Below are 520,389 nucleotides of genomic sequence, written 5' to 3' on the forward strand. Positions count from 1 at the left end.
CAGCCACGAGCCCCCCCCCCCCCCCAACTTCCCCACAGCAGCCCCACGCTGAAGCACGGGGAGGTTAAAGCCCCACTTTGCAGCTGCACCTACAGGGAAGCCCTCTGCTGACCCACGTTCTCGCTGGGGTCTGCACATTGCCATGCTGCCAACAGACACACGCTGTGCTTGGGGAAGCTGGTGGCAAGACTGCTCTCCATCCACCACGGACACAGCCTGGCTGGGACCACAGCACCATCTGCAGGGCTCTGCCAAACACCCAGCTGCTACCAACTCCTCCTCGGGGAAGGCCAGCGGGACCCTTCCTAGGAGATACTTGGCAGTGGTTATGCTCCAGAAATACGCACCTGAACACACACAACCACACTGTCCAAGGTCCTGCAGGAAAACAAAGTCCCTCTGAAAGCACCACTTCAGAAACAAATCACTTGCTTGATCCAGTTCCAAAGACCCACTAATGTCCCAGAAAACTGAATGCATTTTGATACTGGATTATGTAAAATGTCAACAGAAGTGTCAGCCTTGGGGGGCTTCAGGGAGCGACCGCACCGCTGCAGAGCGCTCACGTGCACAGGGCACTGCTGGCAGCAGCAGAGCCCCGCGCTCACAGCCAGAGATGACACAGACACGGTCAGTGCAAGGGCACTGGGAGCCCTGTGGTTTCTTAAAACTACCACATCCAGGGCGCTTTGCAGAGCTTCTGTACCAAAATGAGCCTGGGCCAATGCGTGTAAAGCACTGAAGAACACACTGTACTACACCAGCACATTCCCTCAGATGTGAGTCTGACAAATAAATCCCGCCCCTTGGGAGGAAGAACAATTTTTCTCCATTCTTGCCTTTATGAGAAGGTCTGCAGCACCATGTGATTTCCCGCGACATGTAACCACTATGCAGTGCAAACCCACAGAAATGCAAGCATTTTTATTATTGTTTTAGCTATAAATACAGGAATTTAACACTTGTCCTACTGGACTAGACCAAGAGTCCATCTCAGGGAAAGTGTCCTGCTCTGTGCTCTGACAAGTGAGTGCTTCTGAGAAAAGGCAGGCTGCTTTCTGCAGCTCAGCCACCGGCTCTCAGAGGGGCACCTAACTCTGGCCTGCTGCAGGGAAGCAGCCTACGCCTTGACGAATGCAACATGATGTCATTTGATGCTCTCATAAAGCCAGTACATTACCCAGCTTTTAAAAGCACCCTGCAGAAGCGCCCTGTGCTACTTTGCTCTGTTTTTCATAAAGAAACAATATCAATGTCAAGATTAAATCAGTGTACACTGTTTTAAGAATCAAATTGAAAGACCTAAGTCCAACAAACTGAGCTAAAAAATAAGACTAACCCATTATTGTTATTATTTATGAAAAAACACAATACCTCTTTGACTACAATTTGTACTCGCTGCTGCCAGAGGTCAACTGTGCTGAAATTTTATTTCCAAACCAAGGATCAAGTGCACTTTAACTGAACCTTTTCCTTTCTCCCCTTTCCTCCATCTCTTCTACTACGATTCACCAGGGCAGGTAGTGCAGTCCAGTGAGGGCTTATAACTTCAAGTAAAGAGTGTACAGTGTTACAGGCAAACTCCTGGGGTGAGCGGAGTGGTGGGATGGGGTGAAAGGTCAGTCTGTGAGCTGAACGGTAAAAATCCACAGGGCAAGGAGAGGATCTAAGTAGAAACCCAGGCATTGGTACATCAGAAAGATGTACCTGTGAAAAAGCAGGGCGAAGGCTCCAGCGTTCTACAGTGAATGAAAGAGTGGAGACAGTGAGTGCAGCAGAGGTAGGAGGGAAAGGGGCTTGCAAAGCCCTCTGAATCTGCTGCCACCTTCCAAACAGATGCCAAGTTTGTTGATGCAGTACCTACCCTTTCTGGCTATGCACTCCCAGTTCAGCATGCACAGATGGCCTGATAGCACATCCCTGGCACACCCAGACCGCAAAAGTCACTGTCTGGATATTTCTGTCCCCTACCACATGCTCACCTCCACTGGTCCAGCAAGTGCTTCCATTCAGACTGATCCAGGTCTTTTGATTTGGTTTCTTTCCTTCTTTCTCTGGCTAGCTATGGTCAAGAAGGGAACTTGCAACACTAGAAACAATTGCAACAGGCAGCAGCTTGGATTTAATCCTTTCAGCATTTATAATGTCATGATCTTGACTGTTCATTTCAGGGACTTCTCTCAGTGTTGTTGCAGGCAGCCCTACTCTGAGTCATTCTTCCCAGACAAAGAAACAGACCTCAGTTATTCCCATGGCTGTCAAGAGACTGGGTCCTACTCCAAACTTAGCCTGTTGTCAGATTTTGTAAGTCTTTTCACCTCACTTTTTTTTGACTTCATCTCTGAAACTGGAGTAGTGATTCTGGCCTTCTCTGTAGCCTCACATTTAAAAACGTTACATGGAATTTAAGCTTTACTATCAGAAGCAATATGCAGATCCCAGATGTTTATTCAGACCCACTAGCACATTTGAAAGCACGATTGCACAGCATTTCTTGTAAGACTAAGTTTAACGTACATACAGCACTATCTTTAATACCATGGTTTGATTCTTTCTGTCAGCATCCACGAAGTGTCAGGTGCTGTAGATTCAGATGGTTTTAGCCAACACCAACAGAGCTCCTTCCTCTAGAGCCAGTGACCTATGTAGCCACAAATACAGAGTGAAAACATGTATGATAGGAAGAGATGCTTTATCAGCTGTGGTCCACAACTGTCCAAACACAAGGCTTTTCCCTTCTACTCCAAACAAGCATATTCCAAAGGAAGGGGCAGACTGATCCATAGATTCCTGTTTAAACTCTTCACCAAATCCATCACAACCCAGGCATGATCAAAATCACTTTATCTGAGCTGCAGAACTTTGTCTTTCCTAAGCAGTCACGGTGTAATACGTGCACTGATACTTCAAATGACGTATCACTATGTCACTCAGCAGGACTCAGAAATGAAAGCTGCTTTGCTGTTGGAAAGCTACTCCAGAGCATCAGGAACCTGAAAGAGAGCTGAATTTCAAACCTGCAGATTAGTCACGTCCCATTATACCTGCAAATTCATGAGCCACTAAAGCCAGAGTTGGACCGATCAACTAATCTGGTCATATTCTTTCAAAGTTTACCTCAAGGTTAAATAAGGAAAAAAAATCCTTCTAGGTTAAGTGGGTGATCTGACATGTTGAGAAACTGTATTTTTAATGTATTTCTTTGAAATTTGCAACGAAATATCTGGAACTGTGAACTCTTTCATATTGGTTCTGAGATTAGCAAGTCACTTTAGCAGAGTAAACTAAAGAGTCACATGTAGATCCCTGAAGAAGATGAAACACTTAAATGCTCTGTTGAACCTCTGAAATGCAAGATGAAGCCTGTATTAGGAAATGAGGAGTCTGTCACTGCATGGAGAGATCAATGCACTGGAAAACGAAGTGAAGATTCCTTTTGCCATGCTGTTTTCAACAAGCCATTCAGCAGGTCTCATCAGCAAAAAGCACACTGCAAGGAATGTTATCTCCAGCACTGTTGTCATCTGCTTTGTTTTTGGATGTGCAGAAACCTAGGCCTGTGGGGAAAAGAATGAGCAGAACTTTAAGTCTTGCTAGGGAGAATATGGTTACAATTCCATCATATAAAAGCATTCCAACGGTGGTAATTTCACCAGAGCCAGTCACCTTATCAGAAATGTTTACCTGTGTCAGAATTTCTGACTCAAACACTTGCCAGGTTATCTCAGGACATAAAATGGAGATATTTGGAGCCCACCCTCTTTAATATCTTTACTGATGACTTGGATGACGGAATTGGGTGCACCTTCAGTAAGCTTGCAGACAACACCAAACTGGGGGGAAGTGTCGCTCTGCCGCAGCGTAGGAAGGCCCTGCAGAGGGACCTGGACAGGATGGATCGATGGGCAGAGGCCAATGGGTTGAGGTTCAACAAGGCCAAGTGCCGGGTCCTGCACTTTGGCCACAACAACCCCATGCAGTGCTACAGGCTGGGGGCAGAGTGGCTGGAAAGCTGTGCAGAGGAAAAGGATCTGGGGGTGCTGGTTGATGCTCACCTGGACACGAGGCGGCAGTGTGCCCAGGTGGCCAAGAAGGCCAACGGCATCCTGGTTTGTGCCAGGAATAGTGCAGCCAGCAGGGCCAGAGAGGTGATTGTCCCCCTCTGCTCTGCTCTGGTGAGGCCGCACCTCGAGTGCTGTGTTCAGCTTTGGGCCCCTCGCTACAAGAAGGACATCGAGGCCCTGGAGCGTGTCCAGAGAAGGGCTACGAAGCTGGTGAAGGGCCTGGGACACAGATTCTATGGGGAGTGGCTGAGGGCACTGGGAGTGTTTAGTCTGGAGAAGAGGAGGCTCAGGGCAGACCTCATTGCTCTCTACAGCTACCTGAAAGGAAGGTGTGGGGAGCTGTTGGTCGGCCTCTTCTCACAGGTAACTAGTGATAGGACTAGAGGGAATGGCCTCAAGTTGTGCCAGGGGAGGTTCAGGTTGGAAATGAGGAGACATTTCTTCTCAGAAAGAGCGGTCAGGCATTGGGACGGGTTGCCCAGGGAGGTGGTGGAGTCACTGTCCCTGGGGGTGTTTAAGGAAAGATTGGACGTGGTGCGTGGGGACATGGTTTAGTGGGTGACATTGGTAGTAGGGGGATGGTTAGACCAGATGATCTTGGAGGTCTTTTCCAACCTTAATGATTTTGTGATTTTATTAAAGGCTGGCTTCACATGCTTTCTCTTGCTGTGTTCCACTCAACATATCAGGGTACAGGAATCCAATCTACTCAGGACACAGATCAACACTTGAATCAAAACTTTGAAGTTAAAACAAACTCACTTGCCACAGAAGTCCTTGTGAACAGCACGAAGGGTGAGTAGTAAGTCTGGGTGTGCCTGTAGCCAGTTCTCCACCATATCTGGGTGTCTGGGATCAACTTCTAGAAACACGCTTCTGAAAGGACACACGTAGGAGTAGAAAGTGGGGAGATGCACATATTTAGGTTGCTAAGATGATAAAAATTAAGGTCTTCTTTCCTGGAAGACTCATATGAGTGCAGGAAATGAGAAGGTCAAAACACTGCAAATCAACAATCTTAGACCAGATTGAAGCGGTCCATGTAAGGTGCAGATTCCAACTGCCTCCTTCAGGGGGACAAAACGTTGATCTTAAGGGAAACTTTAATGGTACTCCTCTATGTGAGCAGTTCAACCCTGGTACTAAGACCTAAGGATCCCTTTTGAACCCTATGTGGGAACACCACCAGCTCTGTCTTTTTGAGGCCCACAAAGATTTAAAGTGGAGCAGGCTGCTGAGGAAGAGCCAGAACCAAGTTTTATGATGCAAATGCATGAACAGTCAATATTGGACTAGCACCTCGTTGTATAAACGGGGTGACATTAGGTCCCTGTAGTGAGAGCCGAAACACAAGTCAGTATACACATTTTCCCCATAGTAAATATCTCCATAGATCAGTTATGAAACCACCACCAGGATTCAGGCCATACAGCCCTACACACAGGACAGTACAAAGGAGAGTGCAACAGGAATGAGGGAACTTGTCAGACAGCCTCAGATAATGCACCAGGACATGGCTTCACATTGGAGGGCTATTTCCACTTTTGCTGCAGCTGGGCTTTGTGACACTGCCATTTATGAGTCTCTGCTCCCACAACAAGGCAGAATCACCCTAGCTTACAGGCCTGCGGAAATGGGTTCCAGTCTCTGACAGTGCCGCAGGATCCAAGTTTAACAGGCAAAGTACAGAGGCCAAGCCCCAACCAGACACTCTCCCGGGAATTCCTGAAACGTCCCACACTGAACACTCCCTATAAATTCACCAAACTAATTACCACCTGGGTGTGGTTCTCATTCTTGACCTTAAAAAACTTGGACCCCTCGAATAGGAGCTCCACCTTATAAAACAAGCAAAAAGGAAGTAGGAAAAAAATTCTAACAACCATCCCCACAGGAAATGGGGTTCCCGTCTGTTGCTGAGAAGCCCTGGGGAGCATATTCTGCTCTTGTGGTCATAAAAACCATAAGCAATGAATTATTCTCAGTATGCCTCTCGATACTCCTGTTCCTCTTCCCAAACCAGCAGATTTTCAATGTCCTCTCCTATGTTAACCAAAAGGTGAGGAATTTTCAACAGGATATGGGAATGCACCGACACAAGACATTTGGGTATCAGCCTGTCCATGTTAAGGCACAAAATGGATCCCACATAACAAATAGAAACAACCAGTCTTAAGAATTCACAGTGAAGAAATCTAACATTTAAGAAGTTATCTCTGGCTGATTACCATCATTCTCCCAGGATATTCGGCATTGCATCCTGGCACAACATGTAAGTTTCCCCTAAAGAAAGGGTGGGAGGGAAATAGAGATCTACATCCATCCTCACAGAGCTCTGTATTGCTTCTCCCTCCATCAATTTTTCTGCTTAAGTAAGCTTCCTTTTTTGTGCTCCTTCTTACTCCGTTGCTCTTTCATTTTCCTTCTGTTAGTGCTTTAACCTTTAAAGATTCTCACTTCACTAATGACTATGAAACATCATCACTAGTCAAGGAAGGCCCTGTATTAACACGGCTGATTTTAAGCTGATTTTGCTTATGTACCTTTTTTCTTTTTAACTGCTATTACTAGATGGCATTTTCACAACTATTTTCCCTCTGCATCTTCCTGTACGAAACAAAAATGGTAGTTACAGAAATGGACTGAAGACATGAAATTCAAAAAGAGAACTGTACTTACCCAGAATCCTTCAGAAGAGAAGGAGCCAGAGCCAGAATTGTTTTGATAACTCTCATCCCATCAGCTCCTCCATCCAGTGCACCAAGGTCCTCATAGCTAGGGATTGGGAACAAGACAACATTACCAGCAATTCACGTGGCACAAGCCATGCCATTAAGCCACTGCCTGACACCATGGAGAAAGGTGCAACTAATACATCTGAACTCCAGCCTGGCTACAGCAAGTGAGAGCACTTTCATAGCTTTTAGGAGAAATACTGGGAGTAAGAAGGCTGCCACCTCTAGGCTGAGAAACTCCAAATTGAACACAAGCAGAATACATTCCTTGAGCTTTTCCTGAAAATTTTGAGTCAACTGCAGCCAGGGTCACACAGTTCCAACACATGGTATGTTCTCTCTGTGCTAGCTGGACAGGGAAAGAGTGGGTTGTACAGTGATGGAGCACTTGCTTTATTTCAGCTGTGCCAATAGCCAGGTTGGACTGCCATCTAACCTAGCAGAGCAAATTAGGATGCAGAGAACTCTGCCACTTTCAAGGACAGAATCTGCTCCTGTGCACATTTTGCACAGGGGTGTGTATAGGACTCTGTCCTGACATGCATGACCATCAATTCGGAGGAAGACCAGCACACACAAAGCAGTTTCACATTCCAGAAGAGCCTTTTCATGTTTGTGTGGGTTTGTTTGCTTAAAAGACGACTTGTGAAAAGAATGGGCCACAGTATTTCCACCTTTTTTTTTTTTAAATCACAAAAAGCTACCCAGAATAATTATACTTTCTTTCATACACTCACACCACTTATGAAAAAATCTAGCATGAAAAATGTTCTAAAAGAGTTTTGGATTGGAAACTTAGTAATTTCAACATGTGTGCTTCTTCCATTTTCATAAATATTTAAAATACTTTGATATTGGTTCAGACCTGTAAGCATTATCAAAGTAATGCTGTACTGTTGTATACTACATATAAACACACCTACAAGTAAGAATGTATGTGTATACTACATTTCCCTACTTTCTGTGCAAGTGTGTGTGTGTAATGTAAGGACGCAGCCAGAAAACCTTGCAGCAACGAATGGGAGAAGGAAAATCTATTTATCTGATTACCAGAGGATCTCTGCATCCAGGGAAGCCATGTCTTCATGGAAAACATATGGGGGGTTACTGACTATGAAGTCCATGGGGCCCCAGAGTAGCAGCTGTTCGGCAGAACCTAGGAAAGAAAAAGAATCAACCATCTCTCAACCACAGCAACCTTTCCTCTAAGCTCAATACCAAAATCCTATCCAGAAAACTGTCTTTCCAGACAGCTGCATGTGTGTTTGGTTCTGCTTCTCTGGTAGAATTTTATCCCGTATCTTTTTGGGATAGCCTAGCCTGGTCACTCTCCCACCCTGAACACAAGAATGACACAAAGCTAAGAACAGGCAAAGTATTTTTTTTTTTTTTAATATCCAAAGCCCTGCTTAGTGGAATATCTTACTGTACACAGGACCTGGATGCTCCGGAGAGATCTGTGCCCACCTAAACCTAAAGCAACAACTGGAACTTGATAGACCACGCAGACCTAAGCGAGAGCTTGGGCTAGCTGTCAGGATGTATATCCCTCCTCTTATCAAAGCTGCAGAAGGACCTCTAATAAGCAGAAGAGCTAAGCCCTCATCTGTATCAACCTTCTAAAGGGTGGCCTTTCTGCCAACGAGGTTCAGCTTATGCTCGTGCTGCTGTTTGGACTGATCTGTACCAGCTCTGGACCAGACACCACAACCCTGGGAGTGTTGCTCTGTCCTCAGGCCGGGCTCCCAGAACGGAGCTTACCCCTGCAGGTGCCAGGCACAGCCACGCGGCTTTAGGACTGCAGCTAGCTGGCTTACTGCCGGAGTACAGCCAGCACGAGCTCAGATTTGCAGGTAGAAGACTGTGCAGACATATTCCCAAGAGGTAACAGTATCAAAGCCAACAGTGTCAGAGAGGTGCATTAATGAATCTGCAACATTGGAGTTCCTGGCTCTGGAGCTCCTAGCCAAGCACAGCCGAGCGTGTAACTACCTAACTAGATAAACCTCATCAAATGGCAGTTTTAAGAGGTTTCAGCCAAGGCCAGGGTAACAACAGCAGGTATCCTCTGCTTCGGTTCACCTCATTTCAGATGAATAAAGGCTGGACACTTAATGTAAGTTAAATGTCTGGGCTCCCTCTAACATCAGTGGAAGGACAGGCACATACCTGTCCATCCAGAGCACCCATGTCAGCATGGAATGAGTTACTCTCTGTATATATGCCTCTCCCCACTAACAGCAGGCAGTACCTGGACTACCAGCTCAGAATCAACCTTTAGACACCTAAAATCAGGGAAAATTCATCTTCTGATTAAGTCATAGATTTCCCTCAGCTGATAATCTGGCCTGGAAATCTCTAATGGGAAAAGCTTCATGGGCTCACTTCCTACTGACCTTTTCCTCTATTACTTCAACACCCTCCCCACCCGTGTCCCAGTGGGGTGGCCCTCCGATGTCTCTCATGCCCAATAGCAAAGTAAAAAGGGAGAAGGACAAAAAATTATAACATCAAAAAGAATTACTGTATGAAACGTTGTGGTGGAGGATGTGGATCCTGTCCTGGAGTTGCAGCCTGTAGAAAGAATTTCAGATGTGAAATAGAAAGAAGATTACAAAGATCATCTGTGTGGATTCACGAACAGCATATTTAATAAACAGACCACTAAATAATCACACCTTTTATCATATGCGTGTATATACTACCCCACTGAAAAACACAATTAAAAGCATCAAATATATAAACTTGATATTGTAAGTGAAGTCAACAGGCTCATGTTTGTCACATTCTTTCTCCAGCCATTTTTTATTATTTTTTTTTACAGTTGGGATCTTAACAGTGTTCTGTCATCTGAGTGTATTTTTTTAGGCATCTTTATAGAGTCACGTTTCATCCCACATGAGTGTGAGAAGGTGATGAGATTTTACTGCATGCTGCACCAAGAAGCCAGCACATGCAGTGCAGCTGAACCCCTGTGCCAGATGTAGACCAGGAGAAGGGACTCCTTTATAGACTCTATAGAACCATGTAGGCTGGAAAAGTCCTCTAAGATCATCAAGTCCACCCATTAACCTATCACTGCCATATCTACCACTAAACCATGTCCTTAAGCACCACATCTACACGTCTTTGAAATACCTCCAGGGATGTTGACTCAACCACTTCCCTAGGCAGCTTGTTCCAATGCCTCGCAACCCTTTTAGTGAAGAAGAAATTTCTCCTCATATCCAACCTAAACCTCCCCTGGCACAACTTGAGGCCATTCCCTATAGTCCTATCACTTGTCGCTTGGGAAAAGAGACAAACCCTTACCCCACTACAGCCTTCTTTGAGGTAGTTGTAAGGAGGGGAGCTGTCCCCTTTAGGGACATGCACAGACTGTTCAGTAAAATGTATTTAAAGCACACTAGGTTTTCTCAGACGTGACTCTCTAACTCTTGATCCTTCTCATCCCTGACATGTCTGTGCACATTAATCAGGAAATGTTTTGCTCAGTGCCTTTCATCTGTAACCAGACCTCCCCAGGATACCCACCAGCAGAGTCCCCAAAGGTACAAGAATACACAAATACCTCTCCCTTTACCTGTGACAAGTAAGCAGAGTGGTTTGTTATTTTTAAGAAACGTGTCTTTAAACACCTTGGTACTTCTTAGGGAGAAATCTTGGCCAAGATTCTGATCTCTCTTATTTGCTGACTCAATCCCACGTAGAACAGCCTGAGACAGCCAGGCTGCTGTTGCATGATACTCCAGGCTGGCTCAACCTGGCGCAATCCATCCCTACCTCCCAGCTCGCTCCAGATTACACTCCCTGCTAGGGGGAAGTAGGCAGAGATCCCCCTAAACCTCTGGGATCCTAGGAAAAGCTCCCTTGATGCTCCTGGGGCAGTAAAGAGATGCCAGTTTAAAAACTGCCTTGGTACTTGGTTACAGCCTAATATTAGAGGAGAGGGCACAGAAGCAGAGAGCATGAGACAGCAAGGGAGGAACATAAGCCCTAATTCCTCAGCTATATGATCCACCCATCACGATACCTCTTTGCACGAGCTTTGCCTCTGGCTTTTGAGAAGACATCTGAGCAACAACAGAGAAGGTACTTTGCAGAGCCAGAGAGACAAGGTTGGTCAAGAACTGCTGATGGAGAAAGACTCCAAGCCTCCTACAGGAGGTGCCATTCCCTGACCACCAACAGCACACTGTGGCAGACAGGATCTGCCCTGTCCCCTGCCGCAGCAAGTGTCTAGAGAAACCTCCGACAAAACTGGAGCTCTTCCCAGTATGCTCTTTCCTTCCAGGAGAGACCCACCACAAAGGCAGATTCTTATTTCCAGCTCTTTAGTGTAACGCTCTAGGGGCTACCTGATGGGGTTCACAGAGCATGCTGCAGGAAAGCCCTTATACTCAAATAGTGTTTGCCTTTGCTGAGGGCCTATGGTACTGCCTGGTCACCACACACAGGCATCAAGAAAAGGAGAGATTCCTGCATCTATCTGCAGTGTGCACGGATGAGTAATCTGGCACTGCTATTGATTTGGTGCAGCCAAGACTCACCTAGGCATCCTCCCCCCAGGGAACAGAGCTGTGATAAGGGAGCTCTGAAAAGAAGGCAAGAACCAAGCTGGCTTTAGTCAGGCAGTAATACAGCTTATCCTACTGGCTTCTCTCCCAAGAGCTACAGGGCACCACGGACAAGATCCCTTAATGAAAATATCCATGAAGAAACATGAGGTTCTCTGGCAATGCATTTACACTCCCCATAGCCATTCTTGAGCCAACCAGCAAGGATAATACGACAATTTTTCCCACATGCCAGAGTGCTACTCTACCAAGGAGGCAAAGATCTTGCTTGCTTTTATTATGTTTCTGTAAAACTGCAAGAGAACTTGGTTTGATACTCACACATCAGGAGGAAATCTCTACTGCCTGTTCCCCATAGCTGGAATAGGAGGCATAGGCTACTGATGAGGTAAAAGTGCAGGAAGGGTTTGTGTTTCTACCCATCACTTCAGACTCTCATAAGATCTGGGACCGGGTTGCAAGAAGTGGAGAGATGCCACTCAGCGCAGCCAGAAACAGGAGTAGCCTGTCTCTGTAACCCCTGTGCTGGCAGCAGAAAGGGTATGTGGGCCCTGAGAACAGTAATGTCAGTTAACGAGCATCATTTTTACAACTCGCGGCTATAAGAGACCCCACAAGAGGTAGCAACAGGAATCCCTCCCCAGACTGCTCTAACTCATGCCCAGGGCCCAGAGGTTTCAGAGGATATGAATACATACTAGAGCTCTGTGTGCTTCACAGTGTCTACAAAGACTGGGCTCCTAGACTCAAAATCATCCTGAGATTTACCTCTGGTGCTCACTATGCTCATGACAATCCAGAAGAGCCGGGGTCGAGCAGAACCAGCTGAGGAAGCAGAGCTGCTAGGAAGGACAAGGTTTTCCTGAGAGCTGCTCTGCCTTCAGGCACAAGGACTCAGCAGCTCTGTCCTCAGCAAACCCCAGACTGCAAGGAGGACACTGAGGGATACCAAACCAAAACGAAGTGAAGTGTGAAAGCTTATATCCAGAGGGGCAATGAGAGAAGCAAGCACGGCAGTAATGATGTAGGTAGCCAGACAGAGTAAGATTCAGGCTATACCTGTCCTTAACCTGTTAAGTGACATATACATTCTTACTACCTGCTGCCTAAGCTTACGAAGTCTATAGAAAAGAACAAGAGTAGTGACCATGAAACACTTTGAAAACCCTTGGAAGACAGCATTCAGGCTGCTGTCTGTGCAAACCGCATTCACAAGTGAGAGGAAAAAAAATCCTGGTAAATATAAACTTTTTTTTTCCCAAATTCTTACACACTTTGGGAGCTCAAACAATTAAAAATTCCCTAGTTTCTAGTGGTGATAAATACATCCAAATATTGATGACTCCTGGTGTTCCTCAAGCAATGATTTACAAAAAATAGGTAATACGTGCACTCATACCTATGCACATTCTCCTTGGTGAGATCCACAGCAGCCTCCTCTTTATCCACAGCTATCACGCAGCTCTAGGACAGAAAAACAACAACAAACAAAAGTATTACAACATCAGGGTTCCTGAACAGACAAGCTCTGCCAGAAAAGACATGCAAGATAAAACTTGCCAATTGACTCTTCCCTCTCAGCTCCTAAAAGGAACAGCTCATGATGAATGCCTCTCAGGGCACTGATGGAATCACAATTCACTTCTGGTACGGCAACTAACATGACAGAAGGCAATCTGCAACACTGCCAGCATTCTACCAAAACAGACAGGCTTCTGACCAAACCAGCTCAGCTCACAAGAACCGAGTCACACTGACTCACATCTCTTGATAGGTTCATAGCTCCTAAGCAGTGTGAGACTCAACGCTTCAGCGAGCCAAAGGCTGAGGTGGGCACAGGTTAAAGAAGATCACATCCTAGGCTTCTCTTCTCTAGTGTGGATGGAATCCCTCCCAGCATTAACACAACAGCTTGGATAGAGGTTCTGGCATTTTCCATATGTTGGGCAGACACTTTTTGCCTACTTACACCACTGCAGTCCTCACAGTGCTTACACTACATTCACCATACGTATTGACTGCTTGTACTTGACAGCGTGTCAAGTATTTGCGAGTCCTCCGGTGTAACAGCCTGTGATAGGATGGTTAGAGATATGTTTGTCCTTCCATCCCGCCTTAGGAAAAGTGCAGGCAAAGGCCTGACTTGTTTTTGCTTTGCTTTGTTTTTTAAACATAGATGTGGCTAAGTATTTACACAGAGGAAACATGCTCAAAGAAATTACTTTGCATCTGGAGATGACGGAGGTATGTGGTGTGATCAACCATCACTCCTAGGGGGATTCATTTCACAGCCTGAGACCGGCACCCCCACACACAAAGCAGACCCTTAAGGTAAAGGACACACCTGAAACCATAAATGAAAAGCTGCTGGTGTTTTTCCTTGATACCCTACTGCCAAATTCTGCCTCAAGCACTGAAAGAGATCACACACAATATAAACTCGAGTTAGGTGTCAGTGTGGCTACTGTTCACTCTCTTCAGTCAAGGCTCTGTATGTCTCCGGGCACAGCAGTTTGTGTTAGCCAGCAGGAAAGGACTATTATCAGTTACAGGGACAGACTGGCACAGTTGTTTAACTTGACAGGAAAGGAAAAGGGCATGAAGCACAGCTCAGGAAATCAGAGTAACTATACTTGGAAGTCATGAAGCCCAAGTATTAACCTTATCAGGTCAATGGGAGGATGAACACAGGCAATGACCTCCATAACTCTAACACACCATGCCTCACACTCTTCTCTCTGAGAGGAAGAGCTGGCCACAGCGCTTCTTGCTCACAAAAAGGGACTTGCTGAAATCTGTGTGTGATGAGATCTTGGCTTCATTTCTCTTTTTTTTTTTTTTTTTCTCGTTTACCAACAGTATCTCACTAACCTTGACTCATGCCATAATGATCAGGGGCAAGAAGGGCTTTGGTCAGCCAGATCTCAGTTCCCTTCCTGCTCCTTCCATTCTGTCCAAAAGGTGGGGGTTGTTATCACAGAACACAAGGCTTTTAAAAAGTGGTTTGGCAGTTGTGGCAGTGTGACATCTGCTTGTCATATTGATCCTAACTACTGATACTTCCGTGGGAATCCCTCTCCCATATTCATTTGGTCTCTTCGGACTCTTAGAGATGAGGTCTATTGATTCACAGCAAGGTGATTTTAAAGATGACTGTCCCACACGTTTGACTAATAGAGTGTATGCTCACGCCTCAGTCAATCTTGTCCACAACCCAGGATATTAGTTTAACACCACAGCTTCAAGATAAGGTGATTAATAGTGAGCTGTGACAGCTGAAGAATGAGCACATTTGCTTCTTTCATTCTGACTACCTTTGTTACTCCTTCAGACAGTTAAGGAGAGCAATTCCTAAATACCCTCCCTCTACCCAGCATGAACTTACACAGTCTGATTGTCAAAGACCTTAGCTGCTAAAGCAGCAGCTAAGTCCCATCAAGTCAAAGAAGTTTGCCTGGGAAGTCTTAATGAAGTCTGGTGGAGTGGGATTGTCCTGTAATACAGACATCTCTTGTACCATGGGCACTAAAATAAAGCTCACCTGAGGCAGTTTGCACAGGAGACTCAGAGCAATTGCTCCAGAGCCACAGCCAATCTCCAGGATAACAGGATGTGGGACAGCAGCTGGGAAGCAGAGGCCTGAATTCTTCTCCTCATGTTTCCGAGATTCTTCCTCCAGAACTAAGGAGATGAGATCCTACCAAAACAAAAAAAATCACATCAACATTTTTCTAAGCTATTTTGATTCTCAACTTTGTGTTCTGAGGACTTAAAGAATTTAAATTTATTGGGTTTGTAGCCCAGTAAAATGCATTTCTGTTGCTTATTTTTAAAACATAAATGACAGCAATGGAGCTGACACACAAGAAGTCATTTCAGCTCCATCTCCCCCACAGGGTGCTATGACTAGTAACCAAATCCTCAGGATGCAGTTTCCCAGGGATCCTCTGAGGTCTTCTAGCACTGGAAAAAACAATAACCAAACAGCTGGAGCACATTATCTTCTGTAACACCATATTATTTACCCCAAAATTCTAGCCTTTAGCATTTGTGTGCTACAAAACTTAAGAATTCTAAACTTTTAAATAATCTGGAGACGGCCATATGGCTCTGAACAACAACTAAACCAATAATCCAACCTGCAGATGAAAAGCAAAAGCAGTGAATTACTAAATGACCCAAATGTCCCTGCATGGCTTTCAGATTGTGGACTCCTACTGTGTTTTGTTGGTATAAAGTCACATGGGAAAGGCTTTCATCCATGCTTCTTGAGCCGTATGCATCTCTGCTGCCACTGCTTCCTCCCTCCCATCAATCTAGTTTTGAAATCCCTTGGCAATTTCATTTAAAATCCAACACAGCAGGAGAGGTCTTAAAGATACACAGTTCCAAGGTTTGTGAAAATGAGAGATTAGTTGCTACAGAACACACACATATGACTCCCTCAGACTGCAGCATGAACTTCCCTTGCTATTCACCAGAGAAAATCCTTATTACCTTGCTTCAGCAGGTGCTCCCAACTCCCTGAGATCCCTGTTCTTTTCATGGCACAACTGTACAGAAACAAGGCTTTACTGCCCAAGGCGCTCCCACAGCGGCTAGGTTATTTCACTTGAGAGATCTGCTCTTGAATCTCTCCTGCAAATCTAAAAAGCTTAACAAAATTCACAAAGAAGAATTGGCTTGATTTTACCAACAGGTGCAAATGGAAGACATTACCAGGAAAATTACCAGTCTTCCAATTTTTACAAGACATTTTGCATGTTCTTGGCATAAGCAGGAATATCTAAAAGCAATGCAACCTGGCAGGCAGGTCAGGTTCTCTTTAGTAAAGTAATGGCCTTTTCCAGGAGCCTAAACCAGGCATGCTTACACATAAGGGCATAAACCCTTCCTTGGATATATCAACCAAACTGGGGTACAAAGTAATAGATGGTTTGTGCAAAGCTGTGGAGTTTTTATGAAGATCTTTGTCGCTGTTGGTCTTCCTTCATGCTAGGCTGATTTGCATCTGCAGGAAGTAGGAAGAGAGGCTGCAAACAGGTGTAAAAATGAAGAGCTGGGTTAGAGGAGCTTCTGTGGAAACATCCCCAGAGTCCCTGAGAGACATGGGCTGATTTGTCAGATAGCATTTTTGTTGCACACAAGACGTGAATTGCTCTTCAATATAACAAAACCCTGTGCCTCTTCACAGAAGCAAAGCTTGTGCTACTTCAGTCCTAAATGAGGAAACAGGCATATTTCAACGCTGGCCTGCCCTAAGAAAGCCAGGCAGCTTTCAGCTGCTTCATTTTAGTAGAACCCTTTGCCTGTTGATTTCTCCAGCTGAAAGAGCCTGAAAGCACATGCAGAAAGGAAAGATTTGGTTTATTTGAATGTGTAGACACTCCATATTTCTCCTGGTAACATTAATTCTTGTTTAGAGCAGCTTTCCCGAGCCTTTGCTATTTTCAACTCCGCTGCCTTTGGCTTTGTTGCTTTACCAGTAACATGGCTCTGCCATCATGCCAACTTTGGGGAGACACTGGCTCCTTGACCTTCTTTGGGCTCCTTTTCACAGCCACAGCCTTCTGGGGCCTGCAGGGGCTTTTTAGCAACAAGCTCCTTCAGCTGTTTGCACTGCTTTCTCTCAGATCTCCTGCAGTTGTTGAGCTGGAACAAGCCAGAACCACCCAGGTCTTTGCTCACCGGACGCTTAAAAACAGCCTTTGTTCTTCTCCAGCCCATGCCCTCTGCTTCCCATAGCTCTCCATGCTCCTCAGCAACGAGTGCAGCACTCATTGGGCTCCTGCCAAAAGCAAAGGAGAAGCAGCCCACAGGCTGGAGGACACTATTCTCCACTGCGAGGTTCAGTCTGGGGACTGATGCTGGCCTCAGCCAGGTGCGAGGGGCTGCGCTGCAGTGCCCTGCCCTGGGTACCATGCCGTTAGTGGCACGGCACTTGCAAGGGAGTTTTGTTAACAAAAATCGCCTCCTCCGTGCTGCTGCTCCGGGATTGCTTTCCTAGAGAACCATGGAGGAAAACATTCTCATAGGCTCCCAAACAAGACTGTGGGAAACCATTAGAGGACCACCAGCATTCAGATAACAACATGGAAAAATAAACACCGTATCTACCCACTTGCGTGAAAGTGGCTTTTGCATTTCAAATGGATGACTCAGTTTGAAAATACTTCTGCAACAAAGACAGAGAGAAACTGCAACCACAACAGGTGCTGATGATTCCAAGACCACAGGAGAAGAACCACCCAAAAAATTCTGCTTGGACATTAAATTGCTCTCTTAAATGCTGGCCATTTCTGGTCACGTATAAATATTTCCAGGAAATCTCTGTGCTAGCTCAGAAGAACCATCCATCTCCAGGGCTGGTCACAGAGGGACACAAGTTACTGATTACAAACGTCCACATGCGATTTCCTTAAAGCAGAACTACTGTCAGCATTTATTAACTTCATTAACGTTTTTTATCACCAGCAATTTCAAGCTTGGAGTTATTAGAGAAGTTCTACTTTATACGCTCCACAGTGAAAGTGTTTTGAGAGTGCTTGCCAAAGCTCTTGTTTAAGTACGCCTGATTTCAGTTTTTGCCACAGGTATATTAAATAAGAGACGTTGATATTACTTCAGCTTTATATCCTACTTCCTGACTCCCTTGCCACATTGCCTTGGTTACTGCATATACCTCTTTTGGAGACAAAGACTATTTCTCTCATAATAAGCACGTTTATCATAACAGTTCAAAATTAAAAGATAGCATTAAAAATAATGTGATGACCTGGAGAAACTAATTCCTCTTCCAGATGTTAGTATATCTCTACAATCAGAGAGATCTATAATTATGAAACTAAGTTCTTTTTGGAAGTAAATTTCATTGACAAGCAAAATAGAATGTATATCGTAACCAGCAGATTAGGAAAAGAGAAATTACTGGTATAAATCGGACATTTAATTAAATTTGTAACTATGTGTGTATTAAAAACTATAAGAAAACACAAAACAATGCACAGGAATAAGACATTTTATAAATCTGCATTAACTGGCTGTGATATTAGCTGTCCTTTCCTTCATTTACAGCTTTCCCATGAAAACCAAACTTCCCCGACATCTGTAAACGAACCGGGAAACCCCAGCAGCCACAACGCAGAGTGGGTCCCGTAAGCCCACTGCCATGGCCACGAGTTTTCCCTTCCAGAAGTCAGGAGTGACTGAGATACCCAAAGTTGTTTTGAAAGTGTTCTTCAGATAGTCTTGGTATTTTTCCATCTTTTCTGAAGCAATCCAGTGAAAAATTGTGCTTCCCCAGTTCTCTGAAGATGTCACCACTGCAAACTGGCAGATTACAGCACTTTGCAGAACACAGCAGAACCACTTCCAAACCTCATCTTGGGAGATGAAGTATTTCTGGCCATGCATTACAGCGCTCATACACAGAGCACAAAACAGTCTTCCCCTGAAAGACAGGCAGTCCCTACCTCTGTAGAAGAATCTGACCGGCGCCACAGCTAGCAAAGAGCAACAGGGGCAGAAGGTGCTAGAAAGAGATGCCAGTCCCAGACACAGAGAAACTGGGACAACAGCAGATGTCCAAAGGCTGTGGTCTTTATTGTGCAGGACACCCTACCTCATCTCAGACTGATGAGTTTCAGACAGCAAGCATCTGCGAACAGAACGCCATCATTGCTGAAAGCAATCTTAACCCTCAGTTTAGCTACCAGCCCTAAAGATTAAGATGAAATTAAAGAAATTCTAATGGGAAATAAGAGAAAATATTTTGAAAGCCTACATAATTAACCTTTGGAATACCCTGGGTAAATTCTCCACAACGTGTCACCGTAAACTGAAATGGCAGGCCTTTCAAAAGGGCTTACTTTCAGACACCATTTACAGGATTCGATACACCAGAAAGAAATGGCCTTCGCTACAGAAAAATGCTATTTTTGATAAAACAAAGACTTGACGATCACTGAGGCTTTACAGTGTCTAAAAAACAGAAAAATGAGTTGGTTGCTGAGGTGCCTCATCCCTGAAACATGTTGAGCACCTCAGTACCTCTAACATTCATCCTCACCATCCCAAATTCCCAAAGGAGGACTATGGCAGAGTGGAGCAATGAAGCCTCATCTGCACCTTTGCCACTGACACTGCTTTAGATGATGGAAGTGGGTCCCCCAAGCTCCAGATAGGGGCAGACAGATCTATAGTTGGCATGTCTAGTGTGAGGGCAGCTCACCTTCTGCTTAAAAGCAGAAGTCAGAAAAAGAAGTCAGAATCAGATTCCTACGTCACCTAAACAACCAGTGCTTGGCTGCTCTTGAATTGCCTTTTTGTTCTTAATGTTGTATATAAAGACTGTAAAAAATAATTAAAACACCAACAAAGTCCCATTTTGAGGAACAAGTAAAATTATAAAATAAGAAATTATTTCAGAAACGTGACCTGATTTCACGTTTACCCACAGCACGCTAACCACTGGATAGGATGAATGTTCAACTGTGGGGTTATTAAAATTCAGATTGCTGCTTACAGTATGTGTCATTATTGTCAGTAACAACACAGCCCACACTGAAAGTTTTGCTAACCAGTGCTACAGGTACTGGCAGAACTACTTCTGCCCTGGAGCCTGGTGCATACAAACGAGGGTATAAACGTGATACGTGTGTTAGATTGGGGAAATGGAAGATTTTGAAGATCTCCTTCCCTAGTCTGTGCAATAAGCTCCTTCCCCAACTAGCTAGCTTTGGAAGGATTGACGGGACTGAATGCCAGCCAGACAAAACCAGAGAAATTAAAATCATCTCTTTTTACTAGCAATGGCACAAAGGTAGAAGGGAAGGAATGGACTGGACGTGGTTGGGACAGCCCCCAAAAGCCCCAGAGTGTTGGCACCTGCTTGCAGGGGCAGACTGCACATCTCATTCAATAGGTGGCTGCATACAGATGCTCAGGTAGCAGAGAGGAGAAGCCAAAAGTCACGAGGAAAGGTGAGCTCAGGAGCCACTGCTTTCCCTTGCAGCAAAGCTTAGCCATAGCTAGAGCTGCCCCTCAGCTGTCCTCTCCCCTACAGCTTGCAGGGCTGCCACACACCTTTCCAGGGTACACCAGCAAGTCTTGGTGTGCTCCAGGGCCCGTTTGTCATCTGCTACAGGTAGACATCAGGACAGCCTTGAGCAACAGGCTAGGCTCAGGAACGAGGCCAGCTCACAGCTCTGTAGAGACTGGTGTGAATAAAACCCAATCTGCATGCTGCAAATTTCCTCATACAGCAAAAAGAACTTCCCCTTCTCCCCCATTTTATAGGATTTTACACAAATATTCAGGAGGACATCAAGAGCACCAGCTACCTTCAAAACTGGGCATGCACAAGGGTGGTAAGCTAGGTGCAAAGCAAAATATCTGGAAGGGTTTTTACATTGCACTGAGCTGGAGGTGATGCAGACATCAAATGATTTGTTTTTCAGGGACATAAATACTGTTGCTTAGCACTAACAGAGTGGGGACAAGGTGGCAGCTATTTAGGCCTTCTGTACCTTTCCCAGAAGAGTAGTTAAAAATCTATGGGGGGAAGGGGGAAAGGCAGGGCATCCTTGTGAGTGAGAGGGCATTTCTGTTCCTGAAGAGCAGAAGAGGAGCTTGCAAAGGCTAGAAGAGACCCATTACCTGCAGTTCCACTCAGGGGACACAAATATTTGCTTCCCATACTACTTGATTTCCAGCCCTCAGAGATTCTCAAGCTTTTGTCTCTCAGCCAAGCCACTCACAGCCTGCTCTCACCTTGCTATTCCAGGAAGCCTTGCTTCACTGCCAGATTTGCCCTAAGTTCACACCGTCATTTATTTGTTCCCCCCTCCATTTTTTCTGATGAGTGAAATAAATGCAAAACTTTGCAAACACCTCCAGCTTCCCGTGAGCCTCTGCCTCACCCCTCCACCCACAGCTCCTATTCCTGCCCACCCCCCCAGCACACGCTCCTGTTCTGACAGGTTCTTGGTATTGCCTCCCCCTCCCTGCGGCCAGGTCTCTAGCTCGCTGTATTTCTTGGAACCGCAGCTGCACAAAGACAGCGTGAGGACAGCGTCTGCCAGCACCCAAACCACAAGCTCCACAGCTGCACAGCTCCAACCAGCAGACAGCACAGGGTCAGGCAGCTTTCAGCACCGAGGCAGTCAGGAGGAAACAGCAGAGATTCTCACTGCACAGCAGTGGCTACAGAGCTGCGTGGAGGTCCCGAGGCGAGGCAATCACGTGCTGCGGTCCAGCTTCAGCAAATGAGACATCTGATGTTTCTGTGATTAGAAGTACAGGGCTAACAAAAGCAAGAGGATGGGAGGGAGGGGAAAAGGCAAGGATGGAGCTCACAAATTCACACTGTGTTCCCTACCGGCACCCTTTTTTCCTGCCCCGCACACTGGTGAAAGCGGGGAAGACAAGGTCCCATGGGTGGGAGCCTGGGCGGGGTGAGAGGCTCTGACTTGCAAGGTTAGCAGAGGGCACAAGGAAAGCAAGAGACCCATGAAAACCTGGCTAACCTTCTCTCTGCTCTCGCACACTTCCTGGGAATGTTTTCCTTATTTGTGTGCTTTCCAGAAACTTCTGTTCTCAGAATTCAGGACTTTCCATAGAGCCTGATCTGATATTAACCAAATCACCCCTCCCCTCCTGTTTGTCCACTTGGCTGCCAACCAGCACATGACAAAACACCAGGAAGCCAAGCTGAAAACGTACCTCCATGGCAATGGCCACAGAAGATCACTGCCACACGCCCTCTTTCCAAAACCAGGCCACCAAGCCAGCCCAGGGATTCAGGGGCAGGCTTGTGGCTACAGCGTGCATGTCCTGGGCTCTTCTGCCTGGCACTGCAGCAGTAAAAAGAAAACATGGCACAAAACCTGTCAAACTCCCCTCGGGGCACTGCAGAACTCCGCTGAGACAGGTACATGTATAGGAAGTAAAACACTGGAATAACTCGTGAAGAAGTCATCGATCCTGAAAGAAAGGGCGGCTTTAGGCAGAAGCGATGGCAAACAGCTAAACGCACATCTCATACTGAGGAAGGGGGCTGGCTTCTGCCACGCAACAGAAAAAGCTCCTGATGTGCCAGGGCACGTGCCGAGCACTCTTCTGCCTGTTGAAGGAGAGGCCGGGACAGCACCCAGAAACAAGTTCACCGAAAGGCACCAGCCTTTGCAATCCATTTGTGCTAGTACCCAACAGAAATTGCTGCAGCTGCCACATCTAAACTCGGCCATGCCCCACAGGGGCAAGGAGAGGGTCAGGGGCGCTGCCAAACGCTGCTCCTCACGCCTCCACCACAAGCCTCTCTAACCAGGCGCAGTCCTGCAGAACTGAGGTTTTCTTTCCCCGCAGCTACTGGTATTGACTGCCGACAGACGCAGCATCTGGACAGATGCTCAGGTCCAGCTTGCTGTCCCTAGCTTTGAAATCCCATTTATGTGGGTGTCAGAAAGGCATGGCAGGGGCTAGGGGGGAGCGAAACGGATTTTTTTCCTTGTCCATGTGGGAAACCTCTCGAGTCCCAGCCATCCTGTTCCAGCCATCCCAGAGTTTGTTTTCCCAGTTCTAGTCCTAGATCTTGCTCTAACCACTGATGAGCTACTCAGCTGAAACCCTCGGGAACTGAGGCCCTTTTTCAGTCAGAACAGGTAGATCAGAAAGCTGAAGACTTTGTGGAGTTCTTTCAGGGCAATAAAGGCCTTAACAGCACACATCTGTGAGAACGTGGTAGGAAAGCCTATATAAGTTAGCCTGAGGAACAGGTTTGTGCATAAGTTAGAGGGGGAAAAAAAAAAGCCGCTGCTTCTCCCCATGGATTTTAGCATTACATTTACATTTCTGAGTCTGTTGTGGAACTATTGCTTAGAAGCAATACTCTGCACTGTCACAGCCTTTTTTTCTTGCACAGGAACCCAGGAGAAGCTACCACCATAGTCCTTCTTGGCCAGTTAAGCCAGGAACAACTGTTTCTTTCTACACTTCTGTTTGAACGAGAAGAAATCTGCTGTGGCAAAACACCCTGTCCTGATTTTAAAAAAGCCAGCAAGAGAGGCACCAGCTATGCTGTCTTAGGAGTTAATTATACTCTCTGTTAATGACATACACCTTTTATTCTCTTGGCATCTATAGTGCTTATACACTTGTCCGTGAAACCAGTGAGACTTCTGCTAACAAATTTCTGCTCTCTTTGCTAAGTAATTAACCCTTGAGCTTGTCTTTGATGAGCTAAACAGTCTTTCACAACAAGGCAGATTTTTTTCAGTTGCCGATCCACCTTCTGTTTCTTCTCCTGACCTAGTTTTCCATATCTTACTGACTGGTTGAGAAAGAAAACTGGACATATTATTTCACCAACTATTCCTTTATTGCAGTTCACAGAGATTATTTAACCCTGTTACTTGTACATGGCAGCCCCCCAGTAACACACGCGAGGATCACATTAGCCTGCTGGGCAGCCCACTGAGAACGGATGCTTATGGTGAGCCGTTCCCCAGCACCTCCCCACATCTTTCTCCACGCTCTTCTGCCAGATGAAGCCCCTCTGCCGCAAGGCACAGGCTGCATTATTTCTCTCTTTGTATATAAGCTGCTACGATGATAGCTCAAAGGGCAGTTCTGATTACTTTACAACAATAACAGGCTGCCTTTGTAATTCCCATTCCTCGGCCTCTGGGCCACAGTCCACTTTTTCAGAAAATATTGTTTTCCCTCAAACATACTGATAAAATATTACCTGTGGGCAAAATCTGCTCTCCAGGAGGCCACAAGAGAAACGCTACAACTTCAGCACGTTTGTTTATAACTATGTTTTGACAGATGGCATTTAATTTTTGACCCATTAAATAATGCTCTATTGCATTTCTGTTTAATACACCTTATAGGAGTCTAATGATATTTCAGGAAAGGACCCTAAATCATGTGTGAGAGCACTATCATCCTTTTCATTTCCCAAACTGGAAAGCCAGAGATACAGAGAGAAGTGGCTTTCCTTTGAAGAGAACACTAGTCAGAGGCAAAACCATGAAAACAAAAAACCCCCCAAAACTCCCCCCAATCTCCTGACTCCTGATCCATGGCTGTACTCACAAGACCCTGTGACCTTTTGAACTTTCTGAAACAGAACCATCTGTGGCACTGAAATTAGGGAAATGAAAGGTGATTCTGCATCAGAAGCTTCCTTTAGCACTGATTAAGCCAGCTGACGTGCGCACTGCTTTGACACGTAGGACTGGTGGAAGCCCCCCCTTGGGGATCGCTGTATTTGCAGATACATGTCAGGAAGCAAAAATCCTCCCTTCTCTGTATGCTTGACCTTCTTGAAAGGTTAATGATTATGCTTAGCTAGAAGTCAGGTTCAACTTCATGAAAGGTTTCTCTGAGCAAACCTTTGCTTCAAGTGCTTTCACAGACACCCCAGCACAACGCCTGCCATTCAGCTGACCGAGGCAGGTAAACACCAGAGGTTTCAATGCGCTGAGCACGTTGGCATAGAAAGGAAACAATCTATCTTGAGAAGCAAGTTAAAAAATTTAAAAATCGCAGGTGGAAAAAGGATTAAGACATGACAGGACTAAAAATTCCAAGTGTTATGGAGAGCTTGAATGGTCATTGCACGTGTTACGTAGTTCAAAGCTCTTTCCTGTTAAAAGTACAGGCAGCGTCTGAAACAAGGAAAATACTTTTCCCATTTACAGTACAAAATTAGAAAGATTCACTGTCAAACGATGCCATGGAGGCTACAGAGACAGACAGACTCAAAAGAGGATTAAACAAATTAATGGAGGACAGATCCATTAGTGATTATGAAGCAGAATGGCCCCAAATCCAGCTTTGGCTAAGAACAGCCCTTCACTGCTGCCTGTCAAAAGAAGGGGGGATCTTTCTCTGCCTGTTTTTTTTTTTTCCCTTATAATTTTGTTCCTACCATCTGCTACAACCCCCAGTAAGACACTGTATATTCAATTACACAGACCAGTCTAATCTGACCCAGTAAGCCTTTTTTCATGTTTTTAATACGACCTTCCATGATCTCACAGGAGGCCGAAGCCACAGTCTGTTTTGCATGATTAGTAAGAAAAGTGTTCAGCATGGTACAGAGTCGGCGTTTCTGTCCCCAGGACGTCAACCAGGCTAAACACACCTCTTCACCCTACAGTATGCTTTCCCCCTTCCCTTTGCAGGGCAACACGCTGTTCTCACGGCAGTCACCACAACAAAACCTGGACGGAAAAATCTGCGCAGCCTGAGCTCATGCTGAGATCACAACGGGTCAGGGAGGTGTCACCAGGGGACTCCCGGGTGGCCTGAGGGGCAGAAGGGGCGGCGGGGCCGTGACAAGAGCTCTCCTCCCAGCAAATAAAACACCACAACGTTCAAGAACCTGACTCTACCCACACGGTAGCGGCAGGGGATAAAAGGAGACCATTTCTGTTTCCACTGAATGAATAAGCTTTCATTTGCTTTAAAAAACAACATCTGAGAGAGGAGGGGATCAGGAGACACCAGAAATCACACTGCAATAACGCACAGAACCGACAGGAATGCTGTGAGACTGAGCCTGGAGTGCCCTCTAGGGGTAATAAAGCAGATAAGCCGCATAACCCGAACTACTTCCTTGGGAGAAATCCTGGACCAAAATAAACCTTTCCTTAATGAAGTCATGGTGAGGATTGATTTAGCTGTTATTTACTTGGATTTAAAAAAAGGAATTATCTACCCGCGGTTGGCTGAGTTCTCTTCTTTGTCCTATTTTTCTCTGATCCACAAGGCTGCTGTGACGGTAATTTGGCCTGGATTTTAGGTGGTGTTGCTTTGGAAAAAGGGCTTTCTTCCGCATTAATAGTGACTGAACAGCATTGAGGCATGCATCCCTTGACATTACAACAATAAGCACATAACCAAGATAACTCACAAGATGGAGCACAACCAAAAACTTTGTCCTGAACACACGCACACACACAGCAGAAGCCCGGCTCCGGCGACTCTGGGTGCATCACAGAAGTTACCCCAAGAGTCCCCCGCAGCCGTCACTGATGGCCGTGGGAGACGGCACACACTGGGCTCCACACACCCCTGCAAACCCCCAGCGCTTGCAGCAGCGAGCCCAAAGCTCTGCTCACAGAGGGCCGGGTAACTGGAGGAAGGCAAGCCTGGGGACAGTGCAACAACTCTCCTCCAGGGCTGCACAGCTTTGTCATCCCGCTCTTAAACAGACCTGCTAGTTTCGCACCCTGGGCTCCCTGTCCCATCCCCACCCCGATTCCCACGGAACAGAAGAACAGAGCCACATGTGCTGAAAAAGATATCCCCAGAGGGAGCAAATGGCAGAGGGCTCCGCTGCCAGAGCGAGCTAAACAGACTGCAAAGGGGCAAATTCCACACAGGGCAAAACTAAAGCAGACAACCGAGCTTCTCTCTCTGCTTGTGTCTCTTTGTCCTGAGGAACAATGGTGGTGGTTTGTGCCATACTGCGTTTGCCTTCATAGCATTACCCATATGCCTAGGAGCTCATAGCAAGAGCCAGAACCCCTCTGCTGTAACCGCAGAATAAAAAATGCGTGATAAAGATGCCTCCTCATCATTTTAGTCTTTGAATTAGCAGACAGGAGCATTTGTAGAAGCTACAAAAATATAACTAGAAGGCAAATGTTGCAGCTGCTTGTGTACCTGCACTAGAAAAGTCAACGTAGGGAGCTCCATTTACTCAGCCAAGGACAAAATGTGCCATGTGGCTCGTGTGTGCAGTCACGGATAAGCAACTTGAACCTGAGATATCAATGTTGGTAATGAACTGTTTCCTAAAGAACGTGGATTACTTACAGTTACTATTTGATTAAGAGCTTCAGCACTAGTGGCCCTAAGAATGCTGCAAACAGATCTTAAATAGAAAGAAAGCAACAGATGAAACTTTCTCCTCTGCAAAATAATGAAGTTATTTCTATTACAGTTTTAAAGTCCAGGGAAATCTGAAAAAATTACTCTTACTAAACAAAGCACAAGCAAACCCCAACCCAAAGAATCACAAAACGCTCTCAGTCAGAGATGACCAATGCAGCAGAGGGAAAGGATCTGGACACCAGCTCGGTTTTGTGCAACTGGTTATGCACAGTACATGGCTCCTGGAAGCACCACGTGCCTAAAGCAGTGTCCCCCCAGGTGCTGCTGGATAGCTGGATCTTGTCCCCACGCTCCTCCTGTCCAAGAAAATTCCCCAACACCAGATCACACAAACGCTCCCTGTGTGGTGACAACGACTCATCCCAAGCCCCAGGGTTTACTGTGCTGTGGATATTTTTTCCTAAGTAGGATGAAGATCAGTGTAACAACTTTGCGATAGCCAGCTGCAGACATTACCTGCTGTTGCAGACATCACAGGTATGTCCCTAAAGCAAAACACACCCATGAAATATGGAGGAGAGCACAGAATTCTTCACTGTGCCTCCATGATGATTAAGTCCAGAAAAAAGCAAAAGTCTGATCCTTCTTCTACTCCTTTCCCTAGTATGATCATAAGCAGGCATCATCAGCTGCATCCACATCTACTTTCAGATTAAACAACGCAGTGGAAAAAACAAACAAACAACTCTGCAGCCCTCTCTCAAACCAACAACAGAGCTTTCTACATCCCTCACCTCCAGCTCTGACAAAATGCCAGTGACTGCTTGTGCCTTCCACGTAAGTCTGGGAAATTGAGATCAGTTTTTTTGGCACCAGTGCACAACACATCTCTCCACAGAGGAATTCACTGATGTTCGCAGGAAATGCAACAAAAGCTTCAGAAACTTGATGAACTGTGTCAGTAGAAAAGCGGCCCTAGGAAAAGGTTAGGTGGGATGTATTCTTCATCAGTGTAAGAAGGAATGCAGCCAAGTTTGGGCTGCTGAGAAGGCATGTGCCAAAGCATCTGGGGCGCTAGCGGCATATAAAATGTTCTTAATGTTACCTAGAAGTCTGAATTTAACAGTTCTGTTGGAATAAGACTGTGTTCACCTGCATGGTGCTACATCAGGGAATCATCCTGGCTGCGAACTTGCACGGTTAGTTTCCCTAACCCTGATAAAAGCACTAGGAACTGCAGGCAGCCAGTGCGAGAGTGGTCATCTCTTGAATTCACATCTCCATTACTTCACGCCATCCTCTCAGAAAAGTTTGTAGCTTAGTTTAAGAGTGGCTGATTTTAGTTACATCTGTATCACCTGGAAAGTTTAAAACATCCCAGTGGAACCTAAGACCCTGCCCCACTTTTTACACTCCAGCTGACCCATTGCTTTACACATACAAAGGACTGGAGGATCTCCAGAGACTGCTGCCAGCCTCAACCACCTGTGCTTCCATGAAAAGGTCCTCGGACACCAGAAGAAGGGCACAAGTAGCCAAAGCAAAAGCACTTCAGCGACGCAGGAACCCAAGCACATTTAGCCATTTGCTCAAAAGCCCGCTGGAATCCTAATGCAGAATACCTTCTCTACTTCACAGGTCTCAAGACCAGGTGACTCTTCCCTGACGCGCTATATAATCTTAAGGGAAGGCAGGAGCAGGAATTGGCTGAGAGTTCAGCAGAAGAGAAGCCACTAGGTGCAGGACCTGCAGCCATTCTGGCCTGGGCTCCCAGGCCTAGACTGCAGGGCTGCTTGTTCCAGCCCTTCCTAGCCCTCACCCCTTTCATCTCTCTTTTACTCTAGACGAGCTCTTCTTTCACCTGGCTTTTTTTCCCCATTCCTTCTCTCTTGCTACATGGCTAATTTCTTCCTGACCGAGCAGCCCTCCTCTGCTCCCCATGAAAAAGGCCAAGGTGTACTACATCTGCTAACCTCCTGCTTCCAGTGCCTTGCCTGCTGAGAGTGTTTGCTGAGGCAGAACTACTCTGTTTGTCAAGTCAATGGACAGTGAAGCTTCATTCCTGAGCTATCATCATACGCTTCTGGCTTTTCATAATACATGAGCTAAAAATGTGCCTTCATGGTAAGTATCATGACACGTCAAATAAAGTTTTCCCACAAACACAAGGTTTGGGTTAAGCTGTTTACGCTGGATGTTTGCCCCGGGGTACGTTAAGTGGTTTCAAACGCAGCGTGTTGCAGAACTGCATTTCAGTTTGTGCCAGCAGAGATGCTTCTACCAAAATCCCACATGTGGGCACCATTAGCCATGTTCACAGGCATTAGTAACCCTGGCTTCCATGGTACACAATAAGCCTTTGTTTGAAGCCTGGCACTGTGTTGCGAGAATTAGAGCGCAGCACCGAGGGAAGCCTTGTCAGCAGATGGTTTGACTTGCACAACATGCAAGTTCTCTTTGCTTTTAGTGCTCATATTGCATTCAGGAATTAATGGGGAGCTAGAGGTTGGAAACGCACTCTTGAATCAACCGGAGCAGAAATACCATCAGTAAGAACAAAACTAACCATCTTGGGCTCCGACCAGCAAAAAGGTTCCTCAGAGCCCTAGCTCCAAACGTCATCAGCACAGTGACCAAACGCAGCCACAGAGAGCTCACACCTCCTCTGGGCACAAGGTGTCACTACCACGATTCAGGGCCCAGCAGCCTCTCAGTGAGATGCTGCTGATACCCCACACCAAATCAAGACTCAGGTTCTGAATTTCAGTGGTTTTGTCTGGAACCCACTCACAGATTTCAACAGCAACCTCTTCCTCAAAGAGCATAAGAGAAGCACTGGTTTTCTTTGCCTTTTACTTTTATATAACTAGAGGTGCCAGTTGAAGGACCCTGCAGACTGCATCATCTCTTTACTGAGCTGCTCCTTTCTTCAAACTTCCTCAATACCTTTTTTCTGCTTCCCCAGAAAAAGCAGAGTGGGGCCCTCGTGTCTCCAAAGTCCACTCAGTCCTTGGCATCTCCTCTGACATTGTCAGTAGAGGACATTCTGTCTGAACGATCCCTTTACTGTTTTTAATTTAAGAATACAATAGTTCAGTTGGAAGGGACCTACATGGATCATCAAGTCCACGTGTGTGAGCACTTCAGGGCTAACCCAAAGTGAAAGCACATTACTGAGGGCATTATCCAAATGCCTCTTGAGCACTGACAGCCATGGGGCATCCAGCACCTCTCCAGGAAGCCTGTCCCAGTGTTCGGCCACCCTCATGGTAAAGAATTTTTCCTACTGTCCAGTTTGAGCCTCCCCTGCTGCAGCTTTGTGCCACTCACACGCGTCCTGACATCCGTTACTGGGGGGAAGAGACCGGCGCCTGCCTCTGCGTTTCCCCTCCTCAGGGAGCTGCAGAGAGCCATGAGGTCGCCCCCGGCCTCCTTTTCCCCAAACCAGACAACCGGAGTGTCCTCAGCCTCTCCTCACAGGACATGCCCTCCAGCCCTTCTACCAGCTTTGCTGCCTCCTCTGGATGCTTTCATGTACCTTAACATCCCTTTTAGATCACGGAGCCCAGAACCATATGCAAGGTGAGACCGCTCCAACCCTAAATACAGCGGGAGTAAATCACCTCCTTTGACCACCTGGTTGTTCTGTGTTTAACACACCCACCACAGCATTCTTTTTACTGCACTGTCCCCTAAGCAAAAGGCTACCAGTACATTGCAACAGTCACCAAACAGCAGTCAAACGATCAGAGAAATGACAATTAGACTGACACAGCCTTAAGCTTCTGGGACTCCTTATTGGACAGAGTACAGAAATTACTCCATCTCCAAAAGTTAATGTGCACTGCAAAAATAAAACCAATTCTCAGAACAAAACCAAAAAAAAACACCAAACAACAACAACAAAAAACAACAACTCTTGAAGAGTAGTAAACAAAGACTTTGTCACTAGGATGTTCATGAGCTGAAAGCTAGGCTAATATCAGGGAATATGTCACCATGTACTTCCTATGCTTTTCCCTAGCAGCAAGGACACCGGGTAAAACGAAGTTTTAGCTTGAGCATATATGGCTGTCCTTTGTGTTTTTACAATTGACATTCACATTTAACTCCAGCCCAGGTCAGAACTTACCGTGTGCCAGCCTACGGAAGGAAAGTACAGCTCAATGTCCAGTGCTTGTCCAGAAACCACTGGGGAGTCATCAGACAAGCAGCAGGTGCCATTTCCTACCAGCCTGCACCATCTTAATCTGCATGTGGACAAAGAAGCTCTCTGGAGCCCAATATCTTTTTCCAATAGTACCCCTCTACTTCTGCAGGGTTTTGTTAACAAACTTTGGACAACTCTGAGATTCTTGACATCACATCGAAGTACTAAGCCACTGGGATATAGTAGGAAAGTTCTTGAACTTCTAGGAGTCATTCCCATAACAGAAATAAGGAAAGCAAGCCAAGTCCTTCCATCAGTGGATGTAATCAAGGGATATGCTAGCTTGCAACATCTCTTGCTCTGAGCCAGATGGCAAAAGTTCTAGGTCACGAGCTTAGGATGCCCCTGTTTTAGGAGCAACCTGACCTCTTTATCACAATGTAACCCCACCAAGCACATCTGTAGCAACAAGGTGCCCAGATTCAAGTCCCCCCTATGTTGCCTACAGTCATACCTCTGTCTCAGGCCGAGGAATAAATACTGGGGGTCTCATCTTCAGAGTCAGGTCCCGGAAGTCCCACTCACCAAGCACATATTGCACTGGCATTCTGTGGCAGGCAAAAGCAAACAAACACTTTACGACTATGCTCTGTAACACAGAAAAGTTCTCAGTACTGTGCTTACCTCATTAGTAACCCCTGTGAGAGTGGCTATCTAGACAGCCCTGAGGCCCTCAACTGCATGTACAACATGTACATGCCCTCTCTCTAAGGGAGTTGTAGGAGCTCCATTTCCACAGATCAGTTTGCCATGAAGCAGCAGACCTGGGGAACTACAGGCTAGTTAGCCTCACCTCAATGATGGGGAAGCTCATGGAGCAAATAATCCTGGAGATCGTTTCCAAATATATTAAGGACAGCATGGATTTACAAAGGGAAAGTCACTCCTGGCCAACTGGAGCCCTGTCTGTGTCCAGTGCTGGGCTCCCAGCAGAGGATAGACATGGATGCACTGGAGCAAGTCCAGCAAAGAGCCATTAAGATGATTAAGGGATTGGAGCATCTGACATACAAGGAGACTGAGAAATCCATGGTTAAATTCTGTAAGCACAGAAGGGCTTAATGAAAACATACCGGCATCAGCGTCAGTATTGCCAGTTTCCTGCTCCTCTGTAACATCTCTTAAATCCTCTGTGCTCCCACACAGGACAGACAGATGACTTGCTACCTGACAGCAACAGCAAATGCCTATCACTTGAGTTACCATGAGAAACTGATGCAGCACTAGCTGTAACATGACCTGTCCGCTACTGATGGTCTTCAGCCTTCCCTCTGCTACCATTCTTCTGGCTGCATTAAGCCTGAGGGAAACTCTCCAAAGGAATGACTGCAAGAGGATTCCCCTACCTTTCTAGTCGCCTGTGACACAGCTGCTGGATCTGCTCCTGTTGCACTGCTGTAAGCGGAGTATGGAGTTTTTCGGAGTTCAAGCTCTGAAACTGAAGACATCACTTTAAAACCAGCCCATCTGTGCAGCTTAGGCATTATCTACATTGATGCAAGGGCATCTTCCAGGCAGACCCAGCACACTGACAAGCACACACGGCTGGGACTCTTGGAAACCCTGAACAACTAAGGAGAGCCTACCTATATATTTAAAAACAAACCTGTACAACTGTTCTGCTACTTTTTGGGGTCAGAAGTATAGGCAAAATCAAGATTCATTCCACCAAAGAAGTCAGAGCACAGTGCTAGCGTATATGTAATGGGTTACATTTCATTCCCTACAAAGAAAGCATTTAAGAGATCCCAAGTACTTTATTGGCATTAATAAACTATACCCCGCACTGCCATCTGAAGGAGGAAAAAGTTGTTCCACCTCCTATTTGTGAGATAAAAAGAAGGGCAAGGGATTTGATCAAAATAACAAGGCAAGAGCCCACACAGACCTTAACCCTTTTCCATTACTTAACTGTTTTTGCTCCCAGGACAAATGACACGATGTATTCACTGGATTCTCGTGCCTCAGGGATCCCATTTGTCTCAAACACCTTTTGCCAGTAGCCGACCACATCAATGGCAGTCACCAGCCCAGGTCTTGCACTGCAGCTCTGCCTCAAAGATGACTGCTTGGGGCCACGGACAGGACTTTGACTCAATCCCACTGGCACACACTGAGGCAAAAGACCCAAGAACCTCCTGAGCAGTGGCTGAGTGAGGCATCTCATTCTTGCAAAGTCAGCTCCTGACTTCCACCTGGGTTCCTCCTTTCTGTCTGCTGATCTAATCACTGAGGTGACTCACAGGACACCTGGTGTTGCACAAGCCCCCATGGCTAAGCATCAGCTGGTCATAGTCAATGGATTCTCCTCAGGGCACAGCGAAAAGGGCACTGGCTTGCAGATTTGCTTGCCTAGAAAGAGGACATAAAAGAGGACAGGAAAGTCAGGTGGCAGCTGAACAGCTCTGCCACTGGAACCCATTTCCTAGCAGATCTGCCCATCTCCACAGACCAGAGCTACGAGGAGGCCAGTCTGTGCCCATGGCAAGACAACAGCAAGCGTGCCTACAGAAAGCCACAGGCCTGCCTTCCCTCAGCTCCATCCCCAGGACAGGTCACCCTGCACAAAGGCCTCCCGTCTCTCCTAGCTCTTTTCCCCCTCTCCTATTCAAAGCCCCCAAGTCCCAAGCTTCACACAGAAGACTTTGAGCTCACAGGTTGTGTTTTTTCCACGTTGTTTCCATCCAAGGGGGCTACAGAGCAAGGGAAGGAGAAAAGCTCACAAGGTGCAATGAGAGGGAAGAGAAACACTTGAAAGACACGAAGGCAAACCCAGCCTAAGGGCAGTCAGTCTCTCAGAGAAAATAAGCATTGCCAGAGAGGAAAAAACACACGCACACAAAAAGACGACAACCACTGAGACACTGGGAGACCAAACTTTATAAAACAGCTGCTAAACATCACACTTGAAGCTGCCTTTTAACGGAGGACAGCGCAGCCAGCCCATCTTCCCGCTGCGACCCGCGAGGAACGAGGCCCCTCGGCCCCTGACTCACAGCCCCGCGGGCTCCCCTCAGCGCCCGCTCCTGCCTCAGCGAGCCCCCAGCCTCCCCTCCTCCGCTTCCCCCGGCCGAGCACCGCGCCGACCCCGAGACGCCTCCCGGCCACCGCACGCAGCGGTGCTGGGCAGGGTCAGCTCCCAGCCGGGCCGGCACCGAGCTCCACGGGGCGCAGCCCGGGGCCTGCCGTGCCCGTGCTGCGGGGCGGAGCCGCGCTCCTGCGGGAAACCCAAAGGGAGCGGAGCCCGGGGCGGCACCGGGGGGACCCCCGCAGCTCCCCTGGCTTGCTCCCCCCGCACGCCCTCGCACCGCCGGCAGCCCGCGGCTCCCCGCCCCCTTTCTTTGCAGGGCTCCGCCGCGGGAGCAGGCGAGGACGAAGGGCCCGCACCGGGGCAGGCTGCGGCTCGCCGCGCCCCCCCCCCCGCCGTTACCTCAGCGGCCCCTCAGAGGCGAGCGCGGCCTCCCGGGGGGCGGCCGTACGGGAGAGCGGCCGCCTCAGCCGCCGCGCGTCTGATTGACGGAGCGCCGTCCAACCGCGAGCCGAGCCCTGAGGCCGTCGGCCAATCGCGTTGGGACTGGCAGCGGAGGGGCGGGGCTTACCGGGCGCGGCGCGGCCCCCTCCCCTCCTGCGGGCAGCGCGGCCCCGGCCCGGCCCCAGCGGCGGCGCCCCGCGGGCAGCGCTCAGTAAGTGGCGGCCCCGCGGGGGTGGGCCGGGCCGGGCCGGGCCGGGCCGTGAGGGGCGCTGCGAGCCGCGGCCGCCCGCCCGCCCGGGGCCGCTTCAGCCGGGCCGGCAGCGGCGGGGAGGCGCCGCTCGGCGCTGGCCTCCCTCGAGCCGCGGCTCCGCGCCCGCTGCCCGGGGGGACCCCGCCGCGCTCCGGGGCCGGGGCTGCCGGCAGCGCCCGGCGCGGCGGCCTCACGGAGCGGCGGGGAGGCGGCGGTGTGAGGCAGCGACCAGCGCCTTCCGTTCTCCTTCTCCGCAGCCCCGGCGCCGAGGTCGTGGCCGTGCGAGGAGCGGCTGGTGGAGCACCGCCAGCTCGCCGCAGCCGAGCGCCCGGACCCGCTGCGCCTCGCGTCGGACCCGCGGCCGGGCGGCGGCCGTGCCTGGCCCTGGAGCAGCCGTCGGAGACCCGGAGCAGCGCCCAGCCCGCAGGTCGAGGCTCCGGCGCCACGATGACAGCCGGGAAAGGAAGGTGGTGGTGGGAGAGGTCACGCGCCCCCTGCGTAAGCCGTGGGCCCTGGGCGCTCGGCCTCCCAGGCTGGCCCCCTGCAGCGCGGGCCAGGAGGGGCTTGGGAGCAGAAATACTCTCGGCTGGCCCAGGGACTGGGTGTCTGAGCTCTGCTGGGAACCTTTCAGCCAGAGTTGGGCTTGGGAACCCTTCAGCATGGGCAGGATGCTGAGGGCATAACCCCTCTCGCCCCCCCCTCCATCCCCAGTTGGCCAGATTTTCAGCCAGCTGATTTTAACCTAACTTTTCTTCAGAGGAGCAGTGCACAGCAGCACAATATCTGGCCCATATGGAAGGGGGCCTTACCCAAAGGCTTGAAATCAGCTTCAGCATCCAAGTGGTTTTCCAAAACTGACACTGAATTGAGATGGAGGCTAATCCGTTATGCTTCCAAAATTCAGCAGCTCTTTGGCATCTTGAGCTATGCTTTGAGCAGCCCTGAGGCCTGCTTCACTGCTTTCACTGAGGTTCCTTTTCCAATTTTTGTTTCCTTGGTTGTGGCTTTTTATAAAACATCAAGTATCGTCATGGAGGGTTTCTCTGAATAGCAGAAATCGATGGTTCTCTCCGAGCAGCCGCTCTGCCTGCCCTGCCCCATACCTGTGTAACAGTTCCCTCCCTTCCCCTGCTGGGCCATGGCTGCTGCTGTGGCACTCGGCTTTCAAATTTGTCATCTCTGGGCCTGGGCGTCCACCGCCGCTGAGCTCCACTGTAGTCAGTGGTGGAATCCAGGTGCTGTCTGGTTTGGTGGTCAGTGAAGGACGCTTTCCCATTCAGCCACAAAGAACCCGTGTCTCAGTGTGATGGTAGGTGGCACCAGGCCAGAAGTGCTATCTACTTTCACGTTTCTCTAGAAACTCACGGGAGTTTGACATGTTCCACAAGTCTCCCAGGCACTTCGAAATCTCCCGGCAGCTCCTGCTTCACAAAGTTGTTCACTGGGAATTGTGAGACAGGGTCTGCGTGTGTGGTGAGAGGTCTGCATGCTCGGGGAGATGCAGGACAAGTGCTGTGCAAGTCGCGATGGCTAGTCAGGCTGCTGGCAGACCACGCGGAGGCCTGGAGCTGTTTGCCTGGTGTGATTTCTCTGCTTCAGTTGTTAGTGACAGATGTTGATCATGCTGCTTAACGCAGTTACGGACAGCAGTAAGGCATCGCAGTAATGGGAACTGCGCAATAACCTTGCCCAGAATAGAACAGTAGAGCTGAACAATGGCTCATTTCTCTTTGCAAGCACATCTTTTTCTATTCAGAGCTCATTAACCCCTGTGTCCTGGTTGCATTCCAGTTCAGAGATGTAACGTCTGCTAAAGTACAGAGAAATTATCAGAGGACTGCTGCTGTAGTTCTTGGGATCTGTATTACTCTGCTCCAGAGGTAGCTGTGTTTTCACTGAAGCAATTGCTGAACTAAGGCTATATACAGTGATTTTTATAAACAAAGTTGTGCAGATACTTCCCATAGGATCATCCCATGGTGTTTTGCAACTCCTGATCATTTCCACAATAGAAGCATGAAAACAATTAAAGCCTTTCATGTTTTCAGCATGAATAGATCTGTCAAATTTCACAACTGCAATCCAAAATGGGACCCGTTTTAAAATTAATACCAATAATTAGCAGTGCATGACTAAGCCTGAGTGGGTGCTTTCACGGGGGACTTGAGAAATACCGTCTTTAGCAGCAGATGGGGGACCAGTGCAACCCGCTGCTTTAAGGAAGCTGCCTTCCAGAGTGCGTGGGCTGAGGGGCAGTGGGTGGATGGACAGGGCAGTGACTTGCCAGTCAGCAGTGACTGGTTCGGAGGGCAGTCCTGCTTCGGATTCAGTAGAAAAACACCTCGAATTATGGATGCCTCAGAGGTGATTGCTGTTTTACTGGATCTGTTCTCACTGGTAAACTTGAGGGGATCTCTGTAACTTTCTGTAAATTGAAAGCAATTCAGACAGAAGAGAAGCAGGAAGATGCTATTTTTCTGGTATGGATGGAGGCCACCTGGCTCAGCCTGGAGCAGACAAAGGCAGGGGCTCTGAGGCTGGCCCCACACAGATCTGCCAAGTGCCTGCAAGGAGCTGAGCTGAAGTAGTGAGGGGAGAGCAAATCACTGACTTCAGCTGAATCAGGCAGCACTTTGGAGGCTCTTTCAGGGGAAAAATGGTTTGTTTATTTATTTTTTTTCCCTTATTTTGAGTGGGCATCTCTGAGCTGCTCTCAAAAATTGTGCTAGTTAATTGGGAGGCTTTGGGAAAGGTGCCTGTCTCTATTTGCACTATGTGTCTGCTCTCTTCCTTTCCAAGGCAGAAACCAGTGTGGTTCCATGAAGAAAAGCCATCAGCGATGATGCTACAAGATAGGTCTCACATGAGGGTCCTTGAAATGAGGGGCAGCTCTCCACTACTGTAGCTGGAACTCGTCTCTTGAGCGGCTGGAGACAACAGCTTGGTAAAAGAAGCTACCAGGAGCTGGCAGGATGAGTTACAGCTCACCCTCTGTACATGACTTGTATCACAGCCCCACTGCAACGGCCAAGCCAGACCCAGGAACAACTCTGGATGTGACTGTACCAGAAACAGCTACCGTAAGCCCTGAGACTACTAGTTTCAACAGCACCAAAATCCCAGATGTGGCCAGCAGTGGACCCAGCATGAGCACAATGCTGCTGTCCTTTGGGATCATTACTGTGATTGGGTTGGCTGTAGCTATGGTAAGAGACCCTGCTAAATAGTTCTCTGTCTGTCGAGGGTGGGGGGTATCAAAGGGGCTCTAGGACCGATTTGGGTTGAATAACTTCTGTGTGTTATATTAAAGGCTCACCCAGAACTGGTGGGAACTGATAGTTCCCAAGATCCTTTTCTTTTTAAGGCCTTTATCCAGTGCTCCAACACTTCTGCAGTCTCCCTGGGGTCTAGTCTGAGCAGGCTGCTCAGCAGGCCTAGAGGAATCCATATATAGCATCGGTTTTTATTTTTAATAGCAAGAGGAAGTTCAATTAAAAGAACACAAAGCAGCAGCAGACTGACAAACAAGTCAGTCTATTCTGACTTGTTAACTGGAACAGCTGCATTGATTTAAACCTTGTCAACACCAGGGGCCCACAAGAAAGTTCATCCAATTTAACTTTTAAAGCAGACCGTTGAACCATGTTAATCTCCTCTGTGGGCATGGCTTTATAAAGTAAGGCAGCCTAAATTCATTTTACCTTGACTCATTCTAGACTGCATTTCTGAGGTTCTACTTGCTGGGTATCAGCAGAGTCCTCCAGGATTTGCTGCATGTAACTAATGTTGCTATTAATGCTTTAGGTAGAAGCTTTCAGAAACTAGTTCTGGGCCTGACAGAGACAATGCAAGTGCTGCAGTTTTCTTTCAATATATAACCAGATCGTTTACCTGCCAACAGAGAACGAAGGTAGCAGCAAGCTCCCATTCCTCGTATGAGGAAGAGCTTCACTAATACAACCAGCAGAGGAGCCTATGGAAAGGGACTACTGCAAAATTTCATTGCGGGCCCAAGGAGGAGTTTCTCCAAAAGCCCCTAAAGAGAACCTGGAAACATTATCCTGGAAACGGTCTTAAGTTCCCGAGAGCAGCAGCCAGCGTTCGTAGTTCTCAGAACAAGGCTCTGGAGGCCAAAAGCCTCGCTTTCCTCCCAGCCCAACCACTCTTACTGGCTGACATGAGGCAAGTCACTGAGCATGCCCTCTTTGCTTCTTCCCTTTGTACTGGGGAGGGGGTAACGATGCTTCTATGCTGTAGGACTCTGCAGTTGAAAACCACAAATGGAAGGTTCTTCATTCACTCTTAAATTGCAATATATGGCCTGCAGCCACCAGAAATGTGCTAAGCTACACTTAATATACACCTAATACTCTGACTACTACTAACACACCTAATAAAAGGCCACTCGAGCACTCAGTGTCAGACTGGATGTGCTATCAAGCTTACACTGATGTATATGAAATGTCAGTTTCAGTTGTCACTTCTCCCTTCCCTCTGCTTTGGTGCACAGTGACATCAGACTTGCTACGCCTCCTTTCTGTGTGTCCTGTACCGAAATTTTCTCGCCCCAGCTGATCTCCATCCTACTGGGACTGTTGTAATGATGGTTTTCTTTCTCCTTCAGGTTCTGTATATCAGGAAGAGGAAGAGGTGAGTAACATCTCTTGGTAGCTGAAGGAAACTCAAAAAAAACAGGTGTTTCAAAATCCAGGCAGAGCTAGGAAGTAGAGCAGGAGATGGGGAGAGCGTAAGGAACGTTTGTCTGAGAGCAAGCATACGAGCAGCCAGCTGCATGTGAATGAGGCAGGATCAGGGACTCAGCACTCCGTCTTCTAAAACCAGAGCTTCCAAGGCTCCTTTGCAGTTTTGGGAAGGACAACATTGTTGACCAGGAGGAGGTTGGGGATCCTGTGAGCTCTTCATGCTTCATCTGTGAAATGCACTAAAAAAGAGGAAAGGATCAGGAGTGTATAAAGAAGCTGGAAACTCTGATGTGTGAGGCATGGGTCTCACATTTCAACTGTTCCCAGATCTCCGTGCTTCCCAACAGCCCAAGCCAATGACAGTGGCCTTGCAAGTGCCTCTTTAGCTGCAGTCACAGCAATGCCAGCAGCTTAGTGCAGAGATGCAGCTTTCTAGCCTGAGACTTATTGTCTTAATTTCCTTGTTAAGCTCCCATCTGAAAGTGGAGAAGACAGCAGCATGCAGGGAGACGCACTTCTTGATTTTTCCATCTCTGACAGCAGAGGCAGTGAAGATCTGCTAGCTGTGGTAATCCCTGTCTGATTCCTTGTGGCAGGGCCACAGGCCTTCTAGAAGTGCTGCTGCCCACTATGAAATTTCCAAGCCTACCCGTGCAGCCCAGGTCTGGGTACTGCCACAAGAGAAGCTAATGCTTGGCCTGTAAACAGCGCTGCTGGAGATAATGGCTGTGTTGGCAAACCTGTGCAGAGGCAGGGAGGGAATGTGTCATCCTAACACTTGCCAAAACAGGTATTTGTGGTGACACTGCCAATAAGAGCTTGGGTGTTTCCTTTCCCCAACCCCCAAAACTCAGCTACAGCCTAAGTGTTTTCACAGGAGCATGGCCACACATCCATCCTACATCACTGACCTGCCTGCTATTTAGGGAGACCCTTTGCGGTAATGCTTTATAGCTCTGTTACTTGAAGTAATGATATAAGAGTAAGAACAACCTGTCCACATGCATCAGCCTCCCACGAGTCTCTCTTTCCTATTTTCTATTTATTATATTTCTGTTTATTATTTTCTATTTATTATTATATACTTCCAGTCAAGTATATAGTTTGACAAGTATAGTTGAAGTACTGCTCTTAGGCCGCTGGAGCTAAAAGCAGACTTGTGCTGGCAGGCATACTGTGACATGGCAGGACTGGCTGTCATGGCAGAGGGGCAGGGAGAGGAGTTGCAAAATGCCTAGTCAGTATATTCCACCCTCTTGTTTCTTCCATGAAATAAAGCTTTTTCTGAGCTTTATTAGGTCTGCAGATACTTAAAATCCCCATTTGATTCCTCCATGCGTAATGCCTGCCAACATAGATTAGTGAAGGCAATTAATCCCTGGAGCTGCACTTGGGGCATCTTCCAGTTGTGTGTAGTAGGTTCTTATCCTCCTCCCCACAGGACAAGGTTGTGACCATTATCCAGAAAGCAGCAACAAGAGCTGAATCCTCATGCAGAATGAGAAACAGTATGCAGAAGGCTTTATCTGTGGAGCGGGGAAGGCAGCCTGAGCGTCTGTCCTGTCTTTTGGTTTTCTTTTTACCAACCCTTTGCCTTCCCTCCTGCGGCAGGTTGGAGAAGCTACGGCACCAGCTCATGCCAATGTACAACTTTGATCCCACTGAAGAGCAGGATGAACTGGAGCAGGAGCTGCTTGAACATGGGCGAGATGCAGCATCTTCCCAGGCATCACAGAGCAAGGTAGGCGGCAGTGGCCAGCCAGTCTGTTATCACAGCCACTGGCACCTGCACTGCTTTTGTTACAGGGCTAAGGAGTTTTTGTAGGGTTGTACTGTAATTAAACCATACGAGACTCCGCGAGGGCTTTCCCCATCTCAGCCAGCCCTGGAAACAGGCACCTTGAGCATTTTGGAGTGCTTAGGATGATTTGAAGAGTAAGGCAACTAGGACAAAGAGCCTGGGGAGGGTAAGTGCTGTCACTACTCAGCTATGAGAGAGAACAGGGGAATTTCAGCAATTAAGGGTGAGTTTATTACAGTTTACCACCTAGGGCACCACAGGGGAACAGTAGGATCCATGCCATTTTCTGGGAGAAGGGGCTTCAATGCTCACAAGGTGCTGAGGCTCCCTTGTCCTGCCCCTGAAAATAAAAACATTTCCACCCAGTTTTAAGGTATCTCTGTTTTGCCTAATGCTATGAGTGTGAAACAAGGTCTTGTGAAGGGAAAGCCTGTAGTTGTGAACACTGAACTGTGTTGCAAGCCCTGAGGAAGGCAGGCAGAAAGCCTGTGCATTGCTGTGGCTTGGCACATCTGATCTTGTCAGCACCTCCAGGCCAACCCGGCTGGGCACAGAGCAGGCAAGGCTCAAAAAGAGAAAAGGGAGGAGAGTTTTCTATTTGAATTTGGGGAAAATGGAGGAAGGCTTTGCTTTGACCACTTCTGAGTGTTCAAAGGCATGGAGTGTACTGAGAAATGATAAGGTCATCAGAGACCACTGGCTTCCTACATTTGTGAGTTAGGAGAGAGCTTGATGCCAGGTGTTTTTGGTTAATGGTCCAGATGGGTCTTTGTCAAGAGGCTGTCTCCTTCCCCATTGTACCAAGAGGAAGGAGAAATAGGGAAGAAGAGCTTCTCACCATTGCAGCCAGTTTCATAGTGTTCTTTGTTTCCTTTGTCACCACTATCGCACACAAAAAGCCTTTCTGTAATACAGAGCCAGCAAGGATGGTTGGAACAGGTACGTCTCTTAGCCAGTGATGCAACCTCCCCTTAGAGTAGACATCTCTCCTTTCCCGAATTCCTCTCCAGCTGTTCCATATCGCCCTTGCTTTTCCAGTTCTAGGAGCATGAATTCTCCCAAACATGTCTTGGTTTCCACACTCTTTATAGCTTCAGATAACCTGTAGCAAGCTTGGTGTGGGGAGAAAGGAAGAAAGAAGAAAATAAATACAACTGCAATTATAAAATACTTACCTTGAAGGATGCTTCCCAGCCTGACAAAGAGCACACAGCAGATGTGTTGCAATATGGATGATAATCAGCATGTTCTATACACTGGTTTGGGAAAGTAGAGAAATAATGCCGTATAAAAGCAAAGGATCTTGTTCTCTGAGCAGCACAAACATCAGAGCCCTCTATCAGTGCACACAGAGTACTTCCCTTCAGGTAATAAAGAGGGGAAATGACAAGGCCAGAGTTAAACTTAGCACAGTAAAAGTGCATGCTCTCTGTATAGTGACTGGCCAGCAGGATACCTTAGATCCCTCCAGAGCTTGCTAATGCACAGACACCTCTGCTTGGAAAGTACGTGAGTTTAAAGATTTTATGGAACATGAGAGGGAGTCTAAACCAGCAGCCAAGGATCAGTTTGTGGCATGTTTCCAGGCCTTCTTGAGGTTTCAAGTCTTTTTATGCTGCCTTGAGTGTATAAAACAGTGAGTTCATGGCAAATCTGTGGAGTCCTGGATAAGCTACACCCTGTAATCCAATGATGTGGAGATTTTGAATTGGCATGGTTGTGCTGACTTGCTCTGTGGCTTGTTGTATTTTTCTGTTGCAGCCTTGGTAGTATCATGTTAGTCTATCAGCCCCACCTTGAGTAGAATAGAATAGAGCAGAATAGAATAGTTCACTTGGAAGAGACTACAAAGTTCATAAAGTACAATTTCCTGAGCGCTTCAGATCTAACCAAAAATTAAAGCATATTAATGAGGGCATTATCCAAATGCCTCTTGAGCACCGACAGCCATGGGGCATCCAGCACCTCTCCAGGAAGCCTGTCCCAGTGTTTGGCCACCCTCACCATAAAGAAATGTTTCTTAACAACCAGCCTGAGCCTCCCCTGCGGCAGCTTTGTGCCGCTCCCATGCATCCTGACATCCGTTACTGGGGGGAAGAGACTGGTGCCTGCCTCTGCATTTCCCCTCCTCAAGGAGCTGCAGAGAGCCATGAGGTCGCCCCCTGGCCTCTTTTTCCCCAAACCAGACAAGCCAAGTGTCCTCGCAGGACATGCCTTCCAGCCCTTCTACCAGCTTTGCTGCCCTTAGTAAGAGGCTGAATGTAGTTATGATACTGTGCAGTCTGTGCACAGGGTCATGCACACGAGAAAAAGCAGACTTGCTGGGTCTCATCTTTCACTGCTTCAATGCAGATTCTGCTGACGAATCAAGGAGCCCTCCAAAGACCCAGCCGTCTTGTGTTCACAGACGTTGCCAATGCCATCAATGCATGAACAATACCTGCCCCTGCTCTGGGATTGTGCCGAGACTGGGGAGGATGGAGCCAACAAACCATTGACTTCTCACGAGCATGGCTGAGTCCCGGAGCCCAGCTCGTCACTCTGCTGGTTTGTGGTACAGATGGGCACAAGCACTGGGAACAGTCGTGACTTTGGGAAGAAAACCCTTTGTGATGGCAGTAGCATTTTTTGATGCCTCCGTTACTACTAAAGGGTTCTGAGCTGCCTTGCTCTGGGTTCTGGGCTGGTGCTGACAGACACCATCTACCAGGCCGCATGCTTAGGAACAGTGCCCGCTTTGTTGTAGCGTAACTTATCGGAGCACACGTGTGAGCGCTCTGGGTCAGGGAGAGAGGAGAGGTGCATGTTTCACACAGCTTCCCTGTTGGCTTTGTGCCACCAGATCCCCGGGAAAGTGATGAATGAGCCTCCCTGTGCAGCTTTGGCAGACCCTGGAGGGCTGACTGGTGGCAAAGCCTCTTTGAGCTGGGAAAGCTGACTCTCCTAGCTGAGTGGTAATCTGGGGCACACGAGGGAAAACACGTACCATGGGCTTATCCCATTGTGGCATGTGTGATGCTGATAAATGTGAGCCTGGGCTGATGTTGCAGCATGGGGAATTCACTAGCTCTAAGAAGTGAAATGGTGAACGTTTGGCTGATAACTTCTTAACTGAGGAGATGATCTGTGAATATCCCAAATCAGGGCTGCCATATGTAGAGAGGGGATTTCACACAGCTAGAGGCAGGGGCTGTCACATCTAGCTACATGACTCCCTGCCACTGACCTGGGAACGCCAGTGCCTGAGCCAGAGAGAGGAATTGAACACTGAAGAGAACTGGGGCCCTGATACCACGTATCCCCGGGGCTTCAGCTCAGGGAAGTTTTTACAGTGCAGAGAGAAGATTAAGCCTTGATTTTTCTTCTTTTGAATGAGGATTAACAGGTATTGGCTCCACATTACAACTAGTGTGCCTAGAGGTGGCTGAACATCTGGTTGCTTTCTTACCTGCTAGGACCTGCAGTCAGTCTTCTCCCTGCTGAAGGAAACAGAGTTTTGTGTTAGCCTTTGCTCGTGTTACCTGCTAGTGCAGAAGGTGGGTCCAGGCAGGTAAGCCAGCAGTTCCCCTGTAACCCTGAAGCACCCCGCTGCCTGCATGTCCCTCAGGGCTGCAGGAGAGAGAGTGTGAAGGGGTCTCTGGCCACCTTGGCATGCTGCAGTGCAGCATGAGGGCTGTCCTCCTCAGAGCCTCTGGTGGCCACCAGCCTAGAGTGCTGCTGGCCAGCACAGTGGCCAGGGGCTGGCAGCAGGGTCCAGGCTGGGCTCTCACACTGCAAAGAGCATGGCAGAAAGGACAAGAGGAGGGTCCAGTACAACCAGAGCATCAGGCATATGCCCCATCCTCCCTGCCCAGTTCCTTAGTCATGAAACTGCAGGGAAAATCAAAAGAAGGGATGTGCGTCTGTCCACCCTGTTTGGACATCGTGATCCGGGGGAAGGGATGTTCCTTTTTGCTGCCAGAGATCGACCCTCACTCCTGGTTGGGTGGTGGCTTTAGATCCCTGGAGGTGAACGCACAAATCAAACTGTCTCACTGCTGTGTTAGTGGTGCACAAACGTCGGTCCCTGGCCATATACTACTCGCCTACTGATTTTTCTGCAGCACATGCGTTTGTCAGATCCTATTCCATCCGCAGCACCAGTTAAGAGGGAATCAGGGCCAGCCAAAATTTGAATGCAGATCTAAAGGTGAGCTTTCTGCAAGGAGGCGTTTCACTGAGTGGCAATTCAGGTATCACGTGCTTTGTTGCAAGTTTGGGCCTGCTAGCTAGTTTCTGTTCTCCCAGATCCTGTTTTTTTGCTTCCCACTGTGATTTTCCTTTGCTATTCACAGATGCAAACGCTTTCCTGTGCACATGCCACTGACCCCTGCCGCAGCGAACAGTTTCTCACCAGCTCTACCTTCTTCACTACACAGCTTCCCTCATGGCATTTTTGCGGGACAGTGTTGCTTTATTTTTTCAGTATCCCCCTTCCTTTTTAAAACCAGAGAGTTCTGAAAGTGTAGTAAGTCTAGGAGCGTCAGCATGTGTAGAAAATGGCCCATCCTTTATAACTGGTAGATATGGCAGGAGGCATTCCCAGCTTGCCGAGGTTTGCGCGCCAGGGAGACTGCTGGAAGGGGGTGTGGGTACAAATACTTGGTGTAATCTGGTGTAGGTCCTTAGCATTTGGAGGCCACCATCTGTGGGTCTTCCCCGAGGTTATGCTTACATGACCAGCTAAAAAAAGCAACCCCCACCCCACCCCTGCCTCAACTTACCATCTCTTTATCTCCTCCGAGTGCTCCCTGAGGACAGCCAGCCACAGAGATGTCAGATTTTTCCCTTCAGCAGCTGGCACATCATTGCCTGTCACGCTCCTGTGCTTTGCAGCAGGATGGGGACGCAAGCGGTGGCAATGGTGCATGCCCTAACCTGCAAGCGTTCAACCCCTAGAACTCATAGGACTGGAACTTTGTTGTTGTCATTTTACACTCTATAAAAGGCAACCATAAGCTGGCTGTTGCCTCAGACCACTCCATGTATTGCACAGGCAGCTGCCAAGCAGTGCATCTGCCAGCTCGGGTACAAAAACAGGCACCTTGTTCCACGTTAATGCTGAGATATCTCATATAACAAACACACCTGCAGAGGAATTCTCTTTAACCATTCTTCCTGCAATGGTAGGCTTTGTCCTGTGATGACTGCCCTTAGATTAAAGAAGTACAGAAAATAAGACTAAAAGAATATTACGGGTATTTGCTGGGCTTCTACTGGAGTATTCTTTTAGTTCAATAGCGCCTTCACTCACAGTTCTTGGACGTATATGTACAACTTAGCAGAAGCATTATGATGTAATTTAATTCAAGTGTTTCTGTGTCTTAAGCATTTAAATATAATTAAAGTATTTACATGAAATGTTGTGTGATTTTCTTTTTTCCCTACTATTTACATTTTCCAGGGAAAACTGGAGTATACCCTTGGTACCTGTTGGTAACTTTGTACACAGTGAATTCCCCTAATCTTTCAAAGTGTGAAGTAAGCATCAAAAACTTCAAACGACAAGCTCTGCAGAGTTAAAAGTTTAGTATTCCTCTGTGTGGAAACTCAGACCCCTATGGGGAGGCTTAGTGGAGAAGTCAGGAAGGCAGGCGCTTCCAGCCTAGCACATCCCAGGCACCCAGAGTGCAGGAGGACAAATTCCAACTTGTCTGTTGGCCATATTTTCCTTAAACCAGCTGAATTCTGAGACAAACTCTGGATTTATTGGGTTACCTGCAGTTCTGTCCAGGACAGCTTCACCCACATTGGGTGAACATTGTGGGCAGCACCATTGGCAGCTCCATGGTGATATTTTTAGTGTGTTTCAGAGAACAAATTTGCTTTCTACCTCACTTTTTGGCCCACAAACCCGTAACTTGGGACTGGTTAGGAAAGCTGTCAGATGACCTGAAGAGGCTATACAGAGGAACAGAATTAATTGTACAAAAAGCTGTGGCATATACACTATGTGGCATATACAGACTTCGCTGTGGAGACTTCTAGGTATAGACATGAAGCAGAATTAGCCTGTATTGGAGTCAAGCCAGTTCCAAGGTACTGTAAGATACACAAGAGGCTAGAATTAGGTACCAACACTTGGGTTTTTTTCCTCATGATTCCTCATGCTCCTTAATCCTTGTTTTCACATAGGTCTGCAGGTGCTCCTGAGTGACCAAATTGTGTGTTAGAATGTCCAAAACTTTTTTTTTTAAACTCCAGTAAAGAAAGAGGAACATGTTTGCCTAGAGATGTGTGAGAGCTGAGGTTGTTGCACATGGAGGAGGCAAAGCAGAAGCCTGAGGTGCTACGTTTTATACCTTTATTAAAAACAAACTCTGAGGCTAATTTCAAATAGTCAAAACTCTTTATGCCTACACCAAAATGAGAACCATTTATGGGAATCTTCCAAACTTTGCTAGAAAACACACCTTGTCATCTCCACTGTTCCGATCCCACTGCAGTGACCTGTTTTTTGACTCAGACCCACTGTCTAAGCTTAGAAGCATTTGAAATGCATTTGTTTAGAGGTAGGATTTGGCTACACAGGGGAATAAAAAGTGTTTATCTTTCAAATAAGAAAAACTAGCATGAGAGCCAGCCTAGCTCTCTGAAGACAACTGGAATTTTGCCTGCTTTTAGTAGACATTGACTTTCATTCCAAGTCTCTGCATAAAAGTGGAAGCTGAAGTTATGGACTGGGATTTCAACTACATGAAGAGTGGCTCCTAATAGTGTGGAATTCTGGTTGTTCCCAAGCAGTTACATTTTTTAGAGAAATCTGTTTTCTGCTGTGGTTTCTCAATAGAATATTAAGAGGTAGCAAAGACTAGTTTTTTTTTTTTTTTCCCTAAGAGGAGTACTTTGAGTGCATATCCCAGAAGACCACTGCTGACCTGAATCAAATGGATTTACTATTGAACTGAGGCAGTTTCCATCCCTCCTGCATGTTACCAGCTGAGAGAGGACTGACTAGTGTCATAAGAAAAGCTCAAGTCTCTTACAGATGCCATGCCTAATCCATTTAGGAGAAGCTGAAATTCCAGTTTCACATGGTTAGAGCTATTACTCTCAGGCAGTAGGGCTCAATTAAATACATAGTACAGTCTTGAAGGAAAATGTTAAATTTGCCAATCCACTCACAAATCAGGTATAGAAGTTGGTAAAATATCTTAGTGTATCACCGGGGTGCCCTTTGAATGCAGACGTGAACTGCAGATGAAATTTTGCGTCTAAAAAAATGATGCAGAGGAAATCTTGCGTCTTGCCCTAGCCTGAACTTGGAGGAACACCAGTTGGATCTTCTCATGTAACTATTGATAGTTACAGACTTGAATGCATGGTGTCCCACCTGGATTTATCCATGCAGCAGGAGGAGGTCAGACTTCCCACATACAGCAGCATGCCTCACATAAGGTTTAGGTCAGACCCTGTGATCCAATCCATTTAATCCTTGATTTCTCCGACACGTGGTAGAGGAGGCAAGAAAGGTTACCGTGATGCAGTTTTTCTGCTGAGACCACCAAAGTCCATATACAAGAAACTACTGTTAGGGCAAACCTGACAACACAGAATTAACATAATCAGAACCCTGGTCATTACTACACGGCAGACTGGACAAAATGATCTAGAAGAGAAAAAAGCAGTTTTTCTATTTTCTTTCTCCAGTCAGTCCTTCCTCTTAATCCTGCAGACATTTTCTTGTGTTAAATACATACCTGCTAAGGAAACAGACCTCTGATGAAAGGATAATAAATGAGCTCAATATATACTGACATTTCACGGGTTTCTGCTATGCGCTGCCATAAATTTAAAGCCAATTATGTTCTGTTTAAATATTTAACACTGTAAAGCTAGCCAATTTTACATCTTGTCAAAGATAATTGAAATACCCACTTTGTCCCTTTAATAGGCAGGCAGAGCATCCACCAGATGGAAAATAACCACAAGATTTCATTGTTTGTAAGTGGGTAATGGAAATATCCTCATTCCTCAGAATTTAGCGAGATCAGCTCCAACACTGAAAGCAGAGTTGACATACAATGTGCTGCTCTCAGTCCCTTTCCCAGAGCAACAGGATACTGCTGTCTCCCAAAACTAAACTGTATCAGCAAGCTTTTATTTGCATAGCTGCAACACTAGAGGACCCCACAAACGCACATTATGGATGAAGGTACAACAGTGATTTAAGTTGAATCCTGCAGCTCTGCAAGGAAGCAACCTTTGGTTGCTGTGGTTCTTTAGAGACACTCCTTGGAAGTGATGAAATCCAGTGGTTGTGACTAAGCTTGTAAAGATTGTTCACTCAAGAGTTGCTATCAAATTCATGGGGTTTGCCATCAGGCCAAAAGCTAGTTAATGGAAGATGGCCTGAGCTGATAGCGCTAGGATAAAAATTTCAGAGTCAGTCCTCAGGATGCCAGGGCGTGAGCTTTCCTCTGAAGCATCCAAATTACTGACCGCTGGAGCAACATTACGCAAGCTGGAAATGCCATTAAGGTTTTTTTCTTTCCGATACAGGGAGGGAAGGACTCAAAGTGTCTTTCAGATACAGTCCCTATGAGCAAATGAGCAAAATTTAACTCTTGGGACCACTCCGTCATCTACCAGAGGTGGTATGACATAAATTCAGAATTTAACTATGTAAATAGATTTCCTTTCCTGTATCTGTATTACTGAGTCAACACTGTTTTTCTATTGAACTATTGCTATCTGTGGCAGCACGAGGCACCGTGTTATCGAAGGATCATTACAAAAGATAATATCCTTATCAAAAAATCTACTACAAACTGTGAAAGGCATCTCCCTGAGAAAACATTTTTCTTTTTGTCCTTTAAGTCCCTGCTTGGATGGCTGGGGTAAGCCAGCAGACAGCAGGAGAGAAAGATTGGGCAAGATTATCACAAAAGGAGAATTCAAAATATAACAATAAGAATGCTATTTGCTTTCCAGTCCTCTGGCTTCAGCAAGACATGAGCAGGTGGCATACTACTGAGCTGTGGCAGGGATGTTACTCAGAGACTTCCTAAGACCAGTAGTTTTGCTGGGCCTGGAACCGTCTTTTCCAGTGATGCCTAAAGGGAGAGATCATGGGAGACAGAGTTAGAGCTCTGCGTCCAGGAGCCTTGCTGCCCAAATGCCCTGTTACACAGTCAGTGCAAGGTTAAAAGAAGGCATAGGTCCGTTCCCAGACACTCAAAGATCTTCACAGCAACATTCCTGTTGTTCTTGTACTGGCTTCTAGACTAAAGCCAACATGAACGGCTTCCCCTGGCAGTAAGCCTCAGAATGAGGCTATTGAGGGCCCAGAAGCTATAATCTGTGTGAATTTTTCTGGCTTCTGCTAATGCAAACATACATGGGAAAATCAGAGCTGGATTCCCAGCTACAAAGGCCATGGGAAAAATATACAGGTAGCTTTCAAGAAGCTCTCCTCTCTTCTCTGCACCATGGCAGGCTTGCAAGTCTGGCACATTTCTCCTTCAGTTCTTGCTGGTTCTTTATTACCCCCAAAGAGGACTGACAGAAAAGCAAGGAAGCAGTCACTGTCTGTTTCAGCAGTTTTCTTAATGTTGCAGACATGAAGTCCAGTGCAGACGCCTTTCCCACTCAGAGCTGTAGAGGATATAACCTGCAGCAAGAGCAAGCACATGCATCCTCCTATGCCCTCCCACTAGCACAGCATCTCAAAAATCCTCACCTGAAAGGAAAAAGCAAACTAACCAATCCCACAATAATCAAAAGCTCTGGCTGTGCCCATAGCAGAAGATCATTATGTGACTGCGGACTCCTGCTAACAAATCTCAGAGCAGTAGCCTCCTACATGAGTAGCACAAAAGCCATAATATATAAATTAAACCCAGACCCATAGAACGGGTTCATCCACAAACTTCCCGTCTGAAAGCTGCCACAGCTGCCTCTCACTTCCAAACAAGCCACAGGACCTCTTGTTTCCAGGAACTCAGAATAATAGGTTTCCCCTTTTCAGCCAGCAGTTTCTAAGACAAGATCACTACCCAGCCTCAAGCACCTGAGTGAATAACAACTGCTATGAAGTTTTCCAGAGGATTGCCAGGTTTCATACCGTGCTTGCTATCCCTACTGATTTTCAGCTGCTTTTCTCCTTTACAGCAGTACACACCTTCCCCACAGATAAAACTGCCCTCTCTGTCCTGGCACTGCTTGGTGCAGGAGCAGGGCGGTTGATGCCACACTATCGTGTGCCGCACAGCTGTCTCCTGCCAGCCGCAGCATCCGCTGTTCCTGTCACGTCTGGGTCTACCTCATTGCGACACGAGGGAAACATTCCTCATGTCACTGCCCCGGGTCCCACTCAGAGCGAAAGGAAGAAGAAAGTACCCACGTGGGCTGTGGTTTGGGCGATGCTCGTGAGCACTGCTGGAGGCAGCGGGGGGCTGGAGGTGAGCTCGTCACCCGCGGGCCTGCGGCTCTGCTGAGATGATCGCGCAGCTTGGTGGCAGGAAGTGATACGGGAGCAGGGGCCCGAGAGGAAGCTGAATCGAGCAGCTGAGGTTAACTGCTCCGGCGTTTTATCATGTGGCATTTCCAGGGACTTTCTAAGAACCCGAGGTTGGGTTCGGCTGCCCGGCGTCAGTTAGGTCGCTTCGCACACCACGCTCCACAGCGCTAACGGCAGCGGGACGAGGGAGCAGCTGTGCTGACCACACGGCAAAACAAGGCAACATCTGCCTCTCTGGGGCTGCTGGCCCCCTTCTACCTCCCGCTCAGGGGAATCTTTGTAATGAATTGCTTCCTGCAACACTCACTGAAGGTCAGGCTCGACTGCACACAAGTTTGGCTGGCGTCTACCTCAGGAACAGCCCTACGTGGCATAGAACTTGCACTTTCCCACATCTGCAGTGCGACTGGAGCTGTGGGTGGTGCATCTGCATGCTCTCGTGAGTGATAACTGCTATTCGTTATCTCATCTCAGAGAAGCTTAGATAGCTTTGCAGCCCTATATAGAAACTTGCCAGTGTCGTCATTCACTCTGCTAGGGTGCGAGCCGCTAACAAGGAGTGCTGCCGTCGGGTGCCACCAGGGAGGAGACAGCAAGGCTATCACGGGGGCAGGCTGGAATCAGCACTAGCATGTCCCAAATGTTAGGGGCTCTTCACAGTTTTAAGTAAGACCTATACGCAGACAGTGAATATACACTATCATAACACAGCCAGGCAGTTTCGCTCATACTGTATGAGTTTCACTCATACTGTAACAGCAACTATCACCTCCGATAAAAGACATCTTATAAAGATAAATATATAGACTCTTCTCCCATCCCCTCTTTTCTGCCTCTGCTTCTGCTCAAGTAGCCACCACCAAATTAGATGGAAGCAATGTGCTACCCCTCCTTGTGTTTCTGGAAGCCTTCCAAACACTCCTCTATTTGTAGGGTTTACCAGAAAGATTGCAGCCAGTGCTACAGCCTTGGGGGTACGTGCATGGTTTGCTAGGAGCATGGTTCCACAGTTTAGCCCTGTGTAATTACAATTATCTAATTTCAAACCTTGTGTGGCAGGCGCCGAGTTCAAATTCGAGTCACTGCTTCCCTGAGGACTTCCTTCCTCAGACGTTCCTTCTTGGATCGCTAGCTGGGGCTATGAAGAGAAACACCAGAAACAAACAAAATCCCCCACATGGAATCAGTATCAGGAGACAAAATTGCAAATGTGCAAAGTTGATTAAAAGCTTCTGGCTTGGCATCTATGTTATTTACATGAGACCATGCAGTGCTGAAAGCGTGCCGACTTGCCACCACTTCCTGTGTCCAACTGCATTCAAGAGAGCATGTGCCGGTGCATATAGTGCCTATGTGTATTCACAAGAGTCTCTGAATGGCTGTCAGAGAACATAATAAGTCCCCACATTTTCAGTCTTTTATGAGACACGAGCCCCACACTTTGAAAAACCTCCCCATTACGCAGCTACAGAGAATTTTTTCATCCTTGAGAACAGTTTCCTGTCCTGAAAAGCAAAACGTTTTGTCCATTGAAAATTCAAATCCCAGTGTCTGCTCTGTTTCTTCTGTTTTGTCTTTGCCCCCCAGAAACTCTTCAGATGTTAAATGAATTTTGAACTGAAGCATCACAATGCTTCATTAACCAAAGTGAGGACGAAATATTTTGAATCACTAAAACAAAAAAGTCAGTGTGCAAAAAGTTTTAGCTTCAGTAAACTGGCAGTAACAAAGCAGAAAGATTTTTCTTACAAATTGCTACGTATCTCTTTTGTTTATAACAATAAACACCTAAGTTACAGCTCTGGCACACAACTCAATTAATTTAACCACAAAGCCCCTATCCTAGCCTTAGAATGGCAGCTACTGCAATCTGTACCAGCAGAGAATGGCCGGAAGAGTCTTTCCTGACCTCATTTGTACCCTGTCAGCGATGACAGATAGCTGTAAATGATTTCTAGAATGCTATAGATGTTTACAGGCTGGACAAATCCCTGAGCACTCTGATCTAATTAGACCTGCTTTGAGCAGAGGTTTGCACTAAAGGACCTCTGGTGGTCCCTTCCAACCTGAATTATTCTGTGGTTCTAAAAATGGAAAGGAGCATAGGCGCACACAGAACAGAGGAATACTGGACATCCGACACGACTATTAGTATATCCTGAGAAGCATCAGGATGCTCCAATCTGTTGGCTTGCTTCTGTGCATCAAAAAGGTCTCAAGGAAGAATAAACTGCCAACTGAACTTATAAGGAAATGTTTCACTTAGACTATTATTATTGAAAAATAAGAATTTCCATGGAAAAAAAAAAAAAGATTTTTTTTTTAAAAATGAATCTTCTTTCAACAAAAGAAAGGAAGCTTGGAGAGGAAACCTACTCCAGCTAGCTTTATTTCAGGTATTAGCTTCTGACAACGCACACGCGGGTCTTTGTGCCCTGAAGGATGTTGGGCAGCACGTGCATAACACTGCCTGGCTGCTCCTGCTGCCTCCTCCACTGTAAACCCTACAATAACAGCGCTTCACAGCCAAGGCTTCCCTGCCACGGTTCAGACTGCATCACGGTAACAGCAGAAGCTGTGACTGAATTTATTCCTCCCCCAGAACTTCCTTGCCTGCTTTCCCTTACCAGGCTGGCAGCTGAAAGGCACTGTAGCACTCCTGAAGGTTAAACTTGCCTGTTTCAGATTGTACGAAGAATGCATAAATCAATACCAGAAACTCCATGACAGTTGGAGTCCTTTGGCCTCTGCATTTGCATTCACCCACTGGCTAGCTGTGGTACCACCCAGGCGCTAGCTGTAGGCTCCACCAGTTTAAGAAATAATTTATTTAAATTACTCTATCTTGCATCCCCTTGGAAATTCAGAGCCCTGTGTAGTCACATGCATAGATTCACTCTGCCTTCTCCTGGTGACCAGGCACTTTCCACTAAGGCTCAATCCTGGATCAGCTGAGGCCTCCCTCCTCCTCTCTGAGTTTCTGCCTCCCCTCAAGCACCTGGCCAGGTCAAACCATACCTGCAGATGAATATCCCTCATACTAGTCTCAAGTTCAGCAATATCCAGACTGTTTCCAAGCTACTTGCCAAACCCTGACTTTCACTGGTCCCCAGGGACAACTAACACCAGTCTTAGTCTGCTAGCCCGCATGCAACCACCTGGATACCAGTCCCTGACCTTGCTTTTACATGGTGAGTACGCTGCCTGAAGTTGCTCTGTTCTCCTCAGTCCCTCTTTTTAGCACGAATATTCATTTGTTTGCTAGCTATTTCCTTTTAGCTGAGTTGCAACTTTGGAGCACCTACTAATGGTCAGCTTTTGCACTCCCCGAGATCTCCATCTGTTTGCCGAAGGAGTATGAAATTCTGTTGTAAAGCAATTAATAACTTCAGATGTGTTGGAGATTGCTTGAACTCTGATAAGAGTACACTGCCAGTGCCCAGTCCTTCTGTGAAGGAGTAAGAAACCCGCTGATCCAGGACAAATCCTCAGACTGGGGAGAACCCTGCAATCACAAGACTTCCAGGAACACCTTTACTACCTCTTACTTTATTTTTATGAAGAGATTTTCAATCTGTGTTACCTGGGGAGTAAGAGGCATGACTTCGGACTCTACTGGCACTGTCACATGGCTGTACAGCTCCCTCCCTGTCCCTGTCCCTAGTTCAGGCTTGATGGTGTGTCTCCAGCTCTCCCTTGCATTTCCATTTCAGCTCAGCAATGTTCAGCTCTGTTCTCTAGCAGCAGGTAAGACGCCTCCCTTCTCCCAGTCCCTTTTGTCCTGGATGCCCTACTTCAACAGCACCGTGCTCCTCAGCTGGTCCAGTGGGCAATCTATGAGTCTTCAGGCAGGAAAATAACATCTTCCCCACAGAATCTGAGATCCTTTTGACCCACTCTGCCCTTGAAAGAGAACCAAGTCCTGGGACTGGCTGTCCCTCTTCGTCACCACTTTCTGGTATCGCTCCATTGTCCATGGTGAGATATCATTCTAGTACATATCTATCTGAGCTGTATAGCTCTCTGAGCTATATACAGATATTTTTCTTTCTTGTTTGTATCTAATCAATTTATATAAAAGAATCTTCTCTTAATTTGCTGCTGGTTCATATTTTTCCCTCATTTCATTTCCCCCCTCCCTAAAAAACAAAGACAAATGCTGCAAAAAAACAACAACACACTTTTTCTCCTTTTCAGCCCTGAGATATTTCTCCCACCACCCCAAAACTGTTTAGGGAGATTCAGTTCTGCAGAGGGTTTGCAGTTGCCCTCCATTTCCATCCAAGAAACGTTTGTCTGTCAAGGTCATTACCATGTCAGAAAAGTCTTTTCATCTCTCTCACATGCTGGTACTCCCTCCCTAGTGAAGATTTCCTTCCAAGCCTCCTCTGTAGCCCTCACAGACTGCACTATCCCTCTGTTTCTGCTGATCCAGCTCCATCCCAAGTGTTCCTGCAGCACTGCAGCTGTAGAACAAACCTCTACATTCCTGCAGCAAGTGCAAAGCTTAGGTTTGGTCTAGAATTCTGTGTGTCAACAAATACACACTAAATAACAGTTTGTGGTTTGTCTGCTTTGTGTTTTTGTTAGTTTGTTTGTTTTGGTTGTTTGCTTGTTTTTAATCACCCCTAATGATATATAACATGCCATTAATTACTTGCAGGAGTGAATATCCTTATTGATTTAAAACTTTTTTTTTTTTTTTTACGACTGAAATATTCATCTTCTAACTACTGATTCTTACTAATCCTTTGTTTGCTGCATATAAGAGCCTCCTGCTGGCAGGATTCAAAGTTTTGTCATTCACTATTTTTTTTTTTTTTTAACTCTTAAGTTTCTTCTTTTGAGGCAAACTGACATGCTAAGCACTCACTCCAGTTTGTTGGGATTCTTGGGAAGACAACCTCTCTGCTTGAGAATGGATAGGATCTCTGGTCTGACCTCCCAGTCTGGGAAGGAGTGTAGAAGACTAGTATGTCTTAAATTAAGTGTAGCAGCTCTCCCGGGCTCCCAGGAGGTTTCAGGAACTGAATCTTGGGAATGAGGTACTGGAAGGGCAGGCAGAGCTTCCCTAATGTGTTGGATTCCTGGGTCAGCTAGGCTGAATGTCGTTGCTGACAGAGCCTGAGAAGAACAAATGCAAGAGAAGCCTCCCTCCCAGCCTGGGCTCTGTGGCTGGAGGAGAAGAAGAGGACTGAACACTGTACTCACCCACTTGCGGGGCCTCCCTCTTGGCCTTTTTCCAGCAGGAGGTCCTACCTATATTGAAAGCGATACAAAAAAAGTATTTTCAATTCTCATATCTGCTGCGCACTGTGACTAAATACACTGAACCTGCCCAAAGTGACCTCTGCATAAAATTTTTGTGAGCCAAATAGCAGAAGGTGACTAAAGCTGAGGATGGAAGACAGTTGAGGAGGAAACGCCTGCCAGACTGTGTTGGTTGTGATTATGTTGCAATGGCAGAGGAGAAACTCCAGAAGGAAGCTGCTGAACAGGCAACGACAGCACAGGAAGGCCAGAAAGTGAATTAGGACTAAGACCACGATAACTGTGGCAACTAAACAACAGTGGCAACTAACACTGAACTGAATGAGGGGCAAATTTCATTGCCTATCCTTAATCTAAGAGAACCCTCCCTGCTTGTCCCTCTAGTAATGCTTGTAGAAAGGACAGCCAGCTTCTCTCTTCCCCCTCATAAAAGCATGTAAGCCATTTACTCTTACCATTTGTCCAATTACAGTGCTCACTTTCTTGCTTCCTTTTGGCCTTCCTCGTGGTTTCTTCACCAGCAATTGTCCCCCAGCCTCCACCTGAAAAAAAAAGAAGAAAAAAAAAGGAGAAAATTTAGCAGGATGGTCCCTGGAACAACTTATTAGGTTGTCTCTGCTTTTCCAGATGCTGAAACAAACTAGAAGATGGGCAGCACTACCCCTTTATTATGTTTACATTTTGGCCTGGGAAAAATGAGTGAGTTCCCAGAGCTCTGACCATAGTGCCTGGAATGGGGAGAGAAAAGGCCTTGGGCATCTTCCATCTATCCAGCTACTGGTGCAGAAGCAGAGGGCTGTGGCACCTGAAATTCTCCAGACTGCCACAGGTATCTGGGTAGCTCCTCTCATGCCACTTCCCAGCCTGAACAAGTGCAGCATGCCACACTCAAGGCACCTTTGAAGGCAGGGGCTGATATGCCCCGGGGTGCACGTGCTGCTGCTTTCCTGAATAGCTTTAGTATTTACAGATTCACAGATTTCTCTAGGTTGGAAGAGACCTCAAGATCATCGAGTCCAACCTCCGACCTAACACTAAGTACTCCACTAAACCATATCCCTAAGCTCTACATCTAAACGTCTTTTAAAGACCTCCAGGGATGGTGACTCCACCACCTCCCTGGGCAGCCCGTTCCAATGCTTAATAACCCTTTCGGTAAAGAAGTACTTCCTAACATCCAACCTAAAACTCCCCTGTCGCAACTTTAGCCCATTCCCCCTTGTCCTGTCACTAGGCACGTGGGAGAACAGACCAACCCCCACCTCTCTACAGCCTCCTTTCAGGTAACTGTAGAGAGCGATGAGGTCGCCCCTGAGCCTCCTCTTCTCCAGGCTGAACAAGCCCAGCTCCCTCAGCCGCTCTTCGTAAGACTTGTTCTCCAGACCCCTCACAAGCTTGGTCGCCCTTCTCTGGACTCGCTCGAGCACGTCCATGTCCTTCCTGTAGCGAGGGGCCCAAAACTGAACACAGTACTCGAGGTGCGGCCTCACCAGAGCCGAGTACAGGGGCACAATCACTTCCCTCGACCTGCTGGCCACACTGCTTCTTATACAGGCCAGGATGCCGTTGGCCCTCTTGGCCACCTGAGCACACTGCTGGCTCATATTCAGCCGACTATCCACCAATACTCCCAGGTCCTTCTCGGCCAGGCAGCTTTCCAGCCACTCATCTCCCAGCCTGTAGCTCTGCTTGGGGTTGTTGCAGCCCAGGTGCAGGACCCGGCACTTGGCCTTGTTGAACTTCATGCAGTTGACCTCAGCCCATCGCTCCAGCCTATCCAGATCCTCCTGCAGAGCCTTCCTGCCCTCGAGCAGATCGACACACGCACTTAGCTTGGTGTCATCTGCAAACTTACTGAGGGTGCACTGGACGCCCTCATCCAGATCATCAATAAAGATATTAAAGAGGACCGGCCCCAGTACCGAGCCCTGGGGGACTCCACTAGTGACCGGCCTCCAACCAGATTTGACTCCATTCACCACAACTCTCTGGGCCCGGCCATCCAGCCAGTTTCTAACCCAGCAAAGCGTACGCCAGTCCAAGCCCCGAGCAGCCAGTTTCTTGAGGAGAATGTTGTGGGGAACGGTGTCAAAAGCCTTACTGAGGTCAAGGTAGACCACGTCCACAGCCTTTCCCTCATCCACCAAGCGCGTCACTTGGTCATAGAAGGAGATCAGGTTTGTCAAGCAGGACCTGCCTTTCATAAACCCATGCTGACTGGGCCTGATCGCCTGCTTGCCCTGCAAGTGCCGCGTGATGACCCTCAAGATAATCTGCTCCATGAGCTTCCCCGGCACTGAGGTCAAACTGACAGGCCTATAGTTCCCCGGGTCTGCCCTCCGGCCCTTCTTATAGATGGGCGTCACATTGGCTAGCCGCCAGTCAACCGGGACCTCCCCCGATAGCCAGGACTGCCGATACCACAGCATGCCTTCCCTTCCCTTGCTCTTTACTGCCTGCAAATCCCATCAGACTAATATCAGAGCATCCTCAGGCAGACTCTTTGGATGATGCACACTTACCTGTGTCTGCTTCTTTGGTCTTCCTCTCTTTCTCTTCAGGCCTTCAGTCATTGGAGATGAACCAGGGTTCACTGGCCTCTCGTTGCTCATGTTGGCTCTTCCCACAGTTTCCAGATGATAATTCAACACGTTATTTTCCCATGGAATGGAAAAGAAATTTTTTCTCCTCTTTCTTTCCCAATCTTGTTACAGATTCTCTTCCACCTGCAAGGCTGGAATGATGAGAAAGAATCAGGTGTGACAGCTTGCTATTGTTTTTATCAGCTGGGAGAGTCTGGGACCCAGCAGACAGCCAGAAGCATAATTATGTTTTATAAACATTAATGGACCATTCTCTTACACAGCCCATTCCTCAGCTTTCTGAGGTTCTTGGTTGAAGGAGCTGATTGCTCCAGGTGCATAAACATGTTGATATCTGCATCCACCTTCCTCTCATTAGCCAGCTTTATCCAAGCTGACAAAGATGATGTCTTCAGCTCCCTGAAATCCTCTCTTTAGAGGCTTCCCTTGTCTGAGGAGGAAGGAGGTGGGAGACAAAATGGTGGTAGTGAGTTATAAACACCACAGTCAAGGGTAAAGCTTCAGTTAGAGCTCCTGTATCATCAGATACCAAAGCTAATCCTGAGACCCAAATCCACAGCAAAAAGAGAGCCTTATACCAGAATACCTGAGAGTATGTATAGATGAATTTGGCCCTGGAGCTGTCCCTCTAGAGTTTGTTCCCCATCACCAATTGAACAGGCACCGTCTGGACCACAGGACTGATGGCCTGACCCTATTTCAGCACACAGCCTCTGGTCCTGCACAAGACTCACTATTTCCTATAGGGTGGAAGAAGTCACCCAGACATGGATTTTGCTTGCTCCTGAGCACTGGTTTGTCTAACACAAGTTCCGTATCAGCAGGATCACCAGTCCCCATGCTCTATTCAGTGCCTGCTGTGGTTGGAACAAGCCCTGATCTGACTTGTTTGCTATAAGAAATAACCAAGATCATGAGCTGTTGAGGGTACATAGGAAACCAATGGCTTTCCTTGCTTCTGCTTGAGGTTGCAAGTTCCTCTGGTGTTGCTGCCAGAGAAGGTGGCAGTCTGACTGTAAGGCTTTACAGCCTCACATCCCAGAGCAGGAACAGGAGGGAAGAGATCTTGACCAAAAGCTCAGCTGGCACATTACAGGATGTGGGGTCATTTGTCTTCCTTGCATTTGAAGTAAACCCTAGCCAGCAATCTGTGTACAGCTCCCGTTTTGCTGATCTGCTTGGAAAATGCATGTACAACCTCCACCAGACCTTGGGCTTCCCTTCCTTCTTGTACAGAAGGAGGGAGGGCTCAAGAATGTGTGAGGCGCTGAGGGAACTGAGCCTGGCTTGACAGGGCTTGGTAGTGCTGGCTGAATTCTCTTTTGTCTGTAATTCTTACCACAAAACAAGTATCTGAGAACAGTGCGGTTGGGAAAGCAACATCATTGCCTGCTTAGGAAAGCAGGGATATAAGCATGAACAATGCATTTCTACCTTCTGTGTGAAGCACGTGTCTTCTCCTCTCATCTAGAGGTTGCAAGTCTAATCTGACTTGCCTGTAGAAGCTCTTCTACTCCCACCTGAGAACCATTTTTGCAGCTGTTTCTTCCACCTGGTTCATTTCTCCTTCCTCACTTTAACAACATCCTTAAATAGCTCTGTAATGATGCATGGGGCTTTGTCCCATTGGCCTTGAGTACTACTAGGTGCCCAAGTCCCTCCAGCAGACTCCGCCTGAGGCGGTAAAGGCAGCATGGCAAGTACGGGCACAGCAACCCCATGTAGAAGAGTGTGGCTATTTCAAAATTAGTGGTGGAGGGCAGGAGCTGCCTTCAGTTCCAGTTCACACACAAGCTAGTGAACCCCTGGAAGTCCTTTCAGGTATGCTGCTGGGACCCAGCTTATAGAGGCTGCTGCACTCAGCTTTTCTATCAAAACCTCTGATCAGAGGGTGATGGAAAGACCGTAGCTCAGTTCTGAGTTCAGGCTGCATCTGGAGGGTAGACAGTTAGGAAAAAAAACATTTCTTTGTACTTGCAAGCCATGCACAGTTACCATCAAGTCTCTGAGACAAACATGAAACACTTCTGCAGTCTCTTTCAGAGAGGAGCTGTGCTTTTAGAAACCGCTACTGGAGCTTTGTAGTTTGATCAGATGTTCATGTTACAAAGGTACAACAAGCATTCTGCGCTCTGGTCCTACTGTTTTCTGCTTTGCCAGCTTGTGCTAGTCAGACCTAGGCCTCAAACGGCCTTGTGCTGGTGCTGGCACCTGGGAGGGAGTCGCAGCGGTACAGGGACCCCAGACTGCCCGAGGAGCTGAGGACCCTCAGCACCTCCTCCCAAGGGCAGCTCAGAGGTGGCCCTGGCTGGTGCTGCGCACACCTGCTGCTGGAGCAGCCCAGGGTGCTGCATGTGGGTTTGATGCCTCCTGAGCCTGTCTTCCCCTGCTGTCTGCAGAAAGGGAGCAGACACTGCCATGAGAACAGACAAGCATGGAAGTGCCGTCCTCGCCAGTGCTCTGAGAGGGGATTAGGCTGCTCTGACACGGCTTCTACCTCCAGATCATAGTCATTTGAAAGCAGGCTCAGTGCCTCTCTGAATTCAGGTTGTAATGCTAATGTGTGGAAAAGTTATGCAGGAAACAAACACATCCTTGAGAAATTTCATATGTGCATTTTTGCCCCCATTTATTCAGATATTGCCAAAGCATAAAGGGCAGGATGAATGATGGGGTATGGCGGGTATTGTCTAAGATAACACATGGAGTTGCATCTGGATGATCTAACTGCGCTGTGCTGATAGGACACTTAAGTGTTTTGGTTGTTTATTTTTCTGCACTGTCTGCTTGGTCACTTCACGCTGCAGAATCTGGAAACATCACTGGCAGAGGCAGCAAGAAAACTTCCAGCCTTTGTACTATGTTCTAACAAAACATATGTGGTCATGACAGACACTAAAGCCATCGCTCTTAGTGACACAGCCTCTCTCCAGAGTTTGCTCTAACTGAAGCCTGCATTAAATCAAAGTTTTACGTAACAATATTCAAGTGGGAGCAACAACTGTGTACAGAATTATTTGTTCCCCAGGTGCAAAGAAAGTCAGTTCTTGCATGATGATCATTTTCTAAACCACACGAGACTGATGAACTCTGCAATGCTTTTCGTATACCTGGCAAGCCTTCCACAGACTGGACACAAGCATATAGAGGCTGCTGGGAAATATCAGTGTCTTTGCATAGGTCTCCCTTCTATCACCCACCAGGTACACACTTCTTGGAGCCTGGTGCAGAAGGAGAAAAATGCAAGCAAGACTATACTAGTATCAGTCCTTTTAGCTTTTGTATGCTTTACGTGACTCAATGTAGAGGAACGTACAAAGGAAAAGCACTTCTACTGCAGTTCTACTTCAAACTTTTCAACGATAGCTTTACATATATATATATGTGTGTGTAAACAAATCAATATTGACTCCCACTGACCAAAAACCAAGCATGTTTCTAGGGTCACTGTGCTCACTACTAGAGTGCAGCCAGCAAGGCTGAAATCCGTCCTATACACCATCCATGAAGGATGACGTATAAATAAAAAAAAAGAATCTAAAAAAAACTAAAAGGAAGCCATCCAAGTGTCTGTGCACCTTAGGTTTCCTTCATGTCAGCTGTGTATGCATCAGAAAATGATGCAGATATGTGAAAACACGTTGTTGGCAGTATTCAGACCCATAAGCTGTGGAGCCCTCTCCTGAAACGAAGCCTTCATGGCCCAGAAGCATTCCCCGGCACCTGGCAGAGGACTGGGGATTCTGATGGCCTAATGCTTTGCACCTGACTTAAGTGCTAAGTTGTAGGAATCCATTTTTTCTACCATACCCATGTTCTCAGGAGAGAAAAGCTCCTCCTGATGGCAATACAATTGTAGACTAACACAGAGTACTGAGCAATGTTCCCGAGGGTCTTTTCCCTTTCTACAGACTACAGAGGGAGCCTAGGGAGCTGGCCTGCTGACTTCGACAGGAAAATTAAATGGCAGATCCCCTTCCTCTTGATTCCTTGGGGATGATAAACTGTTGGCTATGTCCTTGGGAGAAATGCCATATGACACGGGGATGCTTGGGGGTTTTAGGGCGATGCCTCAAGCTGTGCGCATGATTCACAGCAAATGCTGCCAGCGAATGAGCGTCTAGCTGCTGTGCCCACATACAAAACACAAAGCTTAAAGCCTTTTTCAAAGCATAATGGGAGTGTGATTATGAGACCCTTCATTGTAGCTTAACACTGCTGCTGTCTCTAAAATAATAGGAAAAAACATCCACAAAGCACGGCTCCCACTTAGTGGCACAGTGCTATTGTTCTGCTGTCACATGTGACGAAGCGAAGCCAGGGTAACTTCACTGACAGCAGCGTGGCCACTCTTTGGTCCCTCTGGTGCAGGAGGGAGGGAAGAATTTGGCCTGAGCCCCACATCAAGCAGAGGAGGATAACAGACTGTTAGCAAAGACATCTGAAGAAGGGGACTAAGAAGGCAGGGCGGAGAGAAACCTTTCATTCCCATAACCGTAGCAGTAACGATCTGTACTCGCATTATGAGAAATTACTTTCACCTTCCGAGAAATCAAATGCTCACGTCTTTTCAGATCTCACAGCAGATCAAGAAATACCACAGCTTGTCATGTTTCCCCATGGACTTTTCTACCAGGCAGGCAGGACAGCCAAGTGCTGCAGCATCTCCCTGGGGAAAGGGCAGTGGCAATAACGCGCTGGCAAGCAAACCTTATCTGGCAGATTTTTCTGTGGAAATGAGGAACTTCTGAGCTACTAAATCAAGCTTGTGGCAACAGCAGGTAACTGTCATAGTCGCATAAATCACATCTAAAACACAAATAACCTCTCTAGGTGATTTCCCTAACTGTTTTGAGTGGCTGGTCTAAGCCTTCTTTGGTCTTATGCTTTAAAGCCCCCTATTTTCCATTTTAATGGCCAATTTAGTGTCATTTATTCTTGCATCAACAGTCCTTCAGCAGCAGTATTTCTCTCTCCTCCATTTTTAAGCCCACTCGACCAGATGTATTTTCACAGATGAACCAGATCTCCTCCATCTTGTGAGGCTGAACAAGTAAAATCTTCCAGTTTCTGTGCATGTGATTGTTTCTCCTGATAATTTTGGTTGTCATTTACATCTTTTCCAACCTGAGCTCAACACTTCTGAATATGAAAAGATTTTTACTCAAAAATATTTCCACTGAGGACAGCCTGACTAACTTAACCACTCACCTATCTGAGAAGCATGGGCAGGACAGTTCAGTGGAAGGAAAAGAAAAATCAGTTCCTGTGTAATATTATTAGTATGAATTTCCAAACTGACTTGACCAGCAAGCCATTCCACCACCTCCAGCATATCTTGACTGCTAAAATATCCAGCTCAGAAGACAGAAAGTATTTAAGCTTACAGACGACAACAAATACAGGAACCATACAGGCTTCCATGCTTCACATCAGTGCTAGAGACCAGCTCAAGGCATGAACGGGAACTTGTGTATTTCTGTCTAAAGTTACATTTCCGACTTCATTACAGATTTCTCTGTGCAACCCTAATGAAAGTGCCTTCATGTGTTTCAGTTCCGCACCCACAAAATGGTGCGTAGTTCCCTGCCTGCTAGATATGCTGGCAATGAGGATGAAGGGAAAAACCTGAGCAATGCAGGAAGAGGCCACCCGGTGCCTGTTCTTCTGGGACAGCCAGCAAGCGAGGCAGGTGCTTCCAGCTGGAATAAAAGCTTGTGGGCTTAAGACCTATGTACTATGAGACAATATCAGAAGCTTTTTTCATATTAGAGGCATGCATAGCCACATGAGAAGAGGGTTGTTGATAACCAAGTTTCAAGCAATGATGCAGACATGAACAGTCTCTGTTCCCCATTTCCCAGATCTGAAGTATCCATCCTCAGCACAGTGCCAGCACATTGCAAGAGGGTGTTCGTAAAGAACCTGTGCTTGCTGCAGTGCCTGTCTTCTCTGTCCAGATAACTTGAGCCAGATACTACCCTGAGAGGCACCTCGATTGCCCTAATCCATACCACAACAGATCACAGAAATACCACCAAGCTCTGTCGTAGCTAGCCTAAAAAATCCCATTCCTTCCTCTGAAAAGTGAGGCCTGTGGAATGAGTCAGGCCACATGTGAAACCCAGCTGCACTGCGGGCCTGTCCACTCAGTAGGCGCAGGACTTTCCCTGAGGGTTGCCGCACAGCTCCATAGTGGAGGGCCTGGCGTCAGCCCTGCCTCAGTGCCATCGGCCTCAAAGCCCTGGCAAGAAACAGGCTTCCCATGGGCACGGCAGGCAGAGCTAGGAGGCAGATAAACCGGCCCAGAGAGGACACGGAAAGCACAGCTGGATACCAAGAGCAGACAAGAACGAGTGGCCTGGAACCTAGTCCTGCCTCTGATCCTGGGCGAGTCATGTCATCTTCCCGTACTTCCAGTGTGATTCCATAATCTTACAGACAGAAAACGTGAAGTATTAGTGCTTGCCCTCAGCCTGAGGTGGAAGGACAGAGGACCTTCCCATTTGTAGAACAACACTAAGAACCTCCAGCAGGAGAGAGCAGAGCACGGCACTATTGACTCCCTAATGTCGTGGTGTTCAGGAGCACAAGGGAGAAGGCGTCACAACTGAAGAAATACAGCCCAGGACTAGCCACATCCTGCTGAGCACCAAAACAGACCTCCACCCTCTTCCCCCAGGAAGCTGAAGGCTCGTGGGACTGATCTGGCCCCAAGCTGCAGCTCCCTGCCCCAGGACCCTGGCACAGAGCAGCACCTGAGCGTGAGCTGGGGCTCTGCAGAGGTGCTGCACTCTGCTCTCACCCAGTCCCAAACCAGGCAGATAGGGGTGTACAGGACCCAGCTTGCTGTCTCCATTGAAGGAAACGTACCAAAATCAAGACCCTAAGTCTTGAGGCCAGGCCTAAAGTCTTAAATGCACCTCCAGCACTTCTCCCAAAGCTATCCAGCTACAGTGACTCTTAATGACTCTGCGCTGATTGTAGACCCCCTAACACTACACACTAGGAACGCGTAAAGATGCTGCCTTAGAGAATTTGTCCAAAGCCCCAAATGTTCACTAAAGCACTCTCCTGTCTCTTAAAGTCTCTGTCCAGACCCTAGCACCAAAACAAACAAACAAAAAGCTCCCCAAGAAATTCAGGGTCAAAACAGTGGAGAAAAATAGCAGCATTTACAGGGAAGTAGGAGGGTAAGGAGAAAAGCGTGGTTCCTGAAATAAAAATCAAATCACAGTCATGTCTTATTTGAGATAGCATCAAGCCTCATTACTCTGCAGAATTACTATCATGTTCAGTTCAGCTACTGACAGCCAAAAAACACTGTCCACATGCACAAAACCAGGAAATAGCCCTCTGCGTTTCCTGGCAAGGACAGGCGTTTCGGCAACCCAAAACAGGGATACACGAGGCAAGCAAGTGTCGTGCCTTAACCTACTTTCAAACAAGGTCTCAATTAGCAAGATTATTAATCCCTGTGCCTGAACAAACCCCAGTGTCTTGCAGAGGAGCTCTGCATACACGTTTGAAACACAGGCTTGCTGATGCAGTAGGAAAGGAACGCGATTACCTGGTGAGAAGTTGGGCAGCGCCACTTGACCCGGCCCCAGCAGACCTGGCAATGAAGACAGGAGAGAAAGACAGAGGTATCCAGCAGTGACACCCCTTCTGCACGGGAGAGAAGCAGCTAACCGAAGCCTCTGCACGCATTCATTTCAGGAGCCGTACAACGAGCCGAACGCTATTTATTGCGCTCCCAGTTAGTGATATGGAAAGCAGCGTGAGCACTGCCAGCGCTCTCCTTCTGATGGCAGTCCTGAGTAGTGACAGCAAGTGAAACCCAGCACACTTCAGCCTGCCTGGAATCTCACACTGAACTGGCAAGAACAAAAAGAAAAGTCCCAAACCAGACCACTTACAACAGGCAGGCTGTACCACTGCCCTGCTTACTAAAAATAAAACCGGTTTCCGAATGTGAAATGAATGATCTGAATAAAGGGGACAGATCATTTCACAGCTTTCCCTATTTACAGAGGCTAGCAAGAATCACGCTTGGCTCTGTTTTGTGAAAACAATTGCACGAACAAAACCCACAGAAACAGGTAGCATCAGGAAGGCTTGTGATGACAAAGTGGTTATTAATGTGAGTGCAAAGTATGCTTGGGGCATTTACTATAAGCCACAAATGAAAATGGAAGCTGACTTCAGCTGAGATTAAGCGCATTTAGAAAGGAGATGCTGCATGGCTCCGAGTTAGGTATTCTATACTAATTACACGAACAACCATTAGAGCTGGCAAAAGTCCCCAAAACTATTTTGCAGAGGAGAACACAGACTTTTCATATGACTGACTCAATATCTTTCAGATGCACATATGGGGGGTTTCAGCATATTGTTATTAGCAAAAGCAAAGAATTAAAATATCTCAGTCTCTACCTGTGTAAAATCCATTACAGTATCTTAGAGACAAAAGTTTGAGATTCTTCATGTCAAAGAGTAAATTGCTTATACTGACAGTAAAATTAAATAAACTGAAGAGGTTTTCTTTTTTTTTTTTTTTCTCTCAGAGCCACCCATATTAAAAAAATGCAATGACTTGAGTTCCTAAGTAACTTCTGAAAATGTAAGGCACCTGTATCACTTACCGTAGTCTGGAAAATATCAGTCTCGACCTTACTGACACGGGAATGCTCATGTCCTGGTTAACGACGGACACAGAGGCCATGGAAGTGTGTCCAGTTCTTGGGGCTGCCCCATGCTTCCTACGTGACCTCAGCAAAGTCACCTTCTTTTTGTGTACTCAATTTTCCACACAAAGCAGGGATAATACACAAGCCAGGTAGCATTTTGCTTAATTAGACAACATTTTGTTTGGGAAGAGGTGCAGTTACACAGGTCTTAGGAAAAGTGGCTCAAGACTTCAGTCGTAGTTCCTAGCCACTCATAAAACCAAGTCAACACAGATGTTAAGAAAAGCCTTTGGTCACCCCCTTGCAACAATGTTAAATCCAAAAATCAAACTAGTATACATATTCATGTACCTGAAAATTATTATTTTATATGCTTAAATCTACCAAAAATCTTACTGCATACACACTACTGTATTGTTATTGAAATATACATATTATTTTATTTTTAAATTTTAATATTATTTATTTATTTAAATATATATATCACTAGAGACAAAGTTGTATGCCTACTGCATGAATGTAGTGCAACCACAAGGACTAGGCCAGAACCTGAATTGTTATCCATTGTATGAAATGAAGAAATCTTTATGTGGCAAGGAAATATAGAACTTGATCCTACAGCACTAAACCAGAGACAGTTGACCATCCACTTTTAACAGTGCTAAAGAATGTTATTAATATTGTAGCGATTAAATCTCTAGTTAGAAAGTGTCAGGTAACTAAATTGGCACATGCAGTTCTACTTCATCCTTATTGAGCATATATTGGATGATAGCATCTTTAATTTCATATCCACACTTCATAATTTCATTAGCACTTAAGGCCAAGAGAAACAATTAGATCATTCTGTATATAAATGACTGTCATTTCATCATTACCTTGGCCTGAGTCCAAAACTTTTGTATTTGACTGAAGCATCTCTCCCAGAAAATTATGTCTTCTTGATTTAAAGACAGCATGGGATGAAGAATGTGCCACTACTCTTGGACATGTGTTCCAGTGGTTAATCCCCTTTAAAAAGGATGCCTAATTTACAATTCGATTCCTGTGCTTTCAGATTGCAGGTGCTGGTTCTTATCATACTTTCCTCAGATAAGCACCCAGCCTACCTATTCCCTACCTCCCCTACTCAGCGATACTCCTACACTGTTATCAAGTCCACTCACTATTCTTCCAAAAAAAAAATTAAATAGAATGAGCTTCTCAAGTGTCACGTTGTAAAGCTTTCTTTCTCTCTCTTTTTTTTTTTCTTTCCTAAAATCATTTTTGTGTCCCTTACCTCAACTTCGAATATTAATACCTTTTAAGAAGGGGGACACCAAAGCAGAATGCCCTGCTTCGGTAGCTGTCTTGACCCCCATTAAACCAGAGGTAAAATTAATTTCCCTTTACCACTCCTGTGGTTTAACAGCCAACGATCATACAAGCCCTTTAAGCAACATAAAGCATGATTTTTTTCTGCAGCATTTCCATCCATTTCACAGGTTGTCCCTTCCACCCAGTTAACATTGCTGCTTCTTTCTGCCCTTGTTGGCCAGTTCTTTATTACACTGTGCAACCCTTTTTCAGAAGGCAGAATTATCTGTTTTCACCTGGACTTTTTAGTGGCAATCCTTATCCCACCATTTAACTGCTTTCTAAAAAATTAACTGCTGTGTTCATCGCTGCCATATGATATGATAGTAGACGTATATTTTAGGGGCAGGGGAATTAAGATCAGTATTTTAGGTATCAGTAGCTAAGTAAGAAGTCGCCAGTAAAACAGTTTTACCATGTGCTGATTCCATCCAGCTAGGTGCGTGAGGATCCCATCAAAGCTTCCCCCGAGCAGACTGGCAGATCACGTCCCTGTTCCCTCTACCCCTGCCTATCTTCCCCTGGGCAGCCTCAGTGCCAGGAGGTGAGCTCTGAAACACAAAACTGGCGCTCCCTATCTTCAGTGTACATCAAACAAGCAGCTACAACAGAGACCTGGATCCTGGTCGCCAGACGCAGCACCGAACTGCTGGGGCATTGTCCACCCTGCTTCACCTGGAACTCCTTGTAGGAGCTGCTACAGAGCGGTGCAGCTTCTGGCCGAGGGCTGAGGCACGGTCACAACAGCACCTTCTGAGGAAATTTCTCTTGCAGAGGCCCCGTGAAGGAAGAACAAATGTGAGCTGAACCAATCAGCAGAAAAACAGCAGCTGCCAAATCTAGAGGACAAGAATCCTTCAAATTCCCTCTCCGTAGAGGTAAAATGAAACAAAACAAAATTAGCAAGGTTTCTATTCTTGAGTGACTTGCTAAGAGATGTATGTCCTGAAATGGATTTGTGCATTTGCAGTGACACTTGCCCTAAATGAGGGCTAGCTTGTGTCTGTGAGATAGCTCCCAGTTTCCTCTAGGAGCCATCCAGATTTCACCACAATGCAGTGCAAGTCTCTGCCTGCCTTCCTATTCCTTATCTTCATTCTTCCAGAAACCAGACTGGTCACCACGGTATAGCACGATATACGTAGACTAACACCAGCTGTAGATTCATTTGTGTATAATTCTTTTCTGTTAGACAGGTGTATATAAAGAGTTTCATTCACTGCTGTCCTGATCTTGTCAAAACCTCTCATGTGCACAAACCTGTATCTTATAAACATAATGAAAACTAGTTTCATGGTAATTGTTCTATATATGCTTATTATTCAGGTTGTATTAATGAATATTTTAACTGGAGATTAGGCTGAGCTGTGATTTCCACAAGATAATAAATAGATTTGCTATGCCCTATTTTATCATTGTAATGGAAGTGTGCCTCATAATGCTATATTTCATAATTCTTTTATATTATGTTCAACAGCAATTCCAACTCTCTGGATGATGCAGGGTTGCAAAATCTGACTTTGAGAAAATTGTGGACTTGCTGGAAAGCCTCCAAAAACCAGAGGCCTAGAAATGAGAGGTGAGCATGAGAAGTGAAGAGAGAGCAGCTTTGCTGCAGGCAAGAAAGGTACAGGTGGAATTAGAAAGAGCTCCCACCTTGCTCTGTACAGCCACGTGGAGACATTGTGAAGGATGGCCTGGAGATGGCCTCAAAGGACCTCTGTAAAAATCGACCTTCTACCAGTAGATCCCAGAATCATAGAACATAAATAGCTGAGTATGAATGAAGACCAGACCACAATGAGAAAGTAAAGGCTATATAATTCTCATTTGTGACCAAAGGGAACCAAGAGCATCACCAGAGGGCTCCACAGAAAGCTGTCTGTATCAGAGGACAACCCCCTGGCTAAGAGGTAGAGTAGAAAGGCTATGGCTGAGGAGCAGACTGGCAGGCATAGCAAGCAGTGTCCCAAATACTGGGGGCAGGCGTACATATGGCAGAAGAATGCATGTTTGTGTGGGAGACAGCTCAGGCCCAAGATTATCCCCTTGGTGCCCATCCTAAGGAGCAACACAGAATGTTTGAAAGAAATGAGGAAAGTATCCTCATGAATGGATACCTCTGGCTATCCAGAGGTGCTTTGCTGGCAATGGGATTTTACTAGTTTTCCAGTTTAAAGGGCTGGGTTCCTCTAAGAGAGATGGGGTGTAATATGGACAAGTCCATCTCCTCCATGACTGAATAAGGGCCAGCCAGAAGATTGCAACATGCATCTTAGGAGGACTCCCGGAGTGATTGTGTCCTTCTTCCAATGTTTCTGTAGAAAATTGTCAGGAAGTTCTCTTGCGTGTCCCAGCAAGAGAAGCAGATGTGTGTCCCAGACACTATGTCAAGCACATTCACGCCAAAGGAGAACAGCAGTGTGCACCACGCTCCCTTCCCTTTGCAGCGTGTATCCTGTGTGCTGCTCCAAGACATTTACTGGAATCCTTCTAGGTCTTAAATGACTGAAAGAAGTTAAAGCTCACATACACTTCTGAATGCCACCAACTTTCTTATGATCAGGCTGAAGTGTTCATGAAGTCAGGCTCCTTTGAAAAGATGTCTGCAAAGAACCAATGAGCATACTGATGGATTGGCTGCTGAGCCAGTGCCAGGCGCACAGCACAGGTACAGCCTGCAGGCTATGCCCCTGGCAAGGTCCTTGCTGTTGTTTTTTTTCCATTCAATCTTACGACAAACAACCGAGCTTCAGAAGGAAGCATTCCCTTCCCCAGAACAGAACCAAAGCAAATTTGCTAGCCACGGGTGTAATATGTAAGGACGTAGAGCTAAAAGGCATTGAGAAGCGATCACTAAGGTGTGAGACCTACTGAGTAAAGCCAAATGACCAGATTAAGAGGATGCCAGGGCAGGGGACTAAGACTTTAGTCTCAGTATTACAACTGTTGGGTGCAGAATGCAGTCTGTATTTGAAGGATGATTACAGTGCGGCCCCATCGTCGTAATGGGTGCAAGACAGCACAGCCCTAAGTCCCTGAACAGATGGAGAAAGCAACTTGTGTTGTCCATGGCTGAGACACAGCTTGCAGCAGATTGTTTAGAAAGAATTGCAGGGCACTGCCTATTTTCCACGTATGTCCTGTTTTTACCCGTTATTTCACTCTCCCTCAAGGAAAGGCATGTTAACATATGACAGAAGAACACATTTTGTCTTACCGATGTCAAAAAGCTACTGAGAGAGAGAAGGGGAGGAAAAAGACAGCAAAATGGAAGTGCCTGAAGGGTTGCTCCTGTTCCTTTATGAGGAACAACCCATGTCTTGGGGAGAAATCAGGAACGCTGTTAACCTCAGAGATCTCTTTACACCGAGGAGGGCAGGTGAAATTCTCTGTGTTACCACACAGTGGCACTCTCCCCATACATTTCCCAGAGGTAAACTGCATTTCCCCCCCACCCCATTAACAAGGTATCTGTGAGTGTAAATGCCGCTGAGCAGACGGGTTTCAGAAAGCACTAGTAACAGAAACACATGCAGCTCGGAATCAGCGGAGATGGTCAAACACCTGCATTGACAAAACAAATATTAGCTGATTACAAGCTGTTAGAAACCAAATACTAGGAAAATTGGATTTAAAAATTGCTGGTAAATCTGCTCTTGGGATTTTTTTTTTTTATATATATTTTCTCTCCTCCCACTCTCTTCTCTACACACCCTTCCCTTGCATTTCAATTGTCTGGCTTCACCATTTCAAGATCTCAGGCACTTCATGCCACTTCTGTCCTCTGCAACTGTGGCAGCACCACAATAAACTCTGGCAAATCATTTATTCGCCCTGCTCTCCCCCAAGGAAGAGCCCCAGAGACTCCCAAGCGAATACACACCCATCAAATCAATCACTGCTGCTAGACACACTTCACACGTGGATCTATTCAAGGTGAGAATGGTGCGTGGATAGGACTGTGGCAGAAAATTGCACTGGGCAAGGCAGAGTGAGGGAGAAGCAGGGATGAGTTGGAAAAGTACCCTTCATCCCGGCTTTCCTGATTGGCATTGTTTTTTTCTTCTTAATTGGTGGAAGTCCAGGGACAAACACAGGCTTTGATCTTTATGACCTAACCACTGCACACACTGCACAGAGACAAGGTGTCAAGGCTGGTATTTGTATTGATGCACACGAACGAGATGAGTCCTACATGATGTGAAAAATCTTGTTCTGCCCTCCTGCTTGATCTCAGGACATGTGCTACAGCAGGTGGGAACCTGCCTGCTCATGATGAAATCTGTCTACCCATCACTCTACCCCAACTCTTTAAGTCATAGATCATATTTTTGGGTGGCTGCAGATAGCAACTCAGGTGTATTTATCCTCCAGCAAGGTTGACAACAGCTGAATACCTGTAGCCCAAGCAATGCCTGGAAGTTAGCCTTGAGCCCTGCCCTTTCCCGCTTCCACCCTCACTCCCCCATTTGCCCAGCCCTTATGAAAGACCTTGTGCCCTGATGATAGCAATGCCAAAGGTGAGTCTGTAAGTGACAGTGAATTGTGGCAGTAAAGCATGCAGTATCTTCAAGGTGCAGAGGGAAGAGGGGGTCTTCAGAAAGGGTCCTATCAATTTCCAGCTATTTCTGATCAGTCTCCACCTTTGCAGCTGCCAGTTCAGATGAGCTAGGCTAGCTGCCAGTTACCCAAGCAGAAGAATTCCAGATGCCTACAGAGATCAAAAAGATTATCATGCATATACTCTATAAACACCAGTGACAGCGAGTCAGCTGGGTGAGGAAGCTCTCTCCAGAGCCAAACCTCTGTTTGGAGGCCGGGCTGGAACAGTGACTCCAACAATTGTCACATAGGATTTTACCTCAGGTGACTTTGCCTACCCTTTTCAGGAAAGAAGCTTGGGTAGGAGAGCAACATTCCTTAGGAGAGGCAATTCCATTCTATATGAGAAGAATCACTCCAGAACATATGAGAGAAGCACATTCATGTTAGCTCAGGCTGTGGTTTTCTTTGGAAAACTTTTCATTTTTATTGAGAGACGCAATGGACAGTCAACCCCTACCCATACTCTTCCATCCTTAGTATACTGTCTCAGTCATGTCTCTTCCAAGCTGAAAATAACTTCTCATTCAGTCCTATACAGAAGCCATTCCAGAAACTCAAAGCCCATCACTTTATATGCACAAGGACCGTTTTTCTCTGCATGCCTCACTTCAGTTATTCACATGAAATTTCATCTGCCATTTTATTGCCTGGTCATTCAATCTCAAATTTTTTCAACAGTTTTTCACTGTTGACCATTATCTTTGCAGTCTTGAATAACAATTTTATCAGCAAAATTTGAAGCCCACCATTCATTTCTGAACATGTTCTACAGTACAGATCTGAGCACAGGTGCCTGAAACTCCCCTGGAAACATCCTTCCACTCAGACCTCAGGTAACTTTTCTCGCATTTTCTCCTACCCTCTGCTTCCAGACTCTTTGCCAATTACTTATACATCTTAGAACTGTCTCTCCTAGGCAATGCCTGCTCAAGTTCTTGATTTGTTAAGGTTTCTGGCAAATTGTTCTTATAGAAATCCAATATCATCTGGATTGACCTTATCTACATACTTTTCAAAGAACTCCAAGAGGTTTGCAAGTCAAACCTCTTGCCCCTACAGAAGGGATGTTGACTTTCCCCAAACCGATTTTATTTATCCTTTTGTTGCCTATTTTTTCTATTATACCTTTTACTAGTTTATATACTATATATGACAAGCTTACAAGCCTTCGGTTTCCTGGATCCTCCCCAAACAATTTTTTAAAGATTGATGTTATATTTACCTACCCTGCATGCTTCAGGTGCCAAGAAATTTTAAGAGAAATGTTACACACTGCCTTTGGCAATTCAGCTATTTCATCCTTGAGTTCCTCAGACCTCAGGTGAAACCTTCCAGTCCTGGCAATTCATTAGCGTTCAAGACTGCTTAAATGTTCAATTCTGGATCCAAATCACAAATCTGTTTTGCCAAGATTTTATGTTCTATGACAGAGTAGAGGAGCAAGAAGGAGCTATCAACACCCTCACCAAGCAGCCAGGGGAGAGAGCTCAAGGAAAGGAGGCTTATGAGAGCTGGATATAGAGCCACATGCACATCCTCCCACACCAACCCCTCTCACAAACCTACATGGGAGGGTGGCCTCGTTACAAACATACCAATGATCACTGTACTCAAGAAGTAACAGTGAAGCTGAATTACATTTCTCCAGTACCAATCCATACCAAGAGCTCCTGTTCTGACCATCTTGCACTAGTAACTGCTACATACTCATGAATCAGGAAATGAATGTGTTTTCAAGTAGTTTCATTGTCCATCCATTTGACCAAACAGAGCGTTTTACTAATTGGGTGGTTATCTTGGAACGGATGCATATCACTCAGGTTAACCCATTTAGCCTGATCAAAGACAACTGACCATCGGAGAGCAGAGCCCTGGTGGGGTCTTTGCTAACCACTAAACTGGGGTGCTTGGATGAATGAATAAAGGAGCATGTTCCAAAAAAAGAGAAGATAACAGAGGCTGTGTTTATGAAGCATTCACATTATGAAGGGCTGAAAGAGGAGGAGGTACTTCAATGCAGAAATATGGATGGGAAGACCTTTTCCACTTAGATATCAAGAAGGCTGGGACAGGAGTTGCAATGACTGAGCTCTGCTGGCCTTCCTTACCCCTCCATCACCCCCTGATATGGGTGCTATCAACACAGCTAGCACCACAGTCAAATGGTACAAAATAGTCACCTTTATGCAGATATTTTATTAACAGGAAATGAAAGAAGGTAAAATATAGTCTCACTGTGCTGTGCTCTGCTCCTGACACTGGGACTCCCTGCTGGTACGCCCATGGCAAAATGGCTTGCACCCCCAGTTCTCCTGATCACAATGCTGTAGGTCCAAGCCCTTGTCACACCCCAAGGGCTACAGGATGAGTTTCCTGGGTTGCAGAAAGCAGGGGAAGGGCACACACCCACTGCAGGACACCTGCAGAGGGATGCATAAACTCATGCATACCTCAGAACAGATGTTGCATTTTGCTTGTATCCGGTGTTGCAGATTTGGGTGCCAAAGGAACAGAAAACACTGAGCTTAATGTTAAAGGCTTATAAGATGTGATTAAAATATTTACAGCTTTAGCAAAACCCCAATAATACCTCTGGATTGCATGAGATTTTTTCACCTCTGATTTGTAGGTTAGAAAACTTCAGCAACACACCCGTGGCCTTGAAAACAAACAGATCTGAGAAGCTGCAATGTCAGCTAAGCCCACAGACCTGGGCCTGATGGTTTACTCTGCCATCTGTCCGTGGTATTCGCACAGGCTGCTGGCGTTGCCCACCTGCAGGCCTCCTCTCCTGTGTCTGGTGCTGTGCCACCCCTGAGAGAAGGCAACCTCTCATTCTGCAGGTGGTCTCTGCAATCAGCTACTCTACTCCCACACCCCCATAGGCCTCCTTCATCTCCCATCCCTAGCTGGCTTGTATTTTGCGGATTCTCTGCAAACCTTCCTGTCCCTTTTTCACACCAGGGGCTCTGGGAATTCTTCATTCCCCCAAAGGACTCTGTTTGCTCCATTTCTCTCCTCTCTCAACACATGCACTTCACACTTCACACATATTCCCCTTACTACACTTAGTGCAAGTGCACTTTGTTCTCTGCAGTTTCTCACCTGGGCTTTGAAGTTACCCCCTTGACAAGGAATTGATACGTCCATCTTTTTTTTTTTTTTTTTTTAATCTCAGCGCCTGGATTACATCTGCATCCTATGCTGAGAAGGCTGAACCTCTTTTCCCTCTTCAACAAAATCCGTAGTTTTCCGTCCAGAAACCATTCCTGAGCATTACAGATAATCAGATGCAGCATCCACTGCTGGCTTGTCACAGACAGATAATGCAGAGGCAGGTGCTTCCTTACTCTTTCACCTTGCTTCTTTAATGGCCAGATCAAAAATGTTAACAGTGTTACAGGAATTAAAATAAAGTATTTGGGCTCCCCGAGATGTTTGCATTAACTAAGTGCCAGGCTTCTGAGTGATTTCAGTGCTTGGGGTGATACCGAGGCTCACCTCAACTTTGAATTTTGATACTGGGGTACAGTTTCAATCGAGGTAGAATTCAGGTTCCACATATATCAAAAGTGTTCATTAATAAGAAAAGGGAAGGGGACTAAAAGAACAATCCTGCAGAAAAATCAGTCTATTTTGAAACATCATCTCAGCTAAAGCAGGGAATGGAGTCTTCAGGATGTTAACCAGGTCTGGACCCTGCTGTCTCATGAAGAAAGCAGAGGTCAAGGCATGAAGCACAAGGATGTCTGTAAGCTCCAAGTGCCTATGAATGAGTGAAATTAAGCAATTCTGGCTTTGGAAAGTCCTGCGCTGGTATCAAGACAATAAAAGAAACCTGCTTATCAGACCGCTTGAAAGCCAAAGAAAGCAGGCAAACATATCCCTCAAAGCAATCTGTTTTTCTGATATTTATCTCCTGTTCACGGAGTTTCCTCTGGGTTTATTAGGAAGCCGGTAGCATCTGGCTCTTTGGAACCAAGTCCATCTCTTACTCCTGCAGTACTGACTTGGCTGGTCACCACACCTTCCAGAGCCTGATGCCTCACATCCTGCAGGCTGCCAGGAGATGGGATGGCTTGCTTAACGAAGTAATCTAGCAGGAGAGGCAATCAAAACAGGGAGGGGCAAGCCGACCTGACAGGCTGCAGGTGTGCATGTGGGAGCCCATCTAAAATTTCAAACTCTTCTAAAGGAAATCACATGGAGATTAGGCATGGGATCCATTTGCAGGGGAGCAATTGGCATTCCTTCTCTGGCCCTTCCATACATCCAGCACCCCGGTGATGCGATCTCCTCCTCCTCCTCCGTCTCCCGTTGCCGATCCGAGGCCCCCTCCCTCCCACACAGCACCACGCCATCCCACCTTCTCCCGCCGTTCCCACCTGTGTCCGCCACTGACCCAAGGCGCAGGCGCTCGCTGCGGCTCCTCATTACTGCTCAGAATTTTCCATTGCCCTCTGCAGCCCTCATGGTTATTATACTCTCATCGCCTGGGCAAGTGAACTCAATCTTCGCTTTTCTGATTTTCTATTGTCTGTTTATTAGATGGACCCTTTGTGAACTCAGCAGTTCACACTCTCCTGTGGTGCCAAGTGTAAAATTAATATTGACTAAAAAATCTGGGCATTTCTTTCTGGCCAGAAAGGAGACATTTCAAATTAATGGGAACGTTACAGCGTTTCACACCCACTGTCATCTTTCTGAAACCTCCAACTCGCGCGGCTCATTTCTAATTGCAGGCATTAACTCTTAATGGGCCTTGTCTGTTCCGGGCAGGAGGGTGCTGCCCTCAGCCAGCCCAGAGCCCACACTGGGGACTTGCTGGGCCCACCCATGGGCAGCCAGGGAGGCAGCAGCGTGTCCAGCAGCTGCCTCGCCATCCTCCAGCTCCTGCAGGCGGCTCCTTGCTGCTAGAAAGCAGCCAGGGCAGGGGAGAGGTGCTGGCTGAGAGCTCTGCTGGTGCCAGAAGCTGTGGTAGCAGTACTGCGATGGGGTAAACGGCCTATTTGGCTTGATCTGAGAACACAAACCTTTTTGCTAAATATCACCAAATATTCCCCAAAGAGACAGAATTAACTGCTACTAGCTCAGGCATTACAGAGAGGAATCCTTTACCAGCCAAGAGCAGGCAGTGACTCTTGGTGAGGAAGCCCATGCCAAGAAGTCCGTTGCTTGGGTGTCACTCTCCAGACCTCGCTCCACTTTCACAGAGAAGCGCCAGTGTTTTCTAAGGGGCATCACTGCCCCAGCACCACTGCAGAGCTGTCCCAGAGCACAGCAGGGAGCTGCTTCCCTGCCTGACAGTGAGCCTGATGCCTCCTCTGCGCCGTGAGCACCGCATCCCCATCCCACTGAGCCCCAGCACATACTAACCCACCTCTCAAATCCTGACTGCCCTAAGGTTTTAGAGGTGCTGGCAATCAAGTTTGGGTTTGGTGTATTTCCACAGGCAGTTATGGCTCAGTAATAGATTGGGGGTTTCAACTGATGGATCAAAATCCCCCAAGGAGCTCAAGAAACAGTCCAGGGAGGAAAAGAGGATTAGTGGCATGCTGAACATGCAGCTATGATCTCAGGCTAAAGAAATCTTGCTCTTGCATTCCTTGCACACCCTAACCCTTTACAGCCAAGAGCTCTTTGCCAGCCTCTTAAAACACAACATAAAGTAATTACGCTGGCATAACACTGTTACCACTAGTACCTTTGTGCACTTGCACAGCAAGCGTAAGGGGGGAAAACTTAGAAGTCTATTATCACTTCAGATAGTGTTGGAAACATGAAACATTTGAGAAACACTGAGCTAACAAACACAACCATTTTTTTCCCTGTTGTTTTCCCCACTTTCATACATTGTCCCAGCTCAGACCATCCCTGCTACAGAAGACTCCAGTATCACTGCTTTTACTTTCAAGAGGAAGATAATACCGAGTAAATGCTTGTTCTCCAATGAAACTGGACTGAACAAGTCTCTCCTGCTCACATTAAACACATTGTAGACTTCAAACCATATTTTAAATGGAGGAGTGGGGAGGAGTAGTGCAGGATTACTGCACCTACAAGAGAACTGAGGCACAGCGAAGTGTTTGTCACATCACAGGCCGGTGTGTGACCAGGTACAGAGCTCCCACCTTCAGCCATAGCAGAGAAAACAAAGTTCTTTTTTTTTTTTAAAAAAAATATCATTATTATTTAAAAAGGGACATGTGGTCTCTAATGCTTCACCTGTGAATACTTAAAATAATTGGATCTGGACAGATTAAAGGCAAATGACAGTTGTTCAGATGAATGTAGTGTACTATATGGAGCTACAAAAACTGCCAGAAGTACTTGATTTTCAGATTATACCAGCCGTAAAAAAATATGGATCACAGACTGCTGTCAGGAGAGGACAGCGAAAGCTTTCCAAATGTAATGTCAGATTACGGCAACTCAAAACTGCACCTGATAAGCCGGGCAGTGTGTAATGAACCCCCTTGCCCAGCACAGCTGAGCTGCAGATGTACAAGTCCATCTCAAGCACAGCCAGAAGGGTTTGCTACTATGCATGTCTACACAGAATCCTGCCAATCCCTTCCCAGGAAAGTGGAAAATTTCAAAATACCTGATTGGTTCAACCTTACTGTAGTTTCTGATGTGAGGAAAAGACAAAAGTTACAGCTTTTGAAATCCTCGTCCTATGGCTTACAGGAGGATATATAATGGCAAAGACGCACAAAGAGTTAAAAACCTTCACACAGTATGAAGAATTTTACTTTGCTCAACCAAAAATTGCAAGTGTCCTTTGAGAAAGGCAGCAGATTTTTCATTTTGAAAGATCTTAAAAATGGAAAAAACAAGTACTCCAAGCTCTCCATCACCTTAAGATAAATCAGCCTAAGGAGCAGATTACTTCTCTTTTGTGGTCCCTATGACCTACCAAATCGTGGGGGCAAAATGGTGGAAGACCAGGTGAGGACAGGCTGGTAGCAGTCACCCAGAGCACAGTCCTGCTGGTCAGAGCAAGTCATTTGTGCTGCACGCCTGACAAAGGTCATTCTTTTGCCCCTCATCTTGGTGCTTCAAGATGCAAGGAAACTGAAGCTTTGAGAAGACAGAACCGGCCCTCATGCTAGAAAACCAAATGTCAGTCTGACATGAAATGTGTGAGTAGTCCCCAGGAATATCAAGCTAAGCACCAGAGTGGGTGATTGCAGGACCAGACTGAAACATGCCGTTTGTATGGAAATATGGCTTTGATAAATAGATTTTTCTTCTTCACATGAAGCCAAAAAAGGTAGGGAGGCCCACACCTGTGCTTGGTATGACCCTTGCTATTCAGTAGTCAGCTGAGATCTGACATGGCTTCATTTGCTGATACTTGGCTCAGTCTGTTATGAAATGGCCACAGTGACAATTGTTCTTGTGCTATTTCCCTAGTAAAGATGTAAAAGGTACATTTTACTTAGCAGTTGTTTATGGCTGAAGAAGGTAAACTTCTCCAATAACCATTTAGTAATGATTAAGGCATGTTAGGTTTTAAAGCTCTAGATTACAATAACCTTTAAAAACAAATTGTTTTCCTTTGCATTGCTGCAGGGCAGAGTAAAGGCGGTTAAGGCACCTTAATTGCATTTCCACTCCTAGCATGTTTTTAAATTACGCTTTGACTACAATTCTGAGGTTTCTAATACTTCAGTTGCAGGCATGTACTCTGGGAAGAAAAAAAATAATCAAAATACCTAAAAACCTTGAAACAAAACAAACAAGAAAACAGAAGTGTTTCCTGAAATGAACTGTCAAAAAACTGGGGTAAGGACAAAGGGGTTAACATCCACACAGCACAGCAAAGGACAGCTCCATATATTGGCTTGGTCCAGAAAGTTTTGTGCTTGAGCCCCTCAGATGTAGGATGCTCTGACGTAATTGTCTCCCCTTGGCAATCCTGCTTCCAGGCCTAACGCAAATGGGTCTTTGCCAGCTCAGACACCTCCTCACTGCGCAGCGCTGCCGCTGTGCACCCTCTCGCACCTTTTCCCTGGGAGTAACCTACCAGCCAAAACTGACACCCAAATGTCGCAAGTGAAGGTGACGCATGCAGGGACCCAAACGAGGCAGGTGATGGCAGAGGGCTCCTCTGATTTACCACAGAGCTCTTCACACAGCAGGCTTGGGGCAGATCTATTGAGCACAGCCCTGAGGGGCTCATTGCAAGGTTTTGGTGTGTTAATTCAGGGGGCAGGAATTAATCTGGATTGCATTGGCTGGAGGTAGGTGACAGTATTTTTTGTTCCTTAGATGGCAGTGGTTGCTTCAAGCACAGGGTCGCTGTATTAGCCAGCCTGTTTCTCACCACAGCTTTAATAAGATGTATGAGAGTGCAGCACTCACTCCCAATTTGTGGGAAGTGGTTTGAAAGCTGTTCTCTACCTCCCGGGCTCACGTGTGATGTGGCTGGATTTACAACCTTGGTTAACTTACGTAGGCTTTCCAATTTGCATCTATTTCCTGAAAGATTCAAGCCTAAGGAAAGTGGATGCTAATGTAGAAGCCTGTATTTGGATTGGTGAAGCAGATAATCCAAGATTAATTTCATCTGACAAAAGAAATTTATTATTACAGTGTCAAACTCCGGTGTGTAGCTAGTAGCCCTCAGCAAGACTGGAGATGTGGCTCAGCACCTGTGTTCATGCACACAGGTGCTGTTTGAAAGTGCCTTGGGAGATTGAAGTGATTCTGACAGGGGCAGAAGTCTCTTTGAAAGAGAGGCCAAGAGCATCTTATCTTTTCACCTGGCTTTTGGCTGGCTGGAGCACTGAGCCTGGGCGCGATACTGCAGCAACTATCAAACATAGGACTATGCTGGCCATTGATGGGTTTATGATAGCCACAAAGGAGAAATAATCCATCTCTAGCATGGGCTTGAGATCCTTCACAGAGCAACACACGAGGGTCTGACAGGGAGATCCAGTGCCCTGAATCTCATGCACTCCCTTACCACTCTGGGAAGCAAGGGGTAGAGATAAGCCTCGGCCACTCACGTAAGCTACGTGCCATGCAGGGCAACACCAGATGGGTGCAGCAGTCCTTCAGAAGTCTACAGAGCAGATCTAGTTCCTCAAGACACATACAGAGGACGTTCAAAGTCAGACGCCTCAAATGATGCAGGTCCCTCGCCTGTAACAACGAGTGTCAGTGCCTGACACTCATCTCCATTACATCCGCAGCTTGAGAGGAGACGTTACCCCGACTCGAGCCATTATGGCAACATTAGCTGCTCTCCTGCATTCAGAAGTGGTGGCCAGTAGGATCTCTATCTTATTGAACATGTTTTCTTTTACCCAAACACAGCATATCCATGTGCTTGTGCAAAGCCTAGAGCAATACTGCCATGGCCCTGAGCCCTGCCCCTGCGTGAGGGAACAGTCCTGTCCCCAGAGCTCCTGTGTGAGAGAAACATCTCTGTTTATGCTATCACTGCTAGAGATGGAGAGAAGTAGATAAACTACTTTCTGCACTTCCTATACTCTGTAATAAAAACTGTACCGGAATGATGTGTTACAAAGTACGACTGCAGAGTAAATGGTACAAAATGAAAAATAATAGACCGACTCCAGCCGAATGGAGTACACACACATTGCTTTGCACAAGAGGCTGGCTCTTCCACCAGCAGCAAGACTTACCATTGAGGGCTATTTGGCACTCCCTGTTTTAGCTCTTCAGTTGAGACTGTGATGCCTTCTGAGGTTCTCAAGGGGAATAATGGGTAGCATTCAGGCTACACACTCACTGCAGCATATTATATCTAATTTACAGCAAATCGCTAGCACTTCACTGATCTACAGAGCTGGCCCCACTTGCAGGAGCAAGAGCATTTCCTTGTACCGTTTAAGCCACATCCCAGTGCAACTGCCACAGCCCTTCAGTTCTCTGCAGCCATCCTACTCCTGGCTCCCCAAGGCTTCAGCTTCTCCCTAGATCCTACTTATGGTGGTGACAGCGAGCAAAAGGGGTTTGCACCAACACCTTGTGGGCTGCATGCACTGTGCTGTTCACTTCCGTCCCTTGCTCAACACTAGCACGTAGACAAGCAGAGGCAAAAGCAAACAGCTGGTTGTTATAACAACACATTAGAAAACTTATTAATCATTTCTCCTACATATTAAGGGACTCCTTCATCCTTCATCTACCTGCCAGGACCAGGTTCACTGCTGGTGATAGCTGTTGACATTGCCATGGGCAAGGCAGCAAGACAAGTGCTGTGTTTCTCGACTCTGTCCTGCACAGATGAGGTCACTGTGAGCTCTGCTGCTGACTTCAGTGAAAGCAGAGGCTTGGCATTAGGTAGGTCAAAGAGTTTTCTAAATTCTTCTGATGACCCTAATGCTGCTCCCAACTCCCAGTCCCAGAGTACTTTACCAATGCTCATAGCTTTACTTTACTCAGTATTTTGTTGGACCAGCACTTTGCGAAGAGATGCAGCACATGAAGGAACTTTGCCAGCTCATCCCACTTCACTGCAATACAGCCAGGATGGCCTCCACAAGGCCTCCATGGCTCATGCAGCCCTGGAGAAGGGCTCCAGTTCCTGATGTAACACCCACTTGTTACCGGGCCCCTGGAAATTGGACTGTCATCTGACCCCGCAGTTATCAGGTAATGTTGGTTTTTAGTTATTGCATGTTGGTGACTGGTCACAGAACAACGAGTACAGGGGGAAGACTTCTGGCAGCACACTTCTATGAGTGAGCAGTTTTCCAAGTCACCTTCACCTACCAGAAAACATCTGAGCAGTTGCTTATTGTTAAGGCAAGCTCCACGTACCATTGTGGTTTCTCTGCTATATTCACAGCAGCAGCAAGCCCATTATCCAGAGGACAACCCAGCAGGAAATACCCATTGAAACAAGAAATCCAGTTATTGGATGAATGAACTCACTAGATCTAAACCATGGGATAGGTAAACGTTGTAATGCTGGTTACAGGGTGCTGCCTCCTGGCATCATGCTTGGAAGAGACCTTGAGCACATGCACCCCTCCTTTAGTAAGGGAACTAGGGCAGGCCCAGGGGGAAACCCAGCACAGACCAGTAGGTTCCCCCAGTCTAGGTGATTAATGGAAGAGCATTAATGATATTTATCAGACTCTTAGGGCCCATTAACCTTCAGCACTCTGATTCTTGCAACCTCAAATATTTCATCCTTCAGAAGAATGCAAAGCCCTCATAATACAACATTGTACAGAGGGGAAAAGAGGAATGGGACCTTTCCGACCCGTGCTATGCAAACAGCTTACATACTGGAGCACAGGATTTATTCATATCCATCTCGGCATGAATAAACGCCAGACCTAAAGCAATCTATCTTTCAGACTGTGGCAGAGTGAGCTGGCTCGATGACCTGTTGGGGTAGCAATTGCCCCTTGATGGTTACAGAAAAAAAATCCATCTGATCCATGCCCTGAAGATGATTTGAATTCCCCGTGCTTGCCTCAGAGAAGACAGAGTGATTACAGGCTTACGCCATCTGTGTTGGGGTCCTAACTCCACATAAGTGCCCCCTGGTGCAGAAGAACCATGTCATGAGACACGACACTGTCTTCCTGCTGTCGAACTGCATCAGTTTCCTTGGAAGCAACAACTCGTGGTGACATATCACCACCACATAAAGATGCAACACTACCAATATTGTAATGATCCATAAATCTTAAAACAAATCTCGAGCCTTTGAATTGTGCTGCAAGCTATAAAGACCAACGGGGGGAAAAAAAAGTGTCTTTCACATTGTGGAGAAGGTGACAGCTCAGAAAATAAGTGCTGGGAGGCTAGGAAAGCACTGGGGAAAGGCTTTTTAAAATGACCCACAAAAGAAAAAATCACCAGGGTCTGATAGAGATCCTCATCTTTCCTGCATTTAGCTTATGTGTCACATGAGCTCAACTCCCTGTCAAAACAAGTTCTGTTTTGCTGCTGTCAGCACAGTGGGCTTAACGTAGCTTAAGAAAAACATCTCACAGTATTCTTTATACTTCATATATCACCTCCAACAAGCCAGATAGCAGAAAACAAGCTGCTACTGTGCAGCTGATTATTGGTGATCATGTATGCAGGCAGACCAACACTGGAAGAATACTACTAAGTTCTGCTAAGATCTGTTTTTAGCTACGCAGAGAGGCAACGAACATCGACTCGGGGAGCAATTGGCTCAGGGAAATATCCAGACTGCCTGTTACCTCCAGAAACACAATTCCACATTTTCAGCACTAACAACTGCACCAGGAGAACAGACTAACAAGTCCCTTTTACATGGTACCTGTTTTTAAAGAACAGTGTAGTTGTTGACTATACAAGGCATTTTTACACATAAAGAGAATTTGAAAGAAGAGACAAAAGAGTTGAGATGGAATAGATGCTAAGAAAGAGTACTACAATTATAAACGTTAAAGCAAAAAAATGCCATTTGGTCTTTTCCTTCCTCAAATATTTCGGCTGCTAATCTAGCAGAGGTAGTAAGCTGCTCCATTCCTCCTTGTTATCTTATTTTGGCCAACTCCATTCCTATGGATGCTATCTGTTCTGCACACATGGTAATTTAATACAGCTACTGGCTGCAGTCACAGAATGTTAAACAGTTACCTATCTTTGTTTAATTGCAGAAAATCAGGACATTCTCCTAACAGCATGGTAATAAGAACTTGGGGGATACATCCCTGAAATAACTCGTGTCAATTTTCTAAAACATCAGCCATTTAATTCAGGAGAATCCCAGAAGATATGAAGATGATTTCCTCATTCCAAGGTAGTCCTGCCAGTGTTTCACCGTGAACCATGTGTCTATTTTGTCTTGCATACCCACCCTGTGAAAATATCTCATTTTCCACTGATATTCAAGAGGGATTTTGTACTGCTCTCAGCAGCAAGCATTACAGTCCTCATCCTCTCTGCAGAGATTTGATGGTTCATTTCCTCTGCCCAGACTAACTTCGTATTGTCAATATTGCCCTGCAGTTCTGTATAAAAAAGCACATGCAAAATATTCTTATTTTACTTTGAGCAGGTAGTTCCTCATCTGGTAATTTCCTTACACAGCAAGCTAGTAGCGATAAAACAGGTTTAAACTACAGCTCAGTATTAAACATCTTTCTCCTGAAAGCTTCCATGATAAGTTCTTGGCCATTCCTGGAGATGTGCACTAAGTGGTCTGTGCCAGCTCCTTGCTGAAGAACCGCCTCAGATGCACCAAGACAAAAGCCCAGTTTCCAGATGTTACAGAGAACACAGAATAACTCTGCTCTTAGCCCCCCAAGAAAAGCATTGTTTTAAGCCAGACCATGCCAGCATCCCAGCTTGCAGTGTGGCAATGCGAGACGTGGCCAGGAATAAGGCAGGAACACATAAGCTGACTTCACCACTGCACACCATGTGCTTCTTTCTCCTCCTCAGAGACTGGCCCCGCCATACTCACAGCAGCCACCCCGACAGCACCGGCCCGCCGGCACAGGCAGCACAGCCACACTCGGTGGTCAGGGTGTCCTCGTTAAACTCCTTGTCACCTCACCAGGCAGCAGTGATACGAGCTACGTGTCCCCTTCACACACACTTGCTTCACCTCTTCTGTCATGCAGGCGCTCATCAGGCCGGAGTGGAGAAGCCACTTCTTGTAGGCCTCAGCACCTGCACCCCCCCCGCCCCCGTCAGCCGTGGGTTTTGCACCCCGGGACATCTCGCTGAGAAGAGTTGGCTCCGAGGCTGTTCCGTGCAGCATGCTAAACACTGTCAGCCTGTACAGTCCCACTGGGCAGCTGCTGTACACACTTATCTCTGTGCAGCCAGGCTCTGCCATCTCGTTGGCTTAAAAGAAATGTTAATTTTTCCCCTGTAGAAGAAGGAGCTGGATTCAATCCCTGTTCCTACCCTTTTTCCTCCCGTTCACTCTATCACAGCTTTTCTCCCCCTTCCTTTGTAGCTGTACGCCTCAGGCTACAGCAGCGTCCTGGCGGTCCTTGGGGCCAGGCCAGCTCCCCTGAAGCCACTGCACATTTCACCAGCTTCTGCTGGGGCAGGGCAGGGAGTCAGGGCCCCTGCTGCTGCTTCAGGCTCCCTTAGCGAGCTGCCTCAACCCTAAAACCTGTTTCATGTGGAGATTAGCCCCGTCTCACTGTGGGATGCTCTAGATTAGGAACACAGAAGGATCGTGAGCAGCCAGCAGGGACACAGCCACCGGTGGGGCACCTAGCTTCAGCAGCCCTCTCCTCAAAAGCAGCGTTATCAAGGAGCACCCCATTTTTTACCGACCAGAAAAGTTGTCCCACTGAGCAACACAGAACATATGAGGAATGGAGAAGACAAAGGCTGCAGGATCAAAAAGAATTCAGTATTTCTTAGGCGTAGAGACTGCTGCTGTTTGGATTACTCCTGTTTTCTCAGGGAGTATAAGGCAGCAAACGCATCCAAAGCAACTGCTCACATTAGGCAGTGGTGGTACCTGCACAGACCCTGTAGCTGTAAGAACAGCTTGTTTCATTCTCCCTTATTTCTCCTTTCCCCAAATCATCAATGAAGTGTGCTTGCCTTCTGCTCTTCCTCGTTATACCTTTCTGTCAGAGAGGACCTGAATCAGCAAGACAGACTGTACTGCAAACCTGGACCTGTATTTCAACCCTCCTTTCACTTGTGGGGAGGGAAGGAAAGGGATGTGACCTCCTGTCTCTTTGAAAAAACAGGGCAGTAGCCACACATGCCTAAAGCCACCCATTCTGCACGCAGGAGGAGTCCTGGCATGACACACCTCTGGCTATGGCATGTCCCCAAGCACTTGCAGTCAAGCCCTGACACTTTGTCAGGCTCAGCAGTTCACACTGTGATGGACCCATCCTGAAAAATAAATTTGGTACCAGACAGCAGCAGGGCAATATTTATATGGTCTTGCTGTCACCATGCCATTGAGATTCAGAATACAGCATCAAACTAACAACAACAACAAAAAAACTGCGATTAAGAGCTGGATGATGGGAAGCAGAAAGTTCTCACCTGCCACTGAGCCTTTCAGACCAAACTGAAATTACCCACTTGGATTAAATCTCTTCTTCCTAAAGACAAAAGCACAGCTCGCACATTTCCAGTTCATTGATGAAATATGGGTGACCTTGTCAGAAAGCCAGACTTAAGTACAAACCTCCTGATTTCTGTTCCTAACTCTGCCTCACATTGTCTCAGGCAAGTCACCTCATCTTCATTGCTCAGCTTTCCCCCCTGCTGAGGGGAAGGTTATGCTGCAGCAGGCTCTACTGAGCTTCATTCATGCAATCCAGAATCCATCATTGCTACCTGAGTAACATTTTTTAATTTTATTTTATTTCTTGAACACTGGAAGTGTTCATGCACTGATAATGCATTTACACACATGCACACGCAGACACACAGAGTAAGCCTCTATCTAGGAAACTATCTGAGCATTTCATCCTACTGAAGGAGGCAGGAAAGAACACACATACAGCATGAAAAGAAAACAGTAGTGTCCTGAATGTTTTCATCTGGACAAGAAGCAGGGTGTCACCTTGCCAGGCTTTAGCTCCCCTCTATTTCTGTCAGGAGCTGCAACTCTGCACCCACCACTGACTGGGTCACACTACAGATCTTTTATCGCCATCCCAGTCTTTTCCTCTTCACCTGGATGTCCCTGCACAGCTGTTCTGAGCACACACACTTGACAGTTCTTGCATCCATTCAGGCTGTATCTAAATACATTTTGGTTAGTATCCAAAACCAATGGCATGTTCAGTTCTGCTAAACACAGCCCCGGAATGAGTCTTAGCAAAGCCTGTGTGGCCAAAGAAGTCTCTCAAGAAGAGACTCGAGTTTTCTTGCTAACTGGTGATAAGTGTGTACTGGTTCCTTTAACAACTGCTTTCATATAAAGGAAAAAAATGACGTGAATAATGATAATAAGCCATCAGATGGAATAAACTGTCTTATACTGAGCATCACCACCTTTTCTGGGAAGCCAGGCTGAAATTTTGAATTTCAATTTAGTAAGGGGAAGGAGAGATTGCACACTTTGCAAGAAAAATTGTGTGCATGTATTCTACAAGGAATAGAGGAATATTGTTTCTGCTAGGAGTGGGAAGAGGAGGAAAGTGGTATTTTAAGAAGCATTACTGCACAGAAAAGCAAGATTTATAACGGGGAATTCCTTGTGTCAAAGCCATAAGAGTGCTTGTTCTTTTGCTCCTCTCAGTCAATATGAAATATTCACCCAGAGAAGAGTGATTCTATCACCACTTTTATTTATTTTAATTGTTAAGGTCTGATATATGCAAATAAATACAAGCATCCACATTTTAAAAGCCTTTTTAGACTTGAGTTTTATGCAGCTGTGCTCAAACCACTTTAATTCAAGCAGGGGAGAAGCAGGGCATGGCTGTGTGGTTGCAAACAGTGCCGTTTCCTTGGCTAGCAAGCTAGTGTATGTCCGCTGGGCTGAGGTAACATGTTATACATACTCTTTTAGTTCAACTCTAATGCAGAACAGAACATTTTACCTTCACTCAGTGTGAAGGTAGTTGCTCTTCATTCTGGTGGTTCGAACAACGGCACTTCACTGCTCAGTGAGGATAACTGCCCATGGCCATCCACTGCCTGCAGCTGAGCTCTGGTATCTTGACCACTCGTAGTAATACAGCCTTAGAGTATAAAATAATCCACCCAGCCTATGGACAACCACTCCTATGAAGTGTTTTTTTTGTTTGTTTTTGTTTTTTTCCTGCATACAGTACTGCTTCAAACACCTACGCCTGAATTCATTTCATCCCGTAAAACTGCCAGCCTTTACCAAACCATGGCCACAAGGGCTCTGTGTCCAGCTGCCAGGTGCAAAGAAGAGGCGCAGTAACATGCTCAGCAGCAGGCAGCATTTCAGGTGCATCCAGCTGATGCTGTCGGGTGTCCGAGTGCTGCATCGGAGCCAAGCTATGGCATTTACAGTGCATTAGGACTTTGGCTCGCTTTAGGCTGTTGCAAATGAAGACCACTAACCAGAACAGTTTTGCTCACTTGAAAGCAAAGAAATCCTACATTTATCTCAGTGGTCAATGTGAGTGCTTGGGAGCAATGCCAAAGCAGTATTTCTCAGCCTGGCTGAAGGGCTCATAACTCAGCTGAGTGCGTTCACATCAGGGTGAACACCCTGATACACCAAGCAGCCAGTCTGGGAATACTCAACGTGCTAGTTCGTACACCATTTTGTTTCTATTACTTATTAGATATATTCAAAATAGCTTCAAAAATGAGCTGCTTTGTGACCTAAACATTTAGGGGTGTGCCCATGGCACGCCAACCTAGCAAAGAGAGGAGTCACATAACGCAGATGCCACTAAATGGAGCCAACTAACCAGTGCCTGGCCATTGCTGCGCCAGGGTATTGGTAGCAATGGGTGACAGTATTGCAACTAGAACAGATCTAAAGAAGGCAAAGCTGAACAGAGAGGAGTTAAGCCTCCACCTGATCTTCCTCCCTGAGCACAGCCACACTAGCACACACTGCCAGCTTGGCTGTGCTAGCGTTAAAGACAGCATTGCAGAACAAGGGGTGGAGGGATGGCTTTATGCTTCAGCAGAGCTGCAGCCATACAGGAGAGCCAGCAGGCAGCGGACCCACTCTGTTTTCTCTTGGAGCCCTATAAACCCTGAGTGGCTTCTCCTAGGAAGGAGCATGTGGAGGGAAGGCCCTTCTCCGAAGCAGCTATAATTACTACCTCATGTTTTCATTTTCGTACTCCTTGCAGCTCATCTCTGGGGCTTGGCTGAGGCTTATCAGCTGCCCCACCTCAGCTAGCCCAGCCTGTTTCTTGCACCACACATTGCAAGGGCTGCACTGCAGCACCCTTGTCCTTGGGGCAGCAAAATGCTCTTGCAGCTGTACTGCTAAAAGATCTTCAACCAAACTGCCAAAAAGTTGTATGTGCTCTCCAGACTGCTCAGTTCTAGGGAAGAAAGACAATCTGTTTTAACTCTAATCCCTCTCACCCTGAACTAGTGCTCTGTTAAAGGAAATATAATTACACCCAACAGCTGAACCATAAGACTAACACAGTTGTGGTGGACTCTGCTTCCTCATCTCCCATCTTGGGTATTAAAAGGTGCTTACCTGGGTGCAGCCTTACCAGTGGCTCCAGACAACCAAATTACTACAGTTAGGACATGATTTAGCCAGAAGAGATGGGATCACTCTCATTCCCACATCCTACTAGTTTTACATGGCTGGGGATTAGCTGCCTGAATCCAGCTGTGCAGATAAGGACCTATAGCCTCTTCACCACCCTGCTAATCTCATCCTTGAGTAACAGAAAAAAATACAATTAGAGTTAAAAATGGACAGAATTATACTTAAGTACAGCAGCTGTCATTTTGCCCTCCACAAAAACTGTTTTCAGAACAGGCTCTCACCTGGAAAGTTTAAGAGCTAACGCAAAACTACCAACCCCTTACCTTGGCTCTAGCTCATGCTGTTGACCCTGTATGTTCCCTAGCGTCACTTCACAGCTTAAATTGGAAAAAAAGATCAAGATTAAAAATATACCTTTGAGCCTCTAAATCCCAGAGGCCCAGTTCTTCCTTCTAGTCTTCCCAGAAAAAGCTGCCTGCTCAGGAACATCTCTGCAACAATGGTCACAGTCAGAAAGCAAAGGGCCCTGACCGTGATATCAGTCTCACTTTATAACCCAGCACTGTCCCTGCAGGAACCAATTGCTGCAGCAGGGAGGCTGGAGGCAGCAGATAAGCCTCAGCCAGGTGATAGAGATCAGCTGCCCGGTTATCAAGGGAATACAAAAATCAAATAGATTTTGATTTGGTAGTTACAGCTTTTCATATATCCTGGGAAAAGAAAAGAGAAGGAGCAGAGTAGGGGGAGGGAGGAGAGAGGAGTCTTTTCCAGGGTGTTATGGTGTCAGATCTTTTTAGCAATGGATTTCTAGGTTAAGCAGTTACTGAGACGTGGCTGCAGAGAACTGCAGTCAGAGTAGGCATTTGTAGGAGGGAACTGAAAGTGGTGGAAGAAAGGCAAAACAGACCACATCTAAGGGATGCAAATCCTGCCTGAAGTAAGCAAGATGCAGTATAGCAATTCCCAACAGGCACAGAAGCAGAGGCCAGCAGCGCTGCACCCTCAGAGAACCACTTTGCTAACTTGCAGTGTTACAGCTCATTGCTCCGGTCCGGGGTGATGAACTCACCTCGTCCTTCTCTCAGATGCAACCCACGCTTTGGCCTGCAATGCCATCTGTAACGTCCACTGGCCACAATGCCATGTGTCCAGCTTCATAACTCTTTGGCAAGAGCAGATCATCGCCAGTGGATTAGATCAACAAACATCAGCTGTGTTGCCATTTCAAGTCCAAAGGCAGGCAGATGAAGATAACAGACTGCATTTCAGTGCCAGCAATAGAACAGGCAATGGGTTGCGATAGAGAGCCAGGCAGAGATCAGTAGAAACTATAGCAGAAAGAAGACAATCCTTTGATTACATGAAGTTTGACCCAGTAAGCCTGGAATTCAGATACAATTCTGCTATCAGCAGTGACATGAGCTACGTTTGTAAATCTCAGTGTATTCATCTGAATATTAGCACCTCTGGCATAATTTTCTAGCTTTGGAAGCTGCAGCCATTTCAGTCACAAGGAATCATTCACACAGCATATAAAAATACTATTCTTTAGCACAAAATGGCTTGCAAGTAAGCTTACAGCAAAAAACTTACAGGAATCTGGCTCAGAGTTCACCCTGGCATCAGGAGATCAAGCATGCCAACAAGGCCAGGCCACCGGACCCCTTCTCGTGGTCCCTTGGGAGGTGCCAGCAGACCACTCTCGCCTCTGCTGCTCGGCCCTAGGTGCTCTGTGCTTGCCCACACAGCACCCAGGGACAGTGCCCAGACCCGTGCAGCCTGCACCAAGCACTGTTGGGACCTGGACCCGACACCACACAGTTAGGCACAAAGTGGGAGACAGTATCTCCACAGCTCTGCGAGAGGGACTCATGGAGTGACCCAAACCATTCTTCATCTTCAGTGGGCTACACGCTGTATTTGTACTCCTGTAACCTACTTCCCAGCTGCATCTCCATCCCTGTTAATTACTGTCACAGCAGGAAAGTTCCTGGCATTTCAAAGAATGGCCCTTCTTACTAAGCAGGAAAATAGGAGGAGATGGCAGGCAGCACTACATGAAGAGAAACTGCCAGAGATGTTCTCTTTTCCTGCATGGCACTGTTGGTGATTCTCCCTTGGTCGAAGCAGGAGGGAAGCTGGAAAAGCTGCAGTAGCTGCCTGGGAGCTCCCAGTAACCCAGCCCCTCAGGAGAGGCTGATGGCAGCAGGGCAGGGGTGCTGGCTGTACTAGGAGCATTGTCTGGCACTTTCTGGCAGGGCCCAGGGCAGGGAAGTTAACTGCAAGAAGTTAGTACAGAGCCCAGGGCACCTTCCCCCAGGAGGGCAAACCATAAGGCAGAAGGGCTGGCTCTGGTAGGAGCTTCGAGTTATTCCAGGCTCTCCAGCATCTAGTTGCTTCCGAGTACGTCTCTAGTCCAATTTTAGATATATCTGCTATTGAAGCAAACCTTGATTCTGGTATTGGCTGGTATCTTATATAAATCCGGCTTTTGAAATAACCAGCCCTCCCTAACTCAGCTGAGCAAGGCCATGACATCCTTATGCAGATAAATCTGCTCTTTTCAGTTCGGACTTGGTTCCTGGCAGCCTTTCCAGACTCAGATTTTAAGCACTTCCTATTGAGAAAACCAGGTTATTTAAATGGCAAAAGAAGTAAAAGCAGAGCTCTCTCTCCAGCTGATTGTCTTTGGAAACACAGTACTGGAGGCTGCTGTCCCAGAAGACTAAGCTGCCCTTATCTGAGGCACTCTGTTAAAAGACTTGGAATCGCTTATTAATTTAGTGAAAGCTCCTTAATTTTGATCCTTTGTATGCATTAATTGATTTGCTATCAATAACCTGCATTGATTAGGCCTCCAGACCTGGCAGCTGCTGAAGATGAAGAGACAGAGACTCTCTTTCAGAGCAGGAGTTCAAAGCCTGAAATGATTAAAAAAGACAGTACCGAAATGGCTGATAAAGAAAAGGGTGTCGTTCTTTTTCCACACAAGTATGAAACCATGTACAGTTAACACTTTCATACCAAAAAAAGTGCTCAGATCTAAAGTATATGTATAGCCTAGAGGTATCTATTAGATTTACTCCACTTGGCCACCTTAATTAAAATATTACTGATGCACTGAAATACCTGTCAGAATGAGAGCTGAGGGAAGATCTTATCTGCTTCAGCCACAAAGAGCTCAGGGAAAGCTGCCCGATCCCGAGGTCGGCTAAGGTAGAGCTCCTGGCTCACCGGATCCCTGCCGGCAGATGGCATTGCAAAGAGCTGTTGAGGGCAGATTTAGTTTGAGGCAGATCCAAACCAAATGCAACAGTAAAATTTAACAGTCATCGGTTAAAATTTTGACAGTAGAGTTCTGAGGGCTGAGAATGGCTTGTTAGTCCAAGATGCCAGGAAAGCAATACAAAACCAGCTACCTGTCACAGAGGGTGCTGTCACAGCTCCGAGCTGCTCCCCATGCAGTATCCACCTTGCACAGGCTATGAGAGGGACAGAAAGTGTGGATGTCCACATACGCTGTTCTCCAGCAAGAGAAACAAAGGTATGGGCTGGGGAGAGCTCTAAGGCCATCTAAGAAAGGATGTTTTGGGACATATGCTGTGCACGACAGGTATTTGGGGAGCACCTCAGCCACCCTGCAGGCACCTAGAAAAATCATTAGCAGTGCACACGCAACCAGGGTCTTCGGTGGCTTTGTCTCCTTGAGATTCCAAATCTCCTGTAAGGGCTTGCTAAGCAAGACTGGATATTTTCTCTAGTCCAAAATCTGAATAAATCCAGCTGCCCTTTGTCTACCAGAGACGCTTCTTTGAGACACCAAACTATCATAACAAGAGCAAAGCCGTGCTGTGTTTTTTTTCCATCCAAGCTGTGCCAGTAACTCTCACCACCCCTCAGCTGCGATTGTGAGGGTGCGGTCGCTAGCAGGACACCCTCTTAGGCCCACAGGTTTTCTCTCTGAACTGATTTCACTGAAGAAAAATGTATCATTGCTCTCAGGGTTTGTTCAGTGGCAGCGCAGGGTGCTGATCCGGTGTGGCACAAGGTAAGAGACAGCTCCTGCCCTGCAGAACAAACTATCAGCTGCTGGTCCAGAAGAACCGTGTTGGACCACTTTTTAAGAATCCTACACAAATGTAACATGAATTACAACTCATGGCTGAAACATGCCCTGCATGACAGCTTACCACATCAGCACTTCCAGTCCACGTAGCAGCGCTTCTGCAGAGGAGAACTGACACAGACACAAATTGTACACGAGTGCCTGCATTTTCACTTTGACAACAGCATACAGCTACCAGTACTCTAAGTCTCTTTCTATGTGTCTTTGCCCCTCTCCTTTATGTGAGCATTTTTAATATCCTTCAGACCGTCTCACATATTATTCTATTCCCTCCCCTCTGTTCTTCCTTCCGTCCCTGCATACATCACTGATGGGTGCTAAATATCCCCACAGTTGCTCTTCACATGCTGCTGTCCCACCCTTCTGTAGATCTCATGTTTGTTTACCTACTGCACATGTCCAGAAATCCCAGAAAAAATATGAAATTCTTAAGTACTAATCATACAAAATTTTCTGTAGAACAAGGAATGTGCTGGCAGCCATGCTCCAGTCTCACATCCTAAGGAGAGGTGAGTTCCTGGGTCCTCAGGCTGGAAAGCAGCTCTGGAAATGGCGATTTTGCATCTACCCAAGTTTGGTCACAAAGCACCGTGTGCTGGGAAGGAACCACCTTTCATATCACAGAACCAACCCGTTGAAAGTAAAGATCTGATTTTTTATAAAATTCCCTTTCTTTTAGTACAGAAGCTGTGTCAGCCTTTGTGTCCTACACAAATTAAATGTGAATAATGGTTAGGACAGTTGAGCACTGGAACAGATTGCCTTGGGAAATTGTGAAGTCTCCGTCACTTGAATTTTTCTGAACGGGCTAAACAGTCATCTGTCAAAAATGGTTTGGGTATTAAAGATCCTGCCTTGGGGAGCAGAGGGAAAGGAATAAATGACCTCTTAAACTCTATTTTCTACTTCTGTGATTTAAGGACCTCCTATGTAGGCTCTAGCAATAATGCTTGCCCTCTCGGCTGACCACAGTACACCTTCTCCTAAGCCCTTGTGTTTCATGTCCATGACTTCCAAAAGCTCCATTCCACACTAAGGGTGGCTTTCCTCATGCAGCGGTGCAAGTTTTCGTGTCACACGTTTCCTACGTTTACAACATGCTGGGGAGTGGAAAGCACAGGGCTGTAAATACCTCAGCATCTCCATTTTTAAAGAGGAAACTTTATTCCTACTTCTAACACTTGCCTAGTAGATCAAAGTACCTGAAGGCTTTATCTGCTATCTCCCAGATACTAACACTCGGTGTACATATATCACGGTGATGTGCACAGTATGAGAACTGAGGGAGGTAAGTTTTTTCCACCCACAAAGAACAAAAATAGGCTTTATTCTGAATGACTTATTTTAGACTAAAACCAAGAAAGAACAAAAGCGAAATCTCCAGGAAGTGGAGACTGCACCCGCTTCTTATTTTAACATGCTGCTTCAACTTTTTAGAAATTTAAAGCTGCTGTGCGCAGAAAGCAAAATCAGATCAGTGATGTTACATAGCTGCTATTTCCAAATATCAATCCAGGAACTTAGAAGCAATAAAGATTCAATAACCCTCCACAGTCTGCAGTTCTAGAATCCAAGGGGAAAAAATGTAACAATTAAGGACAGATACAGATATGTAATATACATTGCACAGATGTTTTATTTCCCTGCAATTATATATATGCCTTCCACAAAAAAAAAAAAAAAAATCTTCATTAACTCAGCATTACAGTTGCTTTTCTATATTCTGTATGAAGAAGAACCAGTACAAGTGAAGGAAAGTACTCATCAAGATAGCATCAGCACTCAGACTAATCACATACACATTCCTCCAAATTAATTTCTGACTCGTTCAGATACTGGCCTTCCACAAGTAATTACTACACAAATATTTCCTGCATTGTGTCTTCAGTCTCACAAAATGTATCTGAACTGAATGATTTTGTAGGAAATTGGAAGCACAGTTTTTGCAGCAGCACATGTACATCCTTTGTGGATCCACACATAACGGATCCATAGAGAAAGCACACTAGCAAAACTACTAGGAAAGATAAGTTTATCACCAGTTAATAAGCTAACATCTCTGCTAGAGACATAGCCCCAGATGCAGGCTGTTAGCTCCAGCCTCAGCACCTCAGGATCACTTGCTAACACCCATATGCAGAACACAGTGATAAAGCAGCAGGCTGTGCTCGAGAGGAATGCATCTGAGTGCGACTGTGGGGAGAGGGACTTGGCTGTGATGCTGTCAACGCTGGCAACATATTATATATACATATATATAATCCAATGCTACTGACCTGCTGGTAGGCAGCAATAACTGTGTCAGTGGCAAGCAAACTGAGCCATAGCCCACTCCCATTTTCTGATGAGCAACGGAGAAAAGCATTCAATTTCATTTTTAATCCTTTTAGTTATTGATTGGTTCCCTCGACCTCTATCCCAGAAGTTCTCTCAACTTCAGAAGCTCCTGGATTTTTTTTCCTGTCTTACAGGAAAAATTGGAAGGAAATAATTTCTTTTGGTAACAGTTGGTTTCAATTTCTTTTCATCCCACCTGGTGTTTGGAAAAATCACTCACTCCAAAACCAGCCCGACCCTTAGCAGTCTTCATTCACCTTTAACAGCAATTTAGCTGCAACACTTCTGACCGCTCACAGACTCGCAAGCAGAGCAGCAATGCACATTATCTTTGTTTTTCCCCTCTAGTGGGTGTTTAAGACAGCTCCACAGGTATTTAGGTACTTCAGCATACCTTGAGCCCCAAAATCAGGTAGTCAGTTTAATACCACACATCTCTGAGCCTGAACTTTAGAAAAAAGATATTTTTTTTCTAGTTTTGGCAAACAACAACTCTTCCAGTTCTGATGAGCATCTGGCTTTGAGTTAAAAAGTACCGATGAACTGTAGCTGCCCTCAGCTTCAGCACTAAGGAACAGTCTTACAAAGACTAAAACCTCAACACACAAATTAGCAGGGACCAGCACTAGGTATGCAGCTGATGGATTCCTGCCGCATCACCTTTTGTTTGATTAGTGATTAGAAAGTAATAGCCTCCCTGCCCAAGAAACGAAATCCAGTGGAGTCCTACTGAAATAAACACACCATTTACATATATTCTTGTCTCCAGGCAGTGTAGTCCTAATAGTATTTGTATATAGTTTGATACTATCGCCATGTACAGCTCATTAGGCACTAAATTCTTTGAAATGAGAAACCCCGTTATATCATCAGTACAAAATCTAATACAGATGCCCATCACTTAGCTGATGCAAAATGCTACTGTAATAAGAAGTAATAAATGAACATGAGGGGGTTAATGGATTCACATATGGTGGTGGTGTGGTCCTTGCGACCATTCCCCCTCGGCTTCAGTTTCCTCTCATATCCTTCCAGTGATTGGAGGAATGCTAGCATGGGAGGGAAAATTCAGGTTTGTGAGCAGATCTGACATTTTTGGGATGAAAGTACTATTAATCACTGCCTCTGAGACAAGATCAATAAAAACTTACAGAGATCACATTTTCTAATGTGTACAAATTCCAGGAAACACTGACAGCCACACCAGCACCACGATACAGAAATGAATCCAAGGCTTTTTGCTCCCTTGAGTTTTTACTTTTGTCTCTTCATCTTGCATAACGGAGCATACAATGGAGATGTTGCTGAGTGTCTCTTGTGGCTGTGTGCACTGATGCTTTTCACTGATTCCAGCAGGGTGTTGCTTTACACACCCAGCATTTGGGATACAGAAGGTTTGACAGGATAAACAAAGGAGGAAAGAAAAAAAAAAAGAAAGGAAAAGAAAACAGTGCTTTGCTGTGATCAGTGCTCAGACTTGAGGAAAGTGGGTAGATGAAGTGAGAAGACTACAGATTGCACAGTACTATACATTTCAATATTTGCCTTATTTCTTGACCGCTGTGCTATTAACTCGTGTTCCTGAGTGCTGCAGGTCTCACGTGTGTGGAATGAAAAAGTGTCTCCTTTGCTTGCTGAAAAAGGCACTGTTTCCTGTGTAAAAAAAAAAAAAAACCTCCTTTACAATGGAGTGGAGAGGATACTGCATATGACAGTGGCCTCCAGACTCTTACAGATCTTAGAAAAACACAGCCCCATTAAAATAATACAGCTCATCTGCTGTCCCCCAAAGTCTGCTTCCTCCCTCGGACCAAACAGCCTGCCAGTCGGAATAATACATTTCTACATGGGCTTATTTTTAGGGTACAGCTAAACTAGTGGCATCAGTCTAACAGGCTGTGCACCCATTGCATTGGTTCTTAATTACAAGAAGTTCAGTGGGGAGGAAAGGAGCATACAAAAATAATCCAAGCAAATTTCCCAAAATGGCGCTGTCAATTCTCACCTATTTTATCAGGGACCTAACCATATCTAAGGCTTTCACTAAATGAAAGTGGAGCTAAAGCTCCACTGTCTGAATTACATAATTAAAAGGGAATTTCATTTTAAAATAAATTTTCTAGAATACTTAAACAGGAAAGCATGAAAAACAAAAATGGAATGTGTATGACCATTATGCTCAAACCCCTAATATACATACATCTGTGGTTTCTGTAAATGTGTATACTTATAAATATCAGAGATTTTTAAAGTCAGAGACCCAGCTTAAAGTGTTTTGATGCAAACACCTACTCCAGATTAATATTGCTATGAAACCCTCACTAAATTGTTTTCTGGTTTGAGGGCACATTGCTACCTGAAGTACAGCTTAACCTCTCTTGAGAAAATAGTCCTGAGTCAGGTGAAGGAAACCTGTTCACAGGTATATTAAATAATGAGTGTTTCCAGAGCATTTGGAGAGACAACAGTACTTCTAGGAAGCAAAGGCTCAAGATGGCCTTTGAATGAATGGCTTCGCTGTGCCTCTAAAATGCTAACTATGCACATGCTTATTATTTACACCCCAGCTGTCTGGCATACCTAATATTTCAGGAGATACATTTTGCAGCTCTAACACAACTTGAGGAACACCCTATATTTCATTGTTACGAGGTACCATAATAGCTGAACAATATAGCTCTTTCTATACATCACATTCAAAGCTGGGAAACACTTTTTTGTTGTTTGCCACAAACATGCTTTTTCTTATCTATAAAAATAGCAATAATAATGATGCTTTACACACCTCTGGAACCTCACAGCCCTTTCAAGACACTTAACACCTCTGTCTCATAGCTGAAGTAGTACTGGCATTTCCACTGTAGAGAGAGGGAGCAGAAGATGAAGCGCCTCATTTGTGGCAGAGCTAAGACTCCGGTTTAGAGCTTCTGTCTGCTGGGGTGCCCAACTCTGTGAAACATTTTTGTGTTCTTTTCATTATAGAGGTGCAGTTATCACTGATTAAGAAACTGGGTGATACAAGACAAATATGATGCAACTGTGAAGAACATCATTAATAAAGGGCATTATAAATGTTGCAAGTACTAGGGTTTTAGGGAGTTTTTCCACTTTAAACTGCGTAAGGGGAAGATACATTGCCATAATAACACACGTAACATTAATTAGACCCCTATAAACCCAGGAGACACATTGGGTTAAAGCACACACACTCTTTTCCCCCCTTGTCACTTGTGTCCTGCACATCACCACAAGGCAGGAACCTCTAGGCTGGGGAAATTCAAAGCTCCACTCTGCAACCTATTTTTGTTCTGTTCTATTTCTGATGCAAGCCCAAACCCTCATACAAAACAAAAAGCACCAGAACATGTTGAGGAGAGTGTCAATGCAGCTGAAATCACTTACTGGCAGTGCAGAGGCCACACGGCATGCAGGAGCCAGTGGCTAGATGGCTACCCCAGGCCTCCAGCTCCCTTGCTCAGCCAAATGCCAAGGGGCAGCCCCAGAGGGGTGTACAGGGTAACGCAGCACGCCCGTCCTCGGGAGGGCTCTGCAGAGGGAAGGCAGTCTTCCTAGGGAAGGCACTGCTCACCTGAGTGTGGTGTCCAAGAAGGGCATCACCAAGCTGCAGCACACCCTAGGTCTTACAGCTTGTTTGCAGCACAGGAGCTTCCCTGAGTGCTGCTCACCCAGTACACGAACAGCCTGAACCCACAGTCGTTTTAGTTGATGGGCTGCAGCAGCAGAATGACTCCATGATGAGACTACTCTTTTTAAAGCATTAAATGGCACTGCAAGGAAATATACTAGAGATGGATGCTATTAACAGGTAAATCACACACACTTCCTGTACATATTAAAAGACAGACCCTGGCCCTCTAAGCCAAAGGGGGAATCACCTGTAGCTGGCATTAGCAGGACGTCCTTTCCTGGCACGTGATGGTATCACCTCTCAGTTACATGTGCATCCATTGCATTTCTGTACAGTCATTAGATCTAAGGTCAACAAGTTGCTTAAAGCAGTTAGCACTGAAACCAGTCAGGAAGACAAAAGTGAAAAACTACAGCTCATTCAGCGAGTTGGCCCAGACTCAGCCAGCATCTGGCAAGCCAAAAGGTTAATGCTCATCCCACAAGAGCTTTCTGGTCTGTGGGTTATGCTGCCTTAACCAATACCGTATGCTCCCTAAAAGGCAAATCACTACATCGAAGAGTTCCTATTTTGCCATCGTGTGCAGTGCATCTGAGAAGACTGGTGCTCACAGTAACAACAACAGGACGCTGAGCTCTAAGCTGTAAATAGAGTGGCTGGCAGCAGCAGTGTTTTATCCCTTCCAGAAAACTGACCTCAGTGCATGAAGGGCTTTTGTTATTTCATGTTCCTAGGAAAGAAAACTGATAAGCAACCTGAAACTAGACATGCGGTTGGAATGGTTAGCAGGTAGTGCAGAAAGTGGGGAAGCAAGCAAGATAAATCCCTGTGCCTCTGGTAAGGACAGGGAAATGCAGCAGTAGATTCTCCTGCTGCCACACAGGCAGCATCGCCTTCACATGTTCCACAGCAAGCATGTGCAATGATTTTCTAGTCATTGACAAGTTTTGTGATGACTGACATTAGAAACTGGAATGCCACCTGCAACCTTGGGAGAGCTGCCAGTGCTTTACCATCGGAGGACGTGGAGCCAGCACCTGGACTAACATGGCAGCCTGGTGCCTCCGCTCAACCCCAGCAATCCCACATCAGCCAGCATGAGCACAGAAGCTGATGTAGGTCGTACAGAAGTTTGCCAGGACCACAGAGGAGTCAGGCCCTCTGTTTAGCTAGGGAGCATTTTGGGGCAAAACAGATGACCGCACTTCAGGGGGTTGTCATTCATTGGATTCAGCATGGCTGGTACATTTCAGGCTCAAAGACATAGAAACAGAGAGAGCGCTGTCTGCAGCATCCTTGGGTCTGCTCTTTACTGTTCACGTCCAAACCTCCTTTCTCCTCCAGCTCTACCATGGTTATACTGCCACGTGTGCAGGGCTGCTCTGCGCACGTGGGAAGGTCAGTTGCCCACTTTGCTGGTTTATATTCAGTTGGGTGCCTCTGGCAAATGTGAGCCTCTGACAGCTCTTTTCTGTCTTTGTTAGATGGTTCAGGCCCTTACATGTCCTTCCTTTGCCTTAGCAGGTGAACCCCTCACAGTCTAACGTGTTTCTCCTTGTCATCGCACGGTCCCCGTGAGGGAAGCAGTGCTGTAATCCTCCCCTTACAACTGGAAGTTGGGGCACAGAGACCGAAGGCAAGTTTTTAAAGGTCCTTAGGTAGCCTATGGATGCAGAGTTGACTGATACACTTTTCAAAAACATGAAATGCATAACTGCAATTGAAATCATTGAATTGAAAAGCCCTGAGGAGTCTATTTGCTTTTGATTGATTTTAATGGGAATTAGACACTGTTTCAGAAAATTGTCATCTTTAAGTACCTAAAAGCCTCACTCTCAGCACCTTGTCTATAACAGAGCAGGTAATGGAGCCTGAGTTTCCTGAGCATAAGGCTACCACTTGAGCCACAGACACCTTCTTAATCCTTGCCTTTTTTTAATAGGAATCACCTTGCTCTCTAGCCAGTCTTCAAGGGAGGTAGATGGTGCCACCAGGTTCAAAAGGCACTGGAAAAACTCACGAACAGATTCACAAATGGACACTGAAACCCAGGCAGTGGTGTATCCTCTGGCACCCCCGATCCAACATTAGTGAATGTGGGGTGACAACAGCAGGAAGTGCTCACAGGTTCCCTGTGTTCTTTGGTTGCTGTGGGAGATGGGACACTAGGCCAAATGGACCCCTGGTCTGCTCCAGAAAGGCATCCCTCATGCCCTGATGTTTTTTTTGTCTTAAGCATTCTGTGCAACGTGGCAGTGTAAATGCACCGACAGCCTCCTTTAAGCTCCAGCTTCTATCACTTTTTGCAGTCACTGCTTCTCCTGCTCCTCTCCCAGCTGGACGAGAACTCGTGGACCTTAAATGGTACAGTAGCTATTTTGTTGTGTAGGCTGCTTTCTGTCCTGATCCCATGCATTTTTTTAATTGGCATCTGAGCTCGTTATCTTCTTTTGCGCTATTTCATTGCCACCAACCCAAACCCAAGAATATGCTCTGCTTTCTCTTTCTTTTTCTTTTTCAACCTCTTTTGCATTCTTTTTTTTTTTTTTTTCCTTCACAGCACTGCTATTGTGGCAGTGGCTGGCATGATTATTGCTACTTACTCTCAATCCCCCAATGGCAGTGTAATACCTCTTTAATTGGGTATTTCTCTTGCCCGACACTAATCTCCTAACAAATGCCGATGCTGTGCTAGATGCTGTGTGGGGATCTCTCACCGCTATCTCTTTAAGCAGGCAGTTGTGTGTGGAAGGGATGCACAGTCATTCGGCATGGATGGATTTGTCTGAGTCCCTGTCAGCTCCCTGTTTTTGTCACTGAAATCTTGCATTGCGGATCCGGATTTCTATTGCTTTAACTTTTGGAGGCACATTTATCTCAGTCCCTGTCAGACCAATGGGTATTGTCACAGAAATCTATGTGACTTTGTTCCCTGTGGAGATCTAGCTAGTCAAGTTTGTGGAGGCTGATTTGGAAGTACTGAACCCGAGGCGTTGTTTGGCTATGTCAGGGTCGCAACAATAAAAACAGAAGAGAGCAGAGGCCTAACAATCATGAAGACTAATAGAAAACACAGCAGAAATAGAAAGTTCACATCAGAGGCAGACAACACATACTCCCAGAGAGCACATCCCTTCTAAAATATGTACACATGTATTTTTGTGGGTTCAGGGCTCTCCATCTGCTAGCATGCAAACAACTGTCTGTTCTGGTCCTGGGCTGCAGCCACGTAATGCCGACTGTGATTTTATGAGCATAGGGGCAGGGCAGATCAGCCTTTGCAAGATGGGTTCTGAGTATGGTTGCTCAAAAACCCCTGCAGCTGTGGAGGTGGCAAGTCCGTAGGAGGCACTCTTCCTTTAACACCTCAACAATATATTAGAAAGCGCTGTGCTACCCGAGGTGATCCTTCTTAACGGATAAAAACACAAATTACTTTTTGCCTGTAGCCATTAGACTGCCTGCTTACACTGTGGTGATGTCAACAACAGTCTTCCAGATAATGCTCAGCTTTAGGGAATTGCTATGTGCCCATCTCTGCTTCTTGGCTGATTTTAAAATTTCCAGGAACAGCTTCAGTAAATGGAAGTTTCCTGATGAAAATTACATTTTTCAAACTTTTTTTTTTTTTTGGTGTGTGTGTGTGTGTGGAATGAGGAATAACATTCCTTCATTTGCTTATTATTACTTCACGGTTTTTCTGACAATGATTGACTGTCACAGTTGAATTTGACCATGATCAAGGTCTAAATGAACTTATAGAACAAAGTGGTGGTAGTAATAACAATAACAAGAAAGCAGGTAGCATACGTTAAAGGCAAAGCCTGGTGTTGACTGATAAAGACTCAGACTTGACTGGAACAGCCAACTCAACATGAAAGCTCAACACAGCAGGGATGTAGTCCCTCTTGGTGAAACTGGCCGACTTTTGTATTTGATGCTGAACATTTCAAAAAGAAAAGGTACCCCAGGAAAGAGGGGATTTGGGGAAGGTAGCCATTAGCATCTCAGCGTTAATGAGAAACAGTGCAAATTGCTAGCCATGGGTCACGTCATTGTTCTTTTTGCAGTATTCCAGTCATGGGCTTTCTTTACAGCAGACAATCATTTCTATACCTGCCTTGCAATAATTTCTTCGTCTCTTTTTAATAAAAATCTCCTTTTGTTGTATGCTTTTCTATTTCAATTTTACATCTGGAAATTTTTCATTCTCATTTTTCACCTTCTAATCTTTCTTCATCCATCCTTCTCTCCCTGCCTCATTTAAACATTCATGCTTCTGTTTTGGTTCTTCCTCTATGTGATTATCTATTCTCTTTTAACTGGTACCTCTCTTTAGTTTTTTCTCTTTTCCATCCTTTCATCTCTCCCTCTCTCTCTCTCTGTTACTGCTTGTTCTCTCAATCTCTCAGCTTGCTGTTTAGGAAGCGGTAGTCCTTAGATATTGAAATGACATGTTGAGCTTCTGCTTGCGATTCTGCACTAGATGCTTCTGTTTGTGCACGTTCAGACAGAGTATAAGCCTTGGTAAATACAGGAAACTAAGCTGGAAGCAAAGCTGAGTGAAAGGTTGCTTACTTGTGCTGTGATTTGTAGTTTAATAATGGCCTCCTGATTAACACAGACTGTAATTCCAGAAATGCCACTGTGATAGATACTCAATATACACCTAAATAGAGATACACAATTCCCTTAGCGTTTAAAGACAGAACTAGTGGTACAAACTTTATCTTGTAAGTTGTTCACACCACTGACTCTTGTACGTAGCCCCTAAAACACAACTTTAGTCCTGCCTGGGTCTCTTGGGACTAACAAGGTGTTAAATGATCATTATTACATGCAGATGTCACCATGCCTGCAGTTTCAGCAAACCAAAGGATTTATGTTGTAGTGTCCATGTTTTCACATCAGAACAATGCAAAAAAGTATGTCTTTAATAATACAGCTGAAACTGGCCCTCCATAAGTCATCTTGTCTGCTACAGTAACTGTTTTTCACAGAGGTCCTTGTATTTTATCTGGTTATAGCTAGTTAACAAAGAAGATTGACAAGGCTTGGCTAGACAAAGACAGATGAGATACCCGTAACTGTGGTATCGCTTTAGTCCATCCCCATTTTACATGTACATTTTAACATGCAGCAAGGTCACTCTAATAAGGAGCTCTGAAATGCTTGTTGCTGTTGCTGCTTTCTGACACTTCCAGAAGCACACTATATGCCTTTAGTAAGATTACCTCTCTGTGGTCTCTCTGCAGGTAATGTGTCTGCAGGATGACTTCCCAAGCAGGCAGGAGAAAGCACCAAAGGGCAATAGCAGGTTAGTCACTAGTAAGATAGTTGGAGAACAAAGGCTGCCCTTTCTACGCTAACCCTTCAGTACAGCTATAAACTAGGCTGGTTTCTTCAATCTGCCATTCTGGTTCAATAAACCAAGCTGTTACACACTGTTGCTGTTACACACCTTTTTAGGGTTATAACTGTCTGTTAGGAAAGATCCAGGTCTAGGGATGACAAGGTATGGAGGTGCACTCGCAAGGATGGATACTAACCTGGATTGCTGCTGTGAGAGGGCTGCCACAGCGGGAGCCTGCGAGAACACATCTCAGGTGGTGCTGTTACAGGTCAGTACCTAGAAGGAGCTGTTTGAAAACTGGTTTGATAAAGGGGCTGTAGCACAGTGTGGGAGCCCACATTTGGAAAGAAAAGAAAAGAAAAGAAAAGAAAAGAAAAGAAAAGAAAAGAAAAGAAAAGAAAAGAAAAGAAAAGAAAAGAAAAGAAAAGAAAAGAAAAGAAAAGAAAAGAAAAGAAAAGAAAAGAAAAGAAAAGAAAAGAAAAGAAAAGAAAAGAAAAGAAAAGAAAAGAAAAGAAAAGAAAAGAAAAGAAAAGAAAAGAAAAGAAAAGAAAAGAAAAGAAAAGAAAAGAAAAGAAAAGAAAAGAAAAACCACACACACACACACAAAAAAAAAAAAAAACTAGACTGAGTAACACCAGCAGAGTTGTGGGAGGAAAACTTGCACAATGCCTTGACTGCAGCCATGGCTGTTTTTCCTCACATTTGTGGGCTCTAATTCTACATAAAACAAGAAAAGGGAGAGTGAAAGACAACACTGCATCATCTTGACAGTCCTTTCTAAGTGTATAAAAGATGAGCTGTAAGTTCCTCAGCATTTTGCTACCACTTAAGCAGGCAACAGCAAATTGCCATCTCGAGAGCCATGCAGGACAGAGACAAATTGGTGAAAGCCAGCCTAATTCTGCCAAAAGCAGTGTCCAGCCATGTTTTCCAATAATTGGCTAATTAGTAGAAATACAGATTTCCAAGACAGCAAAAGACGATTAGGGAGCTCTGTAAAAGCCCCAAGGCTGGCTGTGACTGAAGTCTCGGAGGACTGCGATATAAAGTCTTGCATGTCTGTTCCTGATTTTAAGCTGACAGAGTGGTGGACTATGGCTCTGATGGATGTTTATTACTGGAAACTGGCTGATGGTCTCAGTCCACCTCCTACCGGATAGCCACCTACACCACTAAAGAAACAGCTCATTTTTCCAAACCTGTGGGCATTCAGGCCAGTACTTTAAATTGACACGGAAGGCTGAAGTGTCTTGCCCAGACCTCGCTGGTTCAAGACTGAGGCAAACTGGCAATGTATAGAGAAGAGAAGGGGCTTTTTGTAGGTTGGTTATGTTGTGCCTGTCCAAATAAAAAAAAAGGACTCACAGTTCTATGTCTGTCAGTCTGGCATATTTTCCAGGTACTAAAATTTCGTAAAAAAATTTGTAAAAGTTAGAACTCTGGAACAGTTTCTTTAAATAGCCAGGTTAGCAAAAGGTCACTGGGGGAACAGACACAGCAGGTCATATCCTAGATAACAACTTCAGGAACAGAGGGAAGTCAGGTGGATTTACTGGTTGTACTAGCACAAGGTTAGCATTGAAGGGGTTGTTAACTTGGGACAGCATTGTTAACTTGGGACAACAACGTATGGCTGTGACTGCAACTTAAGCAGTTGTGTAGGACTGCACCTTCCCCCTTGAAATGGGTGATAGAAATGAAAGAGATCACCAAATGGTTGTACTCAAAGTAAATCCAAATAAAAGTAAGTTCGTGTGTGAGGAGAGCTGCAAGATAGGAAGTTTCCAGCAATATCACTGATGATCAATCCTTCCAGTTTGGAATAAAACAAGGAATTTTAATAAGTCTCATGTGAGCTACTTGCACAAATACCCAGAGTAGGCCTGGATACTTGTCCAGAACCTCTTAGATCTGGAAACTGGGACAGAAATCAGACTCTCTTGTCACATCATCAATTCCCTGGATACAGAAAAAAATGGGGGATTACTTCTGAGGTTATAAACCATTACTCTGTGACTACAGTCAACTTCTTTCTAGCCCAAACTTCCAATAGCCAATCCCACTGTACTGTATCTTGTTCAGACTCCCCTCTAAGATAAAGCCTACAGCTGGGTAATTGTTAAAACTCAAAATTTCATGGTAAAAGTGAGGAGCAGAATCATAAGGGCACCTGTAAGGTGCTTTGCTAACAGCCTGAAGCAAAGCTGCACAGTCAGCTCTAAGCATCAGGGAAATACATGGCATGAAAGACAGTCTCCAACAGAACATGGTCTCAGGTCAGGTGCTGCTGTTTACACCAAATATGCTGCTTTGAACTGCACTCAAAAGGAAACCAGCAGCTAATACTATCTATGGAGAATTGTAGTACCTGACACTGTTGAGTGGTCTTTTAAGGCAGTCCCATACAGAGCCTCCATTACAACAGATAATAGGAGTAAGAGCTTCTTCAGAGAGAAAACGATTGAGTTCCTTGGCAAGTACTCAGAAAAGAGCATTTCAAGCTATGTGTGCAGGAAAAGATCAAAAAGAAATAATAGATTTTTATCCTTGTTAATAAGGATGGAAACAATGCTACATGTTCCAGTTACTTCTCAAAGAAACTAGCATTAGCTGTCTTGTCTGTGAGCTACAGCCCACTTACACCCCCAGAGCTCCTGCTGGGAGAACAGAGGTGGCTGCTCAGCAAACAACACGGTGCAGCAGCAGAGCTTATGTGGCTACATCACTTTAAGCCCATTTGAAAAATTTTCCCTAGGACTTTGGCCTCAGACACAAAATTAAGTGCAGCGCAACCCATCTTCCCAGACAACGTGACAGCCTCATAAAACGAGGAGGCCTGCTCAGCACTGTGGCAAAATGTGAGAGAGAGCATCGTAGCAAATGCTCTTCCAAAACTGGTGCTTTATGGAAAAAACAGCTAACTAAGAGCACTATGGCACAGCTCCATTCTGAAGCTAAGGTAATTCCCCTCCTGCCCCAAGTGTAAAGTCCTGCAAATCATCTAGGCTAATCCTCAGAGAAAGTGTCAATTATCCAACAGAATCATTACAGGAAATGCAAAATTATGCAGTCCATTTAAGAGTGACTACCATCACTTTTTAGACTGGAAAACTCTTTTTATTTCAATTAATCAAACCGCCTTCGTGTCCAAGTAGAACTGTATCTCCCAGTGATATTTCTGCTTTGATAACCGCATGACCTTCAGGAAAACAGAGCTTAGCAAATTACTGCTTCTAAAATGTATATATTGAGAATTTGGTGGGTCACTGGCGGACATGACTTTTGGGTGTTTTGAAACAATGACACAACTAGGCCAAAGGAAATTTCCTCCCCCTTCCCTCTGTGGTGTTAAGCATAGATTTTGAGTTGTTCGGGAGCTGACAGCACGGGAACAGCTCTTGTCTTTGGTAAAACATCCCTCCCACACTGTACAAGCACATTTGTCACGGACAGATTCCTTTAAGGTTAAACATAGTCAGTCAGGGCCAGCTGCTCTTTGAACCTCTTTTTAGTCTACCTTAACATTTGTGAGATCACCTGTAAGTTATCAGAAAAAAAAAAAAAAGGGGAAAGCAGCAATGCTGGAAGCAGTTCAAGCTGAAAGTCAGACTAAGTGCACACCACTGCAGTCACAGTCTCAGGTGGGAACTCTGATAAAATGACAGTGTAGAATGACAGCTTAAGAGGAACCTGTGGGCGGGCAGGCATTAAACCTGTCCCAGACACACAGACTCGTCACCTAAGTCACACAAGAAGAGGTTGGTGAAACAGCACAAAATTATCTAATTGTATTAGGAAGAAGAACAAGTTATCTAATTCATGTGTTGTGCTGCCAGAAATCCAAATGAGAGCTCACAACATTGGAATTGTGGATATCTTAAGACACAGAGCAAAGTGGCAGATTAAATTCCTCTCATCTTTATTCAGGATCAGAAGTGACTGGATTTTTGTGTGTGCGTGTGTGGCTATGAGAATTTCAATCCAGATGAAGAATAATGTGAGGTTTGATGGTGCCTGTCTCCTAAAACTTTCCATACCATATACACCAGGACAGGAGCACCTGGTGCTGAAACAGTCTCCCAGTTAGCCTCAGAGCTAGGCGAAGCAAAATCAACACCATGACTAAAGCAAAGTGAAGATGAGCTTGCCATGGGGCAGTTTTACATCTCTGTTTTGTGTCTTACTGCACAGTCAAGAAATTGCTGATGTTGTTCGAATTCTTCATTCCCTCCTGTACCATACCAATGCTCACCAACAGAGAAAGAATACTGAGAATATATAGTGTCACTGCTTAACGAAATAGCTGGCAGTCCTTTCACAAGGCAGCTCTTGCCCTAAACTTAATTCCTTTCAGCATCTAAACAGTGCTAAGAAAGCCACTAATTGATTCTTGAGCCTTTTCAAACATCCACCTTCCTGTTGTTAACCTCTTTCTGCAAGAAAATAAATACAAAACTGTCAGGGCTCTGACTCCATGAGGAGTCAGGCATGGTAAGAGCATGATAAAACACTTGAAATAGCTCTGGGCCTTCATCTCATGCAGTGCCCAGGGCAGCTGTTCCCATAACTGTTCCTGAGCATCCAGAGGGATGGTTTTGCCTAAGCCACAATGGTGAAAGACAGTCCTTGCCATCTGTGATTGGAAGGAAAGGTCATCTCCTTTTAGCTTTCAGCCAAACCTGTTTCCTCTTGGCTGATTAGAATCAGGAAGACACCTGCCTCGGAAGAGGCTCACTTGGCATGCAGTGGAACAGGGGATTTACAGGTGGGTTAATAGTTGCATGGCTGCTTTTAAATACCTTGCGAGAGACGTTCTGGAAAGGGCAGGCATTGTCATGGGACTGTCAGAGCTCCCTAGCTCTCAGGCACCAAGGTCTGAATGCACTAGAACAGTGGGAAGGACCTGGGAATGTTGTACTTTCACACTGGTTTGCTAAACGACACTCCGAGTAAAAGCTGTACTCCGATGGTGAATTTGTTTATGCTGTTTGGTTTTCCTTGTGACCTCCCAGCTAACCTCTTCTGAAAACCTTCCAGTGTCCCGCTACTCTTTGTCCAGCACCAGAGCTTCTCTGAACCACCTGTACAGACATCTTTCTCTGTCAATCAGACATCTTTCTCTGACCCTTGCTTTTGCAGGCCTTGGTCTAATATATGCACTTTCCATAGTGCACTTGACATGTACGCCAGAGTACAATTGGTGTCCTCGGTTGCACATGAAAGTCCAACCTTTGTGAGGACAGGACTGCTCTGGACAACAGGAGTTGAGCTGTGTGCAGATGCACAGAAGGATCACTGCTCTCCAGGGAGCCAGTATGAAAAGCAGCTGCCAAAGGAGAACCTCCCAGCTTCCTGCCAGGGGGTGAAAAGGAATGACAACATGACAGACAGAGTGACAAACAAGGAGTGACAGGTGTGGAGTGACAAATGTGGAGTGCCTCACCACAGGAACTGATCTGGTGGTAATGCTCAGAAAACCCCTATCCTCTGCAGTGGGGAGGAAGGACAAACAGCCTCCACCTAAGCCATCACCCACAAAGGATTCAATATCCTTTCCACCAGTCCAATGCACAGCCACAGCCCGGGCTGGCAGGCTGGTAACTCTGGGGTAATGGTGTGCATACAGACATCACCCGAGTTGCTTGGAGTAAATCTCTGCTACAGCTGGGGCCCCTATTGGTGGTTCTCAGTGATAAACTAATTACCTTAATCACGAGGTGGTACTCATTCTTCTCTAGAAAGACATAAAGAACGGTCCACTTACCAGCTGAAGGCTGACAGGTTTCTGTGGTCCCATCCTTGAAACTTCAGTGGAGGTGATCCATGTCTTTCACATCCATGTGACCTAAGATTTCTTTGTCTCTGTGTTTTGTGTTGTAGGGTGGCCATCACTGCTGTACTTTAATGCCAACACTGAAGTCATGCCACCTCCTGCAGTCAATGTGTGCCTGAGGAGACAGAATAAATAGATTTGCTCTAGATTTGCTGTCATGTTGTAACTAGGCACTGGAAATCAAATAAATAGATCATATAAGACGAGCAGTTAAAATGTCTACTGAAAACACAGATTCAGGCAAAATGGCTTAATCTGCAGCATTAATGGGTAGCAGATTGCTCCATCAATAGTATATGAGGAGCAGCATGCAAGAAGGCAAAACTCATGCAAGTTCCAAGGGACTGGTATCCTTATAAAAGACTCAGTTCAGAAGAATACTCGAGAACTAAGGTTAAGAGTATGTTTAAATCCCACTGATTTCAGTGAGACTGAGGTACAAGCTTCAATGCGCTTTTGAATAAAGGTGTATTACTGAACTGAAGATTGTTCTGTGCATAAAGCTCCAAGTCAGAAGCAAGAAGGGCTGGGAGGACAGGGCTGGCCAGCCCTGCACATGCCATCGCCATACTATCCCAGACACTAGGGAGAGGGAGTCATGTCTCTGTGTTTCATCTGTGGCCTGAGAATCCTAAGATGCATCTGCTAAGTTAGCCTTTGTCTACTTGTCTGTGCCACACACTGCTCTTTTTTCTCCTCAGCACACGGAGGAAAATGGAAAGGCATCCTCAGAGCTTCCAAGGACCACGAACACTCCCTGACTTGTTTCGTGCATGGGCACAGCTCGCAGACACATCAGCACACGGCCCCAGTGTGCTCCCTGCTGCGCAGCACATGCACAGTTGGAGGGGATTAGCAGCAGTTCTAGGATCCAAATAGAACCGGGGCCACATTTCACATGCAGAGTGAAAAACTAGCTTCTTTCTCAAAGAGCTTGCTGACTTAATGAATGCTGAGAGAAAGAGAACAGAGGAATAAAGCGGAGAGCTCAAGGCCTTTAAGGACAGAAATGGAGTCTGAGAAAGGGAGATAGTAAAAAACGGACAGATAGTATTTCTCTTGTTGAATACACACACCTAAAACCCAGCAGAAACAATACAGATACGATTTTGTGTGTGCAGCCCTGCTCACCAGAAGGGCCCAAACCCATATTAATTGGGTATGTCTGCAATGCCATTAGCTAGATGCTGCACAGAAAATAATGAAATTGCTTCACAAAAGCAATGAAGACAACTGGCCAGCTCTTGCTATGGCTAATTCAGATTGCCTCTGTGTTGTTTTTAATGTATTATTATTCAGTTTTAAATTATTTATTTTATTTCTTATGTCTGATCAGATGAAGCCGACATAATATTCTCTTTTATACACATGCTATAATCTGTTTCTATTCCCTGAACAACAATTTGTGTCGGTCTGTTAGCAGCAAGGGTCAGTGTGGACAGTGGTTAGGAAAGCAGCAAAAATCAGTGTGACTGGTGCTAGTGAATGGCTGCTCTTTCCATAAACGCTTTGCTGCCTAAAGCTTGTCACACGGGGCGTTTAAAGAGTGAAGAAAATGCCAATTAATTGGCAAAGCTTTTGGAGCCTAGAGCTTGCATCCAGCTGTTACACTGAGGTGAAGCAAAGCCTCCAGGGTGTTTGTAGGGGGATGGAGCCCACGATTTTCCTTCTGTGACAAACAAGTTAGGTAAGCATACACAAACATGGGGAAAGAGAAGGACATCTTTTCAGTGCTCAGTGCAAAAATCCTTAGTTATGCCACCTTGGCAAGACCAACTGTCTTTATGTTTGATCTTTTCATATTGTTTTGTCAGCTCAGTGCTGTCAAATCCAAATCAGCAGAATTTATAGGAGCAGTTCTGCAAAGACATCCACCCCTTAAGTGGTCTTAAGTGGGTCTATTCCTGTCGTAGTCCCTCTTTAAATCCCTTTGCGAAAAGAAGACTGAGTTTGCAGTCTAGAAGCAGAAGATATGGACTTCATCTTGAATGCACCTAGAAGTTGTAGCAGTAACCTTGGATGAGTCAGTGACCTCTCGGTGCCTGTTAGATGGGGAAGAGTAAACCTTACTTGCCTGCATACAGGTTGGAGCCAGGTCCGCTTCTGGTCGAGTGCTTTGAAATTTGGGAGTGAAAGGTTTCAGAACAAACAAAGTCACAATCCTCCTTCATCCACACCACTGTGCAACCAACCCATCCCGTGGGGTGGTGCAATGACATGGCCCATGGGAGCAGAAACTACAGGGCCAAAGGAAGGCTCGCAGCACATCCCCGTCCTTAATTACAGAGGTGTGTGCCTCCTGGCTTCCATTTCTCCACTGAGCATGGTGTACTGGGTATAAGTGCTAGTTAGAGGCTTTCGCAAGTGCCAGAAAGCTGCCTTGGTTTGATGCCATGGAATAGACACGTTCATTCTCTGAGTGCTGGGGCCTGACCAAGGATGGCAGCAAACATTTACGAGCACAGGTGTTACTGGCAGGTGTTTTGTTCCTGAGGAAGCTGCCTTCTGGCTGAGCTGCTGCCAGCCCATCTACCCGCCTCCCCCATCGCCACACAACCTCACCTCCCCCAGGGATTTGCAGGCAGGCCTATTTGCAAACAGCAAGCACAGGCAATGAACACATCAGGTAATTAAATGGCAGATCAATTCGACTTAACTTCTCCTGGGAAAGCAGCCCTTGGGAGACAAGAATAAGACAGAAAGAGACAAAGGCAGAGAAAAAAAATGGGAGGTACAGGAGAGAAGAAGAGCAGAGGAGCAAAGATGGATACACAGCAGGCAGAAAGCGGTGTGCACAACGTTGTGTAGAGCCACAACTGAGGGGGAGGACACACTCAGGGGAGGAAGGGCATGGCAAGCATAGGCAGCATGAGAAAGACAGCTCTGCAGGGAAAAGAGAGTATATCTAAGGGATGGTAAGAACAAGACACAGAGAGAAAAAAAAAAAAAGACTAGAAAGAGTGGGTAATAAATACAGCAACTGTAGAGAATAGCCCCAACTGGCTACCTGGATCTCAACTATAATGGGTCCCATATAAATGTTTTTATACCTGCATAAATGTAAGCTTTATAAAGTTGGAGCCATCAGCAAAAAAATACATTTGTAATATCCTCTTCATTTTATTTAAACTAAGGTGGAGAACCACTGGCTGTTGGCAGAGGACCTCCCTCCCTGAAGTATGTCATGAACCCAGGAGCTTTCTGCTACCAATATGAAGAACAGACAGTGGAACTGACAGGCAGTAGGAAAGGAAATTAAACAGGCTGGTATCGCTCTGACCAGCTGAGTGGAACATTAGGGAAAAAAATCAACATGAACTCCTAATTAGTTTTCAGTTTCTATCTTTATTAATCTGAGATAATGGTAGTACTAGCCCACTTAGTAATGCTAGGCTCAGGACTTCAAGTGTCGTTGATATAGTACCAAAATCCTGAGAGACTTTTCTTTCAAAAAATCAGATTATTCTTATTTTTCCATTTTTTAGAAAGAGAATCTGGGATTTATTTATTTATTTATTATTTATTTATTTTTGTCTGCAACAGAGATACTACAAATGTAATTCCATATTTAAAGGAAAGATGAACTTCACAACTGTCACCTGACTTTGGGAGAGGGAACCTTAAGAACACTATAACCCAGAGAAAGTTTGAAAGGCAGCGACACAAAGGGACCTTTCACTGTGTGACCTTCATCCCATCCAAGTCCCTTTCAAAAAAGTGATCATGCAGTATGCCTCCCTTAGTTGGGTACGGTGAAAACATCTCCCTCCCTGTTTCCAGCCCTGCAGCTGCCTGCTCTGCAGGACTCTGCCCCTACCCTAGGGGTGTGCTTCTCACATTCCTCTTACAGCACTGCAGGAGCCAGCCATGGGAGGGACATCTAAATGTCAGGACTTGAAGCTGCTGTGCCAAAGGACAAATGAATTTATCTCACAGTGACTCTAGGGAAGCCATGTCTCCCCAGTTCTTTGGCTAAGGCTCTGTAGTATCATGCTACGTTCCTATAAATTCCTTTCTTGCATGGCTTCCATCCAAGCAAATCAAGGCTATTTACATACACCCACTGTATTTACAAGAGTGCTGTGAAGAAGCAAAAGACAAAACCATACCAAACCGTGCAATGAGTCAGTGGCAGAAATGCGAAGAAACCCAGACTCCTTGCTGCCTTTTTCTTCTTATTAGGTAGACCACACCGCCTTTCTTCTGATCTCTTCAGCTGGCACTTGACAGACTTTGAAAAGTAAAGCTACAAAGAGCTAATCTTCCAGTTTCTGCTTAGGCAGAGGAGCCAAGAACATTAAATCCAGCACTAGGGTTGACTAGGCAATAGGCAACCAAACTGGGAAGTCCTACACCTGACTGCTGCACACCTTAAGGCCAGCATATTAGAAGTAATTTTTTTCTACCATCTTTGATTTTTCTCTTGCCATGAGAAGAATGAAGCTGCTGAGTCTCAGAATGTCTAGCAAAAGTTTGTCCTACAAGGTGGAATCTGATCATGATATTCATTTAGTTTTCTTTTTCTCTTTCCTAAGTCTTGTTCCCTCTTCCTTTTACAACCCACATCCAAAACTTGCATTGTCTCTTCAGTTGATGACAAATTATTTTAGTCCAACACATTTCTGACAAATGTCGTTCCTCAGCTGTACCAGGCCACAAGGCCCACGCTCTGCACTCTGAAGAGGAGGTAATGGGTGATCTGGGAGCTGAGGGGCATCAGTGACTGGCACTACCAGGGTCCACAGGTAGCTGCCATGGAGGGACAGAGGATGAGAATAGCAGCCAGCAGCCACCTCACGCTCTCTGGCCTCAGGCCAGTGATCTCCATTGCTAAAGCACTGAATGGAGTTAGATATCCTGCAGTACAGTGGGGAGGGTCGTAATCACACAACTGGGAGGCTGAAGAGGGAAGCAGAAAATTTTAAACTAAGTTAACAGGAGCCAGGAGAGTGGTAGAAGATGGAACATCTGGTCAGTTGGCTTGCTCTCTGTGCTGCAGGCACACACGCAGAGGCACATGTGCACACGTACGCACAGTCCTCCTGCACGCTGAATCTGGGCATCTGCACTTCTGCCAGTTTGTATGGCTAACTCTACATCCCTCCTCACTATGGGCTTTTTGGCTACCAGATCCTGCAACAAATTAAGACCTTATGTGGCTGACACAGACCTGAATAACTATCTGAAATCTTCTTCCCAAAGCTTGGCTCTGTAAATAACTCAGCCTTTCGGCCTCTGCTTGTCTGTCCTTCTAAACCTTCCACAGTACTTATACTCTCAGTGTGAAAGGGCACATTGGCAGAAGAAGCTGCAACCTCTCTTCCCGGTTTCTTTGCGAACAGAAACCAAAGATGGATTAAATGCCACATGCTTCATGGAGACCAGGCTGAGCAGTGGTTGTGCTGCCACAGCTCTGCGTCCCAGCCCCGTCCCGAGCACAGCCCTGAAGGGAGCAGCACCACTGCGTCAGCGGCTGTGGTGAAAGAGCAAAGCCTCTCCTAGCACCGGAGTGGAGAATCTGCACCAGCACCCGGAAAACCTCAGCACACCAAATGCTCCCATGTCTTCTGCCCTGCTGCAGCACCGGTTTGATTTGTATTCCTAGTGCATAGCTGGAGACAAACTGTAGCACAGCACTGGAGAAACAAACAGCAATCTTCTGAAGCAAGGCAGAAATACTGGAGCAGGAGATAACCAGAGAAGGGAGGTGAAGTCCTCCTAACTCTCAGTGAATCCGCTTCCACTGTTCTTTGCCACGAACCCACAGGGCTACCTGGCACCTGCAGAGAGGAGGGCTAACAGAGCCATGCCCAGCTATGCTTTAGTTGCCTTGTTCAAAAGCATCAACTCCTCCTGATGTAAGTTCTCCTCTTGTTTCAAATCGTGCATTTTACTATGTCTACACTGCCATCAAGGGTGGCTACAGCACCTGGAAACATATCACAAAGGTTTTGCTTTCACTACTAACAATATCTTGCTACTATTTTTCCCAAAATGTATGATCCAGCTGACTGCATTCCTTCCTTCTGACTTACTAAATTGCTGCTCCTTCTTTCACTTGCGTTATGAAATGAATTATCAAATGGAACCCCAGCCTGGCTTTTTAAATCCAGAATCCTTGACATCATGGTCCTTCTTAGCACTGCGGAGTTGTATCCAGTTTTGAAGGGATTTAATGGATGCTCTCTCCCAGCAATCTGCCACATTAAAAAACAGGCGCAGATAAATGTGATAAATATTAAACATGAAGAATATATTTACATGTAAATAAAAGCTGGCTAAGCTTTGTAGAATTCAATTGTATTAGCTCACTTCTGTGAGCACTTACTACAAATTAAAGGTTGGTCAAGACCACACAACTCACATCAAGATGTACAAATTCTTTAAAGTGTAGTTCACTGAGATACCAGATTTCTAATGGGGCTAGTATGGCTCTGAACATGAGCTGTCACTGTGCCCAGGTGACCCAGAAGGCCAATGGTATCCTGGACAGAAAGAGTGTGGCTAGGACAAGGAAAGTAACTGTGCCCCCGTACTCAGCACTGGTGAGAATGCACCTCGAATACTGTGATCAGTTGTGGGCCCCTCACAAGAAGGATATTGAGTTCCTCGAAAATGTGCAGAGAAGAGCAACAAAGCTGGTGAAGGGACTAGAAAACACAATATATGAGGAGCAGCTAAGGGAACTGGGGCTGTTTAGTCTGCAGAAGGGGAGGCTTGGAGGAGACCTCATCACTCGCGCTAACTACCTGAAAGGAGGTTGCAGCAAGGTGGGTTTTGGTCTCTTTTATCAGGTGACAAGTGATAGGACACAAGGAATGGGTCTTAAGTTTAGGGAGGTTTAGATTAGACATGAGGAAGAATTTGTTTGTGGAGTGGGTGGTCAAGCACTGGAATGGACCAACCAGGGCAGTGGTGGCATCCCCATCCCTGGAGGTATTGAAGAGACGTGTGGACGTGGCACTAAGGGACCTGGTTTAGTGACGGGACTCAGTTGGTCAGGTTGACAGTTGGACTTGATCTTGAAGGTCTTTTCCAACCTAGAAGTTTCTGCGATTCTATGGTAAGAGCTTTATATCTATCTTGGTGCTGGCAGCAAGAAGGCCATTGTGCCCATTGTGTGTATTCTGGCAATTCAAAATTAGGAATCCCAGCTCAAAACATATTTAAAAAAATCAATAATTAGTTGGCTTTGACTACATACATAAATATGTACAGATAAATAAACACATAAATATGTGCTCCCAAGTGTTTTCTCCACAGCTAGACAGGTTTGAAACTGACGTTTTAAAAAATGAAAGCAGAGACTTTCATAATTGCATGACCCAAGAGCTTGGGCTTTAGCATCAAACTTTACAAGGCTTACAATAAAAATGTGGTGGCTGGTAGCATGGGGGATTCACATTGCTTTCTTTGTGGATGGGTGAGAGAAGAACATGCACATTCCAAATACATTCTGTCACCTGCGTTCTTCTTGATCTTTCTGAATTTATTGAACCTGTCAGCTGCAATGGAGGCCAATTCAACATGTGATCCCCCAGTGGTAGCATTCACAAAATAGGTTTGCAGTGTGTCACACCACCCCTATAATAAATGCTGTGGTTTATGAAGTATTCCTAGGGCAGCTGAAAAGGGGCAGTAAAAAATTGATGTAAAGGACACTGACCATGTTGCCTGGCTTTATGTCCTGGCTTTTTATTTCCCCCACTTTTTTTTCTTCAATATTTGTTTCTTTCTAAAATCTTTAACTTCCAAAAGTTCTACTATATTTTCACTTCACCTTCAATCTCTTTTCTGTACAGTGATTCTGATTTATTTCTGTTTCTCTGTCCCCTCTTCTGATTCCTTCCCTTTAGCTGTCTTTTAGCATTTTGTAATGTATAATTTCTCTTCTATGTCAGGTTGGCACCAACTGAGATGCGATCAAATCTTTTATCCTGAGGGATGTAATGTTTCTGTAAAAAGACTTTGCACCCTGCCAAAGGAGAGGGATTCTCTCTGCACTATAATTTCCAGATGTGCCACCCTCTTGAGCCCAATTTAGTTTTTGTGTTATCACCTTTCATGTTTGTTGCCCTTGGTCTCAATACCTATATGTCCCTGACCTTAATTATGGTGTCTTGCTGATCTACAGGTGCATGCTGTTACCTGCTGCTGCATGTGGACCATTATGCTGGATCAGGGTTCTTGCGGTTGGCCACCTAGCCCAGACCTAGCATTTAAAACTCTGTCAATATCTGGAGCTGAGTGCAGGGGACTCAGGAAGAGTTCAAATTGCTATATACTTATTCCTGCCTACAAAGTAGTCCATTTCTCATTTTTCAAGAAAAATGATTCGTTTTCACTACTATTCTTGCTGAAGAGTCCTATTGCCCATGGCCTTCCTTCATTCTCAACTTTCTGAACAGTTACAGAGTAGCAAGCCCTTGCACCAGCCTACCTTGGCCTGGTATGTTGTCTTGCTGAATCTTGATCAGTAATAGTTTGCAGAGGAGACTTGGGCAGAAAAGACAACCCCGTGCTCTGAAATAATGCAGCTGGCAGCTATACAGGCATTCAGCTTCCCGACGGCTGAAGAGATGGGAGACTAGGGTAGTGGAGTGACTCTTTCAAAGTACAGAAAACCACGATCACGGTGATTTGGAGGCACAAATTCCCTAATTGATAATGACAACTGGCCACCATGAGTCTTCCCGACACTGCATAAGTGGCTCCAGCCCTCTCTTCCCCCGCTGCGTGGTGCTGCTGACTCTGACCACCTCCAGACAGGCTCCGCACGCTCGCACCTCGCAGATGCAGCAAATGGAGACTGAGAGCCTTGGTGCACCTCCCTGCCTGCCGCAGTCTGTGCCACGAGGCTCTGCTTCAGCAGGGGCGGGTGCTCTGGAACAGGCTTTATAGCTGATGCATTGTGTTTGCATAGGCCATTGTCATTCTCTGCGCGGCTCCTTGCAGCTGGCATCCTGAACTGGAGAAATATCTTCTTTAAGGAGAAGCATGAACGACGCAGCTAAAGATAAAAATAACAATAATTTTACTAGATGAAACTTCATGTTAAGCACTTAAAAAGCAATAAAAAGTCAATTTTCTCTCTTTCAATTATTTTGCTTATTCCATTTTCGAAAAAAAAGTGGGGGGAAAAAAAAAAGAAAAAAAGGAGAAAAGTTTCCTAGTTATAAAGACGTCTGTTTTTCTCATCAGCACCCAATGTCCTCATCGTTTCTCATCTCTGCTCATTGCCCCAACCCTACTCAGTTCCCACTCCCTGTGAACATGAAAATTGCCATTATTAGGCAGGGCTGGGGTTCCTGGCACATACAGGGGGAGGGAAGAGAGTACTGATAACTCGTGAGTGCTTGCTGTTTCTTTCAGCACACAAGCACCTTTTCAGAGAAAGAGAAAAAGATAAAGGCAGAAATTACTGCTCTTGCACAGTATATGCCAAGTTCATAAGAGCAGCGTTTAACACTTAATCAAAATGGTTTGACAATGTAAAAATTAGGTTTTTGAATGTCATTACTGCCTTATAATAGGTTCAATTTATATCATTCCCATCCCTGCTAATTGTTTTCATTCATTTCTTTCATTTTTTACACTGTTGTCCTGTTGGTTTTAATTTTTAATTATCATAGGATTTTTTTTTTACCTTACTAATTGGTCTAGGATTGAAAAGACTAGTTCTGTCATTCTTTTTCTCCTAGGAGAGCTACAAAGAATTTTTGAGCAGGTGCTTTTCCATTGGCAGGCAAGATCTCTTCTAGGCTAATTTGGGCAAAAAAAAAAAAGAGCTTGCTTTTAGGTCAGTACGAGCACCTTTTTTTGTAGTGTGATTCATAGAAAAGCTCTCTTGTATTGACCTGTAAATTTCCTCATGCATTGGCATGAAGGATTCCTATGGTATTGGCATGGAAATTGAACCTCTGTTCTACAGTTGATATGCAAACTCTTTTCAATTTGGAAGATGATGAAAGCTCTCTTCTGCTCTGGCTTGCAAGGTCTTTTCTGTACGGGCTCTCCTTTCTGTCACCCACCATATACAAAAACACACACCATTTCTTTTCCTTTTCCATGTACAAGAAGGTTCCAAGCCTTGGTTATCACAGGGCTGCAAGATGTCATTTGCATGGAGGTGTATATGGGAATCTTGGGGTTTGTGTGTGGTTTTTTTCTGCCAGCATGAATGAAACTGGTTGAGATATTCCCACTGACACTCTGGGGGCAGAAAGCCATTTTGGGAATGGTCATCTTTTAGGAAAATTGATGTTTTGTAAAATTTCTTTGTACTTTTAATGTAAAATGCTGACACTTGCTTAGTTGTTCTTGGCAAATAATGTATTTTGGGTATTAGTGAGAAAAATCTGAAAAATGAAAATAAAAAATCTAGGGAAAACCACAAATTGTGGGGTTACAATAATTCCCCAACCAGCTTCACTTCTAGACAGATGAAACACTTGCAGGAACATACTCCAGGGTGACTTCTTGATCCTGGAAGAACCCAAATCTTGTAAACAGGGAAACTTCATAATCTCTCCCATTGCCAGCAAGAGTGGGCTGTGGCTTCACACCAGTAAAGCTGCATTACTTTGGCACTGCAGGGATGCTTGGAAATTTATTCGTACTCCCACTCCTACTCAGTTCAGTCCTACTAACTGCAAGCTCCTGCCTTTACCTTCATGCTGGCTTTGGTGCACAGCTGGCTGCTCAGAAAGGCATCTCAGTTTGCTAACCAGACAGGAAACTCTTCACGTGGGCCATCTCAGTAAAGGAGAGAGTCCTGGTGTCTTCACTCACTGCTGACATCCTAAAGGATCTTTGCACCAGCATCTCTTATACAGCGACCAAAGGCCTCATGGGTGAGCTGTCATGCATAAACTACATGGTCATCTTATTTGCATGGCCTTGAATGGCTTTTTTAATTCTTCCTTCCAGGGAGGCTTGTACTCCTGTTTTCTGCCTAGAGGTCTGCACTGTCTCTACTTCTTCTACCCCTCTCCACCCACTGCAGCTTGTGTTTTTTACCCCTCAGCATGTGGATACAATACACAAGTATTTCTTCCTCCCTGCTTAGCCCCAAGACCCCCTGTAAATAACTTGGAGCAGGTCTCAAATCTTCGGTGGTGGTGCTCATCGGCAGAGTCCTACCTGACAAACTGTCAGTGTGCTGCCTGGCCATGGGAAACCTCTCATTCTGTTTAACCTGTTGCTGGCTCTGGGCAGCTTTCTGCTCCCTGATGGACAGACATGTCTTCATCAAAGGTTCTCCAGTGCCTGAAATCAGGAATGATGCAACCTGTATCTGTGAGATGCTGAGAACCTATACTGATGCCTGATAAGAAGAAGGCCTTTTACTCACCCCTCTATATTTAGCGCCATTCCAAGGCAGTGTTTCTAAAATTACTGGCTGCAGTAACGTGATTCATACCCCCATCAGCGCCAGCAACGGATACGAAGAGTGTAAATGACATGTATGAGAAAATCAGGAGCAGTGTAGCCCAAATCGGGACTGTAATGGTATATTCTTTAGTGTTTGTATTGACATCTATGCCAAGCTTACACAGGAAAGCAGTCATCTGATCCCAGCCTCTGTTCTCCCTCACAGCAGGAGGTGTGGATGTCCCAGGCTGCAGGATGCTCACCTGCAGGGAAAAGGCTTGAGACGCTTTTGAGATGTGCTTTTGGGAGAGTCTGGGTACAATCAATAATGACAAAAGATGTCACAGCTTGTTTTCACAATGGCACTGTGCTGCTCAGGGTATGAATGCTGTCAGTAGGGCAGGCTCTCTGCTGTCTAGGAAGGGTCTCCACCTGCAGCAAGTCAATAGCACAGGCAAAGCATCTGTATTGACTGTGGGAACCCACTCCTGAGAAAGAAAGGGTGGGTGTTGTGGTGGTTGTCACAGTCCGCCCCGAACCAGCCTGGAAAGAGGCATTGCTGTGGAATGTGTCCAAGAGCTGGAGCTGCTACAGGTAACTACCATAAACATCTAAATCTTTTGGGAGGCTCAGTCTGCATATCTGGACCATTATGGCATATTAGCTAAGATGCCCATTTGAAAAATTATCCTGTGAACAGCTACAATGTAGCAGAGGAGCTGTTTTGCTCAGATAAATAATAATTGAAACCTGCAGCCATATCCCTCTGTGTTGAGATCTTGTCAAATCTCATCTCCTAATTAGAAGCAGGCTTTGCTGGTCTGTGGAAGAGGGAACAGCAGAAGAGGCAAAGCCTCAGAATATAGTTTTTATTATTCCTGGGGAGATCTCTTCCCCCAGCACTGGTGCTGAACCAGTGCCTCGACAAAATTAAAGGGAGCTGTCCTTCTAGCAATGCTTCAAAAGAAATTAAAATGCCGATATCCTTAATTACTGCTGCCACTGAAGACCCTTGTGCCATGATGGGGTATTTATCCTGTTTGCCTGATAAAAATTTGCATTTGAGAATTACTTCCCACCACTACAAAATATCCCTCCTTTGCCTCATCTGTACAACACATTGCTGTTCCTGTCTTCATACTTGCACCTTTCCCCCCCCATCCTTCCAAATAGGTGTCCCACAGCCAAGGAGTACTGGTTGTTGGCACACACATTGGCAAAGCATCCTTGGACTCTTTGGGGTGAAAGAACAAACGTTTACTAAAAGAAATGATGGTATTGTTATCATCCACCATCATGAAAAGCTACTAAAGATCAGATGTGAGGGCAGCAATGAAGTCAGGTAGAACAAACAGATTTCAAAGGTATCTAAAACCTTACACATGTGCTAAAGACTATTTTTGCCAGCTGGACACACTTTGACAGTTTGTTTTGGTGATGAGAATAAGTCCATATTCAGCCACTGTTGCAATGGCCACTGGCAGTACAGATAAGGAAGGAAAAGCTCACTGTGGACATTAAAAAGACCTTGAAAAAAGTTCAGACCAAGATATATATCCACACAAATGCTGCCTAAACCTTGCACACAGAAAAGCATAATTCCAATGGGTGGCAGCAGAGCCAGGCAACATTTTACATTTCTTGAACATTTTGACAAAAATGAGATAATAGAGAAGTCATATGAAGATGATGGTCTTCATTTGCTTTAAGACATGAAGAATATGTGTCTGATGGAAAAATGGATGAGTTCTTAATATGAGTAGTTGAATACAGCAACCCAGTAATGCATGCTCTCACTCTCAGTAACATTTACAATGTATGCATAATTCCCTTCATGATATTTCTTCTATTCACTTGATTTTCTCTATCTTCACAAAAATACCACATAATTTCTTTGGGGATTTGATTAATTTCTACTCCTCTCTCCCCATCTCCAAACTGGGTAGCAACTAGACAAGACAATAGTAGCCACATCAGGACTGGAACAATGCAAGAGTTAACAGCTCCTCCCCAGAGATGGGGACAGGGGGCATAATTTAAAAATCAAAGTGAAACACAGTTACGAGGCAATTTTATTCTCTATTAACCCAATCAATGGAAGGTTCCCATAAGCCATTAGCAGGGAGTTCAGATGCAGAAGATGTCGTGAGAGGTTAGATAAAGATGTTTCTGTGTTCATCAGTACTGACAGCTCAGGGAAAAAGAAGAAAGGAGGGAAGAAGGGAGAGAGGGAGGAAAAGGAAATTTGGGATTGGGACATGAGGAGAAAAGAGATTACCTATCAATATGTAAATTGTATAAAATTCCTGTACAGATAAGATGAGCTATACTAATGCAGTGTATTAAGTTATACATTCAGGACAGGGAATAATGTTTGTTTGGGGTAATAACATATTTGTTGCCTGCATCAGGAGGGAGAGGCCAAAATACTATGCTCCAAAGATTGACAGGAAGTCCCCTAAACCTCCTGAACTATCACTGACTATCATTTAATTATTCATTGTGTTATAGTGGATCTTAGAAGCTCAAATGACGCAATGTCTCTGTGTCTTAGGTGTTCGCTAGCTAGGAATGGGCAGCTTTCTTTCAAAAAGACTTACAGTACAAACAAGGAGTGCAAAGGAGCACAGTCCTGGGGCAATAAATGCCTGGCCAAGGCCATGCAGCTGGTCTGTGACAGTAAGTTAATTTAAGGGAAGCAGAGGTAAGTTTGCAGGGAGCATCTTATTTCCTTAGGATCCGCTGGGCATGTCCCCCAGAACATCTCCTTTGATCACCCTGTGCTGCACTTCTCCATCTCCCTTCAACTGTCCTGCTTCAGGACCTCCTGCAGGAACCTTGGCTGCTGCTGCTCCATCAGCCTTTGGGGAACCTCGCTCACGTCCTAATGCATCTGACAGTAGTTTGTGCAGAGCTGGTTCACCAGAAGGTTTTGAGCTCTTGAATGGGCCAGCCATCCTCTTGCTGGCGTGTACAACGCTCCTGACAAGTGTGAGGGCTTACCCCTCTGGATCCACCAGAAGGAACCACACAGGTGGGTGTCCATGGGGAGCACAGTCTGCTTCTATATTCCCTGTGGCTGAAAATCGTCGGCTTCGGCCAATGCCCTGGGCCTTGCTCTGCTCAGTGGTGACTTTGGAGGTGACCTTGGTATAGCAGATCCAGTTTTACATAGTGCAGACAACGGTGATGAAAGGATGGCTGTGCCTGTGCTTGTGACTCAGAAAACAGTTGAGAGGCCTCCACAAACATCAGTCCACACAGCACACAGCACAGTGATCCGTACTGATGCTTGGCTTCTCTCTCAGCCTCTAGGAGAGGGACAGAGCTGAATCAGGAAAAAGACCTCTCCCAGAGACCCTGGACAACCTTTGTCAGCACTAGATGTGGGTCTACACAATATTATTTTGCAGTTTGTGAGTCTTAAGATTCATACACAATGGCAGCAGCAGTCAACAAAAAATAACTCATTTATAAAAGGAAATTCAATTGCATCATCCATCTTCAGTAAAAATTCAATATTTCTCAATAGAAGTTGTTCTGATTTAATGAATGGGGAAATCATCCCTTCCCTACTTCCTAGCAAACTTATTTGTTCAAATGGATCTTGAGCCACTGAAAAGCAGAGAAGCATTATCAGAAATGCTGGGAATTGCTGCTAATGCAGCTGGGAAGGCAGAGTCGGGGCAGCAGAGAGGAATTGGGAGGAGCCCCTTGTCATTGCACAGGGTGTGGGGCCCTCTGCTTGCAGTCTGAGCCTGCCTTTCAGTTCTGAACTGATGTTTGGTGATGTTTCATGTTATCACCAAAGGGGAGACTCCACACAGTTTGAACTGGGTCAGAGCTGGAGCTCGAGGTGTGTGAGGGCTCGGTGGCTGGGCGAGGAGTGGGGGAAGCACGGGGTGATGCTGGTGATGAACAGGATGGGGCCAGCCCTCGGAGAGGCCTCTTCATCTTCATCTTCCAGAGTTTTTGATGGCACCGGAGTAGCTTTTCCTAAGGAGAAAAGACCTCTCTCCTGGTCATCTGGCTGTGTTTAGCTTTCCTGGCAACCTCCCTTTTCCCTCCTGCATCCTTTAACCTCACGCTGATGTAGTATCCCTGTGCTGTTTACTAACCACATGCAGGCAGCCATTCCCCACTGCTCGCTCAGGACATTGATAAAATGCCTGCCCACCCATGCAACCAAACACAAAGAGGGATGCTAATGGCATCTTGCTTTTGAAGTGAAATCCCAAAGCTTTCATTTGGTTCATGTTCCTCCCTGATAAAACCCTCCTGTCTATGTCTCAATATGGGGCACCCTTATCTAGTCTCACTCGGGGGCAGCAGAAGCTCTGAGGCCAAGCTGGGGAGGGCTCTGCTCCCCTCTGCTGAGGAGGAAAAGCCAGCGACCACAGCACATAAAAAGGAGATTTCTCAAAGGGGACATACAACCATCATTATTCTTGAGGCAATAAGGAATGCACATAATATATCAGAAAGCCAGGGAACCAGCCAACATACAGCTGTAGGGAACTGTTTGAATATCCCTAGGATCAGCCTGCAAGATGAATTCTCGGGACAGAGATCCACAGACAAATCCTGGGCAATGCAGTGCAGCTTGGGGACATGCCAGCATTATAGGAAATACTATGTTACTGTGTTCATTTAAAAGATAATGTGTTGACAGAGACACAGACGGAGAGATAGATATACTTCAGGAGACAGGCACAACTCGGAAAATCATATCCAAACATTTTCACCTCAGATTCTGATTTGCTAAAGTCAGTTCTGCAACTATAAGGTATTTGTGCTTCTCAATGTTGCTTCTAAACCTATAGCATGCTGCTGTCTATAGACAAAGGCAGCTTTTTTGTGAGGCAGAGGTGGGGCAGTCAGATACAGAGGATGTGCACACCGCTGCCTCCGGCCTGCAGAACTTGATTTTATGCTTTCTTTTGTAGCATCCTTCTCCAGAGGCTGTGAAATCTTTCTGGTTCTTCTTTGGCAAATGGAGAGGTGGAACAAAGGCTCCAAGGCACGCAGCCAGGGCCCACTCTTTTGTAAGACAGGGCTCCCCAACACGAGGCGCTGTGGGCAATCGGTCTCGCTCCCAGCCGCCTGTGTTCCCGAGGCAGGGTGCTGAGCTGCGGGGAGCACAGCGGGCACCGAGCGTCCTGGCCTGTGGCATCCCTCGGCAGCAGCCACCAGCACTCGCTGCCCATGCTGGCAGCTCCTGGGAGAGCCTCCTGGGCTTCCAAGGGACAGTGATGGGCTCGCCTCCCCTCCTGCTCGGCTCCGGTGTCGGTCTTCCCCTGCTGAGGCCGGGGCACGTGTTTCCGTTGAGTTCCCTGATTCAGCAAGATCAGGCCCTTGGTCTTAAATAACTAAAGACTGCAAACTGAATATTGTAGCCATGGCAACAGGCAGCTCAACTTTAAACTCTCTGATATATAAAAAGGCAATTTTCTTTATTTTTTTTTTCTCTCTGCATTTTTATATTTCCAGAACTTACAATGGTAATAATGGCCTCAGGCCCTAGGCTCCACCAGCCAGCCATTAACTTCATGGAAATGCCTTCTCCATCAGCCCCTATTGTCAACAGTCAGCACCATTCCACAGAAACCATAGGGTCTCACCACACTAACACTACTGGATGTCTCAGCTGTGCCCCAGCCCTTTGCAGTCCTGCTACAGGCTTATTTCCTGATCACAACGAGGGAACTGGGACCCCATTTAGAGAGGCTGCATGGCTCTCCAGTGCTCGTACCTTCCCCTTGGAGAATGGAGAAGAAAATATCTCTCATCAGACTGATTGCCATTGTGTCCTGCACTCACCAGCCCAAGGGCAGCAGCACATGCCTCTGCCTGCCCCCTGCCTTCCAGGTTCATCCCAGCTGAGTCTTGTCCCATCCGTCTTTCCCTGAGTGAAGCAGAAATATTAGCATGTCTCAGCTTTATTTGGTTTCCTGTTCCTGCACCAGAAGCATTGTCAATGCCATTGAGAAAACACAGGAAGCAGTGGAAATAGTTCTTTGCTAACTGTTGCTAAAGCACAGCCAACAAAGGGAGCTTTTGCATTTTAGGAAATTCTTTTTTATTCTTTCTTCAGAGTTCCTTCTGAAACTTTCCTTCAAGTGCTAAGTCTGGATTAATGAAATTAATGAACTCTTTAGCAGGTGTAAAACTTTGCTTGCGTATTCATTACAGGAACAGAAGACCTCGATCCTACAGATAATTGTCCCTTACTCTGTATGTGGTGTGTGGCTTAACCCCTTTGTGCCTCAGTTTCTTCTTTAGCAAACAGGGAAAGTGATGCTTCATCCCTCTTAACGGTCATGAAATTCATTTCACTAGTAATGTGTGTGTAGTATGTGGAGGCGGCAGGATGAATGGTAATGGGCACAGGTATTATTATATATCACTCTCAGTGATAGCGATTTCTAGAGTAGGTTAAATCCTGGCCCAAAAAGTACTTGACTGTGTCCCTTTAAGGTCACAAGCTATTATGATGTTGAAGACTAAAATCCTTTGTATATGATCATGAATAAATGAATTGAGTATCACTGCCCGGCCATGTGGGATATGGAAACGATACTGAATATCATCAGCCTGAACTATCAACATCCATCAGCTTTCCCCTTGCTCATCTCTCAGCTGTCGCAATATGAAACCCACTCTCCCCCGAGATTTCAAACGACTGGGGCTAAACAGCAAAAACATTCGGTGACTAAATTTGCCAGAGAAGGTCTCAGTCACGAATGACTAAAAACAAAATTATAGAGCAATCTCGGCTGACTGAGAGCAGAATGAAATGTGATTCATTTTCATCCACCCGGCAGGGACTGCAGGAAGAAAAAGGACTGGATTAACCCCTTCCCTGCTAACAATGCCCATGCTCCCTGGGTGATGAGCATGCGGTTTGCATTACTCAAACATTAGGTATTCTGCTTGTTTTGTAAGGCAGCTCATAGCTTTTATTACTCAGGTGGAGCAGACCAATAGGTGCTAAAAACATCTAGCATTGTTTACCGTAATATCATATACATTATATAGGAACTTTAACCATAGATCCCACTATCCCCTACCAAGCAAGACACCATTCCCTGCCCCAAAGAACTTTTAGTCTAAAGGTGAAAGGCAAAAGCTGGCCAATGACATACAGTGATGGGATAAAACACTGCTCAGCAAGGCAGGCAAAAGTGTCAGCTGCATCACCCATGGTATAACCAGCATTTCTTGCAAGAGATGAAAAATAACTGTAAGGTGGGGAATGGAGGATGATAATAATGGGGCTTTCTGGGAGCTTACAGGAAGGCTTGATGGATGTGATGAGCAGCAGAGGCGAAAACAGGGAGATGGCAGTCTGAAAGTGTAACTAGAGAGAAAGGCTGGTCTCCTGGGGATACTGGCGGGTGCTCTGGCAGAAGCTTCGTTGCTGACTGCCTCTCTCAACCATGCCGTGCTCGTGAGCCTGGGGATCTCTGGGGAAATGGCACTTCCAACAGCACCAGGATCCCTCCACTGCGGGCAAGTCTGGGGGGAATCTCCCCACACAAGTTCTGTCTGTTACAGGGAGGGCACGGGCGAGACACTTCTGGGTTTTAGTTCCTGCCATGACAAACACCACCACTTCCTGGCCATGGGGCTAGCCATATGCACCAAGTGGCTCTGCGTTCTGGCTGACCACCAGATGGAAAAAATAGATTAAAAGCATGTCTGTCATTCCTAGCATAGAACAGCATCTTAATGAAATTAAAGTAAGAAATACCTCCTTTTTAACAGTAAACTTCACAGAGGATCTTTTCTTCAGCATTTTCTCTGACACTTTTACTAAAGGTAGAGTGGCTAAAGACTGATATATAATAACAAATACTAAAAAAAAGGGCAAACAAATAGTATTTTATTAATAAATCAAAAGCAAAGGTTACGAAGGGCATATAGTGATGTCTCCAGAAACAGAAGATGGGGGCCTGTCAATAAGTCGACCTCTGGGAAGCAGCATCTTTGCTGAGGTCAGAAACTGAACTAGGGTGCCACAATTTGTGCTCCTGGGGTGTCTGGTACCTCTGTGTCAGCACGGAGCTGTAAATCTCCTGTGCTGCCACAGCAGCAGTCAGTCACGATGCAGCACGTCAAGGTAATAGATGATGCACACAATACTCAGAGCAAATTGGTAACCCAGGAGAAGTGCTGGAGCAGGAGCAGCTTGCTCAGAGCTGCACAAATGCTAGATAGAAGGTGGACTTCCCTTGCCATGTTTTGAGGATGCTAGGTAGAAAGCTCCCTAAACAACTCCCACGTGAAATCAAGAGGTCAACACAGTGTGACAAAGACCAAAGCAGCAACTTCACAAATCAACATTTTGTACAGGGTAAAGGAATGGCCCAAGACAGCCTTGGCTGATGCCAGGAGGCTTCAGGTTTTTGAACCTTGTGGTACAACTTGTGTTCTTGATTTGGTTTCCTTCCATAATGAAGAAAGCATTTATGAACCTTAAAAAAAATATGTTTTAAAACCATCAAATTTTACTACTTCCTTCATAAATTCAGTTTGCCTATTTGACCATTCTTTTCAAACTGCGTCAATAAAACCTGTAACTTGTTACAAATAGTGAGCAGTAAGAGGAAAAAGATGAAAATACCAGAATCGTATTTGGTTTTGTCGAGGTGTTACAAAGAACAGAAATCTCTGTTAATACTGGAAGCTTACGGGCTGCTTGTGCCAAACACAGCATCTCAGCAGGGCTGTGAGTCTCTGCAGAGTTATCATAGGTGCCCTGCTTGTGCTCTGTAAGATGGCTTGCTCCAAGCCAGCTCAGGGCTCGTTCCTTGGCATGCTGTAGCTCCAGGAATAAATATCCAAAGGTTCCCACACTGCACTTTCAGCTTGAAACTGGTTCTCTTCTTGTAGGTCTTTTAAACTGATTTGATGCATTGATTAGGTCTAAGTTGAACGAAAAAGATTTACTTTATGGTTTGCAAAACACCAGCATTCCTGTAAATAAATAATAGTAATTGGCCAAATTCTTACACTGATAAAATGCCACCTGAACACAAAAATGCTTATCTTGTTCTCTCTTACACCCAAACAAAGCCATTAGCTTCAATGGAGCAGCACTTGTATAGTGGAGGGAAAAAAGGGAATTTGGCCTAACGAGAGTCTTTCAAGAGAAGTGACTGAGTAAAAGGGCTGTGAATTTTGCTGATTACTGGTTATTTTAGGAACCATATGCACAGGCGCTTTCTGACTCATGGTGCTGTCAATGAAGGGCAGCTGTGCTACAGCGGACTGAGTCCAGGAGTCTCGTTTTGCCTCTGACTCACAGCGTGACCTTCCACAAACCACTCACCTCTGGAGTCAAGGCACTCTGTGTGCAATAGGGCTGATGGTATTGCCCTTCATTATCCAGTGCTTACAGATCCTCAGAAAAGACTGCTGCACTTGTGCCAAACCTGGAGCCCAAACTGCCCACCTACCCTCAACCAGTCTGAAGAGGAAAGCTGGGTTGGTCTGAAGGTGCGAGGTCAAATACGGTATCTTTATGTCTTATGAGACACAGTAATAAAAGATTAATAAACACTTCCCAGTGTTTGGCTTAAAATGGAAAGGTATTTGCAATTTCTAAATATATACAGCATTTGCTTTGCTTGCAATTTGCTTCGCTTGCTTAAAGCCAAAGGATGCAATTAGGATTTCATGCAGATGAAGTTCCCATTACATTTTGTAAAGTGAAATCCATTTCCTCGACCCGGAACCACACGCCACAACCTGTAGACTGCATGAACAGAAGTTGTAATAGGAATTGTTATCAAAATAACACCCAGAGTCACAAACAGCACCAGTTCCCCTCCCTAATCTGATGGGATAGATGCATGCTGAGCAGCATTACTTGACTAAGAGCTTGCCATCCAGAGAAAGAGGAAAGAAGCCGAGTAGTGCAGTGATCTTGTAGGGCCACACAGCATGCCAGACAGGGGAAGGGGCCAAGGGGTCCAAAGTCCTCCTTAATACACCCCATTTCTGCTTTCCCAAAAGAAATATGTCACTATTCTTCCAGTCAGGCAGTAAATTTGCACATAATAGCATTTTAGCAGCAGATTAAGAGAATAAAGCTATTGATGAGACTGCACTGAATTTGTTGAGCAGTATTTGCAGAAAATCAGGGGAGAGTTGAAAATGTCAAAACAGTTCATTTTTATATCTTTTTCTACAAAACGTTTACTCATTGCTTTAAAATATTTTTTTTTTTTGCTTAAGAAATTGACTTAAAGTAGAAAAGAAAGAGAAAAAGAAAAACAGGAGGGATTGACAAGTAACCTGGAAACTAAAGAAAAATATTATTTGGCTCCCACAAATCCAAAATCTCAATTTCAGGGTTTTTCATTTGAGCCACAGAACCGATAAATTCATCTTTTTCCTGGCTCTCCTGACCATTTTAAGCCACATGCTCTCCATCAGAGACCGGCATTATCAGCTCCGCATCCTGTAGTATGCTGTATCCCAAGTGACACCGCTGTGCTTGGACCATTCTCCATGTGCACAGTTCTGCCACCAGCTTTTTCTTGGGCCTCCTCTACTGTAAGGACAGGAAAATTAATATTTTCCAATGTTGAGCAACCAATTTTCATTTGCAACTCACACATTGAATGAACCTGTTGGGGCAGGTGTGAAGATGGAGGGCAGCTCCTGGTGTCCCACAATAATTGTGCAGCCAGGTAAATTAATCCTCTCTCACCTAATTCATCCTGGTTTCTTAGTGAACACACCGAACTCGGTGCTAAATGGCACCGTGAGCACACTTGTGCACAAAAGCCACTTGCAAATGAACATAAACTTGAAATGCAAATGCCAGAAAGATAATCAAGGACATAATCTCTCTTGGCAGTCAATCTGCAATCCCAGGGGATCCCAGCCAGTCAAATACAACACAACGTGTGAGTAAAGGCATGCAGCTCCTCTTGAAGGTGCAGGTACATGCTCCTGTGGGAGCAGAGCCCAGAAAGTTCAGGGAAATTGCCAGGACCCATGGCAATCCCTTCCGTTTCGTGCTCTTTTGAGGAGTCGGTGCGCTCCTCCTTCAGCCCATCCCCTGCCCTCCCGCCGCAGCCCATTGCTGGCAGCACGTGTGGTCCCAGCGGGAGCTGGGAAGGGCTGACCCCCAGCAAGCCCAGACCGGGGGAAACCTGCAGGACCTGGGGGTGCTGTGGGACTCTGCCCATGTCGCACATGCGGTTCCAAGCCTGGGACACAGGAGTTTAAGAGGAAGGGATGCTTCAGAGTAATGGCCTGCCAGTGAGGAGAGAACGTGGGCACTCCATGTCACAGATGAGGCGTTTGCTGGTCTGCACTGGTCACGGCCTCCTCCTCCCACTCCACATCGCACACAGATGTGGATTTAATTAAGAGTGGTGCGCAGCATACAGCTCCCCTGAGAGCTGGGCCAGGGCTCCTGGATGGCCACTGGGCAATTAAGGAGCAGAAGACCTTGGGATAAGGATAGGGCTTGTCTCCTTTTCCCTTACCTGCAGCATTTCCATCTCAGATTGCCTAATTTAAAATGCTTCCAAGCCTGTGCTCTCTGAAGGCCTGGCCCCATTCAGCTCACGGACAGTGGAAAACAATTTAGGTCACGAAGCTACAGCAGGGTGATGCAGCTGATAAGAGGACTTCAAGGTTAAACAAACCACTCTGTGGGCAGAGGGTTGGGAAAGGATCTGTGGAGAGCCAAGGGGTGAGGCGGAGAAGTGCAGGCAGTGGGGAAGGGGCTGGATACAAACACCTCCCTGAACCCACCAAGATTTTTTTGAGGCCACTGCGAACAAATACCACACTATTTTCGTGGTTGCTGTTGTTCTCTGTATACGGGAAAACAGAAAAAGACTGCTGGCTGGGCAGTATTAAAATAAGTGAAAGGTAAATTAAATAATGCCGATGATAAAAAATATTTTTGCACTTTTATAGCACCTTCCAGTCAGAAAACTTTTTTTGTGCTTTAGTTCTGTCATCTCAGTGATCTCCCTGTAAATTATGGGAGATGCCAAGAAAAGAAAAAGAGTGAAATTTCAGTATGAGGGGATGTCTTCTCTGTAACATATTGCACAAGCTCTGTCACACAAAATGACATTCACCCTGCAGGCAGGCAAACAAACCCTTTCAATCACACAGTCCAAATAAAATGGAATTACATATTTTACCTATTTGCATGCCACATCTACTAGAACTTTTTATCATCCAGTACTATGTCACCTCCGCACTGTCCGCAGCAAGGAGCGCTTATCGTCCTCACATAAGGAAACTCCTGAGGGAGTAAGAGTGTTGCTGTGGCCTGCTATAAAGAATCTGGGAACGGACCTTAGGGTTTGCTGCCCAGTTCCCACCTCTAAGCATCAGAGATGTTCTTCCATTGTAAACACTACACTTATCTCTGTTTAACAGGCCCAGATCCTATAGGAAAGCAAAACCCAGTTTTAACCATGTTATCAACCAGGTACCTTCAGCTGGGCAGTAAAGATGAACAGGGCACCGCGTAGCAGGCTCTTTGACACTCCTGTTGTACAGGATTGGGCAAGGCTGTATTTTCATATAGCCCGTAATCATGAAACTGCTATTTCTCATTTGATAATTACTTGCTGCTTGCTCCTAGGAAAGAGTAGAACTCATAAGGCACATACATCCTGCAGGGAGCTGAGATGGAGCCTTGCAATTTAGGGCTCCCTCTCCAGCAGAAATATCTTCAGGGATGAGGAGCCTGAGGTTAGATCACCATTCAAGTTTCCCTGGATTCCTTGAGCCAGCTTCTTGTTTCCTTTGGTTTTCTCATACCGTTATTTTTTTTCTCACAGAGACTGTGATGTAAGAATTTAGTCCCTGAGACTTGTCAATTTGCTGGGTTACTTTGGCACTGTATTTCCTAGTAAAATGGTCAGTACATTACTTGAAGGGACTATACAATAACTCCCGTAGGAAATGAGTCAGTGTGGTCACCGGCACTGTCCTCACAAGAAGATGGGAGAACTGGGAGATCTCAGCCTACGCAGGGGAGGTCTTGCAAATTGCCATGATTGTGTATAAATAGAAAGAAAAGCAGAGGCAACAGTCAGCCAAGGTCCTGCTGACTCAGTGCCACCTTGTGTTTTTACCAGGAAGCACACAAGCACGAGGAAGATCGTTTGTGATGGGCATAGGGGGTTTTAGAGTAAGAGCTCAGCCTAGTTTCATCCATGATATTCTGGACTGACTCAGAGCAGCCACTCAGCAAATCCAAGATGCCCTTATCCCACAGGAACGTAATGGCTCTCAGCCCTCCAAACCCTCCTGGAGAGGAGCTGGCACCACCAGGGCAGAATGAGACCCAGAGGGGTAGAAAGTTTTCTGCCCACCATTACAAACAGTCAGTGGAAAGCTCTGGAGCAGGACTTTCTTTTTTTTTTTAATGGTGACCTACATAGCCTAACCTCTATTCCAGACTCCTTTGAGGCATAAATATGTGGGAAGCATTAGTAAACATCATTACACAGACTAGCAGGATGCTACACAGAGGAGAATGAACTTGTCCATGTTCCTTTGTTTCTTCCCTTTTTCTTGGTGGCTGGCTTTGCAGAGAAGCAGCCCAGGAGAGCCATAATGCTGTCACTCCTTGTGAACCCTGGTGTGAGTGATTAAAGCCCTTGTTGGTCTACTGCTGTTCCACTGGGGTAGGGACACACTAACTCAAACGAGAGAGATACGAGCAAATATATCCATCTTTGCTCTTGTCTTCCCTGGGCAGGGGATGGCTTGGGCAGTCTCACTGCTCTGCAGGCTCCGAGAGCTGAACATATGCAGGATGGTGCTGGGGGCCACCCACATAATTCATGTCCCATGGGGCAAACTGCGCTGGGTGAGGCTGGCAGCCCTCCCTCTGCTCCTGAGGTCTTCCTGAGGAGAGAAGTCACAGAGAAAGAAAACGAAGCTGGGTGTCAGCTTCCATTTCAATTCCTCCAGCTCTTTTTAAAATCATGAATAGTTTCCCCTTCGGCATTGAAATTGCTCCCTTAGGTTAGCTTTGCTGCCTCTGAAAAGAAGGACCTGACGACTTTGCCCAGAACAGCTCCGCACAGGCAGGCACCTGCAACTCCCGCCCATGCTCCTCAGACCTGGGCTGCAGCATCGCGCCCTGGGCCCACCCAGACCCCCAGCAGCCCACGGCTGCTCCTCTGCTCCCAGGCTGCAGACACCCGCCCCGCTTCTGCGAGCCTCCTGCCTTCACGCTGAATGTAAACAACAGAAGTAAAAACCCAGCGTACTAATTGCCTGAGGATCTAGCACCACTTTCAATACGTAATAATTTAATTTTACAAATAAATAAAGATAGGGACAGCTGTAGAGATATAGATGGATAAGCATGTATTCTTGTTGCATTGGATAAGCAGTGCTACAGCATCTTTCCAAGCCTAACCACAGCAGAGCACGACCACATTAACAGCAAACCTCACTTTGCCATTTAGTACACAGCAAGTACACAGGACCAAATCTCTCCCCAGAGTAAGCTTGCTGAAGTCAAACAGGGCTTATATCAGAGATGAATTTGGCACTCTCGTTTTACTGAGCTTTACAGCAGGAAAACTCAGACACACTCTCAGGTGTGTTTTCATGCTGAGAACACGAGGCCATGAGCAGAGTGAAGTCAAACACCTGCCACCCTTTCATGACCATGCATTTTGGGTCAGTCTGTCTGTCTGATATGCCCTTACTATGCCCAATTCAAGAGAAAACAGAACATGAAGAGTCGTCTGCAGTAAAGGATGAAGACACCTTCCTCACTGTAAGGCAAGGCATCTAAGCTTGCACCAGAAATTTGGGAAACACAAGATTAACAGCCTACATGCCAAAGACACCCCAGCTCACCGTTTCCCATGAGCAGAGGCCCGGTTTCCACAAGTCAGAGCCCAGCTTACTGAAACTCAGCACATGCTCAACACCCACCCAGGGCAGTCACCAGTGGGATGAACTCCTTTACCATAGCGATTCTTGCCAATACACACTGGCTTATGCTAAACTCCCAGGGAGAAACTTTCTACTGAAGCCAGTGGAAGCTTTGTTGCTGGTTGCAATTATGCCAGGATTTCATGCATCCCACATGATTTCTGTTCCTCACTGTTTCTTGCTGTCAAGGTGCATGGGGTGGGAAGCTTTTTACAGAACAGAAAGTTGCTGCAGATAAGATGAACCCATAGGAGCAGTCCGTCCTTTCTGCAAAAGGAGTGTGGGAACATCAATAAAGCTATTCTGTTCTGATCCTGTTCTTCTAATATTAACCTGAAGACAACAAGCTTGAAACAAGTGAAATGGAAGTGAACACTTAGGAGTTTCTTATTTACTTTTATATATATGTTTGTTTCTCTTATTGCAGATGCTAAAAGTGAGCCTTTCTACCTTGAAACACTGATTTCACATAGAAATTTAGGTCCATGTGGAGAGAGAAGCTCATTATAATCACCTGAAAAAATTCTCTTCTGAGTTTTGATTGCTCTTGATAATTTCATTTAGTCAGTGTTAGTTCATTAATTTACCAAATACATATATTTCAAAATTGCATTTCATCAAGCTTTATGTTTTGTCATGCTGCAAAACAAATTCCTAAGAGAAGTCGTCTGCCAAAGAGCTGGCAATGGGGTACAAGCCCATTTCATGCTGGGTCTGTGCACCCCTGTGACCTCAGCTCAGCTCCATCACATCACGGAGGCAGAATGGTTCACGGGCAATGAGGCAGCAATCCCCACCCAGCTCTTCCTAGACAAGGACCAATTCCACAGAAAGCCCCATCAGGACTGCTACCAGCTGGCAGTCAGGGAGGCTGGCCAGACCTTTAAAACCTTCATACCGCTCCGTTCACCCCCACAGCAGATACCCCTAGCTCAGGAGCAAGTCACAATGGGAGGAGGGATGCTGATCAGAGCTGTCTGCTGTTTCTGTTCGTGATGCACCAGCTCTGTCTCTAAATAAAGAACCTCATTCCCCAGAACCCTTCAAGCCAGGACCTTTCACCCAAAGTCAATCCATTTTTAAAGTTGAAAGCCCAACTTTGAGATGGAAACGAGAGTTTAAAAGGCTATTTCATTCTTCCAAGCTGTGCTACAAATGGCCAACACCTAGGGGGGAACATTAAATCCCAGTCCCAGTGAAAAGACATATAAATCACATAGGGAAACATCTTGGCCTGGCGGCTACTAACCCATTGGAGATAAATCTAGGAAAAACTTTCCTGGAGTTTTGCAGATTTTATTTTAAGAGAGAAGAAAGAGGGGAAAGCCGCTTATGTGCAGGGTTTTTTTTCAAATTCTGCAGCAAACATCATAATCAGTATTTTGCTATCTATACAATACACCTTTCCCTACATCAATAAAACACAAATAAATTATCATATCCCTTACATTAAACTGTAAAGCTGTTTCAGAATTTTGACATTTCAATAGCAACCTCATATTGTCTGGGTTTGCATTCACACATCCTTAGGGTTTGAGCTTAGCAAAGTCAGAGAAGCTAGAGCATGCAGATAAGCTGTAGAGATGAGGGCACCCAGGAACACTCTGGGGAGAAAAGGCAGATGAAGTCTGTGCCCAGGAGCTTAAATTCCCTTTCAGAACCCAGGGCATAATCCAGGATTCAAGACTCTCACCATCTCTTGTTGGTAGTGAGCATTTGTAAAATCCAAATGCAAAATGTCTGCCCCCTTCCCACCTGTACGCTGACTTACAAGGAAGATAACCGCACTTCTGCTCTCTGGTACTCCTGCAGCCCGGGCAGTAGAGCTCTATACAGCACACATAAATGTTCCCTCGTTACTGATGAATCACCTAGGGATGAATCTGAACTCACATGATGGAATTACTGAAGTTTCAGTTTGCTTTTTTTTTTTTTTTAAGCTATGAATTTATACACATGCACATGCAGAAACATATATGAGAAGAAAGGCATTGAAACAAATGCTGATACTGAAATGTCATGCATTTAGAAGGTGGAAAATAGCAGGTGCAAATTTAACATGAAGACCTAGCAAATCCAGCTCCTTTGAACGTATTTCTAGTGCTCTGGACCTTTCTTATCCTATCACATACTATTTGTCCATAGAAGCCTGATTCACATATTGCACAAGGCAGCCCTGTTCTTCAGAAGAACCAGAGGTTAGACTGAAAGAGGGTGGATATAGGATCTCCACACATTTATTGCAGAGATGGAAGGTGTACAGAAAATGAGGCAAGAACTGGCAGGAAAGAAGAGGAGGATCTCAAGATTAATGTAGTCAGATGTCTAGAGGGATGGACTTTCTCCTGCCTGCTAAAACAAATGTCCCAGTGCTAAGGAAAACACTTAAACCGAGTACCATGGGAGGTCACTCACCAAGTGAGTATGCCCTGTTGTCTTGATTCCTGACTGGAGGCCTGGACTGCTTGCTCACAGACATCCTGGGGATACTTGCCCACTACTGAAGATAATGGGGGCTGTTGTTTAAATGTGGGCAATGCTTCATAATGCTAAGGCAGCATTAAATTACAGCTAAAAATTAGACATGAGTACCACAAACCCAGTAAAAGCTTCCCAAACAGAAACCCCAAGTAATTGTATGTCTTCACCAACCAGAGATGTCGTGGGACTGAGTTAGTTACTGTTTGAACAGCAGCTAGCTGTTATAATGATGTGTGCCACAAAAAAGTCCGTGAGAAAATTAGTAATTTTCTCTCCAGAGCAGGGTTTGAATTGTGTCCAGCAAATAAAGCCTGCAGCCATATGCCGAACAATGAGAAGGAAATAAAATATTGACTAGCTGTTTATTCATAAAGCTCTGTCTATTCTGTGCACTGTCCCAAGACAGAGCTGCTGGGTAAAAAGCAGTACGAGGAGACGAATTTAAAGATTTCACTGTTCACCCAAGAGAAGACTCAAGCTTGGGTTTCCTAACTTTGCATTTGACATGTCCTAAGTTTTGAAGCTTCCTTTGCAGTTTTTAAAAGATCCATAGAAGAACATGTGGCTATGTGCAGGAGAGTTTCTTTGTTACCCTGAGCAGGATTATAGTCAGAACTGGGTCCAGAATTCCTTTAGATTTCTGCTATATTGGAACCTACTAACAGAAACAACCTATTAAACAATCACAGTTTGCTTCTGCAACCAGGGAAAAATACCTGCTCTTTCTGGATTCCTAGTCAGATCTGCTGACGAGGCAGATAAAAGCCTCCAAAGGGCTATCTGTGCCTCTTTGCCTCCCTCTTTTACCCAGCAAAGATACGTGTGTATTCCTTAGGAATGCTGCCTGTGCCAGAGAGGTTTTAGCTAACCAGATGTGTAATCTGAAGGACAAGAGGTCGGTGTCTCAGAAAGGAACACAGAGCAATCCTCAGCATCTCTGGGGAAAGCGATGGCAAGACCTGCACTCCATTTCTGATCTCTGGACTTTAACGAGCTTTGCCAGCCTTTGTGCTTCCACTCCGCTGCCCCTTGGACATAGACAAAGGAGCACGGTTAAAGGAATTTACCTGCTGCCTCTATCGGGGAAGCAGGCAAACAAAAACTACAACCTCAAAACAGAAAGAGGAAGAGGCAATTGGTTGTCAGCTTCTAATTAATAAATTCTCAGTGGACTGTTTCTAGTTCACCTGAGCCTGATCAATATCCATTGGGGAATCTTCCAATGGGACCAAATTTTAATTTATCTCCCAATTTCCTCTCCAGAGCCCAGGCATCAGATCTAATTACCGTGCCTGTTTACTGGTTTTGCCTTTCTTCCTCGACTGAACGCAAGAAGGATATTATGCCTCTTGATGGGGAAACAAAGATACAACAATGCAAAGGACGAACCCAGTGCATGCACCGTGGATGCCATGTGCAGATAAACATTTCTGGCCTTCCTACATAAAGGTGAGGGTGCAGGGGGAGAGCCTGGGAGAGAAAATCAGTCTCTGGAGAGACTACATCAGGTACAGGGAGACAAATGTGACCAGACACAAGGCTTCTGCAGGAAGCTGTATGGAAGGAGATACAGACAGAGAAACCAGTTCTTGGGACTGGTAGACTCAGAGACAAGAACATAACGAAAATGAGTCATGTTAAATATGATTATCTCAAGAATCCACCAGTTGTTCCTCAATAGCTTTGTCTGGAGTTTTAAAAAGTGCCTAAGCCACTGAAATTCAAGGGTATTTGAGTACCTAATCCCCTTAGTTCCCTTTGAAAATTCTGGCTACAAATCTTCACTCCCCCACATCTGCATGTAATGTATAATAGGGACATTTTCACTGTGAATGCCAGCAGAAGGACTAACCCATTGAAACGTAATAAAGGAAATGAATAGCTGACCAGGTTCCATTACCCAGCAGTGATTATTAACGATGCAGCATGACACACTTGGTACTTCAGAAATGCAGATAGCTACCTGACTTGGATAAATCTGGGATGCACCATCTTAAAACCAAGGCAACCAATTATTTTGATACAGCTAAACCGAAGCCCTTACCAGAAGACTGAAGCTGCCCAGACATCAGATTTACAGGAATGCTGCACCTCGCTCTTCTTATCTGGTGATTCCCAACCAAGAAATCAAAATAAATGGATTATAGACTAGGTGGCAAGAGGAAGGGGAAACAAAGCAGAGCACCTACAGTGCTACAGAGGGTCTGAGATGCATTACTGCTTTAGCCTTAGTAATGCCAAAGGCCTGCTATCTACAGCTCCATAACCCTTCACTTAAGCCATCGAGGCTGTGCTTTCCCAGAGCATCAGAGGCAGTATTTTTCCATACCATTCCCACACAGTTATTGTCGTACTCTTTCCCCTCGTTGTTCTTATGCTGTTATACTCGTACTGTTTCTCTTGTGGCCTTGCACCTTCTTTGAGTATCTGGGATCCCACTGCAGCTTTTCCTGGCTGGCCTCTGGAGGGTTTTCCCCTTCCTTTTTCTCCCTCTGTTTTTTATTTTACTCCTAACATAGATGTGTTAGAGGTGATGTAGACCATCAGCTATGGACCCTGCTGAAAACTGGAGCATGTAAGCCCGTCTTCTCATTCTTTGTGCAACAACAGCCATGGCTGAAGTGTCTCCATCATCAAGGCTAGTTACTGTGTTAACCTAATCACCAGGAAAGCAAAGAGCAGCTACCAGCAACAGTAAAGCTAGCAGTCAGCAGGGGAAAAGCAGAGTGCAAATAAGAGCAAGTGTGAGTTCAACTCATACCCTACTGGAGACGCAATTGCCAGATGACCACTTAAACCAAAGACTGCTGCTTTCTATGTTAGAAACTATTTGCATGAATAATATTAGTAAGTAGTTTGATTTTTTTAGTACTAGTTTAAGCCCATGTATGGAGGCCATTATACTAGCGAGAAATGAAACAATATAAACAAAGAATTGAACAAAAATCTTGTGCCTTCTTTCATATAATTAATTTCACTTGGGAAAGAGTTGAAAGGTCTCTTGGGAAAAGCACTCTTTGGCCTGTGTCTATGTAATCACGGGTATGCTGGCACAACATCCTGGCATGTTTTCCTACAGTAGCTAAAGCCCATGGTACAAGAAGAAACACACTGTTGAACTTCTGGACCTGGCAGTAAAGGAATTCAAAGTCTCAGGAGAATATGGAAAATAAGGTTGCAGCTGGTGAGGATCAGACAGAGCTATAAACAGATTAAACAGCAGGCAGACAGAAGCTTACCTGAAAAACAGCAGCCTAAAAGAGCCAGGGATATGAAAGACAAGAGGTTCATTTTCAGCTGGGAGAGGCAGAGATGTTTTGAGAGGACTGATATTTGCTGGTACGGCTAAATGGCAGGTGCCTGCAGAACCATGTTTGACCATTGAATGACAAAATCCAGATGCAAATGTGGAAAGGGGGAGAGATGCTGAGGGAGATGGAGGAGGAGAGAGAGAAAGGAGAAGAGGAAAAAAGAGGATTACTGAAAACAAAAGACTTCATTCAAACCCTGCTGAATTTGATACAACTGATGTTTATGCTTTTATTTTTTGATGTCCATGCAAGCATGGAGCAGAGCAGCACTCCTGACATGGGCAAGTAGACGACTGGCTTGGTGCCAGTGCAAGCTGCTGGCCTGAAGAACCATGAAAAGGAGAGAACAAGAAACTGCCATGCGATGTGGTTGAGAACCCTGGCCCGTCTTCTTCCTCTTGCACCGTTGATACGGTCTGCACTTCAACTCTCTGTGGAAATATACCTTAAGTGTCTGAATGCCAGGCAATGTAAGACGGAGTCTTGGCTAAAGCTTAGATAAAGCCTCCTTCCTTATCCACTTTGGTTTGCAACATTTTCTATCCTGATCACACAACTTTTGCAGCCCCATGTCTATGTGCCTGAGCTAGAGATGATGTCAACTGTGCAGATAGAGAAAACAAGGGGAGAGAGGCACGATTATCTGGCTGCAACTGAAACACTGGGGAAGCTTTCTGTGGAACTCTGTGCATCATAAACAGCAGAAGAAACTATGTTTTTAATTACTACTACTGTTCAGCCTACTGAAAAGTACTGCTTTACATTTATGCATAAAAATGGGGGTGAGAAAAAGAACCCAAGGAAGGGAGATCAGAACATGGCAGAGAGGATTAGAGGCGATGTTCAACCCAACTGATTTGCACTTGTTGACAGTAGCAGCTGGGTTTGCTCAGTGTTTGTACCTACGTCACCTGAATCATTCATTTCAGTAAATACAATTTTAGATTTCTGCAGCACCTTTCAAGAATCTGAGAGAATTTTATAAACACCAATTAATTAAGACTCACAGCCCTCTCATGTGAGACAGGCAAGGACTGTTATTCCTAATTTACAAGCAGGATTTAAGGATTTTCCAAAGCACTGCTGGGGATATAGTCAAGAGTTCTGCATCTATTTTAAGGAAAAAAACCACCACCCAACCAACTAGGGGTCCCTCAGGAGAAGCAGTTTGGCCAAATGCATGCAGCTCAGCCATGACATACAAAGCAGAATGTACAACAGAGGCTGCCCAACTCTCCTACCTGCTCCTTCGGTTTTGTGATGATCTCTCCCCTAATGTGAGGGCAGAGGAGAAAATAGAATTTTCCTTCCATGGGGAATTTCAAAATGATTCTTCATTTCAAACTGGAACAGAAAGTCAAAAATCTGGGATAAAGTATAGATGTTAAGATCCAGACATTTTGTATCAAAACAGAATGATCCAACATGTCATTCAGTTATAGCACTTTTAATTTTGAATCAACATTTTGCAACAACAAAAAAAGTATTTTTACATTGAAATGTCAACCCCAAACAAAATATTTTATTATGTTTCTCCCAGCTGGAAAACCTTTTTATTTATTTATTTATTTTTGTCATAAGTGACATTTTCTCATTGAAAATTTCAGTTTAGGTGAAACTACATTTTCTGATGGGAAAACATTTCTGTGAAAAATGTTAATCAGCTCTGAAATGACTATGTTTTCTGTCAAGAGAAGGAAGACATAAAATGCTGGCTTTAAAAGTCAATGGAACTGAATTGTTCTCAACAAAAAAGGGAAGGGAGGCCTCTGAACCAGGCTGAAGTATCAACTGGGAAGAGCAGGTAAATTGTCCTGAACAGGAAGCTCTGAATGAAGCAGAAGTATCTTCTGAATAAAGCCATGGATCTGAAGAAATTAGTGTCCTTTTTTTTTTAATAATAAAGAAATAACTTTTCTTGTGCCTAGAAACCACGGTGAGTTATATAGCTAGATAACCTAAGCACTCTTCACCTTCAATAAGTAGGTCTGCCCCATGTTTTGAAACACACAGATTTATACCTCATATGTACCAATTATACACAACATGGATCTTACTCAATGGAATTTGAATTTATAATAATCCAGGTTTACAGGTTATTTGTGTTACATACAGCATTATAGACAGTAATATCTGGTAGTAACTTTAATCATTCACTACTGTGAAACATATTTTTGGGTAAATTTCAGCCACTGTTGGGCTGCTTATGTATTTGTTTGGTTCCACGTCTTTAACATTCCTTTTTATCATCTGTGGTCTTCTCAACCCTGAATCTCTTTTTGCAGATTTGGACTCTGCAGATCACTCGGCCAGCAGCTCACCAGGAAACGCAGATTAACATCGTTTCGATTATGCAATCTAGCAGCTCCCTGCTTCTGGAAAACTCTTCTTATGTTTATGCATTTTATGCTGACCCCTCCATTGCCTACACCTTGGTTTTTTGAATACACCAGAAAATTTTGTTACTTGCTTACCCCTTGCCTCATTTTTGCAGACAGGAAAATCAAAATGGGGTTGGTTAGTGAAGCACAATTTTTCTTTGCATGGTGAAGTTGCTTCGTCTCTGTCAAACTGCTCTCCCTGATGAAATTTATAATGCTGCTTTTATTTATTGCTTCAGACAATTTACTTCATTCTCAACTAAGGCAGAATGCAATAATACAGAGTTACATAAAAATAATTCTGGATGCTATTATGCAAGTCGTTGACTCTGTGTCCTTTCCCTCTGTACACTGAACACAAGAACAGAGGACAGGAATTCACTGGCCATTGAGTCCAGTTCTCACTGCTGCCCACAGCCAGAGAAAAACACCTTTTCATAAACTTGCTTTTAAAAAGGACCACCTTAAATACAGTCAGACTGTTTGCCTCTGTTACATATACAGTCATTCCCCAACCCTTCTCTCATACTCTTTTAGTTTCCATCTTTAAAGTATCCGTAGCAAGATTATGCCATTACTTCTGGTGTTTCCATAGCTTTTCCCTCCCAAATATTTACCACCATGTATTTAAAACAGATTTTCTGTGTTCTTTACCATGATGGTTATCACAGAATCATCTAGAGATTCAAATAATATCAAAGATCCTCCAGGCCAGGAATAATCCTTTTTCCTGAAAGTTTTACAGTCTAAGTAGGCAGGAGAATGAGTGGCATTGAAGCGAAGCAGAAGGTCAAATAAATCATATAACAGATCAATAGCAGTGCCAGAAACCCCTGGTTTGCTGTCAGGTTCCCAGCATCCACTGCATTTACAGTACTTCCAAATCTAAACACATTCATATTTGCATTTTCTCAACTTACCCACCACAAACCACACAAACATGTATGGATATATGTGTTGATCATATCCATTGTCTTGTCCACACACAAAACCCATGCTTTGGCTTGCACACACAGAAATTGCCCTACCATTTTCAAGGACTACCTGGATTTGGTACAAAATTAAGGTTGACTCTGCATCTCAGTGCCAAACACGTGCTGTTATCAGTATTACCAGGAGACGAATGAGGCACCAGTGGTTTCATCGATATGTAGCCATCTCAGTTACTGAAACATCTTTGCATCTCTCTTATTCATGGACAGACTTTCATTTGGTGAAAGAGTGTACTTTTGCTGTCATAAAATGAATTGCAAATTTCTTAAAAAAAAAAAAAGCCCGGTTACTTTGATGTCCTGAAAATTTCTGCACTTCCACACTTGCGTGTTCCGCCATTGAAGCCACGTAAATATAAAACCCACCAAGTGGAAACGCATGCAGCCAGGTAGAGACAAGCAATTTCCGTTTGTCACACAACATCCAGACCAGGCGCAGGCTGCGAGATCCTGGCCAGCATCTTGGCCCCTTTCTGCCCTCAAGGACTGGGCCAGGGGCGCTTTCTGCACTATGCTTGGCTGCCACCCCTTCCATCTGCGCGGGAGGAGATTCCCTCTCCACCTCCTTAGAAAGCACCTCTTAGACCCAAATCATTTCAGCAAAACTGGCAAAGCACATGCGAGTAAGAGCTTGCTCCTTTAATACAGCAAAAATATATTTAAGTGCATGGGCATGTTTCCACAGTGCATTACAACTTCAACGTACCTTCTTTTTGGAGTCTGCCTTGCTTAAGGACTAAGGAGTTAAGGAAATACATGGCTCTTGAGCTTGTCCTTGACATCTTCTCTGATGGTTCCTAATCTTTGTTTCCTCTCCTGTCCCTTTTAATTGGCAAAATAAGAAAAGCACATAATTTTAGGCACAGGCCTATCCCCTGGCAAAATGGTTGGCTCAACATTCCTCTGCAGAGGCACGGATCCCACCTCCTAGCATAGATCTGCAGATAACCCTGCAGAAGGACTTTCATTCTAAGCCTCTGTTTTGTCTGCAGAAAAATTTAATGTAATTTTTGCTGAGTGCTCGTCTCCGAGATAAATAATTCTCAAAAGATTAATAAATATATAGTTAATTATTTTATAACTTTATCTATGCCTTCTGAGTGATAACAAGATTCAATTGTTTTGGGTATGAAAAATAAAACATATCATTTAAAATAGTTATTTCTTAAGTTTCTGAGCTTTGATTTAACAGCTGTGCTAAAATGGGAATGCAGAGCCACCACTGAGGCATCCTGAGTTCATCTTTGACAGTGTTATAAATGACTGTTTCAGGTTTAAAAAAAAATAGAAATCTTTTAAATTAAGTCACCCTCTTGTGCTCGCCAAGTTTAATCTCTTTAATTTTTTATCATAGTCCGGAATATGTCTAGGCCACACTTAGCAAGGCAAGTCCTGATTAAGCAAATCCCTTCTGCACACATATAGGCTGCACAAAGACTGCAATAGTCAACGTAGTTTCTTAGTGACAAAATTTTTAGAGGAGTCTACCCTGGTGTAATGCCATTTCATATTCATTATCTACCAGTAAAAGGAAATCAAGAAGTCACTTCAGAAGTACAACAAAATAAGCAACTGAAATAAGTGACTGTCTCTCATGGGAAAGAGTGTTCCAATGGTGTCTGTCCAAATAGTGCTGTGACAGCTTTTTTGCTCCTTTCTTACATCACACCTGTCCCAACCCCCAAGCCACACAGTACACAGCAATGTCACTAAAATATACACATAAGAAAATTATTAAGAATGCACAGCTGAACATCTGGGGCTCTCAGATTAAGTTTGAATTCTTTGTGACTCAAGGGTATAAATCATGGTGTGGCCTTGCTATTTTTTTACAGAACACACAATAATACCAGGTCATTTTTCTCTACAGTTTTGGGTGTACACATAGAATCTGGTGCTATATCACCAAGTCCAGTCCACTGGAGTAATTGATTTGAAAAGTATGAAAAGTATTCACCATCCTTACTCAGATCACATATTATCCCATTCTGCAAGAAACCCCAAGAGGAATTTATAGGATTATTCAATGAGTAAGGTACTATTCATGGTGAGTAAAGGTGGCAGAATCAACTTGCTACTGATTATGAGCTGCTTTTCCTCACTTACGCTGCTGTAAATTTAAATTAACTCCACTCAATCAATGGCGAATAATTGATATAAAATCAGAGTAAGAGGAGAATTAGTCTATAAGTATGTCTAGAATGAATAAACAGTGAAAATTTGCTGGCATGTATAACTCCCCCTTGAAGCTTTGCTGCAAGGTTACTTTTATAAATGATTGTTTCATTCTCAGAAGTGCTGTGCTGCTGCTTGAAAAGAAAATATATACTGAGCTTCTGCATGCTAACCTTCCATGGTTTGCCAAGTCTCGTAGTTTCTTGTGTGGTGTGAAAATCCCACAAGTCCCTCTGAGCCTGGGCCAGACCCCAGGCACATCCTAGCAAGCAAGGCAGATGATAGGTTTCTGGCAGCTCGTGGTGGGTCCGACCCTGGTGTGCCCCCTAGGCTTGTGCCCCTGTCCTGGATTTCCAGTGGAGAAAACTGGATTGCCACAGGAGAGGAGTGATTTGCTCATCACTTCCCTTTTCCTCACAGCCTCTTCAGCGGATGCTCTCTTAGGGCAAACAGAAGTGCACCGGCTGTGCCATGCATGTTCCCAAATGATGCTGAAGCCCTGTGAGGGTCCCATCGCTCCTTCCTTCAGCTGGGAGGCTTCTGCTCCTTCCTCTCTCCCCTTTGCTTTATAAACCATTTGGAGCCATAATTATCCTTAGCTATATTTGTATAGCAATTCCCACAGTGGGGTTTGGATCTGGTCAATGCCTCTAATTACTACCACAACGCTATTATTATTTAATCTGCAGAGACCTCATGATCCCTTCTGGGTGTCATATTTTTAACACCCACGACTGTATTGCCTGGATATTGTTTAAATTTAGCTCCACACATCATATTTAGGGAACAATAAAATCGCCTTCCTCCCTCTGTGATGCTGACCCCATCCCCTGTTCTCACCCGAACTCCAGCCGTGGCTCTTGCTGCCCCACTTTCCCTCCCCTCCCATCCCCAAGCAGTGGGTCGGGGAGGCTGCCATCACCTCTGGAACTTGCAGATTAAAAGGCAAAAAATTGACAGTAAACTGCCAATGGCTCATTTACTGTTGACGGTGAGTCAATCAAAATCCTGCTTTCCCACTGCTTCCTGGCTTTCCCATCTGTGTGAATTCATGACCCGATTTCTGATGTGTTCCACACTGTTACTTTTTTCCCCTCAGAGTTTAATTGCTTCTGTTTCACATTTGGGTGCTGAAAAATTGACAGAAGCTGCACAATTCCCTCCAGCAATGGATCCTATTTATATTGCTGTAAACTACATTTTGCAGTGATATGATTAGTAATAAAAGGGAGAAAATTAAACAGGAATTAGCATCGCTTTGTATAAAATCTGGTTATCAACCAGGTTTTACTCTAGGGGTCACAAGAAATGCTAACGTCGTTAAAGGCCCACCACACCGTAAGGAAGACATCAAGTCCTCACGCACAGGGCACCCAGAGCACAGAGCACTGTGCACCAGAGGCGGCCTTTACCCAAACAAATGTCTGATGGGACTGAGCATCCTCAGCCACAGCACACAGGGAAGGAGGGAGAGCAGGAGGAGGAAGGCCTCTCCCCAGAAGAGCCATCCTGCCCGTTTCACATGCTCCTCACAGAGGCCATCTGGGCTCTTTCCCCACAGCACAAGACCTAGGGTCACAGCGCGTGTGAGGAAGCTGGGGGAAGGACCGAGGAAGCTGAGAGTCCTTAGGGCGTGAAGAGAGCTGCCCCTGGACCGCTGGAGTGCTACGGAGCAAGCAGGGCTGGGCTCCGAATCTCTGGCAGCCGGCCTCAGGACGTGGCACCGGCTCAGAGCCTCCGGCCAGGTGCACTCCAATCACACAGGCTGAAATTTAGAGAGAAGATTGTGGCAGCAATGTTGTGCTGTGATTATCTAAGGATGTCAATAAGGCTAATATCTTCTAAAAGACCAATCAGTATAGCTGGGGAAAAAAAAAATGAGAAAAGCTTTCAGGCACATAAACCCATCTTGAATGATATTTCAACTCTCTTTCCTTTTCACACGGTTTGAAATAGACCCATTTCTTCTTTGTCAGGAACCCATGACATTTTTGTCAATATTTTTCTACCACTTTTTTTCTCAAAACACATCTGAACTTTTACTTGCTGAATACCACATGTTTAGTAAAGAAACAATGATGCAGAGAGTTATCAAATATTTTGTTTACTGAAACATATTCTCAGTGCAGAGAATACTTGATAATGATTTTTGATATTATTTTCGTAAATATTTTAATTTTTATGAAGTTAACTGAAATGACATGGAAATGCTCATAACAAATAGAAAGCTCAGAAAATCTGGATGGCCCAGTGTTTGTAGATGGCTCTTCTTTTCCTATATGCCATTTGGACTGGGAGACCTTTGCACAAGGTACTCTTAACCCACTCTACTGAGGTAAAATCCCTGTGAAAGTGATTGTCAGAGCTTGACTCAGCCTTATCCATGGGCCAGCACGGGCTGATTGATACTTGCAATCCTTGTGAGGTTCCTGCAGAATGCTGGGCTCTGCTGAGCTGCTTTGTAGGACTGGGGCATAGCGAGCCCTCTGATAAATGCTCAGTCCTCTGGCCCTTCAAACGTCATTAGACTTTCCCCATATAAGTGCGGATTTCTATGAGCAAAGTAAATTCCTGTTTGCTTGCTTGTTTGTTTGTAGTCAGAAGTTCATTTTGTTAGGTGACAGACCATTATGTGTAGCTGGTTATTAGGCAACATATCCAGAGCTGCAAGCAAGACGTGCTGCTCAGTCAGAGTGGTAACAGATTTAGGCATGAGTGAGGATGGCCTTGTTATGGCCAAAGCAGACACAGGTTTTGTAAGGTGGAAATGGCGAGGCTCTGGGCAGTGGAGAAACAAGGTTTGTCTGGGCAGACAGCCCATGCAACTGCCAGCTCTGGTCTGAATATACCAAAAGGATGCGATCAACTTCTCTGTATTAACAAGCACAGGCTTAGACACCCTGGCAAATGAACAGCAGAGTGGTCCTTCCCTTTTCCCTGGAGCTGCAACACATAAAATAACGAAGAACTGTTTTCCAGAGAACATTCCTTTTCCTGTGAGCAACTAATGTTCCTCATGAACAAACTGGGATGCATCTCCCTGTCCTTCTTCCTCCTACAGCTAAAGCGTATCCCTTAGCTGCTTCCTCTTCTGCCAAGTCTCCACGAGCAAGGAACTGTTCTGCAACTCCTCTGCCTCCAGCCCTGGAATGGCTGATCTATCACGCTGATCGGTCTAGTGAGAAACACCACTGTCCAGAAACCCTTTGCTAATAAAATGCAATGCAAAGCTAAGACACCGCCTGGCTCTTTCCAGCAGGCAGCTGTTCCCAGAGAGAAGTAGATTTATTCTGCCACCCACGGCACACCCTGGCAGGAAGTTTGGATGGTGTTATCATTCTATCAGCCTTTTTTAGCTCTCTCTTCTTGCAGACAGTTTTTGCTGTGTCACAATGTTTGTGTATGACTGTGTGACTGTGCACACGCCTGCATGTGCCTGTAACAGGCAGAGACAAGGCTATGCATAGGAGCTGCTGCATGCCACGATGGTGACATAAGAAAGCATTTTTGCTCAGCCTAGAGCAGTGTTGCTCCTCCCTGTTTCAGCCACAAGGATCTTAATATACGGAGGTATAATAACAGTCTCTTCACTTCATTGCCCAGTAACATTACATGTCTCTCCAACATCCTGAATACAATTTCACTCACAAATGTAAAGATGGACATTCTCATTTGCCTTTGACAGATGGCATCAAGCTATCTGTGAAGACATGGTTTTCCCTCCAGAAAAGAAGCAAAGTTACCCACGTTTGATCTAATTAGAGACAGATGACATGGAATTGGGAATGGGATGAAGAGTCTGTACTATTTGGTAGAAAATCAACACTGACCAGCATGACTCTGTAATTACTGTACCTGGTTTATGATTCAAAGAACTGACAGACAGATCTTTCCATTAAACATACATTAAATATTCTGTGAAAGGCATTGAAGTCAGGTCCTGTACAAGAACATGAGTCTGTTAGTACATTAACTGGTCTTTGATTCCAACCAACTCTTTCATTTTTAAACCAGGGGTTCTGGTTTCATTCCCCTCAGGTGATGACCTGACCAGGGAATATTACTGCAAATGGACCACAAAGAGTGAATCCTAGGGGTGACTCCTCTAGGACAGTGAGACAAGGTGGTGCAGCGAAGTTTGGAGAGCTTGCAGTGACATTACCTGAGGAATGCCACCTCAAAGCACACAGGCAGGACTTCAGTCTTCACTGCTTTCAACCTGGTGCCAACTCTACTGAGAAAAGAGTATTTTGTTTATCAGATTTTGTGACAGGACTAGTGGAAATTGGATTGAAAACCAGCAATTCAGGCAGCTTATAGTTATAGCCCAGGAAATAAAAAAAACAGGGGTTTAGAGGATTTAGAAATGAAAGGTAAGAATGAAGATCTAGTGCTGCCTTTCAAGAGCTACAGAATTCCCCCAGCCCCTTTTTAAAGGCAAACCCCTGCAGCTAAGCCAGAGGCAATTACATGGTTGCACATCCTGTTGCACAGAACTTCCTGCCCTTCTACAAGGGCAACTATACAATCTTCTCTAGAACAGTCACTCTGATCTCACTAGCTTCTCTAGAAACTTAGGTGTGTTGGTGCAACATTTTCTGTTCCCATATTACCTTTCCTTCCTCATATATTCTGACGCACATGGACAGCACAATTTTGCAGTGGCACTGCACCTCCACTGACTTGTGAAGACTGGTGTCAGATTGGCAGCCTTTGGCATTTGTTAGGTTTATACTATAGTTTTAGAAACTTGAATCTTCTGAATTCAAGGCTGAGGTCCTGGAAACTACTCGGTCCACTGTCCAGAACCCCCATTTGGGTTTTACTGCCCAGCCGGGGATGCTCATTCTTAATTCTAGAAACAATGCAGTCTAACTGAGACGAGACTTTTCTGAGGAAAAACAAAATTTGTTAGTATAATTCACAGGTGTGTCCAAGATTCCCTCTATGAATTTGGGTAAGTAACTTCATCCAACTTCATCCACTCTGTGCTTATATTTCCCTGTCTTCAGAATGGAGGTGATACTTCACAAATCTGTTTTAAAGGTGTCATTTATGAATGTCTGGGATGTGCTCAATAAATCATGACTGAGTCACAGAAAACTAACTGAGGACCCAGCACAAGTCTGCTAATTAATCTGATCAAGCTTGTACCAGTGCAAGATTTCCCCATACGATATGTTGTTAGTTTTTTTTTTCTGTTCTGTATTTAAAAAAAAAAAAAAGACAGCCGACAGCCTTTAAGCATCCAATAACCAAGCGGGCACTGGAAGTTGACTGCTTGTTAGAGGGAAGGAGTAGAAACTAGGACTCCTGGGCTCTATTTTCACTTCTGCTACTTACTCACTATTTGACTATGGACAAAGCACCTACCCTCCCCACACTTCATTTCATTAAAAACAGATCAAGAGGGTATTGCAAGGTTATTATTTTTCTAATTACCCCAGAGTCCTTGCATGAAAGACCTTTCAGGAAAGAGATTATTACAGAAAATAGTAATCCATCACTTAGTTGCCAAGAAATTACAAAACTCTGCAGACTGAACCATGAACAATCTGTGTCACTGAAGCTTATTTCTGCTTTTATGTGACAAACACCTGAGAAAATCAGCTGTGGGAGTAAATATAATCAAAGGTTATTAGTTAATAAGTACTAATCTCCCACAAACACTTGTATACTAAAGCAGGAACCTTCAAAACACAGGCTCAACTGCAAAAGGAATTTTGCTAAACCAGTGTGTTTGTTCTTGCATATTGCCCAGTAATTTTCAGTGGGTATCTGAGTATGTGCTAGAAAAGGTACCCAAGAACTTTCTGCCGAATGAAAACTCCTTTTGTTTATGTCAATTTATCCATCACTGTTCAGAAGCAACAGTGGGTTTTGATCTGCTTAGATAACATCACTCGCAGTTACTACTGCTCGGTTTGCCGGGTGCAGTTTTCCTCTTACATAGGCTTTGGCAGAGAACACAGCTTAAGCAGTTCCTGTACCAGAATGTTACGTGCTGCGAGTCACTCTCTTGTACATGTCCAACAGAGCATTTCAGCATGTTGTCATTCTGGGAGCCATGTTGTAAACTGGACCATGTTAAAAATAAACCTCTTTAAAAAAACTAAGCTGTATCTTTTCAGTGATATGTTTTACACTATGGACCTTTCAAAAACTGTGCTGGAAAAGCACAGGGGACTGTGGACTGCAGCACACAAGAGCTCATGGGAGCACATGAAGACTAGTCACAGGCATGCAGGAGAGAGAATAACTGGTTTTGCTCCCTTGGAGAAGTTATGTTCCCTGCCTCATTCTCTGTACTGGCATAACGGGGACAAAGACTGCTCCCCATACCACGTAAGATGCTCTAATGTTTACAGAGGAAAAGATCTGCATGTTATTTATGACTGACTCTAACCCTTCCTCATCTGTGAGCCCCACAACAACACTGAGCATCACTGGGAAGGGCTGTTTCCTCCTCACTGAAGTCTTCAAAATGCCTGTTTGGAAAGCAGCCTCTTTTTCAGAGGCTGTTTTCCAAATGGGCATTTCAAGCTTCTGCATGCTCACCACTCTGCTGAGCCATCCCCTCTGTGGGGAAGGCCAAGCTCATGCAAACGCTTCAGCTCAAGCAGATGGATTGGCTGCTTTCTGCTCCAGGAGGCTAGTTACTGGAAGTGTATCTGTTTCCTTTCTTCTCTGTGGTTTTTATGCGAGCAGTTGTAGCTGCTCACCCACAAAAAAATGTGTGTTTATTTAAATGTTACCTGATTGCTTAGTAGTTAATATTCTGCACTCTTCAGGTTGTCTACTTGGAGGCATGCTACCAAGCGGTGCTGCATTTTAAATGCAGGTCAGAATGTCTCCCTGTTGGAAGAGAGAGAGAAGCATCCACATTGCCCTGTTACTGGGGAACCAGAACCCTGAGCGTGCAACAAGACAGGAGCTGTGCAAGTGGAGCCAGCTGGGAACACAGAGATTTCAGATGTGAATGGCATTTACCTTGTCCAACACGGAACAGTAGCAGGAATCGGCATAGAAAATCCTCAGCACGATGGACACTATGCTTAGTGACAATTTCCCGGATGCATTCGTCCCTTCCTTCCCCAGGTCCCATCAGCAATGAGCCAGTCGTGCATAACTCCCCCCGCTCTGTGCACGACACTGTCCACATGCCAAATGGGCTGTGTGAGCGGGCAGAATGCAATGGTAAAACTGTTAAATGGTGAAAACTTTTGGGTCGGTTGCTTTGTCCTGACAAACAGCTATTGCACTCTACCTGGTACTAGGATGCATTCGACTATGAAAGCTGTGCTGAGACCTTTAGGGTGTAAGAAACTGCACAGAAAAATGCTACAACCATTAGCCAGCACACTTTCATTTATTTCTAAGAAGGTACAGTATCAAAGACATCTACTATCAAACCCATTAAGAGCAAAGGGGCAGTTAAGTGCCAGAGGGCTATGAAGGCCCTGGGTAGATGTGAAATCTGGGTTGAAATTTTCTGAGTGATTTGAGGAACAGCAATGCACAATAAAATCTCATTCTTGAGTGCCTTCTTCCCATCTTCTACCAATGCTGTGTGCTTCTGGGACATTCAATGTCTAGAGAGAGTATTTGCTCACCTTTGTTTGCTACTTTGAGAACTATTTGTACAAATAGGATTTTCCAAATTACTACTGGAGTGGCAGGTTCAAGAAGCACTGAAGCACCTGCCTTTTTTACAGAGCCTGCAGCCTCACTGAAGCTGACAGGAGTATTCACATGCTTCAAGTCAAACACATGCTTAAGTAGCTATTATGCGAAGTCCCACCACAACTGAAGATTGTGTAAGTGATGAAATCACCCCTGACCTCTGTGTCTCAGGCTGAAACACTCAGTTGCCAACAAATGTGGGTATTTTGGGAATTAACTCATCTAGCATCAAATGGATTTCATTATCTTTCCACAAAATGAGATGATGCTAGTGGGCAGCGATTCTAATGCCATTTACCAGCATTAGTTTATGCTCATGTGAAAATCTCCTTTCTTGTGGATTACAGTAAAGCAGAATTTGTCAGAATTGCGGAGAAGCTGGAGACCTGTGCTTTTGATTTCTGATCACAGCTCTACCTTCCTCCACTAAGAAAATAGAAAATGATTAGTCATGTAGCGCCTATTGATTTAGTAGTCTTCATTTTAAAAATTATGTTTCGCAGTATTGTTCTTTTTTTTATTATTATTACTAAAGCAAATTGTAACACACTGAATTGGAAATTGTTTAACTCCTTCCTGTCTCTGCTTTTATAGCTCATTTTCTCTCTGATTGAACAAAAGCCATAAACTGAGAACTGTTTTCTCTAAACATAGGAAATAAAAGACAGGCTTCATGAGAATGTGTCATGCTCAGGTTACTTGTGCTTCCTTCTTTCTCACCACCCACTGTAACTCCTTCACTTCCTTCCCAGCTCTTTTATCATAACCTTTCCATGAGAATACCTATTAACAGAAACATACAGGAGATAACTGCTGATAGTGAGGTGATTTGGCTAAACTGTCACATAAAAAAATGTTTTTTATGCCTGTGACGAGAAGTGAGATAACAGGCTGGCTTTTATCCCCTGGACCAGATAATCTCACAGCCTTGCTCCCCCAGTCTACAGAGACCCTCTTGCTTTTCAAGGAGTATTGGGATAAAGTGCTAAAGGAGCCCCAGTCTGGTCTGTCTTACATCGATACATAATGATTTCCAGTGAGTTAGGCTCTGGAAAAGCAGTGAACATCACTGAAACAGAGGAGAGGAAGTCTGCAAAGATCTGTGGCCTATTTCTCCCCACCAAAAAAAAAAAAAAAAGAGAGAGGGGACAGAGAGAGAGAGAAAAGGGTGATATGAACAACATATGGACTTCCTAGGTCATGAAATACATTTCTTCAAATTGCAAATAATATGTCATAAAAATCTACTTAAAATCCTTTGGTTACCACCTCAGAAGCCACTGCATTTTCCCCCTGTTATGATCTCTGTAGTGTCCCTTTCCTGAAATATCAACACAATAATCAGGCAGCTAAGAAGACATGGATGGGAAAAAATCAGGATAATAGGATAGCTAATCCAGGCTTTGTACTGGTACAGTAAGACTCAGAAAGGTAAAAAGAAAATAATCTTCATGCAATAAATACGTGCTTGGGGCACAAAGGACAGTAGCAGATATACAGATTTACTCATGGATTTGCAAGGCAAGAGGATGCAAGTGCCAATCTGCCTTGGACTGAAGTGGTGGCAGATGCTGCACAGAAGAAAGAAATGCTCTCCTGCTAGAACTCCGCATAAGAATTCTGAGTAATCACTGCAGAGCTGAAGTGAGTTGGTCTGGGTGGAAAAAGGGCTTCCAGACTACTTTGTAAGGGTGCAAAAAATGGTTGATTTGGTCAAAGATCTAGGACTGTGGGAATCTTAGGGGTGAACTCTTAAGAACAGAGAAATTCGGGAGAGAAAGTGTAGGTTTCGGGTCGTGTTTGTGTGCTGAGCTTACAAGAAAACCAAACTCTGCCAGGGATGAGGGAGTAGAAGCCTACTGAACGTACATTGTGTTCATTCAGTGCACCACGCAGTAGATAAAGCAGTCCACCAATAGGTATTAAATTGCAGCCATTGTCCTGGATATTTGTTCAAAGCTTTGCTAAGCTCTTTTCCTTTTCCTTTTCAGTCTTTGCCCAGTGACCTTCATTTAGCCTCTTTAACAGGCAAGGCTGGGACAGCCAGGCACATATCCCATAACTGGTAAAGATAAATAGATTCATAGAATTGTTAGGTCTGAATTGCATCCACAGCATGTGTGCTCTAAAGATACACACTTTAGCTCAGCCAGAAGTTATGGGCTTGAAACAGGAATTTCTGGGTGAAATTCTCTGTCCTATGCCATGCAACAAGCCAGACTTGGTGATCTAATAGACACTTCTGGCTTTAAAATCTATGAATCCATGAAAAAAAGCCATCTGTTCTATGCTTTGCTTTTTCTGCAAGCCCATTATCTCTCCAGGCTATCTACCCTCAGCTTTCAGCAGCCTCAAGCTTAAAGAGTTTTAGTGATTATAATTCTACCACCATTTTGCACCTCCAAAGCTTCCGCAGGGAGGCCTCCAGAGACTGGAGTGAGACAAAGTCCAGTTGCAATTCCAGTTTACCAGTTAAATTGTAGGGTGGCTGATTGCAATGGTATCTGTCATCAGCGTAGAACAGACAGAGCTGACTCCTGAGAACAAGCTGACATGGAAGCTTGTGTCACTAGTAGGTTGAAATGGCATAAGAAATCTGAGAGGTCTTAACAGCAGTCTAAGGTTTTAGCTGTTATTTTTCCATTTTTATTTATATATTATGCTTTCAATTAAAGAGGAATCCAGTTTACCAGCACCTTAATAATAATCCTGTTACCCTGTACCGATAACTTGAGCGGGATTCTTACTTAAACTGGTGACATTTCATTGCCTGCAATGGTGCTACTTAAAATTTGCATGAGCCTATGAGAAGAATCACAGCCCTCTTCTCCTAGTCCCTATTTCACCCTCACAAAGGCTCATTTGTTATTATTTTTTAAGGTTCTAATTTAACCAAGCCATAGTTTCCGCTACCTCCGGAATCAATATTTTCTCTGTCTTTTGACAATTTTTTTTATTTTATTTTTACATGCGGTCTCCAAAAGGGTATAATTTACAGTTAATACCATGCAATCAAAGACAATGGCAGGATTCCTGTGAACAGAGCAATCCTGGCTTCCTAATCATGGCTCTCATGTTCTGCAGAAGAATTACAATCCTGCTCAAGGAACAGTGAATACCTGTTCCCACAAACACATGCAGCTTAGTGTTTTAAAGGTGAATAGAATTAGGAAAATCTATGCTTCTCTTTGCTCTGAAGGACATGGCTACTTAAAGTCTAACCACCCCTTGGGAAAGGCACCATGAGAAATGAAGATTCCCCAGCTGGGCGCAGCCTAGCCCGTACTGCGTTTCTGTGTGTCATTTGTGCTCAGCCAGGATACCTCTGGGTGTGCGAGGCCACTTCCAGCACTGTTCTGTGACGAAGACCAGCCATGTGATGACTTCCCTGAGGCCCTGCCTTGCTAGGAACTGATGTGAGATGACTAAATTCATATCTCGCAGTCTGCTGAGTAATCGTTATGCCCGGCAGTGTGGTGATATCAAGTGTACTTCCTGCTGTATTTCCACACTCAGGAGATCAGTGCCACAAAACACCTTTGACTTAAAGAAAACAAAAGCAGAGAAATCAGGTTAGATGTACTTTGGTTTGAGGTGATTCTGCAGGAATCAAATAAACGACAAGCACTGTGACCTTTTGTGGAAGTGAGAGGAACCCAGAGGAATCTGTCCTAAGACGTGGATGAACGGCACACAGAACTTCAAACTCATGTGCTGAGACATCCCTAAAACATACAGGTGTGTGTGCAAGGCTGTTACTGTGTCTCAGCGCTGTTGCAGAGCATGGGAGGGCTGAGCTTTCAGTTTTGGTGAGAGGAATCTGGGTACATTACGGCAGCGATACATTCCGTTCTGAATTGCTCTCTCTTAAACTCTTTCCATACTTCCAACAACTTTGTTGGAGGACAGTTACCTACCCTAAATGAAAATGACCAGAATGTGGCACCTGTCAAGTAAAAAGCAATATGCAAAGCAGCCAGAAATAAAGGAGTATAGGGGAAAAGTAGAGGAAGCAATCTGATTCCTTGCTTTTCACTAGGACAGAGACATTCAATCTGCTGCTGCAGTGACAGTTATTCAACCAGTTGTGGAATGAAGAGCACCAGTGGTGGGACTCTTTTAAAAGATGAGACCAAATGGAACATCAGGGCACAGCATGAGGGTGGTTTACACGTACTGTCCTGGTTTCAGCTGGGATAGAGTTAATTTTCTTCATAGTGTCTGGTATGTGCCATGTCTTGGATTTAGGAGAAAATTAATGCTGATAACACGCTGGTGTTTTAGTTGTTGCAGAGCAGCGCTTACGCAAGTCAAAGACTTTTCTTGTCTGTAGCAGAACTGGTGGGATGAGTTGTGAGAGCTGCTTAGCGTATTTTAGAGCAAAGCCAACAGCTCTGTACAATTCAGGCTGCTCTTAGGCAAAACTGCTGGACTTTGCACTGAAGCAACGCTCACACGTTCCTTTCAGCCAGCTGTGCTGTGGTAGCAGCAGTCCTCAGAAAGGGAATTATAATGACAAGCTGAAACAACTCGAATAACTTATTTTTCTCCACTCATTTACTAAGTCAACTTGTCTCAAAATGGGGCTGTACCAAATTTGGTTGTAGTTTCTGCTTACACGCTCCGGACTCTCTTGATGCAAATATTTTTTTCTCCATGAAACCAAAGTCTTTGAATCTTCATTTGCAATTCTCCAAAACTAGCAGGGAAATGCCATGCTTTTTAATCAGTGTCCCACTAAGAAGATAAAGTCTATTCACTTTGTCTCCCTTTTTTAATCAAATAGAATATGATCTAAAATCAAGCGTCTTCTTGGATTTTCCTTTTTATATTCTCACAGGAATTTATAGAGAAAACAGTTTTACAGATCAGAACACACTGTCCTCCTACAGCATCTTGTCAAATGATTATCAGGAAAAAAATGTCTCTGTCCCGCCTTGGAAGTGGCTGTCAAGCAACGCAGATGAGCAAGACGCTTTCTCCAGCCTTACTGTTCCCAGCCCAAACTCTGTCTCAAGAAGTCCTCTCACCACAAACGTCCGAGAGCTGGGCAAATATACCAAGAGAAAGGTCACTCTGCACGCGCCCTGTTTACTGTTATTCCCTGACCATTTGCTACGGACCGTCAGAGAAGAACCACTACCAAGCACATACAGAAGTCGCGTTAGGTAACACATGGGAGTTGTAAATAAACTGCAGAAAATCCAGAAAAGGTGCAGAACAATCGATGGAAAAATTCAGAGCTACTGGCTTTGATGTGGCTCTCGGGGAATGGAAGAATGTATCTCTGAGAAGGGCAACCCAGGGAGAGAGGATAATGGTTAGTATATAGTGCATTCAAGAGGAACCAAGGGGAACAAAGGCATGGGCAACGGTGTATCCATGTGCTGCAGACAGGCAATTACTCCATAAATCACAGTTAAAGGAGGCCTCTACCAGCCGGCACTAACCACAGTCCCTTACCTTCTCTGAGGGTCGGCCGCTGTGATGGCAGGCACAGCCAGAGCACTGGCAGGGCAAAAACTGCAGAACTAAGCATTGAGACAGACAGACCAGCCTCAGCCCGCCCCGCCAGGACCATGGCCCCAAAAGAGCAGGGCCTTCTCTCTGCCTGAAGGTGCCTTGAGGGGACAAGTTTTAAAACTGGGGCGGCTGGGTGCGGGGACACCTGACCTGAAGGGGGTGGCCACAAGGGCAGGATGAGAAGCACCGGCTAAGCCACTTATCCTGATGGCTTCACTGCTGGGAACAGTCATGCACTATTAGTGCTGAAAGATTTCCCAGCCCTAACGGCTAGGATTTTAAGAATCTATTTAACTTTGATAGTCTATAGCCCATCACTGGGAGTCTGCTTAAAGATGTGATTGCTCTTCTTTGTATTGGAATTGCTGACAGATCCTTAACTATTATGGTGCTTACCAGCAGTAACCATTTAAATAGAAAGAAAGAGGAGAGCATAAATGACTTGTGCTGTTTGAATTTGATTTACCCAGCAGCGGAAAAAAGTTCCATGTACAGATCCTTGCTACACTATCCAAACCACGAGTCTGCCTGCTCTTTGTATACCAATAGACTATAAAGTTAGAAAACGCATTATCTTGGAGGAAGGACGCTACACTGGTGGGAATTATGGGGCTGGTTGTTTTTGAACTGCAATATGTGGCATTGTAATTCTGTGTCAGTGATTTAAATGCACTGATAGAGTTGGTGACAGCTTAAATGGCTCCAGCCCCCAGCCTTCCCTCACCCCTCCTCCCTGCCTGCAGTTCGTCTCTTACGGATGGAAGGCTGACAAGTTCTGTGCAGGAACAAAGGAGAGTGGGAGAATAGGTGGAGAGACCGGTAATTGTCTAGGGTGGGGTTTTTCTAGTCTGTTGTAAAATATGAGCAAATATGGAGGCATTCCACCTTCATTTCTCGTGCTGAAGTGCAACTAGCTGTGAATCCCATGAGAGGCTGATTGCACAGCCATGCATCCTATTGCCCCTGCCCTCCAAGCGGGGGGAACAAAGAGAGGGTGACTGAGCGGTCCTAAAGGCTGCTTTCATCACCCTGTACCTGCTCTGTGGTGATGGGCTTCTGACAGCAGACAGTCATCTCTCTAAATCAATCATTTGCTTTCTTGTTCTTTATTCCCCTCCCACCTCCTGCTATTACGCAGCAGTGCCCAGCACACCGGCTGACAGAAGAGATCCTCGGATGCTGGCTTTCCTCTCCTGTATTACTGAAGGTTAGCCAGGTGTGCTGCTCTTGTTTGGAGCCATTTGAGGGGACATGACGGGCCACGAGGACCCTTAGGAAGGCTGACAGACAAAGTGGGCAGCTCCAAGTGCCAGCGACGAAAATGATCATTATTTCCCCAAGGTGTTTACAGTGAAGACTGTCACAAACGCCAGAGGGGCAAAAAGACAAGTCAAGGCTGGAAAAATACAGACACTGTGCAGGACAGAACCCCACTGGGAAATAAGGCATCAAAGCAACTTGTTATCACTGCCACCCCTATTAATAACATCAGTGAGTTCAGGTACAACCTCAGCAACTCTGGAATGGTCTGAAAATACTGAGTGATGGATGGCACAGTACCACACTGCTGATTTACATTTGTTAGAAGCAAACATCCACAACTCACTGAGAGTAAATATGTGATGCTGTCATCCCTAACTGGTGGGAATAAAAAATGTATTACCCTGCTCTTTATCATGTGCCCGGACTCTATTTACACTTTCTCTCTCTCATGCATGCTGATATAGACGTAACGGAAATGGAAAGGGTAGGGAAAGGATATCCATCAAGGAGAGGAAAAGGCAAGTGACTCAGGTTAATTTTGTACCTTGAGTCAGTGGCAGGTGTGTTTACTTCGGGTATTTAGATGTCAGTGCTTCAGGAGGTCACTGTGGTCCACTCCTAGACCAGTCACACACTCACCTTCTTTGTATTAGACACAGGTACTGTAGGAAAACAAGGTATCTTCTATAAGACAGGTACAGGACACCCATAATTTCCAAAGCCCAGATTCATCACATCCAACTTCGGCTACTTAAATTTGGCATCTGAAATAGAAACCTCACCATACAGAGTTCCCTCTATGTAAGTGGAGAAAGAAACACCTCCAGAGTATAAAGCAGATCCTCAATAGCCTCTTGCTTTCCATGGACCCTAGAAAGAACCCAGGACAATTACATTTCTGGTTGAAGCACCGTAGGTAAGTACATAATGTTAGGTAGGATCAATCTAGATCAGTATTCTCTAACTTTTCCCTGCAGGCTACCATCTTTCCATCACTTCTGACACCCACATTCTCCCCTCTGGTTAGCCCACAGTACCAAAGTCCGCTGCTCATTTGCTATAAATACAAGCAAGCTCCTTCATGTTCCTTAAGCTTGGGAGTAATTCTCCATACGTGTCCAAAAAAGCACATTATCATTTTCTGTCATATTTCTTCTTTTCAAAATCCAGGTTGTCAGGCAGGTTAGGTTGCTGGAATGGGGTGCCTGCTGTTGACTAACGCTGTACAGGGAAGAGTGGGCAGGCTGAGGACTTGTGCCCTTAGTGGAGGGGCAGCGACGACTGCCAGCGGAGGGAGGAAGGGCTCAGAAGCTCGGCTGAATGTCCACAGTGGCTGGGGACAGTTCTCGGCAGAGGATCACGTGGGGCTGAAGGAAGGGAGCACACAGCTGACGCCGGATGCTTCTTCAGCGTGGATAGGCCAGAGTCACGAACTGCTGCAGACTGAGGGCTTGGCACCTGGTGTGTGGAGCGGGGCTGGACTCTGGCCAGCCCCTTGCCAGCCACAGCTCTGGGGCAAGAAGAGCTACACGAGAGAAGCTCTGCCAAACCACCTTAATGAAAAGACTGAAATTAGTGACACTCCCAGCTGCTTGTTTAAAATGACAATGTTTTTATTAGTGCTAAAATAGAATGGGAAAGAGAAGGAGTGTTGTGTAAAGTGTGTGCTGGCCTTTGTGCCTGCTGCTGGGGGTGTGATCAACAACACCAGCTGGCAGCTCTTTGGTTAAGAAAAAAAATAATACAGTCCTGGAGAATGCAATGTGAACAAGAGCAAGCAGAGCACTCAGCGCAGGAAAAACAGCTGGCGAGGGACCCAGGCTGTCAAGGCACAAATTGCAGTCAAAGCCAATAAGAATTTCCTCCTAATTCACAGGAAGTTCTCTACATCATTCCAGCTTCCCCACACACTCCTTCCTGGCCTCCCACCATCCTGCTTTTGGTATTGCAAAAGTGACATATACCTTTGGCACTGAAAATCTTGGGAGACATGCTGCCCATGCTACCCAGACACCCACTTCCCTGGAATACAATCCTGGGGTGAGGAGTGGTGAGTGGGCTCAGGCACGCATTGCAGGTTTGCAAGTTTGGTCGTTTGTGCAAGGCTTGGGACTATGCTAGAGCCAGTATCCTCATAAAACAGCTTGTAGAGCAGGAAACTGTAGATCGTCCTGTCCTGCAGACCCCCGGGCTCTCATCCAGCTCTGCCACCGTATTTCACACTCACAGCTCCACCCGCCATGTCACAGAAACGTCCTGTGATCCGACGGAGCTCAGCTGACTTCATTCAGTCCTGCCCTGAAGCTTCCCGTTTTTCAGTCCTGCACCACACAGATGATGCAAACCCAGTTCTTCCCTGAAACACCCTCAGGTGTTGTAGAAGTCATTTTATTTTGATCAGAGTCAGTCAGCTATGGCCAAACTCTGCGGTGTGCAGTTTGCGGTACACCTGTGCTAATGCATTCACTGTGTATTTATCACCAGAGAAGATGAGAATTTTTTTCCCTTTTATTTGAGACATTAATTAAACTTACTTTACACAGATATAGAGTGCGTTCAAAGCCTTCTGTCATTCTCTCCTAAAGACCATCTTTGTTTCTTGAAGCCAACGAGGTGAGACAGAAGCAGGCCATAGGAAAAGATCATTAGCTTTGGAATGAACCCCTCCTCTGACACTGACCTACTCTATGACTTTGAGCATCTTACGTTACCATGCGTGACAAATACCAATTAATTTGCTGCATACGCCACTAAGAAGTTGTTAGCATATACTGTGATGAGAAATGGAATGCAAGAACTTTGAAAAAATGAGCTGGGAGGTCAGATGTGGGCTAGAGTGCCTACGTGCAGCCATGGGAGTACATTAACTGAGTGATAATTCAGACTTTGAAAGAAAAAAGGTGAGTTTAAAAAATTAAATCAAGAAATAATTGTGCAGCCTTTAGCTCTAGATAATGGCAGCGTGAGAAGTGGGATAATTAAATGATTGATATGATTTCAGAAAGAAAACACACTTTCTCTGGGCATGCACAAGGTTATCTGTGTCATTTAATTAACCTGCATGCAGGAGAGGAATTCTCTGCTGTTATCTCTTGATCCCAGTCCTGTGATGTCTGCTGGGGGTTATTTTTTTGTTTTTGTTATTAGAGCTATTTTTTTTCTTCCGTAGGGATCAGCAAGAGCTGAAGAGATTGCTATAAAACAGAAGACAAATATCTTTTGCAGATTCTTTAGAATGGTACTAAATGGGGAATGTTTTATACCAATTGTCTTGTGTGGTATACTGATGAGGCTGCTGCCTCAGTTCCTTTCCTGTTGTGGGGAAGCAACGTTGCTTTGCTACTTCAGCATTGCTGGTAAGGGGGAAGAGCAAGCTGTGCACGTTTCTTCTAATCTCCATGATGTAAGCAAGCGCAGGCTCTCCTACTGCCTCCTGCCTATTGACAGTGCTTCAGCCACCGCTATACGTGTACTTTTCCATGAATCTCCGTGTTTTGCATTATCCATCCACCTCCACAGTTCCTCCTCACCTGTCATCTTCCTATATCCCTTTCTTTTCCCCAGCACCAACCCTGAAGAGGGATCTGTGCTTCTTTCTGGAAGCAAGCCGTGCTCTTTCCTGCAGGTTGCACCTCTCTTCTCCAGCTGCCCTTCTGTCAGGTTTTCATTTTATTTTTTCTTGACTCCCAGTATGCAGACAGAACTGTGCCTATTTACAGAGACAAATACGGGAGTCTCCAGGGAAAGAAGCGGCCAAGCAGGGAGCTGAGGAAAGGACTCTAACATGCAGGTCTGGGACACTGGCCAAAGCAGCAGTCTTCTAGTGAAGTACATCAAAATTCAGAATAGTCCCAGCCAAACCAGCGCGCCTTGATGTCAGCCTCAGCAGACATGCCAAGAAACACCTCAGCCATGAAGACTCAGCTCCCTTCAATCTCCCCTGTGCATCCCCTCAGCTGTAGGGTGGCACTGGGCAATAGAAACCTGTCCCCACAGTATTTGCCCTGTACAAAATTCTCACCAGCCCAGTACTTAAACACAAGAAACACAGGAAGCTCAGGGAGAGCTGCAAGAGTGGAAGCTGCTGCTCCAGCCTTGCTTTCAGATTCGGTCTTTCTAAAACGCATCTCAAGCCGTGCATGCTACAAGCCTGCACTTCTATTGAAGATGTCAAGTAGCAATATAAATCATGAGAGCGATGAGTCTATATATAGTAGACAGGCATGTATAGGGAGAAAGGGAGTAGAAGAAAGGGAGAAGATAGACAGATAGATGTGTGCTGTAGAAATGTTTCTTAGAAGCTTTTGACGGTGCTCTTCTATCCTTGTCAAGAAAAACAGGAATATGTCTGAAAGCTCATATATAAAAGACTCCATCTTCAGCTTTAAACTCATCTCTGTATCTTTCCATTAGGCTTCTACATAAAGACTCAAAGGCATAGTTTATTTTTATACCATCTAACATTGATGCACCAGCTATCTAAGCAAGCCACAGAAACCAAAGGTTGCTTCGGCAAAGCCTCATTCACACTGAAGGGAGCAGGAAATCTGTCTAAACGAAGTGATCTCTCCAATCTGGTCTTAATAACAAGGCAGTTCTGGACTGAGAAAGGGCAGGGAAGAGGGCTGTTCAGCTCACATTGTGAATTTGTGTTCTTATTTTCAGATTTTGTGATGTCTAAGCTTGCTGATATTTATTTTGTGCCAGCAAAGCAACAATGATGCAATTCTACTGAACCTGGTCACTAATGCTGTGAGGAATGGCAGTACTAAAAGCAGTATTCAATGTTAAAAAAATTACATTTGATGCTATATGGTACACATTCATTCTGGGAACTCTTCCTTCATTCATCAAATGACAAATTTAAATCAGGTTACTGGAATGGTTATCATCCTCACCTGACTGCAGTCATTTGACCCTTAACACATTAGGCAGTGGTTCAGTAGCTGATTCACAAGCACATGAAGCATCTACGCCTTGGAGGCAGCAGTTTCAGAGAAGAAGGAAAGAAAGCCAGGGGAAGTAACCATTTAAAGTTGTCTGATCTTCTAGCATCACAGTTCTGTCACAGCCTTCAGGAAACTTCCTTACTGAGTGCCCTCAGGCCTAGGACAACCTCCAAGAGACCAGAAAGCAGACGCGATATCTGGAAAGAACAGGCACTTGCAGAGTTGCTGAGCAGTTTTTAATGGAGAGTGGGGCAGCTCCAAGGTACTGTATATTGCATATATTGAAAAGACCAGGCTTTTCTCTAGAAAGGCATAACCTTAACGTATGGACAGGAAACAGCACGCAATGTTTTTTTGCAAGGGCATGTAGCAAGCCAGTAGCAGTGTTTGGGTGAAAATTCAAGCCTCCTAAGTCCAAGTTCCATCTATTAGAACACATTGCTTGTAATATCTAAGGGTAGTGCAAACATACAGTTGATAAGGTTTTTACAACAGCGATGACAAAGTGGAAAATATAATCTCTTCGATATGCTGCTTTGTGGCCTGGAGAGGATTCTGTTGTATTTTATTTTTATTTTTTTTAACCAGAAAGATTAGGCTGTCTCCTCTGGAATAGTAAAATAAAAAAGAGGACAAATCATGTGAGCTCTGTCCACACACCAGACACAACGTCTGACCTCCCCGTCCCCTTCCTGGGCCTATGAGAACCACAGGACTTGTATGGGATGCGTAGTGAGAGGCAGGCACAGCAGTGCTGCCAGCAGTCAACACTGTACATCATGACAGGGACTCATCACAACTGTCAACCCTGACTTAGTCCTGCTGGGTCAGGCTCCTGATGGAGAACAGAGCAAGCCCGAGGGGTGGTGATTTTGCTGTAGCAGTCCCAATGTAAATATGACAAAAAGTCCTAAATAACTATGGAAGAATGGTCCTTGTGGAGCCTTCCCCCATCTTGGCAATCCTGCCTAGAGACCAGTGGCTGCCCTTTCCCTTTCCACTTTGAGAAGGACTGTCCAAAGCATGAAATGACAGACTAAGGTCAAGAACTTTGCAGAGCCAAACGAGACCATAGGATTATTTTCAAAACTCATTCAAGAATACAACTTCTGGACATTCTAGGGGTGACATCTACAGATAAAATCATTGTCTGCCCTGGAGAACAGCAGTCAAGAAAAGGATTTTCAAGGAAGTGTATATAAGCTACACAGGCACATTTCACTGCAATGCGATCCTGGATTCCAGTCCACATGTTCCCAAGGGCTATTTATTCCTCTAAAAAGAACAGTTAGTCAAAACTAGGAGCCTGCAGAAAGGAAGAAAAATCAGAGATACAATCATCTCTCCTGCAGTTGCTTGTATTTACAAGAACAAAGTCCTGAATGTTAAAGGATGGGAGGGTTCGGAAAAACAATGCTGAGGAAAAATCTTCGCCCAACTCTCAGCTGAGATGTGGGATTTTCAGCAGGGCGCCCTTGGACTGCACACCCCAAAATCAGCACACCACCTCGTCCTCTCTGAGACCTCAGTGAAGAACTTCAACTGTTTGTCAGTACACAGACCTGCCACAGTGCAGCAGAGACAAAAAGGAGGTGTGCTGCAAGGGAAGGAGGTGCAGGTTCGATGGCAGCAGCATTATGAGGCCAAATGAGTGACACGCACATGTGCAACTGGACATTTGTTCAGTGCAGTGTTTTAGGGAAACAACAGACATAGGTTTAGCCAGGGGGACGAGCCTGTCACAGACGAGGCTCCTCGAAGAGCCCGGTTCAGGCTGAGGCACTCACTGCAGAGTGCCTCCGAGGAAAAAGGCTAGAGTCTGGCTGCTTCACGGCATGTTTCTGAGTCACTGCAATGCTGATAAAAAAAAAAAAAAAAGGAAACAGAAAAATATTTTGCACAAATTTGGAGAGGGAGGGGTAGTAAACATTTCTTGGTTCTGTCCCTGCTTCTGCTCCCTGCTCGGCATGCCCACGACACACGTCTGAGTGCCATCGGCAAGCTGAGGGAGGCTGAAACCACCCCCTCCAACCACCAGCACTTACTCACTCAAGCTTGCAGAGTCAGCAGTGTTAAGAAAGCAGCTAGAGAGGAGCATGTGACAATGAAATGAAAGTTAATTTGCTGCAATGTGATATTTTACCAGAAGAAAATAACAGAGCAAGGCCCCAGCTTTGGGACTATTACCCAGGAGCCCTCGCGCTGACAGCCGTGACAGAGCGCCGGCCTCCACGGCCTGTGTTACAGTGACACTTGCCATGCTAAGTGCTGATTAGAATTAAAATGGAAACGACATCCTGTGTGCATTGCTCTGCCATTAATCTTGATGCCCAACGCTTTAGGTTGACAGTGGGCTTTTGCGGGGGGAGCCTGAAGAGACACGTGGTTTTTTTTTATTATTTTATTTTATTATTATTTGTTTTCAGTTATTATAGAAGCATATGTGGTTCTGAACAGGAGCAGAACAGTGAATTACAAGCCTCTTTGTATCTCGGACAGAAGACAAGATCTTTGTACTGCCACTCATGGGACACTGAGAGCCCAGCTTCACAAAATACCTCCATGACTGTGCTTGCAGTAAGTTTTTACAGCAACTTGATGTAACATTATCATGAGTTTAGTCAAATATTTGATGCAGGTGCCTGCAAATCAAATGCCTGCCTTACGCTGTTACTGACTGAACCATAATTGTGTGCATAAGTGATGTTCACAAAAACAGCACGGTTAATTAGAATATAAGACCTAAGAGATAAGATTCTTCCTAACTTCAGTGGAGTGGCTGAAAGGAGAAGCTCGTCTTCAGGAAAAGGTATGCATTCAACGGCGCATTGTTCCAAGCCTATGGAAGGGCTGACTCACACTGAATATCCTTGGGTCCCTGGGGAATGCTACAGCAATGACACAAGCCCTGTTAACTCCTTTTGACAGTGCCCACCCACTGACTTACAGCTAAGCCCCAAAGTCAAGCCAAGAGCAGATCCTCTCTTCGCTGGTCTGCTTCCTTCTTGAAGGGAGGTTCTGTTGAAAGTCCCTTTCCTGGGATAACATCATAAAAAAACATTTGGGGAGGAACAGATATTTTACAAGTTCAGAAATCTTTTAGTGAAGAGTTTATCTATCATCCACTGCTAAACTGGAGTAGCTAGAACTCATCCAGGTTTAGATTAAGGCCTGTGTCTGATCTGCTTACACAGCAAAAGGCAACAACAAACCTAACGTACTGCTATTGCATGAAGAAGAAATCTAAGTGCTAAGTGCTATGCCCTTCTAGCCAAGCTGAGCTTTCAATCCCATGAGCAGAAGCCTAGTGGGATGGCTCCATCAGTCTCCACCAGTGCAGAGGTGCCAGCTCACACCCCAGCAGCTCTCCTGTGCTCCGCCGGGATGTGGTGAGATGGTTATGGTAGCCCTGCTTGCCCTTGCCAGCAGATCAGATTCAGGAATATATTCAGACCCATGCTTTACTTTGCCTATTCTCGTTCATGCAGTATGATGATTTAGGTATCCAGGTAGAAGATCACACAGGCGTTGTTTGCTACATCATGGCTGAATTCAAGAATGAAGTGTATCTATCACGGAAAGTTCTATTAAAATTTCCAGGACCCACCTCAACTCTGCCCCATGCCTCTGGTTTCTCTTTCTACAGAAGTATTCCCACCCTGGCTCCAGGCATGATGGATAGCTTCCCGCTCCCTTATCTCATCCCTACAACACTAAGACATAACGTGGGGTTTGGAGGGGAGGGAAGAAGATGTCTGTAGTGTCTGTAAAGTTGAAGATAACGTTTAAGCTTTGTTACACCGACGAGACTGCATTAAGCTCCCACGACCTTGAGCAAGAGCTGCAGCTTGGGTTCCTCTCCTAAAGACTTTAATAAAGTGAAAAATTGTTTCAATACAAAATGTGATATTGGGACATTGTTCGTGCATATATTGAGCTTAAGTCAAATATTCTGTGTCCTCAAATCCGACTGATTAATAATTAGAAACAGAAATTCTGTCTTTACTCTAATGTGTTTAGGAAAACTGATGGATTTAATTTTTTTTTATCAGCCAAAAGTAAGAAAATGTAATCTTTCTTAAAGTATCTAATACAACAATGCAGAATAATTAGTTTCTATGAAAACAGGCATAATAGGACAGAATAATAAATCACTTTCTGTTTTGTATCTGTCTGTCTGATGGAGGAAAGATTTACTATACAGTATAGCACATGATGCTGTAGGAAGTATCAGGCAATAGAAGAAATCTATAAGGGGATAAGGTATTTCCAGCTGTGCATTATAAAGCCGCATTTCATCTTGTGACAAAGCTTCAGGGATAGGTCCAAGGAATTATCACACAAAAACTAGCCCCCTCTTAGGATTAAAATTTGCCAATGTATGTTGGCCCCTAAAGCTCTGATTCTGTATCCTCCATGGCAGCCCTCCCATTTGTTTCAATAGACCCATGCACTTATGGAGTTATACTTTACCCTTTTCTTCCATCTCTGTTGGTGTCTTAGAAACACTAATGAACCGAGTGGGCCTGTTCCATGCCTTTCTCACTTGGGCAGCGTAATCCGCACTTTGGATAAGCCAAGGTACAGGGAGATATATTGTCATGGCCAAGGCCATGTGACAGGTAGCTGCCTGAGCTTAGATCAGAATCGAGTTCACTGCCAACAGATTTAACCCAAAGCCCTCTTAATTAAATTGCAAGGAATAACTCACAGATCTCAGGAGGAAGTGGGATACTCCAGCAGCTACAGCTGTTTTACTTGTTTTAAGTTGGAGTTTTACTTGCTTTTCTCTGGCTTCCTTCTAGGAAAGGAACCAGAATGAAAGCATGGAGGTTAGTATCTTGACTCTTCTACTGGTATATTCGTAAGGTGCCCAAAACAGTCTTGGTGCTGGGCATTATCACCCTGTGCTCATTGCCTGCTGCTAGAAGAAAATCTCTGCTGATTCCATTTTGACTTGGCTCCAGGGACATAACTTAGTCTGACTCCTTTTATGGCAAGGGATTTTATTCTAATTTACTTTGCCAAACCACCCCAGAAACTGTCTCTATGGGTTTAGTCAATACTTGCACAAAGACCTTTTTTTTTAAATCCTGTCTTCTGCTCCCCTTCTTTGGAATACTCTTGAGACCAAAAAGATGGCGGAAAAGACAAGAAATTGGAAAAGTACCTTTGATTATGTCCTGTTTGGAGGCAGTCCCACAGAGCAAGTGATCTGCAATACAGTCAGATGTAAGGAGCTGAGCTGTTGCATTCAAATGCCAATATGACTCAGTTCATATGGAAAGTCCAGGAGTCTTACACAATTCTTGCTGACTTCTCTGAGGCACAGGTCAAGGTACATTTATTTTTTACTTTGTGATGGTAGATGGTCTCCAGTTCTTTCTCCTTACAGGCTGGCATCTGAGGACCCTCACATTTCATGAGGTTTTAGTGTGCTCTATGCAATCAGTGGTGATGCTCAGGAAGTTCTAAAACCAAAGAAATATGACAACATCAGTTATACCTTTGCTTTTACACCACAATACTTTTGCAGATTCTTTAAGAAACAATATGCAGGAAAGAATGACTTTACCTAGATCTGGTATGAAACTCACTCTGTGGTGAAACATGACATCTGTATAGCAGTACATAGTAGCAAGACACAACAGTTCAGGACTAGAAAGAGAAAGAAATGAGCCACCTTACCAAAACTAAAGTGTGATTTGAAGTAGACATACTTCACAGCATACCCATGTATACACTGCTGTAAGAATGATTACAGATGTGTTATCTCTTAGCTATAAGACGTCTATCCAGTAATAGACCACCCTTTAAAGATTTGTTTTCTATTCAATAAAATACAGAATCACTCCAGCATATGGAGCATAGGTTTAGTAATCCTACATTATTACCCCCAATTACCCCATATTGCACTATTTCTCCCTCAGTCTTGGTGTGCTCCAGACCAAACCTTTCCCATTTTCTGGGTCATCTGGGATTTACAGCTGAAAGGGGTACAATCACTACAAACAGCACTAGTAATCATCATCAACAGGTTGCCTCTACGAGTAACCGGTACAGTAATCTAATCATGAGACCTCTGTCAACAAACTATCACTTACTTTGGAATGCCACAAAGGGAAAGGAGAATGGGAACTGTGTAACGATCATACCACCTAGGAACAAATACCCTTGCTAGGTTAGGATACAACACCTCCCTCAGCTGGATAAAACCAATGGATAAACTGTGTGTCAAAGGTGCTGTACACTCTGGACAGGGTGCTTCTGCAACAGCAGGTTGGGGCTTTATTTGTGCTGCCCCTCTGCAACTCATGGTATAGAGCATCTGCGCAGCTTTCCAGTGCCCAAGAGAGTAGGGATTTACTTGTAACCTGTTTTATGGTATTAAAATGTCCATCACGAAATGCGGTGGTTGGGATAGGTTTTTCAGAATGTCTCCTTCACTTTGAAAGACTCCCAGCTTAGTTTTCTTCCTCTGTCCCAATGGGGGACACTTCTGGCCCAGTCTTGGACCTGATTACTCTTTAAGCTGTTCCCAGCTCTTGGTAACTATTCTCAAGTTGTCACAATCAGTGTCACAGGAGAATTACCACATAACATGTATGACAAGTCACACCTACATTGCACAAAAGGCAAAATTATGCAGTAATGTGTCAAATGGATCGTATTCGTGTATCACCCAACACATACAGTTCATAAAAACTGACATCTCTTCAGCAGTCAAAAGAAATGATAAATTACAGAGCATGGAGGCCGAGGAATTGCCAGGCATGTAAGAGGAGCTAGCTATTCTCAGGACACAAAACCAGTGCCTGCCTTCCTCCACAAAATCTATACACCTGTGTAAAAGCCTTGATACTCGTGAAGATAACATTGAAACCAGATGCCAGAAAAATTGACTCTCTGTGTTGTGCCAGGCTATAAACATCCCAGAGAATATATCCAAGCGGCCACATTTGCAGGTTGTCCCTCCCTCCCTCTTTGGATAACTACCTGCTCTGGTGTCTCTGAGCAATTCCCCAGCGAAGTGGAACCGCTCAGAGAGGCAGACAGGCGGGCTGGGAAGGGCGATGACTGCTGAGGGTACAAGCCTGGGACTTCAGAATGCCAGATCCAACTCTCTCCTCTACCACTGACGTTTTGCATACTTTGGGAGAAGTCATCTAGTCTCTCTGTGCCTCGGTTCTCCCTCTGTTAAACGAAACAGCAAGACTGTCCTGACAAGTGAAGTATCGTAAGTACGTTAAACAATGCAAGTACTCATATGTTCTATCCTACATGGATGTGACCTAGGTTAAGCACCTTAGACAGCCCAATAAAAGATTTGCTAAGCATCTGATTAAAACAATAAATAGTCCGCCATGGATTTCAGCAGGCAGTGGTTGAAACCCTGACAAAGAATGGGTGGTGTCATCTGCTAGGTTTCTCATTTGCATTTTGCCCTTCCCATAACATAACTTAAAATGTAAGGACAATCTCAGTCACTGACAGCTTTAAACATAGAACAAGGTAGTTACATCAAGAAAGCAAAATAACAAGCTGCAAGTGGCAAACTGAGGAAAGACAATACTAGGCTGGGACAGTGGAGGCCTGAGTTCAGTTCTCATCTCATTCACAGATTTGCTGCATGATCTTAGGTGAGACATTTAGCTTCTGTATACACCAGCTACTCATCTGCAAATTGAGGATGAATAATCATTCCTTTGCCCTTGCTTTCTATTTAAAGTGTAAGCTCCCAGGGGCTGAGGATTCCACTTATTGTTGACAGCTCTACATCAGCCATGAAATGTTTCTCTGAATTGCAGAAAACCGCATTATAAATGCAGAACATTACAGATTTGTAAACAATCTAGCCCGGGTCCAGAATTGCCACATGCACTGAGCGCAGACCACAAGCTCTGCTGGGCCCAGTCATGGGCTCAGTAGTTGAGGCACAGCATTGTATTAAGAAAGCAAGATCACTTCAGCAGCAGATTGCCCCGGTATGTTTGTGTAGAGCTGTGCAGAGTTAAATGAGATCCCTTTGATACAGGTGTACTTGAGAGCACAGTGGAGCAATGCCGGCGCCAGCTCTGTGAAAGTCAGCTTATATCTGGAAGCAAAAGTATTATTTCAAATGTATGGAGTGTTCTAGCCCTCTCCTGCTCCTCCAAATGGGGATGTGATTGCACATGTGTAGAGCTAGCCTTGATCCCAGCCAGGATATCCAGGAAGTCTCAAAGTAAATATAACGACAACAGAGAATGCTCCCCCCTGGGGTTAATCCTAGTTTGATGACAGTGCGGAGACAGACGCCATCCAAGTACCATGTTCTCACCCTTCTTCTCTCTCCAGGAGACTCCTTTCCAGATCCCTCTCCTCTCTAAGGAAGAGGTAGCAGTGCCCAAGTAAGATGTGTTTGTTTGAGACCACGTAGAAGCAAGGAGCTCTGCCTGCACAGTGGATTCAAGAAGATTAGGCCCACCTACTTCCTTGTGATGGGCTGCATGAAAAGAAGGTAACTGAAGCTTGAAACACATCCTGTGTGAACAGAGGGTTGATCATCAGCATCAAGCCATTCCTATTCCTCTACTGTGGGAGATGCAAGAACAAAGAAATGGCTCCTGTGGGTGGGCTTAATTTTTTAACGTTACCATGTGGTTCTTGCTCCAAATTTTGGGTGTTTATCTTTGTAATATCTATTGCAAACACTGTAATTTTCCAGCAGCCAGCTACATTGAAGGCAAAAGCACTAATAATGTGACATCATTATTTTTGTTCCATAGCAACATCCCCCCACACCCCTTACAGAACAGGTTATAAGTCTGTAAAACTCTGCATTTTACAGTGCTATAAAACTCCTCCAGCTGTTATAAATATATCATTTTGAGCACTTGCATTTAAAAAAAAAAAATTAAACAAAAATACCACTGAAAAGTTCAATGCTTTTTCTTCTCTGCATTCAATTGCGTTAACTTTTTCCCTGCTGGTCTCCCAGACCCACTGCTGGGCTGGCAGATTTCCACAGAAACCAGTGGAACATTCAGATGCATGCAGGCTGTTTGTTGGTACAAAAGCATCTATTTAACCATGAGAGATGTCCAGTGGCGGTGAACTTTTACTAAAAGGATGCATCTGGTTTGTTTGCCAACATGGCAGGTGCATGCTATCTAGTTGGATCCGGGGCGATGAGCAGTGGAATTGTAGAGACTGAATCCATCTGGTGCTGTAAGCTGGGATGAGGCAGTCACTGGTGTAGCTGCTCCCTAACTGCAGATGTAAGGGCTGGTGCTACGACTGTTGGCTATAACTGCACCTCAATGTCCTATTCAACTTCTCATTGATGCACTTTATCCCACTGGGAATCTTTCATTTAGTCAGTTGTTAGGGCATCTATAGGTGGGGCAGGGCAGGGGAAGAGGCAGCAGTGCTGCAATTCCAGGGACTGGGAAGAGCTTGCCCTGAGACAGTGTCCTTACTTGGCAATCTCCGTGTTTTCAGTGATGTTTGTATTAAGAGAGATCTTTGCTCTTCTATTTTGGGTGTGTCAGTTCAAGCAGTGTCTATAAAACAGAGAATTAGATCTGCACTATTTGAAACCAGTGAAAGTTTTGCCACCAATTTAAATTTGGTACAGACACTTCTTCCATGGATTCTCTTTTCTGAGCCAAAAAAAGAGGAAAATCTCAGCCTCAGCTTATGCATTCAGTGGAAACAGATGCTAACTGTAGTCCTCAATCATCAGTGCCTCCCATAGTGAGGAAAATCTAGTCCCTGGAAGAATGCTGACTGTTGTTGCTTCTACTTGAGCTGAAACTCTCCAGAGCGAGGTTTGTCTCTCAGTCTCCACAGTGATGGACCAGGAGCCCTGATCTCACCTTAGACCTAAGGTGCTGTTGGAACGTAAGTATAAACTGTATTAAATAATTGCATGTGTCTTCTGCCACCTGTCACCTCAGACATTGCTCTGAGCTTGGACCCCCATTTTACTGGGCTGTGGATTTTACAGGCACTGATGAGGCTCTTGATTTTTTCCTTTTTATGCACGTTATTATTATTTATATTTTCCTTGCCTGTGCTTGAAGCCGTCATGACAGTGTATTGGGTAATGACAGGATAATTATTTGTTTTATTGATTATAAATCATTCAGCATCTCTGTGTGATTTGTAACATTTAAAATACTTTCTCCTTTTCTCTCATTCCCCTGCTGTGGGGGCAGTTAAGCAGATTAAAAGCCCACTGGCTATGAGCAATCCAATTAACAATAACAACAACAAAAAAAAAGTTTGTAAATGAATAAGTCTTTACACCATTTCTTTGATGGTTCCCTATTCATAGGTTCAAGCTACAAAGAAAGTAAAAAGTATGAAGCAGTGAGCCTCGTCAAAAATTGCAGGAACAGTGAGGAAGAGGAAAGAAGGGATACTGCTGAAGGGCTTTTTTGTTCAAGTTCAGATTTTGCCATTAAGATGTTGTGCTAACATACCAGGATGCCAGTGTTACACCACTGAGTCAGAACAACAGGCAGCTGCAGCTCGCTGGTGCTCGAGTTGCCGCCTAACGGCAGGGTAATGCCCTACCGTGGGCAATGTTCTTCCAGCAGATTCACCAGAGCAGCTGGTGGAGGCAGAGCTCATCCTCAGAGCAGCCCGCTGTGACATGGCTTCTTCGTCCCACAACAGAGAGAAGGCTAAGGCTATCCATCACAACTGCACTTTCAGCTAGCCATTCACTTTCTGCCTGCTGTACCGAGATACTTGTATTTGTGCATGCAGCTAATGTTCTAGATGTTTTATTTGCAGTTTACCCAATGGCTACTTACTCAACCACCAAATAACCCCTCCGACTTCCTACTTACACATTTTTACCCCACTCCTCCAGAAAAAGCATCAGGCACCATTATAAAGACAGTACAGTATTGACACCAAGAATTTTCATGCCTTTACACCTGAAATTACAGCAATTTTCTCTGTAGAACCAGGATTTTCAGCAGCAAGATGTAAGTAGATGTCAGCATGTCATAAGCACCCTGCTATTCACACACTGCTAAACTATATGAGGTGTCCCAGTGGAAAGGAGAAGGGGATCACAGTACAATAGGCATATAATCATTGGAATAGGGGGTGCTTGCCTGATTCCTACCTGGAAATACCTGAAGAGACAGGAATTGGCTTGTTTACATTCTTGAAAAATCACAAGGATATTCTGGGGCTGTTGAGGAAACCACTAAGAAATGAGGAAGGAACTGAAGAGGATCCTTATCCGGTGTAATCTTTATCTGTGTGTTATCCAGAGTTACTCTCTGGAATATTTATTTGTCCTTTCAGCAAAAGTTTAGGAGAGGATTGGAGAGGGAAGAGAGTTAAGTTGCCCTCTGGCCATTTTTTACAGGTGAACCACAAGATGGAGAAAATAATGCAGAAAAGTAAGGCAGTGGAAAGCTCCTTGGAAGAGCCCTTCCTCCACGTGATGTTGCCATGTGAATGATGGGGTTGGGGCTGGGAGGCTCTTGAGCTGGTTCCTCTCTGCAGGTTTGTCTATAGCACAATCAGGAATGTGATTGCAGCACACAGTGGCACCTTTCAGCTAGTTCAAATTTCGACAGCATACATAGCAAGAGCAGTGCTGACACGGAAGCACAGCATTTCCTACTTGTTAAAATAGGAGCCTTCAGTGAAAAGCCTGCATTGTGCCCCCATTTTGACTGCTGTCTCGTTGAAGACTTCTTGGTTACACCTATGCATCACTGTCAAATGGCAGGGAAAAAGCTCTGCATGGGTCCTATATATTCACAGCACAGACAGAAAAAAAAAAAAAATACCAAACCTGTTACTGTGCTCATTTGACCTACTAGGCTGCGCCATCATGGCGTGCCAAAAGGTACATCTTGGCTCATTGTGAGCGTAGCTCATATAGCTCCCAATCCTCCACACATGATGAACATCTCCTCACATGGGTTTACTTGACAGCTCTTTGTGAAACCTTTCTTCCTCTCTAGAGCACATGTTCAAGATCAGCCCTCATTTTTCATGTTTTTACATTCAAAATGAAGTTCTCTTTTTCAAGGTTCACCTTTTCTGCTGTGAGACACAGGCATGATGATCAAGAAATCCAAACTAAGAGTGCCTGTCAGAAGATTTTCTCTAAAATGCAGAATTACTCTATAGCAATCAATAATGCACTACAGTAAACCGAAGCCTGGAGTGGAAATTCCCCTAGCTGAAATTCAGCTTACCATCAGCTCAGATGCCATCACTGGAGGACTGCACAATATACATCAGAGAAGAAACTATTTAGTTGTCATTACACCAGTTGCATCAGTCTCTTGTTGCCTTTGAAAATTCCAACCTGTTAAACATTTCCTGCCCACCATCTGTTTCCCTCTCCTTGCCCAGGAATTAAGAAGAGAAAGGACAAAAAATGTTTTGCAAATTCTACAGAACAGACATTTGCAAAATCTGCCTGTTGAGTAGATGTAATGCTTCCCAGCAAAGTGATCTGATGCCATCATATGGGAAGAATCATTGGAGGTAAGGGTCTCAAGCATACAAGGCTGCTCCGATTTATTCACTTGGTTACTTAGAACAATATCAGAGTCAAAGTCATCTTCAGAATCAGCACAAATCAAGCCCTGTTGGTTTGAACTCAGTGGAAGGGAAATTTCAGTCCCTTGAATGGTTTCATAATGCATCAGGGCACATCAGAAGCGAAGGAAACAGTCTGGCAGAATTGCATTAATTTTCATGAACCCAGCAGCCCTAGAAAATCATGAAAACTGCAACATAATGAAAGCCTGGAAGGGAAAAACCTGCCCTCTTCTTCACTGCTGGAGAATCTGAATACGGATTCCATCAAAGGAGAGAGTCTGAGAAACCATAGCAGGAATAAAAATTAACCCTTTGGCTCTGCAGGGTTGCAGAGTCACCATTCTCCTAGTTACTGGTCTGCCAAAAGAGATAAACTCCTGTGTGAGGGCTGGCCATCTCTATGCAATTAGACCTTAGCACTCTGCGTGACACAGTGAACTGCTGCCAGATGGAATTAAGGAAGACATTTTCTTCTATCTTCACAGTATTCATCATCTGCCCTTATTTCTCAGGGTCTGTCTCACTGATTTTAGTGGGAACAGGGTGCATGTGTTAGATGGATAATGTCCTAGATGGACAAGTGATGCTCCGAACAAAACAAAAAAATACATAGCTCCTTGCTCTTATGTGAAGTGACAAAAATCAACCCCACATGCAAACCCTTGCCAGCTTGTATAAATGGGCTAAGTGTTTCAGATATTTCAATCTCAAACATTTTATTCAGAAGTTGCATCCCTAAATGCAAGTAGCAGAAACCGACTACACATCACTCTTACTGAACAGAAGAATAACTGAAATTCTGAAGACTATCTTAACACGTAGCAGTTATATATCAACTATTTCATACTACTGTATTGTGATGAAAAATGTTATGCCAGGGAATGTAAACATAGATATGTTCAGTGGGGCCTACAAAGGTACCTTGGTTTCAATCCTGTTTTTGCTGGTTGTGAAGCAGACAGCCATTAACTAACAGCAGTTGCTCTTCCGGGAGCTTTGCTGACATCATCTCCAATGCCAGGGAACAAACAAAGCCCTTTTTGCTGGATAAAAGCACAACATGCATTGAGGTTGTTGTTGTTAAACAAAAATAACTAAGCTAATTTCAGCTTCATTTAAAAGCATGGGAAATAATCATTGCTCACTGAATGGGAAAAGACAAAATCAGTACAGAGAGAAATCATTTGCAGGGTCATGAGAGACTTCTACAAGCAACGAGCATTGAAACTATTTTTAATATTACTCAACAGTGCCCTTTAAATATCTCCTGCCCCACAGTACAAGGTTTTGGGAATCCTTCAATTTAAAGAATCTCTCTATATTAATATTATTTCCATTTTCTCCCCTTTGTCTCTTAGATGATAAACATTCACAGTTAAACAAGATCATTACTTATAAAGACTTGCTTGATCAAGTGACTTATTCTCCTCAGAAAATTTTAGCCTTGGAAACCCATTCAGAATGTCAAATCATCTCTGTACTGCTGTACTGCTGTAATGCTGTACTTTTACACAGTAAGGGACATCCCTGATTTAATTGGTACTGTAAAAGTTTTGCAGATGTGTGAGGCAGAAAAATGAATAGCCTTACTCCAGCTTATCTAACATGCCAGCCAGGGAGAAGGGGATTGTGGCCACAGTCTTCTGAGCCACTGTCCAATGCCTTAACCACAAAACCATTGTTTTGAATAGACTTTGATCATAACCACACTGGAACAAACCCAGAATTACTTTACCGTTCCCAGTATAGCATCCCTAGAGATGCCAGTGTAACCCTAAATACCGTTTTGCTCAGAATGATCTGTCTCCTGATGACCACAGCCAACACCCATTTCCATCCTGGTCGTGGCATTCCCCATACACTGACCTCCAGAACAGCTCAGGAACAGAGTGCTGGGCCTGCTCGCTGCCCGTGTTGCACACAGAAGCACCTCTCAGGGACAGGCGCTGGACCTGAGCTCCTGCTGGACTCCTTTGAGCTCCCACCTGCGCTGCAAGGCAAGGGTCAGACCCAGATGCTCAGGCAGGCCGGAACAGAGCGTGGCCTTGGCTGCCTGGGCAACAGGGACAGCCTAGGACAGGACAGGGCTGAGCGAGCACCTGACTTTTCTACAAGGTCTAATGGGGAACGCTCCCCATAGCATCCAGTGTGATTATTGTCCCATTTCCAATGGAAGAGCAGATAATGCTAACCCTCACGAGGGGCAGCCTGGTCTCATTTGTCCCCTCAGGGAGAACGCTGCCCCTTCTCCCTTCAAAAGCCTTCACCAGGACTCCCCAGCCTGTGTAAGGAGGACGCAGGACTGCCCCTGCAGAGCCCACCTCCAGCCACGTTCACTCCCTCAGCCCTGACCCTTCTTACTCCCGCGCTGCCATAACAGTAACCAAGCCTGGCGATTCCCCTACTGTCTCTGCAGTCTCCCTCCCCTCTGCCTTTTTCACAGGTGGTTGAAACTCGGTCGCTGTCCGACGCAGTGCCTGACACCCACGCTCCTCACGGCCTCGGGGCTTCCCCTCTTCCTTCTCCGGGATCCCGGTCTCTTGCTGCAAGGCCTGGATGCCCACCCAGGTCCACACGCATTTGCTGCATGGCGCGGAGCTGCTAGCCAAGCGTTGAGGCAGGGGAAGAGCTGGGAGATGGCCAGAGTCAGGCCCGGGGCGTGAAGTGGGGATCAGCAGCAGCTCTACGAGGGGTCAGGGTGCTGGTGGCCCCCTCCCAGCTTGCCCCTGGAGCACTAATGCAGGCAGCGCTGGTGCTGTTGTGGGTGCTGGCAGTGGGGTGCAACTTTTGGGAAGCCACCCATTGCCCCCTCATGAGCTGGGGTACAGGAGCAGCTCCTCTTCCAGCCCACACGGCTCCCCTGGCAAAGCTGTTCGTCCCTGAGGTCGGGGGGAGAAACCCTCCACCAGCCGGGACCACACGGCCTGCAGAGTGCGGGGATGGATAAATGTGAAACAGAGAGGTACAGGTGAGGCACGAGTGGTGCTGAGGAGAGAGCATGCGGGTGGGAAGCCAGAGAGCGAGGAGGAATCTGTCGGAGCGATGGGGTGCGCAGTGTGAGTGAGCACTAAATGCACAGAGTGGGTGTCAGGGAGGAATTGACCATGTGTTTATATAATCTTATGCAAATTGATGTATATTTATGCAAATGTGTGTTAAGTAGATTCTACTGATGCTCTGGTTTCAAATATTGGTAGGTATGCACTAATACATATAATACACACTTCAAACTTGCATGCATGCCACTGTGACACAGCTGGTGTATTATTACGCATATAGACAACGTGCTGTCTTTTAGGTAGGATAGAAAACTAAACTATCCTCAAATGCTGCAGGTTTTAACATGGCTGTTAGATGAATTTGATCCAATGTTCTGGCCAAATTCCAGTGATTATAATTATACCTCTTCTACCTACTCCAGCTTTCCCACCAACTTTATCCAATAAAATGTTTTTGTTTTCTTCTGGTGCGCAGCGTTAAACATCCTATTGCCCCAGAGACTAATACTCAGTTTAGCTATTTCCCATGTCTGGAGTGTGTCAGAACAGCTGGAAAAGTTTCAGGGAGCATGTGTTTCGTATCAGTCTCTTTCTGACTCAAAGGAAAATAGGATGGTCAATTAGATGCTGGCGATTTTAACTTGCATGATGAATGTCTCCTACTTCAGTGTTGTCTCGTCAAGATGCCCAAATTTGTCTCTAATTTGCAGGGGAGTTTATGTTTTGAGCCTAGAAATGTTTGTGAAATTGATTTTGTAGTTAATCTATATAATAATGCCTGCATATCTGAATATATGGAGAGTGACTCTGTAACTAAATAATCAATGGATGTTGTTGAGTTATTGAGTTAAGCTTGAGATAGAATTAGGACTATAAGGAAAAGCTCAGAAATTATTGTTCAGCATAAGTGCTAAAGAATTTTCAGAACATTCACTGGAACTGATTCAAACCTCCCATCAGAGCTGAGACTGATAGGTGTCAATATTCAAAGAGTATCAGGAGCAGAATGTGACAGAGGACTACAAAAGACCCAATCGAGTATTGTTGAAGGTGACATCAGCAGAGTACAGCCACTTATGAACCAAAGAGAACCTCTGTGTTGTCTCATCAATTGAAGTTGAAATAAATTGTAAACAATACTGAGTTGAGGGATTTGATTTGATTCAGAGGTTCAGAGCAAACATTAAATAGCCTAGAAAGTGAAGTATATGCCATGTTTTATATTCATAAGAGTGTTTTTCTATGTGCATTAATTTAGTCACATAATGAGTGACTAAAATCTTCCTTTTCCCCAAAAGCACTTTTAAAAATTCCTACTAAATTTCCAGATATTCCTATGTGTACTCTAAAAGGAAATAAAAATGCAATTAAAAGGAATGCTAATTTCCTCAGGACTAGAGCACACAGGAGGATGGATTGTAGCTCCCTGTCTGCTCCCGATCTGCTTTCTGGTCCAGGTAAATCAGCCCCCCATGGTTGTTTCTCTTTCTGTAAAATGGGGAAAATGTCTTTAATCTTCATAAAGCTTTTTGAGACTTAGTGGTAAAAAGTGTTGTAGAAGTATTAGATATTATGAAAGGTGTTCAGGATTTTCATTTAAAATTAAAAGCCAAAAGAATTTAGATATTAGAAATTAAAACTGTACTGATAACTTCAGATCCAGTATCAAGCACTTTTTCATTTTTCAGAATGACTTACAAAGTAAAGTATTCTAATTGTGTAGTAGTGCATGAATTGGAGTGACGTTTTCAAACAAAACAAAAAAAAAGCAAGTTAGTCTTTGTTTCTGTGAATTTCTCCACTGCTTTGGGGAGATATGCTTTGGGTTATTTTCCTTGGGGAACAGTCCTAAATTACTTTTTTTGTTCATTATAGATTTCTTCTGCATCTTTTCATTGTGTAAGACATTCTTCTAATTCAGAGACTTTCACAATCAGCATCTTATTTAGTATTTTAAAAAATCACTTTTTGCAGCTTCTGAATTTTTATTCTTTGAAACGTAGTTAAAGGAGCCAGAATCAACCTATTCCATCTGAACAGTTCCCTCCTGTGTAATGGCAATAGAGAAACTCTGAGAATAGTATGGATTACCACAGGTGAAAGAGGGCTGATTTTCCTGGCTTCACTACAGAAGTGGAAATTTCTGATTAGATTTGTAATACTTTCTTGGCAACTGAGGCAGGAATTGAGTTACATTTTTAGCAGTGATTGTTATTGGCACTTATCATAATTTTATTATAAACCTGGAAATACTTAATGTTTTTCTTAAATCGCTATAGTCTGGAGTCATTTGAAATTCAGCTTGTATTTTTTTGATAAAGTGTATTTCTAAACCTGATGACAGCAAAATGGGAAGCTTGCAAATGTGTTCAACATGCGCCATTAGACCTGGGAAGTTGGGAAGCACTACAAAGAAGCTACGATGTGTGCACACACACAAATAGCAATTTTACAATGGATAGAGTTGCTGCCCCAGAAGATAAAATTAAACTCTGTACTAGTGCTGTATGATGTAGTTGTGTTCTCCGCTTTGTTCTGTACAACTGTGTTTGCCTTTGTGCAAAGGGGTCAGCAGGAACTGCAGCATTTCCTGGTGTCCTCCTGGTGCTGGGACACCTGGCCTCTCTGACTTCTTTCCGGGGATCCTTGTTCAAAGGCTGACAGGCAACTTGAATGATGCTGAGACCATTTTGCCTTTTCTTCACTAGAATAATTTTCACAGTAACTAAAATACTCTTGCAAAAGTCATAGTCTTTTCTGAGATTTGTCTCGGATTACTGCAATGACATGCAATATAATAAAAGGATTTGTGTCTTATTGTGATTGGCCTCCACCTTGGCCAACACATCAGGTTTTGAGCTTGGCTCTCCAGAAATAACACCAGCGAACTGCTATTGTGTGAGCTTCAGGCTCTAGCAAGCCCATATTCTGTGGTTCAGCACAGAGAGGTCTTGTAACAAATGCTCAGTTGTAGGTTACACCATGACATTTTGTTTCCTTTTTCCCCCACAGGTTTGTTCCTTGCATTTTCCTGGGTGTTTACTCATGGAAAGGTGTTGCTCTGGGGTGTCATCTGTGACATTTCGGTTTGTTGAAATAGGAAAACCGTTCATTTCACAGGTTTGTCCTTTCAAGTGTTTAAGGACGTACATATATTAAATGTGAATCTGTCAATCAATGCAGGAGAAGAGAAAACCACTGAGATAATAATGCTGTGCAGGTCTGCACTTGGAGCCGAGAGCCAGGTTCTCTGTGATTCCAATTCTTTTGCCCGTTCTGTTGCATTACCTTGGGCAAATCGCTGCAGCCACACCTCTAGCCTATCACACCAGAACATTCATGGCGGTCCCCAAAGAAAAGCAATCATCTCCATAAATCTTTGGAGCTGTCTGCTTTCTGAAGACGTATCCCTTGTGGGGTAGAATTAGAAAGTGATCATCATGTCTGTGTAAATTCACCAGCCTTGGCTACGCATCTAACTTGCATCCAAAGTCCGTTGCTGAAAGAAAACCTTCACGGTACACAGGGGCGTGGGTTCTCCGTATGTTCCAGCTGCAGTCAGCTCATGCTGATTTCTCTGGGTCACATTTCTCCTTATCCTAGCACTGTTCACTCCTTAATCTCCCAGTCTCATTTTGTCTGTTTGTAGAATCTGACATGTCCCTACTCTGCTGCTGAATGCATTGGAAAACATAGATAGAGAGGTTAATAAAGCTCTTTATTTTACTTACCTCCCAGGTGGTTAGGAGAATTAATATCTGCACAGTGTCTTGGCAAGTGTAAAAGTGCTTAGTTTCATTATATTTTACGTGCAAAAAAAAATAAGCAAAACAATAAAACATACAATCTCCTTAAAAGGGGCTGCGGGCAGAAGGAGAGAAACATCTTAAATCAAACCTTAAAACATGGAGCAAGTCATGTGAATGAACTAGAGCTAGTTGGTCTTCCCACAAAATCTGGCACTACTGGGAAAAAGTCCTATATTTGGAAGTAGCACGCGGCCCAAAAGGGGCCGTGTCTAGATGAGAATTCCCACGTGGAGACTGAGACACGAATTAAATTAGAACAGATATTAGAGTTCAGGGCCAGATTCATATCCTCACCGCAGCAAAGTAAACCAGAGAAACACCAGCAAATCACTGATGTAACACCAGCATGACTGGGAGGAGAATCAATCCACAGGTAGCAAGAGCAGCCTGAACGCCTGCCTAGGGTTTCATCCTGTGCTTTGTCCTAATTATGAGTAGATTAATGGCATGCTAAAATACAAAACAAATTTATGAGACATTCTCATCTCCCCCTGCACTGTTGTACAGCTGACTCAGTACTCTTACTCCTTGGCTAGGAAGTAAACTTAGGTTTCACTAACCTAGAGCCCGGGCTCAGAGACTTGCTGTCTTATTGAATTTCTAGTGCTGCTACTAGGGTAAATGCTAAACTGAAGTCCCGTCTGCTCTCTCTGTGTCCTGATCAGATGGATATTTACGATCCCACAGCACATCTTGAAAGGAGGATAACCCTATATATCTAGCCAGCAGTTCTTCCTTCATTACAAAAGACTCAGAGAAGCTTGTATTTGAAGTCAGAATGATTTCTGTTTTCTTGCAAAAACAGTATATTAAATAGCTCCAGACTGTGGAAATAATGAAACTAGAATGTTAAAGGAGCAATGTGTAAAATGCAAGAGGGTATATTATATGCTGATCATGGAAGAAAATACAGAAAAACACCGTGGTGAGATTACTGCATGCTAATGCTTGGACAGTATTTACTGAGTGTAGTACACCTCAAACAGTGCATTGCCTATTGAGAAAACAAAATGGGATGATGCACAAAGCAGATGATCAGCCACAAGATTTCCTGGATTCTTTCCTCAGTATTGCAAGTTCTTTCATCTCTCTGTGTCTCCATTTCATGACCTGTAAATAGCAATAGTAATAATTTGCTCATTTTCTATCTGGCTGTGAAACTTGACCTGCCACTGTTAACAAAATGTTTTGACATTCTGAAGTGGAAGAGGGATGGGTTCAGCTGCATCTTCACTCTGAGTTGCTGATTGCCAGAAAGTGGAAGGAGGTCTCAAGAAAAAGATCACATGATACTTCTCTTGTTTCCTATATATTTCTCCACTGGTATCCCCATGGAAGCAATTCTGTTCTAGACCCTTCATTCTACACTTGGCACAAAACTCCGCCACTTTCTAGCGAAATCCTATTGTCCAACTTCCTTCATCAACTTGTGCAGCTCTTTCCTCAGCAGACATTCACCTTGTCTTTTGAAGGAATGTTTCACATTTGCTTTGTTCTCTGCCTTCATCGCAGTAACCTCTCTTGGAGCAAAATTCTCACTTGCCTTAAGCAGGAATCTGCTTGATGAGCTAAGTCAAGACTCCGGCACTAACTCATCCGAGAGGAACTTGCACACACTCCTCTCACAAGAGAGAGCTTGCCAGTGTTCACATAAGGATTTAGCACCTTGGGGCTTGGATCCGTTCATTTCTTAGTAAATTTCACAGCAGTTTCAAGCTTGCCTCCACTGGAGAAGATGCTGGTTGGCTAGAACTGTCAGAATAACTTTTGTCCCATACATAATCTGTGTATTACCACTGAGAACCTTTGGGGCGATGACAGTAAAAACAACATTGTGATAAGATTTTCTTGGTTCCTCTGCTCTGCTGGGACGCAGATTGTAAAGTCTGTGGGTAGGTAGAAAGGTAAAAGAGCTGTAACAACCTTTCTTTTCATGGGACATCAGACGTGCACCATAGTGTTTGATGCCCCCAATAGTTATATCCACATCATCTATCCCAGTAAATTTGTTTCTGGTCTTAAGGCGAACTGCAGATGTGCTATTTTTTTACGGACAACATGGAGAAGGTGGATGTGGGCACGGCATCCACAGTTCCCTGGGTCTAACAGCTGAGATCTCACGTGTCTGCTGGCCCCTGACCCAGCTGACAGGCTGCAGCAGGACTGGTCCTGTTGGCACCAGCATCTCCCTGCTCATTGCCAAAGCCAGAGTTCTGCAAACAGATTTCATCCTGGCATATGTTATATTACCATACAGGCAACACTGTTCTAACTGATTAATAACAAGCAGCTTGATAGGATTTGGGGAGGCACTGGAGTAATTAGTAAGATAAGGCCAGGTTTCTTTGTGCTGCACTTTCACGGATGACAAAAGCTTTCCCCCTGAAGAGTTTCACTGATAAATCTGTATATAATAACAATAATATTAATAATAAAAGCTTTTTTGCTAAAATGCAAGTTAAGTATTCCTTTAGGGAATAAGAGAAAAGGAAGTGTTCAAGCCCCGATACTGAGTGAAGGCCAGGACAATGGAGGAGGAGGAAGATACGTCAAGGCTGCGCTGCTAGGAAAGAACCTGCTTCTCCATCTCTGCTGATAGCAAGGTCTGGGATTTAATCTCCTAACAGCCAGCGTGTTTGCCTAAGTAGGCACATCAGCAGGGCTGCCTGTTCAGAGCTTGCAGCCTGGACTGTCAATGTATCACCAGGGCATGACATGCTGATTTCCTTCAGCAGGACAATGAGGTGGACTGCTCTTCTTAACGGGGCCCATTTTTGTCCTTCCACATAGTCAATCCCATTCACACTGATCCATGGATTAAGAACATACAGATTTCTGGGACAAGTCTCATCTTCCACATAGCTGTGTGTTTAGCTGCTTACAGCAATGGGATCATAAATACTGAATATTCCATATTCATTTTCTTAACAGGCATGGTTTATGTTAGTTGTAGTGGGAAATTATGCATTTGGGTTTGACTGAGATAGAATAAGTGACCATGTATCAAAATTAAAAAAGAAAAAAGAAAAAGAAAAAAAAGAGTAAAGGCTACAAATGTTGCCAAAGTGACAGCTGTTCATTTACTAAAAATATCTTATAATATTGCTGGAACTTTTAAAATAATCTAATTTATATGGAATACTCCTCACTAATTGAAGCTGTCTCTTTTTTATTAAATAGAAAGGTTACAAAAAGTATGTTGACGTTTTGAGAGTGATTTCTCTCAGGAGCACATTGACTGTTATGAATAGGATTTTACATGATGCCAAGCTCCTAAATGTCAACAGCAATATGAGGAAACCTGCAGATTCTTGTAATTGTAAATGCAACAGGCAAGGCTTTGGGCTGTTGCATCCACTTTCTGGAGACCATTGTTGTAAAGCTCAAAGTATTGTTTAGCCTTTGGTGTTCCCATTTATTTCCACAGCTTTTTCTAAAAGCAGAAGTTTGAAAAATGAAAGTCTTTCAAGAATAATCACTCTCTAAACACTTAATGCTGCTGTGACAGCACTGTCTATCACTCAAGATTTAACTTTGGAAATCCACATAACAAAAAAAAAACCTTTTCCAATTAGCCGAGACTGGAGGCAGATTAGTTCTTGAACGCAGCATTGAGAGATGCCAGGGTGTATATTAATGGACCACAGGAGCTGACTTCTGACCATAATTCTGACTGCATTGGGCGGTGCATAAAATGGAAACAGCAACTCTCCCACGTAGAGATGCAGGACTAGCTGGTTAATATGAGCTACCCTTGGGTGTATCTCATAGGTCTTAGTGATCTACAAAGCTGTCAAGTACAAAATATGTCATCTTCATTCTTTTATATAGATGGGGAAGTTGAGGTGTGGAGAGGTTAATAGATTGCCTGAGGTCATACAGTTCTTTTGGCAGACTTAAGAACAGCACCCATGCCTGCTGTCTCTAGTTTTATTGACACACACAGATGTTCAAGCCCTACCTGCAAAATATCTTTACAAACTTTCTTTTTTTTTGATCTTTGTGACCTAATTGATGCATGCCTTCTTGATCACTGTTGTTGCAACATTAGAAGTCTTTAAAATCTTTTATAGTGTAATTGTTTTCACTAGAGCAAAGAGACGGATTTCCCAAATCATTAAGGTTTTGATGTTTAGATCCATGGTGGAGGAAGGCTTGTAGCAATTGTTGCATCACAGGCTGCTTTTTTCTAATCTATAGCACAGATTTCTATCACTTGAGCTACCAGGGTACACTGTTATACTGCAGTATGTCATGTGATCCTGACATTAAAACATGCAGAATAAAGAAATAATCAGATGCACACCGTCAGGAAATTTCACAACCCTGGCTGACAACAGATAAAGCGGGAAGAATGGGTTCAGCTTCAGACCTTTGCAGTACTTCCCTTGCTCTCAGTCAGTTTGCTCTTCTCTGCTGCTCTCCACTTTAACCTAACTTTTCTCATTCCATCAACAAGTAGAATTCCATCAGTTCCAACTCATTGTCTGAATTTCTGTTTCCCTTCCTAAACTAAAATTTATAGTTACCCTGTGCTTTCTTTCCTTCTGAGCTTTCTTTTGATCCTGCACACTGCATTTTCTGCCATCCACTTGACCCACAAACTGTCTTCCCTCTGTGTCCCAGCCAGTCCTGGGGCTCTTTCTCCCGCACCTCTTTGTATCTTTTTTGCTCCCACTCGAACTCTGCTGCCTGCTATTACCTTCCCCCATACTGCTCCTTCCGATGCTTCCAATGCCGCTCTTTTACTACTCCCTACCTTCTTGCTCCAGGTCCCCTTTCTTCATCTCACTGTATTTTCCCTCCTTCCACAGAATTAAGAAAGACAGATTCCTATTCCCAAACAGCATCGTATGTGAGAAAGCTGAGAAACCTTAACTGTAGGCCTTACAGTAATACATATTTTTATTTTATTTAGACATATGATATTCCTTCAGAAAAATGAGATCTAAGGATTATAGGAAGTTAAATGACCAAAATAATTTAATTTGATAATAAGAAAATAGAAGGTGGATTGAATAAAAGACAAATGCTGTAGAAAAGGAGACAAATGCTATAGCAAAAATGTCATCAAAGGCAGTAAACAAACTACAGCACAACATAGGCATACTGAATGCTATCTTTGGATAGTCCTATCCAAGAGCCATATTCTGGGCCCCTTATTTGACAGGTAGATAGTACTTGGTTTCTTCCAGATATTGCTTCTAATTGTTCTTTCTATTTGTGACTTCTGTTCTGGGATTCTGCAAGTTATTTGTTTTTCCCTCAGTATTTTGTGTCAGAAATTCAGGAAGAATGAGATGTGGTCTGACCAAAGGACCAGGTTCTGGGAGCTCTCTTCTAACCTTGCTCTGAAATGGGCTCCCTGCATCCTGGACTAGTCACCTAGTTTCAGCATCTTCAGCTTCTTCAATTTTCTTAGACAGAGATGGCAGTACTGATCAAACTACTGTGAAAGGGTATTGCACCAGGACCCAGTTCATGTTAAATAGGATGATACTATAGCTTTGGCTGCTCCTGCTGATTTTGATAGGAAAGGTAGTTAGTTATATTTTGCACCTCTGCTTGCTTCTAAGAAGCTATTGCACTGCTGAGCAAAGATGAGCCTGCAGTCCCTGTACCTACTGTGTTGCTTTTATTAGGATTACTACATTAGAGCCTTGGTGACCAGATAAAAAATAAGGCACAGCTGAAACGATTCCAGGGAGAGGAAGTGTCATGGAGAAGATGATAGCAAAGCAAAGTGCAGATTGTAGCTTTCTTATGTCTTAAGGTAGTGTTGTAACTAGTGGGCCAGATTTCTGAGCTCTCTGAAGCCTCTTGTTCTTAGGAATGCAGGAGCAAGGGCTGAATTAAAAGCTTGTTCTCAGTGGGAGAATACAAGCCACCAGGCCAGTGATACATTTTTTGTTTGGTTAGTTGGTTTGGTTTGGTTTGGTTTGGTTTTTTGACTAAAGTCATGCCCAGTTTTATATTGATGAAAGACATGGGATTTACACTCTTGGTAGTTCACTGAATGGGTATAAATAACATAAACTTTGCAAGTGCTGCTTCTATAAAGTTGGAGAGACCTTGAAGAGCACAAGAACCAGTTTGGTCTGTGTGCTTTCTTTAATTTCCTGTAAAAAAGCCAGTAGGGATACCAGATCAAAGAGAATTTTTGGAAGTGAATTTCTGGTTACTGCAGACTGAGCTACACTATACAGGGCACATAAAACTGTCATACAAAGCCATCCAAACACAGTACAATTTTCATTAAATTGTTTGCAGCTGGGTCTATCCAACATTTATCTATTTCTTTTTGCTTCAAGTTACTATTTGAGATTTAACTGCAGTGGACAGAGCACAGGGCAGGCATTGGGATATATTCATGTTGGTTCTCACTTGAGAAAGGACAGACTCGTCCCCAGAGCCAGGAAAGCACGCAGAAGTGACAAACTAAGGCTCCTATATCTCCAAGGGAAATAAAAAAGGAGCACATTTGCTAACAAAAGAAACTCTACTAAATACTAAAAGGATAAAGCATGGTCTAAGGCTAGGTCAGGACATCAGTAGCTGGGCAATGTGGATCCTATTAACCACTGAACATTTTGTAGCAGATATTATGCGTGTCAAAACTGCTGATTATAAATACGGGCTTCTTTTACATAAGGAAAATACTGATAAAACTGCTGTTAAAAATTAGTATGTTCAAGTTATGGCTGAGTAAGTCCCAGTTAGAGGTAGTGACTGTAGAGGTTTAGGCTTAGACATAACTACTCCTGTGCTTGGGCCAGAGTGCATGCTGGATGCTCTCTCAAGGTCTCTTCCAGTCTTACTTTCCAAGACTCTGTGATGTCACTGACCTTACAATGGGATACTTCTTGAGTTCCTACAGCAGTGAAGCTGGCATAATAATATTTTCATTTCCCAGGTGTATCTCAATGAAGCTCAATGTAATATCATCAAGCCTTGATATTCAGAAAAATGTTAATTCTCTGAATGTCACTAGGTTGGCTTAAAAAAGGTAAGTTCCCAGTTCTCTGTGTTTGCCTTCTGAGTTCCAAACATGTCTAGTTGACACAGTTGCATGGGAACCACGAGGACTAGAAAATTCCTCTTTTCCCTAACAGAATCTCCAGAGAGTACTCAAGATATAGCAGGAATTGCCACCACTGTGCATAAAGCAAAGCTGTTAAGATCACTCTGAGGTAGTAAAGAGGCATAGGTTATAGTACCCAACAACTCCCAAAGGACCTTGAGGGTTTGGGGCACATTAGACATTGTAGGGAGTAGGAGACAAGGAATTGGGTTGAGTGATCTGCAGAAGTGGACAGCTCTTCTCTGTGGGCTACACAACATTTGTAGAGCTCTGGAGAGGGACATCTTCCTGCCCTGGAGGCAACACCAGCAAGAGCTTTGTACCTTATTCTCAGCCCGACGAGTCACATCCAGACAGAAGTTGCATACTGGGAGTAGTGCTCTTGTCAGGATGTGTTTTCCTGCCCACCTTTAAGCAAATCTCTTTGTTCGTCTCCAGCCATGCTCCTTAGACAACTGCAGTGGAGTGGTCTGGTAGCCTACTCTCGTCAGCCATTCAGAAGTGTAGAATTGTGAAAGTGCAGTTAATCAATGAAAACACAGTAACTGCAAATGTACAGAAAGATGCCACCTCCATTTTGGAGGGAATCTTTGAGTGAAGTTCACTGGTGCAAGAAAGATCCATCTGTGAGAGACAGGAACTGAGAAAAGTCTACTTAAGTAGGATGGCGATGGTGAGTAAATAAACAAGCCACAAGCACGAACAGTGGATGAAGGTGTCGCTGGCTTTTCATTATCACTCTTCGGAAGCACCAGTTGGGATCAGGCTCCCCTGAACTCAGCTCTGCAGGCTGTCCTTGTCCTGATGAGTGTACAAGCTGAGAAATCAGATTCATGCTGACTTTTTAAAAAATGTGGACCTAATGAAATACCAGGTTCAAAGAATTTGCATTTCATGGAGTGAGGGGGTTTCCAACTCCCTTGCCGGACAACTTGCTGAATGCTGGCACCAAATTCTTCCTTTCTGCAGCACCAGTAATGGGAGTAAGCCCAGTCTGCTTCTGCCGTCTACAATATAATATTTGCATTTCTTGAGTGGCACCAGAATTTTTTTTCCTCATTATCAGCCCTTTTAACAACACTTCTGCTAGTTCTCCCTAATGGCTCCTAACTGTGCTAATAAGCATATTGTGTGCAATGTGGCATATCTGCCTTGGGATATTTTAGGGACATAGTAGACGAGGGGTAACAGACCAGCCAGTGTGAGTGTAATGTTTCGTGTTGCTAGCAATTTGTTCGTGTTAGAAGATATCTCATGTTAACCCAGCTTAAAAAAGTTGTCAGCCATGTAAATTCACTCATTTAGTTTAGCTTCAATCTTTGACGAAATTATGAGGACTGACTCTAATCATGAGGGCCCTGATTTCAAACCAGGGTGGTGGCATTCACTACATACAAACGTTCCTGAGTTACCCTCCCAGAGAGGAGAGCTAAGCCCTTCAGAGCCTATTATAAAACCCAGTTTGATGGAATGGGCTGAAATAGCAAGATTGATAAATAACAGAAGATCAAGAGAACTGTACTTTTTTTTTTAAAAAAAAAGAAAAAAAAAGAAAACACCAGACCAAACTAACACAATTACTCTCTATGGTGAGTGAGACCAGTAAAAGGGCTGATAAAATGAATGTGTATGTTACACATACTGTTAGACTTCAGGAAAAATGTTGTTAAAAAGCTCCTCTCACAGGTTTGGACAACTCATAGGCAGCTCAGGCTGCACGAGGAGGTCCTGTGTGCTGACTCCAGAACAGAGGAGGAGGTCATCCTTGGGGCCACCAGGTGCTTGTAGGGGTAGGTTGCTTCCAAGACCCTCAACATAGTTTCCCAGCTCCCCAGTGACTAAGAGCAAGGCTGCATGCAGGGTATCAGTGCTTTCTATGACACATCAGAAATGCTGTTGATTTCAAAGAATCTGATAGACAATTCCTTCAAAAAGTACACAATATGCCCAGGGAATGGGCTAACAAATGGTTGATGGGAAGCAACACGGGAAAATGTGAAATGAAACACTTGAAAATCCCCAGATCCCACAGCTGGAGGTGTTTAGAGAAGACGCAGAGTGTACTAGCACTCTCCGGAGCTTTGGGATCCTAGTTGGCAGTAACTAGAGCAGAGCAAGGGAAGAGGAAAGCATGTTTCTACAAATGTTCAGCCAGTCGTGAAGCCTAATCTTAACCCTGTGTGCAACCTCTCATGCTCGCTGCAGTTAAATAGTAGAGCAAACTTGCACACACGCTGAAGGGGCAGTTCCCCCTTGGCAGCAGGGTATGTGCCATCACCTGCGTGCCACCTGAGCCCATGGCACCGGCCTCTCCTTTGCTGGTGGTTTGCACTGGCATACTCTACCCTGCAGCTGGGGGCAGGGGACAGGAATGTGCACACAGCTCAGCTGGCACGCAAGGATTTGTTCAGTCTCCATAGCCTTTAATTTGGAGTCAGAGTGTGCATGCACAGCATTGCACAGGAATGCCTGCCTCCTAAGCAGCTCCATGCTTACACAAGCCAGAAATCTCAGCAGGATTTAGGAACAGATCAGTCTCCCTGATCTATCAGCATCTCTGTAGAGTTGCCAGCTGAGAATGGGGCGTAGTAGACCTCCAGTTCATTTCCAGCTGGCTAAAAAATCCTCTCAGATGGAAATGACTTTCATACCAAAATTAACCTGGGCTGGTTTCAGACCAATATCTTAAAGGCGTACAGATTTTCTACTACCCTTTGAATCATCCAGTCCCCCAACAGGGAACGTTAATGCCAGTGCAGCATCTGCTGTAGAATATTTATATTCAGGACTTCCTGTGTGAAGCTCTGGATGGATGTGATTACTGAATGTGCTGGAAAAAAGGACAGTTTACTGCCTGGCTTTTATTTCCAGCTATTTTGTATTTCTATGCAAGGAGCTTATATGCCATGTTGTAAACGGCTGGTTTTCTTGTATGATGTCTCTTTTTTTCCCTCATTCTCTTAATGGGCTTCTCACTAAAACTGACGTTTCAGCAGCATTCCCATTATTAGTTATGATGCCTGTAAATGGAGCTCTCAGTAGTGGGTGAAATTTAAATTGGGTTTGAAGAACATTCAAATAATTCAGTGCTTTACTTTCATTTGGTGGTTCAGTTTGCACAGTGTATGATTTAGTTATTCACATTTTAGTTACTATGTTGATGTTGTTTAGAAAAGACCTTGTTTTGCCTGGGACCCGACTACAGCTCTCAGCCAGTCTAATGTTGTTTACTGTAGCTAGCATGAAACTAATGTTTTGTTCTCCGGGTTCCTGTTTGATGTTATAAGCCGAGTCACACTAGCTAGCGCAGGAATCATTTCCATTTTGCTTTATACTGCTCACATGAAGAATAGCTAGCAGTGGAAAAGGACCTATTTCTGAGCATAAATGTTAGGCATGCTCTGCTCTGTTGGGAGTTTGTAGTAGCATAGTACCTTGGATAGGGCTCTACTTTTCATTCCAAAGAGCTGTCCTAAACTGCAGCGATTGATTTAAAACAGGATCTAAGACACTAAGCAATCCAAATCTGTGCTGGGGAAGGAATCTGCAAAGTTTATACCTTTCCCTTGGACGTCTTCAATCATCATATGAAAAATCCTGACTGGAAAGTTTTCATAACTGAGGCTTATATGAGTCGTGGTAAATACCTCCCAGAAAAGAATAAGCTTAGCAGTAAATATTTGTCGACATTGTCTGGAGGCACCAGAATTCTTAGGCTGTATTTCCAGATGTTGACAGTAATTCTGTGCATTTATTTCATCAGCTGCAGAATGAAGATATATATTATCATTATCCCAGGCCAACCTGGGAACCGTTCCACTCAGATGCTGGTTTTGTCAAACCAAGTCAGCTCCCACCAGTCCCACAGCTGCGCTACAGGTGTGCCAGGGCTTTGATCCGAGACCGTGCAAAGCTAAGCGAGATGCCACAGGCGTGGTGGCAACTGGAAGCTGCAGTAGGCTCCCTTCCTCTGACGGATCATGCGAGCAGGGTAGCTTCTCCTGGTGGGTGGGTGCCGTCACAACGTGATGCAGTGCCATCACGTCACTCGATGCCATCACAGCACGATGACGTTAAATCATCTTGCCGTGGAGCAATGCCAGTTTAGCGTGATGGAGCAGCATCTCAGGAGAGTGTCCAGTGACTTCCATAAACATGTTGATTTCCTCCTGCCATGTTCGCCTGTCACCTGGAAAGGGAGGTTAGATTGTATATACCCTGTGATGTACATAAAGGAAGCATAGAAATAAAATAATCCAGTCCAAATGATGTGGTCAGGCAGCTAGGCATTCAGTTCCGTGTTCTTACCTGAACGAAAGCTTGAAATAAAAAATTTAAATACTGTGGGCATGATTACTCTTTCATGTATGTGTGCATAAGTCAGAATGAATTCCAATTAATTAAGCAATAGGTAAAGCATCTGTCTGTGAGACCAGAATCACACTCCTGAAATGCTGGTAAAAGGTACATTTTAACCTTTACATTAACACAAAGGATATCCCAAGCTATTAATAGGATGCATTTTATTTTTGCCCAATAGCCTAATTAAGAGCTAACTCATACCTGAGGAGAAAAAGAAGAAATCTGATTTACAGTATCTTATGTGATTAAATCACCAGGGAAGAGAAGGAAGGATTTGAGATGGGGGGTGGGGAGGGGGGTGGGGGGGTGGGAAATGACTTTAAAACCGTATCATTTTTGAAGAATGGAATCTCTTTCTTCTTACAACCCTTTTGCCCCTGTGTTCAACAGCTTAAAGAGGATTCACTGGCTTTTATTTATTTGCCTAAACTACTGATTTTTCATCTTGCAGGGTGGCTTCAAAATCCAATGTGAACTTTTTAAGGCACCTAATGATCCATTCTATTATCCCCCAGGACAACGCTAGTTCCAGCGATTTCATGGGGAACTGATTCGGAAAATACCCTTTTTCTCCCTCGCGGTCGCCTAGGCCCTTGAATCATGTTGGTATCTGGATACCTCTTTTCTTTGCAACAGTATGGTGGTAGCCAGAGTCAGCAAACAACCCTGGAGCGAGGGTTGATTGGGGAAAACAGACGCACGCTGTATGTAGCCCAAACAATGCATCCATGGAACAGCTTTATTTCTATGCCAAAGACAAGAACTTATTGTCAGGTAGCTTTTAAAGCAGCACAGATGCACAGGATTCCTTGCCCTTCTATTTCAACATACAATGCTATCTTTTTTTTCTTTTTTTTTTTAAGCCCTTGTTATTGATTTTCATTTTGCAATGAACATAGTTACAAACTTAGATGGACTTGAGAAACTGTGAGCCAATAGGAACAGAAAGTATCATGGGGCTTGTAAATAGAGTGCTCAGAAATATTGTTGTTGAACTAATAAAGAGGCAATTAGAACATAATAAAACATTGCAAACTTTGTTTGGCCATCAACTTTGGTCAGAACTTTAGCATGCATGAATCTTTGTGAGCAAATCATGCCATGTAAAGACTAATGTTTTTCATCTGTGCACCTCAGTACTGTAGAGGTGTCTAAACATTTTACTGACTGGAAAACTGTGGCACTACATAATCAAGGGATTTGCCTAAGGAAAGAGATAATTTCTGATATAATTAGGGCTAGAAATAAGGTCTCTTGATACTCTTAGTTTAACCATTAGACCTATTATTTCTCATAGCCTAATACAGAGAAAATAGCATGGCAGAATTGCTGCACCTTTTCTTCCTAAAACAACACTGCCAGAGCCCACTCCCCTTCTGCACCTATCTGGAGACCCTCTTCCAGTTCCTCCTCTGCAGGATCAAGGACAGAACAGAAACTGTGATCCCTCCTCTTTTTCAAATCCTTCTTTTCTCCCATTTATTGCATAAGAAGCAAAGGGAGTTCGGGCCAGTAGTACAGTGTGAAGGCAAAAATACAAAAATGGTTCTGACATCGCCACTCTGCTTTCCTGAACCCTAGGTTGGACAGGATATTGCTGCCCTGTTGCAGAAATGATTTGGCACATGGCACAGGCAGAGGGGCTGGATTCTACAAAAAAAGGTTGTCATCTGAACAGAAAACCTTGCAGCCTTCACTAAAATCCAAATCGTCAAGGATTATACAAAGCAGTTGGCTATCTCTGCAGGGAAGTGATGGGAGCCATTTTAGCAAGGTGGAAGACATCAAGCAAGAAAATAATTAGTTATCTAGAGGAAAGTAATAAATATATTGTCATTCAAATGTTTATCTGTTGTTCAAAATTTTTCACAGCCGTGACCTTTGCTTTCATCAGTAACTGTTACATAATTTTGCCTGTGTCCAGCAGGCGGGCACGCTGTGCACACACTGTGCTGCATCACGGCTGAGCACGAAGGGGAAAGCGTGGCTGGGCTGCGTCCGCTTCTCCGTGCCTATCGCTTCTTGAGTGCCCTGCTTGCAGCGAGAGGGTGACACTGCAAGGTGGAACGTGTCTGGTGTCCAGGGCAGTGACTGGGATGGTTACATATGGAACACACTCACTGCTGCGTGTGGATAACCCGGATTCAGCTTTATCTTCTTGTGTTGCTTATATGCCCCCCCCCGGCACCTTCCAGACATGGTGGGGCCTGACCCACTGCCATCCTCGCTGGTCTTCTATCTGCGGTTGACACTTCAGCCCTGCCAAGCACTTGCTACATTCAGCCCCTGGGCATGTATGAATCACGAACTACCTTGGCCATAATTCAGGGAACTGTGGCAGATGTCTGTCTTCTGGACAAATGCCACAGCCACCCACAGCTCATAGAGGAATTAACCTTGGGAGACGCATGCAGTTGCACTAGAGATGCCTGCAGTGCATCTCCTCCAGCTGTAGCAATGCCGAGTGTCTCCTTGGGAGAGCACACCTTCTGGGCAGTACCTCGGGGTCCTCCTTATTTAGTCCACGTTACAAGGGCTGCTTCGGGGGTGATGCGACCAGTTTTCAGTGCTCACCACGGAATATTAACATGTGGCATCATGACAATATGTTGTCGCTGCCTGGTGAGCTGCATGCACTGTGATTCACCGTCCTTTAGCTTGGAAGCGGGGTGCACTTTGCACACATCCTTCTCTCTTTGATTTTGCAACACTTGCTGTAGCTGCCTGCCTTTTCTGTAACGCTAACTGGGATGAACAGGCCAGAGATATTTTTCTGTCATTTTGGAATAGCCTGATCGGTAGTACTGAGAAGATCAAAATGACACAAGAAGACAGAGACTCTTGCTTTAAAGGAGCATTTCAGATGTGGGAACAGAGAGAAGTGAAGATATAACACTGGGGAGGAGAGAGAAAAAAGGAGAGAATTTGGCTTGGTAGAGCCAGGGAGACTGAGGGAAAAGAGCCGGGGGATTTGAGGGAAGACAGCACTGTCAACCCATCCTTGGATGAGGAGCTCAGTAGGGCAAGTAAGAAAGTGGAAGGAAAGGTGATTAATGTGAGGGAGGATACAGAAGGATAGGATACAGTTTTAGGGAAAAGAGAGGAAGGAAAAAAAAATCTTAGAACAGCAAAGAATTCACAAAGTGTATCTTATATCATAAAATCGGGAGGATTATACAGTTCTCACTTCTCCAGAATAAGTGGCTTGGTAGATTCAGATCCTTCAAATACCAGGGCTGTAGGGGCCACCTGTACATGGCCAGGAAAGAGGGCAATGGTAAAATCAGATGCCAACGGTACGAAAATATGTAGGGTGAGGATGAAAGGAAGTCTTGTAGGTAGGGAACAGCTGTGCAGAAACCATCGTCTTAACACTGTAGAGAACCACAAAGACAACTATTTGGGAATGCAAAGACTCTGGTTTGTAAACCCAGAAAGAGAGGCATGTCCTGATTTAGGGCTACTGCAGTTCTGCCTTGATGCTTACCACTTCCACCTCGAGGGGAAAAAACAAGTGCCAGAATGATTTAAAGACAGAATATCAACCCACACTGCTGCAGGCCTGCTTTCCACATTTTCTTGCTTTTATAGTTTTAGCTCTTGTTCCAAGAGAAGGACTTCTGTGCATGTGTGTGTGTGTGTGTTTCCTTCCAAAATTGGCATGTGAAACTAATGACTGAAATTTTGCTGCAATTTTCAGAAGCTCCTGAAGCTTAATAGCCCTCTCACCCCACCCCACACTCCCCATCAAAAATGCAGCACTTTGTAGGGAAAATTTGCTTGTGTAACTCGATTTTTTAATGCCACTTTTCTTTCTGACATTTGTATTATAGCCAAAGGCAGAAGGTGGAAGACAATCTAAAATATGAGGCACACCCCTATGGAATTGGAAGGCCTTCCTTCAGCCCCCTGCTGTGCTACAAACGTCTAGTTTGATGTTAGGAAAACCACTCTGTGTGCCCCCTATCTCAGTTTCCTAACGGTAACGTGGGAATTACACTTCTTGTTTCGGAAGTGGTGGGAAGATAAATCTGTTAAAGACTGTGAGATGCTCAAATGCTGTGATGTGGAGATGAATGTTAGACAAATATACAAACAGAAGGCCTCAGAGATCCCTTTCCATGGATTTTACTCAGTTCCTTGACAAACAAGTATCCCATTTGTAACCCCAGGAGGTGACACACAAGTCCTGATTTTTGGGTGGGCTTTAAACCGTTGTGGAAGTTTAAGATCAAGGCTACAGCATGACAGCAACAGAATTTTACTTCAAAGGCAAAGAAGCACAAAACGGTGCCAATGTCTTTATTTGAAAAACTCCCAGAGACGTTTCTAAGACAGATTTTCTGTAAAATCTGTTGCATTCACAACTACAGAATGTTATGATCTAGCACAAAAGTTTTTATAGCTACTCAAATACAATAAAGGAATCCCAGGCTCAGGCCTATAAGCCCTCTTACAGAAGAGCACCAATTATGATATTTCCTACATATAATTCCTTCAAATCAGCAGCTATTTCTATATCAATTGGGCATTTAAAAATTATGCAGGAATGTTGATAATGCTGTTCCGGGTGTGGTAATGCCTGTTTGATTCATGGATTGTTATTTTTTGCCCTATAATCAAAACCCAATTAAAATACTGTTTTGGGGAAGAATTGTGAGCCACATGGATGGATTTCAAATAATTCCCAGTCACGTGTTAAAGGGCTTATTGATTAATATTTTTTAACATGCTTTATTCTGTCTCCCAGCTATGTAGCAGAGCGCTCTTTGCTGTTTTACAAACTGTAACTTACAATGATGGTCGTTATTATTCATAGATTCATAGAATTTACGATTGTAAAGGACGATTAGATGATCTAATCCCACCTCCTGCTTAGCACAGGCCAGACATTTCATCCAGTTACTCCTCTGTTGAGCCCAGTAAGTTGGGTTTGATGAAACTGGATCTTCTGGAGAGACATCTTTTCTTGACATGAAGAATTCAAAAGGCAAATAATTCCTGGATAGTTCTTCCAATATTTAAACATCCTTATTGTTAGAAAACCTCAGTCCTGCAGCTTGTTTCTAATTTGAATTTTCTGGCTTTAAACTCCAGCCATTGGTTCTTGTAATATGTCTTTTTCCACTAGATTAAGAAGCCCTTTAAAAACTGCTGTGTTCTCATGATAAAGGTACTTATATGATCCAATCAAATCACCGTTAGGTCATCTTATGAATTTAATAATTAGAAAAATCTATTTATTTTATAGAAGCACTTAGAGACCCCAGTCACAGAGCAAGGCCCTGAGGAACTGACAGCATTTAGAGCTTGGTTTTTAGGAAACTCACGTTCACTTACCTTCTCTGTCATGGATTTCCAGAGTGTCCTTGGGCACGTCACTCTGCTCCTCGGGTTCTGGGCTGCTCACCTATAGCATGCGAATACCAAGATTTCCTCTACAGCATATATATATTTACAACTGCCAAGTGCTGGGGGAACAATGTTAGTCACTGCACTGCGCACAGTAGAAGCACTTAACAAGACGGCAATCCTTAATCATTGTCTAACTAACCGAAAAAAATACCATCTGCATGTTAGATATGGGTCGAGGTTGAGTGTCTCCTGTACTGAGCTCTAAAACAAGTGCTGATTACTGTTGTGAAGTAACCGTGTTTTAAATTAAAGCAACAGTGAGGCATGACTACATTAGGTAACTGAGTGCAATGCTGTGTGACTCGATCTAGTGCTGACCTCAGCTGTTTCTCCCTCACATCGTGCAGAAATGTTGTTCGGATCCCAAAGTTAAATGATTCAGTGGCAGATGACTTGGGTTTGAACTGAAATGACCGACCAAATGCTCCCCTACTTTTTTCCACACCACATCTGCACCTGGAGCACAGGTACGGATAAAAGCTGGATGAAAACACGGTCTTCAGCTGTCCCAGCTGGAATAGTTTTTCTCTGATCCCCATACTGCTTCTTTTCCATCCGTGGTGGTATCCTCAGGACTCCTCTTCGCTTTTACTTGCAGATTCTTACTCGTTTCTGCTCAGAAACTCTACAGCCCCCTGGGATGCTGTTTCCTTCCATCAATGTGTATTTCCATGACTTGTGGTAAGGGCAACAGTTACTTATGTTTTTATCAACATTAAGTGCCTTCTTTTCTCCTCTTTCTGAAACACTAATATCTGGCACCATGCAAACCCATGCATTAGCTGAGTAGTTCAGGTTCAAGAACCCTGAATGAGAAGAATGAACCTCTAAAGTCAGGATGTGTATTAGCTATTATCTGTTGCTCACTCTTAATTACCCATTCCTGCTATTTGTCTCCCTTTAATGGTATGTCAACCAACATTTTCCAGCCTCTCACTCAGCAGCTGATTTGCCAGGAATGTAGGTACAGGCACACGTTTGCCATGGTGGGCAGAATTGTGCTGGCAGTTACACAAGTGTGGACCTGGGCTAACTCCATGAAAATGCTTCAGGTTTCAACTGATATAGTTGTCTGCTCGACTGCCTTCAACGTACCAAGCTGGGTGCTTGTGCCAAACTGCCTGAAGTTGAAGCCTGTGTGCCGGGACACTGAATCACCTTCATGGGAGGGCCCTGCGCAGAGCCGTGCTACCCCGAGGCGTGCCGTCATCTGCCCTGCAGGTGCCCACCAGAAGTACGCAAGTGGCATCATTTCACTGTAAATTACCGAGGGGGGGAAATGAATAGCTACCTGCTCGCTGCCTCATTCCTCTCATTCACTCTGCACAAAGGGGATGTGCTCTGTGAGGACGGTGTGGATGACCCTCCCTTCTCACACAGGTCCTGCATGAAAGCGCAGCCAGGGGAGGTCCGGGGCCTCTCCACGCTTGGTTTACCTGAAAGAGTAAGGAAAGAGACGTGCCCATGCAGCGGTTACTGACTGCAAAGACTCACATTTTTCCTGTGAAAGAATCAGTCAGGGTAGAGTTAAACTCACATCTCTCTAGCATTCACCTGCATTTGCAAATAAATCAGCCATAAGAACAACTTAGACAGCCTCCACCTACCTGGCTTCTCCACTAAAAGACGTGGGAGAACGGCAGTGGTGCTGCCTGTTTTTCTGCAACTTCTGTCAGCATTTCAGGTATCACACTGAATTTCGCAGGATCCTGTACAGATTACAGTGCTTTCATTGCAACTTTAGGCTGATTCACATTTGCTCTGGGAGCCTACACTGGCTTAAAACCAGCTCCAGAGGTGATGGGTCAGGGCGAATGAAGCCCACGTGGCAGCCGCAGGCCCGGTTTGCGTGCCTCGGTGTTGCTTGGGGCTGCAGCTTGGACAGGGCTTCAAAGAAGCTGCAGCGCAGCAGCACAAGCTGCAGAAAATGTGAAGGATAATGTAGCAAGGCTGTTTTTCCTGTCATTCACTACAGGGCGGAAGATAACTCCACTGATCCGCTCCCTCCGTTCTAGGGCAGTGTTGATTTTGAAGGTTGTTGGCATAAGGTGTTTATAATACGTAGAGTTCTATGCGGGTCCTGGATGTTCCTCTCTTGGGTGCACAGCTTGGAAAATAAATTTACAGCATTTTTCCAGGTGGTAGTAAAAGGAGCCCCCTGATAAATTCATACACATTTGTGCCCTGAGAAATGGGCCGTGGTTGTGAGGTGACAGGGTTAATGCAGCCGCATGCAGGTGTAAACCAACACCTCTTCCTGCTGTGTCCTGGCTAACTCCATCATTCCACCTTTACATTTAGGACTGTTTTCAAGCAGCTTGCTACTACCCAGCCTACGTGGTTATGGACTGCAGAGATCACAGCAACAAGTACAACGTAGTAAAAAGCATTTGAAATAACAGCAAAAAACAACTGCAAGAAAACTAAAACAAGATGTCCATCTCAGCAGTGCTGTTTTGTTTTGTTTTGTTTTGTTTTAAGGGACATTTCCTCTGAATAACCTGGGCTTTCCTGTTCATAACCCCATGCAGCAACATTTGAAAGTAAATACTTGTCATCTAGAGGTCTGTTCCTACTGTAAGACTGCAAGGTCAGATTTTGCTCTGAAGGATACTGATATCTGGATTACAACAAAACAATTGTGAGGATTTTGGAGAGCCACATCCCAGAGAAATAAATCACCCACACAGTTCGGAATGTGCCGGATTACTGTGCCTGTGATCGAGAGTTGCTCTGTACACACGCCGTTTAAGCACAGCAGGCTGGAGCACCCAGCACCGGGGCTGCTGCGTGCATGCAATGCATTTGCAGTCATAGAGCAGCCAACTGCCGAATGGCAGGCATTTGGAAAAGCAGCTGATAGCCATGGCAATACAAGCTGTGTCCCTGGGCTTTTCCTGCAGGACAAAGGATCAGATTGCATTGTGCAGAAAATCCCATTTTATAAAGGGTGGTCTGGCAATTGCTGCGCTGCCTCGTAGACCTTGGGTATCCCGTTAGAACAGGAACCTGAAATCTGGACCCTGTGGGCCCATACCTTGAATTAAATTTTATCTTTTGGACAGATAGTAACTCAGGTCATCTGGGAAAGAAAATATCAGTGTGACAGACAACAGAATTTATTTTTCAAAAGTTTGGAAATCCAAATTCTGTGTGATGAAGAGCATTTACTGCTGCTAACTCTGTCAGCTATGGACAAACTCTTTACCATATTGTTGCTCTGTTTCCCATGTATACACTAGAGATTACCTGCTTACCCCTGCTGAAACATACTTGGAGGTTGTATATTGGACATTCTGGTAACCGTGATTTCAACTGTAATGACCCACACAAGCCATGTTTCAGCTACATGTGGCTGTTGCAGTAGAAATATAGGATGCAAAAACATGCCATGTCCTGAAGGGCGTGCAAAGAATAGCCATAGCCTGCACACGGTGCAGGAGCTGGAGAGGGAATACCAAAGCATTTGCTAATATTTTATTGAAGCATTAAGTTACTGTGTGCATCCATCTCTGTGTTGAACACGTCAGGTCAGTGTCTGACTTTTTTGGAAGTTCAATTTTCTGGATTCAAGCGTGGGTTTTACTGTCGGCTTCCAACACAACTTGGGAAAACGATAGTGTTTCTCTACCTCATTAAAAAAGAATTGGCTCTGTGAACCAGCTCGAGCTGGAGTCATTGCATCAGGTCCTCCCCGTTTCCATTTTTGTACTGGCGCTGCTCGCTGCATGGCATTTGTAGCATGTCTGGATGTGGCCACATGTGTTTCGGCAGCACTCCCGGTGCTCCCTGGATACTGGGAAGCCGAGCCGGTGTCTATCACTGCAAAACGTTTCTTTTGCCCCTCTGAGAGAAGGGATGGAGGCAATCCCACCCACCAGCAGAAATTAAACCAGGGCACGGAGCCCTTCGGAGAGGCAACTTCTCCCCATCAGGATGCTGCCCCCTTGCCAAACCCGAAGGCTTCTGAACGCCTGCCGGGACACAACCTGCAGGACCGAGCAGCCTTCGGGGCGGCAGCCTCCGGGGCATCACCCAGCCCCGGCGAGGCCGAGCAGCCTCGGGCTTCGCCGACCCGGAGGCAGCCCGCCGCCCGCCGCCCGCCGAGCCCGGCCCCCGGGGGCTGCCCCCGGCGGAGCGGGGCTCCCTCCCACACGGGCCCGCCCGGGGCTCCCGGTACCGGCGGCGGCCCGGGGGCTGCGGGAGCGGGCCCGGGGCTTGAGGGAGGGCCCGGAGGGGCGGGGGGGGGGGGTTCGGGGGGGGGACGCGGCGCAGGCGCTCTGGCGGCGGGGCCGGAGCGGGGCGGGGCGGCGGCGGGGCCGTGCGGTGCCGGGCCGGGCCGCCCGCCTATTTGAGGGAAAGTAGCGGGGCGCGGGCGCTCAGTGCCGGCCGCCGCCGAGAGGCAGCGGGCGAGCGGCCGCCGGTCGGTGCCCGCCTCCGTCCCTCCCTCCCCTCCTCCTCCTCCCCCCGTCCCTCCTCCTCTTTCCTCCTCCTCCTCCTCCTCCCCCCCCGCCCCCCCCCCCCCCCCCCCCCGGAGCACCGCCGCGCTCGCCGCACGGGTGGCGGCGGCGGGGGGAGCCGCCCCGCGGGGCCGCCTCTGCCCCTTCCCCTTCCCCGCCGCGCTTTTCATGGCAACATGGCGATGGCGGCTCCGACCGGCAGCGCGGCGCCCGGCGCCCCGGCGCTCTGCGGCCACCTGGCCCTGCTGCTGCTCCTCGCCGCCCCCGCCGCGCACGGCTACAGCTTCCCGCAGCAGCACACGTAAGTGCCGCCCCCGGGACCCCCGGCCCGGAGCCGCGCGGGGGCCGCCCCGGGGCCCTGCCGACGGGGAGCGGGGCCGCCCCGCTGCGGGACCGGCTCGGCGCTGCCCGGCTCGGCTCGGCCCCGGGCTCCCAAAGTTGCCGGGGAGCGCAAACTTCCCCGCCGGGCCGCTGTTGCGGCGTGGGGGGGGTGTGTGTGTAGGGGGTGGGGGGGAGCCGGCCGCCGGCCTCAGGCCGTTGGCAGCCCGGCGGAGTGCCGGCCGGGAGAGCCGGGGAGCGGCCGCGCGGTGCCCGCGGTGCCCCGGCCGGAGCCGCGGCCCCTGCCCCTGCCCCTCGCCGCCGCGGGGATCGGCCGGCGGGGAGGCGGCCGCGCCGGGGCGAGGGGCGGCGGGCTGGGAGCCGCTGCGGGGAGGCTATAAATAGCTTCGGGGAGAAAAGGAGCCTTTGGGAAGTCGGTCCGCTGCCGCCTCGCAGCCGGCGCTGAGCCCGGAGCCCCGTGCCCCCGCCGCGCGTCCGGGCGGGATCTCGGCGAGGTGCGTTCCGGGAGGCTGTCAGCCCCGTTACGAAATGCCGCTTGTTGACCCAAAACTGGGGGGGGGCGGGGGGACAGACAAACCACGCAGCCGATTGCGAGTGAAGGCTGACACTGTGTCCTTACGGGCTGCGTTTCTGAAGGTGGAGGAAGATTTCAATGACATGGAGTTAATCATAGCCGTGTCGCCCTTAACTTCGTGCTGCCCCAGCGGGTAGTCGCTGCTTTGTGTCACAATTTTCTCGTCAGTTTTGATTTGCTTGAGAATAGAAGTGTTATGCGTGCGTATGTCATAAAAAGTGTTTTCCAGAGCCTTTTAGATGAACGTCTTTCGTCGCAAAGTGCGTCTCTACAGGCACGTATTGAGGCCTTCTGAAAAGAAGGCTTATCAGCAGAAGAACCGGCGTTGTTTATCCGGGAGGGCTGTAGCTTACCGTGTTAGTATCTGGCTTCACGGAAGGCATGGTTGTTGGCGCTCCTTTCTTCAGAAATAGCTCCCCTTCGATCGGATTCTTTCTGAATTCTTTTGGGTCTCATATCCGTATTTCTAAATATCTTTGACCTTTGAGAGCTGATGGGGTCCCTTTTCTTGCTGTCAGGTAAATACAGAAATTCTTCAGAATAAGACCCTGAGAAATGTCTACCTACAGGGGGAGAGAAGGGAAGGGGACGTGCCAGTGCTCTGCCAAGTACCACAGCCTTACAGCCCGATCCAGTGTCTCTCATACGAATAATCCTTACTTCTAAGAGAATTCCTATAGAAGTAGAAGGGATTATGTATGTGATGAAGCACAGATGAAGTTGGTGGGATGCTTTTAATATTTCAAAAGCTTTCTCAGGGGTTGTAAGCTGTTGCTTTTTCCTCTTGAATTCTGAGTGCAGAATCATATTGCGGAATAAATCTCTTCTGGGTACCAGTTTACAAAGCAGAAATGTGTTGTGTGTTTTTTTTTCCTAAGTGCAGAAAGTTTTTTTAAAGAAGGTTCTTGTGCCAGGAGAGACGTCCTTAGGAGACGTGTAATTTGTAAATAATGCATTGGCCTTCCCCTCACCCAGACTGATTATTATCTGTATTGTTCTAATAAACTGTGCCAGCTTTATAGCCAAAGCAGTTTTATTTCAGATAATTTGGTGGGGCTTACTAGGAAAAGATGTTGTGCTCTCTGGTATCAGTGGTGCTGTCCAAACGGGCCTGGTCCTGTACTAAGAGAGGCGAGATGCGTGAAAACCAAACTTGGTGGCGAAGATGTGCTGTTGGTAGCTTCTTGCAAACGGGAAGGAAAGGTCCTAAAAAGGCCACAAATTTTGCGTGTACCTTCGGTGGGAAGCGATGCTGACGGACTGCGTGCGGAGAAGAGGCACAGAAGGGACGTGAGACCTCAGCTTGACCTGGTATCTTCTTGCTTGCTTTATTCTCCTTGTGACCTGCTTTGTGAACCCAGAAAAAAGAAGAGTCACGAATGGATATTTGATGATGATGCACAATTGCTGGGCAGTAGGTTAATGCCTGTAACATGTGGGCTGAGATGCCTTGCGCGCTGTGCCCTAGGGCTTCAGTGATTGTTTCTCGGGAAAGAAATATTTAATGGGAGAAAGAAGTGCAATGGTAGCTGGCACCAGCGCTCAGATAACGCTCTAATAGGCTGTTCCCCTCTGAGTAGTTCCCTTTCTGTGCACTTATTTTTAAAAGTGTTGGATACAGCTTAAGTCATTTTTGAAAGGTTTTTCGGTCAGAAGCCGAGTTGTGCTGGTGAAATAGGCTGCTAAAATCTTCCAGTTACAAGCCCATTTTCTTCTTCTTTAGACAATGCACCCTTGCAACAACAGCAAATGACAGAGCGTTGATTAGAAACCTTGTTTGTCTTTGGAGTTTTTCTATGTGAATCACTTAAGTCATGTTTTACTGTAGGGCTCTCAAAAATGAGGCTGCTTTTTTGAGCAGCGTCGGAGCCAGTTTGCTGACTGAATGAATGATTAGGGTATTTTGCTAGGGGGGAGCTGGGGGGTTAATGGAATTTTTTTTTTTTTTTTTTTGCTTTGCCACATTTGTATTAATTGTTGTCAGTGATGTCTGTGCGTTGATTCTTGGTTTTGTCCTCAATAAATCTCTGGTGTTCCACATTATCTCCTCCTGGGTAGCATGGTTTTAATCATCTTATGCCGAGCTAAGGAAGGCTCGGCTCAGCCAGTTGTCTGAAGGGGAATTTCTCATTGAGATTTAAAAAGCAAAATCCCAGATTGGAACAAAACCACTTGGGCGGGCATGTTAGGTGATGTCCAGTGACTGACGAGGCTCTTTTTAGGAATGGTCACGTAGGAGAATACACATTTTGTGTGGTCAATGGGATTAGTGGCTGTGGAAAGAAAAGCTGGTGGTGGCTGTTAATTTTTCTTGTAAATACTGCATGGAGGGATTCTCATGGCAGCACAGTGACAACCTCTGCTCGAATTTGAGAGGTTTGGTGTTAGGAGACCGAAAGCCTGGTCAACTGGGGGAGTCACGCACCTGTATTGCCATCTCCTCATATTAGCAAGTGGCAGAGAATGCAGTCGCTGCCTGGGGAGGGAAGGACCCCCTCCTCACTTTGCAGAAAGGCTTTTTGTCACTTGGACTTGAAAGAAAATCACCATCTGCTGTAGGGTGGTGAGCCGTTTGCCTCTCCTGAGGAAGCAGGCGTGCGCAGAATTGCTGCGTGCTCGCTGGCGAGGCCTGGCTTCGGTGCCACATCTCTGGCTGCTCGGTGCGAGGACAATGGGGTGTCTGCGGGGCGAAGCCTTGGCCTGGGGACTAGTGTCCAGCCCTGCCCCTCCAGCATGAGGTTAGGGCTTGTCAGATGCGGACAGCAGTTCTGGGCAGCGAGCTCGAAGTGGTACCAGTGTTCTGCCAGATGCGGAGCCACAGAGGCTGCTGCTGAGATCTGTGAGGCCTGATGGGCGCCCGTCACCACTGGAGGGTGAGCTTGAGGTTGCCTCTACCAAATTAATCGCTTCCTTTCAGCAGGCTTTGATTTGTGCTTGCCACTTCACCCCAAATGAGGTTAATGATGCTGGTAGTGATGGCACATCTGGGCTAGCAGGGCTTGAAATAAATAACTCTATTAGGACTGGATGTTTCAGGGTTTGCAGGATGCTGTGTAGGGGGAGCCCCGTCTCTTGTTCTGCTGCCCGCCTGCTGTGCAGCCAGAAAATCTCTTCCAATTATGGTTTTGATGCTTGGGAAGGGAACTTGTCTGGAAAGGAGCGGAGAGGAAGTGGGGAGATGGCCCTGCTTGTCTTCAGCTCCACTCGGCTGAGCAGAGACAGCTCCCAGGGAGGGCAGCCTGCCCGCGGGACTGACTGACAGACAGACAGCCAGCCTCGCTCCTTCTCTGAGGGCTGGGCGGCCTCCATGGAGGCGCAGCCACCCGCTGCAGGCCGTGCCTCAGTGGTGGAGGCTGCTTTGGGGTGCACGGAGGCACCCAGAGCTGCCCAGAGAGAACTGGGCAGCAGCTGGGAGAGGGCCGTGTGCCGCTTTTGAAGTAATTTGCAATATTTTTTTTTGGCATTATAAACATTTTCTCTCCCCTCCTGTTACCAATTCTGAATGCTTCCTACTCAGGGCTCACATTGGGAACAGCTGTATATGAATTCCCTTTTGGGCGTAAGGAAGGAAATAGGGACAGCTTCCTTGAGGAGAAGTGGGCAGCTATGGCACAACATATCAATGTGCACACTGTCACCAGCCTGGCTCAATTATTAAGCTTATTCCTTGAGATAACTGGCTAACGAGGCCTAACAACTTACTTCAGACATTCTTAAGGTTGTCCCATGCTTTCTTTCTTCCTGTCCTTTCCTCAGCACGATAACTTCTCTGGGGCAGCAGGGCAGGAAGCCTGCTCCATCAGCACAGGTGAGCATCGCACAGAGCTGGGCACAGCAACGCTCTTCCTGGCCTTGTGACACCCCAGCCCTGCACCCTGCCTGCAAGAATCCCCTTCGAGATTGTGGCTTCAGGAATTTGAGTTTTTCAACCCAGCGTACACATTGAAAAATAGTTGATATAAATTCTTAGGAGAGCATGTGGGTTCCTACTGTAATCAATAAGGCTCCTGCGCATAGACCTGAGGGTAGAAATGGGCTGATGCATAGTGCTTGGCAGGCATAGTTCAGAAGCTTCGTTGTAAAGAAGCTGTGCCTGTGGGGGGTGGGTGTGTGTGTGCAACAGCCCCTTGAAAGCTGAAGGTGGTTATGTAGAGGCTAAATGGAAACCTGAGTTTATCCTTGAACAACCCCCCTGGTGTTTTGCTTCAAAAGCCATCAGAAAGGCTCTTGAGGGCTGAAGTGCTGGGGCATCTGCACACTGTAACATTGTACATGTGCACAAACCGTAGAATTTAGACTTTTTTTTCCGCCGATGAAATATTCAAGTGGATGAAATAAAAGAAAAAGTCATTACCAAGCGAAATACTTGAGTGAAATATTCAGCAAGAAAGAACAGTATCTGAATGTTTCGATATTTACTTTTCCAGGAGCCTCTCGAAAGCAAAATGTGTTTTGTTAGCAGAATTATTTTTTCCTGTCTGGGGTGCTGATAGTACTTTGTTTCAGAACTGTTCCTGTAATCTAGCCTTCATCCTCAAGTTTGTTATTGCTGCGTTGCATTAGGAGTGGGGTTGTACAAACTGTTGTTACTGGAGAGTTGCTTTGTATCAACAAGCTATTGGCATGGCTTTCTTTAGGCTGAATCATTTGATGTTTTGGAGAATGCATGTGGATTTTTCTCATAACTTTCAGTAGTCCCACAAATCTAAATTCAGTCTGTTATCTTTTGGTCATAAATATCAAGAATAAAAGGTGTTTACCCAGAGCGAAGGATTAGTTTTTCAGCTGTAAAGCAAAGAGTTTCTCACATTGGCCGATGTGTGAGCGGTCGGTGTGTTCAGCCAGATCAGCTGGTGGTGGGTGAAAGGGCCGCAGGACAGGAAACATGAGGATCTGTATGGAAGTCAGGTCAGACAAAGATTCCATGGGCTGTGGCTTCCGTATCTATTCTTTAACTCTGTGCAAAGCCGTTATTCTTGCCCGCCGTGAGGCAAGCACGCAGCCTGCTCAGGAGCCACGTGCCAGCCAGGTGCGGAGGCACAAGCAGCACGCCTCGTCCCTGCGCTGCCAGGTGAGGCTGAGAGCGCCAGAGGAAGTAAGCGCAGCTAGCGATCGGATTGGGATGAGCAGGGATATAAGCCATTTAGAGCAATAGCTCTGGTGATGATAAAGCCTTGGGCACAGCTGCCAAAGCAGAAGTTGAGTTTGCATATCTCTAATGAGTCGAGTGCTTTTGTGCAGTAACACCAATGGCACACGTGGAGCTAAACCCAAGAAGGATGGGATGCAATGCACTTTTGGCTCTGATTTGTGTCAAAGTTCCTGAACTTCTTGCAGTGAAGAGGAGATCTTTACAACGGAGGAGCCTCCTGCCCCCTGCCATGGTCTGTGTCTGCTCATTAGGGGTGGGAGTGGAGCTGCTTTCCATGCACTAGGCTGGAGCTGCTCTTGTGGTGGGGGTGTCTGTTATGAATCTGCTGAAGCCACTGGGCAGACTTTGGATTTCCTTGGGTACTGCTGGTGCCAGAAGCTGGTCTGCTGCCCTGTCCTGCGCTGACGCTTTGGGAATTCCCGAGGCATCAGTATGTGTATCCCTGAGATAGACTGAGGGATGGATTACAAAAGGCACGTTCATTTACCTGACGAAGGTTGTCTATCTTGAATTATTTATGAGGCTTCACAGCATGCTAGTAAATTTTGTAAAAGCGATGAAGTCCCTGTAATATGAGCCTCTTTGCTGCAGCTTCCTGTGCTTTGCTGAGAAGGTGCGGGAGGTGGGGGGTGGAGGAAGGGATAGGGAAAGGGTGGAGGGATGGAGCGAGGCTGCTGTTTTCACATTGGGGTGTGCAGAGCAATGAAATGCCAATTAATTGGTCATACTTCACACAGGTTTTTGCTGTGATGCAGTGTCAGTGTTTTAGGGAAGGGTTGGGGGGAGGATGGGGAGTACAGGCACAAGGGCAGAGAAGGTGGAAATCTCACAAGCAAAGTAGTCAACTTCCCATCCGTGGGAATGTTAGTCACAGGGGTGGCTTCCTTTAAGCACATGCTCATTTCTGTGAGGTTTTCTTATCTGAATCCTTCCAAATGAAGGACCAAACCAGAATTTCCTAGTTTTTCTGTGTGGCTGAAAGGCTTGCAAGCGTGCCGCCCCTGCAAGGCGAGAGCTGGGGGCTGTTGCAGCCATGTCTGCTGCTCAGGCCGCCCTGACAAAAGTTGCTGCTTCTGTGACCCAAACTCAGTCTGGGATGCTAGTGTGATGGGTTGCTTCTTGAGATCCCATGTTTGCTGGCCATCTGCAAGCAGAGGCTGTGGGCCAGAAGATGACTGGGAAGACCTGTGGCCCCGGGAACATGAAGGCTGTGTTCTCCAAGCAGGGAAGGTGAGGGCAGTAGGGGTCGGGGTGCTGGCTGGCCTCGGTCCAGCTGTAACAGTCAGAGTTCTTGGCCTTCCAAGCACAAAGTTACCCTTAAACTGTTCAACTGGTGGAAAGAATTGGGAAAGTATTGAATCTCCATTGAATGGACAAATGAGGACCATGATTTTCCGTATAAATACTAGCCCCTTTCAGCTTGTAACGGGGCTGGGTCCTGCTACTTTCCTCTTGAAGCAAGCTGCCAGGCTCTTGTTTCTTCTGCCGTGGGTGCTTAGTACTCTGCAGTCCAGAAGAATCCATCATCTAGAGTCGAGTTTGAATCATAGAATATCCCAAGTTGGAAGGGACCCATAAGTGTCATTGAGTCCAACTTCTAGCACCACACAGGTCTACCCAAAATTTTAGACCGTGTGACTAAGAGCACAGTCCAAACGCTTTTTAAACTCCAACAGGCTTGGTACAGTGACTGCTTCCCTGGGGAGCCTGTTCCAATGTGTGACCACCCTCTCAGTGAAGAACCTCTATCCTGATGTCTAGCCTGAACCTCCCCTGCCTCAGCTTTGACACCATTCCCACAGGTCTTATCACTGGTGACTAAAGAGAATAGATCAGTGCCTGCCCCTCCTCTCCCCCTCGTGAGGAAGCTGTAGGCCGCGATGAGGTCTCCCCTCAGCCCCCTCTTCTCCAGGCTGAACAGGCCCAGTGACCTCAACTGCTCTTCATACGTCTTCCCCTCTAGGCCCTTCACCATCTTCGTAGCTCTCCTCCGGACACTCTCCAACAGTTTCACGTCCTTTTTGTACTGTGGTGCCCAGAACTGCACACAGTGCTCGAGGTGAGGCCGCACAGCGCAGAGCAGAGCGGGACAATCACTTCCCTAGACCAAGTGGCGATGCCGTGCTTGATGCACCCCAGGATACGGTTGGCCCTCCTGGCTGTCAGGGCACCCTGCTGGCTCACATTCAACTTGCTGTCAACCACAACCCCCAGATCCCTCTCTGCAGGGCTGCTCTCCAGCGTCTCGTCGCCCAGTCTGTACATACGGCCAGGGTTGCCCTGTCCCAGGTGCAGGACCTGGCACTTGCTCTTGTTAAACTTCATGCGTTTGGTGATTGCCCAGATCTCTCTGCAAGGCCTTTCCACCCTCAACAGAGTCCACAACTCCAAGTTTGGTGTCCTCAGCAAATTTGCTCAAAACACCTTCTAGTCCTACATCCAAATCGTTTATAAAAACATTGAAGAGGACTGGCCCTAAAATGGAGCCTTGAGGGACCCCACTAGTGACCATCCACCAGCCAGATGTGGCCCCATTTACCACAACCTTTGAGCCCTGCCCATCAGCCAATTGCTCACCCATCATGTTATGTTTTTGTTTAGCTGTATGCTGGACATTTTGTCCAGTAGGATCCTATGGGAGACTGTGTCAAAAGCTTTACTGAAATCCCAAAAGATCACATCAGCTAGTTTTCCTTGATTGACTAGATGGGTGATCTTATCATAAAAGGAAAACAAATTTGTTAAACAGGACCTACCCCTCGTGAACCCATGTTGGCTGGGACCAATGACTGCATTGTCCCCCATGTGTGCTTCAATAACTTCAAGGATAATCTTCTCCATAATTTTATCAGGCACTGACATGAGACTGACAGGCCTGTAATTGCCAGGGCCTTCTTTCTTGCCCTTCTTGAAAATTGGTACAACGTTTGCCAGCTTCCAGTCTATTGGGACCTCTCCAGATTCCCAAGACCGTTTGAAAAATAATTGAGAGAGGTCCCGTGATGACATGAGCCAGCTCTCTAAGCACCCTGAGATGAATGCCATCCGGACCCATGGACTTGTATGGATCCAGGTGGAGCAGCAAATCCCGCACACGTTCAGGGTCGGTTGGGAGTTTATCATTCCCACTGTCATGGTCCTCCAGCTCAGGGCACCCTGGGTCCTGAAGTCCATCATCAGCGTTGAAGACGGAGGCAAAGAAGGCATGAAATGTCTCTGCTTTGCCTATGTCCTTGTCTGTGAGGTGACCTTCCCCATCAAGTAGTGGACCTATGTTTTCTTTGGTCCTCCTTTTTCTGTTCACATATCTTAAAATAAAATATAAATAAATAAATAAAAACACAGAACTTTTTATTGTCTCCCACAGACCTGGCCAGTTTCAACTCTAATTGGGCTGTGGCCACACGGATTTTTCCCCTACAAACACGAACAGTGTTCCTGTATTCCTTCCATGTTGCCTGACCCTGCTTCCAGCAGCCGTACATTTTTTTTTGCGCTTAAGCTCCAGTAGAAGGTCACTGGTCAGCCCGGCCGGCATTCTTTGTACATCTTCCAAATAAGAAACAAAAACAAGGTGCATATTTGTAAATATTTTTTCAGAGCCTACCTTGTATATGCCATTTACAGCCTAAAAGATGTGTAAATCTCTCACTGATTTTGTTTCTGTTGAATCAGAAGTATTCTTGTATTTGAATTCTCATATCTATTAGATTTTATGTAATAGTATCTTCACTGAGACAAGTATTGCCACTTGTCAACAGTATGATGCAGTGAGGGTCGTGAATGCAGAGCCCTGTTTGCATTGCTAGCACATAGTGGGTTTCAGTCAAATTTTTGGCAGCTGTAACACGGACACTAAAAGAGACGGACTTAAGCCAAGCGAAGCACCTAATATTCAACTTTATCGGTGTTGAACATTGAGTCAGATTCTGGGCTGTGAGTGGTTGAACATCTTTTTATTGCTCCATAACAAACTCAGTAGACCCAGGAGGAGCCGAAGTACCATTTGGTCATGTCTGAGGTAGTCTTATAAATTAGAGGTCTGTTCTGAGCATTCACTGTAATGTCTCATTCTCGGGATTGGCAGGGTAAAAAAAAAAAAAAAAGGGCAACGTGTGGGCTCATGTGCTTCTAGGACCATTGCAGGGGCCAGGGGAAGCTCACTGCCCATGTAAAAATAAACCTGCAACACTGTGTCACATGTAGCAGGGGAAAAAGGGTGGAAGAAACAGTATTTAATTATTCAAGACCTGCAAGCTGAAAAGAGTTTCAGGATGGTGAGCTGCCAGCCAGCCAGGAGTGTCACAGCTTTGTGGGCACTCTGCTTTCCCCTACTGCCTGCTCTGGGGAGAAGGGTAGATTACATGAGTATGGGGGGAAAAAATAAATCAATATTTTCTCTTCATGCAGTTCTTCATTTTTATTTATTCTGTTTTTGTTTGCTGGGAGATCGTAAGTGTTGATCAGTGACCAAACTGATGACGTTACTTTGCCTCCTACAGAATGACAGCACTTTCAGGAGCACAGACCAAATGAGCATCAGCCCCAAATGGGCTCTCTGTGCACAGCCATGAATGTTTTCCTGCACCTCCTTGGCTGCGTGCTGTGGGACTGCTCATGATTGAGCCATTCTTCCTGACGCAGGATTTATTACGATGCTGAAGAATTTGCCATTGTCAGTCTTGCATGCTGTACCCTGTTACAGCTATGGTAGGCTTAAAAGCTGTGAAACATCACATTCATTTCTGAGATACCAGGACAGATTCACCCCCTGATGTAACCGTGCCAAGTGCTGTGGGATTATGCTGGGGATAGCTTTCAGGTCTTTGTCTCTTAGTTTGTACGTATGGTGGTGGTAGTGGTCGCTTCTGACTTGATTGTTATTGCGAGGTGGAGAAAAGAAATTTATCTAACACATCTACTGTCTGCTCGTGCTTTGGTCCCAGTTCCTAAATAACCCCATTTAGCACATGCCCCCCTGTTTGACCTGGCAACAAAAATGATGCGTTGGCATTTCTGACACCAATACTGCCTTTTTACCTGTCATCTTCCGGCTAAATTGAAGCCTCCTGTGTCACTTGTTCCTTGCTATGTTTATTTGTTTTCATCTAGTCTTCAGAGAAAAATCGAACCAGCTCTGTGTCTCTGTCTCTCTCATTACCGCCTGCGTGGGCTGGGGCCCTCTGCGTGAGATGTGGCTCCTTCCACGTCCTCAGGTGCTGCAGCTGAGCCGAGAGGTGTGCACAGAGGGTGCAGCTCTGTGTCCCGCCGCTTCCCCGTGCCCAGGCACGGAGAGGACAAGGTGGGTGGTGTGGCTGGGGCTGGAAGGCGAATCTTGCTGCAGGGCCTTGTTCTGCCCCTGTGGCTGCTGAGCCAGCTTATGCCCTTTTCCCTTTGAGCCCCGCACCCCCTCGCACGGGACCTCTTTGACAGCCGTGCTTGTGCCTCGCTTCCCGGGAGGCACGGAGGCACAGGCGAGGCTGCGCCCCGAGGCCGGCGCTCTGCGTGTCGGAGCTGCTTCTCCTGCCTTTTGTCTCTTTGCACCGCTCCAAGTGGAGCCTTGCACTGAAAGCAGTGCTGGTTCGTGGATGTGATTATGTGTACTGAAAGCGGCCCTTTTTATTCTATAAGAGCCACTTAATAAATGTCACTTATTTGGTGACTTTTGAGTGCGTGGCCTTCTTCTCATTAGGAAGTGGCTGCCAGCCCCCGCCGTGTTCTGGAGTCACAGCTGTGTGGTGGAAGAGCAGGTTTGCCACTTGCCAAAACAAGATGCTGCAGTGTTTTAGCGGTAGCTTGTGTAATACTTGACTTTCATTCTTAGTTACATCTACTTATTGCTGTGTTTGTACCATTTCGAAGTTATTATTGGATCCCACAACGTAGGACGAGGGTTCTTGTAAGAGAAGTTTCCTCTGGAGAAAACCAGGCAGCTGCGGAAGGGGAAGGTTTAGCAGATGGTATCTGTCCCTTTGCAGAGGCGTGCTGTGTGTTCCCGCGTGGCGGTGGGGAGCTGAACGGGCTGCGGGTGAGATGCTCCAGCTGAGGCGTTACCTGAGGCCGTGCTTTGTCGGGGCAGCGTGGCATAACTGCTACCCCTCTGCCTAATGTGCTCCGTGGCGGGTGGAAGGCTCCTGTTCACAGCCCACTGCTCTAGGGGCTGGCTGGGAAAGGTGGTGAAAGAGCAGTTTCGTCCTGCACCAGAGCAGCCAATTTGCAATGCTGGGTGAACCGCAATTTGTTGAAATGTTCTGAAGTTTGCAAGGTGCGTTGCGCTAAACTCCAGATCCCATGATCAAAGCAACCAATGTTCCAAGTATATAATATGTGGAAAATTAGACAAAAACATGAAGCTAATCTTGCTTCCTCATTTGGCTTGACTCTATTTATTACAATGTCATTCCTTCCTCACTTTTTTTTTTTTTCTGCTATGCTATTCAGGTTTCATAGAATCGCTGAATGGTTTGGGTTGTGCAGGACCTTAAAGCCCATCTAATTCCACCTGGTTGCTATGTGCAGGGACACCTCCCACCTGACAGGTTGCTCAAAGCCGCATCCAGCCGGGCCTTAAACACTTCCAGGGATGGGGAAATTTTAGTATTAGTTTAATACTGATCTTATAGTTTCTGAATAGCTGAGTACTTACATTACTGCCAATGACATTGTCCTGGTTTTGGCTGGAATGGAGGTTTTCTTCATAGAGGCTGGTACGGCGCAATGTTTGGGGTTTTCGATGAACATCAGTGGTATTAACACCAGGGGTTTAGCTGTTGCAGAGCAGCGCCTGCACAGCCAAGGACGTTTCTGCTCCTCACGCCGCCCTGCCAGCGAGGAGGCTCCAGGAGCTGGGAGGAGGCACAGCCAGGACAGCTGGCCCAGGCTGACCAAGGAGCTATTCCATACCATACGATGTCAGGCTCAGCAAGCTGAGGGAAAGGAGGAGGGAGGGCACTCAGAGTGCTGGCGTTTGTCTTCCCGAGGAGCTGTTGTGTGATGAGCCGTGCTGTCCTGGAAGGGGCTGAACCGCTGCCTGCTGATGGGAAGCAGCAATGAATTCCTTGTTTTGCTCCGCTTGTGCACAGCTCTTGCTCTACCTATCAGGCCGTCCTTACCTCAGGCCCCAGGTTCTCACACTTCTACCTTTGTGCTTCTCCCCCGAGCCTGCAGCAGGACGGGGAGCGAGCGGCTGGCCGGAGCCGAGCTGCCTGCCGGGTGAAGCCTCAGCGGGCCGTGCTGTCAGTAACCTGCAGCACGGGTCGCTTCGGGGAGCCCAGACAGGCTTCAGCCTTTGGTGCGGTGCTTGTGAGTGACAAAATGATCTCGGAAACTGGTATTTGTTAAAATTGCTGCCGTGTTAATCTTAGTGATACCGTGGCTTCTGCTGGCATGTGGGTTAGCAAGACGCTTCGGCTGAGAATGAGGGCAGGTTCTGCCTTCGGAGGAGTCTCAGCAAAGACCTTCTCTTACACCTTTGCTTTGAGGATTTACACCAGACAAATTTGTCCCATTTTTTCCATTGCCAGGCCTGTCTTCCAGGTGTTCTCTTATCCCCGGTTGCTCTTCTGGCCTACTTTCCATCCATGACACGTTAAAAGGTGACCAGCCATCAGTCTTGGCTAGCATCAGGAGCAAAGCTTGTGTGCCTCAGGCTTGTTCCCTGGGGAGACCAATAACTCTGTCCTGATGCCCTTGGGGTTGTCCCCCATCCACTCCCCACCACAGCATGAGCACCTTGTCCTGTCTGTCTTCCACTCCTGATAATGGTCTTTACGTGCACTTTGCAATAGCACTTCCATTTCCCTATTGCTCATCTTACTGATGAAACTAAGGCTTCGAAGGCTCAAATATGTCAGCAGTGGAGCAGTAAATGGAACCCAGATCACGTAATTCCTTCTCTTCTGCTCCTCCAAATGAATCCATGCTCTTTTTTTTTCTTTTTTTTTTTTTGGATAAATGTTTCTTCTGTAATGTACTAACAAGACATCAAGTTCAAGTACAAGAACAGAAACATGGCCAGGGGGATTTGCACTCGAGGGAGCGAGCATCTGTCCGTTTCTTTGGTGTTGGGGTAGTGGGAGCTGTCCCTGGGGATCAGAAGGGCTTCCTTCTGAAGGACAGTATTCTCTGGCAGATGCCTGGGAATTGAAGCTTGGATGGTGCTGTTCTCTGTAGTTAGTTGGAGGGTGAGAGGGCCTGCTGCAGAGTGCTCCTTGTGCCGCAGCGCTGGGCTTCTGCGAATTAAATGGGTGCCCTCTGCTGCATAAGCCCTGTGCTGGCTGCCCGTCCCATCGGAGTTACGGTCAGGCACCTTTCCCAAGAAATGCTCTCCTTAAAATTGCATTTTTGTGCTGATGATGCACTCACTTAAGATTGGATCTCTTGTGCTTGTTGCCTCCTTGAGGCAAATGCTCACTGGTGGAGCTGGGTATTGGAGGAACTGTAGGGCAGTGGCTCCTGACCACCCCTGGGACATTCATCCCCTTGCTTGGTACCTGAGAGACCATCTGAACGTTTCCTGCTCCGTGTGTGTCTCAGAAATTCTCGAGGCCATTAAGCTGGGTAATTTACATGCTTCTTGAGCCTGTGCCTAGGGAAATATATTTCACAGGTAATTTCAAATCTCCTGGTGTGTGGCAGAAGTCATTATTCTAAATAGAAAGGGGTTGGTGATGTCGTAAGCCCCATCGAGAGGACCGCAGTAACAACTGGGCTTTGTCTCTCACAGAAAAGAGTCCAGGGCAGTAGGGTGGTGGGATGTCAGGTGGTTTGGGTTTTAATGTCAATACTCACTTATAAAGCAGAAGAGAATTATCTCGTAGTCCTAGGTTTTGGTGTTTATGTGGGCCAGGAGGAGACGGGCTCTGGAACGCCGATGGGCAGATGAGCTGCCAGCTCTGGTGCTCGAGGGCCATCGTCAAAGCACAGACATCACACTTAGCGTCCAGAGGTTGAGTTTCACGTCTGGCTCTGCTGCTGAAAGTGTCTGGCTTTGGGACTACTGCTTCACCCTGTAGCTCAGTTCTCCCCTTCCAAAAAAAGGAAGACACGTTGGGAGGATTAGACGGTTCGATGTTGGTCAGTCCCCTCACAGTGACGTTTGGGCTCTTGCACCATCCACGCTGTAAGCGTGATACCGCGGTGATGAGGGGAGGGCATGTGGGCAGTAACCATGATCACTGGAGCTCGGTCGTGGGTGCACTGCTTGTTCATTAGCTTGAGGCATCTGGTGAGGAAAGGGACACAGCAGTGCCTAGGCTCCAGCAGAATTTCCTGGATACCCTTTCCTTTTCAAAGGGAAGACAGCTTGTCACACAGCAGAGTTTTCTTGCTGGGGTGGGAACCCCTAAGGTGCTTGGCACAGCATCCTTGTGCCCAAAAGTGCTCCAGTGCTGCATCCCTCATCCACAGAGCTCTCCAGGATAGGGGGTGCATCCCTTTTGGCACAAAAAGCTAGCTGCTGCTGGCGATGGGGAAAATGGTCCTGGTGGACCAATGTCCTGAGCATGTACAGCAAGGCCTGGGAGTACTTTCTGAGTAGTCCAGTGTGCTTCTACAACTGCAATTTCAATAGACTTGTGGCCTTTACAAAGGAGAGGTTGTATTTGCTTTTCCCCATGGAGGGAGGAGCGTTTGTACCAGCTAGGAGGTGACCTGTGAAAGCTGCCAGGTCCCCCCCTGCTGCTGTAGTGCTTGGAAGGACGCGGCAGCACTGGGACAAAACTGGGCTTCGTGCTTCCAGCGTCCCCGCTGCACAGCACGTCTGGGTGCCGCCTTACAAGTGGGGAGGTCCTGCAGACAGCTTTTAGATGTGTATCACAAAGTAGTGAGGTAATGGCATAAAATGCAGTAAATTATTATTTTTTTAAATGCTTTCCACCCCCACCCCTTCTTTCCTTTCACCACTGAAAGGAAGCAGTACAATGAACAGCTTCTGGAAGTGAAGGCGACTGCATGTGAAATAACAGGGTTCTGCGTGTTTGGCTGGTGAGGGATGCAATGAGTGAGCATCGCTAAGTGCTTTATAATAACAATGATTACAGCGCTCTCTTAGGAGCCAGGCATCTCTCAGGTAGGGGAATGGTGTGGAGAGGGTTGTTTAAGGTGGGGGATTTAACTAGCTAGCCATCTAGTGACAGTGACACCCAGGCAGACCCAGGGGAAGTTTGTCTTTTGTCTTGTAGTGGAGGCTCTTGGGGCAGAGGCTAACAGTATCTTTGCTTGATAAAGAGAGGTTGTAGACAAATTTGGCATAGGTCTGGCAAGTCAGTAGTAGTTCAGACTCCCTAACGTGGCTTGTGTTTTAGTGATCTGATTAATCATCGCCTGCTTAATCTGCTTCTGAGCAGCTGCAATCTGACGGGAAGGGTGGATGCTGAAAGCAGTCCTCCAGTGTCCCGCGGCTAGGGAGAGTTACCCAGCTTGCTGTTTTCAGCCTACTTATATTCTGCTGCAGCTCTTCCTAGAAGTGTGACTCTTGCTGGCAGCATCTTTGGGTGGAGCACCTCGAGTGAGTAAAAGCTCTCTGGGAAGCTCTTGGCAGCGGCTGTGGTCCGTCCTTTATTCCCTGATTGCCGCTGTGGCATACAGTCTCTCCCTCACCCTTTAAGCAGCACACTGGAGAATGGGATGACTACAATGTGTGTACTCGAAGCTCCTTTCCAGCAACCAGGGCATGGCACTTCTGTATCATGCTTAGCTTCATAGCTTGACCAGACTCTTTTAAACAAATGGCCTAAGTGAGGGCAACCATCTTGCTTTTTCCACTCTTTTCTTATTTGCATTGCCAGGAGGTGGTTGTTGTAAAGTATCCTCAAGTCCTGAGGGGCCTGGGTCAGCTCAGATAGTCGTCCTGTGGCTGAGCAATGAGAGAGGAGCACGGGATGACGCGTAGCATCTCCTCACAGAGGTGTGTGCGTGTTCCTTAGGTGACAGTGCTCTGGTGGCACGGTACGGAAACGTCGCCTGGACTTTTGTTCCAGCCGTCCCTGATGTGCTCAGCTGACAGCTGCGCTATATCTCCAGGCTGTGCAAAAAGCTCTGCTATCCCCAGCTGAAAGTGCGAATCCCGCTAGGTGCGGCTGTTTTGTCTTGTGGGGTGGTTCAGCCTCCCATCTGGTGATGAGGATTTACTGGAATGAGCAAGAAGATGCAACGGTCTATCCTACTTCTGTCTAGCTCCCAAGAGAGTCATGAATTATACACGGAATAAACAAATAACCTGATATGTCTGTCATTATATCATAAAGGACTTTAATAATTCATGCAGCTTGCAAAATCCTTACTAAGACCTACCCTCTGTAACCTTATCCTTGCAGTGGGGGATGGGATCTCTTCAGCCTCTACTCGGATTGCATCTGTAAAACAGGGAGGGAGTCGGTGAGGAGAAAGTTTTAATGATAAAACTTCATCTGTGTAATGGGTTGCAAAGAAATGTGCCAGAGTTATCAGCCATGGGGGGGGTCTCAAGGGGTTCTGAAAATGACAAGTGGCTGCACTGGGTGAAATTTATGCAGATAGCATGCTTAATAAAACGGACACCTATTCACTTCTTTATTAATTCATCGTGTTTCAAGTCCAGATTTGTGACAGGCTTTGAGATCAGGAGCCCAGTCCTAATCCTGTGCGGTGAGAGTGCAGCTGTGGTGGAACCCATGGGCTTCTGGTGCTCCTGATGTGCATCAGCAAGTGATAGAAATCTGGTTTCAGATGTAAAAGAGGAGCAAGAAAACATAGCTTTCAAAAAAGCAGGGGTACTAAGACTTTAGGTTTGCTTTGGCTCCAAAGAAAACTGCCCGTTGGTCGGGGTAGCACGTTGGTGGTATCAGCAGTTCAACTCCAGCAATGGCAGTCACGGCCTCTGGCTTACTTTGCTCATGGCACGGCCCCGCAGCTTGGCCGTGCTGCTTTTGCCACCGTCATACTGAATGTCAAAGCACCTGGACTGCCCGGTGGAGTGTCTGTTCGCAGGACTATCCTCACAGCAGCAAGAGCAGCTGGTCTGGATCTCCAGCCACGAATAGCTAATTTACTCCTGCTGTAAGGCCACCAAATTGAGTATTTCTTATGCTGCTGGGAAGCAGCTGGAGTATCCTCCGGGCACGGCAGAGGACTTCTTGCTGAGGCTGTTCTCTGCCCTGACTGAAAACAGCAAACCAGTCAGCCGTGTCAGGGTGCTCGGTTCCGCCTCCTCCTAGAGGAGGGGGACTCGGTGGCAATGTGCTGAGACCAGATTCATCCCCCTGAGACTGCGAAGACTGATTCGCGTACATCCTCCCGTGCTCGGGGGCCCTGATACGGAGGTGCTGCTGTGCGATGCTCTGACCTCCCGAGTGCCCGTCACGGGGTGGCTGTGTCGTGGGGCGGGTGGGAGGAACTGGGTGGTCCGTGGCTGTAAGAGCTTCTTGGGAAAGCAGTGTGCCTCACTGGCTGCAGGAGGTGTTTGCTGTCACTGCGTTGCTGTTTGTTCTTTTTATTGCAGTGTCGATGAGAGGCACGTGCACAAGTGTTGGATCAAAAGGATCCAGCGGCTGCGTGGTGGCCCTACGCAGCACTGCGGGGCACGTGTGCCAGCTGACGCATCCAGCGACTTCTTCCTCTTTCTCTTGGCAAATCATCTACAAACAGATTGTGATTTTCCTCAATCCTGCTCTTAACGCTTTAAATTATTCACCGAATTATCCTTTGGCCTACAGCTTCTTTGCATATCAAGTACTCAAAAACCAGCTTTTTGTAAAGTTTAACATTCAAGATACTTTAATTGGACATGTAGCTCTCGAAGTATGGTTACTGTGGTTCTCTCTCCTGCTGGGAGGACATTTCAAGTGGGCTCCTGCAGGGATCTGCCTTGGACCTAGTTTTAGTCAATATTTTCCCTAATAACTTAGGCAATGGAATGGGCGATATGCTTATAAAATTTGCAGGCGACACTGAGCTGGGAGGGTTTGGATCTACTTCGGAAGGCATTATCAGAATTCAAAATGATCTAGAAAAATTGAACGGAGAGCCTGATATCAGCAAAAATGAAATTCAGTGAAAACAAATGCAAAGTACTGCACTTAAGGAGAAATCCAATGTACAAATACAGACTAAAAAATATCTGTCTGGGTAGCAGTGTGGCAGAAAAGATCTGGAGAGTTATAGCGGATCACAAACTGAGTCGACAAAGCGCTGCTGCAGCAGAAGGGCACGTTTATTCTGCAGCGTAAAGCACTTTCCAGGATAGGACCGGGGAGGCGATGGGTGACTCCCCATGTGGCACAGTGCTGGACTTCTCTCAGAGTGCCTGATCTCAGTTTTTGGCCTGAGCTTTTGGAGGTAGGCACAAGCCGTAGGGAATCCAGAGCTGGGCAACAAAAAGGATGAGGTCTATAAAGCAGTGCAAAGGAGGGAAAGTTGGGGGGGGGGGGGAGGAACTGAGTTCGGAGGAGGAGAGAATTAAAGGGCAAAGGATGCAACAGAACAATGACTTTGCAGTTCTTAGGAGCTTGTCAGAAGAAAATTGTTTTCTGTCTGCTGTAGGTGGGGTAAGTGGAAGAGGGAATTGAGATTTAGGATGGAGAAAGTGAAGAATGGAACTGGAATAAGGTACTCTGGGAATCCTCGGCTCACCTTCAGTGGAGGATTTAAAGAACAGGCTAGACAGTGCTTCGTGTCCCAGTGCAGCTAACTGTGGAAGAAGAATTCCCAAGGGCCCTGCCATCCCATGTGTGTCTGACTGAACACCGACCATGTGTTCTGTTTCCGGAGGGAGTTTGGCCTTAGAAGTTTAATACTTCTGCTTCCCAATACAGAAATCCTGTTTAAGGAACGGTTTTCCTGTTGCCTGAAGTCTCATAGGTAGCAAGCTGGTGGTTGCTGTTGTTTTTGTCACAGGTACCTGCATGAATATTCGTGCTCGAAAATTGTTGATGAAAAATTTTCTGTACAGTTGTCAGACTGCTTTCCCTTCCCTTTTTGCCCAGTTCTGTCTATCCTTCAGGCTGAGAAAACTCCCCAGTTACCCTTCTTATTATATTGGAGTACTTTGGGGGGCATCAAACTGGGATCAGGATGGATCTGGTAGGAGGTTTGCCACTGTTTTAGAAACATGCCTTGCTATAAGAATTGGGAAGACAACAGACAGCACAAAGAAGCAGGCACAGAGGTTCGTGTCAGAGTTGAGGAAAACAAAGTAATTTGGTGATAGAGCTGAGTGGGGAAAACATTCTTATTGTCTTTTCCCTTCGTGTTTCTTAAAGATCTGCCTTTGGATATAGTTTTGATATTAATATGTCCTTTCCTTCCCTCCTATAATAATACCAAAGATCCTTTCTTATTACAGGGTAGGCCAGATGGCAGGGGTGAATAACATCTTGACAAATTTTAAGAAAATTTGCCTGCTGGTCTTGTCTTTCCAACCTCTCCTTTATAGAAACACCTGTGCACATACTTTAAATTAAAAAGGAGTCATAAAATAAGTGTGCGTGGCTTGACAATGTCTGGAAGCATGGTCAGTAATTTATGTGGTTGTTTTGTAGGCAGTGGGTAGTCTCTGGAAGTTGTATCTTAAAATAAAAAAAAATACAAATAAAACAAAGCTTGTTTTTGCTCATCACGTAAATATTAGCTGCTGGGGGGCTTTACAGCCTAGGTATGTAAGAAATGAAGGAAACACAGGGGGCAGGAAGTGTGCACATACACGCATGCACCTGTGTGCGCTGACACGTGTGCTGTTATAGGTATGGATTAAGCATCTTGAAGGGCTAAGCCCATTATAAGAAGTTCCTGCACAGCAAAAATTAGACAACACAGTAATTAATAACTGTATTAGATAGCAATATTTGGGCACTGAACCAAAGTGTATGTATGAATCAGAGTGAAACATTCTTGGCTGAACATGCTGCGTGAAGTGTAGACACTTGCACAGAACACCCTCTGAGTATAACTGGAGAAGCTTTGGGGCAGTGTATCTACTGAGCAGGTAGCTTTTTCCTCTGGTCCTTTCATGTTTGTATGAATCCGTCTCTTCTTTGGGCCAGGAAGGCAGCAAGAGAAAAGGATGGTGTCTCCTATTATTTGACTTTTTTTTAACATTCTCTCTTGCCCACAGCCAAGCTCTCCTTAGGCTGCTCCAATAAAATACAAAAAAAAAAAAAAATCTCCGAGCCCATACCTTGTTTTCTTTCCTCCCATTCCCCTTTCCCTGCGCCTCTGCAGGAAGCACCTGTGAGGGGCCAGGCGCTGCTCCAGGGGCCCTACCTGTGGGCCTGCCACACACGCTGCCCCGGCAGCAGCGGGATGATGGGGGGATCGCGGAGCCCCGTGCAGGGGTCCCCGCAGCCGCTTGTCTCACCCAGGGCACCCCCAGCACAAGTAAGGGGCTCTGTGAGCAGCGGCGAGGTGCGGGCGCCGTGGGTGCGATGCACTGCTTCCTGCCTGCTGGACGTGTCTCCTGCGCGATGCTTGCCGCAGTAAGTATTTTTGAAGCTCTGCTGCCTTTTTTTTTTTAAGCCCATTTTATCTCATCTTTAGGAAAAATCAAATATGCAAATTATGAAATCAATTAGCATTTTTGTAGTTTTCTTTGGAGAGACAGAGATAAATGGTGTTGTGTTTCCAGAAATCATTTCTGTCCCTTGTTACATGTTGCAGAAGAGGTTGTAAAATATACAGGGGAAGGAAACAATTATTAGTTTTTTTAAATGCAAGAGATAATAGCGTGTGTCCTGAATGTGCGTGGTCACGCTTATCCATATGGAGAGGCACTAGGTTGGAGGAGACCTCTGGAGAGCCTGGTCGAAGGCAGAGCCAGACAGTGTGATGGGGTCATGGATCAGCTGTGTGGGCCCCCGCTGCGGAGGGGATGGGTTGGGGGGCTGCCCGGCCACCTTGCCCGCCATTCCTGCCACGGGCTCCAGCTCAGAGACCCTCTCCTCACTACTGGGGACCTGGAAGTCCTGTCAGTTTAAAGGGGAGATGGAGCACGTGGCTCATGCAGGGGGCCTCGTGGCTTCCCGTGAGCGGAACTGCATCCAGGCCAGCGGCTTCCCAGCACGTGCATCAGCTGTTTTCTTGGTGCTTTATTGTAAATGCCACTTCACGGGAGCGGTAGGGGACTCCAGGCTGCGTGTTCTGAGGAGTTATCGCTCCTCGAGCCCTGTAATGCCACCTGAGGCGTGCAATAATGGCCCAGGAATGCAATGACTGTCATGTCTTATTGCTTACAGCTTCCATATGAGACACGCTTCAAAGCGAAATCTCCATGTTCATAATAGGCCATCAATTTCTTTACCCTCTTCATCCTTGCTACAGTCTTCTTCCATAAAATTTGAAGTGCGGCGGCTGTGGGACAGAAACAAGAGGCAGAAGGTCAACGACGACAGAATAATAACAGGGTTTACGTATTTATTTTCTTTGCAAAGGCGGTTTTCAACCCAATATATGGCAAGTGAGGTGAAAACGCAAACTCAGGATGTGGCCTGAAGAATTCCAGTCATGGACATTGCTTGGGCTACGGGGATATGGCAATGGGTCAGATACGTGCAAAACCTTTGGCAAGTGGTGTGGGTAAAGGGGTGTGCTAGCTGGAAAAAAAAATGCTCACTACCTGAAAAGCTGTCATATAACCATGCTTCTAGAAATCTGGCATGCAGAAATCCCATGCTTTTCACAGGGTGGTACACATTTATTTATGGTTAGTGGCTTCTAAAGGCTTACCAGGACTCTGAGAAACCACGGGTCAGTAAGGCTGAGAGCCAGGTAACGTAAGGCTGCACAGTTAAAGCAAGTTCCAGTCTTTCTCATGAATGAAAAATCTGGTGGCTTTTCCCTAAAATAGTGCTACTTTTTTGGGGGCAGGGGGCGGAATAAGTTGTAACGTTATTTTTGAACAAATCTGCTGACTAAGTTTAATTTTAAATCTCAGTCTGGTTGAGCACTCGGTGTCTGTCTTGCATATGCCAGCAGAATAATGCTGATGCCTCTGTCTTCCTGCATCCATAACCCTCTCTGAAGGCTTGGCTGGACACGATACTTGTGGGGATGTGAGCAGTTGTTAGTGTTGATGGATACAGGTCGAGATGGGCTGCAGTTGTTGTGTGACGTGGTGGTGTAGGTTCCTGGAGGGAGCTGGCACAGGCAAGTGTCACCGAGTGGCAGGATCGTACCCAGAGCTGGAAGCGAAGGGAAGGCGTCAGCTCCGTAAGTCCTCAGCAGGGCTTCTTTGACCCGTGGCTGAGTGTGGGCATATAATTGATTTATTTTTTTTTTGGCTTACTGGATAAACTGGGGAAAAAAAGAGCTCATAAAATCACTTGTGGTGCTTCAAGGCATATTTTAAAATGAATGACTTATATAGAAATAAATAATATGGGGGAAAAATACTTCAGGAGACTTATGAGTAACTTTGGCCAACCTGAATAAACCTTGGATAGCAAATAAAATGTTTGACTGGAGAGGGGGAAAAAAATCCACCTCACCCAGCTCTGTTTGTGACCCTTCGTCTTTACACTGACAGTCCCTGGGCTTTGCTTTCTCTCCTTTGGATGAAAGGTGGGCTGGCTGGCTTCTATACCCGTCATCCTGTGTGCATTTCCTCTCCTCCCCAGTAAAGCTCCAACGGAAAAAGACAACGTCACCTCTGCAGAAATGTTAGAAATGAAGTAAGTTATGCTGGTAAATGCTGAAGTTTTGGAGCGTGCGGTTAAATTTTGGTTTCATCCGTAGCCTCCGTTGTTATTAACTGGCCTGTGTAGCGGTCTGCTGGTCCCTCCTGTCTGCCTTTTGTCTCCTCGCTTCCCACCAGTGATGCTTCAGCCCTGCTTCGAGTGTCAAGTTGACGGTTGTTTCTGCTCTGGTATTTTTGCCTAGCTTGCTCCATTTCGGGACAACGCTGTGTAATTAGGAGTCCTCTGTGTCCTCGCTTCTTAGTTGTTTCTTTGCTTCTTGACCTCCAGGAAAGCCTCTCCAGTGGCTTCGCAGGGCTGAGGAGTGCACGTACACTGTCTGGGGAACTTCTCTTGGTGTGGAGAGTGAAAACATTCTGTGAACTGATGGAAATTGCTGCTCTGCTCCCTCCCAGCTTCTCCTTGCCCATGTAATCCCTTTGCCATGATGCTGGCCTTACCTTCTGTCCCTGTAATTCCTTCGCTACTTTGTCCGTTGCTGTGTTTAGGGATGAATGTTGCTGTGGAGAAAGCGCTGGCTGTGGTAACAAGTGGGGTAGAGGCAATCCAGCATCGCTCTTCCAGGCCAGATGGGAGATTTGACATTTGTGTGGCCAGGGGCTGGAGTCTGGAAATCTCATTAAAAGGAGGAGGGTTATCGAGTTCTGGGGCTTTAGGAGAGTGGGTTTGCTGTTGCTTTAACTTGATGTCACTGCTGTAAGCGAAAATCTGTGTGGCTGACTACGCGGGGGTGTCGTGCGTGTCGGAAGGATTGCTGTGCAGGGGTCGGGGTGGAGGGACCGAGGAGGTCCCCACAGGGGATCTGGCAGTCACTGCCCGGCTCAGCTGGCGCTGCACCGAGGCCCGAAGCAGCCCCCACGTGCCGCAGCAGTGATCTGTTGCTGCGCTGGGACGGGCGCCTCTCGTCCCGCATCCCTGCTGCGGCAGCGAGCTGTCTTCTGCAGCGGGCGCCGCAGCACTTTGACCTCCTTCATCGCTCCGGGCTTAAGTAATTAGCTACTGCAACCGTTAATATACGAAGGAAAAAAAATACGCTTTGCAATTTTTGTTGTACTGCTTCTTCCCTCTTCTCTCTGCGGTGCCTTCTGCATACGTTGTTTTGGCGTCCTGAAGCTTATAACCTGCCCCAGCCGTAGCTCTCAGAAGCCGCGTGTTCTTGGTATTCTGCCCGCAGCCGGTGCTGCAGGAACAGAGCAGTTACCTTAGCTGAGGGCACTGATTTCCTCCCTCTCCCTTTAATTACCTTGCTTATCTACTGAGTGTCAGGGCTCTGACTTTCTCTTTCTTTCTTTCTCTCCCTTTCCTCCTCTCGTTCTCTCTGTCTCTTGCAGTATGCAGTACTGGGCCAGAAGGCTGGAGCAGGAGATTGATGGAGTGATGAGGATATTTGGTGGAGTCCAGCAGCTCAGAGGGGTAAGCTGTCCGTCTTTTACCTGTGCTGCCTTCCTCATAGCAATGAACATTCTCATCTGCAGAAATCACCTGTGTGAATACTTGCAGCAAGTCACCTCTCAGCTCACTCCGTGTGCAGGGGCATGGCTGGCTGTGCTTCTGGTTGCAAGTTGATTCGACGCCTTCATCAAGCGTGTGGCTGTGCGTGTGTTTTGCATCTGTCTGTTTCTCTAAGGCTGCATGTCACCGCTATCTGAGCATGTACCTGTGTTTCTATATGGCACACTAACTGCATCTTCCACCCAGCCATTCTCCAGGGACTGAAGGTAGTTTAATTTGTGTTTTAGTTCCAAACTTTGTTGACAAAGAAGGAAGCGTTCAAAGGATAATTTTGACGAGCCGTTGAAAGTTCTGCATTTCTGAATATAGATTGCAGGTAAAGCTGTAGCTCCTGGCTTCTGTCTTCAGGCGCCACAGAACAGAATGGATGCCGTCCCCTGCCTCCTGCTCCCACCTCTGGCTTAGCGCGGGGCCTGGCTGCAGCAGGTGGCAGGAGCCGGATCTGTCGCACGTCCTGGCAGTGATGGCTCGGAGCTGGGCTGGGGCAGTGACAGAAGGATTCTGTTGTGCTCTGTGAGACTTGTGGTGCAAAGGGTCTTTAGGATCCCACTGGGTTCCCCTTCCCAGCACTGTTGTCAAGCTTAGCTATTTTGAAATGGAGTAAATTGAAATTAGGGTGAAAACACTAAAAGTAGTTGAAATTAGGGTGAAAAAACATGGAGGGCACTTGTATTTTCTCATGGCAGTGGCACATTCTTCTTAAAAGCCAGTGGTTTGTGGGCCTCTCGCTTTCTTACACCAGTAGCTGTACTGGTTTCAACAGAGTTGTTCATGTTCTATACTGTTGGTTGTAATCCATTGTCTAAACGCAGAAGTTGCACTGGTTTCTTTTAAATGCATTTTAAAATGAGTTTAATTGAAGGCTTGCAAAACTCTTCATAATTCATCCATTCATTTACATTCATATTTGAGCTTCAGAATGGTTTATCTGGGTTTCGCTTGCATTCGTTTCCCTGGAACTGATACAAACTTCATGTGCAGCGTGGAGAGCATGTACACCATTTTGGTTTTACCAAATCTTTTTGATTGTATTTGTGCATTTGCGCAGCACAGTTTGCATGTTGGCAAGGTGTTAGAATCGGAGCCGAGGATGCAAATTTTCCAGGCAGTGCATAGGCACAACAGGCACCATACTCTTTAGCAGAGCACATTTAAAAAAAAAAGAAAAAGCTACTACACTTTGTAAATGTCCTCTCTTACAATTTATTCTTATTAGCTTTGATTTTGCTCCTTTGCATGTTAAATAGGTGTATCATGTAATTTTTTTAATGCTGTAATTAAATAGAAATTACACCTCCAATTTGCCAGCACTTGACTCCTATTGGCCAGTCAGTCAATTACAGGTAAGAGAGCTTCCCACTTTTTCTGCTTAATTCTTCTGGTAGAACATAGTGCATCACTGTAGTGGATTAACACAAGATAAACTGACATCAGAAGGACTGAAGTTTTTGGTTTTTTGTCTTTTTTAACTTTTTTTGGAACCTTCCTCTGAAGTGAGGAGCTGTGCACAGTTACTGTATCTGTTGAATGCATAAACCACCAGAAGCCAAGAAATAAGCTACTGAAAATTCTAACATGCAGCTGTTAAAACACCAGTAAAGCCCAGTGGAGGCTTTCTGTGGGTCTCTTCGGGGGAACTTGGGATGTGGAATTCAGGTTTGATTCGTAAATGGAATATTGAGTGAATTACACTTCTCATAAAGACCACGTTACTTGCTAATGCTAATGTGAAATTACACGGAGTGCTTCATCCTGAAGAACTCAGAGCTGTACTCACAGCAAGTCCTCTTACCGCACAGGTGTGCCTGGGTTGCAGTATGGGAAGTGCTTAATGTCATAGCGGCACTGTAACCCGCTTGGGGGCATGCATTTAAAAAAATAGATCCCTATTCTGCTGCAACCATGGTGGAAATCTCGTGGGTGGCAATGAATTTGTAGGGTTGGAACTCAGTCTGTGTTTGTAAAGGGCACTGCGTGGGCATGACCTGGACGAGCTTCACCGACGTGGAGGCGTGCAAGCAGGATGAAGGGTACCAAGCTGCAAAGCTGCTTTCTGAGAAACAGCAAGAGCTGGAAGAACGATCTAGCTGGAAGCACCCACTGGGATTGCTCAGGAAGGTTTATGATAAATGAGGAATAGCTCTGTTTGGGGCAAGGAGGAGTAAGGCAAATGGGGCAGGTAGATCCTGGAAGCAGAGCCTGATTTTAGCCAAAGCTTGCTCATGTTGTTTGGTTTGCTGCATTAGTCTGGGACATCCTAAGTGTCTGCAGAGTCCCTTGGGGTACGCAGTGCATAGGGAGGGGTATTAAAAGTGGGGCAGAGCTCTGGTGTCGCAGAAGACCAAACTGGTCCTTCTGAAGCCAGGAGCCTGTGGCGCTGGCAGCAGGACACGCTCGGGCAGCCTGGGAGCACTGGGGATGGTGCTGTGCCTGGAATGGAGCTTCCCTGCTCAGCTGGGGCCTGGCTGGCATTGTGACAGACTGGTGAACGATAATGAAATACCCTCCTTAGGGTTTTCTCGGGTGTACTTACACTTTTTCTTGAGTTGCTGTGAGTGGATGTGGCCCTGTTCTTCGGTTATTGACTGAAATCGTGTAACTGTTGTGGCATATGAGGCATGAAATTTATTGTCAGAAATATGGTGTCCGGGAACATAATGGTGCTGAATATTTTATCTTGCTGGAGTGCTGCCCACCCAGGAAGGGTTTTTATTTTAACTCTGAAGTAATTTCTTAGCGTTGGGGTACTAAGTGTCAGATGTCACTGCTTCGCTCCCCTCGTGCAGGTTGAAGAGGCAGTCATCTCGTGCTTCTGGGGAGATTATCCAAGCTTACTCCTTTCAGATGTTTCTCTGCTGGAGCAGAGTGCTTTTCTGTGGCAATTAGAGGAGGGTGAGAAGCTCTGAGATGCAACAGGGTCATGCCAGGGGGCTTGCCTTTCAGGTGTGAGACACCTCCTTGCTTCTCTCCTTGAAGTCCAGACCTTGAAAACGTGTAAGTGCAAATGTCGCCACACGTACATCTGAATGCTGTAGGGAGGACTGTGACCTTGCTGAAATGATTCCCTGCACAGTGGAGTTGGTGCTTGTGGTACAGCATTGTGTTCGTTGGCTGGCCGTTTCCTCCAGGCGTGCCTCAAAGCAAATCCCAGCATGTGGAGAGATGAGGGCGTGCTGCCTTTCCTCCCTGTCCTCGCCGCCCTCGTGGATCACCAGAAATAGAGAGCAGAAATCTGTACAAATATAACTGGCTGGCACAATGATATGTGGAACCATAAACTACTATCTAAAGAGGATGAAATTCTTCAAATAATTTTATTCTACGGTAAAGAATATTACACTAAAAACCCAGTTCCCCGACTTCTATCTTTTTCTTAGTGACCTTCTCCATGGCTGCGGAGGACTCTTCATTACTTTGTAGGACAAAAAATGTTTGGTTTTGGCATTTCCTGCTACAGTGCACCAAATTTCTGTTTCTTCCAGTATTTTGGCACAAGTAAATGTTGTTCACTTTTGACCAAAGTCAATGAATTTGCTATTTTTTCCAGTGCTTATGCTGCAAAACGCAGCATCTATAAGAAGGGTTGTAAGGAGGACCTGGGGGAACTACAGGCCTGTCAGCCTGACCTCGGTGCCAGGAAAGGTGATGGAACAGGTCATCTTGAATGTAATCATGCGGCATATTCAGGACAACCTGGGGATCAGGCCCAGCCATCATAGGTTCATGAAAGGCAAGTCCTGTCTGACCAACCTCGTCTCCTTCTTTGACCAGGTGACTCGCCTGGTGGATGAGGGAAAGGCTGTTGACATAGTCTGCCTACACTTCAGCAAGGCCTTTGGCATGGTCTCCCCACAGCATTCTCCTGGAGAAGCTGGCAGCCCGTGGCTTGGACAGGTACACGCTTTGCTGGGTTAAAAACTGGCTGCACGGCCGGGCTCAGAGAGTGGTGGTGAACAGAGTGAAATCCAGCTGGTGACCGGTCACCAGTGGTGTTCTCCAGGGGTCGGTGTTGGGGCCTGTCCTCTTTAATATCTTTATTAATGATTTGGATGAGGGAATTGAGTGCACCCTCAGTAAGCTTGCAGACAACACCAAGTTGGGGGAAGTGTCGATCTGCCGGAGGGTAGGAAGGCCCCGCAGAGGGACCTGGACAGGATGGGTCGATGGGCAGAGGGCAATGGGATGAGGTTCAACAAGGCCAAGTGCCGGGTCCTGCACTTTGGCCACAACAACCCCATGCAGTGCTACAGGCTGGGGGCAGAGTGGCTGGAAAGCTGTGCAGAGGAAAAGGATCTGGGGGTGCTGGTTGATGCTCACCTGGACACGAGCCAGCAGTGTGCCCAGGGGGCCAAGAAGGCCAATGGCATCCTGGTTTGTGTCAGGAATAGTGCAGCCAGCAGGGCCAGGGAGGTGATTGTCCCCCTCTACTCTGCTCCGGTGAGGCCGCATCTCGAGTGCTGTGTTCAGCTTTGGGCCCCTCACTACAAGAAGGACATCGAGGCCCTGGAGCGTGTCCAGAGAAGGGCTACGAAGCTGGTGAAGGGCCTGGGACACAAGTCCTATGGGGAGCGGCTGAGGGCACTGGGAGTGTTTAGTCTGGAGAAGAGGAGGCTCAGGGCAGACCTCATTGCTCTCTGCAGCTACCTGAAAGGAAGGTGTGGGGAGCTGTTGGTCGGCCTCTTCTCACAGATAACTAGTCCTATCACTAGAGGGACTGGCCTCAAATTGTGTCAGGGGAGGTTCAGGTTGGAGATGAGGAGACATTTCTTCTCAGAAAGAGTGGTCAGGCATTGGGATGGGTTGCCCAGGGAGGTGGTGGCGTCACTGTCCCTGGGGGTGTTTAAGGAAAGGTTGGACGTGGTGCTTGGGGACATGATTTAGTGGGTGACACTGGTGGTAGGGTGATGATTAGACCAGATGACCTTGGAGGTCTTTTCCAACCTGAACGATTCTGTGATTCTAAAACCCACTGCAGGGCAGACTCTGTGTTTGAGAGCGCTGAGGTGGGATGAACAACGTGCAGTGCAGATTTGGGGCTGGTGCTGGGCATGGGTCTCTGCACTGCTGTTGCCATGCCTCTCTCTGTCCCTTTGCAAATCCATCCACAGGCCTGATGCTGGAGCTCTGCTGCTTCCATCCTGTGCTGGTGCAGCATGTCCTGACTTACTGGTGCGTCCTACTGTGCTGGTGCTTGTGGTGGGACCAGCCAGAGCCACCACCTGGGGTTGTTGTGAGCTTCCTTTGGTGCAGAGTGGGCTGAGGCTGCCAGTCTCCTCTTGCTTGTTACCTAAATTGTTAGATCCTGTCTTCTGAAGTGAGCAGCTAGCTCGTCAGACCTCCTCCTCCTCCTCCTCCTCAGCATCTTTTATCCGTGGCTGCCTGTTAATGGGCTAGTTTCTTTGAAAATTACTGAGGAAACCAAAGACTTCACAATAGCCAGGGAAAAAACTAAGCTGTGTAAGTGCTGAGCTCCCTTTCTCCACTTTTCTGTGCCTTTCCCAGTTTTGCAGGAAGGTGTTAGCAGGAGCAGGTGGGTAGCAGAGCTGGGTCTGTCTGTGGCTTGGATGAGCAGAACTAACGGGCCACTTTGAAGTCCAACCAGCTGTTTTTGTAACCACGTTCCCTTTTGCCTAGGGAGGTCAGAGGCAGGCAGTGCTTGGATCTGCCTCACCCGCATATGAGCGGGTGCTGGCAGGGAGGTGCGGATGTTGCTGGGCTTAGCTTCTGATGGCACTGAGGGAACACCCGGTCCATAAAAGTCCAGGTGGCCCTCCAGGGCTCTGCTGGAAGTGCTATGGCAGAAGTAGATGGACTTTGTCCTTGTAATCAACATCTCATTTTACTTGAGTGCATTTTCATTTCTCTATCTTCTGTTCTCGCTTGCTACCTTATGCTGTTTTCTCAGCTTTGTTTTTGCCAGTTTGGCATCTCTGCCTGGCAGCAGTGCTGCAGTTCATTGATCTGGTCTCTTGTGAAAGGGGAGGACAAATCCTGCTGGCTGGGGCTGGGGGCACAGAGACCAGGATCTGTGCAGGTGTCCCCACACCATTGTCTGCCTCACAGCGGCTGCCTGTCCCTTCTGCTCAACATTCCTCTGATGTTTCACCTCTAGTTTTCAATATGTGGCCATCTTTGAGTTGAGGCAGCCACAGGTGAGGAACTGTGGTTGAGCCCTGCAAAAACAAGAACTTGGTTAAAAAAAAAAAAACAAAAGCACAACCCCACCACATACGAGCAGAGTTCTGGCTTGGATCTGAAGAGCTGAAGCAGCATCCACCCCAAACACTGCTGCAGTCGCTTGCAGTAGCTCCCCTCCTGTGATGGGGTCTCTGCAGTGCCAAGTGTTTCACGTGGCTGCGGGAGCACAGCCCCTACAAGACTGCTGGTACAGAGCTAGCGCTGTCTTAATGCCAGCACTGGGAGGTAAGATGCTTCTATCAAAGGGGCTGCAAAGGTTTTCTCTTCACCTTTTTGGTCTTGGCTAACTATTGGCACAATAGTAATGTAGCCTAGGTCTTCCTAGGAGATGTGTAATGCCTGTTCTGCTCACTCTTGTTATCCCTGGGTATAGAAACAGTTACCCAGTTGTTCAGTAGGCATGGAATTTGGGCAGCGTTTATGGTACCTTTAAATGAACCCTGTTAGAGAGTCGCTGCGCTGTGCTCTGCATGCACTGAGGAATGCGTCTGTTCTGTGCAGCTGCTGGGTAGGGCAGGCCCTGAGAGGAGGGCAGAGCTCTGCTCCTTGGACACGTGAGCCTCGTGGCAGAGCTGGGAGTGGGATGCCAGCCTCCCGAGACTCAGTCCAGCACCACGATGTGCAGACTGGACTGCAGGACTCTGCAGCAGAGCACACCCGGCTGTTTCCTGTCAAGATGTCCACCTCCTGCTGCAGGCTGGGGAGAAGCAGAGCCTCACGCCTGTGTTGTGTGCTTGGGGCAGAGAGGAGGGGTCCGAGGGCAGGACCCGCATGTGTCTGCCTGGTGCTCGCTGTTCTTCTCCCCGTCTCCCCCCAGCCCACTTCTGCACGCTGTTGCTGTGCTCTCCCCGTGTTTGATAAGAGGAAGTGCGCGATGCCAGATAAACGCGTTCCCGTTCCAAACAGCTTGGGTTTATTTTAATCTGCCTGGGCCGTTCAGCAGCCTCAGCACTGCTCAGCACCGGCCATGCAAGGAGGGGCATTTCAACGTGCTCGTCCGTGCGGCAGCTCGGTTCGGGAAGGGAGATCCTCGCTCACCCTTTGTGCAGGCTGGTGCCTTCCACTGCCAGCCCCATGCACCCATCGTCTTACTTTTCCCCTCTTCCTCTCTGCGAGAACCACGTCGCATCCATACTGGAAGGGAAGATGTCAGGGAAACATATGCTGCAGCTTTTTGTACATTTGCATAATTTGAGTAACGTGCATGAATAATTTATAGCTGCACGTGGCCCTGCCCCGAGCCGCCGTGCCCGTGCTGTGCGTGGCCGGGCTGCTGCCGACGCGGGAGCCCTGCTTTGAGAGAGCAGGCATACTTGGTAGAGGAAAAGGAGGCTTATGGTTGTAGGGGAAGGGCAGGCTAGAAGTCTGAGGCTAAAAGGCCTTCAGGCTAGTCTCACCCGCACTGTTTCATGGAGCCTGACCCTGGCAGTCAGTAGCAGCAGCAAACCATTGCCCAGGCACCGTCCCGCTGTTTGCCAGCTCTTAGGTGCACGAGTTCTCAGACTGGAAAGCTGAGAGTGCCAGGTGGGTTTTCTAAAGGAGTGATCTGGGTGGTCGAAAAGGGGTTTTTATGCTCTAGTGAATTTTAGTTTAAACTATATTTGGTCCTTCCCAATTGTTTGAAACCTTTTGCTGGAAAGCAGAGTGCAAAGGGGAAGGAGGTGCAGGCACGCATGCGTACTGGCTCATCGGTGTTACCCACTGGGAAACTGAGGCAGGTGGTCAAGCTGCCCAAGGCCGCGTAACAAACGTGTGGTGTGGCCCAGACCGCTCTCCATCAGGTGTACAGCATGTGTCCTGAGGGGGATGCGTGTGGAGGGGTAACAGGCACAGAAACAGTCCTTAAAGCCCTCGCTTTGAACCTTTTCACTCTACAGAATTACTCTGGAAAGATAATATACTTGCAGTTAGTTGGTGAGTTAGCAAAAGCAGAGGGGATTGCTGCTGAGTTTTATGGAGTCATTTCTGATTTATACTGCTGTCAGCGACAAGTGAAACGAGCCCAGTATTCAACAGACTGATGTTCAGGTGCGCACGCTCCTGAGTGTGCTTCTCTGCACGTCGTGTCCAAAAACGCACCTGACGTACTTCTCCAGTCCGCAGCCACGTGGGTGCGATCCTCATGAATATTCAGCAAACTGCTGCAGTTGGTGGTGTTGCCATTATGCAGCCGTGTGAAGCCTTGGGGACGATGAGACCTTGGTTAACGCTTCCAGAGATGTCTTGGCCTGGTTGTCCTGCCCCTAGCCGGAGGAGGCTGTGTGGTCCTCACACCCTTACCTGTTCAAAACCAACAGGCAAAATCCAGACCAGCCCTACTGGAATGGAAAATGAATAATTAGGTGGAGATCATCAAAGTTTGCTGCTTTACAAACAGACATAGATTATTCTTTAATGGAAAGTTAATTGTTTTATTGTTCTCTCCAGATGGTTCTTTTCCCCTTCATTCCCAGGGGAATTGATGTAGCCTGGGATTCAGTGGAGCTGGTAACCAAAAATGTAACTCCATCACAGGTCAAGATAAAAAAAAGAAAATATGCATGTGTGTTCCATCATAGTTTCAGGTTTTAGACATTATTTATAGGCTGCGGGTGGTCCTGCGGTTCTCTCCCTGGTAGGTTGGTGGGGCCAACACTTGGGATCAGACCCTGCCGAATCCCATGTTCCTTGCAGCTGATCCGGCACTTCCAACTGCTGGACTGCAGAGCAGCCTGTGTTGAAATGTGCAGCTGCACTAAAAGCTTTAGGGAAGGAAACTTGTTAGATATTCGGGGTTACTGTATGGGGGAAGCAATACAATGTCATTTCTCTGTCATTCTGTACGAAGCAATGAAGGAGGGCTGGAAAGGTGAGGGAGAACACAGCAGAGGTGAGCTTTCAAAGGCACATTTGTGGTTTTTGTTTTAGTGTGGCTTAAGCCTGGTAAACTGCAGCTGCAGGCTTGCATGTTAAGCGAGCATGTTTACTGTTTCTCATTACAACAGATTACCTTTGACACCTGATGTGAATAACTTGACTGGCACCCTTATTTCAAACACCCAGCTGTGCTGGCCTATTGGCCCGCAGTGATTCTGCTGGTTTTGTTACTTATTTCCTTCTAATTATTTAGAGTCAAAATACTGCTAGAAGGGGGGAGAGAGATAGTGGAGTGTGATATTAGACCAGCCTGTTCTCACTGAAAATCCTGGTGATCTGTTTACATCGGAGAGCTTTACCCAAAGGCTGAGGATATCAGGAAGGTGAGCAGGTGAAGGAAGGAGATGAAGCAGGAAGGCGATGCTGAGGTTAGGGATTCTTGTTTTCTTTCTGTTGCTCTCTTGGGCTGAGCAGCTCCAACTGACACAAGTGCAGCATCTCCTTGTTCTGATACATTTTTTTGGGGGGGAGGGTTCTGTTTCGCCTTTGGGGATTTTTATTTGATGCTTTTGATTCAGTTACTCATGGGGCTTCTGGTTTTACTCTTTTTGTTTCTTAATTGACCTTTCATACCTGTAAGCATCTGGGACAGATGTCTTTGTTCAGCACCTACCACAACCAACAGCGTCGTGTTCTGGGGGCACTGACCATAGTATACACATTAAATAAGAGTGCTGAGAAAAACCTGGTCTGAATGATGGGATTTCTCTGTGCAAAGAGATGCTGTGAATTAGAGGCACGGCTGTTTCTACCAGGGCAGTTCCCTAAATGCCCAGGTGATCCCTTGGACGATGGGTGGCAGGACGTAGGTGCTTGTACGTGTCAGAGAAGCCACTCTAGGGACTGTGTAAGCAGTAGCATTAATTCTCATCTGTTGGATGCCCAAGCAAAGCCTCCGCTTGTCGCTAGGAGGAAGGAAGCAGGTTTTCTGTTCCCTGCTGGGACTGTAAGGCCAGGTAAATAGAGAGGGAGGAGACAGCAGGGGGTTATGTGGCTTGAGGAGCACACAATATTGTAACGATAAATGTTGGATTACTCTTTAAAACAAATAGGCCGTTGAACATACTGTGGCTGGTGAACAGAAGGAAAGAAAGGTGGATTTATTCCTAGTTCTTCTAAAGATCAGTTACACTGAAAAACTCGCTTCACTGCTCTGCATGCTGTCATTTTTAAATTCTGAAAGTTCTTTCATTCTGTTTCTGTCATCAAGAATGACACTGGACCTGGGATCTTCTAAGGAGCCTCAGTTCCAGGTTCCCCTGGCACTGATTAGGCTGGGTCTTATGGTACTGCTTGTGGGGAGCATCAACAGCTGCTTGTTTCTTGCCCTCGCAGGGTGAACCTAGGGTGTTCAAGACAACGTGTTTAAAATTCAACCTGTCTTTTGTTCTGTGCCCCTTCTGCAGAGCACTAGCATTTTGGAAAATAACCTTCTTCCTTCCTTCCTTTTGTAGTGGGGGAAGAGATGGCTGCTTTACATCTGGTGATAACAGACATGAGGTATATACATAGAGAGCATTCACAGCATCAAAACAGCGTATGTCTGATTCTGAGCATAAATGATAGCTCCAATATATTCTTATACTCTGAGTCTTGTTGTTCATTGAAAAAGAAATCATAGCATGATAATACCATGCTTACATCTAGTGCATTTCATGGCTGATTATTAAAATTACTTGCAAACAAGTTTGCTCTCGCTTCCCAATATAGGAAAGGAAAACATTACAGTCTGTACGCTGTAAGTAGGTAAATTGAGGCTTAGACGAGGGAAATCCCTACTCTGCACACCAAGTCTGATGGAGGGCTGGGAAGGGAACCTGGGAATCCCGACTCAAAGACTTGTCTTCCTTAATAACTGTTCAATTTGTCACCTCTGGCTCATTACTACATCTATCAGCACTGAGCAATGGATCCTAGGAAATACAAGTGAGAAAGACAAACCCTCAGCTTTGAATTCTCCCTTAGGAAACTTATTTCTGGCATGTTTCACAAGTGGCAGCTTCTTTTTTATATTCATGGGGTTTATAACGTGGTGTTTTCTCTGCGACTCTGCGCTCGGCTCCCTCCCGTCAGCAGGTGATGTGCCTTGGTTCTTGCCTCGCCTCTGCTGTTGGTGAGTGAGAGCTTGCAGGGCTGTGCTCCTGATGCAGTGCCTGAGCAGCGCTCGATTGCTAGTTTTCCCTCCTCCTTAGATGTGTGCTAGCTCTTGAACGACATTTTGAGGTGCCCGAAGCATTCTGTGGAAGAAAATTAATTGGTTTTGACAAACCACAGCAGTCCCTTGGGTGCCTGGGAGTGCAACATTTATTGAAACCAGGCAGGAAATCAAAACGCTCTGGTGTTCATTCACCTCTAGTGCAGCTGTATGGAAGGGAAAAAAAGGAATCCTTAACCTTGTTCCGGATTTTCACTCCGACATTTGGATTGTCTGCTAACTCCTTTAATAAAACCTTTTTCTTTTAGAAGAGAGTTTAGTGGTCATAAAAGATGCCAGAATGATGGCCCAGGGACTAGATGATCTCTGCATACCCCACAGAGCAAATGCAGCATCAGGGCAAACTTCCTTGCTGTCGTGCTTCTGCCTTGACCTGCAGCACCCCAAAGGAGGGAAGGGAATTGCAGTTTTTCAGCACTTCTCAACTTGGCCTCTCTGCTTATACAACTCAGTAAGGACTCAGACTCCTGCTATTGCAAAACAGCATTAAGGATTTTTTTTTTTTTCATCGCAGCTGTAGATATAACAACTTCAATGCAAACCTCCAACTGAAAGCCCTCTGCTAGCAGAAACCATCTCCTAGCCCCACTCTTTCAGGAGTCTGGCCTGTCTTCCTAACATATGGGTTACAATATGATTCATCTCTAAACCATATGCTGGTACCCAGAGCGAGTCGCGACCGTTCTTGTTGCAGGAGACGGCAGTCATGAGAGGCGTGCTGCGGTGCCTGCACCCACAGCCACCTGGGCGCCCTTCTGCCAGATGCAGGCGTGAGCTCCCTGGTCTGCTCTGCACAGGCTGGTGGTTCACCTGGAAAATAACCAGCAGTGGTCTTCAGGACTCTGAAGGCAAGCCTGGAAGATAAGAAGCGCTCATTCAAACAACGGGTAGCTCCTGTCCAGTTGTGGTCCCCAAATACAGTTGGTTTCATTACTATGTGGGCTGTCCCTATCAGACTTTAAGGTGTACCTGAGTACAGGGGAAAGCTGTGTTAGGGAGGTGGTTCGTGCATGTTCTTGGCAGCAGTGTGCTGGGATGTCAGGATGAGGAGCCAGCCTTGCCCTCAGAAACCCTGCAGGCTGGCTGAGGCCCCTGCTGGTGGTTGGGGTGATGGAGATGGGGAGGTGATGAGGATAGAGGAAGGAAGCGCTAGCTTCTCAAGTCTCGCCCCGAATTGGCTTTCTTCACTTAGCACTTGGAAGGACAGAGCAGGAGCATGTGGTGAATGCCAAGGGGACAGAAGGGGAGACCAGCTTTAGCAGCTCCTCAAGACAACGCAGGTAACATGACTGTGGGTAGAGCAGCGGGCAGCTGCTCGCTCTGCACCATGGTGAGATGGGGAGAACTCCTTGAACAATTAATTAGCGCAGCTGAGAAGCCTGAGCCCAGTGCTAACGGTACAGCTGTACCAACTCAGACCCGCACACATGGCTTGCACACACGCCTGGGGGACGTGCCGCCCTGGCAGGCTGCTGGCCCCGCTGCGGGAGCGGCGTCCAGCGCTGGGTCCCTGCCTGCCCCTTAGCTGCCGCCAGGGGAGAGAGCTGGTGGCTTCTGCTCCTCGGTGCCCGAGGGGGATGTGGGCTCTTACAGACCCTGTTCTGCCTCGTGCCTGCTGCCGGAGGGCAGAAGCTGAGGGGTCAGCAGGTGTGATACCTGCCGCCTGCTTACATGCTGCTGCTCCGCGGGCACGGTCACACAGTCGGCATCTTGGTGGCCTTGCACAGAAAGGCTGGCTTTCCTCCTCTCTAGTTCATGCTATTTTTCTCCATCCTTCTTAGCTCCAATTTCAAGGAGACAAGGAGTCGTTGCCCTCCCCCACCTCCTCCCAAAAGACATGAAAGATGGGCTTTTTTCAGGTGAAAACTTCTGGCCTTGGTGGTTTTTTTCCAGCTTGGGGCCTAGCTGGCGGCTTGTCTTGGTGGTTTATGAGCAGGCTGTGAAGCATTGCATTGTCTGTTCCCTTAAAAGTCCGCTATTGAGGGAGGCCACAGAAGGGGTGATCAGTGATCCTAAATGCAGCTGTGGCAGGTCTGGACGGGTGCTGCAGGAGAACCAGCAGTCGTGCAGGTGGGTCAGCGTGTGGAAGGCTCGCAGGAGGAGCGGCTGGGACTCTAGTGCTCGGAGCTGATGCGCGGCATGGCAGTGCTGTTCTTTGGACCTGCTGCAAGGGCTTCTTTCCTTTTTTCCTTGTCTAATAATTCTGCATTCTGGAATAACAACTATCTGCTTTGGATATCAGTGTCTGTAGGAAACTGGTTCCAGCTGAAATTGTAGATTAACTGCTTCGAAGCTTGTATCCCAGATGCCAGTAGTGACAGATACTGTTGAGTGGTTTCTAGCTAGGAAAGACTTCGAGCGCTGTCGTTTTTCATGGAAAAACTTCCCATACGCTTCTCCAAGAGGCTTTTCTGGGAAATCAAGTGATGTGCTGTATACAGTGATGGCATGAATTCAGGGCAGTTTGTCATTACATCTTCTACGACATAATGGTGGTGCTCGCAGCGGGCTTGACCTTGGCCTCAGTTCCTGCTACAGGAGCAGGGTTTGCCACCCAGCTGTCGCTCAGAACCAGTGGGACTCCTGCGGTGCTCTACGTGAGCAGCAAAACGCTGAAGCTGGGGTCTAGGAGGATCCCGTCCCCAGGAGAGTGGTCCGCTGTCTGGCAGCGTGCTCAGCCTTGTGGGGCACGAGGGCCTTCAGCTCCGGAGCTGCTGGTGGGGTGTGGTAGCAGAGGCAATGCTCTGGGCAAGCTTGGAGTGTCATGGGAATGGAGAGCTTTTGATGCAACCGAATGGCACTTTCTTTTCCTTGTCTTGTTTAACCGTCTAATAAAGTTCTCACGAGGATCATCTGACTGCACAGGGAAAAACCCAAGTGTGCTGCCACTCACACCTGGGGCAGCAGGACAAACAAATTGGGAGGGATCTCAGAAATCTGTTGTTCTAGATGTAGCTGTGTTGGGTCTCCCGGCTCTTGGAAAAGGAAGGGTACAGCACAGATGGTGAGGTAGGGGGCTTTCACAGTCCCCTGAAGAGAACAAAGAACACCTCTGGTGGCACTCCCCTGCGCACCTCCCTGGAGTTGAGCCTCTGTTGGAGGCTCCTTGCTCCGCTGCCCTGTGCCCGCAGTCCCGAGGCTCTTGCTGCTTCGCATTAGAGCCATGTGTCACGAAACCCCAGCTCCTGGGGTCAAGTGCTAAGTGTTTGCTTCTTTATCAGATATTTGCTTAGGAGGATTTCATTATACTGAATCTACTGGCTTTGAATAAATTCACATGCAGTAAATTTATTCTTTTTCTTTTTGAAGGGACTGCTATGCTGGAGGAAATTTTAAAGACCATTTATACCAAAAGCAATTACTTTCCCGGTGATTTTGTATGTATTTTACTGCAGATACTGTATTTCTATTTGACTGTGAGCTTTCTCCCAAGTGCCACTGCTGTGCAGGAAGTGGTGAAAGTTAGATGCTCGAATCTGTGTGTCCCGGTGTTTGAACAAGCTCCGCCTGCCTGAATTAAAGCTGCAAGTCAACTGTATCAGCGTCCAGGTGCGGTTGCTTCCTGCAGCATGGGTGGGTTGGTTCGTTGTTGGTTTGTCCATTTTCTGCTGAGTCCAGCGTGTCAGCTGCTGGGTGCTGGTCTTCTCCAGCAAGGGGGTGGAGGTGAGCTGATGTGACACCTTGGGGCACCTCCAAACCTTCACCACTTGGTCCACAACCACCTGAGAACTGTATTTTGTGATAGGGGTATGCTGAAGCGTAGGCAAAAGCAGATTACTGGATGAATAGGATTAACAAATAAACATGTAAAAAAAAAAATCCGTCTGCAAAAAATCCATCTGCAAATCTTGAATATGTGCTGGGGCAAAGCTAAATTCTTCACTTCAGCAGCTGGCTTGCTCTGGCAATGCACTGTAATGCCATATATGCAGGAGCCTCTTTGTGGTGTCTCAGGTTGCTCGCTCTATGCTCACAGGATCTCCCGCAGTCCCTTGACTGTGTCCAAAATAAAGCAGGAAGAGAAGCTGAGAAAAGAACGTAAGCAGTCTGGTCTGATAATCCATGCAGTCCTCTCTCAACTGGTGTATATTTTATGTCCTGTGCCTCAAAGGAAAGAGAACAGCCAGAGAAGTCATTTGTCACCTCTGTGTTGGACAGTATAAAAATACTTGGTAGTTCCTGTGATTAAAAAGCAGTGCTGTGGGGCTGGAGGTCTGATTTACCAAAATTACTGGTTGTGTAGATATTGATGGTGATAATAACTGTCCATCCTCCACTTAAATGCCATCCTACCATTTCCAGAGTGCAAGAGTGTGCATGAATCCTTTTGAAAATGGACAAGGGAAAATTGTTGGGCACACGCACAAAAGAGAAACAGGCTCATATTAAAATCCAGAAGGGTAGAATTTTTCTTCCCTGACATGAGTTTCTCATTAACGAGATTTGTTTCATTAAGAAATGGCTTGTTGACTGATTTTTTTTTTAAAAAGGAAAAACAAAAAACTTAAAGAAGCCCTGTAAAATTGCAAATTCTATATTCCATGCTGGATTATTTTTTTATGAAACCAGTAATAGTTATAGTGCATGTCTGCATATTTCATCAGAAAGCAAACTTTGTTTTTAAAGGGAAATGATTATACAGAAAAAAATTATAATTATAAATGTCTTCTGTTATAGTGTATAATATGCGTGCTCAAGTCCAACTCTGAAACAAACAAAACGTTTGTTAGCTGAGCAGCCCTGAGCACCCCTGTCTAAACCTTGTGGCTAGCTTTAACCAATATTTAGCAGTAGACTGAAGAAAAAATCATGTAGCAACTCTCCCATTGTTGTTGCAGCGAGCTAGATCAGAAGTAATGTTTATCTGAATGTTTCTATGCTTTAAGGAAGCATAGACCACACATTTAATAATTAAGATCGCTTAAATTCACATTACCTAGATGAGTAGTGAAATGCATGAGGATGGTGGTTGGGGGGGGGCATGTTATGTGTTTTTTGTTCTTTTTTGTTTTTTTAACTTTCTTGCAGTAAAGCTGTTTTTCCCCTCACTCTTTGATCGAGAGGCCATGTTTCTTGGTGTGGAACTAAAGTTTGCCAGGCCCAGCTCTTGTTGAAATCACCAGGAGTTGTTCTGCAGACCTCACTGGCAATTGTAAAGGCCACGAGTGTACCAAACCCAACTTCTTCGGCATAGAAATGGAACATGTTAAGTCACTTCTGGTGTGATCTGGAGTTGGGGTGAGTGTGGTGTAAGGCTTTCTGGGCTGGTTGTTATCCAAGTAAGCCGCTTCTGGCTGGGAGAATCACATACCACGTGGGTTTTGACCTTTTTTTTTTCCTAGCTTGGCATTTTGTTTCAGGTTTCAAGACAAAGTGAAAGCTAATTTCTGGATCGGTAGGGAGGTCTGCTAAACTTCAATTAGTCACATAATTCAGCTAGAGCATAAACTTGAGCTGGGATGCTGGCAAAGGAAGGATGTTCTTGGAAGAAGAGCTTTTGTGGCGCAGGTAGCAAGCAGTCAGTCGGGACATCTGTGCTTGGAGCCCGTCCCTGCCGTGAGCCTGTTCTGCGAGCCTGGCAAGGCCCCTCACCTCTGCGCAGCTTCCCCGCCATAGAAGTAGGTTGGTGGGCGTCCCTCCGGCGGTGAGCACTTCCAAATTCACAGCTGATGACAGCTGGCAACACCTGTCTCAGAAAAATCTAGGGGCAAATTGCCCGCTGTTTGTTGTTTTTAAGTAAAAAACAAAGGAAAAATAAGCACACTGATTGTTTTGTAATTGTGTTTGGAAGCTGACACTCAATAGGTAGCAATTAACCTGAACTGAATGTAACGAAAAACTTTGGGCACATCATTTCAGGCGGGCACTACAGGGCTTTGCTCTGCTTTGCTAAGATTCATAGAAAAGTGAATTTTGGCAGATGTCTGGTTTCAGCTTCTTTGTCTGCTATTACAGCCCTCTTCATGGAGAACCAGCAAGCCTTGGAGAAATCACACGTGAACTCACTTAAATCTTATTTTTTTCCCCAAGCTTCTGAATGGGGTGGGTTAGGGCTCAGGCTGCTTCTGGTTGTTGTGGTCTGCCTCAGTTCTTGTTCCTTCTCCCTTGGAAGAGTGAGCAGAAGTGAAATTGGTGCTGCAATATGAGGTGGCCCTGTTTCATAAGGACTTTAGGAGCAGCTGTTGAGGACAAACATTAGCCTAAGAAGGTCTCCAGGGGTTGGCTTTGACGGAGGTAATCTTTCTTGTAATGCTATTGCTAATGTGGATCTCTGTTAGCTATATGTAATAATTTCTTCCCCTGTATTTGTTCTGGGACATCTCTAGGGCTGCTTTTATGTGCTGTAGAATATTTACCATGTTTTTTTCTTTCTGTTTTGTAATGGTCTTATAGGACATATCTATTGCAGACCTGTTCTCTTTTAAGTGCGTGGTGTTCCTCCCTTATCCCTTAGAGCAGGTTTTTGTATGCCTTCTCCCTCAGATGTCCTTCCCTGAACATTGCATCTCTGAGCTGAGGGTACTTCAAATTGCAATTACAGATCCTGCTGCAGGTATTGGCAGCATCAGGAGCAGAGGGGAGAGGAGCGGCACAGCCTCAGTAACCTCTGAATCTCCCTGGCAGCTGCTGTTTAGGTATTTCTGTTGTCCAAGCTTGGGAACTTGACTGCTGTAACTGCAGACTTGAGCTTGTTGCATTTGGTCCCGGAGCACCTCCTTCCCTCCTGGGTCATCCCAGCGAGTCCTTCCCATTTACTTTTTCTCCTGTCCCGACACTGGCTGCTAGCAAGTGGTGCCTCGCTGCTTTGAGGTGTCTGCAGGCACCTTAGGCATCTTGTTGCCCCTACTTCTTTCTTTGCATCTCATTTGCCATATAGGTGATACCCTAATGGAGTAACACTTCAGGGAGGAGACAGCTGGTTTTTCTTATGACTAATACTGCTTGATCACATCAGTCGTTGCTGTTTCCTGCATACTTCTTCCATGCTTTGGATTTATGTGAAGATGTTGGACTTAATGATCTTGAAGTTCTTTTCCAACCTAAGTGACTGGAAAAAGGAAAAGGCACGTTTGGGTCAAACATGGCACCCTATGCCATGGCAGATGTTTCTGCCCCGCTCCCTTAGAAGCTGCTCACAGCCATAACTCCTGCAGCCGGAGGGACGTGGTGGGTCAGCGGGGTTGCCCAGGCTGTCCTGGGGTGCCCTGGAGGTGCTGGGTGCCAGCCAGAGCCGGGCCCTGCTGCCTTCCCGCAGACCTGGGGCCGCGTCGCCCGTCTGTGGTCTCCAGGAGGAAGGGAAGAGATCCCGCTGACCAAACTCGATTACTTTGTCAATGAGGATAAATGAGGATCATAATCCAATTGTTGTGGCAATTGAAATGCAGCAAACCCGAGGCACCTTTCCAAGGCTTCTATATTTATACCTCACTTGTTTAAAGCAAAAGGAGCAGAGCAGCTTTTCTTAGGCTTTCCCTGCAACCCAAGAAAGCATGCTGCAGGCTCAGACAAACCTGGGGTAGCTGCTGGGCACCGACAGGACCATCCTGCTGACCGGCCCTGCCTGGTATGCCCCACACCTAGCACCAGGGACAGCAGGCTGCTGGCGACAGTGCATGAAGACTTAAAAGCATGCTCAGTGCTGGGGCTCCCAGCTGTGCAGATGAACTTCATCCTGTCCTTAGGGGGCAGCTACAGGTGGTGATCGCTTGTACCAAAACCACGGGAAGCTAGAAGCCATGTGATGGTCAGTTTTGGCGTCCAGCCCAGCGGCGTTGGGTTTGAGAAGGGAACAGGCAGGTCACCTGGCTTCCTGGCCACGTTCGGTGTTTGGGGGCAGGAGCCCTGCGTTCACCTCATGTGGAAGGCAGCAAGTCTATGTACCAGCCTGCGGGCCTGGAAGCTGGCGTGGCGGAGCTGGAGGGTCGCCCCTGTGACCGACTTGCTTTGTGAGCTTATTTTCAAGGGATACTGTCCTGACACTAATCGTTTCTGTAGGGGTAGATGGAGTCTTTCCTTTGAAATCTAAGCTCATAGTTTTTAGTGTGCATCGCAACCTCTCCACGTTTGTAGCACTTAGGATTACGGGTGGAGGAATTTTCTGAAGGTCTACAAGCAAATCTGAACAAGCTTGTCTATTAATTATCAGGCCCTTTCAGGTATTTATCTCGGACAGTTCTTTCTACATTCCAGTTGATAATAACAAGAAGATAATGAAGACCAAGTTTTCCATTGATGTAATTGCAATCCTGATACAGGCAGTATTGGAGGCAACCAGGTCATACTTTGCGTAAATTATTAATGATTGTCATATCCCAGTAATTAGATACAAAGTTAAGTCAGCTGCACAGCACCAACAAAGTGGGGTCTAATGTCGCACTAGACCTCTTTGCAGGCAATTTGCGTGAAGTGCGCTTGTTCTGATGCAGACGAGGTGTGGGCCACGACCGCTTCTACAGTGGTAGACCAAATGTCCACCATCCTCCGAGGTTACTCCACTGCCTTGCTGCTGCTGTGACCCTGGGGGAGAGGTTTTGCAGGGAGCTCTGCAAACACAGGGGTGATGCTCCTGGAGGACTGATCTCTCCCTCATCTCCTACACAGCGACCTGTGTTCCTGAGCTCACTGCCAAGTCACAAAATCAATTACAAATTAAAGGCCAGATTCATGAGTTCGCTTCAGCTGCTCTAGCGGTACAAAACAGCTGCAAATTCGGCTTTTATGTGTTAGTAGCTTTGCCTTTAAAAGCATTTTTAAATGGTTAGAGATTGATGCTTAACTTCAAAGTGCTAACAAATCTTGCATTGCAAATTCCTCCTTGGGCTACTTGATTACTTTTTAGCAATTTTGAAAACAAAGGAAATTCCTTGAGGGAGAAAAACTGTGCTAAGGTGAATAATGCTTTGGAGCATGCATCAGCGGAATTTGAGCAGAAGCATTACAGTTCCAACTTAGAGCTCTGAACTTTGAGTTTGCCTGTTTTTTTGAATGCGTGCTATGATGTGTAGTTCTGTTAGGCTAAGGAGTTCTCAGAATAAAAACAGAAGTCTTAGTTCCGCCCTCCAACAAACTGGTATGATTTATCTACTTGTTAAATTCATTGAATCATGTGAGTTTGGTTTTTAAACTGTGGTTATTTCATTATTATTCTTCATAAATTTCATTATTACTCTTCATAACCATCATTCTTCATATTCTTCATAAAAGTTCCTCTTCTGCCTTGTTCTTTTAATAGTATTAAGCAAAAACATAACAGTCATGATTAAGATACTTTGGGTTCTTAAAATATATTACTTAAATTCACGTTAAAACACAATGCATTTTAAAAAGTCTCAAATCATATATCCACCACGCAATTGAATTTCTGGGTGGTTTCATTGTTCATTTCGGCTTGCAGGTACTGCTGGCATTTGTTTCCAGTTTAGTCTTAAAACATGAAACTTCCTGACTTCATCATGCATGTTTTTGCATGGTGCCTTTTAAATATTTCGGAGTTACTAATATGCCTGTTCTACTTTGTAATGCTTTTATGTGGGACTAATGGCAACTCATTAGGACTTCTGGTTTTTTTTTTCCATGTTGCAATTGGTTAGTACTCTTCCCACTGAGCTCTGTCTTAGGATAAACTTAATGTAACTGCAAGGTTCAGGAGAGTAAAATGTCCCTGCCGCCTCCAAGCTTTAGGTGCCTAAAGGCCTCTCCGTGTATGCCTGCACAGTTTGGGCTCTTACCGTACAATACGGATATGCAATATATATTTAAAGTCACTTAATGCAGAGCTGGCTGTCGCCTGGTGTGGCTCCTTGGTCGCTCTGGTGCCTGGCTCAGAGAGTGACTGGGGAAGAGCCGTCATACTCCTCCTTACTGGAACAAGTGAAAATCTCACTACTACCCCGCAATGAGCAATGTGCTCTGTCAGCACAACAATAAACTGTGCACGCGCACATTCACCGCGACCTGTATAATCACCGCAACGTTTGTATAATTCGTCAGGATTTGAGGGAAATGTTTGCATCTATGCATGTGAAGCAAGGAGAAGCAGCCCCAGGTAATCCCAACCCCTCCGTTCCCTCGTTCCAGCAGCGAACAGCGCTGGGAATGTTTAGGGGATGGGAAGAGGCCGGGGCTTGGCTCCTCGGCCCCGTCAGTCCAGAGCCTGCATGGGCCTGCGCTGGGGGGGCAGGAGGTGGGTGCCTCGTGCTGCTGGTTGCTCCTGCACCCCGAGAGGATTTGCCTGCCTTTAGACCAGACTGTCAGTGTGAGGCCAGAAGAAACCTTGCATCTTTGAGATGTATGAAGGCTGCCAGGCAGATCTTGAACGCTTTCTCTAACCTGTGTTTATCTGTACTTTGGCTTCTTTTTGAAGGCCAAGCTCTCTCTACCTCCTTGGATAGGACTCCTGCTATTCGCAGAATCCCTGCGTGGGTCTGGAGTTTGTCAAGTAATCTAATTCATTCAACATTTGGAATTACCATGCTAAAAAAAAAAAATGTAATTTATTTTCTAATTATTCCCTGTCTTGCACAACCGTGCATCGCTGAAGTGTTGCTGTTTAAAATATTTATCTCTCTCCGCTGCGTGATCTGCTTGAAGGCCATGGAGGGGCGATGAAATAAAAGCACTCGTTCCCGGCACAGGCACATTACTTTGACTTGTCTTGGGCTGTTTTGACGTCTCCCTGTAAATACATTTATTTTTCATTAGGATGTTTCTGGGTTTGTGGCATCCAGGAAAGCCAGAGCCATTATGCTGCTCATCTGTTAGAGGCAAAATGAAGATAAACAAGTGTAATGAACTCCTGCCGAAGCCGTTTCGCTGTTGTCTTTTCCTTGCTGCAAGTGTGTGTGGATACAGCCTCCTTCGTGCAGGCTGGGGGGGGGCGAAGTGCTGCTGGCACCTCGTTTGCAGGATCCGGGCTCCGAGCGTGCTGCGCTCCTGGGGCTTGGCTGTAGTGGTGGGAGGGAGGGCGCAGGCGCAGGGCTCGTGCCCGGCTTCCTGCAGGGAGCCCTGCTTCTTGCCTCGTAACCTCGCTCCCACCCCTGGCTCCTCCGCCCCGCATCCCCCTCCGTGTCCATTTAGCTGCCTCTGCAAATTTTTCCAGCTGGCCTGGATTTCTCAGGCGCTCTTCAATTCAGGCAGTGTCTCCGCCTCTTATCTTTAAGAGCAGTTTCCTCCATCCCTCTCGCGTGTGCTGCAAGGACAAATGCGCTGGAGAGGGATACGGTTGGGGGCCGTGGCTGTGAGGTCCGAGCAGGCACCAGTGAGGCTGGGGGCACTGGGGGGCTGCACAAGGCTCTGCTCACTGCTGACCTTCCTTGTGCAGGCCCCATCCCGGTGGTGGGCTCAGGACAACCCCCTGGGGGCCTGTGGCACGGCAGCAGGTCCTCGGTGCGGTTTGGGGTCTGTGGGGAGGGAGGTGAAGGCAGCCAGAGACAGGAGCACGGTTTAGAGCTCAGAGAAATCTTGGGAAGGATAGAAAGTAAGCAGCGGAGGGGCATGAAGGGGAGAATAAAAATGAAAGCGAGTATTGAGGTTTCTGGGGTGGCAGATAGGCTCTTTCTTCTTCCCAGTCTTTCAATTATTTCTCGTTCATTTGCGCCCTTCCTCCTGCACCCAAGCCCACCCTCCCAAGCTGACTCGCTCATTGAGTCTGAGCGACTTTATGCTAAATTTTAAAATAACTTTTTTTTTTCCTCCTTCTCTAAACTGCTAATCTCCCAGGCTGAGGAATCCTGGGACAAAGAGGAGTCTGCAGAGTGGAACTCTGTAAAATTAGCTTTTGCAGTATTAGCGTTTGCACAGCCACAGCTTCAGGAGCTGCATCCCCCTGCCCGGCTGGCAGCCTGCCTCCTTCCCTAGGGAGCCCATAGGCGGGAGAGCCTTCCTCCTCCTCCTCCTCCTCCTCCTGCCCCCTCGCAGCCACCCTGCTGGTGTGAGGGGAGTGGAGGGGAGAGGTTTGCACCCGCTTAGGGGAGGGTTTAATTTGCGGTGTCGCTGGCCCTCCTGCCGCTGTTGGAACACGTTCTCCCCCATGCAGCGTGCAGTTGGGACTCGGGTGCCTCCGTCACCTGGCGGGGCGATCAGCTGGGAACAGGGTGTGGGGGGTGTTTTGGGGTGAAGGCACTGAGCAGGGACCTGACGTGTGCTGCGTATCGCCTTCGTGTGCGCTCAGCCCCGTGCCTGACCCTGGGCAGCTGATTTAGCCTGTGCCGTGGCTGGGACCTCCATCTGTGGGTTTTGGAGCAGGGGTGAGTGCTGCAGGCTTGTGAACCTCTGCAGTGGGGAGAGACCCGGCCCCATCCTTGAGAGAGAATCAGAATGGCTTTGGGTGGCTGCGGGGGTGCTCGGGGCTCTCTAGGTACCTGCAAATGCACCTTTCTCTTCTGTTAGGTGCCTGACCACGAACCAGGCATTGCCTTGTGCCCTAGAAACCCTTGCAGTCCCTATAAAAACACAGCTCTGAAAGGGCTTTTAGGGCTTGACGAGGCAGTATGATAGTTGTTTTTTTCTTTCCATGCAAGCAATGGACGATACCCTAAAATACAGCTTCGGGCTCCTTTTCATCACTTTGTGTGCATCCCATGTCTGATCTTGGTGCAAGAACTTCCCTTGAGCAACTTCTACCAGTGTTTGCTCCCTGCAAATCACCTGTTCAAAACCTCTCTCTGTTGCTTGCATTTCTTTATCCCTCAGTGCTTCTGCTGCTGTTTATTAGCTCTCTGTGTGGCACCTGGGGAATTTGTTCATTGGAAAAGCAAAATGAAGTTGCATTACAGCGTAACACATGTAGCCAGGTACTCGCAGCCTGCTGGGCCTGGAGCAGAATCCAGTGCTCACGCTGCAAGCCTGCCGTTTCCCCTCCCAGCCCAGCTCAGCTGATTGCCTTCTATTTTTCCTTGTGGTGTTGTTATTAATAATCATATACCAATCTCCTCTGACAATCACAATCATTTCCTGGGAGAGAGCGAATCCAGGCCGAGCACATCCAGCTACCCGGCGGCCTGACGCTGTGCCTACCAGCCTGATGAACGCCGCTGCTGCGCGGAGCACTTGGGGATGCTGGAAACCGCGCTGGGGGGTTTCAGCTCTGCATTTCCCCAGGAAACTGGCTGCAGGGAGGAGCTGAGAATAAAAGGGGACAGAGATTTTGGTGGGCAGCTGTGAGAAATCGCGTGTGGCTGGCTGCTCCCCTGGGTGCCCCTGCCTGCAGAGGTCGGGTCACGGAGGGGCTGTGCAGGGAGCTGGCGTCCCCAGCACGGTGCTGCAAAGTCTGTGCCGCTAGCGAGGGGCTTTGCAGGAGATTTTTCAGGAGAGGAGCAGACTGAGCCCTGCATGCCTGTGCTTCCCCTTCTGCAAGCTGCTTTGTTCCCCCAGGTTCCGTCCCCCCATAAAGCGGCGTCCGGGGGAGCTCTGCTGTTGGCATGGGTGTCCAGTGAGGAAATGGGGGTGAAAGCTTTTCCCTAGAGCTCCCCGGTTTCTCAGTTTTTGCTCCCAGCTTGGCTCTGGGGCCTCGCAGGCACTGTGTGCTGCCAGGCTGCTCCGCTGGAGCAATTTCCCCTGTTGCCATTCCTGACAGCACCGCTTTCTCTCCGAGAAGCATTGGGCTGCTGAGTGTCTAGCAAGCTCAATTGGCTTGGATGGATGGGACGAGCCCGCTCCTCCATTCTCCAAATAGTCGCTGCCAAAGGAGAGGTGGGCTGCCGGTCAGGACGGCGTAGGAGGTCGTAAAATGGATGCCTTGGAGAGTCACGCTCTCGAGCAGAGGAATGCCAGAGGTGTAGCTTGGGGATTTGGGCTGAGGTGGGCAGCCAGGGTGGGCTTTGGCTCCTCTTCTCCTCGGTGCAGATATGGGGCCGGAGGGCTCAGATGCGCATCCCTGCATGGCTGCGGCTCCCCTCCGGTGCTCTGACCTCCTCCGCAGCCTCCTCCATCGCCGAATTCAGTGAAAATACCGTTGTAGTTTTGTCTGGCGGGGCTGGCGTGGTGAGCTGTGCAGCGGGGTGGCGGGCACGGGCGCCACACCTGCGGGTCGCGGGGCTGCTCGAAGCGCAATGCCCAGCAAGCGTGGAGCTGCGTGCTGTGGCTCAGCTGCTGAAACGAGGTCAGGGCACCCCAAGGAATTCAATTAACCATGGTTGACCGGGACAAACTAGGGCACTGGCTGCGTGAGCTTTTTGGCTAAGGTGAGGCTGCAGCCTACTCGGTCGGCTCTAGGCTCAGTGTCTTCATTCATTTTACCTGTGAGTTTCATAGTTTTGCTCTGGATTAGGAGCAGAAAGCCCAGATCTGAGCTCTCCTTGTGACCGAGAAGTCTGTGGTAGGCCAGGCAGCGAGCGGCGCACCAGGGCCGGGCTGGGCTCATGTTTCCTGGGCCACCTGGTTGCCCCCCTCTCCTTCATGTTCCTGTTCTTTGCTAAAGCAAACTCTGACATGCATTTGTCTCTTCTGTATTTCCTTGTGGATCTCTCTATGAAATATTGTGAAGTGGATCCTGTTTTATGTTACAAGCTGTTCGTAATGAGATTGGAGAGAGATACAGCGTTTGACTGCAGTGGCTGTTAATTTTAATATGCTGTGACTCTCAAGGTAGCTTTTTTCATCCGACATTGAACTTGCTCGCAGCTGCTGCTACAGTCTGCGTGGGGGGACGGGACGTGGCACCTGAAACAAACGGGCTTGGTGAAGGACAGGGGGAAGGGCTTCATCGCTATTTCGTAAAACATGAGTTTGATTTCCTTAAATCACAATGCTGGGTCGTACAGAGGCTTGTGATTTGACAGCTCTAAGAAAAAAGTTTGGCAGCAGTAACAGGGACAGGAGGGGGCCTTAAAAATGCACCCGGCTCTGCGGGGCAGAACGGGGGCACGTGGCAGAAATGCCCGTCCTGCTGCGTGGGGCTGAGCAGCCAGGGGCCCGCACGGGGCGAGGGACGGAGGGGAGCACGCCAGCAGCGTGAGGCCACGGATGGCGGGGTAGCGCTCTGAAACGTTCCCTGGTGGTTGAGTTAGGCAGAGGTCAGTGAAACGAAAAGATAAGGGGTTAGGACAGGGCACGGTGGTCAGGACCTGGGAGGGAGGGCTCAGGAGCTATCGTTAAGATGCTCGAAGTAGATTTTTGCTTAGTCCTAAACCAAAATACGCTAAAAGCCCACTTGTGTCTATAAAGCATCAGCTGCAGGGAAACCCTGAAGTGGTACCAAAAGGTTCACACTGGGGATCTGAGCGAGCTGTGTTCTTGTTCTCAGGAACCACTTCTGGATTGAAGCTTACTGAGCTTTGGGAGCAACAAACAAGGTTTTTTAAGTTTTGCTGTTTTTCCTTTTTTTTTTTTTTTTTTTTACAGCTCTTGAGCTGAATGACTGCTCTCGGAGTGCCTTTTAATTCAGAGAGCGAATGTCGCCATTTGTGTTCTGTTTGTCAGTTGTCTGTGAGCAGCAGACTGTAGATGCAACCGTATTTGATCATTTGTCAACTTTTCCTTTTGTGCTGAATATCTGATAGCGTTTGCGGAAAACTCGTGCTGCTTATGCTGGTTCGACTAGCTGCGGCAACAATTGCAGGTGATGAAAGAAGAGAGGCTGGGACGTGGCTACTGCACATCCGCAACTGAGCATTTGTCAACAATAAGGTACTTGCTTGGCTTGCTAATAACAGACATCGGGGAGGAGGTGGTTCCAGTTTTCATACGCAATTACTAGTTCCCTGAATCTGTGGGCAGACTCGAAGCACATCGAATCGCCGCCACGGAGCTGCTCTCGGAGGTGTGCTTCCCGCGGCAGATCCAGCACAGACCTGTGTGATTTCAGCCGGGGGTGACCCGCTGTGCTGGTGCCCTCGGGAGCTGCATGCGGCACCCGGCCTTGCTGCCGCAGCCGTTCTGGGTTTCTGCTGGAGGGAGGTGGGAAAGGGCAGGTCTTCCCAGCACCCACCCATGGTAACGTTTGTCTCTGCACGCGATCCCTTGGCACATAGCTCCGCTCCCCTCAGCCTCTCCCCAAAAGCCTGAGGGCCATGGGGCCGTGCTTTGACCTGGTTCCTGCTGTCAAGAGCTGCTTCCATTTACTCGGTGAAAAAATCTGCCTTGCTGGCCCTGAGGGGCCCGTGTCTGCGACCACGTCTTGCCCTGCGCAGGCGCTGGCACACAGCTCCCCAGCCGCATCGGGCTGCGCGAGCAGTGCCAAGGTACTTGTTTGTAGGTTTGGGTTTTTTTCCACTTCTGTGTCTCATCAGAGGCTGCGTTGCACGCTTGCACATGGCATATCAGGTCTCTTGCAGCACACTTCATTTAAAAAGCTAATTTGTAATTGCAAAGCAATACACATGCTCCAACAGCCCCCTCCTCTCCAAAGCAAACAGAAACGCCACAGAGAAATAAAATAAAATGGGATGAGAATTATCCATGCTTGCTCTGCGCCGCTTTTTGTCTACTGGGGGGAAGGAAGGGGTGGCGTGAAGTTGCTAAAATAAATATAATAAAAGAGAAGAAGGGGAGAACAGCCTCTGCCGTGTACTCAGCATTGCAGGCTGGGAGAGGGGGGTCAGCCCTGCCTGCCTCTGTGCTACTCCCGGCGGGGTGTAGAGGGAAGGGGAGGGCCAGACTCGGCGCTGCCCCCTCTTTTTGCAGCATCCATGCAATAAAAAAAAAATAAGCAGGGTGGAATTAGGCCATGTAGCCTGTGGTACAGGCTCTGCTTGTTGGTATTGTTAATGGCTCCGCTCAGAATATGCTGACTTCCTGAACAAAAGCAAAAAAGCCACCCTTACAAATTAATCGTTGTTAATACTTTGCGCTCACTTAGCTGTGCACGCAGCCGTCCAGGGTGGAAAATACCGATTCCCTCGCCTGACCGCTGCGGCAATAAAAAGGCTGGGGGGGCACACGCGGCTCTGCAGCTCCTGCACCGGGAGCCCCCGTGCTGGGGTCGTGGGGCGCAGCCGTGCCCGGGGGCGAAATGCTCGCTGCTCGCTGGGGGGCTGAGCCGCAAGGCTCGCGGGGTAAGCGTTTCAGCCCCAAGTTCTCGGCCTTTCCATACTGTGACTTCTTCCACTCCAAGTACTACCCGTGTAATCTCCTGCACATTGCAGAGCTACTTGAAACGGCTTCTTGCTTTAATGCTTGCCAGATTCCCCCCCAGCTGCCAGGAAGAGAGTAAGCAGCCGCTGCCTGTTCTACTTGAGAAATTCAACTGCCAAGTGGTTATTTACAGCGGGCAGAGGAATGAAAATGTTAAATGAAATCAATTGCTGGCAATGTGAAAAAAGGAGGGGGGAAAAAAAAAACACAACCCTTACAAAGTCAGGATTATGCTGGCTCCACGATGCAGCCACCTTAAAAGGATTGTGGACAACAAACAGAAAACTGACAACGGCAGAAAGCCATGCCTGCATTAACCCAGCCTCGTGCTGACTTCAACTTTTGTTTCTGTTTAATCTCCCTATTCTTGTCCAGTTTGGTCCCTCTCCTAGGCAGTGGGTGAGGAGATGGAAGAGTTTTGTGGAGGAAGCTGGATTGTGTTAAAACAGTTGTTTCAATTCATTCCAACATCAGGCTCCCTGCCTGGATTTAACCTGTGGGTAAATTAAGAATTAAAAACTAAATGAGCCCTATCTCCCTGATGGATGGTGCATTTTGCCTGAAAAATGAGAGTTGTTATTGTTATTTCTGCTAGCTTTTGCAGGGGGGAGGTGGAGGGAGGGCTACCTGGCAAGGCTGCTGGCTGCTTTACTCCTGGCTGGATCGCAAGTCAACTTTCTTTGGTGTCAATCCCTTCCTTTATGTGGAAGCCTCGGGCTTCTCTGCGAAATCTCTGCAGAGACAAGTGAATGACAGCCTTGCATTGGGCAGTGTGGCAATTAATCAGCCATTTAAAAGGAAGACCTGCTGTCTTATAAAGCAATTAAAAGGGAACTGGTTGCTTGTGTAACTAATTTAGTGGGGTTACTAGTAAGTTAAAGATCCATTGTGGAGAGAGGAGCTGGAGTAAGTCTCTGTTACGGGGATTTAAAGAACGTGTTGGAACCATGGGAGCACCAGATCTTCTTCTAAAAGAGGAATCTTTCGTTTGCAGCCATACGTTGCAGTAAACACTGTCCCCTCTGCTTGCCTGGCTAGAGCACTTGGCTGGAGAAAGTGGTTTTAACTCTTGATGATGAAGTGCTTTTAAAATTCCTTTTTTCCTGAAATCTTTGCCGGATTTCTGGAGAAGAGGAGAAAGACGGTGCTGGCTGGTGCCTGGAGGTGGGGGGGGTCTGTGCCCGGCCACGCAGAGCGACGCAGGGTGCTGAGGTGGAGCTCACCCTGCCACAGGACTCAGTGCCTTCGAGCCCGTGGTGTCTTCGAGGAAGAATTTGTTGGAATGCCAAAATAACGAGATTTATGTTTAATTTTACCTAATACACCGTGTGCAGCTAGCTAGAGCAAAGGCAGCCTAGATAAATCAGGACTGTTCTTGAGTCTTAGTGATGATTTTGCCTCTGTGCTATCGTGACGTTGACGTGTGGCTGAGCAGCACCGACGTGTGTGGTGTTACCAGACCGCTCGATACCGAGCGAGGTAGCTGTTGCTAATCCCTCTTTGCAATTCCAGTAAGCAGGAGCAATTTTAGAGTAGATCTGTGGTAGGGAGACTTGGTGTTTACAGCATGTCGCGTTTGAAAGGCGGGATGGGGAGATGGGAAGGGCACCGGGTACTCTGACTTCTGCCTTTGGCTCTGAAGCTTGCTTGGTGACCGTGGGGAAGACATGAAACTTCTCTGTGCTCTTGGCTCCCCTCATCTCACGATGTTATTTGTTTTTCTGCCGTTTCTCAAGAGCTGTATTTGCCTTATTTCACAGCTACAGTGACTGGGCCCACGAGCCTGTCGTGCCCACTGCTGTTATCTTGTCCTAATCTGAGCGCGGTGGCAGCGCCGGCTGTACCGGCGTTCCCTCGCTGCGGCTCTGCTGCACAGGTCAAGTACGGGGCTGCGACAAGGAGTTCCCTCTGCTTTCTGATGGGGAAGCGTTGCTTTTTAGGGCAGCTTCTACAAGAGAGGCTCTGCAGCCTCGCCGTAGCTGCGGCCTAGCCCAGCAGCAGACCCCGCTGTGCAAACGCCTCCTCTCCAGATCGCTTGTCCTGACCAGCCCTTGCTTCGGTCGGGACTCATCGGGCCCCGCTCACCAGACCTCATCCCTGCCGAACTCTGAGCGTGGGCTCGCAGCCGTGGGGCTGACGTGCCTGCCGAGTCGGGCCTTCAGCTGCACCCGGCGGTTCGGCGCCCGGCCCCTCCGCTCCGAAGGGAAACGCGCTGGGAAGGCGCCTCGGCGGCAGCCTGCTGAGCCAGCCCGCAAATTGAGTTTGAAGTCTTTAAGTGGAAAAGAAAATTTTTGTGACAAGTGATTTCCCTGAGCAGGTGACAAACTATAATGAAGCAGGGTGGTTTGGCTAGAAAGGTTTATGACAGCAGCTGCGTTCCCTTCCTCTCCTGCAAGCAATATGGGCAGGAGAGGACTCATGGAAAACTGCCCGTGTAGCTGCGCGTGTACGCTGGGCCTGGATTTTAGCTTTCCCATCCTTTTCCCCAAAATGTCTCAGGTGACCCTGTCACCAGGACGGGTGACTGTTGACCTGCTGTTTAAGTCGCTCTCATCCTCCCAGCAAAGCAGCGGGTTGTAAAGAGCTTGTGGGCAGGTAGCACCCCAGGAAAACAGCGTGACACGGGAGCTCCGAGTTGCTCGGATGCACTGTTGGTAGCGTATCTGAATGACTTCTTCTGCCGGGGTAGCTCCTGCAGCACGAGGGCGGGTTTGGGCAGAAGAGCGGCGAGAAGCTCATTGGGAAAAGCTGAAGATGCCCAGCGTAAGATCTCCGGTGCTGGCAGCAGGAAGCTGGAGCAGGGCAAGCCGGAGTTAATGTGCAGGCAGCCGAGGATGACAGACCGCAGCGACAGCGCTAGGAGGAGCGGTGCAGAGGGCGAGGAGAAGCTGCCGTGCCTGAGCGGCGCGCAGGTGTCCCGGCAAGGACAGCGCCTGGCCATCTAATTCCTCTTCTGTGCTGCATACACACACAGGCAGCAGAATTTTCTTGCCTTGGCGGGCTAGTGATTAAAAATTAAACCAAGATAAAGGACAGATGATAGCGGTCCTTACGCAGGCACGTTGCTAACCAAGAGGTTTCTGGGGGCACTCCTCTGGGCCAGGGGTGCCCGCGTGGAGCTCTGCAGGCCAGCTACTCCCAGCTCTTTGGGCTTTTTGTTCCCCGATTGCTGGTTATGCAGCACGTGGGTGTTTTGTTTTTTCTTCAGTACGATGTCAGCTGCTGGCCGAGCAGCGCTGTGGATCTGTTTTGTTTCGGGGTTGCGTGCTCTGATGGGGTGGTGCCATTTCTGCCCGGGAGGCCCCTGGGGAGCAGCCGCTGTCAGGGCGTGCTCACTGGCCGCGGTCTGGTCCCTCGGCTGCCGCTCGGGATGAACTGCTCCTGACCAGCGCCTGGCCCTCGCGGCTTCCGATGTTACCTGCTAATGGGATTTCTTCCGCGAAAGGGTAGTGATGGATCACCCAGGCTAGACGGTGCTCTCTAAGGCCACCAGCTGCTGACCTTCAGGACAGCCAGATTTATACCGCCGAGCAGGCGTTGAATTCCTGATGCATGGGGCCGTGCTGAGCTGGGATCGCTCAGACCCAGTTTGCTCTCTGTCCTATGCTAGATTGAATTATCTGGCTGCCTCTGCCTCCACCGCTGCTTACACAGGCTGGGACCTCCTGCAGCAGCACACCAGGAGAGGAGGTGGTGGACGGTGACCAGGCCCTGGCTGGGGCTCCTGGCGTAAATCCTGGACCTTGGAGCCACGTTGCAGGTAGTCTCTGCAGCTCTCTCTCTCTTCTTGGCTGGGCATCCTGCCCCTGACTTGTCACCGTGCCTCAGGCTGTTTGTGGGACCTGCCCCCAACAGCCCTGCTGTGCTGCAGGCACCCCCAGGTCCTGGCTCTGCACAGAGCAGCCCCGTTCGCACTGCTGCCCGGTGCCAGACGTGGTCCTGAGGGTGTAACAGCATGCAAATTCAATAATTCTGTGCTTGGATCCTTAGCTGTCAGCCAGGCTGCTTTGCTGGTCTTGTGCCTCTTCACAGCCCTCCCTTGTACATGCCCAGAGCTGCTAGGCTGCTGGTGTTTGGGTTCTGCTGTGAAAAACCGGTCGTGTTCTGCTTGGGAGTCGTCTCCCAGGCAGAGAAGAGGATGAGGATGCAAGGCCTTGGTGCGGGCATGAGGAGCAGAGCAGGAGTCGTTTCTTGGATGCTCTAGGTGCGTGTGGACCGGGGGAGGGATCAACCTGAGCAAGTGATGCCAGCTGGAGACACCAGAAGCTTTTTAAAAAGAGCTTGAAAGCAACACAAAACCCAACACACTCGCATATTCCAAGCAATGCACGTAAGCAAGGCTCACTTTTACATTTTTCAGAGCAGATTAGCGATTTTCTAATTAGGGAAAGAGCCGAATATTGAGCACTGAAATGGATAAGCGACTTAAAAAGAACACAGAAAATTGCAAAGTGAAATCACTTAAATCAGCCTTGTCTCCTCCCCCCTTCATGCTTGGTATGCTGTTTATCTTGGCAAATATGGGGAAAATAAATTCCCTGGAGGTGGCACGTGCACATTGCTACCGGAATGCATCAGGTATATCTGTGCAGGGAAGTAAAAGCCCCAAACTGCAGATTTCGTGTCAGCCTTCTGGACCTGCAGGGCCTGTGTGAGCAGGGCTGAAGCCTGGGCTGGGGCTTGGCCTGCCCTGGGCAGCGGTGGTTTCCCAACTCCTGGTCCCAGTCTGGCCGCCGGTTAAAGGCAGCCCAGTTGCTGAGGAGTGTTTGGCCCCTCGAGCAGTTTGGAGCTGGACAGCAGGGGAAGAGCAGAACAGTGCCTTGGGTCTGGTTCTGGTCAGGTGCTGGGGGCAGCCTCTTCCTGGGTGCTGTCAAGTGTGGGTCTGGAGACCTGAATCCGTCCATCTGCTTCTGGAAGAAATTGTACTTTAAAGGCTAAGACAGCACGGGCCTTGCTTTGCATGTTTTCGTGCCCGAGATGAGCCTTCTGCAGAATGCAGCGTAGGAATTGCCCGCACTGGAGTGCACCAGCCTGGGTCAGTGCCTGGGCTTTGCAGAGGGCCAATGTGAGACGTGCTGGAGAGGCACAGAAGGTAACGACCCCTGGGGATCTCTCCTTACGCCCTCGTCATTCCAAAGGCAAAGGTAAAGGTTAAGAAAATGCCAGGGAGGATGAGCACGCAGGGCAGGGGGTGTTGCTGAGCCCCAGGCAGCACTCGCACGCTGCAGCCACGGCTGGACGGTGAATAAATGTTAGTGGGCACTCTCTCCCAAAGCACTTATCACTGCTCTCATCCAAGTGGAAAGAGGAAAGTAAATAGATTCTTGGATTGTCTTAAAGGCGCAGGGAATAGGATAGGATCAGTCTATTGGATTTGTTGAATAAACTACAAAACCAAGATATAATTCTCTGCAGACACAGGGTAATGGACTATATTGTATTTTGCATTTCAAGCACCAGAGCACTCGAACTGAGCTGTCAAAACTGGTGGGCTTGTTTGAATTAACTATGGCTCGAACTGGGCACAATATTCTTATGACTTACTTATGCTCCAGTAGGAGCCGTGCATGGCTGCAGCATGTGTGGTGCTCTCTGCTGCCCAGGGAGGAGTACTCTGCCCCGCAGTGCTTGCAGCAGGCTTTGCGTACTGTGGAGATAAAAAGCTGCTCTGAGATTTGTCTGGAAAGCTGACTGTGCATCCGGGACTGTGTCAGCAGTGTCCCAGAGAAGGGAAAGTAGCTTGCTGGGTGGCAGCTCCTGGCGTAAATCCATCCAGAATTGCTCCCGTGTTTTGGATTTGAGGTTTGCCGACAGCTCTGCAGGAGCCGAGGACGCCCCCTCTGCCCCTTGGCTCTCAACCCTTGTGTGGCTGAGATGCTCAGTGGCGAAAGGTGTTGAGGTGGGAGAAAAAAAGAAAAAAAAGAAAACCAGAAGCCATCTGCCCTGCTGCAGGCTCAGGCTGTACCTTTAAGCCATCTCAAAGCATCATCATTATATCCCATGAATTGTATTCCGGTCGGAGAACCTTTACTGCACCGCGACAATTGCCTTGTGTGTGTGCGGAGCACATAGCTCTGATAACGCGGACGATATCTTCTGGCCACTCGTAAATTAAAAGAGCCTCAGAAAGGTGTAAATTCACCCTAGTATTTGTTCCCATTTCCTTCCCAAAAGGTAGCTTGAGAATCGGAGATTTCAGCTGCGTGGTTTGCTCTCGGGTATTGAGCTGTAATGAACGCGGTTGTTACTGGGCAACTACTTTCACAGCAGATTTTGTGGACAAGAGAGGACGTTTTAGGTGCTGCTGTTCTCCTTTGGCTTCGGGGAAGCAGACTTACAGTCCCTGGTGCGTGCTGCTGCTGGCACGCAGCGGGTGAGGTGGTGCTCCCTGGCCCCGCTCCCCTCCCACTGCCGCTCGCGGCAGCCGCTGCTCGCTGGGCACCGCTGCTGCTGCTCTGGGGAAAGGCGAAGCTGTTTGGCAAGTGCCACCTCTGCTTTTATCCCTCAAGCGACCGGCTAGAGGGGCTCGGGCAGCGTTCTGGAGGGGCAGCCCGTGCCTCAGCTGCCTTCCTGGGTGTCCCTCACAGCCAAATATCGCAGCCTGTTGCAGTCAGCCCGGGCTACCCCGGTCCCAGGCGGGCAGGGCGGGCGCCCACCCCTCGGCAGGAGATGCTCCCGTGGCTGGGGCACGGGGCGAGCGATGGGGGCTGCTCAGGGGTCTGCCCACTACCTGCGGGGCCTTTGGCCAGCACTGGCAGATGTCGCTTTTCTTCTCTAGCAGAGATGCTGGCTGGGAAAAACGAGGAGAAAGTCGGCACGGAGGGGTTCCAGCAAGGTCTCGCCGCATTTGTCAAGTAGCAGCCAACTCGCCCCGCTCGATGCCCAGGCGGGAAATAAACTTCCTAAATGAGTATATTTACTGCAAATGAATTTGTACCAAATCTTGTATGTGCAGCAAAATCCTCTTAGATGAGCATCTGATAAAGGATTAAAACTATTAAGTGATTAAAAAATCCCCTCCGCCAAATGGCGAAGTATGCAGATTACGCCCTGCTTTGTTGGTTTGTTTTTCCCCTCGGCTTTGCTGTTCCCACCCTCCTCGCCTTGTCCGGGCACAGGGAAGCTCCGCAGGAGGAGCAGGGGGGTCCCCAGGCCCCTGACTGCCGCCTGGGTTTCTTTTTAGTACGGGGGTTTTTCTTCAGGTGAAAGACTGGGCACCGCTGGGAGGCTCCTGGGAATTTGTAGGTGAAGTCAGTAGCATGGGGAGCAAGAGCTCAGCCCCGCGGGATGCTTTTGGCCTAACCCTTTGCTCCGCTTCACCAGCCTAAGTTAATTTCAGGAGCTGCAGTAGCGTGGAAGAGAGCTGCAGCATCAGAGGGCAGGATGAGATCGGCCCCGGGTGTCGGAGAGCTGCTGTGCCCGCGCCACGTGGGATGCTCCCAGGTGGAGAAAACCCGCTGGCAGCAGGGTGTCGGTGTCCAGCAGCCGGGGCTGCAGTCGCTTTGCATCCTCACAGGGCCTCATCCTGCCAAGAGGAGGGCTGGGGACGGGGTGCAGCCCCCAGCCGTACAAACCCGAGGCCCTGGTTCGGGCTGCGGAGGAGAACCGGCCGTACCCGCCTCCCCGGCGCGCTCTGCTGAAGGTGCTGGGGGGGGTCAGGCTGGGGGGACAGCTGCTTCGTTAGCGTAACCCTGATTAGGCAGTTAGGGGCCGCGTCCGAGTGCAAGTCATTAGGAGCTGTCAGCAGCCGAGCGTTCAAGTGGAAGGATGGGAGAGGAGGAAGGAAGAGCCACGGGGGCCGTTGCAGTGGTGGTGTCAGCGCAGTATTTATGAGGGGAATAAGCCTCTGGTGTTTTATGGCCCGTAAGATGCTGTTTTCTCTGGGTCTGTTTGATTAGATAGGATTATCTCGAGGGCTCGAATGGCCCATCATTGATTTCTGCTCGCTTTGATGGGGACGTTCGGCAGCCCTAATCTGTACCCGTGCTGGGGAGGTGCTCAGAGGCGACGGCCGCGGCTGGGGGCAGCGTGTCCCAGGAGGGGCGGTTGGGAAGCGGGCGCCCCTTGCTCGGTCTGACTGGGACTCACCTGCTCTCCTGCCCTGTGCCCTCGGTTTTGATTGCTTTTGGGCCGTCACTCACTGTCTCCCAAAATCAGGAGCTCTAGGGTGATTCTGTCTCCTTGATGTTTCAGGGAGAGTTGGACACAGGCAGGGAAAAAAAGAGAGGGGAGAGGAATTTAGCAGCTTTGGGGGGAGGCTGGTAGGAATTTGTAGTGCCAGGCCTACAAGAAACCAAAACTGGCCTCATTTTCTAGTTGATGTAACACTGTGGGATCGAGTCATGGTCGAAGACATGAGGTAGGGGCCAGATTTAGGGTTATCGCGATGTGGTGGGGTTTTCTACCTGTCTGTGCCCTGTTCCTTATTTAGGATTCATCACCCATGTGGAAACCTTGTAAAAATCCCATCCCAGAGTGGGTACCAAAGCCTCGGAAACCTCTCCGTGGGGGTACAGGAGTGCTTTGGGAGGGCAGTGTGGTGCTGGCAGCGGTGCCAGGCACGTGAGCTTGACCAAAGCAAGTCGAAGGAATTAAGGGCATTTATAGGCTGCGACAGAGACCAGTCTTCCTCTTTTCCCTGTTGTAGCTGCTGGCCGAACCCTGAAATGAAACGGTCAGTTCCTTTTTTTGCCCATACAGGTTGGAGGCTGAGGGGTACAGCAGGAGGCTGAGGGGTGCAGAGCACATTTCTCCGACAGGCTTGGGGTCTTCTGGCCATGCGCAGAGAGGTCTCTGTGCTATGGAGGCAAAGAGCAGGGCAAGAGGAAAACAGGCAGGCTTTGCTTTATCCCGGCCCATTAGGCTTGGGAGAAACCCGTGTGTCTTCAGCAGCGCTGGAGTCGATTGCCGGGAGGACTGCAGGACATCTCGTGGTGCTTGGCGCACGAGGGCGAAGGCAAGGATGGCGCAGAGATGTGGGGGCTGGAGGGACCAGGGCGGGTTTGGGCACTGGTCCTGCTGGGGGGATCCTGGCTGGCATTTTGGCTCCCGTTAGCCTCAAGGCAGTCGCTGGTGGGACTTGTGAGCAGAGGAGCATCCCGACCTTGTGGCCGCCAGCGTCAACAGCGGGGCTGTCCGCAGGAGAGGCTGGCGTGCGCTGGCATCGCCCCTGGGCGTCTGCAGTAAAGTTCAGTGACTCTGTTCCACTTGGCGTCACAGAGCCGATGAACTCGACAAGCCGAGGGGACACTAAAAGCACTGTCCTTGTTCGCTGCTCTCCTGGAAGCAGGGCCGAGGGAGGGCTGGCGCAGAGGAGCGGAGCGGGGCCCTGCGGCAGGGGCACTGGGGCAGGCAGCGAGTCGCTCTGATGGAGGAGAGGGTGGCAGGACCGCTCAGACCCCGGGGTTCAGTCCTTCTCTTGGAAACTGCGTTCCCTTCAACCTTCTGCTGCTTCTTTTGGAAACCTTTAAAGCCTTTTTCCCCCCTGTTCTTCTGAAACACATATTTTTTCATATTTTATATTTTTTTTTAAATTCAGGGCAACTGCTGGTGCTTGGCTCCTGCTGGGGAAAAAAGTGCTGGAGCCTGGCACCTGCCGGTCCCCCCTCGTCCTGCCCCGATCAGCGACTTGCACCCAGCACACGGGCACGGCAGGGGCCCGCAGTCCTCGCCTCGAGCAGGCTGCTGCCCGGCGTACTGCTGCTGCCGAGGCGTCAGCGCTGCAGCGCTCGCTGCACTTGGCATGCATGCCCGTGCCCTGCCGGCTCGCCTCCGCGTGCCTTCGGGGCCAGCTCTGCTGTGGGGCTCGCTTCAGCCGCTGCTCCTGGAGAGGGGGCACGACGCGGGCTGCCCGCTCCGTCCGCGTGGGGCGAGAAGCCGCTTCCCCCCGGCTGCCGCTCGCGATGCTGCCCGGGCGATTCTGCTGCTGGTGTTCAGGTGGTGGTGCTTGGATCAGACGGAGCGAAAAGAGTGGACAGATTGGGAGTGAGGCAGAGCCCTGCCAATCTCATTTCAAGAAGGCCCTTGAGGAGCCATTGGCAGCGTTCAGCCTGTCCTACCCCTTCAGCGTTGGCTGAGGAGCGTCCAGGGCTTGCCACTGCAGTTGTAAAACCTCATCTTAGGCTCAGTGAGCCCTTCCAAGTGCCTCTCCCCTGGCGTCTGGAGGTGGTACAATCAACTGCCAGACTATTCAGAGCTTGTGGTGTAAGCCCAGAGCTCAGATGGACACCATGGACCCTGCATCAAGTTCCTGCAAAAAAAAAAAAAGCACAGTCCCTGGGGAGTGAAATAATAGTGCAAATTCACTTTACGCCCATCCGCTGGGACTCTTTGCTGGCATTAGTACTAAAAACAGTCCTACAGCAACAGCGGGCTACCTCCTCCTCCTCACTCTCACTTCGGTAATGAACACACTCCCCTTCCCAGCCATATCTCTCCATCCTGAAAAGTTTTAATCAAACAAACCTGGCACATGCAGTCCTGAAAGGAGGATGCTCTGTGTCAGCCAAAATCTGTGCCTATTCCATTTTCTTCTGACTTAATTTTCCAGAGATTAAGATCCTGCTCGTCTCCACTCTCAGAACTTGGCTGCCTTCGTTTTGTTTGTTGGTTTTACTCTGGCGGGTTTTCCTTTCTGTCAGCGGTTTTCTTTCGAAGAGCCTGAAACCCCAACCGCGTTGATTCCCGGGGACGCAGCCGGCCGTGAAATCGACAGGGAGCTGTGCCTCTGTGCACCTGGCGTCACGGCGCCCGCACGCGCCCTCCGCTCCTGGAGCGTGGCTTGGCGTTGTCTTCCAAACGGCTTTGGCGTTGTCGGCGCGTCTTGCCATGCAGTCGGCCTTCTCCGCTTGCTGCTGCCTTGGCTTCACCCTTTTATGCCAAAGCTGCGGTCAGCCGTACGGATTTGGAAGGTGGTTGAATCGCTGGTCGCAGGCTCACAGCGTGGCCAAGGCTGGCAGGGACCCCTGGGGGCCACCTGGTGCCACCCCTGCTCCAGCAGGGCCACCCAGGGCCAAGAGCCTGGCTCCAGCCTCCCCGCACCCTCCCTTCGGGTGATTTGAGACATGGACAAGATCCCCCTGAGCCTCTTCTCCAGGCTCGGTCCCAGCTCTCCCAGCCTCTCCTCCCAGGAGAGGTGTTCGGTGCCTTCAGCATCTGTGTGGCCCTTCCTTGGGCTCTCTCTGGTCTGTCCATGGCTCCGTTGCCCCGGGGAGCCCAGCACTAGACGCAGCCTCACCAGCAGTGTGTGCAGGGAAGGGTCACCTCGCCCTGCTGGCCCCGCTGTGCCTCGCGCACCCTCTGCCGCATCTCGAGCGTGCTGCTGCTTTAGGGACAGCCCGGTGGCCGGCAGGACCTTTGCTGCAAAGAGAGCGGCGGGGGGGCCTAGAAGAGGGAGGGGAAGGAGTCACGTCTCTGAAAGCCCGCGCTCAGTAGCTGGATGAAGTGCGTTTCTGCCTCTCCCAGCTCAGCACCTCCGCACTTGCACCCCTTCCCGTCGGCTGGGCAAACAGCTTGCCTTTAGCTTCGACAAAGCCTGGGGCCGGTGGTCTTCTGCTCGGAGTTCTCCTGGTTTACCTTAGGTGCGTTTGGTGCCGGGAAGAGCATGGGTTTTGGGGAAAACGCATCTTCCGTGGGGAAGACTCCTGCGTTTATGCCAGTTGAGGGAATCGTCCCTAAATCTGACCCCCTGCTGGCCTCTGAGGACTGTTGTGTGCGAGGAGTCTGAAATACCAAAATATTGCTGGTGCTCTTTGCTGTGCAGGCTGTGCAGATGTCTGGGGTCAGTGGTGACAAATTATGTAGCTTCCTCCCCCTTCCCACTATCCTTTCTCATTTCCATTATCTGCCTTTTGTAGAGGCTGTAATTTATTGCATTTTGCAGCCTTGTAATTTATGGTTTTTTTATAATTCTTTCCAAGCTTTCAGAAGTAACAGCTCCATGTACCCCAGTGCATTTCATTGTCACACTTGAGGCTTTCCCACCTCCCCCTGCACTTCCACTCTTTTCTTGTAACTTGCCTGTTTACTTGCTAAATTATTATTGTGCACTCAATAAAAATTGCATTTAAAAAGTGATAACTGAAATGACATTTAACATGGAAAGCACTTAAGCATAATTACACTATATGCATTACATCATTTTGTGACAGTTAATAAAAAAAAAATATCTGAACAGGGTTTTTTGTTGTTTGGGGCTGCAGTGAGTGAGCGCTGGCATTTCATCACTTCTAGAAAAGTGGTTTCTGTTTTCACTGGAGGGCTTTTGTCCCTTTTTTTTTGTTTTGTTTTGTTTTTTTTTCCTTCTCGCCTCCTCCCTCTCTGGTACCTCACGTCTCCTGTACCTGGAGCAGTGGCGCAGGCTGGAGAAGCTGACCCTGTTGTGAGGGATTCGGGCTGGCACAACCTGCTCACTGTGGTGTGATTTATGTCCAGCTGGCAATTTTTATGGGGTTGTTTATTTGGATCAGCGGCTTGAGCAGCCTTATTGCAGAGCTGCGCCGTGGCTTGCCCGGGCACGAGGAGCCGTGGCGATGGGGAGGGGGAGGACGTGACCGACCCCTCGGTGGCAGCGGTCCCACCGCCTCTCGGTCCACGGGCACCGGCGTGGCTCCTGCTGCGGGTTGTGCCCTGCAGTAATTTCTTCCTTAAGAAGCTGCTGCCGGCCGGAGCCGAGAGCTGGGCAGTTAACGTCCTTGCTTCGCCGTGTCCAATGACTCCTACAGAAACGGAGGAAGCGTGCCAGCCCCTGGTGACCCCGCGGCTCATATCCGCGCTGCTATCACGACTTGATTATTAGATTACCCGCAAATCACAGCTCCTTGACCATCTGCTGTGTGAGGCTCCTCAGCTCGGCCCCAGCATCTGTCCAGCCTGGCCCTGCACACTGTGCTGAATTCCTGAGCAGCTCCGCCCTGCCTCCCAGCCCGCGTTCCTTCTCCCTGCGTTCTCCTGTCCTTTTCCCTACCTGCGTGCTGCAGAGCTTGGCCTGTCAAATGGTTCAGGAGCAAGCACGTCCCCTGCCCTTCTTCGCTTCCCCGGGAAGCGAGAGGAGCCTGTGGGCCAGCACAGCCACCCCCAGAGCCGCTGGGGTCTCTGCACCACGAGCTGAAGAGACGAGAAGGGAGCCCTCGAGCAGGAGGGCACGGGAGGATCTGAAAAAACGTTAGAAAGCCAGCGAAGCGATGGTAGGAGCCGCAGAGCCTGACGTTTCCAGGCTGCGCGTGAGGGATTTTTGGAGCAAGTCGAGATACAGAGCACGTGTTCTCTGCAATTCAGAGAAATGAGCTTCAGGAAGCAAGGTCCGTGGCAGGCTCGGATATGAGTCCATGAAGTGGAAGGGTGGTGGGCTTGCAGGGAGGTGAGGACAAAGTGGAGGTGTTCCTCTGTTTAGGGAAGGGGAGAAAGAAAAAGGAAACAGTGAGTACGTTGTGTCTGTGAGCGAGCTCCCCGGTTTGTCTAGGAGTACCCTGCATTGCTTTTCTGTGTCGTTCTGACTTGCCCTTCAAGTTAATCGCTTTAAAGGTTTACGGGTCATTTTACTTAAAACATTCACAGAAGCATCCTGAGGTTGTAATAAAGGAGTTCTGTGAATTTGGGCGTTTTTCCCCCTTTTTCTTCCAATGCACACGTAACTAGAAGCCATGCAGAGGCAGTAATAATGAATATAGCTGGGAAAGGAATCTCCTGGAGAGATTGCTCTATGCTTTTTCAAGGAGGAAAAGGCATTTCTGGTTGCTTGCATTTTTTTATTATTATTTTTCCAAGTTGAGCATAAAAGAAAAGTGGAAGAAATGTATCGATAAAATCCTCATCCGCTTGACAATCAGTCTCATCTGGGAACTGCTTGGTGTTATCTTGGCTTACTTCATTAGCAAGAATAAAAAAAAAAAAAAAAAAAGAAGTGGCATTAAAAATGGACATCTCTTCTGAGAGCACTTAATTCTTTGCAACAAGAGTCAATTATGTCCTATCGAGCCAGCCTCATGCAAAACCACTTACTTGTGAAATTCCTCAGCCCGATGGTGGGGTTTTTTTTGAGATACGGGGTTGTACCGGCACCCTGTTTTGGAGATGGCGGCATGTGTGCTGTCTGTCTGTCTGCGTGTCCAGGTGCTCAGGTTAAGCCCATCGCCACAGAGCCTGGGCACATCGCTCGGGTGTGCTGCGGCTGCAGGACCGCGCCGCCACGAGCGCACGCAGCGAACGCGCCCGTGCTTGCTGCTGGGCAGCCTGAGAACCGATTCGGCACGCTGTGATGTTTCCGAGTTTCTCATTTTGGCAGAAATTAATTCAAGCAGTCCTGTGTCAGGCGCTGCTGACGAGAAGAGTCCTGGCGGTTGTAAAGGTTCCTCCTGCCTTTGTAACCTGTGGCCCTGGGTGTGCTGCGATGTGGGGCCGATCGCTCGAGGCAGAGGATTTTTCTGATGGAGGCGGTAGTTTTGATAAGCTGGGTGAGGAGAGTTATAAATGGTGGAGAAGGGAGTGGCATTAAGCGGAGAAGTGAATTGTGAGGCACGTTTCCCATTGCAATGTTTGTGGTGAAAATTTGGCGATCCTTTAAGATGTCTATTGATCATCCGAACACACAAAGATATTTGTGGTCTATATCAATGTCTAGTTTTATGACACGAAAGCAGTCAGCGCTATTGTTTAGGAGTAGAGTTGCCAACCTGCTTTTCTCTACGTGCTTGGCTAAACTCTGCTACAGAGCAGCCCTCGGGCTGGCCCGGCAGCGGCGACGTTTCGGGGTGCGCAGGGGTGAGCACGGTGCTGGTGCCATGCTGCGGGGCCCCATCCAGGATCCGCTGACTTGGGAGAAGCTGCTGTAGGGTAAAGCATCGTGAGCAGGAGGCTGAGTCCCACGGCCCTGGGAAACAGCGGTGTCTGTTGTAGGGCTCGCTCCTTCGCTTTGGGAGGAAAGTTATAAGGTGGCATTGAAAGGCACCTGCTGCATCGCTATCAGCTGTCTCCCCGTTTTAGTTTAAATGTCTCGTCTGGAAGAATTCACAACCAGGTTGCCTTTAAAGCGGTTGGAGCTGCTTGTGTTGCAGCTTTCGCTGCTGCTGTTTAAGTAACGCTAATTAACATTCTGGGCAAGGGAGCAGAGAGTGGGAGAGGGAAATGCTTACGATCTGTAAATGCCACTTTGCTCTTCTGGCACTGTCCCTCCAGGGAGAGGATTTCTTTCTTCTGGTTCTTGTTCTCCCCCCTCCCTCCCACCGTCCTGGAGTAAAGCTGATGGCTGGGCACGCACGTTACCCGCGGCACAAACATAACTCTCCTCCTGTGTCTGCCTGCGTGGCGGCGGGTGAGTCTGCACGGGTGCGAGGGAGCGCACGCACAGAGCACGTACGTGTTGCTTCGAGTGCAAGGGAAGCCGTGGCTGGCGTGCGTGAGCCTTTACCAGAGGAGGAGGCATGTGGCAGGCTTGTCTGTGCTACAAGTTTCCCATTCCCCTGATGATAAGCCACAAGCAAATGGGGATGAAATCAGAAATTGGCAGCATGCTGTCAGGAGGGATTAATTTCTGTCCCTGATTAACTTTCTGTTGGAACAGCAGGAGACTAATACTTCTCTGTACATGCTGCCCGATGCAGTTCCAAAACGTTTTCCTACACAGGGTGGATCTGAATCCATCCTCCGTCTTGCTCTCCCCTGGTCGTGTTATCTTAGATCCGAGTGGCAGGGCCATCGCTCTGGGTGCATAATGAGAGGCCACGTGCACGTTCCCTAATGCTGATGGAGAGAACTGAAAAGATCTGCCGGTATTTTGTGGGTCTGGCTGGAGACGTCCAAGAGCTTTGTTTCTGCTCGTAGCTTTATTGCGCCTTTCGGTCCCTGGAGGCTCCCTATGGAATAATAATACTCTGCGTTCATACGCTGCCTTTCCTCTAAGGCTTCCGCAATGCTTTGCAAAAATTAATGATAGATATTTTCAAAGAGGGAGGTCAGGATTGTTGTCACTGAGAAGTTCAGACGCGAGAAGATGATTTGCCCGAGATAATACAGACAAGGCGGTACCGCGCGCGTGGCGAAGGGAAGGCAGACCGGGTCCCCTCTCTTCCCTAAGTGTCAGACAATTGCTCCCTGCCTGTGTCTAAATCTCAATTAAGACGGCACCGTGGTAGGGAGAGTGCAGGTGTGGAGCCAAAACAGCGTGTTGTGTCGGCAGCGAAGTGCATGGGCAGAGCTGTGTGGGGAGCCCCTCCTGTGCTAACAGGTAGATCTGCAGCTGTGTATTCACCTGTGGGTGCAGGGGGAGAGGGCTGGGACAGCGGGGAGCAGAGCCCTCGAGTGCTGGGAGGGGACTGGAGATGGAGAGGACGAGGCAAGCGAGGAGGCAGGTGTATACATGGGCCTGTGTGAGGCCATCAGGTAGGTCAGCGAGCCCGGCTGCCCCCGGCCCGGCTCTGCCTTTTGCACCCCGGGCACCTCCCTGCACCCTGCTGCTCCTGGCCTGCAGCGGGACCTGGGGGCCAAGCCCTTGCCCACCTCTTGCAATCCTGGTACCAAACGCAGGCAGAGTTACTGACCGCCGGGAGTGGTGCTGGGGTTACGGGTCATCCTGCTGCCTCCCCTCTGGCCTCGCAGCCTGCACGTACCCGAGGGCAAAGCCCGGACGTGCGGCCCTGCCGGGGAGAAAAGCTCAGCCCACCCTCGGTTCCCCGTCCCGGCCCCGCAGCGTGGCTCCCGGTGAGCGGCTCACCCGTGCTGGTTGCATGCACCGGGTACAGCTGGCAGCGGGACAGTTTTCTCCTCTGGCCCGGTCCTCTCTCGTACCGAGGAAACCTGGCTGGAGCTGGGGTGAGGACGGGAGAGCCCTCGAGCCACTGCCGCACCATTCGGGGCTGGTGGAGGAGGATTTGCCTGCACCATCGTTACCCCCCCCCAGATGCTGATCAGGCAAGTGGCAGCTTCTTTGGGAGGGAGGGCTCTCGGCACGGCATTGGCAGGAGGCGGCACAGCCGAGCACAGCTTATTTTCTTGCCCGCAGCCTGAGCCCCCGTGTGCCAGAAACCTGGGGTCTGTGAAAGGTGGGTCCGCGGGACCCCGCTGCTCGCCACCGAGGGGGAGCCCCCGCTGGCCCTTGCCGCAGTGACGGTGGGGAAGGGCCTGCCCCCGGCCTCGCTGGTTTGTCACCGCCGCAGCTAAACGAGCAGCGCATGGAGAAGAAGGCTGGTGCAGGGGGAGGGCGAGCTGCTGGGGCTGGGAGGTCCCCGCTGTATTTTCTCTTTAATTCGAAGGGCTCCTCAAAAGAAGGGAAGTGACAGCTGCACCCGCACGGCTCTGCGGGGCCATGTGCTGGCCGAGCCTGGAGCAGGGGGCTGCAGCAGCAGGCTGGGGCTAACAGCTGCCCCTGGCTGACCACTGCAGTTTTTCACTGCCAGAATCACGTATTTTGGGTGTGAAGATGAGGAAGATGGAGGGGCAGGAAAGGGTGGGACATGGCAGAGAGGGATGCAGTCAGAGCTGATACTTACCTGCCGCTCCGTTACTCCAGGGCAGGCGGCAGGCTGCTCTCGCCAGCAGTCACATCCAGACCGGGGATCTCCGGATTCCCCAAACCTGCTCGGAGCGCTCTTGTACCATCTCTGCCCGTCCATCGAAAAGTACTGTACCTTGTTCTGCTCATGACCTGGGCTCCTGCTCTGTTTCATCCCTTCACCTTGCTCCTGCTCTGTGCTGTCTTTTCCCCAGGATCTTGTTCTTGGGCGCCTGGTCAAAGGTGCCCAGCTTCGGTGGGTGCCTGGATAATGTTTCGGTGGGCTGCTCTGAACAGCACCCTGGCGAAGAATCAGTCAGCTGCATTTCCTACTTTGTGCCTTAACTGCTGTTTTAACCCAAGACACTTGAATGGAAAACACTACCTTACGGGGGAAGAACAAAAGCGGTCGAGGTTTTTAGCCTGCAAGAGTAGGAACTAAAGTGGGACATAAATCCTTGTATATGTAATGGGGCACAGCAGCATGAGGCAGAAGTGCCTGCTCTTCATTAATTCTGGATCTTTCCACCAAGAACGTTGTTTTAAATTGCAGCAAGGGATTTTCAAATTAGGCATTATAAGAAGTTTTCGAGTAAGATCGTGGGACATCGGAGAGCATTTGATCTCGTGGAGCGGTGGAATCTCCATCACTGGGTGACCTAAAGGACAGATCAGAGAAACATGTAGGAGTAACAGTGATAGTTACGTTAGAAATGACACATCCATACTGCCTTCAGCTGGGGTATGTGAGGAGCTTGGGACTACGCAGGTTGATGTGATCCCTTCCAGCCCTCTTTTCTGCGATGCTGCGGAGGTTTCTAAGTCTTTTCATGGAGTTTCTCCATTCAGGTGTTGTCTCCCTGGAGGTTGACTTCAGAAGAGAGATCCTGTGGGACCTATGTGGGTGCGTGCCCGTCCTGCCCCACACCTCTCCAATGACTGTGCTGAAAACTGAAGCAGGTGGTCACCTTGTTAAGTAAATCTCTAGGTATTTGGTGTATTTTTGTTAAAGTCTCAGTTTCTCGTCCCACCCCACTAGCTCAGGGAGCACCAACAGGAGAAGGGATAAACTTGGAAATGCGTGGATGAAAACTGTCTGCAAATATACTCTCCATTTCCCGTGGGGATACGACAAAACTTAACGAGCCTCTGCCCCAGCAGAGAGGACTTCATATTAGACATTGCTAACAACTTTCCAACAGGCCGGCTAGGAAAATGCTGGAGGAGATCAGCTGGGTCGCTGGGCTCTGCCTCGCAGTGGGTAAGAGAAGGGCTTTGGAGCAGCATGGGCTGGGTCGGTCCTGCATGAGCTGGAGGGATGGATTAGGCACGGGTCTCTTCCAGCCCAGCTCCCAAATGTCTGTGGATTTACAGAAATGCTTCTAGTGCTGGAGATTAGGGAGAAAAGCTTGTAAACATGAATCCCTGAAGATCAGAGAGAGCCCCAAAACCTACATCAAAAGGTAAATAAAGAGAATTGCAAAGTTGCTATTTTTAAAAGTGCTGCTTTTTTTTTTTTTGCCTTTTTTTTTTTATATACATCATTACACTGCAGAAAACTGTAGGGGTAACTGTTGCTATTTGCTGATGTATGCTGGCCTAGATTTCAATCGCTGTACCTCTAATAAGAGATTTAGTTTAATTCCATGTCAGTGGAGTTATCCTGAGTTTACATCGCTGCAGCTGAGAGCCGCGTTCGGCCTGTGGTAGCCGTCACTAGGAAGACAAGGCGATGTGGGGTGAATGTTACTTTCATTTGTGTTTAGGTAGAAGAAAAGCCTACAAGATACGGCCCAGAGCCTTCGTGCAGAGGGGGCCTGCACAGCCTTTTTCCACAGCCCTCCCTCCGAGAGGCGGCGGCTTCTCTGGCACAGAAGATGAAGCTGTTTTGGGAAAGAGGCCTGGTTATTGATTTCAAGTCACGTCTCCGAGGATCTGAGGCTCTTCGGGGCTGGGATCGCCCGGTGCAAAGCGAGGAAGCTGCACGTATTCGGGGTGCTCCCGGGAAAGGAGGAGCAGCCTTCGTCCCGCTGCACGGCCGCGGGGCGCTGCGGGAGGGGCAGCTGGGGAAGGTGCCCTCTGGCTTTCTCCTGTAGCAGCGTGGTCCCTTCCTCATCCTTCTTGCTGCCAGGGAACTCTGTCAGGCCAGTTCCCTTTTCAGCTGTGGATTGGCTTTTGCAATTTCAGTGTACTAAACAACCTTGGAAATGAAGAAGAAACAAAAAGGAAAACAGAAGTTGTAAAAGGCCCAGCAACTGGGGGACAGGTAGAGGTGCAGCCACACGCAGAGCCTGGGGGCCACCTGAGAAGCAGAGGGGTTTCTTGCTCAGTCTTTCCCTAATCTTCCTCGTCTCTGGTTCATCTCATCCTCGTGCCCTGCAGAGCCATCGTTCCCAGCGCAGCCCCTGCCCAACCCCGCTTCCTGCCCCGTTCCCCCGTCTCCTCCTGGCCCTCCTTTGGTGTCCCCTTCCTCCTGAGCCCCTTGTCCTGGTGGCTCCAGCGTGGTGCTTCAGCAGGGCGCGTGCTGCCTGCCCAAAGGAGCTCTTTGACTTTTTTTTAGTTAAACTGATGACCCATTCTGAAATTGATTTTAATCCTTGCTCATAGGTAAACCGGCAGGAAATTGAGTTGAGTTGAACCGATATAAATCAAGCGTGCATTTGTGGAAGAGCTTCACGTGGAAGTATTTGCACTGCTTTATCAATGTACCTTTTGATCTGATATATCCCTTGCTTTGGTACAACATAATTTTATTCTCATGGTGACAATTGGGTAAATGGGGTATGATCCATAGTGCAGAGGCACCAGTCCTGATAGGAACAGTATAAAGATGAAATACAGCAGAGCAGTACATCTTTATCCACGAGAGCGTCCCCCCTGGGGTATTCTAGGTACAATTTTAGTGATGCTGATCTGAAGATTTACAGCTGTTCTGTATAGACGTGGTTTAATGAAACCGGTTACACTCTTCTGCATATATCCTGAAGGAAAGCGGTTCAGATGTATTTTAAAAATACTTTATTTTCCTTTCTAAAGCTTGTTTTTATGTGCTGGTTCACCAAGAGAACAGCTAGAGTCAAAGATCAGGTTATTTTTTGTTTTGGCTTGTTTGTTACATTTTGGTTTACTGTACGTGTGTGTATTTTTAGAGATCATGTGATCTCTGAACGCATTTGGGTATGGCTCGGAGATCCTGTAGCTGCTTTGTCCCTCTTATCTATTAGCACAGCAGGCTGCGGTGGGCTCGAGCCCTGGCCTGGCAGCCAGACCCACGCCATCCGAGCAGCTTTGGGTGTGCAAGGAACGCCTGGGCAGAGCGGGCATCCTGACTGAGACCTGGCGTTCTCAGCGACACCATGATTTATTTTCAAGGCGCTTCGTCTGAAAGGAGAAGACCGAATTTGGAGTTGAGCGTTGCTGAATAACCCAGCAGAAGTTTCAGTCTTTGCAGATGCCCAGGCAGGTCTATCAGTCCGAGTGCTCCCTGTACAGGGGTTTGGGCTGCTGAAGGCTGAAAGCAGCTTCCCCGGCCAGGAGAGGTTTTATATAATCCAGGCTAACCGCGCGTAGCCCTTTATCCTTGTCTAGCTGCTAAATTGTGCATAGCAGTCTCAGGCCCGCTTTGGGGCTGGCAGGCCTGAAGTCTCATCCACAGAGGCTTGTGATCCTGGAGGGAGGGAGCAGCAGCCCAGCAGAGGATGGGAGCTGTGGGTGCCGGAGCCACGTGAGGCAGGACGGGAGCGCTGGAGCAGGTGCCACCTTTGTCCCTGGGTGGGTGGCTGCCCTCCCGTCTGTCCCCGGTTTCCTCTGTGCTGCCGCTGCCTGTTAGCAGGCTCTTTAGTGAAGGATGGAGACATTGGTTCTATGGTTTGTTTGCTCCAATTATAGCCGGCCATCCCTGAGGAGCAGCCTAACTGCACGTTTCCCTGTCCCGCTTCTGCGGGAGAGCAGTGAAGAGCTGCTCGGCTGGCGCTTTCTTTTCATTAGGTGTGTGGAAGGAAGGAGCGCAGCAGGGAAGTGGCATTGCGCGAGGAGAGGGAGATGGGGTTAGTAAATGTCAAGCTGTTTGCTTCCTGCTCTCCCTCTCAAGCACATCCGCAGGCTGGGAGCAGCGGCTCGCGCTGAGGACAAGGCAGAGGGGGTGGCAAGGGGCAGCGCGGCCTCTGCAGGATCCGGCTGCCCGAGGGGGCGGCGCAGGGAGCCCCTGGGCTCGGGACAGTGCTGGTGGAGCCGTGTCCTCGGGGTGTCCTCGGGGAGAGGCTGGGGTGGGCTCCCAGAGCCCCTGCTGGACTGCGGCCCCCGCTGCTCACTGCCGCTGCTTCCCCTTCTCCACCTTCCCCTCTAACCTGCTGCAGGCAGCACCACTCGTCCCGGCGGGCTGCCAGCCAGGCCAGCATCACTCTTATCGCCGCCTGCTTGATCGTCCCTGACGCTACGCCGAGACTGACATCCTGCTAATGCAATATAGACACCACAATGATTACCATCAGGGCAAGAAATATAAGCACCAGACGATGAAATTTAACGAAGTGGGTGCAGCAGGGGACTAGGGGCGAGATGGGAATCGTGCTGTCTCAGCTCTCTACCTGCAGCCCCAGGCAGTCCTTTTCTTCCAGCAGGATCTGTGGGGTTTTGTGCTCCTTTTCCCCACCTCTTGCTTAGCCTCAGTGCTCCCTGCTCAGCATGGACCATCTCGCGGTGCTCTCACGTAACTGCTCTTGCCAGTCATTTACCTTGCTGGATAATTCTCCCCTAGGCTGCTCTTTGTTGGAGGGGTCAGCTCTGTGCACCCAAGCGTGAGCCAGTTTGCTGCAGGGCTCCCGCTGCTGCTGTTCAGTAATACCTCGAACTGCGAGGAAATGGCAGGACCCCACGGGAAGTGGGGTGAAACTTGGAAAGGGCCAGGCTGCCGCTTGTCTGGTGGGGACCACCAGATCCCAAAGCCCCAGGAGAGGCACTGGATGAGTGCTCGAGCAGGCAGGGCCTCCAAGGGAGGGTGTCCTGCTGCAGTCTTTGCTGCAGCAACCAATTCCCTTTGCAGAGACTGTATCTGGGTCACTACATGAAGCTGATCAGCGCAGGTCTGGCTGCAGAAGTTTGAAATATCCCTCTGAGCAGGAGAATATCGCTGTCCCCTGCTCCCCTGTAATAATGTCCAGGGGAAAAACCTTTTATTTTTCTGGCACATGGCCTTTGTAGGGTGTGACATGGCACAGCCCCACTTCTGGTGCAGGCAGGGTGCAGAGGACAGGGCTGTCGTGCCTTGAGGGGTGCACTTTGGTCTGTGGCCTCCCTCCCCTGAAGGACCCGTCCTTGTAGGTGTGTCGTGCCAGGGGCAGCAGAGCATCCTGCTCCTCTGCTGCATGTAGTGCTCTGCTTTTTTGCGACATGCCAGCTTTGCACTGTGATGAAATGTCAGTGTATGGACTGCAGCTGTCCAAACCAGGTGTATTGGACTCATACAGGGGAAAAAAAATCTGGAAGATGACTGTTCAGCAAAGCACAAGGCAGAGCACTGCAGCCTCTCCTGGTGGGGCTGCGGGCTTGGCCCTGAGCAGACCCCGGCCGGGGCTCAAGCCGTGGGCACGTCCCGTGTCCTGGGCCAGCAGGGCTGAGAGGTGCTGGCAGAGCGGCTGTGCCTGGTGCCATGGCACGGCTCGGCTTTTTGTGTGTTGGTGGCTTCTTTCAGAGGGGCAGAGGGGGGCTCTTGGCACGGAGGTGGTGCTGAGCACGTAGAGGAGGGTGCTGCCCCTCTGCTTGCGTTTGAGGAAGGGCCTCTTCCTCTTGGGGGATGCGAAATGGAGCTGGGCGGGAGAGGGAAGGAGAAGGGGTCTGGTTTGGATGGAGGCTGTCCCTCCCACATCAGCCTCTCCGTTGGCGCCCCCATTGCCCTGGCCAAGGAGGCTGGAGGCTGGGGCTGGAGACAAAATATTTCCTGTCTAGAGCTGCCCAAAGGCACCCGTGGTAATGGTGCCGTGCAGGGAGCTCCTCCAGAACTCACTTGCCTTCATGCTCCACCATCCGGTACCCCGACCCGCGGGGAGGCGCTGGGTCTCCCTCGCGGCAGCCGAGCGAGCAGCGATGGAGCCCCAGGGGAAACGGAGTGTGCCTGCGCCCGGTGCTGCCTTCCTCGGGCTGCGGGGCTTCGCGGTGCTGGGTGCGCGCACAGGGAATTGGGAAGTGGCAAATGCTTTCTCTAAGCCCTGACAGCTCGCTGGATGTATAGGCTCAGAGGGAATTAATAGCAGAGATGAGCATCGTTTGTTGTGCCTCGGGAGCAAGGCAAACAAGTGAATTTAGAGAATGAATGTTCTGAGGCAGTATCAGATCTGCTTCTTCGATTACACTGTTGCTGCTGTGAATGTGTATTGATAATTGGTTGTGTTACCAGCTCTGCCTTTTAGTAAGGCTACTTAGCACTTTGCTGTTGTAGATCTTCTCATCTGCTTACAATTGCACTACACTTTGAAGCGTTTTGAATGAAAATGGGTTGTCTCGAGGTGTTTGATTTTCCTGCCCCCCTCACCTGCCACCATTTCTTTCTGTTTTTTTCTTTTTTTTTTTTTTTTTATTTCAGCTCAGTAGTTTCTGTTGTTTTGCCCACGTTAATATTTCCCCGGGTCCTGCCGGGTCCCAGCTCAGCCTGCTTCCCCTGCTGGGCCCCTTCCCACGGCCGTGCCTGGCCCCCTGCCTCCCGCATGCAGCCCCAGCTCTCCCCACGCTCCTGTCCGAGGTCTGCAGCCGTGACCTCGCTCTGGGTCCCCATCCCCGCTGTGCTGGCCGAGTGCTGAGGCTCCCCTGGGTACTTCAGGGGAAGGGCCGCCAGCCCTTCTCCCCACGAGCTCCGGTATGGCTGCGTTGGAGCCCTCTGCGTGCAGCCAGCAGCGCCGGTGTCGCGACCCCAAGGTCACTGCTGGTACAGATTTCAAACCCGTGTCCCAGAGCACCGGGTCAGAGGAGAATTTCAATGAGAATGGCTGTCTGGTATGGACGAAACTAAGTGCAAAAACAACTCAGCAAAGATTCCTTCCTAGCTGAGCTTTCTTTGGCCAGTAAATTCCCCTTCACGTTCAGCTTGAGGAAAAACCCAGTATGGGAAATGTCACCTTGCATAAGTAAAGTGTGGCCGGGTTCCGAGCGACCCAAAGCAAATTGCTCCACTGCAACATTTCCATCCCACCCTAATTGCCTGGAGCGCCACCATTCATCCCCCTGCCTGCCCCGTACGTTCTTGTGCACGTATGGTCACCGTTAATTCGTGCCGGATTGCTCTAATTAGCGCCGATGAACTGCTCGGCCAAGACGACTGCAGAGCTCCGCAGCTGCAGGGAGCGTGGAGGAACATCTCCTCGTTTCTTTTTCTGTTTCTCCTCCCTTGCGGACAGGCACCATTTCTGTCCGTAACCAATAGGAGCCAATTTTCTGTTTCATAATAGGAAAGCACTAATGTCAGGACGCCCTCCTTACCCAAAGCGTTCTCCTTGAAGATTGCTCCTCTTTGCTTTCCTAATTGCCGCGGCTCAGCTGGAGGTAGCGCACGCCTTCCAAACACATTATTTTGTTGTGTTGTTACTTACCAAGGGGAAAAAAGAATATGAGAGAATATTGCTTTGTGCGGAGTTTTCCCCGCTTTAACCTTTTGTGTGCTGACGCGAGATGCTTTTCTGTGGGGCAGGAGCTGTTGCTGCTGGCAGGACGTGCTGTGCAGCCTGCAGCTTTGGCTGGGGTGGGACACCTAAAACCCATCCCTGCTGGAGCCTGCGGGTGCCTCTGCACCGTGGCCTCTTGCTAAGGCATCGCCTGCAGGGCGATGCTCTCACGCAGCGACCGCCTGCAGTACAAGGCAGGAGGTGCCGAACTGACGTGGAGCACGGGTGGATTGGGGACCAGAATGGTTTGAGTGCAGCCCTTGCGGTCGGGCTGGCTGAAAAACGTGCTTGGAGTGACCCGTCCTGGGGAACTGCCGGGGCTGAAGCCTGCAGAGCCTCCAGGGGCGTCGCAGCAGTGCTCCCCGGGGGCCTGGGAGTCGGCCGAGGACCGCGGGTGTTTGACTTGCTGCGTCGATGCTCCCGCAGGTCAGTCACCACAGGAGAATTTACGGCAGTGCGGTTTTCTCCAGCAGCTTCAGAAGTGAGCAGTCCTGAGCCTTTTGCGTGCGGTCCCACTGATGGAGGAGCGCCGGGTTACCGGTCCCAGCAGCATGGGGACATCGCTTGAGTCCCACAGGGTTTGGTTGGGTTTTGGGTTTTGGAAAACTGGGTGCCTGGAGTAGAGCTAGGATGGAGGGATGGTATGCCTGGGTACCAGGCTGATGAGGGAGGAGTCTTGTTAGGAATTTCGTGGTGGTGTAGAAGAAAGGAGGAGCTCGGGCAGAGCAGGGACTGCAGCAAGACTTGCAGAAAGCAGTTGAAGCCTGCAGATTAACCCTGCGGGTCTGGAGGGACCGTGCAAAGCCAAAAGAACATCCTTTTGCTTTGTTCAGAGCATTCTCCTGTGGCTTCAACCTCTGAAACCGCTTTGTTTAACCACAAAAGGCAAGTGGAGGCTGGGGGGGCGCAGACCCCTACTCACTTGCTTTTCAGGGAGCAGGGCTGCTTCCTGCTCAGCGCATTACTTTCTGGAAAAGAAAAAAGGGTGGAATAAGTAATTCCACAACGTATCAGGACGGTATCTTCTGTAATGTTTCCATCCTGTTCCTGAGCTGCGTGCTGTGCCGCCGCCTGGGCCCGGGCACCTGCGTGCCCATGAAGCACCCCGTCTCACCACCTTGGTCCCTTTCACCTCTGCCATAGCCAAGGGATACAGCTGTGGTGGCACCAACCTGCTGGGGTCCCAGCCAAACCTGAGCCTGCTCCTTCCTTCTCGCAGCTGGGCTGACCGTGGAGATTTCCAAGGCTGGCCTCGGTCTCATGGAAGCTGTTTGCATTTTGGTGCTGCTCTGAGAGACGAGGCAGAGCACAGCAGGGTCAGGCAGGTGCTTTGTGAGCTGGGATGGTTTCTGTACCAGCTGGTCTCTTCCTTTGCCTTCTGAAGAAGCTCCAGCGAAGAATGTCGTCGTGTCCCCCGGGCAGGTGGGACGCAAGGGTTCAACTCCCAAGGAGCATGCAGGCTCGGGCCGGGGCTAGGCGTGCGTGGCGTGGAAGTTGCAGTGAAGTGTGGAGTCAGCTGTGTCTCTGGGGAGGCCCAGGTCTCCTTGGAGGGCTTTCTGCTGCTGGACATCTTCATGTCTGTAAGTCCCGATGTTTGCAACTAGCCCGGGAATATTCGGAGAGAAGCAGAAGGTCTGTGATGTGTGCCGCATGATTTTCTTCATGCATCTTATTTAAGAAAAGATAAATCATGAGGACTTCTTTCTAATCTCAGATGATTGCAAAAAGCTCTTCTCTTCCTCCCTGTATTGGTGGCACCTGATTGTGCAGACGGAGAGTTAACAGATCCGAAAATGCTCAGAGGAGGTGACCGAGAGCTTGGTGATTCAGAAGTCTTGTGCTGGGACTGATCCCTTCTCGCTGGGGCAGTGCTGATGCCCACCGCGCTTCCTATGGGGCTGACTCTGTCCTCTAGCTGAGGGACGTGGCTTGGGAGGGCAGGCCCCTGGGTCTCAGCTGCGGGCTTTGAGTGCAAACACTCACATCTGGGTAACTGCACCTGCCCCAGACGTGTCCGTGCCTCTCCCCGCCTTCCCCACCACAGCATGGCTGGGTTCTAGACTAGTTGGCAAAATCCGGACTTTCTGAGGGTGCCACATCATTATGGCTTGCTTAGGGCTGAGGTTTTACCCCACGTCACGTGCTCCCCTTGCTGCAGTTCCTGGTACCCGCTGCTGCCTGTGTCGGGGCTGCCAGGCTCCGTATCGGTACCTACCGAACCGTGCGAGCGGTGCAAAGGTCCAGCAGTCAGGGGGCTCATCGAACCCCAGAATATCCCGAGTGGGAAGGGACCCTCAAGGATCACTGAGTACAACTCCTGGCTCCACAGAGGACAACCCAAAAATCAAACCCTGTGTCTGACGGCGTTGTCCAAACACTTCTTGAACTCCAGCAGGCTCAGTGCCCTTGGACTTGCATTTGCAAAATGCCGAAAGTGCCCTTGGGAAGGAGACGTGGGAGCTGTCAGTGGCTTTAGGGGTGTGTGTGGATGTGGAAGAGCACAGGAGGAAGCGTGGTGGCTCTGCGGGACTGCTGGTTCGGCCCGGCAGAGCTGGGTGCGGGCAGCGAGGTGGGCAGCTCGGCTTTCCGCGAGGGGATGCTTGTGGCCAGCACGTGTGAAGGAGAGAAGCTATAAAGCAGGTGCCTTGTGTTTTGTTGGTTGCAAAGCCTCCCGCCGCCTTATTCCCACAGCTTGCATTGTTGCCTAATCCATGTGGCTGAAGTTCTTCTGTGGTAGAGGTCTGGCTTTTCTGTGGCAAGGCTGCTGTACATCCCTGTAATACTGACTGCCTTTTATTTTCCTTCTTAGATCTACAACGAGAACAGAAACCTCTTTGAAGTCAAGGAGAATGTGCCCAGGAAGTTAGTGGAGAAGGTTGCAGGAGACATCGAGAGCCTACTGGCCAAGAAAGTCCGTGCTTTAAAGGTAAGACGATGGGCCTGTGTGATAATGCTCTGATCTGACATATTCAGTTTTAAGAAAGGTGTTTGATGCTGTTGTAGCGTTATGATCTCGGCTTCAAAGTAATTTCTATGGTTGTGTGGCCTTTTCTGGGAACTGCATCCTGCAATTGCACTTATTCATATGGATGTTTTCTGGAATATGTCTCAGCTGTCATGCGAGGAAGTGTGGGTCTACTGTAGGTATCTTCTGGATTTTTATTTTCTGGATTTTTATCTTCTCCCAGTGTCATGTTAACACCTGAATGTGCTGCCACAAGAATACGAGTGACAGCAAAAGCAAATTCTACCCAGTCATTTAACTGGGTATGTGGTAAGTGGGAGCAAAGGTGCTTCCAGTGTGCCTACAATGCTTATGAAAGCGTTTCAGACAAGTAGGGTGTTTTTTTTTCCTGTTTAGGAGAGCATGAACTGAAATGTTTGTGCTGGTGCCTGGCACTTGAATCCTGTGATTGACTGCATGTGTGAGTTGCCCTTATGGGTGCCTACGTACAATTCCAATCTACTGTCCTATTTTGTAATACTCCTTTTAAAATGAGTTCACTTTATCTGTAGTGGAGCAAGGTAATCTGCTCGTGGTGCCGGCGCAGTAAAACCCGGCAGTGGCTGTAACAAGGCAGCAGCAGGGTTCTGCTCTACCGCCGGGCAGAGACAAGCCATTGCCTTGCTGGAGAAACGGAGATACCCTCGCCGCTGCCGTGGGGTGTGGGAGCCGTGGGATTTTCACATCCAGGAGCCGTAGTGGCCTCTCAAATACCTGCCTGCAGCGAGCAGGATGGAGCTGTGCAGGGCATGTCTGGCAACACGGCCAACTGGAAGTGCTTGTGTGGGGTGAGGGACACAGGGAGGCCTTGGAGCAGGTAGCGTGGCTGTTGTCTGCATATGGGGTACGGCCAGAAAGACTCCTGGTCACCCTTCGGCCTGACAGGCAGGAGTGGGAGAAGAGGAAAAAGCCCCGTGGGGAGGGGAGGAGCGGTGCGACAGCTGAGCCGGAGGTAGGGCGGTGAGGGGCTGTAAGTGACCCGCCGTGTTTTGGGTAAGAAGAGGTTGCTCACAGGGGGTACGCGGGAGGAATCGCAGGACACCTGCGTAGGCCAGGGGAGTGCCGAGCCCTGGTGGTGTCCGAGTCGCAGGCGGTCAGAGGCCAGCCTGGCAGGGCGGCGCGGGGATGCCCACAGCGACTGACACACAGATTCGGGTGAAGATTGTCGTGCATTTAATTCTGGACTTTGGGAGGTAACGATGAGGCCTACGTGGGATTCATAGTATCAGAGAATGCTTTGGGTTGGAAGGGACCCCAAAGCCCACCCAGCCCCAACCCCGTCCCCAACCCCCTTCCCAACTCAAGGAAGACAGGGGTGACAGAAGGTGCCTGCAAACCTGGTGTGCCCCTGGGCAGCGTGTGGCTCCGGCATGATGGACAGGGCAACAAGGCAGAGCTGTGCAGGACGACCGTGCTGAGTGGTTTCCCCTGTGGCATCTGAATTCCAGCTGTTTTTTCTTACCCTTTGCTATGACTCACAGATTTAAAGAGAGTTTGTGCATCTTCTGGTGCTAGGACCTGTGCCTACAAATAATCTCGTTTGTCTCCTAGTTGGACTTCCTTTTCCTTTGGGTTTTTGGCCAGGAGAGGTTGGTGCGTTGCTAAGGGCTCGCCTGCTGCTGGACCTAACCGAAAGGAGTGACTCTGGCAGCACTAGTTGGGTAATTCACACTCGGTGCTGTTGGAATCCTTTGACCTGAATTAGTTCTTTCAAGAGGACTCCTTCAGAGCGCGGCTGCTGGATGGGGCAGTCTCTTACATCCAGCTCGCATGTGCATACTTGGTGTCTTGGGTTGGTGGTGCTGACAACATCTGGAAATGGAGAAGTTGATGGGTGAGAATTTGGACCTTCTGAATATCCTCCACGTTGTGCTAAGCTTCTCCAAAGGAGAGGGGCTCCCACAGCTTATTCCCCTCTCCAGCCTGTGTTTTCTTCTGTCTGAACTCTCCCCTTAGTTGATTCATCTCTCGCGGAGTCATTTCCTCGCCTTCTCTCATGACTCATGAAAGTGATGATGACTTCTTGAAATATGTTTTTCAGCATCTGAATCAGGTGAGACTCCATGTATCAGAGAGGGCAGGTGAGGAGGGAGAAACAGAGCCTCTCCTTGAAGTACGAATTGCCACGTCACTTGTGTACTTGCTCTGCTGAAAAGTTGCCTTCCTGCTTCCTTTTCTGCAGAAGAGGGAAGGGATGTTTCCTGCGCTTTGATGAGGCTCTGTAGGACAGTGCTAGCTAGCCTTTGGGCACACACAAGGGATGTTCAGTGCAGGAGTGGCATTCTGATTTATGTGGTGATTCAGTCCAGCCATCAGAGCTCACTTTCCTCGGTTTCTTAGTGAAAATATTAACGCGTCATTATGAAAGTTCAGCTGTGTGCAGAGCATTTATTAATAACACTCGGTTTCTTACCTTGTGTGTTGCGTTTCTAGAACCAGAAGTCAAGCACAAGGCCACTACACCACGACGCTTGGTGACGGCTGGGTGGCCGTGGTGCCGCGCCGTGGCGTGGGTCTGGCACTGCAGGACCTCTGCCTTCCCACCTACGTTTCAGAGGAGTGCTGGAGCCAGGTGTGTGTGGCAGCGAGGGTGATTGCTTCCAAAAAATAAGTCATCTGCAAGGAGCTGGTTGTTTGGATTCTGCCCTTCCCTTTTTGTTCCAGACCATCGTACCTGATGTCAGCCGCATCATAGGAAGAAAAATTCCTAGGAAGATCTTTTTGCAATTCCCACCCGTTCCAGAACAGCATCTACAGCTGGTTTCCAGGGTACAACCAGCTTGTGTCCCGTGCAGCAGCCTCTGCTTAACGGGGATTTGCATCAGCTCTAGCTTTCCTTTTCTCCAATGTCCTCCAGTGTCCTTTCTCCACAACGACTTTATTGCTCTGAGCCTGCCCTCACAGTCTGCTTTAGGGTCTCTGCTTCCAGCTCCCCTTTACTCCCATGCATTAGCAGGAGAGGAGGTAGAAGAGGTGGTCTTCAATGCCAAAAGTACAGCTCCTCTCCTTCGAAACAGAAATAAAAGGTACTGCTAAAATGGAGTAACTCCTGAAGGAGGCGATGTTAAATATACCTGGAGTATTGCATTATGAGGAAGTTCCAGGGTTGAGGAATAAGGAAAGAGCAGAGCAGGTAGGTACCTGCCTGGGTACAAGCTCAACGGGCTCCTCCTGTCCATGCTGATGAGTTTGCGCTCGTTAGGGCCAAGAAAAGCATCTTCTTTTACCCTGTGGAAAGGAGCGAGGTGGCAGATTGCCAAATGACTACTGGGGAGTTAATGCCTGTGTGTCATCCCTGTTGTGTTTTCCTTGTGCTGGGAATCACAGCTGGCTGGCTCACGGCTCGACATCATCTGAGACTAGAATTCAACAGGCTGTTTGTTTGCCAAACGCGCTCTTTTGCCACTCTTTTCCAACTTAATTTTTCTCTCTCTTCTTTGGTTTCTCAGTGTATTGGAGCCATCCTGGCTTTTCTATGTGTCCCGAAAGATATGTACCTACAGGCTAGGACTTCTCTGAACTCGTTTAGGAGTCCCACCACCTTAGTTTTTGTCTTTCTGGAGTCCTGCTTTCAGCAACACTGTGGGCTCAGATGGCTCTTGGAGCATGGGAGAGGCAGGAGTGCCTCCTGCCCCGTTGGAGTGTGCTGCTGGCAGGGCACGACTGAGCCAGGGCAAAGCTGTCACTTGGGGGGTGCATGGGGTGGATGCCACCTCTGTGTTCCCAAACCTGAAGGGCATTCTTCAAGCCCTTTGGTTACCTTCTCTCAGCGCAGCCTTTCTAGTTTTCCCCAATTCTCCAGCTTCCCATGCCACTGTATCCAGCCACTTGTCTCCTCCGCATGCCCGGAACGAGTGCCTCTCTCCTTCCCTGCACTTCCCACCATCCCTCCCTCCCTCTGAGGGCGTGCTGCTGCCCTTCTCGCTTCGTGCTCTGCTGGGGCCTGGGCCCAGGTGGCTCCTCGGTGCCACACCGTGTCCCCGCAGGCCCCAGCTCCATCGGCTGCTCATGACCACCGAGGAGATCTCCGCAGCCCGGACCCGCTTCGTCGCCGTACCTGAAAACTCACACGGCTTGGATCAAAGCGAGAGGGTGGCAGCGGGGCTACAGAGGTGATGAAAGACTTCGGAAAGTGTCAGCGCAAGTGGCTGAGGAGTTGCTTGACGTTATTTCTGCTGTACAAGCTGAATGCCTCAGATAATTCTGTTGCTACAAAAGCATCTCTGCAGTAAAAGGTTGGTAGTGGGAAGCAACCCCAGGAGGAGGTCATTGTTCATGACACGCCATCTCGGAGTGCTCCCCCTCTCCTTCAGGTCTGGGAACACCCCGGGTCTGTCTAAATAGGTGAAGTGCACGAGCTGTGCCGCAGAGTCTGTCCCTTCCCAAAGCTCTGCAGACTGGGGGAGAAGGGAGTAGTGACTTGATGGAGGAGGCGGCTGAGAGATGGAAATTTTAGATCCTAGGCTATGTTTTAGGCTTGTTTCTACTTTTTATACAGTTCTTGTGAAGGCTGCTTGGGATGATGACTGCTTCATTCTGCACATATTTAAACACAGACAATTTGCTTGCCTCCTGAGAACGGCACATCCCACAGTTTACCGAGTGGGTTATGCCCTGAAGCGAGCTATTTATACGCTGTGACCTGCCTGAAGACTGCTGTCTATGCTGGCGTTCTTCCCCCATCTCCAGAAGGAGACCTCCCTCTCCATAAAGCACGGCACAAACACCTGCACGCTCTGGCGTCGGGCACCGCAGGGCGCTGGGGCAGAGATGGAGCCGCAGAGGGGCTCGGGGTGGCCCAGCCCTGGCTCTCGGGGACCCCCACGTCCCTCCGTGCGGGTGGCATCTGTCACTGCTCTTCGGTCCTGGGCACCAGCCTGGGTGCGGGGAGTGCAATTACCACTGGCGTTTGGTAACCGAGATGTCCTGTCGAAGCCTTTGTCGGGTGCCGCGGGTGGCGAGGCAGTGCCGGCGTTTTTCCCAAAGAGCCTTTTGGCGGCACGGTGCTGGCGGTGAGGCTGGCGGTGCCGGCATTTCTCCCAGCAGTGCAGCTCACCGGCTCTGGGTGCCGCAATCCCTTCCCTCCTGCGCCGCAGCCCTGGGCAGAACGGCGGCGCTCCTCGCGCTGCGGAGGCTGCGTGAGCGTCTGCACTTGGGAGCGGTGCCCGGGCACGACTGGAAATCACTCCTCGTCCTCCCGGAGAGCGGAGCAGCCGCGAGCAGGTCTTCATCCCGCTGCGGTGCACGTGGCAGAGCCGGGGCTGACCTGCAGGGCCTGAGGATGTAACTGCTCTTGTGTCGGCTGGCGAAGAATTCAGGGACTCGCTGTAGGATCCAGGTACCTGTGCTACGTGTAGAGCATAACGGCAGCAAAGTGGCCTTTCACGTCCCAGAATTTATGGTGTCTGTGCGTATATATGGCTCACGTGTGTACGTGCAGCAGGTCTGGCACACCCAGCGTGGCTCCGTGCTGACGGGAGAGCTAACAGCACTTACCAGTGGTTAGGGGAAAAGTTTGCGGCTCTTGTTTATTCTGTTGTTGTGGAATTTAGCTGCCTATTTTTGTTGCTATGTATTTAGCTCCAGTGTGGGCTGAGCACTTGGGGAACAGGAGGGCTTTGGTAGGAGGGTTCACCGCTCCTGTTCCTTCAGCTGAGGTGTGAGAGCTCACAATGTTTTTCACTGGAGGCTTTGAGATTTTCCTGCAAGAAGAGTAGGAAAACCTGCAATTGGCATTTTCTTTTGCAGAGAAATGAATCACAGAATCATTAAGGTTGGAAAAGACCTCCGAGATCATCTGGTCCAACCGTCCACCTATCACCCACTAAACCATGCCCCTAAGCACCGCATCCAACCTTTCCTTAAACACCCCCAGGGACAAAGGAGTACAAGGGAAAAATCTGGGGGTTTTCTGTTTTTCTGTAAGCATGTTGCAGGAGTGGCTGGATGGGTTTCCTGGGGCTGGGGAGCCTGAGTGATCACTGCTTTAGGAGGCTGTGGCGTTCCCCCCTTCCTTTGCCTGGGACCCTGAGGAGGGGTGGCTGGAAGAGCCGGGACTCGGTGCGCAGTGAAGACGTTGATCTGGAGATGAGTAAGGCTGGGGTTTTCTGAGGGCCTTAAGCTAATCTCTCAGTTTAGTCTCCGATTTCCACCTACCGCCCTCACGTTTTGGGTTTTCCCGCTTCCTGGCATTTTTTCCTTGCTTATTCCTTCCGATGTGGGGGTGTAGGCAGCTCTTGGCCGTGCTTCAGGATCCTCTGATGGCAGGCGAGAGGGAGCTGGGCGCGTGGCTGCAAAACGCTTCCCGAGGCGGCTTCTCGGGGCGAGAGCCGGTCCGCGGGGCCACGCAGTTGTGTTTCAGTCCCAGCTGAGCGCTCGGTGCGCTGCTGCTCAGCTGGGACGGGTTCCAAGCTCCATTTACAGCTGGCACAAGCATATATCAAAAGTGCAGAGGGGATTTAATTGGACAGGTTTATCCCTGTAACAATTCTGATAGCCCTGAGATTTCCCTTGCAGGTATGTGGTGAACAGAGTCTTTATCAGCTCTTCTGCTTCCTGATAGGGACAATAAAAGGTTTCACTTGTCTAAAGAGCTGCAAAAATTGGCATGCAATGAAGCATTTCTCAGCCCTCTTCCGAGCGGCTCCTGCCTCTGTCAGCGGAGGAGGCTCTGCCCTTGTCGTGGTGTGGGAAGTGCCCCGGCTTTCTCTTCCTCCATCATTCTGGAGGCTGCCTGTGGTTCTGGGGGGCTGTGGGGGCTGCACCATGCACACTTGGCACGCGTGCACGCTGTTCCGGCTGCACAGCGACGGGCACGAGCCTGGCTTCGTCCTGCGTCCCTTTGGCACTCGTGGAGGAGGGACCAGGACCGGCATCCACCTTGCTTCGGCTGAAGTACCAACCATTCACAGATGTAGTCTCTTCACCTTGGTAATTAATAGCGACAAATCCCTCGCTCTTCCCACTTTGCTGATTGCTGGTTGGTGGCTTTTGTTCCAATTCTATTTTTAATTCCCTCCTAATCAAATCCTGGCCGACTGTCCCCGTTTATGTATTTATTTGTTCGCTCGTTCGTGCACATGTGTGTGTGTGTGGGGGGGGGTCATCTCCTGCCGCACGATTGTTCTTGGGCTGGACCTGCTCCAATAATCCAATTTGAATCCAATCTCCCAGGTCTGGAATTCTAATTTACAGATTGCAGAGGGGAGCCGAACAATGCCCGCACACCAGGATGGTGGTTTATTGTCTAATCTAATCAGGGACAATCAGATGTTTGTAACGAGTCTATCAAAACTGTATTGGGCCAGTTTGCTGAGCAACGTAACCAGCTTTCTTAATAGCGCTAACACGATTTAGGGCTTCCTGCACTTTCATGCAGATTATGTTGAGCGTTTCCCTTTCTTCCCCTCCCCGAGTGCCTGGCAGCAGCCCAGCCCCACGTGCCTTACAGCCGGGTGCGCTCTGTGGCTGCGGGGCTCCGCGGGGCACGGGGCTGCTGCTGCTGCTGCTGCGATCCCGCTGGGACGACCCCGACCCCGCCGGGGTCTCAGCAGCACAAACGCACCCCGAGCCGCGGGCGGGGGGCTGAAAAGCAGCGCTTCTCTCCTGCTGAAGCCTTCAGCGAGTCTCCCCGCCGGGTCCGAGCCCTGCGTGTGTGCTGCGAGCCTTCAGGCTCCCTGGGCTGCTGGCAAGGAGTGAACGGAGCAACTTTTGTCCTCCCCTGCCCGTGGCAGATTGAGGCTGCCGCTCACCTCCGCCCTGGGTATTCGCTTTGCGAAGTTCGCACAGCTGCAGCTCAGGCCTCCTCGGGCAGGGGTTTGCAGCGCCCTCCCAGCGCTGGAGCAGTGGGGGAGCCAAAACCAGGGCCGTAAATGGGCTCACGTCTCTTAGCACAGCTGTCCGACCCGGAGCAGAGCTTCCCCATGACTCCTGCTAAATCTCCCCTCGGGCACACGCTGCCTGCAGAGGGAAGGGAGCTGCACGTGGGGCTGTGGGGTCACTGCAGGGCTGCTCCGCGCGGGGAGCTCCTGCAGCCAGGAGGAGGAGGAGGAGGAGGAGGAGGAAGGCCATGAGCTCCCTGCAATGGGAAGGGACCTTCCTGCCTGGCTTTCATCGCTGCGTGTGCCTTGCCTCACCTCGCCCGGCTCGCATACCTCTCCAAAGCAGTGAAGAAATCGAGGTCCCGGAGCCCTCCGAGGCCGGGTGACGATGAGTTGTGCTTAAAGAGTGTTTTACTTTCCTTCCTAAAACACCGTGTTGTGTCTCTGACAGCAGCTCGCGTGTTGTTTTCCAGTTTCTCCTGGTTTCTGAAGCACTCTCTGCAGAGGTGAAGGTAACCAAAGCCATTGATGTTGGCAAGGAAATTCAAAGTGTTTGCAGTCCTTGGCCGTCTCAAAGCTCGGATCCATCGGCTTGGTCCTGAGCCTCGAGCTCCTTGGGGCTGGCTTATTCCATGCACGAGAGGGTTGTTGAAAGGATAAAAGATGATGACTAAAACTTACCGGTTTATAAACAGATGCCAAAATGGTGAGTGAGGCGATAGAGGAGCGGGTCTCTTTTGCTGGTGCTAGGGAAGGAAATTATCGTTTAATTCTTTGTGAAGCAAATTTTGAACACAGTTGGGAAGAAATGATTGCAATGGTAGCAAAGTAAAGGAAGCCATGCCACTGAGAAGGGGATTTATTTGAATTTCCTTGGTTAGTTTTGGCATGAGAAAAGTCATTTCCATGGCGGATTGGTAGCTGGAGTGGCTTCTGTGTCCTGTCCTGTGGCCTCATGACTAGGTTGTGTGTGGTTGGAGAGGGCAAGGGGGTCTTTGTTCCCCTGGGGTTACCGGCAATGTTACCGGGAGCATGCAGCCCCACATTTGTGGGTCTGGTCCCCGTGCCAGGAAGCTCGGCCCCTGCCCCTGTGCTGCTCATGTCCTTGGAGAGCTCACTGAAGCCAAGGTCTTGGCCAGAAAAGGCTCCCACCCGTTTGTTCTCTTGTTTCTTCTCATGTCTTCTTCTCCCCCGAATGCTTGAAATGCGTCATCTGGGATGGAAGGCTCTTGTATTGAGTGGGAATAATTGACCTGGGAAGAAAAACTGAATCATTTTGAATTCAATTCCAGCTGAATGAGGATTTTTAAGGGTTTCATCCCTAGTTGAACCAAAAAATCAATTATTTGTATGGCTCTGTTTACGGACAAGTAGGGAAGTTAAAGGCTCTGATGACTGAGGGGGCGGAGGCTTGGTCCTGCAGGTTAATGGGCTTGCGTGAGGCTTTTTTCTCTCAAAAGCTCTCTTCAAATCCCACCTTCTTTTCCTAAAGAAAGCGGATTTGGCAAAGCCCCTTTCTGCAGCCCACAAAACACAGACCAGCATTGGCGTGGCTCATCTCAGCGGGTGTCCTACGGCTCGCACAGGCTGGGGACACTTGCCGAGCACCCGGGTGGCTTTCCCTCTGCACAGCCGTGAGAGCCTAAAATACGTCGGTGTCCGGCCCTGCCCCACAGCAAGGAGCTGCCGTAAGATTCCCAGAGCAGCTGATGTCCATCAAGTGTTCGAGTGATGCTGTGGCAATGCATAGAACAGCTGTGACAGGCATCTAGCAAATCTTAATGAAAAAAAAAAAAAAGCAGCAAGAACCTAAATTGCACGTACAACTGTGATAAAGAGCCAGAGATAACGCTAAAGAGATGGTATCAATTTAATGCGGGTTTGGTGCCAACGTCTGTGGTCTGCTCTTTGCCGAGCAGCCGTCGGGGGCCGGTGGGATTGCAGCAGCAGGCAGAGTGCTTAACGCGCCCGGGCCCCCTGTGCGAGCCGTGCCCAGCGCAGCGCTCTGAAGGCTGTCTGCTTCCTGGCATCAACGAAAGCCTTTCCTGCCGCTGCCATAAAAATAACGTGCCCTGAAAAAGTGACGTGCCCCTGCCTGCCGGCCTTTGGGTCCCTGTAAAAGCAGCACGGCAGCCCTTGGTGCGAGAAACCAGCCGGTGTTGGCAGCGCTGCGGGCGGCCGCGGCGGGGCTGTGGGCAGGGGGCGGCTCCACTGCTCTCAGCTCTCTGCGGGGCTGCCGGCCGTGGGTCGGTATTGTCACCTGCCCCAAACGTCTTCCCAAACCTTGAAAAATACAGATTTTAAATTCCTGGCTTTTTTTTCTTCCCCGCAAACACGAGAATTAACTGACTTCCTTAAGCAGAAGGTGGTAGGTCCCCAGCTCGAGGGGGTTGCGAGGGCTGGGACCGACCGACTCCTCCAGGCCCTGGTGGGCAGCGCTGCAGCGCGGCTGCTCGCCTTTGGCCGTTGCTGCATCCTGCGTGCTGCTGCTTTTCGGAAGAGTAAGTGGTAGGTAGTAGCAACAACAACTTTATTCAAGTTGTGCTGCGAGCAGTGCTTCTTGTTGCGCACCAGTAGATGGCACAGCTTTTATATGAGCTAATTATATAGGGAGAAAACTCGGGTCTGAAAGGTTTCTGTGGCTAGTCTTAGCCATGCCTGCCTCTCCTCACACAAGTGAAGACGTCTCTGCCGATTGAGGAGGTCGGGTGAGATTGCAGAAGATACTGAGCTTTGCAACATCCGGGGGGGCAGTGGGAAACCACGATGGGGAAGGGAAGGTAGATGGCTGTGCAGTTAGAGGTGCATGGAAGCAGGTAAGCAAACCTCCAGGTGGTGGTAGTTTGGCTTCCCAAGCTCATTGCGGCAAGTGGTGTGTTCCCTTAGGACGTTTGACTGCTCCAGCTTTATGCACGGGGAAACTGAGGCCTAGAGATACCACGCTTTGTCCTTGATTCCGCTGGGAACAGGAGCTGTGCTTCCTAATTAACTTCTGGGACGTCAGCTACAAGGTGTCCTTCATGCTGAGTTGCTACAATAAAATCTCCCTGGAGCTCCAAGCTCTTTCTCCGTGCTCTGTTTGGGTTTGGCACCATTGTTTCCTGGCCCATGCAGGCTTTGAATGTGAAACTTTTTAACAGAAAACGTGAAATACGCCCTACTGAAATAGGGCAAGTTGAATTCATTCTTGTATCTTCTCTCTGGATGATGCTGCCCAGCTGTTCCGTACCTCCCCTAAAGCAGAACAGAGCTCTGGCCCATTCGGGAGTTGCATTTGCAGCTTGTGGAAGGTGGGGACTGAAGCTGGGGTGCTTACTCGAGTGCAGCAAGATGGCTGTGAACAGAAGGAGCCTGCCCGTGCCTCCGTGCCCCTCTCCCAGCCCCCTGCAGCTCGGCACTGGGCTGCCAGGGCTGGGCTTTGCTTGGTCCCCTTCCCTCTCCCACGAGATTTTTTCTGAGCCCCGAGGTTGCGGTGCAACCTTTCCCCTATCATTCAATTCAATTTCAAAGAAAACTTGGCCAGTTTGGGACCTGCTTTAACTTTCTTCGCAAGACCTCTGTGTCCCACGGAGACCACAGCTGTAGTGAGAAGGTCTGGTGTTGTGTCACCTTGAAACTTCCTTGTGCGTTTTGGTTAAGAGTGCCCTGTGGGGGTTTGCTTTTGCCAGCTCTCCCACGCAGGAGCTCCCCCAGCGTGTCCTGGAAGACACACGGACCCCAGGTTGGAAGCAGTCTTTGTCCCTAGTTTGCGCATGCTGAGGAACTCCTCACTGCTGAAGCAGCTTCTTGCAAGTGGATGGAATGGATATGTCTCGAACCTTGAGGGCCTGGAGTGCATGTTGAATATAAAACAGTATATGTATGCACTCCTGTAAATAGAGTTGTCACTCTAAAAGAAATGGGGTTTCCAGTGCTTGTCAGATCACTTTAAAACCATTTTTTATTACTAGATTACGTTCTAAGATAAAGTTTATTGTAGCAAAAAAAGAGGGAAGGTTTAGGATTTGACTGCAGATTTGGAAACACACTTGAAAATTATGAAGTGTCTTCGAGCCTTAGCTGAGGACACACTTCCTGCCTCAGGATTTTCCTCCCTGGCGGCTCCTGCCCAGCTGAGTTAAAGGACGATGTCGGTGCACAGTCTCCCCCAGCAAGTCACTTTTTAAACCAAGCAATGTGATGCCGTGTGGACACTGGCAGAGAAGGTCCAGCTCCCAAGTTTGCGTCCTGCTCAGGGACAGAAACCCTTCCAGGGTGTCCCTGCCCTCCGGGAGCTCTGCAGAACACCCCACTGCCCGCGTGCTGCTCTAACACCACCGCCCGGGGGAGGTCTCGTCAGTCCCGAGGATCGATCCTAGCCATGTGTTGCCTTTCTTCTTTCCCTTCCCCTCCTCCACGAGCATTGCTCCTAAAACATTTTTGCTTTAGTCGTATCCTTTATGCTCTTACTTCTAGTGCTGCGTCTGAAAGCAGAGAAACCGCCAGGTTGGTGTCAGCTCTTGGCAGTTATCAGTAACGTCGCTCTGTCTGAGACGCTTCCGTCTTTTCCTCCTAGTTTTCTCTGGTGGTATTTGTCTACCTTTGGTAGGTAGCAGTGGAAACGCGAGCAGGATGTTGCTCTCAGCTGTTTGTTTGATGCAGGGCTGTCCTGCAGCGTACCAGAGAAAACAGCAATCTCCTCCTCCCACCAGACCGACTTCAGAGTTGCGTTGTTTTGCATCCATCTGCTCCATCTACTGTCCTCGTTTAGACACCCACAAAGCGCACCACAGGCCAGAGGTTGTAAGAAGCAGCGATTCGCAAACGTGGTCTTAACGCTGCAGTCCCCAGCGGCGTGCAGGGTGAGCGCGGCACGGAGGGGCAAACAGCCCGGCAGCCTGCGCCTGGCAGGGATGTTCGGATGCAACAAAGCCACTGCCTCCTCGCTGCTTTGTGGGTTTGATCAGGACCTGGCTTTCTTGAACATTGCACAAGGACTTCAAAGTCACTCGGTGTCTGGAGTGGTGAGGAGAAAGTCAGCTGGATTTAACCCTTAGATTTGCAGGGAACCATGCTTGCCATAACGTCTGGCCTCTGAAGAGACGGGTTCGTTTGTGTACGGATTATTGGGGACAGTCCCCACTGTCGCGCTGTTTGAGGTGGTTCTTCTCCCGCACCCTCCGTCTCCCACTCAAACCCAGAACCTCTGCAGGGTCCCAATTTGAGTAGCTGCTTTGCTCCTTCTGTGCTGAGCATCCCTAAAACCTGCGCAGTAATAGCATCCCTGCTAATTATATCACTGCAGATTTATTTCATGGTAATATTATTGCTGGCCTCGGGCATCACCGCTATCATTGGAAAACATCGAATGATCACAGCTCCTTAGCTGCCTCCATTAAAGCTGGGAGAAGCGTCTGGGCCTGTTTATAAGTTTTGCCTTTTGATGAGAGCCGAGGATTGATGAGCTGGTGGATGTGAGGTTCGCAGACTGTGCCCTGGAGGGAAGCTTGCCGAGTCACAGCAGCCATAAGGTGCAGATGGCAGGAGCGCTGCCTGAATGCTTATGCAGCCTGGGAAGCGGGGAGCGAGTCGGGAGCGTCACCTTTATCTCCGCAGGGCAGCCCTCGCCCCCTCCCGGGCTCCGAGCAGCAGCCAACGCAAAGTGGCGGTGCTGCTTTTTAACAACAAATGGGGGAAAAGAGCGTTTTCTCTGTTTTCTTAGCTGGAAACCAAATCCTGTGGCTGGCGTGCTGGACCCCAAGGCATCGTGCTAAGAGCGTGGCTGGAGGTGGGTGCCAGATCTCCAGGGCCGTTCTGTCCCTGTGTGCCGGGCTCGCCGCTGCTCGGTGCTGCATCCACCTCCGGGACGGGAGGCGGCTGGTGCCGGAGACCCGATAGCCACCCTCCGGAGGATTTCTGCTGCATTTATTACAATATTTCAGAACACGTCCAGATACCACGCAGGTTTGTTGACCTGCTGGGACAGCAGGGCACCGAGCATCCCGGTGGCCCTCAGCCGGCCACCTTGGGAAGAAGATTTCAGATCTGAGACGTAGCTGATGTGGAGGAGGCGAGGCGGTAACTTATCAAGGTCCCTTTCAGAATCCATAAAAGCAGATCAGTTGTTATCGATTTTACTGTGTCTGGCTGTAACGTCCTGTTTGGTTACGGTGAGCAGTGCTCCAGCACGGGAGCGAGCGGGCCAAAAGCTTGACTGAAATGGGGTCAATAAATTATGTGCAGACAAAAGGCACTTACACGCAGACTGCATCAAGTCTCCTGGTAATTTCAGCAAAACAGTCAGAGCAGAAATACGCTGATAATTATTTAAATTAGACTCCAAGCATTGAGATTTTTTCTTCAAGTAACAGCACTTCAGCACTTGTCCAGATGAGTGCTAATTTACCCAAATGGAAAGGTTTATTAAACATGCCAGCCAGTGCTTTAGTAATATTTAGGACAGCAATTTTGCCTTATTATATCTCTTAACAAAGAGGACACAGGCTCCCTGATCCAGCACCAGAGCAGTCGGGGGATGCTGGGCAGGATCCCTGCCAGCTCTGCCTCGGGGCGAGTGGACGTGCGTCGTTTCGGCTTGGCTTCTGCCCCTTTGCTGCCTGCAAGCCCGGGACCTGCCTCACCTGTCCAGAAAACATCACCAGGCTCAGGGGCGCTCAGAATCTGCACGTCTTCTCGGTGCAGGAGGCACTGCTACCTTTTGGAAACGCAGTTGTTGGCACGTGGTGTCGGTGCGTACAGACAGGCGGGTACGGCTGAGCCTGGGCTGGACGCTGCTCCGTGCCTTTGTCCTCGTTTCACCACGGGCACTCTCTTGAGATGAATCACGCTGTGGCATGTAGGCGTTGTTGTTTCCCTGAAGACTCAAAATTTTTGTTTTGTACATTTGAGAGGATATTTCGCGATGCCCGGTGGTTCTGCTAAAATATCCAGTAGAAGTCGTCTGCTGCTGTTTGTCTGTGGGTGCAGATGTTTGGCGCTATAGATCCTTCTAGGACTTAGATGGAGAATTAGGACTGCTCGCATGGATTAAGGGAGAGGTAGAGATGACATTGAAGATACTGAGATTCTCCTGACACAGAGGATGGTTGTGTTGTGTGATTTTTTCTTGGAGATCCATCCAGAAGAAAATATCTTGTAGGCTTTGAAATTCTTCTGGCTCCTCCAGTACAAAACCCACCACCTCTTTTATGTGTGCCTGCTCACCAAGGGCATGAGAATAGGAATAGTGCATCGAGGGTGTGCACTCCGTTGTTCATACCTTTAAGATCTTGTTGAGGCAGAGAGGCAGGACCAGAATTTTCAGAAGGACTTTGCTGGCACCAGAGTTTTAATAGGAGCTAAAGGAACAGGATATGCACAGAAGCTCACTAGCTTTCTGCTGTTCGGTGTATCATTAATAATGGTATTTCTTTGTGATCTGATTGCTGGCGGTATACTTTTGCCCAGTGTATTGTAGCTACATTTTCCTTTACTGAAAGTTTTTCCTCCTTGCTCCTTCCATAAATGTCTTCCCTCTCTCTCTTTCTTTTCTTCATCCTCCACCCCCCCCCTCCCCCCGAGATTGCTGTGTTAAGCTATTATACCGTAAATCTTGGGAGTGTCTGGAGCTGTGTTTGAGGATGATTTGGCAAGGGGGAGCCTATTGGAGTTCTGGGTTGTAAATTCTTCCAGAACTGAGCTGCAGGATTTAGCCAGCAGTGATGGGAAGATTTTGGCTCTGTTCCCGGCACTCCTTCCGTCTTCAGTACCGTCGGGTGAGTAAGTGGTGTCAGAGCAGCGAGGGGAAAGGCTTTGGCTGCTCCCATGTGCACGTGCGGACACTGAATCCCCCAGAGGGGAGACAGAGAAGTGGATCTTCTCCAGTCTTGATGTAGAGGCTCAGTGATCTCCCTGGAGAACTGGAGTCCTCCCAGGCAGGTTGAATATTCTCTTGTTTGCGGAGCTGCCATCCATGCTCCCCAGCACGGGTGGGAAGGAGGCCAGGGCAGCGAGTGCTGCTGCTGATGCCTGTCCTCCTTGTGCTCCAGAAAGGCCAGAGCAGCGTGGTGTCCCTGCTCCTGGGAGGGGGACAGCACGTGCCCGAGGGAGGGACCCGAGCGCAACCAGCGCGTGGCACAGAGGCGGGCACCTTGGTGCTTGCTGGCTGCCGAGTCAGCCTTGAGCTCCCTGCTCTCAACCATGATGTCCCTAGTGCATCTGGTGGCACTGTCACGAATGCTTCCAGCGTGCCCTTGGTGCCGGGAGCGGAGGCTGTTGCAGGAACAGCGGTGCTGCCCTGCCGGGTGTGCTTGGTGAGAGGGTTACCAAGTCGGCTGGCCTGCTCGGCGCTGCCACATCCCGCCGGGCAGCGCGCCTCTGCTGGTGACGTCCCCTTTCACCACGGTTTGGAAAATGTGGCTGCTGCAAAGCTTTGCAGGCAGCAACCAGCATAAACCCAGCCATTTCTACCGATGTCCCGTCATGCAGTGCTGTCGCCATTAACAGTCCTGGCAGTCGGCTGATCGGAACGTGAACTCTTCAGAACAGGGAATGTAAGTGGGAATCATTGGAAAGGGAGCTCTTTGCACTGCGGACAATGCCTGCTCTTCAGCATCTGCCGTCCTGCAGGGCAGCGTGCCCTGATCGTGCTGCAGCCCCCACTGGCTGAAGGATGGCCTCATCCAGCCGCACCGCAGAGGTGCGGGGTGCTGCCTCCAGGAGCCGTCCCTGCCGGTGCACCTCCATGAAGTGTAAAAGGAGACAGCGTGGGATTCAATTCTACTGTTCTAGCACCACCTTGATTGGAAGTGCTTAACCTCCTCTTCATTAATCAGTTTGAATTTTATCTAAAATTCATCCTCGATGAAGGCAAATTAGGTAGAGTTCTGCTGCTTCAGTCTCGGGCTGGAAATGACGGCTGTGCACGCGGGTTTGGCAGCTCTGTGCTGCGCAGCCCGGATCAGCGCCACCGTGCTTCTGGTGCTGGGTTTTTGGTGCGGAGCCTGGAGGAGCCAGCCCTGTCCCACATGTGCAGCTGCCCCCGACGTGCCGCAGGCGGGACAGGCGCTGGCGTGCCGGTGCAGCACAGGGAACGTCTGCGGCTCCATGAAACTTGGAGAGGTTTAGGACCGGGACATGCGTGCGTCTGAGAGGTGTGTCGTGTTTTCTATGGTTCCTTTGCCGTTGGATGTTTTTGTACAGGGATGAGTGGAAAACAAGGATCAGGGAGGGATACGAGGCCGTGAACTCTGCTTCTAGAGTCCTTGGCCGTCTGGTTGCCGGAGGAAGTCACCTTCCTGCCATGATTTCCTGTGACATGGACTCCTGGTACGTGGAAGACCACTGGCGTTCCGCTGAGGTTAAGCCTTTGGTGGTGGTTACACAGACCCTGATGAGTGCTTGGTTTCGTGGCCCATGCTGCCTTGCCCACGGAGAATTTCTGCAGCTCCTGCCACAAGGTTACTCAGAAAAATCAGGCAAATAGCCAGGCACCCTATTAGAAGCTGGCCTAACCATGTTTTCTTCCCCCCAGGTACGGAATGAGTGTCCCACCGGGGTGTCGCAGGATGGTTTGGGTTGGAAGGGACCTCAGAGCCCACCCAGTCCCAATCCCTGCCATGGGCAGGGCCCCCTGCCCCCAGCCCAGGCTGCCCCCAGCCCCATCCAGCCTGGCCTTGGGCACTGCCAGGGCTGGGGCAGCCACAGCTCCTCTGGGCAGCTCTGTCCTAAAACCAGCTGGACAGCATCTGAAGTGTGTGGTTAATCTTTCGTGGCAGGATTTCAACCATCCCCTTTCATTGGGAAGAGGTAATGACCGCAAGGCACTTGCTTCTGAACTCCTGCATCTGTCTGAGAGCTGCGGGTCCTCTTCCAGATGAGACTCCCTCCTGATGGCTGCGGCGATGAGGCAGGGAGCGCGGGGCTGATTGGCGGAGGCACTGCAGAAGGCTGCTGCCTAATTTACCTAATCCGTAGCGCTCAGCCGAAATGCAGAAGTGCCGGCTCTCATCATGCCGCAGCTGCAATTTGCATTGGGAGAGAAAAGGGGGGAGCGCACCGGCAGGGAGAAGCGGGCTCCTTTTTGCTGCCTGGATCAGTGGTCTCCCCTCCTACCGGGGGTGTAAAAGTAATGGCAGTGTCGCATTCTGCTCTATTTTCTCCTGGTTTTCTTCCTTCTCTCCCTGCTGAGGGTGGGTAGCATTAACCTCCAGGGACATCAGTGACTTCCTAGCAAGTAAGACTGTCATTCGCAGGCTCCCAGGAAAATTAATTTCAGTGGCAGTAGCCACTCCTAAAGGACCCTTTCTCTCTTAGGACATAGGTATTTTTTAAAGCAAGTGGCCTGATTCCCAGTGTTCCTCCTCCTCTGTGGACCTGGAAGGTTTTTGTAGCCTGGATTTGACTCCCTCAAACAAAGTCCCCTGTTGTGCTTCTTGTGGAAGTGCCTGAGAAATCTGCTCTCAGGGGGTTGTTCAGTTGATCAGTGGCAGATTAACAACTTCTCCTGCGTCTCATGAAAGAGAGGAGTGTGGTGAAAACCAGAACAAACCGAGTTTTGCTGCGCCTCTGGAAACAGAGCTTGTGAGCTGGGAGTCGGTCCCTGCAGTCCTTTCCTCATGGTGACTTCAGCTTCATGCTGTGGCCGGTGGCTGGGACGGGAGCGACTCGGTGCTGCGGAGCAGCTCCTAGGCAAAGCTTCCCGACAGCCTGCATCTGAGCGGCCTTGGCACTGCCATCGCTCTGGGCTAGCTGCTTAGCTAGTGCTTGTCGCTTGTGGGTTGCCTCATTCGAAGGAGGAACCGACAGCGCAGCCAGTAATGCGTTCCTCTCCTCCAGGATGGCACACCAAGACTGGTTTTGATGGCACGACATCGTTGCTCACAGTCGCGTGAAATTCGCGCTGGAACAGTGCTCAGCAAACTTCTTAAAGCCTCGGCTGTTGCGGTAGGAGCCTGGTTGCAGTCCCACACAGAGCAGAGCCAGTTGGATTGTGTTCCTCACGGCCTGGTCTGCTGGGTGTTGGAGATCTCCAAGGGTGAAGATTCTGCCCCTGGGCCCCTGTCCCAGTCTTGACCAACCTTACCATGATTTTTTTTTCTTCTGCTATGCAATCAGAATTGGCCCTGTTGTGCCCACGGGCTCTCATCCTACTGCTTTGCGCCTTCAAAAAGAGTTTGTTTTCAGCAGGCTCTAGCAACGTGTTGAACTGCTTGCACCCTGCCATATCTCCCTTCCAGCAGGTGCAGGAGCGGGTAAAGCTTCTGTGAGTACCAGAGCCTGTCTGATCGTCTGGCTGGAGACTTTCTCTTGGGTCATCTCGTGCTTGGTGCCTCTTCCTTTGTTCTTTGCCTCCTTCACCCCATTAAGCATCCAGTTTCGAAACAGCAGCCAACATAACCCTCTGCCCAGGTACTTCCACTCCTGGCATGTCCTGGACCCACAGCCTTTGTAGGCGGTGCCTCCCCTTACTTCGACCGTCCTGCTCCACAGAGACTTCGTGTCAGCGTCCTCTTGTTCAGGAGAAACCGGCAGGCTAACGTCCTCGAGCAGGATTTGCCCAGCCTCTGTCGTAACAAAATCCCGTTTGAGCCCAGAATGAACAAACCCCTTTTGATCCTGGGTGGTGGCTCGGGCCAGCCAAGCGCAGGGCGCTCCTGCCCGCTGCTGATGCCGGGGGGACACGTCCCTGCCTCGTGTCCCTGGTGGCTGCGGCTGGGTCGCAGTCGGGGAACGGCCGGGGTGGGAAGGGGCCTCTGGAGAACACCCAGTCCCGCCCGCCTGCCAAGCAGGGCCACCTAGAGCACGGGGACCCGGGCTCGGACATACGATGGTCTTTTTGTCAGGGAGGAACCAAGGTGGGTTTGCTCACTGGGAACCGGGCAGGGAGGGCTGCCGGCGCTGCAGGAGCGGCGCGAGGCGAGGGCACCGCAGGTAGCACGCCTGCTCCTGACCTCCAGCCAAGCCGAGCTGGAGGAGGGAGTCTTGCAGATGACTTTGTTGCAGTCATCAGGAGAACAGCACATCTCCGACACTTTTTTTTTTTTATAGGTCTTGTGCGGATTTCATGTGCCAGAGCGAAAATAATACATGATTTCTTAAACTGGCTTTTTTCACGGTCGTAGGAAACGATCCAGCCGTTCAGCTGGAGCGGCAGAGAGCACAGATCCGCAGCCACGGTGTGGGCTGCGCCGGCCTCTGCCCAGACGTCACCTCTGTGCAGGCTGCTGGAGGAGCAGGAGCAGTGAAACCACGTCACGCAGGGCTGCGCCCAGCAGCCAAAACAGGGAGCGCAGGGTAACTAAACAGGAGCACGGGGACTGCCGAACCGAGGGCAGTAACGTGTGTAGAACGGCGTGTAAGAGAAGTGAAAGAATCAATCCGGCTTGCTTTTCGGGTAAATTTGACATCTGCCTGCAGGGCATAGGAGCCTGAAACTTCACACCTGTAGGATATTCACCTGGCCTTCTGGGTGGGGATTTTGGGGTATTTTCCCCCGTGGCAGTGTCTGCACTTTAGGCATGGGCATTTTTTTAAGATTCCTTTACTGCTTTTATAAATCTGCCTTTGCTGTAGTGAGGAAGGGCACTTAATATTTTTTTTTAAAAGGTTGTAAAATTGGATTGTGCACAAGCTGGAGTACACCAGGAGCAGCCGCACCTGATCGGTGGTAAAGAGAGGAGTTTTCCTGTTTCCTGACAGGGTTCCTCTGCACAGAGTCTGCAGCTGAAGAGGGCTTTCGGCTCTCTTTCCTTGCTGCAGACTCCTCATCGCGTTGCTGCATTCACTCCTCTGTAAGCACTGAAGCGCAGGGTAGCCCTTTCCCATCTACGTTACCTGCTTAAGCAAACTTCAAAATGAGATCTTCCTTTTTCCCTGCAGCGGCAGCCTTTCCGACAGGCCAGGTAGCTCCTTAAGGACAACCTGCCGGGCTCCCCGCCTCCCGCTCTTCCTGGTGCGGTGGCGGAGGGGCTGCGGCTCGTAGGGCCCGGTCCTCGGCCCCCGACGCCTTTGTGGTTGTGGTCCTGGTAGGAGCGAGGGGCGATGAATGATTCAGCGCCGCCTCACAGCAGAGGGTCAGCGGGTCGCCTGCGGCCATATCTTATTATCGTCTGCGACGTGGTGTGCTGAGGTGTCGCTAGCCGTCTGTAATACATACCGCTCATTTCTGTGGCATGCTCGTAACCTCTGCTGATTATTTATAAAGGGTTAATTAATAGGACTCTGCTCTCAACAGTGACCCAGTGTGCTTTGTTTCTGGTCCTTCAGTTAAAGTAACAGCACTTTTGCTGAAAACATCAGTAATTTATTCTTGAGAACACGGTTTTGAGGCGCTGTATCAAAGCTCCACGAAGATCTGAATGTGGCATCTACCTCTTTCTCCTGATCACTGATTTTGTAATTTTATAAAAGAAAGCAATCAAGTTTGTCTCATTTTATCGGTGCTCATTGTTCAATTCCATTATCCTTTTAGGCTTTTCTCTTAATATGTGTTCCACTGTTTTAGTAAGGCTTGAAATTAGACTAATTCCCCAGATCACTCTTCTTCCAGTTTTAAAATTTAGATGAAACAGATTAAGATTATTGAGTCCTGAAAATCAAAAAGACAATAAGGTAGAAGTGTTAATGTGCTGAAAGAGACCATCCGCGTGGTCCTGTTAGCCCCTGCTTCTGAAGCAAAAGCACAGGGTATGTGGTGTAATTAAAAGGCAAGCGGGTCTACTGCACGTTAAAGGTAATGTTTTTTTTTAATACGGCTTATAACTGGTGCGGGACTTGTTGCTCAGAGGTGCTGTCAGAGCAAGAAATGTAGCAAGATGCAAAAAAGAGAGGAAGCTTGCTATGAATGCGACCGGTAGCTCTGATTGTGTAGCTGTAATAATCCTCGCTCGTGTAATGCTGCCGTTGTAATCGGTGGGTTTACTTGAATGATGGAGGTTTTCAAGATCAATTTGAGCATCTGTAAATTGAGCTGAGGAGAAGATAAATGACCAGGGTTGCTCTCTTCCTTGCTTTAGGAAGATTTAAGCTGATAATTAGTGAGGGCAGGAAAATGATTTCCCTTCCAGCAGGTGGATTTTGTAAGACGTGTATTTGCACACTTTCAGGCTGTGGAGAGGAGGGCTGGGTCTGCCTTCAGGCCGTTCGCAGCATGCAAAAGTTGGTGGCATTCCACTTCCACTACAGCAGTCCCTTCGTTTTTCCGGAAAGAAAACTTTCTGGTCATGCCTTACAAGTGCAGCGCAGGCTGAGACGACCTGAGCACTGGGGCTGCCGGGAGAGCCTCCCGAGCGGGCACCTCCTGCGCTGCTCTGAGCTGCCCGGTATCTACAGAGTACGATTTGTAGGGAGGAGGAGCAGCTACTCCGCTTTTTTCAACTCTGTCAGCTGTTTGAATATAAAATATAGGTTTTTGAATTAGTAATGGGAGGATGAATCAGCCCACTGCTCCAATGGGAATTTTGGGCACGAGAGGTGTGTGCGCATCTTCACTATTGCTTCCCTCCCTGCACTTCATTATTGCTTTCTAAGCCTTCTCCATTTAAAAAGAAACCTTTTTTTTTTTTTTTTAAGTAGACAGTGGGTTTTTTTTTTCATGCACTTTACCCCTCCTGTCAATTAAAAGAACCTGACCCCTCTATTTCCATTTTCTGGAATAAAAGTAGTAAGTTATGTCAATTTGGTAGTCAGTGTGTGGAAATCAGTGTGTCTACGAATGCATATTCTCTTTGATTGCCTGCGTTTAAGCCTGATTATGTTCAAATCACCCAAACATCACAAAGTGCTATGGGAAGTATAATGATCTGTCATCAGAGGCAGACAGAGCGAAGGAGAAACAACTCTTTAGTCTTTGGTGGAACCCAGAGAGTTGTACACATGGGCTTTGCAGGCTGCCAGCCGTCGGGGGAGCAGCACCGAGCCGAGCGCCGTGGTGCTGCTTTACAAGCACTGAAGCTTGGAGGTCTCCAAAAGGTGGGTGCCTTGGAGCCTCACCTCTGGGACCCGGGGGCCTGACGACCTGCCAACATTGTGAGCGCTCGTGGGCTTAATGCTCTGGGAAGCAGGGCTAGCCCAGCCAGCTGGGAACGTGCCGCGGGAGGCCGGAGCTCCTCCGCTTCGCCCCTTGCCCTGCCCTGGCTGCCTGTGCCTCTGCCCCCCTGCACGAGCCATGGGGAGACGAGCTCACAGACGCATGGAAGTCACGGGGCAGTGTCTCTGGCATCCTCCTCCTGCTCTTGTCTTGGCTTGGTGGCCTCTTTTTTGTAGTACCTAAAATAAAATAAAATCCCCCCCAAAACCACAGGTCCCATCGCAACCAGTTTGCAGTGTAAACATCCCATCACGGTAACATGCCTTGGGTCCAGGAGTTACCTGGGGCTCCTTCAGCCTCCTTGTCCCAGTATCCTCCCCCCCTTTCCCAAACTGCACCAGTTATGTGCCAGTTGTGGATTTTCTTTGCTGCCAGCACCGCTGCAGGGCAATAGCAAAGCCTTCGCCCTCTCCTCAGGGGCTAGGGGCAGGCGTAGCCCCCAGCGCTCCCTGGCAGCTTCTTGCTCAGCTCCTGGCTTTTCGTGGGCGTGTGGCGGAGAGCAAGGGGAGAGCCGCAGAAGCTCAGGTTTCTGAGTCAGGAGCTCTCCCACACGCGTGCAAATGTATTTGTGCTGCACGGCCAGTGCGGGGACGTCGGGGTGCTGCCGCGGGCCCCCGGCTGCCGCAGCGCTGGTGCAGCGGCGAGGCTCCTGGGCAGCTGCGCCCGGGGCTCTGCTCGTCCTGGCTGCTGCCGTTTTAGGGCTGTGCTCTCAATCTCTTAAGCAAATTACAAAGAAAAATGGTTGGTGCCGGGTTTGTGTTTTGTTTTTTCTCCTTGTGTGCTGCTAGTTTTGTGGAGGGCTGTTGTGCCGGATTTTCTTCTTTTTATGCTCTTGTTTTTCAGCATGTCTGCCTTTTTCCTCTCTCTTTATATTGAGATTTGTTCTTTCTTTTCTGGAAATTAAAATGCCACATCCCTGCCAATCCGAGACTGAAGCTAAACTGAGACTAGAGAATAGTTTGTTTCTAATTGAGATATGAAAAATATCCTGCAATAATGCCTTCATCTATTATGCGTGGGAATATTTTGATTACACGTGCTACGGAAAGCCCACATCCTGCCATTGCAGGGTAAGAGGACAAATGAGAGCAGCGTTTCCACCACGAGGGGTCTGTCCCCAGGAGCAGGCGGCTCAGGGCGGGGGCTCCTGGACGTGCACAGGCGTTGCCACGTGCCACGCGGCCACGGGCAGTGGGGTGTGCGCTGACAAAGAGCGCTGCGCCCTGCTTTGCTGCGAGCCTGGGGGGAGAGCTGGCAACGCCGTGTGCCAGCCAAGTCCCTTTCCGCTCACCTGTCAATGCCTTGTCTTACTAAGCCTAAATTCCCTACCTGGACCAAATGGATCTGCTGGAAAATTGGTGGGAGTCTGTAAATCGGGGAGAAAAAAAAAGTCTGGAAAAGGCTGGGGCGGAAATATTCTGGCAGCATCCCTACACGGCCCCAAATGAGCGAGCCCGACGCCGCTGGCAGCTCTGCACCTCCGGGGTCCCTGGTGTCAGCCCCGCGTCCCCCCTCCGAGGGCTGGCTCCTGGTGCGGGGTCGCGGAGCGCCGCCGGAGCCCTCCGACCCGCGTGGGGCCGCGGCCCGGGAGGAACCGTCCAGGGTCAGGACCCGCACCCAGAGCTGCTCCTCGCCCTGCTCTGCGCAGCACGGGAGGAGTGTTTGTCAAACGTTTGCTCAGCTGGGCAGCCCAGAGTGGGTGAACCCGTGGTTTTGTCTCCTCCTTTTTGTTGCCTTTTTTTTTTTTTTTTGGCTAAAAGGTCAAATTTACATTGAATAAATCTGTGTTCCGCGCTGTGAAAACAAATGGAGCTGCTTGAGGGCTTGCGAGGGGCATTGCCTGCTAAGTAGGGCACTCTTAGGAGCATTCGCTTGTGTCTGGGGGCAGGCGCTTTGCCCCAGAGTGCTGCTGTGTTCGGAGCAAGGACTGCATGAAACGCCGAGGGGCAGCACGGGGCGCGCTCAGCATCCTGCTCTCCGCACACAGCATCCCCTTACGCCGCCTCCATCCTCCCAGGCGCGCCGAAGCCCTGCAAATCCCCGCTGGGAGCTGGGCTCTGGGAAGCTGTGGAAGTCTGTCACTGGGCTGGGGCAGTGACGGCTGGGAGCTGCGCCCGGGGCACCTCGTGTGTGCCCCTTGCCACGTGCCCGAGCTGGTGAGGTCGGCACCGGGCTGCCCTCCTCGGCACCGGGGGAACCTTCCCTGAGCCCTGGCTTGCCAACCAGGCGGAGAAGTCCCTCGATCTGTTTTGTGTGGACGCCTTTCTTGTAGCCCTGGCTAGATCATTGCCTGAAGAAGCCAGCAGAAGAGGAGGGAGAGAACGGGACCATCCCTCCTAGCAGATTTTAAGCATCCGCGTGCCTGTGGCCAGCCAAGGGGCTTGAGGAGTCTTTCTCTGTCTTTTAAAGCAAGGAGCCCTTCACTGGTCAATCAAGGAGATGGCATCTGCTCCAACAGCCACATGTGCATCCGCAAGGAAGTGAACAAGGCTTCTGATAATGAAAGGCCAGGCTATGTCCTGGGTGAGGAAAAAAGGGAAAAAAATTTGGGGAAGAGCAAGGAAATCTCTCCAGGCTCCCTAAACGACTTAGAACAGGAGATAAGTGCAAATAAGTGTAGTAGAGGGAGAGGCATATTTTGTGGCAGGAGATGAATTGTGGTTATCTTCCATTCCTTCACCAGTATCTTTTATAAATGCTTGTAATTGTGTCTTCTGTTTGAATAATTATCACTTTTTTTTTGCCTGTTTTATCCTAATTTGTGCAAGTGCAATGCAATTTCCAGGTAAATGGGGAAGAACAAATCATTCTTCACCCAAAGCCGTGGCAAGCCTCCAAGGCAGAGCGCTGGGGCCACGTTAGCAGCGTGCCCTCGTGGCAGCTGCACGGAGGAGGCGGGGGGCTGGCAGTGCCGGGCCGGGGGCAGAAAGCCCTCGTGCAGCGAGCAGGGCGGCTCGGATGGCAGCAAGACCTGAAACCCAGAGCCCCCGGGGGGGTGGCCGCTGGCGAGTTTCCGAGGCTTTTTATAAGCCTGCTGAGCGTTGTGATGTGGGTCCCGGCCCCTCTCCCCCGGCTGCTGCTCGATGATTTATGGGATTTGTGATGTGCTGTTCCGTGGGTAACACCCTTGCTGCGGTTCAGCGAGTTACTTGTTAGCTTGGCTGATCGTACGGCAGCGTCTTAGAGCTCTTCTGAACCCGAGGGTGCTGAAAACAATCCTCTGTTGCTGGTTGCTGAGAGAGCAAGCCGTTCAGGAGCCGCAAGCTGCCATTCCGCAGCGCTGGCAGGGGTTTGGGAAGGGGCAGCCCCGTGCGAGCACGCCGCTCGGGGCTGGGAAGGTCTCGTTGTGTTGTCGTGCCCACCCCGCTGCTCATGTGCCAGCATTGCCGTGGTGCTGGTGGAGGTAAAACCATGGCCGCGGGGACAGCCCCATTAAGTGGGGAGTGGGGACGGCCCCATTAAACGGGGAGTGGGGGTGGCCCCGTTAATCGGGGACTGCCTGGCCCTCAGCTGCTGTGCAGGGCGGTCACGGGAGCCACAGCGTGGGTCTTGGCTCTGCTGCTGCCTCCTGGGCGAGCTCGGATGGGTTTCTGAATACGTAAAGGGGCCCCGGAGGATAAAGCTCTCCCATGTCCTCTGCTGTGAGGATAAATTCGTAAGCGACTGTGAAAATTTCCAGCCCTGCTGCGAAGGCCCTTGGAAATACCTGGAAAGGACAATAAATTTCCAAGCTGCGAGCACCGCTTAACCTAAGCTGGTTTCCATGGTCTCTGCACTGCAGTGCTGTGGGTTTGGAGTCGCTCTTCCATTTGTCCTTCAAAGAGCACAGCGAGGAAAACAGCTTCTTTCGCAACTCCAGCATTCACCCTGCTGGCGACGGTTTGTTCTCCTCCTTTCAGACCGCGTTTCTGTGCTCCATATGTCCCACCCCTGGGTGCCCCGGCATCCCCCAGCAATCCCAGCCCTGGGAACTGGTGGGAGCTCTGGCTGCTGGCCGCGGGAGTGCGACAGCCCTCTCTGGTGGGACCTGGAGCGGGTTTAAGGAGCAGGGATGCTCCGGCTCGTGTCCATCCGCTGAGCGCTCGCCGCGATGGCAGAGGAGCGGCCCTCAGCTGGATCCGTCTCCCAGGCTGCCAAGACCAAAGAGCAGTGGCTGGAGTAGAAATAGGCCTGGGGTGTGCATTGCACACCCAAACTGCCCCCAGAGGCCTCTGTGACAGGCTCGTACAACTCGCTGGTGGCGGCTGCCCCGGCACGCTTCGGAGAGCGCCGCCTTGCACCTGCAGACCTGGCTCGGAAAGCAGAGCGTGCTGCGGTGGCAGCTTCACCCTTCGGAGGCCGGTTTGACTCGATGTGTCAGGCAGCTCCTGGGATTGTAACGTGAAAGGGTATTATAGGAGATGCTGTACGCCCGGTGACATTTTTAATCTTTCATCTCTTCCAGCTAATGCGTTTCGCTGATCAGTTTGCCAGGCAGAGTGGCCTTGCTGGCAACGCCGGGTCTGAGTTCCTCTCTCGTCTGCCTTTCATTCTACACGCGCTGCCACATGGCTTAACAACTGTGTTTTTCATGAATAATTTGTTCTCCCCACATCAGGCAGCCCGTGTCGCTCTGCAGCCGTCAGCTCTGCGGAGGGAAACAGCCGCGTGCACCCAACAGCCGGCACCGCCACCCCGGCGCGTACCCACGCTCCCAACGGGCTCGTTCCTTTCTCCGTCAAAGCGGCGTCCTTCGCATGCTCCTGTTGCCTCCAGCTCCTGAGGCTGGTGCAAGTTCCCTGTTACAAGGCTCTGCCAGCAGCCACCCTGACAGCCGGGGCTGAGCCGTGGGTGTGAGACCCGCCTCGGGTGGGCATTTTGCTGTGGGTGCCCAGCTGGGGCTCCTCGGGGAGATTATTTCCCAATACGAGTGGTGCGAATCACTGTGGTCCCACCAGCTGCTGTCTGCATGGCTTTCCCGGGGCTCAGCTGCATCTCGAGGCAGCCGAAGGAGCCGCTTCGGTCCTCATACTTCAGCGGAGCCGATAACAGCTTCCACGGACTGCATTATTTACCCTGGAAAGTTCTTGTTAGCGCTCTTCTTTTGACGGAGTCAGGCAGGGTTTGGATGTGCGATTTGCTCCTGGAGGACCTCGAAGCAGCATCCAGGTCGTGGCAGAAATCAGCTCATATTTCTGGCCTGGCATGACCGGGCTCCTGACCCTCAGGGCGCAGAGATGTGGTGCTTGCCAAGCCCTTCCTCAGGAGACCAGCGCAGGGTTGATTGTCTCGGTGAATTTTCTGACTTTTCTCCTATTTTGGTCTAAAGTTTTATCACAGCTGACCTTTCCCACCAGTCCTGCTTCCAGAAATACTGGAATAAGTCTGGTAAAGCCGCCCACTTAAAATAAAGACATAAATAAATAAAAGGGGAGGTGGGGAGGGAAGTAGATAATTTGGCACCTGACCCAAAGTCTGTGAAAGTCAAGACGAAGATTTCCAGCAGATCTTCCGGGCATCGAATCGGGCCCTAGCTCATTCCCCTGGCTCACAGTGCTGGTCAAACCCACCGTGATGGCTTATTTGCAGGTGGGGAAACTGAGGCATAGGGTGTCTGAGCCAGGATTGGGATCCGGCCACGTGGGAGCCCAGCGCCCAGGCTCTGCACGCCCTGGGCAGGAGCGGAACGGAGCGAGAGGTGCAGCAGCCCCGCTGCTGGGTGGGGGGGCCACGGTTCTGCGGGGCCGAGGTTCCCCTCTGCCACACGGGAGCTTTTTGATGGTTGCGAGCCAGTGACGGGGACCTGGAAGCCTTGCCCCGCTCTTTTCGATGACCCTGGATGCTTTGGGTGAGCAGCCGGTTCGGAAGCTCCAACGCAGGCTCTCGCTACGGGATGCTCCTTGGATCACAGCCCATGGGCTGTCACTGCTGTTGGCTTGTGGTACTCGGTGCATGTTTTCAAATACCAACTGGAGTTGTTTGCAAATGCCTAGTAAATCCCAAAATAGCCCCAATTTGCTGAATTTTGTGAATAGTATTCAGCCCACTCCAGTTACAATAGCAGCCTGCCTCCGTGCCTCGCTCTAGCTTTGCGGAGGTACAACAGTGAGAGGGTGACAAGTGAGGCTGGGCGAGCAAACGTTATTATTCCAGCCTGCTGCACAAACAATGGATGCTATTTGTGTTGCTGGCTTCTAGAGCATCTTATTTGTATCGGCTCCGGTTCTTTCACTTCATTCCTCGTCTTTCTTTTGTGGCTTTCCACTCGTTAGGAATTGGATGTCCCGATGAATAGGAGGCCTGTGCGGGTGCCCGGGTGCTGGAGGACGGTCTCTGGGATGCGCGTTGCCTCCGCTCGCCTTTCCCCTGCGCTTGGGTGGGTAGCGGGGTGGGGGGGCTGTCTGTCTGCAAGCGTCCTTCCTGCTAACCGGCGGTGGCGTGTCCTCAGTCGCCCAGGCTCCCCGGGAGCCTCGGATCAGGAGCCCGCCTTCCCCCCTCGCCCCGAGCTCCTGCCCTGGCTCCGCTGTCTGCACGCGGGGACGTTCAGCGGCTGCGGTTTCTTCTCGCTGTCCACGAAGGCGACGGCGATGAGCAGTGACAGGCAGGTCACGGCCCTGGGAAGCAGGCGAGGAGCGCGCCCTGCGCCCCGCTCTGCCTCCCGGCCCCTCGGCCCCCTCGCCCTCTGCCTGGCGCGGCCGCAGCCGTGGAGCTGCCCTGCAGGCTGCCGGAGGTGGCGGCCCCTGGTTCACGTGAGACAACACTTTATGGCTCTTTAAGGTCCTTTATTTATTCATTATCTGTTTTATTTCTCCTCCTGCTTCCAGTGAGCCCGTGTGAGCTGCTGGGGACAGGCGGGTGCCCACAGCTCTGGCCCCTTCCCTGTCCCACCACCCCACCCCGGCGTCCTGCCCTTTCCCTTGGCCAGCGAGCGCTGCGGGGGCGGCAGGCCCGCGTTCCTCCTCGCCGCAGAAGGAGCAGCGTTGCTCGAGGCGGGGGAAGGAGCAGAGGCGAGAGGCAGAGCTGCTCACGGTGCTGTTGATGACATCTAATGTAGCGGAGCAGAGGCAGCAGAGCCCCCCCCGCGCCCCGGTGCGTGCGTGGGAGCCGCATGTGAGCTCTCGTTCCGGAGCTCAGCTGGAGGCAGGACGCGCCGCGAAGCCACGGGGCTTGCGCCACGCTTCCCTGTACGGCTCGTGGCGTGCGGGCCGTGCTCCCCGGCTCCAGCGCTGCGTGCTGCCTCAAACCAGGAGCGGGGTTGGAGAGGGCAGAATTCGTTAGCATCTTTAAAAAGTAAAAAATAAATTTTGAAAAGAAAAAAAAAAAAAAAGGAAAAATGCTGTCTCTTCGGATTCGCTGCAGTCGGATGGACTGCTGGTCCGCGACAAGCAGCCGCTGCCTGGCGGAGACCTCTCGGAAGCTCGCTGCGGTAATTGCAGGGCATGGCTCTCAGCATCCACATCCAGGCTTGGCATCTGTATCTAATCTGAAAATAAGTCACTATATATTTCATTAAACGAGCTGCTGCCGCTTTTATTTGCTTATTCCGAATGATGCTCCGTTCTGCTGAAAAGCAATTTGTTTTAGAAAAGCTAAAAAAGCAGCCTGTGTCTGTTCGCTGCCCTGCGTGGCCCCCTGCCCCTTCGCTCCTTCTGCACGCAGCGGGGCCAGGCCGGCATGCCACAGGGACGGGGCACGAGGAGGTGGCCCTGTGGGTGGCGCGGTGGCCCCGGGTGCTTGTCTCTGTGTCCTGGCTGCATGGCATCCCCGTGACCTTGAACAAAACGCCCACAGGTGGTCCGGTGCCTCCGTTCCCTGGCCATGAAGGAGAGATGGAGCAGCACGTTAGGAGATCCCTGGGTTGCTGGGAGTGCCTCCGGGTAGGGGGGCTGTCAAGAGACGCCCGTAATTTGGCCTGGATGAGTCAAGCGGGTTGGCTTTACCACTTGTCCTGCTGGAAGGCTGCCTGAGGCCGCTGCGTGGCCTGCTGTGCTCAGCTTAGCTCGGTCTCTGTGACCGTGGCAGTCCCAACGCGACCCCAGACAAAACCCGCTGGCTTTCTGCATACGGCCCTGCCCCACGTCGCTGGCTTGCGAGTTGCAGGAATCGCTTGTTAAAGCTCCGTACCGCAGCCGTCAGCGTCACAGACGTGCTGTCCTGAAGCAGCAACTGGGCCTCACGCCGTGGGGTGGGCGAGGGGCTGCCCCGGCCCCGGCGGGCAGGGAGATGCCGCCCCGCCGCGACGGGACGGGAGGAGAGCGCCGGTTGCGTGTGGGGCTGCTAACATACGGCAATTAGGGAATTTATTTCCAGCCTGCTGGTTGCCGTGACAGATTCCTGAACCCCAGCCAGCACTTCGCTGGAAGAGCCGTCGTGGAAGAGGAAATAATAGGAATCTCTTGCTTTTTATAGTGCTTGCGGCACGCTTGGCTGGCTGCAGCGAGCCCGCTGTCCTCGGCACACGTGGAGCTGCCACCGGGTCGCGGGGAGCTGGGAGCCAGCCTTGCCGCCGGGCTGCCGGCACGGGAGGGGAACGAGCTGCCTGCCCACCCGCCCCAAACCCGCCTCTACTGGGGTCCCTGAGCGGTGAGGAGCGTGGGTTTGGGGTGATTTCTGAGAGGTGCTGGTGATCGTGAAGCCTGGGTTGTCTGAAGCTTCAGCATAAGATGAGTCCAGGTGCCTGAGTCACTTGGCTGACCAAAGGTCCCTAGAAAAATCCTAGCCTCGCACCTGAGTTAAGAGCAGAGCAACAGAAAATATATATTTTTTTTTTCTTTAAGTCTCTCCCGGATGGCTGTGGACCAATGAACCAGGAGAGTTGGTCATTTCTTGAATTTTTGTAAAATCACTGCCTTCTTTAATACTCCTGCTCCCGCCCTGATGTGCTGGACATGGGCAGCACCGTGCAAGGGCACCGCAAGCAGTGCTGACGTGAGCGGGTCAGCAGCTGGGGAGGGAGCCTGCTGCCGGGTGAGGTGGGCAGGCCGGCAGCAAACCTACAGGAAACGGCCGCGTGACGATTTAATTTTTTATGAGAATTCAATTTTTATACGAAAATCTGATTTGCTACGAGAGCAAAGGGTGGGCAGCGAAACGGGAAGGAAGCGGGGCTCGGGCTGGTGACAGGAAGCGTTTTGGTGCTTTTTACGTGCGGGGCACGGCACTGGCTGCAGAGCTGCTGTGGCTGAGGGCAGAAGGCTCAAAGGGAGGGGGGGGGCTGCGGATCGTGGCCTCGGGGGGACACAAGCAGAGCGGTGGGGAGGGCTGAGACCACTCGATGAGACACGTCATCCTTTCCTGATCCTCTGTGTGGGCAAGTTTTGTGCTGTCTGGAGCCTGGAAATAGGCTGCTGCAGGATGCAGCTGTTCCAGGTCTGCTCGCTTGAGGCTTTCTTGTATTTTTCTCCCATCACACGTGGTGTTTGGGGCTACCGATGGCCAGGGACCCTTGGGATCCTGCTCTGTGCCCCAGAGGCACCTGGGTGGGCTGTAGGGAGGCCCCTTTCCCCAAATCCTGCCGCCTCCTCCCTGCCCTCTCCATGGGGCAGGAGTGGGAGCGAGGAGGAGCTGTTGCTGGCGGCCAGGGGGTCTCCTGGGGCAGATATCCAAGAGCTCCGGGCTGCAGGAGGTGGCTCAGACCAGACCTTCCCTGCCATTAGGTGCGGCCTCCTGGACCGACTTGCTGCCACGAATCCTCCCTGGGGACGCTGATGCTCCCCGGAGTTTTGGGGAGAACCCAACCTGAGGTCCTGGCGCTGCCCCCGGCTCCTCTGGCACCCAAGGTGCCGTTGGTGCGAGGGAAAGGGAAGAAGTGTCTCCTGCTTCTTGCCACAGCTTCAGTGTGCAGCTCAAGGTCACCAGGCTGTTGCTTTCCACAGATCGCATTTTCCTTTCCTGCTTTTTTTTTTTTTTTCCCTGTATTTGTTGCTATTCTCAGTACGGGATAACAGACCAGCTGGATTCCTAAACTGCATGTAACCCATTTGGGGAAGGAGAGATCCCTGCTGCGGTTTGGGAGGGAGAATTTTCATCGGGCATTCACGAGCACGGCCAGAAGCTGTCAAGGCCAGAGCTCTGCAGCTGGGGCTGCGTGAGCGGGCGGTGAGAGGCGGCCCTGCAGCAGTGCAGCTCTCCTCCGAGCTTGCCGGGGTCTCCGGAGAGTGGCACCCGCGCTGCACAGGGTCAGAGGCACGCCAGCCCCTGCAGAGCCCGTGGGACCTGGCGCCAAACCTCGGTGTCCTCCCAAAAGGAAGAAACGTGTGACCATGGTTTATAAACGTGAAATATAAGCTGTCCTTAATTGTCCTGGTCTCCATGGCTCAAGTGTAAATGGTGCGATGACATGTGTCCGAGCCAGCAGTATGCTTTCACAAGGGGATGGAGCAGCAGTAGCGTTTTGGGAGGGAGCTGCTGCCAGATCAGCCTCTTTCCATTGCAGGGGAAGCCCGGCAGCCCCAAACGGCCCTGGTGCAGCACGGCAGCAGGGTACCGGCGGCTCGTGGCTGCCCAGCTGCAGCCCCCGGTGAGGCAACTGCTCGAGAAGCTCCTCTGGACTTCTCTTTGCAGCTAGGTGAAACAAATTAATGGTAACAATAATAATAAATGACAACTGAGCCGTGCTGCAACATCCGGCATAAACCCAACGCCCTTGCTGTGCCGAAGCTGCTGGTGCTGAGGTTGGGAGCAGCCCTGTAAGAGGCGAGCCGTCAGTACTTCTGCGGCAGTGGTGTGGCTGCTGCGTTTCTCTGGAGCCTCTTATTCCTCGTTGTCTCCAAATGCATCGCCGTCGAAGGGCCGCTTGTCCCCTCCCCGCAGCAGAAGGCACCCAGTGACAGAGCCGAGCTGGAGCAGCGCCGGAAAGCAGCGCGCAGCCTCAGGGAGAGGCGGGAGGTGTGTCTGGTCCTCAGCATCCAGCCTGAAGTGCCTTCGCTCCGTGGCACTTTGGTTTGGTTTTATACAACAGCTTCTCCTTCCCCTCCGCTTTCGTTACTAAACCAGTGTCTTCCTGCCTGGCGCTGTGTTTTTGTGACTGCGGCACGCGCACCGCTACTCATCTGGGAGTCACGGGCGCTTTGGTGGGGGAGAGTCGGGGCGAGGAATGGCAGCGTTTCTTTGCTGCCTTATTTTCATTCCGTGATAGCAAGGCTGTGCTGGAGAGCCAGGCCAGCAGAGCGCTCGGAGGGCGGCCGTGCAGCTCTCACCTCCGTGCCACACGTGGCCGTGCCTCGCGGGCTGCGTGCTCGCAGTGGCTGAGCTCCTTTCCGAAACGTTTGGCTGCTTGAGAGCAGCTGATCCTGAGGCCGGAATCAGAATCATTCTTGCTGGGAGAACAAGGCCCGGTCCCTTTCTAGAGAAGGTATTTAACGGCAAGTAGCTTGTGCCCAAAGCATGACCTGTGCCTGGCGACTCAGGGAGAGCGCTGCTCTTCTGCCAGTCCCTGTCTGAACACCACCAGAGCGGCAGAACGCGCTCCGAGGATCTTGCAGAGGTAGTTCCCAAAGGATTTTGCTAAGTGCCATTCCTCCAAATAATTTTCCAAATGCCGTTTGTACTCTGCGTATGGTTTTATTGCCAGCATTAACAGCACAAAGAGGTTCTTTCTGTGGTTCTTTCTGGAGTTAACTACAAGCAGCTGTTCTGGTTTGAAACTCAATTTCCCTCTTTTATGCTAAAGTCAGCCATATTTCTTGACAAGAACTGCTCTCACAACAGAAATGGAGTCGGGGGGACCGCGCTGCTCTGTGCCAAGCCTCCCCGCGCCCCGTTTCTCCCTCCGCAACCCCAACTGGCCGTGCTGGGACAAGCGGGGCAGGAGGGATGAGCAGTGCTGGTGGGGGCGGCGTGCTAGGAGCTGCGCTGAGTCTCGCCAGCTTTTCAGCCAGGCACAAACCCGGGCGAGTGTCCCTGGCGTTGTGCTCGCTGACCTGAGCTGCACCCGGCCCCTCGGCGGAGGGTGGAAGGCGCCGCAGCTGGCGGCTCTGCCCCCGGCCCGGGCTGCAGCGTGCTGCAAGCCTCATCCCTGATTAGTGTTGTACTATCTTATTTTTGTTAAAAGTAACAAAAATTGAAGCCCAGTCCCTGTTCCGCGATGTGAGTAGCATTTAAAGTTGATGATGATTGCGGTTCTTTTAGCCTCCTTTGTTGCACAGGGTGGTTTAGTATGTTTACCCACAGTATTTTTGGCATGTGGGTTTCACAATTTGTTTAGCAATGTCAATACCATCTGGAACATCATCTATTTAAAGTACATTAGAGAGATGAGGAACAACCTATCATATTTTTCCATAGGGTGCATCAAGATTGGAAATGAGAGTCGTTCCGAAAGGTTTAATGTGAGAGAGGCGTTGGCGGCACCGCGCGCTCGCCTCTTCCCGCGCGTTGTTGCGGCTCTGGTGCCGTTCCTCCAGCTCTGATCCTGGCTGTGCCGTGCTGCTGTGTTACTTCTGTCTCGGAAGGCAAACAGGGATATAAAGGCACGCCAAAGGGACGGTACCTCCGTCCTTGGAGCTACGGCCCTGAGTCGAGCAGGTTTGCTTGCAGAGGGCACGTGGAGAGGACATCAGAAACGGGCTGTGCTAAAGGACGTGGTGGGGTCTGTCCCTCCACTGCTCAGGGGCTGAGTGAGTGTGTTTGGCCCCAGTTTCTGCCCCAGGAGGGTGCCCTGAGCCAGACCTGCTGCTGTGCTTTCCCTCAGACCCCAGCTTCTCATCTCTGGACGAGCTGCAGCCCGGGAGAGGGGAGGCAGGCACCCGGCTCTGCTCTGATGGGTGTCTGCCACCGCCGACAGCGCCATGACGGCTGTAATTTCGTGCAGTGAGCCCTTGGAGGGGTGTTGGGGGAGGATTAACGCACACCCGCTGTTACTGGCAGTGAATCGTTCCCAGGCAGGAACCATCCACGCAACTCCTATTAACCCCGGGGGATTTGCAGGCGGGTGGCGGGGCTCAGCGGGCCGAACGCAGCTCCGGCCCCGCGAGAGGGGAGCGAAGCGCCCGCACACTTTGGGGACGGTGGCACGGGATTGCTCTCAGGCTCTCTAACTTCAGACGACGGAGGTGATGATTTGGCACCCGTGCTGTGTGAGAGCTGAGCGGATCCTGGCCACAGGGTCCCTGTGGCGTGCCCGCTCCCAGCTCGGCGAGGCCGTGTCCCTCCGTTTCCCCAGCACCTTGCTGCCGCTTGCGGTTCATAAGCTGCTGAATTGCTAAAGGGTGCTCTCTTGCTCAGCACCGAATGAGAGTAATTGAATTTCCCCTTCCCTTCGGTATTTAACATTATTTCCAGGTCCTGTTGGCATTAATGAGAGAGACTGACCGTGGTTTGCATAAGGGTATTTATAGGCCCCTGTGCAGATGAGAAGCATCGCCTCCCCACATCATGTGCCTGGCGAAGGCAAATAAATTTCACATCGTTACTTTGAACTGGGTCACCAGAAACTTCAAAAATATTCCTCTGATCGTTTTGATACAGGTTACTTAACAAGGGAGATAAACTAGTGCTCCAACACAATTGTAGGAAGAAATGGATTTGCAGAGCCCGAGGCTGTTTCAGCGCGGCGGAGTCTGTTCTGATGCACGCTCTTCAAAGCCTTGTACGTTTTGCCAGCCTTAGCATTTTTAATCATTTTGCAGGCTGGCATTAGCCTGGTAATAGTATCAAAGCACTCTAGCAGATGGGTGACTGTTTTGCCACGGCCACTAGCACAGACGTGTGCTTGTCAGCCCCTCTCCCTTCAGGAGCCGGTAAGGAAAAACCCTCAGCGCTGTCCCGAGGAAATCTCGCGGCTCCTCCAGCCAGAGGAAGGTCGGCTTCCCCGCCGCGGGGAGAAGCACGTGCTAACTCCTGCGTGCGCCCGCAGAGACTCCCTCCGGCATCACCGCGTGCAGACAAACACCCACCCTTAGGTGGCCAGCTGAAATGTAGATCCAGGTCATAATTAAAATAATTGCGTTCGGCTTAAACAGAGCTGTGACACGCAGGAATCGTGGCGTGCCGGCTGCACGTTCATCACCCCGGCAGCCTGAGCTTCTCCTCATTTGTTTCAGCGCCGGCAGCGTGTGACAAATCCACGTGATGGAGCCGCAACGCCTGCGCCCGGGAGAGCGCGAGGCACCGGGAGAAAGCGCCGGAGCCGCCGGCGCCGCTGCCGGAGGAGGACGTCTGTCCTCCAGCCTGTCCGTCCTCCAGCCTCACCCGCCCCTCCGTCGCCTCCTCCCGAGGGACAAGGAGGTGCTCCCAGCCAAGACCCGGGACCCCGAGGGGAATGGCTTTGTTTTCAAACCGCAGCCCCCGGACTTATTAAATCTCCCAGCTGTTGTCAGGCTGGGGGTACGCGTGCACTGGTTTGCCATGCTGACACACTCTCCTGGGGCTGAAAAAGTCATCCAAATCCTGCTGGTACAGCCTCCCCAGACACTGTTGTTGGTACGTTGCTGTGCCTTAGCTTTTTTGTGTTTTTTTTTTTCTTTTTTTTTAATGGCTTACTGAGGTGTTCGGATGAAATGATCCCAATCCCAAATTTCAGCCTTCCTACACAGCTTAAAAAGGGAAAAATGACAAAATTTCAACGTCTAGCTGTAAAGTCGCGATGAGGTACCAAATGCAGAGCTCCCTCAGACACGAGTTATGCAGACACAAATCCTCCCATAGGCGGGAACCTCAGGGAGGGAGGACGGCTCTTCCCCTGGCACAGAAGGGGAGCAAGGTCCCAGAGAAGCGGGTGGGTCACCCAGCTGAGAACCAAGTCCTGGGCTCCCAGGTCCCACCTCTTCGACCCGCAGAGCACCCTGCTGGTGGCTGGTGCGAGCGGTGGGCAGAGCTGGCGAAGGCACAGTTTTCATGAGGCAGTTCCGCTCCCTGCATTAGCTTTGGACGCAGCGGTGTTATCAGTGTTTGGGGCCTTTTGCCTGGGATGGGACGATAAATCATAGTTAAGTTTAGATTAATCATTTCTGTGCATCTCTGTGTGAAGATAGCACAGATTTCCCCATCGGGCTTCTAGTAAGTCTCACCGAGTGTGTGCAGAGAATATTTTCCTATCAAGGAAACTAAATAGTTCATCTGTGCTCCTGGCTGTCCTAATATGTTTGAGAAATCTTTAAAAAGCCCAAGAGAAATAATTCCAGATTATTGAAGGCAATTTGTCTTGTAGAAGACGAACGTTTAACCGTGCCTGCATTTAACCGTGCCTCTGTATTTTGGGTCTCTGACTTCTTGGGCTGTAAACGTAAGGTCTTGCATCCATGCTGCCAGCGTGAAGCCCCATGCCCCTCGTGGCAGCCTTCTGGCAGCTGGCCGGGACGGAGGATGGGCCGACGACACGGATGAGCCCAGAGCAGAGGAGGTGAAGCCTGCACGTGCAATCAATCTCTCCCTGCCCAGGGATGGAGAAGATGAGCTCGTGCATCCCTCATCCCGTGGTGTCTGCAGCCACGCGCTGCCCTCCCAGGGGGCTGCTCCCGGCTCCGGACCACTCGCTCCCTCAGCCCAAGCCCATCGCGCTGTGCTGGGACAGAGCTGCCCGCAGCCCGTCCTTCCTCCATCTCCTGCTTTCTGGGGCCAGCTCCCAGCCAGCCACCTCCTCCCGGGGCCGGGCGTGCAGCAGCGAGCCACGGCCGTCCCGGCTCAGTCGGTGCTGGCCCCGTGGGGACCACAAGAAGGAGCAGCGGGCGCTCTTAGCTCCCAAAGGCTGTGCCGGAGCCCGGTGGGAGCCCGCTGCGATGGGGCTGTGCAGCACGGGAGGACCTCAGGCCGGTGGTGGAGGGAGGTGGGAGCTCTTCTCTGCGGTCCTGAAAGGAGCTTCTGCGTGTGCCGGGATGAGCTTGAGGGGTCTGAGACCTTCCCGCGGGGAAGGGCCCTCTTTAAGGCACGTCTGGAACATGCTCGGAGAGTTAATAATCTGCTGTCTTAGGGAAAAAAAATAAAGAGTAAAAAGGCCTTGCTTCTTCTCCCCAGCAGACAGTAATGAAGGCTCCTACGGAGTGTGGCTTAATCGCTGTGAAATTATCGCTTCATCTGTGCGATCGATCTCCACGCGCGTATCGGACCCCTCCGAGCAGCGCGACTGTCGTGTCAGCTCCGCCGCGCGGCCGGGACCGGCTCCCCCGGCCCCCCCCGCGCCCCCCTCGCGCTTCGGATAACATTGAGGGAATTTTTCGACAGACACGAGATGGTAATCCGTGAAGATGGATTCGCATTAGCCTAACAAAGGCCGGGGCGCTGATAAACGAAGGCAGTGCCAACGCTGGGGCTTGCTGCGCTGGCGGCAGAGCCGTCCCCGCGTGTGCACGCTCTGCTCCGAGGCGGAGAGCTGCGTGCTGGGCGGCGATGGCAGCGAGCCTCTGGAGCCCCTCGTCCTGCTGCAGCGAGGCGCCGAGCTGCCTTTCTGCCGGCCGCAGGGCTGAGGGCCCCAGCTCTCGGCCGTTCCCTGCTGTTCAGCCGAGCAATGGGAAGGCAGCACCCAAACCCCAGGGGAGGCGGGGTGGGCTGGAAATCGGACAGAGATCCTGCCCTGCGCCCGAATTACTTTGCTGTAGTCACCGTAGTGTTATTTTTTAATTCTTCTCGGCTGCGTGCAGCTATATATCTCCTGTTCAGAATAATCCTATTTGTGTTGCAATAACAATAGAATTACTGTGGTAGGCATCAAAGCCTGTGTAGGTCATACGCGTTTTGTTCCATAATCTCAACGTGGTGATGATGATGATGACCTTTTGCTGTCTGCGTTTCCGTGTACCTGTGTCTCGTTCTTATTAAATATCCTCACATTGAAATCTCTTGCTAATCTAATCTCCCCATGTGGCTGCTGTATAATTATCTCATTTTGTAAAATATTGCATCTGTCATTCTCCCTCCCCACTTTTGGAGCAGAGGGAGGGTGAGGGAGAGAGGGGAGCAGAGAAGCTGCGGGAGGAGGGAGCAGGAATGGCACAGGAGTGACAATCGGCGCGGTGCCGGCTTGTAGCCGCTCTGGTGCTGCCAAAGCGACGTCGCCTCCCTGGTCCCCGTCACCGCGGGTGGCCCGGGCGGGCGGCCAGGAGGAGGTGGCCTCAAGCAGGAAACGTGCGCTGTGGTTTTGTGGTGTGTTTTGGGTTTTTTTGGAAGGTTTGTGGTTTGGTCGATTGTTTATTTCCCCACCACGATTGCTGCTCTGATCCCGTTTCCCCGCGCAGTTCCCGGTGCGGATGGAAAGCGGAGCTGGTCCACGCCGACCTCGCTCCACGTGCGGGGCTTGGTGCCAGCACCGCCGCTGAATCCGGGGGGAATTGTGCCTCTGGGAAACAGCTCTCAGGCCTCCCCAGAGCAGGAGCCGGGAGGCTCCCTGGCTGCTTGCAGGACGGGTGGAGGTGGTGCCGACCCGGCGCTGGAGGTGGGCAGCCTGTGCAGCGTGGGGCAGGGCCCCTCCATGCTCCCCGAGCAACGCGCGTCTTAAAATGAAAAAATGAACATGCAGCCATCCGTAGGAACGTGAAGCTTTGGGGAATAAGGAACCACAGGGCTCCCTTTTTGTAAACTGTCCCCAGGGAAGGACCAGAGCGCATCTGCTCTGGCAGGTCTTTTCCAGAAATAGCAGGTTTAATTAATCATCCTGTTTTCTTTCTTTAAACTATTTAAATTCTTTTTCCCCTCAAGGGATAATGCATTGCTGCCTTTTAAATAAGTACCGCAGTTTCAAACTCCTGCCATACTTCTGTCTGGGAGCACATCTGTCTTCTGTCTTGGAGCACATCTGCCCGTGCCTTCCAACCCATCGCTCCCGCGTGCTGGCACAGTGTGAAAATCTGTATTTAAGAACGGGATCACATGGATACTTCCAGGCTGCGCAGGGTGTCAGATGCAGAGCCCTTTATCTTCTAAACCCCCTTATCTTTTAATTCGGAGACATTTTTGTCTGACAGTTCATAAATTAAAAATGTTCCTTAGGTGACTTTTTGCTCCTGTTTCATATGTATTCCGCGTAAAGATTTTCCAGGCATTTGAATTCTGGGGAGAATTATGCAAAACTAGCAGCTCTGGCTTTATGTTCTCACGGGATGCGCTCGGCATGCTGCAAACCATGACGCTAAAATTAGTGACTGTGCACTTTAAAAACACTGAGCTGTTTAGAGAGGGCCGTGAAATTTCCCTGCAGCCCAAGCGTTGCCCTGCAAACGCATCGGATGTGTTGACTTAGCACTCTGAACTTGGGCGAAGTTCATGTACCGCTGCCGACCCCGCGCTGCGAAGGGCGCCGGGGGGTGAGCAGCCGCCTCTAGCGCCGCAGTAACACCGCGAGGGCTGGCTGGGGACGTTTGAAGCAGAGTTCACAGGTTTCATGCCTGGCGTGGGGGCACACGGAGGTGCCCTTGCAGCACCTGGGGTGGGTCACTAGTCGCCTCCGCAGCAGCGATGGGCCTCTGGGACTGCTGAGCCAGCGGCTGCAAAGCCGGCCAGGCTCTGCCAGTTGCATCGCGGGGCTGCCGCGCCGCGGGGCTCCTCTGGCACGGGGCACGAGGTGCTGCACCCCCTGGGGACGTGCCACCGGGCACCCCGCAGGTCACCGCATCCTCCCTGCCTGTGTCTTCCGCCTCCTTCCCACGGTGCAGCACGGTCGTGCCCGTGGTAAGAAATGTTTTCCTTTGTTCTCACTTTCCACCTTCTCTCCGGTTTACCTCCAGACCCTGCCTGCTTGTTCCTGCCCCGTTTCACCTGCCCGAATTCTGCGAGCTCCTCCCCGGGCCCTTCCCACGCTTCTCCCACGTCTCCAAGGCATTGCCCTTTGGAGTGATGCTCCTTGGGGCTGCTGCCTGTTTCCTCCTCTCCCTCTGCAAATTGTCATCTCTGCTTCCCTCGCTTTAACAACCAGCCTCTCCGAGGCTGCCTGCCACTTGCCATCACCTTTTGTCCTGCTCCCTCTGCTCTCCCTGAAGTGCACTTCTCCCTCTTGTCTCACGTGGCTGCAGCAGCCCCCAAAGCACCGGCAGGGCGCTGGGGTGGCTCCCGCGGACCGTGGCCGCTGTCTTCTCCGTGCTACGGGAGTGGGATCCATCTCCTGCCGGCAGCTCTTTGCACCTCCTCCGTGAGATTTTAGTGAACATCTAGCTGCACATATATTGATAAGGCGCAAGGAGTGCAGAGGACAATTGAATTGCCATGACTGGCGCATGCATCAGTGTTCCTGACAATCCAGTAATTAGCTGGCATAGAAGAGTGAGCAGCGAAATGAGCCCAGCAGCTTGTTCGCGAGCATTAGGGGATGACTCCTACGGCGTACCTGCTTTCTGGCCTGACATCTGGGGCTGCAATGAGACCTGATGGCTGCTTTCACTTAAAGTCACCGTAACCTTGGAGATCGCTAACGAGGAGCAAACGGACGGACAGCAAGCCCCGGCGCAGGCGCTGCCGGTCCGCACCTGCCGCAGAGCGGCGAGGCGGCAGCAGTGGTGCCCCTGTGGTGGTGCCCCCGTGGTGGTGCCCCCATTCGATGTCCCCGTTTCCTGGCCCCCTCGCCCTCGGGGCTGGGGTCGTTTCGCAGGCAGTGCCCCAAAGCCTTGTTGTTGGAGGCCGTGGGTCCCTCTCCCTTCTTTTCTCTCCCAAATTTTCCACGTCACCACTACCGTGCCAGGAAGGCTGTCTGCACTGGAGGTCTCTGCCTTGGACCAGGGTTGGGGACACCGGTGTTGTCCGCAGGCACCACGCAGGGCGAGTGCCAGCAGAAGCCGGCGGATGCGTGCTCAGGGTGCGGCGAGGAGCAGCTCGCACGGTGCCTGCGAGCCGAAGTGCGCTGGGGGAGCCGGATGCTCAGGGTGGGGTGTTCCTGCTTGGGTTGCGAGAGCACCGCTACAGTACCTCCCCGCAGGCTTTTAAGGAATTAACCTGCTGCGCGAGAATAAGGGGGGAGATGGGTGACGGGGTAAATGAGAGATTGAAAGGGATGGAGTAAGTTTTCTTGGTGCAGGAAAGTTGCTGTTGAATTCCCCAGAGGATCGGCGCTGTTTGGTGTCTGCACTTATAACCTGGGAAAGGAGGCTGAGAACACAGCAACGGTGCCTGATCAAAAAAGCAAATTGGACGTAACAAATTTTTAGGAAAGAAAGAGAACAAAACCCAGAACACCGTTACAGGACATTGCGTAATTTTACCAAGTGTCTGCATCAGAAATGCTGCGTGCAGCCCCGACTCCCTGCTGCAGAGAGGAGCAGGGGACCGGAGCAGGGGCAGAGGAGGTGACAAGGGCGACGAGGTCTGGAGGAGGTGCGGGTCCTGAGCTGCAGGGGGCGGCCCAGGGGAGCACAGCACAGGGCCGTGCATCAGGGATGGGCACCGCGAAATGACTCGTCTCGTTTCTGCTAATCAGATGCTGGGGCATCAAATTAAATTAACAGATGGCAGGAGTGGCGCAAACGAACAGTGGCTCCCCTATGGCATGAGGGAGGAGAACGGTGGAACTTGCTGCCAGATGAGTTTAGAAAGGCTCCAGAAGTAATTAGGCAAATTTATAAGAGGAAAACACCATCAAGACTGTCGCTGGCACTGCCGTTGATGAACTCAGTCTCTGACTCATGGGATGTCGGAGGGCAGGAGGATGCAGGAGCATTGCCACATGCCAGCGTGGGCATCCCCAGCGTCTGCTGTCAGGGAGGTGGTGCTGGGCTGGGGGAGCCTTTGGTCGAAGCTGGTCCATCTCTTCTTTGGGTGGCTTCACCCTGCTCTGCCGGGGACATTTGGGCACATTGCACGAGCACGAAGCAGAGCAGCGGGTTGCTGCATGCAAGTCCCGCTGGGACCAGGGTGATGGTGGCCCTAAAATCCCAGTGCTGGATGGGTGCAAGGGTAGGGGTTAGGGGCGCGGGGCTGGGGACGGGGTTGGGCTCCAGGCTGGAGGCATCGCTTGAGGCGGGTGGAAAGGATAGGTCTGCCTTTCCCCAGGGCAGCACCGGCGCCTCTGTTAGGCACTGGCTGAGTTTCAGGGCAAGAAGAAAGGCGGGTCACGTTGCTCTGCTTTCCTGCCTTCACGAAGGTGTGTCAGACTGCTGTGTTCACGAGAAGGACCTGTAGAGTTGCTAAAAGAGGTGGGAAATGAAAAAAAATCACATTAGCATCTTCCTTTTGTGGCTGTGGGTGTTACCTGCCCCTGAAATCCCGTTGGGCGTTAAGCAGGCATGTGGGCAGCCAGGTTCTCACCACGGCTGGCGTGCTGCTGCCATTTCGGGGAGGGTGTGAACGTTGAATCTGGGCAGAGAGGGGAAAAGAAAAGCAAATAAACAAAGAGCCCAACTTAAAATCTCCGAGTGTGCAGTGTTTTGTGACTAATACTAGCGTAATTGCTGTCATGCTTTTAACATAATGCTTTTATCTGACAGACAGACTTCTTCTTCTGGTCATTAATCTCCAGGGTTTCTAAGTCAGCCAGAATTGGCGAGACGCAGCGTTGGTGCCAAAGCGCGCTCGGAGGTGTGCGGAGCAGCCCGGGCAGCGGGGTTCCTGAGCCAACCCAGGACTTGGGCTGCGTTACCCACGGGTGTACCTGCAGCGTCAGTCTGCACCCTCCGAAATCCTGGTGCTGGACAAGGCTGTGCATATTCTTCCTTTTTTCCTTTTCCTCTTGATGCCACCTTGCCCTGCTGGCCAATGAACCCTCCATAGCAGCGTGCTGTCTGACATGCCGTCCCTGCCAGCTCCCTCGCCGTGCCAAAGCTGCCTCCATTCTCCGCCCCTCCGGTAAGCACACGGGGAGCGGCTTCCCCCTGCTTCTTTCCCAGTTCTCAGAGATTCATAGGCACAAAGGCCAGGAGGGACAGCTAGAGCTGCCAAGTCTGACCTGCCAACTTCACCCAGTAATTCTTGCCCCAAGCCCATGCCTTCTCTTGGAGCTGGGGAGCACCAGTAGGTGGCCCTGATGGCGATGTCTCCACGCCTCCTGCAACGTGGTGTACGTGGGTTTGTGCTTTGGTTATTTTCAGCGTGGCCTTCCAGCCTGCTGTGAGCCGGGTGAGACGAGGAGGGAGAATGTCCTGAACCCGCTCCCCTTCCTGCTGTCGGCCCGCTCGCAGAAGCGCCCTCTGGGCAGCTCGCGCCAGGTTTGTGCTGCTGGAGGCTCCCGGCCGTGCGAAGCGACAGCTCCGGCGCTGGCTGAGCCGCAGCCGGCAGCGTGTGCTGGAGGAGAGGCAAGGCTGCGGGCTCCCTCTCCATGAAATCGTCTCGCTGTCTCATTTATTTGCTGCAAAGGTCTTAAAATGTCACCCGGCTCCCCGAGCCATCTCTCTGCGCGCAGGGTGAGCTTCCCTGCCGTTTCGCGGCCGCTCAGGAGGAGCAGCCCCTGCAGAACCGCAGGCTTTGCACCAGTGCCTGTTTAACGTGACAGGAGGTGACGCGGCTGCCAGCTGCGCCGGATTCCGCAGCACAAGGATGCTCTCGAGACTGCCGCAAACCTGAGCAAGGCTTTGGCTGCAAGGTCTTTTGTACCTGCTGAGCCCGAAACGCTCCGCGAGGCGCCTCGGTAACAAGGCGCATCCCACCCGCTGCCGCCCCGCTGTGACCGGGGGGTGGCAGAAGGGGACGGGACGGGCACTGGGGCTGCTGTCACTGTCAGCAGCCGCAGGGGATTGCGTGAGGGGAATGGGGACGGCCGCTCCGCAGCGTGTCCCCGACCCGTTTCCTTCCTATACCCCATTCTGCTGCCCATGCTGCTTTCTGACGCCGGCCTTCCTGGGGCTGGCAGCGAGGGAGAGGGGGCAGCGAGCAGCTCCCCCTGCTCTGCTCATCCTCCCGGGGCACGCTGGGCTGCCGGCACCCGTGGCCCTGCTGCTCCGCTGCTGAAACGCTTCCGACCACGTGGTCAGAACGGTTTCGACGTTTTGGGGAAGAGAGACGTTTTGCCCGGCATTGTGCGTGGTTGGCAAAACTCACTGACAAAGTGCCTAAAGGTGGACGGCTCTCCATCAGCTTCTCTTGGTTATTTATTTCTTTTTCACGCTCCTTGTAGGTAAACCTTAGATCAGTTTGGGGAATCGGCTGTGCGCATTAAGCCATGTCTGAGCTACAGCGGCATTTGGGTCTTGTTGCTGTGCGTTGGGTGTGCTGCAGAGCAGGAAGGTGAGGTACCTCCTCGGCCCACAGGGATTATTGCCGGCATCACCGCTCTCTTTTGGGGATTCGGCAACTGCTTGTTTCCTGCCCCACAAACACAGCACATGCCCGGATTTGCCAAGAGCCTCGGGGGCTGCAGTGGCAGCGGGGATTTGGGCCCTGCGCACCCCCGCGTGCTGCCGGGTCCAAGTGGGGAGGGAACCCTGGGCATCAGTTTTGAAGCGAAGCTTTTCCAAATCTTCCCAGATTTGGCAGAGAGACCGCCTCTTTGCTTCCCCTCTTTCCATTCGGTGGTGTACTCGACCGTAATCACGCTTATGTCTCGCGCTGCTCTGGGGCATCCGTCCCCGGGAGCAAAGCGGCTGCTGCGAGCCCCCTGCTGCCTGACGCCCCGCTGGGCTGCCAGGCTGCGCGCTGCCCGCCGGGCGGCCGCTCCGACCCTGCCCTTCGCCCCCTGCGCCTTGGATCCGCGGGTGGATTTGCCCTGCGCAGGGGGAAGCGGGCTGAGGAGCGCTGCACTCCAGCTTCCATCTCTCTGAGCGTCCCTGGGACTGTTTCATCCTGGGCGACCCCCGGGAGCGACCCTTTGTGTCGGTGCCCTAAATTACCGCAGGGTTACGGGGGCACCGCTGGGCTCCACACGTACGACTGCGGTGATTCCCCCCGTCGCACACGCGAGCTGACCGCCTCCAGGTCACTGTCAGAAGGAAGACCTGGCTTTAGAGCAGCTACGAGCTCGTTGCCCACCACCACCGCTCCTACATCGCGGGCGGAAATACCCCGCAGGAGGCACGCTCAGGTGGAGTGTCCCCAGGCCCCTCCGTCACGTCCCTTGGGGGGACCCCACGAGCCCACCAGCGCTCCCCAGCAAGCGGCGAGCATCATGCCTGCTCCAGGGCGGGGGCTGGATTGAATATTTTCCTTCTTTTCCGGTGTATGGTGCCATATGGGAGCACACCATCAGTCAATTACGCATTCTTTCCATATCTAAATAAAATGATTTGTTAATTTGAGTGAGCGATCGCTGCGTGGCCGCGATGCTGCTCCTGCAATGGCGAACAGCTTGCGCGCTCGCAGAGATGGATAGCGAGCCGCCGCCACTGGATACTTTCCGGGGTTGTTTTCAATTTAGCTGTGAATTGAATGAGAAGAAAAATGTTTCTCTTGGCAATTTGATAGGCGCAGCTCTCCTGACAGATGTTGGTGTTTATTATCCCACTGGGACAACGTTTTGTAGTTCGGAATTGCTAATTATTTCCGAGGCTCGGTGCTGCGCGAGGAGCGGGACGCGGCTGCGGGCAGCCCGCGGGTTTGGGGGAGGCTTCTCCCCGCGGCAGCCCCCGTCCCAGCCCCGATCCCCCGGGGGCCTGCTGCCACGGCTGCGGCGGGTGGCAGGTTTGGCTGCGACTAAACCCGTACCCGGGGTTCCAGAACCCAAAATACCGACGGAGCAGCCGCGTTTGCCCGGCTCCCCTGCACGCAGCCGGCGCGTTTCTCTGTGATTTCTGAAGAGCTGTGCCGGTGCTTTCCGCGGAGAGGCCCCTGGATCTTGGCCCGGAGTGCTTGATTTTAACTTCTGTCAGGGCTGCGGGGAGGGGAGAGCTGGGAATAAAGGCTAAGAGGAGAAGTGATGGAAATCTCAGCTGGCTGCAGGAGAGATGGAGAAGCAGATTGTAGTGTAGAAGTCTTTGATTGACCACAGTACCATTTTGTGGCTTTTTCTCCCTCTCTCTGGGTAAAGCTGCACCGTGACATCCATGCCATTAAATAGGCCATGTTCAAAAGAGAAAATTGCTGCTATTTTCCCCCTTTACTTTACTGCCATAAAAAATTGATCCCACATAGCATCCTTATTTCAAAGACTGCTAAAAAAAAAAAAAAAAAAAAAAAAGAAGAAGAAATTCTCATTTTGGTTTCTGACAGCTGCATAAAGCGTTTCTTAAATAAAAGGGACATGAAACATGGAAAAGAATCTCAACCCTCCCCTTCCCCTGAAGTTTTGGCTCTAGAAAGATGCCCTTATTTTGAGAAGTGGGTGGGGAGGGGGAGCGCGAGTGTACCTGCAGCTGTGGTGTGAGACGGGATTTGGTTTCTCCCTTTTCCTGAGGTTGGTGACAGAAATTAAAACTTTGCTGGGAGCTGCACAGCAGCTAAAGCAGCAAAACCCCTTGCTTGCCCAGGCTCAGGCATGGTGGGTGTCTTCAGGAGCAGAGTGCTTTCGGGGAGGCGATGGCAAAGAGCCCGTGCCAAGGTGGGAAGACAGCAGGATGGGGAGCTGGGGCGGCTGGGGCTGGGAGGCTGGGGATGCTGGCGAGGAAAGTGGGACTGGGCGTACGGGGAGGCAGGGGGGCAGGAGGAGAGCGGGGTTATTTGGGGATGGCAGTGAGGTGCCCCGAAAGGGGGTTAAATGGGCAGCAGGTCCCTGCGTAGGGGAGGGGGGTTGTCTACCGCCGGGGCAGCGTTGAGTCAGGACGGGGGCGCGTGGGAAGGACGGAGCAGCGCGGGACGAGGCAGCCTGGCTCTGGTGGAACGGGCTGCGGAGAGCAGGGAAAGGGAGGTCAGTTCGGCTCTCGCTGGAGGATTTAATTATCTTAATAAGAATCATCCTATTTAAAGAAGATGCTCTTCTGTAAAGAGGATTAAGCAGAGGGAGCGCTGACAACCCGTTGAGTGGGGCTGCCAGGCCTCCAGCGTGCAGCAAGCTGCTGCTCTCCCCCTCCCCACCTGCCTTCCCAAAAAATGACCGCTCCCCCGTGCCCACCGGGCATGGCCGGGCCACAGGCCCCATCCCAGGTGGTTGTCTCTAAAGGTCCACAGCGCGTGGAGGAGATCCCGGGGGAGAAGGTGGGTGCAGAAAGGAGGCCGGTGCCTTGCTCGTTGCTCATGTGGAGGGCTGGCTGCGGTGCAAGGCCTCCCTGATGATCTCGGGGACGAGGCCCTGCGGAGGGATGGGGAAGGACGGTGACAGCACAGCGAGCTGTTTGAGCCGGGCAGTTTGTGAACGCGACCACCAAAGCAGGAGCAGAGACGCTGCGTGCCCAGCGTGCTTGCTGCACGCGAGCGGGGCCATCGGCGGGGCTGTCAGAGGTGCCGCTAGGTCCAGCCCCATCCTCTCCCCGCTCGCGCTGACATCTGCTTGCCGTGCGCGCCCAGCAGGCCTCCGGGTCACGAGGCTTTTTCCTCCAACAGGACCTTAGGGAGATGACAAGCGGTTAGGCGAGCTCTCCATGAATAGCTCTCCCATTAAAAAAACTCAGCTCCTGCTTAAATGTTAGCAGGATTAGCTGTGTGCAAAAGTACAGGCTGAAGGCTTCGGTAGGCTTTGCCCTGGTAATATGTCTCTATTTTCTCCGACTTGATTTCTGCAGCCAGCCTGGCTCCGAATGCAATAAATTTTGCTCTTCTTTACACCTCAGCTGATGAGTTATTCTTTGGAACCCTGTGTCCTTGGCTATCCAGAGACCCTTTAAAGCTAAATTTGTGCGTGCCTCCTCTGAAGCCAATGAAGTCCTTACAGAAAGGACTAGCATGCGTGCCGCTATTAAGACTGAAGGATGTTCTGGTGCTGTCCTCCATTCTCCAAATCGATCTTTTTTTTTTTTTTTCCATTTTTAATTAACGGCCTGGCCACACAAGGGGGTGTGCTAGTCACATCTATTGGGGTGCCACGTGCAGCGTGCATGTAGGGGAGCTGGCTGTCACCAGGGAGCCCCATGACCTTGAGGACTGGACAGCCATGAAGGGGCTCGGTGGAAGGACAAGAGCAGGGTGAGCACAAGAGCTTCTCCTGCAAGCTGCGGACTGGCCAACAAGAGGTGAGGCAGTCTGAGCTGTAACCGCCGGCTGCAGGATGGCCGCGAGCTGCTGACACGATGCGGCTCGCAGGGGCTGGAGGCTCCCTAGGTGGAAATGCCATCACACGCGGCTCTGGTGAGCTGCAGGTTGCAGCGGCGATTTATTAGTGTGGTGCCCTGGAAACTGCAACAGCTTGGGAGCAGCTGCCTGTCCTCCTCAGCCGTCCCGGCGATGGGGTGGCGGCTGCCGGGACGGGGAGACGTGGGCACCGGGAGGGAGTGCGCGGTGCCAGCTGTGCCCACTTCACCTGGGACGTCTGCAAGATGGTACGTGCGCAGAGGGGAAGAGGAATGTTGGGTCCCAAGCACAGCGTCAGCCCCAGAGTGAGTGAGAAATTCCAAGGCATCACTGCAGGCTGGAAACCTGAAGGCTTCTGACCACCCAGGGAAGGAGAACCTGGAAAGCAGCCCTCGCAGCAGCAGCAGAGGCAACCAGCCTGTCTGCAGGACGCTTCGTTAGCAGTTTCTGAAGGGGTGCCGGTGCTCGGTGATGCTGGAGCACGTCCCAGGCCACCGTGCCTCCGTCCGTGAGCGCAGCAGCAGCCGCTGTGGCTGCGAGGGCAGAACCCATGCAGCTTGCAGGTGCCGCTGCAGTGCAGCGCCTGTTTGTTTTTGGTTTTGCTTTATTTTTTTAACCGCAATATAAACCCAATGTGTCTTTAAGGCCATGCATGTGTAGGGGGATTTGCTGATGGCTCATCTTTCTAGCAGGCTTTTTCAGCTGAATGTCAGTTTATTGCTTTTGCAAATTGTCTTGTGCCTACACAGAACCGGCTGCCTCAGCAGAGGGCTTTGCCAACAACATGCTCTATAAAAGGGTTATTAGGATAACAAGAAAGAAAACAGAAACCTTTGCAGAATCATAACAGTGCAGTGTATACCCCCTCCCCCCCTTCCCGTTTATTACCCTCAAGTGCTTCTGAGTCGGACTTCAAACCATTGCGCTGCTGCATATGAGCAGCAAGGTTAAAGTACCCTAGACAGGAGCTAACTCTTCTGCAATTATCTGATCACTGGCATAGCACCAATCTGTAGCTCATCGTAAACATCATAAGGAAAATATGCACAATTTGCAAATTAAAAAGCAATTGCATCTTCTCTGCCCAAGTCAGAAGCCTTCTGGTATTGGGGTCTCACCAGTGCAGCTGACCAGAGCATCATTCAGGTCTCTGGCATCAGTTCTGCAGCACTAAAGCCTGATGTTTTTGTTTTATCTGATGTATTTTTTACCAGGCTGGGGGAATGTTTTATCAGATGTTTTTGTTTTCCAAAAGAGCACAGATTTCACCGTTAAAAGGAAAAAGAGCAGAATAAGGCAAGAAAAAGCAGCGGGTGTCCTTTGTGATAATTCTGAAATGATACTGTGTTTTATGGAGAAGGAAACATGAAGTGAAACGTTCAGGTTGACACACTGCAGACTTGGCTTGCTTGTTGTTTTTCTAACTTTCTGGGTCAACTTCTGTAACAAAAACCCCTTATTGGTGCTGTCCTTCTTATCTCCGCTTGTGCCTTGCAGCACTCTCTGCAGTTCTCGTTTGAAACCAGCTGGGACATACAGAGACTAAATGATGTGCTGAAGGTCATGGGAAGCCGCAGCTTTGAACCCCCAAACTGGCAACCGGCCAGCTGGGCTCAGTGGCTTTTTTCTGTTGCCCGTTTTCCTCGGGGCTCAAGCAGCTTCATTGCTAATTCTGGGCTACATGTGCCATGTTAAAGCTTTTGGATGTGAGTCTTGGAAGCTCATGACCGAGAAGGGTTTTCACATGCTTGAACACAGCTTGCGGGGCTGGACCTGGAAGTACCCAGCTCTGAGTACCCCGCAGTTCGGTAGGCGACCACAAATCTTTCACGTAAAACCAGGTGTTTTGGTGGAAAAATGATGCAAGCTGCATCCTCAGTTATCGCTTTTCCCCTGGCTGTAGGGCAACCTGAGCTGTCTGATGAACAAGGCTTCCCATCTCAGCAAAAACAGGACACCACATTCTGCTTGCTCCTGCCTCTGCCTTCCCCAGCCCCCTTATTTGGACTCTGCTCGGCTCCATTTCTCACTCTCCCCATTCACAGAACTCTTTCTTTTCCCTCCTTGCTTTTTCCACTCTGCCACGGCCAGAAGTGATGCCTAGTTCCGAGCAGGACATGAAGCACGAGACACGGGAGGCAGAACCCAGCTGTCCTGGGTGCATGTGGCAGCGGCTCCGGGTGCAGCTCTTGAGACATCTCCTTACCCCTCCGGAGCACATTTTCCCAACACAGCTCAAACAGCAGCCTCCTAAACCAGGAGGCAGCACCCACCGTGTCCCTGTCCTCGTAGGACCCCACAAAGGCCACCTCCTGTCAGCTCAGATATCCTGTTCCCATAGCAATGCTTCCCCTCCACTGCTTGCGCCCAGCATGCGCGGAGGAAACGCGTGACGAGCTCCGGCGATGTCCTTGATGCCGCCTGGCTGTGACAGGCAGGGCAGGGACAGTGACGCTCCGACATCTTGTACAGGATCGGCCCCCGGGGCAGCTCCGGCAGTGGAGGCACCCACCAGAGCGATTCTTGGTGAGGTGGCAACCTAACACAGGTGCACGGAGAGGTGTCAGTGGGAAGAAGCCGAGCCCGGTGTCCCCGGGGCTGAGCTTTCCTGTGCTGGCCCAGGAGGTGCGCAAGCATCGGTGGTTGCAGCAGGCAGCGATAAGCAGCTCAGCTCCACCTAAGCCGGCAATCGATAGGGGATTGATTTGTGTTGAGAGAAATGTGGGCTACAAAGGGAGGGCTTGGTGGGATAGCGACGGATGGGACGCGGGGATGACTGGCAAATGCTTCATTCACGTCACCCTCCAGCACTCGGCCACCAGAGGCCATCAAAATCCAATGACAGCAGCGTGGGGGAATAGGGAGAGCAGTGGGGAGCTGGGAGCGGTGCCACTGTTGGTGTCTTGTGGAGGATTTCCCACTGTCTAGGAGGTTCTGCTTGGTCTGTTTAAGCTACAGACCAAGTGTTTTCCCGCTGAGAGCAGAGCGCTTGCGTTGGATGCTGTTGTGGTGGCTCATGCTCCTCTTCTGCTGAGGAAGATGGCTTCATCGGGCTTGGCCATGGTGCGCCTGGAGAGCAGGGCTCCTGCGGCCGAGCACGTGGTGGGGCTTGGGCTCGTGTCCTGCTCCTCCAGAGCAGAGTTTGGAGAAAGAGCTGTTTTCCGTCCTTTCCCTGAAACTGCGTTTTAGGCCCTGTAAAACTGAAAAGTGGAACTGAAAGAGGCCGTCACCCCAAGGAGGCACGAGGCAGGTGACCTTGGAGGTGGCGCAGCCCGGCTTGATCACCAGGGAGCAGCCTTGCCTGTCGCCCAGGGTGCCACCTCCCGAGGGGCTGAGCGTGCCGCCGCCATGTCCCAGCCCTGCCGAGACCTGAGGGTCGGGGGACAGGGCATTGCCTCCAGACCAGCTGCTGGGGTAGGCGAGCCACTAAGAGGCTCAGCAAAGGCTATTTTTTGCAGCTATTATATTCCAAACCGTAGTGAATTTGGAAGGAAGTAATACTGTGATGTTTTTTTCTTTCCTATGTTTTGTGCTGATACTGCAGATGTAGAACAGGGGGTGAAACAAGCCAGGTGCTGGTCTCAGCTCCTGTTTAACCTTGTTTTACTTTCTGGGGAGGTGATAGGGAATAAAAATGTTACTCACTTTTCTCTGAAAACTACTGACATTTCTCACCCATCTCTAATGACAGAAGTAACCTTTCAGTGTAAGCTTGTTGGAGGAAAACAGTTTTATTGGATGCTTTGGTATTAAAATTCTCCTCCCTCTGTTTCCTCTGTTCATGCATTTTGTGTCTCTCCTTTCTGCTGTTATTTCCACACGTTCTCTCTTTGGCCAGCCCATCCAGGTGGTGTCAGGAGCCAGAGGAACATTTCAAAGAAGCGGAGAGAGAAAGAGAAAGCGGATAAGAGCAATGGTGAGGTTCAGTTTATCTTAGATAAACCGAAGACACGAGTTAATTCTGCTTGCTTGGGTTTGACGCTACATCAAGCAACAGCTCAAATTCATGGTAGGAAATTGTAGACCTACCACAGAGACACTGCACACATTTAAGCTCCCGCCCTCCTGTTGCTTTGTATATACATTGTCTGCCTGATTTTAGGATACAAGTAGAAGCGTCTACAACAAATAATATAAAAATCAATAGCACAGGAGCTTGCAAGAGCTTGCAAGACCCTTTCTGCAGGTCAGGAGCTCCAGGAGAAGGCATCCCGGTGCTCTGCTCCTGCAGCTTCCTGCTTGGCATGGTCCTGGATGGTGACAGGTTACCCCGGGATAAATGATAACACCCTCGTGTTCCAGTTTATAAGGTAGCAATCAGATCAGGTCAGGTTTATGATCCACCTAGCTTATTACTATCTCCATTAGTAGCTGATAGCAGATGTTTGGAGAGAGAAGGATTATTACTCTCGCAATGCATACTTAGCTGGCAGATTATTGAAATTTCTTTCTAATCCTAAGCAGTTACTTGGGAGGTATAAATCCTTGAGTGATAGCACTTACATTCCTCTGTACTTTGATCTCAGCTCGCATAACCGATGATGCTCTCTGATTAACCTGATTTTTTTTCCTTAAAAAAAGTCTCGTGTCCTTGACATCTCGAGGCATTGAGTTCCACAGGGAACTGTGTTTCTTGTCATCAGATTTGAGCGTTTCAATAACTGAGCTCAGAGGTATCTTCTCTGTTATGTGGGGGTTTATACCTCTCTTTAAAATCACTTTTTCCTTTAAGAGAATCAAATCCCCTGAATCTTTTCTGTCTGTTGCTACCTGAGTTCCCCCATGCTCCGAGCAACCACTGTTGTTCTTCTTTGCCCCGCGTCTGCCTCTTCTCCCTGCTCGGCGCGAGCAGAGCCACGCGCTGTCACAGATGAGGGACCCACTGATTTATAGGCCTACAGGCTAATATGACACTTTTATTTGCCGCCTGTTGCTGAGCACAAACTAGTATCTTTAGACCATCACTTCCATTGAGATTTTTGTGCTCCAGAGTGCCTCGATCTCTTCCTTGAAAGGTTGCAGTTAATTTTGAGCTCCATCAGCATGCGTGATGGCTCCTAATTGTTGTTCCCAAAAAGCACTCCCTTGGATGTGCTTGCCCTGCATTTCATCCTGCTGCAGGGAAGAGCGTGGTTCGAGGTTCGTTTGTGCTCCAGGGCACGAGGAGACCCCAGCAGCGGAGTGGTGCTTTATAACCGTAAGAATCTGGGTCCGAGGAGCTGAACAAATGCAGTTTTAGAGGTCCTTGGAAGAAAGGCATTGCCACAGGTTTCCTCATGGAAAATCTTCACTCTTCCCCACATTCTTGGCCTTTTTTTTTTCCTTTCCTCCCGTTTGGACAACAACAAATTAGGATATGATGGGGAAGGTTGAAATAGATCAAAGTGGTTCTAAAGACTGCGAACTCAGCATGGCCCAACACTGCTGTGGTGTTTTAAGAGGAGAAGAACACCAACCTGATGGTGTCTTGTCCAGGCGAGGTGGCATAACCCTTGCTCTTCCTTGCTGCTGGCTCTGGGCCCAGTTCCTGGCAGCGTGCTTCCAGACGGACTCGGGGAAATGACAAAGGGACAGAGAGAGCAACCAGAGGATTAGAAAGCAAGGGCCTGTTTGCAGATATTAGAATAATAGGTTTGTTTTGTCGGGAGAAGGCTGAGGTAAAACACGGTAACAGCCTTCAAATACATAAAAGGTTCCTGTTGCAGGGAAGGAGAAAGTAATGAACCGTTCTCCATGCCCGCTGGAGATGGGATGGGAAGTAATAGGCTTAAATTGCAGTGGGAGAGATTTGCCTTAGATATTAAGAAAAACTTGCCAACTGTAAGAGTAGTTAAGCACCGGGATAGATTGCCTGGGGAGGCCGTGGGAACTCCATCACCAGCAGTCTCTTGAAAATAGGTTGGAAAAATACCCGGGAGGGTTTGGTCCCGCTCGGGCACGTTGTGGCCCAGTGGATGGACCCCAGAGGGCCCTTCGTGCCCTGTGTTAGAGGTTCCTGCAGGCAGCCCATGGCCACAGTCAGTCCTGCCGTGTAGCACCGTCTTGTAGCTTCCATGGGCCGTGTCTCCTGCGTGGCACTAAACCTTTTGGTGTTTTCCTTTACGTTCATTCCATCCTCCACTTGCTAAGCGTCAGCCAGCAGGACAGTTTTCTGTCTGCACCCGTGTCTGAGGGTCTCAGCTTTCACCTGGATAAATGCGTGCTCCTTTCTGCCAAGATTTTCAGCCACGTGAAAGTGGGACACACGCACATCCTCGTGTGTGGTGTCAAATCGGCACCCCCACGCCTCTCTTGCTGTGAAACCTTTGAGCTATCTTGACCTGGAGGTTTCTTCTGGCTCCAGCTTTCCAGATGCTTGCACTCTGAGCGAGAAACACACGAGTGGCCCCGCAGTCAGTCCAGCAGCGGCAGACAGAGCAGGCAGGACGCAATCCCTGCGGCGGGAGGTGGGGTCCCTGCGCTTTCTTTTTGCTTAGCTACTTGCCCAGCACAGCCTTCAGCAGGGCTCGGCCAGAGCCACATCTGCAGCACTTATTTATATATTTTTCCTCCCCTCACTTCTTGGAGAAATCAATTCCATTCCCCCAAACAAAGGCAAAGGCCTTGAGGAGATATTGATCTGTGGCAGAGCCGGAGAGGGGAGTATTTGTGACACAGAGATGCTCTTTTGTAAGTAAAAGATAATTACCAGATCATGGGGACGCTCGCTGAATGGGATGACATTAAATAGGCATCAGGGTGAAGGGCACTGGGGCTCTGAATGAAGGATTAAAATAGTGCTTTCCTCCCTGCCAGCAGCAGCCCCTCCTCTCCGCTTTCCCCTGCCCTTGCTCTTTGTCCCGTTCCTCACTCCCCGCTCTCCTGTAGTCCCCCAAATCCTCCCCATCCCAGCTCTCTGCCCTCTCCCCCAGCTGCCTGTGCCGTGTCTCCTGCTGCCATCCCCATCCTTACCGCTGGGTGCTGCAGGGCTGCCTGCGGCACGGATTCGCCCATCTCTGGCTGGAGCTGACGGGTCACCGTTCCCAAAATCAGGGTGACACAAGTGGCTCTGTCCCAGGGAGCTGGGGAAGGAGCTGCCATGTCCACCCGGCTCAGAGGGGGGAGGCATTAACATTTAGAGATGAGTATAAAGCAAGAAAAAGGGTTTATCCAGGCACAGCGAGGGCATGGACACATTTTACAGTGGGTTGGGAAGGGCTCTGGCTGGTCCCGGTGCTCTCGGGGTCCCGAGAGCCTTCGCTCTCCTTGCTCCGGTGTGACGCTTCAGCTGATGCCAAGGGGGTGGCCATGGCTGTGGGATGGAGCCAGGCTCCATGCCTTTACCTGCCTCCATTCCTCCCACGGTGAAGGATTTGACGTGGGTTGCTAAACCCAGCCCTGTGGCGGTGCCCTGTACTGGGGGATGAGGCGGAGGGAGGATGGCAGAGCCACGGCACGCCGCGGGCACAGCCGGATTCGCCGTGCCACGTGGTGACGACTGGGAGAGCCACTGGCAATCGAGTCTCATAAATTGTCACTACGCAGTGCCGCAAAACAACCCAAAATACCACAGCGCAAACCATCCCTTTTTATTTACACTGCCAGCATTCTTTTACTTCCTTGGTAAGACGCCACGAGTGGATTGCGGTGCATCGAGAACCCCTGGTGGGATGAGCCGCCCTGGGACGGGCCGCTCAGGACCGGAGGGAGCAGGGAGGCTCCATGGGGACATCAGGAGGTCTGCCCTGCCTGCAGCCGCCTTCGGGCTGACTCTGCCGCTGCAGCCGCTGCAGTGGTTTCGGCTGTGCCGCTCCCAGGCAGCAGTTCCCCATTTGGCACTTCCTCAGCTCCCAGCAAGGCTCGGGAGGCAGCGCTGAAGCGTGAGCGAGGTGTCCGAGCAGCGAGCCGCAATTTCTGCGCATCTGTCCGCCAGCAGCTCCCTCGCCCAGCCTTGGCCTGCCGTGTATTAAGTGCCTGCCATCAGCAGGCAGGAGCTGGCTTCGCAGCCTGACCGGCACCGTGCAAAAACAACGGAGCGGGAAACCTTGTGCCTTTAAAAGAAAAAAACGAAAAAAAGCCCATTACCATTATTGAATAAAATACCAACAATTTAAAAAACTCTTTTAAATATTGTTGCTGCATTTCCAGCTGTTAAAATCTTCTGTATTTAGTTATCATAATAACAAAATGCCGAGGCTGATTTGAGCAGCAGGGATGCAGCACCATTATTCAGAAGGGTTTTAAATGATCGGGTTTTCTTCGGCGCAGTGGTGCTCTCCTGCCTATTAGAAGTCCCTTTGTTGCCTCGGCACCTCCGGCCGGGGCGGCGGGGGTGGCGTGGCACGTTGGTGGAGGGCCCTGGCGAGCTCTTAGCAACTCGGCAGCCCCCGGCTTCGCGGAGCGGTGAAGGAAGGTGCTGTGCCGCCGCGGGGCTCCTCGCCGCGGGGAGGAGGAAGCGGTGCCGCTGGCCTGCCCTGCTGCTGCCGCCCGCCTGCTCTTCTGGCACAGGGTGCCAGCGTGCAAACGCACCGAAGGAGACCTGCAAAAGTTCCTGCTCGTGGGTGTTCAGGGAATACAGCTGTCGCTGGGAACGTTGCAGTGAGTGCTTAAAATAGCAGCAGCTGGCCGGCTCCATTTTGCTGGTGCCGCGCAGCAGCGGTTCCCCCCGCGCAGCGGTTAGGAAAGGCTGGGTTCTGCTGCTGGCACGCGGTGCTTGCGACATCTCCTTAATTTCCTTCCTATAGAAAAATGCTATTTTTGTCCCATCTCCCCAAGGCGGTGAGGCTTGGCAGAGACGTTAGGAAGTGCGGGAAGATGCTCAGAAGCATCTTCAGCAGGCGGGCGGAGGCGGGCGGCTGCTGCGTGCGGGACCACGCGGGCTTGTGCAGGAGGGGCTGGCGGGCACGCGGGGAGCGCCAGCAGCGTGCGAGCACCCGTCGGGCCACGCACCGCAGGTGGGGGCCGTGGGGAGGAGGCCACGGAGCTCAGGACAGCGTGGCTCCATCGGAAAGAAGAAACCTGCCCTGGCCGCTGCTGCTTGGTGACGCCCTTGCTGAGGATGTGCCAGCTTCTTGGCGATGGGAGATGGTTGCTCTGCGCCCCTGCTCAAGCCCGCGATGCTGCCAGGCAGGGCTGGAGCCCCAGCAGCCTCAGGAAGGAGCGAGGCCGAGGGAGGACACGGCCTGAGCCTTCCAGCAGCCTCCTGGCAGCTGCCCGGGCACACGCAGGCCATGTAAACACGAGTCCCCATATTGTCCCCAGCCTCCGCACCGCTGCGGCGCGTTCCCCAAAAGGTTACCTCCAGCGAGCGGCGCATTGTGGGTAATGAGATGCAAATTGATAGAGAGACAATAAGGCTGTCTTGTGAGCCGTTCCGACGGGGGCCAGTGTTTAAAAGTCAGCCTGATTGCCTCTCTGGCAATTTGCATAGCATTAACCGGAGAGATTTTCTTTTTAAACTTGAACTTTTTTTTTTTCCAGAGGTCACCTCAAACTAATTACATCTCCGAGGCTGCTTTACAAAAGAGGGCTCTGTGGATGTGATTACAGGGTTTGGAGTGTAAGGAGGAGACTTTCCTGGCAGGGGGAGGGGGGGTGGCCCCGTCCACGTGAACTCGGGCAGCTTTTCGTGCGTGCTCTGAGGCCAGTTAATAACAGAGCCCCGCTCACCGCCGTCGGGTCTGTGTGGGTGCCGGAGCGCAGCGGCTGCCATGGGAGGCGAGAGCAGCAGGGCTGGAGCACGAGCACCCAGAAGGGGTCCGTCCCCTCCCTCGTCCCCTCCAGCGAAGGCACAACCTCCTGCCTGGCTTCATCTTGGCAAGTTTGGGGCTGGCAGCGGACACCTGGGGCGTGTGGTGAGCGAGGGCTGGAGGAGCCAAATCCTGGCGTTTGCGCCTTTTCCTTCACCACAGTTGAGCCCAAGCGGGGGTTTCGAGGTGTTTTCTGCTCAGCCCATGTAAACGTGGGCCGGGAAGTCACCAGCACCGCGCTCAGCCAGGGGAAGGCCTGGGCCTGCTGTCGCGGCAGGCTGGTGCAGGCGGGGCAATTGGCTTTTGCAGCTGAATTCTGCGGGGGCCATTTTGGGCTCAGGCTGGGCCGATGCCCACTGGGTGTAGATGTTCGCTAACCCAGGTCGCTACAAGCAGGGCGAGGAGTAGGGCTTCCTCTGGGCAGCCGTGCCAGCAGATCTGAGCAACGACTCTGAGCGAAGGAGAGCGAGCAGCCGTGCTGGAGGGAGCTGCGGCTGCCGCTCTTCCCCAGCAAAGTGGCTTCCCGGCCTGCGAGCGAGCAGCTTTAGCGAGGCCGATGCAAACGCCTGGCCGGCCACAGCGTTTACGGAGCGACTCTCATTATCGGGCCTGTCTTCAAGACATGAAGCACGCGCTTGGTGCTCAGTGATCCCGGGCAGGCGTCGGGTGGCCCCTCCAGCTGGCGTCTGTCTGACGGGGCCGCGACGCTCTGCCCTGCATTGCGCAGCCCCTGTAAGGCGGCTTCAGCGCAGCGGCGGGTTTGAAGAGCCAGCTGGACAATTTTATGACCATTAATATCATTTGTAGTTATGCCGGCCATGACTATGATACAAGTAATTAAATCTCATGCTTCACGGCGTCAGCTGATCACTTGCTGCAGTCGGGAGCGAATCTCCGACGTGGAGCGTGCGCGCCTGGTTAACTCCAGGCGTGGGGCTTGCTCTGCACTCCCCTCCCTCGGGGCTCCTTCCTCACCTTCCTTTCTCCTGGCTGCAGTCGTGAGTGAGCCCCAGGGATCCTGCTCTCGTCCTTCACAAAAGCACAGTGAGAGAGGTCGCTGCAGAGGCCCCTCGGCAGGGACTGGTGCGGCCGGAGGCAGGCCCACATGAGCCTGCCTCGTGCTCTCCATCAGTGCCTGCCCGGCGCATCCCTGACAGCCCAGCCAGCTGATCCCAGGGCCCTGACACCTCTCCAACTTCCCCCAGTCCTCCCCGCTGCTGTTTTTGGAGGCGGGAGGTGCCAGAGGAGCAGCCTGCTCCGCGATGGCAGCCCCGCAGGTGGATCCGCTCGGGTGGCATCGTGTGCCCCCGGCCAGGTCCTCTGGTCTCTCATTCGTTTGCCTCCCGCCTTCTGGCCATCCCCATACCCTGGGTCCTTGGGGTCTTTTTTGTGGGCCTCCTCAAAGCATTTGTCATTTCCCACCAAGCCAGCACATGGCCACCGCCTCCTCCTGCAGCGAACTTCAGCCTCCTCCTCCTCCTCCTCAGCTCCTGGAGAAGCTCCTCCTTGCAGCTCTTCCCTTCGGCCGAGGCCAGCTCCCCGCAGGCAGATCATCTCCTTCTCCCTGCCATCCTTCCCCACTGAGTTTTAGCGCGTTGGCCGAGATGTTAGGCCATGGAGCAGAGTTCTCTGCATGCCTGCCAGGGGCTCTGATGCTCTTGGTGTTTTCTCCATCAGCGGCCCCTTCCCGGGGGCGACGTGCTGGTTCCCGAGCCTGGGGGACAGAGGGCAGGTGTGTGCCGGCTCCTGGGCAGCTCCAGCTTAGTGGGTGCCTGTGGCACTGGCCTGCCAGGGCAGAGACCGCAGCCCTGCTGCTGCGATGGCTTTGTGCCTTGGCAAGGGAATTGGGGTGGGGAAATGGAGCAGAGAATATTTTTATATTTTTCCTTCTTTTTTTCTTTCTCTTTCCTCTTTTTTTTTTTCTTTCGTAAAGATTGAGTATAATCAGAGCTAATCAGAAAATTATGAGCTGTCTGATTGCTGATTAGATTCCTAATGTTAATATAGTCAAGAAGCCTCTCTTAGTGTTGTATTTTAAGAGAAGTGTAAAAATAACGTCTTAGGAGAGAGTCGGAGCCGCTGGAGCAGCAGGGAATCCAGCGCTGGCTCCAGCGAAGGAGAGCGGCGTTTCACCGCTGGGGAGAAATCTGGGCCGGCAGGGAGGGAAGGGACGGGCAGGATCTGTCACCAGGCACGCTGAAAGGGACACGGGAGTGGGTAGTGCTCGGTGCTGCTCAGCACCATCATTGCTGCCCCTTTTCTTGCTGGTTTCACAGGTGTGCCAAGCTTTTCTGAGCCAAGCAATTTCTGAGCTTTCCACTGCTCAGTGTCCCTGTGCTGCTCCCTGATGTCCCCAGGCTGCTCCCCAATGTCCCCAGCTGCCGGCAGCAGTGGCTGGCAGGACTGGGCAGGCTGAGCCTGTGCAGGGAGCTCACCCACACTCCCTTCTGAGCCGCACAGGATGCTCAGAGCCAGCCGAAGACCCAGCCCGTAGCTTTGCAAGCATCCCCTGTCAGTCCCCAGCAGCACAGCTCATGCAGACCCCGAGCACCGCAGTTGGTAGCTGTGTCCTGCACTCCCTGCTCACATCTGGGGCAGCTTTTTTGGGTGCTGGCCCATGGGGACCCCTGGGCCCACCTGCAGAAAGCTGCTGCATGCTCTGGAGCAGCTCCCTCAGAAGCCAGGCGAGGCCGTGCCCTGCAAAGCAGGCTGCAGGCTGGGCACGGGGCTGAGATGCCCTCCGGGGTGTTGAGCACAGAGGACATCTTCCCCAGGATGCTGGAGGGAGCTGGAGGAAATCCTAGTCCTCTTCAGGCCACTCGTGCTTGGCTGAGCCATTGCAAAAATCTTTAGGGCATTGCAGAAGCAGAATTAGGTGGGGACGCTGCATCATGGATAGAAGCATTTAGTCTGGAAAAGACCCGTAAGACCATCGGGTCCAGCTATCACCCAACGCTGCCAAGTCCACCACTAAACCACGTCCCTTAGCACCACATCCACACACCCCTTAAACACCTGCAGGGACAGTGCCTCTGTCCTGACCCGCTTCCAGTGCCTAAGCAGCTCTTCTGTGCCCAAATTCATCCTGGTACCCAATCTAAACCTCTCTGGTGCAACTTGGGGCCATTTCCTCGCATCCTGTCAGTTGCCACCTGAGATAAGAGACCCGAGAAAACACAGCGTGCTTGTGTCAGGCACAAAGGAGCCGGGTCTCTGCTGCTCCTCACCTCTCCTTTCTGCCTTTCCACCTTCCCTCTCCAGTCCCCACCAGCACCCACGGCGCTAACTCCCCGGCTGAAAGGCAGGTATTGTGCTCTGGCACACCGATGCTCCCGTTAATAAGCTCCTCTCCATTCACCGTGTGTTCTGCCTCGATTCATCCCGACGGCGGTGCTGTATAATGGACTATACACTGTAATTGTCCCCCATTGTCACCACTTAATAACTTAGTATGATGTTATCGCAGTAATTGTTACATTTTTTTTTGCTAACTTTGATGAATTATATTTTGTTCTTAACGAGTAGTATAAAAAAAAATCAGGGAATGGTGAAAGGAGGAAGAAGTTAGACAGAAGTCTGCTCTAATTGCCGAGCAGGTTCAATAATACCAACGTCTGCAGCCTGCACCTGGGCTGCTTTTGCTTCCAGGAACGGGCCACTGCCTCTCTGGGTCGGACGTGCAGAACCCCACCAGGTATGAGCGGCTCCCAAGCGTTTGCCAGCACCTCTGAGCTTACGGTTCCCAAATTTACATCTGTCAGAGGAAGAAAAAAAATGAATTTATGGCAATAAGCAGAGGGAGCCGGCTGGCCCGCGCAGAGCTGCCCGGGTGGGAGGCAGGGGAGGGCCCGGGATCAGCAAGGTGGAAGGCACGCACCCAAATGAGTTTTTCCCTGTAACACATGTCCTGACCTTTTTTTAAAAATGAAATCCATTTTTATTAATTTTTTCTTTTTATCACATTCGGCCGTGCAACATCAAAGATACGGCTGTGGAAAAGGTCAGGAAACGTGTAGTTGTTGAAATCTTGTTCCGGCTGATGGCTTTTCCCCTAGGGGAGCTCTCCTGCTCTTTTCTCCTCCCCCAGCCTGGTCTTTAAAGCAAAAAGTGTCAGGGTGCCTGTGTTTTTAGGCTTAACAGTAAGGCAGAAACACGCTCCCGAAGCGGGACCGAGGGGAGGGCCCCGCAGGTTCTGAAGTGGGTCTGTGTTGAGGCTTGTTGGGGAAATGGTATTCGAGGAGCATCAGGGCTCGGTGGAAGCCAGAACATGGAGAGGCCCGGCGCGAAGCCACGAGGTCGCAGCTCCCTGCTTGGTGTTGGCTGCGTGTTCGCGTCAGGCCCGGCCCCGTCCACGGTGGGGTTTGCTCCTGCCTGGCTCCTGCTTGGCCTGGCACCCCGAAGGAGCTGGTCGTGGGCTGCACTCACTGCGCTGTAAAAAGGCAGAGTTAACCCAAAGAACCTCAGTTCTAGGCTGCAGGTGAGAGGGTGGGCGAGTGGAGGGCAAGGCCAGCGATGTTCGCGATAAGGCCGTGGGCAGCCCGTGGCGAGCAGGCAGCCGTGCACGTGCTGGGTGCCCCGGCTTTCCGCAGCCCGCACATTTTCGCCATTTCGCTTTGTTTGCAAACCACTTAATTAGCCGCTCGGCACAGACAGAAAACTCTCGCAATTATTTTGAAAATGCCTCAAAATATTCCTCGGCGCGCTTTAAGCAGATGCAGGGTGTCAGCAGGCTGATCGTAGCTACAGGCGGTTTGTTGACTGTTATCTCACGCGCGCCAGGCCAAATATTTCCCCTTGTTCGCAGTACAACCTGGTTCTGGCAATCGGAGTCCGCCGAAGGGGAGCCACCAGCGTCATTTCAGACAGAGCTCGGCTAATCCACAGCAGCACAGGCCAGCGTAGCCGTGCTGCATTCCGAAAAGCGATCCCGAGGCTGGCATCCAGCTCCAGGCAAAGGAGAAGCGGCTGTGGGATTTGGGGTCAGAAGGGCTGGTTTTGGTGCCGGTTCCCTTTGGCTGGTGCCCTGCTGAACTGCAGGGCCCTGTGCCGGTTTGGTGCGTCCTGGGGAGATCTCTGCGCGCTGAAATCTGCCCTCCAGTAAAAACTTACTAACGGAGGGACTGGCGCTGCTGCCTGAGGAAATCCCAGTGCAGAAGCAGACGTTAGAAGAGGGGCTTTCTGCAGCCCGCACAGCACGGCGCAGCGAGAGGCGATACCTTAAAGCAGATCCGTTGTCGATGGCTCCCAGTGCAAACTTCCTACCAGCCTTGGAACCCGCAGCACAAAATGCATTTCCCCAGACTGGGAAGGACTGATGGTTTTTTCATGGGAAACGCTGGCTGCTGAGACTCCTTGTGTCTGCTGCGACCCGGCCAGGTGAACGCCTTGTGCTCCTGCCCAAGTGGCGAGCTGGATCGCCTCCTTCTTTTCTTTTTTTTTTTTTTTCCCAAACAGCCGTTCCCCCGAGCTCTAAGTAAAATCGATTTTTAAGTGAAACTATCTTTTATAATTGCCAGTGAAATGCCTTGTGGTTCTTGTAATGGATTTTGAACTGTGACAAGTCCTACTTGATGATAGGAACTGGAGCTCCGCGGATTATTTGAATGTGATTTAGGGAGCATTGCTGGATTGAATGGTCTGGAGCTGGAGCAAGGAAGGGCTGGGGCTGGCACTGGGGTGAAACACCGACTGGCACCGCGGGACCTCGGGCCGTAAGCCGCCCTCTCCTGCAGCCCCTCTCCCCTCTGCAGAGCCGCACAGGGCTCACGATGCTCTTGCTCAGCCGTCAGGAGCACGGAGCAAATGGGACCAGGGCTCCGCGTTACTGGGCACTCTACAAGGAAGAGGGTGAGCTTCCGAGGGAACTTTGTTTCCTTCTCTCCGTCAAGTACTCCTCAAGGCTTAGGCAACAAGGATGCCCAATTTGCAGTCCTGAGTCCTGTTCCTTTTTGGGACACCACTGAAGTGACACGAGGATCCCCATGGCAGCTTGCTGCAGCAGCCCTATCGCTTTCTAGCCCAAGAGCTAGGGCTTTCTAGCCCCTACCTTTCTAGTGTGTCAGCTCCTGGGCATGGCCTCTCCTCTTCCAGGGCTCGTAGGGACAGAGATGGAGCAGATCTGCCAGCATCACTAATGCAGACCCTCTCCGGCTCACCTGGAGCATGGCCTGGGCTAAAACCCTGGCCCCCACACAGGGGACGGGGACGACGAGCAGTGTCCAAGCCTGCCTGTGCCTGGCCCTGTCTGTCCATCCATCCATAGCAGCTGCTATTGCCAGTCCCCAGGGCACATTGCCCTGCTCGGGTGCATCCCCGCGGGGACACGGGCACAGCTCCAGGGGGAGCAAGCAGGGCGATGGGGCAGAGGCAGGGCTGCTCCCTGTCCTTGGTTTTGGAAAGCAAACATCTGCACTGATGGAGGATGGAAGCACCAGGAGGGCAATAAAGCAGAGGTGCTTTTGAGGGGAGACAGAGCCAAAGAAGAGAAGGTGGGCCAGGCTCCGGCTGCACGGGATGGCAGTGTGGCAGCACTGCCCCTTTGCCCTTGGCGCTTTTCCATTGGCAGGAAGTTCAGCTCTGTTCTGGAGTCCTGGAAGATGTTTTTGGGGTAGGAAAAACTGGGCAGTGGTGCTCTCCCTCTCCTCCTTCCCAGCGCTGGGGTCCCGCTCTGCACCCTCGGCACGGCACGAGCACAGAGACGACTGCGCCTTTGCATCCTTCCCCAGGCTCCCTGCGAACACGCAGGTGTCCGTGCCCAGCACCTCGCTCCAGATGCTGCAGTGCTCTGGTGAGGCCGGTGCTGGTGTTTGGTGCCGCTAGAGGAAGGGGAGCAGGGGAGCAGGAGCCTTGTGAGGTACTGAGGCGATCAGCGCAGTGGCTGCAGCGGTGTCTTCAGGGCTCCCGGTGCCATGGACTGCCTGTGCCAGGTCTGCAGCGGCTCCGAGGCTGGCAGTGCCCCGGGTTTGGGCTTGTGGACCTTGCAGCAGCACGAGGAGGCTCGCTGCCAGCCCGGGTGGGCTCTGAGGAGGGGCTCACCGCTGCACCAGGCCCCAGCAGTGAGCATCAGCTGGGCTGAGGGTCAAGGTCTGGAAGTCCTTGAGGTGTTCGCCACCTGCTCTTTGCTAAGCTCCGTGGCTTTCTTCGCCCTCAGACGGGCAGGAGAGCGTTGGCAGCCAGCCCCAGCCCCAGCCTCCCGCAGGGGTGGGCAGGATCCGGGCGTGAGAGGAGGAGAGACGGGCTCCAGCCACCCCGTTCCCTACCAACGCAGCCCGTGCTGTGCGGAGGAAAGAGTTATTGACAAACAAGTTAGTGCTGTGAAAGAGAAATGCTGCAGCGCTTTGTGAAGCCGCCTCCTTGATCAATACTCGGCCATGGCTAAGCCGGCTGCCGACTGGATTTCAGATGATGGCTGCTGGGGTAATAAGAGCCCTGGGATCAACTGTCTCGGAGATTATTACAGGATGAGATGCTTCGCTGCTTTACAGTGTTTACTGAAGATTTATATTCCCTATGTGTATATAAGGGGGTTGTCTTTCTCTGCCGGTTGGTGATTTCTGATGGTGCACATACCGTGCCGCTATGGGTCACTCGGGGTTGTGGTGACAGTCACAATTTGGGGTGTCCCACGCGTGGAGGAGAGGCTTGGTGCTGGAGGAGAGGCTTGTGCCGTGCTTGTTCCTCCGTCCTGGAGGAGAAAGGGCTGCCAGGCCAGTTCCTGGGATACATTCCTGCCTGGGTTGTGTGTTGCTTGGCGTCCTCTTGCTTGTTTACTTTGAGCCTTCTCTTTTTAACCTTTTACCTGTGTTTTGTCGCTTTTGGAGGAGGACTGGGATGACGCGACGCGGTGTGGACCTGTGCGGCCCCGTAGCGAGGGGCTGTTTGCGTCCTCAGCACGGATGTCTCCTGCCAGCTGTTTGCTCAGGTGCTGGAGGTTAATGCACTTCGTGCCGCCCTGGAGGCGCTGAGATGAGGGTGATAACAGAGAGCGGAAGGGAAAATGAAGGCTTAGCAGGAGCAGCTCCCCACCGCAGCAAAACCAGCTGCTGCGCACGCCCTCGGTGGCTCTGGGGAGAAGTCAGAGCTGGGAAAAGCACGCCAGGCTCCCTCGTGCACGGCGGGGAGGTAAAGAGGGTGCGAAGTCGCATTTCCCAGTCTCTGCTCACCTTTAAGCTGGTGCTGAGCTGGAACAGCAGGAAATCCGGCTTGGAGTGTGTTTCATTCCCTTCCCCTGGACAGCAGATCGCAGCGTGGGTAAATTAATCTGTTTAAGCCTCCAGTTGATGTATTTTTGTAGGGAACAGCAAAATGAGCAAAAATCCTGAGCCCCCCTGCTCTACCCCAGCTCCGCAGCTCCCCAGGAGCGTCAGCACAGGTGTGGGTGCTCTATTTCCTTGGGGACGCTTGGGGCACCGGGGTGGCACTCCTGCTGTTACGCTGCTCGGCCACCCATTGCAGAGGGTTTGCCGTAATCCTGTTTTATAAATCCAGCCTTGGCCTTTGGGCTCTCTGTATAGCTCTCCAGTCTCTGCTCGGCTGCCTCCCGAGTTAAATCCACTGAGCTGAGCGAGTCAGGAACATCCAGGGCATACTTATGTGCCACGTCTGGGCTGGGAAGAGAGATGTAGCAGAGAGCATCGGGCCGTCCTCCTTTGGAAAACCACAGGGCAAGGAGCAGCCCTGCACTCGGAGGCAGGGAGCGGGGCCCTGGCAGGAGGAGCGCCGCACCGAGCGCGAAGGCGGCCGGGGCACGATGGAGACCCTGCGGCACCTTCTGCCCGCAGGGCCCCCCCACGGACAATCACTGTCGGGATCTTGAGAAAGCAATCCCTTGCAAATCTCCTGCTGGCCTTTTCTGACCGGCAGAGTTGTTTCGGTTCAGTGTTTTTAGTCTCTAAATCTCCTCTCCTTAGCCCTCAGTGGGTCCTTGGAGACGAACCGCGCTCCTCGGAGCGCGACGGCCAGGGCAGTACAGCCTGCTGGGAGTGTGGCCCTGTCCTCTGGCCAAGCCGGCAGGTGTTTCGCACCGGAGTGGTATTTTTGGTAATTCCTCTAATCGTTCCTGCTGCTTGAACCGCAAAATCGACAGCCACGTTTCTGGCCGCGGAGGACATGGGATGAGCGCCGACAGGGAGCGGCGGTGCCACCAGGGTGCCGGAGCCCTGCTGCTGTTTCGGGAGCCAGTTTCCATTCGCCCGCTGGCCGTGTCTGCAGGCAGGGCTGCGCTCGGGCTGGCTGGGAGCCCGCGCGGGAGCCCAGGGCACATGGCACTTGCTGCAGCAGCGCTTCGTGCCTGTGAGCGAGCAGCTTGTGGTGGCCCGTGCGCCCCGGGCATCTGGCAGTCCCTGCACGCAGCGCGGCTGGAGATGGACTGATTGATCCGCAGCACTTGACAAATAATGGTTTAATCGTTATTAAGGATTAGAAATAATCCTTGAGCTTTATCGATCACGATCACATTATTCACGATGAACCATTCCCCGAGCCTGCTGTCATGGCTGGCCCCACCGGGCACCCTTCGCAGGAGGGAGAGCCGGAGGGGGACGGCAGCGGGCAGCAGAGCAGCAGTGCCGGCCTCCCCCTTCCCTCCTCGAGCTCTCGGTCTCCAGCACCGTGCTCGTCTCCCCCTGGAGCCAAAGGAGCCCGTGCAGGGCTGGCACAGCACCCTGGTATGGCCGTGCTACTGCCAGCTCCCCTGTCCCTATAATGTGCTGGTTATCAAAAAAAAGAACATCTGGATTTATTTTTTTTTCGTAAACAAAGTTTTGTCCAGATCGACTTGACAAATTGACATTTTCCAGAGGAAAAATATATTCCGCTGAAGTGCCTGTAGCGGGTGCAGCAGTCACTTAGTGCACCATTTGCAACACTGCAGGCACTTCGCACGAGGCAATGAATAGTTAAAGATGTCCATAAATCTTCCCCGGGCCCGCAATAAACAAACATGCTCTTATCAAGTATAGAAAAATGCATATTTCATCACTGCTGCCTTAAATGCGACTCGGAATAAATGCTCGCCCTTAATCAGCCATCTCAGTGTATAAACAGAGCACAAAAGCTGCTGGGGAGGGGATGTGGGATTTGGGCCGCAGCTTTTGCTAGCTGGAGCTGCAGGGTGTCTTGCACACCACGCACCAGCCCCCTGGGGCAAAACCGCCCCGAAAGGGAGCGATTCCTTGGCTTTTCTGTTTGGCCACGATGTCCCCGATCCTCTTCTCTCAGCGCCCCGAGCTGGAGATGTTTAACTTCAGCACCCAGCCCATAGCTGCTCTCCCCCCATGGCCGCTAGCTGTTGAAAGCAGGCGCTTTGGAAATCAAGATGGAAAAAGAAGAGATGAAATGAGGAAGTTCTGGCCAGCCTGGGCCGAGATTGCGCTGTGATGGAATATGCGTTCCCTTGCACCCGATAAGAACGAGCCGTGTTCTGCACGTGGCAAGATTCACGTCTCTGCCCGCTCGTTCCCTGCGTTTCGCTGCCCTCTTGGTGCCTGGCGGGGGCGTTGAGCTGCGGGCGCTGCCGCACCTGGTGTTGGTTGTGGGCGCGATGAATTAGCAACGCCGGGGGCTTCTCTCCTCCGTCGCGCTTGGGTCTGGCTCGGCTGCTTCTGCAACTGAGCCCCAGGGCTGTGCCAGGAGCTCCTTGGGTCGGGGCTGCTGCCCCGCTCTTGTGGGGTCCTGGGGCTCAGGGGGTGTCTGTAACTTGGGGACGGGGTTGGAGAGAGGTCCCAGCGGGGCTGAGTTGTGCGTGCTCTGCTCTACCGCCGCCCCTTCCTCCTCCTCATATCTGACTCGGGGGGCTGGAGGCAACCTGGGCTCCCTGCTCCCCGTGCTCCGGCATGGCTTGCACAGCACAGAGCACGGCAGCACGTGCAGACGTGTGAGCACCGCGAGCCGTTAGCCAGGGGCCCGCCGATGACAGCGGTGCCCGGGGAGCGAGGGATTAGCGCTGCAGCAGCGCCGGCAGCACGGCGCGTCTTGGCTGGCTGCGCCTCCCCACGACCCATGAGCTCTCTCGGGAGCCTTCCTGGGATGATGCGACAGCCTTGCTAGCCTCCTGGCTAATTAATGCCGTACAGATCAGCCGCTCAGCCCCTGCGGTCCAATGAGATCCTGACCGTTGCCAGCAGCCGCCGAGCTGAGGTGGCACAGCCCTGAGCGAGTTCAAGTGGCAGCGGTCCTGCCGGGGATGCCGGCTTGCTCCGAGAAGGGCCGGGGTACATGGAGCAGCGCAGCCCCTTGTGCCAGGCAGCCCTTCTCCAGGCACTGCTGCCCGCGCTGTCTCCTCCTGCCCCAGCCACGTCCCCTGGTGCCACCGGTGCCCCAGCTCGGCACGGGCACTGCCCGACTCGTGTCACGCTCTCCACACTCACTTTTCCTCTCTCTCTTGCTTTGCAGAGGCTGGCCAATGCCGCGGAGAAGTTCCAGAAAGCCCACCACTGGCAGGACAACATCCGGGTAAGGCTCCGGCTCGCTCGCCCCAACCTTCCTTCCGCTTGCCCTCCTGGCCGCTGAACCCCCCGAGGTGCTGGGGACACTCACGGTGACACTCTCCATGTCCCCTTCCTGCTCCCTGTCCCTCAGCTCTTCCCACCTTGCTCCCCATGATTTTTAAGGCGGGTGCTGCCCGTGCCACCTGGACGCCCCTGCCATCCCCAGCCCCAGCCCTAACGAAAGCCGACAAAGCAGTTCTGGTGGGAGCAGGCAGAAGGTGAAGGTCGAGCAAAGTCAAGCATTTTGGCGTTGGGTTCCAGGGAGGGGTTTGCAGGGCGGGAGCAGCCGGCCTGGCTCTGGCGGAGGGCAGCGGCTCACGTGCCAGCCCCGCCTGCAGCACCCAACAGCAATGCCAGGCAGGGCTGCTGCTGGGGGAAGGAGCAATCTCGGCTGGGAGAGGGAAGATGTTGTTTTAATGATTGCATTTGACTTTGTAATTATGGCAGTGATAACGCTCAGCGGGAATCTGAAGTATTCTGCCTGGAAATGCTCTCAAATTCTAGCAGTAATACAAAAGGAAGGAAAGATTGTTTTCCTTTCGGCGCAAACGGAGCCTACAATAAAAAAAAATCTGAGCCACCCACCCCTTCCTCCAGGCTGGGCCAGATCCTGCCCTGCCGCGGGACCCCCCTGCAGTAGCCGAGGGGCCGGCCCAGGGCCAGCCCTGCTGCTGGGCCCTTGCGGGGTGCCGGGTGCCGGGGTGCCGGGGTGCCGTTCCTCATCCGCCCGGGGCTGCAGCACAGGCAGGTCTCTGCGTGCAGGCAGTGCTGTCCCCCCGGTGACATCCCCACAGCGGTGGCCTCTGTCCCGTCCCCTGCCGTCCCCGGTGTCCGAGGCAGTGGCGTGGCTCAGGGGGCAAGCCCAGCCCTCGGGGTGAGTGGTGCCCCTGGGAAGGACACGGCTGTCACCACCGGGCTCCCGGAACACGTTTCTTTGTGTAACGAGCCCCGCGCTTGGTCAGCAGTGGCATTTGTCAGAGGAGGAACCTCTTCTCCTTCATTGCGCCGGTCCCTGCGTGTTGCTGGGGCTTTGCGCCTGCCCGTGCTTCTGGTCCGTCCTGTCCACCAGCAAAGGGGATGTGGCTACTTTGCAGTGCTTGGTTGCCAAATGAGGGTGGTCAGATGTCTCCACTGGACTTGCAAACAGAACCAAAGGTGGAAAGAGAAGTTGTGGAGGAGAAGAGAATAGGACCTGAAGCCAAATCCTGCTCTAGTAGACTCTCCTGCCATTGGTGATGATCACCAAGCACAAGATTGAACGTGGAGAGGAAGACAAAGGACGAGCAGAAGACAAGGCAAGGTGTCGAGCTGTTCAGTTTGTGATTGCCACGTGGCTGGCTAGCGATGGGCACCCACAGCCAGTCCCTGTCCCACCAGGAGCTGTGTCCTGCAGACACCTGCAGACGCTGATCTCTCAGGGCCTTCAGGGAGCGTGCCATGCCACTTGCAGGGTGAAACGCGCGGGGTTGCCGCGGGCTGGCTGGGTGCGCCGGGTCCTCGGCAGAGCCACGGAGAGCAGCAGAGCATCAGGACAGCAGCAGGCAGGGGAGGTGAACTGGGTGAAGGCAGCCACATCAACGTCTCTTGCCTCGCTTACAAAAGGTGAGGTGTCCCCGCTGGCTGTCCTGTCCAGCAGACAACTGGTACCCCGCTCACCAAGGCTTTTCTGCGTGAAAGCGCTGCCGAATTACTGGCACTTCTTGCCTGAAGACAAGTGGAGGAGACATTAAGAGTTGGGTGAGCACCGCAGCTGGGGTTAGATGCCCCTCCAAGCTCAGCAGGACCATGAGCCCTGGAAGAAAACCTCCCCTGGGTCTGTTCCTCAGCAGTTACGCAGGTTTTAGCCCAAATTTCCTCCCATCTTGCACAGAAACAGCTGGCTTGGAGTCGCGATGCTTCAGGTCCAGACGAGGTGGATGCTCGGTTTTTCAGCGCCTGGCTGCTGGGAAACAAAGATTTGGCGCCGCTCCTTCTGTCGGGTCGTTTGTCCCCTGAGCCACCCATGCTCAGGGCGGGCAGAGCCGGAGCAAGGACACCCGGGTGCTTCTGCTCATCCCCACGGGAGCCATGGGCGGCCGCCGTGCCGCAGGTCCCCCTCCGCAGCCCCAGATCGCTCCCTCTCCTTCCAGGGCGCCCTTGCTGATGGAAACCACGCCAGGAGCAGCCGCAGCGCTGGGGAGCTCTTGGCTCATTTTGCCATTCGCGGCACAAACCTTTCAGAAATCCACTTTCGCAGAAAAATATTTTTAATAGCACTGCTTGCTACCACTTAATCAAGGTAATTAGGAGCGAGTCACCCAGAAACAATGTGCGGCGATGCGTCACCGCGGAGCTTGCCGCGGCTTTATCAGGACAGCCCAGAGCTGGGACGCTTGATGGACTGGCGGGTGGAGGGGCTGCGTTGCGGTTTGCGAGCCACCAGGTAGAGCGTGCCACCTCCCGGCCCTCCGCCTCCTGCCGTGCTGCACGCCGGGGCTGTGCCGGGCTCCTGCTGCGGGAGCAGCCCCGCGGGGACGCCCGCGGGTGACAAGGGCCGCGGCAGCGCCCGCGGCGTCACCGCTCGTCGCAGCTCTCCTGCCTCCCCGCCGAGCGGCTTGCTGGCTTTGGCCGTAGCTCTCCCTTCCTCTCGCGGCGTGTCATTTTATAACCTCAAGCCGGAGTTTATGACAGATTGCACCGAGTGTGGTTATTTTTGTGTTTCCATCTGAATGCGTGACGGCAGATGCTGAGTGTTTGCAATGCATTAGTGCTAATGGCAGGACCATTAAACATTAGAGTCGCTCGCTGCAGATGGGTTGCTATGGAAGTTCAGGGGAAAATGAAACAAGAGCAGGAGCGAAAACGGCTGCTAGGCTGTTTCCAGCAGTCGCTCAGAACTGATCTCTGCATGGAAAGTTTCTTTTCCTCGCTGGTGCTGGGCTTTTTGGTTTTCCCCCCTGCGCGCCACTCCCAGACCTCGGCAGCAGGCGTGGGAGCAGCGGTGCCAACCCACCCTGCCCTGCAGCACGCCGCCGTGCGTGCTGCCCCTCAGCTCCCTGCTCAGCCACCTCCTCTCCGACCCCGCGCTCAGCTTTCCCTCAGGGCTTTCCCTCGGGGCTCGGATGTTTTTCCAGCCCTTCAAACCCGTCCCAGCACCGGCAGCCCCATCTCAGCTGTGCGCATGCCACGGCACACAGGAGCAGGCAGGGCTCGGCACCATCCCTGCGGGAGGTGCCCCCCAAAACGAGTCACAGCTTGGGACTGATTTTCGCTGCTCCCTCATCTGCCTCTTCCTCTCACTTTACCATGCAAGGCCGGTGCTTGCCCACGCCTCGGGGTCCCCAGCCTGAGCGCAGGGCAGTGACCACTGGCCAGTGGTGGCAGCCGAGCCGGTGGGCACGGGGACCGTGGCCAGATCTCAGGGCATCATCGTGGCTGCGTGTCGGTTTTCTGGGCGGCCGGAGCTATTTGGCCCTTCAAGGGACACTTAGACACTGCAGAAAGCCAAGCCCACATTTATGTGCACTTGGCAGGATTATATAAATTGCCTTTAAAAGTTGACTTCTTTATAAGCCATTTTCTGCTTCATAAAATGTTTATTACTGTTGCTTTTCTCCCAGTTCTTCTTCCTCACTTCATTTTTTCATTGCTACACCAGAAAGCTCTCCTCTTCCTCCTGCTGCCCCTCTGCTTCCCCTCTCTCCGTATGTTTCAGATGCAAAGTGCTTCTCTTTGGGTCCCGTCCCAGTGGCAGGGAAATCGTCTCAGGATTTAACTCCCCTCCCAGGGCTCGGCACATTTCAGCACGACGTCTGCTTTGCTGTTTTGTACCTGCTTCTCCGAGCGTGCGATTTATGGGGCAGCTTCCCCGTAACAAGCCCACATGCCACCCCTTTATGACGGACGTATTTCCCAAGCAGATTCCCATGTAGCACGCTCACCGAGCTGCACTGGGCTGACTTGATGGCGTAATTTACACCCAGTGATTTACATGCTGCGGGTGAGGACGTGGGGGTTTGTGCCGCATGCACCTTGCCCGGGGAGCAGCCGGCACAGAGACGCTGGGGCTGCTCCAGCCACCTCGATCGGGGCGCTTGAAGGGTCGGCACCCTGCAGACCCTTCCTCATTTAAAAGCAATCGCCACCCGCTGAGCTGCAGGTAGAGCGGGCTGCAAGAAGGGGCTGTCAGAAACGTCACTCCGGGAAATGCCGTTTTTATTTTTCCGGCAGTGTTTTTCTTCCCTGGGCTTTGCAAGGAGCAAGACGCGTGTCCGGTGCCGTGATCCCGGGCGGTCCCTCGCGGAGCAGCTTCCCTGCTCACGTGCTTCGCCCGAGAACGAATCCAGCCGATAGTGCGGAGGGACGTGTCCTCGCCCAGGTGGCGCGGGTGCCGAGCATCTCCTCGTGCGGGTCCCCACAGGCAGGAGTGCCAGGATGGCCGAAAGAGGAATGACACAGGATTTACACCCCATGCGGTGTGGGAGGACGCGGGAGGTGCGGCGTTACAGCCCGCGTCTTGCAGCTGAAAGGCAGCCGAGGCCGTTAGGGTGATTGAACACGGTGCTCGTTTGGGGGCGAAACGCTGCGCGCTTTGGGAAATATTTCTTCCCGCTTTCAACCAGCTCCGGAGCCACGTGCGCTCAGCACGGGGCTGCCCAAAATGGTCCCGCTAGGAGCCGCCACGCAGCTCAGCCACAGAAAGGCACGCCAGGTTTTGGGCAACCAAAAAGCAGGCTTTAAGCACGGGGTGAAGCACGGCGCTTTCTGCTCGGGGTAGGTTTGGGGTAGCCAAGCCGTGCTGTGCCGTGCCGTGCCACAGAGGCAGCAGAGGGAGCCCAGGCCTCCCTCCAGCCCCGCAGTGCTCCCTCCATCAATAATTCCCACGTGCAAACAAGGAAGCAAATAACAAAGCCCAGATAATTTCAAGCTCCATTAGAAACGAAACTCAGGGGAAAACAGGATCACTGTTTGCCAAATGGGGAAGGACAGGATGAATAACAGAGATTTCTCTCCCAGGCTCTCGGTGGGGACTGCAGAAGAGCCCAGCACGGTGATGGGGGAGCGCGGCTGGGTGCCCCGCTCCGTGCCGGCGCTGCGAGCAGCGTCCGTGCCGCGCCGTGCCGAGATGCTGCTGGCTATTTCTCTCTCCCCCGGTTTGCTGTTTTACAGGGCCACACCAGGCTTGGCGTTCAAAGCATCCTTAGAAGGGCAAATGCAAGTTCCTTATCCCCGTTTCATTTTTCTCCTCCTTTAATTACAGATCCTACTTATCGGCTGAGAACAGAAAGATCGTCGCCGTAACCTTGCACTTGCCCTTGTAGAAGGTTTACCTAAAAAGTTAGAAAATAAAATCAAATACTCTAATTTGCAGTCGTCTTGCCATTTCAAACCCAGTTTTCATTACAGCACAGAAAGTGCATTGAAGCTGTGTTTATAACCCCCTTTTAGATAACAAATCACATTTTCTTTTGGCTGGCGAGTGTGTAGAATTGATATTTTTTTTTTTCAGTTTAATGGGTTTGTGTGTTCAGGAATGATCTCCATCAACTGAGAGTCTTTATTGTGTTTGATATAATGTCAGCTTTCATTACGCTCTGAGAATTACTGTGTTAAAGCACCAACCTTGCTGTAGAGCCATTCTGGCCGAAAGCAGAACAAGAAAAATCATTCACAAAAAACGCGGGGCCGTGCTGCTCACTCTTGAAAGAAGTGGACGTGCCTCGAGGGGCTCCTCTCACCCCGTCGGCGTGGGACGGACCGGGCGACCCGTGCTGGTGCCAGGGGCGCGCCAGCTGCCAGCTCTCCTCTGCACCACACTGTGCCGTGCCATGCCATGCCGTGCCGTGCCGTGCTGTGCCTTCCCCTGCTGTGCCCCACGGGGCAGGGTGTCCTGGTACCCACGGGCGCTGCCGTCCCCGTGGTGCCCAGGAGGGGAGAGGCAGGCGTGTCCTGGGCGAGCGCGGGCGGACGGGAGGCGCCGCGTGGTGAAGGATGGTCGGCGAGGCGTGATCAGATAAAGCGTCTTCTTGGGGAGATGAGAGAAGTGTTGACGGGTCACTTAAATATTTCCCCAGCTCTGTCGGAGAGGCAGAGGGAGGAAATTGCTTTAAAAAAAAAAAAAAAAAAAAAGATGCCAAGGCGGATTGTGAAGACTGTTTCCACCTGTCCTTGGGAGTGCGTATGGTCTGCGCTGCTGAGTGCGCTAACGGGGCCTGCATGGGGGGGCCTGCGAGGGGAGACGTGTTCTGGTGCACCCAACAGCCTGTGGTGGCTGTGCCAGGGAAAGGTTCATCGCAGCGTGGAAAATGAGTGGCAGCTCTGGATAATCCCCCCGTCCCTACCTTGCCCTGCACACCGGCGAGAGCTGCGCCAAGCACCGGGGGCTGGCTTGCAAAGGAAAGGCGCATCTATAAGCAAATTCTGTTGTTATTTCTGTGTGCTTAATGGGTCAGGGACACGAAGAACTCTGTAAATATTTACTGCCCGTTATAAATGCTGATGGCAGTGGAAAGACCTGCGTGTGAGCAGAGCGGCTGGCGCTTTGCGGGCGCGCCGGCTCCCTTTTTGCTCTCCCCAGGCGCTGGTGGCACCAGCCCCAGGCCAGGAGGGCCGGGCTGTGCCCGGGTCTGAGCAGCCACCACGCGCCGCCACGGGGCCCGTGAGGCCCCGGCGTGTCCTGGGTCATGGCACCACCCATCCCCGTCCCCTGGCTCCGTCTTCCCCACCGCCCTCCGAGTTGCTCCTAGTGGCCTCGGAGGAAAACCGTTGCAGGATTTGGTTCTTCCCGAGCTAATTAAGTCTGGAAAGAGATTTCATGGCTGCAGGGGTCACCCGTGCTGCTCGGCAAAATGAAACCCGCGGCTGGGGGGCTGAGAGGGACCAGAATCAATGCAGTGCAGCGGGAGCTACCTGCACAGTCTCGCTTAGGAGCCGCAGTGCCCCCAGGGCTTATGATTAGCAGAATGACCCTTACGAGACACCAGCAAGAAATCCAGAGGAGGACAACAGATCCACGGGAGAAGGATTAGCCAGCTCAGGTGATCTTAGAGAAAAGCGAGAGAAACAGAGCTACGGAGCCCAGCATTAGCGCAGGTGTCAAAGGCTTCGACCGCGCTCTCAGCTGCTGCAGAAGTGACGGTGGAGGCTGTAGTTTGCCCTAGTGAGCGTGGGGTGCCCAGTGTACCCGCTTTGACCAGGCACCGCTGCCCTGGGGAGCAGGCGGAGCCCATGGCACGCGCTGCAAAGTGTCCAAAACGTCTCGTCCCTGCCGGGGCGGTGCCAGCCGTCCCACGAACACGAGCCCCGCAGCTGCAGCCTCCATCCAAGGTTTCTGCGGGGCTGCGGCAGCGCTGCGTGGGACGTGCGCCACTTGCCACCTCGTCGGGCTGATAACACCGCGGCTTCAACCCTGCCGGGCTGCAGCGCTGCCATCAGAGCGCTGACCTTTCTAATGTTATTTTTAGTTGCTGGAATTGTGAAAAAAAAATGTCCTATTTCAGTGCCTGTGGAGGCTGGGGAGGAGATGGTGCCCACTCCCCACGGGCTCTCCACTGTGCTGGCACCAGAGCCTTTCCAGCCCTGGTCCTTGTCCTTGTGTTCCGGAGCTCAAACCTCATCTCTGAGCGCATAGCATGGATCACGGTGCTGGAACAGCATCCTCTTGAGCAGCTGGAGAGGAATCGGCTTGTAGCTCTCAAGCAGCTCACAGGCTGCTTTAATTAATTAGCTTCTCGTGTAGGGGCTGAGCTGGAGGAGCGGGAGCACTGGGGCTGTTCGGGAGGACCCAGGGGAGACACACGGGGCCTGGGGTCCCCAGCGAGGCGCTGGCCCGGGGCAGCCCCACAGCCCCGTCCAGGAGGGGACCCCAAAATGTGAGGGCTTGGTGCCAGCACCCTGCTTCCTGGGTGGCTTCACCAGCTTTTGCAGATTGCTCCGTGATTGCACTTAACTCCCAAGGTGATTTCCACGTACCTGAAGGCTAAAATTACCCCGTGCTTCTCCTGTAGCGATGCTAGCAGTGCCGTCACGCAGCTGCTGCGGGGGGATGACGGGGGAGCACAGGGGCAGTGGTTAACCCAGTGCCTGCCTCCCTTCCACCAGTTCAAACCAGCAACGTGCTCTTGCACAGGCTCATTTGCAAGAGGCGAGGGCTCTGCTTGGGGGCTCTCGCCCCGAAATCCCTCAATATCTTCACCCACTTGTTTTCTTTATTGGTATTTATTCTGAAAGACTCCAGAAATACCAGTGCTATTTACACAGGCCGTGCGCTTGATTTAACGTGGACCAGAGGAGGAGGAAGAGAGAATTAGGTGAAGAAGAAGAGCATGGCTTTAAAGGCAAATATGAGGGAGAGGAAATTGTGGGGCTCCCTGCTTCCCCTCGGGAGACGCCAGCATCCCTGGGATGGCTGCGAGGGGCACCAGGATGGGGTTGCGGTGACGCTGGCTGTCCCGCACGTGCTGTGTCACCTGCACAGACCTCGCCCGAGGCATGGAGCGGGGACAGGAGGGCACCCGACTGCTCCTGGAGTCATCAGTGCCATGGTTTAGGACTCCCCGGCCATGGAGGAGGTCCCTGCTCCCCATGTACCAGTGACACCGGCCGGTTCTTCCCCTCACCACCACAGGAGCGGGGCCACCGCGTGCCAGCGGGGAACGGAGCTTTTCGGAGGAGCCGGTGGGAGATAAAATGAGTAACAAAGCACCTTCTGGATGGCTGTTGTTAGTCACACTCACTTCTGATTAAAGATCATTAGACATGAAATTAGCTCGTTTGTGTTACGGGTCTCCCAGGGGTTCCTTTAATTACGGCGTGCAGATGGCCGCAGACCTGGGGGGACGCGGCGCAGGCAAGGGGCAGGGGCGTGCGCGGGGCCGCGGCGGTGCGAGGAGGGTGCCGGGAGGCCATCCGGAGAGAAATTAATTTTTTCCCTCTTCTTGTTGTTGTAAACCCCTCAGCATTTCACAACAAATCACAGATAATTAATAAGTACATTCCCTTAATGACTAGGCTTTTTAATAGCAGAAATTGGAAGATGCTGCTTCGTGGTTTTTTTTTCACTTTCCCCTCTCGGCTCTTCCTTATTGCGGCAGTCGGAGCCGGAGGGGCTGCAGAGGAGGATGCTGAAGCCGCCGTTGGCAGTCCCCATCCTGCTGGGGCGTCACCAGGAGCAGTGAGCCAGGGTGCTGAGTGTGCTGGGGACAGCCACTCGGCCACGCTGTCCCCAGTCCCCAGCTCTGGTGGCACGGCCGCCCCAGGCTTTCGTCCAGCAGCCACTAGGGACTTCGCCCCGGCCTCACTCCCCTCCTGGGTGGCTCAGCGATTTGCCCCGATCTCCTGAAGCTGGGTTTCCACCCTCCTTGGCTGCTCTGAGCGCGGCTGCCTTGCCTCTTTAAATAATAGCAGCACGGAGCATCGCAGACCGCTGCCTGGGCTCTGCGGCGCAGGGGAGAGGGGTGGTTGTGCGCGGCGGCCGCTGCGGGCTGCTGGAGCAGCAGGCAGACATGTCACCCCGCCATCACCGCCTGCCTTCGTGCTCGCATCCCTGCACGCAGAAGAGAGCCCCCAAGTGCCCTTTAATTACCCCTTTTGATGGGAGATGAAATTCTGTTTTGACAGTATTACTGCTCTCTGAATTGCCTGCCTCTTTATGAATGTTATCAGCTGCCTCACGTCCTAGCAGGCAGGGAAGAGGAGTCTGAGCAGGCCTTTCTGCCTAAATAGCTTCTAAATACCCCAAATTAACGACGCGCATTTGCGTGGAAGCGAGGATGCTGCTCGCCCGTTTCAGGCACACGGGAAGGAGGGGAGGGACGGCCACCCCGCTGCGCTCCTCTGCCCGGCTCTGCCGCAGCTCCCGCAGCGGGACCGGAGCACCCCGGGTGCGGGGACACGCGCAGCCGTGTGTCACACCGGTGGCACTGTCCCGGGGCTGTTTGGCCACGCAGGAGGCAGCCAGGTCCTCGGAGGGCAGGCACGGGACATGGAGGGTCCCGGCACTGTCCCCATGGCAGCCTGGGGCAGGCAGGGCGGCGTCCCCAGCGGTGCGGTGGCTGGTGGAGGCACAGAGGGATGGGTAAGGGGGAATGGGGGCGGTGATGGGGACCCCCATGGGTCCATCCACGATGGGCACTAACCCAGCTGCCCCCTCTCTCTGCAGGAGGAAGACATCGAGTACTACGACTCGAAGGCAGACACGGAATACGTGAGTACCGTGAGTACCGTGAGTACCCCTGCTGCGCCGCGGGCACGGGCTCCTCCCTGTGACCCTCGCTGGGGCTGTCCCACGCCGCTGGCGGGGCTGCCCGGGGGTCCCAAGCTCCGCGGCGGGCACAGCGTGGCTGTCCTCATCCATCTGTCCCCCGGCGCTGGGCCCAGGAGCAGCCAGGTGGGCAGGTCCCTCTGCTGCTGCGAAAGTTTCTAAAATTAAAGCTGGCATCTGAAATTCAAATGAAGAGCAAATCTTTAATTAGAGACTGAAGCTAATTCTCTGCCCCCCTCCCGGCACAGCCGTCCTGTGATTTCTGGCAATCAGGGCTTTAAATCCGCACCCGACAGCTCCGCTCTGCCCGTGCTCCCGAGGGGGCTGGCGTTTGCCCGCGTCGCCCGCGCTGGTGGCGCGCTGGGGACATCGTCGCAGGGCTCGCAGGTGTGGGTCAGCAGCGCCAGATCCTGACTTCTGTTGTACGGGCCCTGCCAGGAGCAATGTCTGACCTGGGCTTGGGCAAGCCCAGGGGGTCTTGCATCCTTGCTCCATCCCACCGCGACTGTCCCGTGCATTAAAGCAGATTTTGGGTCAAAGTGGAGAAAAAAATGGCTGGCACTCGAGGAGAGGGAGGGAACAGGGAGGGTGGCAGCTCCGAGCCCAGGGGACACAGAGCAGGACTGAGCCATCCGTCAGGCTGGGCAGGGCTTCTGCTGTCACTGCAGGGCAGGGGACAGGGGACCTGGACGTCCCCGCTGCCCACAGCTGGCCGCTGTCACCCGGCGCCAGCTCCCTGCTGGTGCCATTGCTGCTGCCCGGTGAAACCCCAGCCAGTTTACTTCCAGCAAAGGTAACGGAGAGAAAAGGAGATGATGCGGAAATAAAAAAGGAGGGAGATGATACCAGAAGGTCTGAATCGAGCTAAATAGCGGTCTTTCCATCTTTTCTTTATTTTGCCTCAATTCTTATATTTAAATTGAGTAGGATCTTGCTGAAATGAAGTTAGTTCTGATAGACAATGCCTATTCAATGTAACTGGGACTTATTCACGAGCCTTATGCCACGTTTAACAAGGGGGAGGAAGAAATGAGCTTCCTATTCATTTTGCTCGCACTCAGCTCCACTATCTTCCTAAACAGATTTGGGATTTCGTAGTGGTTTTTAACAACTGGGATAGCAGAAAATTTTCCTGGGGGACCACAAGGCTCTCCACATGTTTACAGAAGCAAAGTTTTCACTGTTTCCTGCTAGCAAGGGATGCAAAATTTATCCACGGAGAAGCGTTGAAATCAGCCACTCTCAGTTGGGTATCACAGGCAGAACAACGCAGAAATGAAGCGATTTTCAGTTTTTATTATTCCGCGTATGGCAGGGGATGATGCTGAAATCAGGCCAGCGTCCTCGGGGATGTGCCGTTCTCTGCTGGAAGGGTTTCCCAGGCTGTAAAGTGGGGTTTCGCTGCTGCAGTTGCAGAGTTGTCCCCATGGCACAGCAGCACCCATCGGGGGCTGGCGTCCGCCCTTGGCGGACATCTGTGCAAGCCCCAGCCCTCGTCCCCATCCCTGTCCCCTGCAGGACCGGTCCCCCTGCGGTGCCCCTGGGAGCAAACCTGGGCTTCGTGCCGGGTGGCTCTGCTGACCCTGCGGCACCGAGAGGTGGCAGGGCTGGAGGGGGTCCTTGCTGCAGCCGCGCAGAGGGCTCGGAGTCATTTCTGTGCTGGGAAATGCAGATTTGTGCCAGCTGAACATGCCCTTGGGGGGGGAGCAGAATTCAGCGCTTAAAGCAATTAGAAGTCGGATGTTTTCCTTTTGCCACCCTCTGAACAGAATATTTTCACTTCTCCAAGGCAGCAGTCCGGTCTGCTGGTGCAGGGGGATGGAGGGCTGCAAAAAGAGAGGAGATAGGGCTTCTTGACCCAAAACGTTTTGTTCCTGTTTTGGTAAGAAAAAAAAAAAAAAAAAAAAAAACTTTATTTTTTTTAGGCAGGGATAAACAGCAGGGATAAACAGGCAGGGATAAAAAGCAAGCTAAAAACTGTTTTTTGCCAGTCGGGAGCTAAAGCTGGGTTTTCCAGGCAGCTCTTCCTGCAGCAGCCCTGCTGCAGAACGACCCTGAGCACAACCCCATGTCCGTGCGGTGGCTGCACTGGGGCTCGGCTCCACCACGCTGCGCTCCTGCTCCCCTTCCTCAGTGGGACATGGGGAGAAGATGGGATGAAAAATCTCGTGGGTTGAGGTGAGGACAGGGAGATCGCTCACCAGTTCCTGTCACGGGCAAAACAGACTCAGCGCAGGGAGACCGATGGAATTTATTGCCAGTTGCGAACGGACGAGAGCAGTGAGGGCTGAAGGCCAACCCAAACCACCTCCCTCGTCCTCCCTCTGCTGCCTCCCCCCAGCAGCAGGGAGCGGGGCTGCGCTCAGTCCCCAGCGCCGCGTCCCCGCCGCTCCTTCACGCTCACCGCCTGCCCTGCTCCACGTGGGGTCCCTTCCCGAGCCGGTCCCGCGTGGGCTGCCCACAGCCCGCAGCTCTTCGAGCACCGCTCGGTGTGGGCCCGCACCGCGGGGTCTGTCTGTCGGGAGCAAACGGCCCCAGCACGGGTCCCCCCCTGGGGACGGCTCCCCCGGGCCTCCTGCTCCTGCGTGGGCTCCTCCACGGCCACGCCGTGGGGATCTGCTCTGCGGGGTGCCCGGGGGCTGCAGGGGTCAGCCTGCTCCACCGTGGGCCTGCTGCCCTGGCACCCGGAGCACCCCCTGCCCGCCTTCCTCCCTCGCCCCTCGCCAGCCCCGGCACCGCGGCACCGCTCCTCGGCTGCACAGAGAGGAGGGAGGAGGGGGAACGAGCCCTGAAATGTCAGCAGCAGATGAAGGGTGTTGGAAAATTTAATCTTCCAACTTCCTCGACTCATGTGACATTTGGATTTCCTCCCGATAAGCTATCAGCCCGAGAAGTTTCTTTCTTTTGCCTTTTTTCTTTTTTTTCCTTCCTCCCCACCCCACCCCCCCCTTCTTCTCTCCTCTGGCTGGTAATTTAAAAATAAATGGTCTAGAAAGATCTCTAAACAGTACCTTTGGCAAAGATTAAAAAAAAAAAGAGAGAAGGGGGATAGGGGAGCCGGCTAGCAGGAGAGGCTGATTGTTATTTATAACCTGTGCTGCTGTAAAAGCAGGAACGTGGCTGGAGAACACGCTGCCTCTCTCCCTGGCATTAAATAGCTGGATTTCAGGGAAAGCTGAGGAATTTAAGATGGAGAAGGGCGCTTCTGCACTTGCCTGGGGTCCCTCAGCCGGTGCCTTAGGCCTTGCTGTGGGACCAGAGGGCAGCCCCGCAGCCCCCACCTCGCTCCCTCCCCACCCCATCTCACCTCCCAGAATCCGTCCTTTCTGGCAAAAGTAACAAAAAAAAAAAAACACCGCTTCATTTTCTAGCTGAGGCTGAAACGCTCCCGGGCCCCAGGGGGAGCGGTGCGTGCTGTCACCGTGCCTCTCCTCCCCGCCACCTTGCGCGACCTTGGCGCTGCTCGGGGCCGGCTGTGCCCCCGGCCCGCGCGGAGCTGCGGGGCCTGCAGGCGACCCGCGGCCGCGTGCTCGGCGTGTTCATCAGCCGGAGCAGTCACGGCACCTGGAGGTCCGCATTTCGCTGGCTTTTAACGCGGATCGGTGGGAAATTTCCACAGATGATATTTCGGGGTGATCCGCCCTTGCTAGGGGCTGGGAGCCTGCGGATAGGATCAGGGTGCCGGGGTACCCGGCAGGGCGAGGAGGGACGAGGCTGCGGGGCCGAACCCACTGGCCGCGTCAGCCGGGCGTTTGTCATCGGCGCTGACATTTGAACAGCCATCATTAGCGGCGGTGGCTCGTTCCCATGGAGATGCACGGGGGCGTTCGCATCCGCTGGAGCTGCCTCGCCGAGGCATGGCGGGGCTGTGCCAGGTCATGCGCCCCGAACCCCAAACTGCAGCGAGGGCCGGTGGTGTCCTCCGAGGGCCAGCACGGCACGGCACGGCACGGCACACCTAGAGCCGTAACCGCAACCCCGACAGCCCTTCCTCCCGCCCAGCCCCGGGAAAGCTTCGGGCAGTGCTGGGGCTCCGCTCCTCTGTGCCCCCCATCCATCGGGAGCAGACGGAAAGGGAATCGCCAGCGGTAAAATTTGGGGTAAAACCTGCACAAAGTGCTGGCTCCCGGGTGTTCCTCACTGATCTGGGGAACATAGGGGAGAAAAACTAGAAACAGACTGTGGCTTTCCACCCAGCTCCTACAGCGCTGGAGGTGGTGAAAGTTCCCAGCGCGACGGCTCCTCGCTGAAGCAATAAATACGTGTAATACTGATGCATTGCCAAAGAAAAGGCTTCTAGCGGGGTGTATCAAATAAGGTATTCAGATCCGTATCATCTATTTATGTTCTGTTGGACGTATCGTAACATTTCAAAGATAAAATAGATGTTTTGCAGTCCTTGTGAAAGGTAATGATGAGAAACGCTGCAAAATCCGGCTAGGGACCCGCCGAGGTGCTCTCAGTTAAAGCGATGTAAATCCAGGAGAGCTTGAATCGTTTTCTCCTTTGTTCTAATATACCAATTTAGTGCGGGATTTCTTCTCCTGGCCCCATTCATGTGGTTTCCTTCAGCCCAATCCAGCACCGAGGTGCTGCTGTCCCTGCCTGGGCTGGCGATGGCTTCGGGCAGCTTCATCTGGGCAGCGATGACCCCGTCCCAGGAGCCAAATTCCGCCTGGCTTCAACAGGGATATCTCAGTTGGGGTCAGGAGATTTATGGATAAAGGGTACATGTAGCTCGGATAGCATCAGCTCGCCGTGGGTCTGCTTGCTGTATGGGTGTCAGTGATGCATGAAGTGTCCTATGTACAGATAGCTGCGTATTTGTCTCCGAGATCTATACATATGCCTCTTTACGGCTACATGAATGAGAGCAGCCAGACGGCACCGAACCTCGGAGAATACAAATTAGCCCCTCGGATGTGGGTGATATAAGGGAATAATGATAAACACGGGACCGGGAATTATATCCAGTGGTTCCGGCTCTGGTGACGTTGTGAATAAACTCGACAGTGAGGGGGGAATAGTGGGGAATTGATGTTCCTGCTGGCGGGGGTGAGGCTGGGGGTCGCCAGGGCTCAGGAGGAGATGTTTGGGTGGCCAAGCAGAGGTTCGGGTGCTGCAGGCGCCCCGGGGCAATGGCATTGTCCAGCATTTGCCGCATCCCTCCAAAGCCCGTTCTCAGCCCCTAAATGAGGCCCGGTGCTTGCGGGCGGGCAGGGAGAGTCCGGTGCTCGCAGCAGAGAGCTGAGCCCCACGTCAGGAGCACGTTTTTGGCTGGACCCGCTCTCTGGGTATCACGCGGCACGGCCGCGGCCTTTTTTCAGCCGAGGGCACCAGGCGAACTCTTCTGGGGCTTTGTGGTGGGTCAGGCAGCCAAGTTCGTTCTTTTTCTCAGGATTTACGTGAAATGGAGAGTGTAATCTGGATTTCAATCTCAGCGACGTCGCTCTGGGGAGGCAGAGCCGTCCCCTGCCTGCTGCTGGGCTCCCTCAGCCGTAATTGAGTTCAGCATCTTTCCGGGCGGCCGGCGGCCCCGCGGTCGCATCGGCTCTGCGGCGTGCTGACACTGCCGATGCATCTGCTGGAATTAAAAACCAAACCTTGCATATCAATCCTGTTATTCGCCCGAGCTGTGGCGAATGGTTTTGCCACCCTCACAATGTCAGGGGAATGTCACCGCCTGGGCGTCTGTCCCAAGCTGTCACGGGGGAGGTGGCATCTCTGCGCGTCCTCCTGTGACTCCGGCTCTTTTTGGGAAGACGCTGGTGGGAGAGCTGATGGCTCCGGGGAGCATGAGGGGCAGCATCCTCAGCCTCAGCCTCCTCCTGCCCTGAGCCTCTCACAGCTGGTTGCCAGCAGCTGTCCCAGCCGCTGTGCCCTCCTTCCCCTGCCGTCACCTCCCCCTGGCTTTCCTCGCCCCGGCACGATGGCAGAGGTGATTTCTGCAGCTCTGTAGCGAGGTTGCTCCGTCTCTTCTCCCTCCCTCCCGCCCATTGCCGTGTCCTGCAGGCACGGGCCGAGGTCCGCCCTGTGTCCCCGGGGGCACTCGTGGCTTGGGCAGGGGACGTTCCCGTGCGGCAGCCCAGGGCCCCTCCGCTCGGTGCCGGGGGAGAGGAGCGGCCGTGACGGAGGGAGCGCGCTCCAGCGCCAGCAGTGGGGAATTTGCCATCTCTCCACCATAATTAAATATTGTTTGCATTGCTTATTGACAGAGCGTTAAGCTGCACTCCGTTTTAATTTGTTCTTTGATAGTTGCCTTTTGCTGCTAATTGATTTTCAAGGCTTTTTTTTTTTTTTTTTTTTTTTGCCCGGGTGGGTTTTTTTTCTGGTTTCAGACCTGCCGTGCTACCAAGCTCGGTGCCAAGGCTAAGGCGAGCTCAGCCGCCCCAGCCAGCGCTGCCGGTCTGCGCGGGGTGGGCTGGCGCTGGCTTCGGGTGGGGGCACCCCGCACACGTCCCCGGTGTCCCCACACGCTCTGCTCCTTCCCCAGGACGATCCTGATGGAGAAGAGATCGAGCGGGAGAAGTCCAACTCCCTGAAGCTGGAGTTCACCGACGACGCCAACTTCAAGACCAAGGTTAACTACTCGTACGCCGCAGTGCAGATCCCCACGGACATCTACAAAGGCTGTGAGTGCCCTCGACCCGCTCGGCTCTGTGCTGCGAGGCCGGGCACAGCCTCCACATGGCCGGCTCTCGGTGCCACAGCCCTGGGGACCATGTCCCCGGGGTCCCTGCCAGGCCCAGTGGCTCTCAGCCGCCGTCCCCCAGTGTTAGGGACCCGCTGGGTCCCTGCGCTGCAGCAGCTCAGTGCGGACCAAAGAGGAGCATCAGGTGTTAGGGGTTTTTGGGGAAGGGGTGGAAAGCAAAGGAGAAACGGTAATTATGGTGTAAATCCCGCTGCGCCCACACGGCCGACGCGTGGCTGTGATCCTCCCCGTAGGAGGAGGCTCAGAGCAGGAGCAGGAGACGATCAGAGGGACAGAGCAGCTCCGTGCTGGGAGCAGCTCCCGAGGCGGGGGCTCCCAGCTCCTAAAAGGGGGCGAAACGGGGCTGAGCAGGGGGAACTGGGAGAAGCAGGTACGGGTGCTCGCTGGGTTCAGGCTGCTTTGGGCTGAGGCTTTGGAAGGGTAGGAAGGGCAGGTGAAATCCTGCAAGAAGGGCTAATTGTAGAATGGGGTGGGGGTCTGCAGTCCCACGGCAGCGCCCCTGCGGCTCCCTGGGGACCCCAGAGACCGTGCTGAGGTTGGCGGTCCAGCCCTGGAGCTGGGCAAGACGGGGGGAGCGGCGTGCACCAGGGTGGCGGGGGGGTGGATGGATGCACGGACAGACGGATGGCTGGATGAGGGGCTTGTGCAGGACGACACGGACGTGCCACACCACCTTGTGGTCCCGGGCCGGGCTGGCGTGTCCCCACCGGGAGGTGACGGTCCCCGAGCTTCTGGAGCTCTGCCGCCTCTCCGTGCTGCGCTGGCACGCGGTGGCGGTCGGTCTGCATTTCCCTCTAGCGGCTGCTCCGCACAGAGCCGGGCACCGCTCCCGGCCGGACCCCGGCCTCCCGCAGCCCCTGGCCGCATCCTGCGCCCAGGCACAGACCCTGCTGCCGGGGGGGGCCCCCCCTGTACCCCCACACATCCCCGCACCCCCTCACCTCCGCCCGGCCCCTCTCGGTGACACTTGGTGAGCGGACAGGGGCCGAGCTCGTGCTTCTGTCCTGCACGCTCGGAGCCGCGTCGGGTGGAACAGTTTCACCGCGTCGGCATCACCGGATGAGAAATTGCAATTAGTTTTATTAGCTAGCCGGCACAGGCTGGGCAGCTAATGAAGCAAATCCTGAGAGCAGGGGGAGGCAGGGCTGGGAAGAACTAGCCATTACCCCGAGCCCCCCGCTCGCCGGCCGGTGCGGTGCCGATGCCCGGGCAGAGCCACGCCACCCCCCTGCCTGGCTGGGACACGACTCGGAGAGCAGCACAGGGCCACCGGCCTGCAGGGACGGCGGGTGGGCTGGGGACACCGGGGACACGTCCCCGCGGGGCCCACTGGAGAGGCGCTATCGCTCCCTGGCACGCTGCTGAAAACCCTGCGGAGACGCCCTCCGCCGTCACCCCTGGCTACACACGCAAATTACATCCTATATGTGCTTTATTTACTGTGCCACTTTTAATTAAAGCCGCAATCTCTCTCTGGCGGGGCGGGGCTGGGCTCACCCTGCTGGGCACGGGGACGAGGTGGGGACGGGGACAGGAGGGCGCAGAGCAGCCGCACCACGGAGCACCTCCAGCCGCCCGAGCCCTGCGCCCTGCACCCTGTGTCACCTGGGGTGGCAGCTCCGGCCCTCACCCACAGGGACAGGAGGTGTCCCAGGCTCGTTGGTCCACACACCGGGAGGGCTGCGTCTGTGTGTGTGGGGGCTGCGTCCCTGCACAGGGAGCGTAGAGGGGCGGCGCTCATGGACAGAGGTGTAGGGGCCGTGTGTGCACGGAGGGGTGCAGGGGCCGTGTGTGGGAGACAGGACATACAGGGGCTGTGGCCATGTCCCCGTGTAAAGACTGAGTATGCACACAGATCCCACGTAGAGGCTGTGTTTGTGCACAGGGATGATAATAGGGGTTGTGTGTGCACAGGGAGGGTACGTATATACATAATATGCATATATCGGGAGGGTGTATATATATCTATACATATATATAGGAATGCGTGAGCCTTGGTGGCTGCCCTCCTCCGCAGAAGTCCCTGGGCTGCGGCCGTGTCCCAGCTGTGGTGGCCGTGCCCAGCCCCGTGCCGGGAGGACGCGGCAGCCTCCCGGTGGCACAAAGCACGTCCCATGGCAGGGCCGGCCCCGAGCCACGGAGCGGCTCCAGGGAACCCAGCGCTGCGCGGCCCTGGGCTCGGAAATGGCTTGGGAGCTCGTGGCAGGAGGCACGTCTGGCTGGGGTGGTCAGCGGGATGTGGGGACGCCGTGGGGCTCCCCAAGAGCTGGGGGTGCCAGGAGGGTCCCCGTGCCCACGGGGACGTCCTGCTGTCCCCACGTGCTGCCCGGCAGCCTCCCCGCGCTCCACCGGCCCCGTTTAATTAACCACGGGCGGAGGCTGCCGGCAGCTTATCTTCTGCTTTAATAGCTGAATAATTTAAAGCCTCTGTTTGCTGGCATCTTAATTGCTTTTGCGTCAGGTGCGGGGGCCAGCGGGAATGCAGAGCAGGGCCCGTCCGTGTCCCATGGGTGGCTGTCCCTGGCACTGGGCTGGCACGGTCCCAGGAGGCATTTGCTGGAAGGAGGGTGACACCAAGGCAGCGGGCTGGTGCCACCGGTGCTGAGCCCCGCAGGGGACAGGGGGGACACGGTGACAGCTGCCAGGCCCCTCTGGGCTCCTCCTCGGGAAGGGGCAGAAGGGACACGCCGCAGTCCCCGTCCCCCAGCCGCCCGCTCTGTGCCTTGCAGCCACCGTCATCCTCAACGAGCTGAACTGGACGCAGGCGCTGGAGGACGTCTTCATCGAGAACCGCAAGGAGGACCCCTCCCTGCTCTGGCAGGTTTTCGGCAGCGCCACCGGCGTCACCCGCTACTACCCCGGTGCGTGGCGGGGGCGTCCCTCTGCCCCCAGGGTCCCCCCGCGCGGGGACGGCGTCCCTGGGGAGATGGCAGCGCCTCGCTCACCGCCCGCCTTTCGCCCGCAGCCACCCCGTGGAGAGCCCCCAACAAGATCGACCTCTACGACGTGCGCAGACGGCCCTGGTAAGGGGACAAGGGCCGGGGGGGGCAGGAAGGGCCCCCTGCCCCCCCATCCCCCCTCCCTGCCACCCCCCGGCACGCCAGACTCCGGCTCCGGGAGCAGCCAGCTCTGTCCAATTTTCATTTCACACATCGTTGGCATTGGAAAATGGATACAATAACACAGGCAGGGGCATCCAAGCTGCAGCTTTCATCTCCCGCTCCCCTCCCCTCTTCCAGCGCCGGGAAGGCAGAGGGAGATGGAGAGATAAATCCTTAGATCCAGATGAAGCAGGTAGAGCTGCCCCCTGCCCTGCACCCCCGGGGCCCCCCGCCGCCGCGGTGCGAGCATTCCCGCAGCGACCCATTTAAACGGGGAGGCGAGCGGCTCGCGAAGAGCCGAGCCAGAAGGGACAGCGCGATAAACGCAGAGACAGAGCCAGCCGGCGCTGAAGCGATAGCTGCGAGCTCCGATTCAGCTGCGCACCGAGCTGAGCGTGCCGGAGCCACTCGCCGTCAGCCCAGGCGGACGTGCCCGCCTGGCAGCGCCAAGCACCACGGGCTCGTAGAACAGCCGAGGTGGAGGGACCCACGGGGCCATCGAGTCCAACTCCTGGGCTCCCGAAGGGCCACCCAAAAACTTGTTGCCCTGCCCGCCTGCGGCTGGGGGCTCAGCGATGCCAGGGGTCCCCCTGCTCCCCAGAAAACATCCGTCCCCCTCAGTGCCCATCTGCGCCCCGTTTCCACCACGTGTCCCCGGCAGCTCCTCGATGTGGGCAGAGCACGGAGCTGGCACGTCCCGGCCGGAGCATCCCACGGCCCCGTCGTGCCGCGCCTGGGTCCCTGCCCAGTGCTGGGCTTTGGGGACGGGGGGGTGCCCGCAGCCCTGGCACCCGGCTCCGCACAGGGTGCAGCCTTGGCCAGGCCCCCTCCTTGTCAGAAAATTAATGGTCCCATTATTCAGGTTAATTATCTGTGATTTCTCGGCATTAATATTAACTGCTCTCTGCTGTGGCAGCCGTGGGGGCTGTTAGAGGAGGGCTGGGTGTTCTGGGGGCTGCTGATGAGGGTGGGGGCTAACGAGCTGTGCCCGGCTGGCGCCGTGCTCGCCCGCCTGGCCGCGGAGCAGTGGCAGCACCCCTCGGGGTGGGGGCACCCCTTTGCTCTCCACCATTGCTCAGGGCTCCGGTGCACCACGCAGCCCACACCACGCCCGTGGGCATCCACCCCGAGAGCCCTCTGTGGGGCACAGCAGGTCCCCAGGTCTTGGTCCCCAGGTCCCCATGTCCCCAGGCCTGCCTCCAGCCCCTGTGGGACGGCAGAGCCGTCGCATCGCCCAGGACCGCCAGCGCCGCTCGCTTTCCTTCCCCTCCCTTGATAAATGGCCCCATTAAATAAAGCCTTTTCCTGCGGAGCCCTGGGTATTAATCTGAGCGGGGCACCCGGAGATAAATGCGCTGCCACAACCCATTACGAGCAGCATCTTAGTTTGCGGGGAGCCCAGCGGGGGGAGCGGGCGGGTGCCAAGACCCCGCCCGGCTGCAGCCACCCGGCAGCCACCCCAGCGCCAGCGGGGAGGGCCTGGGGCTCGGGGGCAGCAGGAGCGGGGGCGAGCAGCAGAGCCCGTCCCCATCCCGTGCCGGGTGGCACCGCCGGGCTGGGGGCAGCCCCAGGACCCCTCCGCATGGCAGGGAGCCGCCCGGCCGCCTTTGAGGGGCGAGGAAGGTTTCCCTCATTGTTTGCAGGGGGGATGATGTACGTGTTATTATTATTTTTCCTCCTCGTAGCTAAAAATAACCTCATCAGCCTGGCCTTTGAAGCTATCGGGGGAGGGGGGGTAAATAGCATCTTAATATGGATGCGTGTGTCAGCATAATCAGCGTGCAGAAAAGGGCCCGCGATGATGGAGGAGTTTAGCATTTAGAGCTCGTTAGGCTGGCGCGGCAGCAAGCGGCGGGCTGGCAGCACCGCTCCACGTCCTCGCCCCGGCGGGGTCGCGGCACGGCTGCGCTCGGGGCTGCACGCAGCAGGGTCGGGACCCCCCCCCCCCAATACTGACCCCTCTGCGCCCCGCAGGTACATCCAGGGCGCCTCCTCCCCGAAGGACATGGTCATCATCGTGGACGTGTGAGTACGGCGGGCGGGCGGCGGGGCTGCGGGGACCCCCGTGCCCCCTCCGCCCCGCGCTGCCGAGCCCCCACCTCCCCTCTCTGCGGCCAGGAGCGGCAGCGTGAGCGGCCTCACCCTCAAGCTGATGAAGACCTCGGTGTACGAGATGCTGGACACCCTTTCGGACGACGACTACGTCAACGTGGCCTCGGTGAGCGCTGCGCCCCGCGGGGCCCCCGGCGGCCCCGTGCCTGCAGCCCAGCGCCCGGCCAGGGGCTGGGCAGGGGAGCGCAATTCCTTCGCCAGCACCCCCAGAGCCCGCTCGCCAGCTCAGGAGCGGCCGCGAGACGAACCCAGGGGCTCGTCCGTACGTGGCGGTGGGCAAAAACCGCCTCGCTCGCAGGGCACCTGGCGGAGGTGCCCCGGTGGTGTCGGGCAGCCGAGACGTGGCGTCGGCTGCCCGCGGCTTCGGGAGGGCCGGGCTGGTGCTGCGCGGCAGATAAGACAATCAGAAAAGTCCTTTCTGGCCTCAAAATCCAGGCAGGATGAATTGCAGGGGCTTTTGATGGGCAAGGGGGAGAGGAGGGCTGCGCTGAGCAGTCCCTGCCACAATTATCCCTTGAAGATCTGGCGAGTGCTGTTTCTTTTGATGCCTTTTACAAGAAATCCTCCAAAACCTGCTGCTGGATGCTTTTCAGCTCAAGGGCAGCTCAAGGAGAGCCACAGCCCAGCAGCAGCCGCAGCCCTGGCGCGCTGGAGGTCGGATCCTGAACCCAGCCAGGGCAGCCCCAGGCTCCAGGGCTGGGGGAGACGTGCTGGGCCGACCCCTGCCCCTCACCCCACATGCCCCTGAGGGGTCTCAGGAGCTTTGGGGAGCGCTGGGCATGTGGTGGCCATCACCCCGGGGACACCGCACCCCTGGGTGCAGCCTGGCCACAAGCAAAGCCAGGGAGGCACGATGGCATCGGTGGCCGATGGCTTTGGCTTCTGTGACTGCAGTGACTGCAGCAGGTTGAGGTCACCTCGGTGTCCCCACTCATCCCACTGTCCCTGTGCCACCAGGACACTGCGCGTGGGGTGCTCCAGCCCGCGGGTGCTTTGTGCCCACCGGGGCTGCCTTTGGGTCCCCATCCCCTTTCCGAGACCCGCCGCCCTCTCTTCTCCCTCCCAGTTCAACGAGAAGGCAAAGCCGGTGTCGTGCTTCAAGCACCTGGTGCAGGCCAACATCCGTAACAAGAAGGTCTTCAAGGAGGACGTGCAGGGGATGGTGGCCAAGGGCACGACCGACTACAAGGCCGGCTTCGAGTACGCCTTCGACCAGCTGCAGAACGTGAGCTGGGGCCCGGCGGGGAGGGCAGCGGGGCTGCGGGCTCTCAGGGGAGGGCAGGCTGCACCCATGGGTGCCGCTGCAGCCCCCAGCAGCCAGCCTCCCTCCTGCCCCCTGCCCACCCGGCCCAGCTTGCCTCACGCGCCGTCCCCCTGCCTCGCAGTCCAACATCACGCGGGCCAACTGCAACAAGATGATCATGATGTTCACGGACGGCGGCGAGGACCGGGTGCAGGACGTCTTCGAGAAGTACAACTGGCCCAACAAAACGGTGAGCGCCCCCGGCTGCGCCCGCCCGCCACGCCTGTGTGCAGCACGCAGCCGGGCACACGCGTGTGCGCACCCGAGGAGACGTCAGGGGGCTGCAGCAGCAGCTGGGGATGCACCCCGAGGTACCTGGCACCGCTGAGCACGGAGCCCGGCTTGGCTCCAGCTGGGACGTGGCATCGTGCAGCAGGACCGGCTGGGATTGCTCACCGGCAGCCGGCTGCCTCCAGCTTTATTGCCGGCTTCCGCCTCATTTGCCAGGAGCTATTTCCCCAGCCCGCCCGCTCCTGCGCCGAGCCACTGCCCCCGTAATGGGGCGGCTGCTGCGCCGCTGCCGGCACCGACCTTGGTGTGCGGGGAGGGATGGGGCCGGAGGGCTCCCTGAGCGCCTGCCCCCGTGGGGACGCACCCCGGGGTGCGGGGACGGGGCTGTGCGCTGCTGGATGGGCCCAGGGACCCCTGCAGGGCCCCCGGCGCTGCCCAGGTGTACTCAGGAGAGCTCACGGCCGCGCTGTGCCGCAGGTGCGTGTCTTCACCTTCTCCGTCGGGCAGCACAACTACGACGTGACCCCTCTGCAGTGGATGGCGTGTGCCAACAAAGGTGAGCGGGGGCTGGCGCCGGGGGGGGCACGGGTGGCAGCGTGCCCAGGGGCGTGCGGGGCCACCCAGCACGGTGCAGGCACTGTGCACAGCAGGATGGACAGCAGGACAGATGGACCGCGGGATGGCGGGCTCCCTACCTGCATTTCTCTTTCTTTTCCAAGGTTACTACTTCGAAATCCCCTCCATCGGCGCCATCCGCATCAACACACAGGTGAGGCAGGGTGCCGGCATGTGGCAGCAGGCAGAGCCGCCCTCCCCAGGCACCCCAAAATGCTGCACAGCCCCAAAATGCTGGCAAAGAGCATGATGCCACTGGGATAAGTCATCCTCTGCAGCACCCCCTGCCCCTTTCCCTTAACAGGCGCTACTGCGTGGGGTTCCCAGCGGGGTCCCCATGCTCCCCTCGGGGACAGATGTGACCCCGGGGCCACTCAGGGCTGGAGACCCCTTCCCTGCCCCTGCTGCTTTCCCAGCGCAGAGCAGAGCGAGCAGCGCCTTGTTGGCACATCAGCACCCCCACTTGGGGACTCCTGCTGCAGCAATTCCCCCCGGATACTGCCAGCAGCAGCCGCTGCTCCCGGGGCAGCTCGTGGTGGTAGCACCCATGGGTGGCGGGCACGGGGCACCCGGTGTTGAGCTGAGATTTGGGAGCGGGGCGTTACGGAGCACAGATGTCACCGCCAGGTGCGGGGCCCCTGTGTCACGCCATCCCCTCTGTCCCCGCAGGAGTACCTGGACGTGCTGGGCAGACCCATGGTGCTGGCCGGGAACCGAGCCAAGCAGGTTCAGTGGACCAACGTCTACCAGGACGCCCTGGTGAGGACCCCGGCCCCGCGCAGCCCCCGCAGGGGCACGACACCCTACACAGGGGCACGACGCCACCGAGGGGCTGGGTGACACCCTTCTGTGCTCGCGCAGGGGCTGGGGCTGGTGGTGACGGGCACGCTGCCGGTGTTCAACCTGACGGAGGACAGCAGCGACAGGAAGGTAGGAGCCGCCCCGCGCCCTAGGGGGGGCACTGGCACCCTTGGGTGCTGCCTGCTGGGTTCTGAGCAGAGCCCAAGCCCTGACGCTGCCGCCCTGCGCTTCCTTCCAGAACCAGCTCATCCTGGGCGTGATGGGGATCGACGTGGCGCTGAACGACATCAAGAAGCTGACGCCGCGTTACAACGTGCGTGGGGGGGGCTGTTCCCCATCCATCCCTGCCCCATGGCTCCCCAAGCGCCCCACGGCCCCGCTGCGGCGTGGGCACCTCCGGCAGAGCTGCAGCAGCAGTCCTTGCGGGCAGTGACCGTGGCGGCAGGCGGGTGGCAGCAGGGATCCGGCTGGGCGGCCCTTGGGGACGCAGAGCAGAGTCAGTGGGAGCTGCCCAGAGCCCCAGAGGACAAAATCCAGAGGCGGGGAGAGAGGAAAAAGCTCCGGGTTTCTTTGCCCCTGTGTTCCCATCACAGTGCTCTGCAAAAGGGGGTTTGGAGCTGAGTTTTGGAGGTTGGAGAGGAAAAAAAAACAAACGAGCCTGCAGAGCTGGTGGGTGGCGTGGGCTCGGCACGGCTCAGCACGGCTCGGCACGCCACAGAGCTGCCTGGCTGCGCTCACCCCTCCTGTCCTCCCGCAGCTGGGGGCGAACGGCTACGTCTTCGCCATCGACCTGAACGGCTACGTGCTGCTGCACCCCAACCTGCAGCCCCAGGTGAGGAGGGGCGCGCTGCCCCCCGCTGGGTCCTCGCCTCTGCCCCCGGGGGGGGAAACTGAGACAGGGAGAAGCGGCGCGACGTGGCAGATAGTGTCCCGCTGCTGGCAGCACACGGGAGTTACCGGGCGCCACGAGAAATGGGAATTGCTGGGGATGCCAGGCAAACGGAGAAGGGCTTGTTTGTCTGGGGGAGCCGGCTCACGGAGCGGCTAGTGGCGGGGGTTCATCACTGGGCAACGAGCGGGGAGCGAGGCAGCAGCAGCGACCAGGGTGGCTCTGTCTCGCTGGCAGCAACGTCCCACTTAGCTCATCACCGGTGTTCCTGGGCTGCCCGTCAGCGGGAACGGGGGAATTTCTGTCCCCATCCTGCTTCAGGGGACACTGTGCCCCGGGGTCTCTCCCACCCTGGGACAGGGAGGAGCGGAGCCGCCCCGAGCAGGCTGTGATGAGTTTGTCTGGGCTCAGCGGCGGCTGTGGGAGCCCTGAGTCCTTCCCGTCCCTCCCTCTCTGCCTGCAGATCATCAATTTCCGCGAGCCGGTGACGCTGGACTTCCTGGACGCCGAGCTGGAGGACGAGAACAAGGAGGAGGTGGGCAGAGCCTGGGGCAGGTGGCGGGGCACGGCTGGCACCCGCTGCTCCGGCGCTGACCCCCGCCAGCCTCAGCTGGGTCACTGTCCCCTGGGTGATGCTGGGTGGCCCGCGCGCCCCAGCCGGGCTGCCCTCAGTCACCTCCTCCGTGTCCCCCAGATCCGGAGAAGCATGATTGACGGAAACGACGGGCAGAGGTTCATCAAGACCCTGATCAAGTCCCTGGACGAGGTAATTAGCAGGGGAGGGGGTCACAGCCGGAGCCACCCCCGTGCAGAGTGGCACTGCCATCCCGCCGGCACGGAGCCGGGTCCCGTGCCACCACCCCGGCACGGTCCCGGCACCGCAGAGCCCTGACTCGCTGCCTCTGGTCCGCAGCAATACATCGACGAGGTGTTCAGGACCTACACGTGGGCCCCCATCAAAAGCACCAACTACAGGTGAGCGGCTTCGGCGGGACCCGCGCTGGCAGGGGGACGTGGCCTCATGCCCGAAGCTCCGGAGGTCCCCGAGGCCACCACGAGCGTGTCCCACGGACTGGGGGCTGGCAGACACACGCTCCAGGTCACTGCGCAGGAGGTTGCTTTGGAGGTGGAGAGCAGAGCTCCCTCCGCATTTACAGAACCCCAGAACCATCTAGGTTGGGAGAGACCTTCAGGATCACCACGTCCAACCGCCGACCTGCCCTGCCAAGTCCCATCACCAGGCCACGTCCCTTAGTGCCACGTCCACACGGCTCAAATACCTCCAGGGATGGGGACTCCACCACTGCCCCGAGCTCAGCCAAGTTCGCACCAGTTTGGGCTGGCAGATGCGTGACCCCCCCACCACCCTGTCCGTCCTCTCCTCCTCCTCCTCCTCCTCCTCCCCTCACTGGCGCACGCTGGAGCCCCCTCCCCAAGCTCGGGGCTCGTCCCATGGTGCCCCCACGGTGCCCTGCTCCTGCCCCACCACACCACGGAGGCGAGTGCACACGTGACGTTTGATGAGGGTCAGACACGCGGTGCCTGGGGGCTCCCCGCGAGTGCACGGTCCCCAGGAGCCGATGCTCGCTTAGCTCGGCGCTGTCACCAAACGCTGCCACCAAAAGCCACCACGCCACAGCAGACAGCATCTGGCAGCCCGGCTCCCTCCGGCATCTCCCATGGATTTGGCAGCCCCAGGACCACCTCCCGGCTCCTCCTTTCCCACCCCAACCCCAGCATCTGATGCACCAGACGCTCCCGGTGCACGAATTCACCTGGAGCTGGTGCCCATGTAACAGTTTTCTTCTTTCTCCCCAAACCGGGCAGCTTCTGACTCTTCCTTCGAGGGCTGCGGCTCTTCCTGGCTTCCTCCCTTTTGGGGACGGCTGGTCCCTCCTCCACGTGCATCTCCCTTGGTACCCGGCAGGCACTCGGTACCCTTGGTACCCACCTCAGCCTTGGCTGGGCAGGCTTGTCACCTCCCTGTGCTCAGGGGGTGGCCATGGGTGCCCCAGAACATCCCTGGGTGCTTCAGGATGGCACTGGCAGCTCCAGGATGTCTGTGGGAGCTCCAGGAATGGTCCGGGGGGGGGGCTCCAGGTGCCCCATGGTGGTCCTGGGTGCTCCAGGATGTGCCTGGGTGCTCCAGGATGTCCCTAGGTGCTCTGGGATTTTCCTGGGTGCCCCATGGTGGTCCTGGGTGCTCCAGAACATCCCTGGGTGCTCCACGATGTCTGTGGGTAGCCCCAGGATGTCCCTGAGTGCCCCAGGATAGCCCTGGGTGCCCCGGGATGTCCGTGGACGGCCCAGGATGTCCTCGGGCACTCCAGGACACCCGTGGGTGCCGCAGGGCTGTCCCTGGGTGCCGCGTGGCGTCGGTGGGCGCCCACGCACGACGGCGCTGGGCGGGCGCAGAGCCTCACGCCGCCCGTCTGCTTTCCCCTCCGCAGCCTGGGGCTGGTCCTGCCGCCCTACAGCACCTACTACATCCAGGCCAACCTCAGCGACCAGATCCTGCAAGTGAAGTGTAAGTAGCCCCTGCCCTCCCCCTGCCCCCCGCACACCCTCTGCCCCGGCCCCCCCAGAAACGGCTGTCGGGGGGGACAGAACGAAGCGAAGCCCGATGAGAAAAGGGATGAGAATAGCTGTGAGAGGAAAGCAAAATAAAAAATTAAAGAAGTTAAAAAAAAAAGAAAAAGTAAAAGAGGCATGAGGAGGTGAGCGCACACACGCTGAGGCAGGGGCCAGCTGCGCCTGGGGGTGCCAGGGCTGCACCCCGGCACGATGCGCCCCCAGCACCGGAGGGGCAGGCGCCTGCTGGGGTCAGGGAGCGCTGCAGCAGCCAGAGAACTTGCAAGCCTGTGAAAGTCTGCATGGGTCTTTTTTTTTATTTTATTTCCTTCGTTTTATTACGATTCTTCTTTGCTTTCGACCATTCTTATTGTTTCGATGAGTTCGGTTTCGGTTGGTTTCGATTTTTCCTTTCCTTTCGAATTAATCCGTGTACTTGTGTGTTAGCCTGGCCCCCCCCTCTCTCTCCCCCCCCCACCCCACCCTGGACCCCGAACCCTCTCCCCCCGTCGCGGGGCTGACGCGGAGCCCCCAGCGGCGCCCTCCGCCCCCGGCCCCTCTGGCCGCCGTGCGCCCCGCGGGGACCGGGCTGGGCCCGTCCCGGGAGGGGGGTCCCCACATCCCGCTCCCCCCCGCCTCCCCCAGCCTCGACTTTCTGCATGACGCAGTGAGAGCATTGCTGTATCAAGACTGTTGCAAGTGTTTGCTACTGACTCTCATTTTCCTTTGGAGTACTGAATATATATATATATATTTCTCTAGTGATATCTTGGCATCTCTTATTATTTCACTGTGGCCTTTTTATTTCTTTACCGTTTTATTTTTTCTTTCCTTTTCCTTTTCACGTCGTTTTTTTGCAAGAGGTTTCCTTTTGGTATGATTATGATACACAATATTTTTATTCAAACGGCGATTGAATAAAATATTGTTTGTGCCCCCTTCCCCCTTTCCACCCAACCCCTTTTTTTTTTGTTTGTTGTTTTTTTGTTTGTTGTTTTTCTTGCTTTCTCTCTATGGTGGATTCACACAGTACCAAACATCAAAATGAAGGGCAAGTATTTTCAGTCTCAGACCACTCACCTTCACCACCCCGTCCCTGCCCCGTGTCCGGCCCCCCCCAGCCCTGCCTCCACGGCTCCCCCACCTCTCCCCCCCCCTGCTTGCCCATCTCCCTGCCCGTTTGCCGAACCTGCAAACCACCACCGACCCCCTGCCTCCTCCTCCTCTTCCTCCTCCTCCTCCTCCTCTTCCTCCACTCCTCCAGCCCCCCCCTTTATTTGGAAGCAACATGTCTTGTTATGTTCATGAGAGCTTTCCCACGGTTACCCCCACTCCCTTCCCGTGCATCGCTCCGAAATCCGACCTGACACCGCTCAAGAGCCGGTCTCATCCGAAACCCTTTCTGATTGACGAGGTTTTTCGTAGCCAGCCCTGGATCCTGCTCTTCCTCCTCCGCCGATCCCTCTTCTTGCCGCCCTCTCCCTGCTCTCACCCCTCCAGCTCTCTTCTCCCCCCCCGACCCCGGCTCCTCCGCTTCCCCCCCAAGACAACTCAACCTGAACGGGATAGGGCTGTGCAGAGCGGGGCTGGGGGTGCGGGGTGGGGGGACGGGGCCCAGGGACCCCGGCGGTGCCCTTGCCATCGCTCCCGCCACCACCTTCATCCTCTGGGACGGGCTTTTTGGGGCAGCCCCCCAGCGCGGGGCGATGCCACCGTGCCGCGTGGCTGGCGGCCCCGTGTCCCCTGCTCCACGGGGAGGGCAGCGGCCCCGTCCCGGCACCAGCTCTCACCCCGGGACTTGGAGCCCCCCAGCGTGGGGGGGGCTCGGGGCGGTCACCCCGCGGTTGTCACCGATGCCACCCATGGCGGGACGTGGCCCGCGTCCCCGTGCCCGCAGCAGCGGGGTGCATCCCCTGGCCCGGGTCAGCCGGCGCGATGCCACCCACACGGCACCCGCGTGGCTCCGGGGGGAGGACGGGGAGGGGACAGCGGGGACAGGAGAGCGGGGGGCGGCAGCAGGCGGAGGCGCGAGCGTCCCCCTCAGCCCTGTCCCATCAGCCTTGAGTTGCCTCCTCCCGGCGCCCCTGCGATGGCGATGCGGATGGGCTCAGTACGAGTGTTTTGTACTCCTCTCCTCCTCCTCCTCTCATCGGCTTGTACCCAGCCCCTGCCTACAGCCCTCGGAGAGCAACAGTCCAACCTCCGGCTGTGCCGCCCCGCCGGGCCGCGCAATGCACTGGGGGGCGGCGGTGCCCGCCGGGGTGGGGGGGCGACACCGTGGGGACCCCGGGATGTCCCGTAGCACGTCCCCACGCACAGCGCAGCCCCGAGCCCCGCTGGAGCTGAGCCCCAACGGGGACGGAGCGGGGTGGCCCAGGGCCGGAGGCTGCGTCCCCGCGGGGGTCCCGCCGCCCCGGGGACGGGAGGGGGGGCCTGCAGCAGGACCCCGCGGTGCATTGCGCGTCCCCTCGCCCCGGGACGAGCCGCTGGTTGGACTGTCCTCGTCAAGGTGCCCGGTTTGGCCATGCCGATGCCTGAAATCTCCTTTTCTCTCTGACGACCAAGTGTTTCGGTGGTTCTCCTGCGCCCACGAGCACAGCATGCGGTTCCCTCCCGTTGTCGATGACCCTAATAAGAGAGAGACGCCACCAACCACGCATATATATACATGTGAACGCGTGCATATATATGTGTGCGTGCGCGTGCACGCGTGTCCCATCGTGCCGCCCAGCCGAGCCGAGCGCGCTCGCGCCGCCAACCAGCCAATTCGATCCAAATCCTCCCAACGTGGGGGCGGCCGGCCGGCACGACGGCCTCTCCTTTCTCTCTTGTTACCGACGCAGCCAGTCTCTTTCCCTGCCCTCTCTCTCTGTCTGTCTCTCTCCCTCCTACGCCCCCCAGCGCCCCCGTTTGCAGCCCCCGCCGGATAACGTTGCCTTTCTGTTGCAGATTTTGAATACCTGCTGCCAAACAGCTTTGAGTCGGAGGGACATGTGTTCATTGCTCCCAGGTAGCTCTGTGTGTGCGCTTGCCGAGGTGTGCATCCCCTCCCCGGCCCCGCTGCCCCCCCCCCGCCATGTCGTGCCTGTCTCCTGCTGCTGTCTGTGTCGTGTGCCCGCGTGCCGCGCGGTGACGGAGGCACCGGTCCCCCACGGCGGCGGCGGCGCTCGCCCGTGCCCACCCGGTCGCGTGCGGTGCGGTCTATATGGACGCGGTATATATGGACGCGGCGTAGCCCCGCCTATGCGCGTGCATATATAGGTATAGTTTCTGAAAATCCCAGACAGACAGACAGACAGACAGACACACACCCCCCACCTCACCACGCCACCCGTTCAGGAGAGGGATTGTCGCCCCAAGGGGATGAGTGCCCGTCCCCCCGCGGGGTGTACAGGCTCCCCGGCACCCCGTCCCTCACGCCACTGCAGGGGGAGATGGTACAACCCGTGAGCAGCCCTAATTAATGCTGCTAGCTAATCACATGTGTGTTTATAGAATCATAGAATCACAGAACGGCTTGGGTTGGGAGGGACCTCAAAGTTCACCCAGTTCCAACCCCCTGCCGTAGGCAGGGACGCCACCCACTAGATCAGGTTGATCAGGGTCTCATCCAACCTGGCCTTGAACACCTCCAGGGATGGGGCATCCACAGCTTCTCTGGGCAACCTGTGCCAGTGCCTCACCACCCTCTGAGTGAAGAATTTCTTCCTAACATCCAATCTAAATCTCCCCTCCTTTAGTTTAAAACGATTCCCCCTTGTCCTGTCATTATCCAATTGAGCAAAGAGTTGCTCCCCATCTTCTTTTTCAGTCCCCTTCAAGTACTGAAAGGTTGCAGTGAGGTCACCCCAGAGCCTTCTCTTCTCCAGAATGAACATCCCCAGCTCTCTCAGCCTTTCTTCATAGGAGAGGTGCTCCAGCCCTCTGATCAGCTTTGTGGCCCTCCTCTGGACCCGCTCTAACAGCCCCACATCCTTCCTGTGCTGGGGGCCCCAGACCTGGATGCAGCACTCCAGGTGGGGCCTCATGAGGGCAGAGCAGAGGGGGACAATCACCTCCCTCCCCTGCTGGCCACTGCTTTTGACACAGCCCAGGACGCGGTTGCCCTTCTGGGCTGCAAGCGCGCACTGCTGGCTCATGTCGAGCTTCTCATCCACCAGAGCCCCCAAGTCCTTCTCTGCAGGGCTGTTCTCAATGAGCTCTTCTCCCAGTCTGTCCTCCTGTCTGGGATTGCCCTGGCCCAGGTTCAGCACTTTGCACATGGACTTGTTGAACCTCGTTAGGTTCACACTGGCCCAATTCTCAAGCTTATCCTGGTCCCTTTGGATGTCATCCCTTCCTTCTGGTGTATCAACCACACCACTCAGCTTGGTGTCAGCTGCAAACATGCTGAGGGTGCACTCAATCCCACTTCCATGTTGTTGATAAGGGTATTAAATGGTACCGGTCCCAGGACAGACCCCTGAGGGACACCACTCGTCACCAGCCTCCACCTGGACACAGAGCCATTGACCACCACTCTCTGGGTGCCACCTTCAAGCCAACTCCTTATCCACTGAATGGTCCACCCACCAAATCCATCTCTCTCCAATTTGGAGGCCAGGATGTCATGTGGGATCATGCCAAAGGCCTTGCAGAAGTCCAGGCAGATGACATCATTTGGTCTTAGCTTGTCGACTGATGCAGTCGCTCCATCACAGAAGGCCACCAGACTGGTCAGGCACGATTTGCCCTTGGTGAAGCCGTGCTGGCTGTCCCGGATCACCTCTTTGTCTTGCATGTGCCTCGACATAGTTTCCAGGAGGATCTGTTCCATGATCTTGCCAGGCACAGAGGTGAGGCTCACCCGTCTGTAGTTCTCTGGGTTTTTCTTTCTACCCTTTTTAAAAATGGGAGTGATGTTTCCCCTTTTCCAGTCACCAGGGACTTCACCCGACTGCCGGGACGTTTCAAATATGATGGAGAGAGGCTTGACAGCTACATCAGCCAGTTCCCTCAGGACGCTGGGAATGTTATCAGGCCCCATAGACTTGTACGTGTTTAGTTTCATCAGGTGGTCTCAAACCTGCTCTTCACTTAGAGCAGGTGGGACTCTGCTCCCCCAGCCTCCATCTACGGGTTCAGGTAAACAAAAGATTTGGGAAGCCTGACTGGCAGCGAAGACTGAGGCAAAGACGTTGTTGAGTCCCTCAGCCTTCTCCATGTCTGTCGTTACCAGTTCACCCTTCTCATCCAGCAGAGGGGGTTACACTCGCCCTGGCCTTTCTTTTCCGAGCAATGTATCTGTAGAATCCCTTCCTGTTGTCCCTTGCCAAGCTCAGTTCCATCTGTGCCTTGGCTTTCCTGATCCCATCCCTGCACATCCGTACCACATCCCTGTACTCTTCCCAGGCCACGTGTCCCTGCTTCCACTGCCTGTGCGTTTCCTTCTCGTGCCTCAGCCCCACCAGCAGGTCCTTGCTCAGCCATCCCAGTTATCTGCCCTCCCCGCCTGCTCTTTTACACAGGGGGATGGAGAGTTCTTGTGCGCTAAGGAAAACATCCTTAAAGAGTCTCCAGCTCTGCTCAGCTCCTTTGCCCCTAAGGACGGTGTTCCAGGGGATCTCAGCTACTAGATCTTTAAATAGCTTGAAGTTTGCCCTCCAGAAGTCCAGGGCCCTGACTTTGCTCTTTGCCAGGCCTGTATTCCTCGAGATCACAAACTCAACCAGGGCATGGTCACTGCAGCCCAGACTGCCTCCAATCTCGACCCCTTTAGTGAGCTCTTCCACGCTGGTGAGCACCAGGTCCAGTAACGCTTCTCCTCTGGGTGGTTTGTCCAGTACCTGGACCAGGCACTTATCCTCGAATCTCCTGGGTTGCTCACAGCCTGCTGTGCAGCTTTCCCAGCAGACATCCAGGAGGTTGAAGTCCCCTGTCGGGATGAGGGCGTGCGAGCGCGACGCTTCTTGTAGTTGGAGCACGAAGGCCTCGTCCACAGGCTCCATGGGTCAGGCGGCCTGGAGTAGGCCCCAACCACAAGCTGTCCTTTATTGGTAAGGTCCTTTACTCTCACCCACAAGCTCTCCACCTGCCCGTGGCTGTTTCTCAGAGGCATCTCTTCACAAACAATCCCTTCCTTAATGTAGAGGGCAACACCCCCTCCCTTCGCTGTCTATCCCTTCTGAAGAGTTTGCAGCCCTCTCTCCCAGTGCTCCAGTTACGTGATCCATCCCACCACATTTCTGTGATAGCAATCGGGTCAGATTTGTCTGACTGCACCATGGTTTGCACTTCCTCTTGCCTGCTTTCCGTGCTGCGTGCGTTGGTGTCAAGGCACTTCAGCGGGGCAATTGGTCACACCACGTTTCCAGAACTATTCCTGATCGCACTGGGACAGGTCACAAGTATTTCCCAGCTGTTACTTAGAGTGATAGTGTTCTCAGGTACGCTTCCTTCACTCAGAGGTGCATCCCCTTCCCCACCACAGCTAGTTTAAAGCCCTGCAGATAAGCCCAGCCAGCTTGCTGCCCAGAACACTCTCCACCCGGACAGCTGTGCCCCGTCCGGCACCGACATGCCTGGTCCCTCAAAAGTGCGTCCAAAGTCGCAGAACCCCAAACCTTGGGCACGGCACCAGCCTCACATTTATGCACCAGCACAGCAGCCGGGTGGCCTGGTGGGTACTTTGTCACTGCAATTTGCGGGGACGTCAGCGGGTCGATCCTACAGCGCACAGCTGCTTGCAGCACCCACGGGTGCCCCATACCCTCGGGGTCCACAGAGGTCATGGCTCAGTTTACTGATTCATTACAAAAATCACTCAAAATGTGCAGCTGAATCGCAGCCCCAGTGTCAGAGGTGGCTTTGGGGTTGTCTCAGGTGCAACGCACCGGGACAGTGAGGTCTGAGAAATGTGGGAGCCAAAGCGGAATCTTAACGAGAAACATAAAAATGCTATTTTTATGAAACCAGCCCATCGATGCAGTCAGGATGGTGCCGGAGGTGGGGCAGGAAGCAGTGTCTCTGCCCCACACTGCCCCCCGGGGCTGTTTAGTTAGGAAGGCATTGTGTCAGGGTGCAGCAGGGGCGGGCACGGCTTTTGCAGCTAGATCTGCAGAGCTTTGGGAGCAAAAAAAAAAGGGGTCTGGAACTCAGGGTGAGCGCTCCACATCCTGGGAGCAGCTCCATGAGCCCCCTCCCCGCCGGCACGGCCCGGTGGGTGCCCTACAACATGCCGCCGGCGCTGCCGTGGTCATTTTCAGAAACCGTATATCCCGTGTTCTCTCCGTGGGTGTGCAAGTCCCTGTATCCGTGCGCGTCCGCGTGGCCGTGCAGGTGGCTGCTCCCCCCAGAGCGGGGATGCGGCGACCCAGGGAGGGGGTCCCAAGGCAGCCCCCTCCCCAAAATTGCCCCGGACATGCCAGCAGCTGGCCCTGGGGAGCAAAGGGCAGGGTGGGCATGGTGTCGCTGCCCCCCGTCCCCAGGGTCCCCAGCGTGCGCCCAAGGTAAGTACTGCTGCCGGTGGGTACAAGCGGGGACACGGGGCGTCGTGGCAGAAGTGGTGGCACTCTCCCAGTACGGGGAGACCAGGGGCAGGGGTGCATCAGTTTGTACCAAACTGGGCAAACTGGGATGCCTTCAGACATCATCCAGCACCTGCGAGGGCAGCCCTGGGGCTCGCGCACCTCCAGGGAGGTGACAGCACTTTGGTGGCACCGCAGTGCCCACAGAGGTGACAGAGCCAGGGGCACCGCGGGCGGCAGAGCTGCCCGCAGCCCGGCGTGGCTCTCCACGGGGCGAGGAGGTGACACGGGGCCCGTGGGCACCTGGCCGGAGCCCGGCAGGAGAGGGGACACGAGCACGACCAGCGCGGGGGGAAAACTGACCTTACCTTTTCCATCCTTGCGAACCACAAACGTTGTCACCCAAACCCCAGAGAGTATTGCAAAGACCTCGACTTGTCGGATAACAACACCGAGTTCCTGGAGAACTTTATTGCCCTCATGGAAAAGGTGACCCCAGACTCCAAGCAGTGTGAGTAGCCAGGGCCGGCTCGCAGGGGATCGCAGGGCGTGGGGTGGCAGCGCGGGGGCGTGGGTGGCCCTGCGGGCACCGGCCCTCACCTCCTGCTCCTCCTCTCCCAAGGTGACAATTTCCTCCTGCACAACCTGATCCTCGACACGGGCATCACGCAGCAGCTGGTGGAGCGCGTCTGGAAGGACCAGGACCTCAACACGTAGGCAGGGGCGAGGGGACCCTTCCCCGCAGCCGCCCCTGGGGACGCAAGGGCAGAGGGGCTCAGGGACATTGTGGGGTGGGACAGGGGACAGGGACAGAGCCAGGGGAGTGAGCAAAACCCTGCCAACGCCCGGCATCCCTGTGCCCTCTCCCTGCAGGTACAGTCTCCTGGCTGTCTTCGCAGCCACTGATGGGGGCATCACCCGCGTCTTCCCAAACAAGTGAGTGTCCTGGCAGGGTTTGTGTGCCCGGCCCCTTGTGGTGACACATCTGATGGCAGAGCTGGGAACAAGTGACATCCACGACCGTGTCTGCTCCCTTCCAGGGCTGCGGATGACTGGGAGGAGGAACCGGAGCCCTTCAATGCCAGCTTCTACCGCAGGAGCCTGGATAACAAGGGCTACATCTTCAAACCGCCCTACCGGGACGGTGAGTGCCAGCGGGGCGCCGTGAGGTGGCCCAGGCTGGCCCTGCGTGTCCCCTCATGCCACCCCTGCCCTCTGCAGCCGGATACCGGGGGCTGGATCTGGAGAACAACACCATCGGGATCCTGGTGAGCACCGCCGTGGAGCTCAGCATCGGGGGCAAGACGCTGAAGCCAGCAGGTGAGCAGTGGCTGGGCTGGGGACATCCCTGTCCCCCCTGAGCCGGGGCTGACCCCTTTACCCCCCCGCTGCCTGCGGCTCCCCTTGCTCTTCCCCAGTGGTGGGGGTGAAGCTGGACCTGGAGGCCTGGGCGGAGAAGTTCAAGGTGCTGGCAAGCAACCGGACGGACCGCGACCAGCTGGGCGCCCGCCGGGTATGCTGGGGACAGGGACAGGGACAGGGGCAGGGACAGGGACAGGGACAGGGGCAGGGGAAGGGACAGGGGCAGGGACAGGGGCAGGGGCAGGGGCAGGGGAAGGGACAGGGGCAGGGACAGGGGCAGGGGCAGGGCTCTGCTCACCGGGGAGGTGGCTGGGGAGCACTCCCAGGCTGTGCTGCCCGTGTTCCCTCTGGCTCACGGCCCCAGAGCCATCACCCTGCACGTGGCGCCGGTCCCCATCCCGCTGGGGACGGATGGCCCTGGCAGGGGAGGACGGCGCCCCTAACCCCTCCGTGTGCGGCCATTTCGGTTGACAGTGCGACCCCTCGAGCAGCTGCGAGATGGACTGCGAGGCCAACAACAAGGTGGGTGGTGGGCAGGGCTGGGGGCGCAGCGGGGGTCTGGGGGGGCCCTGCTGGCCCCTGTCCCCCTTCTTCCCCCCAGGGGGGCCGTGGCGGGTAGGTGACGCTGTCCTCCTTCCCCAGGACCTCATCTGTGTCCTCATTGACGACGGAGGCTTCCTGGTGCTCTCCAACCAGGAGGATCACTGGTACCAGGTGAGCACTGCAGCCCCCAAAACGCTCCTCCTGGTGTGCATGATGCCGGCAGGGAGCTGAGGACTCTAACCTCGTGCCACGTGTGACGTTACGCACCCCCGCAAGCCCCTGCCGTGGGAGACCCAGAGGCGCGGTCCCGCCGTCCCCGCTGGGTGCAGACTCGGTTTCGGTGTCCCCATCCAGGTGGGCAAGTTCTTCAGCGAGGTGGATGCCAACCTGATGTCCGCCCTCTACAACAACTCCTTCTACACCCGCAAGGAGTCCTACGACTTCCAGTCCGTCTGCGCCCCCGAGGCCCAGAGCAACACGGGCGCTGCGCCCCGCGGCGTCTTCGTGGTGAGTGCCCCCCGGGACCCGCAGGGTGCCCCGGCGCCACGCGGGGACCCGCTGCCTCACTTTCGCCCCCCTCTTTGCTCGCAGCCCACCGTGGCCGACCTGCTGAACCTCGCCTGGTGGACCTCAGCCGCGGCCTGGTGAGTGCCGTCCGTGCCGCGTCCCCTCCCCGGGACGCTGCTGGGGGACACCGGTGCGTCCCCAGGGCCGGCGCAGCTCACGCGGCCGCACGCTGCATCCCTAGGTCCCTCTTCCAGCAGTTCCTCTACGGCCTCACCTACAGCAGCTGGTTCCAGACGGGTGAGTGCAGGGACGGGCACGTGGGGGCGGGCGGGTGACATCCCCCTGGCTGGGGACACGCGGCCCCGGGGCCCGCGCCCCCGTCCCACGGCACTGTGCGGGCGCAGAGGACGTGACGGCGGACAGCATGGAGGCCCGGGAGACGAGCTGCATCATGAAGCAGACGCAGTACTACTTCAGCACCGTCAACGCCACCTACAACGCCATCATCGACTGCGGGAACTGCTCCAGGTGGGTCTGTCCCCACGGGTGGGGGGCTGCGTGACCCCGTGGGCTTTGGGGGGGGGGCAGGACGGGGTGGGAAGGGTCGGGATGGGACAGGACGGTGACCAGCCTTGCGTCCCCCAGGCTCTTCCACGCGCAGAGGCTGGCCAACACCAACCTGCTCTTCGTGGTGGCCGACAAGCCCCTCTGCAGCCAGTGCGAGTCCGTCAAGCTGCTACAGGCGGAGGTCAGGGGTATCCTTTGGTGGGCCGGGGGAGGGAGCGCAGGGGGCTGTGGGGTTGGGGGGGGGGGGCTGCCCCATGGCCGTGGGGACCGTGGGGCACCCCACTGTCGTCCCCGCCACCGCCACCCTGGTCCCCGTCGTTTCCTTGACCTGCGAAGCTCCCCCGAGAGACCCGAACCAGTGCGAGCTGGTGGACAGGCCCCGCTACCGGAAAGGCCCCCACATCTGCTTCGACTACAATGCAACCGTACGTGGGGGGGGGGGGGGGGCGGGGGGGCACAGAGCCGTGGGGGGCCCCCGGGAAGGGATCGGAGCGGGGGGCTCCCCGTGGGGAGGGGAGCAGAGCTCTGGGGGATCCCCGGGGGGGACGGAGCCATGGGGTGACCTGCTGGGGGGGGGGGAATGGAGCTTTGGGGGGGACCCCCTGGGGGAGATCAGAGCCCTGGGGGGACCCTGGGGGAGCGGAGCCATGGGGGTCTTGGTGGGCAGCACCATGGGGTCTGGGGGGTGCACCATGGGGGTCTGGGGGGTGGGGGCAGCGCCACGGGGGTCCCCAGGGACGAGGCACAGCGGGGTCACATCGGGTGCCCCTGGGGCTCGGCAGCAGCTCTGGGGGTGCCCCACGGCCACTCTCCCTTTGCCCCCCCAGGAAGATACCTCAGACTGCGGCCGAGGGGCTTCCTTCGCCCCCTCCCTCGGGGTCCTGCTCTCCCTGCAGCTGCTGCTCCTCTACTCCAGCGCCAGCCGGCACCCGCTGCCCCCGGCCGCCTGCCTTTAACCCACGCCTGCCGCCCTCCTGTTCTCTCAGCCTCCATCTCCATCCCCTCCCGAGGCCCAGCGGGACGGGAGCGACCCCCCTCGGGGACCCCCCCCAGCCCCGGGGCCGCCCCCCCCCCGCGCTCCCCACGGCCGCATCCAAAGAAGAGCCGGGGTGCGGGCAGGGGCCCCCCAAACCAGGACGGCGTCCAGCCGCCCCGGCCGCTCGGACTCCGAAAGCCCCCGCCGGCCGCCCCCCCCGCCTTGTGCCCCCCACCGCAGCCCCCCCCCAGTCCCTCGCCTATTTTTTTAGCCTGAAGATTTTAAACCAGATCTTTCTACGTTTAGTTTAGCCTGGAGAACGACGGTATTTGTTGTCAGCGACAAGGATGTGTGGGGAAAAAAAAAAAAGAGGTGGGGGGGGGAAAAACACAACATGAAGATAGGGAAGGTGATGGAGACGGTCGGTATGATTTGTCGGGGGGGGGCCTGGCCCCCTGGGCGTGCGGGAGGACAGCGGCGGGTGGCAGCGTCCCTGCGGGCGCGGGGAGCCAGGCATCGCCTTTGCCAGGACGGGACCGAGCCCACGGTCCCCGCTCTCAGCTCATCTGCTCTCATTCATCCTAGGGCACAGAAATTGGGGTGAAAAAGGAGGGAAAAAAAAAAAAAAAAAAAACAGAAAAAAATATTTTTTTTTTCTTTTCCGTTCTGCAGATCACTGTGAAACCTTTCCCGTCTGCCCGCCCCAGCCCTGCTCGGCCCCTCCGTCCCGCCCTGCCAAAGAAACCGCGTGCCGGCCAGCGGGACCTGTCCCCAAATGGGATGCGCTGTGTGTCCCCAGAGGGATGCGCTGTGCGTCCCCAAACGGGACGTGCTGTGTGTCCCCAAATGGGACACGCCGTGTGTCCCCAGATGGGACAAGCTGTGTGTCCCCACATGGGGTGCACTGCCTGTCCCCAAAGGGACACGCTGTGTCCCCCGACGGGACACGCCGCCTGTCCCCGAGCCGCCCGTGTCCCCAGCGGGGCCGTGCCGGGTGCCGCCAGGTCCCTGCTGGGTGCCCCAAGCTCCAGCCCCACGGGCGGTTTTTTTTTTCGGGGGGGGGGGGGGGACACAGGAGCAGACCCGCGGCCACCCGGGACGGTGGGGAGGGGGCTGGGGAGGCGCTAATTAGCGCTGGGGTTAATTAATGGTCATTCTGCTTGTAGCTTTCTCAGTGTGTGTTTGGTTACTGTCTCTGGGACCCGTGTTTGAACAGATGGCTCTGTGTTACCGGGAGTGTGTGTACTGCTGTAGTCTAGTTAGGTGCTCCGCGAGAATACCGCCACTATACATACCTATAAATATATACATATATAGTCTATTTTGCGTTAAAACCAAGGAGACGGAGGGACGGCGCGGCCCCTGCCCCGCCACCGGGGTCGTGGCCTGCCCCTTCCCCACCCCGAAAGCTTCTCTCTGCTCATTCAAAGGCTTTGGGTTTTTAATTGGTTTCCTTTAATTTATTTTTAATTTGTTCTTTTTTTTTTTTTTTTTTTTGTACAGAAGAGTTGGAAAACTCCAAAAACCAACAAAAAGACAATTTGTAAGATATCGTGTGTGTGACTCCTTGTAAAATATTTTCAAATGGTTTATTACAGAGACTCAGTTATTAAATAATGTTCATATTTTCACTTCACAGGCGGTGGCTGCGTCATTTCCCGGGGGGGGGGGGTTGGGGACAAGGACCCCGGCGTGTCCCCTCGCTGTGCCGGGGGCCTGGGGGACACAGCTGGGACACGGGTGGGACACGGGCAGGGCACGGGTGGGTTCGTGCGGCTGTGGGCAGGGCCCCTGGGCTCCCCCCAGCCCTGTGTCCCCTCGTCCCCGTGTCCCGTGGGGCCGTGTCCCGTGGTGAGCGCGTCCCCCAGCCCCTGTCCCCAGGTGCCACCCTCGTGCCCCTGTCCGCGTGCCCTGGGGTTTGTGCCCCGCCGTGTCCGTGTCCCCTGTCTGTCCCCTCTCCCCGTCCCATGCCCACGTCCCTTGTGACCCCCCCATGTCCCCCGTGTCCGTGTCCCCTGTGTCCCTCATGTCCCCCACATCCACGTCCCCTGTGTCCGCACCCCCCGTATCTGCGTCCCGTGCCCCCCATGTCCGTGTCATGCTTGTCCCGTGTCCCGTGTCCGTGTCCTGTGTCCGTGTCCCCCATATCCACATCCCCCGTGTCTACGTCCCGTGTCCCCCATGTTCATGTCGTACTTGTCCCGTGTCCCCCGTGTCCGTGTCCCCCGTGTCCGTGTCCCCCGTGTCCATGCCCCCCGTGCCCGTGTGCTGTCCCCGTGTCCATGTCCCCGTGTGCTGTCCCCGTGCCCGTGCCCCCCCCACGTCCCCGCACCTCACCCGCCCCCCCCCCGCCCCCCCCCCCGCGGCACCAGTGGGCGTGGCCCCGCCCCTCCCCTCCCCGCTCGCCCCGCCCCTTCCGCCCCGCCCCGCCCCTCCCGTGCCCCTCCCCCCCGCCGCGCATGCGCAGCGCCGCTGTTTGTCCGCGCCCGGCCTGGGCCCAGCGGCGGGGCCTGACGGGGGCCGAGCGGCGCCGGGGCCGGGCCGGGGCGGAGCGGAGCGGGGCAGGGCCGGGGCCGGGGCCGGGGGGCCGCGGCCGGTGCCCGGGGGCCCGGAGCCGCTTCGGGGCGGCCCCGCCATGCGGCGGTACGTGCCGGTGTCCCGGCAGCAGCTGGCGCGGGCGCTGGGCGGCAGCAGCGTGGTGGTGAAGGCGCTGAGCGGCGCCGTGGTGCTGCTGTACGCGCTGTCCTTCGGCCTGGACACGGCCTACGGGCTGGCCGTGACGCCCGGCTTCCTGCTGCCGCCCGGCTGCTGGCTCTGGACGCTGCTGACCCACGGGCTGGTGGAGCAGCGCGCGGCCGCCGTGGCGCTCAGCCTGGGCACGGTGGCGGCGGCCGGGCGGCTGCTGGAGCCGCTCTGGGGGGCCCTGGAGCTGCTGGTCTTCTTCGCGGCCGTGAACGCGGCCGTGGGGCTGCTGGGGGCCTGCGCCTACTGCCTGGCCTACGCCGCCACCTTCCGCCTCGCCTACCTGTTCGAGGTGCGCATCCACGGCACGCTGGGCTTCCTGGCGGGCGTGCTGGTGGCCCTCAAGCAGACGATGGGCGACAGCACGGTGCTGCGGGTGCCGCAGGTGAGGGTGAAGGCCGTGCCCATGCTGCTGCTGCTGGTGCTGGCCGCGCTGCGGCTCGCCGCCCTCGTCGAGAGCAACGTGCTGGTCTCCTACGGCTTCGGGCTGCTCTCCAGCTGGGTCTACCTGCGCTTCTACCAGCGGCACAGCAGGGGCCGCGGGGATATGTCCGACCACTTCGCCTTCGCCACGTTCTTCCCCGAGATCCTGCAGCCGGTGGTGGGGCTGGCGGCCAACCTGGTGTACGGCCTGCTGGTGAAGGTGAGGGTCTGCCGGAAGACGGTGAAGCGCTACGACGTGGGCGCCCCCTCGTCCATCACCATCAGCCTGCCGGGAACGGACCCCCAGGACGCCGAGAGGAGAAGGTACCACCCACCCCGCGCCACTGCAGGGCACGTTTGCGGGCGGCTTGTAAACCCGCCGCTCTCCGTCTGGGGGGGATGTGGGGTCAGGGCGCTGAGAGGAGCCTCCTCCACGGGGCCTCCAGCTGGCGCACACCCGCTGCAGGCTGCCCGCCCGCTTCCCAAGCCGAAATCACGGGGCTGGTGCCGAGCGGGGGGTCCCGGGGAAGGGGTGTGTCAGGGAGTGGGGCGCAGTTCCTGCTGCCATGTCCTCCCCACCACCGTGGCGCAGCGGGAGGCGAGCTGAGTCAGCGCCGCGACCCGACCCGGCCCTCCCGCACGTGCGGCGGCAGCTCGGTCACGGGGGGAGGCACCAGCTCGCTGCTCGCCTCGCTGCCCTCCACTTCTGGAGCGGCCCCCGTGCTAGCCAGCGGCATCCGAGCACACCACGTGGCGAGGGAGCTCTGCACGTCGTGTCTCGGTGGCTCCGTTTGGCTTCACCGCCTCTGCCATAGCCCCCGCTCGGACAGCCCGCGGGTGCTGGTCGCTGGCCCCCCTGCCATGGGGCAGTGCAGAGGGGACGAGCAGGTAACGCGCTCCGCGTCCGTCCCCTCACCCCGCTGTCCACCTGCCTTTGCCCCGCAGGCAGCTGGCCCTGAAGGCGCTGAACGAGCGGCTGAAGCGCGTGGAGGACCAGACGGCGTGGCCCAGCATGGAGGATGAGGAGGAGGAGGTGGTGGTGAAGAGCGAGGGCCCGCTGCCCACCGAGGCCGCCGCTGCCGCAGCGGGGAAGGCGGCCGGCCACGAGAGCAGCCTGATCACCTTTGAGGACGCCCCGTCCCAGCCGTGAGCTGCGGCCGTGCCGGCCCCGTCCTCCCTGCCCAGCTCCGCGGGAGAGCCGCCGATGCCCGCACGGGGACGCTGCCTGCGGGGACGCTCCTGGCCCGGGGACAGGGGCTGCCTCAGCCCGGCGCCGAGGGCCTGACCGCCGCGGGGCTCTGCCTCTCGCGGCCCCCCCAGCGCGGACGGGGGCTCCCGCGGGGAGGTGGATGCCTGCGCCGGGAGCTTTGCTCCAGAGGGAGACCTTGGGCTGGTCCGCGCAGGCTGGCCCCCTGCTCCGAGGCCACGAAGGGACCTCACGGCACCCCGGGAGCCAAGTCAGCGAGTGGCACCGCGCTTCCTCGCTTCTCTGCACTCGAAACTCCGTTTTCTCCTTTCTCGACTTAGTTTTGTTTCCGATCTCGGGAACGGGAAGGCTCGTGGGTCTTTTCAGCGCCCTCTGCCCGTTCCCGCCCTCCCTCCCTCTGCCCCAGCAGGAGGCCAACGGAGCTCCGGCGTGGGGCCAGTGCCAGCTTCCAGCTCTGCCATGGGCGCCCGGACCCCCCCGGGCTTCATTCCGTGGCGTTGGCTCTCTTTTTTTTTCCTCTCCTGCTGCAGCAGCGCCCCAGAAGGGGCTGGTGCCCTCAGCTGCCGCTCAGCTAATCCGTTTGCCAGATTATCCTAGAAGCTGGAATTAATTTTTACAGCGGGGCACAAGCTGCTTCCTCTGGCACCGGGTTCCTCTCCTTCAAGTAGAAACGGGCTCCCCCTTCTGTCCTGCTCCCTCTGCGTGGCCGGGCCGTCCTTTGCGAGGGAGGGAGAGGCTGCTCCCCAGAGCTCCTCGCCCCTGGGCTCTGGGACGCAGCCCGTGGCGTCGTGAGTTTATTTTTCTAAAGGCCCACGCGGGAAGGTTTTGTCACCCAGGGAAAACACAGACGTTTCGGTATCAATAAACAGTTCTTTGAAAGAGCGCTCGGTGGCTTCTCCGCGCCGCAGCCAGGGCACCGAGCCGTGCCGCGAGGAGGAGTATTCCCCCCGAACGGGGGGCTGCTCGGTGCCAGGGCTCCGCGGAGGCCCCCGGGGGCTGAGGGGCCCTGCCGACCGCCTGCCTGGGGCTGGTGCTGCTTCAGGTCCTCGGCTGGAAAACCAAACCCTCGGTGGCTTCAGGAGGTCCGCGTTCTCCAGGGCCAGACCCCGCCCCGGGCAGTAAGGAGGCCGTGCCATGCTGTAGCTGCCTGAAAACTTTATTGAATAAAAGCTCTGGATACAGAAGAGTTTCCCAGCTCGGGCGCTGTTCCCAGCTCTCCGGCCCTGCCAGGAGCACGATGGGGAGCAGCCCCGGGGCCGTCCCGGCGCGGCCCGCGGAGCCCCGCGACGCCGGGGCCGGGAAGGCGGCAGGCTGCGGCGGGAGGAGAGGTGCTGCGGCGGCTTCCAGCCGTCCCGAGGGTTGCTCTGCTCCAGGAACCGTCCCTGGGCCCTGCCGCCAGCTCCCGGCCGGGGCCGTGCTGAGGACAGGAGCCCGTGCAGCTGCCCGCCGAGGTTCCTCCTGCGCTCGCGCTGTTCCGTGCACCCCTCGGAGGACGAACCGGCCCCCGGCAGGCTGCAAAACACCCTCTGGCCCCCGCCAGGCTGAAACCTCGCCGCCGTTAACCCGGCGGCACAGGAATTTGCGCGCAGATGGGAAGGGAGCGGGAAGGGGCAGGGATCCCCCACCCTCCCCTTCCCAGGGCCGGGGACCGGAGGCATCCCAGGCACCGGAGCACGTCCCAGCCGGCGCACAGCCCGCGGGGCCGCCGCCGCAGGCGCTCCGGGACTCACGAGAGAGGCGAGCGGGCGGGAGCGCGGCTCCGCGGAGCTTCCCCCGGCGGCGGGCCGTCGTGCGGGCGCTCAGTGCTGGCTCCGCTTGCGGTACAGGTAGGCGTTGCTCACCTGGTTCATCACCACCAGGCTGCTGAGGAGCGGGCAGAGCACGGCGAGGTACCAGGCGGTGCCGCTGACAGCGGCGGTGAACCAGAGCGAGCACATGCCCAGCACCAGGCTGGCGCAGCCCAGCAGGTAGCCCACCAGCCCCGCCGTGGCGTGGTACAGCCGCAGCTTGCCCGGCGGCCAGCCCCTGGCCAGCTTCGGGTAGAGCAGCAGCAGCCCGCCCAGGCTCTGCCCGCCGGCGTAGAGCACGGCCAGCAGCCCGGCGCGGCCGTGCCAGGTGTGGAAGTGCCCCTTGCCCTGCAGGTGCTTGTTGTAGGCCACCAGCGCCAGCCCCAGCAGGGCGCAGAGCAGCGCCAGCACCTGCAGGGCCCAGTGCGCCCGCACCTTGGCCTTGCGGGACAGGGCGCGCAGCGGCGAGGCCTCGGGCGAGAAGACGAGCAGCGCCTGGGTCAGCAGCAGCGAGAACTGCGGGCGGGCGGCACCGGGCGCTCAGCGGGGGACCGGCGGCACCCGGCGGCGCCCGGCCCCGCGGCCCCGCACTCACCGCCAGCGCCATCAGCACCGGGTGCCACGAGAAGAGGCCTGCGGGGAGCGGGGGGGGGGGGTGAGGGAGGGGAGCGGGGGGGGCACGGCGCGGCCCCGCGGCCCCACCCCCCCCCGCCCGCACTCACTGGAGCCCGGCCGGGCCAGCGCGGCCACCCCCGCCGGCAGCCCCAGGGACGCGGCGTGAGCGGCGGCGGCGGCGGCGGCGCGCAGCGAGCGGAGCAGCCGCGGCTCCCCCTCGGCCGGCAGCGACATGGCGGCGCCGGGCGGGCGCGCCGCTGCGGGAGCCGGAGCGGAGGGCGAGCGGCGGGCCGCCATTGGTCCGAGCGGCCGTCCGTCCGCCCGCCCGCCGCGCCGATTGGCTGCGAGGGGTGCCGCCCGCCGCTGAGGCCCGCCCCCCGTGACGCGGCCGGGGCCGGCGGGGGGCGGGGGGTGCGCGCGGTGCGGAACGGGAGCGGGCGGCCATGGGGGGCAGGATCGAGTGCGTGTTCTTCAGCGAGTTCCACCCCACGCTGGGGCCCAAGATCACCTACCAGGTGCGGCGGGGCGGCGGCGGCGGTACCGGCACCGGGGGGCGGCGGCAGCGGGCGGGGAGGTAGAGCGGCGCCGAGGGGGGGAACGGCAGCGGGGCGGAACGGTTCTGCGGGGCAGCGGCACCGGGGGGGGACCCGCGGCGAGGGGACGCCGGTGCCGCGGGGGGGCCGGCGGCGGGGCCGGACCCCGGTGCCGCGGAGAAATGTCGCCGGGGGGAAACGCGCGCCGCGCGGGAACGGTGCCGGGGCGCGGCGGTTCCGCGGCGGCCATGGCGGTGTCGCCGCAGGTGCCCGAGGACTTCATCTCCCGGGAGCTGTTCGACACGGTGCAGGTGTACGTCATCACCAAGCCCGAGCTGCAGAACAAGCTCATCACCGTGTGAGTGCCCGCGGCAAGGGGGGCGCGGCGCCCACCCGCTCCCCGCCGGCCCCGGGCGCAGGCTCCGCTGCCTCCCCGCAGGACGGCCATGGAGAAGAAGCTGATCGGCTGCCCCGTCTGCATCGAGCACAAGAAGTACAGCCGCAACGCCCTGCTCTTCAACCTCGGCTTCGTCTGCGACGCGCGGGCCAAGGCCTGCGCCCTGGAGCCCATCGTCAAGAAGCTGGCGGGCTACCTCACCACCCTGGAGGTGAGCCCCGCGGCGCCTCCTCCCCGGCCTGCCCCGCGGGGCCAGGGGCAGGTTTGCGGCCGAGGAGGGCGTCGTGGGGCTGTCACCCATGCACAGCTCCGCAGAGAGGGACCTGGGGGTGCTGGTGGCAGCAGGCTCGCCGTGAGGCAGCGGCGTGGCCTGGCAGCCAGGAGTGCACACCGCGTCTTGGGGTGTGTTAAACGCAGCATGGCCGGACGGTCAAAAGAGGTGATTGTCCTGCTATGTTTAGTGCTGGTGCAGCCTCACCTTGCATATTGCATGCAATTCTGGGCTCCAGGGATGTAAAGGGGCATGAAAGCATCCAGAAGAGGCAATGAAAGTGGTAGAAGGGCTGGAGGGCATGTCCTGCGAGGAGAGGCTGAGGACACTCCGGTTGTCTGGTTTGGGGAAAAGGAGGCCGGGGGCGACCTCATGGCTCTCTGCAGCTCCCTGAGGAGGGGAAACGCAGAGGCGGGCGCTGGTCTCTTCCCCCCAGTAACGGATGTCAGGACGCATGGGAACGGCACAAAGCTGCAGCAGGGGAGGCTCAGGCTGGTCGTTAGGAAAAATTTCTTTAAGGTGAGGGTGGTCGAACACTGGGACAGGCTTCCTGGAGAGGTGCTGGATGCCCCATGGCTGTCAGTGCTCAAGAGGCATTTGGATAATGCCCTCAGTAATGTGCTTTCACTTTGGGTTAGCCCTGAGGTGCTCACACACATGGACTTGATGTAGGTCCCCTCCAACTGAACTACTGTGTTCTATTCTGTTCTGTTCTATTCTATTCTGAATTGTAAGGGTTACACATGTCCCCAAACTTCTCCCTGAGCATTCAGCAGGCCTCTCCTCTTGTGGATCTTGAATCAAGCAGGGGACTCCCCAGCCTCCTGCTTCTTTCTTGCTCTGCAGTTTTGTTTTGTTTTTTTCTCGGGAAGATTCTTGCTTTGGTGGTGGTACGGGGTCTTCGCTGTTGCTACAGCGCATTCCAGTGGCAGCCTGGCTCAATTTGCTGCTCTGCTAGAAGGAAGGCTCACTGAGGCTGACAGAAGGCAGCATGTGGGCCGTGCGGCTCCTTAGTCAGTCAGTGACCCCTCTGGGAGGAGCTGACTCGACCTCCTTCCTGCCTTCTTTAGCTGGAAAGTGGCTTCATCTCCAACGAGGAGAGCAAACAGAAGCTGGTGCCCATCATGACCATCCTGCTGGAGGAGCTGAACGCCAAAGGAAAGTGCACCCTGCCCATAGGTAGGTACTGCAGCTGTGCTCGCCCAGCCAGGCAGTGAGGGCGGAGCGGGGCTGAGGGGCAGCAGCCGTCCCTGCGCTGCTTCTGGCACTTTGTGCTCGCCGCTGGGTCCTGCCTGAGCCAGCCTGGCTCAAAGGGGTGAGGTTTTTGGCCACAGACACCTTCCTACACGTAGCTTTGAGGCGTTCTGGGACTGCTGACTGCAAGCTCCGGAGGCTCCTGTGAGAACTCAGGCTCCTTCTTCCCCTCCAGATGAGTCGAACACCATCCACCTGAAGGTGATCGAGCAGCGGCCAGACCCCCCCATTGTGCAGGAGTACGACGTGCCCGTCTTCACCCAGGACAAGGACGACTTCTTCAACTCCCAGTGGGACCTCACCACGCAGCAGGTCCGCACGGGGAGGGTGCTTAGGGCATGAGCTGCCCCAGAGCTCCGTGGTCCCCAGCACAGCTCAGTGCTCCCCACCTTTTGTGCTCGGTGCTGCAGGCGGCCTGTTCGCTCAGCACGCCAGGGAGTCTCGTGGGCAGTGGGGTGATGCTATGGGTGGCTCCTTCAGGATTTTGCCCCCCACTACCCGTTACCTCCTGTTCCCCCTCCCAGATCCTGCCCTACATCGACGGATTTCGGCACGTCCAGAAGATTTCCGCTGAAGCCGACGTGGAGCTGAACCTGGTGCGCATCGCTGTGCAGAACCTGCTGTGAGTGCGCGGGGGGATGAGGCTGGCCCCAGCTCGGGGTGGAAGGGACTGGCCGGGACTTCTGCCCCTCTTACCTTTCCCCTTGCCCTGCAGGTACTACGGGGTCGTCACGCTTGTCTCCATCCTTCAGGTGAGGTGGCAGCCACAGGTGGCGTGGCCACACGGGGGACACCCGTCGTCCTCCTGAGTCACAGCAAAACCAAGCTGCTCGTCCCTTGCTCCCCAGTACTCCAACGTGTACTGCACCACACCGAAGGTCCAGGACCTGGTGGACGACAAGTGCCTCCAGGAGGAGTGCCTGTCCTACGTCACCAAGCCGGGTACGCTGCTCCCGTGTGGCGTCCTGGTGCCCGGGGACCCATCCGTGGCAGCTGACAGCGTCTCGTCCCCGCAGGGCACAAACGAGCCAGCCTCCGTGACGTTTTCCAGCTGTACTGCGGCCTCAGCCCTGGCACGACGGTGCGAGACCTCATCTCCCGCTACACCCTGCAGCTGCAGCGGGTGGACGAGAGGTCGGAGCCCCATCCGGGGGTGTGATGCGGGAGGGCTGGGGCAACAGGCAGGGGGTGGAGGGGACATCTGGGGGCTGAGCATCACGTCCCTCTCTCCCCTGCCCCCCCCAGGAGGCTCATCCAGTTCGGTTTGATGAAGGGGCTCATCCGGCGGCTCCAGAAATACCCCGTCAAGGTGGCCCGGGACGAGCGCAGCCACCCGGCGCGGCTCTACACGGGCTGCCACAGCTACGACGAGATCTGCTGCAAGACGGGTGAGGAGCCGTGGGGCAGGGGGTGCTGCGTGCCCGGGGGTGGTTTTGGGGTGTTCCCCCCTCACCTTTCGGGAGCCATTAAACCCCAGAGGAGCAGCGCACGGGGTCCAGTCGCAGCAGGGCGGCCAGGCGGGGATGGAGGAGGTCGGGGGGGATGGTTTATGAGGTGTGAGGAGGGAACACGCAGCACTGACGCCGGGCACCCCGTTTTTCCCCCCAGGCATGAGTTACAAGGAGCTGGATGAGCGCCTGGAGAACGACCCCAACATCATCGTGTGCTGGAAGTGACGGAGCCGGGCCGGCCGGGGCGTGCGCCGTGTGTGTTCCCAAGTTGTCCCCCCTTGTCCCTGTGCCCCCTGTCCCCCCCGGTGCCCCCCGTTGTGTCCCCACACGGTCCTGGGCGCCTCCAGGGTGCGGCGGAGGCCCCAGCCGCCATCATGGCCGCCGTTGCCATAGCGACGCCGGCACCGCCATGGCCGCCGCGGGGCCGCTGCTGCCCGCCGAGGCCGAGGCGCTGGTGCAGGCCCTGCGGGGCACCGAGCTGCGGGACGCCGGCGGGCAGGGGTGCGGGGGGGTCCCTAGGGGTGAGGGGGGGGTGAAAATTTGGGGTGTCTCCAATTTGGGGGGCATTGGGAGTCTCCTGAGGGGATGGGGAGGGGGCCCAGGGGGTCTGAGGGGTGTAAGCTTGGGGTGTCCCCTCTGCGGGTCGGTGGGGTTTGGGGTCCCCAGGGGCTCTGGGAGGGGGGTGAACAGGGGCTGTAAATGTGGGGTGTGCCCCCCCCAGCAGTTTTAGGGGGTCTCCAGAGGGTCTGGGAGAGGGGTAGCGGGGGGCACCAGGTCTGGGGCTGCCCCTGTCGGGGGGGGGGGTGGACAGAGGGTGGTGGGAATGGGGGGGCTGTAAATTTGGGGTGTCGCCCCCGAGGGGGGATGGCTCTGAGGTGTCCCCTGAGGATTGGGGAGAGTGGGGGTGAGAAAGGGCCCCAGCTGCGGGGTGACCCGGCTGCCCTGCAGGTGGCTTCGGCAGCACGAGAGCGTGGAGAAGCTCAACATGCACGCCATCCTGAGCGCCGCCGCCGGCCAGGAGCAGCTCCTCACCGAGCTGCTCGTCACCCACGGCAAGGTGAGCCCTGGGTGTCCGGGGGGCACCCGGCTCTGCCCAGCCCCGTCCCTGCTCCCCGAGCTCTCGGCCCGTCCCCGGTCTGTCAGGAAAGGTGGCGGCGAGCACCCCACTTCGTCCTGCGCCCGGCTGCAGGAGCCGGGTGTTCCCCGCCGGAGGAGTGCGGGTTCTCGTGGCTTGCCCCACGCGGGTGCTGTGGCCCTGGTACTCCTCCCCGGGTTTCTTGGTCTGTGACAAAATCACGAACTGAGTGGTCGGGAGGGACGGTGTAAGGCAGGGCAGCGGGTGGGGGCAGCAGCGATCCCTGTGCCAGGCCCTCAGCCTCCAGCTGGGGTCGGCTTTTGGACAAGGTCCAGTTTGGGGATAAACTGTCGATGGCGAAGAATCTGCTGGCAAAGATATTTGACTGGTGGTTTGCCATTGTTGCTTTTTTTTAAAAAAAAAAAAAAAATTAAAAGCCAAGCTGCGGTACTCCTGCCTGTTGGTCTCCGGTTCCTCTCTAGGTGCTGGTTTGCGCTGGCCCCTCTGGCTGCAGGTCCCTGCCCCGTAGCCGGGGTGGCTCAGCCACAGAATAGCCTGGGCTGCATGGGGACGTGTGGGGCCCTGGCTCTGCCCAGACCTCAGGGACGTTTTCCCCTTTGTAACCCCAGCAGCACTCTCTGCTCTCTGGTCTCTGAGGCCAGAGGCTCGCTGAAAAGCTGTTGGTTTGTGATGCCTCTCCAAAGTCTGTCCAACTGAACACGGGTGATAAAAGTGCTCTTCCTTTTCGAACCGTGGCAGTTGTGTTGGGAAATAGCGGTTCTGCCTAGTCCCCTGGTTTCCCAGGCTTTCCCACTCGTGCAGTATCTGCTGCGAAGGGAAGGCTCAAAAACTGGTGGTGTAAGAAAGCAAATTGGTGCTGCGTGGCGTGCCCCAGGACCGAAATGGCCGCGGGGCGCTGGGCACCAGCCTGGCCCCTCTGCCTCGCACCGGTCTGAAAGGCTCCGCTCCCGTCCAGATTCCCGTTCTCATCGGGGAGCTGATCTCAGCGGAGGTCTGGAAGCACAAGGTCTTCCCCGTGCTGTGCCGGCTGGAGGACTTCCACCCGAGAAGCACCTTTCCCATCTACGTGGTGGTGAGTGGAGGGAGCAGCGGGGACAGGAACCGGGGGTGTGATGGGGCAGACCCGGGCAGGCAGGAGGGGCTGGTGGCAAAGTGCTCGCTCAGCCTGTCACCCGTGGCGTGACAGCCTCGGTCAGTGACAGCCTCGGTCAGTGACAGCCTCGGTCAGTGACAGCCTCGGTCAGTCGCAGCCATCCTGAGAAACCCAGGCAGGTGCTCGGGTTGCCCCTGCCAGCTCTGGCACGCAGTGCTGGGGCTGCGTCGTGAAACGGCACCTCGGCTCGGAACAGAAACCGAGGAATCGCCCATTTCCTGAAGCTGCAGGAGAGCTGGGCAAGCAGCAGAGTTAGTTGACCAGCCTGGAAATTGGGCCGACACTGCTATATTTAAAAATAAATCCTGCGCTGAAGGTCTCAGAGCTGTGATTTTACCTCTCAGCAGGCTGAGAAGTCACTCCTGACAGCAGGTTCTGTACCTGCTGGTTAACAGACCCTGCAGGACTGCGTTTTGTCTGGTAAAGAAAAACACAGCCCCTGGGATTTTGGCAGTCCCTGTGATGTCCTTGCCTTTTCTGTGACCAGGAGCAGATCAGTGCCTGGAAAACCGTCAGAAGTGCTCCCCCACACACACCCTTCTAGACCCTTTTTCCCACCCTGGCTCCTGAGCAGCTATGCCCCGGGGATATTTGCCCCTCTTTGAGCACTGTTTTTTCTCTGGTGTTTCTAACCACAGCTTACGTGCCTCCTCGTTAAAAAAAGCAGAAAAAGTAGCTTTTTCTTACTGAGAGCAGACATCCCTCGGACCACTCTTGGCAAGAGAGTGATCTGGGCAACTTGGCTTCCCTGTGGAGGGACGCAGCCCTTGCTCTAAGGCAAATCTGCCCCAAAACTCTGAAGTTTTAGCCAATTTTCATTCCAGAGTGACACCTTGCTGGGGAAAGGCGGTGTCTTCCCTGAGCAGCTGCTTGTCTGCAGCGTTGCCTCAAGGCAGTTATCTCATGGGTCCTGGTCTCAGGACAGCGCTGTCCATGCTGGCGTTTGGCCACAGCTGTAGAAGCAGCTTCTCGGGAGAGGAGCCCTGCGCCTCATCCCATTGCCGGTGTCCCCGGTGCTGGCAGCCCCCCGCTCCGTTAACTCCCGCTTGCTGTTTTCCCCCCACAGCTGCATCACGAAGCCTCCATCATCAACCTCTTGGAGACGGTGTTTTTTTACAAGGTGAGCGGCGCGTTCGGCTTTCTGTAGCGTGAAGGTGGGAGGTCACGGCTGTGGGGGCAGGCTCGCTGTGAACCTCTTGTCGTTGCGAAGGAGATCTGCGAGTCGGCAGAGGACAGCATTCTGGATTTAATTGATTACTGCCACCGAAAACTGACCCTGCTTGCAGCTCGAAGCACCAGCGGACAGGCAGTGACCCAGAAAGAACTTGATCCCAAGGACCTGGCCAGCCTGTCGTCCATGCAGGTGAGGAGAAAGTCCTGTAGCTTGCTGGGGGCACAAGTGACAGAGGCAGCAGGCAGCCTGAAGGAGCCCAGAGAGGTCTTACAGAGAAAGCCTCGGCTGCAGCACTGGCACCTCCTGCCCTTTCCGAGGCGGTCTGGTGTTAGAGATCATCTGCACCCAGCTCGGACAGGCTGCGTGCTCCTCCCTCCACCCCACAGCTGCGCTTCCTCCCTGTCTCGTGACAGTGCCAGCTTCAGGCTGCCAGCAGGACAGATTTTTGAGTTGGGGGGCACCTGGGGAGTTGATAATTAGGCAAAGTAATCAGTGCAGGGGGTTCGGCCATTTGCTGCTGCTCTTGAAAGCTGTGTGGGTACGTCTCCATGGAGCTTACGAAACCACCTGATCTCAGGCTGCCACTGGAGCCAGCCAGGGTTAACCGTGAGAGAAATCCCATCCGTAAATCCACGTATGACACAACTAGGGATTGCCCTAATGCATTTCCCTCTAACTTCCTCTGCTCTCCGAGAAAACACCTCCTCTCCTCGCTGGTCTGGGCCAGCGGCGAGTCCAGGGCTGTTGCCGGTGGGGTGTTTCAGGGTGGCTGCGCACAGCTTTCTGCGGTGGGAGCTCTTTTTGCTTCCCAGCACCTAAATCTTTTCCTTGAGCTGTGCAGATCACGAGGAGCGTCTGGAGAAATGGAGTTAAAGCGATAGCCTGCAAACTTGGCGGCACCTCCCCTCTGCGTCCATCGTTTGGCTTGCTGCCCGAGCACGTGCTCCTCTCCCAGAAAGGGGAAGGAAGTGGAGGGCTCCTGAGCACAATAGGGATGTTTTCCAGGAAATGCTTTCCCAGCTTGAGCTGGGGTGGGGGGCAAGGGCTCTCAGTTTGTGCTTTGACACAACTCGAGGAAGAACAGTCCTCTCTAGCTACTTGGGTTCTGAAAAGCGCTCGCCTCCCAAGAAGCCTGGCTTCCTCCGATTTATCCCAGCCTCTCCTGACTCTGCATACAGCAACCCCGTGCTAAAAAAGCAGTTCCTGCCCTCTCCTGCATCGCGGGGCCTGCTGTCTGTTAGGGCTGCGTGCTGCGGTGACCCTGGGGCACTCCGCTCTGCTGGCACCCAGCAGCACCGATGGTCCCTGCGCCGCAGTAGCAGGGATGAGGTCCAGCCACCAGCGGGAGCCGTGGGGAAGCGGGGCTCCTGTGGGCAGCCCCACGAGCTCTGCCACTCTGCCGGGGGAGTTTGGAGAGGGAGGTGGTGACCTGTGTGAGGGGGAGAGCCCAAAATGCTCTCCTGGAAGCTTTAGAGGAACGCGAGCGGTGTCCGATGGGAGCTGCTGAGGTCAGTGCTCTGCACACACGGCCGTGAGCTGGCGAGCGTCTGGGACGGGAGCGGAGAAGGAATTGGCACCTCTCAACCCTGACATCGCGATGGTCTCAAAAGAGGCTGACTCAGAGGACGTTCAGGCTGCTAGCCTGGGCGCGTGGAGGATGGAGGTGGTGTCCCCGCTGACTGGAGGCCGGGTTGCGTAGCTGTGGGCTGGGTTAGCCACAGGGACATACTCTGCTGGCCCTAAGCGAGCTGGAGGGGAAAGGCAGCCCCAGAAAAGGGTCAGATCAGGACTGCTGCCGTGCCTGGGCCAAGATTCTCCTCCTCGTCCTCGTGATGATGCAGCTCCCCTCTCCTGCAGCCTCGCGTGTCTCTGCCGGGCCACGAGGTGATGCCAGGGAGGGAGAGCAGCAGTCTGGGACTGTCTGCTTCCAGGGGGTGGCACTCCTGACACCACCGGCACCCCACCGTGGCCTGTAACGGGCAGGGAGATGAGGGACGAGCTACAGCAGGCTGCAGGCACTCCTGTCCCTGCTCTGGCAAACAGGCAGCGCTGCTGCAGTCCAGATGAGAACCAGAGTTTGTTTCACAGGGTTTCGGTTTCCTCCCCAGCCCGTGGTTGCTGATGTGCAGCCAACAAGCTGCCTCCTCGTAGCTCCTGGGAAATGGGGCCTGAAATCCTGAGTCTGTGCTTGCCCCTCCGCAGGAGCTGCAGAAGCAGGCGGAGGCGATGGAGTTTGAAATTTCCCTGAAAGCCCTGTCCGTGCTGCGGTTCATCACTGACCAGGTGGACAGGTGGGTGCCCGGGGCGGCAGAGGACGTGCCCTGAGCGGTCCTTTGGAGGTTCCTGCGGGTTGGCGGCCTGGGCCCCCTTCAGCAGCTGGCTGCCTCGGTGGTGGCGGCGGCACTACACCCCGGGAGGCGAATACAGCAGCACTCCACCCTGCTCTGTGGTACTTGTGGGAACAGGAGCTGCTCTGACTGTCATTGTTTTTCTGCTGCCTCTCCCAGTCGCCTCCGGGAGCGTTTGTATCTGTTCTGGCCTTTGTCTGAGCGCACCATTTCACCCGTTCTATCTCCAGTTTGCCCCTGAGCGCGCTGACACGGATGCTGAACACCCACAACCTGCCCTGCCTCCTCGTCGAGCTGGTGGAGCACTGCCCGTGGAGCTGCCACGAAGCAGGTACAGAGCGTGCCCCGCGGCACCTGGGGCGCCGTGGTGTCTTGCTGAGACCTGCGTCTGCTGACGGGTCTTCTGCGGGAGCCCTCGCAGCCCTGCAGCTCTGCAGCCAGGCACGGCCCCCCGCTGCCCCCCGCCGCCCCCCAGCTTCCTCGCCGCCTCCCTCTGAGCGGGCACAGCCTGTGGGAAGCGGCGCTCCCCGCTGCGGCCCTGCGAGGGGAAGGTGCCTCAGCAGGGGTTCACAGCGAGGGCAAGAGAGGAAGAGATTGGGGGAAGCACGTGGCTCCAGGCCTGCTGAGAGGAGCCCAGCTGGATGCGGGAGCTTTCCTCCTTCCTCCGGACAGGAAACGCGTCCCTTCTCTCCGCCTGCAAGCTTGGGGTGTCAGAGGAGCTTTGATCCAGGGCCCCGAGGGAGGGATGGGAAAGAACCAGAGCGCAAAGGCATTTCCAGGCTGTGCAGATGCAGGGTTACATCCTCCTCCACCCCCCCAGAGCAGCACGGTCGCTTGTCCTGTCACATCACTTATGGTCGTGCTTCTTCTGGCTTTCACTGGCAGAAGAACCTCAGGAAGAGCAGGTACTGGCCCTGCTGATATCCCAAAACGTGCCTCTGCAGCCGCGCTGGTGGGCTCCCCCACCATCTGCTGGTGTTCTTCAGCACCTGGCCGAGTACAGAAGGTGATACCACAGGGATCTTTTAGTTCCTGCCACAGCCCTATTGCTTTAAGATGTGTTCTTTGTGCTTTTCATGATCTCAAGTATATTAGTTTTGTACCAAGAAGGCCGCTGTGCCAAGCAAAGGGGTGGGGAAGCTGAGGCAGGCAGAAACTGAGGGGCTCGCCTGAGCCAGAGCCAGGAGGTGAGCGCAGGGCAGCGCCCCACCTCCGAGCTGTCTTTCCCGAGGCAGCTCTCTCCCTGGAGCCCCATGTTTATCTCTCCCTCAGGCAAGCTCAAGAAGTTTGAGAACGGTGCATGGCACATGGTGCCCCCTGAGGATCAGGTGAAGATGACCAAGCTCGATGGGCAGGTGTGGCTTGCCCTCCTCAACCTTCTGCTCAGCCCCGAATGCCAGCGCAAATACCACTTCGACAGCTTCAACAAGAGCCAGCTCCTCAAGGTAGGCTCTCTAGGGCACAGCGGTGTGAGAGCGGCGGGGTCCGACACCGTGCCAGCGGCAGCGAGGGCTGCGTTTGCTGGGGCACCGCTTGGGGCCCCCGTGAGTCGCTCTGACGGTGCCCCGTAGACCTTCCCCGCCGATGCCCAGCACACAGCCGGAGCCCTCTGACTCCTCAGCCCCATAACCCGGCTCTGGCTCCCTTTTCCTGACCTCTCTCCCTTCACTCTTCTCACCCCCTGCGTGGCCGCAGCTCCGGGCGTTCCTGACAGACGTCCTCCTGGACCAGCTGCCCAACCTGGTGGAGATGCAGAGATTTCTGAGCCACCTCGCGGTGACAGAGCCGGCTCCCCCAAAGAAGGATCTCGTGCTGGAGCAGGTATCGGGTGGCTCTTCCAGCTCTTCTCCCAGCTCTTCTCTCCAGCTGCTCCGCTTTGAACTTTGTCGCTCCCTTCCCCTTTTTTCCTGCTGCCAAACTCGGCTCTGGAGAGGTGGTGGCACAGAGGAGCAGTCAAGCACCCGTTTCACTGTGACACCATTACTGCCGGCTCACTTGACTCCCACTTCATCTGCTTCTCCTGCCCTTCATCTGTCACAGCTGTGGCCAAGCAGTCACTCCTAAAGGCGTAAATGCTGGGCTATAAACAGCTATCGAGACTGCACTGAATCGTCGGGGTGGTGGCTCCACGGGGCAGAGACAACCACCGGGGCAGAGACAACCACCGGCTCATTTTAACAATTAACTCTTTGTTTGACATTTATCATTGTTTTCCTGCTGGATTCTGGCCTTCCCTAGGAAGAGCCCCTTCTACAGCCCTGGCTGAGGGCTGCTTGGCACGCTGCCTACGGAAAAACGCCAAGGCAGTGGTCTGAGGAGAGAGGCTGGAGTCAGCCCGATTCCCTGCTGGTGCCTGGGGCTTGGCAGATGGGCGCTGAGGGTCTTCAGACATCGTGGGGTCCTTCGGTCTCCCAGTCTGGACAGTGGTAACTCCTGGAGAAAAGTGTTTCTGATGCCTTCTCGTGAGCTGAGGGGGAGAAACTCTGTGTGTGAAGAGGAGGGCAGATCTCTAAAGCATCTCTGTGCACCCCAGCTTAACTGCCAACGTGTCAGTGGGGCAGAGACAGGCATCTGTCACGCTGGGGACCTCGTCCAGCCCTTGTCCGGGCTGCTGCTCTTCACCACAGCTCCGCTTTTGGGCTTGCGTTGCTCCTTCCTCTGCCAAGGGCAGCCAGGGGGAGCCAGCTGGAAACGCACGCACGGGCTCCCCGCTCTGCCCAGCAAGCAATGAACTCACTCCCTGTCACCGAGCCAAGCTGAGAAAAGTCTTTTCCATTCGGTTTCTCCCAGAGCAGCCTCCTCCCCTCCCAGGCCTGGCTATTTTTACTTGGCTGGAGATGCCAGCGCCGTTTGAAGCATCCTCCTCCTCTCCGAGCGCCGCTCTGGGCTGGCGCTTTCCCTTTTGCAAAAACCAGCCCTTCCCCTGGTGTTCGCATTCGGGGAAGTGACGAGTGGAAAAATCTGCTCAGGCAAACGGCTCTGGAGCGCTGGGTTCACGCCGCTGAGAGCACGGGGCTCCGTTTGGGAGCCGTGGCCTCGCAGCCGAGCTCCTGCTCCCGAAGGTTGCGCCCGTTTCACCTAACGCCCCTCACCTCTGTTGGGAAAGGGGATCCGTCCCCTCCGGGTAACCGAAAACACGCGCTGTGCCTGCACCTCTGCGTGCTGCCTCTGCTCACTCTGCTCCTTGCCCCCTGGGCCAGCTGCCCTCCTGTCCCCTGCCCGTCCCTGTGCTGCCACCCTCCAGCTCTGCCTCTCCCGCCAGGTGCCCGTCATCTGGGACCACCTCCTCAGGAAAAACGCGGGCAAGTGGGAAGCCCTCGCCAAGCACCAGGTGAAGCACGCCTTCAGCCCCACCGAGGAGGAGCTGAAGCTCCAGGCGCGCAGGTGAGGCCCTGCTCCGTGCCCGGCGTGACCAGTTGTCCCAGTAAGCAGGGACCGGCACCAGGGCAGCTCGCTGCTTGTCGCCTCTCCCCTTTGCACCCCGCTGCAGGTGGGCGCAGACATACAGCCTGGACATGCTGGAGGCTCTCGCCCCCGACAAGCCCCGATGCCGGGTGTGCGGCGCGGAGGCGGCCAAGCGGTGCTCTCGCTGCCGGAACGAGTGGTACTGCACGCGGTAAGGCAGCCCGGAGCCCCCTGCTCACCCCGCTCTGCGCCCTGCGGGGGGAACGCGGCACCGAAGCGCTGGCGGAGGGGATGCTGGCGAGCGCTGTGCTACTGCCGCGGGGTCGGCGTGTCCCGGCAGCGCTGCGGGTTGGCGGTGGCACCGCTCGGCTCACGGGGACGGGCTGCGTCCCTGCTCGGTTCGGCAGAGCGGGCGCAGCCCTGAGCCGCGGCTCCCCCTCGCAGGGCGTGCCAGGTCCAGCACTGGCAGAAGCACCGCACGGCCTGCGGCCTGCTGGCACAGGCGCCGGGGACAGCGGGTGCCCCGTGAGCGGGGCAGGGCCCGGCCTGCAGCCTGCAGCCCAGCCGCCAGGGAGGAGAAGCCCCTCGGTACCGCCTGGGAGGGCTGACAGCAGCACCAACCCCCCTGCTGCTCTCCGAGCCCCCGGCAGCCTCAGCCTCCCTCTCCCCACCACTAACCACCCCCCCTCCTTCGGCACCCCGCCGGGGCTCGGCACCCCCTCTTTTCTCCTCGCTGAATGTAATAAACCACTTCCTCCCCTCCCTTGCACCCAGGGGCAGGTTCGTGTGTTATTTTTTTACTCCGTGCAACACCAGAAATCCTGGAAAACCCGAAAAAGAGCTGATAGCTGTGTGGTTACCAAAAAAGTCAAGCCCCCCCCCAGGCAGGCAGGGCGTGGGCCCGTCCCTGCGGTGAGCGGGGCGAAGAGGCCCCCAGGCCACCTCGTGTCGTTAGAGCAGCAGGGGCAGGAGGCAGAGGATGTGGTTAGCACGAGGACCTGAGCGAGCAGTCGAGTTTCTGGGGTGTTCAGCGCCTGCCATGTCCCAGGCTCCGAGGAAGACGCTCCCTCTCCTGGGACGTCAGCACCAAGGGCTTGGTCTCAGGGAGCCGTGGGCCCCAGAGCACTGGGGGGGGGATCCCAGTGGTGTCACTGGTGTCACTGGGGCCTGCAGCAGCTCGGCTGGGAGCTCGGCTTTGCTCCCCCGCGGCCACGGTGGTGGAGGTGGCGGTGCCACAGTGCCACGGGCCGCGTTTGCTCACCGGGTGGCCCCGGAGCGGTGCCGCCTGGCAGCCCCCAGGCACGGCTCGGGGGTGCCGCTGCAGCCGGGACCCGGGGGGTGCTCCCGGGGGTGCCCCCGGGGGTGCTCCCGGGGCCGCTCCGTGGGGCGGCGGGGTGAGGAGTTGGCCCCGGGCCGACCGCGGCAGCTTCGGGGCTGCCCCACGGCGCCCGTCGGGGAAACCGAGGCACGGAGCAGGGCCGCTCCGGTCCCGGGGCCGCAGGGAACGGGGCCGCCCCGGGCCCCCCGCCCCGACCCCGCCTCCAGCCCGCCCCGCCGGTCGCAGCCAGCGGAGCCGCCGCCGGTTCAGCCGCCGCTCGCCGGGGCCGAGGGAGGGGGGTGGGCGGGGGCCCGGCCGTGCCTCAGTTTCCCCCGCGGTGCCGCCCGGGGCCATGGAGCTGATCGAGCTGCGGGAGCTGCAGCCGGAGCCGCGGCCGGGCCGGGGCCGCCTGGAGCGGGCCAACGCGCTGCGCATCAGCCCGGCCCGCCGGCACGGCCCCGCGGCGCGGCCCGAGCCCCGGCTGGCGGCGGCACCGGGCACCGGGCACCGCTTCGAGCCGCGGCGCCGCGGGCTCCACACCTGGTGCGACCTCTGCGGGGACTTCGTCTGGGGGGGCGGCAGGAAGAGCCTCCAGTGCCGCTGTGAGTAGCGCTCCCCAGCCCGGCCGCCCGCCGCCGGGCACGGCGTCCCGGGACCGAGCATCCCCCGGGCAGCGGGCACCCCGGGACCGAGCGTCCCGGGACCGAGCGTCCCCCCGGGCAGCGGGCATCCCCCCGGGCAGCGGGCACCCTGGGCAGCGGGCACGATGGGACCAAGCATCCCCGTACTGAGCATCCCCCCAGGCAGCGGGCGTCCCGGTACCGAGCATCCCGGTACCAAGCAACCCCATACCGAACGTCCCCGTACCGAGCATCCCCCGGGCAGCGGGCACACTGGGCAGGGGCACCCCGGGACCGAGCATTCCCCCAGGCAGCGGGCGTCCCCATACCGAGCATCCCGGTACTGAGCATCCCTCAGGGCAGCGGGCACCCTGGGACCGAGCATCCCGGTACCGAGCATCCCAGCACCGAGTGTCCCCCTGGGCAGTGGGCATCCCGGTACTGAGCATCCCCCGGGGCAGCGGGCAAAACGGGACCAAGCATCCCCGTACTGAGCATCCCCCCGGGCATCCCGGTACCGAGCATCCCGGTACCGAGCATCCCCGTACCGAGTATCCCAGTACCAAGGGTCCCTGTACCAAGCACCACCCCGGGCAGTGGGCACCCCAGTACTCAGCCTCCCCATATCGAGCATCCCAGTACTGACCCCCCCCCACCGGGCAGTGGGCGTCCCAGTACTGGGCACTCCTCCAGGGCATGGGCATCCTGACACAGAGCATCCCCCCCTTGGGCACCGGGAGTCCCCGCACTGAGCATCCTCCCTGGGCATGGGTGTCCCGGCACCAAGCACCCCCAAACCGAGGGTCCTGGTCCCGAGCATCCCCCCCAGGCAGCCCGAGGAGGGGACAGGGGCACCCCGGCCCCAGCGGGCAGGGCGGCACAGCACCGGGTTCCGCATGGGTGCTGGCCCTGGGTGCCCCAGCACAGCGCGGGCGGGCAGCACCCCCAAATCCCCCGGCCGGTGCTGGGGGTCTGGCGGTGCCGGTGTCCCCAGTGTGGCCCTGTCCCTGTCCCCAGACTGCAGCTTCACCTGCCACTACCGGTGCCGGGCCCTGGTGCGGCTGGACTGCAGCGGCCCCCTGGGCACCGGGGACGAGGACGATGGCACCGAGCAGGAGCTGGAGAAGGACACGAATGTGGTAGGGGACGCGGGCGCACGGAAGGGGGGGGGGGGAGGAGGCAGCCCAGGCTGGGCTGTGCCATGCCATGCCATGCCGTGCCGTGCCGTGCAGTGCCGAGGCACGCTGTGCTGTGCCGTGCCATGCCAAGGTGTGCTGTACAGTGCGGTGCCGTGCCGTGCCGTGCCACGGGATGCTATGCTGTACAATGCCGTGCCGTGCCGTGCCAAGGCGTGCCGTGCCGTGCCACGGGATGCTATGCTGTACAATGCCGTGCCGTGCCGTGCCGTGCCCCCGCCGCAGCCCCGGACCCCGCGGGCGCCCGGCCCGGGTGAAATCACCGCCGGAAACGGGGCCGCGCCGCGCCGCCCCCGGCCCGCGTCAGCCCAACGGCCGCGGCGGGGCGGGGCCGGGCCGAGCCGAGCCGGGACAGCGAGCGGGGCCGCGCCGAGCCGGGCAGCGGGCAGCGGGGAGCGCCGAGCCGAGGCTGGGGCTGCGACAGGGACCGGGCCGAGCCGAGCCGCGCCGGGACCGGGCCACGGTGCCGCGCCGAGCGGGGACCGAGCCGAGCCGCGCCGCGCCGGGCCGAGCGGCGGCACCGAGCCGCGCCGAGCCGCAGCCGAAGCGCTCGGGGCGCAGCGGGGCCGTGCGGAGCCGAGCCGGAGCGGCCGGGCTGGCGCGGGGCCGGGCGAGCCCCTGTGCCCGGGCCGGGGCCGCAGCCGTGGCCGGGGCCGGGGCCGGGCCGGGGGCGGCGGCCGGGGGCTGCGGGGCGGCGGCGGCGGCGCTGGCGCTGCGCTGGGGCGGCGCGGGGGGCACGGGGGGCAGCGCGGCCAGCAGCGGCTACTGCAGCCAGGAGGACTCCGACTCCGAGCCCGAGCTCTTCTACACCGCCCGCACCTCCCTCGGCCGCCGCCCGCGCCGCCGCCAGGTCGGTCCCGGGCCGCCTCTGACGTCACGGGGGGTGACGTCACGGGGGGTGACGTCACGGGGGTGACGTCACGGGGGGGGCACGGCGAGGGGTGTCGGGGGGGGTTGGTCCTGGGGCAGCTGGCTGCGTGCCGGGGCAGCGCGGGGGGGGGGGGCGCATGGCTCGGGGCGGGGTGCCCGCGGGGTGCCCGCGGGGTGCCCACGGCTGGCTGCGGGGCGCCCACGGGGTGCGCGTGGCTTGCCGCACGCCGAGCACGGCGGCGAGCTGTCCCCATGCCCAAGCAGGGTCCGTCAGCACCCCCAGCAGCCCCCCCCCCGGCTGCGCCCCAGCCCCGCGGCACCCCGTAAATACTCATTAGCAGCTCCAGGCGGGCTGTCCCAAACCCCCGGGGCGTCCCCATCGGGCGCCCAGCCCGCCCCGGTGCCGGGCTGGCGGCTGCCTCGGGGACACCGCCGTGATCTGGGGCGCCGGGAGGGGACACCCAGCCGGCGGCTGAGCGCCGGGGCTGATGCAACCCCGCACGCCCCGTCCGCACTTCACGGGGCAGGGCGGTGTCTGTGCGTGCGGTGTCCCCCCGGCGTGGCTGCTCAGCCCCGCTGCCCTCCCGCAGGATGAGCCCAGCGGCTGGGACACGGCGGAGCTGGACCCGGCGCAGGTGGAGCAGCGCATCAAGGAGTACAACAGCCAGATCAACAGCAACCTCTTCATGAGCCTGGTACGGGGACATCGGGGGGACGTCGGGGACCGCGGCGCCCTGCCCTGGGTCCCCCACTCACCACCCCTGCATCTCCCCCGCGGCAGAACAAGGACGGCTCCTACACCGGCTTCATCAAGGTGCAGCTGAAGCTGGCGCGCCCCGTCTCCGTGCCAGCTGTCAAGCGGGGTCCCGGGGGGCGGCCGGGGCAGCGCGGCCCGGGGGTGAAGCGCCGCACCTCCTTCTACCTGCCCCGCGGCACCGTCAAGCACCTGCACGTCCTCTCGCACACCCGTGCCAGCGAGGTCATCAGCGCCCTGCTCAGGAAGTTCACCGTGGTGGACGACCCCCGCAAGTTCGCCCTCTTCGAGAGGTCCGAGAAGGATGAGCAAGGTAGTGCCTGGGGGTCCCGGTGGTGTCCCCATAGCGGCACCGGCCTTGTGGTGGTGGTGGTGGTGGCCCTGTGGTGGCAGCACTCCCCTGGCAGCAGCGTCCCTGTACGGTGGTGGCCCCCCTGCCAGTGGTGGCCCCATTGCATCAGCGTCCCCACAGTGGCAGTGTCCCCAGTGGTGGTGGGTGGTGTGTCCCTCTAGTGGTGGCGGTGTCCCCATGATGGTGGCGGTGTCCCCATGGTGGTGGTGGTGGTGTCCCCGTCCATGGTGGTGATTGTGTCCCTGTGGTGGTGGTGTCCCCGTGGTAGTGACTGTGTCCCCATGATGGTGACTGTGTCCCCATGGTGGTGATTGTGTCCCCATGGTGATTGTGTCCCTATGGTGGTGGTGTCCCCATGGTGGTGATTGTATCCCCATGATGGTGGCAGTGTCCCCATGGTGGTGGTGTCCCCGTGATGGTGGTGGCGGTATCCCCATAGTGGTGATTGTATCCCCATGATGGTGGCAGTGTCCCCATGGTGGTGGTGTCCCCATGATGGTGGCGGTGTCCCCATGGTGGTGGCGTCCCCGCGGTGGTGACCCGCGGCCGCCCGCCCGCAGTTTACCTGCGCAAGCTGTCCGACGAGGAGCAGCCGCTGCGGCTGCGCCTGCTGGCCGGCCCCAGCGAGAAGGCGCTGAGCTTCGTGCTGAAGGAGAACGACACCGGGGAGGTGAACGTGAGTGCGGGGCCGGCGGGGCGCTGCGGGGCGCTGCGGGGCGCTGCGGGGCGCCCCGCTCCGTGCCGTGCCCGGTGCGAGGCGCGCTGTGCCCCGCAGTGGGACGCCTTCACGCTGCCCGAGCTGCACAACTTCCTGCGCATCCTGCAGCGCGAGGAGGACGAGCAGGTGCGACGCGTCCGCCACCGCTACGCCCGCTGCCGCCGCGAGATGCAAGAGGCCCTAGCCACGCGCACGCCGCGGTGACCGCCGCCGCCACCGCCACGACGGACGCCTGCCGGCGGGGGGGACGTCGCTGGGGCTGGGCGGGGGGGGGCCGGGCGCGGGGCTGGGGCTGGGGCAGGAATAAAGCGCCTGGATCCACCCGGCTGAGGCGTCTCTGTGCGAGCGGGGGGGGCGGCGCCGGGACTCGAACCCGCGGCCTCGCGCTTCGCGGTGCGACGGGGAGGGAAGGGGTGGGGTGGGAGGCGGGCTCCGCTGTCACGTGGCCTCGCTGTCACGTGGCCTCGCTGTCACGTGCGGGGGGCGCCGCCGCGCGCCGGAAGTGTCGCAACGCAGCGGCGGCGGCGCAGGCAGGAGGCGGCCGGGAGCTCGTCGGTGCCGCCGCCCGCCCCGCCCCGCCCCGCCCCGCCCCTTCCCCTCGCCGCCTCGGGGCCCCGCCGCCGCCGCCGCCGCCATGGGCGCCAGCGGCTCCAAGTCGCGGGGGCTGTGGCCCTTCGCCTCCTCGGCGGCGGGCGGCGGCGGCGCCGAGGGCCCCGGCGGGCAGCAGGCCCTGGCCCGGCCGCGGGGAGCGCGCGCCGCCACCCCCTTCGTCTTCACGCGCCGCGGGTGAGAGAGGGGAGGGGAGGGCGTTGCCGTGGCAACGGGGGAGTGAGTGGGCGGGGGGGGGTTGCCATGGGGCGGTTGCTATGGGGCCGTTGCTATGGGGCCGTTGCCGTGGCAACGCGGCCGCCGCTGCATCCCTCCCGGAGCGGGCCCGCGGCGCATCCCCGCGGCAGCGGCCGGGACGCGGCGGCCCCGGGCCCGCCGGCAGCGTCTGGAGCCGGGAGCGGGCTGGACGGAACGGGAGGGGCCGCCCCTGCCACCGCCTCCCCGCCGGGCCCCGCGGCCGGCCCGGAGCAGCCACCGAGCGCCGGGGCCGTTGGCGCTGCCGCCTCTCTGACGTCCCCCCCCGCCCCGTGCCTTCCCGCAGCTCCATGTACTACGACGAGGACGGGGACCTTGCCCACGAGTTCTATGAGGAGACAATCGTTACCAAGAACGGGAGGAAGCGTGCCAAGCTGAAGAGGATCCACAAGAACCTGATACCTCAGGTACCATGCGCAGAGGGCTGGGGGAAGGCAGGTGCCGAAACGTCCTGCTTGCGCCCGCGGTCCTGGCCTTGCAGCAGCTCCTGCATGCCTCGGGGTTAGGGGGAAACCTCGGGGCACCCTACTGCAGGGGGAGCGTTGGCTTTCTGCTATTCCCACAGCTCCTACTCCCGAGGCGCGGCTGCCGGGTGTCCCAGCTCCCCCACGGCACCTTGCCAGGCTGTGGCAGAGGAGGGGGAGACGGTGACACCCTCCAGGCTCCCTTTCCAGGGAGGAGCAGAGCCCCAGTCCTTCAGAGCCACCAGGCCGGGAGATGGCTCACCTAGGCGTGCGCGGCAGGGTGCAGTGCCAGGCCGTGGCATCCCATCACCAAACACCTTCCCTGAGGCGCAGGTGTTCGCGCAGCTGTCACATCGCTGCGGAGGGTTTGGGCGCAGCAGCCGAAGCCAGTCACGTGCTGACACGAGCGTGCCCATCCCCCTTGCAGCTCGGTGGTGACAACGGTGCTGCCAGTGATGTTTTTCCCTCCTCGGAGGTGCTCAGGATTCAGCGCTCCCTCAAAATAAGGGAATGTGGTGAAGCCAGGCAGGGGGTGGGACGCTAATCGGGGTGCGGGAGAAAGATGACTGAAGTGTAGGGAAGCTTCTCCGGGGCGTAAGTGGCAAGAAGGGAGGAGGAAGCCTGGCTGCAGAGCACCCTGCAGGAGTCTCTCTGAGGTACACAGAAAGGCAGGGCTCGAGCGTGAGCCCAGGGGGAGCTGTTGGTGTGCTCCAGGGGTGGGCAGCCCCCGGCAGGACAGGCTCTGCTGTCCTCAGGACAGCGGCGGGGCGTGGAATGGGGAGCTGCGTCCCAGCCCTCCTCGGTGCGGGTTAAAACCCGCCCAGTGGGAGAGCTTGGCCCAGCTGGAGAGGGCACAGAGCGGCTCTTCGCTGGGCCAGGTTTTTCTGTGGGCCTTTATCCTGCTCCTGCCAAGCAGGCACGCGCTTCTCGCCCCGGCGGGCATGGAGCCCCGCTCCCGCTGCCGCCCGGCGACTGGGTCCTGGCGGTGCCGGGACAGGAGGACGCTTGCCCCGGAGCATGGGAAAGGCGCCTGTAGCTGGCGCGGACGGAGCGTGCATTCAGCAGCACCCCCTCTGGACAGAAAGCCGCTTTTCTTGCGTGCCAGCTGCCCTCGCTGCATTCTCTCAGAGAGCTCTTTTCAGTCTTTTAAATCCCGTGGATGCGAGGTGCCGGGGCAGCAGCCCAGGCAGCCGCTCTCTGCCAGTCACGCCTCAGCTGCCGCACGGGCAGTGCCTGGCGGAGCGGCTCCCTCCTCCCGCGCCCGGCTGCGCTCCAGACCCGCCGTGGGCGGCAGCGGCCGCGCCTCGTTGGCTCCCCAGGGATGAGGGCAAAGGGCAGAGCGCTTCTGCGTCGCGCGCGGCCGCTCGCGGGTACCCGGTGCCGCGGCGGCTTCGGGGACCGGTTCCTGGCCCAGCTCCTCGGGGGCACGATGGCCTCCGTGCTGCCGACACCGCGCGGGGCGACTCGCGGAGCTTTGCCTGCCTCCGGAGCGCTTGCTGTGTCCCCGTGCCGCCCCTTGCCCACCACCCTGCCTCTTCTTTCAGGGTATAGTGAAACTGGAGCACCCTCGCATCCATGTGGATTTCCCCGTGATCATCTGCGAGGTGTGACCGCCGGGTGCTGCTGCCCACGGGCGGGACTGCCCCGAGTGTCACCGCACGAGGCTGCCCCGAGTTCCCGGCGAAGCGGAGGGCGCTCGGACGAAGGAGGACGCTCAGGCGTGGATTGTGGCTCTCCCCTCGCCCGGGGGCAAGGCGGGACGGAGCGGGCTCGGCCGGGCTGTGCTCGGCTGCTGCTCCTCGCAGGAGATGGGTGGCCTTGCGCAACGACTGCTTACAAACATCCCTGCTTGAGTCAGAAGACTTGAAATCTCTTTTGTAGCCTCTAGCCGACGGTTGGATGGGTAACTGGAACTGCGCGCGAGCTGCTGCGTTTGAGCTGTCGGAGGGAGAGCGAGCCTGCACTTCTCACCAGACAAAGCCCCCTGCTTCTCAGGTATGCCCCGGGAGAGCCAGGGCAAGGTGACCCGCTGCCCGGCGGCCAGGTGGCCGGCACCGCGGCGCTGCGCGGAGCTCCCCGCTGGCTCTGACGGAGGGTGACCGGGAGCCGGGCTGGCCGCACGCCCGGTGGGTGCTGCGCTCCTCGCAGGGCGGAGATCGGGTGCCGTTTCCTCGGACCCCCGTCCCTTCCCCGCACGCGTTCCCCGCTCGCGCTGCCCGCTGGCCCCGGGGAGCTGGGCCCCACTGCTGCCCGCGCCGCGGGGCCCCCCGGGTTCCTCCCCGGCAGCGCCGCCTGCGCCGCGGGAGCGAGTTGGCTCCTGCAGGGCACGGCCCCTCGCTGCCGCGGGGCCGGGCATCGCCTCAGCTTCGCCCTCCCTCTCGCCGGTACCTCCCGATGGGATCGGCCTCGGCAGAGCCCGGCAGGAAGGAAATCATCGCTTCCCTCCCCGTCCCTTGCAAACAATCGGCCGCTGGGCCTGCCCCGGCTTGGAAATCTCCCTGGCGATGTGAACTACGGTTCCCCCCGCGCCCCAGCTGGCGGCAGGAGGAGAAACGCGATGCACTTTAACGGGAGGCTCTCTGCTCCGTTCCGGAAGGTCCTGCTTTCTACTCCTCTCCCTTCCTGCTCGAGGCCGGGGGTGCCTCAGCCGCACCCGAAAATCTCCCGCCCCTGCCAGCGGGCCCCGGGGCTCCAGGCCGGCTGCTGCGGGACCAGCGGTGGCCCCAGGAGCCGCGTGTCAGCCTGCCCCGAGCCCGCTCCCGCAGCAGCCCGCCCGGCAGCAGCCCGCCCGGCTTCCCCGCTCTTTCGTCCCAGAACTTATTTACTTTCTGAGCACTTCAGACGTTCGCTACCTCGATTTTTTTTTGATTTAAGCTGCTGGCGCTTGGCTGCCGGCCCTATCGGCGTCTGCGTTGGATGTATCCATCCCCATGCCCAGCTGGGGCGGCCCGGGCGCGGGGCCACATTCCTGGCTTCGGGGAGATAACCGCGGCGTGGCTGTTGCCGTCTTCCTGTCACCACCTCTTCCCTCCGCGTCCCCCACCCGCTGTTCCAGTGACAGGGCGGGCACGGAGGGCGAGGCGGCTGTGCCGGGCAGGGCTCCAGCGGGGAGCTGGTCTACACTGTGATGCTGGGCGCCTCTCTCGACATCTTTTGTTCTCCCGCTTGCTTGAAAGGGTCTGTCTTCAGACAATCCCCCCCCCGAAGAGTTTTTTATTCACGCCACCTGCTCCGAGTCGGGCTCAGACCGCAATCTCCTCGAAAACCGCCTCTCTGGGGCCGCTTTGTTCTCGCTGAGAGGCTGCCCTGCCCCTCCTCCCTCCCCCCAGGGCAGCGAGCCGCGCTTCCCCCAGAAACTCGCCTTCTCCCACCCTCTTCTCCCCGCCGAGACTCGGCGAAGCCGCGCGGGCAGGCGCCGATCTGCCTCGCCCTGCTTCTCCTCCCCGGCCTGGAGGGTCCTCGGGAGCGTCTGAAGGCACCCGGAAAAATGTGAAGATCGCTGTAAATAGTACCTGTGTCCCCTGTGTCGTTGGAGCAAGCGAAAAAAAGGAAGGTTTCCTTGCCGTGTGTTATTTCTTTTTTTTTTTTTACCACCTCCGTGCAACTTTGTGCTTTCCCGTGTGGATGTGCAGCCGAAGCGTCCTCGCCGACACCAGGGTTCCTGCTCCTCTAGCGTGTGGATAGGAAGCGGGGGGTTGAGAAACGTACACTATTCGTGGTCCTTCCTCTGCCTCCGAGTGCATCTGTCTACTTTTGTTAAATTTCAATAAAATTGTTTGTAGATCCCGCAAGGTTGGGAGCGGCTCACTGGGGAGGGCTGGGGCCGGGAGCCCGCGCGAGGAGGGAGGTTTCGGGGACCCGAGGGATCTCGGCTTCTCCTCTGCGAAACCGCAGCCGCCTCCCGCTGCCTGGCGCCAAAGCGGTGGCGAAACCCAGCGGCTCCCGGCGTCCTCCGGCACGGTGCCGTGCCTGGGGGGGGCCGCAGGGACACGGGCGGGTGGGGGCTCGGTAATGCGGTGCTCGGTGAGTCCGAGCTGCTGGGCTCTCTGCCTGCTCGCGGATTTTTTCCCAAGTGGGCAGAAGCGCTCGGAGAAGGCCGCTCGGGCGAGCGCCAGCAGGGAGGGTTCTGCCGCCGTGCTGCACGCGCCGGGGCCGTTAGCAGCGACACCTTTGGTGCCCCTGCTTGGGATTTGGGACCTGCCGCTTAACGAGCTGCTGGAGCCAGCTCCTCTTCCCAAACCGAGTGAAAATCCTGCCCTGAGCTGCGTGCGGCCGGGCCGCGCTGACTCAGGCCGACCTCTTCCCACCCCTGCCCGGAGCCCCGCAGGGACAGGATCTGCGCGTCCGCTCCTTAATCACCCGCCTGACAAATCGGGGCCTCGTCAGTTGCGCCCAGCTGACGAGTTTCTCATCGCCGCCGTGACCCCACGCCGGGATGCCGCCTGCTGTCCCGGCCCCGCCGGACGGAGCGAGCATGATCTCAGCGCAGCCCTGCATCCTGCTCGACCCCGCAGCCCCGCGAGCGTTTTCCTGCCACCGCATGTGCCTCGCATCATTTCCTCCACGCCGGCCGGCTGCAAAACGAGCCGCTGACGAAGGGTTTAATGAGAGCAGCCGGCGCGGCTCGTGGGGATGCTGCCACCGGGCCGGGCCCCGGAGCACCGGCTCTGCCTGCTGTCCCGTGGGGACCGACCCCGGCGGGGACGGCTCGCGGCGTCCCAGCGGCGGGCGTCACGGCCGGGCGCGGCAGAACAATGCGGCCACCCTGGCTCGGCCCCGGGCAGCTCCGCGTCCCGCTGCGACGCGCGGCCGGGCCCCGCTCCTGCGCCCCCGCAGCCCGCCCAGCCCTGACCCCGCGGCCACCACGGGTGCCACCCGGCCTCCGGCGCACGGGGATGGAAAATTTGAGGCGTTCCTTGCGCCTGTTTACGGCCCCAGCAGGCGGCACGGAGGGGAAGGGCAGTGCCCGCCGGCGCGCAGAGTTCTTGGCTCTTGGCGGAGGTTCTTTGGCAGGGCAGCGGCAGCTCTGCTGGCAGCCCCGGCGGCACCGTGGGCGCTGCGGGATCCCAGGCCAGACGCGGACGGAGCCCCAAAGCCACCCGCGGGAGACAGCCCGGGCTGGACCCCACAGAGGGGACGGGGACGGCCTCGGGGTGGTGACACGATGGCGCTCCCGTCCCCGGGGAGCGCTTCCGGAGATTCAGCCCCGCTTCCTTCCCCGCGCCGGCCGGGCTCGCCCTGGGCTCCCCACCCTTGTCCGGGCTGGGTGGCTCCTGTCCCCGCAGTCCCCGTCCTGGCGGCGGCGGGCGGGTGGGGGCCACCGCTACCGCTGGGTGACGTTCCTGTCCTCGTGGCGCATTCATTCCCGGGGACGGGGACAGGGGGTGAGCTGGCACCGGCAGGGACGGGGACACCGTGGGGAGCGGCCGTCCCCGTGTCCCCAGCAGCCAGGGCTCCTGGAGGGCGCCGAGGCCGGTCGGGCGCTGTCCCCGCTGCCTGCCGAGGGGACACCGGGGCGGGGAGGGTCCCGGCACAGGACTGTTTGTCCCCGCCGTGTCGCTCCGGGAGCAGATGGCGGCGGGGCTGCGGTGGCCCAGCCTCTCCCCAGCTGCCTTGGGGCTGACTTCATCCCTGCTGGCGGTGACGCTCGGGCGCTGCCTTCCCTCCTGCCACCCTCGCTCGCCGGGCGCGGGCAGGACGTGGGGACAGCCACCGCCGCGTCCGCCGCTCCCTGTCCCCGTCCCCAGCACCGAATGGCCTGCTCAGGGCGGCCTGGCTCCTGCTGGGCACACACGTCCCCGCCCTGGGGACACCTCTGTGGGGACACCTCTGTGGGGACACCGCCTCCCTGGGGACACCGCTATGGGGGGACACCATGGCCCTGGGGACACCACTGCCTTGGGGGCACCACCGTGGGGCCGCCACCACCCCGCGGCCACCCGCACCGCCGCGGTGACACCGCCCCGGGGCCACCCCCGCCCCCTGGCGCCCCCTGCCGGCGGCCCCGCCCCTCGCCCGGGCCCCGCCCCCCGCCGCGCGAGGCCGGCCGGGCCGTACCAAGCGCGGTGTGCGGGGGGGGGGCCGGGCCGTTCCCGGGGCGCTGCCCCCCCGCAGCCGCGGCCTGGCCGCCCCGCTCCGCGCCGCCGGCACCTCCCGCTCAGCGGCGCCCCCGGGCCCGGGGCTGGGCCGCGGGCGGGGCCGGGCCGGGCCGGGCCGGGCGGGCGGCGGGGGGGCGGCTCCCCCGCGGCGGCGGGCGTGGTGCGCGCCGGGCGGCTTAAAGCGGGCGGCGGGGGGGCGGCGCCCGGGCAGCGCGGCGGGAGCGGGGCCGGAGCGGGGCCGGCGGCGGGCGGGCGGCGGGGACCGGGCGCCGGCACCGGCACCGCGGGCGGGGAGGGGGCGCGGGGCGGCGGCGGGTCCCGGCGCCGGGCCCGCACCGGGAGCGGGAGCGGGCGGCCCCGCCGCACGTGGCTGCCCCGCGCCGGCCGCGCCCCGGTCGCTTTGTCCCGGACAAAGGCGGCGGAGGCGGAGGGAGGGGAGCGGGGCCGGGCTCGCCCCCCGCCCGGTGCCCGCACGATGCGCGGGGGCTGCGCGGCGGCGCTGCCGCTGCCCTGGCTGGCGCTGCTGGCCCTGGCCCGGCAGCCCCCCGAGAAGCCGTCGGCGGCCCCGCTGCTGACCCGGCGGCCGTTCCTGGTGGCCTGGAACGTGCCCACGCAGGACTGCAAGCCCCGCTTCCAGGTGGCCCTGGACTTCAGCATCTTCGACCTGCAGGCGTCGCCCAACGAGGGCTTCGTGGACCAGAACCTCACCATCTTCTACAAGGAGCGCCTGGGGCTCTACCCCTACTACACCAGCCAGCGTGTGGCCGTCAACGGCGGCGTGCCCCAGCGCAGCAGCCTGGCCGAGCACCTCGCCCGGCTCCAGGAGGGCATCGGCAAGTACATCCGCTCGCCCGCCAAGGAGGGGCTGGCCGTCATCGACTGGGAGGAGTGGCGGCCCATTTGGGTGCGCAACTGGAAGCCCAAGGACGTCTACCAGGAGGTGTCGCGGCAGCTGGTGGTGCAGCGGCAGCCCCACCGGTCCCTCGAGGAGGTGAACAAGCAGGCCGTCTTCGAGTTCGAGTCGGCGGCGCGGCAGTTCATGGTGAGCACGCTGCGCTCGGCCAAGAGCTTCCGCCCCAAGCAGCTCTGGGGCTTCTACCTCTTCCCCGACTGCTACAACCACGACTACAGCAAGAACAAGGAGAGCTACACGGGGCAGTGCCCGGACGTGGAGAAGACGCGCAACGACCAGCTGGCGTGGCTGTGGAAGGAGAGCATGGCGCTCTACCCCTCCATCTACCTCGACCCCCTCCTGGCCTCCACCCCCAACAGCCGCAAGTTCGTGCGGGCGCGGGTGATGGAGGCCATGCGCATCTCGCAGCAGCACCATGACGGCTACAGCCTGCCTGTCTTCGTCTACACCCGGCCCACCTACATCCGCAAGATGGACGTGCTCAGCCAGGTAGGGCTGATGGCGGGGCCGCCCCGTGGCTGTGCTGTTGGGCTGTCCTCATCCCATCCATGGGTGGCCTCAACCCGTGAAGAAAAGAGGTTCTGGGCTGGCCAGGGTGCTGGCTGCTGTCCCCACATCCCCTCCCCTGGGAGGTGTCACTGGACGCGTGGGTCCTTGCAGCCGGGACCCTGAGGTGCGAGAGCCCACAGCTCCTGCGCTGGTCAGCCCAGCCCCAGGGAGGAGGGTCTGGGAGCAGGCTCCTCTCTGAGGAGCTGGGACAGACCCCTCGCCCCATGGCACGGGTCTCTTTGGGACACCCTGTGCTTCATGGGGCCCGTGGGCACTAACCAGGCTCTGTCCCTGCAGCCGGACCTGATCTCCACCATCGGTGAGAGCGCGGCACTGGGTGCGGCCGGGGTCATCTTCTGGGGTGACGCAGACTACACCAAAAACCGGGTAGGTTTGGGGTCCGCCTGGGTGAGGGGTGGGGGGGCACTGACAGCTCGAGGACAGGGCTGTCCTCTCCACCTGGGATGCACCCTGGGGCACCCCAGCACGCCCCTGATGACCCCTTTTCTTTCCCCCAGGAGTCGTGCCAGACCATCAAGAACTACCTGGAGGGGGACCTGGGCCGCTACATCGTCAACGTCACGACGGCAGCGCAGCTCTGCAGCACGGTGCTGTGCCAGGGTCAGGGCCGCTGCCTGCGCCAGGACAGCGCCGCCGACGTCTTCCTGCACCTCAACCCCACCAGCTTCCAGCTGCGGCGCCGGGACGCGGAGCAACCCCAGCGCCCCCTCCTCTGGGCCGAGGGCCGCCTGTCCCCCGCCGACACCCGCTTCCTACGGACCAACTTCCGCTGCCACTGCTACCAGGGCTGGCAGGGCAGCGGCTGCCAGCAGCCAGTGGGACCTCGTGGGGGAGCCCCCGGCCCCCCGACGCCCGTGGGACCGGGGGGGGTGCTGCTGCTGCTGCTGCTCCTGGGCTGGCTCTAGCCTCGCCGGACTGCGACGGGGCCCCCCGGCACCCCCTTTCTGCAGCGGTGTAGCGGACCCGTGGGACACTGGCCCTAAATCGCCTGCTCGGCAGCTTTTTGGGGTGGGGGGGGCTGGGGGGTCACCCCTCCCCTGCCCCGGGTGCTGGGGGCTGCTGCCCACCGGGGGGCTGGGGACGGAGGGGGAGGGCACGGGGGGGGGCCTCTCCTGTTGTAAGGGGAGGGACGGGGCGCGGCGTGGCGCCGAGCCGAGCCCCCGCGGCCGCACCGCGATTAAAGCCGAAGCGGCGCCGAGCGACAGCGGCTCCTTGCCGGGGGGGGGCGGGGGGGGGGGCACACGTGGAGCGCCGGGGGCGTGCCCCAGGGCGGGGCCACGCCCACACCCGGATTGGGCCACGCCCGGATTGGGCCACGCCCACACCCAGCCGTGGCCACGCCCACGCCCGGATTTGGCCACGCCCCGCGAGCGTGGCCGGTGGGGGGGAGGCCCCGGCGGTGGCACGGAGGGCACCGGGCGGCGCCGGCCCCATCCGCAGCCCGACCTTGTCCCCGTCCCGTCCCCCCCCCCCCCCCGTCACTCATTAACCAGGGCCCGCCGCCGTGCCAGGCCCCGGCCGCCCGTGACTGCGACCCGCGGCGGGCGGCGGCCCCGCGTCCCTGCGGGCTGCCCATAAAAGCCCCGCGTGCCCCCACGCCGCCGTCCCCGGGCACCATGTGGCGGTGGTGGCACTGCTGGGCCCTGCTGCTCCTGCCCGCCCCGACCCCCGCCACCGGCCCCGGCCCCGTCCTCACCGGCCGCCCCTTCGTCACGGTGTGGAACGTGCCCAGCGAGCCGTGCGCCCGGTGGCACAACGTCACGCTGCCCCTCGGGGTCTTCGACGTGCTGGCCAACGCGCAGCAGGCCTTCGCGGGGCAGGACGTCACGCTCTTCTACAGCCAGCGCCTGGGGCTCTACCCGCACTACTCCGCGCAGGGGGTGCCGGTGGACGGGGGGCTGCCGCAGAACGCCAGCCTGCCCGCCCACCTCCGCCAGGCCGCCCGCGACGTGCAGGACGCCCTGCCCAACGCCACATACGGCGGGCTGGCTGTCGTCGACTGGGAGAGCTGGCGCCCGCTCTGGGCCCGCGACTGGGGCTCCATGGACATCTACCGCGAGAAGTCGGAGGAGCTGGTGCGGCAGCAGCACCCGGAGTGGCCCTCCGACCTGGTGGAGGAGGTGGCCCAGCAGCAGTACGAGGAGGGCGCCCGCGACTTCATGGAGCAGACGCTGCAGCTGGGCGAGCGCCTGCGGCCCGGCGGCTACTGGGGCTTCTACGGCTTCCCCGACTGCTACAACAACGACTTCGGCAGCCCGAACTACAACGGCACCTGCCCGGCGGTGGAGCGCCAGCGCAACCAGGAGCTGGGGTGGCTCTGGAACAGCAGCCGGGCGCTCTACCCCAGCATCTACCTGCCCCCCCAGCTCAAGGGCACCGGCAAGGTGCTCAGCTACGTCCGCTACCGCGTGGCCGAGGCCTTCGCCGTCCAGAACGGCGTCCTCGCCACCGCCGTCCCTGTCCTGCCCTACGCCCAGATCGCCTTCGACAACACCGTTGACTTCCTCTCCGAGGTGGGGCTGGTGGGGACGGGGTGCGGGGCACCGAGGGCGCTCTGGGGCTTTGCGGCACCGTGCCGGGAGAAGGTGGCCGATGGCTCGGCGCCAGGTGGCTTTCGGTGGGGTGTGGGGTGGCAGCGTGCCCAGATGACCTCTCCTCTCCCCTCGGGCGCAGGAGGACCTGGTGAACACCATCGGGGAGAGCGCGGCTCAGGGTGCTGCGGGCATCGTGCTCTGGGGAAGCTCCAACTACAGCACCTCCAAGGTGAGTTGGGGAGGGGGGTCGGGGACTGCAGGACCCCCACTGCCGCCACGGTGGGGCTGTGACGCCGCCTCCCTGTGCAGGAGATGTGCCTGAAGCTGAAGGACTACGTGGACGGGACCCTGGGCCACTACATCGTCAACGTGACGACCAGCGCCCAGCTGTGCAGCCAGAGCCTGTGCTCTGGCCACGGCCGCTGCGTACGCAGCGGGGACACGGAGAGCTTCCTGCAACTCGACCCCCTCCGCTTCGCCATCGACCTGACAGCCACAAAGCCCCAGCCCATGGTGCGCACCCTGGCTGCTGGCGTGGACGCGTCCCAGCTGGCCGAAGGCTTCAGCTGCCAGTGCTACAGCGGCTGGCAGGGAGAGCGCTGCGACACCCAGCGTGCCTCCGAGTGAGCCGTGCCCAGATCCTGTCCCCACCCCCGTGCTGGGGACACACAAGGTGGGGAGGGTGGCACCGCCTCGCTCCCAGCTGGGAAGGAGGGGAAGCAAAGCCCAGGCTGAAAATAAAACCGCTCTGCACAACTCAGTGTCGCTACGTCCTTCCGTTGTGGCCCCGGCTGCTGGTGGTGGCAGGGTTGGGGGTGGAGGGCCACCCAGGGCCACCCGTGACACTGCAGGATGCTGCAAAGGGCCTGGCATCGGGACATGGGGGTCTGGCAGCACACCCCCATGCCCCGCAGCAGGCTCGGCATGCTGCGCCCGTCCCCTCTGATTTGCTCCAGCCCACACGGAGCAATGCAGGCGCAGGAGAGCGCTGGGTGCCACTTCCCTGCCCCTCTCCCCAGGCACCTCCCCACGTGCAGAATTGTCCCTGCAGGAGACGACAGGATGCACAAGGGCGCCGTGGGCAGAGGGCATGCCGAGTGTTATGACTGCAGGGGTGAGGAGTCAATAAATCTGTAGCTGAATGTTAGGAAGAGAATTAGTTCGATTTTGAATCGGCGTATTTTGAAGAGGCCTAGAATTACAAAGCAATGCAGGATGACAATGGTTTCTTAAAAGCAGACATAAAGAAGGAAGGAGAACTGCTAGGCAGGGGCTTGATACTTCTGTTCACTCCAGGGCCAGGTCAGGCATCAGCTCATGGCTGCACCGTGGTGATGCGCTACAGAAGCAACATCTACAACTTGGGGAGTCCTTTTCCTATTACCTCCTGCTCTAAAGCTGCTGTGCATCTCTGATGCCCCTTCCTTGTCCTCACAACCCACTTTCAAAGGGTTGCATTTTTATATTTTTCAGCTTATGAGTTCAAAACCCACTGAAGTACTTTGGAAGATTTTGAAACAGTTTAGAAATTTTTCTTTACAAGTCTTTCAAATGCAGTGATAAAAGCTCGCCTGTGGCTAGCAGGCATCATTTTGGCAACGGAACACCACCGACATAGAAACATTTCCAAACATCCCTTTACAAGATGCTCTCTCCAGAGCATGAGCGTCTTTTACAAAGCAGTTGGCAACAGCAGCCTCCCATCTGAAATAAGTTGGGGCTGGCTGCCAATACCCCCGTCCTTGTGTGCACCCCAGTAACGACCATCATTTGATTCCTGCAGAGACAGCGTAGGTATCCAACCTGCTCACATTTTCTTATTAGTTTGAATAGGAATCGGACAAGGTAACGATGGAGGTGCGATTGGACCCTTCGGTTCCCCAGCCACAGGCTTCAGAAACATGTACCACCTGATTGCCAAGCTCCTTGCCTCCGAAAAACTTAGTCATAATTGGATTTTGGCCCGGAAAGAATTGTCTAATCTAATTCTTACAGCAAGAACTTGACAAATGCTGTGTGTAAATATTGGAAACAATATTATCTTAGTATTTTTTGTATGCAGAATGTGATTCAACTCAATGAATGCTCCAAATGCGTCCTTCCCGAGCTACTAAGAATTTGATATTTGTTTCAAAGTTCACCTTTCTATTCACAGAAGGAAAAAGACTGTGATGTCCATGTCCTTGTTATGCCTGGAAGGTGTCACAGCTCCGTGCTTGGAGCTTCTTGTCATTCGATGTGCTTCGTTTGGCTTCTGGATACCTGGTGCGGAGTTAGGGGCTGCTTTGGGGAGTCTCACGGGCATGGAAGTTTAGGCTAACTCAGCCCATTACCACTGAAAAGGGCACCAGGAATGAGACGCTGCCTCTCGAGCTGCAGAAGTGTCTTAACACTGCCAGGAGCTGCATGAGCGCCGCGAGAACCCTGCCTCCAGGTGCCGGCTCGTGGCTCGCCTGAAGCAAAAGCCAGGCTGGCAAGGTGGACGAGCTCTTTTTCTTGGTGTTGAAATAACGTAAGCCTGGGCTCCAACAAGGTTTGTCACCTTCAAGTAGTAGTTTTCAGTGTGTTGAAAAGGATTCGTTTTAGTCATCCTTACGGTAGCTGTTCCTCCGTCCTTGGAGGACAGCTTGCGGGGTAGCCAGAGACACCTGACACTGGATGGCCCGAAACCAGCTCCTGGCTCCAAGGAGCAGCTGCAAGTAGGTACACCGTACACAGACGGCTTAGAAGCACTGAACAGCTACTGGATTGCTGGTTTTGGGGAGGGGGGGGGGGTGGTCTGAAAAATGCGCAGCGCTTTGTAAACGCACAGCGCTCTGCAAACCCACCCGGGCGCCGTGAGCTTCACTTCGCTGCCCACAGCGCTCGCACGGGTGTCAGGCACCGACGGTTTTCAGGGTGGGTGAGGAAATCTGCACTGCTCAGAGCAGCGCTGCTCCAAGAAACACAGGCGGTCACTTAAATCCGTCCTTACAGAGCCTGGTTTTTCATTTCAACAAAGTGTTTTGCTGAGTATTTTTGGTCTAGGTAAATTAAGCCACGTGCTGTCTCCAGAAGAGAATCTATCTTAAGTGCTTAGGATAGTTTAACTATCCCAAACAGTGAAAACTGAATTGCTGGTTGCTCTGAAACCAGGCAGAATGTTGTAGGACCTAGAACAAAGATGCTAATGGGCAGAAGCCCTTAAATACTTCAATATGACTAGGACATAAAGTAGTTTAGCTGAAAGGCAAAGTACAGATTGAATAAAGCATGGAGATTGCGTAAAAGAGAAAGAAGAAAGCCCTCCCCCCCCAAAGAAAGGCTTTTCAGACACAAGTTGGAAATAAGAAGGCTGTTAATTAGGTAATAAGAATTCTCCTCTACCTCATACCCTGACTAAAAACATCAAAATCAGCACAGAGGAACTCCCGGCGCTGCCAAACATCGCCGTACTCGGACACTGCTTGCGGTTCTGTCTGTGCGTTACCAGCCCACGCTTAGGGTTAGCAGCAGGTGACCAGGGAGCACGGTGGCATCAGGCGAGCGGTGCTAGTCCCCCACCCGCCACCTCTTGCCGCCGCATTTCACCTCGCAGAGCTCTGCGCGGGAGTCACGGGACGGCGCTGCGGGGGCTGGAGCCAGGCTCCCTCTGCCGATGCTCCTGGCCGCTGGGTGCGTGGAGCTGGCGTGAGCCCAAAGCTCTTCTGGATGGCACAAAATCCATGCTGAAAGCAGCCTCAGGAGCTGTACGGTTTAAAATCAAGCATGTGGGTCTTTAAGATGCCTGCTATTCTCCCATACGTGCAGCAGAGGCTCGTGGCACCGTGCGCTGGCGGCTGTCCCTAGCTCAGGTTGCTCTGCATGTGTGCAGGCGTGCGGGGTGCTGCGGTCCTGGGGGAGACGCTGATGGTGCTGGCTTGGCGGCGCTAGAGGTGTCAGAACAGCGGCGTGCTTTTGGTGGCGATGTCTGGAGAGGCGAGGCCCTGCCACCTGCACGGGACTTAGCACAGCCAAGGCGCACCCAGGCACCCAGCACGCCCCCTGCGCCCTGCCGAAAGTCACAGCCGCGCCGGTTCGCAGGACTGGGAGAGGGACATTTCAGAGAAATGCAACCTCAGGGGCACGAGGAGGCACACAAACTTCTTCCAGAGAAGCTCGGCTGTGCGAGCAGCGCAGGGTGCTACCCGGAGCAGCAGAGGTTCTGCTGGCTTTGGACAAAGCCTGCCCCCACACACAGCAGTAGCGTCAAGGGCGTGCATGAGGCTTCGTAGCTTTCCTGCTGATTACTGCTTCAAATTAAACCCGCAACTTCTCTTTCACATGCAGTGTCGAAGCTCACTTTTGACGACTGTTTCTAAAGTACCAACACCTGCAGAAGTCGTCTCCAGAAGCTCCAGAAAGAGCCCGCACCTCGCGCCACGACACGGCTCACCCCGGGCTTCGTCCTCTGTTCGCTCAGGGCAGCACCGACTTGAACACAAGAGCTTCCAGCTCTCGTCATCTCAAGTGATGGCAGCTCTTCCTTACAGCCTATTTGGATTTGGTGTTTGAAAAACTCCCGCTTCTTCTCTTTTGTCTTGCTCTGGTGTTTCTAGGAAAGATCCAGACTTCTGGGCTTCCCGGGGCGCAGACTCCGCAGCCGGCCTGTGCTGGACAGACCTCGCTGCAGAGCACTGCAGGGGCAGCAGCGCTCCTTCCTCTGGCTCAGCAGACCACAAGTTCAGAAGTTACTTGGAAAAAAATAATAATAATAAATTGCCAACCCTGAGGCATGGCTTGCTGGCTCTCAACGACTGTTTAGACATCCAGCCCAAACAGCAGAGCCTGCTTCAGGTTATGTAAACAAAAATGCCTCCGCGCTGGGAAGCTCGCTTACTGGGAGGCACAACACTTGCGCTATTTGCAGCATCTCTGCTGCTCTGACTTGGCAGTAACTCCCCTCCTGGTTATTTTCCACCCTGGGGTTTTAAAAACAGGCTCATCAGTGTCCTGTGCTAGTGCTGGCAAGCCAACAGGAGGGTTATCAACAGACCAAGGAGCGTCAGACTTGTGAACCGACTCGCTTGTGCTTTATAGAGCACCCTGCAGACGAGTTTTCCTCCCATGACACGTTAAATGCACAGCCACACAGTGCTCCGAGATGCTGCTCTGATGCTCCAGTGCTACACTGTGGGCAAACCTAAAGTAAACACTGAACATTATAGCAAATCTGACAGCAAAGCAGTTTGCGCAAACCACCAAGCATTTGGCTCTAAGTTTTCTTGGGAGGAAAAGTCTGATTTGACAGATTGCTAGCCGTAATTCCCAATGAAGATGAAGTAGCTGCAATCCTCTGTACTGTTGGGCAGTTTGGGGCTAGCTCTGGCCAAAAACCAAAACAAGCTGAAATTGAAGCAGGGGAGAAAACCTTCAGGCTGTATCTGACCCTCGGTGCAAAGCGCATACGCTTTGCTATCTTACTTGTTTTAATATGCATCACCAGATACCTGCACGACGCAGATACCAGCCGAGATAGCAGGGAGCTGAATAGCTCAAGGCCCAGCTTTTCTCACCCCAACAACAAACCTGCAAAGCACGGAACAAATAGCAGTACCCAGCACGGCAGGTGCAGCTTTGATGGCAGACTGACGGCAGCCAGAACCCTCCGTATGTGGCCGCGGCGCGTGCTGCAGGGCTCCAGCGGGTGCGTGCCCGTGAATGTCCGATACACCGTGGGGTGCAAGGCACCTGCAGCACACTCAGCGCTGCGTTCGCTTCCTCGTCGCCGAGGCAGCTGGGACAAGGAGTGGGCTGTGTTTAAACTTGTTTTTCTTTCACCAAACAGCGGAGGTGGTGACCTTTGCGAACGGTCACCTGAAACCGGCCTGCTCCCCCGGGCTGTGAGAACGGCGCGTGGGGCACAGCTGCCTCTTGGCACTCGCTGGCCTGGAGCAGAGCAACCTCGCTGAAGGAAGTGACTCTGCTCTCCCCGCACCTCTGCCACCCTAACAAAATGAGCTAGGTGGAGCAGATTTTCAGCCAAAAAAACATGCTGGGTTTAATCATATTGAAAAATACTCGTATTGCTTTTTATTTTGTGTACTAAGACTTGCTCGGTTTCCCTTGATCGTTTACAGAAATGGCACCCAGATTGAATGAATCAATTTGAAAAGCTGCACCCTCCCCATCGGTGTGTGAAGTCAGGTGAGCCCAGGGAGAACCACCACCAACGTCCGCCAGCAGCTACCCTTCAGGATGCTGGGCAGAAGAGACATTCAACCTTTTCCTCTTTTGCCATGGCCAGAAGGCATAATAGGAGTGCCCCTTTTCTGGGGCTTGCAAAATAACCCCCATCTGTGCTTTCTGAGCAAGAAGAAACTATTTCTTCATATGCAGGCTGATATGGAAACACCTGCCAACGTCACAGAACAGGGGGATTCCCTCCTAAGGGTGCCTCAGTCCGGGTTCTTGCTAGGTAAATCCATATAAAGGTTTAAAATAACAAGGAGATTAATCAGTGAGTAATCCTTAAGCGACACAGAGAATACATCAGACTATTAATTTTTCCCATGGTATGAATGTGCCATTTATTCCCTCTTCTTCACAGCCACTATTGGAAAGGAGCGCAACACCGAAGCAAGCGACGTGCCAAAAACGTGTTTAATACAGTAATATTTATGTAATCTCATGTGCTACCTGTTGTGCAGAGGGGCCACGATTAAAGATGCGGCTATTTCTTAGTCAAAGGTTATGGAAAATCTCAGCTGTCCCTGATAGAGACGCAGCACTCGGCTGCAGCTGCACGTACAGTAAGCGAGGAGCACAAAAATAGCCAGGCAAACACGCCAGCAATGCACGTAACGAGGTGGCCCCTGCCACGGAGCCCGAGAAAGGCCAGGCGAGCGCCTGGGGTCTGGGCGAGGGGAGAATTCCCACTTGATAAGATTCAGCATCCCAGACTTCTGCAGTCTCCAGCCTCGGGGTACCCTGACGTGTTCCTGCGCCTCAGGACAAGGGCCCACGTCATTTTTGCAGATCCTACTGTCTGGCCAAATGAAGTAGTTAAGAGTAAGGAAAAATGAGGTACAATGTGGTTACATGAATAATTGCAGTGCGCTAACCTTTTGTTGCTGGCTCGACGATGGGTATTTCTGCCTTTTACACTTCTAAGAGTTTGAAGTTTGTCTGGGTAAAGACTGCAAAATGTCTTTGTAAGGAAAAAAAAAAAAGAGTTGCATTGCCTGGCTCAGCCAGCTACAGCACAGTCCTGCATTTGCCCGATTCCCAAGAGATTTAACAAAAACAAAGGACCAACAGCTTAAACCTTCCATTGAAACCAAGGAACTCGACTACAAGCCAGCTAAAATAGTTATAAAACCTCACTGGGTTTAACCATCGTTAAATTACTGTCATCCAGAGATCCAGAGAGAAAGGCTGCTGGCTCGCACTAAAGCAGAAGAAAGTTAACTCGTGAAAACGTCAGAGAAGGGCACAGGACCAAGTAAGTCCAAAGGATGACCCTGCTTGCTCAGTTTAATCCAAGAACAAGCTCAGACAAAAATCCCAGGTGTGAATCGTGTGAGTGCTTATCTCGATTTTTTTGTTCCTTGAATCCCTTCCTAACCACGCCAGCCTAACCAACTCCACCTCCCTCGGGCCCTCCTAGCTTAGGCAGCAAGCCATCCCCCTGCGCGACGCGCTGACTGCGTGGGTGCTGAGCGAAACCCCAGCTTTCTAACAACTCCCTCAGCTAAACCCCGTCCCGGTCGATCCGTATTTTGCTTTTAAGAGCGCATGAGCACAGCTCGCATCCAGCCTCGCTGGCTGCACACACCGCCCGGACAAGAGAGGACAAGCCCGGAGCGGGCGCTGGGAGGAGAGCAGCGGCGCTGAGCACTCACGTTGCCCTTCCCAGCCTGCGGAGCTGGAGGAGAGAGGCGGCCAGACAGAGGACAAAAAACACCGAAAGAAAATGCGGGAGCCCTTTGATCAGTGACGGGCTGTGCTGCAGCCCAGGCTGGATTACAGGCTTTCCTTGCCGTTGGTACTTGGGAGCGTTTCTTCTGCCAGAGGAGCAGTTGAAGTTCCTGGCGTGGTTACTGAGCTGCTTCCCGCTGGCTGGGGGGAGAAGGGGGAACTTTGAACCCTTTTATCTACGTTAAGCAATGAGGATTCCTTGCAGACGTGTGGTTTTGCTGTTTTTTCCTTCATTTTTTAAGGCCAAGGACAGAAGGATGAATATGCAGGATGGCTGCTGCAGTGGCCTGGCTCTTTGCTCCTCATGTGGCTTCATACCACCTACCAAAATAACATACATACATATATATATTTACACTTTTTTTTTAACATTTTTTTTTAAGGCAATGCTGGGAAAAGACTTTGCTAAACCCAGAAACCACAACTATAAGATGTTTTGGGGAGAGACCAGACAAGACGGGGCTTTGCCCCTGTCCCAGGGGGGTTGCAATTTGAGGACATTTCTCACGTAGCAACTCCCGGACAGCTTCAGCCAGCAGCCCCAAGCTGGAAGGAGTCGCACACCAAGCCCCAAATCGTGTTCTGCACTGTTTTGTCCGTGCCAGTGAAGCAAATGAAGTGTCAATAGTCCAGACAGACTCACAGGGAGTTAGGGAGGACGACGTGCTGCCCAGGAGGTGGGCACGGCAGGAAGCTCTGCTTGCCCCCCCCCGAGACCACCACTCGCACGGAGACACCCCTAGAAGCCGTTCGGTGCTCCAGGGGGTGCACAAGGAGCTGGACCTTACTTTGCGGGCTCCCCCAAAGAACAGAAGGTTGCCCCTTTAATTCCAGGGCAACTTTTTTCTCCCCACTCACCCACGGTCCCTAGCAATCTGATTTCCAGAGGGGTTTCTGAGTAGGTCGATGCTTTCTTTAGGTACAGCCCAGGACCAGGGGAGCAGCAGGAGCTGGGTGTGAGTCACCTCACACACGCGGCGGGGAAGTGACACCGACACCAGCACCGTGCTGACCTCGGGCGCTGAGCTTCCTCATTGCAGGGGGCATCATCATCTGGAGATAAGCACGTAAACACTCCGTGTTTGTGAAAAAAACAGCCTTTCTTTCACATGACTTCATCTCTCTGTAAGTGATTAACGTTTAAGAAGCTGCACGTTGGTAACTGAAGGTTTAAACCCTCTGGTGATTCCCAGGCAGAGCCAGGGAGGTTGCGGCGCCTTCGGTACCTGTGTCGGCCTGGAACCAGCCGCCCAGGCAGCACGCAGCGATGGCTTGAGCCCTCTTGGAGGGAGCCAGGCAGGAGGACGAAGGCATTGACTAAAAACCATCCTGCCGCGGTAATAAATAAAACGGCACGTGAAGTTTAACCAAAAAAAAAAAACCACCAACCCTACAAATTCCGTTCCCTGTGTCGACCCTTTCGATCTTAAGGTGAAATCCTCCTGCCCACCCCCCCGCCGGGCTGCTGCCCCTCGGGCTCCCTGCCCAGCGCCGCGGGGGGCTCGGAGCCACCCGGCCCCGGCCGCGGCCCCCGTGGGGGGCTCCGAGCGCCCTCCCCGCTCCCGCACCTGCCCCTTCCTCCGCGGCGGGCGCTGCCCGGGGGCGGGCGGCGGGGGGGGGGGGGGGCGCTGCCCGGGGCCGCTCCCGTTCGGCCCCGGCCCGGTCCCGCCCCCGCTCCGCGCCCAGCCGCGGGCAGCTCCGCAGGAGCGGAGGCAGCGGCGCCGATGTGGGGCCGCCGCCGCCCGCAGGGCCGGCACCGCAGAGGTAGGACCGGGGGGGGCGCTGGGGGGCGGCGGAGGCCCACGGGGGGGTTTTTTGGAGGGGGGGGGAGAGCGATGGCCACGGCCCCGGGTCAGCGGGGGGCGGCGGGATCCGGCCCCCCCCTGCAGGGTACCGGGCTGCGGGGGGCGAGCCCCGCTCCTCCCGGGCTCTGCCGCAGCCCGGGGCAGGAGGGGGAGCCGGGGCAGAACCTGGCTCGGGCTTCAACCCCCGCTCGTTTCCAGTTAAACCTCCGCAGGTGTCCGGCAGCAGCCGGGCAGCGCGGGGCGGAACCGGTCCGAGCCGAGCGGGAGCGATCCCGCGTGGGGTCACCCGGGGGGGGCGAGCGCGGGGCTCGCGGCGAGGCTTCCCGTAAGTTTGCTTCGCGTGGCCTTACTCAGCTGCGAGGCACTCCCGTAATTACGGCTGCAATTAAAAGCAGCAGCATCCATTTACATCAGGTCCCGGTCGTTTTGAACCATCATCTAATGAGGGCGTTCGTGCAGGGATAGCTATGCAGGATGAGGGCACTGCGCGGGGAGCTTCTCGGGGAGGGTTTTTGTTTGGGAGCTTGGTCGAGGTCACTCGGAGGGAGGGTCTGCTCGGATTGAGTGAAATAGGACATTTTGTTAGGAAAAAGCACGAAGTTTTACCAACGTAGCCCAGCAGCAGGGTGTTGTTGGATTAAATGAAGTGCTTTTAGCAGTTTTATGGGTTTTGTGTCATCCATCTAATTAAAAAAAAAAAAAAATCAGCTTGGTTACACCAGCCTATTTCTCAATTGGATTGCATCAACGTTCCTTCTGCTCTTCTGAATCAGAGATTTGGTCAGCGCAGCTTGTGTCTGGTGTCTCGCTGCCGGCGGAGCAGCGCGGCTGCATCCCAGATTGCTGGCTGAGGCTGTGTGGTTTCCTCAGGGCTCGAGCCGCACGCTGGCCCGGCCGTTTGTCTCTGCATCGGACTTTCAACACTGGAAGGCGTTGTAGGGAGGGTTTCTGCTTTTTTTTTTCTGAAGGAAAAGACTTGGTGGGGTACCCTCACCTTCTCGCTCTGTGTGTTATTTTTGATTATTGTTTTGCGTACGGAATATAGGGTAGGCTTGTTGTCCCCACGCCCTGCGTGGGGCAGGTCCATGGAAAAGTTCACAAGGCAAATGTTGCAGAGATGACAAAAACTCCCAACGTGCAGTGGAGGAAGCAGCAGCCACAGATATGGGAAGTGCTGTGTTCCTTGTGCCTGCTCTGGTTTTCCCCAGAAGCCTTTTTTTGTCCCATTTTTGGTCAAATAATTGTCCGCTAACCTTTTGTCGCAGACAGTGCTTGACTTGTGCTCTCTGAGAGCGTAAGAGGTCCAGTGATTAAATCCTACAAGGGGGTAAAAGGGAATAAAGAAGTCTGAAGTCGCTCATCTGTCTTGTTGGGCACTCTAGCAGCTGAAATTAAGTAAGCTAAGTGGATTCCTGGTTTTATTCGGTTTTTATTAGGTGCTCAAAGTGGGGACGTGGAAAGGAGCCACACGCGTTGGTATTTGCAGAGGCCGGGGGGTTATTTTGGCGTGATTTGGTTGTGCGGAGGGGAAGTTTCCGGTGGAGTGCTGGCCTGGCTCACTCCAGGAGACCGCGCTGGCTCGGGCTGGCTAATAACCAGGCTTGTTCTTGGGTGCCTGCCAAACCCTGGCCCTAAATATTGTAATCGCACGCTAATTATGAATACTGATCCCCAGACGTATTTAATGTGCTGCCAGGTGAAGTGCTAACCTTGGAGTCGCTGAGTGTAGCAGCGTGGTTTGGGTAAAATCGCTCCGACCTGGTGGGTCCGTGAGTTTGTGTCGCCGCGACGAGAAGCGATGTTTCTGGTTTTGCACGAAGTGTGTCGTGTTACCCGCGTGGTTTGAAGTGCCCTTGAGGTTCTGCTATGTCCAAAAACCTTGTCTCTCGTTTGAGAGGCTGGTGAAGGGGGGGCTCCTCGGGGCGCTGGCATCCGTAACGTTTGAGGAGCTGAATCTGCGCGCTGCGATGAGCCTGAAATCTTTCAGTGAGCGACTTCTGTGGTAGGGCCTGAATGCAGACGACGAGTCTCCTAATTGCACTGACTTTTCTCCACGTGATGGATAAGAGGGTTGTTTTGTAATGTTTTATTAATAAAATGGGATGGATTTGTCGTGAGTGCCCTTGTGGATATAATGTGCCTGTTGCAGCTTTAAATCTGTGCGTGTGGGTATAATTTCAGCACGACTGGTTACTTAGATATCCAAAATGACTGCGTGGCATTAGTTTTCAGATGATTCAGGACGTTACTATCTTATTTACAGGCCATGAAGCCCTTAGTTCCCCTTGTCACTAGATAGTGGACCACCAAACTTCTTCCCAACCTTATTCTTTTTTTCTGATGTGCGTTTTCTCCTCTCTCTGCGTAGCATCAAGCCTCTCTCTTCTCCATGGGCTTGGGGCTGGCTGTGTGCATGTTGTGCCCCAGGACAGGGATCGCTGGGCTGCCGGGGCTCGGGGGCTCTCAGATTGCTGCGGGGTTGGCGCGAAGCCGCGTGGTGACGGCGACACGTCACTCGGACGTGCTGGTCCTGCCCCGCTCAGAAGGGCTGTGGAGTGGCGTCTTTTGAGACGGGTTCACACTCGGATGGTTTCTCCATCTGCAGATAGCAGTAAGTTTTGTGAGCTGGATTCGTCTGTACTGAAACTGCCGAGGCTTGGTTTGATCCTGCGTGTATTTAGGTGCATAAACAGCAAAGTTTCCTTAAACAGCAAGAAATCCTCACTGCTGGATGACATACCCAGTTTGCCCATGGGTAGTTTATGTCAAGTGATGCAAGGGACAAAATATTTGTAGTGACTGATTTATAGTTAAAAGCTTCCGTATGGCTACGCACACCTCTTTTTACATAAATTAAAAATTTGAGTTGTTTTAACTCATCTGAGATTGTTTTTGACAATTATTGCTGCCACAACAATATTTGGATTTAAGGGTGCCTTTTTCTTCCTCTCTTATGATCATATATCCCTGGAGATCTAATCGATGTTGTCAGTTAATAACAAGCAACATTTGTCATTCATGGGAACCCGACGGATATTCTTCAGCTTGGAGCTCTGCAGCATCTACCTTCTGTGCTGAGGAGGGAGAAAAACAGAAGAGCTTTGTAGTTTTTCTATTATCAGTGTGAAACCAGTTTCCCCAAAACAGTGGGGGGATTTCAGGGGTTCATGACCTCTTGCAATCAAAAAAATTTAGGTGGCTTGCAAGAGGCAGGCTGGTAGGGATGAAGGAGGAGTGGAACAAGCACCAAGGCAGCCCTCGTTGTGGAGGAAAGCAGCTCTCCTGTTAGTCAAAGTCATTCCTCATTTCTTGTAGGAGATTGATCTAGCTGTGTTTTTTTCTTTTTCTTCTCTCCCTCTCTTTCATTTTATTTTATTTTTTCTCTGAGAAATGCTCCACTTGGGGGTTAGGGTATGGAAACGTAAAATTCAAGCAGTTCTGGAAGAGATGTCTCCCATGGATATAGGTCTTGTGGCTGTAACTGTTTGTTCTTCCCCAGGTCTGGGTCAGGTCTGAGGACCTGGGCTCATCCAGTGCCAGTCTCGTGTCTGACGGGGAAGGCTGAAGTGGAGGCAGGGTAGCTCTTTTCTCTTGGTAGCCAGTTTTCACTAAAATGTAGGAGATCTTAATGTTTTTGAGACCTGTGTCCAAAAAGGTTCAAATTCATGGATGACCTGGCCATGTGATTCCTGAAGGGACAGGGCTCGAGCAAGCGAGCCTGAACAGCTGATGTTTCATGGGAGGTGGAGAGTGCATGCGTTTGCATTTGATCTGTTTTGGTTTTGCTCCACCATCATATCCCGTTTACATAGCCGAATACTAACATGAAGTGAATTATATCAAGCCCATCCCCACTCACATACTGGAGGGAGGCTGTTTATGCTGGGACATGAAAGTCTTCTAACAACATTAATATTCAGGATTGTGTTTGGGCACCCAAGCTTCTTGGTTTCCTTTTCCTCTAGCAAACCTCTTTGCTTTACATCACAGGGAACCTTTTTTTTTTTTTTTTTTCCAGTTTCCTTGAGTGTTTTCTCTTTCTGGAGCTACTTTTCAGGCTGTGGCTAATGCACTTTAACAAAATAACGTGGGTGCTCCTAACCTGAAGCATCCGCCCCCTGCTTGTCAGGTTGCTACCACTGCTGCTGCGTGTGCTATTTGCTTTCAATTTGTATTAAAATTTAATTCTTTGGATGTGTATTTACATATTGTGGTGCCAGTCTCTCCCGTATGCTGTACATGCTGGAGTATGGCCTTCTCCACTCTGCAGTCATTCGTTATGATTTATTTTCTCTACAGAGACTGGTGCTGAAACAAAGCTCTTTTTAGAAATATAATTGAGAATTGAGGGATTTTGTTTTTAAATACAAACAAAAAAGGTTTCTTTGCTAATATTATGATGGCAACTGTCGTTTGGTAAATGTTTTGCCTTTGCAGCAGTTTTTATTTGTAATATTTCTGTTGTTTAGCCTGCCTGCACTTCACAAATTAGATTATTTTGGCTGTTGTAATTTTATTATCCTTATTAAGCTTCCTCATCTACGTATTGATCCTGTTAGTCTCAGGAAGCTGATAAGCCATCTAGCTGTACTTGCAAAACACACAGAAAATGAGAAATCTGCCCTGGAGGCTATGAAGACACAGATTTGCTTGTGACTGGGATCGTGGTATGTCTGTCCGGTGTTCTGTCACCTCCGGTGCTAGGTTTTAGACTGTATGACAGCATTGCAGCTTGCTAAATTGAGGTGAATTTTGCTTTTATTATAAACTCTGCTGAGAAGCTTTGCTCTAGCTCTCTTGTTTTTTTGTTTGGATGAATATGCTCCTTTTCCACAGAGCTCAAGAACAGTTCCAGAGGCAGCTGGCGTCATGTATGCTGCGAGGTTTTTTTTGCTCCTTGTGTCAGTGTCAGTTTTCCATGCTGCCTTTCCAGGGGGATTTATTCCTCATTTTCAAAAACCTGCCTTCCAATCTCTGCTGCCTACAGCATGCACATGAAACCAGGAGTAACTGTAGGTGTGGGCGCAGGACTTCAGGCCCAGTTGCTGCCCCATTAACTTGTTTGCTATTGTTTCCATCGCCATGGGCTTTTCCATTAGTGACCCGCTTATCCCATACGGTAATACATGCTGAATGCTATACTCTGTTGGAACTGTACTCACCTCTTTTTTTGTTTGTTTGTTCTAGCTATTGGACAAGTCCTGTCCCTCTAACAACGTGAGATTGTACAACCTCCAACTCAATGTCTGCTCTGAGTCCGCTTTAGATGTTTTCAAACTGGTCTCTGCCAATTTACACCTTACTGATGGAACCAGAATGTTCAAAGAGCCATGTTTTTTTCTTGTCCTCCCCGACCTCTCTGCATAGTCACTGCTTCTTCTAACGTCTTGTTGTTTTTGCTTTTATGATACTCTTTCCACCCCCTAGCCCATGTTTCCTCCTCCTCCTCCCACAACATGACCTTGCTTTGCTCTTGTCTCCCCATGCCCTATTTCAGGCATTCACATGGCTTCAACTTCTATTATGTGCTGATGACTCACAGATGCACTCTATACCTCTGACGGTTTGCTTCGTCCAGACCAGCATCTGTCTTTCTGCTGGTGTTTTTCTCTTTGATTTCTCCATCAGTAGTAACTCGATATTTCAAACCTCAACGCCCCTTACCATGCTTCACGAGTTCCCTTTCTCTCTTGTCTTTTAAAACGCTGCCATCTGATGGGTAGCTTCGTCCTGAAGCCTTTTAGGTTGTTTTTATTCCTTTGGCTTACTTCATGTGCTTGAATCCCGTACAAATTCTGCACATTCTTTATTGTCAATGTATTTCTCCTTTTCCAGCTCACCATATAACTGTTCTTTCCTAATGCATATAGTAAGTCTTTTCAGCTGTTTTTATTTTAAATGGATGTCTTGAGAAATTCTACTGCTGAAGTCAGCCGATAGCGTTTGGTTTTAGATAGTGTTAAGTTCTTCTCTTAGAAGTCAGCTGTCCTTGCCCTGCTGTTTTTTACATTTAGCAGCACAGCTTTAGCTGTTGTAAACAAGTGGCATTCATCGTGTCCTAGCTGAATGAAGGATATGTATACAAAGGATATGTATACATAATAAATGTTAAAATACCTAATACAAAACTAGCTGTAAGTGAACATAATTCATAAGCCTTTCAGCCTAGAGAGGGGTTCTCTCTTTTATTTAAAATTGCTAATCCTTCTCTCGTGCTTCTTTTAACTATACTTTTACTCAAAACAGCAAACCCAAACGCTAGGAATTGGGAAGATTTTTCTAATATGCTCATGTGTCCGCAAAGGAATAGAGAGGTTCAAGGCGATAGGTACACTTTCAGACCACTTTGTAGACGTTGTTTTCGTGTAGCTTCAAGAGGCGCAAAGACAAACACGCTGGTGAATGCAAGCGTGTGTTTGTGTTTTCTTGTTCAAATATTTCAAGCTTCTCTAGCCTTGGCTGTCCTGGGTTGCATCACGGATTCCAGGTAACTGATGCAGCTGGGGGAAGCGGCCTTGCTGCTGCATCACACTACCAAGGAAGAGGAAAATGTTTCAGGGTACACCCACCCGCCGTCCAGAGATTGTGCAATGCTGTACGTGCTGTTGCTGTAGTAACAACATCGGACACTACCGGAACAATGTGTAGGAACGACTTTCTATGGCAGGCTTACCGTCTTGGAAACTGTATTTCCAGTTACCCTCTAGACCTGTGAATGCAAATGGGCAATTTGTGCAAACGCCACCAGTTTTAATGTTCTCTTTCTGCTGCTCTTAGGAGCAGCCACCCCCTCGTGTAAATAGTTTGAAGTTGCTGGTGTACAGTAAGCTACAAAGGGTTTCTTAAAACTGGGTTGCACTCAGATAGCATGAATAATGGATGCCTTCTTTCCTTTATCTTGCATCATAACAGGAAGATTTAAAACATTGCTTTAATGTTGTGATGATGGAAATAGTTTTAAGCCATACCTGGGAGCATCACTTGAGGATCTAGCCTAATTTTTCAGGGAACTCATTTCAGCATGCTCTGAGTCGAAGGTGGGAGGTGGCTGCTTGGATGGGAGGTGTAATGGATTAGCGATCTAGCCTTCCTTGCAGGAAAACCACTGCGTCCAATCAACATGGTTTTCTCCAGGTGTTAGGTTTTTCCCATGTTTAAGATAAAGCGATTATTTCTTCTGGAATGTAAAAAATATCTAAATGAACATGTTTATACATTCAGAAATAATAAAACTACTCTGAAAGGCCATGCTTTCAAGAGTGGTTCACGTAAAGATAACAAGGATCAGAGTGTCAGTGTAGCAAGGTGTATTTTGCTGTTGTTGCTGACGTCAGTAATGTGCATGTGAATATCCCTGGACTCTCATGCGGTCCCTGTGTTGGTGACATGACCTTCTGCTGATAACACATCTACCCCCAAGTTATCTTGATTGCCTGATAGGTTTTATATGCATACAACACAATGCATGAGTTCAGTAGAAAGCTGTTCAAGGCTTTATTGATAGAATTCTTGCAATAAAAACCCTTATATAGCAAGTGCTTGCTTCTTGATCGCTAGGTTGTTATGCTTTTGAAAGCACATAACCATGCTGGAATCAAGCCACATATAAATAGTGCTGTAAGGGATACATCATTGTTTTGCATGCATGATGAATATCTATTATGATGTTTCAGCAGATGATAAAGAAAATATAATGAATGCAAATTAGTGTGGGAATTAGTCCTCTCTCCAGCCAAGAAGTGTGGCTGAGGCTTCTGAGTGCCTGAGCCCTGTAAGATCTTCCCTTGTGTCAGACCTGTTAGAATAGGTATGAGCTCGTTTTCTCACTGATGTACTTTATACCAATGTTTTCTGTTTAGATGATTTTTTTGTTTTTCTTATGTATGCTAAGGAATATTATTTTGTTTCAGCTTAAGAAATCTCTCTAGTGTGTGTATTTATACAGCTTTGTCAATGTGGGAACTAGGGTGTTGTTTAAATTTAATCCCCAATTAGCACTGAAGAGATGTCTTGCTCCTGATAGTAGCTCATTCTCATGTAGAGCGTGATGTTGTTTTTTTCTTTTTTTTTTTTTCCCCCAAATCTCATTAGTAGCTTGAACTGTAGCCAGGAAGTCCAATAATAAAATAAACACTCATAAAAATAACATCTATAGGTGTGTGTTGTTGAGGCCAGATTCTTTTTAAAGTTCTGAATCCTTAAGGCTATGCTTGTCTTTGATGTAGCAGGTCCACTTCAAAAGAACTAAAACTTTTTTCCCTTTAGGCAGTGATATGAAATAGGACATGGGGTGAATGGTACCAGTAATGCACTGTTTTCTTCTCAAAAGAAATGGAGTAAGTGCTAGGCCTGTGTATCAAAATATCTGGTCCTCTTGATTACAGTTGATCTGGAATCAGGTGCTAAATGGAAAGACAAGTGGAGATGGTATGGGGAACCTGCTGAACTCGTAATGTGGGATGCTTGGCATTTTTTCAGGACTTAGTGGGCTATTCCTCATTTTTGTTGGTTTGACTCCTGTGATATTAGGCTGAATAGGAAAACAAAATGGATGGTACTTTTGGTTGTGGAGATAACCATTGGCAATCTTGAGGAGATGGGAAATCTTCATTTAAGATGGTGACGTAATTGAAAGTTCTGGGAAACTGACTTTAGAAGGCATGAATCAATGTATGTCGTTTTGCTAAGGTGGTATTACAGCTCTCTTCCCCGTTTGCTCACTGTGCTTGCTAAGCTCGCTATGGAGGGAACTCATCCTGTTCTCTGTGGGAAGCTGTGTGAGAAGTCCTTTAACTCATGAGGAATCATGAGTTAAAGGATGCATGGTTCCGAAGGCAGGATGATGGTTCTGAAGGCATCATCTTTGTCATCATCCAGGAACTCACAAACAGCCCGGGAGGAAGAGAGCTGCCTTTTTGGCTCCTTTCACAGCAAGGTTGGGTTAGTTCTTGCCTTACAAAGGTGACAACATACCTACGCAGCTTGTTAAAGGCATCTCTTCCACCGAGAGAAAAACCTGCTGGGCCTGATCCGTACTTCAGGAATATAGGAATTGCCCAGGGGAGGGAACAGAGTGTTCCCAGCCGAGGAGCTGATGTAATAAGGGTTGTCACAGAGAGGGCCAAGTGTCCCATCTGCTCTATGGTAGTTTTGGTCATTATAGCTGAAACTCAGTGCAGGTGCAAGCTTGGATGCCGTCATTACCCTCAAGCAGCAGCTTTTCACCATGTATCAGCACCGCAGCAAGTGCTTGGTCAAAATGAAAGCAGCACTGTTGCTTATAAGGTGCGTGGGGAGAAATCTCTCCCGTTCCACCCAAAATCTGGTTCTGAAATGCTGGATTGTTGTTGCTTGTGAACAAAAAGGGTGAAGCATAGCTGTGTGTTTGGTCACCATCTCTTTTAATTGGCTCGCAGTGTTGCAACTGCCTTGTATATTAGATAGCTGTTGCTGGCTGTCCTCAGGTTGTTTAGCTGAATTAGTTTATGTGATCCTCTAATCCTCCTTCCAGCTGCACAGATCTGGCCAATGAAGGACCACTGCAAGCCTGCTAAAGGTAGATGTGACATCATTTCTTCATTAAAATAGAAAATCGGTTATAACTTCGGTAGGAATTATCCTGTGGGCTTCATACAAATATTGTGACTCAAGCACAGCAGGCTGCCAGTTAGCTGGGTACGGCCACCCAGCCCGCGTGGAAGCAGGGAGTGTTGGTTGGACGCTGACGTTGGATAGGCGAGAGATGCGTGTGCCTGAAGACTGTGCTGGTGCGTGCCTGTGTTTCTGAAATAACGTTCATGCTAAAGATCTTTGCAAAATCTGTATTCTTCTGTGCCTCCTTAGCTTGTTTTAAAATAAGCTCGTGTTGTGTGGCTGAAGTCTTTCAGAGTTGTAAGCTGCAGAAATATACAGCCCTGTCTGTACAACTTTTTAAAGGGGGAAGAAGGACTGTTAGCTCTTCTCTTTCCTCTCACCATTGTGATATGTAGACAATGAGGATGCCTATTTAAAGGTGGGATCATCTATGCTAATTCCTACCTGCTACTTTCAGCTGGCAGAGCAGCCTGCTACTTGCAATAGGGAACGCTTGGATTTAGGCTTTTGCTAGCTCTTTATTGCCAGTTGTGTGCGTAGAGGTTGGATGCTGTTGGTTTCCTCAAAGTGCTGAGTAAACAACTGATACTGCAGGGAAAAAAATGTACCTCATGACATTGTGGGAAGAGAATTGCTTTAGAGAAATGGAAGTGTTAGGTTAATGAAGAAATATCATTTGTTAGTGATACATACAAAAAATAAAGGGGGAGTATTTAGTTCTAAGACTGCCTGGGGATCTCCCCCCCACCCAATAATATAATGTCTGTTTTTTTAATGTGTTTGGTTAAGGGGAAAAAAGTCAGGATTAGCAGGTAAGACTTTTCTTCCTGATAACCCTTCTGCAGCCTTTAACTCCGCGTTGGGAGCTCGGAACCCAGGGCTGGCACCCTTTAATACCAGTCAGGACCCCGGGGAGGGCGCGGCGGGCAGGTTAGGTGCCGGGTTTGGAAGCGCGAAGCCGCTTCGCCTTCGGTGTGGGTGCCGGAGGCTGCCCGAGCTCCGCGGCCCGAGGCCGGCGCGGTGCCTGCGCGCCCGCTGGGCGCCGGGCGGTGCCGGGGTGCCGCCTGCCGGCCGCCCGCGGAGCTCGGCCCCGCGGGGCTGCGAGGCCGGTGCCCGGGCTGGGGGGGGGGAGCGCGAGGCTTCCCCAGGGAGAGGGGAGGCCGGGCCCCCCGGTGACACGGGCCGCGGAGGCTGGCCTCTGTGGTGCGAAAGGTCTCGGGGTTTTGGGGTTGCGTCCCCCTTGCAGGCGTGCCGGTGATCCCGGTAACGCAACGCCCGGTGGGTCTCTACGTGCCGCTGGCTTGCGGCTCGCGGTGTCTTGGAAAGCACGGCCGGCATCACGGGGCTTGTTTAAACAAGGGTGATAAGAGGGGAGTGAGAACGGAAAGCCTGTGTTTTACCGTCTTTTTATCGTGGAGGCGTTCCCGCGTGTATTTCAGGAACTTCCCCGAAGAAGCCGTTTCTCGTTTTGCTGCGAGTAGGAACAGGATATTGTCACAGCGCTCCCAGCTCTGGTCAGCCTCAGCTGAAACGTTGCACATGCTTCATCTCCAGGGCTTGGCTCAGTGTGGTGACTTCTTTGTAAATATCCTGTTTATGTACAGCGTGCGTTGTGACCTCTGGCTGGCGGCGTGTTCTTTAAGCATTTTACAAATATATTTTCAAGTAGCAGAATCTTCTGCTCTGCAGAAAGGTTTGTGAACTGGTTTTTCATGACCTGTATCTGTTGAGCTTGGCGTAGCGAGGGTGTGGACACCTGGAGGACTGGAAAGTCTTCTTTTCTCACTCCAAGCAGTGAGCTGGTGCTGTCAGAGAAATGGTAGAAAGACAGAAGCCACAGATGTTGGGTGGTTTATGGATGTCTTATAGGCTGTCAGGCTACAAAGTGACATCTTGAGCAGGGAAAAGAGACCCATGAAAGTAAACTGCAGGTACAGTGGAACTCTATTATGTAGTTAAAATACGATCCCGCTTATTTACAGATAGAAGGTAGGGTTCCTGTACAATCAGGCAGAAGCCTTGTTGCAGTCTCCTCTTTTCTCTTTCCTTGTCTCAGAGAAATAATTACCACTTGCTGTATGCATGAAGACGTAAGACTTTCCTGTCTTGTCAGCCGGTTGTTTGAAAACAATAAGGAAAGCTTGGTTAGTTGGCTCAAGCGTGCTCTGTTTCTATGCAGCAGTTCCTTTCCAAGGCTACCTTTCTCTGTGGCATTTTCTCTCTTCAGAGAGTGTTTTTGCAGGTCAGATTTCAGCTCAGCATGGCCCTGAGAGCAGAAGCTTTGTGTAAAACCCTTCCAAAGAGTAGAGGCTTATTTGTGGTTTCCCTGTAGCAAAGCCAAGTCTGCAACAGCTCACCTGCAGAAACCAACCTTGCTTCTCCAGCCTTTGTATTAGGACAGGGGTTGATGACAAGGTGATTGTGTAGAAGCTGATCTCCATCACTTATCTGGAGTGTACTTGAGCAACGTTTGTTTTGTCTTTGTCTAGGAATTCAACGTAGTACCCTTGAAAACCATGTTCTGAAAGAAGACCTCAGCAGTGGCACAATATTTCTGTATTCACTGTCTTCTCAGTAAAGCAGCCCATGGCCATAACCATGAGGTTATAACAGCTGGACAAACCCTTATTTAAGTTTTGCACAGGTGCCAAAGCCTTAAATCTGCCAGAGCAAGAGAGTTTGTGTGTGGTGCGCCTAATGTTTGGGGCAAGATTTAGAAATGTGGTAATTTACCCTGCAGGCCTCTGAGGAATGCTGTTCTTGTATTAACAACATCAGGTCAGCGCTTTCAGGTGTGAGGTGGGTAGGTCAGTGAGTGGAGTTCGGTTCTTGTGTGCTGGGTGGATTTGCAGAAAGGAGAAACAAACTTCATTTGTAGAGGCTGGAGGGAGATGGCACCTTGCTGTTTTCTACTTAATGAATGCACGACAGGCCTGAGAAGTGCCTTTCCAAAGCTGGCATGAATCTCCTTTTTCTCTTAATACTTTTTTCTGTTAATTGTGGACTTGCCGTCTTTACTGGAGGAACTGTTAGGAAAGCTGGAGCATCCCCGTGGCATTGCCCTGATCAGAAGTCTGAGGCAGACACATCAGGGCTGATGCTGGACTGCTGGACTGATGCTGGACTGCTGGACTGCTCTTCAGTCAGTGATCAGCTGGCTGCAATGCAACGTCTACACACAGGCGACGGGGCGATGGATTCGACCTGGAACACAGATTAAGCTGCTCCTGCTCACGGGGCTTTTGGTATCTTTCGGAAGTAAATACATGCTTAACAGAAAAAAGACAGAAGCCTTTAAATGTTCATAAAGTCCTTCCTCTCTCTGCTCCTTGTTTTCTGACCCTTATAACGTAAATCCTGTAACCCCTCTGCCCCCCTGCGTCAGCTATAGAGTCAAAACAAAATCAAGAAAGAATCACTAACATAAAAACAGTGCAGGCCCCAAGGGTTGAAAACTATAATCAGTCTTGAAGAGAAGGAAATGAACTTTGTGAAGAGGGAAGGGCAGGTCAAGCACACGTGGTTTTGGAAGAACAGCATCAACTTTCCTGTGAGCGTCTTGCCTAACGTCTCCGAGGACAGATTTTTTCTTGTTTAAAAAGCTACCTTTTGGCTTGTGGTGGAGTAGAAAAGCTGAAAATGATCCTCAGATGCTCGGACTCTGACTAGTATTTGAATATATGTATATACACGTTTGCAGACATATTGAGTCATGTTTATATATATGCTAATGTCAAAGTGTCTGAGTACCTGATAGGTAACAAGAACAAAAATGCATGTTGCGTTTGACCACCATAAGCTAAGTGCCCTGAGAATCTGCATGTAAAATACGAAGATGGAGGTGTATGCAATAGTGAAATATTCACCCCTTTAAGGACTTTGCTTAGCCCAGGTGAAGCTAACCCAGCAAGTCCACCAATGAACATAGGTGTGGGATTTCTCGGAGCCCTAAAGCTGGTAAAGTTGATGTGAAACAGGGCAGCTGGATGCTGTATTTAAGCCACACCATTTCTACTGCAGAACTGTATTCTTCCACTGCATGCTGTGAGTTTATTTTACGGCTAAACAAGATGTTAGGAACTTGCTGTTTACTTATGATTTTCTGCACTGGTATTAATTTAGCCTTCCTTGTGACGTAGAGTGTAATTGAACACATGTATTATTCAGTGTCTGGTTTTCTAAACCAACGTTTGCTGACCGGCCGTGGGACTCTGTTAAGCCCTACCATTCCTGTTGGAAGTATTGTGATATCGCTCTGTGGGCTGACTGTGCTGGCTGCTGAGAGCGCAGTCCCCTCCCGTGCCCATCAGCCACCCAGAGTCGCTGAGGACTGTCCCCGGTGGAAGGAACCCCGCATCCACGTCCCTCTGTCCCGGCTGCGCTGCGAGGGGCGCCCTGTCAAAACCCGGGTGTCCCGCGTGGCCTGCCCACAGGCAGGCGGCGCAGCAGGCTGGCGCCGTGACGGGGCCGCGCGGCCCGCCCACCTAGCGCGGGCTGCGGGCGGCAGCGGGGGCTCGAGGCTCTGGGGGGCGGCAGCGGGCCTGAGGGGCCGCCGCCTGAGGGGCGGGCAGCTCCCCGCGGGCCGGGCCGGGCCGGGCCGGGCCGAGGGGGCGGCGCCGCCGGGAGCCGGGAGGCGGCCGAGGATGGCGGCGGCGGCGGCGGCGTCGCCGTCGCGGGAGCTCACGCAGAACCCGCTGCAGAAGACGTGGGAGCCGTACGACAACGGGCTGCCGGCGGGGCACAGCGCCCAGCGCGGCGGTGAGCGGGGCGGGGCGGGCAGCGCCCGCGGGGGCCGCGGACACCGAGCCCCCGAGCCGGGAGGGCGGCCGGGGGGTGGGGGGGGGAAGGCTGGAAGGGGCATCGTGTGGGGCATTGCTTGCTTGCAGTCTCTCTGGTTCCGCCTTCGGTAGATTCTTCCAGAAGAAAGGCCTGAACACGTTACTGTGCTGTTCCTTAAAGCCGATGCTTTATCGGCCATCTGGCGTGTGGGTTAATGGCTCCTCTTATCCGAGGCGCAGCCGAGCAAGGCACCGGGCTCTGAGGGTTTGGGCTGTGGCGTTCGTAAACCATCGCTTGTTAGCAAGCTGCCTTGCAGCTTGTTTTTTTTTTTTAATTTTATTTCATACTTATTTAACTCTTATTTAGGTCTCGCAGAGGTTCGTTCCCTCCCCTCCAGGTTGCGGCGGCCCTGGAGACAAAAGGGGCTTTGTGGCGAGGAATTGTTCGCGGCTGGCATGCAGGATGGGCTGCGGGCTCCGCCGCCGTGGCAGGCGGCCACGGGCTTCTTCATCGGTGCTTTGCTTTTCAGCCTGTGCTTTTTTAAAAGGACAAAAAAAAAAAATAGCCCAAACCGTCTTGATTTCTGCTAGGTAAGCAGGCTTGTATTTCGGTGTGAAACGTTGCTCCAGCGTCTGCAGAATAGCAGGCATTAATAGGAGGAGAATGCCGCAATAAGAAAAGGTTCGGGCAGTGTATGCGATTGCCTTTGTAAACAGGCTAAGGAGAACGTCTCATTTTGGCTGTAACACGGCATCTCTTTTCCAAACAAAATGGCATTTATTACGGCTTTGATGCAAACACTGTGCTTTACCAATAAATGAATAAAAATAAAAGAACCAAGTACGAAATCGCACATTGGTCACGTGTAATCTGGTGACGTATGGAGTCTCCATGATGGAATTATTTAGTTTCTCTTGACTAAGAAATTAGATTTTTAGAATTTGTTTCCCAAGTCTTTTTATTTTTGTAGATTTTCAGCAATTTTTGGATGCCCAAGACCCATTATAATTGAGAAGCCTTTTAGCTAGAAAGCCAGGTTTGGAGATTGTTTTTCTTAATCCTGCTGGTATTTGCTCTTGCAGTGTACCTCTGGTACGTCTCCAGCCATTTGTGCTAGCCACTAAGTTCAGACAGCCTAGAGAGGGGCAGGACTTGCTCTTCTGTGTTAAAAGCCATCTCCCTTGCATCAGCCCGCTGAGAACACGCTGTAGTTTTTCCCTTGCAGGGGCCTTGTCCGTGTCCTTTATCCTCCGTGTCTGTGTAGGACGTGTCGCCTCGTGCTCTGATGAGCAGCGTGACCTGCGGGCCCTGTGGCCGAGCTGTGGGACTCAGCACTGCCCTGACGGGGCGATGCCTTGGCACTGCTGGGTTGACCAGTTCCAGTCCTCTGCTGTTGCAGGTACCTAGGTTAAGGATCGTTGCTCAGAAACGGTGAGCTCAAGTCTGGAATAGATCTTTGGTCCTCAGCTTCCTGGTGGGTGCAGTGAAGCTAGTTTCTCTGACATCTTCTCCGTTTCTTGGCTGAGCAAAATGAACTCTTCAAGTGTCTGTTTGGTCATCGTACTGCTGATGACATTGATCTGCACCACCTGTTAGTCTTTATTGTTCTAGAAGGTGGCTGAGCAGAATTGTGCATGCTTCCAGTGGAGGACATAGCAGATCTGCGTTCAAAGGGACCTACCTACTCTAAGTGTTTTTTCTGTGTTTTTCTAAAAAGTTTTAACAGCTGAAATTATCTGAGGAAGAAGAAACCTGGTTAGGTATGTCTGGGTTGTAGCTGTTGCAGGTCTTTGAAGCACTGGTTCTTTTAGTCTGTGCATCACGAGCTCTTTGAGGAAGATCAAGGAGTTCTGACTGCATGTACCCTACCCAGCAGACTGCGCTTTTACGGCTGCTGAGATGAGGAAAATAGAGATAACTATTCTAAAGGACCTACCAAAGTAAGACGTGGGCAGTAGAGAGATGTTCATTTCTATTGATAGCTTCCACTCATCTTCTGTGGTCTTTTGTGAAAGGTTTTGTCTCTAAATGGGTTGCACTGGAGCTACTCTTGGCATTGGCTGTTGGACTTGTACAAGCTCAATGAATGGGCTTCAAGCACAGGAATTAAAAATAAATAGCAAAGTATGCTACAGCGAAAGCTGTTTTGAGAGACTAGCAGAGGATGTTTACAGAGTGGCAGATAAACGTTGAGCTTCCTATGGTTAAAGATTATTCCCCCCCAACTGCAGTTAACAGCTTTGTTTTCCCAGAGCTGGAATTTGGTCGTTCTAATGAGTTTTATTTGCTGTTCCTACAGCAGCGTGGATGTACTTCAGGTCCAAAAAGAAAAGAGGAGTATCAAAATGAGGTCATCTTTGCTCTAGAGAACTCTGCCCTGTAAGCTGACGCTGCTTTTACGTATCAGTAGTCCCAGCCCTAGGAACTGAAGATGGAGAAAGTGAATGAGGTCGGGATGTACAATAGGGCGATCACTGATGGTGTCAAAGCTGTAGGAAGCAAATGTTAGGCCAGAGCAAGTGGGTGGCAGAGCTGCTGTGAGCAGATGGTGGCACAAGGCTGGCCGCCAGAGGACAAGTATCCCTCGTACCAAAGTGCTGTTCGAAACCAGTGGCTTGGAAAAAAGAGAGGAGAGAAACAGAAGAGGATGGACTTCTTCAGGTATAGGAGAGGGAGGAAGAGCACCGAATGGGGGACTTTTCCCTGCAACATGCAAAGAAGGTTGACAAACTGTTGGTATTGATCAACAGGAAAAGAAAAAGAATTAGTTAAATTGGATAAATGATATGGGAAAACATGTAAGCCTAGTGTGATTCGGAAGAGTGGTTGTGTTGGCATATAGTTAAAGATATTTGTGTATGAGCCTCTAAATAGTACAGGAGCAGGCCTTGCATTGAAGGCCATTGGAACAGCAGGAATCCTTCAATAAACTTCACATGGCTAACTAGAGCAGCCTAATACAAAAAAACTACCTCACCATAAATATTAACAAATATGGGGGAAAAAAGTCTCCTTTTAGATGAAAAGGGATAGTTGATGATATGGTAGGTAGTAGATGAACTTGAAAATAATCAACTCTGTTTTCACGTGATGACGCAAGCTTGGAGGGCTATTGAAATTCTGTGCAGCTGATCTAGGACATACAATGTCCCAGCTCATATTCAAAACCTTCTTCAGTATCTTGCATTATTTCGCAACAGAGTCTTAAGAGGCAAGAAACGAGTATGTAGTTTATTTTTTCCTTGACTGTTCAGTGTATAACATTAGAAGGATAGGCAGTCATAATTTTACACTGAGATGTAGCCTGCTGTGTTGTTCAGTATATATTTTTATTTTTTTTTAGCTGAGGTAATGACTTTGCTTAAATTTTGATATTTGATTTTAATGTGCTTTGTCACTTGGCCATTTCCCTTCACTGATTGGTGTTGTGTGTTCTTCACAACGTTGTTTACTGAGAGGGTGGTCGCGCGCTGGAACAGGCTCCCCAGGGACGTAGTCACAGCACTGAGCTTGTCACAGTTTAAGAAGCATTTGGACTGTGCTCTTAGTGATCTGGTCTAAATTTTTGGGTAGACCTGTGTGGAGCCAGGAGTTGGACTAGATGATGATCCTTATGGGTCCCTTCCAACTCGGGATGTTCCATGATTCTATGTGTGTGTGTGCTTTTTTTTGACTGAGGGGACACAACATACATTTCCTTTGGATGCTGCTGTTTGTAAGCTTGCAAACTTATGTGCATGTATTGCAAACGTCTATTTTAAAGAAAAAAAATGAATAAAGCAGTAGAGCATCTTTCTTAAGTGATAACATACAGCCCTCTAAGTTTTGTTTTGCTGTTCTGAATGTGTATGTTCCTCTAGCAAATTTAGTTAACGTTGATGGCACATCCCAGGTCGGCGCTGTCAGAAACCCTCAGGGTTTGTCTACCTGAAGTGGTGTTAAAAAATGAGTTTGGTTTCTTGAGAGTAGATTGTGCCTTGTTTCTGCAGCTTGCAATTATATGCTCCTTTTGCTTTTGTGCTGCAAGCTTTTTTTAGGTGAAGCGAATGATGGAGGGGTGCTGTGTAAAGCGAAGTTGAGCGTTGTGCCATTGGGAAAGATGTTAAACCATAGAGGCTTTTTTATTTTGGGAGTTAGTTATATGCTACTTGTGTGGTTGTGGTTTTTTTGTTTGTTTTTCATCAGTTCACATCCTCATGTCAAAATTGCGTACATTTCTTTAAAGGAAGGTGTGAGTTTTGAGACATTGACATTTTAAATGTTATTTGAATGGATGTTCTTTCCCACTTGCAGTAATAAGTGTTTGCAACATTATTGAGAAAGTTGCAATCAGATAACATGGAGGATACTTGAATTAACTTTAACTTTTGAGTGTTTGGTACATCTTTAGAACTTACCGTTTTGCTTTAGACTTGACTTTTTTACCGAGCTAATGAGCAAAATTCAGCCCTTTGAACTATACGTGATGATAAGGAAGAAAACAAAAACCAGTGTTTGTTGTGCTGAGTCTTACCTGTGTTTATAATGCTACAGTGAGGTAGAGAAGGAATAAAAACAGTTGCTTTGTGTGCCCGAAGGGGACACTCGGGCAGCCTGGCACGTTGTCAGAACAGGAATGCCACTTGTTAGATCGGGACCAGCCGGTAAGTCCCTTGGGTTCTGCCCTGTGGTCGCACGCTGAACAGCCGTGCAGAGGGATTAGAGCAGCAGATGGGATTTGTGTGCTAATCTGTACGCATAGGCCTCGGATACAGGCAATTTTGTTGGGTTTCGTACATTCTGTGAGGAAATCTGTGTGAAAATACACGAGGTGCCAGGCTTGGGCAATAAGTGGGAGAAAGCGTCCTCCTCGCATGCTGCTGTAGATCTGGTTGCTGCTCGCTGAGGTGGCCAAGTACAGGGTGGTGCCAGCGACGGGACGTGAGCTTCACCCGAGGCTGTAGGCCTCGTCGGCGGGGCAGCCACGTCGGAGGGGCGCGGGGTTCTCACAGGCCTCATTGGTGGGGCAGCCATGTCGGAGCGGTGTGGGGCTCCAAACAGTCATGCACTCGCCCATCGTTACATTACTAAAAGACAGATGTTCCATGAGATGGGTAGATCTGTGTGGCCCGCTACAGGAAAAGAGTTGAGGTGGGCTGGGTATATTGTCAGTTGGTAAATTCTGCTCAGCCCGGTTGGGAAGCCAGTGTGGCTTACACAGGTTCATTGGAGAGCAAGTGGACCTGAGGCAGTGTGCGTAGACTTTCTGTGCAGATCTTGATTTTTGTCATCGTTTTCCCAACTGTTATTTCACTGCAGTATTACTCTGGAAGATAGTTTAAAACTCAAGCAGGATATTTCAGATGAAGGACCTTTTACACTGGCTTCAAAGATCAACGACTTCCCTTAAAACTTTTAGGGGCTCTGTTTTTCTCTCACCACACTTTTTTTTTTTTAATTTTATTATTATTTTTTTTGTGCCTGTAAAACCAGAAGCAAAGCTGTTAAGCTCAGTAAGCACTGTCCTCTTTGCACCTCCTAGACTTCATTTCCCCAGAGCCTGCCTTCCTCCTGGAGTCAGAGTTCCCTGGCACGAATGTGGGACGGAGAGGAAGATGGACAAGAAAATGTAATCCTTGTTCATAGACTTGGGCACAGCAAAGTTAACTTTTAGGGCTTTTATCACTGTTCTTCTGGAGACCTGCATGTGTGTGGATGGATCTGCTTTGGTTTGCATTCAGTCCCCTGTCACGTTCATTGCATGGAGAGTAGCCTCTCTTTCACGGGTTTGAGGTTAAGTACAGCTTTTGCCTGCTCTGCTGTGAGAAGTGGTGTTCTTTTCTTCCAGTGTGTGTTTAAGAAAGTGCATCTGTCTTAGCTAATTTGTTCGTTCTCTTTTGATGGACTTGCTGTGCAAGATTTACACGTGTAACGTAGTGGGATGGGACTTTGGGTGAGTCCAAGCGTTGGGAATCTCAGGCAATCGCAGTGCAGCAGAGCTTAGTTACACATTACGGTGAGACACTGAGGTTTAGTCTCTTGGAGGGAATTGACTCCTCAATGGAGAGACTGAGGAAATCAGTGCACATCTGGATTGTGGTATGCAAGTAAAGTCCCTTTGAAATACAGAATGTGGGCGATCTGTGAGCCACTTTAATATCTTCTTTCTTTTTAGGCAGTTCCTTGTAGCGGTGATAGATTCGTACAAGGTATCCATAGTTTTGTACCATTAAAACATGCAAAACCCTTGTCATTTGAAAGGAATGCCTCAAGGTGTTCAGATTATAGACACAAATTCCTCCAACTTTGTACAGTGATTTTTTTTAAATTAAAAACTATCTCTTTGATTTAAGAGTGATTGTGTATATCTGTACATCCAATTATTGTGCTTCATAGCCTAGAATACTTGTGCTTTGTCTTCTACTAACCAACCAAGAGCAGTTAAATTGTGCTGTTTCAAGAGAGATTTTTTGTTAATAATATTTGAAGGAGAAATCATAAATACTGAGCACCTTGTCACACCACAATGTATTAAGCTGCATATGTCATCCTCGCTTTTCTCCAAACCAAGAAAAGGTTGAGCAGCGTTGAGGTGTTGTCCTAGGGATTTAAAAATTATCTTAGAAATTGTGTACACCTTGCAGTTTCCTTTCAATGCAAGCACTGAACTGAGGTGCATAGGGGCATAAGACATCAGTGTCCTTTTTGCTGTTGTTTTTGTATGTCTTAAACCATAGCTGAAAAGACAGTTGATTCTCATCTTCTACCCATATACAACTTGTGTGTCCAGCATTGTACTGCCACTGGTTTTCCTTTCTGAAATTCCACACAGCCTACGAATCCCAGTTAGGTCCACTGTCCTGCTTAAGAAACCCCTGAAACAGGGAGACACTGTGCATGAGCTGCTTGAACAGTCACTTCCTCTGAGAGCACACGGATTGTAATTTGCTGCTGCAGTATAAGCTTTTGCTTTGTGGGAATGTTATTGGTAAATAACTGTCTTGTTTTTCTGTTTCAGTATGTATGACCAACTGCCCTACTCTGATTGTCATGGTGGGTCTGCCAGCAAGAGGAAAAACCTACATCTCGAAGAAGCTGACACGATATTTAAATTGGATTGGAGTGCCTACAAAAGGTGATGGACTGACTTTTGTTTGCATCAGAAGTGCAGGGGTGAGGTTAGGTGTTTTATAACCCTAATTCTCAGTAATTTTGTTGCCCAGTTTGACTACTTAGAATGTCTGCTTTATTTTTATTTTTATCTTTATTTTTATTTTTATTATTTTTATTTTTATTTTTATTTTATATTTTAAAGTAATACACATTCTGTGCTCTGTTTAGATGTTTATTGATCAAGTTTTAGCGGCTGTTCATTTACCTCCATATTATGACAGACGCCTAAATCAACAGTGCCCTTTTCCCTTAACACTTCGGTTCTTCAGCTGCTCCCCCCTTCTCTGTATGGGGCTGAACAGGAAGCTTGTTTACAAGCTGATGAGCAGTCAGCACTTCTGGGTTAAAGTTCTGGCTTCTTCATCTTCTTTTCTCCGTGAACTTTGTGCAGTGTGTAATTCTCTGTGTAACAACACGTTGTTTAACTGTATTTGTGGAATAGGTTACAGATCTGTCTTTGTCTGAACATTAAGAGTGCAAGGAACTGAACCAGTCACTTGTTCTCATTCTCTTAAGGACTTTATATGTGTGTTTTGAGTGGGAAGCAATGGCTTAGGCTGGTTACACCGTGGCTATGTGTTCGTGTTGAGCATTCTACTATGTGAACTTTGAAAAGCAGAAATGTAGTACCAGGCAACAAATAAAATATTGTCCACATCTGACTCAGTGGCTGGTTGAATGTATCCTGAGTAAAGTAAAATAAGTAGCAGTGGACTGTTTCAGTTATAGGAAGCAGCACATCAGAAAATATTTGTGTCTGTGCTGCTTAACAAATAGTTACAACACTGCTGCCTTACTTTACAAAAATACGGAACATAAAGTTAGTATATGGGCTTCCATCCTAGGTTGCTGGTTATGGTTTGCCTTTGTTAGAAAGTGTGACAGGGTTTTCTTAGAAAACCACAGTCCGATAATTGTGGTCATCAGTGATGCAATGTTACTGATACGGAGATCAATTTAAAATACCTCACTGATGGACTGGATTGCACACGGCCTCATGCTTCCTGTTGTTTGGGACTGAATCGATGAGTGATATGATAACTATCAAGTGTTACTAACATCTGTTATCCTCTGGCTCTTAATGCATTAAAATTAGTGTGTACTTAATACAGTTCTTATCCTCTGAGACAGATGGTTAAAGTTATTAGTTTATGTAAACCAGAGAAAAGATAAATGCTGTCTTTTCATGCAACATGCATTAAGCAAGCTGCAGAGTTCAAGAACAGACCCTGGAGGTAAATAGCCCAGGGTTGATGTTATTTAAATTATGTAAGCCATCAGTTCTGTTTTCTCTTTTGTTCTTTCCAAAATCCTTTGTCATTAAGAATTTTAAATGCTTAAAAACACAAAGGACTTTTGTCTGGGCTTTTTGAAGGAAATGAGGTCAATTAGATGCCTGAATAGAATTGTATTTCAGTGTGGATTTTAGATACTGAACTTTCGGAAGCTTTTTGAATGGTTTTAGCTGTGTGGTACTTGTGATAGCAGTTAGCATTGTAAAACTCCACAGAGGTAGGTGCTAATAATAAGGACGGACAATTATGTCACCAGATAGCACTTTTTCCTTTGTTGTGCATGACGCTCTTGCAGTAGCTATTACTTGATATGAAATTCTTCATTTTTGTTTACTTAAAGAGCCATGGCTTGACAACATGGGTCATCTGAACTTCTTGCATTTTCTTCTTTCTTTCTTTCTTTCTTTTTTTCTTTTCTTTCTTACAAGGAACCACCTTTTCCTGTAGCCAGTATGGCCAGTGCTCATTAAACCTGTCACAGAATAACCTGGTTTGTACTATAATCCACCTAATAGATCAACATTGTAGAGTTGAAACAAAACTCAACTTTGAGGAGGGGACAAATAATGATTATTCTTTATCCTCTCCTTGCCCTCATCCAAACAGCAGTCTATATGCTTCTGTCAGGAAAACTTAAGATTGAACTTTTTAATCCTGTGTCTTTTTTTTAATTCTTAAGTTCATTTCAGTAATGATGTCTGTTATTTCTTTCCCTAGAAATGAAGTTGGGCAAGTACTGATACCTTGGCAGCTTCTCAGAGTACTTGTGTGATCTAACATTAAACAAAAATGCTTTGCAGTTCAGCAGAGAAAACCTATAGGTCAGAAAACAAGTTAAACATTAATTGCATTTCAGAGACCTACTTTAAGAGCTGTTGAGTGAAGTTAATTAAGGTACAATGTCATTGCCTGCTGTGTGGCAAAACAGAGCTGCCTTGCCCTAATCCCCTCTCTGATACAGTGTGACACGTAGACACAGGTAGACCTTTGCCCAGATAAGGAATAGCTTTTCTTTGACCACCGTTAACAGATGATAGTAAGATTGTGTTCAGTACTTGTAGTGACATTTCCCCCAATTTAAGCATTTAAAATATTATTTTTTGTTTTAGCAAAAGGAACAGGGGTTGTGAAATGGTATATACTGATCCTTAAGGAGCAGAACTATTTTAAGGAGCAAGGTCCTTAAAAAAAAAAAAAAAAAGAGAGAAAAATTGTTTCCACAACTTGAGTGTCTTTTATCAAAAGCAAGATTGGCTAGTCCTGTTTAGAGCCCTTCCTTGCTTAAATAAGAGCTGAAAGGTTTGGGAAGTGCTGTCAGAATATTGCACATATGTGCAGAAGGAAAAGCTAGATTATTAGTTGTTCATTGTAGACTACTGAAATGGACTTCCAGCCACCCCCGCAAAACAGGAAAAGAGATTTTTATTGTTCAGGCAAACTGGCAGAGAAAGGCATAGCCATATGGTCAAGTGACTCCACAGAAGCTGCCTACAGCTCAAATATGCTTTTGCCATTTCTATGATTTATTGTTGTCTTTGTATTTAAAAGGAGAAAAAAAAGCACACTGAATTATTTTATCCTCTCAGGTAGTTTGGTTTCAAAGCTGTCGTAACGTTTATCCTTTTTATGTGAATACTGTTAGTTCCCACTAACACCGTTTTCTTCTTGGCAGAATTTAATGTCGGTCAGTATCGTCGAGATTTGGTGAAGAAATATAAATCTTTTGAATTCTTCTTGCCTGACAATGAGGAAGGCTTGAAAATCAGGAAGTAAGTTTTGAATGTGTTTGGCTATGCAATGCTAATTGTATTATAATGGTACTCTGTAATTTGCTTTTGAATACTGCTTTAAGTTTCATTTTTGTATGCTTCAGAAGACCCTTAAGAGACCGCAATATGAAATGACAGGGAAAGAAATCTAGAAGGGATGGAAAAGTGATTTATTTAGGCTCCTTAAAATCTAGGGTATTTTTTTCTTAACTGCTTCAGTTGAAGCATCAAAATGTGGAGAAGGTAAATACTCAAACTTGATTCCTTTTGACCTTTTGGTAAGCTGTTGTTGATATGGATATTCCAGGAAATTTTCTCACAAAACAAAGGAGAAAATTATTATTTTTTTACCTCTTTGTCAGGTACCAGTTACTAGGCTTGACCTTTCCACTATCTAATTCCTATCATGCCGTTTCAGAATGGTTGTGTGGATCATAAAGGAAAAGAAAAACCACATAGCTCCTTTTCTTTCAGGATTGCGTACTGGGATTTTTCAGCTGCAGTACTTTGAATGTATTTGTCATTATCCAGTCAAATGAGCAGGAGTGACGCACTAGCATTCTCTCCCTGAGTTTCTTTTTGGCCTCCACACAGGTGCTTCATGCACTCAACTAGTGCAGTACCTGAGCAGCTGCAATACTTTGCTAATATTGTACAAAGGAAGGTGAGCTTGGGGTAATAAGCATTTGTGCCCAGAAGAAGCACTTGAAGCTCCCCTCTTTCCTGGAAAGAATCTGCGCTTCAGTGTAGAGAAAGTACCTTTGGAAGAAAGGACAGATGAAGAAAAGATCAGAGCAAGGGGGAGCTGCATTTCTTATGAAAGATTCAATAGGATGATCTTTTGATTTTCTTCATTTTTGTATGCTCAGGAGAACAGTTAGCACACCATGAAGCGATAAGGAAAAGAATTTCTAGAGGAATGTAAATGTCATTTGTTTAGGCTGCTTAAAATACAGTGTATTTTGTTTTTAGTTGTTTCAGGTCAAGCATCAAAAATACCTGGACTTCCCTGCTGTCTGGACTTTGTTTTGTGACTCCCCTTCTGCTTGTCCTCTTTCTCTTCTCCCTTCCTTTCCACTTCAGCAGCAATTAAGGACTGCTATAACCTGCATAAAAGCTTCTGAACCTTTGTAGATGAGTGGTGCATTAGCCTTGCTAGCATCTGCCTTTTGCTTAGTGGTAGAACGAAACCTTTCGTGTGCCTCCATGTCACCTATTAGACTAAATGGTGGGGAATAGCACATGAAATGGGCTGTGTGAGCTAATTTGCCTAGTTAGCAATGAGTTTATATTTATTTAGTGAAGATTTGACTGATGAATCTCAGTTCCTGACATCTGTTAACCACACTAATATGGAAATACTGTCAGGATTGAAATGTTTTCTTTTTAAAATAAAGTTCTGCATGCAGAATGTACATAAAGAGAGAGTGGTGCGTTTCAGTCTGGAAGTTAGAACAGAGTAGTAATGCACAGAAAGGCTGTTGAAATGGGCAGATTCTTCTGTTGGCCCTTCAAACAGATTGTAGTTCTTTGAAATAAATGGGGCTTTGCTCTATTAATGAGCAAATCATACACAATGTTAATTTTGCCCACAGTATTATTTGTGTGTTACAAATCATAATGGACTTTGGAGATAACACCAATGCTGGGCAAATAGGAAAGTTGATAATGAATTTATTCCTGTCCAGATTTAACACAAGTATGAAGTGTTGGGGTTGGATTTTTTTCGGTGTTTGTGTCTTCAGCAGTCTCCAGTACAAATTACATTGGGTTGGTGATTACAATGGGGTATTATTTTCATGTCTCTCTCTAATACTTGACACTAACTTTGTTTTACTCTCTGTTTTAGCGGATTTTTTGCCATAAGCAATTTTTACACAATAGTTAACAAGAGAAGCAGATTACTGAAAAATGCTTGTAAGGTCTGTTGTGGCCTCAAGTTGAAGTGAATGTTGAAACAAGATGAAAGGCTGAAGCTAACTTTTTTCTTTTCTCTTTGAGAATCAAACTAGGAAGCAACTATCTGTGAATAGATGATGGCTATTCTGTGTTGGTGTCTAGTTGTATTGGTTGCCCAGAGGAGCATGGGACTGGTCTTTTAGGCAGATAGCCATCACCGTATTTCCTTACTATGGCTTAGTTCACCTTTGTCAGTTTTCTCACGGAGGGACTGATTGGCAATATGTGTTTTTGAGGGAGATGATATAATATTTCCGGGGCACTTTGATCTCAAGGCGTAAGTGCGTTGATAAGATGGCTTTTACCAGCATTTGAATTGTCTTCTTTTTCATTTTTAAGACAGTGTGCCTTAGCAGCGCTGAATGACGTCCGACAGTACCTCAGTGAAGAAAACGGGCACGTGGCTGTAAGTTTCTTGATGAAGACAAAGTCTTGAGATCTTTCTCTACAAAACAGTGTCTCTCTGATGGGTAATATGCAATCTGAGTTATTCCAGTATTTCTTCAGTATATCAGATTTTCTTCTCTTGTAATTGTAAATTAGATCTGCTTTGTTGCTGCAGTGAAAGGAGCACTTAAGTTTAGGGTGAGGATTACACTGGGCAATCACCTTTGATTTGAGGGGTTAACAGGGGATAGAATGACACTAAGAAAATTGTCTACCTTCTCCACTCTATATGATGTTCTGTTAAACACATCTGTACATCTGTTTTTTGGGTTTTTTTGCACTTGTGTTTTTATTTGATAGTTTAGTGTTTCGAGTGGATGGTAATGACTTATTCAACAAAAAGCATCCTCAGTATTGCTAGGCAGTTGCGTTATTGACACTGAAGAAATCTCTGAAGAGAGCACAAAAAACTCAGTTTAAATTATGGTATATCTGACTATTTAACGGGATGCAAAATATAAGGTGTTCAACAAACTACACTGTTGTGTATGTTGTACGTTCACCTGAAATATATAACATTGCTTTTTTAAAGACTATACTGACACAACTCTGGTGTTTTAATGAACGGGGAAAACCATTAGCTACAATTACAAGTTCTGCTGTGCGCATGAGGTAAACTTTATACTTTGGTAAAATGCTGGTATGTTCAAAGCTAAACATATTTTCTCAGAAAAGCCTCTGCATTTTTCCTTATAATTCACAGACAGGATTTGCTAGTCTTGCAGGTCTTCTGCATAGTTTTACACTTGCATTTTCAGTAGCATTGATTTCAGCATCTTTTTTTATGTGTTCTTCGGCTTGTTTTCAAGCCATTAGGCTGTTGAACTGAGGCACCTTTTAAGAGCCACAGCATTAATCTCTGACAAGGGACTGTGAAAATTCAAAGATGTCTTTCTGTGTATCACCAAAAGAAACTGCTATAGAAATGTAATGTAGCCTCCATCTGTGATCATCTGTGGTCAGACTGAGATATGTAAGAAGAGCATGGCCTTGAGTCAGATAAAATAAATTTATTTTCATAATTATGTCTTTTTTTTTTTTTTCTGGGAATAACAGTGTCTTGACTTAATAAAAGGTTGCAGAATGAAGGGAAGGGGAATTATTTTTGTTGCATTCCTTCCCGTTGAGGGATTTTGAACCCTTGTTTTTGTTGTCACTGACCATTTTTCACAGGCTATGATGCTTTTCTAATTCTTCCTTTGCTCTTTCTCTATAATTATTTTTAGGTCTTTGATGCTACAAATACAACTCGAGAACGTAGAGAAACTATTTACAAATTTGGAGAAGAAAATGGGTATAAGGTGAGTCAAAAAGCAGAAGCGTTCTTAGTTAATGCCTGGACAAGCATGGTGATGGTAGTTTTGCCCCCTCGCCCTGTCTGTAATCTGAGTTTAGACGTGCACTAGCATTAGGCACATCATTGCTAGGTGTACAGTCAGTGTGGTGTTTTGTGTCCTCAAGCATTGTTTGTGATGAAAAGTTGCCCCATGTTAATTTTTCTTGTCTTTTAATGTTTGTACTCTTCGGAGCTAATCTCTTTTATGGTAGGGCTTCACTTGCATTGTCCTGGACGTGTAATTCTTAGCATACTGTTAGCAAGAGCTATTTAAACTGTGGTTCTTAGCGTTGGCCAGGTTTTTCCTGCAGAAACATGTAGGGAAATCTGTGTTAATTCTGTGCAAACCAAAGACTTCCTGTGTCTTTCTGCCTTCCATCCAGGATTGTTTTGCATTTAGCTGTTTGCCAGTAATCTTCCACTTGCTCTAACCTTGCATCTCCACAAACCTTTGAGACAGCCAAACAGAAACCTCTTGAGTGAGGCTACTCCATTAACTGAAAGGTTCCTACTTTATTATTTCAGAAGTGTTAGTTACCGTTTGTATGGCTGAACTTACGTCCTCTCCATTTATTTCTCCCTCTTCCATCCTAAATTGTTCTCACTCCAAAATGTTTCCACTTACAAGCATTACTGGGGCAAAGGGTGTAAAGCATGATGCTTCAGGGAACTGTAAGCCATCCATTGCTGCTGAGAGGGTCTGGAGAAGCAGACCTTCTGAGTCAATGGAGGAAAGTCCAAGGAAGGCGCTGTTAGAAAAGGGCATAGAAGTGGTCAGCCTGCTGCTTGTCCATGTTGGTCTCCATCCAATTCATCTTCTTTCTTCCTTCTTTCTGTACATGTGACTTCCTGTTCGGGCTGAAGACATTTTTTGTTGAGTCAGTATGCGTAGATCCAGAGGTCATTGCTGCAAACATTGTGGTGAGTACAGGAAAGTTTGCTTTAACTGCTCTAAGTCAAGAAGTTTAAAGTAGCTCAGTATGTTTACAGGTACATTCATAAGAACTTCCAGTAGCAAAAACTGTTAGCTCCCTTTAGTGTGATACTTTTCATTTATTTTCCTATCTGCGTTTATCCCAGAAGTTAAATTCTGTGAATAACAAATCTTCTTGCTCTACATACATTCTAATTAACAAATAAATAATTTTTTGTGTTGTGTTCTGCCCTTGCCCTCATTTACTTAAACTTCCACTAAAAAGGGAAGTAAACTCATGTATTACTCTCCTGTTTTTGTTTTAAACAGCAAGTGAAGCTGGGTAGTCCAGATTATGTCGATTGTAGTAACGATGAAGCAACCGAAGATTTCATGAAAAGAATAGAATGCTACAAGAACTCTTATGAGACGTTAGATGAAACTCTTGACAAGTAAGAGATTCAGTAACACTGTGATCACAACTGGGTTATATTAAGATGTTTCATTAGAGGTTGGAGGATCCCATATTAGGGATGGGGGCTTTCTAGTCATGGTTTTCATGTCCGGACATCTTTTTCCACTGGTAAATGAGAGACAGTTGACTCTGGAGGCGTAGCCTGGAAGCTTGCTTGCTTGAGGGAAAATTGGCTTATGAGTTTATTCTGGGACAATATTCTTTCTGATTTTCCCACTTGGAGAATGGTATGATTTTTCTGGGATAGAACCACCATTTCTAAATGATTCCAGATGAGATGTACTGGTCGGTTGTTGCTTTTTTTTTTAAATTTATTTTTAATGTGTAGCAGGGGCCTGAGTGATTTGTAAGCATAACTTAATTTGTTGACATGGCTAGGACGAATTTGGAACACATTGTTCTTAAATGTGATTTCTAAATGTATTCATTTACCCTTGCAAATAATGCTGTACATGCAGAGTTGTGAGAAAGTTTCACATCTAGATTATCTGCCCTCCTGCCAAAGCATTCAATTGTTTTTCATTAATTTTCAACATTTGAAAGTAAGGTAGGGATGAATCATGTGAGGATGAACCCCGTTTTTGTTGGTACAGTCCAGGATTTCATTTCGAGCTGCGGTCATACCAGGGGCTCCTGGTTTGTTTAAGGACCAGTGCTATAGGAAGGCTGAGCTACATTTTAATGTAATTGAGTGTAAGCAATGTGAAGCTGGTTCGTTTAGATCAGTTCATGCATGAAATATCTGTGATGGACCTAACTGTTGTGCCTGTGTGGAACAGTAATGATTAACTCCAAAGAATACAGTCAAAGATGAGATGATGATGCTTGTTTCTCATCACCTCCATTTGGTTTTATTACAAATATTCTTGTGTTATTATAGTGTAACGTCTCAAATGCATCTCTAGAAAACAGTGGTGGTTATTTTCAGCTTATTTGACTTTTGTCCTTTAAATTAGATGCTACTCTGAAATTGTAGCTTAGATGAGAAAGGATAAGGAAAGAAAATTGAAATTACAACCTTTCTGAGGCTGAGAGAAAGTAGTGGGGTAAATTGCAGTACTGTTAATAAATGGTTGTTAGAGTGGTTGAGTAAATGTCCTGCTCCAGGCTAGTCCCTAGTCCATCTGATGCTGCAGGTTTTCTGGAAGGGTTCCCAGAGACCATGGCTTTGTGAACCTGGGTGCAGTCAGGCAAATAGTCGCTGTGGGAAAAAGTGTTTGTAAACTGGAGAAAAATATTCAGTATCATAAAACAGCTGGAAATCTTTTTGAAGCTGCTGCTGTTGAGTGCCTACACTGAATCTTCCTGTCAGTAGAGGGCTGTTTTCCCAAGAACAGGATCTAGATTTGAGAGACAGACTGCAAGTGAAGGGAACAAAAAAGGAAGTTTTGTGAGGAGCTCACACGTGGAAGAGGAATAGAATTAATCTTGTACTTCCAGGGTACTGCGATGTTCCTGTCACCATTTGAGGATTATCCCTTAGGACTACTACATATTCCATGGGTAATTGAGGGTTTATTTGTTGCTTTGGCTTGTTTTCTCTGTGTTTTATAGTGAGAGAGGGTGTGGGAAGATTGTGATAAGTGGTAATAGAAACTATATGGAATCTTCATTTTTCATTGTTGTTGTTTGCTTATGAAAGGGATCTTTCTTATATTAAAATTATGGATGTTGGAAGGAGTTACCTTGTGAACAGAGTGATGGATCACATCCAGAGCCGGATTGTCTACTACCTCATGAATATCCATGTGACTCCTCGGTCAATCTACCTCTGTCGACATGGAGAAAGTGAACTCAATCTGAAAGGGAGAATAGGAGGAGATCCCGGACTGTCTGTCAGGGGTAAAGAAGTAAGTACCTCCAGAAAAAGCGTGCCTCTGGGTTTAGATTGTATCTCTGCATGTGTGTACAGCCTGTGCTGTGTAATTACAACTTTCTGCCTCTACACCCTTTTCCTCTTAACAAGTTAAAGATTTTATTGGATGTGTATGTGGATGGACACGCTTTGTGCTGTGATTTGGTATCAGCTCTTTTTTCTGTCATTGATTTAAATTCATGTTTATCCTAGATCAGAAAGCAGTTGTCAAGGAGGCTATAAATTTAATTATATTTTTGTAAAATCCTAACTTGTTTGATTAATAGGGAAAGTCCGCAAGTTAAAGATGAAGGGAAAATTCCTGGAGATAAAGATGGGAATGGCAGAACACTTGTGTCTTCCTTGTACTTCTTTCCTTCCCTCCCCTGTTCCTCTTGGCTTAACAGAACATGTGTTTTTTTTCAGCAAAAACTTGACAGATCATGTAGAAAAGTTATGAGCTTACAGAGGCTAGAGCCCGCAGATCCCAAACTGAACGTTGTGTCCTGTTTCTGAGCCCTCATCCAGTGTCTCATGGTTTTTATTTCAGTTTGCCAAGAGCTTGGCACAGTTTATTAATGAGCAAAATATCAAGGATCTGAAAGTTTGGACCAGTCAGATGAAAAGGACAATTCAGACTGCTGAAGCTTTGGGAGTGCCTTATGAACAGTGGAAGGTTTTGAATGAGATAGATGCAGTAAGTCCATCTTTTGTGAATGTTTAAATGTTTCTTTGTTTGCTAGGGATGAAGGAAATGTGTCACTTTATAATGACGTGCCTTTTATGGGATAGAAATTAATTTAAGCAGTGGTTCTAAGAGGCTAGAAAAACTAATTCCTGTTTACCAGGTTAAATATTTTATTAACATGTAATAATTAATTTAATTTTGTTTTGCCTTTCCTGGTAAAAACATTCCCTAGTAGAAGAAACAGTGCTAAGAAATTTTTGGTAGGTGGGGATTGGAAAGAAAAACAAAACAAACAAACAAAAAACCCCAAACTGGTGGTTGGCACTTTCCAACTGCACCTCTAAGATATAAAGGAGCTGCAATAGATACCATGTAACCTTGCTCACCTAGTGACCTTGCTTGCCAATATATGTAGCTTTACTCATAGAGTGATTTAGAAATTCATTGTAACAGTCTGGGTCCAGCCAAGTGTTGCATTTGTCACACATAAAGATGTTGTAAGTGCCAGATTAAGTGAAAGCAATTGTCAAATGACATTTACATATGATTTTACTATCAGAGTGATATTTGCTTTTTGCACTGTTGGAAACATGCATATTTTGATTATTTGTATTACCTCTAGGGAGTGTGTGAAGAAATGACGTATGAAGAAATACAGGAAAATTACCCACTTGAGTTTGCACTGAGAGACCAAGACAAATACAGATACAGATACCCTAAAGGAGAGGTATGCTATTTTTTCTCCCAAGGTGACTGAATTCCTTGTCTTCTTGAGTGCAGGCATGCTGGCTTTAGGAAAGAAAAATGTTTTAAAGTTAATTAAAAGGTTGTCTCTGTCTCCAGGAGAAGGCACACAGGGACTTGTAAGGACAGCGCTTGAGACCATTTGTCTGATTCAGGGTTTGAAAAGAAAATTCAGATTTAAAAAAACAGTTGAGGTATTTGGTCTTGCGAGCATCGTTTCTATGCTGGTCCTGCAGTGATACTGCAGGAAAACTGATTGCAAGGTTTCAGCATATTGCACGTGCAAACTATCAAGATTACCTTTTTCTATTCATTGTCGTTGTAGACAATAGTTATTTTACAAGCAGTTAAGGCTGAAAAGCTATGGAAATCCATAGCCATATTGGTCTTTCACTTTAATAAACTCCTTGCCTCTGGGAAAGTAACTTGCTGGCAGCTTTTCTAAAGCAAAGCCATTCCAGTGGAGCAATTACCAGATGCCACATGGCCTGGGTGTGGGTGCTAAAGGCTTAGGATTCAGGGCAGTGGGGCAGGGGAGTAATTGGAGCAGCTGTTCTGTTGTTTGTGTTGCACCCTTGGTAATGAGGAACCAGAGCTGTGAGATCTTCTTTCCCTAGCGGTCAAGAGTAATCAGGGTGATGAGAGCAGCATGTGAGCATGTGCTTGCAGGTGCGACCCCTGTCTTACTAATGAGGCAGTCATTAAGCTGCAAAGTTCTCCTAATCCATTGGAAGAAGTGTTTCTTTTTTTTGAACTGAAGTCTCCTCTGGGATGGTGACAAACATCTTGAAGCACTGCGTTGCCTCAGACTGTCTGGTTGATCTTGGTGGTTGTCACAAGCAGCTTCCATGCTGCCAGTACCGGTGGTTCCCATGACGAGGGCTGGATCAGCAGGCCCCATGCCTGCCTGGGACGAGGGGAAGGCCGCCTGCTGCCATCGTTTCCTGCTCTGCTGGGCCCTGGCGACGTGTTGTGCTCCCTGCATGTAATGCGTGACGCATCCTGGAAATATTGTTTGCTGTGCATGTGAAGATTAACTTGAGTGCACACGTATAGAAACCTTGGTGTTGACCTACAGCAGCAGATTTGGTGTGCGTGTGCTATTCGCAACGTGGTGTGAGAGAGATCCTGCCTCCTGCTTTGTGACTTGAAGAGATGGTGGCTGCCATTGCCATACCAGTTCATCTAGCCCATGGTTTGTTTTCAAAGGGCAGCCTGAACAAGTTAGGCTTTGTGCTTTGTGAACTGTTTGTGTGATGGCTGTAGGCTGGGCTTCCCAGATTTGTGCTTGGAAGAGAGATGCTTTTGAAGATGAGGTATTTAAAATATTGTGCAAGACTTAACCTGTACATCTGCAGATGTTCTGAATTAAATTCTAGGGATTTTTTTGGAAATTCCTGAGCATGGTGACTAATTTAATAAAGCTTTTCCATGAAGGAGATGTTTGTTATTTTTAGTTATATGCGTACTCTTTGATATATGGAAGATCTAAATGGTGGTTTTTAATTTCAGGAAAATTATTACTGCAATAGTTGCCAGCGTCCTAATATAATGTTTAGAAAGTGGCTAATGTGAAATTAAGATCCAATGTATATACATATACCTGTTAAGAGTTCTCTTTTTAATGTGCTATGTTTTTTTCTTCCCCCGCTTCTCCATCCCTAGTCCTATGAAGATCTTGTTCAGAGGCTGGAGCCAGTAATTATGGAACTTGAAAGGCAGGAAAATGTGCTTGTCATATGTCACCAAGCTGTCATGCGCTGTTTGCTTGCATATTTTCTTGACAAGCCCGCAGGTAAGTCTTCCTCGATAAGTTACAAATGGTCTATTTTGCTCTATTAAGTTAGTTTGAAAATTTACTGATTAAGGTTCCAAACAGTGAATTCAACCATGCCATGATGGTAGAGGGAATTGTTTGTGCTAGGCAAGTATACAACTATCATTTTTCATATTTGATGTGCTCATGTAGCTTGGTAGGTGATTTTATTGAGCTGCTTCTCACCTGAAACGCTGTGATGTTTGTTTTTCTACTCTGTCTTAATAGCATTTCTGTTGTATGTTAGGGAGTAAAATAGATACGCTGTCAGATAAAAAGAAACTTAAGTGATTGGCCTGTAACATAATGATAGAGTTAATGCTTTTGTAATCTGTGTTTTTTATATATAATTTGATGTTTCATTTCTCAGAGCAACTGCCTTACCTGAAGTGCCCGCTACATACTGTCTTAAAGCTAACCCCAGTGGCTTATGGTAAGCAGTGTTTCCAAAAAGACTAGATATAGTGTTACTAATGTCCGTGCCATTGGTAAAGTTTGTGAAGTATTTCAATTAAAACATCTGTTTTGCTGTAAAAGAGAATCAAACGGGTCTGACTTTGCATGTCTGCCTGTGCAGCTATGTTAGAATCAACTCACTTTTGTTTTTTATTTTCTTTGTGTTATGCCAAAAAATACGTTTTTATTAGCGAGGGTCTGGAAGTACCAGTGGTTGAAACTGCTAATGGAGAATTGTCTTGGATATTTAGCTCGTAGGCTATTTCACTAACTTGTCTGGCAAACTTGTGCCACTGAGCTCTAGTACAGTAAGATCTCAGTTTCTGTTGATGTGTTTGAGGGTATTGTGCTTCAGAAAACAAGCAAATCTAAATTAATGTAGGTTTAACATATTATGAAGTGTTCCCCTTACCCTTTAAATAGTTTTGTTCTATTTTCCTGAAGTATTTGTTTGTGGACCTTCACATTGCCACATGAGCTTTTCTCGTTTGTTGTTGCTGGCATATGCTTGTCGGCAGCTATTATTAGTGCTTAGCTTGGGGGCCTTAGCTGAGATCTGTTGCTAGCTTGTAGAGTGCAGGGTATGGGTTGCAACATGTACTTCTTACTGGTTGTAGGCTGCTTGCTAAGTAAGTTTTGTTTTAAGTTTAACATGTGCCTGCTGTTAATTTTCTTTAAGTGATGGCTTAATTGTATTTTCTGATACCTAATCACACTTCAGACAAAGTACCCATGAAATAGATTACCAAACAAACAAACAAAAAAACCCACAACCAAAAACTAGTTGAGTTATTCATGGAAAATGCGAAGTTGTCTTTGATTATCTGCTCTGAAAGAAGCAGTCTACAACCATACTTTGTTCTGTGTTTAGTTTCAAATAAAGTTGAGACACAGTAACTAGTGGTTACACTGGGAAATGTCAGAAGAGATTTTTGTCCTTTAATTGCAGTTAGCTCCTACAGTAAGTAGTAACACTCTGTGCTCTGGTGACATCTGGTGTTCCTAGCCTTGCATGACAAGCTGGAGTTTTGAAAATCAAGATGTAGGACAGTTAATACTTTTCTAAAATACAGTCAGTTTTTGGAAGCTGGAATATGTCGACTCAGTAGTCGTGGACTGCTTCCACAGAGAGGTTGTCCTTTGGTCTTTTGTGTGTGTGTGTGTGTGTGTATAGTTGTTTTTCTGTTTGTGTATGTGTGTTTGTTTTTTGTTTTAGTGGGAACTTGCATGACTTTGCTCATAAACTTTAAGAGGGCCTGGATGTTTTCAGTGTTTACTCGCACTCGAAATGAGGAAGGAAAAGAAGTAGTATGAAATACTATCCTTGACCTTTTTGACTGCAGTGAAAGAAGTGCCATGTTTCTTTTTTAAAAGTGTTTGAAACGTGTCTGATTAGGACGTTTCAGTTGACCCACTTCCTGGAATTTGACCATCTTAAAATACAGGGACTGTGTGAAATATTCCTGCACTAATTCTTCTACAAAATCCTTTCAAGTTGATGCCTCACTTGGGCCCAGCAAGGCAGGATGTGTGATCAAACGTGGTGTGTTTCGCACCTTCCAGCTAATCCTGTTCTGGGGAAGCATCTCCCTCAGGGGTTTGGTCTTCCTGGCGTTTGAAGCCGCAGTGTCTGATCTTTAGAAGGGGAACTCTGTTACGGCCTGAGGGATGGATGAGGATCAGTTAGACCCTTACTGCTCAGCCCAGCGAGTGCAATGTATTTATGGGGGGGCTGAGGAGCAGACAATCTGGTTGGGAACACACAGGGGAGAGGAACTGCACCTTGCTGTACTTATGAACTTGCACATCGGTAGCTAAAAATAAGAGGAATATGTGCATCAGCAGTTAACTGTGGAGTAACTCATGTGCCTCTGCTTTATATTTAAACTTTACCATAGGGATTTTTTTTTTCAAGGCCTCTGTGTAACCAGGCCTCAGCAATGGCCAGCATGGGAGATCAGAGCTTTCTTTTGCTCGATTGCAGGGATCCATGAACAGAAGGGTGACTAGGGTACTCTCCCAGTCCGAGAAGCATGCTTCCCCCCCATTCCCCCCCTTTTTTTTGTTGGATATTTCTGAGTGTTTGCCTTCCTGTGGTGTTTGCTCAGTGTTTGTGACAAATGGGGTTCCTCAGAATCTGCTTCCCCAAGGAAAGGCAAATATTTGCCATATTACTTTGTATTAGTCTATTGAAGTGCAGTGGCTTTCTAAGGAAAGGCTGAAGTCACCTTTTTCTGGCATGCAATAATCTTATGGAGTATGTTATGAATTCAGTTTTCTGTTCACTTATTTCCTAAGAACTTAACCTGCCATTTGTGGTAGATGATGGACTTATGTGTGGCATGTCAGGGGAATTTAACTATTAATGTTGTACTGGGTAGCTTTATAAAAATCATGTTCATGTGAGATCTGACTGTGTTTGGCAATTTGATGTTGCTTAAAATGGTGTGGTCACAGTGTATTGAGTAATTATTCTCTAAGTGGGTCAGCTTGTACTAGTCAATAGCTGTGTCTTCTGAGCATTTAATTTTTCTTACTCTCTGAAGTTTTCCATTTTGGGGTGAAGAGGAGAAGATCCTCTCCAGAACTTTAAATTCCAATTTAGCTGCGGATTAAGACTCTTGTTTTGCACACATGAGGAACATGAGTTGCTAGCAACATGAGGTGTACCCTGTAATCATTTTCATGTTCTAAAAAATGGCAGCATTTATTTTCTCTACTACAGTGAAATTATAGTAAGTCTAGGATGTTAAAAAACAATGCAAAATTACAGAGAAGAATTTTCTGATTGGATGCTTTTGTTTCTGTATGTTTAAAAGTGGGAATTTGTGTTTCAAAGAAAATAATGATAAAGCTAAGGTCAGAATAGGGGATGCATTGTCAGACTGAGAACTGTATTCACCCTGGCGAAATAGATTCATTTCAATAGATTTATCTGTTCACAGTTTGGGAAATTCTGGTATGAATCAATGTTTAACCTTTACAAACTGAAAATTAGATTAATTAGATTGCATCTTAACTGTAACTTCATTTTTTAAAACGGTCAAATTCTAAAAATGTTTTCTGTCAACAGGATGTAAAGTAGAATCTATATTCCTGAATGTTGAAGCTGTAAACACACACAGAGATAAACCTGAGGTAAGAATATTTTTAAATCAGACAACTTGACGTAATGTACCGAGCTCTTTTCCGTTGTCCTTGTGGTTAGAAATGATTTGGTAACTCTGCAGAACATATTTAATTTTACATATTTACATTTTACAAGCTTTACTGCTGTTGTGGGGGTGAGGATCCTTTTTATTGAGCAAATTTACCTAGAGCTCTAACAGAAGTAGGGTTTTATCTTTAAAAAAAAAAAAATGTTTGGAGATGAATGAGAATTTGAAGACACGATATCAATCTAAAAACTGTAGTTCTTCCAGGCTTTGTCATTCAGCATAAGTAGAGTGGAGTCAAAAAAACATGTACTGTTATGAATTATTTTTAATATGCTGTTGTTACTTATTTTGGAGAGAGTCAGTAATGAAGTCGTTAGGTTTTTTCGTCACTGTGATTATTACTGTACACTTGGTAAAGCAGTACTGGTGGTGCTGCCAATACTGCAGCAGCTGGAGGCCAAGGCTGGAGCAGAACACTAGGTCTCAGGATACAGCAGAACTGGGGAAAAGGAAATTGAGTGTGTGTGTAAACTGGAAGTGGAGGTAGAATGGCAGGCTGCGCTAGCTTCATATTCTCCCTGTGTCATGTGCTTGGGTTGATTCTGCTGCTCATGCAAAGCTCTTAAAATAGAAAAGTTCAATTGGAAGGGGCCTTTAAAGATCATCTAGTCCAACTCTTCCATTGCTGCATTATGAAAGTTATGTAAAGTGTGTCATGATTAAAAATTTCCTGTTCCCTTGCATGTCCTCATGCTAATGCCGCTAGGTATGGCAGTGAGTCCTTGCTGAGGTTATGAGCCATGCCTACTAGTGAATTAAAAGTCAGTCTGATAAAGTGAGAAAAAAGGGCTATTCAGAACAATGGCTTATGGTGAAAAAGAATATAAAGATAAATGTGTTCTTTATGTGTGTGTACAGTACGGCACAAGACACAAAATACCTTACATGAGGGTACACATTGGTAGTTGTGCAGAAATGCTGGAAGTGTCTGCAGAGAACTTTTGTTTTAACGACACAGGCATTATGAGTTCTGAGAGTATGGACTTCTGGTCATTCATTTTCCATCCAATAGTCGTATTACTTATTTCCTCTCACTCTTTCTCTTTCCCTCTTTATCTTTGTGCTTTACCACTTCTGCGTCTTCGTTCAGTTTGTTAGATTCATGAAATCCGTTCTGATTTCACAGTGCCTAAAAGCGTGGTGAACATAAAAAAAGATGTCTTAGAGCAGGTGTTAACATCATCTATGTTAAATAAGGCAGATCAATTGAACACCTGTAGTTTGTCTGATAAAATACTGGTGCTGACTTTACAATGTGCTAAAGTTTCTTGGGAATTGCTGTTGAAAATACGACTTCTCTAACTGAAGGCATTAATTTTGGGGGAAAGCTTTTAACATGTTTAGCAAACAGTGTGGTTATGCTGGCATGGCAGTGTAGTTGTATTTCAGGTGCACGTAGAGGATCATACGGACAGTGGCACTGCAGTGCACACAAAGGCACAAAGCTGTTTGTTTAGAACAGAAATAGAATGACATAATGAATTTTAAAAGAAATAAGTGATGTTTTTAATCAAAATCCCCTAGATGCCCTTCTCCCTGTCCCCACAAAGTTACCCAAAGCAGTGGAGTTTAGGTGATGATATGTTGTTCGTTTTAGGATAGCTGGATGGAGGGCCAGGTTGATTCTGTCTGCATTTAAACACTGCTCAGAGGGCTCTGAGAGTTTCAAAAGCTTTCATTTACATAACCTACTCAAATGTTAATTGTTTCTGTTAAATTAAATTTTCAAATACTCTATTGAAGTCAAAGCATTTAATTAAGTTTAGCATCACAGATAACGACACTGTTAAACAATGAAACTATTTGATTAAGAATTGCTTACTGTACTGTTCCGTGCCCCCACAAGTAATTTGTAGTCCGTGTTTCAGGACAACGTGCTCCTTATCTGCTTCAGCTGAAAAGACGTATTTTCACACTGCAGGCAAAGTACTGGAGTACTTGTTTACAGTCTGTGTAAACCTCATTCTGTGGGGATGATTTGTCTCAAGTGGATTGAAGCTGTGCGTTTGTCAGCATTGTAGCAGCTTAAGTTCCTGACCTTTTCAAATGAAGGAGTCCAGTCTTTTTACTGAATATAAATCAGGGGAACTACTTGAGCTATTGCTTGGGTCCTCTCTTCGGGTCAGAAAGCAAGTGCAGGGGTAAAACATCTACTTTGTGCTTCTGTCTTAGGTGGTAAGTGACAGAAAGGGATATTGCTCATAGCAACAAATCCAAATCCTATTTTTCCTTTTTTTTGGGTGTGTGTGTGTGTGTGTGTGTGTGTGAAGTGAGGGAGGATTATTGAAAGCTGAGTTTGCTTACCACAGTGTCAAGCATGTCAGCATGAAGCCTGAAGAATGTGTTAGCGGAATTGGCAGTGTTTTAGTCTAAAGTAGGCCAAATCTTAGATCAAGGTCTTAGAAAGATCTTCAGCCCAGTTTCTCATAATCTGCATTCTTGGTAGAACGGAGAATAGCAATTAAACAGCCTTCTGGATTTATGTGAGGTGGTACCATGGCAGGCCTGATTCCTGAGACTTGTTCTGGGTGGCCAGAGTCAAAGCTGTGCTTCCTAGTGTGGTTTTTTTTCTGTGCTGTTTGTTTTTTTTTTTTTTTGGAGGGGGGGGATTTTGTTTTAAATAATTTGATGCACTGAACATCTTACTTATTTTTTTCTCTCTCTCCATACGACCTCTGCAAAATGAGGTGAGATCTAGTCAGTGCAATCAGTCTTGAGCCATGAAGGTGTCTGGGAAGAGGCAGGTATAATACATTGCTTATCACACAATCAAAGTTAAAGCTTGGGAAGGAAGCACGTGGCATAGTTTAGCAAAGCACTTCAAGTTTGCTTATTTGGATAGAAGTGTACATGCTGGAGTATGTGTTTAAGTGGATTCCTGCCTGGGCCCGTAAAAGACTCCCTCCTAAATGTGAATGACTTCAGCTTTTGGTGGCATCAGCATGGGATCAGTGATTACTGTACATACGTTTTCCTGATGTCTGGTTCTGGGGCACCAGCCGGCTGTCAGTCTGCTGCATTCTGGGGCGGGGGCATTAAAAATAAACATAAAAATCTCTGCTTTTCTATAAATGCAGCTGTGTACCTGTGAAGGTACAAGTGATTGGTGTTTTTGTTGGTCTTACTGCTGCATGATAAATATTCTCCTCTGTATTTTTATTATTATACAGAATGTAGACATTTCCAGACCTCCTGAGGAAGCTCTTGTAACAGTCCCTGCTCATCAGTGAATCCTGTGTCCTGATCAACTATCGAACTTGGGGTGCCGTTTTCATCCTACTACTTCAAAATAAATTGAAAAGCAAATCATTCCAATCACTTTGAAATAAAACAAACAAAAAGCCCACAAACCCAACAACTCAAAACCCAAAGTAAATCTTTGTACAGTGCATGGCTTGAAAAAATTATCAAATCACAATAAAACTGCATCGCCCTGGTTAATTTATTGTGGATGGGTTGTCAAACATTAATCGGCTGACACTGGAAAGCTGTTTTTGTAAATTGCTGTAATGTAAAGATCCTGCAGCATTAATTTTTAAAGCTATTGTGATGGCCAGCAATCATTTGATGTTAGCTGAAGTGTGTTTGTTTGTGAAAACTATGAAGCACAACATCACGCATGAGATACGAAAAAGCTGAAGTTTGTTTTCTAGGCACCATTATTATCTACTTCAGTGCCCTTGGGAGTGATTGGACTGCTATGTAGCATAAAATAACAATCCATAGTTACTGTACAACCTTAATCCTGCTGATCTGTAGCACTAGTGTTCTAGATGTGCTAATCAATGATGCTGTTTGGAAGAGGGTAGCAAGTTTTCACTTAAGCCTGCAACAGTTATTGAAGGTACAGGAATGTGTAAAAGTGTTTTTAATATAGGAATGACTTCCCTTAGCAGCTGTTCTGCATTAACTGGGCTTCAGAGCTTGCCTGCCGGCAGAAGTGATTTTAAATTTCCTTTCAGTGAGGAACTAAGACAGAAAAAATAGGTGGTACTTGTTCTGCTGAAATGCAAGGAGTGGATGAGTGCCTCGGTGCAACCACTGGCTGGCTCTGACAGCGATGAATTTTACCTAGGCTGCAGTAAGAAGTGTTGACTGTTTCACAAAGCAGCAGCAGCATTAGGCAGATTATTTGCTCGCTAGGTTGTGACTTGCCTTGAAAGGCATGGAAACAGGAGGTTTTTCCTCCCTCCAGCAGGCACATGATCTCAAAGCAGCAGGGCATGCATCCTAAACAGAATTACAACAAAACTTCTCCCATGCTGGAGAGACCGCAGCTTGTTTGCGATGTGGTGTCATGCCTTGGCTCCCTTCTCTGCAATGTTACGGTGGGCAAAACGAGATGGTCTGAAGCATTGTGCAATTGCAGCAGCTTTGTTTATGTAGCATTGAGTCTGGGAAAGGCGGTAAATCGCCGAGTCCTTGAGCTGTTTTCTGAGGGGGGTCTTTGTGTCTTGAGTGTAAGCAAGAGTGGCATGTTGTGGAACGCTTTTATCTGCTGGGGAGGTTTCTCATACGGTAGTTTTTTCCAGAACTAGGGTTTTGGAAAAAAGTGTTACGCATTTGCACTTCTGAAATTACACCGCAGTATTCTGAGGTTTATAGCATTCAGGAATGTCTAATATAACTAAAGAGCCCCCTGGACAGAGGGCCTCCTGCTGTACCAGTTGATATTTAGTTAAAGCAGCATGGGCTTGGCCTGGGGGAATGGGAATTCTCTTTGTTGTGATTATGATGTGGGAGGTTTTGTCGCTTTTCTGTGTTTAATTGCTGCATCCTCTTGGATATGCCATGGAGGAGGAGACCTGAGCCTGCTGTACCTGCTAGCACAGTTAATTAGGGAGCCCGGTTGCTTCTTTCTACCTGACTGTCGAGGTGACATCCCTGAGAGGTCACAGGGACACGTTCCGTAGGTGCTGGCAAACCACTCAGAGCTGGCTTGGAGTGCTTTCACCTCTGTGGTTCGTGACTAAGGAAATACTGTGCAATTTTAAGCTAAACACGTTCAATTTTTGGTTAAGACAAAATCCATGCAAAAAACAAAACAAAACCTCTTGCAGATGTGTATAATGGAGTAACATGGGATTTAAAAGCAGTTTTGCCCTTTAAGGGGTCTCCTGTTATGGCAGCATTGTTTAGTAGTCCTCCCTAGATTATTTTCTTAGTAAAAGAAAGGCCTAACGCTGCATGGGAAGGGACAGTGAGTTCTCTGTACAGCGCACCAGGAGGAACCTGGCTGATAAGAGCACTTCTTCGCGTTGTCCACTTTATGCTTGTTCTTTGGCTCTGGATGGCCCTTATTAACTTCATCTGTTTTGGCTTTCCTTGTGACTCCTGTGCGGCTCAGAACCCTCTTCCCTGGAGGAGCCCGTTATTGCAAAATCTGCTGGCTTTGTTGTGAGGATTGCATGTAGCAATGAAACTAAGATGGCAGGCTGTCCTGTTTGGAAATCTGTAGCACTTTGTTTCTGGGGAATGCTTTGTTCTGTAGGGGAAAAAAAGAAAAACACAAAACAAGGGAGAGTGTGATGAGGAGAGGAGAAGCAGTGGTGTCGGCGTGTGTTTATCTGTTTGTGCTGAGTCTTTCCAGAGAGGACTCGGTGAGGTGCACCTTCTGTTGTTTCACGTGGCCAATTTGAGCTTTTTATCTTCTTTATGGATATTTTTGTGGTCTAAGAAACCTTGGCCTTTCTGAATCTTAAAAGAAACGTGCCTGATGGTGCTGGCTGACTTGATGTCGTGTTCCAAGGCTGCGGAGATCCCATACGCCTTGGTAGAAATAGCATTCAAAACCAGGCGCCTGTTGTTTGGGTTCCCACTGCTGCGTTTCCTGTGCTCTCCAGTATGAAGCAGCAGTAGCGCTGTTCCAGGACAGTAATTTTGTTCAAGTGTGTTCGGGTAAGGTGCTGCTGGATGGCTGTGGGGACGCCTTTTGGTCCTAAAAGTAAGGCTAAAACCTCTGTCTTCTCTGTAAGCAGCAGCATTGTTCTCACTGCACGCTTGTCTTTCTCAGTCCACGTGGGAGCAGGGGCCCAGCTGCCGTAATTAGACCTAACGTGATTGCTGAGGGTAGGAATCCACCTTCCGTTCAAGGGGGTGGTAGTCCCTTTCTAAGTCTCGCTTCATCTGGACTTGAGCTAGGTGCCTTCTTTGTCTAATAAGCCCCAGGGTTTATTTATTAGGCTTTGTCCTGCACAGGTTTTGTTTCCTCCACGTGGCAGTTCGGTGTGCTTTGCTTCCACGGCCTTTTCCCTTTTGCCTGCACTCTGACTGGAGGGCGTCTTGTTCCAGCTTTAACTGCGTATCAGTGCTCCCTCTTGTGGCTGCCCCAGCTGCTGGGATGCTGCTTTTGTCTGACGGACCTTATTTAACTCAATGAGAGGTATCTTTTGCCTTGACCACGTTGTTTCCTCTTAGTTTTGCGTTGTAGCTGTCTAGTTCTTGTTGCTTGTGGACGTAATTTCCAGTACCTCTGGATTCCTGCATGTTGATGCTCCATTTCATGCTCCGTTTAATTTTCTTTGAATCAACAGCAGATGCTCAGCTTAAAAGATGTTAGCCAGTGTTCTCAGATTGCCTGTGGAGACATCTCCACAGTCTCAAGGAATTTCTGGGTATGTTGCATCAGTTGCTAAGAAAATATGAACAAATAAAACGAATGCCAACGCAGCGGTGTTTTTTTTTTTTTTCCCCATTGTGGTCATGCAGAGTGTGACTTGTTTTGCCAGCTCCTCATGTTCCTAGATGCCAGTGCTGTCTCTGTATCCTTCGCTCTAGAAGGAATGCTGCCTGTGGAAGCATCTTTCTGAAACAGGAGCATTGTTCTCTTTACTCAGAGAGAGCAGTTGGAGAGTGGGGCAGGCAGCGTTCGTGTGTGTCCTCAAAAAGCTTTGCGTGGTGTGCTTATGGTGGAAAATGGGCTGATTTACCGAGGGCTGGAAGGCTGAGCAGAGAGGAGAGGGCTGACAGGAGAATCAGTGAGGGCAGAAACGACATTGGCACACTTTAGCCCCGCATCAAATCAGGTACTGCTCGTTTATCTCATTTACTTACGGAATGGCTGAAAATCCTAGAACCTGGGGTTGGAGAGGGGAGTGGTTTGCTTTTCGTGGGATAGTTTTGGCGGACGGAGTTGTGTGCCTGCAGGCTGAGAGCAGTACCGAGTCCCTCTCTCTGCATGAGGCTCTTCTCCTTGAGCTGGACTAGAGAGGCTTGTTTTGAAAGTCAACTCTAATCAACGTGGTTATAAAACCACTGGAACATTACCTGCTGTCAGCGTGACATGCCAATCCGCCCACGTGTCCCAAAGTGCATTTAAACTTTACGTTACCAGCTCTTTAGGGAGTTACTCAGAGGCTTCCCAGTGAGATAGCTGCTTACAGGCAGGACCAGAACAGCTTTCTGGCCGTCGATGTCGAGTTGTTTCTTGAAGCATGCCTGACACAAAGGAGAGGTGACTTTCCCTCCCTCCAACTTTTGTCAGTTTTTGTCTGGTTTACGACTTTTGCTATGTGGCTTTGTTCTTCTCTTATACTGTACGCGTGTCTGAAAGGCTAGAAGTGATTAGAAAAAAATGATTAAAAACAGTGGTTATAATTTATTTATTTGTTTTTTAAATATAACAGTGTGATCTCCATATAGTGTGGAGAGACCGATTGTCCTACCGGACCTGGTGTGATGTGTGTCTTTGAGATGCTTTTCGAGAGAGGCTTGTTGCGTCTCAACAAAGCACGTGGAGGCTGGGACGAGGTCAGAGCCTGGCTTCTGATTTCTGTTCTGGGCTGGGACCTTTCGTTTTGTTTTACAAGACACGTTGAGGAAATAAGCATCAAAACTTGCTTAATTTTTGTTTTGTGTAATAGTTGTGTGTTGAGCCAAGCTGTGGCTGATCATGAGACTCATGCTTTAAAGCCCTTTTTGTCTTTAAATTTGCAGAACGTAGGCGTGGACCGATCGAGAGAAGAAGCTCTGAGGACAGTACCTAACCATCTATAGCTGCAGTTCCTGCTGGCAGCAGCCCTCCCTCCACCGCGACAGCGTTAAGTAGCAGCTCGGGTCCCTGAGAATGGAGACAGCGTGCTGAACGCTGAGCAAGTTGGAACAAATGCGCCTCCCCTTCACTTTAAGACATTTCGAATGTGATTCAGCTTCTTTGGAGGAAACCTGTAGTTCTGGTTAACTCCCAGTGCCGAAAGGTATTGGTAAAAAGATTCATAGAAGCAGAGTAATGTTGGTTTTACGTTTTCATATGTAAATTTGTGCAGTTTCAGTAGCTTTTATTGTTGATCTGTGGAATACTGCAAGATGGCTAATTGCCCGTGTCAATTTTACTGTCAGATTTTAACTAGATTTTACTTTCTTTTAGTGTTTTTGTAAGAGTTCCTCTTATTTTTACTGTGAATGGTTGCCTAGAATTACACACAGATTTTTTTTGGTGGCGTATTTAACACGTGAAATTCTGCATTTTGAGCATTGGAGGATTCACGTTGCAAAAGTACTTTAAATTGGAAAGCTCATCAGTCACGTTAGCTTCTGTCTCTTACAGTGACTTTTGGTTTACCAACCTCAACTTAAATTTGTATGGGATGGGGAGACTTACCCCTTGGAAATAACACCATTAAAAGTAGACTTGCTATCTGAAAGATTCTGCGGTTCTAGCAAGATTTTAATGTTTTCCAGGAACCAGATGTATTTAGATCACAGTGGAGGACACGGAATTAAGTAATGGCTGTGGGATACAAGTGTGAGTGTAAGACAGCAGCCTCGGGTAATGAAACTAGAAAGAGAAATGCCCCTTCTGCTGTGGCCACAGGAGGGGATGAGCAGCTTTCTGAGACTGGGAGGTAGGGAAGAAGGATTCAGACTGCCAAAGGCTGGAGAAGCTGCTTTTCTTACTAGTGCTGTGATTTTTTTGGCAGTTTTTGGAATGAATTTCAACATGTATGATTCTCTTTATAGCCACATCTAACGTATATCAGGAAACAGTACAGAAAGGTTAGGTGGCATTTAACCTTTCTTACAGCTCATGCTAGAAAAACAGTAGGTAAATTCTGAAATTGTTTTTTAACAAGGTGCACCTACCTTTTTTTTATTGTTTTTAAGCAACCTTCCACTATTTAAATTCTTTGCTGCTCTTTTATATTTCTCTGTGAAACTCCAGTGCTAAAAATGGAATTTTGTATGTCTGTTGAGGCTACAGCCCTCTGACTGTACTAAATCAGTGTATTTTGTATGTGTTACCAGACAACTGAAGTGAGCTGCCAACACTGTTGCTGGCTCGTAGTTCTTGAAGTGAGAACTATTTTTTTGTAGATAGACCGTGCTTTTGTTTTTTTTTGATTTAAGGACTTTTCTTCAATTGATTGAACTTTTACCGTGTACATTGTTGATTTTTTTTAAAGAAACTTTTTTGTTTGTTTGCTCAATTCCTGTGTGAAATAATGGGCCCTCGTAGTTTTGCAGGGAAGGGCTACATTGTCTTCTGTTTGTGCAGGGTTTATAAGATAACGTGCTGCTGTTGTGATTTGTTTTAATAAGCTAATTTCAGCAATATGTTCAGCTCTGGAAGTAAGCCATATCACATCGCTGGGTTTCATTTCAGAAGAGGAATGGGTAGGGCGTGAAATGACCAGAAACACTTGCTTCAAGTGCTGCTGTCTAGAGCTTTGTGTGTGTGATCCGTTAGTTCAGTAACGCGCATTTCAGATCTTTATTAATTCAGCTGTGTTCATAGCTCTTATCTGAGGAGAGAGACCACACAGCGCTGCTCAGAGTAGTTAATTTATTGATGCATAGTAAACAAGGCCACCTTTGTGGCAAAGTGTAGGAATAACATCCCCCTGTCTGATACCGTGCGTGCTTCGCGTGGGAAGCGGGGCAGTGCTCCAGGCAGCCCTCGCTGCTCTGGAGCTCTGCCATCCAGCCACGACCAGGAGTTGTTTGACAGCTTTTAAATTGAAAGAGTCAGGGTTTATTCTGCGTTACAGGCGGCAGATCCCAGGATACTATATCAGAAAAGCAGGGTTTTACTATCAGGGTGTGGTACTTGAACCTGGTTGAAGAAATGTGGAAGGAAAGGTTTCCCCTAGTGAGAGGCGAGCCAAAAGGCTGCTCTTCTGCACTGGCAAGCACAGCTGGAGGTGTCTCCCCTTTCTCCTTTTCTTTGTTTTACCTCTAAACTTTCAGAGGTGCTGTAAAATTCCCTGAGGCTAAATGTTTTATGTATAGTAGGTATTTTTATAGCCTGCTTTTGAATATACTGTGATGAATGTTTTACTAAGTGGGTGTTCAGTAAAAAGAGTTGTATACAAGTGTAAATAAACTGTTATGCTGATACTTGAAGAGAAAAAAGTACGAAGTTGTCTGTTCTACTTTAGGAAGGTACTTTTAAACCATTGACTGCATCCAACCCTTTCTAGCTGGTAAGAGCAAATGTAGACAATGAATGTAAATGTGAAGCAGTTCTCCCCAATGCCTAACTACCTTTCTGGGGAGACACCGTTAAGAATGGCAGATCATCGTCCCTGTCTAAAAGCTGCGTACGTCCTCCCCTCGTGTTCCTGACCATGCAATACTGACCGATCTGTCACTGATAGGGGAGGTAAAAATCCTTGTCCTGGCCTTGCATATTTATTCCCATGTGTATTTTACTACCTTTTGACTGTTAGTACACTTGCTAGCTCAGATGCAGTCTTTAGAATGGGGTTAAACTATCTTTTCTTACATCATTGGCCTTCGTTGTAATCTTTCAGACAAATGTAATCATTTGACGTTTGATCCAAGTAATAAAGATCAAATGCTACACCTTGCACTGCTGTGTTTCCTTCTGTGTCTGTTACGGTAGCTGAAGTGCCAGGTGAGGGTTCCTGCAGGTCAGCTGGTTTCCACAGCTTTCTGAAGTGCAGGAATTGTAGCTTGTTTAAAACAGCTTATACATAAACAGAAGAATTAAGCAGCTGGTAGAATAACTAACTTTACTCAGATAAACTAACTGTAATTTAAGTAACAAACTCAGTAACTGAGGGAAAAGTTGGAAGAATGCATTAAATAAAAGCACATCAAGATTTGTCCACACAGTGGAGCAGAAAGGTAAGAAGACTATTACCTTCTCCTTGTGACTGGTATTTTAAGATCTGACTCATGTGCTTAAAGCTACAATGTTCTGACATAATCTTTCAGATGCTGCTGGTGTTTTTCAGAAGGCTGAAAATCAACAGCAAAACGCTGCCTACTGGTATGTATTTGCATGTGTAGGTTAGATGGCCTGTAATTTGCAGGGACGCTTGTCATTCAAAAAGATAAGGACAAAATGAATAGTTTGTAGTTTAGAATTACATCCTCAAATTGTCACATGTTGTTGATCATTATACTTTTGCGTGGTATTCACCTTGTAGTTTCTCTACTCTGGTGTTGTTTAATATGTTAGTGTTTTCTTTAACTGTACATTGTATGGTTGTGGGGGAGGCTTTCTTGTTTGTTTTAGTGCTTTCAGGCTGCTTTCTGGACAAAAAAAAAAAAAGAGAAACAACTTGAATTTTCAATATGTAATTTCTCAGCGTAGTGGGAGGACTCACCTGGTCTGAAATGCATGAACTAATCTCTGTCTACTGCCCACCAGGTGGCCCTCGGGCACAGCCGTTCAGTGGAGGCAGTCCAGAGGCCGTGCAACTGTACAACCTGCGGTGCTTTCATTTCTGGTCGCTCCAACCTGAGCAGGCTCCTGTAGCAGGTCAGTGCCCCACTCAGATGGTGCGATCAAGGTGACACACCTGGTGAAAGGGCACAGTGCTGCCGCTGGCAAAGAATACAGCAGCTACTTCTTGGAGGAAAAATGCCTCAATTGAGGTCCCTCTGTAGAACTGGACTTTTAATAGTGGAAAGTCATATTCCCCAGTGGTATGCTGCTGCTGGATACTTAGACCAAACTGTCTAATGCTTCTGCTTCCTCAGAGTAAGTATTTAGAATAACCACCAAAGCCTGGCACACAGAGGAGAGGAGAGGAGCTCCAGAATACTTCCCAGCTACACTCTAGCCGGAGACCTGCAGAGGTCAAAGTGGACTGGAGTTACTCTATCATGCAGGTTTTTTTAAAAGCCCTTTTGGTGGAAGGGAAAAAAAGTTTGTTAATTTTTCCCAGACTTGTAAAGCCAAAGACTTGAGGTTTTTATTAACTGCAGTAGTCAAGGATATTATCCATAGGAGTGGCACTGGCTGCTTTGGGTGAGAGACTGCAGTGTAAGAGTGGCACTTCCCCGTTGCCCCTAACAATTAAGCATCTCAGGCTTCAGACTGTTCTGTGAATCTTTGCTTTTCCTTAATTCTTCATTTCCAGTAGTTCTCCTAAAATATTTGTATTATCTGTGTAATTGAAGAGGGCTTGCAAATTATTATTTTTTACTGTAGATTAAATCAACTGGAGTTTAACTGAATATTTCTAGGGAAAAAAATTCATAGTCAGGAATGAAAGTTTAACATAACTTTCTTTTAATTGAAGACAAATAAAAGAACCAAGGGCTCAAACACTTTTAAAAAGACATATTATGTTCCCCAATGTCTTCCTCCGAGCAAAATATACAGCATATATATATATATATATATAACATAACTACATTCAAGTAACCAAACAATTTACATTTTCCCAAATAGAGAAAATAATGCACATGATTCACATACCTTAAACCCAACCATGCATAAAAGAACACTGCCAATAAATCAGCAGCTAGACATAATTAATCACACTATTGTGTTATTATTCTGAAGTATTGACAACATCGTTGGAAGGGTAACACTTAGCACTTGGAGTTTTCTGTTCTTAATGTTTAACCCTGCTTTAAAGTCCAACTGTTCAGAGATTATTTTTCTAAGATCTGTTCAAATTTAGGGTTGATAAAAGAAAATCCATCAAATGCAGACTGATCCATAGACTCGATCAGGTTTTTGTCACTGTAAGATAATCTTGGCTTTTCATTTAGAAATTCTCTGTCGAAGTTGTTGTAGTCACTTGCTGACTTCTGTGTTAAACAGAGAGGGAAGATAGTTTGAGACGATAGTTGCAAATTTTTTTTTCCAGAAAAGATTGCTAAATATGAAAGCTTAGCAAATTATTTTTCAAACCCTGCTGAAAAAAAAAATCCCTTTGCCTATTTTAAACAATACTATAACATTACAACTGGGAAATTACTACCTGTTGGTTGAAAACAAACAGCACTGGGTTGCTTTGGAAAAGAACCACCTGGATATGTGATAACGTTTCAATGAATTAGCCAAAGATTCTATCTTGACAAAAATCAATGCATTTACATTTAAACCCAACATTCCTTGGCATTAGCAACATTTTTTTTTTAAATTTCTGAAAGCATTTTAAGGTCTGCATTTGTTCAGCTATTGCAGCTACTTTGTGTCTAGATAAAACTAATATTTGTGCATATTTCCTAAGAATTCATATTATTTAAGACTACGTTCTACATTCTGAACCTCCAAAGCTTATGGGTTGCAGGATTCTTAAACTTCCAGAGCCCATCTGTATGGGAAAATGCAACACGAAGCCTCCTGTTCTCAAATGGAACACCTCTCCTGCATCAAGTATGTAAGCACTCTTTAAAATGTACTTTCCTTCCAGATTGTTTTATCCATTCTGGTACTGGGGTGGAGGAAAACTGATTTGAATTTTTAATGTGAACTTTTTGTGACGAAGCAGTGGAAGCCTGTGGTGACACAAATCAAGCAATGGATGGTTTGTTCTTTACACACTTTTTCAGGTAACACTAGGGATGTGCATTCAAAGTAGCTGTAAGTTCACCAGTATGGAGAATGCATCTTTTTCTGAGCTGCTCTAGTTGAAGTTAACTATCAGTAAGCACTAACAGTGCTAACATCAATGCATACAAAACACTGCATTCATCCATTGATCTGAAAAGAATGGATAGCAGCACTATTCATTATTTTCCTGAAGACAACGGTAGTGAAGAGGTTTCTTAAAGCTGTATAGGAAGATGGTCTTAATAGGAAGATTTTAGGGTAGAAAAGATTTCAGGTTTCAGAATAAACTACTGTAAGGATGTTTTGAGCAAGTTGGAGGATTCACCCATCACCCCTAGGTTGGTGACCAACAGACATGTGCAGCACTGTTACAGGAACACAGAATAATCCACGTACCACTTTTGGCTTGAAAGGAGGGTCTACCTCCCTCTTCTCTAACGCTGCCCAGTTGATGGTTTTGAAAAAAGGATGGTCTCGGATATTCCCAGTGACCCCGAGTCGTCTTGTTGGATCTCTTTCAAATAGCTGCAAGACAAGATAGCCAACAAGGCCTTACATCCGCTCAAAAGGTAGGTGGCAGTGGAAGAAATAACTGGTATACTGCTGAACGAACAAAAGTTGCTAACAGTACACAGACATTAGTATTAAGGTCACCTGGCTTTCCATTTGTGTCATCTGCTAACATGGATAAACAGCTCCTTTTAAAAGCCTAGATTTGTCCCTACCTGGAGGAAATAATGGACCGTGACCCACTCATCAATCTTCAGCCTTACCTTTTCTAGTATGTCTTTTGATTCCTTGGTAATCCAGCGTGGGTAGTGAGGTGTGTCCACTCGGATTGACTCGAACAACTCATCTTCATCATCCCCATGGAAAGGGGATTGTCCAATAAGCATCTCGTACAGCAGGACCCCAAATGACCACCAGTCCACAGAGAACGTGTACCTCAAGCCTTGCAGAATCTTGTTCCACAGAAGAGGGGCAGGGGAAGAAATATGGGTAATTAGTAAAAGACAGAAGTATGTACAAAAAAACAGATCAGTGAATTTAAGAGGGAATCTTTTAATAACTAGCATATCTAGAGGGAAAAATCCAGCAGTCTGAGAGGATTGTTGACACTGAAGTACAGCTGTAGTTTTCTGCTCAGCTGCTGTTTGTGGAAACGTGGACAGCTCAGTGGACAGATCTTTGCTCTCATTCTGAAATTTCCTCCATTGACTTTAAATACCATTGTACTTGGAAAACAGCTGCTCTAGTTTCATTACAAGATAATAAAGTAGGGGAAGGAAGGAACGTGTGGCAATGAAAGCAGATTATTAACCAACAGACTTTGACATTTATAGCTTTAAAAGCTAACTACCTTATTTGACTACTATGCAAATCAGATAAAAAGCCAACTATGAACACAAGGAATTTAACTCTCTAAGATTCTCCTTTGAATTCTGGCTGCTTGCATCTGCTTTATCAGCTGCAGTGCACATGCTCATTTTGCAGGAGTCCTGCATGTATGCTAGCTGTAAAAGCAGAAAAGAAAACTAGTTTTTCAACAACTGAAAATTTTAACATTTCAAAACCTATTAAAAAAACATTGTAGTACTTGTAAGTATTCTATCTTCAGAACCCTCTACAGAAGAAGGCATCCATTTTTTTTTCTATGCTTGTTATTATTATTATTACATTTTGGAATGATTATTCTCTAAAGGGAAGAAAAATCACAATGGCCATTCTAACATCAGTCTATTAAATCTGCCCCTGCAGTATGTGGTGGTGACGTACTGACCTCAGGAGCAATGTAGTCTGGGGTCCCACAGAATGTGCTTGCCTTGTTCTCACCAACTACATTTTCTTTGCACATTCCAAAATCAGCTATTTTGATATGGCCTTCTTTATCGAGCATCACGTTGTCCAGTTTTAGGTCTCTGCAAAAGGTATATTAAAAAAAAAAAAGAGACATCTTTTAAGGACAAGTATGTCATTTTTGTATTCAGATGCATGCGGTTTCTTCACAGATTAAAAATGCCCTCCCTACGTTGTACAAAGAGGCTTTTCAAGAAAATAAATAATCATCTATCAACATAATACCTGCAAAATTGTACTTTGATACTTGGAAGATGGTAGGGAGAAAAGAAGAATTATCGCTTGTAAGCATAAGAAAGTGGCTGAGGTGTGTATATAGCATGCCCATATAATCCTCATCATCTGCTTTTACATCCAAAATCACACCCAGTGCTTCTGTTGCCTCTGGACGGAGGTGTGAGTTAACGCCTCACCAGCTAACGTAGCAGCGCTACACCGGACTGTGTAGCTCAAAAGAAGGATTGTTGGATTCTTGGGGCATTTGGCACAAGCATGAATATTCAAAGCCTGCCCAATTTTAATATTACGTGTGACTTGCTCCTAGTTACAGCACGAGGGGGAGTTCATGTGCTGCGGCCACAGTCTGTGAAGTGCCTATTCATGCCTTTTTTTTACAGAATAACAATCCTCAATCAAGGAAGAGCTTTTTAACAGTAGTTTCCAAAAGCTACATTCCCTCCCTTTGACTGCAAAGTGTTTTTCGTCCATCTGGCTGCAAAAGCGCATACCGAAGAGGGCAGGCTGAAGAGAAACTGAACAGCCCTTCTGCTTACCAAGAAAGCCTTGAATAGAGCAGATTTTACATAGGAACAGGGCAGTCTTTTCTCTTTGTTAACTTGAGCTTACAGTATCAGCTACTTACGCTGCCAAAAGGGTGAGCTGCAGCTTGAACCAAGAGCCCCTGCTCTAACACAATGTGCTATAAAACCTGTGTTTGGACATCAGCTGCTGTTCACCTTGAGTAAACTGAATATATTTCTGAGACAGGGAAAGCTCATCGTAATGTAGGGCACTGGACTTACCTAGCTGCAACTTCTAAAATCTTTTGTATGGGCGTGAAGGATTTACTTGCAATGCAACACCTACCTAAAACCACTACAGTCAGGGTCAGTGACTATACTGGTAAACTTCCTGTGCAAGAGGGGAAAAAGTACCTTTGGTTTTGCTGATGTCCTGTTGATAAACGGTACCAGTTTGTCTGAAAATATTTTATACTGTGAAATTTCACTCTAGAAGCACTACTTTAACACAGGGGAATTTAACAGCAAGCCTAAAAATATATAGAAAACTTGGGATGGAAAGACTTCCCGCAGTTAACAACATGTCCTGGAGTTTGGTCCCTTCCCATGTATAAACCTGCAGGAGGCAGTGGGAATAGAGCTGGATGCATTAAGTACCTTCCCAGGCTATGGTTGTCTTCTCTGTGAGGCAGAAAGGCTTCGAAGAATCACCTTTCTTCATCAAGAAGTTTTCTGGTAACATTGATCCTCCTTACAAACACTTTTTTTTGGTGAAATACAAGTCTAACTTCAGAAAACTGCTTTACAGGATGGTGCTCCACCAGACGTTTCCTGTTTCTATAAAGGGAGGTGGGCAATAGCGGACATCGTGGGGCACCTTTACCTAAGGCTATGCAGAATTTGCTCTCAAGCACGCACCTGTTATCCTTCATACTTGTTTGTTAGAGGTAAGAGCTACCTGAGCAAGTAGTTAGCAAACAGGGTTTTAGAGCTGAGGTGGGGTGAAAAGGCTGGAGAAAGGAAATTGAGAGGAAAAAACACATCTTAAAAACAAAACAAAAAATTCTGATCTCCTGTAATGTGGATATTTACATTAAGAAACAGTTGGTCAGGATCTGCTCCTTGCTGTTTAAGAATCTGGTGAGGCAGAAGCATCAATTCTCTGCTTTCACATGGAAAGTAAAAGCAGAAGACTTCCACCTCAGTGGTTTTCCAAGACCGGTAGGAACTGAGACCCTCAAGGACACTCACCATTGCCACCAAACTCGAAAGACTTGTGACGTGAAGGGAGTGTTTAAAAATAACAGACAAAACTGCTTTTGTGTAATGTAAATAGCATTCCATCATTCTGGTTGCCAAGGAAAAGACACAAAGATACAGATTCATCTCAGGCATGTTAATGCCCTTGGAATAACATCAGAACTCTGACAGACAGTTTTTACTTGTTACATCAATCAGTAACTCAAGCATGCATGAAGTGCTAAGACAATTCATAGGTCCCACGCTGGTGCTAGCTGGTACTCACCTATAAATAATGCCTTTGCTGTGAAGAAACTGTAGCCCACATAAAATTTCAGCTCCATAAAACCTGAAAAGACCAAAACATCTTTTAGTCTGTCTTTCTCAGTTAAAACATGAGACAATGCAGCTGGCCAGAAGAGCTGCCATAAACTTCACGCAGTGAAAATTACCGTACACTTCTTTAAACACTAGGAAAGAGAAATCCCATATTTAATATTGCACCTGTATTTATACGGATGGATGCTATAATCTGCAAGTTAATTTTCACCACACATCTGTGGTGTCTAATGCCAAACAGTAAAGGGGACACCAGCTTTCTTTAATGCTTCCTTCCCCTTCCATTGGGGAACACTGTCCCTTTTCTTTCAGTTTTATGAGAGATATGCATATGCCTTCTGAAAGATAGCTACTGGGAGGTCAGTACTCATGGGGCGGCTTCAGGAGGGACGGCACATTAATGGCTATATTTGGAATGGACCTCAACTGCCTACACTCCTATACCCACCCAATTGCAGCAGACAGAAAGCATTGCTGTTTCTCCTCAAAAAGGTGGTGTTAATCTACAGGATGTGAAGAAAAACTCTTAAGGAATGCTTTCTCCCCCTCCCAGGATGTAAACTTCATAATTGTTAAAAAAAAAAAAAAAAAAGTGATTTTCACTTCTGTATTGCAGAATGAATGTTGACCCAAAACTTGAGAAATATGTACAGAAAATTCCAGGAGAAGCTGCTAGAAGTTTGCTGAAACACAAGTAAGTTGGGGGACTTTGTCCAGATTTCTGCTGGGGAGAGTCAGAACAGAGCTAGCCCTGACCCATGAGGCTGGCTACTGCAGGCTGCTTTTTATGCTGGTCTTCTTGATCCAATCCAATCCAATCTGTATTTCTTAGTTAGCACAGTAATGCAAGCTGTTTTCCAGTCGGTTACACTGGTGCTTTTGGGCAGATCCATTACCCCACCCTGCGTTACTTTTAAGGTCTTTCATGAACCCATTCAAATTGTTCTAAAACTAAAAGTTACAGTTACAAGATGCAAAACCATTATATAATTGTAAGTCTTCAGCTTCAGTTACCTTCAAGCCATAGGTAACGGACAAAATGACACTTGTTAAATGAAGTGTTTTCCCATTTTAATTAGTATCTTGTAGAAAGTGCAGGTTATCTTCCTGTAATATTATGTCAACTTATCAGTAACAGTGATATATTATTTACTAGGCTCCCCCTGCTCCCCAGTGCTGTTTTCTTAGGAAATGAATTTTTCCATGACAGTACAGCTTTAGTGTGCTTTAAGACCATATGTTTTCATTGCTGGCTTATGTTGAGGTTTACCTAGCATCTCCACATACAGGTGTATCCTTTCAAGCAAAACATCACACTGCTATGCAAATGATGGAAACCTAACTCAATACGTCATTAAGTGAGCTTCATTGTATCAAACTGATGCCTATAAAACACATTTTCAATCATCAGACACTGAAACACGAGTGAAAGACTAACAGCTAAGTGGTGCAGAACTAGAAGTAGTAAAACCACAAAGATTATAACAATTCACGGGGATAGGGACTGAAGTGCTGTAGACTTACGTTGCTCTGTAGAGATCAAAACGCCCTTTGTCTTGTATGTGGAACATCAGGTCTCCCCCATTGAGGAACTCCATAACGAAGAACAGATGATCCTGTTTGCAAATAATCAGAGAATGGAAACATTATTGATGCTATCACAACCGCACCTCAAGTAGCAATCTGGCAGTGGGGACCCAGCAGCCACTTTCGTCCTGTCCTGACGTATTTCTGTTTCACGCACCCCTAAGAATGCATGAGGCTGCTGCAGGTTTGAGTAGCGTGGTCTTGCAAGGCTAAGGAGCTCACCTCGGATTCTGTGGGCTTCTAGATTTAATATAAATATACATTCAAATATATTTCCTGAATTCTACCTATGACAGTCATCTTTGCTCCCTTCACTGAGGATAAAGCTAGGGTCAAGGTTTTAAATTAAACTGTCTCTTACTCCAGATCGTGTAGATGTTACTCTGATCTCATTCTGATCTCGTCAGCGTATATGGGTATCGCACTTTCCACAAGGCTTGTGAACTATTACACAGAACACAAGAAGGGGGATTTAACTCTTGCATCACTAAAGTTATTTTCACTTGACCGTTGGTAACAGTATCCATTAAAAGGCAACATCTGTTGTGTTGCCCTTGCCTTTTTTTTTCCTCCCCTTACCTTTGTCTGGAATGTGCAGTAAAGGTGTGTGAGAAATGGATTTTCCCATGCAAGTGCTAAAACCCGCTTTTCCACCATGGTACATTCCACATCATCGTCAATCAGTACCACATCTTTTTTCAGAGCTTTGATAGCAAAGAATTCGTTCTTCCCTTTCAGCTCAGCAAGCAGAACCTACAAAAAAACAAAGATGAGATTACAGCATGTGTGGAAAAGCCTGTTGCTGATGATATCAGTAAGGAGAAGTCAAAGGTGTTTTTAGCAGTTTGGTTTTTTAGTAGTTGTGGCAGCTATGCAAATGGTGAGATTTGGCAAGGTGAAGCTGCTGGGCATAGATGTGAGGAGACAGGGTACAAGGACCTTGTAACACAGGCACAGCAGCTTCCAGGGCAGTTTTTCTGTCAATGACTTGTGAGAGTATGAACAGAGGACGCGTAAAGTCTGTTCCTTCATTACAGCTGGAGTTTCACAGATGACAGAGGACAGAATCTGTGGAGGTCACATCACCCTCGGACAAGCACAGAGTAAGCAAGGAGCACAAGGAGCAGAGGCAGATGGGAGTGGAAGGTCACGCTGCTGTCCCACATTTCTCTGCCATTGCTCTGGAGCATTATGAGGCCATTTCGGTAGACAGAATGTGAACGTAATTGCCCTTTTGGATAAAGGGCTATTCCTCTGACTGGGCTGAAAACCCCTTGTACGTTATGAAACACTTCTGAGTTCAGACAAGCTGAACGTAAAGAACTTCCAGTGTCTTTGACAGAGATGGCTATATTTTGTTCTCTTAAAATATTATCTACTCAAGTGGCTGTAAGACCTTTCTGGTTAACAAAAATAGCCCATAATATTGCAGAGATCAAGCAAGGCAGTCACCTTAAGCTCTGTAAATTTGTTACATACCTTTCCAAAACTTCCTTTCCCTAATACTTTATGGAAGACAAAGCTGTCTATGTTGAATTTTCTCCTGCTTGCAATTCGTGATGCTGTCTTGGCTGTGCTTCCCTCCCAGAGTTTATCGTACTGGCTGTTATCTGCTAATTGAAACAGGGAGTTTAAAGTTCAGCATATACAGAAAAACTGCGTGACTCAGATTCTCTATTAGGAATTAAGTACTGACATACTATTTCAGTTCATCTGCTCCTGGGATATTAGCAAATCTAAACATACAGGTCAAATCATGTAGTTCATAATAAAGTTTAAGTTACTGAAGTATATTTGATAATGTTGCATTTGGATCTGTGATTGTTTCTGATGCTGGCTTTAAGCAACACATATGCAGGAATTACAAAAATAAAGGGTCCTAAATTTCCCCTATTGCTAAGATTCAGAGCATAGTTTAGAGAACAGAGTACTTTACAAGGACGGCTTGTATTTTCTTCTGTTAATAGAAGAAGCTAGTCCCTCGAAGCAGAGAGGCCGTGAAAAGATCTGATTTATGCTTGATCCTGGCTAAGAAGCATGAACATACAGGTTAGGCTTGATTATATCCTAAAATTAACTTTTTTTTTTTTTGCACCCCTGCTGCACAGATCTCCTGTGCCACCAAGACACTCTGATGGCAATCATGAGATGATACCGGGTCCTGCACTTTGGCCACAACAACCCCATGCAGTGCTACAGGCTTGGGGCAGAGTGGCTGGAAAGCTGTGCAGAGGAAAAGGATCTGGGGGTGCTGGTTGATGCTCACCTGGACACGAGCCGGCAGTGTGCCCAGGGGGCCAAGAAGGCCAATGGCATCCTGGTTTGTGTCAAGAATAGTGCAGCCAGCAGGGCCAGGGAGGTGATTGTCCCCCTCTACTCTGCTCTGGTGAGGCCGCACCTCACCAGTCTTTGTGAGACTTTTACAATGCTGGAACTCTTTTAGCAATATAAAACCAAAACAAAACCAAACAAAAACAACAACAAAGTAAACCCTTATTCTGAAGCTGAAGCTTATTCTCTATTCCAGGTCCTTAAACTACCTCAGCTGTTTAACTGCAACTAGTCTTTTGGCTTAAATCCTAAAATTTGCAGTATTGTACAAAGGCCTCTAACATTCTGTGAACAAATTGAGATAGTTAACAATATTCATGACATTTCAGTTACAGAAGGGAGAGGTGTGTTGTACACGCACGTCTGATTAGCGAGCCATCCTCTGCTTCCACCATGGGGAACCATGCCACGAAGAATAAAGCGAGCGTTTTGCATAAAAGTGGGTATGCTCATGGACTAAAAATACTGGTGTTTGTCAAAAACTATATAAGCATTTTGTGTGGCCAGGTAAAAAGAATTATGTGCATATTTTTTTAACAATGCTTGTTCAAAAGATATTATCTAACATAAGGCAAGAATGAATAAATAAACGTGACAGTTTGTACAGTCTAGTAGGCAAATGGCTAAACAAAAATTTTTCTCACCTGTTGTATCTCCTCCTTTAGGTTTCTTATCAAAATCTTGGTAAATACCAACACTTTCTACAGGTCCAGAATCAGACCTTCGTGTAGATTTCTGAGGAGGAAGGGAACATTTGAAATTATATTTGCACTATTACTTTAGAAATATTTACAACAAAAGCTGTTAAATACAACATCATGATGGCAGATGGCAGTATGATCATTTCTTTTAAATAATTAACTCCTAGTACATAATTCTTCTCAAAATCTCAAAATGTAGTTCAGACTATTTAGCCACACTTTTTACAGCTTCAGCCAATTGCTTTACTTTCTTCACTGCAAGAAAATATTAGAATTCCTGAACAGTCTATGTAATTGTCTGTTGAAAAACTATGAAAGTTGTAACAGTTTGAATCCACAGTGAGAATAATTGCTTGGTTTGAATCCACTGTGGGAAAGCGTCCCCTTGGACTAGTGTTTGGGTTTTGAAACACAAGGTGGGAACCACTGTCATTCTGAACACGCTGAAGACAGCGTGTGACATACTTCTTGAGCACATGCAAACAAATTTTATGTATGGAAGATCCCCAAGATCAAGTTTTAGTAATGAGCAGATCGAGTTTTTTTTTTTTTTTTTTGTGTCGTGAAAAAGCTGGTGTAACAGCTCTCACTGTTTTCAAAGTAAATATCCTGTGAAAGCTCAGGAATGCTCAGCTGACAGGAAATACTGTTGGCTTTTACGATATATTCTCCTGTTTTAATTTCAGAGCTTGTGTCTGAATCTTTATTTGCAAGTCAGAAGTTGACGGTAATCCGTACACAAGAGACGGCTATGCTGCAGCAGGAGACCAACAATGTAAACTGTGGGGCCTGTGTTAATTCCAGAGGACTTTTCTGTGTGTATATATATCAGATTAATAAAAATGGAAGCTCTCTGCTCTATTTCTCCTTACTTATTTAATTTAGCATTCAAAGGGAATTCTAAAGTTGAAGCGTGGGCAGACTTCAGCTTTATGCTACTACTGTTTGAATGCAATCAAACAAGGGGAGAAAATAACCTTGGCACCGTTAAAGAACCAAGTTGTATTTCAGGAAAACACAAACCTTCTGTTTAAAAATTCTTTGTCAGGTGGGATGTTCTTCCCCCAGCTTCTCCTCTAGGCTATTGCCATCTTTGTTAGTCTCTCTATAGGTCAAATTAAGAAGAGAAAGCTGTTTCCATTGCCTCAGGCCCAAATTTCCATTCCCCATAAAAGTGACATGTGAAAGGGAAGTAAAAATAAAAAGCTCTGAAACCAAATTGCATGACAAACAGCAATAAAGCATACCTGGCTAACTTGATTTAAAGCTTCAGCTAGCAACTTCTGGTTTATTCCACACAAATTTGCCACCTTCTTTTGACACTTATGATGCACATTCATCCCACATTCTAAAAGAAATGTACAGTTACACAAGCATCAGGAAAATACTGGCCAACATTACAACAAAATGGCTGTTCTGCTGTGCAGTTCATAAACATTATAGCAAGCCCAGATTAGACACTGATTTATGGTTCTTAATGAAGTTGTAATTTTAGTCTTTAAGCCAATGAAGACTACAAAAATCTGTTCAAAAGGAAGAAGTTGCAATTGTTTTTTTTTTTCTTCTCAAAATCTTTTCAAAAGATCCTCTTAACCAAAATCTTAAGAAAAGATCATCTTGCATTTTTGTGGTAGAATTATAAAAATGGTATTTACCACGAACACTTTAAAGACACTTTTAGGTGCTACCTTGAGTCAGACTCACCAAATTTCACCTATTCCCAGAAGTAATTTCAATTGTATGCAAGATGATACTTCTACCAGGTTTTCTGACTGCATGAGCAGCTCACCTTGGCTGAGTGGTTACATGAGCCAAGTGCCTAGTTTTCTCTCTACTAAAAGAGAGTGTTTAAACAACACATGGATGAGATAAATCTCATTCTGTATAACACATATACAAATGCACCGTGTGTAGCAATAGCTAATCTCTAGTGGGGGGCAGAGAGAAAGAGACCACGCTGGAAAAGCAGGAAGAGGTCCGAGCTGCCTTCCCTCTGCCTCCATACCTTCACATTTGAGTCCTTGCTTGACGAGCCCCCAGAGCAGGCTGCCACAGTGGTCGCAGAAGGTAGGGCTCATGTAGTTGTAAACTTTGAAGCGGTGAGGCATGTCGATGTTGAAACGTTCCTTCTGAAACTGTTGGCAGGGAGAGGGGTGAGCCACTTCACCCAAAACAGGACCAGCTTCTTACAGAAAATAGCTTGGATATTACAAAGCTACAATAATTTAATCCTCAATACCCCAGCCTTAACATACTGCAAGTAAGAAGGTGGGTACACATCCCACCCTAACTGGACAGTAACTGAACAAAACCATGCTTTTAGCAGCATCTCTTTACATCTCACCACATTAGCAGTGAACGTGAAGCTACATGCATAAACCGCTTGGAGTTTAAAAATATTTGAGACAACTGTGTGAGGTTTTAGGGTCCTGACAAGAGTGAAATCGATGTTGTAGTACACTGATGAAGGATAGGAGAGTCCCTGTGAAATGCACACAGAACGTCAGGAAGAGATGTCATTTCACCCTCACGATGCGCCTCTAGGTGTAGCAACACACCACACACAAAACATATCCAAGAGAAAAATTCATCCTTCATCTAGCAGGGAAAGAAACAATCAAGCAATACTACCCACCTTCTTGCAGGGCTTTTAAGCGCATTTTTTGCTTAAAAGTTTCCTCCACTACACATTCCATGTAATCATAAAGAGAAGACAGTAGCTTAGTTGTGCAGCCAAGTAGCTCCCAAAATGGACTTGGCTGTTTCTACAGGTTTTGTTAGTTCAAGAGTATTTAGTTACACTCTAAATACACTGTTCCAGCTCTTACCATTGTGTCCCTGCTGTTGGCTGCAGTACCAGTACACCTCCCGATGATTTTATCAATACATTTCTTATGAATAGCAGCATTGCATTCTTCAAGACATGCATAAGAAAAAAAAAGGATTTCTTCAGATAATACGTACATAGGATGAAGTGTTTGCATTTCTTAGCACAACGTGAGAAACACGCTCCTTTCCACCATAGCATACACATCAAAATAATTTCTATCAAGATGATGATCTTCTTAAAGCTGTTTCCCCCCATTCTCTGTTATCATAACCTCTATTTCTACACTAAATCTGCCTCCACTTGGCAATGCTGTCAGCATTTGATAATAAGAGGACAATATTCTGCTTTTGATCCTCTTTGATGCCTCCCCTGCTGTTTGGAATACTGCACCGAGATATATGCTAAGTTAAAAAGTGCTTTTGAATTTTGCTGTAAAACCCATCAATAATTGTAATTCATTTTAGAAAAGGTTTCACAAAAGCTGCTGTCATATATGACTGCAACTTTTCAAACGCATTACACACATGAGAAGAATAGCTAAGTCTAAATCTTGACACTAAAATTTCCGGTAGGAATCACAACTAGAAAGCCTTAAGTTATCACGCAAAATTTATGTTTCACATCTACTAACAAACATGGTGATCATGCACTGTGCCACGCACATTCACAGATTTTTCAATAGTGAATACTAGATCTATAAAATAATGTAGAAGGTCATACAAGAAAAAGGCAAAAATCAACTTACGTCTACATTTGTATCCCTGCTTGTTGAGTCCCCTGAAAAACAAATGATATAGGAAATCGTATAAGCTTGCTAGAATGAAAGTTTTTATTTTATTTTTACCATGTCAACAAATACAGTCTTTGCCTACATAAATATTTGTTCCAATTAAGAAACTGATCTAATTTGTGGTATTCAGAATCCTCTGTCTTAGGAAGGCAAGGCTTATAAGAAAAGGTAGAATGTTCTGAAAAACCATCACATTAGGAGGAAAACCCCGAAAAGTCAAAGTTTCAATTACATGGGAAGTCCTGATCTGACTTACTATAAAAACAGCCTTCCTATGAAAGGGACCCAGCTTCTTGCTCTTGATGGGCCTTTACTCTGCTGTCAGCCACCTCACATCTCAAAGTTTGAGCACTATTTTGTCAGTTCCACCCATCTCACTCTTTCGTGAAAGAGCTGCTGTTGCTTACAGGCCAAATTTCACTTGTGATGCTGATGGAATTTTTGCCAGTTATTTCAGATCTATTTTTTAATGTGAAAGAGAAGACTATAGCTCTGAAGCATAACAATACTCATAGTAAATAAATTATTTCCATCTCTCTCATACCACGGATGAATTTACACGTCATGTTTTGTTTCAATACACCTGAAGCGAATTTTACAATTACTAATCCTTTGGGGGTGGGGGAAGCTTAACACTTCCTTCTTACCATACAAAGTCTTTGCAGACAGAGCAAAATGTGGGTTGTCCAAAGAAGGTAGCAATAAATTCATGATTTTTGATGTAGTGGATTTTCGCTTGCTTGATAGCTCCTCTCCTGTTCATAGTTACTGTTCCCTCTTCTTCCCTCATCGACTGTTTGCAATCTAAGGGGGAGGAACGAAGACAAGGCATACTTTTAACTCTTGAAGTTATGACAAAGACTAATACATGCTTCCCCAAAACCTTCAGTTTGTTTTTCTGTTTCCAGCTCAGGTCTCTATTCCACGCGTCCTTGCAGACTGTCAGTCCAACAAGGGCGGAGCACACACATGCGCTGGCTCCTAAGGGGTCTCCATGTTCTTGTTTGCAGGCAGTTCCCACTCCTGCTCATTCAGAGGAAGCCTTCAGCCAACAAGCTGAGAGGAGGAATCAGGAAAAGTAGTACAGCCTTGCTAGAGAAATGACAACTACAGATGTTTCTTGAAAAATTGTAAGCTTTGCTACTTTATGATCTATGCACAAGATAAAATGTGTTTTATTGGAAGCAGGAGGTCTTCTCCATCAGTAGAAACCTCTTCATGCTCTGCATGCCCTCCTGCACCTGACCTTGAGTCAGCACTGGGCCATATGACTGTTCCATTTTGACAGAATGATGAGTTTCTTCTGGCCTTCAAAGTCATTACACAGTGAGGATAAATGAAATTTTCTATTAGATATTCCCATTATGCTAACTCATGACAAGTCTTGATGCTATGTCTGTCAACACATCCCAGTCTCATTCCTCTCCCTGCCAGCCACCACAGGATTATAAGTATATAGTACTATAAATACTCTAGTAACAACAGTATATGCTGGAGATATACAGTAGCGTATAGTACTATACTACATACAGTGTAGTATTACCCAAGGGAAAAAAAAACCGAAAACAAAAAACATGAACTTTTAAGGATCTGAGTCCAACTGGCTCAATATAGGCCCTTCACTATGGGTTCTAGTTATTTCCACTAATTTCCAAGGAAGCTTCTGAGTTTCTCTTCCAAAAATGAGTCTCTTACATCACAATCTTTCAGCCGTAACTCAAGACTCTGTAGTTTTACTTACACATTTTGAAAACAACAGGAGGAGTTTGTAATGGAAATAACCACTTAAAGGTGCATCAAACAAGACTGGGATTACTGGTAATTTAACTGTAGGGCATGTTTCTTTCAGATAGAGAAGAGCTGATGAGGGACAATCCCCATCCGGCAGGGAAAAAAAAAAAAAAAGCTTGAGTCTACAATGGAAGCAAATGGACTGCTAACCACATCGGCTCTCGTCAGCAGCTTAGGGTCATAACCTGGAACAACGTGGACATGGTTCACAGGCTGCAGGTGCTGCAAAGCTTGCAGGGTGAGAGCTTCCACGGCGATGGAGTAAGAAGAGAGCCTCAGAAGGACTTTTCCCACTGCCAACACAATTGGTTTAGATTTGCTCCGTGGCATTGCTGCCTGGCATCAATATCAGTCAGCACTTTGCTTTCTATATTGATAGAAAGAGATTCCTTTGCCAAGTCACATTAACCACAATGCCTGCATTTACTGCAAAGTTACCCAGGAGCTGTTTTTCTTGTTGCTAGCTGTGCTTGTTCTTCATCATTTTATCAGCTGGCTGCCACTGTTGCTATTCCAACAGACCGCTGAACCTGGAGCACAATCTATCATTCGATACCATTTTGAGTCTCCTGAGCTAATTCATCAGCCTGCAGCAGCATTTGCCGTCTTAGAAAAGAAAGGGCAAAGTCAGTTCAGGGATTGAGGAAAGACAGAATCACAGAATCACACAGAATCAGAATCACAGAACCGTCTAGGTTGGAAGAGACCTCCAAGATCATCTAGTCCAACCTCTGACCTAACACTAACAAGTCCTCCACTAAACCATATCACTAAGGGCTACATCTAAACGTCTCTTAAAGACCTCCAGGGATGGCGACTCCACCACCTCCCTGGGCAGCCCATTCCAATGCCTAACAACCCTTTCGGTAAAGAAGTTCTTCCTAACATCCAACCTAAACCTTCCCTGGCACAACTTTAGCCCATTCCCCCTCATCCTGTCACCAGGCACATGGGAGAATAGACCAACCCCCACCTCGCTACAGCCTCCTTTAAGGTACCTGTAGAGAGCGATGAGGTCTCCCCTGAGACTGAGACTGAGCATTTTACTGCAAAGGAAGATCAATAGAGGGTTTTACCACCAGGTATTAATGTTCTTTTCTGAGAAACTGACCATCTGGTTCAAAGAAAACCCCACCCTGTCTTGCCCTGAAAAGTTCATAATGACACCCTGACACTACGTACACCACTTCCCCTCCAGGAACAGGATTCATTTCTGCTGTTCAAACAGGCTACTGAGTTCACCCAGCAAAAACTCCCATCAACTGCTGTACTTCAGTTTGTCGATGTCTGCCAACAGCACTATCTTTCTGTTAAACCCTGCTGAGCAAATACACAGGCCTCACCCACCGTCCCTCAAATGCTTCAGGAAAACCACACGCTGAAATGGGTGCGCGAGGAAAATGATGTCGAGAGCTGGTAGAACTTCATATTGCCTGCTCCATGGAAAGGATGTCTTCAGAAGGGGGATTCCATCAGCAACAGCAACAAAGCAGAGAAAGGTGTGTTGTTTTTTCACGTGTATTCTAAGGTACCCTGTGATGGAACAGATTAGGGACAAAAATCTTCCCAACGTCTGAAATCGAAGTGTTGAATGAGAAACAAACAGGATTCACCAGGTCAACAGGATAAAGCTTCACCTTGTGTTGATAACACAGCAATTTAGCATTGCTGATATTGCGTGCAAAGTTCCCAGACAACACTTCCGATCAGGGTACAAGAAACCATACGGGAAACATGGTGTTTCTATCCTGTCTTGAAAACTGATATTGAACTTAGTAGAAATCTATTAGACTGACATCCATTTTTAAAGGATAATTAGTAAACTAGGCTGCATCACTTACTTTCTTTGTGCAAAGAAAAATAGTGGGAAAATAAATGTTTTCCTTAAGCATACTTTGACTGTGAAAAATCACAAAAAAGCACAGCAAAACTTCAAAATCTGCATGTGAGAACACACAGTCTTCACAAGCAGCTGCGTTATTAAATACCTTTGCCAAAATCAACCAATATATCAAAGCATAGCTGAAAACATTTTTGTACGCTTCTGAAGAAACTGAGAGGTTTGGACAGCAGCTGCAGGTCATGTGTATCTGAACCCAAGATGGCTCTGAAACGATAGTATAGTTCATTTCTATTTGCTATGAGTATGTTTAGCAAGTTACCATTTAATGTGTACTGCTCCAGAAATTTTTCAGAAGTTCAGCCAAGAACGGACTCAGCTAGGGAACAGAGGCTTTATTTTAGAGATGCAGAGAGAATTGACAATTGCGAGGAAGTGAATTTTCCAACAGCAGGGTGTAGATGGTGAGAGAGAGGAAGAAACGCAGAGG

General features: G+C 50.3%; 12 protein-coding genes and 3 long non-coding RNA genes across 52 annotated transcripts in view; 8 read left to right on the plus strand and 7 right to left on the minus strand.

The window, feature by feature from the left end:
* Nucleotides 1-2,430: 2,430 nt before the first annotated feature.
* Nucleotides 2,431-35,008, minus strand: HEMK1 (HemK methyltransferase 1, mitochondrial release factors N(5)-glutamine). Of its 4 annotated transcripts, XM_080606325.1 has the most exons (12): nucleotides 34,744-34,849; nucleotides 34,091-34,128; nucleotides 33,348-33,787; nucleotides 32,782-32,873; nucleotides 31,890-31,983; nucleotides 14,918-15,073; nucleotides 12,776-12,840; nucleotides 9,324-9,373; nucleotides 7,850-7,955; nucleotides 6,744-6,839; nucleotides 4,827-4,940; nucleotides 2,431-3,557 (listed from the first exon to the last, which is right to left on the minus strand). In XM_080606325.1, the coding sequence occupies exons 3-12, from the start codon at nucleotides 33,600-33,602 to the stop codon at nucleotides 3,521-3,523; spliced, it is 1,065 nt and encodes a 354-aa protein (XP_080462451.1). In that variant the 5' UTR covers nucleotides 33,603-33,787; nucleotides 34,091-34,128; nucleotides 34,744-34,849; the 3' UTR covers nucleotides 2,431-3,520. The 4 variants fall into 4 exon arrangements, with proteins under 4 accessions (XP_080462451.1, XP_080462448.1, XP_080462449.1 ...); XM_080606322.1 differs by lacking the exons at nucleotides 34,091-34,128; nucleotides 34,744-34,849 and adding an exon at nucleotides 34,866-35,008; XM_080606323.1 differs by lacking the exon at nucleotides 34,091-34,128 and having other exon boundaries at nucleotides 34,744-34,852.
* LOC308200480 lies at nucleotides 21,060-22,355 on the minus strand. Its single transcript, XR_013955624.1, has 2 exons — nucleotides 22,099-22,355; nucleotides 21,060-21,659 (listed from the first exon to the last, which is right to left on the minus strand). It is a non-coding gene; the product is annotated as an uncharacterized lncRNA (long non-coding RNA).
* Nucleotides 35,009-35,022: 14 nt separating the features above from the next.
* LOC308200473 (uncharacterized protein C3orf18 homolog) lies at nucleotides 35,023-47,061 on the plus strand. Of its 9 annotated transcripts, none has more exons than XM_080606330.1 (6): nucleotides 35,023-35,118; nucleotides 35,415-37,816; nucleotides 37,957-38,363; nucleotides 39,782-39,807; nucleotides 41,472-41,601; nucleotides 44,014-47,061. In XM_080606330.1, the coding sequence occupies exons 3-6, from the start codon at nucleotides 38,130-38,132 to the stop codon at nucleotides 44,092-44,094; spliced, it is 471 nt and encodes a 156-aa protein (XP_080462456.1). In that variant the 5' UTR covers nucleotides 35,023-35,118; nucleotides 35,415-37,816; nucleotides 37,957-38,129; the 3' UTR covers nucleotides 44,095-47,061. The 9 variants fall into 9 exon arrangements, with proteins under 9 accessions (XP_080462456.1, XP_080462457.1, XP_080462459.1 ...); XM_080606331.1 differs by having other exon boundaries at nucleotides 37,961-38,363; XM_080606333.1 differs by having other exon boundaries at nucleotides 35,415-35,655.
* A 628-nt stretch (nucleotides 47,062-47,689) lies between these two features.
* LOC308200475 (uncharacterized protein) lies at nucleotides 47,690-93,344 on the minus strand. 4 transcript variants are annotated; one of them, XM_080606341.1, is made up of 6 exons: nucleotides 93,244-93,344; nucleotides 59,956-60,167; nucleotides 57,889-57,975; nucleotides 57,374-57,421; nucleotides 53,210-53,300; nucleotides 47,690-50,756 (listed from the first exon to the last, which is right to left on the minus strand). In XM_080606341.1, exons 2-6 carry the CDS (start codon nucleotides 60,043-60,045, stop codon nucleotides 50,671-50,673), a joined length of 402 nt encoding a protein of 133 aa, XP_080462467.1. In that variant the 5' UTR covers nucleotides 60,046-60,167; nucleotides 93,244-93,344; the 3' UTR covers nucleotides 47,690-50,670. The 4 variants fall into 4 exon arrangements, with proteins under 4 accessions (XP_080462467.1, XP_080462470.1, XP_080462468.1 ...); XM_080606344.1 differs by lacking the exon at nucleotides 93,244-93,344 and adding an exon at nucleotides 92,812-92,835; XM_080606342.1 differs by lacking the exon at nucleotides 93,244-93,344 and adding an exon at nucleotides 67,607-67,921.
* A 54,332-nt stretch (nucleotides 93,345-147,676) lies between these two features.
* LOC308200660 lies at nucleotides 147,677-165,501 on the minus strand. Its single transcript, XR_013955740.1, has 3 exons — nucleotides 164,936-165,501; nucleotides 150,321-150,436; nucleotides 147,677-148,067 (listed from the first exon to the last, which is right to left on the minus strand). It is a non-coding gene; the product is annotated as an uncharacterized lncRNA (long non-coding RNA).
* Nucleotides 165,502-201,313: 35,812 nt separating this feature from the next.
* On the minus strand, nucleotides 201,314-211,555 carry LOC308200527. The gene is made up of 4 exons (XR_013955674.1): nucleotides 209,051-211,555; nucleotides 208,735-208,879; nucleotides 207,369-207,438; nucleotides 201,314-201,855 (listed from the first exon to the last, which is right to left on the minus strand). It is a non-coding gene; the product is annotated as an uncharacterized lncRNA (long non-coding RNA).
* Nucleotides 211,556-211,971: 416 nt separating this feature from the next.
* CACNA2D2 (calcium voltage-gated channel auxiliary subunit alpha2delta 2) lies at nucleotides 211,972-406,365 on the plus strand. 4 transcript variants are annotated; one of them, XM_080606304.1, is made up of 39 exons: nucleotides 211,972-212,204; nucleotides 236,963-237,044; nucleotides 293,483-293,599; nucleotides 364,600-364,659; nucleotides 374,833-374,886; nucleotides 381,428-381,566; nucleotides 384,376-384,507; nucleotides 384,612-384,669; nucleotides 386,722-386,772; nucleotides 386,866-386,965; nucleotides 387,926-388,084; nucleotides 388,245-388,352; nucleotides 388,871-388,949; nucleotides 389,113-389,162; nucleotides 389,678-389,767; nucleotides 389,870-389,938; nucleotides 390,048-390,122; nucleotides 390,567-390,641; nucleotides 391,162-391,233; nucleotides 391,393-391,464; nucleotides 391,612-391,673; nucleotides 393,149-393,225; nucleotides 394,300-394,320; nucleotides 396,219-396,279; nucleotides 401,188-401,285; nucleotides 401,397-401,487; nucleotides 401,648-401,710; nucleotides 401,815-401,918; nucleotides 401,996-402,094; nucleotides 402,193-402,287; nucleotides 402,611-402,658; nucleotides 402,779-402,850; nucleotides 403,034-403,186; nucleotides 403,271-403,323; nucleotides 403,428-403,483; nucleotides 403,591-403,714; nucleotides 403,832-403,941; nucleotides 404,090-404,178; nucleotides 404,581-406,365. In XM_080606304.1, exons 1-39 carry the CDS (start codon nucleotides 212,080-212,082, stop codon nucleotides 404,707-404,709), a joined length of 3,372 nt encoding a protein of 1,123 aa, XP_080462430.1. In that variant the 5' UTR covers nucleotides 211,972-212,079; the 3' UTR covers nucleotides 404,710-406,365. The 4 variants fall into 4 exon arrangements, with proteins under 4 accessions (XP_080462430.1, XP_080462431.1, XP_080462432.1 ...); XM_080606305.1 differs by having other exon boundaries at nucleotides 374,833-374,877; XM_080606306.1 differs by lacking the exon at nucleotides 394,300-394,320.
* An 867-nt stretch (nucleotides 406,366-407,232) lies between these two features.
* TMEM115 (transmembrane protein 115) lies at nucleotides 407,233-409,983 on the plus strand. The gene is made up of 2 exons (XM_080605483.1): nucleotides 407,233-408,218; nucleotides 408,840-409,983. The coding sequence occupies exons 1-2, from the start codon at nucleotides 407,365-407,367 to the stop codon at nucleotides 409,042-409,044; spliced, it is 1,059 nt and encodes a 352-aa protein (XP_080461609.1). The 5' UTR covers nucleotides 407,233-407,364; the 3' UTR covers nucleotides 409,045-409,983.
* A 256-nt stretch (nucleotides 409,984-410,239) lies between these two features.
* Nucleotides 410,240-411,815, minus strand: CYB561D2 (cytochrome b561 family member D2). Its single transcript, XM_080605484.1, has 3 exons — nucleotides 411,611-411,815; nucleotides 411,484-411,521; nucleotides 410,240-411,404 (listed from the first exon to the last, which is right to left on the minus strand). Exons 1-3 carry the CDS (start codon nucleotides 411,798-411,800, stop codon nucleotides 410,901-410,903), a joined length of 732 nt encoding a protein of 243 aa, XP_080461610.1. The 5' UTR covers nucleotides 411,801-411,815; the 3' UTR covers nucleotides 410,240-410,900.
* A 47-nt stretch (nucleotides 411,816-411,862) lies between these two features.
* Nucleotides 411,863-425,358, plus strand: NPRL2 (NPR2 like, GATOR1 complex subunit). 5 transcript variants are annotated; one of them, XM_080605478.1, is made up of 13 exons: nucleotides 415,206-415,346; nucleotides 415,567-415,664; nucleotides 416,358-416,466; nucleotides 417,461-417,577; nucleotides 418,725-418,778; nucleotides 418,869-419,021; nucleotides 421,035-421,123; nucleotides 421,411-421,511; nucleotides 422,453-422,625; nucleotides 422,876-423,001; nucleotides 424,443-424,564; nucleotides 424,671-424,796; nucleotides 425,030-425,358. In XM_080605478.1, the coding sequence occupies exons 2-13, from the start codon at nucleotides 415,588-415,590 to the stop codon at nucleotides 425,112-425,114; spliced, it is 1,332 nt and encodes a 443-aa protein (XP_080461604.1). In that variant the 5' UTR covers nucleotides 415,206-415,346; nucleotides 415,567-415,587; the 3' UTR covers nucleotides 425,115-425,358. The 5 variants fall into 5 exon arrangements, with proteins under 5 accessions (XP_080461606.1, XP_080461607.1, XP_080461604.1 ...); XM_080605480.1 differs by lacking the exons at nucleotides 417,461-417,577; nucleotides 418,725-418,778; nucleotides 418,869-419,021; ... (5 more) ...; nucleotides 424,671-424,796; nucleotides 425,030-425,358 and adding exons at nucleotides 411,863-412,018; nucleotides 412,303-412,394; nucleotides 412,476-412,644; ... (4 more) ...; nucleotides 414,807-414,900; nucleotides 414,975-415,092 and having other exon boundaries at nucleotides 415,204-415,346; XM_080605481.1 differs by lacking the exons at nucleotides 417,461-417,577; nucleotides 418,725-418,778; nucleotides 418,869-419,021; ... (5 more) ...; nucleotides 424,671-424,796; nucleotides 425,030-425,358 and adding exons at nucleotides 411,885-412,018; nucleotides 412,348-412,394; nucleotides 412,476-412,644; ... (4 more) ...; nucleotides 414,807-414,900; nucleotides 414,975-415,092 and having other exon boundaries at nucleotides 415,204-415,346.
* An 870-nt stretch (nucleotides 425,359-426,228) lies between these two features.
* On the plus strand, nucleotides 426,229-430,699 carry RASSF1 (Ras association domain family member 1; the record flags this gene model as incomplete). Of its 3 annotated transcripts, XM_080605476.1 has the most annotated exons (6): nucleotides 426,229-426,505; nucleotides 427,541-427,662; nucleotides 429,180-429,284; nucleotides 429,371-429,656; nucleotides 430,256-430,371; nucleotides 430,471-430,696. In XM_080605476.1, 6 exons carry the CDS (start codon nucleotides 426,256-426,258, stop codon nucleotides 430,615-430,617), a joined length of 1,026 nt encoding a protein of 341 aa, XP_080461602.1. In that variant the 3' UTR covers nucleotides 430,618-430,696. The 3 variants fall into 3 exon arrangements, with proteins under 3 accessions (XP_080461602.1, XP_080461603.1, XP_080461601.1); XM_080605477.1 differs by lacking the exon at nucleotides 426,229-426,505 and having other exon boundaries at nucleotides 426,600-427,662; nucleotides 430,471-430,693; XM_080605475.1 differs by lacking the exons at nucleotides 426,229-426,505; nucleotides 427,541-427,662 and adding an exon at nucleotides 427,895-428,569 and having other exon boundaries at nucleotides 430,471-430,699.
* A 127-nt stretch (nucleotides 430,700-430,826) lies between these two features.
* TUSC2 (tumor suppressor 2, mitochondrial calcium regulator) lies at nucleotides 430,827-435,532 on the plus strand. Its single transcript, XM_080605485.1, has 3 exons — nucleotides 430,827-431,199; nucleotides 431,564-431,684; nucleotides 433,286-435,532. The coding sequence occupies exons 1-3, from the start codon at nucleotides 431,048-431,050 to the stop codon at nucleotides 433,349-433,351; spliced, it is 339 nt and encodes a 112-aa protein (XP_080461611.1). The 5' UTR covers nucleotides 430,827-431,047; the 3' UTR covers nucleotides 433,352-435,532.
* Nucleotides 435,533-438,122: 2,590 nt separating this feature from the next.
* LOC308200487 (uncharacterized protein) lies at nucleotides 438,123-442,612 on the plus strand. Its single transcript, XM_080606351.1, has 6 exons — nucleotides 438,123-439,241; nucleotides 439,599-439,688; nucleotides 439,820-440,226; nucleotides 440,506-441,835; nucleotides 441,996-442,085; nucleotides 442,166-442,612. Exons 1-6 carry the CDS (start codon nucleotides 438,315-438,317, stop codon nucleotides 442,481-442,483), a joined length of 3,162 nt encoding a protein of 1,053 aa, XP_080462477.1. The 5' UTR covers nucleotides 438,123-438,314; the 3' UTR covers nucleotides 442,484-442,612.
* Nucleotides 442,613-451,430: 8,818 nt separating this feature from the next.
* Nucleotides 451,431-500,905, plus strand: LOC308200382 (6-phosphofructo-2-kinase/fructose-2,6-bisphosphatase 4). Of its 10 annotated transcripts, XM_080606060.1 has the most exons (17): nucleotides 460,726-460,884; nucleotides 471,494-471,580; nucleotides 472,127-472,160; nucleotides 472,970-473,086; nucleotides 476,092-476,188; nucleotides 478,487-478,553; nucleotides 479,821-479,895; nucleotides 480,795-480,851; nucleotides 481,174-481,295; nucleotides 482,961-483,168; nucleotides 483,724-483,870; nucleotides 484,484-484,588; nucleotides 486,271-486,400; nucleotides 486,792-486,854; nucleotides 489,951-490,015; nucleotides 493,266-493,357; nucleotides 498,031-500,905. In XM_080606060.1, the coding sequence occupies exons 1-16, from the start codon at nucleotides 460,741-460,743 to the stop codon at nucleotides 493,323-493,325; spliced, it is 1,578 nt and encodes a 525-aa protein (XP_080462186.1). In that variant the 5' UTR covers nucleotides 460,726-460,740; the 3' UTR covers nucleotides 493,326-493,357; nucleotides 498,031-500,905. The 10 variants fall into 10 exon arrangements, with proteins under 10 accessions (XP_080462190.1, XP_080462189.1, XP_080462192.1 ...); XM_080606063.1 differs by lacking the exons at nucleotides 460,726-460,884; nucleotides 493,266-493,357 and adding an exon at nucleotides 451,456-451,558; XM_080606058.1 differs by lacking the exons at nucleotides 460,726-460,884; nucleotides 493,266-493,357 and adding an exon at nucleotides 451,812-451,924.
* Nucleotides 500,906-502,556: 1,651 nt separating this feature from the next.
* Nucleotides 502,557-520,389, minus strand: part of PRKCD (protein kinase C delta) — a 65,828-nt gene continuing 47,995 nt past the window's right edge. For 5 of the 6 annotated variants that reach the window (XM_080606051.1, XM_080606053.1, XM_080606052.1 and 2 more), the window contains 14 exons: nucleotides 516,916-517,072; nucleotides 516,224-516,255; nucleotides 515,477-515,562; nucleotides 514,654-514,783; nucleotides 513,896-513,996; nucleotides 512,592-512,682; nucleotides 511,096-511,229; nucleotides 510,196-510,369; nucleotides 509,554-509,645; nucleotides 507,977-508,039; nucleotides 505,635-505,773; nucleotides 504,628-504,816; nucleotides 504,251-504,379; nucleotides 502,557-503,106 (listed from right to left, as the gene is read on the minus strand). In XM_080606051.1, coding sequence (XP_080462177.1) covers nucleotides 502,948-503,106; nucleotides 504,251-504,379; nucleotides 504,628-504,816; nucleotides 505,635-505,773; nucleotides 507,977-508,039; nucleotides 509,554-509,645; nucleotides 510,196-510,369; nucleotides 511,096-511,229; nucleotides 512,592-512,682; nucleotides 513,896-513,996; nucleotides 514,654-514,783; nucleotides 515,477-515,562; nucleotides 516,224-516,255; nucleotides 516,916-517,072 — 1,676 coding nt within the window. In that variant the 3' untranslated portion in view covers nucleotides 502,557-502,947. The remainder of the gene's footprint in view (nucleotides 503,107-504,250; nucleotides 504,380-504,627; nucleotides 504,817-505,634; nucleotides 505,774-507,976; nucleotides 508,040-509,553; nucleotides 509,646-510,195; nucleotides 510,370-511,095; nucleotides 511,230-512,591; nucleotides 512,683-513,895; nucleotides 513,997-514,653; nucleotides 514,784-515,476; nucleotides 515,563-516,223; nucleotides 516,256-516,915; nucleotides 517,073-520,389) is intronic. The other variant, XM_080606056.1, reaches the window with a different exon arrangement.

Source organism: Anser brachyrhynchus (genome assembly GCF_964034855.1).
Source record: "Anser brachyrhynchus genome assembly, chromosome: 10".
Lineage (NCBI taxonomy): Eukaryota > Metazoa > Chordata > Aves > Anseriformes > Anatidae > Anser > Anser brachyrhynchus.

What these genes read in the sequence shown, in the direction of transcription:
- HEMK1 (XM_080606322.1), bottom strand. Translation starts at nt 33,602, where the DNA reads ATGAGATGCCTCACTCAGCCACTGCTCAGGAGGTTCTTGGGTCTTTTG. An exon ending in CCACCACAACGTTTCATACA is followed by an intron (nt 7,956 to 9,323) that starts GTAATTCTTTTT and finishes TTTCTTTCCTAG; the next exon opens with GTTCTGCCGAACAGCTGCTA. An exon ending in TCTCTTCTGAAGGATTCTGG is followed by an intron (nt 4,941 to 6,743) that starts GTAAGTACAGTT and finishes GTGTCCTTTCAG; the next exon opens with AAGCGTGTTTCTAGAAGTTG.
- LOC308200473 (XM_080606330.1), top strand. Translation starts at nt 38,130, where the DNA reads ATGAGTTACAGCTCACCCTCTGTACATGACTTGTATCACAGCCCCACT. An exon ending in TTGGGTTGGCTGTAGCTATG is followed by an intron (nt 38,364 to 39,781) that starts GTAAGAGACCCT and finishes TTTCTCCTTCAG; the next exon opens with GTTCTGTATATCAGGAAGAG. An exon ending in TATATCAGGAAGAGGAAGAG is followed by an intron (nt 39,808 to 41,471) that starts GTGAGTAACATC and finishes CTCCTGCGGCAG; the next exon opens with GTTGGAGAAGCTACGGCACC.
- LOC308200475 (XM_080606341.1), bottom strand. Translation starts at nt 60,045, where the DNA reads ATGAGCAACGAGAGGCCAGTGAACCCTGGTTCATCTCCAATGACTGAA. An exon ending in GCACTGTAATTGGACAAATG is followed by an intron (nt 57,422 to 57,888) that starts GTAAGAGTAAAT and finishes CTTTCAATATAG; the next exon opens with GTAGGACCTCCTGCTGGAAA. An exon ending in GAGGGAGGCCCCGCAAGTGG is followed by an intron (nt 53,301 to 57,373) that starts GTGAGTACAGTG and finishes TTCTCTTCATAG; the next exon opens with CCCCAGCTAGCGATCCAAGA.
- CACNA2D2 (XM_080606304.1), top strand. Translation starts at nt 212,080, where the DNA reads ATGGCGATGGCGGCTCCGACCGGCAGCGCGGCGCCCGGCGCCCCGGCG. An exon ending in AGGACAGCAGCGACAGGAAG is followed by an intron (nt 389,939 to 390,047) that starts GTAGGAGCCGCC and finishes GCTTCCTTCCAG; the next exon opens with AACCAGCTCATCCTGGGCGT. An exon ending in TGGACCTCAGCCGCGGCCTG is followed by an intron (nt 403,324 to 403,427) that starts GTGAGTGCCGTC and finishes CTGCATCCCTAG; the next exon opens with GTCCCTCTTCCAGCAGTTCC.
- TMEM115 (XM_080605483.1), top strand. Translation starts at nt 407,365, where the DNA reads ATGCGGCGGTACGTGCCGGTGTCCCGGCAGCAGCTGGCGCGGGCGCTG. An exon ending in CAGGACGCCGAGAGGAGAAG is followed by an intron (nt 408,219 to 408,839) that starts GTACCACCCACC and finishes TTTGCCCCGCAG; the next exon opens with GCAGCTGGCCCTGAAGGCGC.
- CYB561D2 (XM_080605484.1), bottom strand. Translation starts at nt 411,800, where the DNA reads ATGGCGGCCCGCCGCTCGCCCTCCGCTCCGGCTCCCGCAGCGGCGCGC. An exon ending in GCTGGCCCGGCCGGGCTCCA is followed by an intron (nt 411,522 to 411,610) that starts GTGAGTGCGGGC and finishes CGCTCCCCGCAG; the next exon opens with GCCTCTTCTCGTGGCACCCG. An exon ending in CGGTGCTGATGGCGCTGGCG is followed by an intron (nt 411,405 to 411,483) that starts GTGAGTGCGGGG and finishes GCCCGCCCGCAG; the next exon opens with TTCTCGCTGCTGCTGACCCA.
- NPRL2 (XM_080605482.1), top strand. Translation starts at nt 415,819, where the DNA reads ATGGCCGCCGCGGGGCCGCTGCTGCCCGCCGAGGCCGAGGCGCTGGTG. An exon ending in ATCACTGACCAGGTGGACAG is followed by an intron (nt 421,124 to 421,410) that starts GTGGGTGCCCGG and finishes TTCTATCTCCAG; the next exon opens with TTTGCCCCTGAGCGCGCTGA. An exon ending in AACGAGTGGTACTGCACGCG is followed by an intron (nt 424,797 to 425,029) that starts GTAAGGCAGCCC and finishes TCCCCCTCGCAG; the next exon opens with GGCGTGCCAGGTCCAGCACT.
- TUSC2 (XM_080605485.1), top strand. Translation starts at nt 431,048, where the DNA reads ATGGGCGCCAGCGGCTCCAAGTCGCGGGGGCTGTGGCCCTTCGCCTCC. An exon ending in TTCGTCTTCACGCGCCGCGG is followed by an intron (nt 431,200 to 431,563) that starts GTGAGAGAGGGG and finishes GCCTTCCCGCAG; the next exon opens with CTCCATGTACTACGACGAGG. An exon ending in ACAAGAACCTGATACCTCAG is followed by an intron (nt 431,685 to 433,285) that starts GTACCATGCGCA and finishes CTCTTCTTTCAG; the next exon opens with GGTATAGTGAAACTGGAGCA.
- LOC308200487 (XM_080606351.1), top strand. Translation starts at nt 438,315, where the DNA reads ATGCGCGGGGGCTGCGCGGCGGCGCTGCCGCTGCCCTGGCTGGCGCTG. An exon ending in CTGCTCCTGGGCTGGCTCTA is followed by an intron (nt 440,227 to 440,505) that starts GCCTCGCCGGAC and finishes CCGCGATTAAAG; the next exon opens with CCGAAGCGGCGCCGAGCGAC. An exon ending in CCAACTACAGCACCTCCAAG is followed by an intron (nt 442,086 to 442,165) that starts GTGAGTTGGGGA and finishes CTCCCTGTGCAG; the next exon opens with GAGATGTGCCTGAAGCTGAA.
- LOC308200382 (XM_080606060.1), top strand. Translation starts at nt 460,741, where the DNA reads ATGGTAGTTTTGGTCATTATAGCTGAAACTCAGTGCAGGTGCAAGCTT. An exon ending in GCAGCACTGTTGCTTATAAG is followed by an intron (nt 460,885 to 471,493) that starts GTGCGTGGGGAG and finishes TGCACCTCCTAG; the next exon opens with ACTTCATTTCCCCAGAGCCT. An exon ending in GATTGGAGTGCCTACAAAAG is followed by an intron (nt 473,087 to 476,091) that starts GTGATGGACTGA and finishes TCTTCTTGGCAG; the next exon opens with AATTTAATGTCGGTCAGTAT.